General features: G+C 40.5%; 3 protein-coding genes, 6 long non-coding RNA genes and 1 other non-coding gene across 51 annotated transcripts; 5 read left to right on the top strand and 5 right to left on the bottom strand.

The window, feature by feature from the left end:
* Positions 1–100,543: 100,543 nt before the first annotated feature.
* Positions 100,544–178,742, top strand: SMAD1 (SMAD family member 1). Of its 8 annotated transcripts, none has more exons than XM_049094157.1 (8): positions 102,036–102,086; positions 103,133–103,238; positions 133,523–134,105; positions 161,430–161,687; positions 164,390–164,506; positions 167,722–167,943; positions 173,925–174,181; positions 177,400–178,742. In XM_049094157.1, exons 3-8 carry the CDS (start codon positions 133,706–133,708, stop codon positions 177,541–177,543), a joined length of 1,398 nt encoding a protein of 465 aa, XP_048950114.1. In that variant the 5' UTR covers positions 102,036–102,086; positions 103,133–103,238; positions 133,523–133,705; the 3' UTR covers positions 177,544–178,742. The 8 variants fall into 8 exon arrangements, with proteins under 8 accessions (XP_025294531.1, XP_048950115.1, XP_048950114.1 ...); XM_049094154.1 differs by lacking the exon at positions 102,036–102,086 and adding an exon at positions 103,963–104,030 and having other exon boundaries at positions 102,776–103,238; XM_025438742.3 differs by lacking the exon at positions 102,036–102,086 and adding an exon at positions 103,758–103,929 and having other exon boundaries at positions 102,888–103,238.
* Positions 106,395–108,292, bottom strand: LOC125752534 (uncharacterized). Its single transcript, XR_007402308.1, has 2 exons — positions 108,217–108,292; positions 106,395–106,614 (listed from the first exon to the last, which is right to left on the bottom strand). It is a non-coding gene; the product is annotated as an uncharacterized LOC125752534 (long non-coding RNA).
* Positions 131,116–145,091, bottom strand: LOC125752533 (uncharacterized). The gene is made up of 2 exons (XR_007402307.1): positions 144,808–145,091; positions 131,116–132,497 (listed from the first exon to the last, which is right to left on the bottom strand). It is a non-coding gene; the product is annotated as an uncharacterized LOC125752533 (long non-coding RNA).
* Positions 178,743–209,177: 30,435 nt separating the features above from the next.
* Positions 209,178–218,647, top strand: LOC112654372 (uncharacterized). Its single transcript, XR_003132957.2, has 2 exons — positions 209,178–209,300; positions 218,432–218,647. It is a non-coding gene; the product is annotated as an uncharacterized LOC112654372 (long non-coding RNA).
* A 9,844-nt stretch (positions 218,648–228,491) lies between these two features.
* MMAA (metabolism of cobalamin associated A) lies at positions 228,492–250,964 on the top strand. 7 transcript variants are annotated; one of them, XR_007402290.1, is made up of 9 exons: positions 228,555–228,811; positions 229,851–230,010; positions 239,423–239,925; positions 242,315–242,437; positions 244,897–245,067; positions 247,064–247,149; positions 248,184–248,333; positions 249,035–249,199; positions 249,378–249,518. XR_007402290.1 is itself a non-coding variant. In XM_025438843.3 (8 exons), the coding sequence occupies exons 3-8, from the start codon at positions 239,481–239,483 to the stop codon at positions 249,663–249,665; spliced, it is 1,263 nt and encodes a 420-aa protein (XP_025294628.1). In that variant the 5' UTR covers positions 228,555–228,811; positions 229,851–230,010; positions 239,423–239,480; the 3' UTR covers positions 249,666–250,964. The 7 variants fall into 7 exon arrangements, 6 of the variants coding, with proteins under 6 accessions (XP_025294626.1, XP_025294629.1, XP_025294628.1 ...); XM_025438843.3 differs by lacking the exon at positions 249,035–249,199 and having other exon boundaries at positions 249,378–250,964; XM_025438841.3 differs by lacking the exons at positions 228,555–228,811; positions 229,851–230,010; positions 249,035–249,199 and adding an exon at positions 228,492–228,548 and having other exon boundaries at positions 249,378–250,964.
* On the bottom strand, positions 247,090–262,756 carry LOC112654373 (uncharacterized). 3 transcript variants are annotated; one of them, XR_004805441.2, is made up of 5 exons: positions 261,863–262,756; positions 260,808–261,067; positions 260,042–260,218; positions 248,217–248,374; positions 247,090–247,226 (listed from the first exon to the last, which is right to left on the bottom strand). It is a non-coding gene; the product is annotated as an uncharacterized LOC112654373 (long non-coding RNA). The 3 variants fall into 3 exon arrangements; XR_003132960.3 differs by lacking the exon at positions 260,808–261,067; XR_007402305.1 differs by lacking the exons at positions 247,090–247,226; positions 248,217–248,374 and having other exon boundaries at positions 257,355–261,067.
* Positions 262,757–262,973: 217 nt separating this feature from the next.
* LOC112654370 (uncharacterized) lies at positions 262,974–363,189 on the top strand. 19 transcript variants are annotated; one of them, XR_007402295.1, is made up of 14 exons: positions 262,974–263,496; positions 265,457–268,449; positions 287,937–287,995; positions 288,236–288,261; positions 289,955–290,012; positions 290,429–290,553; positions 302,413–302,664; positions 302,818–302,887; positions 312,448–312,586; positions 319,237–319,446; positions 352,828–353,006; positions 354,490–354,656; positions 357,742–357,835; positions 362,818–363,189. It is a non-coding gene; the product is annotated as an uncharacterized LOC112654370 (transcript). The 19 variants fall into 19 exon arrangements; XR_004805401.2 differs by lacking the exons at positions 352,828–353,006; positions 354,490–354,656; positions 357,742–357,835; positions 362,818–363,189 and adding exons at positions 305,459–306,153; positions 312,009–312,107 and having other exon boundaries at positions 319,338–320,129; XR_004805399.2 differs by lacking the exons at positions 352,828–353,006; positions 354,490–354,656; positions 357,742–357,835; positions 362,818–363,189 and adding exons at positions 305,508–306,153; positions 312,009–312,107 and having other exon boundaries at positions 319,338–320,128.
* On the bottom strand, positions 309,870–476,806 carry ZNF827 (zinc finger protein 827). Of its 8 annotated transcripts, none has more exons than XM_025438835.3 (15): positions 476,138–476,806; positions 444,593–445,636; positions 434,501–434,673; positions 428,461–428,941; positions 410,914–411,147; positions 385,170–385,409; positions 382,746–382,803; positions 366,067–366,170; positions 327,300–327,437; positions 325,710–325,881; positions 324,469–324,635; positions 315,842–316,033; positions 315,308–315,485; positions 313,568–313,634; positions 311,649–311,789 (listed from the first exon to the last, which is right to left on the bottom strand). In XM_025438835.3, the coding sequence occupies exons 1-14, from the start codon at positions 476,178–476,180 to the stop codon at positions 313,610–313,612; spliced, it is 3,249 nt and encodes a 1,082-aa protein (XP_025294620.1). In that variant the 5' UTR covers positions 476,181–476,806; the 3' UTR covers positions 311,649–311,789; positions 313,568–313,609. The 8 variants fall into 8 exon arrangements, with proteins under 8 accessions (XP_025294618.1, XP_025294620.1, XP_025294621.1 ...); XM_025438836.3 differs by lacking the exon at positions 313,568–313,634 and adding an exon at positions 313,253–313,285 and having other exon boundaries at positions 311,651–311,789; positions 476,138–476,805; XM_025438838.3 differs by lacking the exon at positions 313,568–313,634 and adding an exon at positions 313,253–313,285 and having other exon boundaries at positions 311,684–311,789; positions 315,299–315,485.
* Positions 327,508–339,509, bottom strand: LOC125752532 (uncharacterized). The gene is made up of 2 exons (XR_007402306.1): positions 329,511–339,509; positions 327,508–329,021 (listed from the first exon to the last, which is right to left on the bottom strand). It is a non-coding gene; the product is annotated as an uncharacterized LOC125752532 (long non-coding RNA).
* Positions 386,882–419,570, top strand: LOC112654374 (uncharacterized). 2 transcript variants are annotated; one of them, XR_003132961.3, is made up of 4 exons: positions 386,882–387,123; positions 413,463–413,607; positions 416,091–416,268; positions 417,974–419,570. It is a non-coding gene; the product is annotated as an uncharacterized LOC112654374 (long non-coding RNA). The 2 variants fall into 2 exon arrangements; XR_003132962.3 differs by having other exon boundaries at positions 417,977–419,570.
* Positions 476,807–576,716: the final 99,910 nt, after the last annotated feature.

Here is a 576,716-nt window from a genome sequence, read left to right on the forward strand (position 1 = left end):
GGGCATTCTGCTTGGGATTCTCTCTCTCCCCTCTCTCTGATGTTTCTTCAGAATATTGCATTAGAACAGTTGCTTTCCTTATCTTTCTTCATGAACCCTCAAAATCTCCCAAATGACTTTCATAGTGAGTGAGTCTTAGGGCCATGTTTCCCATAGCCAGCCCTGTTTATTTATGATATTAGTTCTGGCTGGGCATGTCCTTTAGCTCACAGCTAAGAACAGACTGAATATTTTTGCTCTGCAACTTTAGTTTAACTCATGTACAAACAGAAACACAGATTGAGTGGTAAATGGGCCCAGCTGCAGGGTTGAGAGGACATTCTCTGTGGCCACCTCTCAGATGCTCGGAGGAACGGGATCCCATCACTGCTACTGTCTTCTGCTGGCTGATCATGATCCTGCGCGGCCCTCCTCCCAGGCTAAAAAAAAAAAAAAAAAAAAAAAAAAAAATCACCTTTCTTTTGAAGAGTGTGAGTGTAAACCCATAGATAATTGAACTCTACATCTGAATTAAAAAACAGCCATCATTTTCAAAAATAACAATTTTGACTTCCTAGCTTTTAGCAGAGACACAGATTTTAGTGTGTATTGGAATCATTTGAGGGTGCTCGGTACAACAAATTCCTGTGCCCCACCTGAGACAACTGAAACAGACTGGGAAAGTGGTCCTCAGGAATCTGTATTCTCAACAAGCACCCCCAGGTAATCACCATGAAGGGAATCTAATAGACTAGTTTGTGAAATACTGCCTTACAAAATGTATTTTTTCTGGTCCTAATGACAAGAAAACATGTTTATTTTAATAACTGTTCATTTCATTCATCTAATGAACTCTGTGCCAGCATTGTGATCTGTGTTGACTACCATTTTCACATACATACAAAACACTTACTCTTTAGTTTCTGTTCAGTTCATCTCCTTTCAGGCATTAGAACTTTTGTAAAAGGGTATCTGTGGGCATATGTACATACTTATATTTATGTATTAGCATTGCATTGATGTAGAAACCCTTATCATATTGCAAACTGTTGGAAGCCAGTTGTCTCTGTATAATGTTTGCGTGCACTAACAAGGTAAGGAAGTCAACATGCACAAGGCACTTAGAGCAGTGCTAAGTAAACAGTAAATGCTGGTGAGTTTATGTATTATTGGCATCAGCAGCAGCAACAGCATTATAAGGATTTGTTTATACTTTTAATATTCTTGACATCATTTCTGATGCAGGTTTTTTTTTTTTTTTTTTTTTTTTTTTTTTTGATGCAGGTTTTTAACAACTCAATGATCCATTCTAAATTCTTCTGTCAAATAACTGTTGACTCTATATGCCATAATTGATGTTGAAAATAAGATTTCACAGATGTTTCTGATAACTTTGGTCAGATAGATTTTAAAATGTTCAATGTAAATTGAAAACTTTTTCATGTAAATTGGTCACATCTAGCTATGGATTTCTCTAATATTTTCAGGCGATAGGACCATTTATGTCTGCTTAATACTTACCCTCTTACCCCTTAAATACAATGTCCTCTGAGAAGCAGATACTAAGACGATATCAGATGTGCAGGGATTTTTTTTTTTGGAGGTGGGGGGAGCAGGGAGGAAATGTTTGAATGAGAGAAGACGAGAGGGAGCCGGAGAGGCTGGGAGAGCCGTGGAAGGCAGCGCAGGTGGGACCCCAAGCGCAGGTGGGGCGGGGAAGGTCCGTAGGAAGGTGTCAGCCTCACAGCCCGGGGGAGGAGGCCGGGCTGCGGGGAGGCCCCGGGTCACCCTGCACGGGCTTGGGCCTCCGGGGAGAAGCAGCGCCGCTGGGGGTCAAGGTCGCCCCGGTTCTCAGGGCCGCTACGTGAGCCGCAGGAGGAGGCAGCTAATCTGTTCCTAAGGTGTAAAAGGTAAGTCTTCTCAGGACTTTCATGCACCATTCTCGGGCTGCAGAGTGGAGGGCCTGACCCACGGGAATCCGGCTCCAGTTTCTGGAAGATGCTGAGCAGAAGCCCTGCTCCTGGGAGAGGAGAATGGAGACGTTTCCTACCAGCACCTGGAACAGACTCACTTCAGGTTCATCACTCTGCCTGCAAAGAATGCCCTTCTGCAGGCAGTTCCACGGATTCTCTGAAAAGCATTCAGGACAGGGCTTTCTCAAGGGCATATTCCAGAAAGTTCCCAAAGAGGAATCTCTTGTGCCACGGATCTCACAGAAACCAGGAGAGAAGTTCCAGGAGTGGATCCTGGCTGAGCCTAATGCTGCTAACACATGGTCCTTTTAATCTTCTCTTTCTCATATTTTTCTCTTGCCCCAACCCACTGAACCTTATTCATCCACAAAATGCAGTGTCATCATCTATGGTGTTGTAATAGTGTCGTGTGGGTAGAGGGTAGCTATACTCGTGGTGAGCACAGCAGAACACACGGGGTTGTGGAGTCACTGTGTCATACACTGGAACCTAATGGAACACTGTCACCTACACTTCAGCAACAACAAAGAAAGAAAAGATTGTGACAGAACCACTTCCTTTCTTTTGTGGAAATGTGAAGAGCCCCAGGTTTATTTATTCACTTTGACCCATGTCCTTACCTACCTCCTCAGGGATCAGAGTCATTTATAGCTTTGTCAATCTTCTTAGCTAGGACTCCAATAGAGGCTGTGTGCACAGATTACACACACAGGGGCTTTCAGTCTATCCTTTTTTAAAAAATATTTTATTCATTTATTCATGAGAGACACAGAGAGACAGGCAGAGGGAGAAGCAGGCTCAGGGACCCCGATATGGGACTCAATCTCGGACCCTGGGATCACGCCCTGAGCCAAAGGGAGACACTCAACGTCTGAGCCCCCGAGGTGCCCCCAGTCTATCTTTTTGAATAGAAACCTACGTTTACAGCTATAAACCCATATAATACCCATATTACACACACTACCTGAACTGTAGTGTACATAACACTACCTAAACTAAGAGATAAAACTCTTTTCCCTGGCAGACCTGGGACCACCCACCATGCAATTCATGTCTTATTTTCAGCCCTTGACCTATTGACTTCTCTGTCATGTTGCCTGGTGGCTGCCCTTAGACCTTAGACCATCACTTCTGCTCCCCTTTCTCCTCCTTCCCACCCTTGCACATTGGAACAGAATAGAGAGATAGGGCCTGGGGAGGGAGCAGGGAACATTTTCATACTAACAACTGGAAAATATTTGGAACAACTCCTACTTGTGCCTAACAGGAATGGGATGACAGGAGAAGTGCAGGTGAATAGTGTACACCCGGCCCCCTGGATGTCAAAGACAAACTGTCCCAACTTCTCCACTCGGCTGAGTGCTGAGGAGTTATTTCACTGAAAGGAATTAAGGCAAAAGGCCATCCAACCAGAACTATAAGCAAAGCTTTCAAGTCTTCAAAATGGACATAGTTTTATATTGAGTTGTATTTCTGGAAAGAATTGCCTTACCAAATTAGAATGTTTAACATTTTTTTGTTTGATTGTTTGAGGACAAATATTTTTACCATTATCTTGAAAACAGCATTTAATTCTGTGAGAGAATAGGACCAAAAACCATTCTCTCTCTCATGGCGTATCACTCCTTGTCTTTTTTTAAAAAAGTTTTTATTTAAATTCCAGTTAGTTAACATACAGTGTAATATTAGTTTCAGGTGTACAATACAGTGATTCTGCACTTCCATTCAGCACCTGGTGCTCATCACAAGTGCCCTCCTTAATCTCCATCATCTATTCCACCCATCCCCCCATGAACCTCCCCTTTGGTAACCATCAGTTTGTTCTCTCCAGTTAAGAGCCTGTTTCTAGGTTTGCCTCTCTCTCTCTCTTTTCTCCTTTTGCTTGTTTGTTTTCTTTCTTGAATTCTACATTTGAGTGAGATCATATGGTATTTGTTTCTCTGACTGACTGACTTATTTTGCTTAGCATTATACTCTCTAGCCCCATCCATGTTGTTGCAAGTGGCAAGATTTCATTCTTTTTTTATGGCTGAGTAAAATTCTCTCTCTCTATATATATATATCTCACATTATTTGATCTATTCATCATTTGATGGACTCTTGGGCTGTTTCCATAATTTGACCATATTGTTGTCCAGAGTACTGGTTTGCATTCCTACCAATAGTGCAAGAGGGTTTCTCTTTTTCCACACTCTTGTCAATACCTGTTGTTTTTTGTGTGAGGTGATATCTCATTGTAGTTTTGATTTACATTTCCCTGATGATCAGTAATGTAGAATACCTCTTTATGTGCCTTTTGACAAACTGTGTGTCTTCTTTGGAAAAAAATGTCTATTTATGTCTTTTGCTCATTTTTAAATTGGATTGGTTTTTTGGGAGTTGAGTTTTATAAGTTCTTTATAGATTTTGGATACTAACTTTTTGTCAGATATGTCATTTGCAAACATCTTCTCCTATTCTGTAGGTTGCCTTTTAGTTTTGTTGATTGTTTCCTTTGCTGTGCAGAAGCTTTTTATTTTGATGAATTCCCAGTAGTTTATTTTTACTTTTGTTTCCCTTGCCAGGAGACGTATCTAGTAAGAAGTTGCTGCAGCTGATGTCAAAGAAGTTACTGCCTGTGTTCTCCTCTAGGATTTTGATGGTTTCCTCTCTCACATTTAGGTTTTCATCCATTTTGAATTTATTTTTGTGTATGGTGTAAGGAAGTGGTCCAGTTTCATTCTTTTGCATGTTGCTGTCTAGTTTTCCCAACACCATTTATTGAAGAGACTATCTTTTTCTCACTGGATATTCTTTCCTGCTTTGTCGAAGATTGACCTTATAGCTGTGGTTTCATTTCTGGGTTTTCCACTCTGTTTTATTGATCTATGTATTTATTTCTGTGCCAGTACCATACTGTTTTGCTAACTACAGCTTTGTAATATAACTTAAGCCTGGAATTGTGATGCTTCCTGTTTTGCTTTTCTTTTTCAAATTATTTGGACTATTCAAGATATTTTGTGGTTCCATACAATTTTTAGGATTGTTTGTCCTAGTTCTGTGAAAAATGCTGCTGGTGTTTTATTAGGGATTACATTAAATGTATGGACTGCTTTGGATAGTATTGACATTTTAACAATATTTATTCTTCCAATCCAAGAGTAAGGAATATCTTTCCACTTCTTTGTGTCATCTTCAATCTCTTTCATTAGTGGCTCCATTTGTCATTCTTTTTCTAGATCCTTTAGGTGTAAGAAGATCCTTTTTCCCTAAGGATCAGTAATTTTTTAAAGCTTACTTACTTTTTTTAGGGATCCCTGGGTGGTGCAGCGGTTTAGCGCCTGCCTTTGGCCCAGGGCGCGATCCTGGAGACCCGGGATCGAATCCCACGTCGGGCTCCCGGTGCATGGAGCTTGCTTCTCCCTTTGCCTATGTCTCTGCCTCTCTCTCTCTCTCTCTCTCTCTCTGTGACTATCATAAATAAATAAATTAAAAAAAAAAAAAAAAAAAAACCTCTACACCCAACGTGGGACTTAAACTCATGACCCTGAGATCAAGAGTCACACACTCGGGCAGCCCCGGTGGCGCAGTGGTTTAGCGCTGCCTGCAGCCCAGGGCCTGATCCTGGAGACTTGGGATCGAGTCCCGCGTCAGGCTCCCTGCGTGGAGCCTGCTTCTCCCTCTGCCTCTCTTTCGCTCGCTCTGTATCTCTCATGAGTAAATAAAATAAAATCTTAAAAAAAAAAAAAAAAAAAGAGTCACACACTCCTCCAATTGAATCTACCAGATATCCCAAGGATCAGTATTTTAAAGAGTAGAGATTTCACAAATGGATAAAGAAGATGAGAAGACACACACACACACTGAAATATTACTCAGTCATAAAATTGAATGAGATCTTGCCATTTGTAACAACATGGATGGAGCTAGAAGTTGTTATGCTAAGTGAAACATGTCAGACAGAAGAAGACAAATACCTATGACTTTGCTTATATGTGGGAATTTAAAAACCAAAACAAATGAACAAACAACAAAACAGCAGAAACAGACCCATGGATATAGAAAACAAACTAATGGTTGCTGGAGGAGAAGGGTGGGCAAAATGGGTGAAGGGGAGTGGGAAGCACAGACTTCCAGTTATGGAATGAATAATTTGTAGGGATGAAAGCCACAGCATAAGAAATATGGTCAATGATATTGTAAGAGTCTGGTATGGTGACAGGCTGTAGCTACACTTGGTGAGCATAGCATAATGTAATTCAGTTGTCAAATGACCATGCTGTACACCTGAAAGTAATGTAATATTATGTGTCACCTACACTTGAATAAAAAATAATTTAAAAGATAAAAATAAATAAAAAAGAGCAGAGATTTCATAACATTTAATACTTCTGTAGTGTTAAAACAGTCAAATATTGCATGAAAAACAAATTTCCGTCCTCCTCCAACATTTTCACATTCACAGGGATTGTGGGTACGTGGGTGGGAGTGAAGGGGGAAGGGCAGGGCAATGGTGAGAGACAGTTGAAGAGCCAGGAGCTCTGAGACTATAAATACACAACACCAGTAGCTGGAGGTCAGAGCCAATGCTGGGAGAATGGCACAATTCCAGGCTGAGGGGCAGACCTGGGATGGTTGGAGCTTCTGTTCAGATGTGCTTCTTTCCTCCCTTCCTTCCCTTCCCTCCATCTTGGCCAGCAATTAGATCCTTCAAACCATTTTCAGTTTGGAAAGCTCAAGAAATTCCACGAGTTTCTGGTTTGGAAAGGTTATAAATAACAGAAAATAAAGAAAAAGAAGAGTCTTACAGAACGTAGAGCTTTTGAGCTGTCGAATAAAATCAAGAAATGTGGAATGATGACAGTCAGCTCTCACCCAGACTTTTCATCTTCAAAGGACACAATAAACAAGAACCAATTAAGTTTCACAGCAGGTCCATGAAGAAGATATGTAAATAGTATTATCTTTATCTTATAGCTGGAGGAACTGAGGATGGGGCAAAGTCACCAGCCCACTGAGGCCGAAAAGGAGATGGGGAAGATGGCTTCCATGGGCTTTGATGAATGTGATTGGTCTGGCCTTGCCCCCAGCTTTTTCCTCTGTCACCTGGACATTACAATTAGCTTGACATTCTTAGGAATTCGCACTTTATCAGCACTGGCAAGTTCTGAAGTATATCTGTTCACCATATGGGAGGCAGAAGCATATATGCAGCAGCTGAAGGGAGAAGCTCAGGAACAAGACAGGCATTGGTTAGAATCCCAGCTCTCCCCTCTGCTCTGTGACCTTGGCTGACTCAGTTTCCTCATTAGTTACATGGCGGACCATTGCAACTTCCTTTCCTTTCTCACCACTAAAACTGGGGAGTTCCTGTTCCTTTTCTAGCTGCTCTCCAAAGCTTTCCAGGATCCCATCTCTCCCATTCCTTTTTTGCTCACCCAGAGCCCATTAACTGGAAGAGAGATGACAGAGATTAGAGACGGGTTTCCAGACCAGGCTGTGCACCAGAGGTAGTTAAGAAGCTGGGAAACACACCAGAACACTAGCCCCCTCCCTGGAGGTTCTGATCTACTAGGGCCCTAGAGCTGCTGTTCGTTTGTTTGTTTTAATTTTTTTTTTTTTTAAAGTAGGCTCCACACCCAACATGGGGCTTGAACTCACAACCCTGAGATCAAAAGTTGCAATGCTCTACTGACTCTGCCAGCCAGGAGCCTCTGTTTGTTTTTTAATATCCAGGTAATTCTGATGCAGTCCAGAAAATTAGAGCAGCAACCAAGAACACTCAGCTCCAGGGCTAAGGGACAACTAGGAAGGTTTCCCGCCCTGTGCTGCCCCTTGCCTTCTCACCCCTATGCCTCCTCACTCCTTCAGACACTCCTCTTGCCATCCTAGCCTGGTGCTGGTTGGGGTCTGGTTTTCTCCTGTAATGTAAATGGCCACATCAAAGTGAGTCTGATCATCTCTGAAGCCTGAGGTAATTTTGCCACAGCATTCAGTGTTCAACCCCAAGGATAAAATAGGTATTTGTTTGCTGGCCTGGGAACCCATCACTATTCATAACATCTCTATGGCATATGAGTTCTCTGTTTCAAACATCTGATTTATAAATAATCCTTTGGAAGACAATTCCATTCACCATGGCAGGAATTCTTAAAAGTACAAAAGCAGGTTTATTGCAGCTCTGAGGTTGTCATTTGGGGTTCTGACACCTTATTTTATTAATATTGGTTTGTTTGGTTAGTCTTTAGCCAATTGCATTTCTTTTTTTTTTTTTTTTTTGCATTTCTTTATTAATAGTGAGTTATGCAATGATCTCAGCAGATTCAATAACCCTATAGTGACACCCACCATTTATTTACTAGCTACTCAGAAAGTTGAACAGGAAGTAGTCTTCCCTGAAAGGAATTCTCCATGTCCCAGCCCCAATTCCATTCACAATGACTAGTGAAAAACTTCCCTTCCCTTTCAATTTCTCCCTGTTAGTCACAAAGAATCTCTTGCCTTCCCACTGTTTTTTTTTTTTTTTTTTTTTCTTTCTGTCATCCTTGCTGCTTTTATGGTACATTCCATTTGAAACCCTCTAAACTAGGGGTCAGCCTTTCCAAATCAATGTGTTTCCTTGCTAATGCTTGCTTTTTTTCTAAAACATTGGAGAATGGAGTGAAGCAGAGTGATGTTAACAGTCTTGAGGGAAAGAAGAAGGGGTAGAGAACAGGGATATTGTTTTTGCAAGGGGAAAGAGTTTTCTGTGTCCTGTGTAAAGGACTTGTATGCCCTTGAAAATCAACCCTGATTTCTTTGTTTGTTCATATTATCTTTTTTTTTCATTTAGCAAATATTTTTTGAGCACGTGGCATTGGACAGGAGCATTGGGGAAACAAGAATAAATGGGACAGTACTATCTTATGGTGCTCCCAGCCTAGAGAAGGACAGAGAGAAAACACAAACTAAAATGTGACTTCATAAGTGCGCTGAAAAAAGTGTCTATGCATTGAGAACATATAGAAGGGAACAGTTAGGGAAATCAAGTAGAGAAGCAATGGTGGGTAAGATGTCACCTTGAGCAGGGACTTGAAAGCTAAATTCATTACAGATGGAAAAATATGTAAAGCAGAGGGAAAGCATGAACAAACACCCTGAAGTGTGAAAATGCATTGATCTCTGACATCTGTCCTAAACCATTAGCTCACCCAAGAAAGGGAAGAAGCAGAGTCATGAGGATATACATATATTTAACCTTTTTTTCAAACTTTCATGTTTTCAAATGATTTTCATTATCCCATTGAAATTCCAGAAAAGCAATTTTAGTAATTCCATTGAAGGTTCTGTTTTAGTAATAATTATTAAGTGGCTATATAATTAAATCATTAATAATTTGCTATAACTCTTCTTTTGTGAAGTACTTTGCTGCTATTTTGTTGGCTATTCCCTAAACTCTCCTTAGAGGCTAGTAATATTACTGGTATCTTATAGATGAGGAAACAGGCATGAAAAGTTTTGGAGACTTTTCTAAGTTTATAAAACAAGTATCATATAAGAATCAAGCTAGAATTAGTTGACAACATATCCCATTTAAGTATACAGAAACCCATCTGAGTAAGTAGTAGATTAAGGGAAAGTTGGATTTTTGTTTTATGGCTGCTATAATCTTACTGAAGAAAATCTCTTAACCTTCTTAAACCTTATTTTTTTAATTAAACCTTAGAGGTTAATAATATCTGCCTTTGATCCTCTTTTCACAGACCTTGAAAAGATAAACAAAAGAGCATCAATGTGACGCTTTGCATGCAGAAACAAACCACAAAATAAATGCAAGACATTTTGTTATCCTTAGCAGTATAATGCTACATCTAGGCTAGAACATCAAAAGGATACCCATGGCTGCTGTAAGAAAAAATAGAGGAAGATATGGCTTCAAATCTAAGTAACAAGAAGTGGGAAATTATTTTAATTTAATTTAATTTTAAAAGAACAGCTAGGGGCACCTGGGTGGCTCAGTTAGTTAAGCATCTAACTCCTAAATTTAGCTTAGTTGATGGTTTTAGGATTGTGGGATGGAGCCCCGTGTTGGGCTCCATACTCAGCGTGGAGTCTGCTTGTCCCTTTCCCTCCCCCTGCTCGTACTCTCACTTCCAAATAAATAAATAAATAAATAAATAAATAAATAAATAAAGACACTTGGCTGGCTCAGTGGTTGAGCATCTGCCTTCAGCTCAGGTCGTGATCCCGGGGTCCTGGGATTGAGCCCTACATTGGGCTCCCTGCACCGAGCCTGCTTCTCCCCCTGCCTGTATCTCTGTCTCTCTCTCTGCCTCTCTCATGAATAAGTAAATAAATAAAATCTTTAGAAAAAAATAAATAAAATCTTTAAAAGAACAGCTGACTTTACTTATTAAAAAAAGGAGAAATAAAAATTAACCACCAATTCCACATCCAAGGATGTATCCAAAAGAAGTGAAAGAAAGGCCTCACACAATAGTTGTACACTAACATTCATAGCATCACTATCCACAATAGCCAAAAGGTGGAAGCTACCCAAGTGTCCACCAACAGATGAGTGGATGAACAAAATGTGCATACACACAATGGAATATCATTTGGCATTAAAAACAGGGAAATTCTGACACCTGCTACAACATGGAGGAATCTTGGAAACACTATGCTAAGTGAAACAAGACAGTTATAGCAGGACAAATGTGTGACTCCACTAACCTGAGGTACCTAGAGTAGTCAGATTCATGGGCATGGAAGGTCATATGGTGTTTGTGGAAGGTTCGAGGAGGTAGAGACAGGAACTTAGTGTTTAATAGGTTTCCGAGTTTCAATCAGGGATGATGTGAAAGTCCTGGAGATGTTTGCAGAACAATGTGAATGTGCTTAATGCTATAGCACTGCACACTTAAAAAAGATTAAAACGATAAATTTTATGTTTTGTGTATATTACCACATTGAAACCTACAACTATTCCCTACCCCAACCCCCAAAAAACAAAGATAAAAAGGAGGGAAAAAAAGCCTGCACTGAATTTGGAGCCCAGGGATCCAAATTGGCTTCTGGTTCAATTTCTGTGAGTTATATGATCTTGGGTAAGAGAAATAACTTCTCCTCAGTTTTCATTCTTGTATACAAAGATAATAATACCTTCCTTACACATTGTGTTTTAGCGTGTGTAAGCTCCTTACAAAGCTTAAATGTAAATGTTTTATAAACTCCAAATTCTGTAAAATGTAAAATATTTCATACTATCTCACCATAAGTTTTGGAAGTGAGCAATTTAAGAGGCAAAGCAACTGAGGCCCCAAGAAGGCTGTGAGGGCCGAGGTGGAACCTCTGTCCATGCTAGCACAGTCTGCCGCCTGACCTTGACCATTCCTCTGGGTTCTTAGGAAAGTAAAATGAAGTAAAGCTATTCCTAAGCAGGGTAATGGTGCCCACTCACTTAGAGGTCCTTAGACAAATTCTCAGTTTAGCAGTGCTAGGAATTTATGATAGAAATGATAGAAAATCAAGAAGAAGAACAAACACTTAGCAGGGACACTTGGAAACAACTTGTTTACCCAGATTTTCTTTTATTCCATAAATTACCTCTTTCACCCATCCTAGTGGACCTACCTCAGTTCACTTAGTTTCTCATCCTGAAGAATGGTCTTACTGTCTTGGCTCCTAAGGGAAAAAGGTTTCCTTTGGGGAAAGATGGTAAGCCATCTCAGTGCTGAGGCTGGGAGGAGGGCAGGGGTAAGTATGTCCTATCTCCTCTCATTCTGTGGCTAGAATGGTCTCCTATCACTCAGTAATGGGGCTGAGAGACTTATGTGTAGCTCCTACCTGCACTGACCTCCTTATCCCCAAGCAACCAAGCCAAGTCATGTTTAAGGTTCCAACTCCAGGAACAGGTTTTAATTTCTAAGGAGTAGGCGTGGGGGAAGAGGGATGTTTGGCACAGCTGAAAGTTACCACTGTATGTGTGTGATGCGTTTCTACTCGTGAACAGCTGCATCAGGAAGCTGCTAAAAATCTTACAGATCAAGATTCACTTTTTTAAAAAAGTGTTTTCAAACAGAGCCTGAGTCCATTTTGTGGAATCTCTGACTGGATCCACAGCCAGGATTTAACTTAATTTTTTCAGTTTTGAGTTTGCACGGGTGAGGGCCCCAGCCAGTCTGCTCAGAGACATTGGTGATGGAAGGCCCAGCCAAGAGAGCCAGCCAAACCCGCTGGAAGCTGGCCCTGCCACAAATGGAGTCGGGAGTTGGATTATTCCTGCTGGAATATTCTTTTTCTGTAAGACTGGAATGTAGTAGGAATAAGAAGTCCTAGAGAAGATACATCACCCAGAACCTCCATTACCACTAAACATTATTCATCATTTTCATCATCTTGGTGGAAGGTGTCGTTGGAGCTATAAGTGGTAATATACTAGACATTTCCAGCTGATACTACCAACAAAAAAATATAGTCAGCAATAACAATAGATTGCTCTTTTATTGAAATAGCAGCAGCCCTGGATGTTTATTTTTGCTTGTAGTGTATGGGAGTGGGCATGTGGAGCTCAGGAGTAAAACATGACTTTTCATCCCCATGGGCCTGATAAATGCACTGTGCAGTAGTAGCTGCAACCTGGACAATGCTACACAAGGATATAACCAAAGAGTTAAAGACTTTATTATTTTTTTAATATACAGGGATGTATTTTTAAAAATATTTTATTTATTTGTTAATGAGAGAGAGAGAGAGAGAGATTGAGAGGCAGAGACACAGGCAGAGGGAGAAGCAGGCCCCATGCACGTGGGATTCGATCCCAGGTTTCCAGGATCAGGGCCTGGGCTGAAGGCAGCGCTAAACCACTGAGCCACTCGGGCTGCCTGAGTTAAAGACTTTAAAAAGTGCAATTTCTCCTTCTTTTAGAATCTCTGATTCAGACATCTCACCCAAAAAATCTGAACAAGAAATCTTTCTAAAGACTGTCTATGTGGTTGGATAGACAGGGATGTGGCAAGTCAAGTTTGAAAATTTATTTTATCATGGTAGTCAACTAAAATACTGGCATCCTAAATCTTATTAATCCTTAACTTGTCTTGTTTCAACTTCCATTTTACCTCATTAATTTTGTAAATTCACTTTAAGTCTGATTTTTTAATGAAAATTGAGTTGGTGGCTCACATAGAATATTCAACAACATAGACCACATATTTTTGCCATAGGAGAATAAAAAATACAATTTATCAATTTGTGAGATGCAATGAAGGCAATGATTAGAGGGAAATTTATGACATTGAATACATATATTTAGAAAAGAACAATCCAAAACTGATAATCTAAGCTTCTGTCTTGGGCAATTAGAGAAAGAAGAGAAATTTAAGCAGAAGAAAAATAATGAAAATTAAAATAGGAATCAATTAAATAAAAAAACAGGAAATCAATAGAGAAACCAAGAGCTAGTTCTTTGAGAAGACTAATAAAGCAATTCTAGCAAGGCTAACCAAGAAAACAAAAACAGAAAAAACACAGATTAATAATACCAGAATAAAGAAGGGTCATCACTACTGAACCCCTAAATATTAAAATGGTAATTAAGGAATATTATTAACAACTCTATGCTTACAAATTTGATCACTCAGATGAAATATGCTAATTCTTTGAAAGATATCAACTACCAAAATCAACACAAGGAGAAATAGATAATCTGAATGGGCCCGTTTATTCATCAGGATTCTCCAGAGAAACAGAATCAGTAGAATGTATGTATGTATAAAATTTATATATATATATATATATATATATATATATATATATATATATATATAATACGTGTATATATATTATATCTATCTCTGGCTATATCTACATGTAAAGAGATTTATTATAAGGCATTGGCTTAGATGATTATGAAGACTGGTAGATACAAAATCTATAGAATGGGCCAACAGGCTGGAGACCCAGGAGAGTTGATGTTATCATTCCTGTCCTAAGGCACCTACTGTAGAACCAGGTCAGATGAGACCTAATGTCAGTCTGCTAGAGAAATTCTCTCCTCTGGGGGAGGCTGGTCTTTTTGTTATATTTAGGCCTTCAACTGCTTGGATAAAGCCCACTCACATTATGGAAGGCAATCTGCTTTATTCAAATCCCACAGATTTAAATGTTAATTTCATTCAGAAACACCAGAATAACATTTGGCCAAATATCTGAGCACTCTATGGCCCAGTTAAATTGACACACAAAAATTAGCCATCAGAGTCTATAATTGCTGAAGAAATTGAAATGTTCACTAATAACCTTGAAAACAAGAAAGCCCCAGCCCCAGACAGAGAATTCCACTAAACATTTATGGAAGAAATAATATCAAATTACTCCAAAAAATAGAAATGCAGGGAACATTTCCTAAGTCATTCTATGAAGCCAGCATTATCCTAAAACCAAACCAGTAAACACATCACAAGAGGAAAATTAGAGACCAATATCTCTCATGAACGTAGCTGCAACAAGCCTCAGCAAAATATTGGCAAATCACATCCAATAATAAGAATGGCCCCCCAAAAATCTGAATAAACAATTTTAGCAGTTTTATCCAGCAAGTTTGCAAGATATCAAGTTTCTTTTTTTAAAGATTTATTTATTTATTTGAGAGAGAGAGAGCGCAAGGGGAAGGGTAGATGAATAGGGAAAGAATCTCAAGTAGACTCTCCATTGAGTGCAGAGTCCTGCTCGGGGCTCCATCTCACAACCCTGAGATCATGACCTGAGCTGAAACCAAGAGTGGAATGCCCAACTGACTGAGCCACCCAGGTGTTCCTGCTGGGTACCAAGTTAATACTCAAAAGCCAATAGCTTTCCTATATGCCAGTAACAAAATTCAAAACAAATTTGGATTTAAAATTAAAAATACATTACCATTTACATTAGCACACCAAAAATAAAATACTCAGATATAAATCTAACAACAAAATATGTCCAGAATCCATAGGAAGAAACTGCAAAACTTGTGTGAGAAAAATTAAAGATCTAAACATATGGAAAGATATTCCATACTTATGGATAGGAAGATTCAATATTGTCAAGATGCCAGTTCTTGCCAACTTAATCTATAGATTTAATGCAGTCCAATCAAAATATCAGCAAAGTGTTTTGTGGATATTAACAAATTGATTGTAAAGTTTATTTATTTATTTTTTTTATTGTAAAGTTTAAATGGAAAGACAGGAGCCCCAGAATAACAAACACAGTATTAGAAGAACTGACATATTATCCAACTTTAAGACTAAAGCTAAGGTAGTCAGGGAAGCATGGTAAAGGCAGAAGAATTGGCACATCAATCAATGGAACATTATAGAGAATCCAGAAATAGATACAGATGTAGTCAACTGCCAAAACAAAGGAGTAAAGGCAATTCAATGGAGAAAGGATAGCTTTTTCAACAAATGGTACTGAAACAATTGGACTTTCCTATTAAAAAAACAAATAAATCTAGGGTTGCCTGGTTGGCTCAGTTGGTTAAGTGTCTGACTTTGGTTCATGATCTCAGGGTCTTGGGATCAAGCTCCACATCAGGCTCCTAACTCAGCAGGGAGTCTGCTTGTCTCTCTGATCCTCACTCTGCTTGTGCTCTCTCTCTCTCCCTCTCTCAAATAAATAAAATCTTTTAAAAAACAAAAAAATAAATCTAAATAGAGAAGTTACACCTTCCACAAAAATTAATTTAAAATAGACCATACCCATATGTAAATGACAAAGCTATAAAACTTCTAGAACACAACACAGGAGGAAATCTTGGTGAACTTGGGCTTAGCAATGTGCTTTTTAGATACAGCGCTGGAAGCACAAAATAGGGAAAAGAAAGTTGACACGCTGGACTTTATTCAAATTAAAATTTTCTGCTCTGTAAAAGACACAAGAGAATGAAGATACAGGCCAGAGATTGGGAGAAAGTATTTGCAAAAGACATATCCGATAAAAGACAGATATCCAAAATATAAAAAGACAACTAAAAACTCAACAATAAGGAAACAAATAACCTGATACCTCACCAAAAAGATATACAAAAACAAAGTAAGCGTATGAAAAGATACTTGACATCATGTCATTAGGGAATTGGAAATTCAAACAATAATGGGATACCTTTACGCATCCATTAGAATGATTAAAATCCCCCAAACTGACAGTATGGGAATTCTCATTCATTGCTGGTGGGAGTATAAAATGGTACAGCCACTTTGAACAGCAGTTTGGCAGTTTCTTATAAAACTAAACATAGTCTTGCCATGCTGACCCAGCAATTACATTCCTAGGTATTTACTCAAGTGAATTGAAAACCTATGTCCACACGAAAATCTGCACACAGATCTTTATAAGCAGCTTAGCTCATAAATCCCCAAAGAAAAGACGTGGAAGAACCTTAAATTCATATTGCTTAGTGAGAGAAGCCAGACTAAAAAGACTGCATGCCATGTGATTCCAGCTCTATGACATTCTGGAAAAGGCAAAATTGTAGAGTCAGTAAAAAGATCAGTGGTTGCCAGAGGTTCATGGAGGAGGAGGGGAGGATTGAATGAATGAAATAAGGTGATGGAACTCTTCTGTATGATGCTGTAAGGGTGCCAAATGACAGGATGCATTTGTCAAAACCTATAGAATGTCCGAATAAAGTTTAACCTCATGTTAACATAAAACATAAACCCTAATGTAGGCTTATTTTAAAAATCATTTAGGAGGTTGGGGTTGTCAGAAAAGAATGCAGCCTGAGACTCTGACTATATCACAGATGTATGAAACAACCTCACTGAAGAGGGCTCAGGAATATGTGCTGATCCAAGAAACTTGCAAATGAATGGAGTCTATCAATTAAAGGCCAAATAAACTGCAGAGATGCTGTACTTTGATAAAGTAGCTTTTTTGTGGGGTATAGGTTAACAATTCTGGTATTGCTATCCATATACACTGAAATTGAACAATTAAGTAATTCAATGGCAAATGACGGGAGCCAGGTTTCTTGTTGTTGGTGTGAGAGTCTACAGATAAGCATGAGAGATTTTAATGATCCATGTGGTAATGAGTTAGAGTTAGAGACATCAATAATAGCGTAAGCTTAATTTAATGTAGATGGTTACACACAGAAATCTGTATAGATGTGCTTGTTACATGGATTAGCATGCACACATATATTCCTTTGCTCTGTCAGCTGAGAGGACCTCAAACAAATAACACTCTAGTAGCAATGGACACACATGGCATCCAGGTTTCTAACCATGGTTTCTAAATCATCCTTGGTTCCTAATACCATTCTCCGATAAAAGGAACAAAGGCTCATTGGAGAAATGGCTAAATCTAGGACTGGGTCAAGATATGTATAAGATGAGCCTGGAGGGTCTTGTAGTTCCAGAGAGTAAGGAACTGCTAAAAAACCAACCAACAAACAAACACCAATGTTGGAGGTATGCCAAAGTGACACGGCCACCAACTGAAAGAGTTCCCAACAGCTAAAGCTAGAACAAGTTAAGTAGCAAAATAAATAAAGTAGTATTAGATTATAACTCAAAGTATAAAATTAATATCCATGAGTCCATGGTGATAGAAAAATGATTGAATAAATTAATAATTGGTGGAATAGAGACAAATGTCCCTTGCAGAAGAATTCCAAGTAAATTTGGTAGATATTCTGCCGTAAGGAAGGGGCAACATGACTCTGTACTCCTGAAGTGTGGGATGCACATACTGACTTCCAAAGAGTGGAGTACAGAAAGAAGAATAAAGAAGAGTAACTTTACAGTGGAGAAATCTGACAAACACTAAGTAAGCTAGGTGATCAAGGTCCACATTAATAGTTACAAACCATGTAGACAGTATGATGTGATTAAAAGGCATTTTACCTTTGTGATCTTCCTCTCCAAAATTCCTATCTAATTATGAGAAAAACGTTAGACAAATTCCAATAGAAGGGCATCCTGCAATAGTCCTGACTGGTATTCTTCAAAGTTGTCAAGGCCATCAGAAGTAAAGAGAGGCAGAGAAACTCACAGCAAGAGGAACTCAAGGAGACATGATAACTGAATGTAATGTAGTATCCTGGATCGGCTCCTGGAGTGGCAAAGACAGTAAGTCAAAGACTAAGGAGATCTGAGTAAACTACGGATATTCGCTAACCTTGATGTATCGATACTGCTTCATCAATGACAATAAATACTCTAAATTAATGGCAGATGATAATAGCAGAGCAAACTGGGTGCAAGTGGTAGACTAATACGGGAATTCTCTGTACTACCTGTTCAATTTTTGCATGCCTAAAACTGTTCTTCATATGAAATCTATTAACTTAAAAAAAAAAACAACACTAAAAGTTGAACTGCTGGCTTTTGGGTGTCAGTTCCTTTCCCTTTCTTGGATAATAGAATTGACTCCATATCATTAAAGGCAGGAGGGTTATCCCTCGGTGCCCTACATGGTAGCCTTCATTAAATATGAGAGATCACCTGGTCCAATCTCTCATAAAATAATGAGAAGTTAGAATTTAGGGCCACAAAAGAAAAATTATACATTTGGGGTTCAGGAGAAGAAAGGAATTATGAGAATTCTAATATCCCAGGACACAAAGATTTCTAACAGTTATAACTAAGACAGTTAAAAACCCATTAAACAAACTTCAGTTGGGACATTTTCCGAGATGCTCAGTCTTCATTCACGTCCAGAAATGAAGGCAATGAAAAGGACTTTAACTTCAGCTTCCAGATGCACAAAAAACCCTACGTTTGACTAAGCTCTATCAAATATACTCCATTTTGCCTTGTTTGCCAAGTATCTATTTCTTAGGCTCTTTAGTTTGATGTGATTTTGTATAACTTGGAACCCTATGGGATTTCTAGGAACATATTGTTCTTTTGTGCAAAGGTAGAAATGAAGTCCAGTAGATTTGTACATTTGTTTCTGGCTGTTGCCCTCAGTCTTTGTTAGATGGTAGACTATAAAGAGAGAGAAAAAACAAAACAAAGCAAAATACCGCTGAGTGAAGTAAGTCAGTCAGAGAAGGACAAACATTATATGTTCTCATTCATTTGGGGAATATAAATAATAGTGAAAGGGAATATAAGGGAAGGGAGAAGAAATGTGTGGGAAATATCAGAAAGGGAGACAGAACGTAAAGACTGCTAACTCTGGGAAACAAACTAGGGGTGGTAGAAGGGGAGGAGGGCGGGGGGTGGGAGTGAATGGGTGACGGGCACTGGGGGTTATTCTGTATGTTAGTAAATTGAACACCAATAAAAAATAAATTAAAAAAAAAACAACAAAGCAAAATACCTGGCATCCTTCCACGCTCTGCAAAACTTCTGTATTTGTTAGTGAAGGGACTTCAGTGGTCAGTTAATACCTACATTTTACAGATATAGAAACCAAGACTTAGGAAGTATACATTTAGCCCTACCTCAGAGCTAACTAGGAGTATAATCATCATTTTTGGAATGTGATGCATAGTCACTATTTCTGACACCCAACCCAAGGACTCTTTTCCATTACCATACTGTCTCCTGCTGCCTGCATTTAGGATAGGTATTTAATTAACTTATGCTGCTTTCCCTGTGTTGACACTCACAAGCGGATACTGTACCCAGAATCCACATGATACCATTGATTGTGGGGAAAGTGTCCTCATGGTTTAAACCCATGCTGTCCAAGCTGTCTTTGAGATAACCCCATTTCTAAAGGGAATGATTAAACAAGGTAGTCATTATCAGGAGTAATGACACTTCTTAGAGAAATGTTATTATTAAACAGAAGTTGGAAATTGATGCATGATTCCATTTCTCAACATGCCACCAGTGTTAGAAAGACAGTAACTAAAGCATGGGATGAAATAAAATAGAAAAATAAGTCTCCTCTCCCTTCAAAGAGAAAAGCTGCTATAAAATCTGTGCAAGAATGTATTTTCAGCAAGCCTCAAAAAGATTGTGCATTCAAGATCCTGCATGGCCAATATCATGAAGTCTAAAGTCCCAATGTGGTGTGTTGGATAATCCTTGTTTGTCCTCTAGATCCTCTTTCCATTCTTCTTCACTCTGCTCTGTACCCCGGGAGTCTGTTTTCCACAATCTACCTCACTTAGGCTTCCTTATTTTTCAGCTTCCAGTTTGGCTTGGCGAATGGGAGGCATAAATAAGAGATGGGAGGGTAAGAGAAGAAAGATGTTGAGTATTTATTCTTCCAATGATTGTGTTCCTCTGTTTGAATTCATAAGTCTTTTTAGGCAGCTCCTCTCCATGCTGGGTTCCCATAAATCAGTGGATAATTTAGGCCCCCTGCAGATACTTGGCAAACTCTGGAAATATTTTTGATTATTGTCACAACAAGGGATGGAGATTGCTACTGGTTTCTAGTGAGTAGAATCCAGGGTTGCTGCTAAACATCCTACAATGCACAGCATAGCCTCTCACAGTCAGAGATTATCCAGTTTAAAATGTCAATAGTTCCATTATTGAAAAATTCTGCAATACTTGGTTCTTCCCTTTGTCCTTTTGGTCTTTTATGTGGTATGGCTGCCATTATAACTAGACCCAGGATGCTTTAGCATCCCTTTTTGGTTTCCTTAGCATGTCCACCCCTTTGTAAATACACTCCTCATTAAACTCTTCAATTATTCCTTTTGGGTGCACAATTTCTGGCAGGACCCCTGAATAATTATACATAGCAAACAGAACCCAACAGAAGACCTGCCTCTGGCCTGTCTTTCCTAAATCCCCAACATTTTATGCTTCAACCATGCCAAACCACTTACAATTGCCAGGACATGCCAGGAGTTTTTCAAGGTTTCATGCCTTTGTTCACGTTGAATTTTCTATTTGCAAAGCCTTTTCCCAGCTTCCATTCCAACTTGATCAACTCAGCCCAAGTCTATCCACAAATCCTTTTCAGATAATCCTCAGCCTGTGTTGTTGTAAGTCAAACTGATCTTTGTATTAGCGAGCCTCCATCACCCCCTAGCTGGATATATATTCATAGAACTAATGACTCTCTACTACATGTGTTTTATTGTGTGTGTTTTTATATTTCTATATCTTTACTATATTCCTAGCACTTAGCACTGTGCCTGGGACATGACATACACTCAGTAAATTTTGGCTGTATAAAATCGTTCAATCTATTAATATAACACATATTTTTCGAGTGTTTGTGCCAAACTCTTCTCAGAACTGAGAATACAGCAATGAACAAAACAGACAAAAATCTCTGCCCTCAGGGCTTGCATTCTAATAGAAAAGACATGGTAAACTTTTAAAAAACTATTATTTATGTTTTAAGTTTACTTATATTTATGTACAGAATCTCTACACCCAACATGGGGCTTGAACTCCTGACCCTGAAACGAAGAGTCACATCTCTTCTGACTCACCCAGCCAGGTGCTCCCAGACATGGTAAACTAGATAAACAAGTAAAATGCATAGTAGGAAGGATAAGGGGCGTAGGAAGAGTTTGGTGGAGATAGGATGAAACTTTAGATAGAGAAGCCTGGTAAAGTCTTGCAGAGAAAGTGACATTCACAAGGAACATACCAACATATTAAATAAAGGCCAGAAGAGGTGAAGTAACATCTTGAGAATTTTTCCTTTTTATAAATATGGGAATTGAGGGGGAGGGTGGACTGGCTAGAGGTCACAGAGCTGGCATGTGCTACAGCTAAGTACAATCTGATTCTGCTCCAATGTCCTTACTGCTGTACCACAACTGCCTCCCACACGAACCCAAGAACAGGCACAGTGAGTCTGTCATTTTGCCAATTCCTCTTTCTTACCCACCATTAAGTGAAAATTTTCAAAGGCCAACTATGAGTCCAAAGAATGTCAGAGGAAAGGGAAAGTCTATCTTCTCTGGAGAGGAAAAGGCATGTAGATATATTCTCTTGAATAAAAAGAGAAGAGAAGAAACAACTAGATTATTATCATTTACCTTTATGCAAGCTCTACATTTATTATAGTAAGGCCTGGAAAAGAGTTAAACCTTTCTTCCTTTCATATTCAAGAACCTACTTAAATAGGGTTTTTCTTTAATAAACAAACTAAAGGCTGTGAAGTGCTCTGATTTCATGAAAGAAAAGTACTAAATTATCACACCAGAATACTAACGTTTAGTCTTCTTTCTCCATGAAGTTGAATTGGTCTTGCTCCATCTCCATTAGCCTTGACTACAGGAGAGGCAGTAGTAGGTATATTTGCTTGCCACTTTCCTCAAACATAGTCCAAAAATCTAAAGAATGTTTGTTTAGAGCTTCTAATGACTAAAGTTTGCTTGATTGTGGATGAGTTGGAATTGTAGTGTTAAGTTCCAGTCCAGAACCTGGAAGAAAATTAGGCTAAATAAAAAAGGATCTAGGTAGCAGTTGAGAAAATATATCAACAAAGACCAGTACTCTTGAAATGCTGCATTTCACTGCCTTTAGTCATAAAGATCAAACTGCATCAACAAACATAAATGCTTTCCTTTAACATGTGGGGTGGATTGGTGGGAATTCTATAGGTTAGTGAATTATGTATAGGAATTTGGAATATTTTAATATATCATGAGACTTTATGTTATTTTGAAGAGATAAACATATTAACTAATACTTCATACTTCTATTCAATGTTTTGTCAGTGAACCCTTCAATAGTTGAAAAGTAAAGTTTTATGGATCTTGAGTATTCTAAGATGCAATTCTCACTGCTGGCTTCATATATGTATAAGGACAAGAAAGCAAAAAGATTGGCCAGGGTCAAAAAGAGAAATGTGTGTCGGCATTGAAATTGAATTCCTAGATCCACATCTGGGTATCACATTACCAAACAGAAGGCGATAAAGATGGATATTCTATCCAGGCGAGTGAGAAGGTGCCATTCCAATGATTTGGGCAGAAATTGAGTTTGCAAAAATGAAAGTAACATTAGAGGCAGAAACAAGATAGAGGAAACTCAATTTACATCATGCAGAGATAAGAACACTTGGAGGACATTTGAATGTGTTCTTTTAACATATCCAAGGAAATAAAAATCTTACATGGTGGTTAAAAATACTTAAAGGTGTATCTCTATTTGAAGAAATCAATATGTGTAGAAAAGATTAACCAAAATTCATATTTAGAAACCAAAGATTTATCTTTCTTTGTCAGACAGACTCAGTTTACATTCTAATATGCCGTCGGCTAGCTGTGTGACCATGGGCATATTTCTTAACTTCTCAAAAACTCAGTGGTTAAGAGGACTAAATAAGGTCATCCATGGAAAGCATTTATCATTCTTCTTGGCATATAGTCTACATTCAATAAATGGTGGCTGCTGCCACTACTCCTGTTATTCCTCTTCATTTCACCATGTCCCCACTTACATTCTCATCTTTTGCATTTTATTCAACTACATTATAATCTAGACTGGGAATAATGAAGTCAGAAAACTGACACAGCCAATTAATTCTCAGATCAGAGGGTTCAATTGCCTCAAAACCTGGAGGTTTTTTCATGATGTGTTTCTTGTGAAGGAATTATTTCACTGGAAATGACCTCATCTACTTTTCTAAAATGATGGAGCTCATCTGAACATCTGGTGTGAAACTATAACTACCCCTTAACATGGATTTATTTTTAAAATCTCTACAATTATCTTTTTATCCTTTTATCTCGGGGAGAAGCTATTCTTCCTCTTTCTCTGAAGTTACCTGCCCCTATATTTCCAGGATCCTTGAGAAAATTACTCCCATATTTTTCTTATTCTTCTTTCTACTTAACTTTAACAAAATCACACGATGTCTTAAAAATCTTTGTAAAAAGTGATACATACACGTATTCAAGTAGAAAAAAGAAAGTAAAAATTCACCAAAAATTCTACCACTTAGAATCACTATCATTAACATCTGTGACCATTATTTCAGACATCTCTTTATGTTCCTTACATGAAAGAACAATAAATAGATGTAACTTCTGGAAAAACCAAACTACTATAAAATTTAAAATATTAAGTTTATTTTTACTTGAGATTCACAGGCAATATAATATTTTGCCATTGCTCAAAGTGACTTCAGGCTAATTTTCTAAAAGTCATTCAACAAACTAGCTTTACATCAGATTAACTTTTAAAGAGTTGCATCAGGGAATTAACTTTGGGGAAAATGCACTTTTAGTGTATTGGCCTGTTTCTGCTCAAGCAGGAAGTCAGTAAGTACTACTTAAAGGAAGAGAGGATTAAATACTTTCTATAAAGCATTAAATATACATAATATTTTATACAAAATTATAGTATACAAAGATAGCCACCAAAACAAGGACATAATCCTTCCAAGTAATCAGAAGTATCACACACACACACACACACACACACACACACAGGGAAAGGAAATAATATTTTAAAAACTTTAAAATGTAAAACAGTACAAAAATAGTGAAAGTAAATCCAAATATATTTGTCATGGCAATAAGTGCAAATGGGCTAAAATCACCCCTTAAAAAATCTGTTTGAAATCAGGGAAAATGAGTATAAATCTTTTTAAAATGAAGTTAAACTTCTCCATTCTTTCCCAATCCCAAATACCCCTGAGATCTCCTTTTATGAACCTGAGCAGAAAGCTGGAAATTACTTGCCAGAGAAACTGAACCAGACAGACTGACTCTGGACTTGGGGACACCAGGAACACCTTAAGGGTAAGAATGGCACAAGTCTACTTACTGAGAAGTGAGAACCATCCTCCAACTTCTTTTCTCAAGTCTGGAATTCTAAAAACCATCCTTAACCCTGGCACAATCCCACTTGCAACTGGAATTTCTTTCAGATGAAAGTCGTTGGTTACAAGAGAACCAAGTCTCCCTGAATTACTCTTCAGGGAAGCTCATCAATTTCCAAGCTCCATCACTGCATATTGAATCCCAATACACTTTCTAGTTTCTCACTATTAAATATGAACTAACAAAAAGAATTCGAAAAAAGTTTCTAACACAAAAGACATAGAAGAAAAAACAAACTGAAATAATTATAAAAAGAAAAAAGAAAAAGAAAAGGAAACTTTAAGAAAATTAATAGATCAGAGAGATAAGAGAATACATTACATCCATGAAACAAGAACATATATATTTATGCATGGAACATATAGAAAACAAAGAACTCCTTCAAATTACTCATTAGATACCAGAGCCTAACATTTCCTAGAGGATAAATAAAAGAATAAGAAAAATTTCCCAGATAAAATGGGGGAAGGGTGAAATAAAATATGGGAAAGAAAATTAATAGATTATTAGAAATTCATGGGCAAATATTTGGATTTCTCAAAAATAAGAAAAGAAAAAATGGAAGGGAGGAAATCATGAATTAACTAATACAAAATTTTTATCAAAGAACATGATTTTCCAGGTTGAAAGGGCACAGTGAGTACAGCACACTAATGGAAAAATGACTTCCCCTGAGATCTCTTGTTGCAAATTTCAAGAACATCAGGGATAAAGAGAAGTTTCTAAAAGTATGCAGAGAGAACACATGAGGGTTTGAGGATCAAACTGGCAAAAGACTTAATTAACACCATTTGCACTAGAGGACAATGGAGCAATTTTTCTAAAATTTTGATGCAATTATATCCCATAATTATAATATATTATATATATTATATCCCATAATTATATCCATAGCCAGCCAAAGGGTAAATTCTGGGGGTGAAACAAAGATAATTTGAGAACCCAGGTTCTCAAGGACTTTCTTCTCAAGCACAGTTTTCTAGAAAGCTAATAGGAGGTGTGACATAACACAATGAGGACATAACGAAGAATGTAGAAGACATGCAGGTAAAATACAGGCTCTAGACAGGAAAGGAATTCCCAGGATGACAGTGAAGGGAAGGTCTATGCTGAAAGCTGACCAGAGCCCAGGAAGCACACAGTCCAGAGAAAAGCAGGACAGAGGAATAACAGGAGAGACATTTTCAGGAAGAAAATGAAGTGTTTAGAATACTTGATATATTTGATCATATTTTATAGAAATTTTCAGTGCTGGTACAAGTTTTATGTGAAAAATTATACAAAAGGAGGCAATTTTTAGCTGCAAAAAATAAAATAAAGAAAAAAGTTTTTCAAGAAAAGAAATTTAACCGTTGTATACAATATACCCCAGCTATAATTAGTAGTTATACAGTCATAATATGATTACTGAAGTTTGATTTAACTCCAAATTAAGAGGAAAATAAGGGAAATGTATAGTTCTATGTATGTGAGTACACATGAATGATGTGGGTTGGGGGCAGGTTGTGAAAGAGCTAAACTATGTGCTGTAGGTAATCAATACATGATATCAATACTGGAAAAATTATAAGAGAGCATCACTTACTGCTATAGAGATACAGACTAAAAGAAGTATCTTAGAAAGTTAAACATTGCTGCCTCAGGGTGATGGAAATTGGGACTGGGGATGAATGGGACAGGCAAAATTTAACATTTGAAAGAGAGTGAACAATTTGAGTAGTCAAAATATAGAAGTGAGCTGACTTCAAACCTCAACATTCAGTTCTAGAAGGAAGTGGAGCAGTACTTACCAAATGTTTAGGAAAGATACTGTGACTTAGAAATTTTATTCCCAATGAACCTTTCAGGTTTAAAGGCAACAGACAAATATTTTTGAATATATAAAAATTCAAGGAATAAAGGTCCCATGACCCTCTTGAAGAGGTCAAACTTTAGCCAATCAAATGATAAATGAAAACCATATAGTCACAAAATTCACAGAGTACATTTGATCCATTTAATTGGTAAAACAGAAGCAAACTGAAGGGATAATGTTCTGGAACAGACTATAAATATTATAAGTCATTTGAAATAACTAAAAAATTTGAGGAAAGGGGGAAATAAGATGAAAGACAAATGTACAGATTCCTCATCTTTTATGACTAGGGGTAAAAAGATAAAGATAAATCAAGTAATGCAGGTATAATTTTACTTCAAGGTATAACAATAAACACTAAGAAAAATAACACTAAAATGAGTGATTTGGGCATAGTGGCAAAGATTCTCTCCTTTGACAGAACTTGAATCAGGCTCCTCTGAATTCTCTGGTCCCTGACCTTGGACTCTGTTCCTGGCTCATTTTGTCCAGTTTCATCAAGAGTCCTGATGGTTCAGTTTTGAGGAAATCCTCCACTCTTGATATTTGATCAACTTTCTCGTCCTCCACACTTGGTATCTTATGATCTTGGCCTGCCTTCTGCAAGAATCCTGTTGAGTTGGTCTAGTGAGAATCTTCCTAGCCTAGAAGTTTCCCCTTAGGAATTTCCCATCTGATGACTAACTGGCCTGCTCCTTGGCTATAAATCCTCACTTTTCCTTATTGTGTTTGGAGTTGAGCCTGATCTCTCTCCTTTACTACAAAACCTATTGTAGCAGCTTCCCTAAATAAAATTGGCCTCACTGTCTTTAGTGTCATGAATTATTGTTGTTTTTAATAGTCAGACGTAAGGAAGGAGAGAGACAAATGTGTTAATTTTACCATTATTCAGAGTGGCTTCAGACCAGTGTTCTAAAAGTCATTCAACATGGGATCCCTGGGTGGCGCAGCGGTTTGGCACCTGCCTTTGGCCCAGGGCGCGATCCTGGAGACCCGGGATCGAATCCCACATCGGGCTCCCGGTGCATGGAGCCTGCTTCTCCCTCTGCCTGTGTCTCTGCGCCTCTCTCTCTCACTGTGTGCCTATCATAAATAAATAAAAAAAAATTAAACAAAAAAAAGTCATTCAACAAACTGGCCTTATAGCAAATTGGCTTTTGGTAAATTGGATCAGTGAATCAGCTTTGGGAAAATTTCCTTTTAATGAATTAGCTTGTTTCTGCTTGAGCAAGAAGCCAGTATATATTGCCAAAGGAAACAGAGGATTAAATATGTTATATAATACTTTATATAGGTATATCATATAAAATTATAGTATATTTAAAAAACCACTAAAACAAAGACATAAATCTTCCAGGCAATCAGAAGTGTTATACACACACATCCAAAAAATGACAGACATAAACCCAAATATATCTGTCTTAGCAATAAGTACAAATGGGCTAAAATCACCCATTTAAAAAAATCTGATTGGATTAAAAAAAGAAACAACAACCAACCATACTCAGGATACAAGGCACTATATAGGAGAGTTTGTTGACAGTTGTGATGCTAAGCTGCCTACATTTAAATCTATATTATTTGGAGTAACTTCCTTAATTTCTCAGTGGCTCAATTTCCTCCTTAAAAATATAGGGGTTATTAACTAATGTTAACTCACAGGATTATTGGGAGGATTTAGCAAGTTAATGTATGTAAAGCACTTAGAATGATTCCTGTGACATAGTAACAGATCAATAAATACTGTCTCACTGTTATGACATGAGTCACATATAAAATCAGATGATTCAGAAAGGTTGAAAATAAGAGGATGGCCAAAATCATATCCATCAAATGCAAACACAAAGAAAGCAGTGGTTTGATCTTAGTAGGATGAAATCTTTGAATTTGAATCTTTGAAAAGACTGGATTAAGGGGAGGGGATTTAAAAAAGACAAATCTCAAATTATAATGTTAAATGCAACAGTAACATCCATAAAGTAAAAATATGGGAAATATAAGGATAAATTGACAGGAACCAAGGGGTAAGAACCAAGTCAAAAAGGTTTCATTGGGAAATCCTAGAACTTTTAAAAATAGGTGATTCCAAAGCCATTTGGGCCGTTCCAGAGCAAGAAAAAAAAGAAGAAAGAAAGAAAAAGAAAGAAAGAAAGAAAGAAAGAAAGAAGAAAGAAAGAAAGAAAGAAAGAAAGAAAGAAAAGAAAAGAAAACCACAATAAGTTCCAGATGAATCAAAGATTACAATGCTGTAGACAAAAAACTTGGCAAAATTAAAAATAGGACTTCAAAGTGGGGGAATAGGATAAAACCCAAAAGCCCTTAAATAAGATTAATAAATCCAACTTCATAAATGTATTTTTAAATTTCTACATAGCAAGAAGTCAATAAAACACGTCAAAAAATGAACAATTTCCTCAAGAAATAATTCCAATACTTATTATGGTAAAGCAATCATTGCTTTAATATGTAAACCACTCCTACCAGTCAAAAGGAAAATGAATCAAGATACATGTTTTACAATGGTACAAGGAATATGAAGTCAGTTACAGGAAAGGAAATGGAAATAGCTTTTAACGTATGAAATGATGCCTGACACTAGGTGTCTTTGACCCAGAACTTCTATGAATATGACATATTGATAAGAATATATTTCTTCTGTTGCTGTTTTTATTTTTATTTATTTATTTTTAGTTTTTTATTTATTTTATTTTTATTTTATGTATTTTTATTATTTATTTTTAATCTGTTTTATTGATTTGTTTGTTTATTTATTTATTTATTTATTTATTTATTTATTTATTTATTTATTTTAAAGCCTTTATTTATTTATTTATTCATGAGAGACACAGAGAGAGACACAGGCAGAGGGAGAAGCAGGCTTCATGTAGGGAGCCGGATGTGGGACTCCCTCCTGGATCTCCAGGATCAGGCCCTGGGCCGAAGGTGGCGCTAAACCGCTGAGCCACCCGGGCTGCCCATGTTGCTATTTTTTTTTTTTTTATGATAGTCACAGAGAGAGAGAGAGAGGCAGAGACATAGGCAGAGGGAGAAGCAGGCTCCATGTACCGGGAGCCCGACGTGGGATTCGATTCCGGGTCTCCAGGATCGCGCCCTGGGCCAAAGGCAGGCGCTAAACCGCTGTGCCACCCAGGGATCCCTTGCTGTTTTTAAAAATTAAAAAACTGGGGGGCCTCTGAGGGGCTCAGTTGGTTGAATGTTCAACTCTTGATGTCAGCTCAGCTCTTGATCTCATGGTTATGGGTTCGAACCACTCATTGGGCTCCATGCTGGGTGTGGAGCTTACTTAAAAAATTTCTTTTAATTGGAAATAACATAAATATCAATTAGTAGGGCCAATGTAGGCAGAATAATCCCCCCACATATGCACCATGATGTCCATGTCCTAATCCCCTGAATCTTTGAATATATTACATAGCAGGAGGGAATTAGGATTGCAGATGGAATTAAGATTGTCAACCAGCTGATTCTGAGAGGAATAGAATATCCCATATTATCCAGGTGGGCCCAGTATAATCACAAGTGTCTTTAAAAGTGAAAGAGAGCCTCAGGAGAGTCCGTGTCAGAGTGTTGGAGCATGAGAAAGACTATGGACCATTGTTGACTTTGAAGATGGCTGTGAGCCCAGGGATGCGGGCAGTAATTAGAGGGTAAAAGAGGTAAGAAAACTGATTTCCTCCCTTGAGCCTCCAGAAAAGAACAAAGTCCTTATAACACCTTGATGTTAGCCCAGTAAGACCCATTTCAGATTTCTGATCTCCAGAACTGCACTGTAATAGACGTGTGTTGCTTTAAGCCACTAATTTTTGGCAACTTGCTATAGCAGCACTAGGAAACTAACACTGGGGCTAATGAAAGAAGTTATGATGGTTCAACTTGGATCTTTTGTTTTTATAGTGGTTGGGTAAAGTGATCTGCATTTAATAGAAATTGCACTTCAAATTTTGAATTTTGATCTTTTTCTGGGCTAGTGCTGTGCTGTATAATACTCTCCTGAAACTGGGCAGCAAGCTACAGGTCCCAGTCAGCCATGTGATCACACACATATATAACTGATACACTGACATCACTTCTGTACACTTCTGTTGTATAACCATTCTTTCAGTATGGTATGCAATAAATTACATGAGGTATGGGATATTTATTATAAAATAGACTCTGTGCTAGTTGATTTTGTTCAACTGTAGGCCAATCTAAGTGGGATGAGCACATTTAAGGTAGGCTGGCTAACCTATTGTGTTTGGTAAATCAGGTGTATTAAATGTATTTCAACTTGTGATATTTTCAGCTTACAATGGTTTTATCAAGATGTATCCCCATTGTAGGTTGAGGAAGATCTGTGGTGTCATAACCTCAACCTCATACTTTGTAATAATATAATATTAAAACAATTAATTGTTTGCCCCAGAGTACTTATTCAATATCTGTCTTACCCACTAGACTGTAAGTTTATTTCTTTTTATTTTAAGATTTTATTTATTTTAGAGCACACATGCACTCAAGACAATAGAGAACAGAGACAAGGAGGGAGAGGGAAAGAACCTTAAGCAGACTGAGTGCTGAGCATGAAGCCCAACATGGGGCTTGATCCCAAGACCCTGAGATCATTACCTGCCGAAACCAAGAGTCGAAGGCCAAACCAACTGAGCCACCCAGTATCCCTAGACTGTATGTTTCATGAGGGCAGGGACCAGTTTGTGTTTTAATAGTACTACCACAGTGTCTGACACTTAATAAGTATTTATTGAATAAATGGATGAATTAGGCAACGAATGCAATCAAGTAAAAAGAGCAAGAAAGGCTCATAATCCAATTGATTACAATTTCCAAAAACAGATAACTAATCCTACAATGGAAAATGAAGGAATAAGAGCATACAATAAAGAATATTATTCAAAGATCTATAAATGTCTAGCTATAAATAACTATCCTTCTCATATGGAACTCTATTAAATCACAGCTAAATCTGGTTCTCAAGCTTTCTTACCCAGAGAAAAAAAGTTTCAACTATGTTTCAACTCCTGGTGTTAAGATCCCTGGACTGTGTTCACAGATTGAAGCCATTTAACACAGGGGTTGCCTTTTTACAGCTGTTTGCAGTTTCAGCTGTCAGTTGAGAGGCCTCTAATTCGCAGGCTTTCTCTGTTTGCCCTCTTTCCCTCACCATTTCTGTTTCTTGCTGCTTCTGCTTCTCATTCCAACTCTTGGCTTCTTTCTTTGCTTTCTTGGTCAGAACATAGAAGCTGAGAGACAGGAAAAGAGAGACCGCTTTCCTATAGGCCTGGTGACCCTGTGACTGCCTACAATTAGGCATAGTGTACCACAGAACAATTCTTCAGAGAGAATGCTACTCATTTGCCAACATCATTGTTTTCCTCCTGGGCATACAGCTAGGCCATATTTTCCAGGCTCCTTTGTTGTTAGGTGGAGCCATATAACTGAGTTCTGGCCAACAGAACATGGGTCAGTCATGGGTCCAGTGCTGGAGACAGAAACCTACTGAACTCTCGAACCCTGGAGGGTGGTGAAGCCACTAAACTGGAAGCAGCCTGGGCTCCTGAGTTGCCATTTGGAAGAACGCTACTCAGGAGATCCATCCAACCATGGACACTGTGTTGGACTGTTTCAAGTCAAAAATAACTTTTTATTATTTTAACCTATTGAAACACTGGTGCCTTTGTTACAAATCAGCAACTGGTGCCTTAGAGTGGGGTGCTGCCACGGCATAAATCTCAAATATGTGAGTGAGATGGTGAATGGTAAGACAACCAATGGTGGTAGCTAGGATAATGAATACTGTACTATAAAGTGACAAGGCACTTTGAAAAGCTGTCACTTGCAGTAACTTGAAAGAAGACTATGTGCTTACTGACTCGAGCTCTAGGGGAAGTGGTTCGAAATAATTTGAGTGCAATGTGTGTTGGTTACTATTAGCTGTCTTTGCTAAAGTGTTATAGAAGAGACATGAGTTCAAGGAAGAACTGGCTGGTTTGAAAACTGAAATAAAAAGAATGAAGAGTCTAGAAATCTGGCATTGAAATGTCAGGGTGGCCAATACCTATTAGATTCCCAAATAGTAAGAGATAAGGCTTGGAGTATTCAAAACAACAATACTCTTCAGTTAAACAAAAGACTCAGCTCTGGGGCCAAGATCAGGTTAGGAACGTGGCCCTCCCATGTAGTCTTTGAGATGGACGTGGGGTAGCAGCCATTATTTTGAGACCGAATGGCTCATGGTAAAGAACCAATGAAATAAAGGAAATTTGAGAATTATGAGCAAGTACTTTGGGTGTACAAAAAACTGGCTAAAAAGCTTAAGTTTTTAAAGGAATTTTATTGTCAAAGATATCATTTTTTAAATATTTTTGAAATGTAAAACAACTTTCAAGACCTAAAGTTAATCTAACATGAAGCAATCTATAAATCTGTGAAGGCCCTAAGAAAAGCATCCTCCCCAGGGCCTCCTTCAGATGTGGCCAAAGAAGGTGATGGCCAAGATGGAACCTCCAAAAGGATAGGGATAGAGGCCAAGGAGAACAGTGGACTGTGGAGCTCCCAACAGAGAGCTAAGTTAGTGCCTAATTGAACAGGATAGAGAGATTTCAGAAGGTCTACACAGTGGCACCTGCTTTGTGTCTTCTTATTCTTTCTAAATAGGAGTTGTTTTTTTTTTTTTTACTGTGGATATAGCATCCTTATTCCATAATTTTTCATTAGGGAGGGGAGAGAGGGAAAGAGACAAATAATCTGCCTTTTTACAACCATCAGGAATTCTATCTAGACCAGATGGAGAGGACTTGCATCACCAGGAGGTCCTGGACCTTGAGCTGGATGCAAGTACTGGCTGGGACTTTTTAAAAATATTTTATTTATCTATTCATGAGAGACAGAGAGAGGGAGAGAGAGAGAGAGAGAGAAGCAGGCTCCATGCAGGGAGCCTGACGTGGGACTCGATCCCGGGTCCCCAGGATCATGCCCTAGACTGAAGGCAGTGCTAAACCGCTGAGCCACCCGGGCTGCCCTGTTTGGGATTTTAAATTGTTCCTTTGGGAGAAGATTGAGTGTGTTCTCTGTGTGGGAAGAAGTTAACAGATTCTTGGTGAATGGAAGGACAGGCTGAGGGAAGGATAGTGTTAGGGGCTCACCAAACCGAGTTCTTTCTTCTTAGACACATGGCTAACTGATCTTTCCCAGTCCCCCTCACCCCAAAGTTTGATGGGACCAAGTAACTGAGTTATGCCCAGATATAGGTACAAATTGCCACTGCTATGTCTAGTTCATAGTAATTTTCCATATGATCCTTCATACTCTCCCTTTGTCAGCCAGAAGGAGAGATCCAAGGAAGGTTTCTGATGCCCTAAGGCACACGTCCATAAAGAGCTATGGGTTTATGGTTTATGGCTGCTTTCATGCTACATGCGTGTCCTCCAAAGCCTACTAGCTGGTCCTCCACAGAGGACAGTTAACCAGTCCTTGCTATAGAAAATAAAAGAGCCACTGGATAGAAGGAGCCTGGCTTCTCAGTCACAACCACCACTCAGAGGGCCAAGAGACCCAGAATACTTATGTTGAACTGTTCCCTAAGCTAGAGATAAGCTTTTGTTGTAGTCAGCCACTGTGATTTGGAGTAGTGACAATTTCAGTCACTCTGCATACAATTATGAAGACATATGTTTACTTTGCATTGTATAACTAAAAGATCCTCATTCACTACAGTACTCGGGAACATTGCTTCTACCGTGATTCAATTAGACATCCTGGCATCCATCCATTCATCTATCTCCAAGTGCTTATTGAGAATTTATTATGTGTCAGGCACTTTGTTGAGGATACAATGATGAATAAAAGCATACTTGAACTCTGCCCTCATAGAGCTGAGAGTTTAACACAGAAGACAGTGGGAAGAAAGGGGGTAGCGTTTACCCCTCTAGACTCTTTTAGCTCATCACAGCCCACATCGAGCCTGCTTTGCTCATTTACCTACCTGGCTCCTTTATCACTTACAGTGTGAAGGATAGTGTGGCCAGAGTACAGGAGTGAAAGAGAACATGTGGCAAGTGTAGTTGAAGACCTAGCTAAGGGAAAAATGTGGAAATAATAACAATAAGTAATTCGGTCAATTACTATTTCATGAGCCCAGCAATAAGTTAATCTCTGAGCAGAGTTGTGTCTGCAGATCTAAATTCAGTGTTTGCTTGCTTTTCACTCAAATATTTTGCTCCTCGATTTGTATTCAAGAAAGAACCCATGGGGAGGAAGTGTGACAGCCCTGGGTTCAAATCTTGGCTTTATTTAATAGCTGTATGGTTTTGGAAAAGTTACTTTTCCATTTATTGATTATAGAGTTATTTTTTAATTTTCCTAAGACTTTGCTCATCACACTTGAACTAAGACCCATTAGTTTCTTGCTGTCTCACCCATATTGACTGCTCAGATCTTGGATTTAACTTGCCTATCAAGACCCATGGACTGTCTTAGTAATTAAACTTTCCAAAGCCTTATCTTGTAAGTCTTCACAGATATTCTGGATTCTTCCTGCTAACCTAAATCTGTGGCATTGACTTTTCTATACCATTTAAGCCAAAGTCTGAATGTCTGGTGTTGACATTTTTCTTCTTAGACTTTCAGATTGCCTACATTTTTTTACTTTTTTCCTCTTATCCTCCCCTTTACTACCAACCACTATGCTCTTAGCTTTTGATCTCCAGGAAATCTCTCGCTCCTGCCCTCAATATTTTTTGTACATCTCAGTCTTTGTTATGATTTTCCTTGACTCTTACAATAAAATCCACACTTCCTTATGGCCCTTATGGCCCTAAAAATGCTTGCATTTCACCTATACAAGTGGTGCATATTAGATATTCCAGAATATTAAAATATTTTCTTAAAAATTTTAAAGACTTGAAAAAGACTGATTTTAAAACTATGATTCTTTTCATAATTGCATAAGAAATGTATAAATATTAGAAACACAAATGAGCAATAAAAATACATATTAAACTAAAACCAAGCAAAAATCTAAAACACTGAAAAAAAATAACTATTAACTTCTTGGTACATATCCTTTCAGATTTCTACCATAGCAAATGTGTGCATATTCTAAAAAATTAAGTTATTAATCACATATTCCCTTATAATATTATAAGGGAATGTATTATTTAATATGTTGTGAAAATTCATCAGCATCATAAGAATAGAGGTATAATATCAGTTTGAATGGCCATATAATATTTCATTGTATGGGAATACCGTAATCTAACTAATCCTCTATTGCTGGACATTTGGATTGTTTTCATAGGTTGTTATGGTTAATTTTATGTGTCAACTGGATTGAGCCAAGGGGTACCTGGATTAAACCTTATTTCTGGGTGTGTCTATGAGAGTGTTGGGATGAGATTAGCATTTGAATCAGTGGTCTCAGTAAAACAACTTGCTCTCCCTGGTGTAGGTCAGTTTGTTGGAGGCCTGAATAGAGCAAAAGGCAGAGGAGGGAGGAACTTGTCCTTTTTTTCTGGTCTGTTTGCCTGCTTGGGCTTGGATATTTCATCTTCTCTTCTGCCTTTAGACTAGGATTTACACCATCAGCTCTGGTCGATTGAATTACACCCCCAGCTTTCCTGGGCTGCCAACTTACAGAGGGCAGGTTGTGGGACTTCTCAGCCTCCATAATCACATGAGTCAATTCCTCACAATATGTATACATCATCTATATTATCTATCTATCTACCTATCTAATATCTCCCCTGTATCCTATTCTATTGGTTCTGTTTCTCTGGAGAAAACCTAACTAATAGAGTTGCTACTGATGCTGTTGATATTACTGTTTTAAACAGATAAGTTGTCTAGTACATATATTTCTTCCTAACTTACCTGTTTGTCTTCTTTAGATGAATTCCTAGGTCTTAGGATTTCTTGGTGAAGGGGCATGAATGTTTTCAAGTCTTTGCTATCTATTGCCTCATTGAACACCAAGAGAGTCACAAAAAATGAAACAGCCATTAAGTAAAGATATATAGCAGTGGCATCTAAAGTTCTGGCCTATGTTTTTCAAATGGGACGCCTTATCCAATTGTTCGGTTTTTCTCCAAAATGTGGTTTCTTGCCTCGCCAGTTGGAAAGCTGAGAGATTGACTGGGGAAAAGCCCTCCTCCTGCATTCTTCCAGCTTTCTGACCAGGCAGCAGCCCCACTTACAAAGTGCCCAGTAGCTCATGAATATCTCCAGGACTCTTGCAATATTCCCGGTTCCATTTTGATTAGTCAGCCATTTCCTTGAAATGGTATGAAGTCAAAGTAGGGCAATCAGGCTGCCAGAACGGTGACATTAAGAAGTGAAATCACCAATGCTTCGACCCTAGAGCTGAGAGAGAATCCAAGAAATCATTTGGCCCAATTCTCTGGCTTCTGGCAGATAAGCAATTCCATTAGCAGAAAAGTTTTTAGACGATCTAGACTGCTTTTTGGCAAGGAATGGTGTCTCTCCAGTCATTGTGTTAAGATAAAACAGAAATCATGATACAAGGAAAACAAATTACAATTAAAATGAAAGTGTTATGCCTATGAAGGAATAGCCAGAGAGTAGTAACCACATCTGTACGGGACTTTCCCAATTCAGTATCTGTTTTTAATATGCTTCCAGTACCACATTCTTTCCCCACAAACTGAGATAGGAATTGCCATCAATTCATTTAGCGCAGAATGTCTATTACCAAGATATTAAAACCAGTTCTTAAAGAATGTTTAAAAAACAAGGGAAAGCCACCATAAACACTATCTTTACACACATATTATCATTTTAAAACAACCACTTTTAGCATCTTGGTGCATTTTTTGTCTTGTGGGGATACAATCCAAAAAACTGGTTTTAATCATAGCATACTTATACAGTAGTTGGGTTAATATTTCCCTTTACTATTGTTTCATAAAAATTTCCATGTGATTAATAATCTATAAGACTATTCTACTTTAATAACTATAAAATATCCTAATTTACCTAACTGCACCATAACCTATCCAACCCTTTCCAATTTTTCATTTTAAGTAACATGGTGGTGGGGATCCCCGGGTGGCTCAGCAGTTTAGCGCCTGCCTTCAGCCCAGGGCCTGATCCTGGGTCCCAGGATCGAGTTCCACGTTCTGCCTGTGTGTCTGCCTCTCTCTCTCTGGGTCTTTCGTGAATGAATAAATAAAATCTTTTTTTTTTTTTTTAAAGTAACATGGTGGTAAAAATGTTCATACATGGAGAATTCTATTTTGGATTATTTTTAAAAGATAGGTTTCTAGAAATTGACTGTCTTATTCAGTGCACATGAATGGTTAAATAGTATACAGTGAAGATATCTGTTTCACCCCAAAGGGGGCATTTTTCCAAATGAATTCATTTTAGGATATCAATGGGTAGAAGTGGACTGGGACTGTGAGATTACAAAAATAGAGGAATGGATAACCTTTTTTTTTAATAAACTTTCTGAATGATATTTCATATTTGTAAATTGGTCTAGTAACAGTTTTTTCTTAATTGTTGGAGCTTTGGGAGCTCATATAGTCTCTTCCCATCATTGCCACTTGGTGGGAGGTGGATTTGGGCAGGCACTATCACTGTGCCTTCTTAATCTTTTTTCTGCAGGTTTTGTATCACAGATTATATGTATAATGTAATACACACACAGACACCCACACATACACACAGCGCTTGGTACTTACTGAGTGATTAGTAAGGCTCTGTAAAATGGATGAATGAAACAATGTGAATGGGCATTGAACCTGAGCAGACAGGCATTCAAATCCTATTTCTGCCACTTATTAGCTGTGTACTTCTTAAACAGATAAATTGCTGTGAAGCACAATAAAAACTGTGTTCTGGATGAATTCCAGAAGTCAGGCCAAGTCCTTTTGTAGTTTTCTTATGTGAAACCTTGTATTAAATTCTTAAATAGAAAGAACAATGCCCCAAACATATCTCAACATGAAATCTAAAGGCAATGTTGTGGGGATCCCTTGGTGGCTCAGCGATTTAGTGCCTGCCTTCGGCCCAGGGCGTGATCCTAGGGTCCTGGGATCGAGTTCCACATCGGGCTCCCTGCACGGAGCCTGCTTCTCTCTCTCTGTGTGTCTCTCATGAATAAATAAATAAAATCTTTAAAAAATAATAAATAAAATAAAATAAAGATGATGGTATGATATAATAAGAGATTTTTTTATGGTAGGAAACCACTGCTTGCTTGGATGATTTTTGAGAATCAGCTTTTATTTCCTTTAATTGTTGCCAACTCTTATAATTGCTGAACCCTTAAATGCCACATCACTTAATGACCTCATCTACTGAGGAAGGCAGGAGGAGTTGTGGAATGGACACTATACTTGGTTTTTGATAAGATGAATTACTTTGGCTGGGCAAATAATTGCTGACCCGTGGCACTTCTATCTTTCTAATATTTCTATAGTGTCAGCACTTTCAGGTGCACTAACAGGTGTAGCAAAGTCAACATCTTTGATCCAAGTCCATTTCAATAAGTTGGGTTTTTAGTGGGCTATGTGGCAGAAAGCAGGCATAGGAAAGCACAAATTACAAGTTATTTCTGAATTCTAAGGTTATCATTAATGGGCTGGTGAAATACAGCTCTGAAGATTGGTTCACCTGCTACAAAGAAGATTTTCAAAGGGAAGAAATTTTATAGATGTTTTTTGACCTTCAACGAGGGAAACTTCAGTTCTGTTTTGTTTTTGTTTTTCTTTTTGTTTTAAGTTGATCTTAGTAACAAATGGGAGAATAGAGTCAGAGTGGAAGAGAAAGCAGAGAGACCAACCACCTCAGGGTCCAAACAGTGAAGTCTAGCCTAAAAACCCATTGGTGGCTGCTCACCCAATGAACCCTCACACTGTTCTGCAGAGGAAGGTGGGTTTAGAAGCTTGGGCAGAGCATGGGCATGGCATTTAAATCAGGGCCAGATGGCATCTCTGGGAGGCATGTCAGAAATAAAAGGAGTCTATTTGCCCCTCAACCTAAGAACACTTGTTGTACTAGAGCAGGAAACTCTCCTGTCTTGCGTCCCTGTCCACCTTCTCTAAGGCAGGAATAGGGGTCCCTTGGATGTGGCATTCTTCTCCCTCCTGAGCATCACCTCCACCCCTGCTCCTTCTACCTCTTTTTTGTTAATACAGGAAGAAAAAAGTTTGTAAGATGGTATATGGGTCAGAGTTCTCCAGAAAAACAGAACCATTAGGAAATGTGTGTGATGGTACATATTATATATAATATAAAGGAATATTATATACATATATGTGTTATCTATATAGAGGAAATTATATATGACATGTATATATGTATGTATATGATATAATGTAATATATATGTATATATGTGTATGTATGATGTATGTAAGTGATATAATGTATAATATATATAATATTCCTTATTTCAAGGAGTTGGTTTATATGATGTGGAGGAACTGGCAAATCCAAAGTTTGTAGGGCAGGCCAGCAGGCCAGCAAAAACTATCAGGATCTGAGACTGCAGTCTTAAAGCAGAATTTCTAATTTCTCAAGGAAACCTCAGTTTTACTCTTAAGGTCTTTCAACCGATTGCAAAAAGCCTACCCAGATTATCAAAGATAATTTGCTTTAATGTCAGTTGATTCAATCACATCTACAAAATGTCTTCATAGGAACACTTATATTAGTGATTGATTAAATAAGTGGGTACTGTAGCCTTGCCAACTTAACACCTAAAACTGATCATAATGGAAGGTCTCAGGGAGGAATATATATTTAATATATGTATATATAAAATATATATGTATAATTTTCAACTTATATAAGTTGAAAATTGAAAGAGTTAAGCTTATATGATCAAGGGAATATTTGATTATTGAAGAATTTGAAGTGGCATGACTGACTAAAAGGTTTAATTTATGTCACCCACTTGGATCTTCTTACATTACAGGATTCTGAAATTCTTCAAAGCATCTTCATTTTCTTGGATATTGAATATATTCCTTAAACTTGACTTCAGACTACTCCTCAGTGAACTGTTTCTCAGATTTCAGTATGCCAAAAGTATGACCTTGAAAAGATATTAAAATTATAAAGTACAGGCTCCATTCCTAGACATTCTGGATCAAGAAATTTGCGAATCTTTATTTTTAAAAAAATCTACCTCAGGTGACTCATCCTTTGAGAAACACCATTCCAGAATAAGATGCAGATATTCCCCTGAGACTCAACCCAAGGAACACTATCTCAGGTCCCAGCTCTGCTGAGAATCTCCCTGAGGAACTATGATGAGATCAACATAATACCTCACTCTTCCAAGTGTATCTGGGATTCTGGGAAATGTGAGAAGGACAGGCTTGAAGTTGAGGTAAAAGCTAGATAGATACTCTAATACTTCTTCCAACAACAATGTTGAGTTTGTTTAGGAGTAGGTGATAGTCTAGATAATGGAGGCCACTTGCTTCTTCACTTTTAGGCAATGTTTATGGAAAAACAAACTGAAGAATGACTATGGTTACCGTAGGGACATTCCAAACCATCCCTGAAGGTTACATTATGGCACTTGTTCATGCAAAGAACCTAGCAGACACTTGATTGCTATATCTAGGGGGCACAGGAAGCTTTTTGAGAGTATGAACTATGTCTTATTTACTCTTCTGACCCCAGTGCCCAACACAGTGCCAAGGCATAGAATATGAGCCCCCAAAATACCAGTCTTTATATGTAGACAAGCAAGACAAATGAAGGAGAATTTACTTTCTGCCAGTGTTAACATCTGGAAGGATACCTAATGCAATAGCACATTATCGATGGCAAGTAGTCATTACATCACACATCATGGCATAAATCAGTAGAAAGAAATTGGCTGGGCACCTTTTTGTTCTTCCTAGAGCTACAATAATTTGGGATTAATTATTCCTGATTAATCCCATTATGTTGAACAGCTGTATTTACTCAAACTTTAAAATGTGAGGAGATTTGCCTTGGACAAAAGGTATAAATGTGCATTATTTTCAATTATGTTCATGAAGAATGTGGCCACAGATTTGTAACGCACCATTTACTTTACATGATGCCAGTGTTTCATATGTAAGTCACAAATACAAAATTTTTTGTGGGAATCTTTATTTCTAACAAATAAAGGGTACAAGGGCTCTAGACATGTATCTTGGCAACATTTCTCCAAGTTGATATTTAAGGGAAGGGAATAACTCTACAGTTGTAAGGAATGGGATGCTTTTATATTTAGTGAAAGAATTGCCTAAGCAAGTTATACAATTTCCATTTTTAGCTAGGAAGGAAAAATCTAATAGAATATCTCTAAGTGCTTTGATAAAAAGGTGATAGGACACATTGAGAATGTTCCCTTGGTAACTAAAGGTCTCCCGGCACGCACAGCTGCTCAAGATAGCATGTGTTTAGGGAACAATGAAAATATTACTATTCTTAAGAAAAAAAAGTTTTGTTCTTTTTCAGATGCCAAGAAATAGTCAAATATTTTGGGCTAATTCCAGGTCCTTTTGGTCAGCCCTGTCTCACGCTTTGTGGATGTTCCTTTAGCACAAACAAACAAACAAACAAAAAAACACAATGACAACCAAAACCTACCATGTGGACTAGGAGATACATCCCCCAGGAAGAAGAGAGAAGAGGGAGTGAACATACCAACAGTTCCTTGGTTAGGTGTGGAGGCAGCTGTTGAGCCTCAAATACATAAATAAAGGCAAATTCAAAGATCAAGAACACAGATAGCTCTGTATCATGTTTCCCCCAACTGCATTTGACATCTTCTATCTTCTTCAACATTATTTTATTGCTTTTTTTCTTAGAATGAGTGTTAAATTTTCTTGATCTTTACATGACTACTCTAGAGCAGGTCCTACTTTCTGTCTTTCAGATTAATGGAGGAAATAATTTTATTCTTTCCCCCATCTTAAAGCATAAAACTTGAGTCCGTCTACATTTCCAGGATTTCCAGGATTGAAAGAATTGTACCTCAAACACCAAAACAAAGTTAGACAAAGTTTACTTTCAATGATCTATAATTATTATATATACATATACACATTTTCTACATATTGACAATGTAGTACTGGGAAAATGCCTTAATAAGTTACCAACAAAAAAAAAAAATAAGTTACCAACAATAATAAAATATGTTTTGAAATAGTAAATAGAAGGATGAATTTTCACAAATGGTGTGATGTTTTCTAGACACCTTAACAGGAAAGAGTATTGTATAAAAGCAGGAGCTTGTGCAATAGCAAGATCCAAGCCAATCTTTCAGGGATATAATAGCAGTGAAATCCCATGCTTAGCCATGTTACTTACTAAGGGCCTCAGGATGCCTGGAGGATACAGGATCCGATCCAACCATACAGTGAGGGAACTGGTGGCCACATACCTGATGTGATGATCTGAAGGATATTGCAAAACTGTCTCATCATAAGTTGTCAAAATACCTGGAGCTCCACCTTCAGAGCCATGCAATAACTCCAGGAAGACCATGTTAATATGTAAGTATTTTACCTGAAAGAAGTGTTACATTATAATATTAATCCTACATTTGACAAGTTTGTATTGTATGGTGGAGAAATGGCTCAGTGGGAAAGGAGATTTTGAAGATGAGAAAGAAGCTAATAATGGTCCTGAGTATGGGATCTGCTTAAGTTGTGAGAGGAGTGGAGACTGGTGAGCCAAGGGACAAGTGTGAGGACCCCCAACCAGGGCAGGTAGAAGTTACAGAAGGGCAAAGTCTCAGGGTCCTATTTACTCTCTGGATCTTTTGATGGTAACTTCTACCAAGTGAGGGTGGAAGATTTTTAGATTTTGGAAACTGGGAAGATATCTCACTGCTTGCTTGGGTGAGGTGGAAATGAAAGGTCCTCTTTAGGGAGCAGAGATGGTGTGCTTTAGGAGAAGGTCAGCTCTGTGGAAGGCATTTCAATTCCATCTGCTTATAAGCTCAAGAATAGTGTTTCCCAAATACAATGTGAACAATGGTGCAACCAGATGGATATTTTTATTTTAATAATTATATATGTTTGGTATCTATTAGAAAGATGTAAGTAGCTTACCAGATCTGTGGCTTCATGAATATTGCAATTTAGGAAGAAGCTAAAGTAAAAAGAAAGGGAGTTAATGTAATACATAGAAAAAGCAATTCGTAGATTAAAAACCCATGAAGGCATATGAATGAATGAAGTGTGGGAAACACAGTTTTAGAAATTGTTTAAGACTTATGGTATATTTCTGAGTTAATAAATGGGGGGTTGGAAATGAGGCTGGATCTTCAAAAGATAGCATTCTGATTTTCACAGCATTTTTTTGGAAAGTGATCAGTAGGTAGGCAGCATTTAGGAGGCAGTATTGCAGGGTGGTTAGGCAGGGTGTGGTCTTCGGAGTCAGGGTCTGAATTTGGACTTTACCAATTACTAGGTGTGTGACCTTGGATAAGACCCTGCATTTTTCTGTCAGTTTACAGTCACCTGTGAAATGGAAACAATCTCTCTTTTCAATGATTATTATAAGGATTAAAAGAGATGGTGAATATAAAATGCTTTATATCCCTGAAAAAGAGTAAGATCTCAAAAATGGTTATTTTAGTATTCTTCTTAACCCTTTCTTGCTTGGGCTTTTTTTCAATCTTTAAAAAAATGCCTTTAACTGAACTTTATCACATCTCTATAGACATGACACTTACTACTACAAACTTTGGTTTCATATGTTCTCTCAGTGTAAAAGATCAAGGAAAAGTAGAGGTCACTTCCAAAGGAACTCCTGATTGCCACCCTGGGTAACTCAACCATGAGTGTTTGGGTTTTGGGCATTTTTAGCTGTTCTGATTCTATTCTTGAGGATCCCACATAATCCATCCCCTACTGCCAAAATTCCAGGAAGGCTTTGTGATGATCCTTTACCCATTTGATACTTTCATAACAGCGAATCAACCTTGTAACTATGTGACACATTCTTTAATTTGTGGGTCATCCACCTCTTTTGGAAAGACATTTGAAATGGAGTCTTATGTTTTTTTATCTAGATATAGTGTGCTGATTGCTGAGGCCACCTAATACCAGTAGAGGGTCAAAAGGAGACATTCCTGAAACAGTTCTTTCTAGTGCCAAATTGACCAGCCTTAGCTTTCTAGAGCTGAATCATAAGTCTCATTTGTCTAATGTACTAGGCTAACCTAACAGTAGCCTAAACCAGCTGATAACTAAAGCAAGGCTATTCTATGCTATTTTGAAACAGCCTTTTAAATTCCCTTTAGTGTTTTTATAATATACTTTCAGTAATGAAGACATATATCATCATCATCATTTAGCTCATCACCACTGTCATCATGACAAGCAGAATACTGTCTTTGTTAGGAGCATGGACTTTGCTGTGAATCCCTGCTCTATTCTTCACTGTATAACCTGTAGCTAGTTTCTCAGTATCCCCAACTGTAAAGTGGGAAACATATGTAAAATGCTTAGAACATCTGTGTGTGGCCACCCCCCAGGAGTGATATGGACTCCAAGGCAAAAATCTGATAGAAGTGTCAAGATTGATGATGCCACACACATACCAAAGGGATGTGAAAAGGTTTATTGTGAGGAAGATTTTTTGGGGAAAAACATGGCAGGCTTCCCAGGCTGGTCCAAAAAGGTCTTGAGAAAGCAAGGAAAGGAGACTGGCTTAGGGTTCTTATTGTGGGTAGGAGGTGGGGTGGGCTGCGGGCCAGGGCTTTTGTGGTTTGAAGCTCCTACTGATGCCAAAGAAGAGAGCACTAGCTTTCTTATCATCTTGCCCAGATGGGGCATAAGGAGGGGTGAGACTTAAAAGCTGTCAGCCATAAAACATAAACAACAAAAAAAAATGCAGATTCTTTAATACAGTATGTAGCAGAACACATGGTCAGTAAGTGATGTCCATGACCGTATTTACCTTCCACCAGTCCCAGAAGCTCTCTAAAGCATGATAGTCTAGGAGTTTTGGCCTAATAATAAGACAAATCATGTAGACTTATTGTATTGACTTACCATATAGATTTGCTCTGTATTAAAAAATTCTTTCCCTTAAACCTCACCTACACCACAGATTTTTGGCTGCTGGGTGCCATTTGTTGCCAAATATAGCAACACCTTGAATGTGTTCATGTTGCCCCCAAAAGATCAGATCAATGTATGTATCTGAACACTTCATTAACAATAGCATAGACTTAAGAGTAGTCTGTCTCCCTATCTTTCTATATTTTTATGACTGTGTATGTGTATATATGTTTGATAGTGTGTCTGTGCACACATAATATGTGTGCACACATAATAATAATACACATAAAAATTGATTATACCATATAATAATTTCATACATTGCTATCAGTGTCTTTAAGATGGTTAAAAAAGTATTCAATCTCAGGAATATAGGAATACGAGGTGATCAGTGCGCTAATATTAGCTTTTGGTTTTAAGAATTTAACATCAGGGCAGCCCAGGTGGCTCAACGGTTTAGTGCTGCCTTCAGCCCAGGGCCTGATCCTGGAGACACAGGATCGAGTCCCACGTCGGGCTTCCTGCATGGAGCCTGCTTCTCCCTCTGCCTCTCTCTCTCTCTGTGTCTCTCATGAATAAATAAATAAAATCTTAAAAAAAAATAGGAATTTAACATCAAAATACCTGTGACAAGTCAAAAGGCAAGAAGAACTGTAATGTTATTTTTTGTGTGTCAATTATATTGCAGCATGATTTACATAAAACAATGCAATTCTTCAAAGTATACAATATGATAAATTTTAACAAATGTTCACAGTCACGTAATGACTCTAGCAATCATGATATTTCTATCACCCCCAAAAGTTCTCTTATGACACTTTGCAGTCAATCTCCTACCTGGAATCCCTATGATCAACCACTGATCTGGTTTCTATCATAGTTTTACTTCTTCTAGAATTTCATACAAATGGAATCATACAGTACCCAGTCATTTGTGTCTGGTTTCTTATACTCGTTTTCTATTGCTGCTATAACAAAGTACTACAAACAGTGGCTTAAAGCAACACACATTTATTATTTAATAGCTCTGTGGATCTGAAGTCTAGGTATGGCACAGCTCAACTGGCTATTCTGCTTAGAGTTTTAAGGTCAAATCATAAGGCCTCACTGTGCTCCTAACCAGAGGTTCTGGAGAACAATCCAGTTCCCAGCTTATTCAGATTGCTGCAGAGTTGCATTCCTTGCAGCTGTAGCACTGAGGTCTTGTCTTTTTTGCTGGCTGTCAGCAGGGGGCCATCCTTAGCTCCTGGAGATCTTTCTCCAATCATGGCAGTACTCCCCTGTATCTTAGGACAAGCAGCAGCACATCAAATCCTTCTTACATTTGGAATCATATGAACTCCCCCCTTCTGCTGCATCTCTGTGACTCCTGCTGGAGAAAATTCTGTGCCTTTTTAAAAAAAAGATTTTTATTTAAGGGTGTCTGAGTGGTTCAATCAGTTAAGCATCTGCCTTCAGCTCAAGTCATGGTCCCAGGGTCTCAGGATCAAGCTCCACATCAGGCTCCCTGCTCAGTGGGAAGTTTACTTCTCCTTCCATCCCTCACCCCACTTGTACTCTCTCTCTCTCTGTCTCTTTCAAATAAATAAATAAATAAATAAATAAATAAATAAATAAATAAATAAATAAAGAGACAAAGATAAAGAGAGACCATAAGCAGGGAGAGCAAGGAGTCCAATGCAGGGCTTGATACCTGGACCCGGGGACCATCACCTGAACCAAGGGCAGATGCTTAACTGACTGAGCCACCCAGGAACCCCAAACTCTGTACTTTTTAAGGAAATTGTGGTCATTATTTTTTTCAAGGATCTTTTCTGTTCCCATCCCTGATCTACCTTTATTTTTTTTTAAAGCAATTACAAAGATGGTAGGCTGCTTGACCTTGTTCTTCCACTTACTTATACCCTATTCACTTTTTTCTAGTCTTTTTTCTCTGTGTGTTTTATTTGAATGGTTTTTATGTGAGGTCTTCAAGTTCACTAATTTTTTTCTTCTGTAGTATATAATCTTCTGCTAATTTTATCCACTGTGTTTTTTTTCATCAGGCATTGTGTATTTTATCTCTAAAAGTTTCATTTGGGTTGTTAAGATGTTTTCCATTTCTCCCTTCATCATATTTATATTTTCCTCTATCTTCTTGAATGTGTATAGTATTTTAATAGATGGTTTAATGTTCTTTTCTGCTAATTCTATCATTAATATTTTTTGGTATAATTTTGTATAATAATTTTGTATAATTATATTTAACCTAGCTTCATATTTATTTAATTTGGGGAAGTAAAACCGATCCTGGTTTTCCATTGTGTTTAGAAGCTGGATTCTTTAATGTTGATGGGACATATGCTGAAAAGAGTTATTTGTTTTATGTTCTCAGGGTACGGGCAAAAATCAGCCAAATAAGAAAATACTAAAACTTATCAATGAGTTAATTCCAACTTGGTGAAAACTGATGTTTGATATAATTGGGCAAAAGTTATGATTATATAATTAGAAAACAGATATTGACTATGTCATGAGAGTTCTAAATTTTTGTATTAAATACAGTAAAACATTTTTATATCACCATTTTCCCCTTTCATTTTACAGACCACCATAGCCACTAAATCTCTACAATGTTGATAGTATTTCCTATGTTTGTACTTCTGCATGCCTCAGAAATATGCCTATATTATTGGGAGAAGTTTTAATGTTAGCTGCTAGGTGTTCAGATCTTCATTTGCAAATGCCTAACATAGTTTCCTTAGTGAAATCCCACCGATAGAGTTTCCTGACTCTGGTTAGTATCTAGTAAATGCTTAACACCTCTGGGCATATCCCCAAATTAGTAAATGAAAAGAGAGTTATAAAAATCTTTCCCCCTTGCACTAAGTCCTATTATTCAACTATTTGACATGAGAGTACCTGCTTATTGTTTGCTATATAATAACTTCTTTGGGGAAAAGAGTGTGTCTTATACATTATTATAAATACAGAGACCCTTCTGGGCACATAGTAGAAGGCATATGAATGATTGTTGAATTAAGTGAATTGACTTTTTATATTCAAAGATGACAAGAAGTACCCTGGTTAATTTGCCAAGATCTCTGAGAGTACAGACACCCGTTAATTACTGCATTTGTAGGTGAATATCAAGAAATTGAAAGGCAGTAAAAATGACAAAGTACAAACTGAAGTGTTGAAAATTATAGCCAAAATGTTTTGGTCAGGAGCCGATCTGCAGTGGCCTATTAAAGTCTAGAGACAAAAAACTAAAAAGGCTGGGTTGCTAGTTTCAGAGTGAATTCTCAGAGGTAAATTCAAACCTTAGAGGCAAACTTGGTTATGGTTGTATTTTCATTGTATCATTAATTAAGCCCAACTTAATTGATGTTATATTCCATAATTAAGAGTTTTTCTTATACACTTTCTGAATGTGTATTTCACAATTAAATTTTAAAGAGAAAGAGGTAGTAAACATTTTGGCACAGTCAAAACGTTTGGTGAACTTGGCTTGTCAGCAGCTGGTTGTTGCTGTGTACTTTGTGTCCTTTTAACCAAGCCTGCATTTGAAAGATAATAACAGATGTTCAGTTAATTATTTTTCCGTGTGTGTGTGTGTGTGTGTGTGTGTGTGTGTGTGTGTATGTGTGGCTGCCTTCCAAAGACATCAAACATAAGCTTTGCTTATTGATGTCATGTTGTTTGCTTCCAATCTAATCAGATGGCAGTAATAAAATGGTTCCTATATGGGCATTTAGAAAATAGTTTACAGCAAAGAATTTCAATACAGTTTTCATCAGGAGCTGGCCCACACCTTGTATTGTGTGCTTTGAGAATCAGCAATGAAGCTATGTACCTATGTAAATTAGTTAACATTAGTATGCTAGATAAGTTGGGTGTTTGGCCGATTGGTCTTTGACTTTTGAAAGCTTGGTTCCACTATGTACTCTAGTTTATAGGTGTAAATGAACAGAATGATTTCTGCATTTAATTTATCACAAATTGTTTATAATGTGTATGACTGAGTTTTTTACAGGAAATTTTATAGTTGATAAGGTTGTGTATTATACTTAAGGTATAGCTTTTTTTTTTTTAGATTTTATTTATTCATGAGAGACACAGAGAGAGAGACGGGGGGGGGGGGGGTGCGCAGAGACACAGGCAGAGGGAGAAGCAGGCCCCATGCAGGGAGCCCGATGTGGGACTCCATTCCAGGTCTCAAGGATCGCCCTGGGCCGAAGGCAGGCGCCAAACCGCTGAGCCACCCAGGGATCCCGGGTATATAGATTCTTTATCCCAGCAGATAAGTATCTTTATAAATGCTAAGATTATCTATGCAAATTATTCAATGACATTCTTTTTGATGGCATTCACTTAATTAATGCCAGTGTAACATTTATATGTATATATTTTCCTTATTTCAATACTGGGTAAAGAAAAAGTCCTTGCCATCAAAATATTTAATTACTTTCTTACAGCTTCAATGAAAACTTAGTTTAAAACCAAAAAAGCAGGGGCACCTGGGTGGCTCAGTGGTTGAGCATCTGTCTTTGGCTCGCTCTCAGTCAAGTCCCACATCAGGCTCCCCATTGGGAGCCTCCTTCTCCCTCTGCCTGTGTCTCTGCCTCTCTCTTTGGGTCTCTCATGAATAAATAAATAAAATCTTTAAAAAAAAAAAAGCAGTTAAAACTAATAGTCTATCAACAAACACTAAGGTGCTGCCATTAACAAGCTATGCAATATATCACTTAATTTTTTTAAATGAGAGAAAGAAAGATCAAAGGGAATGACTCTTTGTCCATAGTCACACAGCAGCTCCAACTGGAACTAAAACCAGATATCTTGATACCCAGCCTCTTCCTTGTTGATAGTCATAAATCTGTGAATTGTTCTTATAAGTAACTTTATTTATAAACCCAGATTCTACACTTTAATCAGTTGGAATAAAAATGTAACAAATACTTATTTCTCCTTTTCCAATATTAGAGAATTGCATTAGTAAAAAATCTGGCACATCCAAACATAGATAGTACCTATATAACAGATTTTCTTTTCTTTTTTTTTTTAACTAATTAATTTATTTATTCATGAGAGACACAGGAGAGAGAGGTAGAGACACAGGCAGAGGGAGAAGCAGGCTCCATACAGGGAGCCCGAGGTGGGACTCGATCCTGAGTCCTCAGGATCACACCCCAGGCTGAAGGCGGTGCTAAACCACTAAGCCACTAAGCCACTGGGGCTGCCTATATAACAGATTTTCAAATTAGTATTCAGAGATAACTAACCAGCTAATAACTCAATGATGCACTTGAAAGAAAGAAGCAACAAGAAGAAAGAAACAAGAGGCTTCAGTGATTCACCCTTGAGCTTTACCCTCCAACAGAGGCAGGATCAAGGCTAAATGAATTGTGATGAGTATGATTATAGTTGAGCTACTGTTTGTCACTTTAAAGTGGGCACCATAAAAGGCTACATACTTATTTCAATTGATACTGCCATTATTATTATTTTTTAAAGATTTTATTTATTTATTCATGAGAGACACAGGGACAGAGAGAGAGGCAGTGACACAGGCAGAGGGAGAAGCAGGTCCCTCCCCAGAAGCAGGGAGCCTGACTTGGGACTCGATCCCAGGTCTCCAGGATAAGGCCCTGGGCTGAAGGCGGTGCTAAACCACTCAGCTGCCCAGGCTGCCCCCATACTGCCATTATTTGATAAATTTTTGGCACTCCCACTTTGAAGCTCTTTCAAAACTACAAAAAAAAAAAAAAAAAAAAAAAAAAGACAGAGAGGCAGAGTGAATATTATTATCCTGCTTTCACCACAAATATAATTACCCAGATCAATCATTTAGGTGTGTATATTTAATGTGTTTGGTTATTTTCCTTAATCATATCCATCCTAAAATTTTGCCACCATTGAGCACATTAGAAAAAATGAGCTTCTATTTGAAAAGTTTGGGCACAGTATAAGTAACCATCTTCTATAGAGAATGCCTCTCCACACACACTCCACTTTGGATATTGATGTTATAGTATCTTTTGAAGTCATATATTGAATACCAGTCAGCAAATATTTATTAACTATGCTACAAAAATAAAATGGCATAGTGAAAAGAATTTGCCCTTTTGGGTCAGATTAATCTACTTTACCACCTATTCTGTTACCTTGATAAATTATTTAACTTTTGGGGTACCTGGATAGTTCAGTTGATTAAACATCTGACTCGATTTCAGCTCAGGTCATGATCTCAGCATTGTGAGATCAAGCCCTGTGTTGGGCTACACACTTAGCAGGGAATCTGCTTGAATATTCTCTCCCTCTCCCTCTCCCTCTGCTCCTTACCCCTCTCAAATAGATAAATCACTGAAAAACATTAACTTTTGAATTTTAATATCTTAAATTATAAAATGGAGGTGATGATGCCCATTTTGCAAAGTTGTCATGAAGATTAATGAAGATTAATTACTCAAGAGCATCTATAGCTCAAAATGTATTATAGGAAAGTTGATTTAAGAAGGTATATCATTTTAGCCTCAAAACAAACCTTCCTAGGCAAGTACTATTATCTCCATTTTACAGATAAATGAAACTGGGTGCCAGAGAGATTAAGTAACTTGTTCAAGTTTCACAGCCATCAATCAAACAAATGGGTTGCATTTAATCACTACTCCCCACCCTATCTGATGCAGGGTACGTTTGCGGGCATCACAGAAGTAAAAGACCCTGGTCTTCCTTCTGATGCTCAGAATCTTTAAAACACCATTCCTGAAAATACAGAAACTGTATTTATGGCATAAACCAGACTGGTAATCTCATTATTCAAAGCCATATTATTATCTGATTGTCCCTTGATTTTTCCCTTTCCATTTGGACTATTTTTTTCTTTAGTTTTTGATGCTCTTCAGCATCTCTACGTGCTACAGTAGAGATGAAATTTAGTTTTGTTTCTTTTACAAAAAGCTGGGCATAAAAGGAGGAAGATTGCCTGGATGAAATGTACTTAGCTTTTTAAGCAAAAAGATTAAGTCGTTGTTATCATGTTGCAATAGATATGACTTCATATTAAAGGAGTCAAGTTAATAAAACTGACTGGAGCAAGTTTCTCTTGCTACATCACTGCATAACTAAAGCCCCTTGAATAGTACACAGCATAGACTTAGTGTTTATTGCTTGTATTTTTTTTTAAAAAAACCACTTTACTGAGGTATAATTGGTGTTAAGAAACTGCATCCACTTGAAGTGTAATGTTTTGTAAGTTTTTGACAAATGTGTAAAGCCGTAGAGCCATTTGCACAGTCAAGATTAATGAACAATCACCATCAAGAGTTTTTTCTTTTTTTTTTACTTAAGTTTTTTATTGTAATTCCAGTAGAGTTAACATACAGTGTTATATTAGTTTCAGATGTATAGGATAGTAATTCAACAATTCTACACATTACTCAGTGCTCATCATGGTGTAAGTATACTCTTAATCCCTATCACCATCAGGAAACTTTTAAAAAACAAATTCAATTAGCAGACATAGAGTACATCATTTGTTTCAGATGTAGTGTTCAATAATTCATAGGTTGCGTCTAACACCCAGTGCTCATCCTATCACGTGCCCTCCTTAGTGCTTGTCACCCAATTACCCCATCCTTCCACCTCCCTCCCCTCCAGCTATCCCCAGGTGTTTCCCAGAGTTAAGAGTCTCACGGTTTGTCTCCCTCTCTGATAACTTCCCATTCAGTTTTCCCCCCTTCCCTTATGGTCCTTTGCACTATTTCTTATATTCCACATATGTGTGAAGCCATATGACAATTGTCTTTAAATCAATGTAGATGGAACTGGAGGATAATATGCTAAGTGAAATAAGTCAATCAGACAAAGACAATTATCAACAGTTTCTTCTTATGCCTCTTCCTCCCTCCTGGCCCCCCTGCACTGTCCCTTGCCACAAGCAAATACTGATTTTCTTTCTGTCGCTATAGATTAGTTTTCATCTTTTTGAGTTGTATACATATGGAATATGTTTATTGTATATATTCCTTTTGGGGGGAGGATGGGGATATATTCATGTGGTTGCATGTATTAATAGTATATCCCTTTTTGTTGCAGAGTAGTATTCCAATGCTCAACTCTACGATGATTTTTTATCCATTTCCCTTTTGGTGGACATTGTGGTCTTTTCAGTTTTGGGCTATTACAAATAAGGCCGCTATGAACATTTCTGTACAACTGGTCAGAATGCTTTCATTTCAGAATGTCATCTCATTTTAGAATGGACATATGGTTTCATTCTCTTAGATAAATACTCAGAAGTAGCAGAAGTGAACCATATCGTATGTAGATGTTTCACTTTGTGTTACTTGTAGTTGTACAATTTTACATTCCCACAGAAGTGTATGAGAATTCTAGTTATTCCATATTCCCACCAATAGTTGACATGGCCAAGCTTCTTAGTTTTAGCCATTCTAACAGTTGTAAGACCAATGAGGAGCATCTTTTCATGTATTTATTGTCATTTGGATATCTTTTTTTGGTTAAATATATCTGCCTTAAATCTGTTCAAAACTTTTGCCTAATTTTTAATTTGGTGGCTTATTTTCTTATTATTGAGTTTGACAGTTCTTTATATATTCTGAATACAAGTCATTTATTAGCAATGCTACGCTAAATAATGACTCCACAAAGATGTCTATATCCTATCTTGAATGGCAAAAAACATTTTGCAGATCTGATTAAGGTTAGGGACCTTGAGATGAGGAGTTTACCTGGATTATCTGGGAAGATCCTACATGTAATCCTAGGAGTCCTCATCAGAGGGAGGCAAGAGAGTCAGTAGGACAGAAAGCAGGGCTGTGACCATTGCAGCAGAGATTGATGTGGTTCAGGAGAAAGATACTGACGGTCTCTCAAAGCTAGAGGAGGCATGGAACAAATTTTCCCTTGCACCCTCCAGAAGGAACCAGCTCTGTTGAGACCTTAACCTAAGCTCCGTAGAAGACTCATTTTGGATTTCTGACCTCCAGAAATGTAAAAGAATAATTTGTGTTGTTTTAAACCAATAAGTTTTTGACAATTTGTTATAACAGCAACAGGAGCTAATGTATCAAATATCTGCTTTGCAAATATTTTTCCCAGTTTGTAACTTGCCTTTTCTTTTTTTATATGTATAAATTTATTTTTTATTGGTGTTTAATTGTAACTTGCCTTTTCATTCTTAATGGGATCTTTCAAAACTGAAGGAGTGTTTATTTTTTCCCACCTTTACTGAGAAATAATCAACAAATATCCTCCATGTAAATTAAAAGTGTACAACATGATGATTTGATTTACATATATTATGAAATGATTACCATGATAGGTGTAGTTAACATCTACCATCTCATAGATACAGTAAAAAGAAAAGGAAAGATTTCTCCTTTTGGTGAGAATTCTCTCTTAACAACTTTCTCACAACACCATATACAGCAATGTCAGCTATAGTCATACTGTTGTACATGACATCCCAGTGCTTATTTATCTTGTAACTGGAAGTTTATGCCTTTGTCCACCTTCCTCCAATTCCCCATCCCTCCACCACCCCCCAACTCTGGTAACCACAAATGTAATCTCTTTTTCTATGAGTTTGGTGTTTATGTTGTTGTTATTTTTCTTGCTTTAGATTCCATATGTAAGTGAGATCATACAGTATTTGTCTCTCTCTGACTTATTTTACTTAGCATAATGCCTTCAAGGTCTATCGATATTGTCACAGTGGTAAGATTTCCCTGTTTTATTATGGCTTAATATTTCATTGCATGTATATACACCACATTTTTATTCATTCATCCACTGATGGATACTTAGGCTGTTTCCATGTCTTGGCTGCTGTAAATAATGCTGCTATGAGTATGAGGGTGCAGATATCTTTTCAAGTCTTTGTTTCTTTTGGATAAAAATCCCAGAAATGGAATTGCTAGATCATATGGTAGTTACACTTTTAATTTTTTGAGGAACCTCCATACTGTTTTCCACAGTGGCTGAACCAATTCACAGTCCTACCAACAGTGTGCAAGAGATCCACTTCCTCCACATTCATACCAGCATTTGTTGTGTCTTGTCTTTTTCATGACGGTCCTTCTAACAGGCATGAGGTGATACCTTATCATGGTTTTGATTTACATTTTCCTGATAAACTGGTGAGGTTGAGCAGCTGTTCATGTACCTGTTGGTCATTCATGTATCTTCTTTGGAAAAATATCTACTCAGATCCTTTGCCCATTTTTAATTGAATTATTTGGAGTTTTTTGCTATTGAGTTGTATGAGTTCTTTATATATTTTGGATATTAAACCCTTATCAGATATATGGTTTACAAATATTTTTTCCCCTCCCATGGCTGTCTTTTCATTTGTTTGTTTCTTTTGCTGTGCAGAACCTTTTCAGTTTGATGTCTCAATTCTTTATTTTTTTTGCTGTGCTTTGCGTATGATTTCCAAAAATTCATTATCAAGACCCCTGTCAAGGAGTTTTTTCTCTTGTTTTCTTTTAGAATTTTGATGGTTTCAGATCTTATGTTTAAGTCTTTAATCAATTTTGAGTTAATTTTGTGAATAGTGTAAGGTAGGGGTCTAGTTTCATTATTTTACATGTATCCAATGTTTCCAGTACCATTTATTGAAAAGATTCTCTTTTCTCCAATCAATATTCTTGACTCCCTTATCAAATACTAGTTGACCATATATGGTTGAGTTTATATCTGGGGTCTCAATTCTGTTCTGTTTATCTATTCATCAGTTTTTGTGTCCATACCATACTTTTAAAATTACTGTAGTTTTTTAGTGTAGCTTAAAATCAGGAAGTGTGGGGTCTCCCTCTTTGTTCTTTCTCAGGATTTCTTTGGCTCTTCAGGGTCTTTTGTGGTTCCATATAAATTTTAGGAGTATTTTTTTCTACTTCTGTAAAAAATGCCATTGGAATCTTGCACTAATTAATGAATTGCTTCTTTTAAGTGAACCCAATTTATCAATTTTTAGAATAGTGTTTTGGTATCTAAGAAATCTTTATCTAACCAAAGTCACGGGCAATTTTTTTCTATATGTTTCTCTGAAGCTTCATAGTTTTATATTTGCCTATTACACTCAATTTTTTTCTTAATTTGAGTGTAGTTGACATACAATTTTACACTAGCTTCAGGTGTGTAACATAGTGATTCAACAAGTTTATGCATTATGCTATGCTCACCACAAGTGTAACTACCATCTGATGCCATACAATGCTATTACAATATCACTGATTATACTCCTTGGGCTGTACCTTTTATTCCTATGATTTATTCATTCCATAACTGGCATCCTGTATCTCCTACTGCCCTTCACCTACTTTGCCCATTCTCCCCATCCCACCCCAGGAACCATCAATTTGTTCTAATATTTATAGTTCTGACTCTGTTTTTTGTTTGTATATTCATTTGGATTTTTTCAGATTCCACATATGTATGAAGTCATACAGTATTTGTCTTTCTAAGTATGACTAATTTTACTTGGCATAATATCCTCTAGATCCAGGCATGTTGTTACAAATGGCACATCATTTTTTATGGCTGCATAATATTATACATACCACATTTTCCTTATTCATTCAGCTATTGATGGACTTCGGTTGCTTCCGTAACTTGGCTATGGTAAATAATGCTTCAATGAACAGAAGGGTACATGTAAAGTCCTAGTAGTTGAATTATTGGGTCACATAGTATTTCTATTTTTAATTTTTTTGAGGAAACGCCATACTGCTTTCCACAGTGGCTAAGCCAATTTATAATCCCACCAACAATGTATGAGGGTTTCTTTTTCTCCACATCCTTACCAACGTGTGTTATTTCTTGTCAGGTCTGTTATACTTTTGAGCTTATATTTTATATGGTATGAAGTATGGATCAAAGTACATTTTTAGTATATAAGACTTGCATATCTTTTGTCAGATGTAAACCTAAGTATTTCATAATTTTGGATGCTATTGTAAATAGTATTTAAAAAATATTTCAATTGTCAATTGTTCATTGCTGTAGATAAAAATAGAATTGATTTATGATATTTTTTTTTAATTTATTTATTTATGATAGTCACACACACAGAGAGAGAGAGAGAGAGAGAGAGGCAGAGACACAGGCAGAGGGAGAAGCAGGCTCCATGCACCGGGACCCCGACGTGGGATTCGATCCCAGGTCTCCAGGATCGCGCCCTGGGCCAAAGGCAGGCGCTAAACCGCTGCGCCACCCAGGGATCCCTGATTTATGATATTGATCTTCAATCTTGCAACCTTGGTAAACTCACTCACTAGTTCTATATAAACAATGATGTCTTTTCCAAATGAGAGCAGACTGACTTCTTCTCTTGCAATTTGGATGTTCTAAAATGGCCATATTGCACTGGCTAGAACCTCCAATACATTGTTGAGTAAAAATAGCAAGAACAGGTACCCTTGACTTGTTTCTGGTCCTAAGGCAAAAATGTTCAGTCTTTTACCATTAAGAATGATACTAGGGGGTGCGTGAGTGGCTCAGTCCATTAAGCATCCAACGCTTGATTTTGGGTCAGGTCATGATCTCAGGGTGGTGAGATCAAGCCCTGTGTCAGGCTTCATGTTGGGTGTGGAGCCTTCTTAAGATTTTATCTCTTTCCCTGCAACCTCTCCCTCTAGAAAAAAAAGAGAATGATATCAGCTGAAGTTTTTTCATAAATGTTCTTATCAGATTAAGAAAATTCATTTCCATTTCTCGTTTGCTGAGAGTTTTTTTTTTTTTCAGAGATAGAGGTTGGATTTGTCAAATGTTTATTATGTGTTTATAGAGATGATCATATTTTCTTCTTTCTCTTTAGTTTTTTTAACGTGATCAATTAATTTGATTGATTTGTCTAATATTAAACCAACTTGTTTTATTGGGACAAACTTCATTTTGTCATGATGCATTCTCCTTTTTATATATTATTGGATTCAGTTTAATAAAATTTTGTTTAGAATTCTTGCAGTTAGGTTCAGGAGGGACATAAGTTTATAATTTTCTTTTCTTGTAAGGTCTTTAGTTTTGATGTCAGGATAAAACTGGCTTTCTAGAAGGAGTTGGAAAGTATTCTCTCTCCTTCAATTTCCTGGAAGAGCATGTGTAGAATGAGTATTATTTATCAATGAGCCTTGGGATTTTCTTTAGCAGGGGAGGGAGTTAAATGCAAATTCAATTTCTTTATTAGTTATAGGTCTGTTTGGATTACCTATATCTTTTTTTAAAAAAAAATCTGTGTTTTCTTAAATGAGCTTCGGTAGTTTGTATCTTTTAAGTAATTTGTCCACTCCTTGGACTTGTCAATTTATTGGTATAACTTTGTTCATAATATTCTCTTATTATCCTTTTAATAGCTGTAGAATCTGAAGTGATATTACTCTCATTCCTGATATTGGTAATTTGTGCTTCCTCTCCACCTGATATGCCTTGGTGTTCTTTTCTTCATGTTTCTTGTGCTTGGGATTATTTCATTAGATCTGTGGGTTTATAGTTTTCAGTAAATTTGGGAATTTTTCAGTCATTATTTATTCAAATACTTTTTCTGCCCTTCCTTTTTCAGGAACTCCGATTATATCTTTATTAAGTCATTTGAAGTTGTCCCATAGGCACTGGTGCTGTTGATTTTCTTGTTATTCTTTGTTCTGTTTTATTTTAGATAGTTCCTACTATTTCATTTGAGATAGTTTCTGCTACTATTATCTTCAAGTTCACTGTTCTTTTCTTCTGCAATGTCCAGCGATCCTGTTCAGTGCATTTTTCACTTAAGACATCATAGTGTTCACCACTAGAAGTTCAATTTTTTAAAAAATCTTGTTTCTAGTCCAATTTTTAAACATATGGAATACAGTTATAATAGCTATTTTAATTAATCCTAACATTTATGTCAGTTCTGGATTGGTTTTAACTGGTTAAATTTTCTCCTCATTGCGGGTCATATTTTCCACTTCTTTGCTAGTCTGGTAATTTTTGGTTGAATGCCAGGCAATGTGAGTTTAACCTTGTTGGGTGCTGGATATTTTAAAATTTTCTATAGATATACTTCATCTTTTTCTGGCATGTAGTTACATTAGTTGGAGATAGTTTGTTTTGTAGGGGAGAGGGTCTTGCTTTGAAGATTTGGCAGGCATGTCTAGAGCAGTGTTCAGTCCAGGAGTAATTTATTCCTCACCTCTTAGGTAAGCCGTTTCTGACCTATGAATTATGAAATTTTCCAGTCTGGCTGGTGGGAATAGAAACTTTCCCAGTCCCTTATGACCACTAGGCAATGTTGCCTCTAACCTCCTCAGGTGGTTCTTTTTCTAGCCTTGGATGATTTCATCATATGTATTCATGCAGTTTCTGGAGGTTTCTGTCTGTAGTATTCTCTCTTCTCTGGTTCTCTATGAATACTGACCATCTTGATCTATCTGAACTTTCAAATTCCACCTCCTCAACTCAAAGTCTTGGGGGTTCCACATGAGTTGGCCTTCCTGAGCTTAAACCCAGAGTTTCTCTCAAATCAGTAAACTGGGGAAATTGCAGGGTCTACCTTTTCATTTCTCATGGGTTTATTTTAAAGATTTTTATTTATTTATTCATGAAAGATGAAAGACATAGAGAAAGAGAGAGAGGCAGAGACATAGGCAGAGGGAGAAGCAGGCTCCCCCCAGGGAGGGTGATGTGGGACCCCAGGATCACGCCCTGAGCTGAAGGCAGATGCTCAACCACTGAGCCACTCAGGTGTCCCCATTTCCCATGTCTCAAGAATCATCTCCAGGGTTCTGAAAATCATTGTTTCATATATTTTGTCTATTTTTGGTTGTTATTTCTAAAGGGAGATTAAATTTGGCCTCTGTTTCCCCATTTTGGCTGAGAATAGAAATCCATTTTATTGTGTTTTCCTACTGTGGAATAATAAAGTAAATATATACATTGCTGATGCATGCTGTTGTAAAACTGTATCTTTATTTTTTTAAGATATTTATTTATTTATTTATTTATTTTAGAGACAGAGTGTGTGTGAGTAGGAGAAGGGGCAGAAGGAAAGAATATCCAAGCAGACTCCTGCTGAACTTGCATCCCAATGGGGAGCTCCATCCATGAGCCATGAGATCAGGACCTGAGCCAAAACCAAGAGTTGGATGCTCAACTGACTGAGCCACCCAAGTGCTCCTTTGTCTGTACCTTAAAACACAAACTGGTATAGTGTTACAGCAGGACTGCAGGTTGCCTCACTAAAGTATATGTATTTGCTTTACTATTCCACAACAACAAAGGTGTATCTAAAATGGATATGTAAACCCCTGCAGTTATGCCTTATTCACTCCTGCATACTCAAGTATCCATCACATAGCACATAGTAGCTTTTTAATAAATAGCTTTAAAATGAATCATGAGCAAAGTAAAATGCAAAAGATTTTGGAGGGACATTAGGTTTAGCTGTTGCCTGACGGACTTGTGGATTCTCTCTATGTGTGTGTATGCTTGGTTTTCAGTCTTCTTTGTATAGCCAGGCTTTCTCCATGGATCAGAGACATTTCCGAGCAACTACCTTTTCACATTTTTTTCAGCAATGTGGCCCTAGAGATAAGACTCCCTTATTCTCTAGTTCCAAATGGAAAAATTCTAAGGAAGGGCTCAAATCAGCCCAGATTGGATCATATGCCCACCTATGAGCACAGGGAGAGAAGGCTACCATGTGACTTTTTAACAAAGCATTTTTCCATTAAAATATATGTAATTTATAAAAATCATGGAAATATTAGACAGTTGATAAAAGAATATAAGTATTTTGCCATCCAAGAGAGCCAGTATTAAACTTTGTGAATAACTTGAGGAACAGCATGTTGTTTAGTGTGTTATTGTAGTTTCTATTCATGAATAGTTGGTTTCATTCTTTCTGTGAAAAGTTAGATGGAATTGGAAACCAATTAGACCATATTATTTGCCTGTAAATGTGATAAGTCTATATTCTACTTAAGCACTGGGAAATAAAAGAAGAAGGATTCTACTTTTTGTCTGTATTGAGAAATACTGCCCCTTTAAGAAATTCAGAAACTATTTTGTTCCCATTGCCAGGCTTGACAACTGTATTAAGAAACACCTGTGTACCTTCAGGGTAGTCTATTTTGAACACTTGTATAAATTAAAATATGCCTTTAGGGCTCCCAGTTCTATGTCAAAAGTTACATTAAAGGGGAACATCTTGGAAAATCACCTCTGGTAGTTCTCAGATGGCATAGGCCCTACAATACAGATTTTAAAAATAAACTATTTCATTTGTATGAACCATTCACCAAAGTTTATTGAATATGTACTTTGGGCACAACACTATACCTGCTGCTTTAGGGAACATAAAGGAAGTAGACACGATTCCTATCCTTAAAAAGCCAAATACCCATCTAGTTAGGGAGGCAGGTAAAATGCATTTATCAGCTTTATCATAAGTGTAGTCTTGGGGGCAGACACCAGGATTTTAAAGCCACAAATCCCAGTTTGACAAACATTCAGTTCAACAGACTTGTCTTTTACTGCCGATCCCCATGTTATTCACTGCACCTGTCACTGAGGGTTAAAATACGAAGCTGCAGCTAGAACATAAAGTGCCTTTAGACAGAGGAGATGGAAATCTCATCCAAATCCCTCTGAGTGGGGCTTTACAAAAATGTGTCCGTTTTAGACTGAACAATTAGAAAAGAGTGCTGCTTTGGTTAGACTAGTTTTAAAAATGTGCCCTTTCTCTTATAGCCATGGGCTGAGCAGAGAGAGACTGAAATTTGGATTCCATTTGCACCCCAGTGATACAATCTATAGAAGGAAACTGCAGTTTATTCTCCTTCTTTGCTCCTTACATTTTTAAATAATAAGCTGTCCTGCTTCTTTGAGATAGGTAAATAAGGGATGCTCTCATAGATGTGAAGCTCTGCTGCCTCAAGTTGTTGCTCTGATTTCTTATTAACTTCTTAGATTTCCTTCAGATTCCTCAGGCCTGGTGCTATGCTCAGTATTTCAATAGATAGATGTATCTCTGTTTCTTTCCATGTATTGTTCGATATGATGGTGGAAGATCTGAAGGCCTTGTCATAAGAAGCCCTGGGCAGCTGGAGTAGTTTTTGCCAATACATGCATTTTAGTGCCATGATTTATGGGCAAAGACACGAGGGTTTGAGTACCTTTGAGCAAATACACGATCCTCCAGTGACCCTTCTGGCAATACATCTGAGGTTCTGCAATATAGCTCTGGGCAACAAATTGAGGCCAGCCAGAATTGATGGGGGAGCCTCTGCTGTGCTCAGCTTTTAAAAATACCTGCACTACAGTGCATGACAACTGGGTTCTGCTAAAGTTCTTTTGATGACTCCCAACTGGGCCTGATTGACATTCAAGGTAGACTGTCCTCGGGAGTGCTTTGGGGAGACCACTGTTGTTTGCAAAACTTTCTTTTGAGTCAGGGTTATCTCAAGGATATAACCAGGGAGGGTGTTCCCATAATTGACTCCAAATAAATGGAAGCTTTATGCTAAGAACCTTCAGCCTTTTTACAAACCTTATTATAGATTACTTGGGATTTGTTGGGACTACCAATTTTACTAAAGTCTGTATCTGGAAAATAAATATTGTTTTGTAGTGTTAGCATCCTTGGTTAAAGCATAATTGGATTTCTAGCCTTCCTTCAGGGCTGGTATCCAACGGCTATTTGGAAAGCATGAGATTTCCCCCTCTTTCTTCTGTACTTGTTTACTTAATCTTCACTAAATAAATAATAATCTTACCAAATGAGTAGGATAACTTAGAGTCCTAAGAAGAGAATTAGGTTGTTTGTTGTCATGGTATTTGTGGGAGGTATTTGTGGGGCAGCAGGAAATGGAGGTAACCGGAAATCTATTGCTGAATGGAGAATGCACTACAAGGAATATTGTGCAGTGGTGAGAAATAGTGACTTAAATGTACATATAGCACAATATTTCTTTCTCTTTTTTTCATATAGCACAATATTTCATGGAAAAAGAAGCAGAGGTATAGATAGCCCAACAACATTTACATAAACTTAAAAATATGTGTAGATAAGACAACAATACCATAATGTAAAAATACATACAAACAAAAAGGTAAAACACTACATACGTTACAATGCATGGGTGTAATGGTGGGAGAGGAAGGGAAATGGGGTACACATATGAGAGGATAAATACTATGAGTGGGATCTTGCATCGACCAGAGGTTAGCTGGATCTTCTGTTCCTAAGGGTCAACCACAGCACCATAATGAGATTCCTATTTTTCTCCTCTGGAGAGTTTCAGAAAACATGTTGGGGTTCTGGGGATCTATATTTAACAAGCTTTCTCATTAAGTCTTCTGATCAGAAAAGTCTGAGAGACCTTCCTTCAAAGTCTAGAACAATTATTGGAATTCTTGATGAAAGCCTTTTATGAAAGGTGAAAATGCTGTGGTGGATGGGAGCACAGAAAAAGTAAGATCTGGTTGTTGCCCTCAGTGAGCTAAGACCAACACGCACCCAAACGACACAAAAATATATAGAATGCGTAAGTAGAAAGAAGTTTATACTAACTGTAAGGGCAGTTTGGAGAAGGGAAATAGATACTGATGTGCTCTAGAACCTGTGGGGAAAGCCTCCTTCAAGGGCGGGGAGGTCTAATGGTCTTGATAGGATGGATTATATGAAGAGCTAGAAGGGTGAAATGTTGGCATTCCAGGAAGGAGAATGCTGAGCCAAGCTTCAGAAGTGAGAATTGACACCGTGTGGACAGTACGGACTGAGGCGTTCAATGTGAAGGGTGCATTTTAGACTGACATGAGAAATGCAATTGAATAGAAAGGCAGAGGAAGATTTTGAAGGATTTTGAAACTCAGGGGAGGTTTAGACTGAGCTCAGATGAACAAAAGTAGAGATCATACAGAAGAAAGATATGCAAGGAAGGAGTTTGAGGAAGCCTGGCCTGAGATCAGTGGAAAGCCCAATGGAAGAGGTTCTAAGAAGGCAGCTCAACTCATTGGAATAGCTGAAGGGTTACGAGGGAGGAGGACTAAAAGGTCTCTATCAAGGCCAAGAGCATGAAGGTCACTGGGGGCCTTGGTAAGAGCATTTGTGGTGAGGCGGTGAAGACAAGCCAGGGTAGAGGTTAATGAGGCTTTGTGCTCAGCAGGACTCTGGGGAAATCTTCCAGTGCAGAACCACTATCCAAATGGGACACTTTCTTTGAAGCATCTACTGGTTTGAAAGTCCATCCTCAAGAAATGAATTGAGGTAGAGCTTCAGGGATGGGACAGAAGAGAGCACAGAGGACAGGTGATGGCAGCAGCATGGCTACTGAGCCTTGTGGCCACCAAGGAGGTAGGAGCGGAGGCTGGGCCACTAGGGAGGAACATGTCTTCAATAGGTCTTGTGGCAGAGACTACTACTTATGCTGTTAAAAATTCATCCCATCCTTGCTTCCTGGACATACAACCAAACTACATGTCTCGGCCTCTTTGAGTTCGTTGTGGTTATATGACAAAGCTCTTGTTAATGTGAATGGGAGCCCTGTGGGCCACTTTTGCACCATTTACTTAGAAGAAAACCCCTGGCCCAGGATATCCACTTTAATGCCCCTCATACTGCCTGAAAGGGCAATGATTAGATTAAGTTTAGAAGCCAGATATCAAAGACGACAGAGCCAGTGTCAGCCCAGGCCTCTGAATAATTGGGTGGAACAAATATGCCCACGTGCTCTAATGGTTCACCTTGAAACTAATACATAGAAGAGAAATAAACTTCTTTGTTCTTTAAGACACATTGTTGAATCTCTTGTTGTAGCCTGTTATCCTAACAAAAATTGGTACCTTGAGTATGGTGAATGTTGTGCCACTAAAACAAAACAAAACAAAACAAAACAAACAAAACAAAAACAAAACTCAACTAAAAATATGTTGCATTGGCTTAGCAGTAAGGTTGCAAGTGATGAGATCATAGATATTGCAGTCTAGAAAGTTGGTGACCTCTTTCATACCACGGTAAAACATCTAGTAGAATTTTCCTGCAGTAGCATGGAAAGCAGTGTGCCCCCAGAGTTAAAAAGCTCTAGGGGCAGAGAATTTTTTTTTAATTTTTGAATTTTATTTAAATCCAATTCACTAACATATAGTATAACACCCAGGGCTCATATCATCATGTGCCCTCCTTAATGTCTATCACCCAGCTACCCCATCTTGCCTCCCACCTCCCCTTCTACAACCCTTTGTTTGTTTCCCAGAGTTAGGAGTATCTCATGGTTTGTCTTCCCCCCTTCCCTTATGGTCCCTTTTACTATTTCTTATATTCCACATATGAGTGAAACCATATGATAATTGTCTTTCTCTGATTGACTTACTTCACTCAGCATAATACCCTCCAGTTCTACCCACGTTGATATAAATGGAGGGTATTCATCCTTTCTAATGGCTGAGTAATATTCCATTATATATATAGACCACATCTACTTTATCCCTTCATCTGTCGAAGGACATCTCAGCTCCTTCCAGTTTGGCTATTGTGGACATTGCTGCTGTAAACATTGGAGTGCAGGTGTCCCAGCATTTCAGTGCATCTGTATCTTTGGGGTAAATCCCCAGCAGTGCAATTCCTGGGTCATAGGGCAGATCTATTTTTAACTCTTTGAGGAACCACCACACAGTTTTCCAGAGGGGCTGCACCAGTTCACATTCCCACCAACAGTGCAGGAGGATTCCCCTTTCTCCACATCCTCGCCAACATTTGTTGTTTCCTGTAGTGTTAATTTTCCCCATTCTCACTGGTGTGAGGTGGTATCTCATTGTGGTTTTGATTTGTATTTCCCTGTTGGCAAGTGATGTGAAGCATTTTCTTATGTGCTTGTTGGCCATGTATAGGTCTTCTTTGGAGAAATGTCTGTTCATGTCTTCTGCCCATTTCTTAATGGGATTGCTTGTTTTTTTTCAGTGTTGAGTTTGAAAAGTTCTTTAGAGATCTTGGACACTAGCCCTTTATCTGATATGTCATTTGCAAATATCAGAAGAGGAATTTCTATTGGCTGCTTCTCAGAGGTGGATTTAGCCTATGAAGTTTCAATGTCCCTTACTGGCATGTGCCCCTTGCAAGACTTGGAAACAATGTGTTCCCATAGGCAAATGTTTTTGTAAATGTTTCAAAATGAAGATATTTTATCTGTCATCAGTTAAAACCATTTTCTCTTTCTATTCTAACTTCCCCTGTATCACATGTCCCGTGTCTTTAGGTGATGATGGAGTATCTGCCTTTTAGGATCTGGGAAAGGAAAGTTGAATTGGTGATACCTTCGTTTTGGGTGGAGTGAGACATATTTCTATGGTTTGTTGTTACTTTCATGTATGGGCAGGTTATGACCAGCTATCCCAGTGTAAGAATGTCTCCCGGAAATTTTGTTACTGTCTGGTGGGTCCTTTCACCGAGAATCATGACAGAAGACTTGGCAATACTTTCTGAATAAATTCCTCCAAAGACACTCAACATTATTTGCGTTAGATATTGGAGAAGAAGCAATGTATGAAATGCGTAAAACCAGAAGCTAATCTGTGAAAAATTCTTTCAATCATAGCTATGTTTTGTATGGAAAATTTAGTACACTTAAAATATGTGCATTAATCTGTATATACATTTTCTGTATTTTAAAGTTTAAATATTTTAACCAGGAGATTTGATTCTTATCAATGCTGAGACAAAACCGAAGTTCCCTTCTATTAGAGATACACTTACCAATATAATTTATACAACTTAAAATGGACCTGACGGTATTTTTTTCACTTGGAATCTATTATGTTGGCCATGAAAATATGCTATTCAGATCATCTGCTGCAGAAATCATAACTGACTGACAGTCCCAATTGCTGTTCCCCTGAATCCATTGCTGCATTCACCAACCAATGGGTGAGCATGGCAGGAGTACTCAGGGCTACTGAGGCAGGCCCATTCTGGAAAAGCAATCCACTCCTCCAATTGGTCACCATGGCTTGAAGACTCCTATCAGCCTGGAAAACCCTTCACTGGAAGTACACTGCAGCCTGACACCCCTTCCCTTCTTTTCCACCCCTTCAGCTACTTTCCTTTCCTTCTCCCTCCCTTTCCTTCCCTTCTTATCTTCCCCTCCCTCCTCCACCACCTCCTTCCTACCCTCTTTCCTTCCATAAATGTCAGCCCTGTAACAGGGATTGAAGGCTCTCCTTGCCTTCTCTTCCTCCCTCTCCCAATAAATCTCATGTATATCTAGTCTTATTTTAGCATCTGCTTCTCCAGGAACCTGAACTATGGAAACTGATCATGAGACTGTTCCAAATAGGCAGTCAGATGGAGATCTGGGACTGGTTTACTTACTGCCCCAGCAGGCAAAGAAGACGTTCTGAATGAGAGATGGGGCATTCTGGCCCAAGGTGGCAGCTCAGTTGTTAAAGATTTTAGTGGTGATGACCTGAGAAAAGGTCCCAGGGGAGGAAACAAACTTGCAACAGTTCAGACAGGCATGGAATCCAATGGAACATAGCATACAACCAAGAAGCCTTGTCATGCTGAAAGAGGTGTGAGAGTGGCCCATGGCCAAAAGACCCACCAGTCTCTGCATACCATTACCCAGAACCAGCCAGCCTCATAGAATACTGGAATAATGTGGTTAAGGTACAACTTCAATGCCAGTTCTGAGACAGTATGCTGGAAGGATTAGGTACCATGCTCCAGGATGTAACACATACATTTAATCAGAGAGCAATGCTGTGTCTCCACTAGGAAGAAAACATGGTCCTAGGAACCATAGGGTGGAAGTATAATCACCCCCACTTACCACTATTCCCAATGACCCACTTAAGATTATGTCTTCTCATCCCCACAACTCTGGGTTCTTCAAGGTTAGAGGTCCCCAAAGGGCCTGCTTTTGGTGTCCCATGCTTGTAGGAGACACAGCAAGTATCCTATTGAACAACAAACTAGCTTGACTACTCTCAGTGTACTTTGGATTCCTCGTGATTAGGAATTGGAGGTGATAAGTCAACACCATGGCAGGGGTAATTGACCATGGTCAAGAGAAAGAAGGCTGCTCTCACACAGCAGGAACATGAAGGAACCCATGTGGGCTTCAGGTATTATGCCTCCTGGTATTATCTTACTCTTTTGTGAGGGTAACTGTGATCAGATACAGGCAGCAACCCCAGTCTGGAAATGTATGATGGCCAAGAACTCAGACACCTCAGGAATGCAGGTTTGGATGCCACCATCAGATAAGCCACAAATGTCTGCTGAGGTGATAGTGGGGAGTGAGGAGAACTGGGAAGGAAGAGTAGAGGAGGTTTAGGGACAAGCCTAGGTATAGCCCTGTGTCCCACTGCATCGATGGAGGCTAAAGTTCATCTCACAAATCTATTACTTCTGCATCTACCCCAGGAAGAGAGGTCCATGGAAACCATGGAGGAGTCCCTTTCTGAACCTGCATGGAGAAGTAGATGTGTGGCACAAAGGTGGCTGTGGCAGCCATGAGAATTTTGCTACAAGAAGCTGCAAGAGCCCAGCTCCTGTCCCTCTGGACTCAGCACTGTATTTGTGCTGAGGCTACACTTACTGCAGGTCATCATAGCTGGGACAGAATGAAGTGGGCCCCAAAGCTGGCCAATTCTAGTGAGATGAGAGACTCTTGCAGTTGGTGACTTGGATTAAGGACCCCCATTAGGCTGGCTGAACACCCTCAGAATTGTGCTGGAGTCTGAGAATCTTTTGATCTTCCTTCCTTCTCTTCTTCTAAATCTACTTCACAATCGAAGGCCTTCCTCACCTTCTCCTGCCCTCCCTGAAAAAAATCTCTTTCATGTCTACCTGGCATTGATTTTTCAATGGACCTAAACTACACACAGTGAAATAAAATTCATCAGAGTTCCTTTATTTGTAAACAATACTACAAGCTGACTGTGAAGTGTGTATTTTATGCATCCCTCTGTAGTTTTCCTAACACATCTTGTCCTGTGACAGATGGGGAAGCTACAGATAAAAACTGCCATAACTAGTCACATGGGGGACACCTGGGTGGCTCAGCAGTTTAGCTCCACCTTTAGCGCAGGGTAGGATCCTGGAGACCCGGGGTCGAATCCCACATCAGGCTCCCTGCATGGAGCCTGCTTCTCTCTCTGCGTGCGTCTCTGCCTCTCTCTCTCTCCTCTCTGTGTTTCTCATGAATAAATAAATAAAATTTAAAAACAAAACAAAACAACTATAGCCACATGGGCTGAAGGTGCAAGTGTTGCAATGACAAAACACCTTCCCATATTCTTAGTAGCTCAATATATATATGTATATTGTAAAGGTAATTTGTGAAATTTTAGATAACTTTTAAAAAGATTTTTTAATTTATTTATGAGAGACACATAGAGAAAGGCAAAGACACAGGCAGAGGGAGAAGCAGGCTCCCTGAGGGGAGCCTGGTATGGGACTCAAACCCAGGACCCTGGGATCATGGCCTGCGCCAAAGGCAGATACTCAACCACTGAGTCACCCAGGCGTCCCTTAGATCAATTTTTAAATGCTCTTATGTATGCTTTAATTTCTGATTTTTACACTTTTCAGAATTATTGATCATACCAAAATGTGAATTTTTTTAAAGATTTTATTCATTTTAGAGGGCAAGAGACAGCACAAGGAGGAGCAGAGGGGGAGGGAGAAAGAGTCTTCAGCAGACTCCGTGCTGAGCACAGAGCCTAACATGAGGTTCAATCCCACACCCCGAGATCATGACTTGAGCCAAAACCAAGAGTTGGACACAACCAACTGAGCCACCCAGGTGCCCTGCAAATTTTATTTTGATGAAAACTGTGCCGAGAATCTTTCATTATGCTGATATGGTAAGGAATAATTTCATTCATTATTGATTGAGATAATTGTTTTGTTTTGTTTTCAAAATCAAGATCCCAGTAGTATTTACAACCAAGTAGAACATACAATGGACAAAAGGGGTGCTTTCTCAGCAAATATTGAAAAATTTTAGAAGTGGTAAAACTTTTATGAGGTCCTGGCTTACTCTGAGACTACAAGTTTCATATTTTGTTTTGTTTGCAAACTTTTTTCAATGAGATGAATGTATTTATATCAGACATATTTTCTGACTGAATGTTATATTGTGAACTGCCTCTAAAGTCATTTGGGTCCCATAGAACAAAAGAAAGCAAGTTTACCTGAATTACACATAAATCAAATAAAGATGCACTGGACAGATGAGTAGACCAGGAAAAATGTCTAGTTTGATTTTAAAGTAAAAAGAGTAGTCATGGTTATTTAATTTTAAGTGAAAGAAGTTTGCCTTTCAGAAATCACAATGTAATGTGCTGCACTTTAAGCAATCAAAATTTCACGAACAATATGCTGAACCTGATTCTTTTTTCCCTACAGATACAGGGAAATATGTCAAAATAAAGAACTCAGTGTGACTTATTTATCTAAAATAATTTATGAAAGATTAATAAAATAATGCAAAAATATGCATACAGTGAAACAGCAAATTCAGTAAATTAACTGGACAGTAGATGCTATTCTGTTCTTGTCCATGCTACGCCAAATGTAACAAGTACTAATCAAATGGTAATTATTGTGTGACACAGGAAATCCTAAGAGCTATTTTTAATTTTTTTTTTTCCAACCAAAAATTCTCTTTCATCTTTCTGTTATTTTATTCAGCAAAATGAAGTTCTGGATGGTTATAATTTGCCATCGAATAGCAGCTGTGGTCAATCTTAAGACAATGCTCCTGGGATCCCTGGGTGGCGCAGCGGTTTAGCACCTGCCTTTGGCCCAGGGCGCGATCCTGGAGACCCAGGATCAAATCCCATGTCGGGCTCTCAGTGCTTGGAGCCTGCTTCTCCCTCTGCCTATGTCTCTGCCTCTCTCTCTCTCTCTCTCTGTGTGACCATCATAAATAAAAAAAATAAAAAAAATAAAAAGACAATGTTCCTGTGTGATTGTGAGGACAAATCAGGACAAATCACTCACCAGGTGCAAGCATGACTGAAAATATTGTAAGTTTGCACATGTGCTGTATGAGGGCCACTCCTTTCAAACCATCCAAGTTTTGCAAAGTTATGTGTCTTTCCAGTTTGCCCATTGATGGGCTGTTTTAAATATATAGACTGTTGTGGGCTGCATTGTGGACCTCCAAAATTCATGTGTTGAAGTCCTAACCCCCAGTACTTCAAAATGGGACTGTATTTAGAGATTGGGCCTTAAAAGAGGCAATGGAGTTAAAAATGAGGCTCTTAGGATGGGCCTTAATCCATACAAGAAGAGATTTGCACATAAAAAGGAGGGTATGTACAGGTGAGAGATCCTGTGAGGACACAGAGAGAAGGCAGTCATCTGCAACCCAAGGAGAGACGCCTCAAGAGAAACCAACCTGCTAACATCTTAATGTGGACCCCAGAACTGTGAGAAAATAAATTTCTGTTGGGTAAGCTACTGGTCTGTGGTATTTCATGATGGCAGCCCTGGCAAACTGACACATTGTCTAACTTGGGGTTTTTGGTTTTTTTTTTTAACTTGGGTTTTTCTTTAAAGAAACTAAGTGTATTCAGATGGCCCTCCCTGTATAAGTATGTTCAATCTTGTGTTTTAAGGATGACCTGTGTTTTCAAAGATTTGAAAGCAGAACCCAAATCCAAATCCATTTTCATTACTGAAAAATGTTTATTCAGAAAAACAATACAGCAAATTATGCCATTTTAACTGTAATTTTTAAAAAGGATTTTATTTATTTTATTCATGAGACACACAGAGAGAGGCAGAGACAGAGGCAGAGGGAGAAGCAGGCTCCCTGCGGGGAGCCTGATATGGGACTTGATCCCAGGACCCCGGGGTCACTCCCTGAGCCAAAGGCAGACACTCAACCGCCAAGCCAGTCAGGCATCCCTTAACTGCAATTTGTCCAGATGTTTGAAACATTTACGATGCCCACTCTGAATGTATGTTAACTGTATTTTCTTTTGTCATCTTTAACTTTATATATTCAACAACAGAAGTAAAACTCAATTAAAATTACTAGAATGTGAACGTAATAATGATGATTAATGAAATAAATAGGAATTATTTTAACATAAAGCAAACTGTAACAAAAAAAAAAACCTTGCAGGTCCTACCAAAAACCATATATCATTAAGAAAAATAGATCCATTTCAAACAGAAATAATGAATAGTTTCAATTGTTCAGTAGCGCTATTAATGGAGAGAGTGGTGCATTCAAATACATAGGAAAAGTATAAATTCCTTGCTGATTTGACAAAAGTTTGATATCATCCAAGATAAGAAAAATTCATAATGTACTGCCAAGCAAATACATCAGTCTTCCATGACAAACTAATCATGTAGTGTTACTAGTTCAAAGACCATTTAAAATTAGTCCTACACTAGAAAATCTGAAGAGTCTTGAAATCTTATAAAAGAAACTGGGTTGAGGTTTTCCTAAATTAGATAACAATCCTTAAAAAGTGAAACAGCATCAATAATGAAAAAAATCTACATACATTTGTAAATTAAAAATAGACTACTAAATCATGGTTCCAAAATCACATTTTAAAATACTGAGAAATTGGGGTACATGGGTGGCTTCTTTTGTTAAGCATCTGACTCTTGATTTCAGCTCAGGTCATGATCTCAGGGTCATGAGATCAAGTCCATGAGGCTCTGAGCTGGGTGTGGAACCTGCTTAGGATTCTCTGGCTCTGTCTCTCCCTCCAGGCATATCTTCTTTCTCTCAAAAAAAATTAGAAACAGTGACAAATGAATGAAACCTGAACATATCAAGACTTGTGGAATGAGTTATAAATGGCACTTTGAGGGAATGTTGTAGAAAAGAATAGGGATTGAAAATTAATGTGTTAAATATCCAACCAAAGTTAGGAAGAAAAAAAACAACAGTGTAATCCTGTGGGAAAGAAAGAATAAGATAAGAGTAAAATTTAACCAATTAGAAAGCCAATTACAAAAGAGAAAAGCAATGAGACCAAAGCTGGTTCTTGAAAATACTTAACAAAAAGGCAATCTCTTTCTCGGAAGGTTGATCAAGGAAGAGAGAGGGAGTACAAGTGATCAATCCTAGAATTGAAAAGCGAGGTATACTCTCTATTGTATCCATGGTTATAATATAGAGAGAACTATGGACAAGCTTACATCAATATAAAGTTGAAAATAAAGACAGGATGCACAAATTCTTAGAAAAATATATCCCAAAACTGACTCAAAAGAAATATGTATCTATTGTGTATATGTAATAGGCAAATTTTACCAACCTTTATGAGATGAATAATTTGTCTCACACAAACTTACACAGAAATGTAAAAAGAGGAAAAACTCAGGAATGCATTTTCTGAGGCATCTTAGCTTTAATTCTAAAACTAGAAAAGAATGGTACAGAAAAGAAAATTTAGACCAATCTGATTTAGGAATATAATGTAAAGATTTTTTTTTAAAGATTTTATGTATTTATTCATGAAAGAGAGAGAGAGGCAGACACACAGGCAGAGGGAGAAGCAGGCTCCATGGAGGGAGCCCGATGTGGGATTCCATCCCAGGGCTCCAGGATCACGCCCTGGGTGGAAGGCAGGCGCTAAACCACTGAGCCACCCAGGGATCCCTATAATGTAAAGATTTAAATAAAATATTAGCAAACTGAATCTAGCATGTACAGAAAAACAAAATACACCATAACTAAGTTGTGTTTATCCCAAGAATGTAAGAGTGGTTTGATATTAGAAAATCCATATATGTCAGTTACTACATAAATATATTAAAGGAGAAAAACCACAGAATCATTGCAACAGATGTAGAATCACATAAATATATCAATAAGTTTTGATGAAAGAAATCCCTATAATTTAGAAACAGAAGAGAATTCTCATCTGGATAAAGGATAACTACCAAACACCTATTTAAACTATCATTTTAGATAGAGACATTGAAAATATTCCTTTTCAAGTCAGGAACAATGTCAAAAGTTCTGCTGCTGTTGAACATTGTGTGAGATGCCCTTTGCCAGTGCAATAAGTCTGGGGAACAAGATTAAAGTTACAAGGGATGGGGAAGAAGGGAGAAAAAACAGCCATTTCCTACATATGATATACAAAAGTTACTGCAATTTGTTAGGGTGGTTGACCAAATATCAATACAACAAAAATCAGTTGCTTTTATATGTATCAGCCACAAAGAGCAAATAAACTCTAAAATTTTCATTTGCAATGGCAACAACAACCAAAAGGTACTTAGGCACAAATTTCACCAAAAAAATGTACAAGACCCTTATGGATAAACTGTAAAATGCTATTGAAAGACATTAAGGAACTAGATAAATAAGATCCCATATTCATGAATAGGAACACTTGATACTCTAAATATGTTAATAGTCCCCAAGCTGATCTACAGTTGTAGTGCAGCACAATTACAATCCCTACATTGCTTTTGGTGGAATCTGATGAAATTATTCTAAAATATGTGTGTGCTGGAAATTACCAATACTCCTGGTGAAGAGAAATAAGGTGAATGTACTTGCTCGTCAGCTATTAAAATAGTTTAAAACTCTAATAATTAAGACAATATTGTCTTGGTGCAAGAATAGACAAGTTGGCAAGTGGAATAGGATAGAGGGCTCAGAAGGAAGACACATTGTATGGCAGAGGCTATACTGCAGCTCTGTGGGGAAAAGATTAAGACCCTCAGTAAATAAATCAGCATAACTGGGTATCTTCTACTGGATTTGTCTGCTATGCCTGCCCTAACAAAATGCCACAAACTAGATGGCTTAAGCAACAGAGGTTTCTTTCCTCACAGTTCTGAAAGTTCAAGATCAAGGTGTTGGCAGAATGGTTTTCTGATGAGACCACCTTCCTTGCCTTGCAGATGGTGACTTCTCCTTGGGATCTCACGTGGCCTTTCCTCTGTGTATGCACACTTTCCTGTGTCCCTTTCTCTTCTAAAAGGACATTTATCCTACTGGAGTAGGGCCCCACCTTATGACTTCATTTAACCTTAATTACCCCCTTCAAGGCTCTAAGTATAGTCACATTGGGGGATTAGGGCTTTCACATATGAATTTGAAGGGGACACGAGTTGTACAGAATGCCCACTATATACCATTATAATGAAAAATCTATTCCAGATTGATCAAGGATGAAAATGCAAAGGACAAAACTTTAAAACTTACAAGAAGTGAACATAAGACATGGAGCAACAGTTTTCAAACATTGGACATCAGAAGCCCAGGACAGCAATCGCTGAGAGAATGGAAATAAATAATAGAAAGATTGCTACAAAGAGAGGAAAGACCCACATAAAGACATGTCTAAAAATTTGCAGATTTCCCCTTGAATCTTCTGCTGATTATTGATTAGCTCATGCATGTACTGAGAGCCAGGGAAAGAACCACCAAAAAGGAGCAGTTGGAATAATCCCCAGAGATCACACAAGTCTAATGCAGCCAAGGTGGAAAAACCTTGTAGTACATAGACAAAGAGAGTACTCCGAAAGGTATTGCTTCAGGAATGGGGCCAAATTAGCCCTAGATTAAAGGCTGCTCTGGTCCCACCTAAACAAGCTTAAAAGCAAGCTTTGAAAAGCCCAAACTGGGATGCCTGGGAGCTCAGCGGTTTAGTGCCTGCCTTCAGCCCAGGGCGTGATCCTGGAGACCAGGGATAGAGTCCCACATTGGGCTCCCTGTGGGGAGCCTCCTTCTCCCTCTGCCTGTGTCTCAGCCTCTCTCTCTGTGTGTCTCTCATGAATGAATGAATGAATGAATGAATGAATAAATAAATAAAATCTTTAAAAGAAAAAAGAAAAGACCAAACTGTTTCCAAATAGCTTAACTGCATCTCAGAACAAAATTCAAGAATACTTAAAGGAACAGAGACATCCAGCATGCACAATATGAAATTCACATTATCTGGCATCCAATTGAAATTTCCGGGCATTCAAAGAAGAAAAACAATATGAAAGAAGAAGGAAAATATGATCTATGATGAGGAGAAAAATCAATTAACAAAAACAGACCCAGTGAAATGAATTATAGAATTAGTGGATAAGAACGTTAAAATAGCTATCATAAATAAACTCCAGGGATGCCTGGGAGGCTCAGCAGTTGAGCATCTGCCTTCAGCCCAGGGCATGATCCTGGAGTCCTGGGATCAAGTCGCACATTGGGCTCCCTGCATGGAGCCTACTTCTCCCTCTGCCTCTGCTCTGCCTCTCTCTGTGTTTCTCATGAATAAATAAATAAAATCTTAAAAAATAAATAAATAAAATCCATATGGAAAACATGAGCATGTTAAGAGACATGAATGAGGTTTTTTGTTTTGTTTTGTTTTGTTTTGTTTTTTTTACAAAAAAAGACCCAATAAAACTATTAGAGATGAAAAATACAGTATCTGAGATGAAAAATACAATAGATGGTATTGACAGGGTGGACATTGTTTTATGAAAAAACTGGTAAAGTTGAAGACATTTGAAGACACAGCAATAGAAACTATCCAAAATGAAACAGAGACAGAAAAGGAAGGAAAAAAAGAGAGAGAGAAAAGGATAGAACCTCATGAGTATGTGACAATGTGTAAGTGGAGTCCCTATAGGAGAGGAGACACAGAAAAGGGAACATAAAAGGAAAAAATAATGGCAGAAGTTGTTCCAGATTTTATTAAATATATTGGAAATTCATTCCAAATTTAATTAAAACTACCAGCAATGCAGGGCACCTGGGTGGCTCAGTTGTTGAGTATCTGCTTTCGGCTCAGGGCAGGATCCCGGGGATCGGGGATCGAGTCCCACATCGGCTCCCTGAAGGGAGCCTGCTTCTTCCTCTGCTTATGTCTCTGCCCTCTCTCTGTGTCTCTCATGAATAAATAAATACAATCTTTAAAAAACTACCACTAATTCAAGATACTCACTAAATATCCATCAGCGGATGGATAAAGAAAATATAGTGCACACACACACACATTAGACTATTACTCAGCCATAAAAAAGAAGGAAATAATGCCATTTGTGACAACATAGATGACTCTGAAGGGCACTATGCTAAGTGAAATAAGTCAGACACAGGAAGATAGACACTATATGATCTCACTTATACCTGGTATCTAAAAAACAAAACAAACAAACAAATAAAACCCAAGCCCATAGATACATAGAGCAGACTGGTGGTTGCCAAGGCATGGCACAGGGCACAAAAAGGGGATCAAGATGTATAAACCTCCAGCTACAAAATAAATAAGTCTTGGGGACAGAATGTACAGCCTGGTGACTATAGTTAATAATACTGTATTATGTATTTGAAAGTAGCTATGAGAGTAGATCTTAAAAGTTCTTTTTACAAGAAAGAAAATTGTAACTATGTGTAGTGGTAAATGTTAACCAGACTTACTGTGTAATCATTTTGCTATACATATAAATATTAGATCATTATATTATACATTTAAAACTAATATAATGTTACATGTCAAGTATATCTCAATTTTTAAAAAATTAAAAAAATTAAAAAAAAAAGAAATTCAGTTAAGTTTCCAAGGGGTTCTTTCTTGAAAACTTTCTAGTCATTAGAAACCGCAAACCCAGAGAACCTGATTTTTTATGTACTCACAAGAGGATAGCAGTTTGTAGTTGAGAGAGAGAAGTATGCCAAATATGGGAAGTGGCGGGTGTTTCCTACTTTCTCAGAATAGACTGAAGGTAACTTAATTCCAATAACTGATGATTTTAGAACTGGAACAATTCCCACAGTTCATCTTATCTATTTCCTCTGTTTATAAACACAAGGACTGAGAACCATGAAGTTAGCCAAGTTAAATGACTTATCCAAGGTGACATAAAATATTAGTTACAGAATTGTCACTAGCATGTCAGTTCCTCGATTCTCAATCTAGAGTGCTTTCCAATAAATCTGATGAAAAAATCCCTTGAGTTTACCCTGGGAAACCATTGAATACCTCCAACAAACAAATTATTGAATCGAAATACTTATTTCACAGAATAGCCATGGAAATCTAACTGTGTTTAGGGGATAAAGAATAGTTTGGTTTAATGGGAATATGAGGTTTGGTTGAGGAGCAGTGAGAGAGAAGCACAGAGCAGTGGTGCTCAAAGGACAGTTTGGAGGCCTGGACCCTTTCAAAGGGTCTGTGAGGTCAAAGCTATTTTCCCATTCGTACTGAGATGTTATTTGCCTTTTCACTCTCGTAAGTATACAGTGGAATTTCCCAGAGGCTACAGGGCCTGTGATATCACAAGAGATTGACTACAGAAGCAGAGAGAATACAGCTGTCTTCTATTAACTCAGACATTTGATTTACCAAAATGTGAACCAATGCCACTCCCTAATTTTCTTTTGTTTCAGAAAATAGGTATTTTTCATAAAATGTGGTATTTATGTTAACCTGTAATGAGCTTTCTATTGTCATTTAAAAGTATATAAATATTTTAAAAATTTCTTCAGTCTTAATTTCTAATACAGTAAATAGCGATAGATATACCCCCATATCAACATAAACTCTTTGGGATCCTCAATAATTTGTAAGAATGAAAGGGAATCCCGAACAAAAGTGTTTGGGAAACACTGTTATGGAGGTATTTATTTATTTATTTATTTATGAGAGACGCAGAGACACAGGCAGAGGGAGAAGCAGGCTCCCTGTGGGAAGCCTGATGTGGGGCCCGATCCCAGGACCCCGGGAACATGCCCTGAGCTGAAGGCAGATGCTCAACCACTGAGCCCCCCAGTCGCCCTTATGATTTTTGAAGGTACCTTGAGGAATTTCTTTCACTCAAATGTAGTGGCATGTCACCGGGTAGTTTTGAGCAAGGAAGCATAAGTTTAGAGTCAGGCTTTTGGAAAGATTTAGTCTAGCAACTGGTGGTCAGATAGTGAAGGGCGTGAATAAAGATAAAACAATCAGAAGGCTAGACAGGTGCAGTTGAGAGGCAGTGAGATGGTAGTACTAGAAAGGAGAAGCATGTTAAAAGACAGCAGCAGGGGCGCCTGGGTGGCTCAGTTGAGTGTATTTGACTCGGTTTCAGCTGGGGTCATGCTCTCAGGGATGTGAGATGGAGCTCAGAGAGGAGGGACAGAGAGAGTCTACTTGGTAGTCTCCCTCTGCCCTTCTCTCCTCAGCCTCTCCCCCAACCCCTCCTCCTGCTTGCCTTCTCTCTCTCTCTCTCAAATAAATCTTTTTTTTTTTTTTTTTTTTTTTTTTTTTTAAGATTTGGCAGTAGAATTCGTGGAAGAGACAATTGAGAGGACTCAAAGTGTAGGGAAGAGGGAAAGGAGCGATATGTTCCCTAGTAGACTAGAAAGTGGCCACTGGTACCATTAAGTATGGAAATAAGGAAGTTAGAAAGAAAATGGGTTTTAAGGTGATATGACTTCATGCTCTGACATGTTAATCTTGAGGTAAAATTGTATAAGACCATTGGAACTGATAAGAAAAAAGTAATTTGAAAATTTCAAGAACAGTGTTAGTGGGCTTTTGGAGACACCCGGTTTTAGGAGGAAAGACCAAATGATGATGAAAAGGAGGCACTGAATCTAGACTACTTATCTGAAATAGTTGCTGGGACAAAAAGCAGTTTTAGCAAGTGACTGGGGACATGTGCTCTGGAGGTGGAATGCTTGGGTTGGCTTCTTTCATATTGTATATCTTAGGCAAATTACTTGATCTCACATGGGGCTAACTATAGCATTTGCCATGTAAAGTTTCATAAGGATTAAGGAGGATGCTACAACTCAAGTATTTATCAGGGAGCAGGTATACGGTTGGCACTCAATAAACATTAGTTGTTATTATTACTCATCAAGTTACATTTCTATATATTATATTATAAAATATAAATGTAGTAACCTTGGGCCTCTGAGAATTCAATGAATATGCACAGTCTACTCCTGAGTATGTATGCTAATGGTAATATAACATAAATATACAAATTCATCACTAGTAAATGTTTATTGAAACCACGATGCCTACACATGTGCCAGGGGTAAGGAGATGAATGAGATACTATCTTTTCCTTAACTGCTGATTTTGGCAAACAACATTTAAAAAGATACACAGCAATGCAGGTGAGTATATGCTGTGTTCTAAATATGTGATCCAGACCAAAGTGGTTCTAGAGTCTGAAGATTAAGGGAATCACTGAGAACAGAAATGAGTAGGAATGGACAAATTCTCTGAGGGCGCAGATATTGGAGAAAGAACAGATATCCCAGATAAATGCACTGGGTCAGAAAGAGGAACGAGATTAGCTAGTGTGTAAAAAATGAGAATGGCTGGAGTTGGAAAAGGAGAATGGTTAACAGTGTCAAAGAGACAAGTCTAGCAACACCTGGTCCGGAGGGGGCGCAGTCAGGGTCACAGCGTGGTGTGCCAGGACTCAATTCCCTCAAAAACAAAAGCATAACACAAAAAGTTTATAGGTTTAGCAACTTTTCTGAAGGTGTTAAAATATTAAACTTTCAAGAGCAGTTTTCTAACGAAAAGTGGGACATATGGAGATTATATTTTTGTATTTATTCTGCTGTATAATTGGAAAGTTTTCAGTTTTTAAGATCATAAGCCTGTATTTCTTTTATTTTTTTTAAGACTTTATTTATTTATTCATGAGAGACACAGAGAGAGGGGCAGAGACACAGGCAGAGGGTGAAGCAGGCTCCATGCAGGGACCCCAATGTGGGACTCGATCCCGGGACTCCAGGATCACTCCCTGGGTGGAAGGTAGGCGCTAAACTGCTGAGCCACCCAGGGATCCCTGTATTTCTTTTTTTTTTTTTCCTGTATTTCTTTTATAATTAAAAATATTTATAATTTTTAACAATCTGTGCCAAGGTCATAATTTTAAACAATCTGTCCCTAAGGAATAGAAAAAAAAAAGAAGAAGAAGCAAGTATCTCTCACTTGTCACTCTATTTGTTTATACTTTGGAATTTCTTATTGTGCATAAACTTTTTCATTTTAAAGAATTTAAGTCTTCCAAAATATCACAAGGAGGAAAAACAAATATTTGGTGTAGTATTCTATAGTGTTCAAAGTTTAGTACTGAGCACCAGGACACAAAGTCCCTGCCCTTGGAGAGTAAAGGGATAGGACATAATGCAAAATAACTTCTAAGTCCTAAGTCCCAATCTATGTTTTGGGGATAAAGAATAGTCCAGTTTGATGGGAATATAAGATCTGGTTGAGGAGCAGTGAGAGAAGGGCTTAGCCGTCATGCTCAGTGCACAATCGGGGGCCCTGGGACCCTTTCAATAACCATAGTCCTAGAAGCAGACGTTCTTTATAAAAAGTTAGTGTTGTAATGAGGTGCCCCATCTGCTGTGTGGCCCAGAACAGTCCCTTGGAAGACATTGCTTCATCATAACGAATGATTTAAAAGATCCTCCAAGTTATGAAAATTTAAGTCACAGTGTGATGGTTTGAGTGTAAAATGCACATGTTTTAGGCACCTGGGTGCCTCAGTGGTTGAGTGTCTGCCTTCAGCTCAGCTTGTGATCCCAGAATCCTGGGATCAAATCCCACATCAGGCTCCCCGGGGAGCCTGCTTCTCCTGCTTCTCTCTCTCTCTCTCTCTCTCTTTCTCTCTCTCTCTGCCTATGTCTCTGCCTCTCTCTGTGTCTCTCACAAATAAGTAAATACAATCTTAAAAAAATAAAATGCACATGTTTTGGTTGTTTAACACCATCTGTCTTTCCTTTTTATGTGCAACAGGGAGGTCCCTTGTTGGGATGTGCTGATGCGGTGCCATGGTAAGGAAAGATGCCACAGAAGACTGAACAAGGCTTCTCGGGGAAAACCTTTCCAGTCTGACAGGAGGCGGAGGCTGAGTTCTCCACTATGGCCCACCTGGCCCTGTGCGGAGCATTAGGGCGAACCGGCTGGCATGTGAATGTGATCTAAAAGACTCGTGGCAGGGATCCTTGGGTGGCTCAACAGTTTGGTGCCTGCCTTCAGCCCAGGGCGTGATCCTGGAGTCCTGGGATAGAGTCCCACATTGGGCTCCCAGAATGGAGCCTGCTTCTCCCCCTGCCTGTGTCTCTGCCTGTGTGTGTGTGTGTGTCTTTCATGAATAAATAAAATCTTTAAAATAAAATAAAATTAAAATAAAAGACACGTGGCCTCAGAGCTCAGGCAGGAGACACAGCTGGGTGATGGGAAGACAAGAGCTGAATCAATAGGCATATCGTAGCAACCATGAACAAGTTTCCTGACATGGAAATGTGCAGTACCCCCTGTGACCTCATGTGGCAGAGACCCAAGCCATGGTCTTAGTAGACTGGTCACACTTCCCAATTTTCTGCTTCCTGGCTTTTTGCAGCAGGATCCAACTCCTTTGAATTGAGTGAGACCCTAGTGTTTCTGCCCAAGGAGGGTGGTTGGGGAACACCTTGGGAAATACATGAACTTCTCTCACCAAGGGCAGATGGGTGCTCAAGCAATAAATTGAATCAATAAAAGTGAGGCAGTTGGGTCTATACTCCAAGCCAGTAAAAAGGATCATTCCAAATACACTATTTGACATGGATTTCTGCAAAATGAGTCATTTCCCTCTTGGTCTTTCTTAAAATTTCTTAAATGTATTCCCATAACACCGCAGTTAAGCCTAATGTTTCTGGGAATATAAGAAGCAAAGCATGCAGCCTATCTATGAGAAAAAATGGACCCACAGGGTAATGGTGAGAGCTTTGAGAACAGGAATTCTGCATGTGCTAGTCTGGTTCTTTATGCCTCTTCTTACATACTAGCATGCTGCCTACCTGAAGCCACTGCACAGGACATCTGCAAGATCTACTAGGATGACCGTTCCATGAAACCAAGAAGAGCTCTGTGCTGCTTATTGACCTGCAAGAGGGCCCAGTAGATGCTCAGGAAATAATCTGTGAACTAGTAAGCCGACAGGCATGAAAATATCCAAACACTACAATTTAGGGTTGAAGATTGATGAGGGTTAATTTTTGTCCATTGAAAACATTAGTAAGAAGGGAGACATTTTCTGGGAGAGGTTTGGAGAGAGGAAGGAACACATTAACACAAACACACAGGGGAGAAAGCTTGTGTGGTGGAGGGCTTCAGCCTAAGTTCCTTTAAGCCACATTGAGCCAAAGAACACATGCTTTCTGAACAGTGTCCCTACTTCAAGGAAATAGCTTCAGGGAAGGGGAAGTAAATCTTGATTTTTCTGGGCCTGATGCCAGATATTCTAGCGCATTCAAGATGACAGACAAAGGCGACAACACCTTAAGACCTATTCCAAATTGTGTATTTCCTTCCCTCTGCGGGTGAGCCAGCGTTGAGTAATATGTGTCCGGGAAGTAATAGAGGATGTGTGGGGAAAGAAGTTCCTTTTTCTATAATTTAAGGAGCCCCACTGTCAGGGAGGCTTGAGGTCTAAGGTGGACTGCAATGTCCAGACTAAGGGAGAATAACTGAGAAGATGAGAAGACATATCTTATCCAAGACTTCTTGTGGCTGAGCATGTACTCATAATAGTGGATTTCCCCGAAGAGTAGCTGAAAGGGTCCGGAGAGCCTTTACTTCTCAGGAAAGAAGAATATTTTATCCTTGATGAAAATTTAGTTATGCTGTCTGAAAACACCATTGCTGCAGTTTTTCAGGGACTTTTTGTACAATATATTTTTCTTTACGCTAATACTGAGAATGACCTAGCAAATCAACTGTATCTTGCTGCTTTTGGTGTGGGAAGAGTTTTTGAGAGGTAGAATCTTGCAAAGGCACGGGATCCCTCTGGCCTGAAAAGTTTATACCTCATTCAGACAAAATGGGAAGGCTTCTTTCTGCAAAATTAGGAACATCAAAGCATAAGGGTTTGAAAGACTGGAACAATAGCTGGCTTCAGAAAGCTTGAGCAGGGAAAACAAACACATTTAGGGCTTAGGCAGGCCTGGACTCTCACTACTGTGAAAGGAGAGGTAAACTTAGCAGGCAGTAACATTTTATAATTTATACACATTTTCTGGTTAGGGAAAGCACCACTTAAATGTGTGAAGGCAATTTTGCCACAAGAATAAGCTGGTGGTGAGATTGTTCTGCACCATTAGCATTATTGACATTTAAAAAAAACCTATGTAGAATAAAGTCAATTGAATTCTATCATGTATTTGTCATACTTTTCTGTTTTGATTCAGTGTACTTTTTCTATTAATAAATATCTCACCATAAACAGTGTATACTGGTCGCTTAACAACAGAGACTTAAATAAAACCTACTCACTGAGTCTTCTATTCGAATTGAAATGAACACCTGGGAAGTTCATTCATTTACAAATATGTAGTGAGTACCTATTATGTGGCAGATCCCAAGCTAGGTGTTTTGAACACATGGCTAAGTGAGACCCAGACACTTGCCCTTAAGCAGCTCAAAAATCTAGTGAGGAGGTGCACATATAAAGATAATTCATGGGGTGTCTGGGGTGGCTCAATTAGTTAAGCCACCTACTCTTGATTTCAGCTCAGCTCACAATCTCAAGGTCATGGGATGGAGCCCTGCCTGGAGCTTCACACTCAGCATGAGTCTGCCTGGGATTCTTCTCTCCCTGTCCCTCTGCCCCTCCCCCCACTCACCTGTGCTGTCTCTCTCTCTCAAAATAAATAAAATATTTAAATAAAAAGAATTTAAAGATAATTCACAAAAATAGGTAACACAGAGCTCTTACCAAGCGCCAGCCAGCACTATACACAATTCTTACACAATCTTCCTATCTAGGGCCCATTAATCTATGTCATAGATGAAGTGAAGACCATAAATTTCTTGCCCAAATTCACCTACATCTATGGCTCCAGAGCCCTGGACACACTCTCCTTTTATGTGATATATGCAATGATGGCCATCGATGCTTTATTATTAAAATACACAAATAGGGCTTTTGACTGGGTTGGAAATAACAATGAGGGAAATCTTCTTAGAGGAAGTCATGCCAGAATTGAGCCTGGAAAGATGAGGGTGTGTTCAGTTGATGTTTGAGACTGAGGCAGGCTCGAGCCAATCATGGAGAGCCCTGTGTGCCTTCCCATGGAGCTTGGGCTTTTCCTGTATTCAGCAAGATTCTACTGAAAGGTTTTAAATGGGAAACAGCATGGCCAGATTTGCATTTTAGACAAATGTCTCTGATGGTTTTTCAGGGCAGGGGGTTTCAAATGTTATCAGTATTACCCTAAGGAGTTTTAAGACAGATTTCTGGGTCCCACTCCCCATAGGCTTGGTATGAGGCCTGAGGATTTGCATTCCTAGCAGCTTCCAGGTAATCTTCTGTGGCTGCAGGGACCACATTTTGAGAATCACTATTGTGAACAATGTTCTGGAAGGAGGCTAGGCTGGAGATTACTTCAGAGGCTATATCACTGATTTAGGAAAGAGAAAAGGAACATTTAATGTAAAATCTAGAACTAAAATATATACTCCGTGAGAGCAGGGATTTTTTTCTGTTTTGTTTAATTTTGTAACCTAGATTAGTGCCTAACGTGATAGTGCTCAATAAACACTCACTGAGTAAACAAATGAGTAATAGATTCAAGAAATATTCAGGAGAGAAAACCAACACTATCTGATGATATGGGAGATGAGATAGAAAACACAAGACTTATGTCCAGGTTTCTAGTTTGGAAGACTGTGAGTGATGCCATTGACAGTGGCATATACTCCAGAGTAAAGGGTGCATTTCGGGTGAGGATGACCAGTTTGAGATATGTTGCACTTAAAGGATGTGTGAGATTTCCAGGAGAATATAATCATTAGATGATTGGATGTGAGAATTAGAAAATCTGAGAGCAAGAGCTCTGGGCCAGAGATCCCAGGTTGGAAACCCTCTGGTACATGGACAGGCAGAGTCAGAGCCATGAGATTTCTGCATAAAATTGCTCAAGGGGAGTAGGTAGGGTCAGAAGGGCAATGAGCTAAAAATGAAACACCAAATATTATGGGACAGGCAAAGAAGGAGCACAAGGAAGGAAGAAAAAGGAAAGGGTCAGACAGATATAAAAGAGAATGAGTGAGGAGGGCAGTGCTTTGGGAGCCAAGGGATTTTATTTATTTGCTTTGCTTTTTATTATATAAAATTTAAAACACAAAGAGTAGAAAGAATAGTATAATAGTTTCCCCTAGAGCCATCGGCAATGGTCAACTCATGGCTAGTATTATTTTACTTTTTTTTCCCAATCTTACCTTACTTGGATCTCTACCCACTGCCTTCTGCCTACTAAATTGTATTATTTTTTAAACGAAGTAAGTGTCATATCGATTCATTAGCAAATATTTCAGTAGACATCTCTAAAAGATAAGAGCTCTTTTGAAAAAATATCATAACAATATCATTATCTCAACAAAAAAGTTAACAATTCCATAATATCATTAAATGTTTAGTTAATACTAAACCAAATTTATAGGAACTCAAGTCGTCATGAAAAGGTAACTTGCCTCAGCCCAATCTTTGTCTTCTTGAAGCTTATAGTAAAGAAGTGTTCATCTTTACTGTAGCATTCTCCCCTCTTTGGTCCATCACCATCACTAACTCCTAGTTCAAGCTATAGTTTTCTCTTGTGATCACTGTAGCAGCTACCTACCTGGCCTGATTTCACTTTTGATTCTTCTGTTGTTCCCACTTTTCTACAGAGAAGCTGGGAAATTGTAATCCCAATCCTGTCTCTTTCCTGCTTAAAACTATTCAATGACTTCCTGTCTCACTTTGAATAAAATCCGAAGTCCTTATGAGGGGCTACAAGTGATGTATAACTTCTACAGCTTCTTTCTTGTTGTCCACATCTCAGCTCAAAGTTCTCCAATCAGGTAGGCCCTCTCAGCCACCCTATCTAAAATAGAACCCTGCCCACTCTCTGAAGTCACTGTCACAGTATCCTGTTCTATGTCCTTGCAGCTTAAATAATCATATCTTAACTTACCCAGTCTTCCCCTATTCATTGTCTGTCTCCCCAGTTAAAATATGTGCGAACCAGAAATAAAAGCTATTGCTCGCCAGAGTAATCCTGGTGCTTTTAACTGTACTGCCACATAGCAGGCACTCAATAATTAATACTGTTTTTTAATCAAGTAATTAATGTATTAATATTGAATTAATATTGTTCTTTCACTTTTGCCAGGACTCTCTATAATAATCTTCCCATCTTTTACCTATTATTTTCTCTCCTTTAGTTTTACATGAGGCATTTTAATTTAGCAGTTACAGCTTTGGGCATCAATACAACTGTAAAAACTTTGAAATGGATAAAATCTGAGTTTGAACTTCTTAAACACAAAATGCAAACTTTAGGGGACATTATTCAGGCAAAGTGGTGTATTCATGGGTTAACTGGAAAAAATAAAACAAATACCACCTTGTCTCGGGTGGAAAAGGGCAACACTAGGCTTTCTTTAGAAGGATGAGCTAACTGGGTGTATGCAGAGTTTAAGATACAGAGTGAAAGAACTCTCCAGGAAACTAGAAAAAGAGCATTTTTCTATGGAAGGGAATGACCTTTTTGATGCACAGCTGTGCAAGTGAATTTCAGCCCATTGGCTGCTCCACTATGTTAATGCCTGAGACTTTCTAATTTGGAGGTGGAATATTAGCAAGGCAATTTGGCCACAGATCTATGGCTAAATGTTGCAATACACTTTATAATTAATAAAGATCATATTTTGAGTTCCATCTGTCTGACTTCTGGGTTTGGTTCTGGTTTGTCTCCACACTCAGGACAGGAAGCAGGTGTTATTTATTGACCATCCTCCAAAAAAATCCTGGACAGAGCTCAAACGCGGTTGGTTTAGTTGGATAGCCAAGCCTTCTAGATTGATCACTATTGATCAGTGTTTTTATTTTCAAATAAGGACCTTTATCACTACTGCTACAGTTGGATAACATTAGCTATGGTAAATCCTACCAAGCAAGATTTTGAAAAGAAAAATCTTTTAAGGAAACAAAAAGCGCTTACTATCTTTAATTATATAATGGACTTTAAAGGTGACAAAACAACACTAAAAATTCCTGTCCTAAAGGGTAGTATCCAAAGAAATAAAAACTGAAAGGAAAGTTTAATGCAAAATTTCAAAGGCTTCTTCTTTTCCATTTATCACAATAATAGAAAAGGAAACTTCTAAGATACATTTTGCAACTCTAATTCACACGTGACTGTTTCTGGTGCTCATTTCTAAATAGTCTAAATTCTATTTTAGAGGCAAGACCCCTAGTGTGGGGTCATCTTCACAAGCCCTTGAGATTGATTTTCTTCTCGTTTTTTGGCTCAGCTCCTGAAATCATTCTTCTCATTTCCTTCCTTCAAATCAAAGGGAAGGCATTCTTTGTCCCTATCAGTGTTGTGTTTTTAAGTACCTGTTTGTGTTCAAAAGAAAAGCAAAAAAGACCTACCTAGGGAGTCTCCTCCTTAAGAATGACAAACTATTGATTCCTCCTCATAACCAGCAGGAGAAAATGTTCCACTTTACTCTTTTCCCAGGAATAAATTTTGGATGAGGTAATTATTTTAAAGGATTTTTTTTTATACCTCAGTGAAGTTATACTTTAACTTAGAAAAGCTGCTCTGTCTTAGGCAGGGCCTGATACAACAATTGCCTCAAATACAGAGAGGCTGTTTCTGCACGTATTTCTGCAGAACTTCCCAGAATGGACTATTTTTTACACAAAACCTTTTCAGGTTCCTGAATAGACATTTAGAATATTTTCATGACATCCCTGACTTACTACCAAAGAACAACTTGTACATTGAGGAAATGTCAAAACACAATATAAATGCACATGCTTAACACTTTTATGAAATAAAGACAGGGTGATTGTTAGCATACCAGCAACTTCAAAAGATTGCCTGCCCAAGTGTTCACAGGTCTTAGTCATTCTAGTTGGAAATAAATGATAAATATAATAAGGCAAAATAAAAAATTTTCTGGGACTCTTGGCCACCTATGCAATACCCAGTGGTATGTTGGCAAATGACAACTGGCTTCATTATTTATTTATTTATTTATTTATTTATTTATTTTAAAGGCCTTAATTGGTGGTGTTTGCCAATTTTTGCGGTGTAAAGACTCCCACTATAACCAATTTCGGGCTACCGAGGTGTTTAACAACTAGGTTGTAAAAAACTTGAAAATTTAACCATCGGCTCCCAGAAGCCACTACAAACCATTTGGAGCCCATGTTTGCATTCATCCTTTCCTTCTTCATCACTAGCAGAAATATTATCTATTGTGGCAATTTTTTAGAATTAAAAACAAAAATGACATTTCCCAGCCATCTTTGCAAATACAGGAGGCCATAGGATAGTATTTACTAACGGAGTGGGCTGATATCATTTGGTGGTAAGGGCCTACCCCAGCCGGTGGTGGTAGTGTGTGCTCCTTTCAGGGCCTTTGAACTCAGTTTACCCCTTCTATACTTGTCCTTTTCACTTTCCAGTCTGGAATGCAGACACGATGACGAGAGCTGCAGCAGCCATTTAATAATAAACAATGGGAGAGGACAAGGAAATCACAGTGATCTTGGCCCTAACATTTTTCAGTTGCCTCACCTCCCCTGGAATTTCTATTTCTGATCTTCTTTTTTTACAAGAGATAAAGTCAATTTCTTTATTGCTTAAGCCACTGCCATTTTGCTTTTGTGTTAAAGGAAGCCAAGGCTAGTCTTTCAACTTGGGCAAACTTCCAGTGGATGTAGGCTTAGTGAAGAGAAATTGCAGAAAGCAAATTTCCAGAAGCAAAACTATTTAAGAGTTTTTCTTCTGAAATTTGGTAGTTGTTAAGACTTAAAAACTGACCAGTCCACTAAATATTTTGTCAGTGTGAGTGTGAGTCTACCTCAAACACTTGACTTTGGAAGCAGAAATTGTGCCCAGCACACAGTAGGCACTATGAACATTCAGTCAAAAGAAAACTGACTACCTTTATTGACCTGACTACCGTATACCAGATACCATGTTAAGCACTTTAGATGCATCAGCATACATGCTGTGGGACCTTAGGCAAGTCACTTCACATGTTGGTGCTTCATTTTCTTCATCCATAAAATGGAGATAACATAATAACTATATCATCAGGTTGTTTTGAAGGATAAAGGAGTTAATAACATATATGGAAGGTGCTCAAAACAATGCCTGGAAAATTGTACACATTGACTAAGTATTGGCTATTACCATTATCAGTATTGTTCCGCACAAACCCTATGCAGTAGGCCCTGATACCACCAGCAGATGAGGATAGTGGCATCTATCTCATAGGGAGGTCCTCAGACTATAAAGACGATGCCTCTCAGATGTTCACATTGTGCCAGGTAAATGCCCAGTAAACTCTAGCTATTATGAGTTTGATATGTAGCAGCACTCGAATGCGGCCCTTTTCAAATTTGCGTTTAAATATTGTGTCAGGGAAGAGAAAAAAAAATTAGCTTTTTGTGGGAAAAAAGGCTAGTCATTATTCATCCATCTCTACAATGTACTCATGGGGCCTCCTGATATGTAGTTAATGGGTCAAAGGATGAGTGATATGTGATGTGCAACACACAGCAACCAAGTGAACAGGGCACAGCACAAGGAAGGGAGCAGAGAATGCCTAGGGATAAAGCTTTGGTATGGAAAAGAGATTGCTCTGGAGTAGGAGGCCCAGAATTGGACTTGATTCTGCCATTTACCAGGTTTTTGACCTTGTGCACATTACTGAACTCTTTTTTTTAAAATAAATTTATTTTTTATTGGTGTTCAATTTACCAACATACAGAATAACACCCAGTGCTCATCCCTCAAGTGCCCCCCTCAGTGCCCGTCACCCATTCACCCCCACCCCCCACCCTCCTCCCCTTCCACCACCCCTAGTTCGTTTCCCAGAGTTAGGAGTCTTTATGTTCTGTCTCCCTTTCTGATATTTCCCACACATTTCTTCTCCCTTCCCTTATATTCCCTTTCACTATTATTTATATTCCCCAAATGAATGAGAACATATAATGTTTGTCCTTCTCCGATTGACTTACTTCACTCAGCATGATACCTTCCAGTTCCATCCACATTGAAGCAAATGGTGGGTATTTGTTGTTTTTAATGGCTGAGTAATATTCCATTGTATACATAAACCACATCTTCTTTATCCATCATCTTTCGATGGACACCGAGGCTCCTTCCACAGTTTGGCTATTATGGACATTGCTGCTATAAACATTGGGGTGCCAGTGTCCCCGTGTTTCATTGCATCTGTATCTTTGGGGTAAATCCCCAACAGTGCAATTGCTGGGTTGTAGGGCAGGTCTATTTTTAACTCTTTGAGGAACCTCCACACGGTTTTCCAGAGTGGCTGTGCCAGTTCACATTCTCACCAACAGTGCAAGAGGGTTCCCTTTTCTCTGCATCCTCTCCAACATTTGGGGTTTCCTGCCTTGTTAATTTTCCCCATTCTCACTGGTGTGAGGTGGTATCTCATTGTGGTTTTGATTTGTATTTCCCTGATGGCAAGTGATGCAGAGCATTTTCTCATGTGTGTGTTGGCCATGTCTATGTCTTCCTCTGTGAGATTTCTCTTCATGTCTTTTGCCCATTTCATGATTGGATTGTTCGTTTCTTTGGTGTTGAGTTTAATAAGTTCTTTATAGATCTTGGAAACTAGCCCTTTATCTGATACATCATTTGCAAATATCTTCTCCCATTCTGTAGGTTGTCTTTTAGTTCTGTTGACTGTATCCTTTGCTGTGCAAAAGCTTCTTATCTTGATGAAGTCCCATTAGTTCATTTTTGCTTTTGTTTCTTTTGCCTTCGTGGATGTATCTTGCAAGAACTTACTGTGCCTGAGTTCAAAAAGGGTGTTGCCTGTGTTCTCCTCTAGGATTTTGATGGACTCTTGTCTCACATTTAGATCTTTCATCCATTTTGAGTTTATCTTTGTGTATGGTGCAAGAGAGTGGTCTAGTTTCATTCTTCTGCATGTGGATGTCCAATTTTCCCAGCACCATTTATTGAAGAGACTGTCTTTCTTCCAATGGATAGTCTTTCCTTCTTTATTGAATATTAGTTGACCATAAAGTTCAGGGTCCACTTCTGGGTTCTCTACTCTGTTCCATTGATCTATGTGTCTGTTTTTGTGCCAGTACCACACTGTCTTGATTACCACAGCTTTGTACTACAACCTGAAATCTGGCATTGTGATGCCCCCAGATATGGTTTTCTTTTTTAAAATTCCCCTGGCTATTCGGGGTCTTTTCGGATTCCACACAAATCTTAAAATAATTTGTTCTAACTCTCTGAAGAAAGTCCATGGTAATTCGATAGGGATTGCATTAAACGTGTAAATTGCCCTGGGTAACATTGCATCCCAAAGATTTTGAACGGTTGTATCTTCATTCTCATTAGTTTCCATGAATCTTTTTAATTCTTCCTTAATTTCCTGGTTGACCCTTTCATCTTTTAGCAGGATGGTCCTTAACCTCCACGTGTTTGAGGTCCTTCCAAACTTCTTTGTGATTTAGTTCTATTTTCAAGGCATTATGGTCTGAGAATATGCAGGGGACGATCCCAATCTTTTGGTATTCGTTCAGACTCGATTTGTGACCCAGTATGTGGTCTATTCTGGAGAAAGTTCCATGTGCACTTGAGAAGAATGTGTATTCGGTTGAGTTTGGATGTAAAGTTCTGTAGATATCTGTGAAATCCATCTGGTCCAGTGTATCATTTAAAGCTCTCGTTTCTTTGGAGATGTTGTGCTTAGAAGACCTATCGAGTATAGAAAGAGCTAGATTGAAGTCACCGAGTATAAGTGTATTATTATCTAAGTATGTCTTTTTTTTTAATTTTAATTTTTATTTATGATAGTCACAGAGAGAGAGAGAGAGAGGCAGAGACACAGGAAGAGGGAGAAGCAGGCCCCATGCACCGGGAGCCCGACGTGGGATTCGATCCCGGATCTCCAGGATTGTGCCCTGGGCCAAAAGCAGGCGCCAAACCGCTGCGCCACCCAGGGATCCCCTAAGTATGTCTTAACTTTGATTTTTAATTGATTGATATACTTGGCAGCTCCCACATCTGGGGCATATATATTGAGGATTGTTAAGTCCTCTTGTTGGATAGATCCTTTAAGTATGAGATAGTGTCCCTCTTCATCTCTCACTACAGTCTTCAGGGTAAATTTTAGTTTATCTGATATAAGGATGGCTACCCCTGCTTTCTTTTGAGAACCATTCGAATGGTAAATGGTTCTCCAACCTTTTATTTTCAGGCTGTAGGTGTCCTTCTGTCTAAAATGAGTCTCTTGTAGACAGCAAATAGATGGGTCCTGCTTTTTTATCCAGTCTGAAACCCCGCGCCTTTTGATGGGGTCATTAAGCCCATTCACGTTCAGAGTTACTATTGAGAGATATGAGTTTAGTGTCATCATGATATCTATTCAGTCCTTGTTTTTGTGTATTGTTCCACTGAACTTCTTCTTAAAGGGGAATTTTAAGAGTCCCCCTTAAAATTTCTTGCAGAGCTGGTTTGGAGGTCACATATTCTTTTAGTTGCTGCCTGTCTTGGAAGCTCTTTATCTCTCCTTCCATTTTGAATGAGAGCCTTGCTGGATAAAGTATTCTTGGTTGCATGTTCTTCTCATTTAGGACCCTGAATATATCCTGCCAGCCCTTTCTGGCCTGCCAGGTCTCTGTGGAGAGGTCTGCTGTTACCCTAATACTCCTCCCCATAAAAGTCAGGGATTTCTTGTCTCTTGTTGCTTTAAGGATCTTCTCTTTATCTTTGGAATTTGCAAGCTTCACTATTAAATGTCGAGGTGTTGAACGGTTTGTATTGATTTTAGGGGGGGATCTCTCTATTTCCTGGATCTGAATGCCTGTTTCCCTTCCCAGATTAGGAAAGTTTTCAGCTAGAATTTGTTCAAATACATATTCTGGCCCTCTGTCCCTTTCGGCGCCCTTGGGAACACCAATTCAACGTAGGTTTTTCTTCCTCAGGCTGTCGTTTATTTCCTTTAATCTATCTTCATGGTCTTTTAATTGTTTGTCTCTTTTTTCCTCAGTTTCCTTCTTTGCCATCAACTTATCTTCTATGTCACTCACTCGTTCTTCCACCTCGTTAACCCTCGTCGTTAGGACTTCTAGTTTGGATTGCATCTCATTCAATTGATTCTTAATTTCTGCCTGATTAGCTCTAAATTCTGCAGTCATGAAGTCTCTCGAGTCCTTTATGCTTTTTTCTAGAGCCACCAGTAGCTGTATAATAGTGCTTCTGAATTGGCTTTCTGACATTGAATTGTAATCCAGATTTTGTAACTCTGTGGGAGAGAGGACTGTTTCTGATTCTTTCTTTTGAGGTGAGGTTTTCCTTCTAGTCATTTTGCTCAGTGCAGAGTACACTACAGTACTCTGTACTGTACAATACTACAAAACAAGTACAATACAACAAAACAAGTTGTATTGGGAAAAGGAGAAAAAGAGGAGAGAAAGAAGGAAAGAAAAGAGAAAAAGAAAAAAGGAAGAAAAAAGAAAAAAGAGAAGAAAAAGAGAAAGAAAAAGAAAGGAAAAAAAAGGATGGGGGAAGCAAACAGAAATCAAAAAGCAAAAAAACAAAACAAAACAAAACAAAAACACAGGGGAGTATCTTCTGATTCTGTGTACTTTAAGTCCCTTGACTTCCCCTGGAACTTGTCCATCTAGCTGGTCTTCTGGGGGAGGGGCCTGTTGTGCTGATTTTCAGGTGTCAGCACCTGGGGGAGCTGCTCTGCCCCCTGCCTGGTGCAGGGCTCAGTGGGGGTTGTTTACCCCGTGAGGCCCCAGGAGGAACAGCCCCAGTGGCGGGGCCAGCTCTGGAGCCCTGGAGTCAGCCCCCGCAGTAGCTCCGGAGCTCTCCGTCTGCAGGGCCTGGAGGCTCCGGGGCGGGGCCGCTGATCTGCTCAGCTGGGGCAGGAGCGTCCTCGCTGTCCTGGGCCCTCCCTGCCTCTGCCTGTCCCGGGGGGAGGCCGGATCCTGGGCTGTGTCCCGGCGCCCTGTGCTCCGGAGCCTGCGCTGGTGGATTCGCGCTCCCGCCCCGCAGCCCCCTCCGCGGAGCCGCTTCCCGAGCCCCTCCGAGCTGCTCCCGGCCGCGCAGCCCCCTCCGCACGGAGCCGCTTCCTCTGCCGGAGCCGCCGGAGCTGCTCTGGGTCCCGCCGTGCGCGCTGCAGCCCTTAGGGAGCTCGGCGCACTCTCCCGGGGCGCAGGTGTCTGTTACTGTCCCCGGGAGCCCGAGGGCATCCCCGCCCTCCTGGGTCCTGCTCCAACTCCCTGGGAGCCCCTTTCCGCCCGGGAAGGTCGGTGCAGCTCCTGCTCCTCCGGGACGGGGCTCTCCTGTCCTGGGGACACTCGCCCCGGCCTCAGCCCGGCTCCTCGCGGGGCCCCTCCCCCTTGGAGGCCTTTTGTTTCTTTATTTCTTTTCCCCCGTCTTCCTACCTTGATAGAAGTGCGAACTCTTCTCACTGTAGCATTCCAGGTGTTCTCTCTTTAAATCTCAGGCCGAATTCGTAGATTTTCAGGATGATTTGAAGGTTATCTAGGTAATTTGGTGGGGACAGGTGACCTGGGGACCCTACTCTTCCGCCATCTTGCCCCTCCCTGATATTACTGAACTCTTGACTTCACTTCCCTCATTTGTAAAAATGAAGATTTTGAGCTCAACCAACCCATCCCTCCCAGCTATCAGAAGGAGCTCAACCAACCCATCCCTCCCAGCTTTCAGAAGGATCTTTGTTTGTTTAATGGCTAGGAGATGATGTTGGCTCTTAAAGAACAGGTAGAAATTTGAAAACTAGAGATGCTGGGATCACATAGAACTATGGAGAAAAATAATCATATTTAAGTGCTTTGGAGGAATACCACTGCAAATTTGCTGGTGTTTGTGCAGGAGAATGAAGGAAACCAGGCAGGGTACTTCAAGGGACCTTGAGTACCAGGCCTCAGAGTTGGAAGTCGATTGGGAGGCGCTGCTGACCCACTAAACTGTTTGGTCAGGGGAATGACGTGGACAAACAACTCCTTTTGGGAGATAATTCAGCAATTTGAATGATATAAGGGTCACTGGAGGCATGGAGGAGAGTTGGACACCATAGAGATCTAAGCATGAGATCAAAGTACCTGGGGGCAATGGGAAAGGAGGGATGTGAGAGAGTTTGAAGAAAGATGTGAACATCTTAGGAAAGGAATGAACCTGTGGAAACCACTGCCCATATGATTTAACTGGCAGGGAGTAGATGTGCCAAGTCAGCAGTTTGGAGGGGGGGGCGCACAAACTTGGGTCCAAACATTTATTAGGTGAATTTAGGAACAACAATTTGAACAACACTCAAAAAATTAGGAATTCAGTCTTTTTACTAACAGTCGAATTTTTTTTTTTTAAGATTTTATTTATTTATTCATGAGAGACACAGAATAAGAGGCAACAGACACAGGCAGAGGGAGAGGCAGGCTCCCTGCGGGGAGCCGGATGCGGGACTCGATCCTAGGACCCCGGGATCACACCCCGAGCCAGAGGCAGGGGCACAACCACTGAGCCACCCAGGTGCCCCAATAATGGTTCAATTAATCGAGGTCAGGTAAGCAGAAAATGCTGTCGCTATATTATCTTTTAGAACTTCAGTAGCATTGATATTCACTGTGAGGTTTTGGAGAATAACAGCATTGAAATTCTGTGTTGCAGGCAAGTGGAGGAAGAAATAGTCTTCACAGGCCTGCGTCTAGATGCCATACATACTGTATTGTCTGATGCCACCTGGAAATGGGGTCACCGTGAACAATTCTGCTAAGCAAAGATTATAGAATGCTCCACAAACTTAAGGAACTGTGGGAATTCCTACAAAATTTTGTCATGATGATAAATACTGTAAAATGTTCACACAAAACCTGTGGTGCACAGACTGTTATGGAACTCGGAGAAGGGGTAATAATTTTTTGCAAATTCCTCACATTTATAATTAGACATTAGAAGTTTAAATAAATTGAAATTAATAATAAGTGAGAAATTCAGATTTGAGAGTGAAGGCAATCATGAAAAAGAACCATTACTGCAAAGTTTGCTCTATTTTAAGAAAAACACCAATTGGAATTTTCACAGCGGTTCAGTTAGATATTTAATTCCTTCAGCAAATATTTGAGTGTCTCCTGTGATAGGTCTGTGTAAACTTTGGGCATGCAGTGGGGAAACACTTGACAAGGTTCCCATCCTCATATTACTTAGAAGGCAGGTAGGGTCTTCCCACTGATATTCAAAACAGCGTGCCTAAACACATTCCTAACTATAAGCAGCCAAAAGTTTTCTAGAGGAAAAGGTGTGATGAGAGAATAGAAGAATTTCAACATAAAAAATTCATAATTTGCACTTTTCCCTCAACAATAGTTATCATTGGAACATTCCTTTTTAGTGTGGAATACCACACCAGTGATCCTTGGCCAGCTCATTCCAGGGGAATTGATTCATTTAAATTCACTTAAGGGGTTGCTACACAAACCCTACATGACATTTATTTTTCTATTCAGTAGAACTATCTCTTAACATAAATTTGGGGGGGGTTCATATTTTGCACATTTAGTATTTGCAGCCAATTTTAAGGGCTCACCTTACTGATAAATGATTAGTAGTTGTGTTTTGGTTTTGTTTTCATTTTTTAAGCAGGCTAGCTCAATAAGAGAATTAGTTTGCCTTTGGTGACTTGATACCTCCTTTTCTCTGAGGAGACTGTCCTCTTCCCTGCCTTACCCACCTACTTTCTCTGACCATACCACTAGATCTTGGCATCACCCCAAACTGCCCCAGCTCCATAATTTCAAGCATCCCATTCCCAGACTGTTCCTATTATTTGGGAGTGAGTCTCAACTCTGGCAATTCTTGGACTCCATTAGGACCTTCAATCCATTGATCTTATCACCTTTCCTTTGTCTTCTACTCCTTTATATCCTCACCTCCCTCACTCCCACAGCCCACCCTAGCCTCTCCCCTGCCCACATTCTCTGCTCTCTGACCCTCTTTCCCTCCATCACACTTACCTGCAAAACCCTCGTGCTGTCCCCTCAGGCTGACAAGGCTGTAGAAAAGTCCACAGCCCTGCTGAGTGTTTTTGCTTTGCATTCATGACCATTAACCTCAAATCGGCACTTACTAGCACTGCCTGGCAATCCTACCATATTTGTGTAGTTCATTTGCTCTGAAACTCTCCCAGAAGATAACTCTTTCATATCTGCTGCTCTTTTCCAACCTCCATAATCTCTCCCACCCTAACCATTCTCAGGAAGTAGGGCTCTTCACTAAGATAAGAGAAGTAGTAGAAGAGAACTTCCCTGTGTTCCTGCCTGGGCAGCTACCAGCACAGGTGCACCTGGTTCACACACTGTCTTCCCTCCTGTGTCTAGCTTCTCCCTGCATTGCTGCACTGGCCTCCTGGATAATCCGCGATTGAATGAAGTAGACTCAGGTTCAGGGACTTTGCACTTGTTCCTCACTCTGCTTGGGAGTTTGGTGACCCTCCTCCTAGATCAGTGGCATGCTCCCTGTCTTCCTTCAAGACTTCTTTGTTAGGGAGCTTTGCCCTACCCCTATAGACATAGCACCCACCCCTGCTCCCAATCCCTCCTACCTTGCTTCTTCCTTCCCATGTACCACCCACCACCTAGAATATTTGTGTATTTATTCATTATTTATCTTCTTTGATGAGAGCAGGGATTTTTTATCTGTGTAGTTTGTAACTATATGCCTTGTAATTAGAACAGTGCCTCACACATTTGTTTGTTCGTTCATTCATTCATTCATTCAGCAGGTGTTTAATAAGCTCCTACTGGGTGCCAGATACTGTTCTAGGCTCTGAGAGAATAGCAATGAACCGAACAGACCAAAAGTCCTGTTCTTTCAGCTAAGTAGTTAGGTAGTGATAGGGAAAGAGGATTACAAAACATGTGTGTTTGGGAGGGGTAGGTAAAAGTTTAGATAGAGTGGCCAGGCTGGGTCTTATTGAGAGGGGAACAGTTGGATGAAGACCTGAGAGGGGTGAGGGAAGGCCCACAGCCATGTGGGAAGGGCTTTCCAGGTAGGAGACAGCTACTGTGGAGGCCCTGAGATGGGATTGGACTCAGGTTGCTCCAGGACTTGTGAGGAGGCCAGGTTGACTTGAGGAAGTAAGCAAGGGAGAGAGTAGGAGATCAGGTAGGAAGGAGTTGGGAGCACAGATCAGGGAGGGCTTTGTACACATGGTGAGAACTCTTACTTGAATGAAATGGGGAGCCACGGGAAGGTTTTCTGATACAATGATATCAATACACAAGCCATATTCAAGCTTTGACAATTGTCCAAATAATGTCCTTTTTTGAAAAAAGTATCCAATTTTTTATTGCCGCCATTTAAAGAAATAACTTGCACAAAGGGTAAAATCAAATTGCATAGCATATGCAGTGTGAATAATTGTCATTTGTGGCGATCAGAACTGTACTAAGCAAGGTCATGTGTAGGTTAAAATGTAATAATTTTATAATTTTTATAAAATAAAAAGTGAGTTTTATTGTCATTGCATAGCTTCTCCCACAATCCTGGGTCCAATTAAGGATCACACACTACATTTAGTTGCTGTATCTTTTTAAAACAGCTTTATTGAAACAAAATTCACATGCCATCTAATCTACCCATTTAAAGTGCACGATTCAATGGCTTTTAATATATCCACAGAGTTGTGTAACTACCATCACAGACTAATTTTATAACATTTTTTACACGCCCCCCCCCCAAAGAAACACGATAACCTTTGGCTATCGCTCTTCCTCGATCTCCCTATCCTCCCAAACATAGGCAACCAACATTCTACTTCCTGTCTCTACAGATGGGCCAATTCTGGGTATTTCAATATGAATCAAATATGTGGGCTTTGTATCTGGCCTCTTTCATGTGATACAATATTTTCCAGGTTCATTCATGCAGCATGTGTCAGTATCTCATTCTTGTTAATGACTGAATAATGTTCCATTGTGTATACAGCACGTTCTATTTACCAGGGAAGGGTTTTGGGCAGAGGAGTGACCTGATCTGAGTGGCATTTCACAAGGCTCAGGCCAGCTGTTGTTTCAAGGAGCAGAGAATGATGAACTGTGTCAAATGCTGCTTTTAGGGAAAATAAGATGAGGCCCAAGACTTGACCAGTAAGTGCTCAAATAGCTTAACAAAGAGATGAACTGAAATATTCTGATCTATAATTTACAAAGTGTTGTATGTCTTATGGGGCTTGTTGCATTTCTTTTGAATAATTAAACATGGAATGCAGAAATAAATTAAGAAATATGAATTTAAAATAGACTGTGGACATGTAAAGGTGCATGAACAATTGGAGAGTACCATTAACTTCCTTCGGTCTTTGATATTTTCTTTATACTGGTGGTAATGGTTCTTTGAGTTCGTGAGAAATTTATTCCTCAGAGTAATCATTCCTCTCTAAACATAACTCAACATTATGGTAATTATCCAAGATTTCATGGCAGCTTCCAGAGAGCTAGCCAAGGGAAAAATTAATTCTTACAAAAGATATGTTCGAGGTCTATGCAGATCAGGTTAGATGAGAGCCAGTCTGTTTTTATTTTAGGGGGTTGGTGTCATATAAAAGATTATAGAAATCGGATCAAAAGTTGAGTTCCATCCCAAAAAAAAAAAAAAAAAGTTGAGTTCCACTGTGGCATCTGCCATTACTTAGAACCACTACGTTACCCACTCAAGTCATCACATACTGAACTGGCCCAAAACACAAAACAGCGATACGGGTGGGTGTAAGCAGATGCAGTAGCACTAGGCTATCCAGTTCTGGGTACGTGCAACTTGTGGGGCGTGCAAAAGTGAAGGGCAATGGAAACTGGACATGAAAAGGAGAGGTCTGAAAGAGAATGGTCAGAAACGCGCCCCGCGGGTGCGGTGGTAGCGTTCGGAGGGCGCGGTGGGCGGGTGATGAGTAGTTCAGAAAATAAAGAAGACTAAACCTGGAACTTCACGTGAGGATAACGCACCAAGCCCGCTCCGCCGGGACTCCAGGAAGCAGGGGAAAGAAGGCTGGTTTCTTTCTCCTTGGAGTCAACGGGGCGTGGGGCCGGGGGCGGGCTGGGGGAGGCGGGAGCAGGGAGGTGGCCGGCCCCGCGGCCCCGCGGCCCCGCGCTCGCGCTCAGCGGCCGGGAATTTGGAGAGGATCCCTGGTCGCGCGGCGGCGGCGGCGGCGGCGGCGGCGGCGGCGGCGCGCGGGTGCGCGTGTGAGCAGGCGGGCGGGCGGGCGAGCGAGCGAGCGGGCGGGCGGGCGGGCGGGCGAGTGCGCCGGCTGTTGGCAGCCGCCGAGTGGAGGCTGGGCGGCTCCGACTCCCTGACGCCAGCGCGACCAGATCAATCCAGGCTCCGGGAGCGGGCGGGCGGGCGGAGGAAGCGGAGGCCGAGCGGCCGAGCCCGGGCCGAGGCGCGGGGAGGCACCCTGCGAGCGCAGCGCCCCGCCGGCCGGACCGGGGCCGCGGGACCCCGCTCGTCCGGCCCCTCGTGCGCCCGCGCGGACGGGCGCGCCGCCAACCCGGTAAAACGAAACAGACCCGCACCCAACTTTCTCCTTGGCCGCGTCCCCGCCCTCCTTCGGCGCCCGGCGCTTGCTTTCCAGCGCCGCCGCCGCCTCCCGTGGGGTGAGCGCGGGGCCGGTGACGCGGGCCGCGGCGGGCAGGGGGCTCTTCCCCGCGCGGGGCGGGCCGGGCCGGGCCCCCCCCATGATGGCGCCTCCCGGCCGCGCCGAGGAGCGGACCTGCCACCGCCTCCCGCTCCCGCTCCCGCTCCCGCTGTGGCGCCCGGCCGGCCAGGCGGGGCTCGGCGCCGTTCTCCTCGCGTCTTTGTTGGCTCAGCCGTGGGGAAGCCGCGCTCCTCCGCCCGAGCCTCTCCCCGGCGCCGGCCGCCGCGGGACCTCCCCTCCCGCCCTCTTTCCCCCTCCGCAGCCGGGCCGAGGCCCGTGCGCGCCGCCCGCCGCCCCATTGTGTCCCGCCGGCCCGGGCGACCCTTGCGGGAGCTGGGGGACGGCCGCGGGGCGCTGCCCTCCGCGCGGTGGGCGCCCGGCCGAGCGGGGCCGGCTCCAGGGGCCCCCGGTGCCCCGCGCGCCTCCGCATCCCGCACGGGGGCCTTTCCCTGCCCCAGCGAGCCTCTTGGGGGTCGAGGTCAAGGAAAGTTCGCACCGAAATTCCCTCTAATTTATTCAAAGGCTTGGCGGCGGCGCGTATTTTTTTTTTTTTTTTCCCCTCTCTCTTCCGCCTACACCCCGTGCGCCTCCAAGTGTCGTCTCATTCCTTTCCCTTTACCGGATTCGATTGCCTCACTGCATGTGTATTTGTGAGTTCGCTGTTGAACAACTGTTCATTTACTCCGCTCGCCGCCTTTGTTAGTGTTCCTCGGGCTCGTTGCTGGAGGAAGGTGGGGGGAGTGGGTGTGAGCGAGACCGACGTGGGCTTGTTTTTCTAGTTGCTTTATACACATGAGGGCTTAAAGGGAGAACGTTTCCTTGATGCACTTTAGGAAGGGAGGAGGAACAAACGCCTGCCGGATCCCACAACTACAGTAGCTGCGGCTTTTGTTTATTTTGAGGCTCAAACGATTGTTCCATCTACTGTGCAAGATAGCCCGCGAGGCGCTTCCCTTCTGAAAATCGAGGCACGTCTCCGAACCATCTTCTTGAGAAAGCATCGTTTTCGTGAGTGCTGTGGCAACCGGCCTTCCCTACCCCCCCCCCTTCCCTTCCTGTTCTCTTCTTTTCCATTGTATCCGAAGTTTCAAAGCATGTGGAATGATACAGAAGTTGCATGATGTCACTCTGTCATCCTGTTGCTGGAACTCTTAGCACCTAAATCACAGAATGCCTTCGTTTCAGAGCATTTCTTGCTCTCCTTGCCCGTGGTGATAACATGCTTAACGTTCAGTAACACGATAAGAAAACTGTTCTCGGCCCGTGTTGACTTTTCATGTTGTTTATAATTACCACTTTACGTTTTATTGGAAGTAGGTGAGCTGTATTGGAACCACTGTTTCAAAAAAAAAAAAAAAATAGTGACAGGGCCCATGTTCAGGGACCCAGCATTTTCAAGTAGTATAAATATTTTGCATCAGTGTTCTTCTGATGTAGGTGCCAGGCCTACCTATGCTGAAATGATTAAGGTGATTGTCGTACTCCCTCTCTCTTTCCCATTTGCAGTTACTTGATATTTCTCTGCAGGTGGTGTACATTTGTGTGATACTGCAATTCTTAGGAAACTGTAACCAGGGTCGTGAGAGATGATTTTCTAGAAGTGGGTGATGCCAGAGCCTCTGGAGGATCCAGACAAGATCGGGTTTCTTCTGAGTGTAGGGATTTGTCCTTGATTTAGTTTTGACCCCTCCAACCATAGGTATGTAACCAAATACATTTTTCCTTTTTGCAGTATCCATTGGTTTTATACCCTTGAAGAGTGGATGACCTTTGCATTTTAGAGAAATGACCATTTTATAGGTATTTGAAAATGTTAACCTCTTATATTCTTGGAATTTAAGTAAATTTTTCCCTACGAAATTCATTGAAGCATTATGTCAGTCTCATTCCCCCCACCCTCATACATTTGTTAGTTAAAAACTAAATTTCAGTTTGTGATTCTGATTTATAGTAATTCTGGGTTAAAGATAAAATTTAATGACTTGGTTAGATAAGAAAAAGAAGAAACTGGGGTGTAATTAGATGACTATGTTTAAGCTGTAGTCACCTACATAATCAAGGCCAAGTTGTGTGTGTATAAAAGATCTCATTTGTGTAGTCTTACAAGGCTAATGGAGGCATCATTGAGGCTTTATAAATAATGTAAGTTGTGTATAATGTAGAGTCTCCAGAGACAGCAGAGAAAGCATCATTACCAGCCTTTTCAACCTGCTTGAGATCTTAAATTGATTTACAGCACTGAACTGGTGCAAAATGATACATCAGGATGACATGGGGTCAGCCTGTAAAAGTCTATGATGTCAGCCTATTAGTTCAGTCATCATAATTAAACCATATTACAGGGGCAGCTAAGCAGGAGTCTGGCGTTATACTTCAGATATGGGTGGTACATGGATTTTGTTTATAGTGGAAAGGCTGAGCTGACCAGGAACCCAAGTGTTTCTGAAAGAGGGAAAGGCTTACAGAACTCCGAATTTCTGAAGAAATTTAAAATAAATGAAAGGATGTTCAATCTGCATTGTCTAAGTAGCTTTCCGTTTGGTAGTGGAGAAACAGATGCATTGGGGGTTCTGATAAGAACTTTTGCAGCTTTTATACTGAACCAGGCTTCATATGAGCTTGAATTTAACGTGACCTTAGGGACCTTCTAAAATATCAGAGGACCACATACTTCTTATCTCTGGTCCTGTCATTAGCACTGAGTTGCACTGTATTGATGTATCAGTTGGCATGTTTTTTCTTAACTAGCCACAGTTACCAGGTCTCCACTGAAAGCAAAGATATTTGAATTGAACATAGGAACAATTTAGGAAAAGAAGACTCTTGTTTTTTGTTGAAATTTCTGGCAATCTTTATTCAGTTTATGGGTCATCTGGGGAGGTACTATCCAATAAAACAGCTATAGCTACATATCAGTATTTAAATGTTAGTAAAATTAAAATTTATTTTCTCAGTAGAACTAGCCACATGTGGCTCGGGGCTACCATATTGGACAATGTATGTGGAACATTTTCGTTATCACAGAAGGGTCTGCTGGACAGGGCTGCTCTAGGACTTTTACTTCTTTTCCTTTCTACTCTTTCAGCTACTTCTCTGCTTACTACTTCTAATGAGCTTGTGGGGTCAGGAAAAAGAGGTGTATCATTAATTTTTTCACCTACTAGTTGCTCTTGATAAAATAAAAAACAATTTGGAGGGGATCCCTGGGTGGCTCAGCGGTTTAGCGCCTGCCTTTGGCCCAGGGCGCGATCCTGGAGTCCTGGGATCGAGTCCCACGTCTGGCTCCCGGCATGGAGTCTACTTCTCCCTCCTCCTGTGTCTCTGCCTCTTTCTCTCTCTATGTCTATCATAAATAAATAAATGAATCTTTGAAAAAAGAAAGTTTGGAAATGGTAATTGAAGTACGGGATGAAATGAGGTTGATTTTTCTCTGGATCATATTTATCATAAGGGTTAGGTACACAAAAGTCGATACCATGCTCATACCTTTTTTAAGCCCCAAAACTTACCTAAGTACTGTTATCACATTTTACAGGCAAAGAAATTTGAGTTCAGAATGATTCAGTGTCTTGCCTCAGGCCATATAACTAGTGAGTGATTATGATTTATAATCTTAGCTGGGATATGACAGACAATTTGACTGTAGAACCTCACTTTTAACTATGTATGTATATATATTTTTTAAATGTATATTTATATGTATATTCTGTCTAGAATATTCCAATATTCATTGTTCTGGGCTTTACCATTCCAGTATAGACATTTTTTAGGTTTTTAGACAAATCTGCCCTCTGTTGTGCTTTTCTAGGCTGTCTTCTTGTGTTGTCTTATTTTGCGTGATTAAGAAAAAACATAATATTTACATTATACAGTATCTAAGCAGAATATAATTAGAAGAATAAATCTGACAAAAAAGTAATGCATTTCAAAGCTGAATTATATTCATCTCTGCTTTTCTGAATAATTCCTGCCACTTTCCCTTGTGTGTTTCTTGTGATATTACAAGCTGATGGTAGTGAAAAGTTCTAGTAGTACAGTTTATCTCATCAAAATTAGTCTTCTCTTAGCTGCTGAACACTGTACTTTGAGATGAAAACAGTTCATGGCAAATCATGGAAATTTTTTTCCACATTTAATCTCTACTTTTGTGTAGTCTTGCAGTTATTCTTTTTTTTTTTTTTTTTTTTTTTTTGGTCAGGCTGTTTAAGAATCTGATGAAACCATGGATCCAATATCTGGTCATTCCCATCCTCCAATCCAAAGATGTTTATATTCCCTGGTGAGCTTGTATACACAAATACCCAAGTTGCATGATATTTCAGGTGAAGGACATCCATGGGGCAGCCTTGCCAAGTGCATTCATAAACATTGAGAGTGTAATTTCCTGTGTAGAGAATAGAGATATTTAGTGTTAAAAGCTGCTTTGAAGATTTCCTAATCCCGTTAGTTCATATCAAGTTGAGCAATCTGAGGCCCAGAGAAGATTGCTGATTGGCCTAGAGTCACCCACCTAAGTAACTAGAAGAGAGAAAGCCAGAACCCGGATCACTCTTATTGTTGTTGAGTTCTCATTTGTTTAACCTTTCCTGTTATACTCACTCTGTTCCTAAGGCTTTGGTCTGAGCATATCCAGCGTAATTTGGGGAGGGGAGGAAAGAATTTTTGGCATGGTATTGACTTCTGTGTACCTACCTAACCATTTAGGTGAATAGGAATCAAGTCTGACCACCTCCAAGAGATGTTTTTTACAGATTAAAATTGACTTTTTTTTTTCATTTTAGAGATAGAAAAGAAAATTTCTGTGTCTCATGTAATCAATGGGACCTTTCTAGAAAATGGGAGATCCAAGATTGTACAAAGATCAAATTAAATCAGGCAGTTCTGCTATATGAATTTTCTCTCTTGACTCTCAAAAAGAAATCCCATTCCTAACCAAAAGCTAAAGTTTGGAGTATTTAAGGAAGGAGCCAGTAGATACTAGGGAGAGAATTGGAAAGGTCTGAGGAGAAGGATAATTTACGTACAGAGGGTAGAGGAATTTGATGTTAAATCATAAAATGAGACTGATGAAGTGTCCTCTGTAATGGTACTTTTAAGTGTGGTTTTACTGTTCTTTTCTTTCTTTCTCTCTTTCTCCCTTTCTCTAGCAGATTACTGGTTTATTATAAAGGATTCAACTCAGGAATAGCCAGATGGAAGAAGTGCACAGGGCAAGATACAGAGGAAGGGACAAAGAGCTTCCATGTCCTCTCCAGGCATGTCACTCTCCCAGCACTTTGTTGTGTTCAACAACTGGGGAACTCTGGTTTTACTTTTTGTACTGAGATTAGCAGGGGATGCTTTGATAACAAATAGGGGCATCATCTTTTTCCTCCAAACTTAAACCTCTTGGCTCTTTATACTCCTTTTCTGCTATTACCTGGTAGTGCAGATAGTGGTGATTTGTCACCTGATTTGCAGCAAAAACACCTGAAATATTTTTTACATTCCGGAGGAACTTCTTTAAAAAAAAAAAAAAAAAAAAAAAAGGCAAAGCGAAGTAGCATGAATGTAGCTTAAAATCTAAATTAAAATTCTCATTTTGGTATGCATTATTAAGGTGGAGTCAATTTTAGAGATGTACAAGTCCTATCAATTGAAAAAGTAACATTTACAGCTATTGCTGGCTGATTAGCAGAAATGAACGGGTTCTGTAGAACATTCGTTTATGTAAGAGGGGCTATTTTTTAGACAGAAAATGTCAAGACTTTCATAAATAGTTCAACTCCAGTGATCACATCAGAGTTCAAGGAAGGTGCTGGGAACTGCAGTATTTGAGCAATTTTACATCTTTACAGTTTTTGTTAGAAGCTCAAATCAGAACTCCTGTCAAGACTCCCTCTTGAAAATAAAGCATCCAACTTTTGAAGGTTTGAGGGAATCCTTACCTGGCCATTTCCCCTGAATCCCTGCTCAGTTCTAGTATTCAGATCAGGAGCTTTGTTACCTTGTTAAGATCCCAGGTCCATGGTGTGGTGGATTGGTTTCTTAACTAATTTTCTTTAGACAATAATCCTGAATTTAAAGAAAGAACACATATGTACAGCAGTTAATTATGTATCTATATGCTGTCGTGCTCAGAATATAAATATTTACTATGTCATATTTACAAAAAGGAGGATAGAGGGGTCTAGCTATTGATTCAAAAATATATTTATATACATAATTTTTAAATGCTTTATTTGTAGTTTCTCCTTAATTTTAGGGTAGCTGTACTATATTTTTTTCCTATAATCTCAGATAGTTAGGGTATAGTTACTTAAACTGTTCAGTCATTTTCCTTTCCTTGTCTATCTTTTGTGGTTTCTTTGTGGTGTACTTATGCAAAGTGGAAGTATTTCAGACCTTTAAGGTTTTTTTTTTTTGGTTTCAAACACCACAAGCAAAAAAAAAAGCGGGGGGGGGGGACTAATTATCTTTTAAGTATTAGGAATTAAGTAGTTCAGTTAGCTAAATGCATGATATTTTATTTGCTTAGATTGAAAGAAAGTATCTTTTTTGATGGAGGGGTATTACATATACCATTAATTTGATAATTTTGATGCAGTATTATAGTGAGTATACACTTCATTTATTCCCTTGAATATTTGCTAGTTCTGAGTGGCTCAATAATTAGAAGACACACAAAAATGAAAAATTGAATAAAACAACATTGTAAGAGTTGTTACAAGATAATGTAGGAGGAAGTTGTACAAACAACTCACATGAGGCCATTGTGGTATGGAAGGACATGTAGATTGGCATAGGTAGGAGGGAGAAACATCCTAGATAGCGCAGTGATACGGGAGACCAGGGAGGCTAAGCATGAGTGTTGAGGATCTCTACAGCAGGACTGTCCCAGCAGAACTTTCTGCAGTGATGGAGATGTTTGCTATCTACACTGTCCAGTATAATAGCTGCTAGCCAGAGCGGCACTTAAAATGTGGCCAGAGCAACTGAAGGGAGTTGCATTTTTTAATTTTTATTATATTATGTTTAAACATAACAAACTGTTTATCCTGTGGCTATCCTGTTGGACAGCACAGATCTAGTGGCTAGTGAGCAGCCCTGCCTCACCACAGGGGCTATTCCCGATGGGGCTCAGTATGCTGAGGTGGAAGACACATTCAGAAAGGTTAAGTTGGGGTGAGAATTTGAGTACAGGGCCAGAATAAGAAAGCATTGGGAAGTCACTGAAGGGGAACGTGCAGTGAGGATTGGAGAAGGTAGGGCCTGGATGCCAGGAGAATAATAGGAAAGCTATTTAGTTACCTATGTGGTATGAGATGGGTTTTGTGAGCAAAAAAACAGTTGGTGATTATTTGGCTATAGAGTAATGGGAGAGAGGTATCAGAGAGTATTCTTGTTTCCAATCAGAGTGACTAGAAAATTAATGTTAAGTCTTTTTTTAACTGAGCCTCCCAGGTGCCCTAATAAAGTCTTTTCATAAGAATAAGGAAGAACTGGTTGTGGAAGGAATAGAGATTGAATGTCAAATTAAGGTGGGATATCTAAGTACAAACATCCTATAGGCCAGTTGGAGATCTATAACCAAAGCTTCGGGAAGGACTTAGAGCTTCACTTCACATGTAGATTCTTAGGAGTCCTCTCCTGGAAATGATGGTTAAACCACTAAGAATAGATACGTATTCTGAGGACACCATGGAAAAGAAAGAGCTGGTGGGTTGAGTGTTAAGTCCACAATTGGGAATTAGTAGAAGGAAGAGGCATGTTTGAAGTGGTTGGAAGAAGAAACTGGAAGAAAGATGTGGGGTCAGAGGAGCAGCGAACCCAAAAAGTCTAGAGAAGAGAGATTCCAGAAGGAGGTACAGAGTGGGAAAATGTTGTATGGTTTATGGCAAAGGAGAAAAGGTCAGGGTAATGAAGTGAATGGAGGTATGAAGAGATGCAGAACATATTAACAAATGAGAAGTAGATTCTCAAAAGCCCTTGCACACGTGACTTATATTTCAGAATAGATGCCATTGCGTTGATTCTGAAGTTGAAGCAAAGAAGTTAATGGACAGAGAGCAATTAAAGATGATGGAATTAGTGATCTGAAGCACAGGTGACAAAATATTAACCACGGTAAGGAGGGAGAGTTGTCTGAGAAAGAAGCAGAACAGAGTCTAAGTTAGAAGAAAGGAGATGGTGGAGGGTGTGCCAACTTGCCCTGACTTTCCTAGTGGTGTGGGAGGCGAGCCCCTTCACCGGCATGGTGAGGTGGACGACTTAGCAAATGGTACTGGAAGAATAATGCAGAAGTTTCGAAAGAACCGTTGTAGGTAGTGTGCCAGGGAATCTGGAAAATTCAAAGTCTAAGCAGCAAAGGCAAAGCCTGGTGGGAAGTTTGATGTGGCTGTGGACTAGGTTATTGTTACTTTCTGGGGTAACTTGATGGCCTGATAGTTAGATAGGAGAGAAATGTTGGCAAAGAGGATTCTGGCCTAGCCATAGAAATCAGTTAAGAGACGAGGCTCTAGAGTCAGATTGGCTGGATTTCAGTCTAAGCCTGAAGACTTACTTGCTTTTTATACCGTTAGGGGAAGCTATCATTCGCTTTGGTACCTTGCTTGTCCTCATCTGAAAAATAGAGATATAATAGTATCAGCCTCAGGATTGATAGGAAGATGAAATGAGTTATACTTTCATATTTCATCTAATCTAAGATGCTAATTATTGCACTATTTCATGTACTACTTGAGGGGAAAAAAACCTGTCAATTAGATATGACTTAGCCATCAACTGTATAGTTCCTGGTTTCAGAGGTGATCAAAAGGGAGAGAGGGGAGGTGCATTTATGTCAGTATAGGATTTGGTGTATTATAAGCATTCAGAAAATGTTAGCTGTTTTTTTTTTTTTTTTTTTTTTAAGGTTTTATTTATTTAATCGAGAGAGAGAGAGACCGAGACAGAAGCAGAGACACAGGCAGAGGGAGAAGCAGGCTCCATGCAGGGAGCCTGACGTGGGACTCGATCCCGGGTCTCCAGGATCATGCCCTGGGCTGTAGGCGGCGCTAAACTGCTGAGCCACCCGGGCTGCCCAACATTAGCTGTTTGTAAAAATTAATGTGACTTTAGAATCTAGAATGTTAATGAGAGCCGTATTGAATCCAATCTAGATTAAGGGTCACAGGTTATAAGGAGTCTAATGGACTTAAATGAATTGAGAAGAGTTAAGCAATGGGAATCCTGGTAATGAAATTTGAAATATCAAGTTTGGGAATTTGTAGATGGAGCATTTCCCTGATAATTGTAGATAAAGGTTTTTGAGAAAAATATAGTAATTGAACTAAGAGAAGAATGCTGCTTAATGATTTAAAGAAGTTACTTAAATTGCCCAGAGCTTTTAAAGATAAGTATTCAAATTTATCTGTGGTTTTTGTTTTTTTTTTATAGCATTCATTAGTGTTACATTTTTTTTTTCTAGTGGAGTAATACACTGTGCTCAGTGTAGAACGATTCTGGCATGGATTCTTATCATAGTGTCAGAAGGAAAGGGGGAGATTGATTCATGCCATTTTATCAAGAGACAGGAGAGGGTAATTAATAGCCAGCTATAGAGCCCTTTTAAATGTGGAAGGCAGAAACAATAAAGGAAAATTTTATAGATTTGACAGCAATTATGTGGCCAAATACAAACAACCAAACATGGACTCACAAATACAACTTTTTAGGTGACATATTTGCAGCAAGTTTCTGTTCTATTTAAGAAACTTCTAAAAATCAATAAAAAAAACCACTCCTAAAAAATGAAATTGGTAAAGGACATGAACAAATAATTTAAAACATACATGAAATGCTGATAACTACTATTAAAAAAAGGTTCTCCTGTGTCCTGGTCAGATTCTTCACTGGAGTAAGGATGATATCTCTTTTACTTTATTGAGTTATTCTTTGTGTGCCAGGAAGTATCGGCCTGGGAAAACTGTTTTTTTTTTTTTTTTTTTCATTGAAGCCCAAATTTCCCAGCTGCCAAAGCAAAATTACTAGGAGGTACACCATATATATGAGCCAGAGTTATAAGAGACAGGCCTTCTCCCTCTTATTCCTTAATAATACACTGCTCCTTTCCATATATGATTTTGGGGTCAGAGTCTTGGAATAATGTGAGGTGTTCCCAGCCCATTAGGGGTTATCAGTTATATGCAGTTTTTTAATCAACTGACATGATTGATGCACCTTGGAGACATCAGTGCTTCGTAGAGCACATTTCAGGGCCTCTTTCTCTCCTACCTGAGTTGCAGCATTAGGTTCTATTTATAGTGGCATTTTCTTATTCATAGGAGACATGTAGTGGTCTTGGAATATGGTTTTGATTGTTGAAATGAATTAGTTTATAAGGTGGTATCAAAATGAGAAAAGTCCTCTCATGTAGTAGAAGTTCTTATAAAATGAAAAGAATTTAAAGAGTTAGGCATTGGCATTTAATTTCCCAGATTTTCTCTGAAGGGTAACAATGATCATAAGTGTATATAAAAGGCTTTTGGTATGTTGCCTGTAAGGAAAACATCTGCTGCTTGTGGGTGAGATCCATTCCTGGCTGAAGTATACTTAGTCTTACCTCAGCATTAATTGAGTTCTTACCTAGCTGTTAGAGTAGAATTATTCATCAGCATTTTCTGCCTCACCATCTCCTTTCTTTTAGATTTTTTTTTTTTAAAGCAATCTCTGTACCTAGTGTAGGGCTTGAACTCACGATCTCAAGATCAAGAGTTGCATGTTCTACCAAATGAGCCAGCCAGGTACCCCTTAGATGATCTATGAATATTTTAAAGTTGGAAGAGGGGAGGGAAACACCTTTAAATCTCATTTACACGCTTATGACTTGGGCCCATACCCACCTGTTCCGTTTTCTTTCTTTCTTTCTTTCTTTCTTTCTTTCTTTCTTTTCTTTCTTTCTTCTTTCTTCTTTCTTCCTTTCTTCCTTTCTTCCTTTCTTCCTTTCTTCCTTTCTTCCTTTCTTCCTTTCTTCCTTTCTTCCTTTCTTCCTTTCTTCCTTTCTTCCTCTCTCTCTCTCTCTTCCTTCCTTCCTTCCTTCCTTCCTCCTTTCCTTTCCTTTCCTTTCCTTTCCTTTCCTTTCCTTTCCTTTCCTTTCCTTTCCTTTCCTTTCCTTTCCTTTCCTTTCCTTTCCTCTTTTCTTTTTTCTTTCCCTTTCCTTTCCTTCCTTTCCTTCCTTTCTTTCCTTTCTTTCCTTTCTTTCCTTTCTTTCTTTTTCCTCCTCCGTTTTCTAAGTGAGAGACTGAGTAGGAACCCTGAACTGATATGCCTTGGTCAGTCTCAGACTCTTTAAAAGCTGAACCGGAGAGGTTGGATGAACGCCTGAAAATGGGTCTTAATTTTATCAGACACTGTAGCTTTTCATGAAAGGGAATAAAATGCAGTGCATGTTGCGTTAGCACTTAGTCTCTGTTGGAACCCAGGATGGCAGATTGTATATGGCTTGCCATCTCATCTGTTACAGCTTCCTGTTTTGCTTTTTGCCCATTGCAGGCTTTACAGTCTGGCATGATTAATAACACCCTCTTTATTTTCCTTGTGTTCGTGTTTGTGTGCTCAGGATTTCCATTTAGTTTGTTCAAGCTTGGGGGAATGTTTGATTGGTTTTAAATGTTTTTCCTGTTAACTGTGAACAAAATTAACTTGATTAACATTCAGATGATTGGCACACAAACTGTATTTATAGCATTTATTTGCATTTAAACATTGAAGAGTTTTGTCAAATTGTGCAGGCTGTGATGTTGATTTGTATTCCAGGAAAGGCTCCTTTAAGAAGGTGCATCCTCACTCTGGGGTCCTGCCTTTTGTTAAGCCCACATCAATCAATTCAGCAAGTAATTTGTATGCTCCTGCTCCTGTTGTGTGTCTGCTAGGTTTAGGGGCAGGGATAGAGAAATGTATGTCAGTTTCTGCCTGGAAGAAACAGTCTATCAGTAAGAAGAGACTACAATAATAAGAAAGTTAAGTAACAAGCCATCATTATTAATGTTACATATTCTTAGTTTGAAGATATTTCTCCTATAATTGGGATAGCCTTTCAAAATCAAGGAATTAAGAAAGAAAGCTAATGCAATTGGTAGAGCTCTTGCTTCCTGACCTTCAGGAGTTTTTAAGCGTCCATATTAACACTTCATAGGTATGTCCTATACCATTGATAAAGTTGGAATCAGTGGTTATAAATGGTAGACTTATACTAAAACTCTTGTAACTTTGAGGAACAGAACAAACTAGCTTGTCTAGTCTAGCTTTTGTTTTAATAGCTTTTATTATGACCAAATTACTTGGGGGTACACAGGCAGTGTCTTATGATCTGTGTGGTAGCACGATTATTCTCACCTTGTCTGCACATCAGAATCACTTGAACAACCAACACAGAAATCCATGGATCTGCCTCTGGGGGATTCTACTCAAGGGTTATGGTGGGGTGCTCTTATAAAAGTATTATAGGTAAGTTTAATGTACATCAGCATTAAGAACTTTTGGCTTGGCACACAATAGGTACTTGATAAGTGAATTTTTTTTCATTTTGATTAAAGTTCATTGTGGGTATGAACTGTGTCTTTTATACCTAGAGGCACTTGGCCCTGTGTGATACCTGTTGTAGGTGCTCAAGCCATACCAGTTAATTCTGAGGATTGATTGTTTTGTTCCTGCCTTTTTTTTTTTTTTTGAAAGAATTATTTATATTAGCACGTGTGTGCGCAAGAAGGAGAACAGGCAGAGACAGAGGGAGGGAGAGAGAGAATCTCAAGCAGACTCCCTGATGAGCGTGGAGCTGATGTGGAGCTCAATCCCAGGACTCTGAGATCACAATTTGGGTTAAAATCAAAATCTAAAACCAGTCGAGCCACCTAGACTCCCCTGTTCTTGCTTTTTTTTGTTCAAGGAGAAAAAGAGATAGGAAGAAAGGATATGTATGTTTGACATCTTTCTCTTTTCCATTCTTGAAGAGATCAGCAGTGAATTCCTTATGTCTTAGTGTCTAGAAGTGGAGCTATATAAAGGTACTGAAGCCTGAGGCACTTAGATTACAAGGAGAAAAGGAGAGAAAAAGTGTAGAGGAGTAGAGCCATGGTTCATCTGCCAATGTCTGGAGAAATTTTGGGTTGTCACAAGTTGGGAAGGCAGGGTGAGAGTGATTGTACCAGCATCTAGTAGGTAGAAGGCAGGGATGCATGCTGCTTGACATCCCATGATGCTAAGATTGAGAAATCTCGCAAGAGCCTGAAAAGAGGGATTAGAAGGCGGATTAGAACTGAAGTGGTAGTGCCACCAGCCAATGTTTCTGCCATACCAGTACACGGTTTGCTTTGTCTTCCTCTCTGCTCCTTATTCCCTCACCCAAATTCTCCAGAGTTCAGAGTATTATTTTTTACCACTAGGTATAGATAGCATTGTGACTGTCAGCTGTGTGTTAGCCATTAAAATAAATATTTTAATATTTTTCCTATGGTTACATTTTCTCCATCCCTACATTTGCATGAGTAGAAAAGTATTACCTTAAAAAAAAACAATGAGCCAGTAGTTTCGTTTTGATTCGTTTTATGTTTTCAGTGAAGAAACCTAAGAATAATTATTTGGAATGTAAAGTAAATGTATTTCTTAAAAGGAGCTTAATTTTAATGTCCCGCACTTATAAGAAAAGAATATTACGAATTGAGCAAACACATGGTCTGTTGATGTAAAGCCATGGTGCATTTCCTTATGTCTTGTTGAGTTAACAGCTTATGACCTCTGATCCCCTATTTTAGGCTCTATATTAAAATGAACTTAATTTTGTCATTGCTGCCCTGATAAAACTCTTGGTTTCCCGTGTTCTAGGAAAGTGGGAAGTTATCAAGAAGGAAAGAACAACAAAAGCAAAAATAAGTTGGGAAAGGAAGGAATTGGGGGGACTAAAACAAAACTTTAAGTAAATCCTTGCTTACTAGTCCTGTTTTATGCATGAGACACAGGAGGAGGTTATTTAGGAGGAGCAGCAGCGTGGTAGAGTGGTTGCCTTGGCAAGCTCCTTAACCTCTGTTTCATCATCTCTAAAATAATCCTTTTGTTTTTTTAAAATTTATTTGAGAGAGAGAGAGAGAGAGAGCACTAGAGAGAGGAAGACAGCAAGCATGAGAAGGGATGGAGAGGGAGAAGCAGACTCCCCACTAAGCAGGGAGCCCAATGAGGGGCTCCAGCCTGAGACCCCACCATCATGACCTGAGCTGAAGGCAGATGCTAAACCAACTAAGCCACCCACGTACCCCTAAAGCAGTCCTAATAGGATTCTTTTAAGGATTAGGAGAGCTAATAGGTATAAAGTGTCAGAATGTGCTTGGTGCTTCATTGTGAGTGGTGGTGGTGGTGGTAGTGATAGGAGGATGATTTTTGATTCTTTTTGAATTCTAGAGCTGTGTTGAAAATTAATGGAGACCATGGATGCACTCATATGATGTCACCCACTGAACCATGTGCATCATAACTCCTTCCCTTTGAAGTTGGTAGTGATGGTGATGAGAGTTTGAGGAGTATTCAAATTGGTGTGTTTCTGATGTTCTATTAAGGCTGTTTATTGCCTATAGTAGGAATTTCAAGATGAGAGATTTACATGATAAGATATGTTTGCCTTTATACATTTTTATAATATAATAAAACCATTCTGGTTAGCTGCATCATCCACTTAGAGATTTTTCCACAGCAATATTTGAATCTTGAATAGGCATTTCGCTAGAATTTGCTGTGTTCTCAGGGTATATAGCATAAACAATATTAGTATATAATATTAGTGTAAACAAAATGTGATAAGGAATTAAAATCTTTATTTTTTTATTTTTATTTATTTATTCATGAGAGACACGCAGAGATATAGAGAAGCAGGCTCAATGCAGGGTGCCCGATGTGGGACTTGATCCTGGGTCCAGGATCACACCTTGGGCCGAAGGCAGACGCCCAACCACTGAGCCACCCAGGCGTCCCAGGAATTGAAATCTTTAATAGCATAATATACTCCAAAAATAATGGTTAATTTTAAAAATCCATTGTGGTATAATTGATGTACACTATTATTAGCTTCAGGTATACAACATACTGATTCGACATTTGTATGTATACCTTATGAAATGGTCACCACAATAAGTCTAGTTACCATCTGTCGCCTTACAAAGTTAATACAATATTGACTGTATCTGTCATGCTGTGTATTACATCCTCATGATTTATTTGTTTTATAAGTGGAAGTTTGTACTTTTAATGCCTTCCACTTATTTTGCCCTCTTCCCCCAACCTTCATCCCTTTTGGCAACTACCAGTCTATTCTCTTTGTCTGTGAGTCTGGGTTTTGTTTTGTTTCTTAGATTCAACACGTAAGTGACATCTTGTGGTATTTGTCTTTCTCCATCGGGCTTAATTCACTTAGGATAATACCCTCAAGTTCTATCCACGTTGTCACAAATGGCAAGGTTTCGTTCTTTTCTTATTTCTGTGTGTGTATGTGTATACCACATCTTCCATATCCATTCATCCATAGTTGGACACAGGTTGCAGTGTACATAGGGGTGCATATATCTTTTTGAATTAGTATTTTCATTTTCTTCAGGTAGATACTCCTTAGTAGAATTGCTGGATCACATGATATTTTTATTTTTAATTTTTTAAGGAACCTCTATACTCTTTTCCATAGTGGCTACACCAATTTACATTCCCACCAACAGGGGTTCCTTTTTCTCCATATCCTCACCAACATTTGTTATTTCTTGTCTTTTTGACAATTTTTTGATAAAAGCCATTCTAACTGGTGTTAGGTGTCTCTTTGTGGTTTGATTTTCATTTCCCTGATGCATAGTGATGTCGAGCATGTTTTCATGTGCCTGTTGGCCATCTGTATGTCTGGCACAGAAGGTCTGGACTTATGGTACAGTTCTCCTCTAATTCTGTAGGTTATGCTTGCCTTTATCCAAAGCATTTTTCCTCTAACCCAGTGGGAGATGTTGCATTTGCTTGTTTTAACTCTTAACTGGCGGGAGCTGGTCCTATTCTGGAAGAGGGCTGCTATTGTTTTGTAAGGTTCTTTTTCTCTGAGGTTGTCAAGCAAACCTATGTAAGTCCAGTCTAGTTTTTGGCAGATTGAAAACAGGCTGTTACTGATTGTCATGCAGAAGAGAGTGAAATATGGCTAATGTCAATGTTTGTTTCAATGGTTGTGTAAACTTTGATTTTTAGAAATTATTTCAATCTTTCAAGTAACAGATTTATTCACTGGAAAAGTGACAGGACCAAATTGTTTTTGAAGATATTTTAGTGAACTTTTTTTTAGGAAGAAATTCATGCATTAAAAAGTTTGAAGGATATTTGAATTGTTAGTGGAAAGGGGACTAAGGGACTACAGTAGGAAGAAAAACAATTTTTTGTTATAACATGTGTTCTGTAAAATTGAACTTTTTGATCATGTGGCTGAATTGCTTAATAAAAAAAGTGCATTCCCATCCATATCCTATTCACCTGGAATTAAGTCATATATTCCAACTCTGTATACAGGAATACATTTCTCTTAAAAATCCCAGCGCAATGATACTTTCACTCTGTGCAGAAACACTTTCAATTATTTTCTTCCTTATAAAAAGATAAATCTTGCCACCTCTTGGTCATAATACTGTCTTATAGAGCAATGTAGAATAAATGTTATCCTTCTTGATTTTTCTTTATTTTTATTTTTGGAGTTTTAAAATTGAAAACAGTAATTGGTTATAAGTAAAAATGTTCTGCACACCTCTTTCCAACTTACTCCTAGAGGGAACTGCTTACTTGTTTCCTGCATTTCCTTCTAGGCCTTTAAAAATGCACCTATATTATACCTGTGCATCTGTGCATTTTTTTGTTTCGGTTTGTGTTTTTGAAATGGAACCATACTGTATATATTGTTCTGCAGGTTTTTTTGTAACTGAACAGTTAACAGTATCATTTTCTTTCCCTGTTAGACATGAAAGTCTGTTTTTTCTTTTTTAACAGTTACATCATTGTCAGATGTACCATAATTTATTTAATCATTCCATTATTAAACATCTGGGTTATTTAGAACATGAATATGTTTGTGTATATTCATCTGAGGATGTCACTTCCCTTGCAGCTGTCTCAAGGCGTGGCCGTTCTCTCTCATAGCCCTCATATCATGCTGCCTGGAAGTGAGGGTCCAGTTCATTGCCACCACCACACCATTCTTCCACCATCCTCCATAGAAACACCCAGCTTTGACTATCATGTCAGATTATACCTCTCACTTTCCTTCCTTGTTAGTGATTTATCACCCCAGTCCCCATCATTCACCCTCATTCCTAAGAAATTTTAGCTTCCAATCGTTATCCCCCTCTACTGTTTCTGTGATAATTCTCAGACTGCTTCTCCAGTGACTTGTGACCCCACCTCAGACACTCAGCCTCACAGTTCCATAATATAGGATTTTGCATATCTAAAAATGAAACTGATTTCTCCAACTTTATGGTTAATTATCTTCTTTATTTCCTTCAGTAATAAAGTATATTTGTTCATGGCCATACCTTCAGAATATATCCAAGATCTGACTGTTCTGGCACACTGATCCAAACCTTTGACCCTCTCAAACCATTGCCCTAGCTTCCTAATTGGTCTACCTAGTTCTTTCTCCTGCCCCTACCACTATATCACCACTCCAGCTACTTCCTACTTCCATTCTTTAGCGGGCCAACCTGTGATTATCCTGCCAGACTCTGCTCACATCTCCCCAGTGGTTCCCAACTCAGTTTATTTTTTTAATTAATTAATTTTATTTTTTCTAAAGATTTTATTTATTTATTCATGAGAGAAACAGAGAGAGAGAGACAGAGACACAGGCAGAGGGAGAAGCAGGCTCCATGCAGGGAGCCCAACGTGGGACTTGATCCCAGGTCTCCAGGATCATGCCCTGGGCTGAAGGTGGCGCTAAACTGCTGAGCCACCTGGGCTGCCCCCAGCTCAGTTTAGAGTGAGGGTTGTGATGTCCCTGGGGGTTGGCTCCCTGTGTGTCCGCTTGTTACTTGTCCCACCTCAGTTCTCACTCCCTGCACCGTGTCTTGTGGTTTTTGCACTTGCTCTTCCCACTGCTCGCTCCCGGTGTGCTGCTTCACTTACCCCACACAGCGTAGCCCATCCATCACCTTCCTAGGCTCTATTCCAATGTCACCTTCTTAGTGAGGCCTTCTCTGACCACTGCAATGTTGCAATGTAGGTCTCATGAAGGCACAGACTTAAAAATATGCTTTTTGTCTTTTTTGTTAAGTGCCATGTCCCTAGTGCCTCTTCCCTCCTCTTTCCCTTTCTTTCTTTCTTTCTTTCTTTCTTTCTTTCTTTCTTCTTTCTTTCTTCTTTCTTTTCTTTCTTTCTTTCTTTCTTTCTTATAAAGTTAGAACTTTACAGAACAGGCGAAACTAGGATGGAAACTTCGTTTTTTTGTGTGTGTACAAAGTATTAAAATTAAGTTCCTTATTTGTGAAACTGTTGTGTTAATAAAATGTTTTATATTCTCTGGCATGTTGTTAATTTCAAATCAGTTTTATATGTTCATACTTAAGCCTCGTAACAACCCAGCAGAATTGGTGGTGGAATTAAAATTTTGTGGAAAAGCAAATTGGAGCTCAGAGAGGTGTTTTGTTCAGAGTACAGCTTCTAAGTGGAAGCAACTATTCCAACATACCTCTTTTTCACTCTCAAGTGAAGGGCTCTTGTTTTCTCATTTAGAAACATCTTATGATGACAGAAAAATTGTAGGGGTTTTATTTGAAAATGTGGGACATGTGCCCTGATTTCTTATTTTGGACTTATCCTGCCTTTTGTTTCTATTTTGAAAGTACATGGAATAAATAGTTAACTTTAAAATTCCTGACAATGACAGATCAACAAGTTTTATTTCTCTCACCTGTGGAGGAAGTGGCCTCCACCCAGTTTTACTGAATTAGGAGGGAAGTGATTTTTTCAAGTGATAAAAAGGAATAAAATTCCATGTTCTTCCCAGAGGAGGAGTTCAACAATTGGGAGAATGGCGTGAGACCATATGTTGGTTTGTAAAAGGATATAACTTGTAAAGATGTTTCCTTTGATGCCTGTGATGAATATGGATGTGTTTCCCTTCTAGAGGGTCCTGATTAAATTATTCAATTAAAACCTGAGCAGAAGGATCTAAATATAGGGAGAGGGTTCAAGCTGTCCTGCCTTGTGTATGTCAGCTCACCCCTACAGATGTGTTTGTTGTCATAAACAGCACCTGTGAGATCAGTGGGGAAGGAGAAATATGTTCCAAAAAATGAAATACAGCAGGACTTTTTTTTTTAGTAGAGCAGTTTTTTTCCTCCTCTAGCCTACTCCATTTTCATCTGTGAATTTGGCATTTGCATTACTTTTTTAAAAATTTGATTAATGGACTGTAGCACCTGTTCTGTGTAGTTATCTGTTTTAAATGTAGATCTACCACTTAGTCTTAAGAAAGTTACTTGACCTCTAATTCTCAGGTTTATTAGTAAAATTGAGGTAATGATATATACCATGAAGGATTGCTATAGGAGTCAATGTTTGTAAAAACAACTAATATAGAGCTTACATAAGGTAATAATACAATTAGAATAATTTTGTTCGGGATACATGGATGGCTCAGCGGTTGAGGGTCTGCCTTTGGCTCAGGGTGTGATCCCGGGTTTTGGGATTGAGCCCCACCCACATTGGGCTCCCCTCAGGAAGCCTGCTTCTCCCTCTGCCTGTGTCTCTGCCTCTCTCTCTCTCTGCATCTCATGAATGAATAAATAAAATCTTAAAAAAAATAATTTTTTTCATTTGTTAGTGATGAATCATAACTGACCACTTGTGGGAATTTACCACATTTAGCATTCTTTGCAATCTGTGAAATTGCTGTTCTACTTTAACAGTGACTCAGAGTATTTTTCTTTTTTCTAAGAGATAACTCTGGTAGAGTTTTTCTTGATGTCTCTGGTCATCAATCTTCTCTGTTTAAGGAGTGAGCACTTGGAGGTCAAATGATTGTCCAGTGTATGAGTTGAGGTGAATACAGATGAAATTTATCAGAGTGAGGTAATTAGGGCCTGCATATCTTGAAGGCTACCCTGAGCTGAATGACAGTCTTCCATTGCAAGCATGAATTTGAGAGCAGCGATTCAATGGGATTAAAGAATGCCATACGACTTTTATGGAAAGTTGCAAGGAGATGTACAAATAAGCCAAATTTGTTTATTGAAGTTGAGGACAGTGAGAAAACTTCTGAGTGCCTTCAATCTATTCAACAAGTAATCATCTAATGAAATGAAACAGAGCCGACACTTGCTATCCTCCAGGGAGTCTCTGTGACTAAGAAAAGAAAAGTTGAGCAGTTCTATAAGCAGCCTAGGTTTGTCAGGATGGAAGAAATTGTGTATGCAGAACAGAACCAGAGAGCATTCTTGTCTTCAGGAATTTCCTGACACAGTGGAGAGGTACTGAAGAGTATACCTGGCACACCTAAATATGTAAACTAGAGTCCTGTACTCTTTAGAGTCTTGTGTCATTGTGACATCCATAAGTTCCTTGCTTCATTTTCATCAAAGGGACGCTACTTTTGACATGGTCTGGCCGAAATGGCACAGCTTGCAATGAACTTAAACGCAGTAAGTGGTGAGCTGCTATTCAAAGTCTACGTATTACTCCTTTCCTTTGATTCCACAGTTTCCACTCAGTTAATGCTGTTGAGAGAGCACATCGCAGCTCTTGCTAGCATGTCTCCTAAGTCACATCCGAGAGCCTGGGAAACTGGCTGTTAGCCCACGTGTTAAGGTAGTAGTACCTGCATCATTGCCTTGCTACTAAAAACAAGCTTTCAAGAGTTTATCTTCCCTCCCAACTTCACTCCCTCCCCCTATTGCCCCCGATCTGGAAAATTAATCTCTGAAAAAACAGCAAATTATTCTATGTCATTAGTTACACGTTTAGAAAGTTGGGAAGTATTTGGAAAGAACAATAACAAGGCATAATAATAAGAGACCTCAGTAAGGTGAAATTTGACTTCTGAGTGTTTGTAATGGCAGGAGTCTGCTGCTGCTTTGATCTAAGACCAGTAGAATTCTTCTGTGATCTCCAGTGGATCTTCATAGCACTTTCTTGCATAGGAATTTGTTTAAATACATTTTCTTTTTCTGAGGACTCAGTCGAGGTAGAGTTCCTTTTAGCTAAGCTTCCCAGCAGCAAAGTAGGTAGTTTAAAAAGTGCTTTCAGGTCTGTAAAAGTTGGAGAGATTTTATTCATCCTTATTTTTTTTTCATCATTTTCTTCTACAATTCTCCCCCCTTATTCAGAGTATTTTAACTTTGAGGTATTTGAGACCAAAATAGCTAGAGAAAATCTGTCTCTGTTTTGATATTCGTTGTAATGGCACTATACTTGTATAGCAGATTTAAACTTTATTTTTTCCTAAGAGTGGATAAAGATGTATTATTTTCTTTAAGGAGCTGTATAATAAATAGTCTCGTGTGCTTTTGTTTGGAACTATTTATTTTTTTAAATGATTTTATTTATTTGAGAGAGCGCAGGAGCATGAGCAGCAGGGAGCAGCAGAGGGAGAGAAGCAGATTTCTTACTGAGCAGGGAGCTCGGCTTGGCTCAAAAGGCTTTGATCCCAGGACCTCAAGATCATGGGCTGAGCCGAAGGCAGTAGCTTAACCAACTGAGTCACCCAGGTGTCCTGTTAAGGACTGTTTAGAGTTGATACTGCTTATGGTTGTATTTTACTTGTTCCAGAGTACTGTCTCCACCTGTGTTCATTACTGTTTTTCACAGGTATTGTTCATTGGATGGTTTTTCCACATCAAAATGTGAGTGTATGTGCTGCTTCTACTTCAGCACTCCTAAGATAGTATGTGGATTGTCTCCTGTTCCTCTTTTAAGTAATATGTAATTTAGTTCTAGCAAAAGTTTGAGAAGATACCTACTCTTCAGGACTTTTGACTCCATAGCCTAATTTTACTTAGGTCTAATGAATATGGTTATAATCCCCCCCCCCCCACCTTCTCCTGCCATTTTGTGAATTTTCCATCTTACTCTTAACCAACAAAGCTCATTGTAATTCTTGGCTTTATGATGGATTGCTCTTTATGTTTTAAAATATTTACTGGCATTGAATCTCTGGAATGTTTTTCTTTGCAGCCTTCATCTTTTTAAGCATTTTTAACCCTAATATGTAGTGTCTACTCATCTGTGATTCTGTCGTTTCTGTGAGTGTCATGAATTTTTAGGTTATCTTTGTTTTATTCTTCTTGAGAATCATGATCTGTTTTGGCAATTCTCCCTTTGGTAAAAGTATACAGTTGACTTGGGTATGCAAATGAAAACAAGTAGGCTAAAAAAATGAAGTAATGAAAAGTTACAGATCCCCTAGTATGTTCACTTTTTGGCCCTTTTTGATGTTTTAATTTAGACGAGCATCTCAGAGGAAGCAAGAGTTCTTATCAAGCCTTGAATCCTATTTAAAATTGAAAGTTAGGATAGATGATACATACCTTTCCATAGTACTAACATTGCCACCAATTATTTATACAACACATCTCTGAGGTATTTTACATCTCCATGGCATTTTAGTTTGGTATATGTTGAAACATTTTAGATAAAAAACTATCACACTACAGAAATCATACAGTTGGCTTAGGATTTCTCTGAATCACCAGTGTAGCTCTGTCTTTGGGAGTTCAAGTCTTTTCCCACTTATTCACAAGATTATCTGTTTAAGAAAAAAACTAGTGGTTTAAGTCAGGAAATATGCAGTTTATTTCCTCATTGGAAATGCTTGCTTCCTAAAAAATGGTTCAAACATTTTTATAGATAGACTAATTTTTGTAAAGTCTTTTTTTCTGAAATAACTTATCCAACTGTTAAACAGTTCCAAAGTGAAGTTAATCAATACCTTGTGCTTTTAGTTCCTCGATTCTTTTGATCTTTGTGCCATGCTGTTTTACCATTAGAGTTAAGACAGAGTAATGAGCCAAAGAACAAGAAATGGGAAGAGAAAACGTGAGTTGCTTGCTTCATTGACAATAGACCATTTATCTTCTGTCAGTTACTTTTTTAAGGTACTAGGAGTCTTTGATTTTTTTTTTTCCAGTAACGTTTTAGAGCCTACGTTTTATCCTTATTTTATTGAATTGTTTAATTATTCCCTCAATATTTAGTGGAGTCCTTTATTTTGTCTACTGCATTGAATTCCAGGCCAAGAATTATAAACCATACTAGTCTGAAGCTACAGAGGGCATTTAATTTGGTCCTGACCTGTCTCCTGTCTCTCTCATCCGTTTATAAAGGTACTTGGTTTGTACCACTTGGCAGCTATCCTCTCTCTGCCCTTTTTTAAAAAATGTATTTTCAGATACAAATTAGAATAATTCTTTTAAAACTTGTATGGGAATCTGAGATCTGAACGATATTGAACACCAGATAGTGTATTTTGTTTTTATTCACACAGTTGGATAATTATTGGTTTCTTTACTAGATGAGGCCAGGATGAAGAAATGTCCATTGTTGTACAATTGGCTAATTAGGTTTCCTTTAAATATAAAGCAAGTTACATAGCAGTTTAAGGTATTTTAAAATTTTTTGCTTTTTTTCTTTTAACATTAAGGAATGACACGTAGATTGCAAAATTAAATAGCCAAGTCAGAAGGAGTATTATAAGAGTATTTTTCTTGTTTGACCTCTGGCAGTGCTAATAGAAACCCTTCCCATAGGAAGGACTCCATAGGGAAACACTCCCTATATAGAGCCTGTTTTAAACTGTATTTTTATTTCTACGTCAGATCATATTATACATCCAACCTGATGTTAGAAATAGAGGTTGTATGTGGCTTGACCTCATGAAGTTGATTTTTGGTTTTTGCAATTTGCAATATTTGCATCTAGAAGCTATTTTAAAATTCAAAAGTTAAAGTTTTTCTTTAAATGTTTGAAAAGTGGGATCCCTGGGTGGTGCAGTGGTTTGGCGCCTGCCTTTGGCCCAGGGCGTGATCCTGGAGACCCGGGATCGAATCCCACGTCGGGCTCCCGGTGCATGGAGCCTGCTTCTCCCTCTGCCTGTGTCTCTGCCTCTCTCTCTCTTTCTCTCTCTCTCTCTCTCTCTGTGTGACTATCATAAATAAATAAATAAATAAATAAATAAATAAATAAATAAATAAATAAATAAATAAAATAAATGTTTGAAAAGTTTAGAAAAGTAGGAGAGAGAAATTATCACCTTCCAAACTCAGCCACTGTTAATATTTTGGTATATTTACATAACTGTTTATGCTGTATATGCCATTTTATGTTGTGCTTAAGGTATTTTTCTAAGTTGTTACATACCTCTTATGGACATAATTTTTTAAGGGCTACATGAGTGGATTGTACCACTTACTGAACTGTTTTCCAGTTATTGGATATTATTACTCTTTTCCCCCTAAAATAGATAATGCTTTGATGAAAATATTTATGTAAGACCTTTTTATCTTTCTAGTTCAGAATCTTTCCTTTGAATAAGCTTGTAAAAGTAAAGTTGTTGGAACAAAAGATAGTATTTTTAAGGCTTCTGGTGAGTTCTTTATTAGATGTATGCCGTGTGTCTGTGTGTGTGTGTGTGTCAGTGTCCGCGTGAAATGTTTGTATTTGGAGAAGAGGGAAGGAAATCTCTGTTTGCTGACTCATGTTTTTATTTTGCACTTTAAACTGATAAGGCCACTTAGCTTTTGACATAAACTAAAGCAGGAAGTACAAAAAGCGGCAGAAAAAAATGAGTTGTCTTGCCAAGGCCATGCTATCATGGACTCATTTGAGTTCCTGATGGGGAGGTTAGTGGCTTGTTTGACCTGTATACAAAAAAAAAAAAAAAAAAAAAAAAAAAAGCTTAATTCAAGTAGGCAGAAATTAGTCATTGGTCCGCATTTTGTTTCATCTACGCACATTTATACGTAAAGGTTTGTGATCTTGCCACTTTAATTTGTGTGGGTGGCATCAGGACGTGCACCCTCCAGCTGGCTCCTTCAGCGTTTAGAGGCAGTAGTCTGTTTTTTGTTCTCTGTTTGGAGAAGCCTTCCTGTATTGAGATCACCTTGGCTGTCTTTCTTGAACGTAGAGCTAATCGCAGCAGTGATCTGACACAAAACCTTCCACTTGTCTGCAGGATAAGATGCGTCATAGTCCCCTCACAGTCTTGCTCTGCCCTTCTTAGTAGCCTTGTGTCATCGCCAGCCACCTTGAACTCCAGCATTTCTACTTTGTGTCTGTGACAGCTAGCAAATTAAACAAGCAGTTAAAAAATTGACGCTCTAGAGCCAAATAGCATGGATTCAAACCCTGAGTCTGGCATACGGTTGTGTGTGTAAACTTTAGACAGGTTATTTAACTTTTCCATATTTCACTTTCCTTACCTGTAAAATGGGGGAAATGATACTGTTTACTCAATTTGTTGCGAAGGCTAAACTAGTTAGGAGATATAAAGCGCTAGGAACAGTATCTGTTGTGTAGTGATAGTTCAAAATGTTAGCTCCGTTTCATAAAATTCTGCTCAGCTTTTAAGACGTGTCTGATATTTCCTTTTTGGGAAAACTTCCTGAAATCCCTGAAAGTAATTGTTCTCCTCTTCTTTTATATATTGTTTATACTTGTTTTTTTTTTTTTTATTTATTTATGATAGTCACAGAGAGAGAGAGAGGCAGAGACACAGGCAGAGGGAGAAGCAGGCTCCATGCACCGGGAGCCTGACGTGGGATTCGATCCCGGGTCTCCAGGATCGCGCCCTGGGCCAAAGGCAGGCGCCAAACCGCTGCGCCACCCAGGGATCCCCTTGTTTATACTTGTTTTAGAGCTTTTATCATGCAGTGCTATAGTTAGTTCACGGTGGGCAAATGCACAGCACCTGGACCTCCCCTTCTATTCCTGCACGCGTGGTCTACCTTGGTACAGCCACACACTCCTTGCAATGAGGCCCTGGAGAAGGCCTAACACGTCTCAGCCCCATCCCTTATCGTTAGCAAGCAGGGACACCAGCTTACCCCTGTGAGTGTTAGTTGTTTACTCACTGGCTCTTCTCCTAGCCTGTGAGCCCCTTCAGGATGTAGACATTTTTACCCCTGGCCTCTGTGTCTAGACAGTGCCAAACACTTAGCAGGCACTCAGTATAGCTTTGTTGAATGATTGTCAATTTGAATAGTAGAAACAAGGGTCTGAAATGGTGGTTCTTAATCTCATGCCCGCCTCAACATACGTGCCTTGTATGTGCCCATCACTAACAGAGTTTGAAATAGCCCCAGGTGACTTTTTCTATAAACCTACTCCCTTCTATTTGAAAATCATTGGCTAAAATATAAAAAAGCAGTTATTGGAATAGAAGGGGCCATATAGAATAAGAAGAAATCTATTCCCTTTGTAATTTGTTACTAGAGGACTAGAAAGAAGTCGTCCTGTTCTTTTGCAAAGCTAACCTAAAAGTAAATGATTATTTTAGTAGGTACACTCTCACCAGTTGTGACTTTTGATAGTGGCATGGTTTTGTTTTCTCTTTCCCTTTCTGTTGAAAGAAAATAATGCCAGCTTCAAAAGGACTAGTAAATTTGGGTACAGTTCTTTACTTTAAGAAAAGAGACAATGAGAAACGACAAATACCCACCATTTGCTTCAACGTGGATGGAACTGGAGGGTATTATGCTGAGTGAAGTAAGTCAATCGGAGAAGGACAAACATTATATGTTCTCATTCATTTGGGGAATATAAATAATAGTGAAAGGGAATATAAGGGAAGGGAGAAGAAATGTGTGGGAAATATCAGAAAGGGAGACAGAACATAAAGACTCCTAACTCTGGGAAAGGAACTAGGGGTGGTGGAACGGGAGGAGGGCGGGGGGGGTGGGGGTGAATGGTTGACGGGCACTGAGGGGGCACTTGAGGGGATGAGCACTGGGTGTTATTCTGTATGTTGGTAAATTGAACACCAATAAAAAATTAATTTATTAAAAATAAATAAATACAAATAAAAATAATAAAAAAAGAAAAGAGACAATGGGCTCCTTACAGCCCATTGTATAATACGTATATTTAGTAATATTTATTCATATTTCTTGAATAAAGTTGAAGTTCCACATTTGGTCTTCTGATTTCTTCAGGGAGCTAAATTATTCATTAAACATTTGAGAGTCTGCTGTGTGCCCGGTACAGTGCTGGGTTCTAAAGATAGGGGATAAATAAGATGGAATTCCTCAATCGCTTTCCTGTAGTAGTGAATACAACATGTAACTACCACAGAGTAGCTGCAGATGGGCACCATTTGCTGTAACACCTGTTTGTAATCCTTATCTTTTGAACTTCTGAGGATCCGTGATAATTTTCCCCTTTTACTCCTCTTGTTGGTAATTTGTGCCTACTCCTTTATTGACCAGTCTTGCTAGTTTCCAATTTTATTAGTGTTTTCAGAGCAGCAACTTTGATTTTGTAGATTTTCTGTTAGAATTCCTCCCTTGTCCCCTGCCCCCGTTTTTGCTCTCATTTCTTTCTACTTTCTTTGGGTTTAATGTTCTTTTTTGTGTGTATGTGGTAGATACATAGAACATTAGTTTTCATTGTTTTTTTGTCTTTTCTAATATGTGCATTTAAGAGTATAAATTTCCCTATAAGTGTGGCTTGAGTCACATCCTGCAAGTTTTGATGTGTTGTATTTTTGTAATCATTAAGTTAAAAATATTTTTAATATTTTCACTGTAGTTTCTTCTTTGATCCATTAGTTATTTAAGTGCATTTATTTCTAAGAACAATATTTTTGTTGTGGATTTCTTGTACTATGATCAAAGGACGTATTCTGTATGGTCAATTTGGGTAAGTATTCTATGTGCACTTGAAAGTATTATGTATTCTTACAGTCATTGAGTGTAGTGATCTATGTACATGAATTGGATCAAGTTTTTTAAAAATATCTATTGATTCTTGTTGACTTGTTTTATCAGTTACTATTTTCATCTCCCACTAAGACTGTGGGCTTGTCTGTTATTTTACTTATCAGCTTCTGCTTTATATATTTTGACACTGTTATGTGAAAATTCGGGATTATGCTATATTCATGGTAGATCAACTTTTAACATTATGAAATGCTCCTTTTTAAATCTCTGGTGATGCTTCTTATTTTAAAGTCTGTTTTGTCTGATTAGATAGTTACAGCAGCTTTTTTGGTTAGAATATGTGTAGTTTATCTTTTACTATCCTTTTTCTTTCAACCTTTTTCTGTCCTTTGTATTTAATATGTGTCTCTTGTTAGTACAGTATGGTCAAATGGTGCTCACCATCCATCCCTATCCATCTTTTACTTGCATATTTAAGCTGTTTATATCTAAATAATTAATGATACTTTTGGGATTAGATCTAAATCTTACCATTTTCTTTTTTTTTCTTTTTTAAATCTTACCATTTTCTATTTGTCCTGTTTGCTCTTTTTTTTTTCTCTCTCTCTTCTTACATTCTTTGGATTAATCATATTTTTTTAAAAAAAATAATTCCATATTTTTTAACTTCTCTATTTTTGTTATTTTTTTAAGGATTTATTTATTGTGGAGAGAGTGTATGCGTGCAAGTGGGTAGAGGGGCAGAGGGAGAGGAAGAGAGCGAGAAGCATGCTCCTCACTAAGCACAGAGCCTGACCACAGAGCCTGACCTGCAGCTTGATCTCACTACTCTGAGATCATGACCTGAGCCAAAATCAAGAGTCAGATACTTAACCAGCTGAGCCACCCAGGTGCTCCTCTCTCAGTAGTTTTTTATTATGACAAGACTGTATCAATAATAATTCAGTGCTTTATCACAGCCTGGGTAATACAGGATCCTAGAACACTAATTTCATTTACCCCTTTCTACTTTTCTTTTCTTTTTTTTTTTTTTTGTTATGCATTTTAGTTCTTTTTTTTTTTAAGATTTTAGTTATTAAAAAAAAAGATTTTATTTATTTATGAGAGACACAGAGAGAGAGAGAGACAGAGACACAGGCAGAGGGAGAAGCAGGCTCCCTGCAGGGAACCCAATGTGGGACTCTATCCCGGGTCTCTAGGATCACGCCCTTGGCCGAAGGCGGCGCTAAACCGCTGAGCCACCCGGGCTGCCCTAGTTCTATTTTTTAAATACCATAAGAGATTCCTATTCTTGTTTTGTAAAGTCAGTATTCATTTAGACTTACCTTTGTTTACCCTTCTGGAGCTCTTCATTCGTTCCTGCCATTCCTTGCTTCTTCCTGGGATCTTTTTCCTTCTGGCTCACAAATTCCTCCTGGATGTCATTTGTCTCAGATTTTGTATGTTGGAAAACACATTTATTTTACAATCACCTTTGCATGATTTTTCCAGTAACTATAGATTACTAAGTTACTAGTTATTTGTTTACATTTGTCACACTCAGAATTGTCTTATTTCCATTGTTTCTGTTGGAATATCAGCTGTCAGCCTTATTGTACTTGAGAGTAATGTCTTTTTAAAGATTTTTGTCACAGGTTTTCAGCAATTCAACTGAATATGACACATCAGAAATATGGATTTCTTTGTATTTATCCATCTTGGGATTTGTAGAGTTTCATGTATCTCTGTCTAGATATCTGTTGACAGTTTTGGAAAATCCTTGGCCAGTATCTACAAATAGTGCCTCTGCAACAGTTTTTTCTCCTCTTCTCCCATCACCTTGATCAAGTCTAGTATTGAGATGATTAAAAAAAAAAAAAAAGATTTCAGACTGTGTTTTAGTATAAAAGCTGGTCCATTTCATTTTTGCCCTTACATGAGCATATATCTCTTGAGGGTCTCAACTGAAAGCCTAGTATATTCACCAGGACCTCCTTCTCTGCATGCCCTCCACTGTAGTTTTTTGTTTTGTTTTTTGTCTCCTCCACTACGTGAGGCCACTGAAATCTCTGCTTTGTTCTTGAGTTTCCTTCAGCTTGGCTACCCAGCTTTCTTGCTGTTTATAGCACAGGCATTGGTAAGTGCCTTGAGAAGAAGAGCAGGAAAAAAGGTTCAGCTTACTTCATTGCTTTTTCCCTTCACAGCATCTTGGCCTCTCTAGTCCTGAGGACCTTGGCTGCTCTCTGATGTCTTTAAAATTAAAGTGGGACTTTTTTGTTTGTTTATATTTTATTAGCTGTATTAGTGATTTTGGGAGGTTGATGTGTTACATGCTCTACTGTATCATAGCTGGACTTGGTGTAAAGTTATCCTCTTGAAGGTTCCTTACCTTTTCTGTTTTCATCTGGGGAGGAAATTAGAAGGTTTAAATGAGACAGCTGGACTAAGGAATTTGGTAGAGTATGTGTTCATGTGCTTCATTCCTTTCATATCAGTAAAAACCAAATAAATTTCCTACCTTACTTGCCCTATAGCCCATAGGCACAGGCTTGTTGACTGAATAAATATCCTAAAATATTGTAATGTTTACATAGTATAACTATAACTACTTTTTCTTCTAGCATAAGAGAGATACTTGAGGAACACACCAAAAACAGATGTTAAGACCACTGTATTTTTTCTTCCTGTTGCTTTCAGTTTTTGTTGATTGAGGTGTTTTTGAAATACATGTTTAGAGCCTGTTAGAGGCTATAAATCTAAATATAAAGCATTACAATATCTGTCAAGAACTTGGGCTTCTGTGCACTAAGATGTCTACTGCTTCTATCTCAGAACAGTAACTTACTACTTTTTTTAAAGTGTCTCAGTTCTTCTGTAGAAGGGCAACAATTGTATAACCTCTCCGAAAAGACTGTTTAAGAAAAACTAAATACTGAGTGTGTGAGTGTGCTTGGGCCACCACAACAGAATACCTCAGACTGGGTGGCTTAAAACAACAGGAATTTATTCTCACAGTTTTGGAGGCTAGAAGGCCAAGATCAAGGTTCCAGCCCGTTTGGTTTCTGGGAAGCACTGTCCCAGGCTTGTAGACGGCTGTCTTTCTCTCTGTGTTCTCACCTAGCCTTTCCTCGTTGCATGTGCATGGAGGGGGTCCCTTCCTCTTAACCACACCACTGCTCTTACCAGATTATGGCCCCAATCTTGTGACCTCGGATAACCTTAGCTACTTCTTTTGAGGCTCCATCTGCAAATACAGTCACATTGGGGATTATGCTTCAGCGTGAATTTTAGGGGGGACATAATTCAGTCTGTAGCATATCGTAATACAGAAAATTACTTAAAACAGCAACAATAGCAGTTGCTTAATGAATGGTAGTTTTGGGATAGTGATTATTTAAAAAAATTTTTTTTTCCTTTTTTCCTTTCTAGGTGCTGGCTTTGGATTATTTTTTAAAACACCAGGAATGGTGATTTCTGCCTTTCGGAACCTCAAAACCGAGCAGCTAAAGAGAATCCTATGTAAATAAAGTGAAATCTCTTCCCTTGTCCTTTTGCATTTGGAGACTTCTTTATTTTGCCCTACCCAAGGAGACTATAACTAGTGCAGTCATTATGAATGTGACAAGTTTATTTTCCTTCACAAGTCCTGCTGTGAAGAGACTCCTTGGGTGGAAACAGGGTGATGAAGAAGAAAAATGGGCAGAGAAAGCTGTTGATGCTTTGGTGAAAAAACTGAAGAAAAAGAAGGGTGCCATGGAGGAACTGGAAAAAGCCTTGAGCTGCCCAGGGCAACCAAGTAACTGTGTCACCATTCCCCGCTCCCTGGATGGCAGGCTGCAAGTTTCCCACCGGAAGGGACTGCCTCATGTCATTTATTGCCGTGTGTGGCGCTGGCCCGATCTTCAGAGCCACCATGAACTAAAACCACTGGAATGCTGTGAGTTTCCTTTTGGTTCCAAGCAGAAGGAGGTATGCATCAATCCCTACCACTATAAGCGCGTAGAAAGCCCTGGTAAGTGAATCCTTTTATATTGATACATTTAGCTGATTCATATTGTTTAAAATAGGAAAATAATCCCTTTTCGTGTTTTCAGTTGTGATTTTTAAATATTAAGGGAAAATATGTCAGCCCTTAAGGGCTTCGTACATTCTAAGAACTTAGTCCTCTCTAGTTAATTTTCTCAGGAACAGGGCAAATTGTTATAGCAGCACTAACACCTCTATCAATCAATCAGTCATTTTCTAAGTTTATTTTTTATGTTTCTCATTGGTTCTGTGAATTTCTCTAGATAATCTTAGCTGTGATTTTATTGCAAGGGAAGAAATTCAGAAAGGAAAGAAACATGGGGTCTACATTACTTGAGGAAGATACATTTTTGCAGTTGCTGATGTCGTGTACCACTTTATTTTTAAGGAGAGCATCTTTTATCATCTCTGGTAGAATTTTGTCGCAAAGGGTATGAAGGAATTATGTTTTGCTGTGGAATCATCAGATACTATTACTTTATAGGATATTCATAGTGTTTTATAACTATAACCTTTTTGTTGGGGGGGGGGCATAGTAAAGGATGTACCTTAAAATGTTTATGGTTCTGCTTCCTCAGATTAGAATCCACATTCTAGACAGTTGGATCAATTGGAAAGTAATTAGGCAATCTTAAGCACTTAAATATATCTCTTGTCATGTTGGAACCCATTTTGTTGATGGATTAGTTATTAATAGCTTATGGTTAACAGGGGTTCCCAAATGAGGCTGTGCATTAGAATCACATGGCTCCCCTCCCAGAAATTCTAATTCGGGCATAGTCTGATAGCCCATGTTTCTAACAAATACTTCATATGGTGTTGAGTAGCTGTTGAACTGATGTTAGGAACTACTATGCTAGATCATGTGCTAATGTGGTTCTCAAATAAAAGGCATTCTGTTTTGGGTATTTTTTAATGAAATATTTAAGACCTACAAAAAGTTTAAAGACTAGGGAATAATATAATAAACATCTTTGCATGCACTCAGTTTAAGAAATAAAAGATTACAAATAAAACTGAAACTCTAGGCCTCTCTGCTCATTTTTTCCCTTTCAGTAACTATTCTGAATTTTTTGGTTAGAGTTGTCATTCCCATGCATGTTTTTAATACTGTTGTTACATACGTATACATACATACTTGCTTGTATGAATCCATGACAACATGTAATATTATATGTTTAGATATATTATTAATGATACTGGAACAGCCTTCCACAAGTTTTTTTGTTTGTTTTTTGTTTTTGTTTTTGTTTTTGTTTTTTCAAGAGGGAAAAGGATTTATTAGCCCATTTCCAGGGCAGAGAGCCAGGAGGAGTGGCAGGGTTCGGTGTTCTCACATTCAGAGGGAAGAAAAGGCAGCAGTGAAACCCACCTGACTGCCTTCACTCATTCTGATCTACACAGCTCTGTGCTCACAAAACCCATCTTTCCTCTTGCAGGGAGGACACAGAGCCCAGAATGCTGACCTAGGAGGTTGGGAATGGCTCAGTTTTACTCTTGGCCTTTACAGTCAGGGCTTGGGCTGGCAACCCAGGGCATCAGTCATAGTGCCTTCCACAAGTTCTATTCATTCAACATTATGTTTTTGTGTGATTTCCATATTATATTCATTAGGATTACATTATCAAATTTTATGAAAAATCCTCTGGAAATTTTTTTTGGAATTTCATTGGTTTCATGTGGGAAGGATTGACTTAATTATGATTTTTCTAAATTTATTTAGGTCTTTTTCTTTAAGTGTCCTTCATAAAGTTCTTGTAGGCCTTTTTATAGATTTATGTCTAGATAGTAGGTTGGTTTTTATTGTAAAAGTAACATTTTGTTAGAGTTGATCTTGGCTAGGACTGCATTTGCTTTTTTCCAGCAACTTTGCTGAATTCTCTTTATTCTAATACACATATTCTTTTCTGCCTGTTATACGTGCTGTGATATAAATTAAAAAGCAAAAACTCAATGCAGAGATACATGGTCTTTTAGCCAGAAGTTGAGATGGAGTTAAGAGTTTTGGAGAAGAAAAAAAGTACTGTATAAGTAATATATACAAACAAGATTATTTAGGTGTGTGATTTTTTTTTTTTTTTTTTTTTTTTTTTTGATCAGCATAGTAACCTTAAGAGAGATACACAGGGAAGATTCTAATCCTACTTCATTAGCGATGAAACTGAGGTCCCTATGAGTTAAGTGACCTGTGTGTCAGACAACTAAGACTCCTTATATTTCCTCCGTGTACCCTCCTGCCACTCCACTCCATCCTTGCAGTATTGCGTCTTGTGTCCCTAATCTGTCACACCCATCAGGCCAATATCTGCACTATAGAGAGAGTTTTTTTTAAGATGCATGTTATGATCATGTTATTTTCATGCTTCCTATTGCTTGTACGCAGGGCTCTGCAGGTTCTGGTCCTGCCTACCTTTCCAGCTGCTTTTCCCACTTTTCCATGTTTCATGTGTTTGAGTTGTGTGGGAACACTGTGTTCTTGTCCTCCATCTCTAATTCATTCCCTCTCACTTTGCCTAGCTCACTCTTATTTATCCTTTAGCTCTAAGCTTGGTGGGGGTCAGCTTTGCTGAGGACCCCCTCTTTATACATCCTTTCCATATCTGAATTTCTTCGTAATGTTCTCTACATTTACAGTTATCTTTCTGTTAGTCTTTTTTGCAAAATAGTAAGTAAAGCTCCATGAGGGCAGGGACCATATATATTATTAGCATTTTTACTTTAGCAACTAGCATGGTTCAATCAATTTTTGCTGTTAAATGAAAATACTGGTTTTAATTTCTCTGTATGGACATTTTTTTGGAGATGAATTTTCAGCTTGCCTGTACCTTTTAAACACCATCTTCCTTTGTTTATTTCATTTATTCATTTATTTTACTGCTAATGGTGAAATAACACCTAACATTACTAGTAACATCTCTGACACACGTTAAAGGTTTTTAGTTAAAAAATGAGATGATTGTGTTATTCTTAATAACTTATATGTAAAAGGTTTGATAGGGGTGTGGTAGAAAACCAGCTAAAATAAGACATTTGTGACTGCACAAATGTCATTTCATCCCGCCTGTTAGCCAAGAATCTTGTCAGGAAGCATAGAACAGTTCTAGAAAACTTTGAGGCTTAGGCCAAGGTCTGTTGTATTTGAACATACCAGGATTTTACTTAAAGTTCTTCTTCATATTGTAAAATGGCTGATGTGGGGATAAGAACAGATGGACTTTTCCCGGAGATCACTATGAAGCTGCCCCTGCACCTTTTGGGAAGAAGTCTTACCAGAAGTACAAGGGAGCCTAATCCCCTTACTCTCCCAGAGTTCAGTAGGCATTTTGGAGCACACCTGGTTATCGTTTCTGTGAACTAGGGTAAAAGGGGTCTGGAATTCTAAGCTGCAGATAAACAGCTCAACACTGAATTAGTTTGAACTACATAAATTACCTCAAAGAGCAATTGAGCAGTTTAAGCATAAGATAGTTAGGTCTCCCAAACTTGGTGTTTTGTGCAGAAATCCCTGTTGAGAGCTCTAGAGAAAAATTCAACAAAAATTGGGTGTCTGTAGGTTTAGAGTAGTGGTTTTCAAAGTGTATGCTCCTCAGACCAGCAGCATCAGCATCACCTGGGATCATCTTTTGAGGAGTGCAAAATTTTAGACCTTTCCACAGACCTATTGGATTGAACTCTGGGGATTGAGCCAGCAATCAGTGTTTTGACAAGCTCTTTGGGTGATTCTGACACAGGCTACAGTTTGAGAACTGCTGGTTTAAGGTATCCAGGCAAGTCATAAAGTCCAATTGGTTATATGAAGTTGTCTCTTATTGAAAAGAGATGCTAAAAGGTTTTGTCTTTGAAAGGCATTCAGCATTTTTAAACTTTGCATGTTTTATTACAGGTATAAAAATTGACCTGCTCTTTCCAGAATTTTCCTTCTTTCTGATATTCATTAAGGTCGGCACTCTGATAAAATAACATATGGTGTCTTTAAGGGGGTGGAAGAGTCAGAGAGAAAGGAATGCTTTGTTATTTGGCCCAATGCAGATTTTATAATTGTTCTTTTGGCTACGTGATACTGTTCAACCAAAAGTACTTTTATGGATTTAAGGAATTGTGGGTTTTTCCTTTAACCTATGTCATTTATTTTGTTAAAAATAAAAAGTTCTAAAAATTGTAGTGGGAGGGACTGGAAGTTACGTTGCAGCAACTTGTATTCATCATAGTGAATATGATGGTAACTATGTGGTAAAGAGGGTGAAAGGGGAACAACCTTCCTTTTGGTGAAAGGTACTACCTTGACCATTACTGAAAATGTATCTTTGGGAAAGTAAACGTTAAGGATTTCTTTTCTACGAATGTGACAGTTACAGGAAAGAAAGTTCGTGCAAGCTTCTCACTGTGACCCTGTTGATGATGTAACAGGTGACTGTTTACTTGGACTTTTGGTAGCCTTTAGAATCAAGGCTGCTTATTAGTGGTTGAGTTAAATATAGGTTTTCTTTTTCTTTACCAAAGTAAATGCTGATAGTGGTAAAGTCAGTCATCTAACTGTGGTGTTAAGAAGACCATTCAGTTGCTAGCTGTTGATACTAACATGCCTTTATGGAGACTTCCTGTCATTTTGCCTTATTTATTTTTTATGTTTTTCACATGGCTTTTGGAAACTGTCTTCTCTATTTTAATCAACTTGAAAGACCATACTAAACTGGAGCTTGAAATTCTGAGATTTTAATTTTAATCTTTAAACTAACACTCTGGAGCTCGCTTTGGGTGCTTTTATTTTCAGCGTAATGGCTCCCAGCTGTTAAAATTCAGATACATCTAAAATACTCTTCACCTGTTGGCTGAATGCGAGTTTTGACTCTTTGGCTACCTTAGTCACCATGTAATTCCTGCCTTGGAAAATTTTACCTTAGAAAGTCTTAAAATTCTAGAAATGGAGAACGAATTTAGTGCTTGCAAAGAGCTGAGAAGGAGATGGACAGAAGGGGAGTGGGTGTCACTATAAAAGCGCAAAAACATGAGTGGATCCTTGGGTTGATGGAAATTTTCTGTGTCTTGACTGTATCAATGCTGATATTCTGATTGTGATGTTCTCTAGTTTTGTAGGATGTCACCATTGGAGAAAATTGGGTAAAGGACTGACAGGATTTCTCTGTATTATTTCTTACAACTACATGTGAATGAATCTATAGTTACCTCAATTTTAAAAACCGTGATCTGTGCAAAAGCCCTTAGTTCAGCTCATGACTCAATCACGCTAGTGGTTTTCCTCAAAACCATCATACTTTGGTAAATACAGCAGAGATGCTCTGTGCGCACTTGTTATTTCCCACACAGGTTATTAAAAAGATATATACTTAGGGATTGAGATTTAATAAAATTAATATTTTGTTATTTCATTTTAAAATATTTTATTTATTTTCTGACAGCACAAACAAAAAGAACAGGAAAGGGAAAAGCAGGCTCCCCACTGAGCAGGGAGGGGCTTGATCCCAAGGATCCTGGGATCATGACTTGAGCCAAAGGCAGATGCTAAACTGACTGAGCCAGCCAGGCACACTTAAGATTAATATTTTTAAAAACCAAAATGAAAGTGTTTTAAAAAAAAGTCTTCATATTGCGAATCTGTTTTCACTTGAGCAGTGATAACAGAAATTTACATCCAAGTAAAGTTGTTGGTTTTTATTTTTCTTAGGTTTGTGTTAGTATATTCATTTGGAGGATGGGAGTGGAGGGGAAGTATTGGCTTTTTCTTAAGTTTATCTGAGTGATGATTAATAAGATTCTGATAATGGAAATTGTAAGCCAGATATCAAGATATAATCATTGTGAGTGTTCTGAAGATTTGGGATTAATTAGCCAACAATATTAACTATAAAAGTTAAAGCATTATGACTTGTGTATTAGGGTTCTCTAGAGAAACAACCAATAGGATATATAGAGACATATATATATGAAGAGATTTATTATAAGAATTGACTCACACAAATATAGAGGCCAGAAATCCCTGTGATCTGTTGTCTACAGTCTGGAGAACCAGGAAGCTCGTGGTATAAGTCCCAGTCCTAGGCCAAAGGCCTGAGAACTGAGAGCACCCACCTCTGAGGGCAAAGATGGTTGTACCAGATCAACAGGGGTGGGGGTGGGTGCACGTTTGCCCCTCCCCTGCCTCTGTGTTTTTCAGGCACTGAACAGATTGGATGATGCCCACTTTGCATTAGTGAGAGCAATCATCTTTACTCCATCTACTGATTGAAATGCTAATCTCCTCTGGGGACACCCTCAACAGACACAGCCAGAAGAAAAAATGTTTTACCAGCTATCTGGGCATTCTGGAACCCAGGAAAGTTGACACATAAAATTAACCATCACACCTTATAATTATATCTAAATTTCTATTTAAACATTTATGGCACATATACAACTCCTCAGGAACTATGTCCACCCAAGAAGGGTTAATATACAATTATAGCACAAGGTTGCTAAGTCAAATAGTAGAAATCCGGACAGGGGTTGCAGCTAACTCTCAAAGCCTTGAGAGTGGCTACAGAAAAGCTCACTTGGGCAGCCCGGGTGACTCAGCGGTTTAGTGCCACCTTCAGTCCAGGGCCTGATCCTGGGGACCCGGGATCAAGTCCCGCGTCAGGCTACCTGCCCGGAGCCTGCTTCTCCCTCTGCCTGTGTCTTTGCCTCTCTCTCTCTCTCTCTCTCTCTCTCTCTCTGTCTCTCTCATGAATAAATAAATAAATAAAATCTTTTAAAAAAAAAAGAAAAAAAAAACTCACTCAACTCTAACACATCTGGAATTGTGTTCCACAGTCTGTGTGGTGGTGCAGATTTGTAGGTTTATGTATATTTCATTGTACACGGACTTTAAATCCATTTATAAGGAGATCTATGGGAAAGTAGAAAGTATTACTAATAAAGTAGAACAGGGAAAACAAATTAAAATGGAAGGTCAAAACTATGAGGAAAATTAGCACATAATGCATTCCATAAGGGTTATTACTATGATAGATACATACCTGTATGTAGTTACAGTATGTTCCTATCAGAGTCTGGGTGGTTCTCTAATACTTCCAGTGTGGAAGAGAAATGTGTACAATATTTAGATGAAGGAAGAATGTTTTGAAAGCTGTTAAGAAGTGTTTCAAGGAATTTGTACCTGTGAAGGGTGGGTAGTTGGAAGAGACCTTGAGACCCTCTGCAGAGGCTGACTGCAGTTGGGATACCCAGGGGCAAGAATGTCCCTGCCTTTGTAGTTGCTCTTCAATCCTCTCAGAGCTCCATTCTGTTTGATCACTGATCCTGCTTCTATAAAAGCTCTACACACAACCAAATGGACATGGAGTTTAGGTAGTGGATTTTCTCCATGCCATTATCATTGGCCTTTGGCTTGTGTTTGACAATTTCATCATTATCATCTACCATATTACTAGAAACAGATGAAGGAATATAATCATCAGTAGGATTTTTATACTCAAGTCTTTTAGCAGATTGCACATTCTTAAAGGCAAAATCTGAAGTTTATTCTGATTATTTTTTTTCCTGAGCAACTGTTTTTAGTGCTTTATTTGGGGCATTGGTTTTGTGTTGATGTATTAATTGATGAACATATGAAAAGTTACAAAAGTTACTATATGTTACTTTTACAAAGATTGCATAAGTACATATATTGAGGTCCAGATATCTGGACAATTATGTGATTTATTTCTGTATGGAATTTTTCTGTTGGCAGATATACTCCAATTTGAAATATTAAGAATATACAGATTATACAAGGTATCTTTGTCATCTTTTTGCTTTCCTATTATCTTATATTTCATTCTTTTTCTACCTCTGCAACATTAGGTGGGTAGGAGAAGGTATTTTCACATCTTTCTGATTCATTCAAAATTCAACATTCTTCCATCCACCACTGGTAGTGTATTAGGGCCGAAGGAACACTCACCAGCTAGCAGTTGTTAAAAACAAAACACAAAAAACTATGGCTTAAAAAAAATATGGCTTATAAAAACAATTTCAAAAATCATAAAAAGTTCATCATAATAAATGAAAGAAGTAATGTATATAATGATTGCAATTGTGTGAAAATAATTTAAATTAAAAGGGAAAGCTTATCTTCCAAGACTAACTGGGTAAAATAATGAGGCTTGTGAGTTGGCTTTTTGACTTACTGTCCCTACATGTGGAACATCCACAAATAGTGATTTTTTTTTTTTTTTGTAGGTTTGGGATGTTTTATGTGGTTGGAGTAGGGGAGTGATAGCTTATTTGCCCCATATGGGAGTGTCCTGTGCTCTTGATGGATACTTGCAAAAGTGGGAGAAACAGAAGGGAAGGTTGGATAGAATGCTCTTAGGTTGAGTATCTCAATGTTAACTTCCAGCCTCCTTGGTACTAGGTAACAAAAGTCTCAAAGAAGACTGGAGATTTCTTTTCCACAAAATGTGTGTCCCGTTCCTTTGTCTTTTTCTACTTCAAAATGCAAGTGTTCTGAAAAACTCAGCACCCTGCCTGATAGTCTTGAATTAGCCAAATCATCAGACCTTGGTCCTGATATTTGGAAAAATATTTCTTTGGGGAAGAGATAGGGAAGGAAAGAGAGGATGTTTATTTTAAAGAGAGCTGGGGGACTTTGGGCAGCCGTAAGGGGCCACGAGCCCTATGTTAAACATCTCAGAGGACCTGAAGAATAGGAAAGCTAAAAAAAAAGCAAAAAAACAACCAGTTTTGTTAATTTGCCAGCTTGGCTGGGAATTAGTGTAGTTTTTAGATATTGGTGTTAGGACCGGTTTGAAAGGCTGCATACTTTTGTTTCCCCTGAGTTTAGTCTGGCCTGGGCTCCCTCTGTGTCAACAGCAGTGCTTCCCCATGTGTGGGAGGTGGGCAGATAAACACTTCACTTGCCGCTCACTCTTTTACTTTCCTAATTGTCAGTGCCCTCCACAGGATTTCTCCATTCCTATGACCTTAGCACCAAAGCCTGTAATACTCTGTTGTGGGTCCACTCTTCATAAAACTGCTGTGAGTGACAGGGGTTATATAACGGAAGTAACTGCAGTTTTCCTGAAAACAGGTCTAGAGTCTAGAAACAAGGGCCATGTTTAAATAAAAAGATTGAGGGCAACAAAGGACTGTTTGGCAGATTTTCCTCCAGTTCTTTGTATCATCAGTTTTATGCTCTGGAATCTTAGCCGACCTTATGATGGAAGATGAGGTTTTCATTCTACACCACTGCCTCAGTTCTAACACTGCTCCCCAAGACAGGCTGCTGTTCTTAGGTCTTAACCCTCTCACATGAGGAGTCGCATATCACCTTCCCTTGACCACCTACCTGCTTGCCTGTCTGGGATCTTCAGTTATGTCTAACTGGTTTCTATAAGTGGTTTTGGGCAGCTTTTTGTAAAGTAAAGGAAAACATATGTAAGACAACAGAGTGGATTTGCCTTGGATATTTTTTCCTTCATGTTTCCCTATCATTTCCCTTACAGTTATGTCTAGCTAGCTCTTTAGCAGATGTAGCAGTATTTTTTCTGTGGCTGTATCCTTTCTTGAGTGTCTAAACTGTTTATCTAGGGTATAGTGGTGTGCCAGGCAGATATTTAAGTATAATGGCCAAGGTAGGAAACAGTTTGGGGTAAATGCTTTTGAAACAATATAACCTACAACTTTTAAATAGGAAAAGGAAGAGCTAGTTTTAAAATGAGCTATGTAGAGAAAAGAAAATTGATGGGAGCATGTCAGAAGGACATAGGGATCAGCCTGCAGGGGGCTGCCCATAGCTTAATCAGAGACAATTTGATCAACAAAATAATTATGGACAGAAAATAATTATCAACTGTTTAGGGCTAGAAACAGGAATCCTATGATAAATTAATGGAGGGAAAGGAGAGAGCTCTTATTCACGGTACAATGCCAGCTGCTGACTGGTAAATGTGGAGTGGAGTTCTTTAGGATATTCAGAACAAATAAGGCTATTTAAAGCACTTGCTTATTTCTCTTTAGTTGTAAGGTTAAAATAAGTTGGGAGGAGTCTCGGATCTGAAGGCCTGGACTAAAATTTGGGCACTTGGTATCCTCAACCTTGGGCCAGCTACTTGTCCTTTTTGAATTTGTGCCTGCTAACCTATGAGATAGAGTTACTCTCCAGGGTTATGGCAAGGATTGAATTAAATAATGCCTGTGAAAAGGCTCTATATGCATTCTTGAAATGTAACATGACTAAAATAAGGAACACAACTTCTGTGTACATCTGCAGACTAAAAAATGAAATTCATAATGTAAGTAAACTTTCACTAAACAAATCATTGGAAAACTAATGACAATAGTTACAATAATAATAAGAGTAACATGAAAATTAAAACAGTTACTTTTTATGCTTGCTGTGTGCCAGGCACTGTGCTTGTCACATCCCATGTATTCTCATTTAACACTGACCACAACTGTAAGAGGTAGAGGTACCAACGGGCCTCAGAGATGCACTTAAACTAGTTGTCACACTACTGTAACGGGCCAGCTGGGGCTCAGATTGAAGTCACTCCAGAATCTATGGTGCTCACCACCACACTGTGCTGCTTTCCCAGAGAAGTAGCTCCTCCCTCCCCCACCCACCCCCCGCCCCCATCAGTTTTCTCTCTTTAGTGAAGGAGAAAGGCACTACATTTTTAGTAGCAGAGCCTGTGATCTGAAATATATACCGGTGGCTGGAAGTCAGAGTGGGGCCCGTGTGCTTCAGGTGTCTCTGGAGGCTTTCTGTGTGTTTATTTCCCATTGGTCAGTAATCTTCATCATTAGATAACAAGTATCTGTTTCATGGAATATATTTAATAGAATCAAATTTGAACTCTGAATGAGAACTAATTACATTCAGCTGCAATTACAAATCAAGCCACACTGCCTGGTTTGACCCCTGGGGATGGTCATTTACATATCAGCAGTGTCTAATAGATGATTAAGCACACAAGGCCTGCTAGCCAGCCACTGCTTGTGGAACCAGTAACTGCCCCTCACTGAGTGCCTTTGTGACCCGTGAACTGACCTGTGTGACATAGGAGGACACCTTCACTCAGTGGTTAGGAGCCTAGATTCTGGAGCCACGTTTGAATCTTGTCTCCACTGGTTACTGGTTATATTGTCATAGGCAAGTTAATTTCTGTACCCCAGTGTCCATTTTTATAAAGTGGAGGTAATGACAGTGCCTGGGTCAGAGTTAAGAGAACGAAAGGAGTTATTTGTACAGCACTTGTCCTGTGTAAGCACTATGTAAGGGTTAAATTAAAAAATCTGAGAGAAGTACTGTTATTCCCATTTTACTTCTAAGAAAGTGAGGTTCTGATAATTGGCTAGCAAGAAATTGAGCAGGAATTCCAGTTTTGGAATCTAAAGCTAAAATCGGCCTCTAATTGTTGTTCTGCTGTGTATACACCTTATGAAGGATTTTTCCCCCTGGTATTTTTAGCTTACACTCTGAAGTTCTTCTTCCTCTAACAGACTCTGAAGCTCTAATAACATAGCACCTTCCTTCTGTGGTAGTTAAGCAAATAAACATTCGGCAAAGGAAAGGAATCTGGGGGAAGAGTAGGAGGAGAAGAGACAGGGAGGGAGCCAGCGTCTAGTCTAGAGCCTGCCCTGTGCCGCAGCCATGGAGCTTCACAGAGTCATTGCAAGCTTGTTTCGTTATCCCGTTATCCCGACAAAAACAGGTAAGAACTTAAACTGCCTAGCTCATATAGCTGGCACTCTTGATGGTCTTGATCCCAAAGCAGCACTTCTTCCATGTTACCATGCCACCTGACCAAGAATGTTCCATGTTTCACAGCTGCTTAGAGACATAGGGTAAGAAACCCAGTCCTGCATTGCCGGTGCCTACAGTAACCCCTCACTGTCCTGCACCCAGACTCCCAGACAGTCTGACTCAGCATACTTGGGATGAGGCAAAAGAATCTGCCTTTTTAAACAATTATCTTGCTAATTCAGGGATCCCTGGGTGGCGCAGCGGTTTGGCGCCTGCCTTTGGCCCAGGGCGCGATCCTGGAGACCCAGGATCGAATCCCACATCGGGCTCCCGGTGCATGGAGCCTGCTTCTCCCTCTGCCTGTGTCTCTGCCTCTCTCTCTCTCTCTCTGTGACTATCATAAATAAAAAAAAATTAATTAAAAAAAAAAATTTATCTTGCTAATTCAGATGCAGGTAGTATGAGAACTTTGAGAAAGATTGGTCTATATTAATCAGCTTATAACAGTAAGTATAGTAGTTTCCCAAAGTAGTTTGGGAATGGTAATATAATTCACAAACATATACACTAATTGAAAAAAAATATTAAGAATCTACTCTGTGCTGTGCACTGAATGATACAGAAGGGAAAAAAACCAAAACTCAGTTCTACCCTCTAGGGGCTTAGGGTCTGGGTGAGGTAGAGTCAAATTAGCAATAAAATGTTACAGATGCTATGATGGCGGTCTCTTTAGGCAATAGTGGGGCACAAAGAACAGAAGAATTCATTTTTACTGGGTGTAGAAAAACAAAGAAGGGCACCATAAAGGAAATGACATTTAGAATTAAGACTTGGAAACATGATCAAGTGAGCAAAGGTATGGAAGCATGAAACTAGCAGATGGAAATTGCAAGAAGCACAGGATGGCTGAGTGAAGAGAGGGCGATTGGAATGAGAGTCTGGGCCAGGTCATAGAGTCACAGAAGATGTACTGTGGGCATATAATCTCACAGATAAGATGTCTTTCAAGGAAAGCACTGTAGTATACAGAAAGAATCACTGGCCTGGAACTATCTAGGAAATTGAATTCTCAAAGTTGAGTTGGATACAGGCTACTTTGAAGTAAATTTAACATTTGGTTTTTTCTTTTAAGCCTGAAGGTATTGTTATTGAGTGCAGTTTATGTCTTTGCTTATATTCAAACTGTGTTCACATATTTGTTTTCTATTAATGTGTTTGTACTTAAGAGTAATTGATATATTCCTAGAAAATAGATACTAAGAAATTACTCCCTTTAGGCAAAAACGGTCGTAACATTAAAAAGATGTTCCCCCCAAAAAAACTAAACAGAAGAATGGAAAGAGCATTTTTAGCAAAAACTTCCTGAATCTCCTTCCAGTTTTTCAGGGCTGAGCAGTGTGCAGCATGGTGGTGATGTGCAGGCCTTGATTCAAAGCCTGGCCCTCAGTGCTGCAGCTGTGGTGACCTTGGACATATGACTGAACTTGGCCAAGCCTGCTTCCTTGTCAGTTGTGAAGACTTGGTGAGCTGTTAGGACCTCCACGGAGGCTGGGACGGTGGCTTCTGCATCCACGGTGTCATGTGCAGGCCCTTGCCCTTTGTTGGTATTCAGAGGGCATACATGTAGTGCTCAGTGAACACTAATATTTCAAAACCCTCCTTACTGGTGCCTCACCACCACTAAGCAAACAAAAAGATAAAATGCCAGCACTCGGGGATTTGGGGCTATATTTTTTTTTCTCTTCAAACTTTATTAACCTTGATTAAAGGTTCTGAGAATCTTTTCTTCCTGATACATCCTGAGGTGAGGAATTTTATTTCATAAATGCATATACTGTTAACTTTCCAGTGGTCTTCCCCTCTCCATCACTGTCTGCTTGAAATGTTTCTGTTTAGAAAGTCACGGAACACACACTGTATCTAGGGACATCTGTCTAGTACAGATATTATACTGGGCACAGCTGCTCTGGCAGCTTTGCCGTCCCTTGTTTTCACATGGGAACTGCAGCCACTGGAGTGGCTCTTGGGCCATTCTTTGATTAGCCCTGGGCCACCTTGAGGTGACCTGAGGTGTCCTGAGACCCAACAGAGATGGGGTCTGGTGCTGAATTTTATACATGTGAAGGTCCAGATGTACATAAAACAGCACTGTCCTTAGTCGGAAGACTTGCAGAATTCAGGGCAGGAAGGTCCCTTGGAATTCGGGTCCTTTTTTTTTTTTGAGTCAGGAAATTGAGACTGAAAAGTTAAGTGATTTGTTCAAAGTCAGAAAAGTAGTTATTATCGTAGCCAAGGCTGAACTTGTATGTCCTGTTACCTAAATGCCTTTTCCAAGCCTTCAGAACTCAAAAGCATTTATGTACCAGAGGATAGCATCTAGCTTGTTAGACACCATGTGTACGTGGACAAATGTAGGCAAGGGCCTGACCACTTTGTCATCAGAACTCTCGTGTGTTTAAAAAACAAAACAGGGATCCCTGGGTGGCGCAGCGGTTTGGCGCCTGCCTTTGGCCCAGGGCGCGATCCTGGAGACCTGGGATCGAATCCCACGTCGGGCTCCCGGTGCATGGAGCCTGCTTCTCCCTCTGCCTGTGTCTCTGCCCCCCCTCCCCCCGTGACTATCATAAATAAATAAATTGAAAAAAAATAAATAAAAAATAAAATTTGTGAAAAAACAAAACAAAACTTGTTCACCAGCATTTGATGCGTCACAAGTTAGGTAGGGATTTGTCAGCCTTAGTCTCATTACTAGGCTACCACTGACTTGGTGATAGAATTTCAAGCAGTATTTCAAAATCTTGAAAAAGCTCACAACCCTACAGGGTGTGCATGAATGCTTTCCAGAGCTCAGCTCCTCTTTCCAATTTTAGCTGTTTCTTTTTCATGCCTTTTCCTTGTGTCTTGGCAACACAGAAAAGCAGAGTCCAGTAGCAGAATCGTGAATGTCTCCTGAAATTTGCTTCCTGAAACTTTCTTAGTTTGGTTTCCCTGTCAACTGAGAAGGGGTTTTTATTTATTTTTTTAACTAAAAGAGACCTCTAAAAACTTTGAAAAGCAGCATACATCTCTAAGATGTATTCTCTGAGAAAAGGCAGCCATCTGACCTTCCTCCCCCTTGATTAGTCAGGAAAAGAAAGGAAGAGAGCTTCCTCCTCTTAAAGACTTAACAGCAATTAGGGATTTTCAAGTGGGTGGAAGGAGGCATTGTGAAATTGCCTGAGTCTTCTCCCTGCCCCCATCCACCCCAAATACACCTGAGGAGGTGGTGTGAAGCCAGTCAGAGTCTTACCAGGGTTAGGACTCTTAGAATATAGTAATGACACAACACAGTCTGATTTTTAAGTGCTTGAAATCAAAAAGAAATTGTGTGTATAAAGAAAGGTGTTTTACCATTGGGCTTCTCTTTCCAAAGAGATTCTTACAATTCAAATTAACCAGGAGCAGCCCTGGAAGAGAAGCCACAAATTTGAGTCACTGTTTGAAATTGCCAAGTAGGAGTAACCTTTTTGGTACACCAAAGAAAACGTTGGTTCCCCAGAAGAGTCTGTGCTTCCATAAAAAAGAAATAGCCTGAAACACAGAAAGAAATATTAAAGACATTTCTCATCCTCTTCCCCTTCCTATTCCTGACTGGAGTCAGGCCCAGAGTTTGCCAGTCCTGTTTCTTTCAGCTAGTTCATCAACAACCTCTTGCCTAAGAAATAAGAATTGTCATAGAAGTTGCATTTTAACATGGGTATTCATCTGGATGTTTATTCTTTCCTTTCCCCCAATAGAAAACAGATCTCTTAATCTTCCCTGAATGAAGGGACCAGGGTCTGGGGGGTGGCAGGGTGAAGAGACATCTGAGAGGGGGCAGTAGCATTGTCCTTTAGGGCCTGCACAAGTGAGTGGGGCCTGGAGCCCGTCATTTCAGAGCAGCGTGTGCGCGTAGGCACAACCCTGCACCACTAGCCTCCATGTGTCTCTTCCACATTAACTCTTCTCTCTAGGACTAGCAGCTCTTCCACATCCCAGACCCAGCCCTTTCCTTTCTTGAATTCAAATAGGAGTTTGACAATATCAATTATTGTTGATAGTTTAGATGCCCATATAATTCGTTGTCCAAACTAGAACACTTTTGAGAGGGAAGTGGGTCACCTCTTAATAATTCCCCTGGACAGCACATACAAACTGGAACTGTGCCAGGCAAGCCGGGACATAGAGACATCCTGCTTCTAGGTCTTCACAAAAATCAGATTTGATAATTATTTATTATGTATCATCAGAGAGTTAGAAGTACCTCATAACCGAACTTGTTAAATTAGACTACAACTTTTCCTTTAAATTAGCTGATCTTAACTTTAATTTTTCAAGAAACACTTCTGGAATTTACCTACCCATCCCTTAAACAGTATAGGACATAATTGAGCATTCTTGGAGACTTAGAGTCATTGAGGCAGTAGAACATCATGGTTGAAGAGTGCTCCATGCCTTCATAATTGTTGATACTTCTTGTGTGACCTTAGTTAAGTTACCCTGTAAGCCCTCTTCTTAAGTAATAGAACATGCTCAGCAGGGGTCCAGGTTTAGAACAAATATTTGTGGTGATAGTAGTATATTAATGAAATTTTGTGGAATATAGTGATCAATTAGATAAGTGTCTCCTTGCTTATATGTAAATGCTCTTAGTTCTAGAGTCTATTCTGCATATTATTTGTCTCCCTTCTTACTGTTACTGGTCACTTCTTTGCTGTAGTTTTCCAAGAAATAAATAACTTAAGAATTGTGACACTGAGAGGCACCTGGGTGGCACAGTCAATTAAGCAGCCAACCCTTGGTTTTGGCTCAGTTCATGATCTCAGAGTCCTGGGATTGATTGAGCCCCATGTCAGGCTCCAAGCTCATTGGGGAGTCTGCTTAAGATTCTCTCTCTCCCTCTCCTTTTGGCCCTCCTGTTCATGCTGTCTATCTGTCTCTCTCAAATAAATAAATTAAATTAAAAAGAATTGTGACACTTAGTAAATAGAAAACCCATACATTCAGAGTCTAGGGTACTACCACCCATCCCAACGAAGTGTGGCATTTTGAGTACTCAGAGCCATAGGTAACAGGGTACATCTTCTTGCAGTATCAGTTTTCCTTGATGACAAGTTACTTAAAATATCACCTTTGTGTTTGGTAAGTAATAAGAAGTAGGGCATAAAGTGTGTATGAATTTGGTAAGGCAGAGAACAATTTCAGTGTAATTTCACAATTCTAGTGGAGCTGCTGGGATCTCAGATGAGTTCACTTTCTGTCACTGGTGTTTACTTTGGTAAAAAATGTTGAAGAATACTGCAAAAATGTCTCTCAAAGATCTAAAGAAGATCTAAACACTCTTAAATGTTATCTCCACTTTAACATGGAGCTTTCTTGCAGCTCTTTACTTTTGATCTCTTCATTTGGTTTTCACTGCAAGAGCTGGTGTGTCTGTGATAACCAACTGGAATTCCTCTCCTGGATGGGGATTCTGCATTGGGAGATACACATTATATGGTGCCAGAAGTAGAGACAGTAGGACAAAGCTGCTTTAGTTGGCTATTAATATACTATTGAAGAGCTCAGAGTAATGCTTCTAAAACTTTGAAGTTAGGATTGGAAAAGGGAATTGATAATAGAGTATCTTAGCCATGTTTAAAACTTGGTAGAAGACAATTTTAAATTGCCTCTTCACATTTATTTTTTGAACAGTTTTATTAAGAAACAATGACAGAATAAACTGTACATGTTTAAAATGTACAACGTGATTAGTTTTGACATAGTCCTGTGAAAATATCACCACAATGAAGACTACATACACATCACCTCTAAAAGTTTACTCCTGCATCTTTGCAATTTCTCCCTCCAGCTCTTCCCATCATCCCCAGGCAGCTACTGCTCTGCATTCTGTCACCATACATTGGTTTGCATAATCTAGATTTTATATGCATGGAATTACACAGTATACACTCTTTCTTTTTTAAATATTTTATTTATTTGAGAGTTCGCACAAGTGAGCATGAGCAGGGAGAAGGGCAGAGGGAGAGGGAGAGAAGCAGGCTCCCTGCTGAGCAGGAAGCCTATTGTGGGGCTCAACCCCAGGACCCTGGGATCATGAATCTGAGCCAAAGGCAGCCGCTTAATTGACTGAGCCACCCAGGCGCCCCTACCTTCTTTTACTGTCTGCTTTCTTCAGCACTTTTGAGATTCATCTGTGTTGTATGAATCAGTATGTCATACCATTTTGTTGCTGAATAGTAGTCTACTGTATTGATATACCATAATTTATTCATTTGTTTGTCAATGGACATTTGTTTCCAGTTTTTGACTATCACAGATAAAACACACATCTGTATGGATATGTGTTTCATTTTGCTTGGGTAAATACTTACAATGGTTGGCTCATATGGTAGGTATGTTTAATTTTATGAGAAATTGCCAAGATGTTATCCAAAGCGATTATACCATTTTACAGCCAGCAATATAATAATAATTTTTAAAAATCTATTGTGGTAAAATATATATAACATAGTACTTATTACTTTAACCATTTGTAAATGTATAATTCCATGGCATTAAATAAACTCACAATGTTGTATAATTATTACCACTATCCATACCCAAAACTCTATTAGCATCCCAGCAAAAATTCTGTACTCATTAAACAATAACTCCTTTTTTATTCTTTCTCCCAGCCCCTGGTAACCTATATTCTACTTTTTGTATCTATGAATTTGCCTATTTTAAGTCCTTTGTATAAATAGAATCAAAATCTTTGTCCTTTTGTGTCGGCCTATTTCATTAAGCATGATGATTCTATGGTCCATCTTCTTTTCACATCTTCTGCCTAATTTTTAATTGGATTGTTTGTTGTTTTTTTCTTTTTTAATGAGTTTTAAAGTTCTTTATTCAGGATACAATCCTTTATCATCTACGTGATTTGCAAATATTTTCTTTGAGGCTTGAACGTCAATGTAAGACAACATTTCATAGTAAATATCCTCAAGCATTTGGAGGAAAAATCAGAGATTCAGAAACCAAGTACAGATATATGGACAAAAATTGGAAGAAAAATCAATGAAAGTGATAGAATTCAGGAAATAAATTTTAAGACAAAACCACTTCATAAATAAAGAATAAGTTGCAGTGTGCCAAAGGGAGACAAGATTCTTACTAAAATGTAATAAGATTTACTGAAGAAGGCAGGAAAACAACGAATTGGAGATTTGAAAAAAAGTCTATAAGGGTCTTAGTGAAAGCATTTGGAATGGACAACAAAGAAGATCTAACATATGTATAATTGGAGCTCCTACGTTCTTAAAGACCAAGGAACAGAAGTTAGAGAAAACCTAAACTTCCATTTTGAAAGGACCTACTAACTATTTGGGAAAACATCTAGAATAATGAACTTTGAGACAAACCCTAGTAAAACTGTATTAGACTTTCAAGACAAAGAAAAGTCCTCAGGGCCTCCAGGCAAGAAGAGCACATAGCTTGTAAAGGCAAGAATGTGCTGAAACCAGACTTCTCAAAAACATCACACAGAAATTGGCATCTGTGCAAAAGCATTTCAGAAAGCTTAAGGAAATCAAAAGCAAGCCAAACTCCCCTTCAGTATTAAGATTACAGAAAGTTTTAAATATGCACTCATGGATACTGTTAAAGTGAGCTCTCTCTGAGAAGTCTGATGGGGTAGTTTTACTCAACTAGGAGATGACTGGGGAAATTTTGTTGTGAAGTTGTAGAGATAAGGCAAAAATAAGATTGGTGATATAGTTGGAAAAATAATATGTAAACCTAAGATGTTCTGACAAAGTAGTAAAGTGCAAATTTAAAAATGGAATAGAAGAATAGAAAAGGAGAAAAGCAAAATAAAACTACTGATTGTATAGATAACAGATGAGAGTCAAAAGATAGCATGTAAAACTGACCAACTGGAAAATAATGATCACAAAACACCTGCATATCAGAATCTATGGGATACATTTAAACCAGTGATCAGAAGAAAATTCATAGCCTTGAATACCTATGTCAGTAAAAATGAAAGAATAAAAACAATAGATTAATTTTAAACTTCCAGTCAGAAAAGCTAGGAAAAGAACAACAAAGTAAATCAAAGTATGAGGAAAGAGAGAGTAGAGATGAAAGCAAAAACTAATGAGAGAACAAAGAAAAAGATCAAATGAACAAATCCAAATCCTGGTTTCAAAAAAAGACCAAGGATCAGGTAATTAAGAAAAAAAGATCAGATGGGGAGAAAGCGTAAATATATATAAAGATACAGGAAACAGTTATTGATACAGAAGATATAAAACTTAATTGTATGATTACTCTGCATATCTTTATGCAAGTAAATTTGAAAACCTAGATAGAATGGATAATTTCCCAGGAAACATACAATTTACCAGAATTAGCCTCAGTAATCGTAGAAAGTTTAAATTTATTTCTATGGAACAAAGAATTGAGAAAGTTATTGAGGAACTACTCCACAAGAAAGCACTAAGCCCAAATAATTGAACAGGGGAAGTCTGCCTAACATTTAGAGGCTGGTTAGCAACATAAACTCTTTCTGAGCACAGAAACATTTATTTATTTTTAAAGATTTTATTTGAGAGAGAGAGCATAAGAGAGAGAGAACGCACACACAAGCAGGGGATAGGGGTAGAAGGAGAAGCAGACTCCCTGCTGAACAGGGAGCCCGACATGGGACTCGAACCCAGGACCCTGAGATCACGACCTGAGCTAAAGGCAGATGCTTAACTGAGCCACTCAGGGGCCCCCACAGAAACATTTATGAAGCAAATACAACGTTGATATCAAAACCTGATAAAAGGGGTGCCTGAGTGGCTCAGTTGGTTAAGCATCTGCATGCCAAGCTCTTGAGATCAAGTACCGCATTGGGCTCCTTTCCAAGTGGGGAGCCCACTTTTCCCTCTGCCTGCTGCTCCCCATTGCTTATTCTCTCTCTCTCTCTCTTTCTGACCAAAAAAGCTTTTTTTTTTTTTAACCTGGTAAAGATCACAGACACACATGAATCAGTATCCCTTATGAATATTGACATAAAATTTCTAAATATTAATTGTTAGACTCTAACAGCCCACATTAAGAAAATAATACTTCATGACCCAAGCAGGTTTTATGCCAGGAGTGCAAGAATAATTAATCCTGTTAATTAGATCTAAAAAGAAAAATCAGAATACTATCTCCAGAAATGCTGAAAAATTCTCTGACAAAAATTTAATACCTAGGGGTGCCTGCGTGGCTCATTTGGTTAAGTGTCTGACTCTTGAATTCAGCTCAGGTCATGGTCTCAGGGTTATGAGATCGAGACTCAAGTCAGGCTCCCCGCTCAGTGGGGAGTTTGCTGGAGATGGTCTCTCCTCCTTCTTCTGCCCCTTCCCCCCTCACATGCACTGCTTCTCTCTCTCTCTCTCAAAATAAATATTTTAAAAAACTAATGCCTGTTCCTAATAACAACACTGAACTATAGCAATGGATGGCTACTTCCTTAACATAATCAACGTATATACCAAAGTCCTAAAGTCAGCATCTTAAGGGGAAATACTAGAGGCATTCCCACCAAGGTCCAGAATACTTCCAGAAAGTTCACGGTCTCTGGTACTTTTTAACATTATATTGGCACTATTAGCCAATGTGACTAGACAAGAGAAAACAATTGGGAAGGGAAAAGGAAAACTCTGTCAGTGATACGATCATTTACCTGGAGAATTCTGTAAGGAATCCGTGATAAAACTAAGACAACAAAAGAATTCAACAAGGGGGCAGTATATAAAAGCATGGAAATATCAATAACATTCATATATAAAAGTAGTTACCAGTTAGAAGATATGATGGAAGAGAAAACTCCATTTACAGTAGCAACAGAAAAAATAGAGGAGTAAATGTAATAAGAAATGAAATGTATAAAAGTTAATGTAGTTTTCTAGATTGAATTGTTTATCCTCCCCCACCAATTTATATTTCAAAGCCTTAATCAAAAGTCCCTCAGAATTTGACTGTATTTGGAGATAGGGCCTTTAAAAAGATAAGTGAACTCTATATCTGAAACTAATGTTGTAATATATATTGGCTAATTGAATTTAAATTAAAAAAAAAAAGTTAAAGTGAGGCCATTAGAGTGAGTCCTTATCCAGTCTGACTGGTGTCCTTATAAGTGGAGATTGGGACATACAGGGAGACACCAGGGAAATAAGCTGTGTGAGGACACACGAAAAGAAAATAGCCATCTGCTAGCCAAGAAGAGAGGCCTTGGGAGAAACCAACCTGCCAACACCTCGAGCTCAGATTTTCAACCACAAGGACTTTGACTAAATAAATGTTTATTATTTAAGCCACCCAGTCTGTGATATTTTGTTACAGCAGCCTGAGCAGACAAATATAGTTAACATGGAACATTCCTAAAAGATGCAAAAGTAGACTTGAAGAAACCTTCCTAGGTTTTGAATAGGACATCTGAACATCAAGGTATTCTTACTAATAAGTTAATTTGTAAGTATATTGTGACCCCTGTAAAAGCACCAAAATCTCTTTTTTTTTGGAGGTAGACAGGGTGATAACTAAAGTTGATGTGGAGTAAGCATATAAGCAGAACATTGAAAAAGAACTGTGAAAGGGGATTAGCCCTATCAGATATTAGAACTTAAAGCCTCTATAATTAACACAGTGGTAGTGGGGCACTGACTAGAATAGAATGGAATGGAATGTCTAAACATAGACCCTAACATATATGGAACTTTATGAAAAAAGTGGTATATCCAGTCATTGGGGCAAAGATGGGCTTTTTAATAAATGGTGTTGGGGCAGCTGGCTAACCATTTGGAAAAAGATAAAATTAGATCTATTCCTCATGTATAAATAAAACTGAGCAAATAAAACTGAGCTACAGATGGATCAGAGATCTAAGTAAAATCGGAAACTCTGTATGCACTAGAAGAATGTATGGTTGAATTCCTCCTGACAGTCTGGGTGTAGGAGAAGCCTTTTTATGACTCAGAGTCCATCTGCAATAAAGGAAAATATTGATAAATTTGATTATAAAAAATAAGCTTTTTCACATAAGCAAAGTCAAAAGAAAAATGACAGATTGTGATAAAATATTGTAACATATAAAATAGCACAGGCTAATATCTCTAATACATATTTTTCAATGAAAAATGAAAAGACTAAATGAGCAAAAGGCACAAGCAGACCAGTTGCAAAAAAATATATTAAAATGTCCCCTGAAATACAGGGAAAATGATCAACTTTCACCATAAGAGAAATGCAAATTAAAATTGCACCAAAATACCATTTCTCACTCATATTGTGCAAAAAATAAAAATCATAGGGTACTTGGGTTGCTCAGTCAGGGTCGTGGGGTTGAGCCCCACATTGGGCTCCATGCTCAGCATGAGTCTGCTAGAGATTCTCTGTCTCCCTCTGCGCCTCCCCACCACATGCACTGCACTCTCTCTTTCTCTCTCTTAAATAAATAAAATCTTAGAAGATGAAGGAAATTCCTTTAAAAAAAACCTTGACAAAATAAGTCTTGTCTTGGGGGCTGTGAGGGGAAAGTCACGCTCATATGTGGCCGGTGGCAATGTGAAATGGCACAACCCCTGGAAAGGGGTACTTAACAGAGTTATATGTTTATTTTCACCCAGTATGGCCACTTCTAGGGATTTACCCTGAAGGTACTCCTTTAACAATACTGCAATATATGTGCACAGAGTTATTCATTACAGGGTTATGGTAATGGTAATATACCGTAAACTGCCAAGACGTGGGAGATTGGTTGAAGAAACTATGGTGCTACATTACCTGTAAAAACAAATATGGAAGATCTCTCTAAACTAGAAAGTTAATTTAGGATATAAGTGAATAAAGCATTGCAAAATAATATGTAGAGTAGGCTGCTTTCCTTTTTAGTAGTAAAGACAAAATAGGAAAGTACGCATTTGGGACGCCCGGGTGGCTCAGTGGTTGAGCGTCTGCCTTTGGCTCAGGGCGTGATCCTGGTCCGGGGATCGAGTCCCACATCAGGCTCCCTGATAGGAGCCTGCTTCTCCCTCTATCTCTCTGCCTCTCTCTCTGTGTCTCCCATGAATGAATGAATGAATGAATGAATGAATGAATGAATGAGCGAACAAATAAAATCTTTTAAAAAGTACATATTTATCAGGTTAACTTTTTCAAGAAGAAATACAGGAAGGATAAACCAGGGGGTAAAAAGAAATTGATTAGCCTCTGAGGAGGTTAGACAAGGGCACTGAGTAAACAAATTGTAATATATATATATATGAAATAAGATGCTGTATAAAACATTGGTTGAATCCTACAGACATAGTATTGAACTATAAGATAGTTCAGCTGTAAGATAGACATAGTATTGAACCAAAGATACCAGACACAGGAGTATATATTTCCATTTATATGAATACTTGCACATTTTACTATAGATGCGTGATACCTCAATACATTTTTTTGTAAAGATTTTATTTATTTATGAGAGACAGAGATAGAGGCAGAGGGAGAAGCAGACTCCCTGCAGGGACTCTGATGTGGGACTCAATCCTAAGATCCCGGGATCGTACCCTGAGCCAAAGGCAGACCAAAAGTGGCTCAACCACTGAGCCACCCAGGTGCCCCTTGATACGTTTTTTTAAAGTTTATTAAAAGATACTTGTCTTGGGATGCCTGCCTGACTCAGTCCATAGAACTGACCACCACAGCACAGAACAGAGTTACTATAGAAACACAGGTACTAGACATGAACTTCAGGTGTACATTGCCTCCTGCTGCCACTGTCCTTTGTGGGCAATGAGAAGAAGCAAATTCCTGGTTCTAAAATTATAGGCAATAGGAGTTGCTGAAACAGTGGCTCCAGTAGGTAGAATGTATATGTATGTGGGGGCCAGAGGGGGGGGTCCTCTGAAGAGTCAAGATAGAGGATGGATTCAGGGTGTTGTCTGGTGCTGCATTTGGGGGTAGGGTTTAGACGCCAGTTTTTACCCTACTTTAAAGGCACTAATCAGAATTCAGATGGCCATGAAAGGCAAGTTGGAAAGTAGTAACTCAAGCTGCAGTGTTGCATAGGTAATTCAAAGGTATTGTGCCATTTCAGAGCTTTTGTTTACTTTGGAATGTAGATTTCTGTTGACCCGGGGGGCCTTTATGACAATTAGGAATTTGTTTCTTCAACAAAATAGCTTATATTTCAGGTGACTGTTGAAATGTAGAAGGAGTAATTATGCTTTTGATGACTTAATTTGGGTTAGATTCCATCACTGTACAGAAAAGGAAATACATTTATTCTACTAAAAAGATTTGTTTTTAAGGAGTCAGTTAGTGGGGAATTTATTTTTACCGATTAGCAATTTAAGATAGAGTTATGAGACCATTTAAGACCTTCAAAAACCTATTTTTAAAAGAAAAACAATGTTCAGCTCATGAATAAGTGATAATCCAAGTGTTTGGGGCACATTTTCCTGCAGAAATGGTATAAGTTATAGATAGATTCCCTGGAAAGCCCTCAAAAATCTACTTAATTCCTAATGCCACGACATAATTGTTTCTTTGAGAGAATATATTCTTTTTTTTAATAATAAATTTATTTTTTATTGGTGTTCAGTTTACCAACATACAGAATAACACCCAGTGCTCATCCCGTCAAGTGCCCCCCTCAGTGCCCGTCACCCATTCATCCCCACCCCCCGCCCTCCTCCCCTTCCATCACCCCTAGTTCGTTTCCCAGAGTTAGGAGTCTTCATGTTCTGTCTCCCTTTCTGATATTTCCCACACATTTCTTCTCCCTTCCCTTATATTCCCTTTCACTATTATTTATATTCCCCAAATGAATGAGAACATATAATGTTTGTCCTTCTCCGATTGACTTACTTCACTCAGCATAATACCTTCCAGTTCCATCCACATTGAAGCAAATGGTGGGTATTTGTCATTTCTAATGGCTGAGTAATATTCCATTGTATACATAAACCACACCTTCTTTGTCCATTCATCTTTCGATGGACACCGAGGCTCCTTCCACAGTTTGGCTATTGTGGACATTGCTGCTATAAACATCGGGGTGCAGGTGTCTCGGCGTTTCATTGCATCTGAATCTTTGGGGTAAATCCCCAACAGTGCAATTGCTGGGTCGTAGGGCAGGTCTATTTTTAACTCTTTGAGGAACCTCCACACAGTTTAACAGAGTGGCTGCACCAGTTCACATTCCCACCAACAGTGTAAGAGGGTTCCCTTTTCTCCGCATCCTCTCGAGAGAATATATTCTAACTCCCAACAACAATAGCAGATTTTAAATCTCCTCCTTTTTCCTCGTGCAGATTTCCAAATGGGTGGTTTTTCTAGCCAAGGCCATGAGAGTAGTAGGGATTCTGACGGCCTTCCTTCCTGGGGAGTCCGTTTGGAGACTGTAGTGGGGAGTTGAGGATCTAACCCAGTTAGGGCTTCTTAGCCAGGCCTTCACTTTAATAAGCATCATAACTTATAGTGGCTTTGCCTCTAGAGGTTTCTGGAGGTTGCAAACCATGCTAATTATTAACTCCTTAGGTTCCTAACATACAGAGCTTTTTAGGAGTGACTTGAGCTGCTTTCTTTCATTCTCCAGTGGTGTGGATGTTTTTGACCTTTATACCTTGAGTATCCAGTTAGCAAAATGTGAATTGTATGACCCGTTTCTTCCTTTCCCTGTCAGGTAGTTCTGAGGGTTACTGAGAAGTGGGTTAAATGCATTAATATCCTCAGAGAAAAAATTTTTTGTGAAGTATGACTACTTGGACACAACATAAAGTCTGTCCCCAAGATGTTGTATTTTGTCTAATTAACTACCTTTATTGGCATTTGGATTTTTTGCTGCTGGCTGTATTTATCCTCTCCTTGTTAGTATACTGGGCCTCCTTTTGTTGTAAAGTGTCAATTTAAAACATTTGTGATGAATAATTCATACCATTCAATAAATATTAACTCTTTAAATGTAACGTCTTTTCGGGCAGCCCTGGTGGCTCAGCGGTTTAGCGCTGCCTTCAGCCCAGGGCCTGATCCTGGAGACCCAGGATCGAGTCCCATGTCAGGCTCACTGCATAGAGCCTGCTTCTCTCTCTGCCTGTGTCTCTGCCTCTCTCTCTTCTCCCTCATGACAAATAAATAAATAAATGAATGAATGAATGAATGAATGAATGTAACGTCTTTTCAACGGGGGCTGTAAACGTGGTACTGTTGATGGTGGCATATGTTAATTGTGCTTTGGTTTTCAGTGAATGAAAAAATTCAGAAGCGGGAACCTTAACATTTTGAACATAACAAGTGTCCTGCACTTTTCTTGGGCAGTTTGTTAGTGCTACAGATCTCGAGCACAAGTCACAGCAATTCTAAAGAGACTATTTGTTACCGCATTTATTCCTGAGTAGAAAATGGCTTTGCATCTGAATGATGCTTTTGAGCTGGCAGCAGGGCAGGGTTCAGATAATTTATTGTTACTTACAGATTATGTTTCTGCTCTACTGTGACGTTATTACAGATTTTCATCATTTTCATGTTTGTCTTTCTCTTTTCTTTCCCTTTTTCCAGTTCTTCCTCCAGTGCTGGTTCCAAGACACAGCGAATATAATCCTCAGCACAGCCTGTTAGCTCAGTTCCGTAACTTAGGACAAAACGAGCCTCACATGCCGCTCAACGCCACTTTTCCAGATTCTTTCCAGCAACCCAACAGCCATCCATTCCCTCACTCCCCTAGTAGCAGCTACCCCAACTCTCCTGGAAGCAGCAGTGGTACCTACCCGCACTCGCCCACCAGCTCAGACCCAGGAAGCCCTTTCCAGATGCCAGGTAGGTTGAAATGTTCAGTGATTTTCCAGTCAGGTAGATGGTGCTGCTGCCTCTGCAAGCATCAGTGGGAGCTGGGTACACCTGCCTACCCGAGAGCTCTTCAGCTCTAGTACCTGGTGCTTTGCTCTTGGTTGCAAGATACTGCTGTGGCTGAAGGGAGACCTCGTAGTCAAGGAAGCAAATGTCCTATTTTATTTGCCAGGCATAGATGCTTGAATATATTTTATTTTCTATTTTGAAGGGTTTTGAAACAGCTGCATCCTTCTGGGAGTGGCATAATTGTTACAGTCTTTGCTCTTGATAAAAGAAAGAGAAAAATAATGTGTTGCACACATTTGCCGAAAATGGAAAAAGCCCTGTTGTAAGTGCAATCTCAGAAAAGATACTTCCTGAGGGATCACACCCCACCCCCCACACTTAATCAAATTCATTTAAGTGGTGATGTAATCCCAAGAAACATATACTTTAGCAACAAAGGAAATGCAGCAGAAGTACTGGAGACCATCTGCTTGTTTAACTTAGCAAAGACAAAAACAATTATCTTCCTTTTTTAGACTTAACTGATGGTGTAATGTTTATCAAAATAAATGATTAATTAGGGCATTATATTTTTCAGATTATAGGTTAGTAAGCAAGCATCTCACAAAAAAAAATAATTAGTGCCAAATTTCTTGCTAGTAGACCTCAAGGAGCATACTCTACACAAAGATGTACTTAACACTGATTAACATTTCAAGAAGGGAAATGCGCGGGCAAGCCTGTTTATTAGGCCACTTGAGATGTTTTTAAGTAAATGTGAATTTGACAACAGTGCTGGGTATGTCCTAAAAAATTGAAAAGAGGTACATACTTGATAGTGCTATCTTTTATTTATTTATTACTTCTTTTTTTTTTTTTTTTTTTTTTTGAGCCTTTTATTCTGCAGCATTTTGTTTTTCCATCCAAAACTGTTTAGGATGAGGCAGGGCATTGAGAATACAGACTAGTTTAAAAATCAAACTAAATATCATCTGATGATTTCTTATTCATCCCACTGTCTCCCAGACCCATCGGGTTTGGTGAACCAGGTTAGTGATGAAGAGACAGTTCCAGAAGCTTTTGAGCAGTGGCAAACCCAGGGTAGGCCCAAAAATGAAAAACTGGAAGATTTTTGCTTGAGTTTACACTCTGTCCCTGGCTGTGAAGGAATAAGGCACAAGCCAAATAAAGGAAATGTGGAAGAGAGAAAGCTGCCAGGGGTGGGAAAAGGCACTTGTGGGAAAAGTAGAGTATCACCCATAGCTATGCAGTAGTGTTGTTGCCATAGGGTGCTGGTGATATTCTCACCAGCTCATTTGCAGAAATTTACTGGATTTGGTCTCGCAGGATGCTCTTTGTCTTCATTCCTGGCTGCAAGTAAAGCAGAGTCGGTGTTACAGCTGCAGGGAAGAAGCTGGAGACAGGGTGACAGAAGCATCCAGATTAAGATCCCCTTAGTCCTGTCTTTGTGCTGTGAGCCCTCACTTGTTAGCAGCTGGACAGTGGAAGTTACTGGGTTGTGACTCAGCTGGAGAGTCAGTCTTGGAAATCTCTAAAAAACTGTAAAGGAGCAGCAATATCAGCCATTTTTGTATTCCCCAGTTGCCCTTAGGGATCTAGGCTACTTATCCAAGTTATTCATGGTTCCCTAAGGTAAAGCTTTGTTCCCTGCTCTGTCACGTGTGCTAGATGGGCTCACAATAGCCAGTGAAGCACTTGCTTTTTGATCACAAAGGATTATTTGTGGGCAACCCGTACCCCTTATTTAACTTAAGAAAACACAAGACCTATATTAGTGTTCTTTGTTTCAGAAGTCATGCTGTTTGCCTCTTATTGCCAGCTGGCTGTGAGCTTTCTTAGAAGAAACATATGTAAAATCTGAATTAGAACATAGCTGTGATAAACTGATTATTATTCAGCTGCTAGAGGTTTTAAAACTAATGATTATTATTAAGTAGGTACTCTTAACAGATTGTTTAAAGTCATGAGAAATTAACAGTTTAAATCAGTAAATTGTAATGAAACTCGGTAAATTCCTGGGAGCCTATGTGTTTAATGTAAGAGACCCTGAAGCTTTTTTTTTTTTTTTTTTTTTTTTTTTTAAAGAAATCCTATGTTGGGGATCCCAGGGTGGCTCAGCGGTTTAGCACCACCTTCAGCCTAGGGTGTGATCCTGGAGTGCTAGGATCGAGTCCCGATCCTTGCATGGAGCCTGCTTCTCCTTCTGTTTGTGTCTCTGCCTCTTTCTTTCTCTGTGTGTCTCTCATGAATAAATAAAATCTTTAAAAAAAAAGAAGAAGAAGAAGAAATCCTATGTAGCTTTCAAAGGTTTCCCATCCACCAGTGAAACTATGAAACGCACAGGTCCTCTCAAAGTGGCTTGTGTGAAAGTGTTTAAGTGTTCTTCTGATTATTTTAAAACAGCCTGAACCTAGTAGGCAGACAGCTTCTGTTACTGGCATACAGTGCTTTTCATACCACTGAATGTTCACTATGGTTGTACCAGATGATGAGATGTTAGTCACTTTCAGAAAGTATACACCCAGTTCAGTGTCTGTAGCAGCTATTTTCTGATAGGGAGGTTGAAATGGGCAATTTAAATCTCAAGAATTTCACAGAATATATGTTTTTAAGTGTGTGTGTTTATTTATGGAGAAAAAAATCATTTTCTTTAACTCTTGTAGCTGATACGCCCCCACCTGCTTACCTTCCTCCTGAAGACCCCATGACCCAAGATGGCTCTCAGCCAATGGACACAAATATGATGGCACCTTCCCTGCCCTCAGAAATCAACAGAGGAGGTAAAATAGATTGCTGTTTATTCCTCTTTTACTGTCTAAAGTTTATCTGTCCAAATGTTACTTTCCCTCCCAAATGTTTATTCTGTAAAAAAGATAGCTATAGGAGAAAGAACACAGCAAGAGAAGCTAGATAGAATTTTTTGGATTACAAATCTTTTTCATATGAAGAACAAACACACTGATTTAACTAATGAAGGCCTAAGTGTAATTGTTCAGTCCTCTCTTGAGAACACAATACTTAATAATTTTGAATTGGTGGTAAAAGAGTATTTTGAAGTGGAAGGACAAAGGGTTATTAAGAAACAATAATATTGCCAAGTGGAGTTGTCACTGGTGATTTCCAAAATTAGAAGTTCATATAACACGGCTTTCCAAAGGTTCTTTTGTTGTTAGGATAGATATTCATAAGTATCATTATTTTCTAGCTCTCATCCATATATAGCTGCAACTGGAACCAACTAATAACATTTGTTTCTTTCTCACTGTATTTGTTTCTAAATAAAATTGTGTTACAAAAATGGATCAAGGTGTATGTTTTTCCTGTTCTTACCTGGAAGAACATATAAGCAGAACCTCTAAGCAGAATGGAGCATTTCTTTGCCTTTCTGAGAGAGGGTGGGTATGTTTCCAGCCCTGTGTGACCACCGGCAGCAGCTGAGGGGAGAATGCTGTCATTCTGCGCTGGCAAGTGGGGTGGGCCTAGACAAGTAGAGAACTTGGGTCAGTGAACTTCTGGAGGATCCCTGAGCACAGGGGTAGGAGATTATGACCACATTGTTGCAGAAAACCGTTCCCAAACAGCCTCTCACAGAAGAAAGTGTTTGGCTGGTGCCATGTAGCATAGATCATTTCAATATGCAGCATTTTATGCAAATTGAAGTTACAGTGGGATCTAATTACAAGGCATTGGTCTCATTTCATTCTTACTATTTTTTTTTTTTTTTTATTAAAATGGCAGATACCTCAGACTTTGTCAGGGTTGCTTACATTTTTTAAGTTCTTAAAATCTGACCATAAACTCAACCTTTCTTAGATGTGCAGTATAATAAATTGGAATGTGTACCTTTTTAATCTGTAAAATATTTTTCCATCTATTTTATTGGCTCTGTATTTCTCATAATGTCTAGAACAAGCTCCCAAACATAATTATGGACCAAAAAATAAAGATTCTGGTTGAGGAAAAAAAACAAAATCCTGTCTTACACATCTCTGGAATTTGTATTTCAAAAACAGGATAGCAGGAGAGAATGGGCACGGCACAACTGTATGATTAGGAGAGTGTGGGCCCTATTAGCTATTGCGGTTAAGCCTAAAATGTCTGATTTCAGGAAATAGGCCTCTAAATTGCTTTAAGGTTTTTCCTTTAAATAGCTTTACAAATTTTCCCCATTAGAATAAGTTTACAGTTAATATCTGCCTAAGGAAAGAATGTTGGCCTTTCTGTTACTCCTTTACCTTTGGTGGTTTTCCTAAAGCAGGAGTCAGCACACCACAGTCCACAGACCAACTCAGCCTGCTGCCTGTTTTTGTAAATAAAATTTTATGGGAGCACAGCTATGTCCAGTACATATTATCTGTGGCAGCTTTAACGCTACTAGGGCACAGTTGAATAGTTACAGTGGATACCATATGGCCCACAAAATATTTTTGGTCTTTTACAGAAAAAACTGTGTCGTCCTCTGACCTAAATGGATAGTATCTTTTTTTTTTTTTTTTTTTAAGATTTTCTTTATTTATTCATGAGAGAGACACACACACAGAGAGAGAGAGGCAGAGACACAGGCAGAGGGAGAAGCAGGCTCCATGCAGGGAGCCCGATGTGGGACTCAATCCCAGGTCTCCAGGATCAGGCCCTGGGCTGAAGGCGGCGCTAAACCACTGAGCCACCCGGGCTGCCCTAAATGGATAGTATCTTAAACAATCCTGATAACTTATAAAAAGCCTTCTCTAATGATGTTACAACCTTCCTTTCAGTTTTAGCACTAGCTAAATCAGTAAAATTTTGCTCTTTGAAATACGGCAACTTGACCTGGGATAATTGTTCAGTAGAGAAATAGTGTATGCCTGTTTTTGGCTCACCTGCTAAGTGTGTAGAGCAGCTACCATATGCATGGTTTTTTTTTAAATGATCTTTATCTTTGTTTTCTTTACCAAATTCTAAAATTAAGTATGTTGTGATATCTGTGGAGGTTGATGTTAACACAGAAGTAAACAGTTCTAGCTTAAGCTTCTAATTTGGATATTCTTTCTCTTTTTACAATTGTACACTCAGGACCTCGTAAACCTTAGATCATTACGTATGGGCATACTGGGCATACATGGTTTGTATTCCTGGAATCTCTAAAGCAGTGGTATAAGAGGTTTTACTACAGAAGGAACTTATCTTTAGAACCTTTTAGTTGCAAATGTTTAGAAGCATGTTCTGTTTGGAGATTTGTTAGTCTTAAGAGATTTGAGTTAACAAGCTGCATCCTGTCAGTAAAGTTGGGTAATTTCCATTGTTGGCCCATTCTGGGAATGGAGAGACAAAACACACCTGCTCTGCATGACTTAAAGCAAATATAAGGAAGTTAGCATGAAATCTGGATGAGAGAGATATGATTCATTCTGTAAAAATGGCCAGCTGGCAAGATTTCTTCCTACATTTGAGGACCGGAGCAGAGCCGTGGCCGTGATGGTTATTGGCAGCTGAATGTGAAGTAAAGGAACTTCTTATCAATAATTAGAAACTGATTTTCATTGCTTTGAAAAAGCATAGGCCTATGAAGGCTTTGTTGAAAGTCACCCTTTTTCTGCCAGCACCTTTGGCACATTTCCTGTCCTCTATTGTGCTCTTCCCATTTGTTTTTCGCTTGCCACTTGTATTTCTTTAGATGGGGAGCCAGCATCTGTGGTGGGGGTGACTTCCATTTTGGCATATGACGGAGCAAGTAGCATATTGTGAGTGTTCAGCAAATGCTTTGGTATGCTTGCTTAGCTGGTGTTCTGGGGATCTGATAGTAATTGGAGAAGATTATTTTCCAATTAAAGAGGAATGTCACACACAGTAAGGAGTACCTGTTTTAGATCTCATCGAGAAATCGTATACATTGTAATAGCATTTGCTTTTCCATATCTTCATTCCATGATCCGGAGCCAATTTTACAATACAGTTTCAGTTTTTGAGAGCCCAAGGCACTTAACCGAGGCTGACTGTAAGCTTTTCTTTCTTATAGACGTTCAGGCGGTTGCTTATGAGGAACCTAAACATTGGTGCTCTATTGTCTACTATGAGCTCAATAATCGTGTGGGTGAAGCGTTCCATGCCTCCTCCACAAGTGTGTTGGTGGATGGTTTCACCGATCCTTCCAACAATAAGAACCGTTTCTGCCTTGGGCTGCTCTCCAACGTTAATCGGAATTCCACTATTGAAAACACTAGGCGGCACATTGGAAAAGGTGAGTTTGCACTTGAACCTCTTTTAGATGTTTGTCTGCTGTGTCCCTGTTCCCCTAGAACTGACCTAGTCATTCCTAGAGCAGATTCGTATAGCAAACACCAGGTAATAAACGCTGGCTCCAGTACGCAAATATTGGAAGTTACTCGCTTTCCAATCAGCAGTTTCTGTGGTCTGCCACCCCAAAGGAGTTGATACTAATTAGCTGAAATAGTGATTGGAGGAAGGGCAGGGGGCACTAGTCTATCTTAGATTTTGCTGAAGAATAAAAACAGCTGTTAGAAAGTGACTTACAACCTAAAACTAAATAATAAGTTAAAAACGAGTAAAACCTAATGTGTTTCAAATGCGCCCCATAACTTGGGAGGAAAAAAGAAAGCACTAATCCGGAATAACCTATGAATGTCATGTTTGGCTATATTATCTTCAGTCTGGGCCAAGTAGGGTAGAGTGCTTGCAAACAAATCCAGAACTCTTTTTTTGTTAGTAGACTTGATTATCTTGTAACAGTATGAATGAAACAGTTATGAAACTTATAGAGAGAAGGTTAAGCAAATGACTGAATGTATGGTTGCTGCTGAGAACCTGGCTTTTCACTGTGGAGTAAGAAAAATACAGTGTAGAGTAGGGCAAAAATAAACCCCATGGTGGTATCAGAGTGAAATCATGATTTAAGAATATGTGTACATATGCGTATATGCATTTTTATGTTCTCATGGATGTGTGTATGTGTGTGTGTGCACTTAGATAGGTGGGTTCAGACATGCATATGGTTTCTGATCTGTCTGCTGAAAGGGCTAACAGGTAAAGATGCCCAGGAGCAATAAGCACATCTGCTGCTCGGCTTTTCATCTCTTAACACCAGTTCCCACTGGGAGGATCCAGGGCTTCTCAGGAAAAGTGCCGACTCCAAGGCCAGAACAGATAGACAAAGATGACCCTGGAACATTTTGTTATATCAGAAAGTGAGGAAATGTTTAGATGGAGCATGTCACAGGAGCCAACTTGGAGGGGCTTCCCCTGGCCAATTCTGGGACAGTTTGAGCACCAAAATAATTGAGTACAGCTATGGATTTTATTTATTTATTTATTTTAAGATTTTATTTATTTACTCATGAAAGACACAGAGGAGAGAGAGAGGCAGAGACACAGGTAGAGGGAGAAGCAGGCTCCCTGCGTGGAGCCTGATGTGGGACTTGATCCCGGGACTCCAGGATCACGCCCTGGGCCAAAGGCAGGTGCTAAACCACTGAGCCACCCAGGGATTACCCAGCTATGGATTTTAAACCACTGAAAAACAATAGTAATTTGTAAGTCCATGCCAATAATAAGTAGATAAAGAATGAATGGGGAAGGCTGGTTGGTAAACGTAGAGTGAGTGCTAGAGTTGGAAAGTCATCATTTTGCAGCCGTCAGGAATCTTCAGTGTATTCCTGAATTTGCAGAGAAATTTTTTGCAAGAATTGGGGTATTTGCAAGGTCTTACAGTGTCTCCACACAGACTGCCTGTTAGGTACAACAGAGAATAAAAATCAGTAACTATACAGTGGAAACATTGGACAGCATCTTGACTGGGAGATCAAAATTATCATTACCAATGAGAGACAGATAGATCTCATATGCCACCAGATGTGATGCCCTGAGAAGGAAGTAACATCACCTATGCAGAATTCCAATTGAGAATGCAAATCTGAGCCTCATCATGGGGAAACTTCAGACAAAGCCAACATTCTTTTAGAAAGAGTGAGGCGGGGATGCCGGAGTGGCTCAGTGGTTGAGCATTTGCCTTTGGCTCAGGTCATGATCCCAGGGTCCTGGGATCGAGTCCCACATCAGGCTCACTGCTGGGAGCCTGCTTCTCCTCCCTCTGCCTGTGTCTCTGCCTCTGTTTCTCCATGTGTCTCTGAATAAATAAGTAAAATCTTTAAAAAGGAGCGGGGGGTGAGGAGGAACTGTATTCTTCCAAAATATCAATGTCAAAAGACAAAGGTATAAAGATGTTCCACATGAAGAGAGATTAAAAAGATATGACAGCTGTGTAATAAGTTGACCCTGAACGTGATCACCTATACCAGAAAAGGGGGAAAAGACCACAGAGGACCTTACTGGGCTCTGCAGACAGAGTTAGAACATGAGTGGTAGATTAAATAAGAGTATTATATCAATGTTACATGCACTAGCATTGCTAATTGTACTGTGGCTATATAAGAGAACATCCCTATTCTTAAGAAATACATACAAAAATGTGTGTGTATATGATTATATATCCATCTAAAACAAATCCTATGTCAGAATATATATAGATAAATGAATATACATGTATCTATGTGTGGATATATATATATATATACACACACATAACCATATATATATGTGGATATGTATATATACATATATCTATCTATATATATATATATAGAATGTATATGAGGGTGTGTATGAAAGCAGAGAGGGGAAGGAGGTGCAAATGATAAAACATATGGAATAAATTGTCACCATAGATGAATCCGGACAGTGGTTATATGCGTGTTCTTTGTTCTGGTTTTTTTTTTTTTTTTTTTTTTTTTTTTTTGTCTGTTTGTTCTATTTCTAAAAGTTTGAAATTATTTCCAGAGTAAACATTTAAAAAAAATTTACCTACCATAAAATTTAGAACAGTGGACCAGATCAAGTGGTTATTTAATAAATGCTTAAAAGGCATTTGATATAAAGTTCAACACTTGATCTTTAAAAAAACCAAAAAACCCCCTAAAACAGGAATCAATAAATAGTTCCTTTGTATGATTGGGGGGGGGAGGAGGAACAAACCCTAAACTCTACATTTGATGATGAAATGCTAAAACCTAAGTTCATAACATATAGATACCCTACTATGATCTCTAAACCCTGAAAATTGTATACAAACACAATTTTACGTATATTCAGGATGGAGGGTTATATTTTTAATTAAGTTCTAAAGTTGACCATTACCCCAAAGTACTAAAAAGTCATTGTACTCTGGAACATTTCTATTAAAAATTAGGAAGAGGGGCACCTGGGGGACTCAGTGGATTAAGAATCTGACTATTGATCTCAGCTCAGGTCTTGATCTCAGGGCCTTGAGTTCAAGCCCCACATTGGGCCCCATGCCAAGCATGGAGCCTACTTAAAAAAAAAAACACAGGAAGAAAATAAGGATTCTGGGAATGCTGTTATTTAAAATTGTTTCAGATGCCTTGACTGGAGTATTCAAATGTAGAATTATCAATAATGGAAATAAGCCAAAATTACCATTATTGCAGATGATATGATTAACTAATTGATAATATTCTTGGGATGGATTCTTGAAGAGAAATTAGTAGGTCAAAAGCTTTTGATGTTATGCCAAATTACTTCCGAAATGCTTTTATTAATTTCTGCTCGTACCATAAGTCTGTGTATGAATGGCTTTCCTCCTTTCACCCATGTCAGTATTACTTATGTTAGTAATATGTAGTTAGTATGGTGGTACTTATGGTCATTGTGTTTATTCAAAAGTTATGGTTGTTTATCTAGAAACTTCTAAAGAATTTTTTTTTAAAGATTTACTTATTTATTTATTCATGACAGACATAGAGAGAGAGAGAGGCAGAGGGAGAAGCAGGCTCCATGCCGGGAGTCCAACATGGGACTCGATCCCGGGACTCCAGGATCGCGCCCTGGGCCAAAGGCAGGCGCCAAACCGCTGAGCCACTCAGGGATCCCCAAGAATTTATTTTTAGAAACTATGTGCCAGTTTTCTTTAGTCCGGCAATAACCAGTTAGAAAATATAGTCGAGGAGAAAATCACATTTCCTGTACCAATAGAAAACATAACTTTTTGGAAATAGTCTGAATCAGCAATATATGAGAATTATGTAAAGAAAACTAAATTTTACTGAGAGAGAAAATTTAGATAAACAAATAAGCAGTCAGTGTTCCTTAAAGAGAAGACCTAATATTGTGAGACTATTTTAAAGATGTCTGTTCTTCCTATTTCAGTGTATGGTTTAAAACAATCCATGCCAGAATCATAATGTGTTATTTTTTGAAAGTTGGCAAATATGTTCTGATATGTTACCTGGGAGAACAAACGAGTGAAAATAGCTCCATTTTTTAATGGAGAAGTAAAGGAAAAACTCTTGATGTTAGGCTAATTAAATTATAAAACTACAGTTAAATCAGGGTGTAGACAAATGGCAAAATAAATTAAACTCAAACTATATTGTATTTCAAAATGAATGTATATTAAGTGAAGCATAACAAACCAGCAGTCTCCTAGTGGTCCTGCAGGAACGACATTAGCTTCTAAGTGAGGCTGTCGGGAGAAACCCTGACCTCAGTATCATATATGCAAATAGATTAATGAACTGAGGTTTTTTTTTAATGGCAAGCTATTAAGAAACTAGAAGAAAATACATTTGATCATAGAAGTAGAAATTTTTAAGCATAAAAAGCAATAGGAAAGATCATGAGATTTGACTACTGAAAGCTTTCAAACTTCTATAGATTAAAAAAAATACAAAGGACTAATGGGGAAACAAATAGGAAATAAATTATTTATATCTTACACACAGCTCATAAAAAAGTAATAAAAATACTAGAACCCCAGTGGGATAAATAGGTAAGAAATATGAACAGTAAGTTTGTAAGAGAAACACAGATGGCTAATAAAAATATGAGAGCATATCCAGTCTCACATGCAAATTAAAACAATACTGTTTTTCAGCTATAATTTATTTTAATTTATTTGTTTTTGTCTTAAGCTCACTCAGTCCTGGCATAGGCAAAATGAGAAAGGCATTCATACACTGCTTGTAGGGTGTAAATTGATACAAGCATTCTGGAAAGTCGTTTGGCAAAGTGAATCAAGAGCCTTCGATCCAGTGATTTAACTTCCAGGAATCTCTCCTAAGGATATTATCAAAAATTATCCAGAGATATTTATCCTGGCATTGGTATAACAGCAGAAAATGGGTATCAACACTATGATCCAATAATAGCAGAATGGCTAACGTAAATTGTTGTGTCCTTATAATCCCATCGATACTTTGAATGTTTGCAGAGAAAGTTTAACACTCAAAACCTGTAATCTAGTGCATCCAGCACTTACAGTTACTACCTTTACATTACTAAACAAGGGATAGTATTTGCTGCTTCATATTTTGTTTTACTTTCTAAATGTTCAAAAATGCAAATTCCTCATTTTTATTATCGGGGAAAAGAGTTAAACAGACACGCTCACTCTCTCTCTCTTAAATTGCTTTCTCTACATCAGGCAGGAAAATGGGCTTCTGCTCTAGCAGCTATTTAATCATTACGGAAGTCTTAGCCATTGTGTGTACCTGTAAACACAACACATAATTTTTTAGATTGGATTGGAGACCATAGTTTTCACATTGGCTGAACCATGCTAGAGTTACCTGCAAGATAGATTGTTTAAAGCCATATGGGATGTGACTGTGTTCACTGCGTGGCCTATAATAATCTGCCATTAATGGTGTAGGACTTTGTCAGAATGCCCCCCACCGCCCCCACTTTCCTTTTTTTAAAGGCTGGGTAGGATCGATTTCCTACACTCCTGGCACTCTAAGATGTCACAGGAAGAAGTTTGGAGCAGATGGTAGTTCGGAGAGATCAGATTCCACATAGTATGAATTATTTTTATAATTTTCTTTTCCCCTCGACCTTACATCTTACAGCTCTTAGCACTACTTCCTCCACCTGTGGTTTTCTAGTTTTTTTACTTTTCTTGATCCTCCTTTGTTATATTATTTCCTAGAAACCTCTTAAATATACAAAATAACAAAGGGATATTGTATGAACTAATACAATTAACTAAGATTTTATCAGTTGTGCAAGATTTGGAGAATGTCTAGTTAGCCAAATTTTAGATCCATGCAGATTCATATATTGAAGTTACACAGATGCTTTTCAGCTGTGAAAAATGATAATGAAGACATTGCATGCATTGTCTTCCTACAGGAGTACATCTTTACTATGTTGGAGGGGAGGTGTACGCCGAATGCCTCAGTGACAGCAGTATCTTTGTGCAAAGTCGGAACTGCAACTACCATCATGGATTTCACCCCACTACTGTTTGCAAGATCCCCAGTGGGTGTAGTTTGAAAATTTTTAATAACCAAGAATTCGCTCAGTTATTGGCACAGTCTGTGAACCATGGCTTCGAGACAGTCTATGAGCTCACTAAAATGTGCACTATCCGCATGAGCTTTGTAAAGGTAAGTGAATTCTGATTCCTCTGGTCAGGGTTTGACACACTTGCTGCGCCTTCTCTTAGTTGTATATAAATCTGTATCTTCTCGGTATGTGCCCATAGAAGCCAACTTATTACCTAGACGTTTTTAAACTTTAGTGAGGATGTCAGTTACCAGGAGAATATAATTAGAATATAGGAGAGTTTGTATTACATGTTAGCAGCATAGGCGGCTTGACTAACTGTCCTATTTGAATAAGCACTATTTTAGTCATTGTAGTACCATAAAAGAATGTCTTGTTATACATTTAACTTGTATAATTTAAATGCATGGTTTTCTTAAGAGATCAATTCAGTAAACACACCCCCCTTCCTTTTCTTTTTATTCTGTGTTCTTAATACCTTTATGATGGTAATGATTGTTGCTTTAGTTTTGACAATGAACAAGTAATCTTTTTGTAAATAAAAATTCGTAACACTGGGTTTTTTGTTTTTTTTTTTTTTCCCCACTGGGGTTTATTTTTGATTGGTCAGACTTTTTTTAATGGTTGTGGCAAAAACTCACGATTTTCTTATAATTCAAAAATTAATAAGACCTTTGCCCACAAATGCCTTAGTTCTAAGATTATTGTTAGGGTTGAGAATGGGGAAGGTTAAAGACATTGTTCACGGTTAAGTGATCTCTTTTATGCATTTGCCTCTGAAAAATAAAAAGTTTTAAGATGTCATTGAAATGTAAAAACATTAAATATCTGGTTAGATTTTATGAGTTGTAACTTATTCTAATGACTGACTTGTCTCTGAATTCTCAAAGATAAATTTTCATCCTCTGTTACCTTGAGAAACAGAACTAATTATATATTTGGGTGAGGCAATCACCTTTTATGTCCTCTCTTTAGAAGCTCACCTAACTTGTTGTTAAACCTGTTTGTAATGTATGTGTTACAGAGGGTAATTTTGGAAACTTACTTTGTTAATCATCCTTTAGATCAAAGATACCTTTCCCTGAGTATCATTGTTTTCTTACTTCTTTGAATCATAGTAGCAGATTTTGACTGTGTTCTCTGAATGTTGGCTTTCTCAAAACATAATTCAGTAGTTCTTTGTGGCTGGGTCTGGTGCCTTTTTAGTATTAAAGGAGGGTTTTTACCTTTTAAAGGGATTTACCAATATGCTATGTACCTATGGGACTATAAAGATCTTTCTCAGCCACAGTTAACATTCACTGTTTCGTTTTTGACTTTGCGTTTTAGCTAAAATGAATTTTAAAATGAGGACAGTCACTTGCCAGCAGTGCTTTTTGTCTGTTGTTTACTGGTATGGAGGAAAGAATACCTGTTGAGAGTCAAGAGACCCAGGTTCTAGTTTTATCTGCCATTTTAACTGTGCGGTTAAGGCACAGGGATCCTTTGCTGATCCTCATGATTGTCATCTTTAAGACCGGTAGGTGGAGTTTGGGAACTGTGGTAATCATTACAAAGGTCCCTTGGTGAGTCTACTACTATTGAAGAACCACTCAAGAGGAAATTAATGACTCTACTGCTCCAACTGGCTTTCTCCTCATGCTCATTTCATATTGATTACCTAATTTTAATGGTTTTACTTTTATACATTTTAAAATATTTTTACACAAGTACAAACTTTACACTAATAAAAAGTGTTTATGATATAAAGATCTGCATTAACAATGTATTAGATTTCATTTATTAAGCAAATATTTTTAGCACCATTCCAGAGAATTAACGCAAAGATGTAAAAGCACCTAACATCTCTAGGATCACAATGATAGTAGCCTATTACATGTTTAACTATAAAATAATGAGATGGAATGGAAGGTTATGGACATATAATAAATCATATATAATAAAGATATAATGGACATAGTTGGGAAGCTGGATTTGGAGAGTTATGGGTAAACAAATTTCGTTTTAAAACTCCTGCTGACATGATAAAGGGCAGCTGCTTATACATTTGCAACAACAACAACAAAATTCAATAGTGTTTGTGCAGTATTGTTCTTTATTATGATAAGGGTTGCATACCTTGCCCTGTCACTTAGCATCTTAGAGAAATGATACAGCACATTTTACTAATATTAATAGCCAATCTTGTGCTATTTTGAAGACCATCATTTTGGACTTTAAAGCATTCATTTTATAAATTATTTGCACAATGAACTCCCCATATATATCTGAAAAGTCCAAGTCAATTCAGCTGAACAGGTATTTCTTAGGGCTTCTGCTTTGTGCCAGTCACTGTGCTAGGTGTTTGAGATCAAAGATAAATAAGATCTGGTCTTCCCTGTCTTCAAAGAACTTACTATCTAATGTAGGAAACATGCACACAAACCTTTAAATTTAGCAATGTATTGATATAAGTACAAATGCATAGATGTATATCGGTATGCAGTTCATATATCACAACTTTTTCTTGAAGGTTCTGATGTTCATATGTATTTCTTGAAATTCCTGGAGTAGGTATGTGTCAGAGATAAATAGAATCCAACCTTCTCTAACATCCCTCACGAAACAAGGATTTATCAGAGCTTTATTTTCCATTGCCCACACCAGTGAGTTTTTGATCTTTGCAATTGCAAAATTAGCTTTCTCTTTTGCAATTTTAGTGTACCAATTCAGTAATGCTGAAGATGTCTGGATGTATAATGGATGTATAGATCTATTATATACATATACATCCGTGTATACAATATGTAATGGAATCTATTGATTCAGAGCAATGATTAGGTGTCAATTATAGCTTTTTGGGTATGTATGTGCTTCTGCCAGTTTGCTTGGAGATAGAAAGATCAAAAGCACTTGTGTTGATAGGAGGACCACCAGTGAGTGAGTAGGCAAGAAGCAGAATGTTTGCCTAACAGTAACTTCTGTCTTATTTTCTTGATGGTAAAATGAGAATTTAATATGTTACAGTACCATCAGTAAGGTAGTGGGCAATGAAAATGAAAGTTAGAAAGTGCCTTCATTAAAACAGCCTTATAATGTGTTTTGAAACTTCCATTCCCCAAGACCAGTACTCTTGACCTGGAATCTATGTAAGGACTTCAGGGAGCCTTGAACACACCCATCCCCTGAAATTGCCTGCCTCTTACGTGTGTTTGTGTGCACAAGCACCTGTCATGGAAAGCATCCATGTCTTTAATCAGCATGTCTGATTATGAGAACTCTTCTTATAAGTTTAATCACGGAGTTAAGCAAGTGAAATGACCTCCAATGTGTCTTCTAGGGTTGGGGAGCCGAATACCACCGCCAGGATGTTACTAGCACCCCCTGCTGGATTGAGATCCACCTGCATGGCCCCCTCCAGTGGCTGGATAAAGTTCTTACTCAGATGGGTTCACCTCACAATCCTATTTCATCTGTGTCTTAAACGGCCTCAGGCTTCTGCCTCTTGAAAACTATTGAGCCTTGCATGTACTTGAAGGATGGAATCAGACACGATTGAGAACTGACAAAGGAGCCTTGATAATACTTGACCTCTGTGACCAACTGTTGGATTCAGAAATAAAAAAGCCTTGGTAACATACTGTCGATATCAAGAACCTGTTTAGTTTACATTGTAACGTTCTATGGTAAAATCAACTAAAATGCATACTTTCAGCAGGACTTCGTATATAGTTAAAGGAGAGATGGCCAAGCCAGGGACAAATTATCTATTGGAGAAATGGTCCTAAGAGATTCTTTTGTGTTTGGCACTTTAAGGTCATCATTTGGCAAAAGTTTAGCATTAATAGTCTCTCTGAAGTGTGTTTTTATCAGGTTTAGGACCCATGTTGAATCTTCTTTTCATGGGTTTTCATAATATTTTAAAACTGTTTGTTTAGTAATGGTTTTTGTTTGTTTTTTAAGTAAAGTTTAATCTTGATGATATACATAGTAATCTTTCTAAAATTGTATGCTGACCATACTGCTGTCAGAATAATGTTAGGCATATGCTCTTTGCTAATTATATATGTACAGAATATTTGGAAGTTAAGAATTGATTAGACTAGTGGGTTTAGGAGTATTTGAGGGGGGTGGGGGAGAGGGAAATGACAACTGCAAATGTAGAATATACGGTAAAGAGTCAGTTTGGTGCTTTCAAGAAACAAACTGATGTCTGAATTTTGCTGTGTTTCAGTTTTTTAGAGATTTTATCCTACTTTTTTTTTTCCTGTGTCTTCTCTTCCTTCTCCAAAAAGCAGTTATGCAGCTGGTTAATTCATATAACTGTGAGAGCAAATGAGTAATTCCTGCTACTCTGAAATCGACTGCCTACATGTTTCAGTACCAATTGTATGGAGTGCTTGAATGTAATAAGCAGTTTTTATGGAGTTTACAGATACAGGCTTTAATTTTCAAGTGAATTGTTTGCCAAACCTAGTAACTGTTAAATATTTGGAGGATTTAAAGAACATCCCTGTTTAAATCCATTTCAAACTTTTTAAATTTTTTTGTACTATGTTTGGTTTTATTTTTCTTCTGCTAACCTTTTATATTCACTTATGCTCTCGTACATTGAGTACTTTTATTCCAAAACTAGTGGGTTTTCTCTACTGGAATTTTAAATAAACCTGTCATTATTGCTTACTTTGATTAAAAATTTGTTGTTTCCTTCCTGAATTCACACACTAGATTTTAGAAATAGGAATATTTACTACTCTTTTGAGAGATTTTTCTGAAGTATTCCTTGCCACACGTAACTAAATTACTAGCATGGAGACAGGGAAACTGAATTGTGAAGAGAGCAGAGGCCTCTTCAATTCAGAACAGACATGTGGAACTTAAATTAAGAAAAAACTTGCAAAATTTGGAATTTTAGATGTAAAAGTATATATTTGTTTATGTGAGGAATTACAGCACCAGCAATTATTGATGGACCTCACTCAGTCAACCAGAAGTTCCAATATCTAAACTTCACACGAGAATGCAAGTGTGATATTGGGAAGGAATGAGAACTAACAGTGCAACCGGACAGGGCTCATCCCATCCTTTTACCGGGGAAATGAGCTGCCTCTCGCCCACCCTCCACCCTGGCCCCACACAGACCTGAGAAGATGTAGATTCTTCCCTGGCCAAGATGATGCCACTCTTTCTCCTGTGTATTTTCATACCATTTTCCCCACAGTTGTTTACCAGCTCCACTTATTCCCCAAACTATGGTCACACAGAAATTTCTCCTGCATCTTGCTGCCTCCAAAAGCATCATGGTACACGTGGAAACAGCCCTGGATAGAATACCTATATTAGAACACATGTTTATGCATGTCTGCTGGGTCACTTAACTTTTACGAACCTCTGTTTCCTTACCTGTAAAGAAGGAGCTGATGTTGTTTCCTTATCACAAAGTTGAGGTGAAGATATATTGGAAGAAAAAAGTGTGAAAATAGGTTGGAAACCTAATCGCCATGTGTAATTATAGGTGTCACTGTTTTCTTAAGCTTTCCCCTGTACTCCCAATTTCCCATTTCCCTGCTAAATCGTTCCTTGCACGAGTGACCTGGATTGATGATGGCAATTTGTGCCATATAATAAGAGAAGATGAATAAATTAAAGCTATTGAGCTTCCACAATGAAGCATCACTGAAAATTTTCTGCTAGTAAAGGACGCAGGTCAGGATTTCTCACCCTCATCCTAACGGAAAGCTATTTTTCTGTTTTCCCCCACATCCCACAGCTGCCTGTTGGTACAGTTATGCAAATTGTGAACTGGGTGTAGCACATTGTGGGTAGCCTGGAGACTGACCAGGTCAAACTCCAAAATAATCCAGGAGATTGAAACTTATTGGAATTGGAGATCCTAGGAATTTGCAGCATGGCCCATAAATCAGCCCTTCATGCTTAAGTGCAATTATTTGTTATTTTTGGTAAAATCTTGGTGACGGTCATTATCGTAAGCCATAGGAAGCTAATGAGTCACCTAGAAGTTTCTAATTAAAGGAATGAGAACATCAGAGCAACTATTTGTTTGGATTACTCTAAACTAGTTCAAACAAGAAGAAAGCAATGTGAACTGTTTCATACTAGACATATTTTCTGCCCCTAAGGAACCACTAACGGGGATGATTGGAAGTGAAAGCCCTGGAGCTACTGCCTTACTTCATCCCTTAATGGTTTTTGAGCTCCAGCAAGTTTCTTAACTTTCCTGCACCTGTTTCATCATCTATAAAATAGAGGCCACAAAGCCTATTTCATGGAATTATCATGGAAATTAAGTCAATAAATGCAAAGCACTTAGAACTTATCTAGAGATATTAATATGACCAATTAACTCTGGCTGGGAAGATAATAAGGGGAGTTCAACAAACATTTAATGAAGACTATTTACCTTTAAAATATTTAATAAGCACAGTGGGAAATCCTGACTGACCTCAAGGAGTTTGTAATCTAGTGAGAGAAATCCAAAGGAAGAATACTAGCAATTTGGAAGTTCCTTCCATGCCAGGCACTGCACAGGGTGTTTCTATACATTGTCTCTATCATCCTCATAAAAATGTAAGAGAGACTACTGCGTCGTCAACTCCTGTCAAGTTTCTTATACGTGAGGAAACTATCTCAGCTAGCTTGTTAGCATTCAGGTCTGACTTAAAATGTAGACTTAATCTCTTTTTTAAAAAAGACAAATATGTTCATACTGTATTATTGCATGAACCACATATTCTTGCATGCTGACAAAAACTCAAACTACATGAACAAAAGAGGGGATTATCCACAAAGATTCTCCTGGATTTATATCCTTTTCTCTTGTTAGTTTGCAGACATAGAAACAGTAAAAATAAGGCAGAATGAAGAGCACAGTGGAGAACAAAGGAAAAAGATATAGTTCAGACGTGGGTGAGTAGAAATCAATAAAGGTTTTATGGAGGAAGTGGTATTTAAGGTTGAGCTTCGAAGAATGGGAAGCATTTTGATAATTGGAGAAGCTTTTGGGCAAGAGAACAGTCTGAGTGAAAGTATGTGTGGCAGATGCCTGTTGCTTGGTAGACCCCAGACCCCAGTGTCTGCCTACCGGTAGGAACACATGCCTCCAACCCACAGGGTTTCTGTGGGATTTATTATATCGTCCCTCTGGCCACTGTTAGGAGATCTAGGTAGGGACCTGTTCTTTGGGAGTTCTGGGACTGGAAGTGAGGAAGGGTTTTCTTGTGCCTGGCTGAAGCTATAGTAAACCTTGGGATTGTTCCTGTATGGACTGTATGGCTACATGGGCTGGAGATGAGATGGTAAGAGGGAGTTCTAAGGGCATCCAGATTGTGGAGTGTAGGACTTCCCAAGCGCTCCCACATTCCTGCTCCTGATTTTCCTGGGACACCAGAATCTATGGATAATCCCCTCTTTTGCTTTGTGTAGTTTGATTTACTATCAGCCTGCAAGAGTATGTGGTTTAAGCAATACAGTACGAATGTATTTGACTTTTGTAAAGATAGATCATTTCTGGGGCGCGTGGGTGACTCAGTTAAGGGTCTGCCTTCAGCTCAGGTTATGATTCCAGGGTCCTGGAATAGAGCCACACGTCGGCCTCCCTGCTCAGCGGGGAGCCTGCTTCTCCCTCTGCCCACCCTTCTTGTGCTTGCTCACTCCTTGGGCTCTCTCTCTCAAATAAATAAAATCTTTTAAAAAAAACATTTCTGTAGATAATTTTCTTTTAGCCGAAACAATAGACATTTTAAAAGTCTAAAACAAAAAAAAAAAAGAAACTAAAAGTCACCTGTACCAACCGTTGGTAATTAAATTAGTTTATCCTTGAACCAGGTGGTTATGACAGGCTGGCATGGAGATATTCAACACACTATAGGAAATTCGGGTCTAAAGGTTAGTCCTATTAGCACAGAGACGATGATTGGCTCCATTTGTTAAACAGTTACTGGCAGCAACCCTGTGCCAACCATTGTGCTGAGTGATAAAAGAGAATAAATCCTCAGCCCCGCCTAAGGAGCCTGCAACCCTGAGGAGGAGGGGAGACAAGCAAGCGAACAGACAATAACACTGTGCTGTGTCAGCAAAGGACACAAAAGGGAACATAAACTGGACCAGAAGAGTCAGGGAAAACTTCTCAGAGAGGATGGTGCCAAATGCCTTGCAAATTATTGTACCAGATTTAGATCTCATAACTCAGGTTTCACCCAACACAGAAGATGAGCTGTTGGCCTCAATGTTCATTGATTTCTTTGTTACAAATACATTTCTTATTGTTCTGGGGGAATTGGGATTGTAGGCAGTTTTACTGAAAAAGCTCTTTTTTTAAATTGAGTCTGTTGAGTGTGTAATTTTATAATTCTTGTAATTCTTAAGTGGTTTTTAAGGCAGTGGTCCCCACGGATGGTGCTGTAGGGAATTCTCAGGCCTGCAGTTTCCGAGCAGTGGAACTGAAAACCTCTTCGCAGCAGATCTGGAAGCTTAGGGCTAGCAGCTGAGAAGCCATTCTACATTCTCGTCAGGATGCAATATGCATCCAATATTTAAAAGGCAGGGCCCTGTTATATTTAAAAGGTTGGAAATGACTGCTTTAAGGAAGACTTTGTGAAAACCTGACAATTTGTAAATATGCCTCCCTTGATCCGAAAAACAAGTATATATCAAAGTAACACAACACTCTTTGTCCCTAAACACAGTAACTTTGAAAAAGGTTAAAAAAAAAAAAAAAAAAAAAAAAAAAGAGGGGCACCTGGGTGGCTCAGCGGCTGAGTACCTGCCTTTGGCTCAGGTCGTGATCCCAGAGTTCTGGGGTCTAGTCCTGCATCAGGCTTCCCGCAGGGAGCCTGCTTCTCCTTATGTCTCTGCCTTTCTCTTAGTCTCTCATGAATAAATAAAAGAAAAAAGAAAGAAAAGGACACGAGTGGCTCCATCAATTAGGTGTCCAACTCTTGGTTTCAGCTCAAGGTCATGATCTCAGGGTCATGAGATGAGCTCTGTACCCGGCAGGGAGTCTGCTGCAGATTCTTCCTCTGCCTGTCTCCTCCCCTTCTCTTTTAGAAAAAAAAAAAAAAAAATTTGAAATTGAGCTGCCATTATTCTTTAGGACTAGATACCTTGTGAGAACATGAGAGAAATTCTTCTTTCTTCCGCTGGTCTTGGATCAGATGGAGGACAAAGGACAGATTCACCTCCACCATATTTCCAGCCCGTGGATTTACAGTTGTGTTGCAGATGTGATAGTTAAAGAGCCTGGACACATGAGTTATTATAGACTAATTTTTTAATGCTGACTCCGTCACTTCCCAGCTGTGTCATCTCAGGGAAGTGAATTAATGTATGAGCTTCAGTCTCATTATCTCTAAATGGAAAAATAATAGTCACACTCTCATAGGTTGTGTGATGGTGTGATGTGTACTAAATACTTGGCACAGAGCCAGGCACACAGTAAGCACTTAATAGTGGCTTGGGTACAGTGGTGGTGATGACCTAGAGGGCTTCATAAATACAGGCCTAATGAACTCTTGAGCATTCTCAGTATTTTTTGGATATGGTAGAGGATTTGAAACCCAGTAAAAATTGTTAAATCCCCACAACAATAATAAGCATTAGAGTAAAGGGGGGAGAAAAAAGCAATGCCCGGTGTATCACGCTGCTGATGTTAATGAGACATAAACCTTATCCATCTTCCCCCTGCTGCTTCCCACAAGAATCCTACTTATGGATTCTTGACTGTGACAATATTGCCAGTTTTTTTTCTATTTACTAAATAACTGTGTTTTCAGAGTACTTATAAATATTGATTTACATTATTCCCAATACCACCACTAATTTATAGACTAGCTGCTCATTAGGTCACTTCTTACACTTGTGTTTTCCAATATTAAAATAATTTCTTAATTCCCGGTTGCATCCTGGGGTATTCTAATGTTGAATATTTGCCAAACCTGATCACAGAGCCAAACTTGCCCCACCGGTCTCAGAGTGTCCCCCACCCTGAAGGAGTCAAGCTTCCCTTCAGTCCTTACCCAGAGTCTGCTCGGTCTGCTGAAAGGCGACCCCACTGGAAATTCCCATGCTGCGGATGCCTTTCCCACAACCTTAGCCATTTTTTTTTTCTGTGTGGTTCCAACATTCCAAATTCTTGTTTATCCCTTTGTAGGCAAGGATTTACTTAGTAGTGTAATTGTGTCTCCTCTGGTCAGGACATGGAAGGCTCCTACTCGACTTCTGGAAGTGTGTGATTCCTAACTGGGTGAATGGGTGGCCACCCGGCCCTGGGGGTCTGCCCAAATACACAGCAGACTCTACTGGTCACCAGTCATCATACATTCATAACTCACTCGTATCTAGTAAAATCCGTTAACTCATGTGCCTACCAATTTTCCTACTCCACCACCTCACTTGCCTAAATATATTTTGAAATCTGAATTAGCATAGGTAGGGCCTTTTGAGAGGTAGGAGACAAGATAAACCAATTTAACCTTTACAGGATCTGTAATTCTACTTAAGCATAAGGCATTAACTATAACACCAGTAAGAAATGGCTCTAAAACTAATCCCCATGTGACAGTAAAACGCTTTAAAATTTGAATCATTGAGATGCCAATCCCCATGGGTTGTGACACTGATCTACCTTTAAAATGGGAGATCATTATATACGTTCCAGACCGGAGCTTCTGTCTTCCAGGAGACTGGGGGCGGGAGGAAGAGAGAGAGAAAAGGTCTGAGTCAGAGACCTGTATCCAAACCCTGGCTGCTGGTGACCTCTGGTGATCTCTGTGAAGATCCTCAATTCCTTGAGCCTGGATTTCTCTCTGTAAAATGGAGGGGATACCCTTCAGGAATGTTATGACGAAGAGGGATAGTGATGTAAAGTCTGCTTGTCCTATGTTACCTGACTCTGTGCCCAGTAAACAAGAGATGCCATCGTTATGTGTGGTTAGGCTGCCAGGGTGATTTATTCTTCAACCTATATATAGGTCTATTTGAAAGTTCACTGTAACTGCCTTCAAATTCAAAAACATTAAAGTTCTGTGGTATTGAAGTTATGTCTTAATAAAGCTTGTGAAAAAGAGATTTTTTTATTTTTTTAACTTTTTAAAAGATTTTTTTATTATTTATTCATGAGAGACACAGAGAAAGGCAGAGACATAGGCAGAGGGAGAAGCAGGCTCCCTGTGGGGAGTCCAATGTGGGACTCAATCCTGGGGTCCCGGGAGCTAAGGGCAGACAGATGTTCAACCACTGAGCCACCCAGGTGCCCCAAAGAAAGATTTCTTAAATTTAGAAAATAGAATCTATCAAATTCCCTTAGAAAATATAAAAGTGATTTTTAAGCTGAAAAATCTCAGTGCCTATTCTGTAGGGGACCAATAAATATTGATTAATAAATAGACTTCATCTATAGTTTTCATGAGGACACAAGCCCAAGTTCTCCCCAAGTTCTCTGCCAAGTAGATTGCCCTTGATCCAAACATTAATTAGTACTTTTGTATCATAAGATTGTTAGGATAATCATACTCTATGCATTGGGAAATAATTTGAAGTTCATGAAGAAGTACATCTTGATGCTTTGATAAATGAGTATAATTAGTTCCAAAGTTTTTGTTCATAAGCCAAAACTAGTGTCATTAATCATTAAATATTCCCATTAAAATTAGTGTAAAAACTTCAGTGTTTCTTTTAATGGAATAATTAATAGAGTAGAGGCCTCATTTAATGGTGTTGAGGGCCTTAAGACTATCCTGGCTGTCCTTCTCTCCTTCATACACGCACTCTCCCAGGGTGACCTCCTCTACTCTCCAATCCCATGGCTTGGGTTCTATAGACCATTGACTCGCAGATGTGTCTCCAGCCAGGGCATCCCTTGTGAACTCAGACATCTAACTACCTGCTTGACATCTCCCCATGGTGTCAAACATGGCCGAAACTGAACTCATGATCCCACACCACTCCCTCATGTGCTCTTCCCCTTCTTGGTAAAGACCACTATCATTTATCCAGTTGCTAAAGCCAAAAATATTTTCTCATCCCACATCCATCAGTCAATCCGATTGACTCTACTCAAAGCACACCTTTATCCATTTCTTTCCACCTCTGCTCCTTCCATCTTTGCCTAAAGCACCATTATTTCTTGTTTGGACTACAACCATCACTTTCTGGCTGGTCTCCCTATCACCAGTCTTGCTCTTGCCACAGTTGATTCTCCACATGGTACCCAGGGAAATCCTTTAAAATCATTTTCTGTCACTTCTAGCACAAAACCTTTCGTTGAGTTCCCATAGGTGCATAGAATCAAATCCAAACTCCCTCCTGTGGCTCATGTGGCTGTGTCTTAGTGGTTCTCATTGCCAGGGATGATTAGAATTTTATGGGAACATTGAGATTGTCATAGTGTTTGAAAGGGGCTGCTGCAACTGGCATTTAGGGGGCAGGGTGAGGAATGCTAGATTTCCTGAAATTGCAGGAAGGGCCTTCAATCTGCCTGTTGATAATTATCTGAGCCTGGGTCCAGACTCCGTACCATATATTAAATGCAAAGTAGAAAAGGATGTGCTGTGTTTTGTTCCAAATTTTATCTAGAACTGTTCCCCATTTCAGAAAATCACCTCACTGCTGAAGAAGCCACTGGCTGTGTTTGAGTCACTATTACAACATCCCTTCACATGCACATTGGTTCTAACTGGTCCATTAATGCACTTACATACGTCTTCTAGCAGAGTCGTACCTGAGAATTTACATGTTGAAATACAAAGTATTGTATTATAAATTGCTTTTTAAAAACCAGTCCTTTAACAAGAAGTAATGGTTGATTGATGATACCAGTTTGGGCTTATGAGCAAAAATTTTGGATTAATCATATTCATCCGTTGAGAGATGAGATGAGGGAACTTCTAGTGCAGCATAAATTATTTCCCAATTCATAGACTATGGTTGTCATAACAATCTCATAACAAAATAAACAATGAACATGGGCCATGTAGGAGAGGTCTTACTCTTCTCACGGGAGAAAGTTGCAGATGAAGTCCATCAATTTATTGGCCACTTACAAGCCGGGGGCAGGGATTTATCGTTTAATACCATTCTTATGTTTCATAGGGGAATTAGATAGCTTATGTCTTCTCAATAGAGTAAATTTTAAAACACTTAGGGTGAAATTAACATATACAGGAATTTTATTTTGAGCAGCAGGAGGAGCACTAGAATTCTTTGTAAAGAGGCAGTGGGTCTCAGATTTGAGATTCAGTATCCAGGCAGCCCGGGGGGCTCAGCAATTTACCGCACTGCCTTCAGCCTAGGGCGTGATCCTGGAGACCTGGGATCGAGTCCCACATCGGGCTCCCTGCATGGAGCCTGCTTCTCCCTCTGCTTGTGTCTCTGCCTCTCTCTCTCTCTCTCTGTCTCTCATGAATGAATAAATAAAATCTTAAAAAAAAAAAAAAAGATTCAGTGTCCAGTATGCTCTGGTTCTGAATTACCTTTTCCACCTGGCTTCATCCCACTCCAATCCAAGTTCATTCCCACCTGAGCACCTCTGCACCAGCCACTACTTCCCCCTTCCTCCGATGGCTCCTCTCCCTGCTGTTTGCACAATGGCTCCTTGAGTATTACTTCCTTCGGTCCTTCGGACCTCTCTGGCAGTAGAGACCCTGAGTGAGGCACTCTCCATCACATCACCAGGGGTCACCACCTGATCAGGGACCTTATCTGTCTTACACAACAGAATAGTGAGCATTGCCTGGGAATATGGTAAGGGCCAAAAATAGCATTTATACTATAACACACAAACCTGTAAATACTTGCATTATGAAATAAAATGTTAAGACATTTGAACCCATACGATGACATCAGTGGCACCCATGCCTACCATTTCAGAGACTGGAAATTAGAGCTAACTGAATGTACATTCACAATAGATTTGCAAGCTGGGGGGCGGGACAATATGGCGGAAGAGTAGGGTTCCCAGGTTACCTGTCCCCACCAACTTACCTAGATAACTTTCAAATCATCCTGAAAACCTACGAATTCGACCTGAGATTTAAAGAGAGAACAGCTGGAATGCTACAGAGAGGAGTTTGCGCTTCTAACAAGGTAGGAAGGCGGAAAAAATAATAATAAATAAATAAATAAATAAATAAATAAATAAATAAATAAATATCCAGTGGGGGAGGGGCCCCTTGAGGAGCCGGGCTAAGGGGGGCGGCAAGAGCCTCCCGGACAGGAAAGCCCAACCCCAAGAAGCAGGAGCTTTAAAAATCCGCACCGGATTCTTCCCGGACAGAAAGGCGCTCGCAGGGAGCTCGGGCAGGATCCCAGGAGGGGCCGTGGAGCCCCCAGGCTCTCGGGGTCACTAACAGAGGAGGGGCGCCCGGGGGAAAGCGCCCCACACCCGCGGGCGGAGCGCTGGAAAGGGCTGAAGCCTGGAGCGCGCCCAGGGGAGCCTCGGGAGCAGCTCAGGGGGGGCTCCTCGCGGAGGGGGCTGCGCGGCCCCGGGAGCGCGATTCCAGCAGCGAGCCCAGGGCGCCGGGGGACACAGCCCAGGATCCTGCTCTCCCCTCAGGACAGGCAGAGGCGGGGAGGGCCCGGGAGAGCGAGGACGCTCCTGCCGCCGGGAGCCCCCAACGGTGCAGGTCAGCGCCCCCCGCTCCCGGAGCATCCAGGCCCCTGCGGACTGGGAGCTGCGGTAGTTCCTGCAGGAGCGGACTCCAAGGCTGGAGAGCTGGCCGCCGCCAGTGCTGTTGTTCCTCCCGGTGTCACCCTGTGCCGGGGACGGAGCACGGCCGCCAGGAAACAGAGGCCTCACAGGGTCAACAACTCCCACTGAGCCATGCACCTGGCAGGGGTCGGGGCAGCTCCCCCAGGTGCACACACCTGAGAATGAGCGCAGCAGGCCCCTCCCCCAGAAGACCAGCTGGAAGGACAAGGGAAGAGCAAGTTCTTGACCAAGCAGCGCTGGAAAGCTCCAGGGGAACTCCAGGGATTTACAGTATGTAGAACCAGAGGATACTGACCCTTGGGTTTTTTGTTTGTTTGCCTGTTTGTTTTTTCTTTTGTTTTTTTTCTTCCTTTTTCCAGTGCAACTCGTTTTTAGCCACTCTGCACTGAGCAAAATGACTAGAAAGAACTCACCACAAAAGAAAGAATCAGAAACAGTCCTCTCTCCCACAGAGTTACAGAATTTGATTAAATTCGATGTCAGAAAGCCAATTCAGAAGCACAATTATAAAGCTACTGGTGGCTCTGGAAAAAAGCATAAAGGATTCAAGAGACTTCGTGACTGCACAATTTAGATCTAATCAGGCTGAAATTAAAAATCAATTAAATGAGATGCAGTCCAAACTGGAGGTCCTAACGATGAGGGTTAATGAGGTAGAAGAGTGAGTGACATAGAAGACAAGTTGATGGCAAGGAAAGAAGCTGAGGAAAAAAGAGAAAAACAATTAAAAGATCATGAGGCAAGGTTAAGGGAAATAAATGACAGCCTCAGAAGGAAAAATCTACCTTTAATTGGGGTTCTAGAGGGCATCAAAAGGGACAGAGGTCCAGAAAGCGTATTTGAACAAATCATAGCTGAGAACTTCCCTATCTTGGCGAGGGAAACAGGCATTCAGATCCAAGAGATAGAGAGATTCCCCCCTAAAATCAATGAAAACCATTCACCACCTCAACATTTAATAGTGAAACTTGCAAATTCCAAAGATAAAGAGTACCAAGAGACAAGAGATCCCTAACTTATATGGGGAGAAATATTAGGTTAACAGCAGACCTCTCCACAGAGATCTGGCAGGCCAGAAAGTATTCATGCAGCTAAAATACCCTATCCAGCAAGGCTCTCATTCAAAATAGAAGGAGAGTTAAGAGCTTCCAAGATAGGCAGAAACTGAAAGACTGTGTGACCACCAAACCAGCTCTGCAAGAAATACTAAGGGGGACTCTGTAAATGAAGTAGGAAGTCCAAAGAAATAGTCCACAAAATAAGGGACTGAATAGGTATTATGATGACACTAAATTCATATCTCTCAATAGTAACTCTGAACGTGAATGGGCTTAATGATCCCATCAAAAGACGCAAGGTTTCAGACTGGATAAAAAAGCAAGACCCATCTATTTGCTGTCTACAAGAGATTCATTTTAGACCTAAGGACACCTACAGCCTGAAAATGAAAGGTTGGAGAACCATTTACCATTCAAATGGTCCTCAAAAGAAAGCAGGGGTAGCAATCCTTATATCAGATAAATTAAAGTTTATCCCAAAGACTGTAGTAAGAGATGAAGAGGGACACTATATCATACTTAAAGGGTCTATCCAACAAGAGGACCTAACAATCATGAATATTTATCCCCCTAATGTGGGAGCTGCCAAGTATATCAATCAATTAAAAACCAAAGTTAAGACATACTTAGATAATAATACACTTATACTGGGAGACTTCAACACGGTGCTTTCTGCAAATGACATATCTTCTAAGCACAACATCTCCAAAGAAACAAGAGCTTTAAATGATACACTGGACCAGACGGATTTCACAGAAATTTACAGAACTTTACATACAAATGCAACTGAATACACATTCTTCTCAAGTGCACATGGAACTTTCTCCAGAATAGACCACATATTGGGTCACAAATTGGGTCTGAACCGATACCAAAAGACTGGGATTGTCCCCTGCATATTTTCAGACCATAATGCTATGAAACTAGAACTCAATCACAAGAAGAAATTTGGAAGAAATTCAAACATGTGGAAGTTAAAGACCATCCTGCTAAAAGAAGAAAGGGTCAACCAGGAAAGTAGAGAGAATTAAAAAGATTCATGGAAACTAATGAGAATGAAGATACAACTGTTCAAAATCTTTGGGATACAGCAAAAGCAGTCCTGAGAGGAAAATACATCACAATACAAGCATCCCTGAAAAAACTGGAAAAAACTCAAATACACAAGCTAACCTTGCACCTAAAGGAACTGGAGAAAGAACAGCAAATAAAACCTACACCCAGCAGAAGAAGAGAGTTAATAAAGATCCGAGCAGAACTCAATGAAATAGAGACCAGAAGAACTGTGGAACAGATCAACAAAACCAGGAGTTGGTTCTTTGAAAGAATTAATAAGATAGATAAACCATTAGCCAGCCTTATGAAAAAGAAAAAAGACTCAAATTAATAAAATCATGAATGAAAAAGGAGAGATCACAACCAATACCAAGGAAATACAAACGATTTTAAAAACATATTATGAGCAGCTATACTACAATAAATTAGGCAATCTAGAAGAAAAGGACGCATTTCTGGAAAGCCACAAACTACCAAAACTGAAACAGGAAGAAATAGAAAACCTGAACAGGCTGATAACCAGGGAGGAAATTGAAGCAGTCATCAAAAACCTCCCAAGACACAAAAGCTCAGGGCCAGACAGCTTCCCAGGGGAATTCTATCAAACGTTTAAAGAAGAAACCATATCTATTCTACTAAAGCTGCTCTGAAAGATAAAAAGAGATGGAGTACTTCCAAACTCATTCTATGAGGCCAACATCACCTTAATTCCAAAACCAGACAAAGACCCCACCAAAAAGGGGAATTATAGACCAATATCCCTGATGAACACAGATGCAAAAATTCTCAACAAGATACTAGCCAATAGGATCCAACAGTACATTAAGAAGAGTATTCACCATGACCAAGTGGGATTTATCCCCGGGATGCAAGGCTGGTTCAGCACTCATAAAACAATCAACATGATAGATCATATTCACAAGAGAAAAAACAAGAACCATATGATCCCCTCAATAGATGCAGAATAGCATTTGACAAAATACAGCATCCATTCCCAATCAAAACTCTTCAGAGTGTAGGGATAGAGGGATCATTCCTCAGCATCTTAAAAGCCATCTATGAAAAGCCCACAGCAAATATCATTCTCAGTGGGGAAACACTGGGAGCCTTTCCGCTAAGATCAGGAACAAGACAGGAATGTCCACTCTCACCACTGCTATTCAACATAGTACTAGAAGTCCTAGCCTCAGCAATCAGGCAACAAAAAGAAATAAAAGGCATTCAAACTGGCAAAGAAGAAGTCAAATTATCCCTCTTCGCAGATGACATGATACTCTACATAGAACCCAAGGCTCCACCCCAAGATTGCTAGAACTCATACAGCAATTCGGCAGTATGGCAGGATACAAAATCAATGCCCAGAAATCAGTGGCATTTCTATACACTAACAATGAAACTGAAGAAAGAGAAATTAAGGAGTCAATCCCACTTACAATTGCACCCAAAAGCCTAAGATACCTAGGAATAAACCTAACCAAAGAGGTAAAGGATCTATACCCTAAAAACTATAGAACACTTCTGAAAGAAATTGAGGAAGACACAAAGAGATGGAAAAATATTCCATGCTCATGGATTGGAAAAATTAACATTGTGAAAATGTCAATGCTACCCAGGGCAATTTACACACTTGATGCAATCCCTATCAAAATACTATGGAGGGATCCCTGGGTGGTGCAGCGGTTTGGCGCGCCTGCCTTTGGCCCAGGGCGCGATCCTGGAGACTTGGGATCGAATCCCACGTCGGGCTCCCTGCACGGAGCCTGCTTCTCCCTCTGCCTATGTCTCTGACTCTCTCTCTCTGTGTGACTATCATAAATAAATAAAAATTAAAAAAAATACCATGGAGTTTCTTCAGAGACTTGGAACAAATCATCTTAAGATTTGTGTGGAATCAGAAAAGACCAGGAATAGCCAGGGGAATATTGAAAAAGAAAACCACAGCCGGGGGGCATCACAATGCCAGATTTCAGGTTGTACTACAAAGCTGTAGTCATCAAGACAGTGTGGTACTGCCACAGAAACAGACACATAGATCAATGGAACAGAATAGAGAACCCAGAAATGGGCTGTCAACTCTATCGTCAACGAATATTTGACAAAGCAGGAAAGACCATCCCCTGGAAAAAGGACAGTCTCTTCAATAAATGGTGCTGGGAAAATTGGACAGCCATGTGCAGAAGAATGAAACTAGACCATTCTCTTACACCATACATAAATATTAACTCAAAATGGATGAAAGATCCAAATATGAGACAAGAATCCATCAAAATCCTAGAGGAGAACAACAGGCAACAGCCTTTTGAACTTGGCCACAGCAACTTCTTGCAAGATATATCTATGAAGGCAAGGGAAACAAAAGCAAAAATGAACTATTGGGACTTAATCAAGATAAAAAAGCTTCTGCACAGCAAAAGAAGCAGACAACAAAACTAAAAGACAACCTACAGAATGGGAGAAGATATTTCAAACAACATATCAGATAAAGGGCTAGTATCCAAGATCTATAAAGAACTTATCAAATTCAACAGCAAAGAAACAAACAGTCCAATCATGAAATGGGCAAAAGATATGAACAGAAATTTCACAGAGGAAGACATAGACATGGCCAACAAGCACTTGAGAAAATGCCCCACATCACTGGCCATCAGGGAAATACAACTCAAAACCACAATGTGATACCACCTCACACCAATGAGAATGGGGAAAATTACAAGACAGGAAATAACAAATGTTGAAGAGGATGTGGAGAAAGGGGAACACTCTTGCACTGTTGGTAGGAATGTGAACTGGTGCAGCCACTCTGGAAAACTGTGTGGAGGTTCCTCAAAGAGTTAAAAATAGATCTGCCCTACGACCCAGCAATTGCACTGCTGGGGATTTACCCCAAAGATACAGATGCAGTGAAATGCCGGGACACCTGCACCCCGATGTTTCTAGCAGCAATGTCCACAATAGCCAGACTGTGGAAGATGCCACAGTGTCCATCGAAAGACGATGGATAAAGAAGATGTGGTCTATGTATACAGTGGAATATTAGCCATTAGAAATGACAACTACCCCCATTTGCTTCAATGTGGTTGGAACTGGAGGGTATTATGCCGAGTGAAGTAAGTCAGTCGGAGAAGGACAAACATTGTTTGGTCTCATTCATTTGGGGAATACAAAAAATAGTGAAAGGGAATAAAGGGGAAAGGAGACAAAATGAGTGGGAAATATCAGAGAGGGAGACAGAACATGAGAGACTCCTAACTCTGGGAAATGAATAAGGGATAGTGGAAGGGGAGGTGGGCAGGGGATTGGGGTGACTGGGTGACAGGCACTAAGTGGGGCACTTGACGGGATGAGCACCGGGTATTATGCTATATGTTGGCAAATTGAACTCCAATTAATAAATGAATAAAATAAAAATAAATAGATTGCAAGCTATTTTCTCTGGTTATGTATGGTATTTTTTAGGTATAAAATATATTTGTGGTCACAAAGGCAGGGTATAAAATCTCATATAAATGATTTCTTGTACAAACTGGGGTTAAAACAAAATCATACTGGAAGAGTATGAGGTCAAATGTCTCCCAGCAAACCTTGGTTACCAATTAAGCACAAAGAAATATTTATCAAGAACTGGCATATAGCTCTTCCCCTAAGCGGCCTGAGGTGACCTCTGAAAATGGTTTGCTATCCTCTTGACCCAGAAAACCCTACAAAACCATGCAAATCAAGAGGTTCAAATCCTTGTGTTCACTTTAAGAACACATGTGAAACTGCCCAGGCCATCAAGGGTATGCATATCCGAAAAGCCACCAAGTATCTGAAGGGTGTCTCTTTGCAGAAGTAGTGTGTGCCATTCTGTCGCTACAGTGGTGGAATTGGTAGGTGTGCCCAGGCCAAACAGTGGGGCTGGGCACAGGGTCAGTGGCCCAAGAAGAGTGCTGAATTTTCACTGCACATGCTTAAAAGTGCAGAGAGTAATGCTGAACTTAAGGGTTTAGGTATAGATTCTCTGGTCATTTAGCACATCTAGGTGAACAAAGCGCCCTAGATGTGGCGTAGAACTTACAGGCCTCTTGGCCACGAGCTCTCCCTGCCACATTGAGATGATCCTTACTGAAAAAGAGCAGATTGTTCCTATACCAAAAGAGGAGGTTGCCCAGAAGAAAAAGATATTCCAGAAGAAACTGAAGAACAGAAGCTTATGGCCTGGGAGTAAATTCTGCATGGAAGAAATGCAAATAAAAATAAATTGAAAATTGAAAAAAATAAAAATATAAAACAGAAAACCTGACATATAAGCACAGAGCTTAGGCAAATAAAACTTTTATCAAGAGAGCATACAAAAAGAGATCTGTGTAAAGAGTGTCAACTAACTTGCCTTCAGGCTCCCCCATCCTCAATCCATCCTCTACACGCTCTGTCTAAAATACCAGTGTTATCAGTCGAGTCCAAAGGAAATCCTTCAGTTAGGCCTTATCACCATATATGGAGTGTATAATAATGAGCTCAGTGTAGTGCCACCTTCTTGCAGAGCCTGGGCTGGCTGCTCCTGCCTCCTGGCATGTCCCCGAACAAGCCCTAAGCTCCAGTCACTCTGGAAAAGTTGTTATCCTCAACCACGATGACCACGTGCCTTTACACAGCCTCTGTCCGAGGTCCTTCTGCTCCCAGAAAATTCCAACACATTATCAAGAAGTATTTGGGGCCTCCCTGCAGCTGTCTTGGGCGGCGTTGCACCTCCTGCTCCATTACGCTAACCTAACACCCTTGATACACTCCCACGAACACTCCTAGGATAATTTTCTCCTTATGTTCCTCCACTCAACTAGCTGCTGTTTGAAAGCAAAGAGGAAGACAGTATCTCATTTATCTTAGGCTCTCAGGTGTTACCCGAGGTTCAGAATACAATAGGCACTCAGTGAATGCTTGCCTGAATGAAAAAATAAATTTACCTAAAAGTTTATGATCTTTTGCCGGGGTAAACTGATATTCCAAAAACTGCTATTCTAAATATGATTTTTACCCTCTCACACCTGGACATGATTTGCTTTTTCCATAGGGTAATCTCACCCCGAGTCTGACTGAGATCTGTGCTGCCTTTCCTTGGGATTCTCAGGTTCTGCTTCTTCAGAATAGTGTTCAGTAAAAACACAGAAGATTCGCGGAGGCAGGTGAATATTTATGAAGGCTAAATTCGACAAGCTTTGACCAGGTGCATTTGTGACGAGAAAACTATCATGAGGGGGTTTCCAGAGGGGAGGACGTGGCCCAGCCTGTGGCACAACTAAGCTGAGATGGCCCAGCGACAGTCACAGGAGGAGAGAGCCTGGAGAACCAACCAGAGAGAGCGGGTGGCCCCCAAGCGCTCAGACCTCCAGTGCATGGGGTGGGGGTGGGGGGCTGGGAGGGTGGGGTGAGCTCCGGAAGCTGCGTGTGCAATGTTTTGTGCATGTACCAAGGTGGATTTTCCCTGCAGGTGGATGGGCCCATAGCTTGCATTACAGTCTCAGAACCACCTGTGACCAGTACAAGGTGAAGCTCTAGCCCAATATCGACGGCCTTCCGTCAACGAAGGAAGTTTCGGCCTGGTGGTTGGGGGAGTCGTCCGCGGCCTGGCACCTGGGTGTCCTAGCTCTGCGTGGAACCCAGTCTCCAGGGATCTTTCCACGGCTCGCCCCTGTTGCCTTCCCATCAGAGAAGCCTGATGCTTCCGGCAGTTTTCTTAGAAAGGGTTCTTAAACTGATGGCAGTATTCCGTTTGCCCTCAAATATGGAAGGGAGCCACTTCAAAGCCGGAGCTGAGGCATGTGCCCCGGGCGCCTGACCTCCGCTTTACAGCAGGTTACGTCACTGTGCCACCGCTGAGTGCTAGTCGATACTTTTGTTTGTGCCCCCCCACCCCCAACCACACACACCAACCCCACTTTCGAGATACTTTTAAATTTCATTTAAATTTGGACTGCAGGGATCCCTGGGTGGCGCAGCGGTTTGGCGCCTGCCTTTGGCCCAGGGCGCGATCCTGGAGACCCGGGATCGAATCCCACGTCGGGCTCCCGGTGCATGGAGCCTGCTTCTCCCTCTGCCTGTGTCTCTGCCTCTCTCTCTCTCAATCTGTGTGACTATCATAAATAAAAATTAAAAAAAAAAAATTTGGACTGCAGGTCACAATGCAAATTCCGTAATAAAATTACTGAGCTGTGTGGCAGCACTTAAAACTGTGATGACTTGCTTTATTGATACATGGGCCACGTCGTTCAACTTCCTTCCGAGGGACTCTGCATTTTGTTGCTTCGTTTTCTCTGTGGGGAAGAACAAAGAGACGTTCCCTTGAAAATTCTCGTTCCAACTCCCTTTCTGTGCTTTTAGAAAGACAAGCATCGCAGCCCTTCCGTGTGGAATGGTCAAAGGAGGTTCTCTTTTTCCTCGTGGAGCCTTGACGCGGCGCGCGTGCGGGGCGCCAAGAACAGGCCAGGCCGTCAGGGTGCATCCGTGCCGTCGGCTGAGGTACCGCTGCGGAGCCCGGGGCTCTCGGGGATCGCACAGGCGCCCGCGGTGATGCGGCTGGAAGCTCGGGCTCCGCCGCTGAGGCGCCCGCACCCGGGAGGAGGCGCAAGAGCTGTGCGGCTGCGGGGCCGCTCCACGAGGTGCGTCGGCGTCGGCGTCCGGAGGCCCGAGGCGGGGGCGGGGGGCGCTGTCCCCCTCTCCTGGAATTCCGAAGAAAGCCGAGAGTCTGGAGGAAGAAAGGCTGGGCGGGAAATGACGGGACGGCCGGGGAGTGCGGGCGCCGCGGCACAGGCCGGGCGGGAGAGGAGGAAGGCTTCGGGGCTGCGGCGCCGGGGCGGTGGTCGGCCCTGGCCCAGCCCCAGCCCCACCCCTCCGGTGCCCCCCGGCCTGCCCCGCAGAGAACGGGCTCCCCCCGCGCCTCCCGCAGGCCCGTCTTGGAGCCCTTTCCCGCCGGCTTCTCCTCACCTTCCCCGCGTGCGAGCCTCGGTTCGGCGAAAGCTTATCGAGAGTGGCTTCCGGCGAGACCGGGGCTCACCGGGCCTCCTGCCGGGAAACCGCGAGGAGGAGGCGAAACCGGGCGCCGCTCGACGGCAGCGCGATCGCCCGCCCCGCTGCGGGACGCTCTCGAGACCCGGGTCACCGGCCGCGCGGCCTCGCCTCCAGCTTCCCCCGCCGCGGCCCGCAGGCGGCTGGATGGGCCGCGGGCGGGGGGCGCCGGCCGGGATCGCGCCGCCGCTGAGTGGGCGCCCGCGGCCGCGTGCGTGTCGCCGCAAACCCCAAACCCGAAGCCCGGCGCGGCGCGGCCCGGGGCGGCCGAGGGGGCCTGGGGGTGGTGCTGGGTTTCCGTTGGCAACACGGCGACGACCACCCGCTTGCTTTCTTCCTTTCCTTATCTCACACAGCCTTTGGGGGTTGGGGTTAGGTGGTTTTTTGCTTTTTTGGTTTTTTTTGAGATTTTTGTTTACAAATACAGGGTTGTTGTTTTTTTTGTTTTGTTTTGTTTTGTTTTTTTACAAATACAGTTGTTTACGTTTCTCATTAAGGTGACATGCCTGTGGTTAATTAAAGAAAAGACAGGGCTCATCCTTGCCAAGCAACAATCCCAGGCTGCTCTCCCGATCCCTAAGGTCGCTGCCCTGAGGCCACCACTGTCATCCGTTACTGTCCTGCCCCTGGCCCTCAGCTTGCCCTCCCAGCCTGGTCGCACACCGTCGGGGCGCAGGGCCTTTACACCGCGTCCCTGAAAGGGAGTCAAGTCTCCTGTGACTTGCCCACCAGTTGATTCTGAATGTCCCAAGCCACTGACCAGCATCCGCATCATCGTGACGGTGTGAGTGGCATCCGCGGAGAGCCCAGCGGCCCTGGGTTCTAATGTCACAACAGCCGCACCGCCCTCAGAGGAACTGTTTTTGGAGCCAACTTTAAACGGCTTCTCCTTTCGGGCGTTCTACGGTTGTGATCAAATAACACTTGAGGGCAGTTTGCTTTGTATTTGGACCATGACTTTCTCTTTTTTAAATATTTTATATATTTATTGGGACACAGAGTGTACACGAGGGGTGATGGGGTACGGAGGGACAGAGGGAGCAGGACAGGCAGGCTCCCCACTGACAGGGGAGCCTCACTTGCTGTGACCCCAGGCCCCTGAGACCATGATCTGAGCGGAAGGCGGACGCTCAACCGACTGAGCCACCCAGGTGGCCCGGCCATAACTTCTAATGATGGCATTTTTTTGTTTGTTTTTCTTAGAGTTACTGTTTTTTTGTTTTTTGTTTTTTTTTTTTTTTTTAAGATTTTATTTATGTAGTCATGAGAGACACAGATCAGCAGAGACACAGGCAGGGGGAAAAGCGAGCTCCATGTGGGAAGCCTGATGTGGGACTCGATCCAGCAACCCCGGATCCTGCCCTGGGCCCAAGGCAGATGCTCAACCACTTGAGCTTGAGCCACCCAGGCAACCCAAATTACTGGTTCTTTTTTCTTTTCTTCTTTTCTTTTCTTTTCTTTATTTCTTTTCTTTTTTTCTTTCTTTTCTTTTCTTTTCCTTTTCTTTCCTTTTCTTCTTTTCTTTTCTTTCCTTTCCTTTCCTTTCCTTTCACCTGCATGTCATGAGAGCTTTGATATTGTCACACGGCTAGACTACGGTCCTATTATTCAAACTCCAATCTATGCAATGCTGTGAAGGGATTTTGAAGATGTAAGCAAAGCCCCCCATCAGATGATTCTAAGTAAGGAGAGATTAAAGTGATGGGCTGGTGTCTCCCTCAGAGGAAAAGAAATTCTTCTTTTCTTGAAGATTTATCACATCTTCAAGTTTTACTGAAGTCTTCATCGTTATTTTTTGGTCTACCACATGCTGCCCCCAACTTTTTTCTGGAGCTCTCCCTCCTGGAACTGTCTCCCTTGCCCCTCCTATGTAAGTCAGCAGGCCTGGATGGCCACCTTCTCAGGACTTCCTTCACGGCTCTCCCAGGTTGAACTTCGGTTTCCTGGATTCTGTATCATCCTCTTTGTTGGCTTACTTCTTCGTTGTGTTGGAGTTCAACTAAAAGTTATTTCCTTTAAAAAAAAAAAAAAAGAAGACAGACTTTGAGAAAATGTCATATATTTCACTCTCTCCCTTCATGGATAGTTTGATTGCAGAATTGCAAGTTGAAAATATTTCCCAGAAAGAACTTTGATGGCACTGGTAGAGGTTTTCCTTGCTATCTGGGATTGTTGGTGAGAAACTGATGCCAGACTGCTTACCAATCTTTTTTAGATTTCTAAAAATTTCTCTGGAAATTTGTGGGATCTCCTCTTTCTTTGTCATGTTGAAAGTCACAATGATAGTTCTAGCTGTTATTAAAATTATTTTTTTGGTTTTGCTAAGGACATCCTAATCCCTAGAATCTGTGAACATGTTACCTTGCATGGTGAAAGGAACCTCATGTATGTGAGTTAAAGATCTTCAGATGGAGAGATTAGCCAGATGAGCCCAGTGAAATCACAAATGTTCTTATAAGGGATAGAGGGAGGCTGGAGAGTCAGAATCAAAGAAGGAGATGGAACTGGGAAACAGATGAGAGAGAGGGGTCGGAAGACACTGTACTGCCAGCTTTCAAAGTGGAAGAATGAGCCACAGTTAAGGAATGCAGACAGCCTCTAGAAGCTGAAAACATCAAGGAAACTGATCCTCCTCTAGAACATAGACCTGCCCACCCCTTGAGTTTAGCCCAAGAAGATCCATTTTAAATGTCTGACTTCCAGGGTAATAAATTTGTGTTGTTTTAAGCCAGTGAGGTTGTGGCAATTTGTATAGGAATAATATAAACCAATACAGATTTCTGAGAGATTTACTCATCTTTGTCAGCCAGCCCTTCAAAAGAATGCTTTATTTCAGATATCATATTACATTTCCTCGGCCTGTTGTTCTTTGATTGTTTCTCTTCTATAGGATCTGATTCTTACTTTAAAGATATACATTATATTTTATGGACATGTATCTTCTTTCAGATAGAGTATCTCAAAGTGAATTTGAAATATCTTTTATTTTCAAAATTTCTGTTTTCTGAAAAATTTTTTTAAAGATTTTATTATTTATTCATGAGAGACACAGGGAGAGAGAGGCAGAGACACAAGCAGAAGGAGAAACAAGCTCCACGCAGGGAGCCGGACATGGGACTCGATCCCGGGTCTGCAGGATCACGCCCTGGGCCGGAGGCGGTGCTAAACTGCTGAGCTACTGGGGCTGCCCGTGTTTTCTGAAAATGTTTGAAATATCTTCTGTTTAATTTTTTTTCTTCCTTGCTACAGATTTTTCCAGATGTTTGTTGTAGCTATTGTTGTTGATTCTTAATTTTGGACTTTCTCATCATGGTGTTTGCTTTTCTCAAATGTCTGTTGAACCGCTACGTTCCATTCATTGTGGAGAAACAGGCAATGGAAAGGCTGATTAGAAGCCTAACACCCTCTGAGTGTCAGCAAGGGGCTCATTGACCAGCAGGGGTCCCTTCATAGGCACTCTGTTAGGGGCATCCTAAATGCCAAAATGAGCAGGGTTTTATTCTGGAGCCTAAGACCCATGCTCACTGCCTGGTTCTTCCTGGAGAGTTTGATGGGAAAGAATACTCCAATTTCTTTGTCTTGGAGTAATTGCCAGGCTGGAGCAGTCCTCAAGCAAAAGTTGGAGAGGGAGATGAGAGAACGCTTCTAAATATTAGTCCTTCTACTCTTTGCCTCACTTCTCATTCTTGTGCTGTGATGTCTATCATTTCCAGTTCCCTTCCCGCAGCTCTAGCTCTCACTTCTTACATTCTAGGCAGCTGCTGCTTCCTGTCTGCCTCATGGTCAACACACATCATCTTCATCACGAATTCCAGAAATGTGTTGAGCTCTCTTATCTGCTGATGGATCCCCTTGCCATTTATTTTTTATTGCTGAGAGGGTTTTTTTTTTTTTTTAACATTAAGTTACTTTAGTATAATGTTATACTAAAGGAGAGAATGGAGCTCCATGTGTGCACTTTGGTCTGCCATCTTGAATAAGGTCTGCTGTGGAATTCTGACACAACAAAAAGTGGGCCAGAATGTGGTCAAAGGGAGAATCCACAAAAGCAAATCTGAGGCAAATGGGCTTGACTGTGCCTTGAAGGACAGGAAATACAACCACAGACAAAATAACATGAGGTTCCTATATATTTATATATATATTTATATATGTATATGTGTGTGTGTGTGTATAGGAATTACTAAGAATGGTTTTAAGTGGGCCATGAAGGAAGCACTTCCAGTGTTGACATGCATCCTTGTGATGGTTTGTTTTATGTGTCACCTTGACTGGGCTAAAGGATGCCCAGAGAGCTGGTAAAATGTTATTTCAGGGTGTGTTTGTGTGGATATTTCCAGAAGAGATTAGCATTCAAATCCATAGACTGAGTAAAGAAGATAATCCTCACCAATGTGAGTGGACACCATCCAATATCCTGAGGACCGAAATACAACAAAAAAAGCAGAGGAAGGATGAATTTGCTTGTTTTGCTTGAGTTATGACCTTCATCTTCTCCTGCCTGACATTGGTGCTCCTGGTTCTTAGACGTTTGGACCTAGACCATATTATACCCCTGGCTTTCCTGCATCTCTCTTAACCTCCATAATATGTGAGCCAATTCCTATAATAAATTTATATACATATAGATAGTTATGTAATCATGTGTGTGTTTACATTAACTCAGCATTTTTTTCAGTCATTAGCATCAGTGATCACCATTCATTCAATAAATAATTAAGTATCTATTTAGGGGGCCCCTGGGTGATTCAGTGGATAAATTAAGCATCCAACTCTTGATTTTGGCTCAGGTCATGATCTCAGGATAGTGAGATCAAGCCATCCCATCAGGCTCTGCGCTCAGCAGGGAGTCTGCTAGAGATTCTCTTCTTTCCCTCTGCTCCTCACCCTGTTCACACACATACTCTCTCTCTCTCAATCTGACACACATACATACATACATAAATCTTTTTTTAAAAGCATCTAATTAGTGCCAGATGCTGTGCTAGATGCTTGGGATATAATAGTGAGCCAAAATAGATGTGTTCTATGTCCTTACAGAGTTAACAGTCTTGTGATCACACCCGTAAATGTGAAATTATGTCTGGGGTTAGTGCTCTGAATGAGGGGGACATTAGTCTATGAGAGTGAATGGGGGCTTGCTGACCAAATCTGAGGGATAGGTGAAGATTTCTGTGAGGAACTGACTTAGTATACTATCAATACATGCCAATACATCAATACTTAGGAATAGTATAACTTTCAATACATGCCACTGTATATTTTGTGTATATATTGCTATTGCGTACGTGGATTTCCTCAAACACACACCATGTAAGAAATGGTAGAGTAGGAGTGGAAAGTATTCAGCTGAAGTTTCCAGAGGCCTGGAGTCCTTGAGTTTTGGCTTTGCCAACAGATGGCTCTCTGGCCTTGGATGACTCGACTTCACTTCCCTGGGGCAGGAGCCCCTTTATCTGTAAAATGAAGGGGTCCAATGAAATGATCTGTTGGGTCGTTTTCTGATCTAAAAGTCTCTCAAGGGGGATCCCTGGGTGGCGCAGCAGTTTGGCGCCTGCCTTTGGCCCAGGGAGCAATCCTGGAGACCCGGGATCGAATCCCACGTTGGACTCCCGGTGCATGGAGCCTGCTTCTCCCTCTGCCTATGTCTCTGCCTCTCTCTCTCTCTCTGTGTGACTATCATAAATAAATTAAAAAAAAAATTAAAAAAAATAATAAAAGTCTCTCAAGGGACGCCTGCGTGGGTCAGCAGCTGAGTGTTTGCCTTTGGCTCAAGACATGATCCTGGGGTCCCAGGATCAAGTCCCACATCAGGCTCCCTGCATGGAGCCTGCTTCTCCCTCTGCCTCTGTCTGCCTCTCTCTCTCTCTCTCTCTCTGTGTCTCTCATGAATAAATATAATCTTTTAAATAAATAAATGTCTCTCAAAATATGTACATTTCATTAAGAGTTTTGTCTCTGTTAAGTGTCTTAAGAAATAATTCTGCTCCTGTCATGTACATATACTTTGCAATTCTAAGGATCATTTGTTCAAGAAGTATCTTTTAAGAGCTTATTATTCTCTAATTGCATGAGTGTGTGGAGAGACAAGAGAATGACTAAGCACATATGAGTAAGTTGAGCCATTTTGAGTGAAAATAGAAATACATCTCTATGTCAGCAAATATATGTTTTCTTTCTTGGAAATGTGTTAACTAGGGGTTTCAATCAATTATTTTTTGAGCATTAATTAAGTATTCCTTTGGGACTCCTGCTCCTGGCTTCATTTTAAATTGTAAAAGTTTCTAAAATGTTAACATACAGTAGTGTTGACTGCTCTTGAAATATTGTTCATGAAACTAGATGGAAGCTTGTGTCTGCGTGCATGAGTGCATGTTTATGGAGTTTATTTACTGACACCAAAAACCCTCGTTGGCAGAAACACAAGTTACTATTTTCTAAGTCCATAGAAACATCCTTAGAAATGGTCTGAGTGATTTGGCAAATTGAAAGGGGATACTTCTACATGATAAATAAACCAAAGTAGGTTTTAGAATTAGGCTAGTTCTGTTTCTTGAAGTGTGCGATCCTTCATCTTCAATCAGTCTGTGTTTATTCTTACACCTGAACACGTAAGTAAGTGTTCAGGTGTAAGAATAAAAATGATAAGAAATAGAAATGATAAGATCACTAAGCGAATCAACCACCCATATATTTTTAAAATAAAGGCACACACTTCCATTTTTGAATTTAATTTCAAAGTATCCCCCATTGTGTTCCTACGTTTTTTTTTTTTTTTCTTTTCCGTGTTCCTACTTTTAATTCCTACTTTGGAGTAAACCCTCTAGCCTTCCGGAGCTTCAAGTCAGTGATCCACTAGGTCCTCAAACTTAAGAGAGTTTGTTGTTTTAGCAGAGGAGTGATCCCTCTCCTCATGGTCAGGTGTAGTGTAGCTAAAGTTGCAGAAGTACCTTGCTGGACCCTGACTTCCATGGGTGGTATTGAGGTGGTGAGAAAGGAGGAGTCATGATGACAAGGGCGGGGGAGGGTCCTTGCTGGAGTCCTTGAAAAAAACCCTGGCTTTCACCAACACATCCTTTCCTTCCTGAAAACAGTGGTTCCGCCAGCAGCATGCAGTCCTCAATCCTTTTTGATCTCCGAGGGCCTTTGAAATATGAACATAATTACACATAAGGCTTTGGGTGGCACATGGAAATACTTAGGTAGCATCATCTTTGGAAAAGAGGGTGATTTCTCTACAGATTTCAATTCAAAAGCCAAATTCCTTTCCTGGAAGAAGGTTTGCATTTCTTCTCGCTTTCTATCTTGAACTTTGAGTTTCTGTTGCTAACCACCATTGGTCATCCAGAGGATGCAATGAGATGACAATCAATGCACAAATAAATATACGTGAATTGCTAACAGGTGTCTATAGACCTTATAGTCCCTTTTCAGGATTCATCTAAGAACTATGTTATAGGCAAATGTATTAGAGACACACATAACCTTGATCAGCTGTGACTCTAACTAAATAGTCAAAATGCAGCTGTTGAGGGATTAGGAAAAGCTGACCAAATCCTTTCTTAAAAATGGCATTAAAGTGAACTCGGAAGAGACAAAATGAATGAAGGCCTCTATGTATTTCCTGAGCCTACAAAGTCTGTGCCAATAGTTCAGACCTGCATTTTAATATTATATGTATGTATTTACAATTGAAGTTTTTAGCCATTAGAAATTATATTGTAGACAAATACTGGCATGGGAAGAAGTTTATGCTAGATTGTTAATTTAAACATCAGGTTTAAAAGTGTGTACTGAATGTCTTCTTGTAGTAAATAAATGTATATATTTATAATAAGAAGAGGACTGAATTGATATCTAAAAATTGTTGACAGTGATTACCCCCAGATGGTGGGATCATGGATATTTTACTCTTTTTTGCTGATCTGAGTTTTCCAATTTTTCTTCAATAAGATCGCATTGCTTTTCAAATAAGAAAAAAAACCAATAAGATTATTTAAACATACCATATAACAAAAAGTGTTAAGATCATTTGACAGCAACTGAGCCAATGATAGCCTACAGTGATCACATAGAACAGGGTGAAAAGCCAAGAAATGGTGATGTAAATGATTCCTTTAATTCTAACACCAATTCCAACATGTGGGTTTTTTCCTTACCACCAAGCAATTCTCCAATACCAGCTGGGTGTTCTACAATTCAATTGTGGCACTGTCTACTCAGATAGATCACCCCAGATCCCACAGGTTCAGGGTTCAGTCCCTCTCCCTCCCTCCCTCTCCCTCATCCCTCTTCCTCCCTCCACCACACATACTTCAGATGCCAAATGCAAGTCCAGGTTGTCACCTGTGATTCCAACCCTCCAGCTATAGATCAGAGGTTCCCTGGACCCCCTCCTTGGGTTGGGTTAGTTTGCAAGAGCAGCTCACGGCACTCAGAGAAACAGTTTACTTACCAAATCACTGGTTTACTACCAAAGAATATAACTCAGGACCAGATGGAAAGATGCACAGGGCAAGGTGTGGGGGAAGGGCAGAGCTCCCATGCTCAGCGAACAGGCCTTTCTCTCAGCACCTGCACATGTTCAGCAACCCAGAAACTCCCAACCCTATCTTTTTGGGGTTTTTATGAAGGTTTCATCCTACAGACAAAACACAGATTGATTTAAATCATGGGCCATTGGCAATTAATTCAATCTCCAGCTCCTCTCCCATCTCGAAGGCAGTGGGATGGAACCAGAAGTATCAACCCTCTTCTCAACTGGTTGGTTCCTCTGGCCACTAGCCCCCAGTCTTTGGTACTTTCCAAAAGTCACCCCCTTAACATAAACTCAGATAAGGTTGAAAGCAATTTGTTACGCATATCAACACACTTTTATTGCTCTTAACACTTAGGAAATGCCAAGGATTTTAGAAGCTCTGTGCCAGAAATGGGGATGAAGACCACATATGTATTTCTTATTATAAATTACAATATCACAATTGTATAGGGCTGGCCTTTCCCAAAGTGTGCTTCCCAGATCACAGGGCCCACAAAATGCTGCATGAAAAATAAAAAGGAGGGATCCCTGGGTGGCGCAGCGGTTTAGCACCTGCCTTTGGCCCAGGGCGCGATCCTGGAGACCCGGGATCGAATCCCACGTTGGGCTTCCGGTGCATGGAGCCTGCTTCTCCCTCTGCCTATGTCTCTGCCTCTCTCTGTGTGTGTGACTATCATAAATAAATAAAAATTAAAAAAAAAAGAAAAGAAAAATAAAAAGGAGGTCTATTTTAATACGTATGGCAATGTCAGCAGCATTGTCTCAAAATGTACTTTGGCAATAAGAAGTTCTGCAGTGAAGAAACCTATGGCAGCAATTGCTTACTTACCACAAATACTCTTTTCATGGAACACTTATGAATATTCCATGACCCCCTTCAGGAAATACTGTCCTTTAGTAAAGCTCAAAGCTCAAAGAGAACTGCTTCTTCGTTTGAAGTCCCAAAGGCCTCTTATTTTGATTACTTTGCCTAAGAAGAAACTCCACAACCAAAGGTTTTCAGTTTAACATGCCTAATGAGTTAAAATGCAAAATAAATACAGAACTATCAAACAAACAGCAACGAATGTGTTTTGTTGCCTGACAGTGGACAGAGTTGTCCTCAGTGGGAAGAAACCCAAATGCTAAATTTCTCTTTATCTCCCCAATAAGAAGAGAGTGTATTCTCCTGCAACAAACCACAGAACCTCCAACTTTACTTGCTGGCCTTAACTCCATAAGGCCTCTTCTTGGTCATTTCCAGTGGGTTCTCACATCCTCCATCCTGTAGAAATGATGCTTTGAATGTCCCTAATAAGACAAATTTCCAGAGCTGGCTTTCAGCATGCACAGATCCCTTGCTGGATGTTGGCACACATAAGACTAACAATTTGGAGAATATTGAAATATGTTTTCATTATAATTTTAAAATAGCAATAAAACAGTTTTTTACTTTGGTGAAATACAGTATTATTTATCATTTTGATCACTTTTAAGTGTTTAATTAATTCAGTGGCATTAAGAACATTTGCACTGTTATGCAACCATCAGCACTATCCATTTCTAGAACTTTTTGATCACTCCAAACAGAAACTCTGTACTCACCAACTTCCCATTGCCCGTCTTTGCCTCCCAAGTCCCTGATAACTTCTATTTTATTTTCTGTCTCTATGAATTTGATTATTCTAGGTACTTCATATAAGTGGAACCATACAATATTTGTCCTTTTGCATCTGGCTTTATTTCACTTAGTATGTTGCCAAGGTTCATTTAAAACAAAAGTGTTCAATTAGTAGTAAGTATCTTATATCAGTGAAAAAAGATGATACTGTTTGTAATCTTTTACCAAGGCTTTTGTAGTTCTCTAAAAGATGGAAGGCTTGAGTCAGTGTCTTTTCTTACTCTATTTCTACTGAAATAGAAGTTCTAACCATAATTATTGGTTATCAGAATTGGCAAAATTGTTCAGGATCTTCATCTGATAATCCTAAATATATGGCTCAAACATACACCCAGAAAGTTGTTCTGATTTCTCTCTTGGCAATAAGTCAGGCACTAGAATAAAAGAACATACCATACTTAATACTTGGAATGTTTTGTTTCAACCTCAGAGATGATGGTAAATGGAATCCTACTCCACTTGGATTTTATTTGTCTCTAAAAAGTGTTTTTCTAGTTTGGGAAAAGTGTATTTGGATTGCTTTCTTTTATTTATCTTATTTTTGGAGAACATGACATATAAGGATGTCCCATACTGTCTTGGATTTCCCCAATGAATGAAAAAATCAAGTTTTAAGATCAAGTTGTTGATTAAAATATTTATACCATAGTTTGGCTTAAGAAATACTTATAGTGACAACATTTAAAATGACAAAACTCCCACTCTAGCGTGATACCCTGAGGCTATTAAAAAACAGAATATATCATTGAAATGTGCCACTTGAAGAAACTACTTTTTTTTTAAAATTGCCATTTCTAGTGTCACGAAGAAATGCTTTTATCTCATCCCTGATTTCAAAAGCTTGTCTAAACACTTTGACCTTGATAAACAGTTTACTTCTGTGTGGAAAGGAAGGCTTGTACTCACTGCCAGTTTCTTCACAAAGCATGCTTAAAAGGTAAACACTCAGTGACCACGGTTTGAACACATTAACTATGTTTGCCAACTATGTTGTGAGATGAAGCAATAGGTAAAGGGACAATTTATCCAAATAGGCAAACACTTCCTTGTTGAAAACATTACTGGTGCTGTGGGTGTCTTTCCAGCCTGCATCATGGCACAAAAAATCGCCAACTACATGAAATATCTCCTCTGGCACGAGAGTGGAGCACTAAACTCACCAGTAAGTCCCTGAGCACCTCCCTTTTCTACATTTCTGCACATTTCTGCCAAGTGTTGATTGATATTCTGCACATCTGTGATTCTTTCCAAATGTAAGCCAAATGTCGGCTAGCAGGCACTCATGATAGACATTGCCCTTCTGTGCTATATGCCATTAATATTACATGATGTACAATGGCCCTCTTTGATTATGAAATTCCCAGTAGCTAATTTAAATTTCTTCCTGGGCATGGTAATTATTATCATTAGCCTTACAATTGGATTTATAAACTTTTTAGCAACAGTGTGATTCGCTTCTTTGGTTTTGGGGTTTTGGTGTACAATTTTGAATAATGTTTCTTTTGTTTGGGTCTCTTCACCTTTAAATGACAAAATTTATCAATTTCATATTAGAAAGCATTATTTTGTGCTTGTTCAGGAAAAACTCAATTGGTTTATCAGAAAGGTCACGGTACTTTGAAAGCAATGCAAAAGCTTCTGTGGCTTCTTGCCATTCTTTAACAAAGTTTTGTAACAGACAATGCAATAGAAACTAGAGGCAAATTGATTGCTGGTCTGATAAAATCCAATTTTCACATATTCATCAAGATTCACTTGTTCTAGCATACAGTTTCACATTGATATTTGCATTGGGCTCGTGTTCACCTTACATTTATAGGGTTCTATTATGTTTATGTTATCGTTGCAACACTACTTTTACACTTAGCTACCTTTAAGCACTTGATTTATTCCTGTGAATTGGCTATCATGACATGCAATCAAAATGTAAAATTAGCAGATGTAAATAGCACACTTAGATGTATAAAATTCAATAGTCAAGGCAAAGTTCACCATGAATGGAATATTAGCTGGGATGAGCAACTTTTTAGGAACACAATAATTATTAAGTATGCAAATAGATTTCTATAAAATATAATAAATTATTCTTAACTTCCAAATTTACAAAATGAACATGAAATTGTTTCCTTGCTCTGTCCTTCTATAGATAGCCAGGAACACCAATGATCCGTGGTTTGCCTATGGGCAGCATTTTCCTATGGGGTATGATTTTGAGGTGTTGGGATGGCTACCTGCAGAAATAGCTCATCATCCAACTAGCCTGATATCCAAAATCCCCAAGTCATTTGTTATTCTTCCTACAACTACAAGATAGATCAACGATATTTGTTAAATATCATGAAGCACATAAAGCATAAAGGTAGACTGTAGATAGAGACTATATATAAAACATACAGTCTTTATCTTCCAGAGCTTCTGATTGAGACTTTACATAAATAAACACAAATAAATTGCAAGCTACCAACTGTGGTAAGTGCTGAAGGAAAACGAAAAAAGATGAGAGAGAATAATAAAGTAGGTGGGTGAGAACGGCAAGGTCTAATTGAAACTGATGGGTCAAAGGCAAGTGCTGTGTGAGCTATTTCCTTTGAGATCCTCAAAGAGGAATAATCCATGGGTACTTAGGACATGTTCTTTTTCCTGATAACATTTGTGTATTGTAGAAATAACTAAATACAGGCTAGCTTGTTCCTTCGCTCTATTACTATTATTATTAGTGCTTAACTGCCTTATGGGCACTGTTCTAGACTCTGGAGGTGTACTTGTGAATGAGCTTTTCATGAAGCTTTTATTCAGGGTCAAGATGCTACTCAGAATATGAAAAGAGAAAAATATGACTAAACTCTGGAGTGAGCCATTAGAAAAGCTTATGAAGCATCATTTCGCTAATAACACAAGATCTCCATGGGGATAAAGAAAAGTACTCTTACCTAACAACACTCTACTGTCATCTGACGGAATATTTAGATATATGTGTAAAAAAAACCCTATATATCAGTCAAAACTGGTGATCAGCAGTGTAGGAGATAAAACCCTAAAACGAAACTGGTGTACTAGGTATTATAGATCAATAACGCTAGTACTAAGATCATCTGACTCCTCTTGTGATTGAAATTTGGCCTCAAGTGGAAATTGGCCTGTAAAATTATTGACAACTAAATGTTATATTTTTATGACCAATCAATAAATTGGAATTCTGGTCACACACATTAGTGTTCATGAGTGTGCTTACAATGAGTCTTTACCTGAGAGATCATAAATCACATGTGAGTCTGCCAGGCTGAAGTTTGGCCTTGGGTGAAGTGGAGCAGTCGACCACAGGTGGTGTACCCCGCTACCCATGTTGGGGTGACCAGCAGGCTTTTCCTATGAGACTCCTGGCTTTAGGGTAACTTCTCTTTCCAATCAGGAATTTTCATTAATCAAAAATCATGAGATATTTTGGAGGCACTCCATCAATAATCCCTAGGGAAGAAATAATGATTTAAAATGTGAGGTAGGAAATGGTTATTTCAAGTCTCAGAATAAACCATTTTAGAAATTGGCTGATACTACTAAGAACTGTCAGAACAGACTAGAAAATGTAGGGGAAATTGTACCTGCAACTTTTGATCCTTTTTTAAGTAGAGTTACCTTCACTATCAGTAGGAAGACGGGCTAACAGCCAAAGGAAGTCTTTTAATTAAATAAACAGACATTTCTTATTTATTCTAACAAGTTGAAATAGTGTATGAGATTAAAAAAAAACATTCAGCAGTTTGGTCTTGTCTCCCTTTTTTGTGAAATTGAAAAGAAACAAAATAAGCACATTGAATCTGGTGTAAAGGGAACTAAAGATATAGACAGTTTAATATTAGTCTTCTGAGACCAAAGCTACTCTTTCCAAGTTCAGCAGAAATACACAAACAATTTGATAAATATTGAATTATGCTTCAAGGCAATTCTCATACTTTAATATAATCTGTTTTTTAAAAATTTATTTCCTTCTACTTTGAAATAAAAGTCCATCACCAAATACAATTTAAAAAATACATTGAATTGCTTTTCATTTCAGTTTAAGAAAGAGCCCTTGCTTGTTTTTATACCATCACCTTTAGCAATTTTTCTCCTGAAAGAGAGGAAAGGAAGCTTGAATGTTTCCAGAGAAATGTAGTAAAAAAACAGGCTGCCTGTAAAGTGATGGGGTAATGTCAGCTAAATTGCACATACTACTGTCAAGTTAGGACAATGTATTTAAAGACATTAAATTAGATTATGGTAACTATTGTGGAAGTTTGATTTTTCATTTTATGGCATTTTGTATAAACTGGAGAATACTCAAACATTTGAAAACATTGATCCAGTTTTTCTATACCTTGCACATTAGGATTCCCTGCTTGGGAGAGGGGTGGGGGGTGGGGGTTGATTGTGAAAATACTGATGCCCCATTCCCACCCCTGAGATCCTAGCTCCCTAGTTGATTGTAATCTGTCATTAAAGTTAAGAACCACTGCTCTAAGATAATTGTGGTAATTTAACCATTAAACTTCTAGAAGTCTGAAATGCATTTAGGTTTAGGTTAGATTGCCAGATAAAATAGAGGATGCTTAGACAAGTTTGAATTTCAGATAAACAATAAAAACATTTTTAGTATTTGGAATATTGCATTAGACACAGTATTTTTATTTACTAAATCTGGCAACCCTAATTTTTCTTTGCTTAAAACTTCTTTGGAACAAAGCTGTTTATCCACTATTAGAGTTTCTTTAGAAAAGACTTCTCTGAGTCAGATGACAACAGCAAAACTGGGTAAACGCATCAGATGTTCTCCTGTCCTGGGGTCCTGAATCAATTCATCTCCTCTCTATACTTTCAGAGTTGTGTCCTCCTGCTTCTAATGAAGTCAATTCTTTTTGGGTTCCCCAGACCCAGTTCCAGTGTGGATTGCGGGGAACACCACACAAAACAAGTCTGACACTGTCTACCTGGAGGCAGCATCAGATGCCACAGGTTAAGGGTCTAGTTCTGTGAGACTATCCTGTGCCCCAGTCCAGATGCCAGTGGCCAGTGAGTCCCAGGCTGGTAACATGCTTGTGACCCACTGGCTACAGACTGGAGGTTCTGGCCACCTCCTCCTTCGGTCCTTTTAATTTGCTAGAGCGGCTGGCAGAACCCGGGGAAGCACTCAGCCTGCCAGTCCATTACAGATACAATACAGGGTACGAACGAGCAGCCTGATGAGGAGATACACGGAGTGCGGGGCAGAGGTACCGAGCTTCCCATACCTTAGCTTAGCTCCCTCATTCCTCTCCCCAAACACAAGCGCCTCCAACTTCAGGTAACCATGATAGTGACTTGAAAAATAATCACTTTTCTATTTTTTCCCCTTGGTTTCCTCACCCAGGTATGTATCCATAAACATTGTAATTTGCTTATTTTTGAACTTTAAATGGAATCATATAGCATAAAAATTCTGTGTCTAAATTCTTTCCCTGAATATTTTGTTGTTGTGACTCCCTAGTATTCATCCATGTAGCAGTTTATTTGTTTGAAAATATCACTTTTTATCCTACTGTTAATGGACATTCATATTCATTTCTTTCTATATTAGGGCATAATGCTTCTGTGAACATTCTTTTTGAATATTTATTTATTTATTTATTTATGAGAGAGAGCACAAACAGGAGGGGCAGAGGGAGAGAGAGAGAGAATCTCAACCAGACACCATGCCGAGTAGCAGAGGTCGACATAGGGCTTGAACTCCTGAGCCTGAAATCATGACCTGAGAAGAAATCAAGAGTCAGACACTTAATCAACTGGGCCACTTAGGCGCCCCTGAACATTCTTACATATTTCTCCCGGGACATGACTGCCAACACTTCTTTATGGTATATACCTGGGAGTGGCATGACTGCATCATAAGACTTGCATATGTACAACTTTATTTTGAAATAATTGTAAACTGTTAGAAAAGTTGCAAAAATGGGGCAGCTGGGTGGCTCAGTCACTTAAGTGTTTGACTCTTGATTTCAGCCTAGGTCATGATCTCAATTTCATGAGATTGAGCCCTGAGTCAGGTTCCTCCCTGGGTGTGGAACCTATTAAGATTCTCTCCCTCTCAACCTTGGCCCCTCTCCGATCTTGTCCCCATCCTCAAAAAAAAAAAAAAAAAAAAAAAGTTGCAAAAATGATAAAGAGAGTTCCCATATACCATTCACTAAAATTTCCCTAATTATAGCATTGTAAATAATCATAGTACTATTATCAAAACCAGGAAATTAATATTTATATAATAGTAAAAACTAATTATACAACTTATTCGAATTTTGCCAATTTTCCTACTTTCAGCACTTTCGTATTCTTATGTTTTAGATGTGCCCCTTGTAAAAAGTATTGATCTTTAAAAATCCAGTCACACAATCTGTCTTTTAAGTATTTAATCCATTTACATTAAATGTAATTGCTACTAGATAAGGGGTATATCTGTATAGATCATTATAAACTACCATTTTTTAAAAAAGATTGTATTTGTTTATTCATGAGAGACACGAGGAGAGAGGCAGAGACACAGGCAGAGGGAGAAGCAGGCTTCCCACAGGGAGCCTGATGTGGGACTCGATCCCAGGACCCCAGGATCACGACCTGAGCCAAAAGTAGATGCTCAACCACTGAGCCACCCAGGTGACCCATAAATTACCATTTTATTTTGTGCTTTGCATTTATTTCTTCTGTTTCCTTTTTCTCTACATTTAGGTCTTCCTTTGGGTTGATTGAGTCATTTTTATCACTTCAGTTTCCCCCATTCCTTTTAGTGTTTACATAGAAATTACAATATGAATACTTAATTTTATTGGAACCTAAAGTTAATATATTTATCTACCAGGACCTACAACACTTTTAAATCCATTTACTTTTTGTGCCCAAATAACATTTCATTATTTTAATAGATTTTAAGTCTAAGTAATTTTTCATTCCACTAAACACTATTATTTTTTGTTTGAAACGTGCAATACTTGTTCACATTTACTCATACCATTTGGCCTTTCCTCTGCCCTTTATTTCCTTTTGCCTATCAGACTCTTCCTTTCAGATCATTTTCCTTCAGTCAAAGTTGTATCTTGTAATTTCTTTTTTGGGATTTTTGCACTGGTGGTAACCTATATTTTTTGTTTAAAAATGTTTACTGGATGTATGATTTTAGATTAGCAGTGACTTTCTTTCAACATATTAAAGATATTTCACTATCTACTGGCTTTCATCATTTGCTGTCAATCTAACTGAAAATCTTTTGAATATAATGTCCTTTTTTTTTTTTCCTTCTAGCTTCCTTTAAAATCTTAAGTTTTGCTTTCTACAGTTACACTGTGTTTCCAGGTGGAGGTTTATTTTTAGTGTTTTGGGTACTTCTGGAAAATTCTCAGCCATTATCTATGCCTCATCTCTTTTTCTTTCCTCTTTAATTGGAACTATTATTAGATGTGTAGTAGACTTTACTACTCTAAGCTCCATGTTACATAAACTCTTGTTCATACTTAACACCTCTTTGTATCTCTGCATTAGGAATGATTTCTTCTTACCTATCTTCAAATGCATTAACTCTTTTTTCAACTATTTCTTTATGTTGTTAAATCTCCATTGAGTTTTTTATTTTAATTATTTTTTATTTTTACAAGTTCTGTTTTGTTCTCTTGCAAACATGCTAGCTTATATTTTATAGTTTCCTGTTCTCCAAAAATATTTTAAGCTTGTTTTTTATTTTTTAAAACATAGTAAGTAAGCATAGTAATTGTATTATCTGTCCCTGAAAAATTTGAATAGCTAAATTCAATATATGTTTTTTGTTTCTGCAGTTTGTTGTTTCTTCTGGTTTTTCTTCTTGGTGATTTCCCTGTGGCACTTGGTTACTTTTGACTGTGACCTGCTTTTTGTTTTCCCTTGGAAAATTATTTTTAAGGATTCCTACAGGCCTAGAATGCTGATATCTTTGTCTCTGCCTGGTACAGAACACTATCAATTGAAAAACAGCTTAAAGGTTTTGGAACCATCTTGGTGATATACTATGATTTGCAAGCTCCTGAAGCATTTATCTGGTTAAAACATCTCAGGGATGGTTTTTATTTCCCATCCCTGCTCTGCTTAGAGCTCAGGCAACCTTCCTGCACAACTGGGGTAGGTTAACTTTTGATTCGTCCTTAGATTGAGGGAATATCCTTGGGTATCTTGACTTTAAAGGGTTTCCTTTTAGATCTTCACCTGGGCTTTGATTTCTGTTGTCCACACTCTACAAGGTCACTAAAGTGAAAGTTTTTGGGATGCCTGAGTGGCTCAGCTTTTGGGCCCTGCCTTTGGCTCAGGGCATGATCCAGGGGTTACCAGATCAAGTCTCACATCGGGCTCCCAGTAGGGAGCCTGCTTCTGTCTCTGCCTCTCTCTCTCTCTCTGTGTGTCTCTCATGGCTAAATAAATAAAACATTTAAAATAAATAAATAAAGTGGAAGTTTGCTTAATTTAGCAAATGCTCTTAAGGGGAAAGCAACTGAAGTGCTCTGCTAACATCTGAGGGGTCCTTCTCTATTTTGATTTTGGCCCAGAAATTCCTTACAGTCTCATCAGATCTGTGTTGCTTTTAAGAACTTACTTTTTGTGTAACTCACTATTTTAAGTTGTCCTTCCTTCCAGCTGGGAGGGTTGGCCTGTATAGTGTAGCCTGCCATATGATTAGAAAGGTAGGTCTTATTTTATAATTTAAAAAAGTATGTTCAACTTGTGTTTCTATCCCCTTCCTCATTCTTAATGTATTAGTGTGTGTGTGGGGGGGGGGGGGGGGGTTTAATAAGAAATTCCCAGGACATTTTTATAGTACTTTTCCTCCAACGAAACAACTTGGTCCACTTATATGTCTAATAGTTCTTATTTCATAGTTATTTAATTTCTGTTTTTATTTTTATTTGCTTTCTTATTATTTTTTTAAAAAATTCTTCCTAACTTATTGAGTTGAGTACCTCAAGTTTTCTTTTTTAAGTAATGAGTAATGAGAATATTTAATTAATAAATGTCATTTTGACTTCAACTTTGGATGCATCCCATTAGTTCTATTGTTCACATGCTCCTTTTCTGAAGGTTTGTAGTTTTGATTTCCTTTTTGCCCTAAGACTTATTTGGAATCATTTACCTCCTCCATTTTCAAACAATTCCTTTCTTCCCCCTCTTGTTTGATCATTTATTATTGATTTTGATTGTATTTTATTATTTTTTAGAGAGTGTGGCCTGTTTAGTTTCAGATTTAAAAAAAAATTTACTAAAAAAATATAAATAAATAAATGAAATTTACTGAGTTTTTGTGGCCTAATATATTTATCAATTTCAACATATATTTTACAAGTGCTTGTCAAAAAAAAGAATCATATGTAGGGTCTAGCATTCAAGATATTTATACACATAGATATTAATCTTTAAAATTATAGTCATATGAGGGATTTTTTTCCCCCTACTTGATTTGTCAGGCCATTAATTCAGATGACATAGGGACAAAATAAGCAGCTTTTTGGGAGTAAGATGTTTAAACCTGTTCTCTTAAATTTGAAGACATTTTCCTTTACATTACTTTAGAATGCTTAATACTTTAAGTAATGATACTTAAAAGAGTAAAGCTCTTGGTTAGTGTATGTAAAAGGATTATTTTCTCTCTCAAATTTTTACTTCCTGTACCACTTTCAACACTGAATACATCAACTCTATGATCTTTCTGTGTGTTGTCTCTCCAGTAAGCAACATAAGTACATTTCTTCTTTATGCTTTAGGCTGTCGCTATGTCAACTTTTCCCTAATTAACCATATATAGAGAAACAAATGGGCAAGAATATAATCTGTAAATAGTATTTTGACTTTGGAAAGTCTAAGGTTTTTTAAAGTTGTTTAAATCATTATATTGATAGGATTGGGTTTTTTTGTAAAATGGCTTCTCATAGAAATTTTGAAAACAGCATCTGTAGTATAAAGAAGCAGAAAGAAAGATGCATATAATCCTATCACTCCAAGGCAACCCTTGTTAACTGGTCTTGCTTGTTTCCTTCTATTTTTTCCAGAACTATTTTTACATAATTGAGATCAATTTTGTATTTTGAATTTTCCACTATTTGTATACTGAATTTTCCACTATTATATTTATTTTTCATTATTAAAAACTATCAGAATTGCTTAAATGCCCTGATAACATTTCATTATTTACTTAATATTCTTTTAATGTTATAATTTTCAATATCTCTGTATGAATAATACTTTGATGGATTTCTTCTTTTCTTTGTTTTTCTTAAGTGATACAGCTGGACTTCAATCTTTTGGGTGCATCAGAAGCACTGGGAGAGCCCCGTGCCCAGAGTTTCAGATTCAGTCTGGGATGCAGCCGAAGAATTTGCACTTATAACAACTTCAAGTGATGCTGATTGTCCAGAGATCACATATAGCATCACTGGAATAGCTGTAATTAACAGGATGTATACAGATTTGCTTCAATAAATTTCTGAAAAATAATGCTTCTTCCTTCCACAGTAAGTTGTATCTTTGATATTGCAGAGAAAAAAATAGTAATACTTATCTTGGCTAGAGAAAGAAATAGTGATGTCTATTAAAAGGTTCTCTAAAATCCTTACTCACTGGCTTTTGCTACCGCATTTGCACTTACTGTGGAATCTTACTGGAACACTTATCCATTTGACCCTGGAGCTGCATCACTATACAGCTGGTCTCTTTTTTTCTTTTCTTTTCTTTTTTCTTTTGTAAGTCACCTGCTCTCATTTAATTCATTTCCTTTGGTGTTTTCCTTCCTGTGGGAAGTCTCTGACATCTGTCCCACATACTTCTTTATGAATACAAAGGCTCATCTTTTATCTTTATTTTTAACTTTTATGAGTCAGTTACTCTTAGCCTTTTTATAGTTATGATCTTTTCATTCCTTATGTTTTAAAGAGATATTCTAGACTGTAATTCTTTGTGGCCGATTTTTTTTTAAATCTTATTTTTTAACACCTTTAATTATTTTCTGTTGACATTTGTATTTAGGTCTGAGCCTCTGTCAATTACCGGCAGCACAAGGCTTCTCACTTCATTGGCACCATCATGTGGTGGAATTGTGTATAACATTAGAAAACCTGCCACATAGAGGAAGACAGGGTACCATTACAGCACATTTTATAGAGAGAGCACTGAAATTGGAGAGTCATAATAGTTGGGGGATCTGAAACAATCCTATGACTTTAGTTAATGCACATCAAAATTAGACCTAGTAAACACCAATGATTAATTATGTGGAGACTGTAGTCAATTATAAGAACTCAAGCCCTGGGTTTCTTACTCATTATGATACGATCTTGGGCACTTTGGTTAATCTCCTTGAGTCTCCGTTTCCTGATAAGTATGTGGACACCAGTGGTATCTATCTCATAGGAATGTTGGGAGGAACAATTAGTATTATGATAACAGCATAATGGCCATAAAAAGGCTCAATAATATCAGTTATGAAAAAAAATATCAGTTATGATTAGCTATTAACAAACCATCACATTTGTTTTTTTGTGTTCAATCCTAGAATAGAAAGAGTATTAGAAAAGAAAACTTCCCATGAGATTTTAGAAATGTATGCCAAAATAGTATAACAAATTACCAAAATGGTATAATTATTTCAGAATGATCAGAAGTAGCATGAAGTTAAAAACTGCAAAAGGTAGATATTGAAAGAACAGTTAAATAAAGATATATTTTTAGAAAAAAAGGAAGGAAACTTCTGGTAAGAAAGATCTTCTAAACTATTCTTACAAAGTGAAATTTGAAAATTATCTGGTTAAATTAACCATAATTGACAGAAAAAATCAATAATTATGGGGCGGGAGGTAACCTAAAATTCTTTCAAAGGATGGAAAAAACCTTTTAATATTAAACATGATTTATAGCCCCAAATCCTCTGAAGGTCTACTAAAGAGAAATGTATACTTTTATAAATTCCTGAAAGAGATACATTTAGGATGAATCTGGATGCTGGAACTTTTTCTGTTAGAAAATGAATTGTAACTATTTCCAGAAAAATAGGATGAAAAGATATTTAAGATCAGTGAGAATAAAGCATGTGGGGTATCCCTCCCTCCCCTTGAAAGCCATGTACATCATTAGACAGAATGGATAGTCTTGCCAGGATCAGAATCTTATATTCAGTTTCCAAAGTGTAGTTTCCCCAGAGAGTTAGCATCATTCAATGAATTTTTGTTATGCCATTATGCAAATGTAGTCTAGGTTCATTATCTTTTCACTTATTAAATTCATCAAAAGCTGTCCAGGAACAGATTTTCTGTTTTGTCAACTACACCCACAGTCTTGTTCCCAGATTTTTCATCAGTTTTTTCAGGCTGTGAGGGAAAGAAAGCAAAAAATGGGAATGATCTCATGACTTTTAAATATGCTATAACTCTGTTCCAGTGCAATATTCAAGTATATAACAGCCGTCTACAGTTGCTCACAGCATACCCCACGCTCAGGGGAGTGCCAGGTTAGTGCAGTTGGTTAGAATGTGGTGCTAATATGTCCACAATCAATTCCTGTATGATTCAACTGGCTGTGGAGAGAAGAAACATGTCTTCAGTGTCAGCTGGAATTCCTGTGGCCAGCAGTTCAGAAAATCTATGCCTTTGATTACTGAGATTTGGAGATTTTCCAGAAACTTATTATTGACATCTATTTTAATTTTATTGTGGTCAGAAAACATATTTTGCATGATTTCAATCCTTACAAATTAATTGAGCCTGTTTTATAGCCCAGAATGTGGTCTTTCTTGGTGTATGCTCTGTGTGCATGAATAGGAGGAAAGAGACAGAAATCCATCCACACTCACATATCCATTTATTTAGGTCTTTCATTTCAGCAATATTTTAGAGTAGTACAGTTCTTGCATGTCCTTCATTAAATTTATTCCCAGGTATTTATAATGCTATTTTAAATGTTATATATAAAAACTAATTTTCTACTTGCTGCTTGCTAATACATAGAGATACTGATTTCTATATACTGATCTGTTATCCTGAGCTCACTAATTTCCATTATTCATTCTAGTAGATTTCAAATATTTTCTACATGGACAGATATTAACCTAAAGGCAAATAATTAATAGTTTTTAAAAATAACTTTCTGGGCAGCCTGGGTGTCTCAAAGGTTTAGCGCCGCCTTCGGCCCAGATCTTGACTCCAAGGTCCTGGGATTGAGTCCCACATCGGGCTCCCAGCGTGGAGCCTGCTTCTCTCTCTGCCTGTGTCTCTGCTGTGCTCTCCCTCTCTCTCTGTGTCTCTCATGAATAAGGAAATAAAATCTTTTAAAAAATGAAGTAAAATAAAAATAACTTTCTATGTAGCTCCCTGTGAATAGATGGTTTTGTTCTTCCTTTCTAATCTTTACAGCTTTTATAATTTTATTTTTGCCTATTGCAGTATCTAAGATCTCTGACACAAAGTTGAATAGAAGTGGTGAAAGCACACATTTTCAACTTTTTCCTAATCCTAGGATTGAATATTTAACCATCAAGCATGATAGTAGCTATTGGTCTTTCATAGGTGCTCTTTATAAAACAAAGTCAGTTTTTTTTTAAAGATTTTATTTATTTATTTATTTATTTATTTATTTATTTATTTATTTATTTATGAGAGAGACAGAGAGAGAGAGAGAGGCAGAGACACAGGCAGAGGGAGAAGCAGGCTCCATGCAGGGAGCACAACGTGGGACTTGATCCCAGGACTCCAGGATCACACCCTGGGCTGAAGGCAGGCACTAAACCACTGAGCCACTCAGGGATCCCCAAAGTCAGTTCTTTTTTATTTCTAGTTTTGTGAATGTTTTCCACATAAATTGGCAATAAATTGTGCCAAATGCTTTTTCTAAGTGTTTTGAAATTATTGTAAGATTTTTTCTTTTATTAATACGGTAAGTTACATTGTTTAACTTATTAAATGTTGAGCAAAACTTGCATGCTAGGAAAAAACCCCAATTGGCCATTGTATTTTATCCTTTATTGCTAGGGTCAACCTGTTAGTATTTTATACAGTATTTTTTTTATTTTTTTTTAAATTTTTTATTTTTTTTTATTTTATGATAGTCACACAGAGAGAGAGAGAGGCAGAGACACAGGCAGAGGGAGAAGCAGGCTCCATGAACCGGGAGCCCGACGTGGGATTCGATCCTGGGTCTCCAGGATCGCGCCCTGGGCCAAAGGCAGGCGCTAAACCGCTGTGCCACCCAGGGATCCCCTTTATACAGTATTTTTGCACTTATATTCATGAGTGATTATTGGCCTGCGATCTTTTCCCTTTAATGTCTTTGTCAAATATTTCTGTCATGGTTATGATGTTATTATAAAAGTAGTGGGATAGTATTCTCTCTTCCTGTTTTCTCAAAGAGTTTATGTAAAATTGACAGTATCAGTGTTGATAGAATTCACCAGTGAAAGCATCTGGGCGTGGAGTTTCCTTTGCAAAGTGTTCTTTAATTATGAATTCAAATCCTGTAATAGATGTACAACTACTAAGATTTTCTACTTCTTCTTTAGTCAGTTTTGGTTGAGTTTTGTTTTTCAAAGAATTTATTCATTTCTTCTAAGTTATCAAACTTTATTACCTTAAATTTATAATATTTTCCTTTTATTGTTTTAATTAGAATTTTCCAGCCTCAATACTGTTGATATTTGGGGCCAGAAAATTGCTGTGGGGAACTCTCCTGTGCAGAACAGCATTCCTGGCTTCTACACAATAGACACTGGTAGCAGCCTCCCCAGGTGTGATAACCAAAAATATCTGTAGACATTGTCAAATGTTTCTTGGGGGCAAAACTCCTCCAGTTGAGAACCAGTGTTTTAATGTCTGTAGGATCTTTACTGATCTTTCATTCCAAATACGGGTAATTTGTCTCTATTTTTTTTTTTTTTTTTAGCTCTGTTAAGAGCTTTGTAGTGTGTACAAAAGTAGGCTCTGCCCCAAATTTGGCCCATGGATCATTTTGCTGATCTTGACTTAGATCATTAATTTTCTTTTTTAATAAGGGAATAAAAGAGCTATACATATTTCCTCTAGAACACTTTATCTGTATCCCATAAATTTTTATTTATTTTTTTTAAGATTTTATTTATTTATTCATGATAGACATAGGGGGAGAAAGAGGCAGAGACACAGGCAGAGGGAGAAACAGGCTCCATGCAGGGAACCTGATGTGGGACTTGATCCCGGGACTCCAGGATCGCACCCTGGGCCAAAGGCAGGCGCTAAACCACTGAGCCACGCAGGGATCCCCTCCCATAAATTTTTAAATGCTGTGTTGTGTTGATTGATATTAGCTAAATAATGGCTAGGGAGAGTTACTGTTTATCTATGGAGAGACTATATGAGCATTATTGTTATTCCAAATTGATTACAACTGGACTTGGGATCTGTGAGAGACAATGAAGAACAATATTAATGTAAGTATTAAATATAAGTCACATAAATACATCCTCCCACATAGTTGATAAATTGATGTAAATTCCTACAATCTGGGAAGCCCCAGTGGCGCAGTGGTATGGCGCCGTCTGCAGCCAGGGGTGTGATCCTGGAGATCCAGGATCGAGTCCCATGTCGGGCTCCCTGAGTGGAGCCTGCTTCTCCCTCTGCCTGTCTCTCTCTCTCTCCTTCTCTCTCTGCGTGTCTCTGCAAATAAATAAATAAAATATTTTTTTAAAAAATCCTACAATATGTAACAATAGCCTTTTTGCTCTTCTAGCTAAGAAAAGCCACAATCTACAACACCCAGAACGCTTATTGAGACAAGAAAATTTTAATAATTTTACAGTACCTTATCGAATATTGATTTGCTGCCACCTGCTGGGAGGCAGAAGTGAGTTTCCAGTGTCCTTAAAGGGCAAGAGTGATGACCTTAGACGTTGTAAAACTTTGCTTATCCCATAAAACGAAGCATAATATAGGTACCCTTGGGCCTGAAAGAAATCAATAATTTTAATTTTTTTTAGAAATCAATAATTTTAGAATAAATTAACTGCAGATAAAGAAAATATGATCTGTATATAAAATTGGGAGGCATTCTTTTCTACCTAAGAGAAATTAGATGAGATATTTGCACTTACCATGAAATGATGTACAATAAAGTTCATTACAATGGTGAGCTTCTCAAGTATTGATTGTGTATTTGTGTAAAGGTAATTAACCTCTTGACTGGGGCTAATGGAGAAACTTAAGAGGTAAAGAGCCACTACTGAATGAAGATTAGTAAAAAATAATACTAAATCTAATAACGATGTTTGTGATGGGCAGAAAAATAGTCACACAAAGATATCCATGCTGTAATTCCCAGTGCCCAGAGTGGAGCCATTGTGAGCCCAGAGAGCAGAACCAAGAACCACAGATTATTCCTAGGCCTTGAAATTTAATGGAGATTGCCTGATTGGGTTTTGAAATTCTTCAGGGTGGTGACTACTTTTATTCTTCCACTTTCTCCCTTTTTGAATGGAAACGGCTGCACTTGTTCTCCGTGCCTCCTCTTCCAGGGCCTGTCTGGGAGCAGACATCATGTTTTCTAGCTTCCCAGGTCTATAGATGGAAAGGGATTTTTCCCCAGGATGGATTATCAGAGCCTCATCTATACATAATTTAAATGAGGTTGGGAATTTTGAAATTTAGATGGACTGCTGTAATATGTTGAGAATTTGGGGGATCGAGGGAGGAGGCAAGTAGATTTTGCATATGAATGGACATGAATCTTTGGAGGCCAGAGGATGGACTGTGGTAGGAGCAATGCCCCTCCCATTGATGTTCACACCCTAATTACCAGAATCTGTGAGTTATTTTATAAGGATAAAGGGATTTTGCAGATGTGATTAAGGTTAAGAACCTTGATATGGACAGATTATCCTGGATTATCCAGGTGTACCCAATTTAATCACAAGAATCCTTAACAGTGGAGAATCTTTGACCAATGTTAATGGCTTTGAAGATAGAAAGGGGCCACAAGCTAAGGAATATAAGTGGCCTCTATAAGCAGGAAAAGGCAAAGCAACAGAGCCTTCCCTAGAGAGGATTCTGTCCAGAAAGGAATGCAGTCAACTGATACCTTGATTTTACCCCAGTGAGACCTGTGTTGGACTTCAGACTTACAGAGTTATAAGGCAATACATCAACGTTCTTTTAAACCACTAAATTTGTGGTAATTTCTCACCACCACAACAGAAAATGAATACAATAAGAGTTAGCAGTTACTGTGTCCTACATGTACCAGCACTACAGCAAGTGCTTCCCAGATGATAGCTAAAGGCGCGAAAACACCTCTGAAAGCATATTACATGATCTGGCCTTGGCTACTTCTCTCACCTCATCGCCTACAACTCTACCTCTTGCTTATTATCATTCATTCTCCTTGGTCTCCTTGCTATTTTTGAAATATGCTAAGCATGCTATCCCCTTCAGTCCACACTTTACTTATATCCACAACCCACTCCCTCACCTCCTTCAGATCTCTGCTCAAATGTCACCTTCTCAGTGAAGTCTTCTTTGTTCACCCTGTATAAAGTAGTATTTGCTCATCCTTACCTGGTGTTCCCTAATCTCAAAAGCCTAGTTTATTATTCTACACAGCACTTATCATTCGATAGGTACATTTGCTTGTACTCTGTGTTCTTTCTTATTCCCTAAATGTAAGCTGTGTGTGGGCAGGAACTTTATCTGTACATTATTGATGGAGGCTTTATCTCTAGAACCTAGTATAGTGCCTGGGCACACAGCAGTAAAGAAATACTTGTAGGAATAAATGAACATTTTAAAAATTATTAACAGATTACAAGAGTTCATTAATATTGTTAATTCTGATGCAACATACACGGCATAGAGCAGGGATCATTAGACGATGTACATGAACATTACTCTAGTGAATAAGCCTCAGTGTAGATTCAATATAATGCCTTTAAGAATGAGGTCATTTCTCAATTTCCTACAGTTCTTATACATGGCACACCACTTCTTAAGGTCAGATTATAAGAAAATCGGTATATAAATGAATTTTGTATTTTCCTATAAATAAGCGTTATTAGTATATTTTATTTCCTAAAGTAATTGCTAGCAAAAAAATAAAATAAAAGCTAGTAACTGCTAGCTACAATTTCTTCCCCGACTTTTAATCTTTAAAAATTTCAAACCTATAGAAGAGTTGAAAGACATACTCTTCTCCTAGAACCATAATTAACACAGTGCTATGTTTTCTCTTTACATATATGTTTTGTTTTGGCCTGGACTATCTGAAAGAAGTTCCCAGACAAATATCATGATCTCTCCCTAAAGATTTGAACATATATCTCCTAAAAACAAAAGCATTTTTGTAATAAACACAATTTATCATACCTGAGAAATTAAGTCAATAACATCTCTATTTTGCTCTCGTGTTCAAATTTCTTCAATTGTCTATGGATTCTTTGAAAACTTAAAAACAATCCACAATGCTATCCAGTTCAGTTGCCCTAATGGCAGATCGGTCTTTTTATTTCCTCTATGCTTCGACCTTACTGAAAAGTCAAAATAAATCACACTGTGAATTTATCTGAGTGCTCCTCACAAATTCTGGCTAAATGTTTTTGGCAAGAATGCTACATAGATGAACTTGCAATAAGCACAAAGTACAGCGTTCCCAGCACTGATGCTGGACATTTTTTCCATGAAGCATCTATTAACATTTTGCAAAGGACTAATGTTCCATAGAACAGTTTAGGAAACACCTGGATATATATATATTAAAAAAAGAGAGAGAGAGAGAGAGAGAGATGAGAAATGAACTAAAGTGTTAAACAGTTTGTAGAATAAAAACCGGTAAGGATTAAAAACCATTTTTAAATTAACAAACTGCCTCATTTCCTTTGGTAATGCAAACAGAAGTTTGCTAAAAATCCAAAAAATAAAAAAACAAAACACAGGGATCCCTGGATGGCTCAGAGGGTTAGAGCCTGCCTTTGGCCCAGGGCGTGATCCTGGAGTCCTGGGATTGAGTCCCACATCAGGCCCTGCATGGAGCCTGCTTCTGCTCTCTCTCTCTTTGTCTCTCATGAATAGTCTTAAAAAAAAACACACACACACACAAAACATTTTACAGACGAATAACCCCAAATTTAAAGAGATGAAGTAACTTCTCCCCAGTTTTTGTCCTTATTGTATTTACTGTGTTCAGGAGCTGGGATTTGAAACCAGATTTGAGTGCACCCATGTTCTCCAGGAGGCGGTCTACCTCACTTAGACTTAATGTTTAGTTTTCTGTAACTGACTATACTCGAGTAAATTACAATTGGCGTAAAAGTGGTGGGCTTTTAGCCTCAAAAATAATGAAGACGGTAAAGAATCATTTTTTAAAATTGATCATTTTTTAAAATTGCTCTATATCCAGCAACAATGAACCCATATCAAGCACTTGAGGAAGGCCTAACCCCTCCCAATCGCATATGCACATTATGGGCGGGCGGGTTGTAGCCTCGGCTTCAGATACTAATTATAACAGAGCCCCAATCATGACCATTTCTATTTGCCGTATTGGTCCCTCTTTATTGCCTATTGGTTACAGCAAACATTTGGGAGACTTCATTTTTCCCTAAAAATCCTAGAACTCAGTACAACTCAGGTTTGATCACTTATTATATAATCCAACAGGTTCTCAAAAACTGAGTTCCCGTGCTGCCCCCGCAGCGAGGTAGCAAGTGTTAAGCAGGTCCGTTTCCATCTCCGCTTCAGCGCGGAGCCTTCCCGCCCTCGGGGACGTTCCAAGGGCAGTCGCGGGTCCTTCCTTTTGGTCCGAGCCAAAATGTTAATAGCAGTGGTAACTTTTAAGAAAGATGAAAACCACAAAACTCTGCCACGACTTAAACGCTTGAGCTGTACTTCGGTCGACATTCAGGCCCATAGGCTGGAAAGTGCTCTGCGGGGCTGGGAGTCTTCCAGCTGGGGCCGGGGCGTCCGGGACCCCACGGCTCGCCCTCCACCCCAGCCTGGAAGCCTCCGCGCTCGCGGGACGGTGCGAGCGCTACCCTCGGGCTCTGGGGCCCACGGCCAACGCCCAGCCGCGGCAGAGCTCCCGAGGCCGCGAACGCCGCCTCCCCCACCCCTTCCCGACAGCTCCCCGGCGCCCCGCCCACCGCCGCGCCGACGCGGGCCCGCAGGCCTCCGCGCGCACGCGCCCCCGCCCCCCCGCCGGAATTCCGCGGCCACGTCCGCCGGGCCCTAGCCCCGCCCCCGCGCCCCCGTCCGGGCCCCGGGCGCCCCTGGGCTTCTCGCGGCGGGCGGTGCGCCTTGCGCCTGCGCGCCGTGGCCAGCGCGGGGCGGGGCGGGGCGGGGCGGGCCCCGTGCGGCGGAAGGGGCGGGGCGGGCTGCGCTTCCGCGGCCTCGGGCGGGTGAGTCCGGAGCCGGGGCTGGGCTGCCGCCTCGGGCTGCCGTAGGGGGCCCACCCCGGCGTCGGGGGCGCCCCCTGGAGGATTTGGGGCGGGGGAGGGAAAAGGAGAATATTACTAAGTTGGGTGCTCCTGGGAATGCGGGGTATGACGCCCACTGGCAGGCGCCGGCAAAAGGGGTTCCACAGAGAAGTTTCGTTGCTTTTTTTCCTTGAAAAGGAAACGTTCTGGACGCTGTGATTTAAGATCTACATCATTGTAGGCAGGTCTGTGAGCGTACCGTTCTGCCACAGTAAGGAGGCTTTTGGAAAGGGTGTTGGTCCCTCCGCTGCCAGAGCTGGCGGGTGGGTAGGCAGAGAATGGATCGGAGAAAGGCGGAGCAGCGTAGCTACTACCAAAGAATGAAATTAAAACTCCCCTTCTATGGAATAAAGTCCAGGGTGCACCCCGATGTTTCTAGCAGCGATGGCCACGATAGCCACACTGTGGAAGGAGCCTCGGTGTCCATCGAAAGATGATGGATAAAGAAGCTGTGGTCTATGTATACAATGGAATATTCCTCAGCCCTTAGAAATGGCAAATACCCACCATTTACATTGATGTGGATGGACCTGGAGGGTATTATGCTGAGTGAAGTAAGTCAGTCGGAGAAGGACAAACATTATATGGTCTCATTCATTTGGGGAATATAAATAATAGTGAAAGGGAATAGAAGGGAAGGGAGAAGAAATGTGTGGGAAATATCAGAAAGGGAGACAGAACATGAGAGGCTCCTAACTCTGGGAAACGAACTAGGGGTGGTGGAAGGGGAGGAGGGTGGGGGGTGGGGGTGACTGGGTGGCAGGCACTGGGGGGGCACTTGACGGGATGAGCACTGGGTGTTATTCTGCATGTTGGCAAATTGAACACCAATAAAAAATAAATTTAGTATTAAAAAAAAAATCCAGGGTGTAAAAGTAGGGCTCAAACTGAAAGTCACAAAGAGAATCTAGGCTTTGTCAGGTACTCTGGAGAGGCGAAGTCCTTTCCAGCAGTCGTGCCGTATTCAAATTTATATTTGTCTTTAGCAAATGAAAGAGCATCTAAGCAGCAAGGGCATACAATTTCTTATTATATTACCTTTCTTAAGAGCTGTGCCCTAATACGTATACTTTGGAAAACGAATAGATTGCTGTAGCTTTTCCAAGTTGGTAGAAAACCCAAGTTTCCAGGACGCCTGTGAAGATTCTTAATCATTTCGGGGTCATCTGCAAGGTCCAAAATACTCTTTTACTGGTAAACACTTAATACCGTTTTGTGTTCAAGGTAATAAGAATTTTTATAAAGGAACAACTCAGCTATTTTAAGGGCTGCTATTAGAGGCAAAAGAAACATGAAAGTTTAGATGATCACAAGAAATCTAAATCTCAACTTGAGATATTTGAAGATGTCTAAAGAAAACGTGTATTTAGCATGGAAAGGACTGGTGAGTACCTGAAACATTTGCCCCTCAGCTGACTATTACCATGTGGGCATGTGAGTCCCTCATAGGCAGATCACACATAGGGCTCCCCTGAGACCATTTTGGATTTGAACTTAAGTGATAGCAATGGGAGTGAATGAAAATGTTTAATGGTGATGAAATTTAGAAAAATAGAGATTTCTCCAACAGATTGAAACCTAAAAGTGGAAATTGGGAAATCTGAGTCTTAACTGGAAAAGTAATAAAAGGTAGAGTGGACAGAGAACCTTAGAATATTCCCTGATGAGTTCAGTATGTATTTGGTACTACTCTTATATAACAATGACCTATTTAAAGGTTGCTTGTTAAAAAAGTCATTCTACTCTACTAAAATTTCCTGAGATTATTTGAAAAGGACAGTGTAAAATCTTCTGTGGGGGATGGTGGGAAATGGGAAACAGATTATTGGCATCTGACAGTTTATCTTCAAATCAAAAATGATTAGCATTGAGAAATGGAAACACATGGTGTAACACTGTATTGCCTGTATGAACTGTGCTTTGCTGCAGACACTGACCTAATGTATTGATTTTGGAAATCCTGTATGCTTTTTCTTGCCAGAGTAGTTATTGAAATTGAGAATATTCATTGGATCAATGTCAAGACAAATATCCCAAGTTAGACTGGCTGCTGCTGAGCAAATTTTTAATGAAGGAAAACATCCATATATTGAAATAAGACTTTAAAAAGAAAGTCCTTAAAATAAATATATATTTACTGTAAAATCTAGAAAAATGTATGTTTTCAAACATTGAATAATCAGCATAATGGAGTTATTGATCCAAGCACAATTATAGTATACGTTAATTCATTCTATGACCAATAAACTATGCTGTGGGTACAAAGATAACCCATAGTGCAGGCGGGACGAACAACTCAAAACAATGTGACCAATATTAGAGTAGAGGGATGTGACCTATACATGATGACAAGAGATAGGAGTGACAATTGAAAGGGCATGGGAAGGGGGAGCATTGTTTCTAGTTTCAAGACCTTAGTTCTTGAAGGCTGAAGAAGAATCTGTGAGATGATTAAAGGAGAGAAGGGCATTCCAATCAGAAAGAACATCACGGACAATGGGCAAAGAGTATGTTTTTTCTGGGACCTGTGTGCAAATCAGAATAGTGACAGCAATGCGGTAAAAGTGAAGGAGGAAAATGAATTAAATTGGAAAGGTAGATAAGAGCACTCCTAAAGAGTATGTAATGTTTTTGTAATAACTGTCTTCACTGGATGGTAAACTTTATGATGTTAGGACCTATGTTGGATCCATACACCAATGTATAGCACAGCGCCTAGTGTGTCAGTAGGTTCTCAATAAATAGCTGCTGAATAAATGAATGGCTGAATTAAAGAAAAACTATTTTTTTTACAGATAAGGCAAAGGTATTTAAGCTAAATGTATTTTAAGCAGAGGATTAAAATAAATTTACATTTTATGATAAGTGGTAATATGGAAGGTGAATTAATAATGGTCATAGAGGTAGCTGGAGTAGATCAGGGTTTTTCAAACCTAATGTTGCGCCTGTGGTAGTTTGCAATCTGCATTTTAAAATACAGAATAGATGGGCAGCTTAGGTGGATCAGTGGTTTAGCGCCATCTTCACCCCAGGGTGTGATCCTGGAGACCTGGGATTGAGTGCCACGTCAGGCTCCCTGAAGGAGCCTGCTTCTCCCTCTGTGTCTCTGCCTCTCTCTCTCTCTCTCTCTCTGTGTCTCTCATGAATAAATAATAAATAATCTTTAAAAAATAAAAAATAATAAAAAATAAAATACAGAATAGAAATATAATATTAGAATGTATCACATATACTAACAATAAGAAATGTTTTGTGAAACTTTCTTTCACTTATGTTCCTATGTGTTGACTGATGTAAGCACATTTCTTCCTATGGCCATTGATCATAGCTTGAAAGCCTTTATTTATTTTTTTTTTTAATTTTTATTTATTTATGATAGTCACAGAGAGAGAGAGAGAGAGAGAGAGAGAGAGGCAGAGACACAGGCAGAGGGAGAAGCAGCACCGGGAGCCTGATGTGGGATTCGATCCTGGGTCTCCAGGATCGCGCCCTGGGCCAAAGGCAGGCGCCAAACCGCTGCGCCACCCAGGGATCCCTTGAAAGCCTTTAGAGTAGAGAAATATGGGAAGGAGGTGGAGAAGGAGGAAATGGATATAAAAGGTATCGGAGGGGCACCTGGTTGACTCAATGGGTTAAGCCTCTGACTTTTAATTTCAGCTCATGGCATAATCTCGGAGTGGTGAGATCAAGCCCCACTTCAGGCATTATGCTGGGTGTATAGCCTGCTTAAGATTCTCTCTGTCTGCCCTCCCCCCAGCCCACCCAACACTTGGTCTCTCTCTCTCTCTCTCTCTCTCATTCTCTGTCAAAAAAAAAAAAAAAAAGAAAGAAAAAAGAAAATTTAAAAAGAGATATTGGAGGAAAACAAATGTGAATCTTAAATGCTGCCGTCCATATCGAACCTTTTTCCCTGAGAGGGGTTCACTCACCTACTCGTTTTATTGTTTTTGCCTACTTCATATTTTTCATTGTATATTAATAAATTAACATCCTGGTTTATTAAGAATGGCAAGGCTTTGAGGGATCTTACTCAATGTTGTAAATGTGAAATTTCTCATGTATTTAGGTAGTACTGAGCTTAAAATTATAGGATGAGACCTCCATGATTCTCAGGAATCATGAAAATTCATTGAAACTGTTTGATTTGATTTTTGGCTAAGTTTTAAAATGTCTTTCCATAAGAAAGCAGGAAAAGGTGCTTAGTTACACAAGTAGATGGGAGGTCTTTCTCCCTACCTCGATGATTTTGCCACTCCAGTAGTCTAGTTTTTTCTGTCGGTGACATGTTATAAGAGTTGTTCATACAAGGATGAGTTACATGTTATGCCCTTGATTGTCAAAAGTGAATTATTCTCTGGAGTGAAAAACATTTTAAAACTGTAGAAATTTGGTTGTTCTGTCAACTAATACACTATTGGGATGTCCTGCTGGTAAGGTTTGCCCAGAAAATGTAAACCAATTTTTCATTTTGGCCTAAGCAAAGAAAAGAGAAACAAAATGAAGAAGACAGTTTGCCATAATCATTCCTTTTTTTTTTTTTTAAGATTTTATTTACTTATTCATGAGAGACAGAGAGGCAAAGAGAGAGGCAGAGAGTGAGGCAGAGACAGGAGAAGCAGGCTCCATGCAAGGAGCCCGATATGGGACTCAATCCTGGGACTCCGAGATCAGCCCTGAGCTGAAGGCAGAAGCTCAACCACTGAGCCACCCAGGCATCCCTCATTCCATATTTAAATGTTATTTGGTATTCCCTTGGTGCAATATTACACCACTTCTCTCATATACATCTGGATTTTTAAAATCTGTCATTTCTCCCAAATTCTGCCGCTCGTTGTGAGGCCTTGGTCAATCAGTGTAACTTGACTGAGCCTCACCTGTAAAAGAGAATCGTGTGTACTGTTGTGAGGCTCAGCTGAAGAAATGTATGCAAAAATATCTCACACATGATAAATGGTCAGTGAAAGGTAGCTGCTGCTTTGCCATTCCCATGGTCCAGAAGGTTTGGGGGCATCAAGAAAATCAGCCTCCATGGAGAGATTTGAAGGTGTAAAAACCTTGGATTATATACATCTGGATAGCTTTTTGGTTTTAGCAAATGATGTCATCCTTTTCCTGGCTCTTTTTTTTTTTTTAAGGCCTTTTAAGATTTGTATTGGCATCAAAGAGCAGACCACTTCACAATCCCAATTTGTGCTAAACCCTGCAATAAACCCTGTGCAACCCTGCTAAACCATGAGCTTGTCAGCACGGATTTTCTGAGAAAGACTTCGATTACATTGTTGTAAGAAATAACTCTTCTGTTAGAGCAACCTGCGTACTATTTATTAGACAATTTTTTCATCTCATTTAGAGACTACTGTTTGCTTGCATTATTATAAGTGGACATATTTTCATCTAGTAAATCTCGTTACTAGGTCTTGATTCCTTACAAACTTATCTTTCTGTTTTTCTGTTTTGGAACATTAGATGTCAACGGTGCTTTGATTGGGAACAGGAACCTTGAAAAAAATTTAACACATTACTATGCTGGATTCTGAGGAAACATAAAAAAATACTGTCTTTTCTTTAGGAGGATCAGCTGGGCTGAGGGATAAAATTAGTGGGGAGAGACCTGTAAGTGGATAAATTAGAAAACAAGATGAATAAAAGGCTGTGGAGCTTTGCAAATGGAACAGTTGATTGCCTGGGAAAGGTAGGGGTAGATGTGTCTTAGAAGACGTGATATTTGAACTGAGTAGGACTTTGTCAGGCAAAAAAGTGGAAGATAAGCATCCTAGACACCTAATTTTTGTTATAGCATAAAGACTTTTTTTAAAGCTGCCATGCTCAAAATGATTACTAGCCCATGTGTATCCCATTATTTCAGAGTACTGTTGAACTTCATATCTTAATGTGATGATTCTGATAGAATGTGCATAGAAGCATAGCTAAAACATGATTATCACTTTTTTCACCTTGTACATAATTCTTTTTACTAGGTTTTTAAAGTATATATGCTAATTTTATGTCTAATTTAGAAACTGACATAAATATATATTTAATGTAATGCTGATAGTCATAGTAACTGTTTAAATTAAGGACTCATCAAGTTTGATTCTCACATTATGAAGAAATCTCAATACAGAAGGAAGCAAGTTACAGGTTACAGATACAGAAGTAAAATTAAATCATGAGTAGTTATTAGATATTTCTTATTAAAAGTATACAAATTTTGTTTTTTAAAAAGATTTTTTTTACAATAGCAATTGTATTAGTTTTCTTTTGCTGCTATAACAAATAACCACAAACTTAGTGGCGTAAAATAACACAAATTTATCATCTTACAGTTCTGTAGGTCAGAAGTCTGACAAGGGTTTTACTGGGCTAAAACCAAGGCATTAGTAGCCCTTTGTTAAGACATGGACATCTTTGGGGGGAGGGATCATTATTTTGCCTATACAGAAAAATATGATTAGCTAAAAAAACAACATATAAGCACTATAATACCATTTAGCTACAGACGAAGTTAACATTTTGACATAGGGATATCTGTGCATGTGTGTGTAAAATTTTATGAAAAATGGTGTAACACCTCTTTATCTCTAGCCACTCTTCTGCTAATCTCATTTGGTCTTATAGATTTAATTAACACCTAAATATTAATGATTCTCAAATTTACACTTAAGCTCTGACCTCTTTCTTACACTAGTAATGCAATTTCCCACTTAGGATCCCACTTGGCAGTTTGGTAGGCATCAGTCTTCCCCAGCTCATGACAGGGCAACTCCATCTTTGCTGTGGCTCAGGGTAAAACCTGTGCTAAATCCTTTCTCTTCCATCCCACATCTCATTTATTAGCAGATCCTTTAGAATTCATCCAGAATCTGATTTAACACCAGCCCCACCTGATCCATGTCCTCATCAGTTCTCATGTGCAGTATTGCAGTCATCTCTTAGCTGGTCTTCCCATTTCTGTTCTTGCATCCCCATCAGATCTTTTTATAACAGAAGTCAGATCAGGTTCTTCTTTGTCCTCTTGCTTCCCTTCTTGTTCAAAGTCAAAGTTCTTCCAGTCATATCTGTGGCTATATATCTAACCCCCTCTTTGGCTTTCTCTCTTATGCTTTCCCCCTTGCTTATTCACGTCTAGCCACACTGGCCTCCTTATTTATATGTCTGTTGTCTCTCTTCCCTTACTATGTTAGCTTCAGGAGGGTAAGAACTTTGTTCTGTTTTGATCTTTGTTGTATCCCCAGTGCTAGACTATTGCATGACACATGGTAAATGCTCAAATATTCATTGAATGAATGCTTTATAATCTTGTTTCTTTCTCCCTCTCTCTCTCAGCATATTACTTTGCTGTTTTTTGATCATAACTATGTTGGGTAACGAGATAGTCATGGTAAGATTTGTTAATTAAAGGGCATATTTTAAATAGTTAAAAAAATTTTTTTCTTAGACCACATAGATAGCATCTCTCCCTAAGGGAGGGTAGGTCTAGGTTTGGTAGTAAGAATGTTCTGTATCTTGGTCAGCATTTCCTCTTCTGTGTTCTTTGGCTCTTCTAATGCCACCACACTGCACACTTTTTTTTAAGTTTATTTATTTTGGGGGGGGGGAAGGAGCTGAGGGAGACAATCTCAATTAGACTCCCCACTGAGCTTGATTTCATGACCCATGAGATCATGACCTGAGCCAAAACCAAGAGTCAGATGCTTAGCCGACTGAGCCACCCAGGTGCCCCTCACTACACACTTAAAAAAAAAAAAATGTTTTTTACTTGCTTTGGGAAGGGCAGGATTAGTAATATCTCTTTACCTTTTAGCTAGAGGACTTTTCTTTGATCCTAAAATAATTTGTTAAGAAAAAAATGCCATAGTCAGTCCTGGCCCTCCCATTGTCTATGACATTAGTCACCTAACTCACTCTTGCTTTCCCTCCCTTATTAAATGAGAATAAATCATCATAATAATAAATGTCAGCATAGAATTGTCTGGGAGAATAAAGTGAGATGAAGTGCTGAGATTATGTCATTTAGAGTAATATAATAAGACAGTTCGCCTTAGAAGGTGTAGTAGATTGAATGGTGGTCTTCAAAAAGATATACCCATGTCCTAATCCTTGGAACTTGTGAATATGACTTATATTTGGAAAAAGAGGTTTTACAGATGATATTTAAGTTAAGGATCTTTCTTTCTTTCTTTCTTTCTTTCTTTCTTTCTTTCTTTCTTTCTTTCTTTCTTCTTTCTTTCTTTTTCCTTCCTTTCTCTCTTTTCTTTCTCTCTTTTCTTTCTTTCTTTCTTTCTTTCTTTTTCTTTTTCTTTTTCTTTTTCTTTTTCTTTTCTTTTTCTTTTTCTTTCGAGTGTGTGCAACCAGGGGTGTGCAGAGGGAGAGGGAGAATCTCAAGCAGGTTTCATGTCCAGACAGAGCCTGTCTTGGGGCTCAGTCTCACGACTCTGAGATCATGACCTGAGCCAAAATCAAGAGTCAATGCTTAACTGATTGAGCCACCCAGGTGCCCCTAAGTTAAGGATCTTGAGATGAAATCATCCTGGATTATCTGTGTGGATCCAATTCAGTGACAAATCTCCACACAGAGGAGAGACACAGAGGATAGAAGACCATATGAAAGCCAGAGGCAGAGATTGCAGTTGTGCGGCTGTGAGTCACGGAACACCAGGAGCCTCCAGGAGCTAGGAGGGACAGGAAGAGTCTTCCCCTAGAGCTTTCATAGAGAGTGCAGGCCTGCTAGCATTTTGATTGCTGACTTCCAGCTTCCAGAACAGTGAGAGAATAAATTTCTGTTGTTTTAAACCACCCAGTTTGTGGTAATTTGTTACAGCAGCCTTAGGAACCTAATATAAAAGGTCCTAGTAAAATGACTGGACCATAGTAAAATATCATTGTCACCACCAACACTAACACTGTCATGATTATTATTCCTTTTTTTTTTTTTTTATTCATGATAGAGAGAGAGAGAGGCAGAGACACAGGCAGAGGGAGAAGCAGGCTCCATGCTGGGAGCCCGACGTGGGACTCGATCCCGGGTCTCCAGGATCACGCCCTGGGCCAAAGGCAGGCGCTGAACCACTGAGCCACCCAGGGATCCCCATGATTATTTTTCTTAAACCTAGTATGGGACCTGAAAAGCAGTATATGCTCAGAAAATAGTGAGTGGTTGAGTAAAAATAACAGTTCTTCCTTATGAGCTTCCAGTCTGTAGGAATGGCAGTGGTATTGTTGAGAAGTGTGCTTAAAGAGAGTTTCCAAGATAGAGCCCCTCTTAACTCTCTTCTTTTAGATGTCTTTTTGTATGTTTGCATGAAGGATGTTTTTAAATTTTTTTAGGACTGGTTTTACTAGGTTTTCCATAAACTGTCCTTTTAGAATAAGATTAATTTCGTAAAAATAGAAGTCCTAATGCCCCTTTGCCCCCCCCCCATGGAAAAATAATGAGCAGTTGTAGTTCTAACAATAGAAAACTTAAAATGTCTTCTTTTTCCTATTAGAATTTATTTAGTAAAATTAATTTCATGCTGATTGGCCTTGAAATACAATTTAGAGATGTACTTTGGAGCAATATGGTAATTTATTTCATTCTGCTATAAGGTAGTTGAAAAATCAAAATTTTCAAATAATTGTAAACCCAAATTTGGTAGGCCATATGTATCATTTGTATGTAAATTCTAGTTTGCCACTGGAAGCTAGGTCTATTACCTAATTTGTACTAATGTCTTATAAATTGGTATAATAATAATAAAAGCTAATGTTTATTGAGGTCCTACTCTATGCTAGGCACTGTTCCAGGCTTTTTACTTGAGGTTTTGTGCATGAATTAACTGAATTCATTTTCATAGCCATCCTCTTCTCTTTACCTGTTTTGTTAACTCAAGAGGATGCTGAAGCACAAGGTGGTCATATCGTGGTAGCTTAAGTTGGCAGAGACTCACAGTGGCCAAGGCTCATAACCTCTGCACTTTCCTGACTTTCCATGTACTGTCAGCTTCACTGTGGAATATGGTTTGAAATGGAGAGTATCAGTAAGTCTATGTAAAGCTTCCTCATCTAATTCCATAGTGGTTCAGACTTCAGTGTGCTTTTTTACCTACAGAGATTGTGATGCCTGGACCTGGGAATATGCATTTTTCGTACGCACCAGGCAGTTTGAGCCAAACTTAGAAATACACTGATATAGTTCCCATTCAAACCTCACAGTTCTTTTCACATGAAGGCCCGGGGGTGGGGTGGGGGTGGTAATGGTGTGCTTATGTTAGGCCATTATTTGCATATATCTGTGTTCTAGGGTGAGCCCATTGAATACATACATTTATCTAAACTTATGCCGCAAGTGTCTACACTACTATTCACTTTTTTTATTGTTTTTTTGTAGAAAAAGAATAAAAGGCTAGCATCGGAGGATTTTTTTTTTACCTTTAGAATGCAAAATAGGATGTATTTGACCTGAGGAAATTGTTAAGTCTGTAGACAGAAGAAAATAAGCATGACATAAAATTTCCACCCTAACAGGATTTTTTTAATATTATTTTTTGTTTAGAAGAAAATTTTAATGTACCTTGTATTTCACCGTAGAGCAATAATCCATCATTTGGGCTCCTCTGAATATTAACTGTCGGTGGTGGTTGGGGGGTAGAGATCTTCTCTTAGATTTGGTAAGAAATTTTCACCCATATGTACTGCCCAGAAGCTTGATTATGTGTGTTTAGAATATAGGGAAAACACTAAGCTTGCAGTTTTACTAACTTCAGTATCTTAATTGTATATTGAATTGGCAAAAACTACGTTTTTCTTTCTTCTAGGGAGTCACAAATCACATTGAGCCAAAAAACATCCAGTGTTTCTGCGGTTACAAACAAAATGAATATTCCCATGCTACTGCAGCATTCTCACCAGCGTTTCCTAAAAGGCCTTTTAAGAACACCTTTCCGTCGTTACCACTTCATCTTTCACTCAAGTACTCATCTCGGATCAGGACTCCCTTGTGCTGGGCCATTTAATTCTCTCAGACTCCATTGTACAGAATGGATACTGCTGTCAAATGGTTTAAAGAGAAAATTATGTGTACAAACAACCTTAAAGGAACACACGGAAGAACTTTCTGATAAAGAACAAAGATTTGTGGATAAACTTTATACCGGTTTAATCCAAGGGCACAGGGCCTGCTTAGCAGAGGCCATAACTCTTATAGAATCAACCCACAAGAGGAAAAAAGAGTTAGCTCAGGTGCTTCTTCAGAAAGTATTAGTCTACCACAGAGAGCGAGAACAAATAAATAAAGGAAAACCACTAGCATTTCGAGTGGGTCAGTCTTCTTTTTTTTATTTTCCTTTCGGTCCGTTCAGTAACTATTTTTCTAAATTTTCTGCTTTAAAATAAGTCTAAACATTTTGTAATCTAATGGAAATTCTTTTTTTCTTTCCAGAATTTTGGGCTGGATTTTAAATGCTCCCCACCCCCTTTTCCCCAAATATTAGTCTTTTTATGTTGAGGGGAAAATATCATGGTCATTTGAACCAAGGCTCTATATTTTAAGAGAATAATATAAGACTCCTATTTTGGCAAGAATCTGTGGCTCCCAGAATAGAATATGCATATGAGTAACTGTTAACTGGTTTACTGCTTTCTCTTGGTAGTCCTTCTGCTTGATGGTCTGAAGTGAATGCCTTTTTTTTTGTATTTATATCAAGTATAATTATCCTTACCACATTTCAAAATTCTTTTTTTTTTTTTTTAATTTTTATTTATTTATGATAGTCACACAGAGAGAGAGAGAGGTAGAGACATAGGCAGAGGGAGAAGCAGGCTCCATGCACCGGGAGCCCGATGTGGGATTCGATCCCGGGTCTCCAGGATCACGCCCTGGGCAAAAGCAGGCGCCAAACCGCTGCGCCACCCAGGGATCCCCCACATTTCAAAATTCTACTTCTTAGGTGTTTTATTAGTCTCCCTACAGCAAGTCTCACTTCTTTCAGGTACTTTTTGTTAAAGTTTCTTGGAGTTGCTTGACTCTAAGCCCAGCCATCTCAATACCAAAATGTGTTTTAAAGGAGAGACCATATTCATTTGCTGTCTAAAAATATGAGATGTTCACTTGATTTCTTGAACAATTGATGAGGTTCCATGATTGCAAATAAGCTTGTTATATATTTTTTAATTGTGCATTTTTAAACAATTTAGATATGTTTGGGTGGAATGAGAGCTTTTCATGATGGCAAAGTAGGTGATTCCAACCAACCTTCCCACTGAAAAGAACTTGAAATGGTAGACAAAGTGCAGAAATTTTGTGAGGATTGAGTAAATACACTTAAAAATTGACTGTCATTATATTAGACATATATCTTAGTTTATTGAAGATATGGGATTAAAACCTTCTAATTTTAGGGTAACAGGGTATAAATCATTAAAGATCATTTCAAAAAGAGTTCACCAACATATCTGGTACTAGTCTGTATTGTTCATACATCCTATTCTTCTGTCCTGAAGGAACTCTCATTTCGAGAGTACTGTGTTGACTGTTGTTAATCTTTATGTATTGTGTAGACAGACAAAATAGCAGACTCCCAAAGAGAAATTCCAGTTATGACAAAGTGTTTACTTATTACATTTAAAGGATATTTGAAGAGAAAACATCCCAGAAATATACAGAGTTAACCAGCAACTCAACAGTAACTAACTAGTAACTCACAAATTTTCATTGCTATTCTGGTTCTTTCATTTTGGTCTTATGAGGCCAGATAAACCTGTCTTTATTGTAGCTATTTTATCACCATCATAGATACAAGTAACAAATGTTTGTTCCTCACCCATAAAGATGTTTAAGAAAGAGACCTGCCCTGAAAATTACAGAAAGGAGCCAAGCATACCTATGACATACACATACTTTGGAATATAATTACAATTAAATGCTTAAATTCTGTATATATAATGCTGTATATTTAATCTAAACGTGGCAAATATCAGCTCATCTAATTCTTACAGCATCCTGAAGAGATACGTACTATTGTACTATCGTATGCGTTTTATTGCAGAGTGTAGTCAGGTACAGAGTGGTTAAGTAACTTCACCAGGATTACATAGCGCATAAGAGGCAGTGCTAGAACCAAAACTGGCCACCTGGCTCCAGGGTGTGGTGCTCTTAGCTGCCATGCTCTGTGAACTCTCCAAGCAGAAAAATTTTCTGCCTTTCTTAAGACTAATTTTTTCAGGATTCAGCTTATATCCTATATTTTGAGTATGGGTAAGATGAAGAAAAATTATCTTTCATAAATAGAAAATTATTTTTGCAATCACTGGGAATTTCTAGAGTAGTGAGTTGTTTTTCTGATGGGGAGATAAAGTGTACAGCAATGGGGTAGGTGGAATAATCACTGATCATGATGAAATGTGGGAATTCAGCACATTAACAACATAGGCAATGAAGTCTGTCCAAAAAGATCTATGTTATTGTAAAAAGGCAAATCATATTTTTACAAAGTGAATTTGAAGAACATATGGAACTCAGAATTGTTTTCTTCCTATATTCCTATTACTCAGGAACTTCGATAAATGGTTTTTCGTTTAGGAAATGTTAAAATACTTTAATGATGGCTTCAATACATTATGAGAAATAGAAAGTAATCTAATATTTGAATAGAACTTATCATAGTGCTGATCTCATTCCTTTCATTAAATTAGGTTTCTCTCTAACATAGGATTGTCTGGGCCCCCTGGTGCTGGAAAATCAACCTTTATAGAGTATTTTGGAAAAATGCTTACTGAGAGAGGCCACAAATTATCTGTACTAGCTGTGGACCCTTCTTCTTGTACTAGTGGTGGTAAGTATTGCTGATTCTTTTTAAATTGCAGAGCAGGGGCTCATCGGGCTCCCTGTTACATAATTTAATGGGAATTTGCACAGTCCCGTGACTTCTAACCTCCAGCTGAGTTTGGTCTCACTGAAAGGAGAGAGTTTTAGGGGGCGAGGCAGAGATTGGGGCCTTGGGCTCCTTAGTTTGTGGGTAGTCCAGGAGGAAGCTGGGGACTTCTTAGAGAACTAGGAAAAGGGGGCCAGAAGTTAAAAATCAAAAGCCAATTTCAACTCTGTGTCTATTCAGCTGACACTAGGCCCCTCTTCCCTTCGTTGTTTTTTTTCCTGGCTGTATCAGCCCCTACATAGTTCAGAAAATGGGTCCATGTCCTCAATCACTTTTTTCTTATATTGTCGTAACATCTCTTAAGCTTAAAAGAGTATCTTACTGCCTTTTATAACTTGTCACCTGTTCACATTACATGTTCAGTGAAACAAAGCTCTTAGAGGGACCATGTAATACACCACTCTTCTCCCTCCAGCACTTACCTTGGTGTGTCCCTTCTAGGGCTCAGCAACTATGTAACTGGTTTGAGGGGACACAGTCACTCAAAGTTTAAATTGCAGCTCATCAGAGAGAAAATGAATGAACTTAGTTTCCTCAAAGGATCATTTCAGGAAAATATCAAGCATACTATATGAATATTCAGGAAACTTGCTTCCCTTACCCCTCTCACATTGCAGTTCCTCATTTAACAAGTATTTGAATGTCTACTATGGACAAGGCACTGTACCAAGAAGGCACTGTCTTGTGTGATGGTGACTGAGACACAGTCCTCTTGGCCTTCTAAAGGTTTATATCTAATGAGGGATTCAGACATGTAAACACAGGCCACTACAACATAATGTGTGTTGTGAGGGGAAAATACAGGGCATTTAGTGGAAGTGTTTGCTTTACATACTATGGGTTTATTGCTAAAAAAAAAAATAGAGATGATATGATCATATTTCAAGGGCTTTAGGTCAGTAGAGAGGCAGACAACAATTTCTGTTACCACCTATTGAGAACTTTAACTGAGAATATGCACAATTTTTGATTCACTATAATAAAAATGTTAACCATAAAATAAAATTTTATTTTATGTAGAAACACTCTAAGTTTCTACATTTCTATTATTGCTCCAGTACCATATATTTGAAATACAGCATGATGCTAAAGTTGAGAAGTATTACTTTTTTGGCCTGGAATCAGTCCTTGTTGTGCTTTGGATTCACAGACCCTTTGCAGGAGCTTTGAAACCACCCCGGCAGTCTACAACAGACAGTTTTGTACTCATTGGCCGAGACCATTAGAGGAGAGAGTAATTTCATAATGTTTAGTTCTGTATATTAGGATCTATCAGATAATAATTTCAAGTACAGCTTTGGCAGATTGTTGACTTACACAAAGATGATTTCATGTAGGAAATGACTTTAGAAAAAAGTTTTGTGTGGAATAAATAAGGTAGTTGAGATATGTGGTAGATGTATGCTCTCTAGAATTAGAACCTATAAGAACTCTAAACTGGAACCATGAGGGGAGAGATCATATCTATCTGTGAGGGACTTCTCAATGTTTAGCATCAACTTTATGTGGAAAACTTAGCTCTTAGGCAGAGTGGAAAATTAAAATCCAAGTTAGAATAGCACTATACCTTCAAATGTTGTTATATGGCTAAAGGAAAGTAAAAGTTTGAGGTAATTTCAATAGTTCCAGGTCTTTTAGTCTTCTAGAATTTGCAAGGAGTGATATTTGCCAAAATACTGAACTAAGCCCTGGAACATCACTAGTTTTATTCCATAGGAGGCATTATATTCAGTGCCTACTGTGAACAAGCACTCATTACACAATCTGTAAGGCATGATTCCATGGGCAGGGAGCTTATATTAAAGCAAAATTTCTCAGCCTTGGCACAAATGGCATTCTTGTTTGGGGCAGCTTCCTGACACTGAAGGATGTTTAGCCTTGCCCTCTACCCACCAGATACCAGTAGCATCCTACCTCCAGTTACGACAAGTAAAAATCTCGCTAGTCATTGCCAGGTTTCCTCTGGGGGCAAACTCATCCCCTGTTGAAAACCATAAAGATAACAATGTTAAGATGACAGTAAAGAAACCATCTTGGCTGAATGGAAGATTGGTTTGGGGACTGTGGAAGCTGAAATTGGACAGGTAAGGTAGGGCTGCATCCTGAGGGCCTTTCGTGGTAGGCTAAAGAATCCAGACTGGAACCTCTAGTCAGTGGAAAACCATTACAAATTTTGAGGGGCTTGAAATGTTATAAATGATTACTTTGGCATCACATACTCAGTGTTGCACCAAAGCTCAATAATATGAAATAATTTTGAGGTTTTGGGAAGAATGTCATAAAGCACTTAACCTGGGAATTGGCTGACAATTGGCCCTTATAGGTGTTCCATGATTATAAAATGTAACTCTCTGTTTTAGGATCACTCTTAGGTGATAAAACCCGAATGACTGAGTTATCAAGAGATATGAATGCATACATCAGGCCATCTCCTACTAGAGGTACTTTAGGAGGTGTGACAAGGACCACAAATGAAGCTATTCTATTGTGTGAAGGAGGGGGATATGACATCATTCTTATTGAAACCGTAGGTGAGTGTGATTTTCTATTTCATAACAATTAAATACTATTATAACAAATGCTATATAAAGATAAGTGGTAACTAACAACATTGTGTTCACTCACCATATATTTACTAAAGGTAGCTTGGATTCTATAGGAGATATAAAAATACAGGCTATAATCCTGACCTTAAAAGAACAGCCATGTATCTGGAGAACTGTTATACAGAGTGGTATGTTGTAAGTGCCAGAGGAGTACTGTAACCATTGGAAACAATACTTAATTCCTGTTTTGTTTAAGTACATTTCACATGTCTACAATATTTGCTGAGAAAATTTATGTAGTTGGGTATCTCTTTAATTCAGGGCCATGTTTTATTTCATCTTTATATCCCTAGTACATAGTTATACACAATGAAAATACTGAAATGGAAACCCCAAGAAATCTACCTGCTTATGGAAAGACAGTCTCCTGTTACTGAGTGATAAATGTTTGTGACACAACCTGACTCAGGTTTGAGGGATCAGGGAAGACTTCCAGGAGGAGGTGACAGTTGAACTTAGTGTTGAAGGAGGAATTGGAGTTAAATAGAGAAAGTGGAGGAGACGGCCCCTTTACAGAACCATGGTTTGCTCAGGATACTTGGTGTGTAGAGTATGGAGGTGCATAGAGGGTAAAGAGAGGTGGGGCTGGAGACCAGAAATGTACAGGCAAGTAGTCCCAAGCAGGCCCGGTGGTTCTACCGTACCCTCAGTGTCTCTGGCTTCTGTCCCTGCTCCCCATTCTTAGCACTTAGTTTCCATCCTCAGGATTGCTCTTGGGGCTCTGACAGTCACATCTGCATTGCAGGCAGGAGGAGGAGGGGGGAAGAGGGAGACTCAGAGGGAGGGGACCAGGGCCTGCAGAGGAGGTGTATACCTCCCATCTAGTGACTTCTGTTTTCACTCATTAATCATCTTTAGATGAACTGGGGTCTGGTGATGTGGGCTTTCACCTGGTGTGTAGGTGCTCCTCACAACGCCGGGGTTAGGAAATGGGGAAGAATAAATATGGGCTGGACAACTAGAAGTCTCTGCCAACCCAACAAAGGACAGAATTTTGAGAGGAGTTTCAGTGTAGCAGGTGATGTGGAAATCAGATTTAAGTGGATTGAAATTAATGTGAAGTAATGAACATACATTGATTTTTTTTTTCCTGGATACTTCGCTATAAAGAGAAAGTGAGAAATATGGTGATAATTGGAGGAGGTTGTGAGTTTTGTCCTGCTTTTTTCTTGTCTTGTTTAGTTTTCGGATGGAAAAGACATGAGCACAGTTCCTATGAGGTGCTGAAGAGACAAGAACTGGGGGACTGAGGAGAGGTCAAAGACAAAGCAGAGCAAGTGCCCAGAGGAAGTGGGAGGGAAGGAGAGGCTAATCCTCAGAGACCTGAGAGGTGCCAGGGAGCAGAGCTGGTATTGGAACCTGCTTGTCTGTGGAGGGGCAGAGGGAGAAGCTGAGGGAGCCCTCACCTTTATTTCACTGGCAAGTGGGTGCCATGATCCTCCTTGTGGGGGAGGTCATGGCACTGTGACAAGCGTCTGGAAAGCAGCTGACTGAAGGCGCTCATGGGCATTGCTTTGACCAGGCGGTGCAGGGTGGGTGGCAGATGGTAGATGCCATGGCCCTGTGGTGGTGCCTCTTTGCCATTTCTCCAGCATACTTACAGAGGAGAGAACACAGGGAGTTGGACTGACCCCTGGGTGGGTGGGGGTCTGCAGGGTTCCTAAGACGATGACAAGACCAGAAAGCTGAATGTCTTGACAGGCATGGTCTAGGTTAAGTGAGGGAGAGAGGAGAGAAGGTCACAGGGCTTCTCATAGGGAAGGCAGTGCATTTAATAAATTCTTCAGAGGTGGGGTGTTTAAAGTGGGATCTGCTTGAGTGTGTGACCATGAGTACGAGTGAATGAAATGATGGTCAAGGTAGTTGAGAAAGTCTAATCACTATGAATATTTTAGTATATAGTTGTGATTTACAATTTCAGGTGTGGGCCAGTCGGAGTTTGCTGTTGCTGATATGGTTGACATGTTTGTTTTACTGCTGCCACCAGCGGGAGGAGATGAATTGCAGGTGATTATGTTGACTTTTTCTCCTTCCAAAACACAAAGTATACATCTCTGAAAGTACAAATTTCCAGTGTTGTGTTTCTGTAAAATAAGTTGCTGTTAATGTAGGAAAAGAAATAGCATATTTCATATTGGCTAAAATAGCTAAGTCAAAGGCAGATTCTCTATGTTTCTTCCCAACTTAAAGAATTTATGACCTAGGGGATCCCTGGGTGGCTCAGCGGTTTAGCGCCTGCCTTTGGCCCAGGGCGCGGTCCTGGAGTCCCGGGATCGAGTCCCGTGTCGGGCTCCCGGCATGGAGCCTGCTTCTCCCTCCAGCTATGTCTCTGCCTCTTTCTCTCTCTATGTCTATCATAAATAAATAAAATAAATCTTTAAAAAAAAAGAATTTATGACCTTGAGCTAATCATACAGCTTAGATTTTTCTACTGCAGCTGGGAGTGAATGGAGTACATGGAGAGCTCCAACCAAAAGAGACCACTGCAGTATAGGTGTTTGTAGTACAGAGATTGGGGCATTTTTAGCTATAGGGTCATTTTTCCTCAAATAAAAATTGAAAAAAAATTTTAAACGTGAAGGAAAACTTCAAAGACTTTGTTTATGGAAATGCAGATGTTAGCGATGGGTGTCTTTTCTTTCTAAGCACTTGATGCTGGATGGTTTTGCATTCTGCAGGGTAGCTCCCCACCCCCGCCCCCGCCCCCCAGACGGAATCCATCACGAGACAATTGGAATTGTCTCCTGCCACTCATTCAGGTTGTGTCTTGATGGTATATTTACTGGAATCGTGAATGTATTTTAACATGTTAGTCTCTAAATATGGAAGAGAGAGTATAGATGACTTCCATAATCCCAACAACTGGTACTTTTTAGTAACTTAGTAATCGTGATTCCTGGTACCCAAGGCTTGGCCAGTTGCCGAGGAAAAGTTAGCTAATGAAGTGTGTGACTCTCGAAATCTTAGCATTGACTGGTGTCCCATTTTTTGCTATAATTAAATGAAGTATTTCTGACACATGACTGTCTTTTTCACTTCAGGGTATCAAAAGAGGTATAATTGAGATGGCAGACCTGGTGGCTATAACTAAATCTGATGGAGACTTGATTGTGCCGGCTCGAAGGATCCAAGCAGAGTACGTGAGTGCACTGAAGTTACTCCGCAAACGTTCAGAAGTCTGGAGACCAAAGGTCAGTTTGCATTCCGTTCCGCATTTCTCAGCCTGAGTGGACTGTGCACAAGGTTAGGAGAGGATGTGAGGCCCAGGCTAGATATATAATCCATCTTTGTTTGCTTGGATGTGAGGTTACAACTTTAAAAATTATGACAAAACCAGCACAGGTAGTCATGATTTTAAATATAATCCTTCAACCGCTAGGTGTCAAAAACTAGATGCAAGGAGATAGATTAGGTTACTTAATGCTTGACTTGAGCCATTAGGAAGTGATAGCAAATCCATTCTGAAAGGAACCATTCTTAAGATTATGGAGCACTTAGTGATTTGATTATCTATATTAGAGTTTGAGTAGGAGAGAAGAAGCTTTTGATGTGATAGCTTCCCTTCCCATTATGCTTGCTGGGTGCTATCTTCAGTAAGAAAAAAAAAGAAAAGTTCTGTAATAAATGGTATGATAACACTGATGTGGGCAGCTTTCTGTGCAGGAGGACACAGTAATTAGAGAGTAAGCTGTAGTCACTAGCATGAGAACAGCAATGACCTCTCTTATTGTCCGCTCCCCACAGTCATGTTGTCTACACTGGGTATGGGGCCATCTTGCCTGTGAGTCTGTGCCGGTGCAGGTGTGGGGTGCTTGGCTCTTAGCACTTGCTGAATCAGGGAACTCTGACACAGGGAATGGGGCTATTTTCCCAACTTTGTTTCATTTTCTAGCACTCAGACCTACCCAGCATTGCCCTCATCATCCTCGTGATCCTCCCACAATTCATCTACACTTCCTCTGAAGACCAGCTGAGCAATCCTAAGTCAAATTAACCCTTGGGCTAAAAATTTTGCTCTGAAATCAGTATCTTGTTTCTGCACATATTAGTAATCATAGTAAGTGACCTCAGTCTATTTCTGGGTATATTTTACTTGACACAGTGATAAAATGTCTCAGTTTTCACTTACCTATTTTCATACACCGTAAGACTCAATTGGCAGATACCAGAGTCCCTATGAAGATGTTTCCTACCGTTTTAAGTAAAACAGTTTTGGTTTCTTAACTTTTCAATAGGTAATTCGTATCTCTGCCAGAAGTGGAGAGGGGATCACTGAAATGTGGGATAAAATGAAAGAGTTCTGGGACCTCATGCTTGCCAGTGGAGAGCTGATGGCCAAACGACAGAGGCAGCAGAAAGTGTGGATGTGGAATCTCATTCAGGAAAGTGTGTTAGAACATTTCAGGACCCATCCCACCGTCCGGGAACAGATTCCTCTTCTGGAACAAAAGGTGCTCAGTGGGGCCCTGTCCCCAGGACTAGCAGCAGACATGTTGTTGAAAACTTTTAAAAGCAGAGACTAATGGAGTTTATCCTATACAATGACTTTATCTATCATTTCATAAAGTATTTTAATATTAACAGTCACTTGAATGCTTATGTTTTTGGTAATTCTTTTGTGGTGCCCTTGGCCTCGTTTGTGAACCATGCTTAAAAAGTTGAAGAACATTGGATATGGCTGGCAAAGTTCAGGCCGTCGGCAGTATTTATAAGGGGCCTCTTGTATGTTACTGATTTCCACTTCTTTCTCTTCTTATACCCATGGTAGCTGGTAGGATAGTTCCTTCTCATCAGTCACTAGCTGAGAAAGCTGAAGAGAATGGGGAAAGCTCATGTACCTTCAGATGTTTTCTTTGATTCAGTATTCTCTTGAGTATCCAGAGAAAATGTAAGCAAGACTGACCACATTTCTGAATTCTTACTTCAGGCCAGAATCATACATAATGGGTTTCTAAGAGGTGAAAGTCATGACTGATACTTAGTGTACCAGACTATTCTAGGAATTTCTGAAATGGGCATGTACATGAGTAACAAAACAAATGGGATGTGTAGTGATGTGAACACAATTTTAAAGTCTACTTGTCTAGACTTGTGCACCACCCCCACCCCCATAATAGGTAGCAGAGCCTGAAGGGAATTAGGGGAAATCAGCTTCAAATAATGAGGCCCATTAATCCCTAAGAGTTGGAGTAAACCCTCAAAAGACCCAAGTGAGGTCCCAGTGATTCAAGAGTTATTCAGTTTGAAATGATCAAAGTCTTTTGCTTCTCTTCCTTCTTGGTCATTGGACTTCACAGTAGCATCTTAAAAATCTATCTTACTCCTGATAAGGAGGAACAAGTTTTGTGTTCCAGAGGAAGCATGGCACAGTAATAAGGGGTTGGGTTCTGGGGTTGGACTGTGTGGGTTTAAACTTTAAACCTAAATCAGTTGTTTATTAGCTGTTTAAGTTTAGACAAATAACCTACCTCTAAGTTTTAGTTTCTTCCCTGCTAAAAGGGAATTGACATGTTAACTTTATAGGTTTGATGAGGATAAATGAGATAACTCAGGAGAATCATTTTGCTACTGTGATGGTACATGGGGAGTATCCAGAGACTGCTTGCTATTATTATTATTTTAGTTATAAATACTTGAAGCTGTACAAATCTTATATATAAGTTGAATTTTCTCTCGTGGTCTTACAATTACCATCATGCTCTTGTGATGTTTTATAATTCTCTTTAAAGTTCCTGCTATAGTTAATCTTTAAATATATTTTATACTGTTTGATGGTAGGTATAAGTATGTACATCTGAATAAAATTACTTCTAACCATAAAATTTCTCCATTGCACAAATTTCTTCCCAGAAATTCCAAACCTATACTATTCTGAATCCTTTAGAATATTTTACATAGTATGTCAGTTTTCACTGTTACCTTCTTATCTGGAATTAAATTACTTGAGTATTGGGGATGCCTGGGTGGCTCACTGATTGAGCATCTGCCTTTGGCTCAGGCCATGATCCCAAGGTCCTTAGATCAGGTCCTGCATCAGCCTCCCTGCACTCTGCCTATGTCTCTGCTTCTCTTGTCTCTCATGAATAAATAAATAAATAAAATATTTTTAAAGTATTGAGTATTATTTTAGCAAACATTCCATAATTTTTTAAAAGGATTTCTGTTAGTGGCATACTGTTAGTGGCATCTTATATGAGGGCCAGGAGAAACCAAAAGATTATCCAGTCAATTCACCTAGTTTTAGAAAGGATAATCATTAAACTGGATGAAAACCTGTTTTTAGAATCTTCCAGAGAAAGAATTTCATAATTTCTCTTAGTAAACTATTACAAGGAATGACAAACCTATCATTTGTGGCACAGTGTAGGTGGCGGTGGAGCATATGCACCTTGCATTATGAAGAAGGTGGCAAAAGGGTGGCTTTTGTTAGCCATCAACTTAGCTATGCATTTCTTCTCAAGTTTGAATTACTTTTAAATGTCACAAATATAGTCATAAAAAGCATTGGAACCCCCTCCCCTTTGTCCTGTTTATGTGGTTATTGGACCACTGGTTATAATATAGAAACCAATTTCTAAGATATCGTTTACTTTTATTTCTGTTATTTGCTATCCTGGAAGCTGTATAATATACGAAAATGTTTGTGGCCTTTAAAAAGGGAAATTCCATGCTCCCTTTTGTTACACTTGAAAATGCCATCCTGCCCTGCCATCTGTGATTCTATCTTGTGAACCCCTTTGCCTGGTCAAAAGCATAGGTTCTGACTTGTATTTATGAGGTCAGATTTCAGCTGTCACTAACTAGCCATATGATTTGGGGCAGGTTTTTGCTCTTTTATATGCACCACTTTTCTTATATTTACAATTAGGGTAAGAATAGCTACTCTGCAGCATTGTTGAAATAATGAAATGAGAGGTTGTATGGAAAATGTCAACACTCAATAATTGGTAGGTGATGGGAATATTATACATGGATACTCGTGACAGCTCGTTGTTCTATAAAACAGACTAGCATCATTTAAATTGAGTTTGGCCAAACTACTTAATCTCCCTGTGTCCCAGTTTCCTCGTTATGAAATGGGGTTGACAGTGGCATCCACCCAGAGCTATTGAAAGGACTCTTAGTTAATATACACGCAGTACCTGGACATAGCGCTAAATAAATATTTAAAGAGTAAAATATTTAACTTCTTAAGGTGTTTTAAGGATTAAATGAGTTAGTCTCCCCTTATCCTAAAAGAATAATTCTTTTCTGAAAAAAACCTCCTGGGTTGATTTTGCCTTTGTCAAAAGCATAATTACCATTAATTTCTGTAGGTAGGTAAAAGGTGCTGAGCTCCAAAATTGATAGACATTTTGCTAAAACAGTACCAAATTTCATTAACTTGACTACAATTATTTGTACAGTTATAGCTGCAGTTAACAATACCTATCACAATACAACCTAGCAAAGAAGCCTCTCTTTATAATCACTCTATAATATGGCTATTTACTTCTTTCCTGAGCACACGTAGCTTCCCAGTATACACAGAAGACAAAAGCTAATGAACAACAGGCATAGGATACTCCGTGTTTATGCGGTTTAACCTTTTTTTAATACAGAAAAAAAGGAGCAAGAGGAAAAATCAAAGAAAACAATTGTTAACATTCTGCTCACCCAGTAGATTGCCGTCATAGAAGTCATGACACTACCGCTAAAAATTAATAAACCTACAAGGACTTTGAGAAGTGAAGCAACTTCTATGATTTATATGTTTGTGCAGATGGTGGAGCTCAGCTGCTCCGAAGCCTGGAAGGTCATGTGGGACTATGCTCAATAAATGCAACACAAATGCATCCTAAGCCAGACTTTAGGTACCTCCTCGGGAAGTTGAGCTCTCATCCTCTAAGGGGTATATCTAGGGCACCGCTGGCACCGCTGTAACTCACATAGAATTTTGGAAGGATGGCTGGGACCAGTACTTGCTAAATGTTAACACTGTTAGGTAAAACTAGGCAATTTACTTAGCCACCTCAACTTCTTGATGAGAGTGAGGGAGGGCACATGAAAGTCCATGAACTGTTTTATTCACAGCAAAGCTAAATGCTTAATCTCAAATAGTGTTGCTTTTAACCAACACAGAGGATATCATGTGACCTCATCCTCAAAGCTCTGTCATACCTGCCTGGCCAATCGTAAGGTATGGTTAGAAGTCCACAGATAGCTTACGATGACAATAAAGCCATTTATCGGGCTCCTTCTTAAATGCCAAATCTTGTTACACAGAGAACCCAACTATTTCAAGGATGAACACTCTTTTCTTGTGACTAAACTCACATTAGGTTTGACACTCAAATTTTGCCGACTTGGGATTCCATCATATCATGCAGGATCTCAGTCCCCCAGGAAGTCTTCTTCTCACATGTTTCTGGAAGTCTCAGGGGCTCCTCGCTGATTTACAAATAGGCTCATACTCTTGGCTGCAGCATGCTCCTCCCAGGCTTCTGTTGGGCCTCCACTATTTTAGTTGCTGCCGTTCCTGTAGGATAATGCTGCCTTGCTTTGATGTACCCAAACTGTGAAACTCTTAAGTTCCCAAAATAGTTCTGTGTTCCCAGAGAACAGGATGCTTTCCTGTCTCCTCATAGGGGCTGGTCCCCTGGGTTGGGGTAGGGACCAATTACCACACATTTCTCCTTGTACCTAGCTCTCCTGTCTCCTCTGCCAGGACTTAAGCACACAATCTCTGCAGAAAACTTCCCCCTCACAAGTCCCCTTTTCATAAACATCATAAACGGTTTCAGGGGAACTTCCCTTCTCTCCATAGATCCAATTCTGAAAATCTTAGGGAAGCACTCAGGCTGACCTGCCTGAAAGGTCATAAGTTCATCTCCGTGGCGAGTGGTGTGGGTACTATGATTGCCTGGAAACACCTGGATGGCAGGAAGACTCCAAAATAACTGGATTGCTAATCACAGAATAAAGTAGGATGCCAGGCAGACCAAAAACATGTTTACTACAGATGCTTTTTTTCTTTTCTTACAGATTTTATTTATTTATTTGAGAGAAGGAGTGTGTGTGTGAGCAGGGAGAGGGGCAAAGAGAAAGGGAGAATCTCAAGCAGACTCTGCATGGAGTGCAGAGCCCAATGCAGGGCTCGATTCTATGCCCCCAAAATCATGACCTGAGCCAAAACCCAGCATCAGAAGCTTAACTGACTGAGCCACCCGGGCACCCCTACTTCAGATGTTTTCATCTGTTTTGTCTATTTTGGACTAAGATGAGATATAAATAAATGTTATTAATGCATTATATTAAGAGATGTAATCTTTGTGAAAATGATTTTTAACCTAATTGTCAGTAATATATCACCAGAACACACAAGTGACGTTCATGTAGTCAGCTGCCACTTACATTCACACTTAGGTGGCTCTGCTACTCTTATTTGTTGCAAGTACCTTTCCCTAATCCAGTTTTACAAGTAGAATATTTCCCCACCCCCACCACTAGGTTATTTTACCTTCCTTAGAGTGAAGATGCATCTGAAAACAAGAAAGGATCTGTACCCTGGAAAGGGATGGTTTTAAAAAGTGTGGTATCTTTTAAGTATTATTTCCCTTTTATGTCAAACTGATTAATAGGATTTTAGCATAAGTATCCCTTCATACAGTTGGAAAAGCTGCAACTCATGGCAGGCAATAAATTCCTTCTTGTGAAAAAATAAAAAATAAAAATAAAAAAAATAAATTCCTTCTTGTGTATCTCCATACCTGTGGACCCCTTTTGATTATACGGCTGACCCACACAAAACAACTCAGGAGAAGATAGATTCATTTTGAATATGGTGATCTCATGAAAATCCAAAGACAGGAATCAAAGTTCAGTCTTCAGGAAAAGAGGCAACGACAAGGACTTACATTTCAAACTCTGATATGTAAAGGACTTGGAAGTCTTCACTCCTCTCTTCCTTACAACTTAGCAAAAACTGGCCAAACTAAAAATTAATTATTTTTCTTGGACCTATAGAGAAGCCACCACCCAGAAATCTGGAGATACAGGTACGGCGAGAGAGTCACAGCCAGACTCTACTTATCTGGAGCAGAGACTGTTAGAGCCATAAACTGGTAGGAATGCTTTAGCAGTTACTCTGAAGAACTGCTGAAGTCTGAGTGTGACCCAATGGGAGCTTGAGAAACTCCTGGGGCTGTGGTCTTGTGGGAGCCCACACACTTTCATGGACTTTACCTGTAGGAACTGTGCTGTCACAGTGAAGACCCAAGAAAAATCCCCTTGTGGCTCTGGAAAGAAGGGAAGAGTAATAGTGTGCAGGACACCCAGGATCTTCTCTGTAAGGTCTCGTCTCCAGAAGAGACTTTGCTGGGGTCTTATCCCAACTAGGATAAGGACATTCCTCCCACCCCCCAGGGTTTGTTTTTGGTTTGTTTTGTTTCGTTTCTCCTCACCTAATGTGGGAAAGGGAACATGGTCAACAGTGGTCAGGTCTTCAAGGGAATAGATTGGAAATCCTGTAGCCAGTGAATGGAGTGCGGAGTGCGGGGAGGGGAAGCTATACTACAGGAGAAAGCCTGTAAAGGTCATAGCCCAAGGACACAGGAGACTGATACTTAAATCAGTAAGTATCAGACTGATATTTAAATATTTAAAAGAAGACTGATGTTTAATCATAAGATTATAGAACACCCCCCACCCCACATTATTGTCATGCCAACAGGGCTTTGGTGTAATGACAGTGAATCACAGTTGAAAGAGTTCTACAATGCAGACTCTGAGGAGGAGTACCTAGGGAAGCCCAAAGTCAGGAGGGGAGGCAAAAACAACACCAGAGACAGCTGTGGCCTCTGGGTCGTCCAGCTGCAGCATGCACGAAGTACACACCAACCTTAGCCAGATTAGCCTGCTTACCTCAGTTCCTGTTATTCAAGACATCGTGTCTGGATTTCAGCAATTACAAGACATGCCAAAATGCAAGAAAAAAACAGTTTGTAGAGACCAAGCAGTCAGAATCAGACTCAGATATGCACACGTTTTTTGTTTTTTTGTGTGTTTTTTTTTGTTTGTTTCTTTCATCCTTTTCTCTTGCATTTCAGTTTGGAAAGCCTATTTTTAGGCTTACTGATCTTTTTCCTTGGCCATGTTGAGTCTACTGATGAGCCCATTGAAGGCATTCTTTTCTGTCAGGGTTGTGTTTTTGTTTTTTCCTAGCACATCCTTCAAAAAAATTTTTTTTACGTCCCTCCCCACCCTAAATAATCTACTCTTTGACCTCCCGATTTCTGCCTTCCCTCAAGACGGTGAAAACCCACAAAACAAAAGGAATACGAGAGATTTGTCGTGTTTCTCTTGTGATGGTAACTTGTTTCTGTTGGTATTCCACAATTTCTATCATAGCTTGGCACTGAACTCAGGATTGGCTCTGATTATCCCAAAGGATCTAACTTTTACAAGTCAGGGAGGTTGAGTTCCTTTAAGAGGGATTCGGGGAAGTACAGAGTATCCTAGGTGATTAGCCTCGTGAGCAATGGAAAAGCCATCTGCAATGTCTGGCCACTCCAGGCTCTTCGGCCTTGAAGAAAAAAAGTCTGATACTCACCAGAGGGTGCGGAAGGAGTAGAGTATATAAAAAAAGGTTCTGTCCTTATAAAACTCCCTCTGGGTTTATTCAGCTTTTTATGATGTGCATTAAGCTTCTCTAGCATCAAGCCCTATCATATGGTATCTGCAATACAAATTTTTAGCTCAAAATAATGTAGCTGAGAAATTATTATACGTATTTGTATCTGCAAACAACAAAAGTTACCTCACTGCACTTGGTTTACCCACTTTCCAACACTTACTTATTTTTAATTTATTTAAATTATTAAATTCCAGTTACCTAACATGCAGTGTAATATTAGTTTCAGACATACTATATAGTGATTCCACACTTCCGTACAACACCCGGTGCTCATCACAAGTGCCCCCCTTATTCCCCATCACCTATTTAACCCATCCTCCCACTCACCTCCCAACTTTCCAATAAATTTCCAAATAAATTTGTATGAGGTTTATGCTACCTTTTTACATAGTTCCCTACCGAAATTGCTCTTGATTAGTGAATGAATCCTAACCAGGGTGACAGGAAGAATGCCATAGGTGTGGTGGCTATCACTATATGTGGAGGGAATAAAGCTATATGGCACAAAATAATACATGGTGTTGTTCAGTGGCCCGAGTGGATGTACAATAAATATTTATTGAATGAACAGATGAATGAACAGATTCTGAGTAAAGCTCATACATAGCCACAGAGACAGATAAAGCCGCATATTGAACAGCCCCTACAAAGAATGGGCAGACGTCAAATCAAAGAGCAGGAATAGATTAAATTAACCCGATTCTCCAGCATACCCTAAAATTGCATCTGCCAGGGTACCCGCATTTCTGTAAGACTAAATACTGTTGTATGTCTCTTAGCTCAAAGCATTTCTCAGCATCACCCTGGAAATGCAGAAACAGGCATGTAAATATCTGCGCATATTACAAATCTACCATCATGCAGATTAAGTGTCCAAAGGAAGTGGAGTGAAATCTTAATCTGATTGTTCTAGGGTAGTCTATTCTCAGGTCTTACGCACATTCCTTCTTGTGTATCTCCATACCTGTGGACCCCAAATCAACACGTAGTCAGGTTAAGTAACAGAGAAAAGGAAGTAGAACTTGGATTCATATTTGACTAAGTCAACAACATATAGGCAAATAAACTCCCCTTTTGAACAGGGAGGGAAGATCTGTCAGTTACACAGAGAGGATTTCTCTTCTATTAACTGATCATTTTAGTGACTTTATTTGGTTCCTCCTCCCTATACCTGTCATGACCTTCCAGGTAGGATTTGATTTTTTTTTTTTTAAAGCTGTGAATTCATCTACCTATTATTTGTCTCCAAGCATTTAGAAACTAGAATCCACTAAGATTAATTTCTTTTCAACAGAGAATATTCTAGAATCCCAGCTAGGAAATATGCATGGCTGATATTTTCCTAAAAGCTCTCTTCCTAGCTTGGAAGATTTATGAGCTTGTGAGGGTTTGTTAATATATTTTTTAAAGATTTTACTTATTTATTTTAGAGAGAGTGAGAGAGTGAGTGGGGGGTGAGGGAGTGGGGCAAGAGGAACAGAGGGAGACAAGCAGACTCCTGCCATAGGACTGATATCAGGACCTGAGCCAAAAAAAAAAAACAAGAGTCAGATGCTTAACTGACTGAGCCACCCATGGCGCCCTGTTGCATGTTAATATTTAATTGACAAGATTTGATGTATAGTTCTTCAACTTGACTTCAAAATCTTCAAGGTATTTAAATAATGTGTGTAACAAGAGGCCATTCACTTCCTTCCTTGTAAACAAGTCTATGATCTCAACTTGGGAGCATAAGCTAGTTCATTTAAAAAGTAAAGACGATGTTTTTTTGGTCTTTCTTTTCAGGGTACATTTATTGGCTCATTGATTAGAAACTTCTCTGAATATGAAAGTCAGTAATATACAAGTTGTTGTGGATGCTTTTGGACCAGACTAATGAGAAGGGAAGTGGTCAGTGGCTGTGGGACCAGACAATAGGTGAGAAGGGAGTATTGGGCAGAGATGGGAGATGACAACAGGGAAAGAGAGTAAAGCAAATTAAAGATACAGTTTTAAGTAGCCTAAAATAGTAGGATTGGAAAGATGTGTCTACTTCCCCTGCACTCTCCTTCAATGAGCTGAAGAAATCAGCTATCATTATATGATATTTACCCCAGGAGGTACCACTGGGATGTCAAAAAAGCCTTGAGTATTATTATGGCTCATTTGTTAGTTACAATTATCATGAATCTTGTTTGTTTGTTTGTGAGTGTGGGACATGCTCTGTGGATTTCCTTGAGTACCTATTTATAGGTATTTCCTTGGAGAACAACAACCGTTAATTCAAGTTTCATCACTTTGGGGTCTACTATATATATAAGTGATCTTTTCCTGTTTCTATTTTCTTATTCCCTATTCCCTCCCACAAACACACCCCACACACACACCATTGAAAGAGCTGTGGGTCTTATTTTTTTCCCTACCTCTGATTACTAGACTCAAAACTAGAGGAAGAGATAAAGAAACATCGTATTTGATTGAATTGACTCCAATTTCTTTGCTCTAGAGTTGTTTGTTTGCTTGTTTTAAAGGTTTGGACTCTGGAGAGAAGCGGAAGAGAAAAATAATTGTAAACCTGAAAGAGATTCTTTGCAAGATTTGGAGGTTGATTATATATGGATGTATTCCATTTGTTTGAGTTTTTGTAAAATAACATCTGGGCTCTGATTACGAGTTACATATATTCATTGTAAAAAAGTTTAGACAATAAAGAAAGCAATGTAAAATATAAAAATCACATGTAATCTTCCCACTCAGCTATAATAAGCATTAACATTTTTATATATAGCCCCCTAAGCCTCTTCTTATAAATATATATACACACAGATATCCTTTTATTAAACAAAATTGGGATCACAGTGTATACATTGTTTGTAATCAGTTTCAGTTTTCAAACTTTAAACATAACCAAAAATAAATTTCAGGAAAGACAAAAGAGCCTTCCTTTTATGCTTCTCCTCGCTAATTTTATTGATTTTATTTTCCTGATCCTTTGCATTTTACCCTTCTCTTACTTTCATCTAGCCCTGTTGCAACCAGTTTGTCATGTCTTTTAGGCCATGTTTTTGATCAGTAAGCTAATAAAAATTTCCAAATCACAGAATTGATAAGTATGAAGAAAGTATTCCAAGATCAACGACTAGAGAATTAATATTATTGTAACTGACAAACAGTTATTAACTGTAACACATTATGCATGCTCATTCAGCTGTTGGCTACACTTATCCAAATATCAGAATTTGGCACCTTGTGGAGAGGAGACAGATTTTTGCTGAGATGGAAGCTTCAGCTTCATATGGGATCTTTTTTCTCAAGGGAGTTCTGCTTTTTCTGGCCTTTATATTACTTGTTTTCCTCCTGGCTTCATCTTGGAATGGCATCAGTAAGTTTCTGCCTCCACAGAATACAGCTGACGTATCTAGTCTGTGGTGACAGAAATGGGAATAGTGGTTATGTGTGTGTGCACGCATGTGTGCACATACACGCATGTGTTGTTTTGACTGGAAAGGGACAAGAAGTTGTATGGATGTACACATATGTAAAGTATTTTTGTGCACCTTTCTATGTGATGTTATAGCTCAGTTTAAAAAAAAAAAAAAATCCTGCCTTGATTCATCCTCTTGTGAGGCTGTCTGTGGTTTGGGCTGGAGACCCAGTCAAGATTTAGTAAATTCCAAGGACTACAGACTAGCCATTGTGTGAGCTATAGAGACCATTAGCCTTTTCAATTGCTGGACTGTTCGGCAGAATGGCAATACCCAGAGATGCTCTCCACCCCACAAAAGGAGTTTTGTGGTCAGGTAAGTTTAGAATTGCTTCACTATCCAAGGGCCTTTGAAAGATTCATAATGCACATTGAACTATCAAAGGCTGTGAGTCCTATGGCAAAGAAACATGTTCATTCCAACTTGTCCTAAACTTATTTAACCATGAAACTCTTTTAATTAATACCTATTAACACCTTAATAGAATAATCAGCTTATGCTCGGAAGCCTGGTCAAGGCCTACCCACTTGCCAGGACGCCACCTGCTGGCTTTACTGGGTATGAGGTTACTCAGGAAGCTTCTGTTTTCATAAATCTCATTCACAATACAGAGTTCATTGTCCTAGTGCTCTAGATTAGCTTTTTCTTCACATTACCAGGGACTAAACACCATAGCTTGCCATAATTCAGTTACAAAAAGAAGTTTTTAGAGTGTTCAGACTCTCGATTTGGAAGTCAGACCATACAAATCAGCACTGAGTATCGGTGTCCAAGAGGAGTGAAGCATCTGATCAAATGAGAACAAAAAATGAGTGTGAAGTCCTTTAGAATTCCAGGATTTTACAGATTAAATACTTATTTTCATAAATTCAGTTAGTCTGTTCTATTTATTCTCTAATTTGAAGTCTGACTTATTTTTAACAGATGTGTTCAATATCTAATAGGCTGATGAACTAAGCTAAAATCCCACCTAAACCCAGTATGAGTCATTTTCACTTAAATTATGAAGTTTCACTACTCTTGGTTCTTTTTTTTTATTACTTTTTTGTTTTGTTTTGTTTTTTTGTTTTTTGAGTGAAAGAGCACATGTGCGCATGAGCTGGGAAGGGGCAGAGAGAGACAGAATCTTAAGCATGCTCCATGCTCAGCACAGAGCCTGATGCAGGGTTCAATCTTGTGACCTTGAGATCATAACCTGAGCCAAAATCACAAGTCAGACACTTAACAGACTGAACCACCAAGGTGCCTCTCACTACCCTTGGTTCTTGAGGTTATGGTTTGTTAAAGTGATATCATAATTGATTTGGGAAGAAGAAATAAAAATAACGTAAAGGATAGCAATGTTATGATAAAGTACACTTATGCCATACTTTATTTCTTAAAGAACTTATTTTATCCCATATTTGTTTATAGACTGCCACACAACCTAACAAGAAGATTTTAAAATATTTTCTACAAATAATCTTTCACAATCTGTTCTATATATGTTCCTGTCTCTAATACACATTGCTAGCAGCGATTTCTCTAAAACCATCATTTTTGCTAGAATGGCTAACAGTTGAAGCATATGCGCAGTTATTACCTGACGCTGGGTAGGTGAAGGGAGCTGGGCAGCCAGGGTTTCGGTCCTCTCCTTCCTTCTGCATCTCCATCTTCTTACCTGACATGGATTTCTCTAAGGAGCCCCAGTTCCATGGGAAAAAAAAAAGCAGCTGGGTCTGAAACCTCCCCCTAATTCTAGGGTGAAGGTGCTTATGTTCCAAATTGCAGAGTTTGAAGGAAAGAAACTCCTAATTTTAAATACTACCAATTATTGGCAAACAATTCTCAAAGAAACATGGCCTGTGGTGTGTCAGCCTCGCTATAAAGGACTGTTTGAATCCAGCTCCTAGAGCAGCGTTCCCAGTATTCAAGAGCAGTTGCATTCGAATCACGCAACGATGTTTGTGTGCTGATTGCTGGGCTTTTGCTCCGACTAGTCGTCTGCGGAGGCAGGGCTGAGGTCTCTGCATGTGTAACGTGCCCCGAACACCTATGGAGACGGGTTTTTTTAATGATGATGATAGAGCTACCGGCAGAGTTGCTGATCCGGGTGAGGCATGACATCGACTCTTATAAAGGATTCCACAGGTTCTGTGAATGGACACAGAAGGCTGAGAAATGCTCCAAGAACTGAATGCTGAGAGATCTATTTTGATTTGTCAATGAATTGCTTGTTAGCATGGAGGAGGATAGGCAAACGCGTGAAGCCGCCTTAGAGTATTTATTAGGGAGGGATGGAGGCAACCAGGTGACTGGAAGACTGACTACCATCACCTCGCCACCTCAAGAAGGCTCACAGTGACATTTCAAGGACCTTGATTCTTAACCCTGGCTGCCTTGAGAATTCTCCAGGAGGCCGCTTTTAAAATATACCAGTGCCTGGGCCCTACTCCAGACCAGTTAAATCAGAACCTATGGGGGTGGAATGCGGGTGTGCGTGAGCTCTGAGCTTCTGCTTATTTTAACAGCTCCTGGGGTGACTCTAGCGTGCAGCCAGCTTAGGCACCATTGCTCTATGACACACGAGGCGCTGAGTCACCTGCCATTGCTGACATCACAAGCAGTTCGTTGTGCTGCCAGACCCTTAGGGCCCAGTCTTCAGAAGCCATGAATGTCTGGCAGGTGTTCCCACCTCTTAAGCCACCATCAGTAGGTTCTTGCCACCTGCTTTCTTGCCACCGTGAGTAGCCGTGTGCTGCTCCGAGCAAAGGCCAGAGAGTCACACACCTTACAAATTTTCCGGTTAGAATTGGGAATTTTAGCCTTGTGGAATTCTGTGATCGGTGGCTCGGCAACTTTAATAAAAGAGTCAAGCTCTGCATTCCGTGCGGGGCGGGGTCGCAAAGTTCGGGGAGCCCAGTCCCCCGGCTCCCGCGGCCAGCAGGGCAGAAACCCTCCCTTCCGTGGCGTGAAAGGCGGCGGCGGGCGCGGGCCCTCCACAGCGGGGTCGCGCCTCTTCCACGTGGCTCCGCGAGCGCTTCTGCCCTTCCGCCCGCCCGCCCTCAGGAGCTCCACCTGCTCAGACGCGAGGCCCGGGCCTCCTGGCAGGAGCAGACCAGGCGGTCGGACTCTTCCGCGACAGCCCACGCGGGCAGTTACCGGGGAAAACAACGGACGAGTCCACGAGCAGCCGCGCTTCTTTTAAGGCGGGACAGCGCTGGCCCGGGGGGACCAGTAAGACTCCTCTGTCATTTGCACCTGGACATGTCGCTATAAATAGGCGGGAGCGCGCCGGGGAGGGGGCGAGGGCTCGCGCCGGGGCCCTGGGGCGGGAGGCGCGTGGGCGGGAGGCGCGTGGGGGGAGGCGGCGTGGGGGGAGGCGCGTGGGGGGAGGCGGCGTGTGGGGAGGCGGCGTGGGCAGGGGCGCGTGGGCGGGAGGCGCGTGGGCAGGGGGCATGTGGGCAGGGGGCGCAGTTGGGGGAGGCGGCGTGGGCGGGAGGTGGCGTGGGCAGGGGGCGCGTGGGCGGGAGGTGCGTGGGGGGAGGCGGCGTGGGCAGGGAGCGTGTGGGCAGGGGGCGCAGTTGGGGGGAGGCGCGTGGGCGGGAGGCGCATGGGGGAGGCGGCGTGGGCAGGGGGCGCGTGGGGGGGAGGCGCGTGGGCAGGGGGCGTGTGGGCAGGAGGCGCAGTTGTGGGGAGGCGACGTGGGCGGGAGGCGGCGTGGGCAGGGGGCGCGTGGGCGGGGGTCGCGTGGGGGAGGCGCGTGGGGGGAGGCGGCGTGGGCAGGGGGCTCGTGGGCGGGGGTCGCGTGGGGGAGGCGCGTGGGCGGGGGGCGCGTGGGCGGGAGGCGGCGTGGGCGGGAGGCGCGTGGGCGGGGGGCGCTTGGGGGAGGTGGCGTGGGCAGGGGGCGCGTGGGCGGGGGTCGCGTGGGGGGAGGCGCGTGGGCGGGAGGCGGCGTGGGCGAGGGGCGCGTGGGCGGCGTGGGCAGGGGGGCGTGGGCGGGAGGTGCGTGGGGGGAGGCGCGTGGGCGGAGGCGTGTGGGCATGGGGCGCGTGGGCAGGGGGCGCGTGGGGGGAGGCGGCGTGGGCGGGAGGCGCGTGGGCGGGGGGCGCGTGGGGGGGAGGTACGTAGGGGGAGGCGCGTGGGCGGAGGCGCGTGGGCGGGAGGCACGTGGGGGAGGCGGCGTGGGCGGGAGGCGCCTGGGCAGGGGGTGCCGTGGGGGGAGGCGCGTGGGGGGAGGCGCGTGGGGGGAGGCGGCGTGGGCAGGGGGCTCGTGGGCGGGGGTCGCGTGGGGGAGGCGCGTGGGCGGGGGTCGCGTGGGCGGGAGGCGCGTGGGCGGGGGGCGCTTGGGGGAGGTGGCGTGGGCAGGGGGCGCGTGGGCGGGGGTCGCGTGGGGGGAGGCGCGTGGGCGGGAGGCGGCGTGGGCGAGGGGCGCGTGGGCGGCGTGGGCAGGGGGGCGTGGGCGGGAGGTGCGTGGGGGGAGGCGCGTGGGCGGAGGCGTGTGGGCATGGGGCGCGTGGGCAGGGGGCGCGTGGGGGGAGGCGGCGTGGGCGGGAGGCGCGTGGGCGGGGGGCGCGTGGGGGGGAGGTACGTAGGGGGAGGCGCGTGGGCGGAGGCGCGTGGGCGGGAGGCACGTGGGGGAGGCGGCGTGGGCGGGAGGCGCCTGGGCAGGGGGTGCCGTGGGGGGAGGCGCGTGGGGGGAGGCGCGTGGGGGGAGGCGGCGTGGGCAGGGGGCTCGTGGGCGGGGGTCGCGTGGGGGAGGCGCGTGGGCGGGGGTCGCGTGGGCGGGAGGCGCGTGGGCGGGGGGCGCTTGGGGGAGGTGGCGTGGGCAGGGGGCGCGTGGGCGGGGGTCGCGTGGGGGGAGGCGCGTGGGCGGGAGGCGGCGTGGGCGAGGGGCGCGTGGGCGGCGTGGGCAGGGGGGGCGTGGGCGGGAGGTGCGTGGGGGGAGGTGCGTGGGCAGGGGGCGCGTGGGGGGAGGCGGCGTGGGCGGGAGGCGCGTGGGTAGGGGGTGCCGTGGGGGGAGGCGGCGTGGGCGGGAGGCCGGCGGCTGCGACTACGCTACGGTCTCTCCCAGCCCCGACATTACCTTCCCTGGCAGAGTATTTGGTTGAATTGCAGGTGTTGCGCGTTCTCTGCTTGGCGAGGACGTGCTCCCGAGAATTTCACTTTGTTTCTTGCCTGGTTGTTCCACTTTCAGAAGCTGAAAACTTGGCTCAGAGCAAGAGCGTCTCGTCCTCCTGCCGCACCCTGTGCTGTCCGTCGGGAGGTGCAAGCCTTGAGGGCCTGAAGGACGTTTTCTGAGCGTTTAAGCAAAGTCTTAGGAGAGGCCCACCGAAAAAATTAATTTGTTTAATATGGTAGCTGAAAGTACCGAAATAAGTAATCACAAAGGAAGGAGATTTTATCAGTGTCTGTGGTGGGGGAAGAGGCATTGTGTTTCTGGAAAGATCTCAGGAAATCAGGTTTCCTCCGCGTTGGTTTAGGAGGAGAAAGCAAAGGCGACTGTATGCAGGGCCGAGCGTGCACAAAGGCAAAGAAGGGCTCAATCCCAGGCGTTGTCAGGGAACGCAAATGGCTCAGTGAGTCTGAGGCAGAGACATACGGAGAGACGTGGAAAAAGATGAGGACTTGTTACGAAATATGTCCCGCTGCATATCGTCTAATATCCTGTCCAAATTCTGGAAATTTATTTGACATTCAGTTGGACTTTTGGCTCCAACTTGATGTGATTAACAACTCAAACAATGCCCTAAATAATTACTAATTATATTGCCTTCCAGGTCTTTCCAAATCATCAAAATAGTGCCTAAAGCTAAGATGTCTCAGAATTCGTTTTCTATTGGATGCCTTGTCTAGTCTATTCCAGCAGATCATAGTCTCTGTATTTCTACTGGCTCTCAAATATGTTGACACTTAATTTTGGAAATCCCTGGGCTAATTCTGCGAACTTTGAGGTGACTTTCGGCAGATTAGGGGACTCTTTAAGCACTGCCAGGGTCCCCTCTGAAGTTAATGTTTGAAATCTGGTATCGAAACAGATCCACTCGGATCTACAGAGTAGAAAAAAATATTTGATAACTAAAAAAGTGCAGAAATATGACATCTGGTGAAAATTTCCAGGACTTTGAATCTGTGTCCTGTTCAGACCATGGTCGTTACATGCATCATTCCAACCAATGCTCCCTGTGACCTTACAAACCACGGAAGACGCCAAGCTTGTGAGGTCTGTTTTCTGGGACCTCAGAAATGTAAACCTAGCCTTGGCGCATCTACAGCTTATTCTATTACAGGTGAAGAAGCGGGCACTGTTATAAATGAAGATAAAGGGCAGATTAAGCTCATTTTGAAAACACTGATTATATTCTAAACTTGCTTTTGTTTTTATCTTTTTCTTGGTTGATTTTAGCCCCAATGCAAATGTCTTAGGTTTTGAGCAAAAACTGTTTCATTAAAATTTTGTAAGGCTATAAGCAGACATTTTTACACTACAATAAAATCAAAATTGTCCAAGGGAGATTATTGAATAAAATATAAAATGATTATTTAGAATGTGTTAAATTGGGAAAATATTAAGGTGTACAAAACACAATACTATTTATTTATGTATTTATTTATGTATGTATATATTTATTTATTTATGAGAGACACAGAAGAGAGAAACAGAGACATAGGCAGAGAGAGAAGTAGGCTCCATGCAGGGAGCCCGATGTGGGACTCGATCCTGGGACTCCAGGATCATGTCCTGGACCGAAGGCACATGCTCAACCGCTGAGCCACCCAAGTGTCCCTGATTTACCTTCTAAAGTTGATGCTACAGATACCATAAAACTTACCAATACTGCTTCTAAGTTTCTACACAGCTGAAATGCATTTCACACATGCACCAAGAGACATGTATGTGCAAGTGTGTTTATAGCAGCATTTTTCATTATAGTAAAAAAGCTAAAAGGTAAAAGGTAAAAATAGTACTATTGACTTCCAGCAGAATGGATAGACAGTGGTATGTTCAATGTCAATGAATATGAATAAACTATGGTTACACCCAGTAATGTCACAAACATAATGTTGAGCCAGACGTAATACATATTGTATAATTCCATTTCTATGTATTTCTCTATATATATTTAAAAACAGCTCAAATCACAGTGTTTGGGTATGTCTGCTTAGGTGATTAAAAATATAAAGAGAAGTGAAGATTTCCATAGGAGTCAGTAAACTGGTTTACTGCCTACTTGTATCAGACCACCTGCCCTAAACCTACTGAAATTAATTACTGGGATTGGACAGAAATCTGCATTTTAAAATTACACCCTCAGTTGACTCATCTATTGCAGGTAAGGAGAAGAAAAAAGCAGAGTGGGCCAGCAGCCCCTGCCTCAGGGATGATTAGGGCTAGTTTGTTGGCTGAATGCACATCCAGGAGCATTTTGGGACTGTCTAGGCTGACATCAATTCTGCTCTTCTACTTCATACCACGATTCCAGGTCTCAGGAGCTTGGAGACCCTCTTATGCCCTTAATCAGAGACCAAAAACAATGTGGTGAACTCTAGAAATTGAGGACTGTCCATTCCATACAAAATAATGGTGCCTCCCATCAAGACCCTACTTGCCTCAAAAGAATATCACATCTGGATTTGGGGAAACCCAGCTAGAGATGTGTTTCGAAGGACAGACACAACATCTGTAAGTCCCTGAATTACTCCTCTGCTACTCTGTTCTACACTTTCCTGGGAAATCAGCACAATTGCTGCGATATTTCCTGTTCCATTCATAGCACTTAGCTTATTCTGAAAACAACTACCTAGAGAAAGACCCACAAATCCTGTTAAAACAATTATGAACTTCACGTTTGAGCTTTTCATGTATAAAAGCTGAACATTTTGCCCTTTTATGACAAAACGGAAGAAACAAATCACCAAAGACAATGAGAAAATCCAACTCAGGTTGATTTCATGGGAGTTCAGGGTTATGGCTGGGAGTGTAGAACAAGGAGAAGAGAAGAAGCAAGAGTTTACGAAGCCAAATGAGAAGAGCAGTGAAAATTCCTCTAAGTATGTAGGCTGTGGCTTATAGATCCATGAACTCATTACTTGTTTCTTCTACTTGCTACAGGATATCATCACCTAACTCTTCTGCCTTCAATCCCATAGTCTGTAGGGCCGACTCCCGAGAGAGCACAGATGCTAAGGGTAAGTGCGACAGTCAGGGGGTGAAGCAAAGCCCTTTTGCCAGGGTTGCTGTCTTTGTGACTTTTAGGTTCTTGACTGTAGTCCATTCGTTTCCATTTGCCTAGTAAAGGCAAAGTGTCTTTAGCAAGAAAACGAGTATGTTGTACTCTGGATCTGTCACTCTTAAAAATGAGTTATTCCAAGGCCCGAATGTCCTCTTCCATATAAGTACCAGAATGTTCCTTCTGCCAGAGTTTGGAGCTTTAGGTAATGTAATCTGAGCTTTACTGGGTACATTAAAAAAACTAAGAAGAGAACCAAAGCTTTAAACCGCCACCTAGTAAACTGTATTTACTAATCTATAACCACTTCCACCCTGTTTTAGTTAAATTAGAATAACACTAGCTGCTATAATACATACATCTTAAATTCTAGTTGTTTAACACAATAAAAATTCATTTTTTTTCTTCACATAAAGGCCAAAGTAGGTATTTTGCAGACAAATGTTCCACATAAGGATTCAGGGACACAGATTCCTTTTATCTTGGGGTTCCACCATCCCCTGGGGAGCCAGAGTCCTTTGTAAAGGGTAGGGAAGGCACACCTGCTTTCTTACCACTTCAGCCTGGAAATGAGATGCATCTCTCCTGCTCACATTCCAATGGCAGAAGTACCCACAAGGCTCCACCTAGATTCCAGAGAGTTCAGAAGTGGGTTCCTCAGCTGGACAGCCCCTTCCTGACAACTGCATACTGTGGAGGGGAGCAACTGGCCCTCCTGCACACCCACTGATTTTGAGGAAGAAACACAATAGATTTTTCCCATATAATTTCCACCTCTCTGGGTCCCACCTTCGAAGGCTTCATAAGACGAATAATTAAAATATCAAATTAGGACTTCCTAGCACTTTATAAAATATTCTGGCTATCTGTTTTGCTGTAGCATGTAAAGGTCTAACATGAATGTGTGTGTTGTGATGGGGGGAGGATGGATGGTAAAAAGTATCCTGCAGCCTTATGGGGTTTTCCTAAATAATGGAGATACAAGTTTTTAATGACTGCCTTAAACAATCACTATTCTGCTGGCTCTCCTAATAAAAACTGGATTTATCGGAGTAGTACATTTGAGGTGGGTTTTATGTGTTCTTCTATGGTCTGTTGAGGCAAGAAGACAGGACAGCTAACTATTTGTGCTGTTGTTAAAATCAGGAAAGACTGGGCAGCCCAGGTGGCTCAGCAGCTTAGCACCGCCTTCAGCCCAGGGCCTGATCCTGGAGACCGGGGATGGAGTCCCACATCGGGCTCCCTGCATAGATCCTGCTTCTCCCTCTGCCTTGTGTCTCTGCCTCTCTCTCTGTGTGTCTCTCATGAATAAATAATCTCTCTGTGTCTCTCATGAATAAATAAATAAAATTTAAAAAAATCAGAAAAGACCATCTTCCTCCTCTTTTAGTAATGAACATAAAATTAAAACACACTGCATAGCTTGGAGACAAGTCTGAGCCAGGGTACGGGGAACTAAACAGCCTGATCACGTCCTTCACAGAAAGTCAAAGTGACAGTGCATTTGACCTGAGTGGCACAGAGTCCAGTCCTACTGCATTTATTCTACTTGCCATGCCCTTCAGAATGCTGATTATCCATGCTAATCGCCGGTGGCCCATGAGTGCTGGTTGCTGAGCAGTCCTGGAGCTGGATGGGTGGAAGTTCCTGGAGGGTGATAACACAAGCAACAGAAGCAATACTTTTCTACTCCATGATCAGTATTACTGTGTTTTCCTGCCTCCTCTCCTACTGTCATGGTAAAGTACTGGTAGGAGGAAAGGTAGAGAGGACATCGGTGCATATTCATGATGACGACTTCTTCAGGGACTTGGCCCATGTTGCCTTTTTCACTCTCCTCCAGCGGTCGTTTTAATTTAACTGATAACTACTCTTTTCCTTAAGAGGTGACAGGACGTCAAGGTAGAATTATTTAATTTGGCCAAGTAATAACTTCTTCTTGTGCTGCTTCTTTTCAATTTCCATGCTTTTTTTGGATTATCAGGTGTAACTGTGCTAGAAGTCCCTAATGGCGGGAGTTAAAACATGAAGTCAAATGAACATTGGTCTGTTGATTGTCTCTTTGTAGATATATATCCATTTATAGTTATGCAAATCAGGTGGGCTCTCCTTAAGTGGGATGTATGATCATCATAGGAAATATATTCTCAAATCCTTCTTCACAACTGCCTTTCAAAGAGTTCGTTCAGTTGTTCTGCCCACATTAAGGTGGTTTTCCTTTTGCATTACTACTAGTTTTCTTCCCAAGTATTTGATTTGGTTATGGCTTTCCTTCCTGTGGTCTATCACATGCTTGTCTCTCATGTTCAAAGAACAAAGCAATACCTACTGAAAATTAAAATCTCTTTTTTCTTATTGAAGTAAAATTGGTATATAATCGGTATATAAGTTTCAGGTATATAACATTATAATTCGATATTTGTATATACTACAAAGTGATCACCACCATATGTTTAGTTATCACCTATCACCATATAGTTGAGCCCCTTTACCCATTTTGCCCACCCCAATTCCCCTTTTCCTCTGGTAACTACCAATCTATTCTCTGTATCTATGAATTTGTTTTTGTTTGGCTTTGTCTGTTTTGTTTTTCAGATTCAGCACAGAAATTAAATCATATGGTATTTGTTTTTCTCCATCTGACTTATTTCAGTTAGCATCCATGTTGTCACAAATGGCAAGACTTCAGTGTCTTTTATGGCTGAGTAGTATTTCATTATATAAATATCACATCTTTATCCATTCAATGGATAATTAATCAATGGATACTTAGGTTGTTTCCATATCTTGGCTATTATAAATAGTGCTGTAATGGACATAGGTGTGCATATATTTTTTCAAATTTGTGTTTGTATATTCTTCAGGTAAATACGCAGAAATGGAATAGCTGGATCATATGGTAGTTCTATTTAATTTTTTGAAGAATATCCATACTGGTTTCCCTAGTGGCTGTACCAATTCACATTCCCACCAACAGTGCACAAGGGTTCCCTTTTCTCTACGTCCTTGCCAACACTTGTTATTCTTGTCTTTTTGATGATAATCATTTTAACAGGTGTGAGGTGATATCTCACTGTGGTTTTGATCTGCATTTCCCCAATGATTAGTGATGTTGAGCATCTTTTCATGTATATGTTGGTTATCTGTATGTCTTCTTTGGAAAATGTCTATTCAGCTCCTCTGCCCACTTTTTAATTGGGTTGTTTGGGGGGTTTTGTGTTGTTGTTGTTGAGTTGGGTGAGTTCTTTATATATTTTGGATATTAATCCCTTATCGGATATATCATTTGCAAATATCTTCTCCCATTCAGTAGACCGCCTTTTTGTTTTGTTGATGGTTTCCTTCACTATGCAGAAGCTTTTTATGCTTGATGCAGTCCCATTTGTTTATTTTTGCTTTTGCTTCTCTTGCCTTTGGAATCAGATCCAAAAAGCATCATAAGGACCAATGTCAAGGAGCTTACCACCTATGTTTCCATCTAGGAGCTTTATGGCTTCATGTTTTACCTTCAAGCCTTTAATCCATTTTGAGTTAATTTTTGTGTATGGTGTAAGAGAGTGGTCTAGTTTTATTCTGCTGTATGTGGCATTTATGGCCAACAACATTTATTGAAGACACTGTCTTTTTCCCCCTTGGCTTCTTTGTTATAACCTAATTGACTATATATGTGTGGTATATAACATTATACCATTATTATATATGTGTGGGTTTATTTCTGGGTTGGACAAATAAATATCAAGCATTATAAAACTGTGGTACAGCAAACAGAAATTGCTAAACACTTCAACTTTCTCTCCACTTACACCCTAAGACAGACACTAACAAATTATTTTTAATTAAAGCTTCTCTCCTGCAGAAGCAATTTATGAAGAGTGTGGTGGAATACAGACCAGATGGCAGGCCTTGCCAGCTCTTTTTCCCTTCTCCCACCCTTGTAGCCCTCAAGGATGTGCCCAAGCTACCCTTGCAAGGGGGTACACTGGCCTCTTGATTCTTGCTGTTCAGGAGGTGTAATTTATACTAGGGAAGAGGTTTTTTGTAGTATGACCACATCCAAGCCCAGATGTGACAACATGTGTGAGATCTCCTTGGGATATTCCCTAACCACAGACAACAAATTCTAAGCCCCCGAAGCGTGTCTCTGGAACTGTTTTGTATGGTATATAGCCTCTTATAAGGATGACAATGTTTAGAAGAATATTTACAAGAACCAAATATTTTAAGAGGGCAATATAAGATAGTTTGTTGTGTTAATTCAAGAGTATTTGTGCCCATTTTTAACATCCTTCTTTTTTACCCATTCTTTTACTCCCACTTTTAATCTATGAAGCCTTCTCCAAACCTCAAGACTTCTATAGGCAGTAAGAGGTCACCAGACTACCCTATAAGTCATGTCTTCATACAATGGGAGCTTAAAGCATAAACATGATGATGTCACTTCTCTGTTTCCTATCACACTTGCTATAAAATCACAATTCCTTACCAAAAAAAGTCTTGCACGGATGTGACCCTACCTATCTTTCTAGTCTCACTGCATGGCCCCTCCTTTTTGCTCACCTGCTGTTCTAGTTACATTGGCTTCTTTTAGTAACTTGAAAATGCTAAGCCATTTCCCACCTCAGGACCTTTGCACATATGTTCTCTTTGTTAGAAGGCAATTATCCCAGCTCTGCTTAGCTGTATCCTTTAGGTATGAGTTTAAATGTCACCTCTTCAGAGAGGTCTTCCCAGTCCCCAATATTTAAAGTAAGTCCTTCACACTCTTTCCCTCTTATTTTTATTTTTTTATTTATTTTTTATTTTTTTTTTATCTTTCCCTCTTAATTACTATCTTGGTGCCTTGCTTGCTTCCTATGTACTATTGTATTTGTTTACTTGTTTATTTTCTCTGTCCTTTCCTACAACATAAGTTTCCTGAGAGCAGACTTGTTTGTCTTATTTGTCTCTGTACCTCCAGCACCTGGAATAGGGCTCAACATAAACCAGATGCTCCATGTTGTGTGTTGAACCATGGTGTTTATGGACCTTCCATTGTAGACTTTTCCCACCACACTCAACATATTTTCTTATACAGGAAGTTTCTTATTCATAATTTGTCTTCCAAAAGGGAGTTTATAAAGTACTTTTAAAAATGAGAATGTAAGGACATCTGGATGGCTCAGTGGTTGAGCATCTGCCTTCAGCTCAGGGCATGATCCTGGGGCCCAGGGATCGAGTTCCACATCGGGCTCCCCTTGAGGGGAGCCTGCTTCTCCATCTGCCTGTATCTCTGCCTCTCTCTGTATCTCTCATGAATAAATAAATAAAAGCTTAAAAAAAATGAGAATGTAGTTTTCACAGAAGCAACCTTACAAAAACTTGTATTTCCAATGGCAGTCTTTAGAGTCCTGCATTGTAGCACATAAAATTGTAATATTGTAAAAACTGAGTAAATAAATAGTATATGGGACTGTTGCCTGTATACGTGGTTTTAGTTATTCACACTCTTTCATCCCCCACCCCAGATATGCAGTGGACTGAAGGAGATACAGCAAGGCTAACCTCTAATTTGAAAATACACATGCAGTTGTACCAACAAGATATGGCAAACGTGATTCAGGATGAGAGGGAGAAAGGAAAGAGAAGAGTAAGTGGTGCCTGTAGGGCTTAAGGCAGGGGAACTGCCACCCATTTCTTAGTGTTGTTGGTGTCTTGTGGCTTCCAAGCTTTGTTAATCTTGTTTCCATAATGTCGCAGGGATATGTGCCCCTGCTACTGTTTTTGGAACATTTCCAAAGCTTATTGATTCTGGCGGCTGGGGCCCCAAGTGACGGTGGAAGCAGATGGGTTAGCACAGGCTTAAATAGAAGAGGCTTTTTCTACAGATTTTCTAGTCTACCTGACAAAGGAGCAATAGGCTGGCCCTGGGATGGAATAAGAGAGGAGCAAATAGCCAAGTCAGGCAGCCTTCCCCCTACTTTCCCAGGAGAGACTCACAACTCCCCAGTCAAGGCTCCTTCACAACTAGGGCAGCTTTTCCCAGGCAGAGGCATCAGGAAATACCTCCCCACTCCAAGGCATCCTTGCAGGTGCAGAACTGGGGCCCACAGGAAAGAGCTCTACTCCCCCTCAGCTAGCAGGAGAAACCCTGGAATGAAACCTCCTCCTGCAAACAGAAACAAGGTTCTTGTCCATCTCTTCCACACAGTCCTGTGCCTAGAAGCTGAGCTGCTTCTACCCTGAGACCCCATGCTTTTCACTCCTACCATATGCACTGGCAGTGGCATTCTTGCTCTGTCCCCACTCATCCCTCCTCACCTGTTGTCTGACAGGGACTAATTTTACATTTTTCTCCTAATACAGCCCTTCCAGATTCATTCTGTTGGGAGAAGGAGACTCCTCAGGCTTTGGTGTGAATGTCTTCATTGTCTTTTCTTAGGGCCATCTTGTTTGCCTTCCATTGTTACCGGAGGAAAGCTGCCCCCTCCTCCCAACACTCAAGGGGGGCCAGGCCGCAGGCAGGCTGCTCCCTCACGTCATCATCTAGTGCCCTCATTCTCCTCCCTCTCCTCTCACTGCGGAGCTCGGGAGCTCAGAGCTCGACAGCCACTGGTTGCCCAGGGTGTGCAATGGAGGAAACACAGTGACTTAGAACAAGCCTCACTCACTGCAGGGTTCCCACATTCACTCCTGCTGTGGGCGGCACAGCAGCAGAGGGACCTTGTAATACTGGGATGTAGTTTGTTTTCTGGCTCATTTGTATGCCTTGCTGTGGGAAGTGCATTTCTTTTAAACTATAGGAAGAAAAAAATCTCACATTGGCCACCAATATATCTCGATAGCCTGATAAGCAGTTTGCCTCGTATTTACATCCTCACCACATTAAAAATGACAAATATGCTGAGTGATTGCCAGCCCACCCCAGACAATCCCAGGATAAGGTCCCCAGACTCAGGAAATACCAATGTCCCTTTCAGGAGTTGGGAATTCTGTTTTACTCTCTCTGACCATTTTAAATTGGGAACCGGTCTATAAATGGTTAAACAAGTTTGCCAGAAAATATTCAAGTGTAAGGCAACAGTTTCCAAATTCCCTGCAGAGACTGGACACAAAGGAACATTGGCAGCCAAGCCTGTTATTAAGAAGGTCACAAGATGCCATCTGTTCCCGTGTGCACTTTACTGTTCAAGCATAACATCAGCTAGGAGGTGGCTGCAATGGATTCTGTCTGTGGATGCAAAAGTCAGCACCGTGGTGGGCATTGCAGCGATTTTAGTGGACTTGTGTGAACAAACTGTCGTCTGCCTATGGGATGCACCGGGTTATGAGGGAGAAGATGGGAAGATGGCAAAGCCCTGCTGTTAGGTCTGTTCTTGGTTAGGAGTAATTTGGGATGATACTGGCTGGCTTTCCAAATCTTTTTCTGCCTGATGTTAGCCATCTATAAAATATGATAATAGCATTCTTTCTTTACCTATAATTATAAAATTAAGTTAGAAAAAGAATGCCTTATTCTCATATTTACAACTTCATTTCTTTTTATCCATGTTGAAGGAATAGCACCATCAATATTCACTTACTCTTGCCTAGATTCATCAATTGTTAACATTTTGCTACATTTGTGAACATGGAGCTTTATCTCTGTCTCTTTATACCTGTACTTGTATACACTCCTTTGATGAACTTTTGAGAGTACATTACAGGTATCATAACAGTATATCTTTAAATACTTCAGCACTAACCTAAAGCAAGAATGTTCTCTTACATAATCATCGTATTATTATCACACTCAAGAAACTTACTATTGGTAGAGTAATTTTTAACTAATAAACAGACCATGACATGCCTTATTCTTAAAAATCTGTCAGGAAAAGACTTGCTCTGTCATCTATCCAAATGGTTAGCAACTCTTTCTTTAAGACACTTCATTTTTTTTAAAGATTTTTAAAACTTATTCATGAGAGACACAGAGAGAGAGACAGAGACAGAGACAGAGAGGCAGAGGGATAAGCAGGCTCCATGCAGGGAGCTCAACGTGGGACTCCATCCTGGGTCTCAAGGATCAGGCCCTGGGCTGAAGGCGGTGCTAAACCACCGAGCCACCTGGGCTGCCCCACTTCATATTTTTGAGGCACTTTGAAAAATCTCATGAAATCTCTGGGCCCTATCTTCAGAAAAACATCCATAAAGACAGCTTTGCAAGCCAACAACACATCTATCTTGGACGCCTAAGTGTTGTTCATTTTTGATCTAAATTCTCCTTTTTTGTATATATACAAAAGGATATACAACTTGTATATATACGATTTAAGACCACAGTTCTCAGAAAAGGTTAAGAATAGTTTGTCTTCACTTTCCAGCATTGTTTTGTGTTCAGAAGTTTTCATTTCAAGAAACTCAGAGTTTGGGATGCCTGGGTGGCTCAGCAGTTGAGTGCCTGCCTTTGGCCCAGGGAGTGATCCTGGAGACCCGGGATCGAGTCCCACATCTGGCTCCCTGCATGGAGCCTGCTTCTCTCTCTCTCTCTCTCTGTGTGTGTGAGTGTCTCATGAATAAATAAATAAAATCTTAAAAAAAAAAAAAAGAAACTCAGAATTTTAAGGAATTCAGAGTTGGGTAGGTAGGAAATTATATCGTCTCCCATCTATGAAAAGAAAACTCAATCAGAAATATGTCTGAGAGTTATATTATAACAGACACACAGTAGGTAGACTAAAGGATTAGAAGACCTAAAAGAATCATTCTAAACTTGAGCATATGTGATTCTGAAAGCACTGATGCTCACAATCCTACACTTGCTCTCTTGACAACATACTGTTAGAAACCAAATACCTGTAGCATTCCATCAGTCTTGGCACAACATTTAAAGACCCAATATGTAAAAGTAGAATTTGTTGGATGTCACTAACATTGTTAGTTTCATCAACAAAAGTGCTCAATTCAGTTATTGTTCTAGGACTGGGAATGGGAAGCAGGGAGATGGATCCACACTAGCAAATCAGGGTAATATTAAATGTCCTTAATTAAAAGGCTGGCTAAAACTACCACTGTTAAGTTGTACTGTGGGATCTATTTTGACAACTGTGAACTCACAAAGAAAAAAATCACTAGCTAAACTATACACCAACATATGTGGGCTTGCTGACATTCCTCTCCATAAACAGACTAAAGAAAATAAGAGACATTTCTGGTTCATAAAAATGACCAAGTTTGGGTAAAAGATGGACATATATGTGTAAATCCCTCACACATGGTCTAGCACAAATTCTAAGGGTTTTTTCCCATAATCCACCAAATGCCTCAAAAATACTTTCTACAAAACTTTAGTATTATAGAATCATATCATTTACTAATTACTGATTATCTCATATAATTCTTGAAAGGAAGGGTGACATAAAACTAGTTAAAGCCTCTGGCAGGCCTGTGGGATTTATAAAAGTCTTATAGAGCTTTGAAAGGCTAAAGATTCACAGCCAATGGAGTGATCAGAACTAATTGTGCAGGATAAACTTCTTATCCACCTGCTTTTACTTTAGCTGTGAAGGTGGGTTTTTCTTGAATTTTTTTTTTAAATTTTTATTTATTTATGATAGTCACAGAGAGAGAGAGAGAGAGGCGCAGAGACACAGGCAGAGGGAGAAGCAGGCTCCATGCAGGGAGCCCGGGTCTCCAGAATCGCGCCCTGGGCCAAAGGCAGGCGCCAAACCGCTGCGCCACCCAGGGATCCCAGAATTTAACTAAATAATTGTTGAACTCTGTATTTGACGTTAGCTTAAGATATATTGTTTAAAAATTCATTCAGCATAAAATTGCACAAATAGTAATAAGCATTTGACAAAAACTTTTCCTCTTCCTAGACTTATTCCTAATAGACTCCATCGTATTATGCCAAGCAAGGCCCCCTTTCTTCTTATAAATCAATATTTATTTATTTATTTTAAAAGATTTATTTATTTATTTATTTATTTATTTATTTATTTTAGAGAGAGAGAGAGAGAACACAAGTGGGAGGAGCAGAGGGAGAGGGAGAGAGAATCTCAAGCAGCCTCCGTGTTGAGCACAGATCCTAACATGGAGCACAACCCTGAGATCACGACCTGAGCTGAAACCAAGAGTTGGATGCTTAACCAACTGTGCCACTCAGGCATCCTGATCTTTATTTTTAATCGAATTTTTTTCTCTCATTTTTTTAAATCAAAATACACAGAGAACTCAACATGATTAGTCATTAGGGAAATGTAAATTAAAATCAGTGACATACCACTTCACATGAGAATGGCAATATCCACAAAGACTGACAACAACAAATATTGGAGAGGATATGGAGAAACTAGAACCTTCATTCATTGCTAATGGGAATGTAAAATAGTACAGTCACTTTGGAAAACACTTTGACAATTTTTTTAAAGTTAAACATAAATTTACCATAGGATTTAACAATTCTACATATAGGTATATACCAAGAGAAAAAAAAGTATCTACACAACGACTTGCACATGAACGTTCACTGCAGCATTATCTATAATAGCCAAAATTGCAAATAACCCTTATGTCTATCAAATGGTGAATGGATAACAAAAATTGGTATATTCATCCAACGGAATATTGCTCATCAATAAGAAGGAACAAAATACCAAATAGCTCCAATATGGATGAACCTCAAAAACATTATGCTACATAAGAGAAGCCAGGCATAAAGAAACCACATAGTACATAATTCCATTTATGTGCGATGTCCAATAAAGGCAAATGTATAGAGAAAGTAGGGTAGTGGTTTTCTGGGGCTGAGTGCAGAAAAGGAGATTAGCCATAAATGGGCATGAGAAATCTTATTGGGATAATGAAAATGCTCTAATACTAGATTATGGTATTATGATGATGGCTGTATAACTCAATAAATTTACCTGAAATCATTAACTATATACTTAAAGTGGGTCAACTTTATGATATGTAAGTTATATTTCAAAAAAACTTTTTTCAATAAAATTGTTAAAAATAAACCAGAGCTTTTTCAGACTTAAAGAAAAATTTACAGCCTTAGAATTTCAGCATAGACTTGGTTCACCCTGATTCTAAAAGCACAAGCTGTGTGTATAGAATGTTCCAGGCATGAAAATGTTTACCTCAACTTCTGGTTTCTGGTTCTGCTTGTAAGGAGCTTAGAAGATGCCCCTCCCTTCTAACAACAGGTAAAAAGCTGAACAGAATTAAAACTCAACAACTCTTCTAGATTCATAAGAGAGGTGAGGACACAGGACAAACTGCTGCCCTCAAGATTGGAAAGATGAAGAAGTAAACATAGGTAGTCACAGCTTACCAGAACAGACACTCAAAAGCAGAAACCACCATCAGAACCAGTAACAGGGTCTGAATATCTGAACTGTGATTGATGAATTGCTGGAGACTTAGGACAGACAAGTCTGGGAGTTAAAAACTCCAGGGGGACCAGGCATAGGAAAGCCCCTAGAGTACTGTGAGATTTACTGCCAGGAATTTGGCCAAGCCACCCCAGTAAATATCAGTGAAAAATTCCCTAGTGTTTCCAGCAGGGGGAGAGGGAAAGTATCATTGCGAAGTACTCCAGAGTACTATGTTCTTTTTAACAAGGTCTGCCTCAGGAGAAACTAGTTTACCAAAGCCTAATGTGCCAGGGTATTATCATAGCCTAACTGAACTGAGGGAAAAGAAATACCAAACTCTAGCCTACCCTAGCTTTCCAGGAGAGAAAAGAGAAATAATCAACTCCAGCCCACTCTGGACCCTATTCCACCTAATAGGGGAGGAAAAAAACCTTAGAAACACTTAGGAAGTTCACTATCCAAAGGCATAAGCTCACTGAAAGACTGAGGCCTACTCATAGGACTGCAGAATGCTTCCCCTCTCCCTACACCCCGCCACTTCATTATTAAGGGCCTATTTACAGCTATTTTTTTCCCCCTGGAACACCATGTCCTGCTGTCAGGAAAAAGTTACAAGGCATACTAAAAGGCAACAGCACAATTTGAAGAGCAAGCAAGCATCAGAATCAGACATGGCAGGATTTGGTATTATCCAGCCAGGAATTTAAGACAACTATGATTAATATGTTAAGAGCTCTTAATGGATAAAGTAGATAGCGTATAAGAACAGATGGACGATGTAAGCAGAGAGATGGAAATCCTAAAAAAGAACCAAAAAGAAATGCTAGACATCCAAAACATTGAAAAAAAAGAAGAATGCCTTTAATGGGCTTATAAGTACCCTGCATATAGCTGAGGAAAAAAATCCTGAGCTTAAGGTTATTTCAGTAGAAACATCTAAAATTGAAAAGTAAAGAGAGCAGGGACACCTGGGTGGCTCAGTGGTTGAGCATCTGCCTTTGGCTCAGGGTGTGTGATCCCTGAGACCCGGGATTGAGTCCCGCATCAGGCTCCTTGCATGGAGCCTGCTTTTCCTCCCTCTGCCTATGTCTCTGCCTTTCTCTCTGTGTGTTTCCCATGAATGAATGAATAAAATATTTTAAAAAAGAAAAGAAAAGCAAAGACAAAAAACAGAACAGAATATCCAAAGATTGGAACAACTACAAAAGATGTAACATATGTGTAATAGGAATACTGAAAGGAGAAGGAAAGGAATGGAAGAAATATATGAACAATAAAGACTGAGAATTTCCACAAATTAATGTCACACATCAAACCACAGATCTAGGGATCTCTGGGAACATCAAACAGTATAAATGTAAAACAAGCAAAATAATTACAGTAGGCATATCATTTTCAAACAAAAGAAAATAAAAAAGAAAATCCTGAAAGAAGCCAGAGGGATAAAATACCTTACCTATAGAGAAATAAGAATTATATCCAACTTCTCCTTAGAAACTACAAGAGCAAGAAGAGAATAGTGTGAAATACTTAAGTGCTGAGAGAGAGAAAAAAACAAAACAAAAAACCAACCCAGCAACCTAGCAATTCCATACCCTTTGAAATTATCCTTCAAAATGAAGGAGAAATATTTCTCAGACAAACAAAAGTGAGGGGGATCTCTGGGTGGTGCAGCGGTTTAGCGCCTGCCTTTGGCCCAGGGCGCGATCCTGGAGACCCGGGATCGAATCCCACATCAGGCTCTCGGTGCATGTAGCCTGCTTCTCCCTCTGCCGTGTCTCTGCCTCTCTCTCTCTCTCTCTGTGTGACTATCATAAATAAATAAAAAATTGAAAAAAAAAAGGGAGGGAATTTGTTGCCAGTAGATCTGCCTTGCAAGAAATGTTAAAAGTTCTATGCAGAGAAGGAAAATAATAGGTCAGAAACTCAGATCTATATAAAGAAAAGAAAAACACTGAAGAAGGTATAGGTAAAGATAAAGTAAAAACTTTTTTCTCATTCTTAATCTAACAGATAATAGTTTGTTCAAAATGATTACAGTAACAATGTATTCAACTATATAGGCTTACACATGTGTCATGTATGTACAGTTGATCTTTGGATAATGTGAGGGTTATGCGCATTGACCTTCTGCACAGTAGAAAATCTGTGTGTAACTTTGGACTTCCCCAAAACTTAACTACTAATAGCCTACTGTTGACTGGAAGCCTTATGATAACACAAACAGCTAATTAACATATATTTTGTATGTTATATGTATTATATACTATTCTTTCAATAAAGTAAGCTAGAGAAAAGAAAATGTTATTAAGAAAATCATGTATAAGGACCTTTGCAGTCCAAAACCAAGCTGTTAAAGGTATGTGTACGTTTTTATGCTTAAGTATAAGAGAAATGAATGACAGCAATGCTACAAGGGATTAGAGGGGGGAATTAGGAATATTTTGTTATTATAGGCTACTTGCACTACTCATGAGTGGTGTAATGTTATTTGAAAGTGCATTTGGATTAGTTGTAAATATATACTGCAAACTCTAAAGCAACCATTAAAAATGTTTTAAAAAGAAGTATAAGTAAAATGCTAAGAAAGGGGAGAAAATGGAATCATGTAAAATGCTCAACTAAAACCAAAAGAGGCAGAAAAAGAGTGAAAGACAAAAATAGGAACAAGAAACAAGGGCAACTAATAGAAAACAGTAACAAATATGGTGGGTGTTTGGGGTCCCTGGGTGGCTCAATGGTTTAGCGCCTGCCTTTGGCCCAGGGTGTGATCCTGGAGACCCAGGATCGAGTCCCATGTCGGGCTCCCTGCATGGAGCCTGCTTCTCCCTCTGCCTGTGTCTCTGCCTCTCTCTCTCTCTCTTTCTCTGTATCTCTCATGAATAAATAAATAAATAAATAAATAAATAAATAAATAAAATCTTTAAAAACATATGGTGGGTTAATTCAGTTATATCAATCACTTTGAATATTGATGGTCTAAATACACTAATCAGTAGGCAGAGATTGTCAGTGGATCAAAAGACAAGACCTAATAACATGTTGTTTACAAGAAACCCACTTTAAACATAAAGACACATATAGAGTAAAAGTAAATGGTTGGAGAAGAATATCCTATTATAATATTAATAAAAATAAAGCAAGAAAAAAAGCAAGAATAGATATATTAATTTGGATATGTTATACAAATATATGTAATAGATTATATTATATATAATGTTATATATATGATATGTATGATATATATGATACAGTAATTTCAGACTTCAAAGGAGAGAAAGTTATCAGAAATAAAGAAGGATACTAAATAATAATAATTATAAAGGTGTCAATCATCCAAGAAGACAAAATAATCTTTAATATGCATGTGCCTAACAACAGAGTCCAAATATGTGAGGCAAAAACATGAAGTTATAAGGAGAAATAGATGAATCCACTATCATAGTTGGAGGCTTCAGCACATCTCTATCAGAAATGGACAGATCCAGCAGGCATAAAATCAGTAAGGACATAGTTGAACTCAATGACGTATAATCAATTAGATTATACGTCAACAACAGCAGAATGGACGTTCCCCTAAAGCTCACGTGGAACATGGACCAAGTTAGACCACTTGGTCTGAGACATAAAACATACTTAAATTTAAGAGAGTAGCAATCATAAAATATTTGTACTCAGACCACAATGGAATTAAATTAGAAATCAATAACAGAAGGATAAGTGGAAAATCCCCACATAAGTAAACAACACACTTCTAAATAACATGTGAGTCAAAGAAGAAATCCTGGGAAGTTAAATATTTTGAACTGAACGACAATTTACTAATCTGTGGAATGTAATAAAAGCAATGCTTAGAGGGAAATTTATAGCATTGATTGCATATATTAGAAAAGAAGAAAGACCTAAAATCAATCTAATTTCTATGTTAAGAAACTAGAAAAAAATTAAATCCAAACTAAGCAGAAGAAAAGAAATCATAAGAATTCGAGCAGAAATCAACAAACTTGAAAGCTGGAAATCAACAGAGAGAATTAAGGAAACCATATACTGGTTCTTTGAAAAGATAAAGAATATCTAGCTAAGAAAATAAAGAAGACATTAATTACTAATACCAGAAATGAAAGAGAGGACATTGCTAGAGACCCCATGGACATTAAAAGAATAGCAAGGGAATATTATGTATAACTTTATGCCCCCAAATTTGATAACCAAGATATGCTTTCCTTGAAGATACAAGCTGCCAAAACTCACACAAGAAAAATAGTCTGAAAAAAAAAAAAAGAAAAATAGTCTGAATAGACTCATATCTATTAAAGAAATTAAATAAGTAATTCACAACCTTCCCAAACATAGCCTTAGGTCCAGATGGGTTCGTTGATGAATTTAACAAACATTTAAGGGAGAAATCATACCAATTCTCTGCAATCTCTTTCAGAGGAGAGAAGGTGAAAAAATACTCCCTAACTCATCTGTGAAGTCAGCATTACTGTAATACCAAAGCCAGGTTAAGACATTACCAGGAAAGAAAACTACAAATATCTCATGAATATAGATGCAGAAATCCTCAACACAATATTATAAATAAATCCAACTATATTTAAAAAGAATTATACACCATGACCAAGTGGGATTTGTCCCAGGCATGCACGGTTGGTTCAACAATTAGAAATCAATTCATGTAATCCATTATATCAAAAAGCTAAAAAAGAAAAATCACACGATCATATCAATAGATGCAGAAAAAACACTTAACAAAATCCAACACCCATTCATAATAAAAAGTTTCAGTAAACAACAACAGAAGAGAACTTCCTCAACTTATAAAGAAAACCTACAAAATACCTACAGGTAACATCATCGTTTTCTTTTTTTTTTTTTTTTTTAAGATATAATTTATTTATTCATGAGAGACACAGAGAGAAAGGCAGAGGCATAGACAGAGGGAGAAGCAGGTTCCCTGTGGGGAGCCCGATGTGGGACTCAATCCCCAGACCCCAGCCGAAGGCAGATGCTCAATCACTGAGCCACCCAGGCGTTCCAACATCATAGCTGTTGATGAGAAACGTCAAGCTTTTCCACTAAGATCACCTAAAGGTAACTCCTCTTACCACTTCTTTCAACATCATACTGAAAGTACTAACTAATGCAGTTAAGATGAGAAAAGAAAATGTAAGTTATAGAGACTGGAAAGGAAGAAATAAAACTACCTTTGTTCACATATGACATATTGTTTATGAAGACAATCTAAAAGAATTGACAAAAAAACCCTTCTGGAACTAATAAATGATTATAGTAAGGTTGCAAGATACAAGGTTAATATACAAGGTTGATTGCTTTCCTATAAACCAACAATGCACAAGTGAAATTTAAAATTAAATTCTTGTACACTTAATCTTCACAAGTTATTTTGTGGATATCAACAAAGTGATTCTAAAGTTTGTATGGGGAAGCAAAAGAGCCAGAATGGCAAATACAATATTGGAGAATAAGAATAAAGTTGGAGGACTGATATTACCCAACTTAAATACTTACAATAAAGCTACAGTACTTAAGACAATGTGGTTTTGCTGAAAAAATAGACATAAAGATCAATGGAACAGAATAGAGAGCCCAGAAATAGACCCACATATAGGCAACATATCTTTGACAGAGGAACAAAGGCAATACAATGGAGAAAAGAGTCTTTTCAACAAATTTTGTTGGAATAACTGGACGTCCATGTGCAAAAGAAAAAATCTAGATATAGATCTTACATTCTTCACAAAAATTAACTCAAGATGGACCATGGACCTAAAGGTAAATGCAAAAGTGTAAAATTCCTAGAATATAACACAGGAAAAACTTAGATGACCTTGGTATGGCAATGACATTTAGATACGGCACCAAAGGCATGATCCATGAAAGAAATAATAGATAAACTGGACTTTATTAAAATTGAAAACTTCAGCTCTGCCAAAAACAATGTCAAGAGAATGAGAAGCCACAGATTGGGAGAAAATATTTGCAAAAGACACTTAAAAAAAAAAGATTTTATTTATTAATGAGAGGCACAAAGAGAGAGGCAAAGACACAGGCAGAGGGAGAAGCAGGCTCCCTGCGGGGACCTCGATGTGGAACTAGATCCAGGACCTGAACTAGATTATGACCTGAACTGAAGGCAGATGCTCAACCACTGAGCCACACAGGCATCCCAAGCAAAAGACACTTTTGATATGAAATTGTTATTCTAAATATACAAAGAAGTCTTAAAACTTAACAAGAAACAAAAACTTGACTAAAAATGTGCCAAAGACTTTAAAAAACACCTCACCAAGGAAGATATAAATGACAAATAATTGGGGTGCCTGGGTGGCTTAGGTGGTTAAGTATCCAAGTCATGATTTCAGCTCAGGTCTTGATCTCAGGGTTGTGAATACAAGCCCTGCACTGGGCTCTGCACTGGGCTCTGCACTGGGCATGTAGCCTACTTTAAAAATACATACATATATATATACAGCAAATAACCATGTGAAAAGATGCTCCACACCAAATGTCATCAGGGCAATGCAAATTAGAACAGTAATGAAATATCATTACACATATTAGAACGTCCCAAATCTGGAACACTGACACCACCACCAAATGCCAGCTGGTGAGGATGTGGAACGACAGGAACTCTCATTCATCGCTGGTGGGAATGCAAAATGGTACAGCCACTTTGAAAACCAGTTTGGTGGTTTCTTGCACAATCTAGCAATTGTGGTCCTTAGGATTTATCCGAATAAGGTGAAGACTTATGTCCACACAAATACTTGCACACAGATATTTACAGCAACTCTATAATTGTCAAAAAACAGGAAACAACCAAGACATTCTTCAGTATAGGTGAATGGACAAACAAACTGTGGTACATCCGGACAATGCAAGATTTATTCAGCACTAAAAAGAAATGAGCTATTAAGCTATGGAAAGACATGGAAGAATCTGAAGTGCATATTACTCAGTGAAAGAAGCCAATCTGACAAGGCTGCAAACTATATCGTTCCAACTACCTAACATTCTGGAAAAGGCAAAACCATGGATAAAGTAAGATCAGAGGTTGCCAGGGGCTGAGAAGGAAGAGGGATGAAAGGACAGAACACAGAGGATTTTTAGGGCAGTGAAAATTGTATGACACTGTAACGATGGACACATGTCATTCTACATTTGTCCAAACCCATAGACCGTGCACCACCAAGAGGGAACTGTAATGTGAATAGTGATTGTGATGTGTCAGTGTAGGTTCAACACTTGTAACAAATGTTCCACTCTGGGCAGCCTGGGTGGCTCAGCCGTTTAGCATCGCCTTTCAGCCCAGGGCGTGAACCTGGAGTCCCAGGATCAAGTCCCACGTTGGGTTCCCTGCATGGAGCCTGCTTCCCCCTCTGCCTGTGTCTCTGCCTCTCTTTCTGTGTCTCTCACGAATAATAAATAAAATCTTTTAAAAAACAAAAACAAAAACCAATGTCTCATTCTGGTGGGGGATGTTGATAAAGGGAGGCTATGCCTGTGTGGAGGCAGGAGTATATAGGAATTCTATGTATCTTACTCTCAGTTTTACTGTGAACTTAAATTGCTCTAAAAAAAACTTTTTTAAAAAGAGCAGCATTTGAAAGGTTAACTATTTTTAGAAGGGAATGGGGACATAGATAATTATTTGTAGTTGAGTTAAAACTCAGGAAAATTAACAAAGACTGAAACACAGCCTCTACTTTACACTTACTTCAGAAAAACCTCATAGAGAAAGCCAAAGGACATGTAAAATTGAATTATTTTGATAACTTTTAAACTATAGGCTTGTGTAATTTCAATGTTCCCTTAGCCGTTATCGGTATGGTTTTCTTTTTAAAATAAAATTGAAATGTATCATAAAAAAAATACCTCCACCCTCAAAAGCTCCAAAGTATTTACTGAGTTAACTTTTAATCACAGTTTTTTTTTTTTTTTTACCTGACTGACTCATTTTCTGTTGGTCAAATTCTAAAGGGAAATAAGGCATGTGTGTACAATTTGTTTGGATGGTATAATTGGGAGTGTAAGATTCTAACACTGGGTTTAATCCTGGTTTCCCCTCTTTATATGCATGCAGGACTATTTCCTCAAATAATGAATTCTTTTAAAAATTCACATGATGTCAAGCACAGTGTGGTAAGTCCAATATTTCTCACCCATCATTTACATGGAGAGAGCTTAAATAATTGTACCCTGCATATTTCATAAAAAATCAAATGAGGGAATGGATTGGAGTCATTGTTTAAAATTACTTATTCATTAAACACTTATTTATGAGTGCTTATTGTGTGTGTAGCTTTCTTTAAGGTGGTGAGGGTACGAAGATAAACAACCAAGATTATAAATTGTTAACTGATGATGTTGTATCTTTTTCAGAGTCACCAACCTCTCCTCTTTCCCATGTAAGACAATAACTATATATATTATATTGACAGTTTAAAAACAAAAACAGCTTTTCTCAGATTTTAAACTTTCAAATAATACAGAAGAATAGAGAGACAAGGGGAAAAATTATCTGAAATCCTTTCCCTTCCCACCACCCCAGGGATAATCACCGTTAACATTTTATTGAACTTCCTTTGAAATACCCTCTATACTTATGCATAAAGATGCACACACATATACACCCACAGAATGTATTGATGGGATCTACTGTCCTCTGCTCTGCTTTAATCACTGAATTTTTTCATGGCATATTCTTTCAGTGTTAGCAATAATATTTATCATTTTAATGGATATGTAAGATTCCACTGACTGGATATATCACTATTTAAAAATATCCCAGATTGCTAGGCATTTTGGTTTTTCAAGTTGGCAAATATTGTAAACAATGCAGAGATGAGTACATTTAAAGATAAATTTTTGCAATTGTACAATTATCTCCTCAGGGTACTCTCTCATAGGTAGAGTTCTTGGATCAGAAGTTACACTTATTTTAAATATTGACCTATGGCCAAATTGCCTTTTAGAAAACTGGCCTCATGCACCTGCAGCCCTCAACAATATCTGTTTTCATATATTTTCTCCAACTCTGGCTTAAAAAAATAATTTTAATATTTCCCAATTGGATAGGTGAAGATATTTTAATTTCCTTTTAATTTTTAATTTGATTATTAGTGAGTTTGAGCATCTTATGTTTATTAGTTATTCATAGTTCCCTGTGACTATAGTCAATTCTCATAATTTGAGGTAGTTATGTTTTCTAAAATCCCTACTAACACTGAATTACCAAACCATTGCTCCTAGGAGAAATGTAGGGCCAGGTTCCTATGAGCCTTTGGTAACAACATTTTCATCAACTGTAAATCTGTGTTTATGTGTGTTTCTGTTTAAAGATACCTTATTTCATAAGTATTGTTGATTCATTAATGTTGAACTTACAGCCAGCAGCACTATAACTCATGCCTAAATGAAGTTTAGCTAACAAACGTATTATCTCTCTAAAGCACATCAAAGTCTTCTAGTACTTAGGAATATCACATGGCACTTCAGCATTACACAGGGGGCCATTTTAAACAGTGAAGTCACTAACAAAACACAAAAGAATGCAGAAAATGTGGCACTAAATAGGCCACAAAAAGGACACTTGTTTAAAGATGAGAGCTAAAACAAGAAGGCAAAGTGTTCTCTAGATTGACCTTGATTGAGAACATGTGTCAGGTGACTCAAATTGTTTTCTGCTCTGTGACTGTCCCTGAATGCCTCAAAAGTGCTGCATATATTGACTTTGGTGTTAGAAATAAATTGTATTGAGTAGGAAAACTGGAAAATCTGGAATCCATGAAATAATGAAGACTGATTATGTTCATTTCCTTTGCCCATATTTCTATTAGGGTGCTTAGCTTCAGCTACATTGATTTGTTTGTATAAGCTACTTCCATATCAGGATAGTACTCTCTTGCCTATCCTATCTTATAAATATATTCTCCAATTTTGTCTTTCTATTTCACTGTTAGTGTCTGTTATTACAGTGGTTTTGACAGCAGTATCAAAAACTGCCTTTTGAATGAAGAAGCACAACATAGGAATTTTATTAAATCTCTATTGTTGTGAAGGTAGTTGGTATTTATTTTTCTATCTCTTTTTCTTCCATAGGCACACCAAATTCTGTTTGGTGGTTTTTCTCCAGCACCTCCAAATTATGAAAAACCATGTAAGTCCTGTCCCAAACTATCACTTTGTATCATGCTCTGCCTTTAATTATGGTCTTCATCTGATATTTTCATCCCTTCCAGAGTCTGAGGCCATTTAAGGCCTTTTGCATTTCTGCTTCTTTCCTCCTGACATGCACCTTGTTACTTTGCTGTATCTCTCCTACTAAACAGTAAGGGTGGTAAGATGCAGAAATGAGGGAGAAATTCCAGAGAGACACTTGCTAGCAGCAGTTCTGAAAAAGAGTGTACATGTAAGAAGGTTGTGGGGGTAGCAGAAGTCGGGTGGGGCTGGGCATTAGTATGTACATGAGTAGTTGGAACTATTGAAAGTGACTTAGGAACATTAGTCAATTTCATTCATGTCATGGTAGGCTCTACCACAAGCACTTACACATTGCTTGTCTCTTTATACCAGGTATGAGAAGTAAAAAACCAGCATCTAAGAACCTGATAAACTACCATCTACGAAAGAAAGACTTGCTGAAGACTGTAAGAATCTTTTTGCTTGTCATCCAATAGTGGATCCCTGGGGTAGTGTCAGTAAGTGTGCACAGTGTGGCTGTGAGGATGGTGGTGTGTGCATGTTCAGTGTTGGTATGAAGGTGATCCCAAATTTACAATCAAGTGACACAGAGAAAAGCAGGCTGCTCTGATGAGCATTCTTTCTTAAAGCAGCATGAACATCCTTGTATAGATCTCTCCAGTGTTTTATATTATATAAATAGTTATATAGTTATATATAGTTTTAGTTATTATAACTCTCCAGTTATAAGCCTCTGTGAGGCTTATGGAAATTGGAAATTTCTCTTGTACTGCCCAAATTTTCATCAGTGATATCAGTGATTTGCTGGATTTTTCATCTTACAAAAAAGGCAATGAGTTCTCAGACTGTCTTTCTTTTCTGGGACCCACTCTGGGTGCCCACTGTCCTGGGCTTAATTTCCTCAGATGCTTGTTCTACTACTTAATATCCATCATCTCTGTTCCTCCTTGACATGGCCCTCCAGAGCAGGGGCTTTGTCTCACCTGAGCAGACTTTCTCAAAATCCAGTAATTTTTTTTAACAGGATGTTAAAATGGAATTCTTTTCATGTCTTAAAAAGATCTAGCAGAGATTCCTAAGGAATGATTTGGAAAAAGGAATAAAAACTAGTTTCTGCTTGCAGAAACTCCACTGACTTCACCTCATTTAATATCAAAGTTACAATTATTCTTACTATCCTATTACTTTGTTTATTAAGGTTTATCTTTAAGTTGACTAGAAAAAATCTCAGCCTCACCCTAAGTAATTATATTTGCAACACCATGGATTTGGTATTCTAGTTATGTGTGTTAGAAAAAAACCCTGACCATTAAAATAAGAAGTGTTACTCAAGTACCGCCTAACATTATCACAAGAACCACTAGTTATACACACGTATCACCTTGGAAAATGCTAGTCTATGGGCACCAACTAGCTAATCTGACAAAGTTAGCTAATGGGGTAGGGTTGGCCAGCCCATCTGGATTCCCAGGTAATTAATCTATTTAATGATGCCCTTCCAGAAATTGTGCACTTTTCTTGATTTTTCTGCTTTAGGAATTGATAACTCTCCTATGGAGCATTGCAAACATGAGAAGGCAGGGCTGTGGCAGGCTGTGGAAGGAGTTCTTTGGGGGCATCTGAACCTGGGCAGTCTACTAAAAGATAGATATATTGGGGAGCCTCCCTTCTCTGTAGGGTTGCTGCATCCTTCTAGGAAGGGTAGATGATTTCCTGAAAGTCTATTTACTGCTATCTGGGCCTCCTGGGAGTTGCTTGGGAGAATCATTAACTATTGCTAAATAAATAAATCCCTCTTGCTGCATGGAGCTGTACTGGTGCCAAGCGATTCCACTGCCAGTGGCTGCAGCTGTTCTGGGGAACAGTTGCCTTTCTCTGTGAGGTACTTCCCGACCCCCCCCCCCCAAAGTGATTTTCCTATCCTCACAGTAGCCTCTTTTCAGTGAACAATTCCTGACAAATTAGTGGCATTACATCCTACTCTTGTTTCTATAGTACACAGAAGGCTAAAAGTCCTCCCCCTCCCAACACCCCACCCCTACAGCTCACACAATGAATACCGGGTACTTGTTTGGTACTTGTTTGTTGGGCCTGAAATTCTGACCAAAAAATAGATCATGACCTTGAATTTACTAGACAAGGCCAAATCTTAATCCTTTTTAGAGGTGCTATATCTTCGGGGAGGAGGACACACATTGAGATGTAAAATGTACAAATTCCCACATCAGCAACAAGAAGGGATTGAAAGACATTTTCAGCAATACCAGTAAGGACTGGATGAAATTTTCAACCATCATTAACAATATTCTCACCTTTTAAAGTATCTGCCTGGTGTCTAATGCCTTCTTATTCTAATGCCTTGCTATTTCTGGGTCCTATCTTTAAGAAACTCACAATGTAAAACTAGAAAGCAGAGAAATTCACACCCTGGCTCTAGCTTAAAGGAACAGTAAGGGAAGTCAGGGGAAAGAGTCTTACCACTGAAGGATGATGAGGCAAGGTCAGTAGAGGAGCAGTTCACCTGTGATTCCAGAGTTCCTGCATTTTTTTCCCCCTCTCTCTCCTGCTAATTGGCTCACTTTTTTTTAACACATTTTTAAAAAAAAGATTTTATTTACTCATTCATGAGAGACACAGAGAGAGGCAAAGACACAGGCAGAGGGAGAAGCAGGCTCCATGCACCAGGAGCCCGACGTGGGACTCGATCTCAGGTCCCCAGGATCACGCCCTGGGCGGAAGGCAGGCGCCAAACCACTGAGCCACCCGGGTGCCCTGCTGATTGGCTTACTGACTGGGCTTCCTGACAGAGACACGATACAGGGACAATTGCAACTCCTGCTCAAGAATGAGGTTTTAGCAAACCTCATTCCCAGTTCCGTGCAAAAAGTAACTTCTGCGGATGGATGAGCACTACCAGCCAGGCCATTTTTTTTCCCAGCTTCAGAAACAGAGTAATTCTGCAAGCAAGGTTGGCTCGTCCGAAGACTCAGAAGGTGATCAGTACTCCGTGGATAGTCTGAGCGGACCGTATGGTCACTTAGCTGAGTCGGACAACCAAGTCCCAAAGGTGGAGGCCTGCAGCTTTTGCCTAATTAACGGCTTTGAGGTAGGAGAGGACCCGGCACTGTGTAGACCTTAGCAGGTTGGCTTTCTTGCACACTTCCCCGGGCTTCAACACCCTCATCCCTCAAATTTTCTCTCTCTCAATATTAGAAACGAGAACAAAAGTTATCGTTATCATCATTACTGATTTTTTTAAAAAGTAAGTACTTGTGGCCACCCTTCTTCGCAAGAACCGCAGAGATGGTGCTGCGGGCCCACAGCCCTGGGCTCCGGCGTGGAGGAGGAGCCAGTCCCTTCGGCTGGGAGTCCCGGGCGGGCAGGGGCGCAGGGGGCGTGGGAGAGGCTATTCTGTATTCCGAGCGGGAGCCCGGAGGCAACGCAGCCTTCCGCAGCCGGCCTTCCCTCGGCTCCGGGGAGCAGATGCGCCCGCGCCGTAGGGCGGGTGGGGGGCGGGGAGCTGGCGGCCTCTCGCGGCCCGAAGCCCCGCCCCGCCCCGTCCCGCCCCAGCCGCGGGCTTCCTCTCCGCCTCCGTCTGCCCCGCCTCCTCGCCATAGCCCCGCCCCCCGCCCCGAAGCCCCGCCCCCGCCCCGAAGCCCCGCCCCGTCCCGTCCCGCCCCAGCCGCGGGCTTCCTCTCCGCCTCCGTCTGCCCCGCCTCCTCGCCATAGCCCCGCCCCCGCCCGGAGCCCCGCCCCGTCCCGTCCCGCCCCAGCCGCGGGCTTCCTCTCCGCCTCCGTCTGCCCCGCCTCCTCGCCATAGCCCCGCCCCCCGCCCCGAAGCCCCGCCCCCGCCCCGAAGCCCCGCCCCGTCCCGTCCCGCCCCAGCCGCGGGCTTCCTCTCCGCCTCCGTCTGCCCCGCCTCCTCGCCATAGCCCCGCCCCCCCGCCCGGAGCCCCGCCCCCGCCCGCCGCGGGCTTCCTCTCCGCCTCCGTCTGCCCGGAGCCCCGCCTCCCCGTCTGCGGCCCGTCCCCCGAGCGGAGCGCGCTGGAGGCGGGGACCGGCCGGTGGCGGCGCGGGGAGGCGGCGCGCGGGAAGCAGCTCGCCGCGGTCCCGGGCGGCCAAGGGCCCCAACGGCTGGTGTCCTTCGAGGGCGGGCGGAGCCGTGTGGCCACCAAATAGCTGCCTCCTACCCCTTCCTCCCCACCTTGCGCCCCGCCCTCTGGCCCTGCGCCGTTTACTTGCGTTTACCCAGACCGTCTTCTCCCGATGTCTGCCGAATAGAAGAGGTAATTCATTAAAAGTCGTAGCACCAGCGCTCCCACCCCCGCCGCCCCCGAGCCCCTGGTGGTTGTTTTTGTTCTTTAGCCCAGGTTAGGCTAAATACATTCCCAGGAAGCCATCTGGTCCGGTTCCCGGGATCCCTTCGTATGGTTTCCATTAAGCTCGCCAAGCCGTGCATTGACAATGCAGCCCTGGAGCCGCTCGGGAACCTCCAGGAGTTTGGCCTTTGCCAGCCTCGTTTAGAGAATCTTAGGCATGGGGAGGTAGAGGCCCCTGTTTAAGTTCCGAGTCCAGTACCTTATGGTCCTGGTCTTTGCTGTAATTAATATGCTTTACTCCTCCAAGAAAATACCATTCTCCCGTTAACTGGTATCATTCATTCATTCATTCATTCATTCATTCATTCATTCATTCGGTATTTGCTGTATGCGAAGCATTGCTTATTAGAATTCCGTTTTAATTCTGAAACTCTGCGTTAACAATTTTACAGATGAGTTTACAAAATAACCTGGCCACAGAAGTTGAGTTCGACCGGCAACATTTGTGTGGTTAGGTCTACATCTTTTTTTCTTTGTTGTCTCCCGTTCCTCTACCCACCACTGAAAAAAAAAAAAAAAAACCAAACATGAGCTTGTGGGAAAATATTCCCTTAACACATGGATTGGGGTTTGTGGTCCAAGAAAAAAAGGAAACAGCCAGGTTCATAAAATCATAGTGTTATAATCGCAAAGTTCTTAGAACTCATCAAAGATGTATTGATAAGACTGAGAAGGTGTAGGGGCTTCAAGGTCACTGGCCCCTCGGTACTGTGGCCTAACTTGGGGAGGAGACCCAACCGGCACTTGCCCTACGTATACTGCAAAAAGGACTTGGAGCCAACAATTCAGTTGTAGTACATCCTCTCCCCCAGGCTCTTCCCTCTGCCGTTCTCTCTCTGTTCTGCTCTGGGTCTTGCCTGTGGGGGTGACAGCCCTTTCTTGCTACCCCTACCCTAGGCTTCGTTCCCTTCTTTCTCTTTTTCTTCCATCTCCCCACCCTACGCCAGGCCTGACCATGATATTTTATTTGGGTTTTTAAAATGAAACCAGGTGCTGCCTAAAACAAAGGCTAAGTAATAACAAGGAAAGACTATCCAACGCCTAAGGAATGTGCTGAGTTTTATGACTCAGGCTGTCCTGGCAGAGAACGCCGACTTACATGGAGAGGTGGGTGGCACGAAGCTCGGACCATACATGGCAGCCCTGGCCTCCCCAGATAGGCACGAGCAAGGCAGCCTGTGACTCATTTTCACAAAACCAGAGACTCCTGTTCTTTGTGGAGCAAGACTTCGGGGGGCGAGAGCCAAAGGATCTTCAGCTTTTCCTTGGGGCCAGTTGGGGCTGACACGGCAGGGGCCACCTTGAGGCCTGCAGGGGCAGGGCGCCTGGGCAGGACGCGGCCCCTGGAAGGAACCCGGCTTGCGGGGCCTGGATGGACGAGGGTTTTGGTGCGCTGAAGGGATGGGTAATGCGTCTGCTGCCAAGGGACGTGAGATGAGCCCGTGTGGTCCTGGAGACCAGGGCTCGAGCGCCAGGTGACCGGCTTGCCGCAGGGCCGCCCCGAGCCCTTCCAGCGCCGTTTCTGCCGGGTCAGGAGCGGGCGCGGGAGTGGGGGCTGCGCGTAGGCCCCCGGGGCCCCCAGGCGCACAGCGCACGTTCTGGGAGTTCCTCGCCCATGAGTGTGGTAGCGGGGTGAGGTGTACATTTTTTTCTGTTACTAAGAGACAGGCTGAGAGCGCTCGGAGAAGGTGGTGGAGGGTCGGGGGGTGACAAGGAGGCGTTTGTGCTTCCTTCGCTACACAGGCCCGTGGAAGGGCACCCACAGTGCCTCCTCGGGTTTCCGCCACGCGGAGGAGGCTGCCGCTCTCCGAAGGAGGCTGGATCTTGACGGCGTGAATGAGATCTCCATGCAGCAGCCTCTTGGGACAGGGCCGTATTTTCCCTTTCTTTCTTTCTTTTTCTTTTTTTTCTTTTTTTCCTTTCCAAGGAATACCCTGTTGAAAAGCTACAGTGATGATTCCATAATTGCAGGAAAAGCTCTGCTCCACTTTTTCATTAAAGTCTACTTACCTGGAAAAAAGAAAGTCTTTTAAGAACCATGACTTCATACATATTTATAGTGTGAACAGGCGTCACTCTGGTTCTGCCGGAGAATGGGCTCATTCAGTTTTATTTATGATGTGACACTCGAGTGAGTGACATCCGTCATCTGGGTCGGTCCTCTGTTCCACTGAAGCAAGTTTATGGAGTGATTATGCCTGCAAATATTTGCTATATTTAGTCCCTCTCCTCCCCTAACCCCCTCTTAGCCCTTTAAACTCCCCCAAACCAGCCAAAAGCCAAGCTTGTGGTCTAGGGAAGGTTTGAACCCTAATGACAAGGCACAGGGGCTCGAACAAATGCCCTGGGCGCCGGGAGGCAATTAGAGCGGGAATGATGGCTGTTACTCTAGCGTTTGTGCACTGAGGTGCTTTGGTTGGGCCGGTGTCTAGCAGGTGAGGGCTCTCAGCTGGGCATGCAGGCTGTGACAGGTGATGGGCACAAGTCTGAGTGACAGATGCAGATGGGTACTTAGGAAACTTTCCTTCCCAGGGAGCTTTCTCTGGACAGGCTCTCACAGCCTGCAAATCTGTCACAGCGCACCCTGGGGCTCTGGGGGCAGGGGACGGTAGGAGCTCTGTGACCGCTGCTGGGTCAAGGTTTCTGGTGGAACCGGAGACTGTCCCCACTCAGCCACACCTGGCCCCTGGCTGGGAGGGTGACGGCTGCCCTTCATCTGCTAGGGAGGCAGGAGGGCCACCTTTGGCTTCTAGCTTTACAGCTGCACATGCCCCGACCTAGGCATTCCAGGCTGGACCTAGGCCCACCCACCCCCTCACCCCCCCTCGGTGCTCGCCTGTGATCAGCTTGGCCACCTATTGTTTATCCTGGGAAGGGCCAGGTCTTGGCACAGAGGCCTGAAATGTTGCCAGCATTTTATTTTTAGAGACAGGAAAATGTTTGCTTTTTGGCAGCTGCTTTTTTTTTGGGGGGGGGGGCATATACCGTGATGGTGAAAAAAAGTTCAAGTGAGAGATTCCAAGCCTTAAACTCATGGCATAGGGTATAGGCAATAGTACCATGAACCTCTCAACAGAAGCCTTTGTGGAGCTAAGACCTTGCGTTAGCAGGGCCCTTCTGCAGAGTCCCGCCAGCTCCACCCTGGTGGCAAGAGGCCTCCCACATCCATAGACCCCATGGACTGGACGTTTAATGAGTCCCTTTGCAGTGTGTCAGCTGGTCTGAGATTTTGTAGCTGTTACCTCCAAGTCATCTCCTTCTATACCAATTCATAACGTAGTCCAACTTGGTAGACAGAGTAAGAAAAACAATCAGCCTGCTAAGTCTGAGGTTTATCATCCCTCCTCAGACCCACGGTCATTGTTATCATGATCAGTGGTGCAAAGCAGTCAGCTTCCATGGCAGAGAGTGCATTACTACATTCAGAATACATTTCCAAGTTTTATTGGAATTATTATTTACCCCTATATGGTCTCTCTTAAAACATATTTTTGTAGTTCCTGTGATTCTGTCTACTGACTATTTATCCGAAAGCATCTTGTAAACTGTAGTAACATACTATGTGAAAAGGTAAAATGGAATGGAAACCAAAACCAGAAACAGACTTATAAATACAGAGAACGAACTGGTAGTTGCCAGAAGGGAGGGGGTGGGGGGATGGGTGTAATAGGTAAAGAGAATTAAGAGGTGCAAACTTCCAGATATAAAATAAAAAGTTACGGAGAAGAAAAGTACAGCATCGGGAAAATTGTCAATAATATTCTTCTAACACTGTGTGTGACAGATCGTGATTACACTTATTGTGCTGAGCACTGAGTAATGTGTAGAATTGCCGAATCACTGTGTTGTATGCTTGAAACTAATATAACATTATCTGCAAATCATACTTCCATAATAAAGTTTTTAAGAAGTAAAGAATTGAAGTCTTCTACCTTCCTTTCTCCCTAATCTTTTAAAAAAATTGCTTTTTTCCTTGAAGTATAGTTAACACACAATAATACATTAGCTTCAAGTCGTTTGACAAGTCTGTATGTTATTCTGTGTCCTCACAAGTGTACTTACCATCTGTCTCCGCACAAGGCTATTACAGTACCATTAACTATATTCCCTGTGCTGTCTCTTTCATCCCTGTGATGTGTTCATTCCATAATAGGAAGCCTGTACCTCCCACTCTACCATTTTGCTGATCTCTTCCCACCTTGCCATGGGAATCACCACAAAAATAACCTTTTAATCACAAAATAGAACCCACATACATTTGGGGCACCTGGCTGGCTCAGTCGGTGAGTGTGAGACTCTTGATCTTGGGGTCATGAGTTTGAGCCCCATGGTGGGCATTTAGCTTACTTAAAAAACATGAATACATTCTTCTTTGCCACCTGATTACCTTTTATATTCATTTTTCTTCTTGCTGGAATATATCCTGTGGTAGGTTTTCTTTTCCTCTCTTTTCTCTGCTAGAAAGTATCTGTGGAAAATAAATTTTGAGGGTTTGTATGTCTGAAAATATATTTTGATCTCTCTCAGGTGTGAATGTGGTTTGTTATACAACTCTGAGTTGGAATTTATTTTTCCCGAAGCTACTGTTCCATTATTTTCTTGAAACTTCAATGGTTGATCTGAATTTCACTCCTTTGTAGGTAATCTATCTGTATCCTATTTTTCTTTTTTGGACTTTTTCATTTTGAAGCTCTGGAGTTTTATTTTTCACATCTTTCTCACCTTGATGTTCTGGAGTTTTATGATGATATCTCTATATGTCAATTTATTTTTAAAGTTCATCCTCCTTGGAACTGATAGGCTCCTTCAGTCTGAGGGCTCCAGTCTTTCTTTAGTTCTAGAATATGAAGCAGTAAGGAAAAAAAAAAACCCAGAAAAGTTACAGGGATCTATATACTAAAGTGCTAAGGAGGGGAGAAAAGGGACTGGGTGGCTTGAGTATTGGAGGGGGAATTTTAAGGGGTTCTAGAGAAAGGGAGAAGAGTAAGGTTTGGAGGGATTCATTACCAATAAGGTGAAGAAAATGTCCTCAGAAGATTTTTAAGAGTTTGCGTGTACATTAAGAATATATTCTCCTCTTTGGTTCTGTGGAGATGCTAAGAGGTGAGTTGCTGTTAATTCCATTTTTCCTGTGGGACCGTGTGTGTGTGCGTGTATGTGTGTGTGAGAGAGATTTGGCGCTGAGACTGAACCACAAGATTGTCTTGGATTAGTTACAAAAAAGACTATTATTATTATTATTGACTGTTAAGCAAGTTTCTTTCTTTCACTCTTTCTCTGTGTCCTCTCTTAACTTCTCCTACCTAGTCCAGGCCAAAGGTTCTTCTTTTATATGATGAAGAAATGGAATTAGAAGCTCTGAAGTCCCACCATTTCCCTCTGACTCATTCCCTCTCTCTTCCTCATCTTTGATTTACCTACTTACACATTTTCTTAACGGCTAATAGCTTATAAGAAGCTTAGACAAGTAGTTTGTTCACTCATTTCTGTAATCTAATTAGTCACTAAATGAGCTGTCATGAATAGATGATAGATTTGGACTGAGAAGACAGCACATGAGCAAGTTTATAGCAGGTGAGAACTCCTGTATAAGATCTGGCACGTGAAACTCTGCCAACCTCCTCAGAAACTACTCCTCTAGACCAAGGAATTCATTCCATAGATTCTCTTGGTTCAGCCTTTGGAGTTGCTAAGTGGCACAGAGGAGAGATTTGGAAAAGGCTCAACTTATAACAGCATCTCTGAGCAAACAAAGGCAGAAGATGGCAACAAAATCATGTTATTCTTCTTGAAACGTAATCATTGAATCAGTTTGTATTTTATCATGTGCATGCCTTACCTCTTACACGGTACTACAAGAAATAGTTATTAAACTTTTCAAAGTATGAGGAATAGTGGAGTAATCACCGAGGGCCTAAATTCTCCTGGGAGATTCGGATTGCATGACGGCTATTTCCTCCACTTCTAAATATACACACAAAGGTGTTTGATATGAAGAAACAGCAAACATATGTAGCCTGTGTAATCTGAATTACTCACTCTTGGAGCTAAACAGTAATTAGGGCTCGAGTAGCTACAGCCCTGCCACCTCTGACAAATACTGAGTTCCGAGTTGATAGATGTGGCTATTCTCATTAGAATTTGAGACATGCGGGATCCCTGGGTGGCGCAGCGGTTTGGCGCCTGCCTTTGGCCCAGGGCGTGATCCTGGAGACCCAGGATCGAATCCCACGTCGGGCTCCCGGTGCATGGAGCCTGCTTCTCCCTCTGCCTGTGTCTCTGCCTCTCTCTCTGTGACTATCATAAAAAAAAAAAAAAGAATTTGAGACATGCCTAACTAGGAGTGCTGTGTATCATATTAGTACCATTTTGATGTGCAGTGTGGCCCTTTACAGATGACTCCAGATATAGCGATTGCACGTTGGCAGGTGGATGCCTAGTGGTCTTGGGTAGGATGGGAGATGATGATGGGAATGAACTCCCAAGTGCTGAAACTCGACCAAGGTCAAGGTCTGCTGGCCCTCCCTATTCTAGACTGAGGAGTTTGTTCGGTAGATTCTCTACGTGCACCCATTTGGAATTGACGTGGGAAGTAGAGGAGAGAGATCTGGAAAAGGGAAACAACTGATGTTCAACCGACAATAGCATCGCTGAAGGCAGAAGATGACACAACTTTAAGTTCAGGAAACCTATGAAAGTATAGGGCAGCCAGGTGAAAGCGGTTCATCTGGGTCCTGAAGGGAATGGGATGTTTCTTCGAGTTGCCATCAGCATTTCTTCTTTTTTGGAATGTAAGTTTTTCTCTACTTTGTGCGTGCCCAGTGCTGTGCCCATCTCCAGAGAGGGTATGTGCTTTCCAAATTATGGATATTCTGCCCTTCTGCAAAAAGTGTGGCAGCACGAGGTTTTAAAAACTGCGCTTTACAAAAAAAGAACCATGCATTTACTTTATAATCTCATGATGCTGTAGGGTGTTTTCAGTTCTCCGTTAATCTATAATTGACCGTGGCTCCCAACTCTTTAGATTTCCTCAGTCCTCCTTCATCTTTGGTGTAGCCTTTATGCTCAACAATCAGTGCTCCATGCATTTATATGTAAATACTCTTCTGGAATTTGGTGCCCGAGCATCCATTTTCAAAGGGAGAGATTCTGAAATAATACCCACCCCTCGTTTTGAAAATGTCAGTTTTCATAGAACAACATTTGTATAAAGCAGGCCCACCTCTCAAGAAATATGTGAAAAGTATCTAGCAGATGTCATTACTGCAAAGCATTCCCCTCAAAACCCTCACATTTTCACCTCCTCTGGATCTGCTGCTTTATGGAAGAGCCCGCCGCCGTGACACATACCCTCTGCTTCTCCAAGTGTGGTCTGCGAGGCCCTGCCAGATGGTCTCCTTCAGAATAAATGCTTTCAATATGATAATGTTTATATTTGTGTTTCTGGCATGAATTAATAATTTTCTCATGATATTTAATAAAAAACAGATGATTTCGTTTCTAGTCTCATAAAATCCAGTACCTTTCTTTCCGTTATGTCTGATGAGGGTGATTTTTCTCCTGTTGTGGGATGACAGCAAGCAGAGGTAGTAAAGTGAGTGAGCTGCAGCTCTCTTCCTCAGCTGAAGCAGCGTGCAGTCTAGAACAATTTGAGATCTGTTGCTTTCCACAAAGGTCGAGTTTGCAAAACCTTAGAAAGGGACAGTTAGTCAAGGCTCCAACATAAACAACCTTTCTTAAGCTTCAAGATTTACCCCCTGGGTCTAATATTCTGGAATTTGGTGACTATGTCTGTGCTCTCTGGCCACATCCATCATGGTTGTTTTTTTTTTTTTTTTTTTTTTGAGACCTATCATATTCCCCTCTAAGCCTTCATCTTTCCACATTGAAACCCTTGTTTTATAATTCTAGCCACAGTAGAGAGGGGCTGGGGAGTGACTTTCCATCTCTTGACCATCTTTTTTTTCATTTCTCTAGACTCGCATATTTAGAAGAAGTGCTACTAAATTTTATCCGTGCAGCCCATTTCCTGTGGATGTCTCTGGCTAACAGGAACTGGTCCAGGCACAGCAATAGCAGGCATGGTGTGAAGACAGACTTGATGCACCAAAGAATGAGTTATATCCAAAGTGATATGGAAAATTGGTTTGGAGTGTGGCTGAGGATTGTAATGTCAGCAGTTTATGCTTCTCCTCTTTGAAGGCATGTGGGTTAGGGAAAGGAAAAAGGGTAGGTTTCCTTGAAAGAGAAGGGAGGATTGGGCATTTTTTGGCAAGGGCCAGGCATATGTGATTTTTTTCTTTCACTACCAAACTTAACACAAGAGCGATCTTTTCTTCTTGTCACCAGGTCCTCACCATCAATTCATTCTTTTCCCTATAGGAATTCAGTTTTCATCCCCAGTCGGTCACTGAAACTGACACCTCAAGGATCACCGAGGACCATCAAATTGGTAAAGACTAAAATCCAACTTCAACCTACTCATCCCTCCGTCCAGTGTCATATAAAAGTCTCTCTAACCTTGGCTTCTCTAACAATGCTGCATTTACCTCTAACTTCTCTGGTGGTTTCTTTTAAGTCTCCGGAGTTGCTTCCTCCTGCTTCTCCACTAAGCTGGCATCTCCCAGCATTCTGTCTTTGGCGCCTCTGCCACTGTTTTGTTGTTGCCGTTGCTACCATGATGTTATCATCCTGTCCGCTGGCTCCACCTCTCATCTTTGTGTCTATGAGTCTGATCATGAACTTTCTTCCGAGCCATGGAATAAATTGTTTACAGTCTTTCCTATGCAAAAAATGTCCCACTCAGACAGGAAACTATTGCAAGACACCTGGCAAGGATGCTAGGGACCTGCATCAGGATGTTAAGAGTGGAAAGACAGATAGAGTCATGAAATACTTGGCAGATAAACACAGCTCTGATGGACTGGCTATCCAAAGAAAGGAGGAGGAGAGATAAAAGTTGAGGCCAGGTGTTGTAGCTTAGGTCATCTGGAGGATGGGCTGCCCTTCCTGAGCTAAGGACTACGTGGTTAAGGGGCAGAGGCAGGTCTGAGGGACAGGATGATGGCTCCCCTTTAGGACATTCTGGACATATCACATCTCTCCGCCTTTTTTGTCATTCAAGTCTTCCTTTGGTAGTGCTGCTAGAATTCTCTTCCTTAAACAAGAGTCAGATCATGCCATTCTCCTCTTCAAATGTTTTTCTTAGTGCTTATGAACTACGGAATAGCTTAGACATTCAGTCTCCTTAACAAGGGGTCTGAAGCCCTGCACAAGCTGGCTTTGTTTGGTTTCATTTAATCCCCTAGCACAACAGAATCCACCATGCAATTTCTCACCTTTTTGCTTTTTCTCAAGCTGTTGTCTCAATCTGGAATGCCCATCCCCACTTTTTCTGCCTAGAAAATTCCACTCATCATTTAGATTGCAGGTTGCATGGGATGACGTCCCTCATAAAGCCTCCTCTCACCCTGGTTGGAACTAGTAACTCTTTATTCATTTTTCCCACAGCAATTTATGTATATTTTTCCTGGCATTATAATGCACTTGCTCAAACGTGCATTTCCTCTGCAGAGCTGCATATTCTTATATGTCTTATATGCATCTTCTTATATGTCTCTGTTTCATACCAGCTGCTTACACATGACTTCCCACATACTTCTTGCTCATTAAATAATGAAGGCAAAGCAGAGAAATTGGTCAGGGTTAGAAGGAAGGGGAGTCGGGTGGGGGAGAAGTGATTGGTAGGATAGGCTTGGACCTGCTTTAGAATATGGCCAACTGGGATGGATGCTCTGTGTGAAGAATAGATGTAGGGTATAACAATGAGGGAGGCAGTGGATTCTGGATAATGTGCAGGGTTCATATTTAAAGGCAGGATCTTGTGATACAAAATCATGCATGTATACAATTTAGCCTTACTCACAGGCAGACAAGCCAAGTTGTAAAGTCCTTCATTGGCAGGAAATTATTATTCTGCCCATTTAAAAAGATACATGGTCTCTTTGTGTAACCAAGACTCCTGCATATTTAGCTCTTGCAGCTGCTAGGTCTATTGTCTGATGCCATAAAGAGATGGGACCTTGACTGATAGTATGGTGATGACCCATTGCTGTGTCCATCTATTTAATTGTAGAAAAGATGGGCAGGGGGATATTCTGATTAATGGGATTTCTTTGACCCTTAATTATTCTTTTCATATGTTACTCTTTCATCAACCTATATTTATTTTCAGCAGCACAAAGGAAAAATGAAAAAAAATTATCTTTTAATAATAATGTGAATCCCAGAATAATAAAATTCACGGCCTTCCTTCTGGATGCTGTCACACAAATACATATCTATTATGTTTATATCTGTATTATGTGTATACTGTATGCACTCTTTATATATATTTTCTATATAACTATCCATTGGTCCATGCTTAGCTCAATCCTCTATTAGCAAAAAGACTGGTAGTTGTGATCTAAGCGTGATGATTTAGTGTTTAATCAGAAGAGAAAAATTGTAGACCTCCCAAACTCTGAAGTGGGCAGAAAAATATTTTTAGCCAATTTTTTTTTCTCCCTTGAGTCTCTTGTGGTTTGAAAATGTTGAGATGTCATTTTTGCTTTAACTGCATTGCAAGGATTCTGCTTTGTGACCACTTTTGTTTCCAAAGACTGACTTCGACTCGTTTATTATGTTATGTGTTGCGAGGGGGAAGGAGCCTTATAGATCATTTCGTTCAACCTATAATTTCTGAGTCAGTCCTCAAACTCTGGTGATCTGATTCCATGGCATTGGCCCTCGAGGCTGGAAAAGACCATCTGCAATCCAGATAGTCCCACCGACTAGGGCAGAGAGCCACCTGTTAGGGATGGACTTGGGGGAATGTAAGCCTGAAGTGAGAATTGAGGTGGACTCTGCTCTGGGTCAATAATTATATTGAAGACTAGGAACTAATTAACTAATCCCTGTCCTAACTCTTATCGAAACAATTCCAAAGGGGTATAGTACTTGACCTTCTTTTTCCCCTTTGCAGCTCTGCCCAATGACCAATGTCAGCAACATTTGCATTTCCTGTTTTATAGACTCCCCCAGCTATCAAGAAAGAATTCTGAATAGGATATCTGCTACCTCCTAAAGAAGAGGTCTTGCTTGATAACTTGAGACCATTCAGACCTCAGACAAGGAAAGAATGTACCCCTCAGGCCCCACAGTCATCACCCTTTATTTACCCCCAGGGATTGCTTTAGGGATACTTGCTTTGTCAGTTAATGGTAGTTCTTTGCAAAAATAAACCTCCTTTTGTGTAGGACTTTTCTGTTTTGAGACAGTGGGATAAGTAAGAATGTTGGTGGGGTCTCTGGAATATCTGTGGTTCATGGCTCTTCAGAATGGGGTCTGAATCCCCAAGGGCATTCTTTTATTCCATGGATTGTACCCAAAGGTTCCAAGGCACCATTGAGAAGGATTCCAGTTTTACATTCTGTCTTCTGCAAGCACGATGTAGTCACCCAGTTGCTCTCTCCTTTCATCTCTCCCTCCCTTTTGTAGACTAGAGCTCCTCTTGGGTCTCCTTCTTCCCCAGACTGAAAGCCACAGGTGGGAGTGGGGTGGGGTGGGGGGACTTGAGTTCTGTTTCAGCGGCTCATGAGATGTGCCTTCTCCTTTAAATTGTTCACAAGCCCCGCATCAGCTTTGGCGGGTAGGAGTTCTAACATGATGCTTCATGTGGTAAGGAGGTACCTGTGCTCATCAGACCTTCCTATTTCTCCCTGTGCCCTTGTCTGTGACCAGCACCAGGGCTCTGTTAAATCATCAGGGAGCTTTTGGTGGCCAAGAAAGGGAGCCAATCAGCCTAGACACATTATAGGAAACATGGCCTTGAGTCTTAAAGTATATTTATTTAACATGATGGTAGGAAAAGTATGTATGATTTTGGATTAAATTCAAGCAGGTGGGGGGGGGGCACCTGGGAGGCTCAGTGGTTGAGCATCTCTGCCTTTGGCTCCAGTTGTGATCCTAGGGTCCTGGGGTGGAGTCTCACATCGGGCTCCCTGCGGGGATCCTGCTTCTCCCTCTGCCTGTGTCTCTGCCTCTCTTTGTGTATCTCAGGAATGAATAAATAAAATATTAAAACAAATAGTTCAAGCAGGGGCCACAGGATGGGTTTGGAGCCGTCCCGGGGCATGAACAGCAAGCTAGGTAAGCAATGATGTTAGGGGCTGTGGTCTGTTCCATCGTGGATGGCTCCGATCCCAGTCATTCCTCAGTCCTGGAAGCTTTTCTCAATCAAAGGACAAATGTGAGGTAGGTGTGGGATCTAAGAAAAGAAAATATACAAAATGAAAAGTCACTCTGGCCTGTAGTACTAGCAAAAGGCAAGGAAGTCTGACTTATTTGAATATTTTTCAGTCAGTATCAGCCCCCGCCCCACCCCCAACAAAACTGGTCTTGAATCAAGTTCTCGCACTTGATTCGATCACCCACAAAGAGCTATTGGATGAAAAAGTGAAAGGGAAGATGGTGTCTGGTTAGTGACTGGTCATTTTCAAAGTGGCTTCTTCTACATCATCTCGTTTTATGAAAAGTAAATGTGATCTTTAAAAATGTTAGAGTGAAGCAGTTCATAATTTCTCACAAGGAGCAAAGGACATTATATTTATAAGCATGCAAGCTGTGAACCAGATAGAACATTCTCTTTTGCTGCTTTGTATTTTTTTATCAACCGTCACAGATTCATAGGGAAGATCTCTAAGAAATAGAACTTCATGAGTGATTTTTAAAAATTATTGTTTGAACTCAGTGTGCTCTTCATGTTTTGTTTTGGCCTCAGTTTCTTTCTCTGGTACCTTCCTTTGAATGGAAAATTATTACTTGGATTTGGATTATTATTTAGCTTGCAAAATAGACCGTTTTCCCCTTCATTAAAATCTCATAGTTGCCAAACTTCATTAGTATAAATGGAATTATTCATCTGTTTCCCCCCTGCCCTTTGGCTATGGGGTCAGTAAAATGATGTTAAGCAGGAGAGGGGAAGGCTGGTGAACACTTTTAAATGTCACTAAGCAATTTCAGGAAGGAGCCGGTCTGCAACTGTACTGAGTGATGGATATGCTCTCAGCCTTAATGGCTATTAATGATTTACGTAATGACAGTTTGCATCATAACATGGCTGTTTGAAACTTGCATTTTGTGATAGCTACAACTAGTAGTGGACATTTCCTAAACTTATTTAAAATACACTGAAAAAATGGGAACAAAGCAAGACAAATAAGACCTTGAGACTAACAAGTAGTCAAGGATGGCAACTGAGGGGGGGAGAGGGGAAGAAAGAAAAAAAAAGAAACAAAGAATATAGCCAACCTTTTTTTTTGTTTTAATTAGAGTATATTATACTTCCAAACTGGATACACTAGAAATTGGCAATGCAACATAAGATGCAAAGAAATATACCAGTTACTGTCAAAATGACCCTGTACAGCCTTGTAATGCAAAAAGCTTTATACAATACAAATTTTCAGTAATGTACACAAACCTTGACAGTATGATCATCTGAACATAATATGAGGAGTTAAAAAAAGGATAGAAGCAAGAAAGTGCTGAGAACGCTAACTGCATTACTATATGGACAAATAAGCTAGCTTTCATTGAAGAATGCATAGTGAAAACAGAAACGAAGTTAGTTGGCAGGTGAATTTCTCAAAGACGTTAGTGTTTTACACGGAAAGGATATCTATGGAATAATCCTTCCCTGAGTATCGAACTGCAAACCAAATTCGGGGGTATATATTATCTCGGTGGAGTCTGAAAAATGCTGTAGATTTTTCTTTATTAATAACAATAATAATAATATAAAAAGTCAAACAAACTCCAAACACACCTTTTCTCACTCAGAAAACTTTTATAATTTACCAGAAAGATTGATGACTCTTTCCAAAGTGCTAAAAAAGTTGCCCAATTACATTAAGCATAACTAAGTCATTCAAATACAAGTTCAGTGGCAAGCAGTGAAATGCATGGCATTTGAGCAGTAAACATCTCCTTCCAACACCCCTCTCAGTCTTGAAGGTTTCGACCTAGGACCTCATATTGCACAAGTGGCATGCTGTAAAACCTGTAGTCCCAACCGTCAGGGCCACTCTTTCAGGTTTTTAACCTGCTGGTGCTTATGTGCGATTCACCTTTCCTGCCAGCCTCTATGGGATCACCATGGCCCTCTTCTGTCATCACTGAACTTGTAGATTTGAAAGCACATTATTAGCCAAGTGGCACATTCTCCATTACATGGGGATAAAGACAGGACTTTTAAAAAACCAACCCACCCATAAGCCCAGTATTCTTGGAGTGTATTGTCCATAACTGTCTAGTGTCTTTTACTGAGACATTGACATGGCGAGGTTGAACGACGCTTCTAACAGAGCCAAGGACAAATGTCTCTGCTGGAGAATGACCGAGGGTTCAGGAGCTTCCTGCCCTAGCTGGCTCAGCCTCCCTGCCCCTGGGGACATCTCCTTAGTGTAAACAGGTTTGCCAGGGCTGGATGACTGGCAAAGGGAAGTGGAGCACACCTGCTAGGTCTGAGGGGGAGGAGGGTGGGTATGGGGTGGGGGAGCCCATGGTGTGGACAGATGGTACAGTCTTCTGGCTTCCTGTCGAACTGTACCAGGTTCGAGGGGGCTTTCAGTGAAGCAAACTGACTAGAGAAGAAAATAAGGGATGCTTTTATTTTCCCCTGGTGAAACAGATGAAAGGAAAAATCCCAACTCTAGGATAACACATGATGGAACACAGCAACGCAGTAAGAAAGCATTCCTCTTGTACACCAGTTCTTCAATAGATAAATAATATATAGACTTTTATATTCCAAACTTCCCATTATTATACAAAGCACATTTCTTCCTGCTCTTTCAGCCTGTTTCATACTGGAAATTCTGTTGTCTTACAAATACAAGCGATTAAGATAGTCGGCCAAAGATTCTTTTCCTTTTCTTTTTAAATCTCCCATTACTTTTTAAGATTTGCAAGGGGCTATGTAACCAATCGACATCTGCTTTTTGCTGCAATAAAGTGCTGCGCATAAGTTGCCATTTTAATGACCACAAAATAAAAGCTTTAAATAAGTATAAAGTTAGCCTCCTAGCAGGTTATATCTACCAGGCGTTAACAAAATGGAATACAGAATAATTAATAACATGGAGAATACCGCTATAGCCAGACGATCTGCAAACACAAGGGAAACTTCTCAGGGGCATGAATTGAACCGTAGGACTAAACAGCACCTTTTTTGTTGGGTCGTTATATGTCAAAGAGGTTGTGACAAAATTTTCAAACATACAGTCTACTCATTCCATATAAAAGGTACATTTTCTTCCTTTTATTTTACTCTTTTTTTTTGCAGATGAGAAACAAAAACTAGTGCAAGACCAAAGCACTGTGCAAAACTGCCGTTTCTTTTTTTTCTTTTTTTTTTTTTTTTTTTTTTTTTTTTTTAGTCTGAGCATTTATACCCAGAATTTATCCAAACCCCTTTAATCTCCTTGGCTGGATTTATCAACCATAAAATTTTTCACTCATACCATTTTTTTTTGCCTGCAAATGAACGGTAACCACTGAATTAATACATCATATATATATATATAAATATAGAAAATCATATATATATATATATATATATAATCTGCCCTTAAAAAATGATGCACTGTGTGTGTGTACCATACACATTGTATACGTATGGACACACACACACAAAACACACTTAAGTTTTGTGATATTGGCTGCAGTGCTGCGAGATATTTCTTCCAGAGCGGACTCTCGGTTCTCGCATCTTCATAACCAAGAAGATCTGAGCACAAGGTCTCTGGCGCTCAGTCGGAAATCTCAAGCAGCACTGTGGGTGTCTACCAGTCTTTCGTCGACTAAGCACCAGGCCCTACCACTCTGTAGCTATAAAATAGAGAGGGAAAGGTGATGAAGGAGCTTGGGGAGAGATTGTAATGGATGAGAGTTCTCATCCCAGGAGGGAAACAGAATGTTCATCGCTGTTAAGGAGGCCAGTACAAAGAAATGTGCAACAGAAATGTCATGGCACACAACACACGGCTTTCTCCTCCAGAATCCACGACACCATACACCCCATTCACCCAACAGAAAACGAAATGCACCAGTATATAAGCTTACAAGTGCTGATTGCTATTAAGGACACTCTCTTTAGGGTTTAACAAGACAAAATTCCTTTCAGATAAAAATACGGAAAAGGGCTGAGAATGGGAGTGGGTGGCTGGGGAGGCATGCCTCTGAAGGTAGAAGTATGCAGTAGGTCACCTCTGAAGATTGGATAAAGCAGCTTTCAGGTCAATGCAATAGGTATACACACAGAGCCAATTCTCTATTCCTTACTAAAGATATACAGTACACATGGTTCAGACCCAGGGGGTCTGTAGCTTTTGCAGCAACATACACCTGCTGGGGTTGTGTTTAAGTTTTGTGGGTTTTGTGTTTTTTGTTTTTGTCTCTGTCTCTTTGTTTTTGGTACAGAACACGGCTGCCCTCAGACAGTCTCTGCTCGTTCTCTTAGTCCGAGATAGGCGAGGAAGGAGTGTTTGGGGGAGGGGATGCTGGGCGGCGCAGTCTGAGGTCGGGGAGGGTGGAATGTGAGATCCAAGTGGTTCTTGGGGTACAACATCGTCAAGGGAATGAGATGGGCAAAATCCGAGTTCCGGTACTTGTCAAAGCGCACAGGGGAGCCGTTGAGGGCCAGAGCCTTGAAGGCCAGGTTGGGCTCTGAGCCACCGCCGTGTGCAGCCGACAGGGCCACGGTCTGCAGAGCCTGCGAGGCGGACATGACCGACAGGGGAGACAGGAGGCTCCGGGGGCTCCCGACAACGAGGAGCGGGGCCCCGGGGCCGGCTGGTTCCTTGGGGGCCGGACACGGGCCCTTCTTGTCCTCCTCGGGGCAGTCCCCACTCTGGTGCTTCTTGACGTGGCGGCTGAAGACGAAAGGGTGTGTGGTCTTGAACAGGCACTCCTCGCAGCTGAAGGTCTGGCGTGGGGCGTGCTTCAGCTTCTTGTGCAGGTTGAGATTGTCCTTTCGCTTGCAGCTGTAGCTGCACTGGTCACAGTGAAAGGGCCGCTCCCCGGTGTGGACGCGCACGTGCTCGATGAGCTTGTTGGCGGTCTTGGACAGGTAGCCGCACTGGTCGCACTTGTAGTGGTTGCCCAGGCGATGCTCCCGGGTGTGCGTCTCCAGCTCCAGCTGGTTGGCCTTCACCGTCTGGCAGATCCGGCACTTGTACTCCATCCTGTAGTGGGTCTTGAGGTGGCACTCCATGGCGGCGGGGCGGTTGGTGGAATAGATGCAGAGCGGGCACCTGCCGGGAGGGGGAGAGCAGGGAAACGGGGGATCAGCCGGGCCTGGCAGCGGCACCCAGCTGCTCCTCCCCTCCTCGCCGGCCTCCCCGCCTCCGCCCCCCTCCACCTCCAGACTCTGGGGCCTGGCCTGCCCCTACCCCTGCCCTGCCGCCTCTGGGGGGGGGGGGGTGTTAGGACCACCCTCTGGGCTTCTCTGCTGACAGAGCTATCCCCCCAAGGAGGAGCTCCGGCAAGGTGCCCTACCTACTGTGGGTCTTCTGGCTGGATCCCTGAGCACCAGCCCACAGGAAGGGGAGCAGAGAAAGTGCGGGGAACAAGTAAGCAGCGGCTCCCCTCCGACCTTCCGCCCACCCCATTCCCTGTTCCCGGGAGCCCACCCTGCACCCCCCAGACACAGCAGAGGTCTAGACCTCGTGACCTCCCCTCTAGATGGGAGCAACACAGAGAATCGACTTTTCATGCACCACACCAAGCACACGCAGAAAGGCTAAGAGTTTTGAAGAACAGCTTATAGGGGGAGAGCTACCTCCAGCAAACAGAAAGTCGTAGGGGTCAGAATCGTGCTTATTAAAAGGTGGTTAGGATGAGAAGGCCTGTGTGTGTGTGTGTGTGTGTGTGTGTACCTAAATCTGTACTCATGAGTCCTGTCTCCTACAGCCCTGGTTCTCCATCAAGGAAGGCAGCTGAGGACCAGGACCGGGCTTGGCAGAGGAAGGCCCACCCACCAGCCCATCGCTAATGAAGGAGGAGGGAGGGAGGCAGCTGCTATCCAGAGTCCAGAGACATTATTAAAACGGTATCACATCGTGGAAATAATAGTAATCCGGGTGGATCATAAATTCTCAGTGGGCAGGACCACATCTTACATTTCTTCTGCGTTCTCTGCAGTGCTCAATAGGCACTGATTCAGTACTGGATTGGTCTCTACACAAAATTTTGGCAGATTCTGGTCCCAGCTCCGTCACCTTATCGGGCTATAGCTGGATCTGCCCTGGGACAAAGCATGGGCCTCTCCGTGGCTCGGTTTCTCTACCCTATGCAGTGAGGCTATGCCACCCCCTGGCCTCCTGGCTGTCCAGAGGGGCTAGGAGGAGCAGTGAGGGCATGTTTACAGATTTTGCTGAGCTTCTCTTTTGGAAGCTGCAAGGCTCAAGTTGGTGGCTGAAATGATAGCTGTAGCGTGTTTGCTCTCTTTACAAAAAGAATGCAGATGCAAAAGTGGCTGCCTCAGCTCTGGCTTGGCACCTGCAGGGCAGGGGCCCAGGAGTGAAATGTCCCCTGAGGGTCTGGAGAGGTGTTCAGCAGAGCCCAACACAACCAAGTGCACCGTGCACTGCTCCTCAGCGCCAAGCTCGCCGTTAGCCTTTGAACCTCAGCTCACAGAAGAGTGCACACGAGAGAAATATAAAGCCCATTCCCAGGTCAGGTGCACACACAACCCCTACGCCAAGCTGGGCCTTACCTAGAGGAGTCTGAAACTCACCACTGTCCTGAGCTACGGCAAAAGAAAAATAATAGTATAATCTTATTTGATCTGCATTATGAACAGGATATAGAGTACAAGCAGTTCCATCACAGAAAAGCAATTTAGACATCGGCAGTCCGTTTCATTTTAAGAACATTTCTGTGACCCACAGCTCAATCTTTCTTCCGCTGCTCAGGCAAAGTGCTAAGGGTTTTCCGTGCTCCCATTATTTATTGTAAAGACACTCTCTCAGCCAAATTAATTCTCTGATATAGCAAAGGGAAAACAAAACAAAACAAAACAAAGACTCACTGTATAGCCAGAAGGCATTATCAATTTTTTCAAAGTATTCTTCTACTTGGTCATCCTAGAACATAAACTATTACACAGGGGACCGTTAGCACCACACCGGAAGTGTCTGGACTGGCAAAAGCATCAGCATTCACTGTGCATTCTCCCCAATGGGACGGAGGCTTGGGACTCCGTAGGTCCCCAAGGAAGGGCTAACTGACGAAGCCACAACTGGCAGGGGCCGCAGAGTTAATGGGTGTGATGGGGCTGCTGGGAAAGGGCAACGAGCTCTAGTCCAACCACAGAAATACCTTTTTTTTTTTTTTTTTTTTTTTTTTTTTAATAAGAGTATACAAGTATTTAGAAAGGGACAGTGGGAACAAACCAAATCAGATTCCCAAATAAGCTCTTGCTGGGCATTTCCCATTTACTGGCTGGCTTGAATTATAATCTCCCCTCCCCCATCCCTGCAAACCTCCCCTCCCTCTCCCACCTAAGTGCCCCCAAGTATGAAAGAAAATAGAATTTGACAGTCAGTGCTGCTCATTGACTCCTCTGTGTGGGAAAATTTTTGAGGAGGGTGCCTCTGACCAGGCAGGAGCCTGGAGGGGTCAACCCTGAACTGCCCCAACACTTGACCCACAGGATCCTTTTGGGGTCTCTCCATCCCTTGCCCATTTAGAAGAGTCATGCCAACCTCTCTGGCAATTTGTTAGTTTCAAAGATAAAAATGTTTAAAAACAAGAGGTTTTTTTTTTTCTTGTGTTAAGTAAAATATAAATTTTCATTCCTTTAATTACATGATTATTGCAACTAAACAGGAATAATTGTGCCTTGAAACTTGGGTGTCTTTGTGTACTAAACGACATATGCTTCTTTCTCTACTAGATCATAAATGCTTTGTGAACAGGGGCTGATTAGAAGAATCATTGGGAAGATTAAATTCTGCTAGTGCTAGGACATACATTTCCTGAGGGTAGAAATTATGTTTTATTCCTCGTTTGCCCTTCAGCGCCTATTATCAAGCCAGACACACCGTGCGTTTGGTAATAACTGACGGGTCTCACTTCAGACCAGAGGGCTTCTTGCAAATATTGGTTAATGATAATGCTTGTTGTCTAGGTCTTTGGGGATCTGTGAATAACGTGTGCCTGGCGATGTCAGATCTCATGAAAGCTAGTGAGGGAGATCCCAATTGCCGCTCCTGGGAAGCCATAAGGCATGTTTGCAGGAAGACATGAGACACATGATCTCTGCCTGAAAAACACTGCTTCCTGCCTGTTCAGAAAGGCAAGGGTCCAATATTTGGGGGTGGGGTGCAGATGGGGTTGTTGTAATGCTTGTTTAAAAAGATATATGGCAAGTTATCTTAAAAAATAGAGGTGGTAAAGTGCTGTGACAGTGTAATGGTTTACACTTGGGGACACTAACCCCTGAGTCCATAAAATCAAGTCTGAACAAAACTTAAGCAGTATAGGATGAGTCGATCCCCTGCATGCTGAGCTGCTCCGACAGGTCTTCTTGCTTGCCAGGAATCCTGGGAAATTTGTGAAATGGATTCTCCTGCTGCGTCTGCTGACCCCCTGGGGAACAGGTCTGATTCATGTCCAGCTAAAGGTAGCAGAGGTGCCTAACTAACTAGCCCCATGCCAAGCTCTCCCTTCTTCATGACCCAAAACCTTCAGGGGAGGGGGTAAGGGAGGGATGGGGGAGGGTATTTAATAACAACACAGTAAAAGGTTTTGTACTTGCTTTCCTTACTTGAGCCCACCGGTGGGGACAGTGTGGCATTTCTTATGCTCCAGCAACTGTTCAGGTGTCTTCATGAACTTGTGGCACACGTCACACTCAAACATCCGGGTGATGAGGTGTATCTGCAGATGGCGCTCAAACATGTTCTTCGTCTTGCAGACAAAGTTGCAAAAAACGCATTCGAACCCTGAAAGGACGGGAGCTGGGTTGTATTGTACAGGGGGGCGGTGGGGGGGCTGTGCAGCATGGGGCAGAGGGACAGGAGGGCAGGAGTGGGACAGACATCTCCTGGTTTCTCTTCTTCTCAGCTATACCCTTTCAGGCACTGTTCCCTGCATCTCTGTGGTAAAGGAGTTAAACATACAGCTCCAGAATCAATGCCACACTGCCCATCCATCCACCCCATATTTGGATGCAAATCAAGCCAAAAGAAATGAGAATTTTAGGTGACAGCAATATGCTGTTCCTAGGCCTAATGTCTGTTTTCCAACATCACTCCTCAAGGGTTTATTTTTAAGTAGGCCAACCCACCTCCTCCCTTACCTTTCTCTGGCTTTTCGTCACTATTCACTGAGGGCTGGCTCCCAGGCACAACAGAGATGACCAGCAGGTTGTTCCCACTCTTGTTTTTCTGAGAGCTGTCTGAATCATCTTTGCTGTTGGCTGAATCACTCAGAGCTGAGAGGGAGGATGAAGAGGGGCTATTTGATTCACTGGGGGTCTTCCTGTCTTCTCCTGAAACAAACACAAACCCCCCCAAAAAAACCCAGGTCTGTTATTTGGGAGATGATAACACTCTAATAATAGCAATTGGGGGTGGGAGAATTGGGTCTCATGACTACACCATCATTTAGGGAACACAGGTGAGCTTTTCAGTGGTCCCAGGCACCACTGGGATCCTACTTCCCCCTCATCTACACACTTGATGACACCTGTGATACCTGGGAAGTCTGTAATGCTTTAAACACATTATCTCATTTTATCTTCTCAAAAATCCAATGAGACACAACTGTTATCACTCCCATTTTACAGATGAGGGGCAGGGGTGGCACAGTCAGGGTAACTGGCCTATGTCACATGCTAGGAAGTGGTGGAGCAGAGATTTCAGATGGTTCGACTCCAAGATCCATGTCTTCATCAGGGCACTGGATTCTCCCTCAAAACCAGAAGTAAACCAGTCAGTAGGCCATTAAAATCCAGTGTCAGGAGACTAATGATTCCACTCAAGATGAAGTGCCAGAGACTGGATTTACTACTGCTACTGAAATAACTAAAACAAAACCAGACAAACTATATCAAACAATAGTTGTTCCCCCCTCCCCCAAACAATAGTTTTTACAGCACTGGACATCAGACACTGAAGACTGATCCCTGAGAGACAGGAAAGAGGTGGTCCACTTCCTGCCTTGAGAGATTTTACTTTCCTAGGCTGCAGTGCAGGGATGGGGAACTGCCCGTCAGATTCATATTGAATTGAGAGGACAGTGCTGAGGGCCTGGGGAGATCAATATGGCTAGATTGGCAGGGCAGGGTACCAGAGGGCAGAGAGCTGTACAGAGGAAGAACTCAAAGACCTGCAGAGGGTCCCCCATGAGTAATTCAGCAGAGTAGGGACCAGAGCACACGTGTGAGAAAACCACCCAAGGCTGCAGGGAAAAAAGTCATGTGAAAGGCTTGGAAAACACTGCTGTTTCCATTAGTAGCCAGATTAGAAAGACTTGCTATTCTCAAGGCATTGGGTAGGAAACTGAGGAAGATCTCTTAGGAGTGGGTAATGATCGGCGCTACTTGGATCACTGCTCCAGACCTGCCTGACAAGCCACAAAAGCAAAATCCAAAGGAGTCAAATTTTCCAAGTGATTAACTGCATCCTAAAACAAAGGTCAAGAATTTTTATGGGAATATAAAATATCCAGCACCCAGCAAGGCAAATCACTATGTTTGACATTCAAACAAAGATTAGCAGGCATGCCCAGAAACAAGAAAACACAACCCAAAACAGGGAGAAAAACCAACCAGTTAAAACTGACCTAGAACTGACACAGCCATTAGAATTTGCAGTCAAGGGCATAGGCACAATTATAACTATATTCTATAGATTCAAAATGTTAAATAGAGATATGAAAGATATAACAAAATAACAAAGATCTAAATCAATTTCTAGAGATGAAAATTATGTCTAAGATGAAAAGTACACTGGATGGGATTACCAGCAATTTCAACATGACAGAAGATTAATGAACCTTGAAGATAAATAACACTGATAGAAATTATCTGCAATGAAACGGGGGGGGGGGTAGTATAAAAATGAAAAGTACATCAGTGGATTATGGGGTGCCTTCAGGTAGCTTAATATAACTGGAGTCCCTGACCAGGTGGAAAGGGCAGAAAAATCTGAAAGAGTGAAAACTTTTCTATACTTGAGGAAAACCATAAACCTCAGATCCAAAAGGCAAAACGAATCCCATGCATAAGAAAGATGAAATCTACAGCAAGGGATATCATAATCCAATTGCTCAAAACCAGTGATAAAGAAAATATCCAAAAAGGCAGCCTGAGGAAGAAGGATACATTCTGTGTAAAGGAACAAAAATAAGGATGACAGCAGATTTCTCACTGGAAACAATGCAAGTGAGAAGTAGTGGAGCGCCATCTTTAAAGTGCTGAAAGGAACAACTGTCAATCTGAGATCTCATACCATGTGAAAATGTATTTCAAAAAATGAAGCTTCCCTCCCCACCCCAAAAGCAGGAAGAATTCATCACCAGCAGACTAGAATTACAAAAAAAATTCAAAGAAATTTTTAAGGCAAAAGAAAAATGACATGAAATGTAAAAAGTGAATCTACACAAAAGAATGACAAGCACAGGAAATGGCAACTATATGGATTAAATACATGAGGTTTTCTTATTTAAATCTCTAAAAGATAAGAGTAATTTTGTTAAAGAACAATGTAATATAGGGTTTATAACATATATAAGTATTTGACAGTGATAGCATAAAGGCTGGGAGAGGAGACAGGGAAGTATGTTTTTGTCAGGCTCTTACACTGCACCCAAAATGGTATTATATCACTTGAACCTGACTGTAATGAAAACAACGTATGTTATGCACCCCAAATAACAGGAGGGCTCTACGTTGTTCATGGTTTAGAAGACTTGATATTGTTAAGATGTCTGTTCTCCCCAAACAAAATCGAAGCAGTCCCATCATTTTAGGTTAGGGTAGGAAATATGGGGAGACTGTGCATCAGTTCCCTTCAAAACAGTCAATTAAGTAAATCTAGTCATTGTAAACTCTAGAAATGAACTTTATTAGGAGATTAAAAAATAAGTCATATATTATATATGGGCATTAAAAAATCCAGAAGTAAACAAAGCTGATGGTGGTTACAGCTAGTGCGTGAAATCATCGGCGGTATGTTTGTTTTCTTTTATTTGGTTTTCAAAATTTTCTAGAGGGACCATAAATCACTTGTCCAATTTAAAACAGTTTTTAAAAAGAGGAAGGAAAAAATATTTACCCTCTTGCAATGTTTCCAAGTCTTGTTCCTGGCAGAACTGAACTTGGTTCCTGGACAGACACTGTGACCTCACTCACTGACCCACAAGGAGGGATGGAATACGCCTTTGAAGTATAGGAACCTCCCCATCTCTTGGTACAAGTCTCTTACCAGTCTCTTACCTAAATATATAACCAGGGTAGTCACATTTTGTAGACAAACAGAATATGTTTGGTGGGGGACCTGAGTCTATTGCTTCATCAAATCCATCATCTAAGGTGGGTCTTATCCATAGAATCTTGCAAGTGATGATTTTAAATTAGTTTTTAGAATCAAAGCCTATAATTTTAATTACCATCTTTAGCAATAGCTAAGTATCCTCAGGCTTAAAGCACTGGGGAAAGCTGCCTAAATTAATAGATGTACCAATATACAGGTGCCACGGCAGCCGTTCTGTGATTCGGCATGGGGAAAGAGCCACGGCAGCTCAAGTTGGAATCCTTAGCCCCACCGCTTCCTCTGCTCTCACTCCTGTAGGCTGTGACCCGGGGTGCCCTTGTCAACTCAGTCCATGGCTCACTTCGATCCAAGCGGTCATTCACTTTCAGCAGCACACAGATTCTTGGTGAAGGACATCTGTGCACAGGTAATGCAACCTCATACTTCAGGACAGCCAGCTAAAGAGAACTTAAAACTAAATCTTTCATAATCTAAAATGACACCAAATGATAAATTGAGACTATAAAAATTACCCATTGTCTTGCTGCCTCAATATAAACGTCATATTTTTGATATACTTCTTTTTATATTTTTTAGAAGTAAGCATATCTGTTTTAAAATTGTTGCCATTAATTGCATAGTAGTTAAGAATAAGGACTTCAGATCCAGAATACCTGAGTTTGAATGCTGCCCGTACCACTTAATGGCTGAACGACTTAAGACAAGGGATTTAATTTAGTGCCTCAACGATCTCATCTTAAAAATGGGGATAATATCAGCAGCTTCATATGTTTGTTGTAAGGGTTAAATGGGTTTTTATACATACAGCACCAAGAACAATGCCTAGCTCATTGCAAACATTATAGAATGCATTATTATTATAAAATATAACATAAGTAATGATAACAATAATGAACACTTCGTGTTTTCCCATGCTGTTTTATATACCCGGCACATAGTTGGCTCTCAAAAAATTTATGAAAGTAATTATAAAGGGGATCCCTGGGTGGCTCAGCGGTTTGGCGCCTGCCTTTGGTCCAGGGTGTGATCCTGGAGTCCCAGGATCGAGTCCCACGTTGGGCTCCCGGCATGGAGCCTGCTTCTCCCTCTGCCTGTGTCTCTGCCTCTGCCTCTCTCTCTCTCTCTCTCTCTCTATGTCTATCATGAATAAATAAATAAAATCTTAAAAAAAAAGAAAATAATCATAAATTAATGGTTTCAAAAGGTAGTATTGGAGCACCTGGGTGGCTCAGTCATTTAAACATCCAACTTTTGGTTTCGGCTCAGGTCATGATCTCAGGATCATGAGATCAAGTGCCAGGTCAGGCTTCATGCTCGGTGGGGATCCACTTCTCTCCCTCTCTATCCCTCTTTGCTCACATGCTCATGCTCTTTCTCTCAAATATATTTTATTTTTTTTAATTTTTTATATTTTTAAAATATTTTATTTATCTATTCATGAGAAATACAGAGAGAGGCAGAGACACAGGCAGAGGGAGAAGCAGGCTCCATGCAGGAGCCCAATGTGGGACCTGATCCTGGGACCCCATCCAGGACCCCTGAGCCCCCCTGCTGAGCTCAACTGCTGAGCCAGCCAAGTGTCCCTAAATATATCTTTTTAAAAAAATAAATGATAGCATCATATCCATGGGGTAGACTTATCCTACACTACTGAAAATATTGCCTTAAAATTGAATTTTATTATTTATTTTTTAAAAGATTTTATTTATTCATGAGAGACACAGAGAGAGAGAGGTGGAGACACAGGCAGAGGGAGAAGCAGGAGGGAGCCTGATGCAGGACTCGATCCCAGGACCCTGGGATCATGACCTGAGTCAAAGGCAGATGCTTAAGCACTGAGCCACCCAGGTGCCCTAAAAGTGAATTTTAAGTGAATATTATTAGTATTTCAGGGGTGCCTGGGTGGCTCCCTTGGTTGAGTGGCCAACTCCTGATCTCAGTTCAGGTCATGATCTCAGGGTGCTGGGATCGAGCTGGCCCGAATTGGGCTCTGCACTCAGCAAGGAGTCTCCTTGAGATTCTCTCTCCCTCTGCCCCTCCCCCTGCTTGTTCATGCATGCTTTCTCTCTAAAATAAATAAATGTCATTAAAAAAAGAAAGTTACAAATCACATGTAACTCCTTAAAAAAGAGAGAAAAAAATTAATATTCCATTGGTTGATATTTTCCCCCTATAGACAGACTCCCAGAAGGACTACAGAGTTACAGGCATTTTCAAGTCACTTGGTCTATACCACCTAATGAGTTTTCAAATGTTCTCCCACTCTGTAGGGTCATGGCCATAAGAGTATCAGCAGCATCCAGTGACCATGGGTGACACTGTAAAACACACTCCTAATGCAATCGGTGAAACATAAACCACTCTTGAGTTTTAATTTGATGGCTAGTGAGGTTGAATATTTTTCCTTATGTTGAGTGGTTAGCTTTTATTTCTTTTTTTTGTGTGTGTATTGACGGTTTTTATCCTTTTGTAAATTCTTCACTTAGAGACCTAAAGTGTTTCCTACCAGTTTATATGACATTTCTACGTAGCAAATATATCAGCCTTTGTCATTTTTACCAACACATTTTTCAGACTGGTTTTTCTTGGTTTTGTTTTCCTTCTCTTTTCCTTTTCTTTTGCAAATAGAAGACGATATATTTATGCATCAAATCTCTTGATTCTTTTCTTTTCCCATTTCTTGATTCACTTAAGCTTTCACAAATCCTTCTCACTCTGGAAGTTTGATAAACATTTAATTTGCTTCAAGCGTTTCTAGGGCTGATTTGTTAATGGGGATTGTGTAAGTTGTCGGATACTTATTTTGGTGTTGGTGTGAAGTGAAGGTATTGATGGTTGTATTTTCCAAATAGCTATTCAGATTCCTCAATGCTGTTATTGCAACATTGAAAAATTGCAGCAAAATCTGCGTTGAGGAAATCAGGAAAACCAGAGGGAATATTTTTCCCTTGTTGATGTTCTCTGCAGACACAAGGAGCCAGGGAGTGGGAGCAAGAGGGTAAGGAGGGGTCACTGAGAAGAAACTACCTAGACAGAGGGCAGTTCCTCAGGTGCCCACTCAGCAGCACCCTGTTCACAAATGTGCCCTGGGTGAGAGTAGCCAGGAAGGAAGTACAGAAAGCACATGGATTCTGTGGGAGACAAAGCTCATCCTGTAGATCACAGCTTCACGTCTGTAACAAGAAAGCACCACAGATTTCTTGACTATTTCACTGAAATAATAGGTGCCCATTCCTAGGACAGGGAAATCAAGTCGGATGACAAGGTCCATAGAATTATAGAATCTTATGCCTGTTGGGCATCCCTTGCACATTCAAAAAGTCAAGGAATGGATGGAGGCCCAGAGAAGTTAAAATGAATTTCTGGAAGTGCAGCGCCTATTTATGCTACCATGGGGTCTAGAATTAGGATCTAGAATTCAAAGCATGTTTTCCTCCATTCCAAGGAACTACTTCCACATAGATTATAATGCATAAGTCTCTCAGGGTTTGATAAGGGCCTCATCAGAATAATTTTCTTGCTTAGCACACACAAGCATGTGTAAATGTGCTTGCACACACATATTCATCCACTGAATGAACGTTTGTTTCCACTTACACAGTGCAGGCACTGGTCCAGGTGCCTGAGAGACAGCAGCAACTTAGATAGGCTTCCTATTCTCAGGAATATGGAGTATAATATGTATCATGTAGCATATATACTGCCTTGTATCATAACTTTGTAATCATACAGCTTATTAATGAACCGATGACGATCGACGTATCTTGGGTCAAACTCAAACACTTCAACAGCAACTAAATAAATGCAAGAAACTCTCATTGTTGAAGACCATTAGCTTATAAAAGCGGTCAGCAAATTATAGCCCTAGATTTGGCCAAATCTAGCCTCCTGTTTCTGTAAATAAAGTTTTATTGGAACAGTGCCAGGCTCGCTTTTTTGTGTATTGTCTACACTACTTTCAAATTCCAATTCATTCCAATGAATGTAGTGACAGAAACTGTATGGCCTGAAAGCCTAAAATGTTCACTATCTGGCCCTTAAAAAAAAAAAAAGAAAGAAAAAGAAAAAACAAAACAAAACGCAATTCTGAGTTTCCCTGGCTAAAAAAAAAAACCTATAAAAAGGTTATAACCTTATTCCCTAATAGCAGCACTGTTCAAGGCTTCTACTGTATTGAAAAAGCAACTTCTTTAGTGCATTTCACTCCGGTCTCTGTGCTAACAAACGAGGATATTCTTCCCAGGTAGACAAGGAGCCCTACCACCTCGGAGGGAACAAGATGTCTCTGTTTCTTGTGGCCATGAGCGTGTTTGCACTGGTTACTTGTGAATGTGAGGTTTTCATCCGTGACAATCAAGTGATTCTAAATCCAACTGCTTCCCAGCCATTATGGTTTCTATGGTTTCCTTGAGGCGGGTGGTGGCCGAGGAGCTGGAGCCTGGTGGGGGAGGAGGAAGGTTCCTGAGCGGCCTCAGGCCAACCTGGGGTGTGGAAAGGGCTGGCAGAATGGGAGAGTCGCGGAAAGGAGGGAAAAAAATATCTGAAAAGCCGGTAGCACTGGAGGAGGGGCGGCCTTTGCCTCCGTTAGCCACTCCCGAGACTGCTGCTTCCCTTGGTCTTTGACGCGGGTTCCCGCTCGCCCGCCGCCCCGGCGCGACCGCGACGGCGGCTCGAGCCCATAACCGACTGGGAAGCGGCGCCTCCGCAGCCCTCCAGTCACCGCCGCCCGACGCGGCAAAAGCGAGCTTTCACCGCTGCGGCTCCACGTCACCAAAGCGTCACCAAAGCGTCACCAAAGCGGCGGCTACGGCCCAGGGAGGCCTCAGGGCTGCGAGCGGCGCGGGGGGCGGGGCGCGCGAGCACGTGCGGACGTCGCTGCCGTCCCCGGCGCCCGCCCTCGCGAGAGAACCGCGCGGTGACGTCACAGCGGGACCTTCGCGGAACCGAGGTCAACCAGGCGGCGGGAGCCCTAGCGAAGGCGGCCCCTGCCCGCGCCTTGGCCCCGCGGGCTCGTCGCAGGGATGCGGCGCTCGGGCCCCGAGCAGCCCCGACAGGCGGCCTGTCCCAGCAGCCGCGGCGCGGCGCGGAGGGTCGCGTCTGGGCTGCCGGCCGGGGCAGCGGGCTCCCTTCTGGAAAGCCGCCGCCACGGAATGCGGGAGCGGCGAGGCCGGGTGCCCCGCGGGACGCTCGAGGCTGGGGGCGTCGCCTACGACGAGGACCCCGGGGAGGGCCACGCCGCCGGCTCAGCACCGCCCAGCGACGCGGGAGCCTGGGGCGTCCGGAGGCCGTGGCCCTGCGGCCGCAGAGCAGCGGGGCTCTGCCACCCGGGGCCTTCGCTGGGAGGGAGAAACGGCCCGGGTCGCGTGGTGATAGGGATGCTTCTGCCCGCGCGGGCGTGCAGGCCAGGAGGGCGGACAGTGACGGTCACCTGTGTGCTTGGTGCCAATGTGAGCCTTCATCTCTGCTTCCTCCATGGTGACGAAGTCACAGGCGGTGCAGCAGATGGAAAACATCCACTGCTCCTTGTCCACGTGGAGTGACATGTGGCTGACAAACTGGACGTTGAGCTCAGTCTCAAATCCACACACGTGACAGCTAAATGAGGGGATGAAAAAAGAAAAAAAAAAAAAAAAACAACGGAGAGTGAGAGGAGTGAGGCTTTGTGGTACGCTCAGAAAACTGGACTTTGCACACGTTTCTCCTCCCGCCAAAAGGTTTTTGCATTAGAAAATTCTCCCGCCTTCTGGGACGGCTCTGAAGTGGTCACCGTGCCAAGTGGACTAAGCGCCAGCATAACGTAACAATCCCATACATGCTATAATGATGCTAAATAATCATAAAGATAATTAAAAATCAGAGATTCCAGATGCTGCACATCACCTTACTGATTCCTCTGGGCAAGGGGATGCGGCGCAGCCTTGCCAAGATGTTAGCAGCGGTGATACACTCATAAATTCCGAGCACCCCGCATACCCGGTGAGCCTCTCTCTGGCCCCGGAAACCTTCCGTGTAGGACCGAAGGCACGTGCAAGTCCTCGGATGGCACTGCAAGCAGGAGCAACTCCTGTCTGACAATTCCTGATAGAAGCCACCCATCCACGGGGACATTTCATGAAAATGCAAGTTTCCATCAGTCTGTATGGTCTACGTCTTGGGCAAGATGCTGAACCTTGGGATCATCTAGCAACCAAACCAAATATGGATTCGCGGTCGAATGTGGAAGGGAAATACAGCATTTCAGGTGCTGAAGACAATACGACTGGGGAAAATAGGCAATGCTTTCAGGGCGATTTCCTCAGAGTTTCAGATTTATTTTCCCTACTCTTTTCCTCCTCAAGACAATTCTCAGGAAGCGGCAAGGTGTTCTGTTACAAAGGTAGAAACTTCCCAGCTGCACAAACCTAAAAGCTAATAATTCCCAGAGCCCTGTCACTCTCCGGAGTTCCACCCCAGAAAGCCACCTCCAAGACCATGTCCCTTTCAATTAATCCTACTGGGGCCACCCAAGCCAGAGAGGAGTCAGCGCCGCTTCCCGGTTCAGCCTCAGCAGAGCAACTATTAAAGCGAAGGTTGGCACGGAGACGGAGAAGCAGCATCTCATCACCTGTGCCCTAGCACACAGGCAGGGAGTGTGCAGGAAAGTCGGGGAAGGTTCCATTCACAGCTCACCTGTAATAATAAGGGTGCTTCTTCCCATCACTGCCTTCAGAGGTGACGGCGCTGACAATGTCCTCAGTGTCCGTACTCACCAGCTTCACCGAGTGGACGGTCAGGTGCTGGTTAAGGTTCGCACGGCACTTAGCAGCATAGGGGCACAAGTGGCATTTGTATTTTCTTTCCTCTGGGGGAGAAGGAAGAGGAGAAAACCCAAACCGCTCTCAAAAATGAAAACCCAACACCTTGCAAGAGACTACTTAACGCTATCAAGCTCGGGGGAGTTCAAATCTCTTTGCAGACGGCCACAGAGGGAACACCTTGGAACTGTAGTCTCTAAAAGTCATTATGCAGCAGCTCACTGCTGGATTAGTACTTTCAAAGATAAAGTCCCAGGGCAACTGGACCATCTCCTTTTTTCCTAGACACCCATAGGTCCCTCTTCTTGATAAGGGGAGCCCCCTAGGAGTAAAAGAATATTGTGTATGTGTGACTGTGTGTGTGCACATGCTCCCCACGTATCTGCCGAGGGTGGGCGCTTAGCTGTGGAAAGGAGAATGGAACACAGCCTTCCTGGGACTGGTGTAAGAGAAGCCTCATCATTTTCCCTAAGCTCCAGGCCTAGGTCAGCCAAGAAATAAAAAACTAATGAAATTAAAGGGGGGAAAATGACTCGTGTGAAATAATTTAATGGGAAATTTTCATTTTACGTAAATAAAATTAAAAATTTCAATTAATTTCTTAATGAAAAACCTCTCGTAAAACTGACAACGTTTCAGGGCTCTTTCCAGAGTGGCATTCTGAATTCATTCGATTAATCAAGCAAATTATAGTAAAAGGAGCGGGCTTTGCTTTCATTGTGCAGATAAAGGTAGCAGGCGGTAGCAGAAAAAGCAAGGAGCAACTTCATTTTCTTTCCCGGATTCTTACTTTGTATTTCTGGGCTTGCCTTTACAAAATGCCCGTCTTACTCACCTCACAGCAAAGAATGAGGAAAAAAGTTTTTCTCATCATTATTACTATGGGGGGTGTCCCACATGTTAAGTGCTGGTGGCCTGGGGCTTGGCAGGGCAGGGGAGGACCCCCACAGTGAAGATAAAATACAGTCCTTTCTTCTGGGGGAGGAGGAACTTATTTTTGTTGCATTAATTAAGTTACTATTTATTCCTCCTTTATCCTGTCTTAATTTGGTTGCCTTCCCTTTCACAACACGGAGAATCAGCCACATTTCTCTACTATTACATGAAGGTAAAGATAGCAACAGTTTCTCCACCAGCTGCTCTGTCCCTCTGCTGCTCCCATTTACCACTCTAGGATGAAACCAGTAAGATGGGGTGTGTCCCCATCCCCTGCACCCTCAAGATGACAGCAGTACATTACTTAAGAGTTCGAGAACTTTACCTACACGAGCCCACATGTATCTTTTCTCATCCATCCTACTTTCAATATAAATAAAAACCTTTTCCGGGGCCTTAGTTTGAACGTGCCAGGACAGAAACATTTCCACCATTTTCTGTTATAATCCTCTAGAGAAACTCAACTTGTTGAGAAGAGAAAAGCTGGGTGATCCAGAGTGCAGAAAACAGGAGTGAGGACCTGACTCACCTGTGTGCAGCGAGAGATGTCGGGACAATGTCTGCTGGCGGCCAAACACTTTCCCACACACATCACAGGGGAAAAGCTGGTCATTGAATTTCCAAGATGGCAATCCGTTTCCTGCCTCTAGTACTATCTTTTCTGTTTCTGGGCCAAAAGAGCAAAGCATCATGAGGGGTAAACAAGGCATCATGAACAAATTTCATTTTAGTCAAAATTCATCAGGACTTTAGCAGAGGCTTCCTTCTGAAGACTGTGGCTGGGCACTGCCAGTAAGTCCCAGGAAACTCCAGGCTTCATGTTCATTTCCTGTTTCTAAGAAGGCTATTCTTGAAAGTTGTGGTGGCAAATGGATTCCAATTCTAGTCAAGAATCCCGTGTTTTCTCTGTCACTAAAGGTCAGCCAACCAAACCTTCCAGTAGGTTGAATGCAGGGTTTAGCGCTGTGCCCAGTATACAGTTGGTACTCAACATATGTAAGTGAGCAAATGGTTGGTTGAGTCGCATGTCAGAACTCCAGACATGCACATTCTTGCCACAAGACGGTAAATAAAGAGGGCTGGATCTCGGACTCTGATGGAAAAACAAATGGTTCGATCCCTTAAAGGAAATACACTTTCACTGCCCTTTATGAAGAAACGTTTTGCCCTATGTCCGGGGTGGGGCAAAATCCTTAATGAGGAACTTAATGTGTTACACGGACACGGAGATGCTAACTGCATCCTTCTTGCTGTAGTCTGAATGTTTGTGTCTCCCCCAAATCCATGTATTGAGACCCTACTGCCCACAGTGATGGTATTAGGAGGTCATACCCCTGGGAGGTGACGAGGTGGTGAGGGCGGGGCCTCATGAATGGGATTAGTGCTCTTATAAAGGAGATCCCAGAGAACTCTCTTGCCCTTCTTGCCCTGTGAAGACAAAGTGAGCAATAGAGAGCTGGAACAAAACCCTTACTTCACTATGCTGGCACCCTGATTTCAGACTTTGGGGCTCTGGAACTGTGAACAATAGACTTCTATTGTTATTATAAGCTAGCCTGTCTGTGGGATTTTGTTGTGGCAGCCTGAATGGGCTCAGACACTACTCCACAACTAGAATTTCCCCAAAGGTCTCATCCTATTGGGGAAAGTGATGAGTATTGCCAGTTATCTGTACATAATTCACAGCCATGACTGAGGTGTGTGGACATTAATACACCTTCTTGTCATCTTAAAAAGTTTTTAACTTCTCATCATCGTCCATAGAATTACCTCTGATTTTCTCATCTGTATTTCTTCTCACTGAACTGTAATGGGCTGCACAAACATAACTTCTACAGTAATAGAGGGAGATGGGTGACAGAATCCCCAAAAAAGAGTGAAGGGGACACATTAATGAGGACACTTGTCTGGGCCACTAAGAGGCCTTTAGGCCTCACTCTGAAGAATAAAACAGTTTACTGAATTGACAGCTTGTCCTTTACTTTAGGAAATTATTGTGAAACTTCTTAAAGTGTATTAGATGTTGCTTTATAGAACCGGATGCCAAGTGGTGAGAATTAAATGGTACAACTTTTTCTAAGGATCCATGCAGATGAAAATGCTGAGACCACTGGACAGAGACATCACAAGAAAGAACTTTATTTCTCACAATTGGGTTAACACTGCTTCCCAGATACGGGCTTCCACCTGCATTGGGGTGAGCGGGCGGGATCAGTTTTTGTTTGAATGCAGATGTGCCAGACAGTGTGATCTACAGACAAGCAGAAACAAATCCAAGTGTGTTTGGGGGGGTGGAGGAGGGGACCAGGAGGATGATGGCATCGCAGTCCTGTTTGCTCTGAGGCACCTGCCAGCAATCCCAACACTGATAAGGCACATTTATTGATTTATCTGTGTTTGTTAAAACACAGCTCTTTGGGCCTCGGGGAGAACAGCCAGTTTTATTAAAGTAGGACCATGCAGCTAAAACCCTGTCGGGGATGGGGTGGGACTGGGGTGGGGGGGCACGGAGACCAAAAGGGAGGTACTGGCTACTGAGTGGTTGAGAACACAAGAACCACTGTTGGATGACTGTCCTTAGGCCCAAGCAGCGGTGAGAGGGCATTTTAGTTCCTGTTAAGCGTGTAATCCAGATGGTGCTTCAAAGGAGGACCCCGGTCATAATTATAAGGAGAGGTCAAGAGGGTACAGGGTCTTCCAATAACATTCACAACAAGAATGAATTAATTGGGTCACATACCGAACAAGTAGATGCAATTAGAAATAAAGAAGTCTCCTAATAATTCTTTCAAGCATTAGTCACACACTTGAGAAGTTGAAGCATCATCAGAAGTCCAATTCCCTTTGTGGGCCTTAGGAAACTCCTAGAACTGTGAGTACGTACTGCAGCCCAGCAGGGAGAACAGCCCCGGGCCTCTGGAAGCGGCTGGGCAGCTGCGGGCACCAGCAGCTGCCATCGGGGCGCAGGCGAGGGAGCCCAGGGGCTCCGAGGGGGCGGGGCGGCGTGAGAAAGCGCAGAGTCCGTTTGGAGTCCGCAGCGAGCCAGTCGCCGGAAGCTGTCCGTGTGGCTCCAAGGTTGGTACCCAGCAGGGCAGGCGCCCAGGCGTCCGCGCGCCTTTCTGCAGCCGCACAGGCCCAGCTTCCCCGAGAGCCGCCCACCGCGCCGCAGGCACCCAGCGGCACCTGCCGCCTCTCCTTCTGGGTGATCTCCGGGGCTCACAAGTCCTTTATGACGCCGGGGCGCCTGCCTTCGGCTCAGGTCTGATCCCGGGGTCCCAGGATGGAGTCTCCCATGGGGCTCCCTGCTCAGCGGGGGGCCTGCTTCTCCATCCGCCTCTGCCCCTTCCCCTGTTCTCGCCAGTTCGCTCTCAGATGAATAATAAAAGATTTTATTTTATCATGAGAGACACACAGAGAGAGGCAGAGACACAGGCAGAGGGAGAAGCAGACTCCATGCGGGGAGCCGGATGTGGGACTCCATCCCGGGACCCCAGCATCATGCCCTGAGCCAAAGGAAGACGCTCAACCACTGGGCCACTCAGATGCCCCCCACCCCCACAAAAACTTTAATAATACTTTAATATTTAATAATACTTAAATTGTGAACTTAATGGTAAGGAAACATTTATAAAAACGGATACGTAGGCCTATACTGGTCTCTATGAATTAGCAATAGTGACTGGAACCCTACATTAGGGAGACCACTGGTGGGACAGCAGCAAGTATCCCAAGTCGTAGATGCAGACGCCCAGCCCCATCGCTGTCCTGGGCCTTGAATGAGTTGGCCTGGCTATCACTTGTGGTCACAGGCTACAGGTTTAACAAAGAGATTTCAGGTTCCAATTTGTGTGTGTAGACAACACTGTGGAGTGAAGATTGACATATTTTTAAGTAAAGTTTTTCTATTATTTGATTCTTTAAAATCTTTGGAAACGAACAAACAAATCTGAAAGATCTTTCTGTGACTGACCTGACTGCACTGCCTGAATGGAGTCCTCTTCTCTCACCAGGATTGCTAATAAAGCCTCTGGAACAGCTCCTCCCCATTCCAATAGCTCCCGTCACTGGTTTCAGAATGGTCTTTTGAAGGCACAAATCTGATGTGTCTTGTCCAGTATCCCAACGGCCCCTCCAGGCCAAGCTCCTTCCTTCACGTGCCTTCTGAAGAGTGTCAAAATCCTTGACAATCCTCCTCCACCCACCTCCCACCTTCAGCTCCCCACTTCACCCCCAACCAGCCAGATACTCAGCAGAGTGGGCTACTTGCCCTTCTGGAAAACAGACCAGTCCCTTCTAAGCCAGCAGTACTTTTGAATCAATTGTACCTGCACCAGAAACCACTCCCCATCTTAGCATTTCTTTTGCACGGCAAAGTCCTGCTCATGTTCAAGCCCTGTCCAGATTTCATCTCTTTGGTAAAGCCTTCCCAATTCTCCAGGGAGAGTTAGTCATTTCCCCTTCTCAGTCCCAAAGCACTTTTACGAGCACTTTCATTGCACCTCTTTACCTGTTATATTATTTGTTTACACACCTTCTATATTACATATGTCTTTTTCACATAAAGCAGCCAGTGAGTCCAGTATGCAGTAGTGCTCGATAAGTGCATTCTCTGGCCTCTCTTTCCTATTAGAATGTGAGTCATTGAGCAGAAGGGGTTCTACATGATTTACTTCTGTATCCTCAGCACAGTGCCTGATACATAATAAGGATGTAGTATCTATGTGTTGCGTACGTGAATGGCTGAATGAAAATCTAAGTAAGGCAGGGAATAAACACTATTCTTATTTTATAGTGGGATAGACTGAGGCCTGGAGACAGCATATGTTAAGGTTTATGGCCAATTCAGGGTGAAAACAAGGCTACTTGCCTTCTGAATAGGTGTTTTAACTCAACCCAAGAACTGTGATTTAAAGATTTTATTAGTGAAAATATCTGCAGGTCTGAGCCATACTCCAAAGGTTCTATATCCTTTCTTCCTCCCAATAACAACAAGCCAGAAGATTATTCTTTTCAAGACAAACTCTCTGGCAGATATTGTTTATCAGTTAACCACAAAGCTCCAGCACCCTATGAAGAACTCTTCACATTCATTGTCAGTAGCAACAGCGTGCAGTCACTTGTCACCTGAGCACATTTCCACCTCAATTATCTTCTATTCTGCTAAAAACAAAACCTAGTTTCTTTTAGATTAATAAGGAGTTTGCTTTATAAAACTTTTAATGCAGTGTAACATTTAACAGAAAATTCCACTTAACAGGAACTGCTTTTTTTAAAAAAAAATTTTTTTTTAATTTATTTATGATAGTCACAGAGAGAGAGAGAGAGAGAGAGAGAGGCAGAGATACAGGCAGAGGGAGAAGCAGGCTCCATGCACCGGGAGCCCGACGTGGGATTCGATCCCGGGTCTCCAGGATCGCTCCCTGGGCCAAAGGCAGGCGCCAAACTGCTGCGCCACCCAGGGATCCCCAGGAACTGCTTTTAAACTGTTCATACTCATGAATTAGTTTGGAATATAGGTATTATTTTAAAACATTTTTTTTCTTCCCTTCCTTCAGCTGGGACAGGGATTAGTTTCTGGCGCAGGTACCACTGATCCAAAACATTTTCTTCTTTATCTTTATTCCCATATCCTTAGCATTTGTTTCACTATTTTTAAGGAGCTGTGAATAAGGATTTCATTTCTTCTAGGGCAAAGTACTCATCTAGTGATGTCTTTTTGATATAGAGTCTCAGAGGATTTTGTTTTCTACGAAGCATTTTATTTTATGTTCATAGTCTTAGGCTGTGATCCCAGGATATCCATTCATTGTTTCCACAAATTCCCTTCTACTCAGTTTTATCTGATCAAATGGTTTTCTCTCTACTTTCCCACCTGTGGTTTTTGTTGTTTGGGACTTTCCCTCTTTCTTAAACAAGTTTTTGTTTTACATGAAGTAAATACATATATAGGAGCAAGTACTTTGATCCTCATAGTACAGTTGGAAAAACAGGAACCTAGTGAGAGTCTCTATCTTAGCAGCCCTACCTCAAGGTCTCAGCTCTTCCTGTTTATGATGAACTATGGCCCTTCGTTCATAATGACCAAGAGATGGTATGCCAAACTGTGCCTCTTATGACCCGGTGATCCAAGGGTACACATTTCATTTCATGCATGGGTCCTGGGAAGATGAACCCTATTAAACATTTCTCCAAAAATTTCCATGAAATAAACCCAGCTGGTTGAATCTGGGAGCGAGTCCTATCAAACTCTACTCAACAGAACATTACATCAAGTACAGGACTCAGATTTCTTCGAATCTATCTCTTTCATTTCCGTGAGGAGGAAACCAAGGCATAAATTCCAGGCCCTCTCCCACTCCAAAGCACACCACAACTTGTACAGGGTTGAATACCAAAATCAGGGTTTTCATAGTAACGAAGACTCCATCCCGCCCCAAACCTTAGTTCAAGGAGGAACCTTAAGAATCTTTCTTTTCTTTCTTTCTTTCTTTCTTTCTTTCTTTCTTTCTTTCTTTCTTTTTTCTTCTTTTTTTTTTTTTGATTTTATTTATTTATTTATGAGAGACACACACGGAGAGAGAGACAGACATAGGCAAGGGGAGAAGCAGGCTCCTTGTAGGGAGCCTGATGTGGGATTCAATCCTAAGACCCCATGATCATGACCTGAGCCGAAGGCAGATGAAGGATCTTCTCTTTGAATGTTCTCTTTTGACTTATAAGGAAACTGAGGCCTAGAGAAGTAAATTGCCCCAGGTAATCTGGCTCATGAATCTGGGAGAGCAGAGACTTCAGACCCATGGACTCACTGAAGCTCCTCCAAGCTTTGTGGGATCAATGCCAACATCTACAACAAGCAAGGAAGGGATTTTTCTTCTCCTCCTGTTCTTTGGCTCTGAGTTTAATATTCTTGGTTACAAGTGGACATGTGCAGATTTAGCAACAATTCACAGACACCAGGATTTCTTTCCGTTTTTCTTCTTGAAAGTGTCAGCCTAGAATATTTCTAGCCAGAGAGAAGTTAGAAACTATAGTATGTCAAGAGTCAGAATAAAGAAGGAATAAGAGAAAGATCCAATGGGAAAATCCTAAAAGCCAATTCCCTCTGAGATAAACTAGTTATTACTGAAGAAAATTCTTTTGTACCTTTCATTGAAACTTGGGGAGCATTTTTGGTAAAACAAACAAATACCACCACCACCCCCATCCCCACCAAGGCATACCAAAAAAAGATCAAGCAGGGCAAAGGAAAGGACTTGAGTTTGCTTCTTTTCCATCTGAACACTATTTAGCCCCCGACTAGTGAACTGGTTGGCTTTGTTGGTGCATTTTGCAGTGTGAGAAGATCTCTGTATCTCCTGCCAAAACAATCTTCTCAAAGAACCATCTCTCAACCTGACTTTGGCAAGGGAAATGCGGAGATGAGAAGGCTTTATTTGGTTCAAGCCGTAAGCAAAAGATTGGCCAAAATGTGACCTCAACGCATAAAGAAGTGTCCAGATTGACGAAATCTGCATTGGCTGCCGCATGAGGAAGAGGCTCTGGGGCTGCCTGCGTTTTCCATTATGACAGATGGTATTTTGATCATTTCTTTCTTTCATTGTCAAGCCTGGAGTTTCAAGGCCTATCTCAACTGAAATTCTGCAATCCTGTGCATTTACCATCAGAATCCCAGATAGGTGATTATCTGGCTAGATCCTGGCCCTATGGGCTCTGTCCTTTGATTTCATGGCTCTGCAGGCCTCTGCTTAAAATAAGCTGCCACCTTCTGAGGGCTGCTTATGAATTAAGGAGTCAGCTGTGGTGAAGGACTCTGGTGGGTTGGCATCTTTGCTTCAGTGCTTGCAGTTCTTCTATAGCCTTTTTTTCTTTTTAAAGGTCACTTCAACTTGGGGTAACTTGGCTGGTCCTACCAGATCTATAAGGTTCCCTAGGATCACCTCTCTGCAGGTCTTGGTGTAACCAAATCCCCTTTGAGGACCATTTCAAACACTCTTCCAAAGCATGGGAATTTTTTGCAGGTCAAGATGTCAATTCAACGAACAGCTAAGATAGCAGAATTTAGTGATAGTTTTGGCCAATCTGTGCCCAATTAAAAACATTGGGTGGCGATTCTTAGGCATAAGAGTTCACAGGCTTGATCTTCTTTAGGCTCATTTCAAACTTTACTTCTTAACTAACTTGGAAGAATCCATGCACAGGTCCTGGGAAGATGAAACCCATCAGGCATTCCTCCAAAAATTTCCATGAAATAAACCCTGGCTGGTAGAATTTGGGAGCGAGTTCTATCCAACTCTACTCAACAGAACATTGGATCAAGTAAAGGATGCAGATTCCTTCGAATCCAAATCTTGTATTTCAATGAGGAAGAAACCAATAACAGAGCACTGAATAACACCAAATTCCAGGCCCTCTCCCACCCCAGGGCACCCCACAACCTGGACCAGCATCAAGGTTGAGTACCAGAATCAAGTTATGAAGGCTTTATTCTGCCCCAAACCTTAGGTCAGGGAAGAACCTTAAGGATCCTCTTCTTCAAAGTTCTCTTCTTACATTTAAGGAAACTAAGCCCAGAGTACTTAAGCAATTGTCTCTAGGTTTCATTCAGGCTCCTTTCAGCCTTGAAAAATCAGTGCCAAAGTCTACAACCAAGAATGGTTTGTGAAACTGGTTCTTGATAAACATCCTGGGATCAACTCAGAAAAGTTAGATGACATTTTTTGCTTAGTGCTGGGCAACAGTTAGCCTCAATGGAATCCTTAGATTTGTAATCTCTTAAGCTGGTAAAGATTCATAGATGCTTCCTGCATCTGTGTTTGTTTGTTTGTTTAGGTCATTTTAAGTCAATAGAAGAAAACTGAACTTCAATGCCTCTGGTAATCAAAAATGGCTAGGACTTGGTATGCCTAATTCCAGGGAGGCTGATCACATAGAATTGAATTCTTTAGCGAACTTCTCTAAGCATCCAAACATGGAGCTTCACTGCCAGCCTCTGTCATCTAACTTAACCTTAAAAAAAAATCCATTGGGATTTCAGATGTTGCTTCTGTATTTTCCCCTTACTTGTATTTCCAAGCTCAGTGAGTCCTCAATACATGCTTACGGAATAAATGAGTCATATCACCAAGATCATGACTATTGAACTAAATGGCAACCTGATTCTGCATTGCAGCATGAAAGCCAACGGAGAGTATTGATTTAGGAGTCACATCTAATGGACTTTGGTTATTATCTTGCCAAATCATAGATCAGTGACCATCTCTCTTCCTAACGATGACTGGAGGATGTAAAGTCTCAGCAGATGTCCTCAGAATGTCTCAATGTTGAGGATATTTATAAATCTTTGTTAGAAAACCATCAGGCTTGGGAGCTGTGTCCTTCTTGTGGCTTTGTAGCAGACAATGCTGATTGCTTACATAATATCTGAGATACAACCGTTTTTTTTGTTTTTTTTTTTTAAGGGTGGTATGTGCCCAGTAAACATGCTCTTCCTTTCCCAGCCTCCACTGCAGTTAGAGGCTAGCCATGAAACATAGTTCGGGCCAATGAGATACAGGTGGGAGTTCCTAGGGTGAGTCTCTCGGACATTCCCCCAACTCCCGGAAAAAATGACAATCTTGTCACCCTGGGCTGTTCTTCCTCAGATATCTGGAGGTAGAGCAGCCCTCTTTCAACCATGAAGATAAAGCCATCTAATAAGGGTGGTAGAGCAGAAAATTAGGAGCTTGGGTGCTCAGACAACTACACCAGCCCTATCCTGTCTATTTCTGAATTCCTTATTGTGTGAAAAAAAACAGACCCCCACTTGGTTAAGTCACTGTGGTTAAGCTATAATTGTAACAGATAAAGGTAAAACTGTATAACTAGTTTCACCCCATTTTGAAAGTTTATCTCCGTTATGCAAAACAGTATTAGAGTTTGTTAAAAGTATATCAAGGAGATAATGCATAATTAACACAATAGCTTATGTTTACGGAGGGCTTACCATTGTGTGAGCCACTGTACTATGCAGTTTACACATATTATATATTGAGCCTTATAACAGCACTATGCATTACTGATATTACCATTCTCAGTTTGCAAAAAAAAATTTAAAAAAAGGGAGTAGCAGGCTTAGGCGCGTTGAACAATGAATTCAAGGTCACCTAGCTAGTAAGTGACAGCCTACCACAAATCCAAGTCTATCTGACACCAAGGCCCATATCCTTGACCATTCATTACGTTATACACTATTCTTTACTGTAAGATCAAAGAAGAAAATGCAGGCCTTTTGGTTTATTTTACCAGGGACAAATCTGTCACAGTCTTGATTTGTTCTACATTAAGTTTTTCTGTATTCACCAACCATAAAGAATAAGCATCTATGATCACAGATCACATAAATTTAAAGGGGGCTTTACTGGGGCAACCCAAACACTTCCTCCAGGACCTAAATGGACAGAGTGGTGGCTTCAGAGCTTCCTCCTCATTTCTCTTGCCCATTTCTTCCGGCTTTTTCCCAGCTCTTGACTGCTGGTGGCTTGCTACATATCAAAACTCTGACCACCAATTATGTAAATTTTAATTACCAAGTTCCCTTCAGGTCACCTTTCACTTGCCCCAGAATGAGGCCCTATAATGACTGATCTTACAACTTGTCCCAGGGAAGGGAAAAAAACAGCCATTCAAGTGTGGAGCTACCCCACCGAGTAGTAAGTGATGGCAAATCTTTAAATCTGAAAGAGTTTCCTTCTACGAATTATTAGAAAGTATGGGCACACATGAGAACATCTTGGGGAAAAAAAGCATTGCCATTGTTTGGGCAAATAGAATTCCCTCTTTTCTTGTTTAGTGTTGAACTAGGTGCTCAATCCTCAATACGTATTTATTGAATAGATGAGGGAATGAATAAACTTAAGAAAAATAGCAGAGTACGATAAAATATGAAAATTCAGAATTTGGGCAGCCTTGATGGTCCAGCGGTTTGGCGCTGCCTTCAGCCCAGGGTATGATCCTGGAGGCCCAGGATCGAGTCCCACGTCAGGCTCCCTGCATGGAGCCTGCTTCTCCCTCTGCCTGTGTCTATGCCTCTCTCTCTGTCATGAATAAATAAATAAAATATTAAAAAAAAAGAAAATTCAGAATTTCAAAAATATCTCCTAAGGTACGAAGATTTTTAAAGTCCACTTACTCCTAAAATTGTATGATGCACTATGCATCACACCTCTAGAGTACTTTAAAAATATTTAGTATGTTTCTTTTAAAATTCAAGTCACAGCTGTTTCCAAATATTATTCAAGTAAGCCTCTAAGGGATTCTGAACTTCTCTTCACTAAGATTGGAATCCACTGGTATTCTCAATTATTCTAGTCCTCTTTTCTTACGGACAAGCTTTGATCATATCATCCATTCCTTTAAAGATTTCTAAATTTCCTTAAAGCCCTTATCAGCTCCCAGACACTGTAATATTCTTGTGTGACTACATCCAGTTTCAAATTTTCAGTCTTCTTCTCTCTCTGCTAATCTATTGAATTCTGTATTAGTAGAAAATATAACTCTTCTATTTTGCCTTTCTCTTGACCTTGGGCTTTAGCACATTATAAAATTTGTGTTGGTTGATGCCAGCTTTGACATTTTAAGGCAATACAATACTCATCACAAATATTTTTCTACTTGACCCAGAAATAACTATCTATTTGATTAAACAGAGTTGTGTGTTTTCATATAGTGGAGACTTCTGTTTGTTGGTTTATTTAATGATTTTTTCCCCAGGTAGGGATCACAGACAGGATCGGGAAATACCTTGTTAGCTAAGAAAGAAGGGAAAGAATTGTTAGCATTTTCCTATGAAAATATGCCATAGTGATTGGCAGCACTGGTAATTTGTTACCAAGAATAATAAGTAACACAGTTGGTAAATATTTCTAAAAGAAATATAACAGACTGTCTCCTTACAAATATCATTGTCAATAGTTTGAATATCTATGGCTAAAATTTACTTAGCACTTATTTTGTTCTTGGCATTGTATTAAGGCTAAGTCCTTTACTTACATTATTTCATTTAAACTTCAAATAATGAGATTGGCCTCATTATTATCCTCATTTTATAGATGAGAGAAATCAAAGCTCAGAACAATTAAGGAATTGGCCTGTTCTCACACAGCTGCTTAGAGGTAGAGCAGGATCTGAACCCAGGATGCTTAATCTAGAAGAGTGTGTACTCTATGCCTCCCTTATATGGCACTAACCATCTAGGTGTGTCCATGGGGTGTGTCACTCCTTTAGTCTCTATATCAAAGTAGAAAAAGGCTGACAGCTGCTGGCTTTGAGATTTTCATAGGCTAATGACCTTGATTTGGACCAATCCTATGGGGGCCATGGTCACCTGTTTAATTCTTCTCTTTCCCAGGTGGTAAGTGTCACTGTATTCTATGGTCTCAGATGAAAATACAGCCTTATCAGCTGCCTTGAGCACAAATGTCCCTGTTGTGGAAGGTTTAATGTAAACATTAATAATATGTTTACATTAAACATATTATATAATATTAATAATATTAAACATAATAATATCTGTTTATTCCAAACAGATATCCTATTGACAAGGGGTCTGAAGAATTGAACTTGTATTTGAAAGTTACAGCACTACCATTATCAACATAAATAAATGGAAAATCTAATTATATTAATGAAAATATCTTCTATTTAATGATTTCAGGATTGAAAGAATGAAAAATAGATTTTTTGCTCATAAACCCGACATGTAAATATCTAATAGCCTGAAAATATTAAGAAACAGATAATACTCGAATATACAACTCCAAAGTAGTTCAGCCAAAGGAGAAACCTTAAAAAAAAAAAAAAAAAAAAAAGGAATCTTCCATTTCAATTTGAAAATTGAAGAGGAAATAAAATAACTTAAATACAAAAATATCAATGTAATATTTCAGCTATAACTCAAACTGTTAAAAAAAATCAAATAATAGATTTGGAAAAACAGAGGCACTACTTTCCACCATACTGAAAAAGCAATATATTCTTGTTATGTGTCCTGTATTACTGCAGATGCTATGTATGTGCTTTACTTATGTATTCTGACTTGGTCGTCTTTGAAAGCATCTCTACTTATCTTTTGTCTTTACACAGATCTTGAATATAGTAAACAACAAATATTTGTTGATTTGATTAAAATTTCACTAATTATAGAAAAGGAGAGAACATATGCATCGATGCATGATATATGTAAATTAATATAAATTACGTGCAAATAGACAAAACTGAGAAGTCCTACTCTTTGGGGTGCTACTTCCTACCCCATAACAGAAAGCCACTACCTCTAACTTTGATGATGAAAGTTCAACATCGGTTGGAGACTTCATCTCAGCAGAGTCTTTGCCTCACCTCCTGTAAACTAGGGAGAACTAGAAAGAAGGTACATTATTACTTCTAGTTTCTAGAGAGCCTGAGGTGCAGGTCAACTAATTGCTTAAAGTCATACCGTAAAATCCTGACTGGCAGTGAACCAGTCTTAGCTTAGTAACGTCTTCACCTTATCCCTCCTGCTTCCCTACATGCTGAAGTTCAGGTTCTTAATCACACCACATACCAAAGGCTTTGCATAACTAATCATTCTTCAAACTGTATTATAGAACATATACTATAGTGGAGAACAGATGTCACCATGAGAATCTTATTTTCTGCTATTTCCCAATTTTGGCATGTGCACATTTGTAACCTTAACGTTGCATCAACAAAGATTTTTACATTTAATATTAATATGGGGACTCACAAATGCTCCTCGAATTGGAATGCTGCCACATTCTGATTAACAGCATATGGCTCTTTTTTTCAACGTATGAATTTGCCTCAAGGTCCCGTTGATGTGTTCAGAGCTGAAAATGTGGTCACATTCTAATCTTACAAGAGATAATGTCAGGTGAAACTCCTAGAGATATCTACATTTCTCATATAAAAAGCACACACATACCTGATACGGTAAAGGCCAATGGAAAAGCTCTTTACTTATCAAGACCAAATCCACAGAGCTATTTCTACTGCTCAAGAGACCAATAACATCCTCAGCAGGACAGAGCACTGAATAACACCAAATCCCAGATACTTGTTTGGGAGGTAATCCTGGGTAAAAAGTGAGTTTCCAAAGGGAAGGTTTTCAAACAGACAGGCACACCTATTCTTTTTTATTATTTATTTTATTTTATTATTTTATTTTTTTATTTATGATAGTCATCACACACACAGAGAGAGAGAGGCAGAGACATAGGTAGAGGGAGAAGCAGGTTCCATGCACCGGGAGCCTGACGTGGGATTCGATCCCGGGTCTCCAGGATCGCGCCCTGGGCCAAAGGCAGGCGCCAAACTGCTGCGCCACCCAGGGATCCCCACACCTATTCTTCTGAAGTGAAGGCTTAACCAAAATGGCAAACCATGATACCTAGACTAGGTCTGTTAACCATGCACGGGCCAGATGACACCAGTCACCATCAGCTGCTTATGCAGAGTGACCTCGTCTGCTGCTGCTTCCCTCATTGCATTTCTTACAGATAATATTACCACATTACTAAGGCACCATGATAATCATAAATGTGCTTTTTTAACCCATTTTTGTCCTAAGGGACAGAATGTGGAAGTGCTGAATCACGGTTTTATTAGGTTCTTTTATGTGGGGCAATGGGCATGTATAAAAGAAGAGAAGTGGCTGTCATTTTTCTGAAATTCTTTGCTGTACCTGTTCAGCTAGAGTAGGGTGTCTTATACCAGTCTTCAACTAAGGCTTCCATTTTCCTTTCAATATGGAGCCAGTCAACTAATATATAAAAATATATAATAGAGAGTTGGTTGTTGATTTTGGGCACCCATATATTTGGCCGAGTAATTAAATAATCATGTCTCTATATGGAGATAAAATGATCTACTGAATACAATAATATTCTTCAGCGTGACTCCACTGAACCACTTCTTTGGGCCTCGATGTGCATCCTATCAATAGGATGCTAACATCCTCTATCTCTAGTTAAATGGGGAAGGATATAACCATTTGATTCCACAGGGTAGAAGAACTTGCTTGCCATTTGCAACCATAGAGGAAAGAGATTACTTCATTTCCCATTTTAATTATCAGCTGGAAAGGGGGTTTTTTACTCTTTCAAGTGAAGGCTGCTTATGAATAAATGTTCCAAAAATAAATATCAATATACACAGATATGTTTTCACTTTTCTGTATATACAGTATCTCTGGAAGGATGCCATGAAAACTGGTAACACTAGTCGAGTGGCAGAGAAAGGGGGAGGTGGGGAAGAGAAGAGATGAGGGGGAGGGTGGTAGGAGCCAGGAGCCAGGAGCCGTGAACTGGTGGTGGGAAGAAGGGTGGCAGGAACACTTTATTTCATCAGTTGCAAATTGAATTTCTAACCAACTCTAAAAAGTTGATATCATCTTTCCATTTACCCTCTTAACACTTGTGCAGGAAATTTGCAACAGTACCAATAATAAAATTTATTGAGAGTTAATGATGTGCCAGGCACTCTGTAAAGTACCTGAAATAAGTTCTATCATTGCTCTTCCCAACGACCTATATGGTAGGTGCTGTCCCCTTTCCATAGATCCATAGATCCAAACCACACACACTGATCAGAAGTAGACATACTGGGGGTGTCCTTCTAAGAAAGCCCCAAGTTACACAATCTTGGGACTACATTTGCAATAAGTATTAATCAGTGGAATCTTGGTATGATTTCATATTCCAAAACAAACACTGAGGTGCTGAAGAGTCTCCCACAAACAAATCATATGGTTCAGGTAAGAGTATGAGTCTCTGTCCTGGGGAAAAAAGACTCTGCAGAACTGAGAAAGTACAGATCTTGCTCTTAAAGACAGACTCTTTGCCTTTATGTAAAATTATTTTCAAAAGTTTCATGCTGACCTTTTACAGACACTCCCTCTACTGTTCTTATATAATATTAGTTAGAGGATTATCATTCTATCAAGTTATAACTATTTACCTAGTCACTCACATGAGTCTTATGCTTTGTTCAAATTGGCCAAGGAAAGATTTGTGAAGTCTCTAAACTTTTAAGAGCTTATTCATAGCCCCCTACTCACAAATGCTGCCTTATGGGAAATGGATTTTGTCCCCTTTTCACTGGAGCTTGTTCACCAACATAAGGCAACCAGTCTCCATTCCCATCCATTCCTTCTATGCCTTTCTGTTTCCTGTATTAATTTATTTTAAAAAGAAAGAAGAAACGAATGGAACTCTTCTTTTTCTGTTTGGAGGAATTAACACTCTAAGACCAGTTTCTTTAAGTCATGAATAATTTTTCAGCTTATTCTATAATATGTTGAGTTTTAAGAGATCAAAGCTTCTGTGGTAGAAATGGAAATGATTTATCTGAAAATTCCCATTATGCTGTTGTTAAACCCACACGACTTCTGAGTGCTTACTATCCAGCCTACTAAATATTTTGGCACAGGTCAGTCTAAATAATTTTCATTTCCATAGGACTTATGAAATTGTTTTGTCATTTCTTGTTGGTAAAGTAATAATGCTATGGAGTCACCACCATCCTTCTTCACTGAATTTAATATGAAATGGATAGAGAATCATCCTGTTAAGTTTTATGTTGTGAGGACCAAAGGGACTTAGAAAAGAAAATCAAGACAAAGGTTTATGTATAGCATATAGAAGTTCAGCTGCTCGCACTAACTTCACTCCAGAGTATGTTACAGCCTGTAGAAAATACATCCGGTGCCAATGCAGCAATATACAGGATTTGCATTTCTATCACTCCGTATAGAGGTAAAATAGCCACAGGCTTTCAAAAGTTACACTAGTAAAAAGTATGCAACAGTCTAACAATGAACAATGGATGTTTTAGGGGCCAAACTACACTATCATCAATATAGGATTTTCTCTGATACACACACACACACACACACACACACACACACGAGCATGTTTGCAGCATTAATGGTACTCTAACTTTATTTTGAGTCATTTGCTTCTTAGAGCTGATGAGACAGGATGTCAGGGAAGGATATCTGCTACAAGATGTTAAAATATAAAATAGTGTAGAAAGTCAGACAATTACAGCCATTTGTAGATCTTCTGACTTCCAATGTTTTTCTTGTGAATTCTTAACTTCCTTTACTAAGAAGTAAAGAAAACTATCAAGTTTAGTGTACTTTGTTGGATCAAACCAGAAATCTCTGACCTCTGTTGAGAAATCAACAAATGTGGGCAGCCTGGGTGGGGATAGGGGTGGGGGGCTCAGTGGTTTAGCGTCGCCTTCAGCCCAGGGCATCATCCTGGAGACCCGGGATCGAGTCCTATGTCAGGCTTCCTGTATGGAGCCTGCTTCTCCCTCTGCCTGTGTCTCTGCCTGTGTCTCTCTCTCTCTCTCTCTCTCCCTCTTCCCCTCTCTCTCTCCCTCTGTGTCTCTCATGAATAAATAAATAAAATCTTAAAAATAAAAAAGAGGGCAGCCCCAGTGGCTCAGCGGTTTAGCGCCTCCTTCCGCCCAGGGCGCGATCCTGGAGTCCGGGGATCGAGTCCCACGTCGGGCTCCCGGCATGGAGCCTGCTTCTCCCTCTGCCTGTGTCTCTGCCTCTCTCTCTGTGTGTCTCTCATGAATAAATAAATAAAATCAAAAATAAAATAAAATAAATAAAATAATAAAAAGAGAAATCAACAAATGAGAGGCAAGGTTATATGTTGACAAAGCAGCTGGAACATTAGTTGTCTACACCGACTAGCTTGTCCACTGATGTGGCTTCGTTGTAAGAAGCTGGCAATCCACTGATTCATGAGTTAGCTCAAATCTACCTCAATCCCAGTTTAGCTTTATCTTCATTTCATATCAAATCCTACTTTAGTGGATGGAACTGGAGGATATTACGCTGAGTGAAAGAAGTCCATCAGAGAAGGACAATCATATGGTTTCACTCATATGTGGAATACAAGAAATAGTGAAAGGGATTATAGGGGAAAGGAGGGGCACTGAGTGGGGAAACATTAGAGAGGAAGACAAACCATGAGAGACTCCTAACTGGGAAATACAGGGTTGCAGAACGGGAGGTGAGTTGGGGGATGGGGTAATGGGTGACAGGCACTGAGGAGGGCACTGATGGGATGAGCACGGGGTGCTATACTGTATGCTGGCCAATTGAATTTAAATTTAAAAAATGTAAAAAAAATCCTACTTTCTTTTTTTACTGAAATATAGTTGACATACAATGCTACATTAGTTTCAGGTGTACACACAGAGATTTCACAACTCTGTACATTATGCTACCCTTACAAGTGTAGCTACCGTCTGTCACCATACAGGGTTCTTAGGATACCACTCACTATATCCCCTGTGCTGTATCTTTCATCCTCATGACTTATTCATTCCATAACTGGAAACCTGTACCTCCCACTACATCCTTCACCCACTTTGCCCATCACCGCCCCCCCCCCCCCGCCCCCAACACCCCCCTCCCCCCCCCCCCCGCCCCGGCAACCAGCTATTTGTTCTCTCTGTTCATAGGTCTGATTCTGCTTTTTATTTGTTTATTCATTTGTTTTGTCAAACACCACATTTTAATACTTTGTTAGGGGTGAGGGTACAACTCAAAATTAGATCAAATTAATACATACTCGTTGAGATTTTATTTTATTTTTTAAATATTTTATTTATTTATTCATGACAGACAGAGAGAGAGGCAGAGACAGGCAGAGGGAGAAGCAGGCTCCACCCAGGGAGCCCGACGTGGGACTCGATCCCAGGTTTCCAGGATCATGTCCAGGGCTGCAGGCGGTGCTAAACCGCTGCGTCACTGGGGCTGCCCTCATTGAGATTTTAAAACCAAATGAAATTAATAGATATCTTTGTGCTTAATAAGATAAGGCTAAAAAAAATAAATTAAGGCTTGAATTAGCTGATAAGAAATCAGTTAGCCAGGTGCAGGAACCCTCACGATAATAATGATGTTTAGAGCTCTTAGTGGTACTATGTTAAAGACTGTTCTGAGTATTCTACATGTATTACTTCAGGAATCCTTACCATAACCCTGTGAGTTAGAGATTATCATCATTAACAATTTACAAAAGGAGGAAATCCAGGCACAAAGAGTGGAAATAAACTTGCTAAAATCAACTCAGCTAGCAAGTGGCAGAGCTAAGATTTGAACCCTGGTGGTTTAGCTCCTGCCCTAGTACTGCCTCTCATGTGATTTAGGATTAATATAACAGAGTGAAAAACCAGGCCACGGTGGACACCATCGTAGTCTATGACCTCTATCCTCACCAAAGGCCAACTGGAATTATTAAGCAGTCTCTGGGTTCCTTGACCTTGAATTAACCTAAGACAAGATACTTGAGGCAGAGACAGCTAGCTGTCCTCCAACATCCATGGGTTTCTTCTTTCTTTAATAATAAAGGCACCTCAGAGTTTTAGCTGGACACACGGCTCCATAACAAAACAGTCAGTCTAACTAACGGGTAGCTATAGCCATGTGAGCAAGCTCTGGACAAGAGGATGAGCAGAAGTGGTGTGCACAGCCTCCAGATCTCGCCCTTAAAAGGGGATCATGCCCTTGACTTCCTTCTTGCTTCCCTGCTATTTATGATATGGATGGGATGGTGGGCACTGGAGCTGTCATATTGGACCATGAGATGGAAACCGTGTGCCAAGGACGGCAGAACAAGATAGAAAGCAAGAGCCTGAGCACCCTGATGCCACACAGTAACCCCGCACTGATTCTGCTCTGGCTGCTACATTAAGAGAAAGATAAACTTCTACTGGTTTTAAGCTACTGTTATTTGGCCTTTTTACAGGCAAAACTTTATCCTAACAAATACACATAATGTCTTGGATCATTTAAAGTATGTTCAGCTAGTTTATGGTGTGTACGACTCTCAAACTGTTTCCTGAGATTTTAATGATAATTCATGAACAAGATCCTGTCATGTTTAATGCTTGTTTTTCATACTACTGATCTACTGAAATAGTGTCAAAATTGACCAGTTGTTTATTATGGAACAAGTGCAAGTGTTAATAGAGCTATTAAATAACCAAACTGTCATTTAGAAACATTAAAATTTTTCTAGAAATACATGTTTTACACACAGTTGAAGTGGTATCATTTAATTTGTATATCTGCTCAATGAGCTTAAGCTTTCAACATGCCCTTTGTACACATCTGCTAACTCCTAAGGCAGAGTTTCTACCTCAGCCCTATTGATATTTTGGGCCAGATAATTCTTTGTTATAGAGTCTGTTCCACACATGGTAGGATGTTTAGTAGCATCGCTGGCTTCTACCAAACAGATGCCGGTGGCATCTCTCCCCTTAGTCATGACAATGAAAAAAAATATCATAGACTCTGCTAGCTGTCCTCTGGGAGGCAAAATCACCCCGAGTTAAGAACCCTACATTTCATGTATCGCAGGTGGCAGCTTTTGGGAAAGCAGAGATTGTGACTATTTAAATTCTAGCAGGGATCCAGACAGGTAGATCCTTAATATACTTTTTCATGAGAGTGGTGCCCTGGTGATTACCAGGGGCAAGGAGCATGAGCTGATTATTATTTTTCAAATTAAGTTTACCAAGCATTCAATAAGAAAATTCACAGGGTAGTCAAAAAGTCAGAGGCATAATTCCAAGCACATTTAACTATTAGTCCAACTTCCTCGATCCAAGGTTAAGATGGAAATAATTATGTGAAGTAAAAAAAATAATAACCCTCTGGATGAAGAGAATTCTTTTATAGAAACTCTAATAACAGTTGAAAATCTGACCCTTCAGAATTGAGAGCATTGCCCTATTCAGCTTCCAGTTTCTTTTAGCCTCTATATGTTGCGAGCACCGTATTTTCACATATTTGGATATTATGTATATGTAATAAGTGAGAATGATTTGCAGGTATTGTCAAACATGTAAGCTTTTTTAGCCCTACCAGTCAAGTTTTTCTACCTTGATACCTCTCAGAATACTTAGCATTGAATCTATTTTGGCGAATGGAACTTTGCTAAGTTCCATGGGATCTACTCATTCAAAGCGAATAATAGCTTCAAAAATCTCTTTCCCATGAGAAAGTGGGGGAAGAAATGTACTCTGAACTGATACATCAGGCCTGTCACCTGTGGAATTCTGGGGGTGAGGTGAGGGAAAAGCTGTCACCTTGAATTTCTTTTGGATCACTACACTCATCAGGAAGGTCCCTAGCACCTTTGGCATAATTGCTGATTGTCAGGGTGTGGGAAGCCCATCAATTTGATGTTCATTTTCATCAACAAAGCAGAAGTAATGCCCCAAGGGTGGGATGAAAATGACATTATGTTTTAATTGAAAGAATTCTCTCTTTTGCTGATTTCTGGAGTGGGTGGAATCCAAGACCTATCTTCTTTTCTCTTTCAGTATTACATATGCTTTTAAAATCTTAGCTCATTACTGCAATCCATCATTTCTGGCAAACAAAAACTTCCATTAATTCAATCTGAGCATTTTACCCTTCATGGAGGTTGGGAGTGGGGGGTGGAAGTGGCAGGAGCGGTGATCTGCTATTCATAGGAAGAGATTATTTCCAATAATGGAAATTAAAGGCAACACACTGGGGAGAGGGGGTTAATTATCCCTTATCTAACACATGAATGAGAAGGAAGGCTGGGCATTGTCATAGCTACCTATATCCAAGGTATAAAACCAGACTAGTTTCAGGTACTAAGGACCCTAATAGTTCAATTAATGACAGAACTTTAAACATTTCTTCTATCATTTTCCTTCCACTTAAGTCCACTTTGACATTACTTTGAGATTTTGAAAAGCCATTCAGAAACATTTGTTCTTCAATGAAATTCACTCAAATGTAAAATCATTACTTTCTCTTTCTTACCTAGATACAAAGCCAAATATTACCAGACCACACTGGGAAAGGGTTTGATTTCTTTTGTTTTGTTTGTTTTTAGTACAGCAGGGCACAGCTTCAAATTAACTGCAAATTCTGATTCTGGAGTGATTATTTCACTACAATTATTTCACTACAATTATTTCAATACAAATGGGAATTCGGATCCACAAGGTGTTTGGCACAAACCAGCCTGCTGAGTCAAAACCAAAGATGGTAGTTCTGGGATTTGCCAGAAGGGAACTCAAAGGTGAGAGAAGACTCTAGGTATCCTTATAGCCCAGTGATGTCTGAATGTCCAGTTGTGACCCACTGGCAGATCGTGAAATGACCTTAGTGAGTGGGTCTCAACCAGTATAGAGAAATGGTGAAATAAAATTGGATAGATTAGAAAATGTTACATATGGTACATATGTAAAGATTGTTTGATTTATTAACCAACCAATCTCTCTCTGTATATTTTATATTGTCATTTAGCACATAGAAACACACACTCATGTATAAACATGAAATTTACTCTGGGCTTTTGTCAAAAAAGCTTGAAAGATATACCATCTCAGTACATCATTCCACTTACTTTATTATGATAAAGTCTCTTAAGAGTCCAACTCTATCAAAACTGGTACATAAAAAAACAAATATCCTTTTCCTAGTGCAGACTTACAGGTCTTTCTTCCAGAAATTTCTTTAATCCTGCCTACCTCGGCAATTTAAAAAAAAAAAAAAAAAAAAAAGTGAGCCCAAGCTTGTTACCACCTGCAAGAGGGTAAGAAAATCACTTCTTTGCTAGGAAACAGTGTATCAGAATCACTTCCTAGTTCTCAGTTGCACAAACCAAGAGTCATGTTGGAATCCAGCTGTTTGCAAAAGGATTTGGAAAGTGTTATGGATGTAATCTGAGAGGAGTTAATATCATCTCTAGAATGCTGACCACAAAATCTGACCTGTGAGGCGTCTTCTCTGCCTTCCTTCTGAGCAGAGAGTTTTTTCCAATTCATCAAAGGATTCCTTATGAATCAGTGTATATGACTCCCCAAGACTCTAAGAATGTAATAGAGTCAGCGGTATCATTTAGCTTGAGCCAGTAATGATTTCCCAAAGGTCTAACTGCAGGTTTATCCCAGTTCCCCAATAAAACAAAAATGACTTCAATGCATTCAGTGTGCTAAGCACACAGGAACATCCTGGTTGGGTTATTTATGCAAACAACAACAAAAAAAATCCACTTTCTCAAAATGGTTGCAGTTATCCTTAAATTCATTTCTTTTTATTATGACTTGTTCTAATATATGGCGTGTTACCCTGAAGAAGGGCCACCATTGCGAGGGTACAACTAGTTGACTAAAACTTCCATTTTTTAGCTATAAAATCTTTTAGGTAGAAATTTCTGTTTAAAATTGCAAAGCCCTTTTAGAGATTTTTGACCAGTGTGCTCTCGTTTGGAACAAGGAAATGCACATGCACACACACAAATGAAAATGGACCTCACTGGACTACCAACTGGTAAAGGTTTGTCTCTACACCCTCTTCCCTTGCTCCAGTGAATTTTGAAGCTTGCTTGCATCGTCCTGGAGGAAACTGCAATTCATACTTACTCTCTAGCCCCATATTAAGTAGTCAACCTCATAGCTTGCCAGCAAGGAGTGGACTGTTTATTTTATCATTGAAACATATTATCTCACTCCCTATCTCAGCAAACTGTCTCTGAATGGGTTGGCTGAAAAATGGTATGGCAGTAGGTCTAGACTAGAGAATCACCTATTCTATTCTGATGGCAAACAAAACAAAACAAAACTCCCAAAACCACTTTAAAATGTAGTGGCTGAAAAATATTTTTGTATAACCAAATCTTGAAAAATCTATGAAGAAGCTACATTTCCTCAGATATTATGGATAATAAAATATTTTTTATTTTTATTTTTTAAGGATTTTATTTGAGAGAGAGGGTGAGCAAGAGAAAGCACAAGCAAGGGGGAGCAGCAGAGGCAGAAGTAGAAGCAGACTCCCAGCCGAGCAGGGAGCCTGTTGCAAGGCTCCATCCCAGGACCCTGGGATCACGACCTGAGCTGAAAGTAGATGCTTAACTGACTAAGCCACCCAGGTGCCCCAACAAAATATTTTTTAAAAAGGGATTTCAACATCTGAGGTGATAGGTGAGATGTGGCATATATGCCAAAAGGTTGTCTTGAAACTGCATGCCTCAGTGATGGTGGTAGTGATCTTACTTAGTAATAAGGTTTTTGATAATTTAGTAGTTGGTGGTCTTTCTAAGAATGGAAGACAAAGAAATTCCTTATGCAATACTATTTCCACGAATGGGGCAGAGGCGAATCCCCCACTGCAAAAGATTCATACTATGGTGCTAGCAAATATGAGTTCTTCTGATCGTCAGTAATGCATGTATATAACAAATATTTAGGAATTCTGTTGTAAATAATGAATTTGTTTGTCTACACAATATAATTGGGTATAACATTTGTAAAATGCCATCATTAGTGGTTTTAGGATTGTAAATCTCATCTTCATTGCCAGAACTGGCAAAACGAACATATACAATAGCCTCTAGGCACACTTTGTAAGCATCTGTTAGAGTAATTTGCAGTTTTATTGGTGAATTCACAGTTCCCTGACATAGCTCTTTACAAATAATACTGGAGCAATTCTTATGTGAAGCTAAAGTCACCTTTCTTATGAAGGCATTCTCTTTTCTACAATGAATTCTAAATAATGAATTTGTCTTGTTTTAAAAAATTTCTGATTTCAAATTCTGTAACTTTCTGAGCCTTTTTATTAGGTCGAGTTTTGCAGCCTTTTTCCAATAAATATTCAGTTAAATATCTAGATAGCCATTTTTAAATAATTGAGAAAGAACATCAAAATGTCAACCAAACATAATAGAAATCTAATCTCTTTTAAAATAACTTAATAGTAAGAAAGATTAAATGAGGCAAATACCAGGCAACACTTACTATCAATAATTAATTATTAAAAGGATATGCACAGATTCTACCCACTATAAAAATAATACTCAGCAAATTAAATTAACTCTCTTTGCCTCTCTTATCTTTCTGTAGGGCCTCTCTGTTTCCACTAAGCCCTTCAGGGGACTTTATTTGGGCTTTAAAGATTAAACAAGAAAGAGTCGGATTAACTCTTTAAAATGGAAGTGAGATTATGCCATTTCTCTGCTCTAAACATTCCACTGGTTCCTGGCATACTTGCACTAACAGCCCAAGTCCCCGCTATTCACCATGAAGCCCTCCCTATAAGCCGTTCTCCTTTATTTCCCTCCAGCCTTGCTTCTCCTCTGGCTGTCACTTCTCCTGCCAAATTCGCCCTCCCCTCAGGCCTTCAGGTTACTGCCCCCTTTACCCTGAACACTCTACCCCACTTGGTGTATGGTGCGACAAGACTTGCTCCCACGCTTGCTGCAGGTCTCTGCTAGACACCTTAGGGAGAGCTTTCTCCACCACCGCACCCCCTGCCCACCTTGCTTAGTTTTCCTATGGTGTTATTATATATTACATATAAATATATATAACATGTTTTTAGGGATGTTATTATATATGTGTGTGTGTACATAATTATATACACTCTGTGTAATTATTTGCTTATTGTTTACTTCTCTCCCTTAAGTGTATACCCCATAAGGACAGAGACTTCGTTTTGTTCACTGCTGGTCCTCAAGACCAAAAAGTACCTGGTATATAATAGCAGCTTCTTAACTATTTGTTGGATGAGTGAATGAACTTTCTTTTCATCCCACTGGTACATACCTCTCACCATGGCTTCTCACACTGTTTACCGGATATTTAATGATACTCAGATCCTTTTATTTTTATTACATTATTGTTGTTATTATTTTTTAAGTGGTGCTCCACACCTAGAGTGGAGCCCATTGTGGGGCTTGAACTCATGACCCTGAGATCAAGACTGAGCTGAGATCAAATAGTCGGACCCTTAACTGATTGAGCCACCCAGGCGCCCCTAACTCAAATCCTTTTATACATCATCCTCATTTCATAACATCTCGTTGTCCCTCAACCCTGATGGAACAGAATGCAAGCCAACAGAAGGGGAGGGTCAGTGTACCTGTCTGTAGCCACTGAGAGTATCCTTGTAATTGACTAAAAAGATATAATAGAAATGTGAATGCTCATTGTTGTTGTTTTGGTAGAACTCCTGAAAATCTCCTCCAGAGCAGCTATCATGTTATTAATAATGCCTAAATGAATGACATTTATGAGGCCAGCAGTGTGATGCAATTCTCCAGTGAAGTGTTCCCTGAAACACTATTTCCACGGCCAAGTTAAATAAGATAGTGTGCAGTTCTGCTCCAACAGTGGGTGCCCTAAGGTAAATTTAATTCATTAATCTTCCTTGTAAGGTTCAAAATAAGTAACCATCCTGAAGCTCTAACTGGTCCTCAAGTGAGCTGAGTAAGTACCCAAACCAAAATATATATTTAAATGAATGTGGTCATATACGAATTTCACATGAGGGCTCCAGCTCTTTGTTAGTAACTTGCAGGATATTTAACAGAATATTTTAGAAATGACTCTGCCAATATTTGTCATTGTAACACAAGACGTTTAGGAGCCTTCAACAAGACTCATCTTGGGTGTGACCATAATTATTAGAGTATAACTTAAAGCACGGTGAACCTTCTCTCTGCTCCTTAACACCTTACTCCCTCTAATAAATTAGTTTTCTTTCTTTATAAAAGTGTTCCATGGTGATGATAGAAAATGAGAAGAACAGACAAGTGGAAAAAAAATAAAAAGGAACACAACCACAGATCCATCACCACTCAAAGACAACTGCTATGAACATTTTGGTGAACTTTCATTTTTATTCCTTTTTCATGTCCAAATGCCTTTTTAAAAAAAAAAACATTAATTACTATGAAAGGCATGTAATTCAAGGCAAGTCTTAGTATGACACCAGTGATGATATTTTTAAAATACCACATTTTCGAGTGATAAAAGTAACAGTTGGGAGATAGACCGGAGTGCTTTAAAAATTAACATTTTTCATAAAAATGAAAACCAATTTGGCCAAAAATAGTGTCAAAAATAACTTTCACATACCGAAAGCATGCCTACATGTTAAAAGCATTTGCAAGAGTACACATTTTTTTTTTCTGAGTAAAATTTTCCCCTGCTATTCTTTTGGCATGTACCTACACAGTACATACAAAATTAGTGAGCAAGAAAATAATTGGTATGAGTCATTTTGCCTGAAAGACAAAATACTTACCTAAAATCCATATAACCAATTAATTCCTGCTGCCATCCTCTAGCAAAAACTGACAGCCAGAGTTTGGACTTAATCTTTTTCTGTAAATCATTCTCCCTTTGGGCTGTCTGACTCCCTAAATTATTCTGTTTCCCCAGCCTTTTTCTCATTTCTATAATACAGCTGATTTCCCAGATAACCTCACCACTGCCTTTCCCGGGACCCACCCATTCATGAATCTTTCAAACCAAAGTCCCTGAGCCTAATTCCATTCAAGTTAAAAGAGAAGCAACCGATTGAGTGACTCATTCCTGGATACTTTAGGCAGGAATTAGATTCTGCAGATGGATGAGTCATTTTGACTGGAAAGCCTGGATGGGAAAAAGTACCCAAGGGTGCGTGTAACAGAGGATGGGGAAATCGTGAAGGTAGTAGGTGCCAATAAACACAAGGCATTGAAACAGTATGCCTTACTTAGTCTGAGGTGCTTTTGATATCCTAAGATGGGTTCTACTTCCAAACACCACTTACAAGCTTTTTTTCCCTTACATTTTCAACTCTTCTAGCTTAAAATATTTCCATTCATATTTGTTGCTTTTAGGTAAAAGTCTAACATTTTTGCTGGGGTTGCATTTTAATGTGGTTCTGCAGAAGCTGATCTCCTTGTCCAAAGCTCCACATCCTTATGACAGAAACTTCCAGAAAGATCTGGTGTCAGGCATTCAGCACCAGAACATACAAGATAATCTCTCCTTGTTCAAAATGAAGGTAGCTTGTTGATGTTTTCTGATTATAAAAATAATATATGTTTATTGTAAAATAGAAGTCCATAAAATACAAGTAAAAATCACTTGAAATCCTAAGTAGACAGAAACAGCAATTAATATTTCTACATTTATCCTTCCTGAGTTTTATATACTATGGGATCATACCATTCAAGGGGATTTGTAACCTGCCTTATATTCTCATGAACTGTACAAAACAGTCACTTCACTGGCTTCCAGCTGAGGTTGCTCACTGAAGGAAGGTGGCTGAGAATCACTGCTTTGTCTATTATTTTTAGTAGTGCACTTAATTTACAGATTATTCATTAAGGTTCTAAGTCATATGTGTAAACAACAGATTCTAAAAAAGTGATTTTAACACACACTTCACTTTCTTTAATTTATAGAAGTTATAAAAGTAATGCAAATTAATGGTAAAAACAATAGAACAAAGGATATAAACTGAAAAATAAACGAATACCTCTCCCTTAATATCCCTCTCCACCCAACCCCAGTCCTTTTCACTCCTTGGTGGTAGTCACTGTTAACAGTCTATTGGTTGAGAAATTATCAATGCACATGCAAGCATATTATGTGCACATAAATGCATCACTTCTTTTTTTCTTTTTTAAAAACATAAATGGGATCATGTTACACCTGCTTTATGTAACCAGTTTCTTTTTCTGTTTGTTTTTTCAATCTAACATTATCTCTTGAACATCTTTTTAAATAAAATTCCTACAGATTTCCTTCATTCTTTTTTTAGATCCCTTCATCCTTTTTTTTTTAATGGCTGTGAAGTTTTCCATGCAATGTCCCATGGCTCATTTCATCCACTCCCTACCTATGGACATTGAATCTGTTTCAAATCTCTATGCTGCAAAGCACATCTCTGTCCGTATACCTTACATCTTGTCCATATACTGTAGTGTTACTTATTCAAGTCTATTTGTTGATTAAATTCCTAGAATGCGACATCAGGTTCCAAGCTCACAAAGTAACATGGACCATCAAATTTCTCTGAAACTGTGAGAACACATTTCTTATTTACGTGTTTAATAGAGTTCTCAATGAAGTCTTGCCTTCTGTGAGCCCCACAATGGCTCACAGTAGAAAAAAAGGGAACCAAAGGTTTGAGATGAGATAGGATGCAGAGGCACTAAGAGAGGAGGGAGCTGAGGGCAAGAATGGCTGTGCATGTGAGTTCATTCCAGCTCTAGGAAGGCCAACTCCATGGTCTTTCGAAGAGGCGAAGAGGCGAGGAGAGGGTTATAAGACCAGAGAGCTCTGCAGCCTGAGAGCTGTAGAAAACAGCTTCTCTCTTCATGTGTAAGAAGCAATGGAAGAAGTGTCAAAAGATTTGTGGAACGTGTTTCCCAGCAAGAGGAAAAAGCCATGTATAATTTTTTAATGATTTGAAAGGGGTGGGGGATGTTTTCATTTCCAGGGAGATTCAGGCCTGAATTCAAATCTGTCTCACACAAAATTTCTCTTTAGTATTTATGAGAGACTCCTATGTGAACTCTTGCCCTATTTGGATCAAAATATAACACTGTCCTTAAATTAAAATAATTTACATTAAAAGAGAAACTCGTTTGATAAAGCAGCTGGCTCGCAGATGGGAAAAACATTCTGTATGAAATAATTCCAGGCTTTTTAATATGAGATTAATGACATAGGGAATTTTATGCCTGGTAAGTTTATTATTACAGGTGAAAATCAGTGTAATAATAACAGTAATTCAGCTACTGGCCTTTCACATCAAACCATCTAAACTCTTCTTGTACTTCCATTTCCACTCTCTGACTTCAAAAATGCTGCCCTATAGTTTCTTTGGTGGTTGAAAGTTAGATCTATATCTAAGGTGAAAAAAAATGAATGCAACAGCACAGAAATCTTTCTCTTGTCAAGCTAAACCATTTAATTCTAAAAAAGAGAGTTACATCATGGTAGTGTGCTACTCACATTAGATAGAGAGACCAACTATATTTGGAAAGGGTTTTACTGCACATCTTATATTTATAAAGGGATCCATTTTTATCTGTAGTCAAAACCAGATCTGTGTTATAATCAAAGCCTTATCAGATCTCTCCTTCGAACATTTAATACTAGTTCTTACAAACAGCATGGTTTTTCAACAATATGTTTTTGTCCTATGATTTGATGGGCAACTATATTAGGTGCTAGCTTCTGGGAGATAGAATGATTAACAAGACTGTTTATGCCCATCAAAGAGCTTGCAGTTAATCAAGAAGGTGATGAGTAAACAGGGAATTCTGAATATCCAAGGATATCAAAGAAAGTGGTGGCTAATCCAGTTTTGGAGTGGCAGGGAATGATTTCCAAAGAAAAGAGACTCTTAAAAAAAAAAAATCCAAAAAACCCAAACCAACAGGTAGTGTCCAGGAGAGTGTGTGTGCAAAAGTTAGGCTTTCTCCAGAGGGGAATGGAAGCCAACAGGGCTGAGAGTGACATGATGAGATCCACTTTCTAGAAAGAGCATGACTGCAGAATGGAGAGAAGGGACTGGTGGGGGTGACCCTGGACAAAGCAAGATCAATCAGAGGCTGCTATAATCCAGAGGACCAATGCTGGAGACTTGAATGAAGTTATTGGTGGTTGGGACTGAAAGAGAAGAATGCATTTAGGAGAGAGCTGTGGGGGAGAATCCACTCCGGGGGAAAAGTAACTGAGCAGAAGTGGAAGGAGAGGAAGAGGTAATCATGAGAGACAGGCCGCTAATACATCATCATCAATGATGGCCGTTACCGCTTCAATGCCTGCCTTTCCACTGCCAGCACCTGCATATGTTTCCAAGGGCTCCTCTGGTCCCTGAAGCCTGCTCTGTCCTCCTGTGTAGGAGGCCAGAGTACTGGGGAGTTGACTCTTGAGAGTAGGTTTGACTGATGGATGACTGACCACATAAATATCCTGGCTCTCTGACCTCCCGGGGAGGAAAGCTGAGGTGGGCACCCTCCAGTGCTTCCCAGAAGTTAACTCTAATTGTCCATAGAAGGTGACCTGTGCGATGACATTCCCTTTACTAACTGCCTTCCTTTCGTTGGCTCTCTTCCCTATTCCTCTCCCAGGGCTTCCTGTATCACTTGCTAGAAAACAACACTTGAATCTTTGTCTCAGGATCTGCTTCTAAGGAAACCCAAACACATGGTGTCCAACCTTCAGGTTTGTGTCATGGTGGGTGACGATGATGATGCTATCCACCAAGAAAGAAAACTGCAGGATAGAGAGGAGGGCTTTAATCAATTAACAAACCAATAAACTGATTAATTATTTTTGGAAGGGTCAGGGGAAATGTTATGCTTAGTCTGGGACCCGTTGAGTTGGAAGAGCGTGAGGGACTTCTGCACGGGATATCACAATTGAACTCTAGCAGATGGTACAGGGAACCAAATATCATTAAGCAAATTCAACTACCCATACTTTTGTGCCTCTAGTTGACTTTTCTTTTCTGGATGATACGTGGACAACAGAAATGATAAGTACTTGGAAATGGAAAGATGCTTCATGAGGGAGAACTGCCAAAAAATGAAGCCCGACTGTCATTCCTGTAACGACATCAAGAAAGGGTTGGGGTGTGATGTGGGGGTGTCCTTCTTATCATGGAGAAGCATTCATTTGGCCTACATATGGAATACAGAATGGCTTTGTTTCAATGAAAATACGTGGTCTAGTTTGCACTGACTGTTTTTTCTACCGGGGTTACTGGAGGGCAGCGGCTGCGCTGCAAAGAAATAAACACAAAGTAGAAATTGCATGAAATGAGAATATGTATTTTTGATATAGCAAAGGAATGGAAGAACATATTGTAGATACAGAAAAGGCCTTGCAGATTGAATTAGCCGGTCCCAAACAGAAGCCAGAGGTTACTACATTCCAATTTTTAAACAAATACTCTTCATCATCCATTACACATTCTTGAGAATTTGGCCTTTTATTCATTCTTGAGGCACCTCAATAGTCTTTGCAAAGTAAAAATCATGGCTACAAGGCACAGCCGAGGCCTTATAAATAGTGTGCAGAAAATTTTATGTGAGCACATACACATCTGCTGTGCTCTCAGGAACACACTCGGCTAGGGCCAAAGTGGCCACGGCCCCCAGGGCTTTTGGCTGTTACATTCCCCACAAAGAACAAACATGAAAGTGTTGATGATTATCTTCAGTACCAAGTGATTCAACCCCTGTGCCATGTGGGCAGAGATAAAGAGGCTTAGCCAAACAACCACAGTTGTTTTTCTTTTCTCCCCCTGTCTTCGTGGCTCTTGATAGATAGCTCAAGTGAGGCATCCAAACTGGGTACAAATTTCTCCTTGGCAAAGCTTACCACCCTTAAAAAACCGTGGGCCTACACTTTAGTGTGTGAACCCCACAAATGCTGGTCTGCAGAGACCCCATTAGTTGTAGTTTTGAGAAGGGCTAACTGTGATACAAAGTTGACAGTGCCTGATGCAAACACTTTTCTCTACAAGGAGTTTTGAATGGAGTCCATAGCTCTCTTTTGAAATTTGCCCACGTTCTAAGACCAAACTAGGCTGGTGAGGGACAGACGGGGCTAGTTGTGAGCACATCTCTTTTAGCCTCAAATAACATTATCTGGATCAGGAAGATCCATCACAATGAAAACTTCCCCCCTCTGGTAAACAGCTGGACAGACTACAGTTCATCTACTGCAAGTACATCAAAGAAGTGCTATAAACCGTACAGAATAGCTTTCCAATTTGAAACACAACAGGAATCAGATCTATCAGCCTCCATGTCATTTAGTTCAGGGCAATAAGTTCGTGCTACAAATGGAAATGTTCCTGCAGACTAAAAGGTGGATAATTGAAAGGATGCTGTCCTCATCATCATTGTCGTAGTCTCTGAAGTGAAAGTGCACTCAGATTGATGGCTTGGAGGTGACCGCTTGGCATGGAGACCCACCTATTTGTGAATAAGCCAATTAGCCCTAACAAATGCAGAAGTACTGTCAGAGCACACAGCTTGGTGAATTTTCACAAAATTACATATGCATGCAATCAGCAGCCAGAGAGAGAAACAGAACATCCTAGCTTCCTAGAAACCCTTCTTGTGTCCCCCAATTCTTAGTGGGAGGGGTGGAATTTCAGGGACAGAGACTCCTGTTTTTCTTCGGTCCTGACATTCTAGTTTGGGCCCTACAAAGAAAATAAAGGCACCTGGGCTGAAGTTCCAGATGGCAGAGTTTTTGAAAAAGAAGGGATATGGAAGAAGCTTGGAGGCCTTCTACTCTCTTTCTCCTGGAAACTGGACTAGAATTACACCTGGGTTCTCCCGATTCCCAGTCTAGAACTTTTTCTTCCACACTGCTGACCAGATCCCCACTACCTTCAGTGCTACGCGTTTGATTTAATCAGGAGGGTTTTTACAGTTTCCTGAAACTATTTCTATGGCTCAGGTGCTCTTAAAAATTACTGAAAATAAACAATAACTCTTTCTTTAGTTTTTGTAACTGAAAGAAACATTTTAAGGGACTATGATGACCAGATATCTCAGTATTAAAGGAAGATAGAAAAGAGAGAAATGGAAGGGAAGAGGACAAAATTAGAATTACATGGATAAACAGTATATTCTTATCTTAACTTCTTTGAAATATCTTGCTAAAAGGACTACTTTTTACTCCTGGTGAAAAGAGGGCAATCCACCAGTGATACTTCAAATGCCAAGTGTGGGTATGTGTGAGCAAACACTGTAGAGACATGTTCCTTTTGCTCACTGCCAGACACCTCACCTGACTTAGGTGGCATGGTGGGCAGGAAGAGAATGTATCGTGCAGTTCTGGGTTGGAATTCCAGTGCTGCCACTCCCCAGTGGCACGACTTTGTACAAGCTATTAAATCTCTCTGCAAAAGGTTCAAACTTCCAGTTATAAGACAAATAAGTCATGGGGATGTTACGTATGGCACGGTGACTATAGTTAACGATACCGTATTGTTGGGTTTTTAAAAAGATTTTATTTAACGATACTGTATTGTTAATTTTTAAGTTGCTATGAGAGTGGATCTTAAAAGTTCTCATCATGAGAAAAAAAATTGTAACTATGTATGGTGATGGATGTTACCTAAACTTACACTGTGGTAATCATTTTACAATATATATATCAAATCATTATGTTGTATACCAAAACCAGAATCTTATATGTCAATCATATCTCAATAAAACTGGGAAAAAAAGTTATTATATCTCCCTGAACCTCCAGTTAGTCATTGAGATTCCCATGTCTCAATGAGTTGTTTTCAGAATTAAATGCGATGACATATGTCCTGTGCCCTAATAACTCGTGACCCTTGAACAACACAGAGGTGTTAGGGGTGCCGACCCCATGGAGTCAAAAACCTGTATATAAGTTCTGACTCCCCCAAAATGGAAGTACTAGTATCATACTGTTGACCGGTAGCCTTACCAGTAATACACAGAGTCAGTTAACACATATTCTGTATGTTGTATGTACCCTATACTGTATTCTTACAATAAAGTCAGCTAGAGAAAAGAAAATGTTATTAAGGAAATCATAAGGAAGAGAAAATACATTCACAGTTACCATACTGTATTTATGGACAAAAAAAAAAAAAAAAGGCTGCATAGAGGTGGACCTGGGCAGTTCAAACTGTGTTGTTCAAGGGTCGATCATATTAGCTTCCTTCTCTGTACACAAGGAATTGGTGCAGTCAAAACGGGGCTTAAGCTACAAAATGATACACGCCAACAACACTCAACATTCGATTGTTTATCTGTGACTTGCCCTGAATTTAAAAAGAATCTGCTGTGTTTGAAAAAGGATTAAAGAAAACACTTTGCTGTAATGCAGGACAGTTCTGTCTGTCTGTCTGTCTTTCTCTGAGCTGGTAAGTGTTAACGTGAAGGAAGGTAACCTGCACCTCTCCTAAGCCAGCAGTCTGAAGGCAGCTCTCCCTGTCTGGCCAGTAGCAGGACAGGCTGACATCAGCCCCGGTGGCACTCAATGCAAGGCTGGCTTTCCTAGGCCTCAGCCAAGTGTATGAGGTGCTACCACTTGTATTAGATTGACGGGCAGAAAGGAGGGTGGAAAATCAATCGAGAATTGGCCTGGTGACAAGGCCAGCCGCTCCAAACCAAACCAGTCTTTTAACTTTAACAGCCAATCCCGATCGGCAGGGCAAGTCCTGCAAGGGACTAAACTTTCCCCATGTTCTTTACGTCTTGCTTCTGTGTCCTAAACAACGACGACGACCACCACCACCACCACCACCAAAAGTGGTGTTTTCTTTTTAAGGGGCGCTGGCAGGTAATGAGGGTGGGGGTTTAGAAATGTAATTGTTTTTACCTTGTGCATTGTCTGGCTCTAAGCTCCATCTGAACTATCAACCAGAAGCATCAGTGGCTCCAAGCTCCGTGAGAGAATTCCGCGGAGACCCACATTTCCCTTCACACTCGCTCTGCTTCTGTTTTTGTTTTTTGGCTTAATACAGAGCAAACATACTGTGCCTTCAGAATCATAATAAAACAGAATCGAAGCTCCACATTGTCTGAAAGCGGGGCTGAGACAGAAGTGCTGCTTCTGGAAGGCCGCCGGGCAAGCGGGGAGTGGCTGCCGGGGGACAGTAATCCGCTCCCGACACGGGGCACCCCGAGAGCACCTGCCTGGCCGCGCCGTCTTTCCTCTACGAATGTAAACCTTCTACACAGTGAGACAACTGCAAGTTAGACAAAATACGTTAGACGATACGCCGCCTGGAATTTCTATCTCCTCCCTAATAGGAAAGCTCCGCTGTTTCTTTTGTAAAATCACCATCGGCATCACAACACCCAGGGCGCACCCAGTCATCTATTAGTGGCTTTGAGGATATTTGGTGCCCACATCCCTCCAGCAGAAGGTGACAGCAGCTTTGAACTCATTTTATTAAGGACTCTGGGTGTTACCTCTGCCTAAGACATTCACAGCAAGTAAAAATGTTAGGTCTTGGCACGTGAATAATCTCTGGTTCTCAGGAAAGTCAGTCTAGAAATAGTGGCACCAACGAAGGCCAGGACACCGTGAAGCTCTTGTGTTTATTCTGTTTCTCTGGGATGGTGGCAGCTGTGTGTCTCAGATACCATCTGCCGGAGGCAAATGCCTAGTTAACTGTGCTATTCTCGATTTCTTCACAGACCATGGTCCTACCCACCTCTCCCCACTTTGCTACCCCCCACACTGCTTGCCTCGTTCTCCATGGGCCTGAGGCACGATCGCAACACGCTGGATGGATGCCTCTGGTCTGGAGCTGTGGGGCCTACGGGGTGCTCTGTGGCATACCTCCTCTGCTCCAGGGTCCGACTCCATAGGTATTTGGAAGAGAGCTACATCCTATTGACTGGAGGTTCATAAATACATACCAATACATATTGCTGAATTAATGCTATGGGTCCTCAGCATTTGCAAAGGACTTCTTAGATTGGAACGAGGCATGTTAGACCTCACTGATTAGGGTGTCTCCTAACTGGGAATCTGAGACCATTCTTTGGGACGATATTTATCTTTGCATTCTCTCTCTCAAAAGAAGTTTGTTAAGTAAATAAAGAATAAAAATAATATTTTAATGGTAATGGTTAAACTGTTGAAGATTTTGAAGGACTGTGAGGCTTTTATTTACACACTAACAACAAGTTATATTGGTTTCCCCAATTCTGCACAGAAACTATTGCTCCCTAATTCCACCTGCCTAGGATAAAGCTAACTAGTCTCCCAAACCAGTGAGCTAGCCCTTTGTCTGCCTCTCCTACCCACCTCTTCCTTTTCTCCTTAACCCAGGCCCTTGTTAATAATGCCGCCTTAGTGAGAGAACATCCCCATTGGACGCTTCCTGCCTGCCGTATCTCCAATGACTTAGCAATCTGCTGCCCACTAAGTCTTCCAAAATGTTCTATAAGAATCCACGACTCTTATACCTTTGAACCTTCAGTTCTTCAGCTGTAGCTTTAATTTCTTTGCTTCCAGCACTGCACTTAGCAGAGCCCTAGAATAACTGTAGGTCCACAGTATCTACCTGAGACTCCTGGGCTCTGGTGTATTTGGGGATTCATACTTTTTCTTATTTCAGAATGCTAATATGGTGCCTAAGACATATTTTATGTTAACACCCCAGTGGGCCTTTATAATCAAGCATATTGATATTTCTGTAGCAAAATGTATGAATGTCACCCTTGGCAGTACATAGTCTATAGATAGCCTCCCATTAGGTTTTGCCACCAAGTAACTTATTTAAAAAGTTGTGGTTGGAAGAGCTTTTTGGATTTCAGAATTGACGATAAGAGACTGGGAAGCCGCAGTAGGAATACAGTGGCCATTTACTGCTACCCAGACTTGAAAGAGATGTTTTCTTGAAAAGCCTCCGGAATGCAAGCTCTTGTTAATTCAGATTGGTCTTCCCCACAATTAGTCCACGTTATTGAGGCTTTCCTTACAAAACATGTGTTCAGATTATGAGAACTTTGTGACTACAAGGTTGTCCTGGTCATTTTAAAACTTTTCTAATTTTGATTCCATTTCTAGAGCATTTTCTCACCTTGTTTATTTTTTTAAAAGTCCTTTTTTAGATGTCTACTTTAGCAAATGTAAATATAGTTATTTTGCTTTTCCTTTGCCTAAATGAAGGCTTTTTGAAGTATAGAGTGATTATCTCTCAAAACAGTGGATTTAAGTTTTAAAAATCCCAGTTATGCTGACTTACCACCCAAAATAAAAGTTAACTTTTTAAGTGGGAGTTTATCTAATTTGCAATATGTCTATCAAGCAAACCACAGAAACCCCCTCTATACACAAACACACTGATACCACTCTTTGAGGCCGAGTTGTAACTTGACCAATAAACCCTTCTTTAAAATATAGCCAAGCCAAACATTAAGCCAGCAATGCGGGGTTTGTATATACATCATGGGATGCTGGCTGTATGGGTCACAGCACTCTGACAGGCAGGTCCTAGGCAGTTATTTTGACATTAGAAAGTCACAATCCATCAACTTAACAGCAGGGTGATAATTTGGGGACCAGGGAGATGGCTATTCAAAATGACACTGTGGGAAGTAAACAGTAGTTCAAATAGCCTCAAATGTTTGAGAATGAAGACATCAACTAAGTAAAATTTCTCTCCACCTCAAGAACCAGATATTATGTAATTAATGTGTTTTTGTGTAAGCATGTTATTTATGGTGTTAAAATTAAAAAGTCCTGCAAAGCTAAAAAGCATGGACTCTTTGGGGATGAGAAGAAATGGATCTGTCATTAGAAGAATAAAGGGTGACAAAGAGTTGCCTTCCCCCCACTGTTTGTCACAAACTACTTCCAGTGACCTGTGATACCCCAAGCCAATATTTCATAAGATGCTACTTGGCTCTTTCTGAATTGCAAAACACTCAGATCTCCAGCCATCTGTGACACCAGGCTCCTTGGGTGTGTGGAGGACACTTGGACTTTATTCTTGCAGGAATTCCTGGTCAACAGCCCTGCTGTGAGCTTCTCCTGAACACTCGTAGCTTTGGTCTCCCACACCATCCTGGACAAGTAAATGGGTGGAGAGGCCACAGGGAGCTTCTGAAATTCTCTCAATGGCTGGAATTAAGGTTACAACAACAGGAAGTTTCCTGGCTGTTGCACTGGTGTTAGGGCGTGGGGATGGGAGGCCAGTGAGGAAGATGGGATACAGCACGGTTGGTCCTCAAATGTTCTCATCTCATAATAACTCTGAGAACACACACACAAGCTCTGAGGGTTGGCCACGCTGTTGATAACAGGACAGCAAACACATCCTGCCCTCTACTCTGGAAAGGAGAAATGCTAAGGGAAGAGTGGATAATACATTAATTATGTATTGATGCTGAGATTGCAAAAAGGAGCATTAGATGGATATATATGCAGATACTCTGATTAAGAAGAGAGGCGGAATCCAGGTGGCAAGATTATCTTAATGAGCTGTGCTGCTTCCGTGGAAACCAAAGTGGTCTTTGTGGCCACTCACACCCCACTCGGGTCATGACCTTCCCTGCTGGCGATTAGTTCTCGCCACTGCCCTTCTATATCTTCCTGCCTGCCTGCCTGCCTGAAATACGAACAGCGTGTAAAGCAAATTATTTGCAGGTTATACTTCACTCTTTCAAAGAAAAAGAAATTTGCTATATGAATGAAACATCAGCAGGTAAAGAACAATAAGCTCTGAAAGCAAAAATGAAGCACTTTATTACTGCCTACACTTTACTTTAATAAACTTTTGTGGCTGTTTAAATTGAGTTTCTCCTCTTTTTAAAAACCTAGCTTCATATGAATAACCTCCACATCTAAGCTGAAAGTATCTGAAAATTTACACATTTCAGAGGAGTAATTTTAAGCAACCAACAGCAGAAGCAAAGTCAATAATGTTTCCATACCTGGCGCTGATATTCTTCCGTGAAGCACATTTTCACTGGGCAGCAGGTCTTTTGAATTAGAGGTGAATGGTGATTGTCTAAATGTATCTTCTGAAAAGAAAGGGCTGGGGTGGGGGGAGGGGGTGAAGTTTAGTAAATTAAAGTTACTTACATTATCCAGAGCATCTGGCCCCAAATATATACATATATACACACTCATATATATTTATATGCACCTACAAACATACACAAATGCAGGATAAGGTATTTCTTTAAAATGGAGTTTAGAGAATATAAGAAGATTGTGTTTAAAATGGAATAAGAGAAATCTATGACATCAGACAAGTGCCATCTGTATATTCTGCTGGTTGGTTTTAGACTTAAGGTGACTATATGAAATATCATCTTTGAAACATTGCTAAACCCACCGTCCGGACGGCTGAGCAGTAACTTTTACTCTTGTGCTATGGTGTCATGCAAGCGTGTTGTAGCCAAATGTAGACAACTGTCTGAATCAGACAGTTCTTGAGGTTCTTCCCAGAGAGGCGACAGATTTGCCCTGGCTCACCCACATTCTGTCACCGGAGCCCTCGGGACCAAGAGCATGCAACACAAAGGACAGAAGGCAGGCCAGAGTCCGGGACTATCGCGCTGACGGAGACAACTCACTGGTCCCCACGGAAACTGTGACTGCATCCTAGAAATGCCTTGGTTTGGAAGGAGTTAAGCCATCTAATTGGAGAGACCTTGATTTCCCATGAAACTGAGGCTCTAACCCGAGTGATTCCTAAGTTCCATGAGTGACTCAGCAAGAACTAGAATCAGGGATGTCAGACACCGAGCCAGGGTTCTGCTCTACTACCACAGCAACTGTGAACACAAAGGTTTTGGACGTTTTGAACCAGAGGATGTCAACCCAATGGTAAGCATCCACTATCCATCCCTCTAAAGTAAACTGCAGATAAGTACCGCGATCACATGTGAGAATACTGCAGTTGTCCACTCCAGCCTGCAGAACAGAAAGCCCAATTCATTGGCAACAGAGAAAATTTACTGGAGGGATCTGGTACACAGGTGGTGCAGGGCCCATAGGGGCAGTAATGCAGCCCAGAGCCACGATGAATGGGAGGCAACCATCACAGAGGCTGGGGGAACAAGAAAAGGGGGTGAATGGAGCCCAAGGCTGGGGACACCTGCGGGAGCAGGAGCTGGAGACCTTCCCAGAAGCCGGAGAGAGGCAGCCCGCAGGGATCAGGTCCCGGCAAGACAGCGGAGCAGGGGAAGGAAAAGATTGCAGGGCACACAAAACTAGGACTGCCATGACCGCTGTTGCTTTTCTAAACATGCCTCAAGGCTATGGTTACTGTCATTAAATATTGAAAGGAAATATTAAGATAAAATGGGAGACATATATTTATTAAAAAGACGTAATTAACAATATGATTTTATGTGACTGTTAGGCTAGATTTAACACCTGCTTTTTACTTATATCTTAAATACAAGACCATTTAAATAGGCTTAGAGAGTGAAACGGCTATAGGCTAGTAGGTAATGGGAAATGGGGAAACATACTGTTTTATGTCAGACAGCTCATCACCTGCAAGTGATAGAGCATCCTTGAGAGGACAAGGCAATGCTGTATGGTGGTTAACAGCATGTGCTCAAAGGTGGGTAGCTCTGAGTTCAAATTCCAGCTCTATCACCTTTGGCTGTGTGACTTTACAAATATGACCTAGCTTCTCTGAGCCTGTTTCTTGCCTGTGTAGTGGGATGATCACAGCATCCACAGCTCACAGAGAAGCTGTCAGGACTGAGTAAGACAGCCCATAGAATGTGCTTTCATAGTGCCTGGTAAACACGAAGTGCTCAATAAATGTGAGATACTTTTTATCCATACCTGTGTCTAACTCAAAGAGGAGCATAAATGAACCAACTTTTCCTTACAAGTTGACCGAAAGTGTGGAGTTTTCTTGTATAAAATGAAGAAAAAGTCACTCTGATTTTGAAGAGTTGTGTTTTTTTTTTTTAAGATTTTATTTATTTATTCATAGAGACCCAGAGAGAAAGAGACACAGGCAGAGGGAGAAGCTGGCTCCACGCAGGGAGCCCGACGTGGGACTCGATCCCAGGTCTCCAGGATCACACCCCGGGCTGCAGGCGGCGCCAAACCGCTGCGTCACCCGGGCTGCCCTTGAAGAGTTGTTGACTTCTGGGCGACGAGGTTAATGTCCAACTCTTCCAAGTAAGAAAACTGTTTACAATCAAAGGACTTCTAGGGACGTAGAGACCATGGAGGATTGTGGGTCAAACCCAGAGTGTTAAGATTTCTGGGTTCCTACCTCATGAGCTCTGGAGCTTCCATACAAGAGGGCAGAGCTACCCTTGTATCTGAGTGGACAGTTCACAAGGAAAACACCAGGGGCTGGTCCCCGGGCACATGGTAAAGGTCAGGCAATGGGCCTCCATGTTACTGTGACTCTGGCTATTGAAAGCACCTAGAAATCTGAGAGTTCAGGAAAGCACACCAATTGTTTGGCCTGAAATGTGGAGATTCCCTCTGAGGGCATCAAGAATCCCAAGAGGGGTCCCCTAACAGGTATCTCCAAATATTACCCTTCTTGCCACAGAGAAACACGTGTAATTCCCTCATTCCCTTGGCCTGACAGTAGCCATCTAGTGAGTGCCCACTAGGTGCAAGGCCCTGGGAGCAAAGTGGTCAGCAAACGTGGCTACGGTTGCAAATCTCAGGGAGACCTGTGTGGGCACGGGAGAGGGAAATGTTCAGGAGACCACTGCTAAGCAGGAGAGGGCTATGGTGTTACAGTGGGGGTCTAGCCTGGCCAGGGAGGCCAGCTACGGCTTTCCTGCAGACACGGCAACCGAGCTGAGACCTGAACGGAGGGAAGGGTGGTCAGCGTCCAAGGGGCTGGGAAGTGTCCCCTGCAGAGCCAGAGAACTCAGCCAGGCTGCGCAGCTCGCAGAAGGTGCACTGAGGAGGGACACGAGGCCCCAAAGCCTCGGGCAGGCACGCTGCAGTGCAGGGATCCTGACTTTGTCCCAGTAGCAGCAGAAAGCCCTGCTGTACTTCAAGAAAGTGGGGGACGGAATAAGATTTCAGTCCCGGGAAGTTCTGCCCGGGGGGCTTGCTGAAGACAAGACAGGGGACCAGAGTAGCGGTCCCACGTGGGGCATCGTGACGCCGGTGGCCAAGGCTTCAAACCAGCAGTGACACAGGCAGATGGAATAACAGTTTAAGAGCTAGTGCAGGTAAGACCATAGGTGCATTTAAAATCAGCCCTCAGGTTTCCAGGTGAGCCGGGCCAAGGCTGCCGCACCGTATGCTGGGAATAGCCTCCTAGGTCTTGCTAAGTAGTGGAAGTGGGCTAGCTCTGCATCTTCACGTCTTCTTTGCAACAGCGCAGGTTTCCACTGATGTGAGGAATGAAGCCCTATTATCACCAAGCCATTCATAAGAAATTGAGTCGAAAGGGAGAGAATCACTGAGGAAAACAACATTCCAAATAATTTTCTACCCCGGGTGCAGCTTTATCCTGCATAGAACAGAAAAGTCTTCTTCTGAGGGAGGGGGAGTCACACTGAATACTAAAGAGACACAAAAGGACAAGTAATGTTATGGGGCAAGGAATCAATAAAGAAACTTTCACAGGTCAAGGCAGCATAAGTCTAGTGTGAGGTCTTATCTAAAAAGAGACTCTAGAAGGTCAACGGAGAGCATCAGTCCCAGGCCACATGTGCAGCTGCACCACTGCATTTGTTCATTCCGCGGAGTGCAGTGGTTTAGCACACAGTTTGGCATCAGAAAGATCTGAGTCTGAGTTCCAAACCATTTAATAGTTAAGTGCCTTCTGATCACATAAGCAACCTCTCCAGCATCAGTTTCATCACTGGAAAAAGCTTTTAAAATGCTTTCTTTCTAAGGGCTGCTGCAGGGGTTAAGTATGGTATTTCACATTCAAGTTCTCAGTACATAGGACATGCTCAATAAAAAGTAGCAACTGATGCATATATTGCTACTATCTGGCACTGTCCTAAAATACTTTGTGTACTTTAACTTCACTTAATCCTCACAAGGTCCCTTTACCAGCAGGTTGGCACTGAAGTCTGCACTCTTACCCACTAAGCTGCACCACCTCTCCTGTGATCTCTTAATATCCAGGGAGCTCATGGACAGTACAGGAACCGCAGATCCTCCTTGGAATGGACAGAGCAAAAGGAAGAGAGAGGAAGGAGGGCTGAAGGGGGGATGGGAGCAACCATTTCAGGATGAGGGATCTCAGGTAACTAGAGGAGAAATCCCCCCCCTTTTTTTTAAAGATTTTATTTATTTATTCATAAGAGACACAGAGAGAGAGGCAGAAACATAGGCAGAGGGAGAAGCAGGCTCCACGTGCAGGGACCCCGAAGTGGGACTCAATCCCAGGACTCCAGGATCACGACCTGAGCCGAAGGTAGGCACTCAACCGCTGAACCACCCGGGCATCTCTAAAGAACTTTTTCAATGGAGAAATAGAGCAAGTGAAAATGATTTAGTCTTTATTTCCTCTAGAAGATATGCCCCAATTTTCTAAAACTTCTGCAACCCTGAGGCCTGTCAATTTGCAATCCTAAACATTCCCTACTGCTGGCACGCACTGCTTTTGAGGGCAAGCTCATCTCTGCTATTAAGCCTAAACAAAGAGGTTAGAGGAATGAGGTGATCAGGTGTTCAGAAGCCTCTATTTCAGCACAGATATGAAGCTCATGGTGGCAGTATGGCTACATACACATTGTATATTAATCTTTCAGCCACCTAGATTGGCATCTATGTTTCAGGAAGAGGAGGAGAAAAACCCACACTTGGAGCATGCTTGCATAGTATGTGCTTGCTTAATGGGATTAGATCTCCAATGATGTTGGCCATCTTCAACTCTGCCTATGTTCTGAGGATGGAAGACACAGCATTTGCAATCTGGAGCCGAGCAATGCAATTTCCAGAATGCTGAGATGGTATTCTTTAAGCTTCTTTTCTTCTCCCATGCCTCATGCGTTGGTAAAGCACCGCCGCCCCCAACCTGCTCTTGGCGGAGGCCCAGGTTTGCAGCGGACAAAGCCGGCACTGCGTTCATGCTGCAGTGATGGCAACGGTGGGAGAAGGTGGCAGAGAGGGGAGCTCCGGGACGTGCCCAACACAGCATGAACTGGGTCGGCATCTCCCCAGGGAGAACAATAAATGAAATACAGACTTTCTGATATGCTCAACTCTGAAGCACATTTGTACTATCCTTCAACTAGTCACTTAGACGGTTCCCAGTTCTTCCAGAAAAGCAGCCAGCTTGTGACTGCTGCATGGCTCTCACTTCCTGACTCCCCAGCTGCCTGAATTTTAGTCATTTCACTATGAAAAAGCCTCTCCAACAGAAAGTGAACTAAAGAAGGGGAAAAGGGAAAAACTGCCACAAAGTGATTTATTTCTGGTTAACATTTTTGCTGAAAAGTTGGTAAAGTAAGAGGTTGAAACTAATGGCCAGTAGGAAAGGGATCATCATCTGTCCTCATATAACAAAATCCCCACCTGCCACGGCATATCCCCTTTGGGCCCAGACACAAACAGGCTACCTGAAAGACTTAGTTAATGAGTATAAATTTTCAGAAGCAGCATCTGGAAGCTACCAGTGTAGACTCCCCCATTACTTTTCTTGCCTTTTGCTACTTAGAAAAGACAAGATGTTTATTTATCCAAGTTTCTTTTCTGGATAAAAGTGAAATGAACACTGAAAGTGTATTTTCATTTGTCTCTTGTGGAAAACTGAAGAGCTAAAACTTGAGGGGGCATTGCTGTCACCGTGGCTGGACAGTTCCAGGCATCAGACAGCATGGACCAAAGGGTCAACAGCATGGGGCTGTGAGAAGGAAAGATTTACAATAAATAATAAAACAGTTCGTAAAAGATTATGGCTGTAAATAGTGATACATTTTGCTAAGTGCCGATTGTGGCACAAATATTTCCACCTTTAACATCTCAGTGCCAACAGGGAGCTGTGCTTCATGCAGAACAGAAGGCCCATCTACTTAAAAGCCACCCTCCCTGTGCACCAGCATTGAAACCAAACGTTACAGGAATTCTCATGTTGATAACAATAGCAAAATAAAAAGGAAAAGAACAAAGTGGATACAGTATATAAAAGAAAGTTGGAAAAGGTACTTTACTTTTTTTTTTTTTAAGATTTTATTTATTTATTTGAGAGAGAGAGCATATGAGTGGGAGGCAGGGCAGAGGGAGAAGGAGAAGCAGGGAGCCCATTGTGGGGCTCTATCCTGGGACCCCAGATCATGACCTGAGCCAAAGGCGGACACTTAATTGACTGAGCCACCCAGGCGCCCCAGGAAAAAGTACTTTAAATAACGACACAATTATTTCAAAGGAGCAACAGAGAAGAAATATTTTTTCCTCTTCTAAAAGACAATAATAACTCTTAGGGCTCCACTTGGGAATGACCAACAGAAAAGAAAGACTAAACACGGGAAAGAGACTGCTCTATAGTGAGTTTTTACTCAGAACCCAGAAGGATCTCTATACTTCAGGATAGAATGAAATTCTATTAATGTAAGAGTTGCAGACACATCATGCTGAAGGGATATTCTGACTTCATTTGCACATGAATTTACAAATTTTTCTTTAATCAATTAAAAAAAGATGGTGTATTTTCAAGTACTTGATTATCTATTCAGCTATGTATCACACAACATAACAGGGCCTCAGGATTTTTTCCAAGAGCTGCGTAAAATATGTCCAAAAGAATCTGGGTTAATTTTTGTTTTGTTTTGTTTTGTTTTTTAAGGAAATCTTAAGAATAAATGATCTGACTCCGATATTTCTGAGAAGTTATATATTGCAAAAGGAGAACCAAAAGGGCCATTCTGGAGTGGAAAAGTTCTGCGGGGGTCAGCATCTTCTCTCTTTAGCTGCTACCCACTCCCAGCAGACCCTGGCCCCTGGACCACCTCTCCAGATGGCCTTGTTTACAGGGCTTGCCTCAATCTCCACTAAGCCTCAGCTATTAATTCACATCAGTACAATACTAGTTTTCTGTATTGATATATCCTGTTATTTTTTAAAGGACTGAAACTCCATATATTAATCTAAAACCACTGCACTGGGTTTTTAAAAACTCTGACCCCTAAATCACTTCGACCTGGAGACACACCCCAAGAGTGACACACCGCATTAACTTCTTGAAGTGAACAGGAAGCACTAGTCACAAAAGCAATCTTCCGTGCCTCCAGAAGCTTCCAGAAAAGATAGGCAAGAGACCTGGCTGACAAAAACAGAAGACGGTCCTTGCCAAAGAAAGGGTTGCTTTGTTTTTTTTTTAAAGGTTTTCCCACATATCAAATAAAAAAGATGGGATTATTCGAAGATAAGGAATAGAGGAACTATTAGGATTAGCTATAACTCTCTTAACATTTCCTCAAGTACTTTAAGGTCAGAAGAAACATTCTGAGAAGCTGGAGCAGCTTGCATGAAAATATGCCCACAACTACACAACAAAACATCACTGCACTTTATTTTTCATATTTCATTGTTTATAAAAGATCAAGTAACATTATTTCATTTTCAACTTAATTAATCATGATTAACACCTGAATTTTAAGGAAGTGTTTTTTATCTCAAATATCACTGGCCTTAATTAATTTCTCTGCTAACAATTTATGAGATAAGAGATGCTTAATCCATTTTTGATCTATTTACATATCTACTACATATTTTATACATTTATACATGATTTTATTTGAAATACACAAAATGCTCAGTTCTACAGATCTCTGTAAAAGAATTTTTAGTACTTTACAAAACCCTTGTCAGGTCATTTTGCTACAGTGTAGCAATCACTCCATGTCATCTTAGACTATATGTGGTCCTCCCAACTTCCAACTTGGGCCCTCAATTTCATTTTGGATGAGACATTAGCTGCTGCTTCTGAAATGGGCCCAGATATTAACATTTTAGGTATAACAGTCAGTGCCAATTTTATTATGAACATTCTAGCAGTCAGTTAAAAAGGGAATCATCTACAATGAAAGAAAAGTTTTAATGATGTTCATGAACAGTGCCTTTCCCTTTGCAACACCACAGAAATAAGAACCTCCTATTCTTGAATGATTTAATGTATTTTTTTAAGATTTTATTTATTCATGAGAGACACAAAGAGAGAAGCAGACACATAGGCAGAGGGAGAAGCAGGCTCCCTCCAAGATCACGACCTGAGCCAAAGGCAGATGCTCAACCGCTGAGCCACCCAGGCATCCCGATTTTAATGTATTTCTTTTAATAAAAGAATTCGAACATGGGGATGGGAAATGACTGTAAGCCTCTGACCCGAAGACAACTCTGACCATCCAAAATAGCAAATTCCCTACTCAAGCTTGAAAGGGACATGACAGAGACCTACAACCCCAGTGGGCAGGCCTAGAAACCCAGTCGTCGATCATGTTAGGTACACACATTTTCAAAGAAAGAAGGATGGTACTGAATAAAACGTGAATAAATTGCTATACATTGGCAGGCTTCAGCCAGGACATTTTATCTACAAATTGAGGCTGGCACTGCAGACTCAGTGGGTTTCTAAATGGGGCTTGTGGGCAGATGGAGAACCAAGGTCATTCTACACCAGATTTTCATCTTTAATTTTCAGAGTTGACAAGAAAGCTAAGATGTGTCTCCTCCTCCTAGTCCATTGATATAACTGTATATACTTGGCTGGTGGTGATCAAATAGAACTTTCTTGGCAATTAAAAACAATCAAATATGTTGTTGATTCTGTATAGTGTTAAATGGTATTGTGAAAAAGATTCTTATTTCTTAGAGAAATATATAAAAAAATCTGAGAGTGAATGTTATGATATCTGTCTGGTATGTGATTTAAACTGTACAGAAAGGGACGCCTGGGTGGCTCAGTGGTTGAGCATCTGCCTCCAGCTCAGGGTGTGATCCTGGGATCCCAGTATCGAGTCCCACATCGGGCTCCCCATGGGGAACCTGCTTCTCCACTGCCTATGTCTCTGCCTCTCTCTCTGTGCCTCTCATGAATAAATAAATAAAATTAAAAAAAATAAACTGTAGGGAAGAACAGGGTCATGAAATAAAGCGTGGCAAATGTTTTTTCAGTGGGTGATGGGAGCATCGTGGTTTATTTCATTATTCTTTCTACTCTGTTTTGAAATTTTTCATAATAAAAAAATCAATAACAATCAAACAAAAATTCCAACCCAGACAAACCACCAAAGAGAAGAATAAATGACAGTAAAAGAAAATATACAAAAGAACAAATACAAATGCCTCCCTGTGAACAAAATGCTTGACATCACTAAGAATCAATAAATAAAAAGGTTTTAACTATAAAATATAATTTTTAGTTTCTCAATTGGTAAAAAAACACATTTTTCTAATGATAAAGCACAAGACCTTTGAAATATTTTCTTGATCTCTTAATTAGCTTCTGGTAGAACTGCAGATTGACCTTTTTTGAAAGTCCATTAGACAAACCATGCAAAAGCCTGAAAACTATTTTTTTTTGTCAATTTATCCTCAGATTGTTTATATTAGCAACAACTTGGGAAAACAAAACCAAACCAAATCCTTAATATCTAATAACAGGGGATTGATTAAATACATTGTGACACATGCAAACATTGAATACTGTGTAAACATTAAAAGAATAAATATTGAGTTACTTTTATTGACATGGAAAGAAGTTCTTAGTATATCACTAGCTAAAAAGAGAAATCTGAAAAACTGTATCTATAGTAGGATCTAATTTTTATAGGAAAGTATATGCACATACACAGACAAAAATTCAGCCAGGAGATACACCACCAATTCAGCAGCAGCTGTCTCTAAATAGCATGATTATTTTTTCTTCTTTATGTTCTCCTGTATTCTCCACCAATAAAAGTTATTTTTAAAACTTAAAAAAAGACTAAGTTTTATAGTTCAGGATCCTTTGTTTTTAAAGAGCCTCTCAGTCTTTTAAAGAGTAAGCCGAGGAATAATGTAATCGAAGGCAGTTTTAAGACCCAGGCAGACACAACTGTATGTAAGTCATGACTCCACCAAGTATCAGTCACTTGAGCTGGAGAAAGGCCAAAAGCTGTGGACGGGAGAGGCTGTTGAAAATAATTACAGAAGAACAATAGAGCATCTTGGGAAGAAATATATATTGGTAACTTATTATTATTATTCTTTAAATTTTATTCTTTCAAAAGTACAAATGCCTTCTATTTAGGGTTGTCTCAGAGGCAGGCCAATCTGTACAACCTAACACCAAGTTTTCAAGAAACAATTCCTGCGGCTGCAGCTTGAGCATTCATCTACTGCGGGGCCAGGAAACTTCTCAGGACAAGGAGCACAATGCCAGGCCTTGTGGAGGGCTGCTGCGGCGAGGAGGCCAGACCCGGGGAGCCGGAGCCAACTGCAGGCCACGGAAGTGAACCTGCATGTCCGGATCCGCGAAATGTCAGCTTGTGAGGGACCTGGATCTCCCACGGGACTCTGACTTTGTGCTCCAGCAGGGACAACAGGCTTTCTGCTGAGGTGAGCAGAGAACAGCTAAACTCAGTCTTCCCTGCAGTGACACCAGACTCTGTCCTGTGGACGTTGTAGGCAATATGCCAGTGAAATGGGGATGCTCCAAGGTCTGCTGCATCACCCAAGAGGGCTTTTTATCCTGAAACAGAGGTCACCCCTTGCATATCTGATATGTCTCTAGGAGACACTCTTGAGAGGAAAATCCCAGATGAGAAGAACAGGATTGAGCTAGCACCTAAACCACATATACCTCCTAGTCATGTCACCCGTGCATAACTTGTCAAAGGCAGCAAAGGGAGAAAGCTAGATGTCTACTTACGGAGACTTACACATTTATACTTCATCCCTGGCTATTTTGAGTTACACAAACAAGACAGAACACTGTTGCAAGCCAGCAGAAGCAAAGGTGGCAGGGCTGGTGGGAAATGAAGAAAAGGTACAGCCCTCTCTAGATCCTCAAAAGGAGATTGAAACTTGTTTCCTTACAATAACACAATACCAAATGGTTCTGGAAGCACATTGTTTCAACCACATCAGTTCAGTATAGACATCTCAGGTGGGGAAAAAAAAAATGGCAGGAGTGATACTTACAGGACAATGGAGGGCAAGAATAGAAAGTACTGAGAAAGGTGTGGTGAAATAAGGAAAAAAGCCAAGTGGAGCCATGCACAAAACAATTTCAGGCTATATGCACATAAAAAAAAAAAAAGATTTACTGTTTTCAAGGATGAGTTTAATTTCTTTGAAAAATGAAAACTCAAAGTTAAGTTGAAAACAAAGGTAAGTTGAAAACAACGTACTGTCCATGAAAAGACAACTCAACTCGACACTTGTATCAGAGCAGCTGCAAGAGTGGTGCAGGCTATGCACTGCACAAAGGTACCACATTTAGAAGGGCCTGCTTCACATCACAGATATCAAAAATTTATGTACTTATTGTGACAGTATAACAGTAGGTGGCAGTACCTTGAGGAAAGGTGTCTTAAAATTTGCAATGGCCTCCCACGGGCCTTGACTTCACCCAAAAAAGTACCACATGTCTTAACTGAAGGGACTCCATGAAATAAGTAGCAATTTCCATTTTTTCAGAAGTGGAATCTCAATGCATTTAATTTTAAAGCCCTAAAATTTAAAGGGTAATGAGAATAGGTGGAGAGCTACTCAAAAATTACCAATTTCATGTGCTCTGTTTCTTATTTTCTTAATTGCTTTTGTCTAATTCAGTGTTCTTTTAAGGTAATAGAGCATTATTCTCTTTGGCCTTCCAAAAAACTAAGAGGAGATTGTGCAAATTGAGGCAGCACATTATGCTTTTCCAAATGTGTGTATTTTCTATTACTGAATCATAAATATTTAAGGACATGAATCCAAACCATCACACGGGAAAATTCTATATTGGACACTTCCAAGTGCATACGTCTTTTAGTGAGCACTTAGAAGTGCCATTATCTAAATCATAACAAAAAGCCCACATTTCAAGTTCTGAAAATTGGGCAAATTAAATGTTGGTTGGCATGGCATGATATGAGTCGACCTTTCTCTGATTTTCCCACTTCTGCTTTTTGTCTTGTAATAGGGAAAAGGCCAATTTGGGCAAATGCTTCCTTGCTTTTGGAATAAAGCAAGCCAGGTGTGAGAAGTTTTTCTTAAGGCCTGCAATCTTATATCTCCAAGGACACTGAATTATTAATGGGTAAAAGAGAGAACAAATAACCAAGAGAGGGTTCTTGGCAGCCATTGTTTGACGTTCATGGTGTTACACAACATTGAGCATGTCCAATTCACCTGCCAGGAGCTATCTGATTCTTACTCTAGGGTTCCATTTTCCTATTTTGATCTTATCCAGCATCTGGCGGGGTGATGGTCCATGTCAGAAGATGTAGATCTTCTTTTTATTCCATTAAACTTTGGGATCTGGTTATGATATCATGCCTCATATATTTTCATCAACAAATGATCATATTAGCTGGTTATCTATTCCCTGCAGAATCTAGGCTTGTGCTAGGAACGGAAATAAAAAATCAGGATTTTATTAGTCTCTTAAGTGTTCAGTCCTTCTGTTCTCCTGGGTCTGGCTGGACTGTCTCCTCATCTCATTTATCAAGTAGAATGGCATTAAGAACACTCAGTCCACACACTATCTCAAAGGAGATGCACAGCCTTCTTTACACTTAGATTGAATTTGCTAGACTCTGAGGTTAAACAGGCAAAAGAACTGCTGTTTTAGCATTTACAGTGAAGTTCCAACTCAAGGACTGATTTGGTGGAGGTGCCCCTAGGAGGGCACAAACAAGGGTAGAAGGGTTAAGGTCAAGGCATTGGTGAGCAAGACCACATGATCCAATCATTCCAGCTGTTAAGTAGATTGATTTCTCTGCCTGGCTACACAGTGCACTTTGGTAGATTGTTTTTCTCCTTTACTTTTGGAAGATGATACTAATTTAAGCAGCTGAGTCTCAGTTCTTGGAGTAAAAAAAAAAAAAAAAGGCATTCTCAAACAAGTTCTTAACATGATGTCTTAACAGGATTTACTTTAAAATAATTCAGGGTGAGTGAGAACAAAAGGAGGGGGCCTATCAACAAGGGTCATGAGATGGTATTTGTTTAAACTGAGTGATGGGTACATTCTCTACTTTTGTATGTTTGAAATTTTCCATTGGAAGAGTTTTCTAAAAATGAGGTAGAGAGCCAATGATCCAGAAACTTGATAGTTATTAGTTTCAACCTTTAGCTTCATCTAAACCTTTTTTAAAAAACTACTAACAAAGAATGCTGTCTAACATCATTTTCTCTTTCCATATCTGCCCGTCTTTTTTTTTTTTTTTTTTTTTTCTGCCCGTCTTATAATAGAGATATTAACAAACAGCAGAGTTGCCAATTGAAAGGACTGGTCGAGGAGGGAGGTGCAATTATCGGCCCAGGAGATCCACACCCCACGTCTCCTTGGTAAGCACACACTGGAATGGCAAGCTACAGTGTTTCTTCCTAGGCTGCCACACTTTTCCTTAGTTCTTGTGGTTGGAATGAGAGTCAAGACCAAAAGATGACAAACAACTGTGGAGAAAGTTGTGGGTTTATGCAGGAGAGGAGAGAATTAGCTGCTTTCTTCTGGTCTTGCACATCTCTTCTTTGCTCTCAGCCCCCTGGATATCCAGACTCTAAGGGCAGGAGATCTCACTCAGTGGAGGAGCTCAAGCACCCCCTGGCATTTGGAAGAGCTTGATCCCAGTACCATGCTGTGGCCAGCGTACCAAGGCCCGCCCTTCAGAATTAAACTATCTTCAGTACCTAGCAACTCTCAAACATGGAAGATTCTGAACTTGACTGCAATCATGAGCCACCATTCCGGCCAGCCAGCTTCTTCTGGAAAATCTAGAAGAAGATCCCACTTAAGCACCTAAAAATCCAGAGATAAGGAACTTTGGAGGCTTGACATCAATCTTTTTGAAAAGTATCACAAATCCTACCTTAAAACATAACCTCCTTAAACTGACCTTGCACATACAAAATAAGAGTTCCTTCTAAAACAGGAACCAATAAAGAGAGGGAGCTGGCTTTTTTTTTTTTCCTGGCCCTGCTATCAGTTAACTGAGGTTAAGGAGGATTTCTTGGCACAAAGCTGCTTGATTCTATTCCACCTGAAGTAATGAGGTGAGAAGGTAAAAAAGAGATCTATTTGAGGAGAGGCTAATTGAACAAGTTCCTACTCAGAGGAAGAATAAAAACACCGAGGATTCTATAGAAGGAGGATAAACCAAGAATTCTGCAACGCTGCGTTATGAACACTGTACTATGTTGGGGGCTCACAGCAAGAACCTTTTCCTTTTCTTTGGGAAAAAAGATCTGATTTTGATTTCTTCTTACTCATAATTTCCCAGCAAGAGAGGAATTTAAAGATTGCTTCATTTTTGCCAAATGGCTAAAAAAATTTCTCTTCTTTCCTATAATTATGCTCTAGCTCCAGCCAAGGCAATTTAGGCTATGAGACGCATTTCACTCATTTGGGGCAAGTTCAAACGTCCTCTTACTCTTCCCAGAGAACACCTGAAAAGCATAAAATAACATGGCTTCACAGCATACCTTTCTGTTGTATAAATATTATTATGTGATCTTAAAGATCCAGCAGGAAAACCACCACAGGGGGTGCTGTTGGGTCCTGCCCAGAGCTCCGTTACTGTTTAGAGCGAGCAAGTGGCTGGCAGTGCTGGCTGCAAACAGCAAGCGAGAACTGCCTTCACCCTTCGCGCCCCTGCAACGAGGAGGATGACCCAAAGCTAGTGAATAGTATTGGGGTCCTAAGAGCTGGCCCCCTTGCTCCCAGGCAGAATTCTCCCTGTCGTGCAATTCATGCTTCAGAATTCTCTGTGGAATTGCGCTACAGCTGGAATCCAGCGAAAACCACATCCTTGCTCCACAGCTTCCCCTTCCCTCTCCTGCTACCTTCGTTCCTGGCAGAGTCCTGGGCGAGCACTCCCTCAATAAGCCCCATCACCGGAATCCCTGCCTCAGGCTCTGCTTCTAGGAAACCTGACCTGTGATGCTTCCAGAAACCTATGGAAGCAAATTAAAATTAACATTTATTATGTTTAGTCTGCTGTCTTTCATTATCTCCCAATCAGCACAACTTCATGTGTTGAGACCCACAGACATAAGCATAGATACTGAGTAGTCTTTTGATCACATGTAGAAGGTCCACTGATACCTGTAGTAGGTAACATCTCCTACTCGGGCATCCAACTTGGGAGAGAGACAGCCTTCCCAGCCCTGAGACCCATTTCCCCAAACAATGTGCTGACCAGATCACCAGGCCCACTTTCTATCTGTGTGCTTAATATAAAGAAACAAGGCTGGCACCACTCTTCTGTTCTGTTACAGTAGGTTTCATGTTCCTAATCCTATATGAACTTTGTGTGAGGGCAGCTGGCTCTCTTAATTACTGTTAGATATTTGATATTCCTAAATTCCAAGTCATCGAATTAAAAAGAAGAAAAAAAAAAAAAAACTCAGGGTAAGGTTCAGATGAGCACTGTTCACTTGCCTGATAATGCTCTGAGGTCAATTCATACCACCTCCAAAAGAAAGACATCATTTATCTTTCATTGCAAGAATTAAAAACACAAAACCAGTCAACTGTTCCCATTAAGAAGAACCTAAGTTTGCTCAGGGAAGCAGAGCTCCTTGATTTAAAGCCTTTTTGGGAGCTCACACCTCATTCTCCCTGTCCCTCTTTCATCTGGTAAAGCCTGCATTGTGGGCAATTCAGGAACTGGAGGGTGGTCTGAGGGCAGGGAATGGTTCTTCAAAGCTAGAGCTCCTATCTCCTCCAGGGTTCTTTTTCTGCAGTGGTGGGGTGTGCACTCGCCAGAGCTCACGTAGTTCAGGTCTGGACGGCCTTCCAGGCTGGGATGGGTGGTGCTACTGGCCAGTCCTCCTCCTTCCACATGGCAAATGGATGAGCAGCCCATCCTGGCTGACCTCCTCAAACTGCCTTTGGCAAATGTCAAGCTTCCTTACCTACAGCTGTTAATGACAAAGGTTTTCCTGCAGCCCTTTAGAGCATTTTTCTCTCGATTTAAAATTGTCTACTCTTCTAACAATGCTGAGATAAAAAGTTGAGATATCCTTGGTGACAAATGATCAGTCCACACCTGCGGAGCTATGTAGGTGCACAGGTATAGTAAGAACCTGGTCTACTGACTGGGTGAGGCCTTCCTGAGGTATGGAACCCAGCTCCTGATGTCAGCTGGGCCACCAGTTTAAACTCCCAAATCAAGAAACTTGTGCAGGGAGGATGATAATATGATCTACTTCACAAAAACTATCATAAGGAATAAAAAACAAGAACATATGGAAAATTCTCCAGCCAAGTAACAGCTATTAGATGTTTGATGACTATTAGTGATCTCCCCCTTGGCGCCCTTGCTTTATTGAAATTCCTAAATTTCCACAAAATTTCTAATACACACTGGTGGCAAAGGGCATGATTCCTTTGAACTCCTTTGACTCCTTTGAGAAAATAGTTTGGGGAACACTGCGCAACACGTAACTGTGCCTGATGGCCCACATGGGGGGTGCTCTGAGGGGATTCCCCACCCCCCTCCATGAAATAGCCTACCTGGTGGTCGTCCGAATGGTGTTTTCTTTTGTGTGATTGTGCTCTTTGCTCACTTTTTCTGTAAGGAGAAAGAATGAAACGTTCCTCAGGTCATTCTTATATTCAATTTGTGTCTCTGAGGCTTAAACAGAAACTCCCTCAACATTTTTCTTTCTTATGGTTTGCTTTGGGTTTCTTTTTCTCAATATTCAAACCCTCCCAGTCTTATTCGTAAAGACAATCATTAAAAGCATATAGACAGCAGCCACAAAAATATTTTAGTAAAAACCAATCAAAGGGAAATAGTCACTGACAAATTTCAAATGTGTTGTCTGATTTTAATGAGGCCTTAAGAAGTACACATACACACAGAGAGACGTGCACAGAACCCGTTATTTCTACTACATCTTTCCCCAGCTGAAAATTTCTGCTTTCCTCTGATTCAGCATGAAAATTGCAGTTGTTGCAACTGTTCCGCTTCTGACTTTGATGGCAACCTTTAAGCATTCTGTATTGTCAGGCCCCTTTGTGAGAGGGGATATAAAAACAGCCATAAGACCTCTGGGTTCCGCAGTCATCGAGCGCTTATTCTGATAAATGTCACAAGGGACAAAAAATATCATTAGACAAGCAGAGGTAAACCCTCCCTTACTCTGTCTTGAGGTCTGTATCTACCAGCTGTCAGAAATTATTTAATTAGCTTTCAAGAACACAAAAGTTGAACTCTGGCCTTCCCAATCCAGTTCAAATGTGAGGATTGTGCCCTGACTGTCACAGCTCTCAATGGCTGGAGCAGGCAGAGAAAACCTGGCCAGCTTACAAGGGTTTCAGATTTCCAAGGCAGGGCAAGTTAAAAACTCCTGATCTTAGGGATTTCTGAAAAAATTTAAGGAGATATTTGGAAAAATTAAAGACTTACAACATCTGCCCAATACTTTGTGACACCAGTCTGAAGCCGCTGCATGCAAGCTGGTGTGGACAGTTGCTTTCTGTCCACTCAACAATGACAACGAGGGTGAGTTTGGATTCAGAGGCAGTATTCTTTCAGAGAGTAGGAAATCGGGGCTAAAAGACTTGCCTGAGGTCACCCAGGCAGTGAGTGACAGTGCCAGGGTGAGAACTCTCAGACACACAGTTTTTCACTGATAGGAGACAGTGATAATGTACTGTTAGAGACAGAGACTTTCTGAAAAAAACCATACTGGCCTCACTTCTGCAAATTTTAACTGCTAAGTAATTTTCAAAGCTATATTGTTTTTAGATATGCTTTCAGCCTGTTTTTTTTTTTTTTTTTTTTTTTTTTAAAGCATCTTGTATGATTTGGAGCTTTGGAGGGCTTGCACAGATCTCTGTGTCCTGTTAAATTTAGAGAATTAACTATTTCCATTACTGCAGGGCTCTGCACAAATAACAATCCCTGTTTGAGAACTATAAGGCCACCATTTTTGGGACCAGCTGATAGTTTCAAGCTCTGGGGTGGGTCACCAGGCCAACGAGAAGGTGAACTATCATGATGGTGTCCAGATTTTAGCTTCCTTTCCCTGACATTCTTCTTAGTGGGGAAAGCGAGTGAATCCTTAAATAATGAGGCATCTCATGGCGTTCTGAATATGTTATCCAAAACAAAAGAGAGCTTATCAGATATTAGTAACAAACTTGACTGATGCGTGAACTTCCATATGCAGGTCAATGCTTGACTACAGACAAGCTATGTGTATTTCATATGAATCTGAACCTTACATGTGTATATATCTTTGATCTCAATCATGTTCAAATAATAACAGCATGATAAATTTGTTAAGGACAAACACTATCCAGCTTGAAAGGGCTAACAAAGGAAACAAATAGGACTCTCAACTGTTCTATCAAGATACTCAGCTGAGCTGGTAATTCCTAAACCTGTGAATTCCAAGTATTCAAAGTAGAAACAGTTAATTTACAGAAATATGCTCTGCAAGGGGATGGCTGGAAAGAGTCCTTATATTTTTGTCTTTTTCCTTTCCTTGATTTTTTTTTGGCAAGATACAGTAAAATCGCCTTAATTCAAACTATACTAATGTGGAATTCATGGTAATTCAGTCACTGCTGGAGTAAATGGAAGTTTATCTTTTGACATTAGAAAAAAAAAAAAAGGCTGTTAATCAGATCAACTGCCTAAGCAAAAGTAGAGGTGAGATGTTTAGCCTAGTCAACAGGGATCATTTGCACAAAATTGAATAGAGTTCTAATTTCAAATGATTCTTAACTATTTATTGAAGAAAGTTTGGCAGGAGTTCCACTTGGCAGCATTTTATTAACTGTTAGTTTGAGTGGCAGTATGCACGTTAAAGTAACAAAATTGATTTCTGTCTGAAAAATCCTATAATGCCGGTGTTTTTACTTTGTTAGAGTGGCTTTCCTTCCAATTATTCCCAATTATTGACATTTTTCTGCACAGAAACATACCTGACAGTTGAAAGAGAAGCTCGGAAGCCATCTTCACAGAGATATCCTGACTGAAGAGGTTTCTCTCTGGGGGCACTCTGCCCTCTGGCATCTTCTGTAAGGGTTCGGTTTTCTCTCGCCCGATTAAAGTGCTATAGCCAACATTCCGGCTGGGTGATACCGAGACATGTGAGTCCTGGATGTCAACCTCCATGGGCTCCTCTTTAATCTTCACCATCTGAGTTTCCTTGTAGCTTTCCGCTGCAAGCAAGTGAATGAGGAGAGACAAAAACACCATGGTTTCAAAATTCTGAACCAAACCCAGTTTCTAATCCCAGAAGAGAACCACAAGGATCACGTCTGGGCGCAGGTGAGAAGAGTGCCACAGCACATGGGAACGGAGTTTGAAGACCTACTAGTTTGGCCCACCTGGTTTCCTGAGAAGGTGGGGAACTGAAGCCCAGAGAGGTTAAGTGACTTGCCCAAGGCTACACCAGCGGCAGCAGAATCAGGCTTAGGTCTCTGAATTTACCACTCTTGTCCGGTGACCAGGGTCTCCCGACCACTCCCTCACATGCTCTATCCTGCCATGCTGCTTCCAGAATTAACAGAGAACATGGTGAACGTCGGTCTTTGTTTCAGAACTTACTCAATTTCAGCAAACCAAATAAAAGCAAACAATATTATGATTGTCTCCCTCTATTGTTAAAGCTCCAACTGGGACACCTGGGTGGCTCAGCAGTTTGGCCCCTGCCTTTGGCCCAGGGTGTGATCCTGGGGTCCCAGGATCGAATCCTGCATCGGGCTCCCTGCATGGAGCCTGCTTCTCCCTCTGCCTGTGTCTCTGCCTCTCTCTCTGTGTCTCTCATGAATAAATAAATAAAATCTTTAAAAAAAAATAATAAAGCTCCAACCAATTTTTTTCTCTCTCTCTTCTAGGGCACCTAAATTAATAAAGGGTAAATAGGGTCGATTCAACTGAGATATTAATACCTTGCTGGGAGCTAGCAATCCTCAAAACCACCTAGGAAGTTAATTGCAGCCCAAGGACCAACGCTTAGAAAAACAGCAATCTTACAGGTTATAATAATGGTTCAATTTACTGACTGTTGTTGCTTTAGGTGTGACTACTAGATGTTAGATCTTTAGTCTGAAACTTACATTTGTCTTGCAAAGTTGGACTGTTTTTAGGTCCATGCATTTTTTAGAGCTAATGACAGAGCATCTTCGAAACAAGGTGGGGCAATCAGCCCAGCCATTAATTTGGGTCACTTTAAAAAGCGCATACTTTCAAATCAATAAGCATTTATTAGTAACTATACTGTACTCAGCATTCTGGAAAAAAAAAAAAAAAGAGGATACAGATAGATAGAACAGTGGGTTGAATGGTGGCCCCTCCAAATATGTCTATGTCCTAACCTGGGAAACCTGTGAATGTTTCCTTATTTGGAAAAAGTGTATTTGCAGATGTGATTAAGTTGAGGATCTCAAGATGAGATTGTTCTAGATTACCCAGGTAGGCCCTAAATCCAATAATAAGTGTTCTTATAATAAATAGATACAGACCAGATACAGGGGAAGGGCATGTGAAAACAGAGACAATGCTATGGATTGAGTATGTGTTCCGCCACCCCCACCCCCGCACCCCAAAATTAGTATGTTAAAGAACTTCATTTCCAGTGTGATAGAATTTCGAGGTGGGGCCTTTGTGAGGTGATCAGTCATGAGGATGGAGCCCTCATGAATGGATTAGTGCCCCTATAAAAAGACCCCAGAGAGCTCCCATACAGCAAATATTTGAGCTCTTGGATTTTGGATTTGCAGCCTCCAGGTCTGTGAGAAGGAAATTTTTGTGGTTTATAAGCCACCCAGTCTGTGGAATTTTGTTTTAGCAGTCTGACCAGAGCAAGACAAGAGAGTGGAGTCATGCGGCCACAAGTCAAGGATTTTCCAGGGCCACCAGAAACTGGGAGAGGTAAGGAAAGAGGCTGCCCTTAGAGCCTTCAGATTTCGGGCTTCTGGGCTCCAGGCTATGAGGGAATCAATTTATGTTGTTTTATGCTACCAAGTTTGTGGTAATTCGTGGTGGATGGATGGATATAGCAATAAGAAGTGGTAGGAAGTGGATGGGACAGGTGTGAAAGGGGAACTTCATTGCTATAAGCTAGGTGGTTAGAGAAAACTATGCTTTCCTCACAAAGCAAGAGACAGGTGAGAGCCAGTACATGTACAGTTTGTTGAGTTGTAGTAAAGAAGATACAGAAGCTTTTAATTCAATGATTTCAGTTAATATAGTGTTGTCAATAAGAGCCATATAAGAAGTGTGCTAATTGTTCTTTTCTCCTTCCCGACATATTACACATGGTTTTCAGGGTAAATGACTTGTGTTTTTTTTTTTTTTGTCAGCAACTAAACTGCAAGCAACTGTTATATTTAATTTAGGCCCCCCCTTCCCTATTCCTGCCAAGCTGTTGTCTCTCCGCATATCTGTGAAGCTCACAAAAACCAAGTTGATTCAATCATGCTAAAAGAAAACAAAAAGAAAAAAAGAAAAGAATATGAAGCTTTCAAAGTTACACGCCTAGCTTCTTTGCCTTGACTTGTAGTCCACCTGATTCTTTCTGGAGTGCTGACTGCACCCCTTGCAACCTCTTAGGGATTTGGTGACCTGATAGCCAACCTGACCTCTAGCTACCTCACCCATAGGTGCAGTCACAACACACATTTCCCTCTTTGTGCTCCCACAAAGTACTTAATATTTGGAAAATAAACAGTGAGGTCACTGACACAGGTGTGTAATGATGTCTTTGAACCCTGCAAGTCATTCCAAGGCTTGAAGACAAACACAAAAACATACTAGAAAAGGATTCACTTAATTCCACAAAAATCTCAATGATATGAAGAGCAAAGCTAGAAAGAAGCTCCATTATCTTTATCTCTTTCCATCTCCTTTCCCCAGCTTTGCCCCTGGATTGAAAATCATCTGACTATGTGTACCACTAACTTAATGGTATCAGGTTTTGAAAGCTACTTGGGATAATTTCAAGTATGATTTACATGAAGTGCTTTTTGCCCTTTCTTATGACAACTCTTGACCTTTCACAAATGCATAAAACACTGATTACTGATAAAAAAAAAATCTTTAGCATTTTTAATCTAACTGATAGACTCCAGACTTAAAAAGAAGAGTTTTCAAACTGGCATCTCAATGGGAAAGTGAGACATAATATAAGAAATATTTTTGTGGTCCTTGCTTTTCTGTGCAATAGCATTATGGCCAAATGTTCTCTTGCCTTTTTTTGTTAAAGAAGGGTTTCTTAACTTCAGCACTTCTGACATTTGGGACCAGATACTTCTTTATTTCGGGAGGCTGTGCAGTACATTGTAGGATGGCTAGCAACATCCTTCGATTCTACCCAGTAGGGACAGTAGGACCCACCCTCCAAGTGTGACAACCACTATGACTCCAGACATTGCCAATATCCTCTGGGGGACAAGATCGCTCCATATGAAAATCACTGCTGTAAAATTTTTGTCACATTTCTGTGTTCAACCCTCTTCCCCCAAATTTAATCAGCACCCAAGGCAAATAATAAAGAAAACCTCCTCTTAAGTTCTAGCTTAAGGCTCCCCCACATATTAATCACCATCTCAGGCTTGGTGCCTGGACAGGTCAGCCTAGGAGGCAGGAGACAGGCTGATTTGGGAACAGATCCCAAGTCAGCAAGAGATCCCACTGTTCTTCTCTTCCTTTGCCTTAGGTGTCTTGACAAAACAATGGTTGAATTAATCATTTCACTCACCCTTAGCTTTGAGCCCCACACCCAGGGACATGTCTATCCATCCAGGGTTTATTCTTTCCCATCATCTTCCCTCTTCACATATGTCATAAATCCTTTTAGAATCTCTTCTTAAGGGGCAGCCCCGGTGGCGCAGCGGTTTGGCGCCGCCTGCAGCCTGGGGTGTGATCCTGGAGACCCAGGATCGAGTCCCACATCGGGCTCCCTGCATGGAGCCTGCTTCTCCCTCTGCCTGTGTCTCTGCCCCTCTCTCTCTGTGCCTATGAATAAATAAATAAAATCCTTAAAAAAAAATAAGCTTCACACAGTGAAGTCCAGAGAATTGTTATATTTAAAAAAAAAAAAAGAATCTCTTCTTAAAATAATAAAGTAAAGTGAGTACCCTATTCTGCTATTCCAAGAAAAAAACTAGCCCATGGAAAAAGATGAGGGACAAGTTAACAGTAGGTTATGCCTGGGAGGTGGGTGGGTGGTAGGTGATTGCTTATTGCAATGCCCATTTGTATCTTGTAATTTTTCTATGCTAACTACAAATATTTTGTCATTTACTTAAATTTAAAAAAAATTAAAAAGTAACTACATATGCCCATAAAAAGATGATTATTTCCTTTTTGGAAGCATTTAGAACACTGTGTATGCCTGGTAGCTTCAAGGAAGAGTGGGTTTGCGAATCGAATAAGTCCTATTCAAACTCTGCTTGGCGGCCAAAGGGACCAAAGCAATGAGAATATAACAATCCTGTCTTTTCTACTTTTGCAAATACAGTACACAAAAGTAATTATCAATTAGCATTATTACATTCATCATTTGGTCATTCCACCATTTTAAAAATGTCTACTTTATTCTATGTACTGTGATAGAAGATACGTGGAATACAGATGCAAATAAGACATGGCTCTTGCCCTCAAGCACTTTATATCTAAACAAATGATCAGACAAGTATAAACAGCCCTCTAATAAAAGAGGTAAAATTAAAATATGGAGTGGGAAGAGGAGTCCAGGAAGATTGGGAACCAAAGCACAAAGGTGGAATTGTACTCTACCTGGGGTGTTCAGGGAATATGTTGTCTGGTTTGGCTGGAAGGCCAGAATTGAGAGGTGGAATCTTGAGTAAGCGAGACTCAGAGGGTGTAAACATAAAAGCAACCCTACTGTCTTCCACTGTCTCTTTAAACCTGCCCTGTAGGAAGAGTTCCTCTCCTGTCCCTGGGTGAAAACTCAGGCAGGCCCATAACCTGATAATTCTTATATAATACAAAGTGTGATGGTCCTTTAAACAGCAAAATAGTCTTGATTCAGAATCCAGAAGGTCCGATCCACGTGTTAGTCCACCAGTTTCCCCTCCTGGGAGGGTGAGTCTTGGGCCCTCCCTGGAAGGGTCTACAGGTAGCCTTTTTTGGGGGGGGGGGGGAGGAATTGGCTCCTTCTCCCTCTCTTGTTGCCTTCTCCCCAGCACACCAGCTGTCTTTTCAGACCCTAGGAAAGAGTGAGAGGAGCAGGGGGACACGGAAGGAAGGAGAGAGGATGGAAAGCTCTTGGCTATCCCATTTTAGAATGTTTTTACACTGTGTAGGCCAGCTGGCATTTCTCTCATGGGATTCAGGCATGGGGTCTTCAGAGACCTTTACCTTCAAGGTGATCTTTCCTCTCAAGTTCCCTTTATGTGGCTGAACTCCCTCTTGCCTGTGGTCCCTTATTCCCTCCACTGCCCTAGGAATCCACCTGTCGGCTTCCGTTCCCCTTTGTCATTGTGCAGCCCCCAATTGTCTAGGTGGCCCCACTGGAAGGCATTTAAGACCATCCCCATGCCAGCCCTCCTGTGGGAAAATGGCCTACACTGGGGCCACGGCTGACTGGTGCCTCTGTACCTGATTAGGACAGACCCAGCAGGTTCAGGCCCCCTGCCCAGCAAAGCAGCGTCTCTGGCACATGCAGTCCTCAAAGCAGCTTGCCATTTCCCATCTTCTAGATTTCCCAGGCAGACAGGGGACATCAGTGCACTAGGCTCCCCACCTGAGGAAAACACATGACAAACACCCCAGGGGCTGTCCCTTCAGCTGTGCTCTCTAGATCTAGGGTGAGGCCAGTAGCCCTTCCCTCATCCCCACCACCCTGCAGTAGGGGGCTCATGGAGGGCTCACAGCACTGTTGTCTCTAAGATCCCCTCATCCCCATCTTCAATGGCCTCTCAGTTCTATCCTCTCAGGTCCAGTGGTCCAAGAGTTGTGTGTGGGGTCAAGTTTATCACTTTAGTCATTTTTAAGTGTGCAGCTCAGTGACATTAAGTACATTCACATTGTTGTGCCATCACCACCATCCATCTCCAGAATTTTTCATCTTCTCCACTGAAGCTCTACCCATTAAACACTAACTCCCCATTGCCCCCTTCTCACAAAGGTAACCACCTCTCTACTTCCTGCCTCTGGGACAAAAGGTTCCTTCCTTCCTCCCTCCTGCCCTCCCTTTCTTCCCCTTCCTCCCTACTTCCTTCCTTCTTTCCTTCTTCCCTTCCTCCTTCCTGTTCTTCCCCCCCTCCCTCTCCCTTCATTCCCTCCCTCTCCTTTCATTCCCTCCCCTCCCCTGCAGCCCCTCCTTTACTTTCTTTCCCTCTCCCCCCTTCTCCCTCCCTCCCTTCCTTTAAAATTCCTCATGCTAGAACCTTGCTGCTGAAGCCAAATCCTCTATTGAACAATCATTTAACAAAGGGAGTCATATTATATTCCAGAGAAATATAACTGGGTAAGTAGGTAAGGGCAGAATGTGGAATCTTAGGTGGGGGCCCGGAAGCCTCTACAGAATGGGGGCCAGCAAGGAGCCAGCCTTTGGGAGGTTTGCACAGGGGAGGAGCACGATCAGATTGCACTTCAGAAGGCCAACCTGGCAGTGGCACTTGGAAGGCCTGGGAGGAAGTGGAAATGGGGGCAGTTGTTAGGAGCTTACGGTGGTAATCCAAGCAAGGAGACGATGAGGGCCTGAACTAAAGGTCACAGGGATAGAAAAGATTCACAGGATATTCTAGAGGTTGAATGGGGAGGAACTGGAGGAGACTGCTAGAAGTCTGAATAAAGAATGAAGAGACAAATGTGAAAGAAATTACAAAGAAAGTTTGTACATAGCCTGAGGCAGTGTGATTAAAGAAATATTTCTATGACCTTTAAGCCTTGAGATTTGGGAGAAGCTATCAATGGGAGTAGGAAAATAGAAAAGTTGGGCTGTGGGGAAATACGGGGGGAAATTTTCAGTTCTGTTTTGGCTAAGTACTTAAGATTCCTGCAGGAAGTGGAAGTCGGGGATGTCTGTGGGCAGTAAGAGGGGGAATCAGCAGTGACACACACACCGGAAGTCATCTGACTCCAGAGGACTTGGTAAGATCCAAGGGAAGGTGAGTAGAGAGCAGTGGATGGGGTGGAACTGTTACCCCTACCCTTAGACCGGAGGAAGAAAGAGGGAGGAAAAGAGGAGGAAAGGGAGTGGCCCAGCATGGTGTACATGGAAGTCCAAAGAGGAGAGAGACAGACTGATACTTCATGAGAGCCTCCTGCTTCAGCCTCTAGGACTGTTGGAGGCTCACTGCATTCCTGCCCTTGGGTTCCTGCAAGTTCCCTTTATGTGGCTGAACTCCCTCGTGCCTGTGGTCCCTTATTGCCTCTACTGCCCTAGGAATCCGCTTGTTGGTTTCCATTCCCCTTTGTCATTGTGCAGCCCCCAATTGTCCAGGCGGCCCCACTGGAAGGCATTTAAGACCATCCCCATGCCAGCCCTCCTGTGGGAAAATGCCTACACTGGGGCCTACATGATTCCTTCCCTTAGTTCCTGTCCCCTGTAAAGCCCCAGCCCCACCTCCCTGCATCATCTCTCAGCACACCTCTATGTGCCATTGTGCTCTTTCAATACTGCAAATACTCCAGTTCCTGAACATGACATGCTGTTTTTCACCCTATTCCCTTCTAAAACACCCGATAACATCCTTTTCAGATTTCAAAAGTACACTTGACCCTTGAACAATGTGAGGGTCAGGGGTGGTGACCCCTCCTCCCCCATCACAGTTGAAAATTCACACATAACTTTTGACTCCCCTAAAACTTAACTAGAACAGCCTACTACTGACTAGAAACCTGACTGATAGCATAAACATCCGATATTTTAGATGTCATATATATCATAAACAGTATTCTTACAATAAAGTAAGCCAGAGAAAAGAAAATGTCAAAAAATCATAAGGAAAAGACATTTAAGGCGACTGTACTATATTTATCGAAAAAATTCCACGTATACGTGGACCTGTACAGAAGTGGACATGCACATGCCAGTCCATGTTGTTCAAGGGTCATCTGTATTCAGGTGTCCCCTCTGTGTGCAGCATTCCTTTATCCCCCCCGTCCAGTGATCCTCTCTCTCCCTGCTCTATCCTACATCTAGATCGGATGGCCTCTGCAAATCCCATGGCATGTTACTACTATCATTCAGGCATGTATTTCCCCTCTGCACTGAACTCAGGGATGAGTGAGATTCTTTTTTTTTTTTAAGATTTTATTTATGTATTCATGAGACACACACACACACACACACACACACACACACACACACACACGAGAGGCAGAGACACAGGCAGAGGGAGAAGCAGGCTCCATGCAGGGAGCCCCATGTGGGACTCAATCCTGGGACTCCAGGATCACGCCCTGAGCTGAAGGCAGATGCTCAACCACTGAGCCCACCCAGGCATCCTGCTGAGTGAGATTCTTATTCATCTTTCATTCTCAAGATGTCGCACAGGGCCTGGCACATTAGATATGCTTACTGTATATCTGTCACACATGTCACCTAAAGCACGCGTGTGATGCTATTCTCTGTCTCTTGACTCCTCAATCTGCCATTGATGTTATGAACTCACACATGCTATGAACTTAAAAACAAAATATGAAAAGATGAATCACTGGCAATGGCACTGAAAGAGACAATGAAAACTGACCCTTCTCTCTCTGGGTGGCTCATGACCATGATCCTGAGCTAGCATTTTAGAGTAACAAGAAGCTTAAAAGAATGTGTGTAGAAGCAATGCCAACTATACCACGTGGAAACAGTATGGTTTTTAGAGTGATGTTCGTATCAATTAGATAAATTAAAAATCTTTCATCTCCAACTAGCCATCCTCAAAGAGACAGGGTTCTCATTGGTTATAAAAACACCGTCCAGGTATGAAACCTGATTCCTGTAGACAGTGGGTTTATTACTAACACTCTGTGAACAACAGCGCAGGTCAAGAGGACCAGGTGAAGTGACATGAACAACCAGGAACAAGAAATGAGATCACACGGTGGCATCCTATCGCAGGGCCTGCACCCGCTGGCATCTGATAAAGGCAGTCGCTTTCTGCCTATGCTTTCTCTTGCTTGACTTTGCCCTTGCCAAAATCAAAATGGAATGAAGAGTTGGACTGGGTTTCCTTGGCCGCTCAGGGAAAGATGGAGCCCCAGGCCTCCCCAAGCAGAGACAAGGATGGAGGGAGAAATGGAAATGTTATTCCACAGAAGTGGAAGCGAGACAGCCCTGGCCGGGCAGTCACTCCCTTGCCGTGTGATGGCAGTTGGGTCCTCAGTGAAGGAGAGAGAAACCTAGCTGTTCTTCCTATGGTAATTATGAACCCGAGTCTTACAGGCTGTATGGAATTCTTCCTTTCCTCTTTTATAGCCTACCCTGTCTCTCTGAAGGAGTGATCACACGGGACACAAGCACACGCATCCTGATACAATTTTCCATTCTTTAGGGGACTGGATTGGTATAGGCTTCTCCACGGGAAGTTGTATCTTTAAGTCTCATTTTTTCCACGGCGTGGCCCTTGGCTCATCTCCACAATGCCTAGAGTGCAGTGGGCCTCAGTGGGGAGAAGCTCCCCGTTCCTGCTCTGAGGAATGAATTCTGAGGCTGTGGCTTTTCCATGGGTGCAGCCACACCCCAGAGAGAGGCAATACAGGCTCTGACCAGTTTTCTCCCTATGGACACGTTGGTCATCTGCTCCTAGGGAAAATGAGAGTAAATCCTCTCTGTGAAACAAAGCAGTGGTGCAGCAGATTTTTCCCTGGTTCTTCTAATATAATATATAAGAATTTTCAAGAAATTTCTAATAATATATAAGAATTTTCAGCAGATTTTCCCCTGGTTCTTCTAATAATATATAAGAATTTTCAGAATTTTAAGTATTTTCCAACAGGAGAGCCCTACAACCTCCGGTAGACACACACACACACACACTTTTGATTTCTAAAACAACCTCAAATATGTTTTATCAGAATTGGCCTTTTGAATTGCCAAAATTGAGAGTTACCAGTGTTTCCCCTCTGTATCAGTATACTGCCTGGCCAATCAGGAAGGAGAATTCACAAGCCTCTGAAGATTTAGCTATGCACACTAGTGAATTATTAGACAGAGGTAAGCAGGGGATCAACTTAGAATCAAGTTTTTAAAAACTACAATGAGTAGCACCAGGTGTTCTATCTGAATCTGCAAGGAATAAATATGCCCTAAAAAAATAGAACTTGAACTTTAAAGGTAATAAAGAGTTAGTAAGCCCTGGAAGTTCTTTCAGGGGTCCAAAAAACATTAATTTCCATCAGAGCAAAACACTTGAAGCTTTATCCTTCAGTCGATTTTTAAACTTGCCTTCACATCCTCCATACCAGCAAGCAATGCAACGGGTCCTTGTCTGAGATAGCTCAGCTGGGCATTTGCTGGTGTTCTCGGATTGGCCACAAAACCAGGCCCAAGGCTGCAGCACAAGTTTTGGACTCGATTCTGGGTATGATGTTGCCTAGTGTTAGATGACAGAGGAGGCTCACGTGACGAAAAAGAGGTCCCTCCATGGCCACGCAGATGATCACAAGTCAGAATATGTCCATCACACCAAAAAAATTCTGCATTCAATTTCACTTGTGTCCAATCACAATCAAGAATGAAGATCCTTCAATGGGGGCTCCAGGAGATCAGCTTCTCCAAGCAGCAGATGATATGGAGTGGCTCCATCATTATCTGTTGACCTCTGAGTGTCCCGGTGTTAATGTAAAACCTCTCACAATCATCTTGTTTTCTTTTCATTTGATGATTTCACTAGAAATTAGCTAAAGAGGCACATTTAAACTGTATGTCTGCCATTTGGTAACATTCCAAATGATCTCATTTTTTAAAAATTAACCTATTTTTCATCTAATATCCAGAATATACTTTGCTATCTCACAAGAAAGAAAGAAAGAAAGAAAGAAAGAAAGAAAGAAAGAAAGAAAGAAAGAAAGAAAGAAAAAGGGTCAATTAAAGTATCTGTTCTAACTTTAAATCTATTTAACATTATTATCCTTTGCCATTTAATAAATCTAAGCCCTGTCCACCTCATCTGCTGTGATTAATAGGCCTTTATATAACCTTCTATGAACCTGAATGCTGGTTGGGGATGGGGGTGGGGGTGGGACAGGGTGCATACTTAGGTTTTAAACAGACTCCCTGAAAGATTCAGTAAAATTCCTGCTGACATGAAAATAACCAAAAAGCAAGGTCCATCTCTGTCAAGTTATCACTTGGCCACTGCTTTGTGCACAAAGAGGAGGGAGAAGGACCAAAATACCCAAAGAAAGGAATGAGCAAGGGAAGAGTTTAATTTTTAATAGCTGAGAGTTTTACTAAACTTTTAAGTATTTTCCATTAAAAGATGGTCACAGGGCATAAGTATATAGCAGACAAGTTTAAAGTGTTTTCCTTGGGTGGTGCTAAATATTACTGAATCATGCCCCAAGGCTATCTCTGTTGAGAAGCCTGGACTATTTCTCTTCCACTGGTTGATGTTTTCAGCAGGCAGGGAAGGGCTGATCAGCATGGTGCACAGAGCAGGACCACACATACCAGGAGACACTGACCCAGGCACTAACCAACTAGAGTGAGGGAGTGAGGTATGGGTAGCGATAGATGAGGTGGGAAGAGAATGCAGGACCTGTGCAAGAGAAGGCACTGTTTTAGTCCCCATTATGCCCCTAGGACCTAAAGCAGAACTTAGAAAATAGCAGGAGCTCAATAAATATTTGTTGAATAAATGAGTAAGTGAAAGCAAACAAACAAAAATAAGGAAGGCCATAAAGAAATATAAAGAGGAGAACTGAAGTATAGAGTTCATTTAAAGCCCAAGAAATCTTTACATACTTGTGCCAGAAATAAAATCCCTCATAGCCAATGATAAAGGAGCTTTTGTTTTTGATAGAGCACTGTCCCTAGTACCATGCTTGTGGGAATCCTTAGATGGCGTGGAGGGCTGGGGGGGAACCATCTGATGGTGCAGAATGGTCCCTCTGGACTCTTAATTCCCCTTGGTTCTTGAAGGCATGGGTGCATGAGTATCTTCACAATGTATTCTGGCTGTGTTTCAACCTTCTTTTCCAAATGTTTTTTAAATCAAAGCTCCTTACAAGTAGCAATAAATGACTCATTTTAATTTCCCTTCCTTTCTCTGTTCCCGTGTCCTCTCCAGCGCAGGTGCTGAAGAGCAATAAAACAGCCAACTGGGGGCAGAAAGGGGTAGGGAGGTAGGGAAGTGGCAGGGAGGGGGAGGAGGAGGAAGGGGAAGGTAGTCCCAAAACTGAGAATGAGGCCCTAACGCGTGAACACTCACTGTCACACACAGGATGAAGACTTTTAGCTCTGGGTGTCACCAGGAAAGCTGAGAAAGAATCATATAGGAAGAGCTTTCTAACATATACAATGTGTTAGGAGAACATATTTTAAACAGCGTTAAAATAGGATCAACAGGGCGCAAAGGCTTCAGTACAAGTAATTGAAAGGAGACCACCATCTGTCTCGGTTAACTCATCCTCCTACTCCCCAGTTTTCTCCTTTATTTTCCACAGCTCTTTAAAACAAAGTGGAGGAAAAAAGGTATTATATACATATTACCCAATATGTGAACCAAATAAGCACTGATGAATTCCAAGTGAAGACTAATACCAATATTCAAATGTGCACAGTGAGGCATGATGCTTTCACCCTCAAAATAAGTCCCACAAATCACTGCAATCTCACCTTTCATTCTCAATGCTTAGTCTCTGCAGAGGGCCTATCTCCCTCTCAACCAGAGGGGCTATGAAGATACCTCTGGCTACATACATGTGGACCACAGGAAGCCTCCAGTCAGGCTGTCTCTGTGAATTTCCCCCACTCCAAAACACTACGAAGGATTTCTGGTAGCAACAGTAGGGAACTGTGTGTCTATGTTTAGGTAGGTTTATGGAGGTGAGTATGGTAGTAACAGGAAGTAAGGAAATGAGCTCATAATTTATTCTTTAAACAATGATCCTCAGCACCTGATTTTTGCCCTAAAATGAAATGTGGTGGGTCACAAATATATTCTATCACTCCTCCCCATTTCTCCAGCTGTGGAGATAAGTGATCCAGGCATATGGCAAGTCACAGGAAACCAGGAAATGTGCTTGAATCCAGCTGCTATCCTAAATTTAGAAAATAAGAAGTAAAGCACCTTACAGCACAAACTCAGGATGGCTTAGATTTGGGAAAAATAGATACATGGGTGGCATATATAGAATCATGAGGAGGGAAGACCAAGATCCCTTCAGAAAGAATGTCACTGGTCCTCACATTTAGATAAAGCAAAAATGCCACTTTTCAATCCTTTGTTTTCATGTAAGAATAATAGAAGCAGTAAGGGAGAAATAGAAACAAGCAAAGCCTGAAGTGAGTAGAAGGAAGGAAATAATAAAGATTAAGGCAGAAATAAATGAAATAGAGACTAAAAAGAACAATAGAACAGATAAATGAAACCTGAAGCTGGTTCTTTGAATGAAAAGATCAACAAAATTGACAAACTTTTAGCTAGACTCACCAAGAAAGAAAGAGGACTCAAATGAAATCAGAAATGAAAGAAAAATAATAATTATCACCACAAAAAATACGGAGGATTATAAAAGATTATCATGAAAAATTATATGCCAAAAATTGGATAACCTAAAAGAAATGGATACATTCTTAGAAACCTTCTAAAACTGGATAGGAAGAAATAGAAAATTTGAACAGACTGATTACTAGTAATGAAATTGAATCAGTAATCAAAAAACTTCCAACAAACAAAAGTCCAGGACAAGATGGTTTTACAGGTGAATTCTACCAAACATTTAAAGAAGAGTTAATACTTATTGTTCTCAAACTATTCTAAAATACAGAAGAAGAAGGAGGCAAGAGTGCACAATGGGAAAAAGTCTCTTCAATAAATGGTGCTGGGAAAAATGGACAGCTACATGCAAAAGAATGAAACTGAACCATTTTTTTTTTTACACTATACACAAAAATAAACTCAAAATGGATTAAAGACCTAAAGATGAGATCTGAAACCATAAAACTCCTCGAAGAAAACACAGGCAGTAATTTCTTTAACATTGGCCATAGAAACATTTTTCTAGATATGTCTGCTGAAGCACGTCTGCTGAAACAAGGGCAACAAAAGCAAAAGTAAACTACTGGGACTACATCATAATAAAAAGTTTTTGCACAGGGAAGGAAACATCAACAAAACAAAAAGGCAACCTACTGAATGGGAGAAGATATTTGCAAATGATATATCCATAAGGGGTTACTATCTAAAATATATAAAGAACTTACACAACTCAACACCAAGAAAGTTAATAATCCAATAAAAATGTGCAAATGACACAAACATTTTTCCAAAGAAGACATACAGATGGCCAACAGATACATGAAAAGATGCTCAACATCACTACTCATCAGGGAAATGCAAATCAAAACCACAATGAGATATTACCTTCTGTCAAAATGGCTAAAATCAACAATACAAGAAACAACAGATGTTGGTGAGGATTGGGAGAAAAAGGAACCCTCTCCCCACTGTTGGTGGGAATGCAAATTGCTGCAGCCACTGGAAAACAGTATGGAGGTTCCTCAGAAGATTAAAACCTGAATTACCATATGATGCAGTAATTCCACTACTAAGTATTTACCCAAAGAAAATGAAAACATTAATTCAAAAATATATATGCACCCCTGTTATTTACAATTGCTCAGATATGGAAGCAATCCAATTGTTCATTCGTAAATGAACAGATAAAGATGCGATGTGTGTACATACACACACAGTAGAATATTACTCAGCCATGAAAAAGAATGAGATCTTGCCATTTGTAACAACACGGATGAACCTACAGGCTATCACGTAAGTCAGTAAGTGAAAGACAAATATCATATGGTTTTACTAATTTGTGGAATTCAAGAAAAAAACATAAACAGGAAAAAAGACAAACAAAAAACCAGACTCTTAAATACAGAGAACAGACTGATGCTTGCCAGAGAAGAGGTAGGTGGGAGGATGGGTAAAACAGATAATGGAGATTAAGAGTACACTTATCTTGATGAGCACTGAATAATGTATAGAATTGCTGAATTATTAAATTGTACACCTAAAACTAAGAGAACACTACAACTTTTAAAATTTAGAAAAAACAAAAAAACAGAAGCCATAAAGGAGAAATCGTTCACTTCATGAAAGTTTCCCATTCTTGGGCCATTATGGACATCCCCTACTCCACGGAAACAGATCCCATCGCTCTCAGATTGTGGGTGTCTTCTGGTACTCAGTGCACTGAGTGGCCCAGGCACTGCCACTCACTTGAGCCTTGGGCAATGTGGCCACTCAGCAGTGGTTAGGCCACCTGGCAGTGGAGAAAGGATTCCTTTCTTCAGGGGTAGATCGGTGATACCAGTTTGTATGAAGAGGAGCACGGAATCCATGGGGTTTAATTATACATGTGAACGTACCCCTTCCTTGATGTTCATAAGTCGAAGGTGAAAGGTTAATATGGCAATGAAGAGAAAAGCTGTGGAATGAGAACATTTTAGATATTTTGTTGAGGGAAATAATGGTCACGCTCTTCCTCACAAGACTACAACTGTGGTAACAACATATAGCCAAAAAGGCTGGGGTAAGAACCACAAAAAGCTAGAGCAGTAGAGGAGATCCTAATGCAGTGATAGGATACACAGCTTCCACCTAGCAGGGGCATTTGTCCTCTGTGTGAAAAATGGAAGAGAATGTTTTCACTGGTGACTCAAATATTTACATCCACACTGCAACTGGATCCCTCAGAAAATAAAGCTTCTTCTTAGAGTTATCACCATTGAATAGTATCTATTAGTGGTTTCTCAATACAAACTGCACTACAGTTTGTGCCCTGGATAACATCTGTAGTCATTTATGCAGGGAAACAGAAAACAACAGAGGAATCAGGAGGGCACACTATCCAACTGCAAGCACATTTTCTAGGTGTCATTCTCCATTCTTTGCTCAGTATTACAAAGGAAGATCTGGAACACCTCCACGTCATCCTACCCTGTCTGTACCCCTCCCCACCCTATAGCCCCACCCTCAACCTTTGCAGCAGTGATCAAACCCCTCCCTCCCCCAGATTGGCCAAACAGAAAAGGAATCTTTCATGAAGGTGGAGCCTATGAAATTCCTTTCAGAGTTCTTGCCTGGTTTCTGGAAACACACGCCAATACAAATTTTCGTGGCTACATTAATATATGCAGCTATGCATTAGGGAGATGATAATAAAACAAGAACCCTTTTGAGTGCAGTCTTTCTGAGTCCCAGGCCGCGTGTGGGAGGCGGAGGAAGCCAGGTCAAGAAAGCAAAAGGGTGACCAGTGGGGTGAAGGCTCTAGGGGGAAAAGGAGGTGCAGAGGCACTGGCCCTGGGGGCAACAGCCAGAAGAGTTCCCACAGGAGGTGGGGAGCAGCATCAGCTATTCAGGTGTGTGCCTCCAAGATTTGTAAGCTGAGTGTGAAATTCTGAAAGGAGTAGAAGGGTACCTACTAGTCAAAGAGGGAGGGTAATACCAGTTAATGGTGGGAGAATCTGTTCCAAACAAGTTCCCTCTTCTTGCTGGGAAAAGCTGCACAGAGCTCAGCGCTAGCTCAAAAGGCAGGTCAATAAACCACTGTATTTCTGTTGAGTTTAACAAGATCTAGACCTTCAAGAAAAGGATTCTCTTTGGTATATAAGCATGTCACATTTTTTATCTTATTAAAGTGATCTAGTCCCTGTTTGTATAAGACATAGTTTTCACACTGAAAATACCTTCAATTCTCACTAAGTTTTCAAGTCCTAAAAGAAGAGTCTAATTCTTTAAGATTTAACTCAGGGCACCTGGGTGGCTCAGACAGTTAAGTGTCCACCTTGGGCTTGGGTCATGATCTCAGATCCTGGGATCGAGCCCCATGTTGGGCTCCCTGCTCAACGAGGAATCTGCTTCTCCCTCTCCTCTCCCACTGCTCATGCTCTCGCTCTCTCTCTCAAATAAATAAAAAAGTCTTAAAAAGAAAAGATTTAACTTCCTTAATTATGGGTTTTCTGTGTATATGTGTATACATGCATATACATATTCACATATATATACATACACAAGCATATCCCAAGAGTTGCTTATGATGTATATGGCATGAGGAAAGTGATCTGGCCATTAGCTGTAAACCCATTACTCACATTCATTATAAGTCATTTAAAAAGTTGACATATGGGACACGTGGGTGGCTCAGTCAGTGAGGCGTCTGATTCTTGATTTCGGCTTAGGTCATAATCTCAGGGTCGTGAGATCAAGCCACGTCAGGCTCTGTGCTCAGCAGGGAGTCTGTTTCAGATTCTTTCTCTCCCTCTGCCCCTCCCCCTACTCCCTCTCTCACTCTCTCTAAAATAAATAAAGAAATCTTAAAAAAAAAAAGAATTGACATACAAATATTCTTTGCCATCAGGTGAACTACAGAATGCTATTGCAAAAATATAGAAATCAGGTAAATTCCACTATGAGGTCTGTATTCAATAAATTAGTTTTCATAGGCTTTATATCTGAAACTTAAATGCTGCCCTCATTTAAGTAAAGACACTATTTCATTTTAATATTAAACAAGTCTCCACTTTGACTTAAGTTTTGGAATCAAGGAAAATGTGATGGTGCTCACAAGCAACAAAAGAAAGGAGAGGTAAACTGGACTACAACATCAAAATTAAAATATTTTGTGCTACAAATCATATTATTAAGAAAATGAAAAGACAATTAGCAGAATAGGAGAAAGTATTTGCAAATCATACATCTGCTAAGAGGCTTCTATTCGAATATCTAAGAAACTTTCACAACTCAAAAATAAAAGGACAAATAACTTAAAAAGCAGGAAAAGGACTTGAATAGACATTTCTCCAAAGAAGATACACCAATGTCTGATAAGCACATGAAAATATACTCAACATCTTAAGTCATCAGGGAAAAGCAAATCAAAACCACAGTGAAATACTAGTTCATACCCACTATGATGGTTATAAAAAAAAAAAAAAAAAAGACAGACAATAATAAGTTTTGGCAAGTATGTGGAAAAATTAGAACTCTCATACATTGCTGGTGGGGATGTAAAATGGTGCATCTGCTTTGGCAAACAGCTTAGCATTTCCTCAAAATGTTAACCATAGAGTTACCATTTGATTCAGCAGTTCCACTCCTAGGTATATACCTAAGAGAAACTAAACATATGCCCACAAGAAAAATTTGTACATGAATGTTCATAGCAGTCAAAAATTGGGCAACAACCAAATGTTAATCGGCAGATGACTCAATAAACAAAATGTGGTATGTGTCCATTTTATGCCATATATAAAATCAACATTACAGTATTGGCATATTTATTCCAATAATATTCGATGGAATATTATTCAGCCATAAAAAGGAATGAAGTACGATAATCAGATGAACAACACAGATGAACTTTAAGAACATTATGCTAAGTGAAAGAAGTCAGTTACAAAAGACCATATATTGTATGCTTTCATTCATATGAAATGTACAGAACAGTCAAATCTATATAGAGAAATAGCAGATTAGTGGTTACCTAGGGTTGGGGGTGACATGGGGATGGGTAAGGAATGACTGCTAATGGGTATGGAGTTCTTTTTGGGGTGATGAAAATGTTCCATAACTAGATACGGCAATGGCTGCATAATTCTATGAATATATTAAAAACTACTGAACTGTATACTTCAAATTGGTAAATTTTATGGCATTGAATTATCTCTCAATAAAGATGTTTTTAAAAATGAAATAGTGCTTAAAAATCAGTCTAGAAGTCCCCTCAAAAACGTATAACAGTGTGAAATGAATAAATTCTTAGAAAAGTAGTAGACCACTGGATTCAATCAATTCAATTTCTCCAGGTGCTCAAAAAAGTTGAAGTGAAAAAAAGAACTTCTCATTTCAGGCTGAGTAGGCTACGCCACTTGACATTTTTATGCCCTCAGATTCTTCAGTACCCTGTACTTGACAGTGTGATAAATAGACAATATTAATAAAAGAAATAAAGTGCTTTTCAACTGACTTCAAAATTATTCTTTACATCTTCTCCACTACTTTGCTGATATGTCCACCTGTTTGCTTTTGGACTGAACTCTACTTTCGGCCTGATGTGAGCAGTAGAACCACCATGAACTAGGTGCGATGAGGCCTTCCATGTTCTTTCCACCACTTAATTAGGTAACTTATAGGTCTGAGGGAGGCAAATGTAACCTGACATTAATATAAAACTGAATCATCTACTTTCCATCCTTGTAGATTATTATAGAAGCCATCCTGTTCATCAAGTTTGATGGACTACAATTTTCCAAAGGAGAAATCCTAAATAGAACAGTGAATAGTTTTTGCTCTGAAAAACTGTTTAGCTAAAATCTCTTGCTTATCTTGAGGAATTCTTTAGAATACGACAGTTTCTGACAGGGTCTTTGATTTGCAGGGAAGGGAGATAGGAGGAGCTTTTTCTTCTTAAAAACTAAACAAACAAGACAAAAGCCAACATCGCCCACGAACAATCATGAAATTTAACAACAAAGAACACCGGAAAAAAAAGCAGTATTAATCTGAGGCTCACAACCAACACTATCTTGATTAGGTGCATGTTCCCTTCCAAAAAAAGTTTCCCAGATACCATTATTGCATAATAAGTGAAAAAGAATCTCTACTGAAGAGATGCTCTTCTTAAAAGTAAAATGTACATTCGATAGACTGTTGTTTTCTGTCAGCTTTAGTCTAAGGCAATCTTCTCAGATGGGCAAAACTTATTTCTTTAATTAACCATTTCCTTGGCACGGTGCTTCTCAAAACTTAGCTGTCAGCATCACATGGAGGGCTGGCAAAAATACAGACAGCTGGGCCTCCAACCTCAAGAGTTTCAATGAGGTCCAGAGTAGAGTTCAAGAATTTGCATTTCTCCCCCACCCATGCTGATTCGGCCAGTCTGAGGACCGAGGACCATACTTTTTTTTTTTTTTTTTTCTGGGGACCATACTTTGAGAAGCACTGCCTCAGTACCGTGAGAGGCTGGCTAGGCAAAGTCCTGGCTGGGTGGGTCTTCCCCAAAGACTCTACCAGAAAAGAAAGGTAAAAGTCATCCGAAGGCCAAAACACATTTACATTTAGTATTTAAATAACAGCAATTACCATGGTCTGCTCCTCAAACTTTTGTGGTTCATACATATTGTTTGTCTTCCTGGTTTCATGCCACCCCCATCCTTGCCCACCCAAGATGCCTTTCTAGGGGGTTCTTCTCCCTCCCAGCCATCCTGTATGACCGCAGCCATGTCTGCCCAACATGCCATTAGCCCTAGTGGCAGTACAAGTTTCCATTAGTGGATCCCAACTGGACCTGAGGCAATCAGCTGGAATTTGGAATTGGGACTAAGAAATTTCTGTCTGGCTCCTTTTTTGAACAAGAAGCAAACTCGGAAGCTGCAAGAAATTGTCTTTTTCCACCATGTGAACTGGGTAGCAGAAAAAGTCCATTTGCCCACACAGAGAAGCAAGGATGAGGTAGGGAGGGAGAGCTTCCTGGTTTCCACGTGGTCCTCCAGATCCTGGCTTATGTGAAGGCCTTACAGCCTTCTCCATCCCTGCCCTCGGATTCTGTAAATTAACCCCAAACCTGCACGTTCTATTAAATTCCCCTCGTTTGCCTGAACTGGCTGAAGAAGATCTATTGTGTACAACCACAAGGGTCCTAATTAAAACTATTCATAAAGTCAATTTTGGGGTCTCTCTGTTTCAGTTCATCCCAGAGATTAAGCTCACCTTAAACTTCATCTTACTCAAGTTTGCCGGCTTCTAAATATTTCATAGCTGTGGAGCACCTGGCTGGCTCAGTTAGTGGAACATGCAACTCTTGATTTCTGGGTCGTGAGTTCAAGCCCCACATTGACGGTAGACATTACTTAAAAAAAAAAATACTGGGGGGGCCTGTGTGGCTCAATTGGTTAAGTGTCTTCCCTAAGCTCAGGTCATGATCCTGGGGTCCTGGGATGGAGCCCTGCCATCGGGCTCCCTGCTCAGTGGGGAGTCTGCTTCTCCCTCTGCCATTCGCTCAGGCGTGCATGCTCTCTCTCCCACTCTCTCGCTCACACTCCCTCAAATAAATAAATAAAATCTTTTGAAAAAGTACTAAATAAATAAATAGATATTTCAGAGCTGAAGCCCTATCTTACTCAGGAGATTTCCTGAACCCAACATCTCTATGTATTTCAAATCCATGGTCTACTTGGATTTTTCTAGGTGAGGCAATTATAATTTATATTTTTCTCCAAGACGAGACTGGGATAAATGAATACAAATCGGAAATGAATATAAATCCACCTGGTTTCCTTCTTTGTGCACAGAAATAAGAAAACCTACAGAAGTGTCTCCAATTAAGGCCTAATATGAAGTTTTATTTACCATGTTAGGTAAATTTAAGTGCTTAATTTTTCACTAGTTTCAAAAATAACTTCAGCCTTTATTTTTGTGGAATTCACGTTTCAAATGGCATTCTTAATCTGCTTCAACCACGTACACTGTACATTTTATGTATTCATTCCCACACAAACATGTGGCTTCCCAGAAGGAGAAGGGGCATTTCTTTATCTCTGTGTGCCTAGCTACTTCTCTTACAGCCCACCAGAGACAGATCAGATTTTGTGTCATCTTCAGTATTGCATCACATCTGTGATAACACATCTGTTCCAGAAGTTTGTGAAGTCACTTGATGTTGCAAAACCAGGGTTTCACAGCAACCGGATTTTCTTCGTCTGTCTAATGTTACATATCCCCTGTACTGAGCTTCAGGATTCTGGCCTCCTGAATCACGACTTCTGGGAATTATCTTTGGCAACTCTGCGCGTTAGCAGAAAAGTCTGATTGTTTTGGCTGCCTTGTGTCACATAACAACAGGTAGTCACAGACATCCAGCAGTTCCCTCAGAGTGGGTTGCTTTCTTTATGGTAATCAATTTACTTGGCCCAGCTGTCAGGCACTTGACTTCCCAATTAACAACTGGAAGGAGAACTTGAGCCCCAGGAAGGAAGAAACCTCAGATTTTCCCAACACACAGTTAATGAAGAATTTAGCCTAGCCTCTACCTCATCTGTGTTTTTCCCATAAAATGTAAATGTCAATTTGAAAAACAATATACGTACAGACATTTCTCCACATGGGAAAGTTTCACATGATGTTTGACTGGGCCCTGTGCCTAATGTCCATCATTAAGGAGTTAACACAAATTAATTTAAACCTGGAAATGAAGCAGCCAAAACTGTTGACCCGTTTCCTCTTATGGATTCAATGAAAAGACTAAGAGGGCCTACACTACAGATCATAGCTTCTAATCTCAAGGAAACAAATAACAAAGCAGAAAAATCCTTTTCTTCCAACATCTTGGCTGTTCCTTTGGTCAATACTGGAAGAAGAAACAAAATGTGCGATATATGCATGGGGCATACTTTTCAAATTCACCCAACTCTTCCTGGCCAAAAGGATTTCCCTCAATGTGGCAAAAGGCTATAAATGAAAATTGGCAAGGCAGGAAGCAACAGAGACTCACGTTCATGAGAATGCCCACAGCAAGGCTCTGGGGTATCAGCTGAGGTGAACCTAAGGCAGCCCTGACTAACCTGCATGGCTGCTATGGGAAATGAATCACCCCTCTTGTCTACAAAGGGACAGGAACTATTGTGGAAAAGGTACCTTGAAGACACTGACAGGTCCTTTCCGTGGATGTCTTTCAAGACATGAATACTGAAATTGCTAAACTGCATCTTGAGGAAAGAGAGCATAGGAAGTTTTTCCCTAACATCCTTCTTCCAAGAGCACTGATCCACCTATGATTAGAAACTCTAGTATCCACTTTAAACCCAGTAAAGGGTGAGTCCCCTTTACCTTGTGGCTTAGGAATGAAAAGACAGTTGTTTTTAAGTCACGTGTCTATTTTTAGGACCAACTGGAAACTTCTTCACAGTTTACCTGATTATAATCTGCTAGAGTGTAGAAGCATGGAGTTCTAAGTGCAAAACATTTATGGAATGGATTCCATCGCCCTGGACTACTCCCGACTAGACCATACACATCTAGAGGACAGGGGCTGGGATGCTTTTTCTTCTACCTAAGTCTCTTACACAAAGAATGTTGCCCCCCCCCTCCAAAAAAAAAAGTTATCTTAGTCTTTCAAACAAGTTTTCGTTTCTACACTAGGAAGCAGGGTAGATACCTTTGGAAATATGACTATGTCATCCAATCAACTGTCGTTGAACCCCACAGCACAAAAACTCAACAAGAGTCAACATAAACATTTAAAAGAGCCATTGCTGTCCACAAATATCACTACATGTGCACGGCTGTATGGCCATATTCTATTTGAGGGATCTCATTATTATCTAGGAAATGATTTCATACTACAGTGTCCCAAATCACTTCGGCTAAAAGGATTAGGATAAAATGTCTTCCTGAAGAAAATCTTCCCTGAAATCTCATTTTTGCATATTATCTTTTGGTGCCATCCCATCTTTCTCTGCTCACAATACAGGTGGCACAGCCGCCTCTGAAACAGAAATAGCACATGCAAGGAGCCTACCAACAGGAGTCACCATTGGAAGAGGGTCACTGCAATGGGAAAGTCTATGCTACAGAAGAAGAATCAAAGAGCTATGTGACTCCTGTGAATTGCTTGGAAAAACAACAGACACATTGTTCTATATCACTGAGACCTTTTTTTTTTTAAGATTTTATTTATTTATCCATGAGGAGACACACACACACAGAGAGAGAGAGAGAGAGAGAGAGAGAGAGAGAGGCAGAGACACAGGCAGAAGGAGAAGCAGGCTCCATGCAGAGAGCCTGATGTGGGACTCGATCCCGGGTCTCCAGGATCACACCCTGGGCCGAAGGCGGCGCTAAACTCCTGAGCTACCAGGCTGCCCTCACTGAGACCTTTTGACACAGGAAGGAGGGCTTAAGTATAAGAAAATATGTTGGCCTGAACATATTTTTAAACTTTCAGCTTTCAGCAATCAGCTCAGTCTGCTAGAGAGAAGCTTCACTATCATTGCAAAGTTTAGAAAAATGGGGCTATAATAAGGATGTAATAACTGTAGTATGCTTTATCTATACCAAATCATGTTCCCTTGAAGTTCCAGTGTGTTCTAAATTAACATCAAAGGGAAGAATTCTTAACCCCACCAACTGGCATACACAGGAATTTCAACTGCTCTGACATAATAATGGCTCTAAGTAAATCGCTCTTAATTTCTTACTATCCAACCTACTGTTCAACCAGAAATAGTCAGAATTGCTGAGAGGATTACAGGGAAGGAGTATCCCTAATGTATCTCTTGCTTTCATCCTCCAAGTACAGCAAACTGCAAACTGAAAACAGCTTTCCATTCATATTAGCACTCTGAATAGTTTCTAAAAAAAATCACCTTTAGTGAACTGAGGCTGGGATATGGCCTAGTTAATATTATTGATACAATTCTTCATTCCATGCTCTGGAAGTCATATTTTGAATTTACTTTTTTAAAAAAGATTTTATTTATTTATTCATGAGAGACACAGAGAGAGGTAGACACATAGGCAGAGGAAGAAGCAGACTTCCTGCGAGGATCCTGATGTGGGTCTTGATCCTGGGACTCCGGGATCTTGACCTGAACCAAAGCAGACGATCAACCACTGAGCCACCCAGGCACCCCATACTTTTGAATTTAAAAGACACTAAATTTTTTACCTGTTTTGAAGGGGCAGATGGGACACTGTGTGGAAAAGAACCCAAAATACAGGAATTTCAAATTATAACCCATTTCCCAACCTCCGACAGGCTGGGATTACATTTAGAAACTACTAAAAAATTATTCATTCATTGTTAAGAACTTGGATTAATTATTGTAATAGTCCACTATGACATTTTCTCTTCGTAAAATCTCTTATTGCTATTTTATTGCTAATTACTGCAAGCACCACCTCAACTGCTTATTAAGTTAAAAATACTTTTAATGGTTCTTAAAGAATACAGAATAAATACACACAAAAAGAAAGGCAGCCCCAGTGGCCCAGTGGTTTAGCGCTGCCTTCATCCTGGGGTGTGATCCTGGAGACCCGGGATCGAGTCCCACATCAGGCTCCCTGCATGGAGCCTGCTTCTCCCTCTGCCTGTGTTTCTGCCTCTCTCTCTCCTCTCTGTGTTTCTCATGAACAAATCTTTAAAAAAAAAAAAAGAAAAAGAAAAAGAAAGGTGCTCTATTAAGAAAGAATAGGTATTTTGATCAATTTGCAGAAATGCTTTGAATATCATTAGAACCCACTTAAGATTATGACCTGCATCGTCTTAGAAAGCAGCAGTGTTTCCCAACAATTTCCAGGGAAAGAAGGCAGTATTTAACAAGACAGGTACACAGACAACATCCGCAAACAAACTCATACACACAACACAGGAATGTAAGGCAAGTCATCCAATCATTCCTGAATTTGTCTCAATAATGTGATATTGCTACCATTAGGCTAATTATAATTCATGCAGGAAGCAGCCCAGTTGGCTGCAAATGAAATGATCAGAATATTTTAGAATATTTTAGAATAAATCAAGTACCTGATAGTTTCATGAGAAGTTCAGAGGCTGCTTTGACAGACATATCCCGCCTTAGCACATTCCCCTTCCCTTCCTGGGGCTTAAGGGTGTCTTCAGAGATGCTGGAGGCTGGCACTTCCGATTCCGGGCTGAACACATAGCTGGACCGAGGCAAAGTGGCGCTTAAGGCCTCCTCTTCCTTAGGCTCCTCTTTCACTTTAAAATTAAGATTCATGGGCTCCTTCTGATTCGCAGCTGTCAAAAGAAGAAAGGCATTGTATATATATACATATACAAAAGGCCACTCCCCCTCTGAGCTGCCCCGGACTTAATGAAATACGGAATGCACAATCACAGTGTGCTAGCAGCAGGAGGGACCACAACCTCATCAAAATAGGCTGGGACCTGGGCAGAAAAAAATACGGTACACTCCATGAGCACAGGACTCTGAAGAATGTGGGCTTCTGAATCTTCGGAAGCTATCATCTTTTAAGAAGTGCTGCCTCTACAAAGTGGACATTTTCTCTCTGGTTTCCCTAAACATCTTATTTCCTGTATATGCTGCTGCCTCCCTGACCTATGAGCCTTCTCCCCACTTAGTCCTATTATAAAATAATGCTTTCAGGCAATTATTCTGCCATAAAATATTCAATATAAACATGAGTCAGAGGCAATACCCAAAGCAAAAACCTGGAATGGGGTAGTAAGGTGATGAAGAATCTGCCAGAGAGAAGCTCAGACTAGAGATACTCCAATTCTCATTATTATGAATGGATGCTCCTGACCCATGAGCCCTGGGGCACACATGTGGAACTGTTTTCCCAGTCACAGTAAATAAATCCATATCTGTAGCTCAAGTCATCTTTGGGTCCATGATGGGCTTTTTTTTTCCCCTAAGATTTTATTTTTAAGTGATTTCCACACCCAACGTGGGGCTCGAACTCACAACCCTGAGATCAAGAGTAGCATGCTCCACCAACTGAGCCAGCCAGGTGCCCCTCACAATGGGCATTTTTAAAAAAGAAAATCTTTTATTTTGAAATAGTTTCAGACTTATAGAGAAGTTGCAAAGATGGTTCAAGGAGTTCCCATATATTCTTCACCCCGCATTCTCTGATGTTCACATCTTACATAACCATGGTGCATTTGTCAGAACTAAGAAATTCACATTGCTATGATCTAAACTCCAGATTTTATTCAGATTTCACCAGTTTTTCCACTAATGTCCTTTTTCCATTTTTAGCATGGTTGGTTCGAGTGGAGAGTGTGGTCAGGGCAGAGCTAACTGGCCTATTATGGGATGGCTTCTGTGGCTTGGCTACCCCATAGCAGCAGGCCTTCACCCACTGAGCTGTATGCTCCCAGGGAAAGACCAAGGAGGAGGACAAGCATCTTCGTCCACCACTGGCCACTTTCCCAAGCATCTAGCTCCCCTTTTATGGGCCATGCAGTAGGAACTTCAGGTTGGTTGTATTAGATGTGTTTGTCTTTTAAGAAAGAAGATCCATCCTAATACAGAAGTCTTAGTAACACTTATGAGAGTGAGTCTGAAGCCCATTTCTGCTTAACAAGTAAGAATGAAAACAAATCCCCAAAGCAAGCACTTGTAACCTGTTGTCCACCACCTACCCTAGGCCAGTACTCAAGCACAAAGTCCTTTCTCCCTTGTGCCCTCTAAGGGTATACATTCTGGAATCACAAGTTCACACAGACCAGCATAATTAGAAACTGGACTCTGGAGGGCTAAGATGACAGCCTGGAATTTTGGAAGTTTTAGAAGTTTTACCACCAGAAAGATGCAGAGCAGTTCCAAGAGCTGCCCACTTTGTGTCCCTCACTCATTTTTACCTTTACCTACTTCCACCATACCACTCCTCCACTTCTGGTCCCTGTGCTATAACAACACTTGACTGTAAATTGACCTTCAAGCACTGCCTTCTCAATGAAGTCTACCCTGACCATCCTGTTCAGAACTGCAATTCCCATCCTATGGTATTCCCAATCTCTCTTACCTTACTCTTATCCTCCTTTTGCTCCAAAATACTTATCACCTGATAACTTCTGGTTAAGGATTGAATTGTGCCCACCCCCACCAATTCTTTTTTTTTTTTAATTTAAATTCAATTAGCCAACATACAGTATATACTTGGTTTCAGATGTAGTGTTCAATAATTTATCAGTTGCATATAACAACCCAGTGCTCATCACATCATATGCCCTCCTTAGTACCCGTCACACACCTGCCCTCCAGCACCCCTCAGTTTGTTTGCTAGAATTAAGAGTCTCTCATGGTTTGTCTCCCTCTGAGGACTTCCTATTCAGTTTTCCCTGCCTTTCCCTATGATCCTCTGCACTGTTTCTTATATTCCACATATGAGTGAAACCACACGATAATTGTTTTTCTCTGATTGACTTATTTCGTTCAGCATAATGCCCTCCAGTTCCACCCCCATCAATTCTTATGTTCAAGCTCTAACCCAGGATGTGGTTGTATTCTGAGATAAGTAATTAAGGTTCAATGAGGCCACAAAGGGGGGAGATGTAATCCAGTATGATTGATGTCCTATCAGAGACACCAGGGATGCATGCACAGAAAAGAAAGATCATGGGAGGACACAGCAAGAAGATGGCCATCTTCAAGCCAAAAAGAAAAGCCTCAGGAGAAACCAAACCTGCCAACACCTTAATCAGACTTCCAGCCTTGAACTGTGAGCAGTGAGTTTCTTTTGTTCAAGCCACCAAGTCTTTGGTATTTTCTAATGGCAGCCCAAGCAGACTCAATATATACCGTATAACTTTCTTATTATTATGTTAGCCATTATGATCTGTTCCCTTAACTCAAGAGTAGGCTTCAAGAAGGCTACGATCTTTGTTTCAACACTGATGTAACTTGAATGCCTCGAACAGTGCCTGGCACATAGTAAGTGCTCAATATAGATCGTGGAATGAATAAAATATGTTGGCTACAAATTAGTGACATCTGATGGTGCTTCACAATTACCCATGGGAAACAAAAAGTAAGAATCCCAAAATATTCCACCAAAGGTAATCAGAAGTGCTTTCCCTGGATCTGATCCTTAGACTGGGAATAAGACCTAGAGATAAAAGCTTTGCTATCTATAGCACAGCACTTACCGAGGTGTCTGTGATAATCATTCACTTGGACTCCCACATTACCTAAGGAGGAGTTCAGACAATTTTCAAGAGAAGCACCTAAAATCTGGCTCTTTGGTATGCCTGGTTGGCTCAGTCAGTAGAACATGGGACTACTGACCTTGGGGTCTTGAGTGTGAGTCCCATAGTAGATACAGAGACTACTTTTAAAAAATTAAAAATAAATAAAATAAAGTAAAATAAAATAAAATTTGGCCCTTTGAGGACAGTGCCAGTAGAATCTGAACCAAAGAGTACAGTGATGGTCTCTAGAGCAATCTGCACATATTTCTGACCTTAGCAAGGAAGGTAGCTCCTAAGAGGACTTTGTTTATTTAGCATACTTCTCCCCTTTCAACCATTTCCTGAGAGGGGGCTGGTTCCTGGCCACCTCCTAAAGCTTCTCTCACTCTATGCCTTTCTTCCAGAACACTTTATATAAAATCCTTTTCCAAAAGCATCCTAGTTAGTCACAACAGAGTAATTAAGTGGTGTGTTCTGTTAAGTCTGAAACTTTGATTCTTTGGGAAGCAATAATATTAAGTTATGCACTTTTTTAAATGCTTCTGTATCTTTTATTTTGAAACTTTAAAAAATTCTTTTTTAAAAAAAGATTTTATTTACTCATGAGAGACAGAAAGAGAGGCAGAGACACAGGCAGAGGGAAAAGCAAGCTCCATGTGAGGAGCCCAATGTGGGACTCGATCCTTAACCCAGGATCACACCCTAAGCCAAAGGCAGACGCTCAATCACTGAGCCATTCAGATGTCCCTGAAACTTTTTAAAATTCTAAGGTGAGGCTAGGAAAAAGATAAGAAACTACTGAAGCCCTAGAAGCAAATCCCAATTTTTAGAGAGAGCAACCTTAAGCTGATGCTTTCTAAAGATATAAGTAGCTTCTAGAAGTATTAGTCACGATACATGCTACATAAGATTTAAGAAAAAAATTTTTAGCATTGTTAGTACAACCCAGATTTAACAGAACTTCAGTAAGACACATAGAAAAACAAGAGGCAAACTAGTATGTTGCTGGATTATAAATTTGTAGGTAGCTCATATGTGGTTTTTGTTCTGACAATATCAAAAATGACATAAAACTAGTAGTATGCTGGGGAAATGTAATAATAACTAATAAAAGATCACACACACAAAAAAAAAACCTGTGGGAAATACTCATTTGCCCACGTTTTAATTTCCCAAACACTCTAGGTCTAAATACTAGAAATATTTATACTAAGAATGGTACATAAAGCCTATATTTTAAAATTAATATGATTGAGGGATCCCTGGGTGGCGCAGCGGTTTGGCGCCTGCCTTTGGCCCAGGGCGCGATCCTGGAGATCCGGGATCGAATCCCACATCGGGCTCCTGGTGCATGGAGCCTGCTTCTCCCTCTGCCTGTGTCTCTGCCTCTCTCTCTCTCTCTCTCTCTCTCTGTGACTATCATAAATAAATAAAAATTAAAAAAAAAAATTAAAAAAAAAATTAATATGATTGAATAACTGCCATAGTTTTTTGTTATCTTACTTTTGTTTTTTATCTTACTTTTAAAAAACCCATTCTCTTTCTACAGTAAAGGGTGAAATTAAAGACGTTTCTTCTTTTCTCTTTGGGGAAACTGCTAAGAAAAAAAGGAACCAATCACAATTCACTGCCTAGTCTTTACTTCATTCTGATTAACACAAAGATCTTAGCACATATGGATCTCTATTCATAAAAGACTTTCACTGCCCTCACCTTGACTTCTCTTTATGTATCTTGAGGTTTCCAGATACTCTTTTTTTTTTTTTAAGATTTTATTTATTTATTATTCACAAGAGATACAGAGAGAGAGAGAGGCAGAAACACAGGCAGAGGGAGAAGCAGGCTCCATGAATGGAGCCCCATGTGGGACTCGATCCTGGGACTCTGTGATCACGCCCTGAGCCAAAGGCAGACACTCAACCACTGAGCCACCCAGGCATCCCCAGATACTCTATTTTTAATGCAGTGAAGAAACTCCACTAATCAAGAGGCCCCTTCTCTCTTTGTTCCAAACATTTTAGGATCTGAGCCACTTTGATTATAAATTATGCATATCTGTAAGTTCAAGCACTCAGTGGAGCTGAGCCACCATTTAAAGGAAACAAATCAGCTTTTTGAGGATTTATAAAGGATGCAAGATAAAAGCTAGTATGGGAAAGCCACTGGGACAAAATGATTCCAAGTTTTCAATTCTAATGGGTGAGTATTCATTAATTAAAAAAAAAAACATCTTAGAGCAAAGTGTCATCATTTCACGCTGATATGCCTTCTAAGTGCCCCCTCTGCCTACGACTATTCTCTAAATTTCCTTAAGAATAATGCACACACCTAGCATTTGCATAGTTAACAGGAACTGGTCCTTCCATCAATCACAGGAAATAGGTTTTACTATACGATCTTCACTTAATGAGTGAGGGAACTAGGGTCCCAAGAGGTTAACAGACCAACCCCTCCAAATCACAGAGACACAGACTTCAGGGTTTCTAGCTGAAAATGCACCCAACCTCTCTCTTTTCTCTCCAAGTGCCTTGGAGAGAGATACTATCCTAAGCAGTTGGACTACGGGCTTTCAAAATAAGTGATATGGAGTGAACCAGACTTCATTAGTGAGAAAGGGAAAGGTGGGACATAACCACCCTAAGAGGCACAAAATGACCCTTTTCAGTAGAAAGGAGATCTGACTAAGAACATAGAAGAAGAAGAACGGGCCTTACCATGACTGCTTCTGCTCTGCTTTGTCTGTTCCCTCTGGTGAAGGAAGGGGACACTTTCCTTAAATTTAATAAGACAGAGCCCTCTTTCAGCTCAGAATCTAGCAATTTTGTGAATGCTGAAATGCTACATGAAAAAGGTAGGCCATTAAGAATTTTATTTACCACCTCACCCTAAGGCAGAGCCAAAGACTCCTGGACCTAGAGATTGGTGGTTTTCAAACAGTGTTCCAGGGACTCTTAGGATAAGCTTCAAAGGGTCCCAACAAATGTTCGTTTCAAATTTAAGTTTTTAGGATTATTTAAAGTAATTGAAAATTTAATATAAAAATATGTACCTTCTCTTCTGTGTTAGAATGGACATCACTAATATTTACTTGTGTTGACAAGTAATTCAGTCTGGTATCACTTGTAATGAAGTTCCTCCTGTTATTATAGGAGTAGTAAAATTCTAGTAATATGTCATTAATAAGGAGGTGGTTGGCTATACACTGTTCTTTCAAAAAATTTAAACCTGTGAATGTGTGTCCATGTACAACTATACAGTTGTGGTCTTACTAGAGTCTATGTGCATGCCTTGTATCAGGCTTTCTCAACATCACCACCACTGACCTTTTTGGGCAGGATAATTCACTGTTTAGCAGCATCCCTGGCCTCTGTCCACTAGCTGCCAACAGTACTGCCCGATCGTGAAATCAAAAATTCTCTAGACACTGCCAGCTGTGCCCAAGGTACACCTCTGGTTAAGAACCACTACCCTGGGTAGTGTTCAAGTGGTGGGTGGGTTCCAGGGTGGGTTCAAGTGTATCTGCTTTGGTGAAGCTTCTCATCATGGCTGACTGACAGACACAGATATGTAAGTCTATCTGGGTCTATCATTTATGATGCACTTAATAGGGGCCAGGGGGTATGCTAAGTGTTAAATTATTTGAATTAATTTATTTGATCCTCACAGCAACCCTATTATTACCCCCATTTTGCAGTTGAGAAATCTGAGACTAAGGAGGGTAAATAAATTTCCAAATACCAGTTAATGGAACAACATTGAAGTAGTTAGTATGGAATTACAGGTGGCTTTACTGCATATTGCAAGTGTTGAATTGCTTCTGGCCTAATGACTTGGAATGAGGGAAGTTGCTAAATGCTGTCAACTTTGAAGCAACAATTTTTCATTATTATACCCTTCTTTCCAGCAGCTGAATAAATTTAAAGGCATCTTGAGATACAAAGTGAATTGTTAAAAATCTATTCTTGTTTACCACAACATCCCCATGGAAGTAGTATTTCTGGAAACTGCAATCAGCAAAATAAATGTAGAAATACACTAAAGGTTTATGCTGCTATATGACCTCCCCCCATCATAACGCTAATTCCATGCTCTGTGCTTATCAAATAGCAACTCTGCTCTGATTGCTGGACTTTTTGAGTAAGTAAATGCAATAAATGTGAACTTAAAAAATAAAGTTGTATTAAAAAATACACATTCTCTGTGTTTTATATATTGAGTCGGCACTTAGGATCATGTTTGACAAAATGAATTTATCGTGTAAAAAAAATGGAGTGAAAACCATTATTTTTACTTTCCTTACATCATGATAAGTAAACAGAGGCTCAGAGAATGATACGACTTATTTAAAATCACACAGCTCATTAATGATGGAACCAAAATCAGAGCTCAAATCCCCATATTACAAATAACCACCCAAGTTCCCTTGTAAGTATATGTGAGTACGTATGATCTGGCAGGACCAGGGGTTATTTGAAAACCTGATGCGCTTTAGGTGAGAGAAAAATAAATTACCTTATAAAAGTATAAGGAAAACCAAGATGTAGTTAAATAATAATTAATCATAGTGGAACACTGTTTTTAGATGTTAAGCATATTATATTCAAATAGAACATTTAAAACATGAGCTAAATATTTTTAAATCTTGCTTTCTAATAAGGTAAGCTACTCAATGCCTTAAGTAATTTTATAATTAATGTTTGGTGAAGTTTGAGCCATCTCCTATTTCTCAGTAGGCCCCACCTGGGCTTATCTTTGGACACATTTCGGTATCAATGTCCCCAAATCAGGACCACACAGGTCCCCTATGACAGCTACTACCACTGTACACACAGTGACGAAGGAAAAACAAAACAGGGCAGGGTCAAGGGTATTAACAATGAGCAGTGCCTCAAGAACTGTAAAATAAATAAATAAGGTTTTCCTCCATGAACTAAACTAGCAAATCAACACATAATGAGCAAAAGTAGCTCTCTGCAGTAATCCGCTTAACAGACAGGATATCTCCCTTGTCAAAAGCAGGAAGGACAAGTCCGGGAAAACCAATCAAGTTATGAGTAAATGTGAAAGAAAGCTGTGTTTTAAATTCATTCTATTAACACGTACAAAGAATGAAATGTATGAACAGCAGTGAAGTGATTTTTATGTATGAACAGCATGAAGTGATTTGAGACTAGAAAAAAGAAAACCTAAAGATTGGATAATATATTTCCAACACTCTTCAGGGAAGTTGGTGACCATCTGCCCCAAATGACATCTCCTCTTGATTGTTACACTTGTCATTCTAAATTACCATGCTGACATTCTGGTTTATACATCAGTTTTTAAATTATTTTTGACATTGTGGAATACCCAGAGAGTCTGAAGAGCTCTGGGCTGTAGTAGACTATAAAATGGCCATGATAGGGGGTGCCTGGCTGGCTCAGTCAGTATAGCATGTGACTCTTGACCTTGGGATTGGAAGTTCAAGCCTTATATTGGGAGTAGAACTTACTTAAAAAAAAAAAAAGGCCATAACTATTCCCCTTCCTGAAGCCCCATTCCTTGTCATGTGACTTTGCAGCAACTCCCGTCAAGAGGTGGAGTGCAGAGCAGCCCGGGTGGCTAAGTGGTTTGGCACTGCCTTCAGTCCAGGGCGTGATCCTGGAGAATCCGGATCGAGTCCCACTTGGGGCTCCCTGCATGGAGCCTGCTTCTTCCTCTGCCCGTCTCTCTGCTTCTCTCTCTCTCTGTGTCTCTCATAAATAAATAAGTAAGTAAATAAGTAAATAAGTAACTAAGTAAATAAATAAATAAATAAATAAAGTCTTTAAAAAAAAAAATAGAGGTGGAGTACATTTTCCCACTCCCTGAATCTTGCCTGGAGTCGTGACTTGCTTTGCTCAGTAGAAGGTGGTCAAAATGGTCTTGGGGCCAGTTCTCAGTCTAGCCTCCAGAGGCCTCATGCACTTTTGCTCTCTCCTTTGGAACCCTGCCCAGCTGTCATGTGAATGAGCCTGGGTTAGCCCACTGAAGATAAGAGACCATGGAGAACAGGGAGAAGCCATCCCTAGCTGAGGCTATCCTAGACCAGGCTGGCCCCAGCCCATGTGGCAACGTACCTTAGATAGATGAGTTAGCCTGGAGAGACTCGAAGAAGCACCCTAATCAAACCATGCCCCAAATGCCAATCCACAAAATCATAAACTAAGTCAATGGCTATTATTTTGAGCTGCTACACTGTGGAGTGGTTTTTTACTTAACTGTGTGATGGACTCCAGTTCCTAGTCTTGACCCTCCCAGCTGAGGGCCTGGAACATGGGACATAAGAAGACATCAAGGGACTCACAGCCATCAAGCTTCTCTTTGAACAGCCTGCTTACTTTCCACAGATTACCACTCTGCTCCATCTTCTTTCTTATAATACTAAGAAGCTAGCTGCAAATTTGCAAATCTTTCCTAAGTGAAGTAATATCACAACCTCAGAAAACTTGACTTCCAGAATATGACTAATGGAATATCTTTTTATAATTTGTTGTGGAATGCACTGTGGATGCTATAAAGATAAAGATGTTACAAAAGAAACATTATCTGCCCCCCACACGCACACCATAGCAACTTGAAATAGTTCAAGAGACAAAATTAATCATACACAAGCAATCAAATGAACTATGCAATAATACAACCACCAACCTGGGTGATAAAGACTCTAAGTATCACCAGAATTCACAGGGGGCGATGAGAAGGTTGGCTGTAAAGACCAGAATAACAGGAAAAGGTTTTACTAAAGAAATCGGAACCAAAATATTCTTTGAAGGATGACCAGCATTTGCATGGGGCAAACAGTAGGAGGAAGACAGGAATGGGTCCCTACATTGCTAGAAATTCTCTACAAAGATACAGAACCACTGGGTGGTTCAGAGGAGCATTAAAATTTAAGGATGCCTAGGTGGCTCAGCAGTTGAGCATTTGCCTTTGGCTCAGGCCGTGATTCTGGGGTCCTGGGATGGAGTCCCACATCGGGCTCCCCACAGGGAGCCCACTTCTCCCTCTGCCTGTGTCTCCTCTGTGTCTCTTATGAATAAATAGTTAATTTAGTTTTAAGAACATTATTATTCTTTTTTGAAAAGTTCTTATTCCCCCCCCTCATTTCTTCCCTAACAAGAGGACGATAACAGGGAATTCCACCATCAAATTACCAGACTCCTAGAACAACATGAATGAAGGCAGAGAATAGCAATGAGAGGGTATATACATGAGCTGGTGAAGACTGTCAACATTTTTCTGGAGAGCAGTGAGGATATGGTTCCTCTGGAGAAAGGAGCCAGGCAGAGGCATATCTGATGCAAGACATATTAGAAGAAGAGTTGTTAGAATGAGTTGGAGGGCCTGCGCGGGGAGGCCGGGGTGGAGAAGGCACCAGGGAGGGAGCTAAGAAGGCAAGCTGCCTAGGTGTGAGCTGATGGCCAGGAGAGGCTGCACGTGGAGGGACGGATATATTTTCAAGACACAAAGAATTTAACCAGATTAGTGACTGAATTAGCATGCATTAGAAATGATGCCATGGTTTGGAGCCAAGGAAAATAAACAGTGAAGCAGACGGAGGTCAAAAGACAGTTCGCTCAACTGAGAAAAAAAATTAAGTAATAGCTAATTAAGTGGTCATGAGCCAAGGCTTTGCAGTTCGGCAGAGATGAATCTTTGCTCTCTCCTGTGTAGCTAAAACCTTTTAAGCCTCAACTTCCTCATCTGTAAAATAGGTTTAATATTATTGACCCCCTTCGGGCTTTTAAGAGGGTTACTGGAAAAACATGAAGTTGTGGGCTCAGCAACTTGGCTCACTGTAGACACATTTAATTAGTAAGTAGTAGAAGTAGTAACAATAGTAATAAAGGGCAATAAGTAGAAGACAATGTACTTCTGAGGGAAGGAAGAAAATGGCTTGGATTCAGATTTGCAGAAACAGGCTTTGATAAATTTTCCCAGGAATCTGTCAAGATAAAAAATTAGTCTCAGAGCAATTCTGGAACAGCTAGGTATATTCCATCCAACACTGCGAGGGAAAAAAAAGACCTGGATTCTAGTTGTGACCCTTTTACAACTAATCTCTTTGAGTCTTGGTCTTTGTCTACATGCTTGTCATGAGATGATGTATTTGGGAAAATGCCATACACTGTAATGCCCTACAGAAATATTAGTTGGGGGCAGCCCAGGTGGCCCAGCAGTTCAGTGCCGTCTTCGGCCCAGGGCGTGATCCTGGAGTCCCGGGATCGAGTCCCACATCGGGCTCCCTGCATGCAGCCTGTTTCTCCCTCTACCTGTGTCTCTGCCTGTCTCTCTCTCTCTCTCTCTCTCTCTCTGTGTGTGTGTGTGTGTGTATGTGTGTGTCTGTGTGTGGTGAATAAATAAATAAAATCTTAAAAAAAAATATTAGTCGGCCTTACTGTTACTACTGTTTGCACTAAGTAATTCCTGAAAAGCCTAAAGGAATTAATGCAACTTTCAATGGTGTCTAACATACAGCAGTCAGAATGGCTCCGTCCTGGGGACTGTAACTACACACCAGCAAACAAGGAACATCTAGGTGGCTCAGTGGTTGAGTGTCTGCTCAGGCCGTGATCCCGGGGTCCTGGGATGGAGTCCCATATTGGGCTCTCCATGGGGAGCCCACTTCTCCCTCTGCCTCTGTTTCTGCCTCTCTCTGAGTGTCTCTCATGAATAAATAAATAAAATCTTTAAAAAAAAAAAAAAAAGCAGAGCCAAGTTCAATTGCTCTGTTCCCTTGTTTTGTGATTTGGGGTACAGGCAGCCTAGGGGAGGGAATGTTGGAACCAGGCCCCTTGGATGGATTAGAATCCCAGCTCTGCCACCTAGTAGCAGCATGGGCAAGTCTCTTAGCCTCTGTTTCTTGGTTTCCACCTATAAAATGTGAATCCTCATACTATGTACATATAGAGTGCTTATGTTCAAATGAGTTAAATGGCACAGAGTAAGCACTATGTGAGCGATTGTTAAGGAAAAATAAGAAACAATGAGTAGACGTCATGAAATCTCTACAGAAGTTTCAGTCTGCATGTGTATAACTCCAGGCCTCATTTTCTTGTAATGTCACCTCTTCTTTTGTGACTCTGATCAGTCCTTGTCTCATAGAATAGCAAGTCACTGAAAAACAGGAATCACCCTCTCTCTCTCATATGAATCACCACTGGGGTCAATAAAATCCAAGGTTTCAAAAGGGCATTCAGGCCACCTATACGTATACGGCCCTAAATGTAGCTTTTGACACCAGGAATTTCGATCAATGAGCAGGTGAGTGCCAAGCATGAGAAAAGCAGAGCACAGTTAAAAAAAGAGCCAAGGGGCCTGGGTGGTTTAGTCAGTGGAGTGGACAGCTCTTGATCTCAGAGTTGTAAGTTTGAGCCCCACGTTGGGTGTAAACATTACTTTAAAAAAAAAAAAAATCTTAAAAAAAAAAAGTAAACATGAAATAAAAAGAAGCACCAACTGAAGGAAGGCATAAAGGAAGACTCTTAAAAATAAAACCACTGGGGAAGGCGCTTTTAGGGAAGGGAAGTGGGAGCCCCTGGCTACTGGCGCTGAAATCTTATGGCATGACTGGCACAAGGATGGCATTTACTTACAAGAAGGCTCATTTGTAAAGATGTTTTACAGAAAGCCAATCAGAACCACCAGGCAAAAAGGACTACCTGGTTTACCAAGCATCTTACCCCTCCTTCTCCAGCAGTGCACACAAAGCCTTCACAGGATAGGGCAGAAAACTGTGTGAAATAGATAGAAGCAGAAGAACAAAGGCCTGCAGGAAACTGCAAGATAGTACACAAACACATTCACCAACTCACCTGCATTTATACAAGAAAGCCTCTGCTATTTTATAGCAGAGCTCCTCATATATCAGCAACAATTTGGCCTGTACCCATTTGTAAGTCACTGCCTTAAACATGCCTTCTCTCCTAGTTAAAATTATTTTGGACTTCATTTTACAAAATTAATATAATGTGGGAGACAGTATGAAATTTTTTTTTTGCCAGTTTCCAAATTAAAAATAGTCAAAATGACTTGTATCTTTTATTTTGGAAAACCAGGGACAAAAAGATATTCCCAGCCTATAACTGAGGTGCCAAGTTTCTGTCAACTGCTTGGTTACAATGTGGAGAGTTAGAATTAAATTTTGTATCTTGAAAAGTGTAGCTTTGAAGAAGAGAAATGATGTAAAGGCTGTTGCAAACAACTTTTAAGGCATCTAATGATGACACTCCTAGCTCCTTGATGCTCTAGATGAGTCTTGAGACTTTCTCTAACTGGAGAACACAAAGATGCTTCTTCTAATTCTCCTGTCATGAGGCCCCACGAGGAAAAACAAGGGGCTCAGTGGCCATGAGTCACCCAGGCCTCTTATTTATGTCAACTTTGACCTATGGGGGAATGCCTCAGACTCATCTCACACCACTCACCAGGCCCCTTTTTGTGATCTGAGATAGAAAAGAAGGAAAGAGGGCTTCACTGAAAAAAAACAAAACCAAAACCAAAAAAACACCACAAAACCATAGCTGTACTGAAAAAAACTGTATCAGGTACCAACTTCATATTCCACATCAGTGGGCTTGAGTCCCGGCTGCACATTAGAATCATTTGAGGATTTTAAAGAAAATGCCAATGCCTAGGCCCTTTCCTAGGCCAATTAAATCCTAACTTCTGGGAGTGACCCTGGGCCCTGGCATTTTTAAGAATCTCCCCAGGTAAGTATAATGTGCAGCTGAGTTTACACTCACAGCTGCTAGTTACGGGACAGAGTCTCAGAAGCAGCAGGAACCTAGGTGCTCCACGGTCCAGTGAGTGCCTTTCCCCTGCACGCCCCAGTCACGTGACCACTGGCTCCCTTGCTCTGGCATTCCATGACCTGCCTGGGTCTTCTGGATCCAAGAAGGATCTATGCCAATATACGGGGCTGCAGCCCTCCAAGGCCTGCCTCCTGGGCTGAAACCCCGAGTGAAGTTTACAAAATTATTTTTTCCATCAGTCCAGAAAGCCAGCAGCAGGGGCTTCCCCATAACCTTCCCTGAATCAATCACAGTGTTAAGCCCGGGAGCCTCGGTTCTAGGGAGCAACATCAATCTTCAAAGACTATGGAATGTTAAGTGTTGGCTCAGCAGAGGGATAGCTGACGGATTGGAGAAGGGGTTTGATTTCACCATCACATATACTGGGAAACCTTAAAACAAAGGGGGGGTTGGAGGAGGACTCAGAGTCTGTTTAAACAGCATCCTGCCAGTGAGTTTTTAATCTCACTGGGTTCCATTAAGTCATCTTTATGCTTAGTTTTAGTTGAAGGAGCAAGAAAGACTTCCCTTAATAACCAAGCAAGAAAGAATCAAGTGTTTTCCATCTCTTTCTGGGAAACAAGTAGGTATGTACACGCCTGAATCTGTCACTGTGCGCCAGTTCTGCAGTGATGTGGCTGGCACAGAGACTCACAGACTTGGTGCCCACAAACAGCTGCACCCCACAGAGCGTCCCAGCAGGTGCACGCACAGAGCCCAGCTCAAAAAGTCGTTGCGGGAACAATGCCGCCGTTATGACGCTGAGAGACAAGGCGACAGTAACCACTACTGCACTGCATTTGGTGATGGCAAAGGGCTAGAAACTCGGCCGCAGCTCCCTGAGATCTGGCCTTTTGGTCCCAGGATCACATCCACAGACACAGCCAGGTAGAGCACCACAGTGACAGCAGCTACCAATTACAAGGCCCGACCAACCAGAGAGTTAGTGGAAATTAAAGAAAAAAAAAAGCCCTCCAGAAAACGTATTCCTCTCCTCTTAACATATCTTCTCCTCCTGTGGGCTGCACTGCCACAGTCACTAAGTTTACATTTACATCCGAATATGCACGCACACACACACAAAATTACCGATGCATCTCACTCCCTCTCACTCCCCAGTGACTTTGTAACAGGTTGCTAGGTAACAGTGCATACAAGTCAGGTTTCAGGACCTCTAGTAAGCCACCATAAAATAGCTGCATGGGCCTTTTGCATAAATAGTGTGCATTTGTTATCTGTTTTCTTATGCCAATTGATCAGTCCGTAAATACTCTGACTACCAAACTGTATAAATAAGTCCCATCAATAACTGAGAAAAGAGATCACAGTGTAAGGCTTTGGTGCAGTCTTTCACCCCAACTTTCCGACCAGTTTCTCTTGAGTCTCTCCTCTTTGCAGTGGCAGCGCTCGGCAGGCCTTATCGTATGCTCCCTGAGATTGGGTCTGGAGCTAGTTACAGCCATAGCCCAGCAGGAGTAGGGTATCATACACCAAGCATTTCATCCAAAGACCAATCTTCCTTCATCATCTCTCCCCTTCCTTCAGATTTAAAAACTGCTTGCAGTCTTGGAATAAAAGCAGCAACCCCGTACTAAGAGCTATTCACCCCCACTTAGTCTCTCCCTGTCAAGTAAGGAAACGTCCCGTGTTTAAGCCACACTAAGTGAATATGCCATGTGCATTCCTTCCCTTGGGAGTGCACTAGAGGAGCCCAGAAAAGGAGCCTGCTTTTGCTATAAAATTGGTAGGAGAGATCAAGGAAAAATCCAGAGACTCACACCCTGCACAGCCCCACCCTGCCAGAGGTGAAGCCTAAAGGATTAGCAGTGAAAGGAAAACTATCAGCATGAATTTCCCCACAGTTTCAAAAATGTTTAAATATAAAACTCGAAGATGCTACAAGCTTATTTTGCCCTAGACTGGGGTAGGATAAGGCAAGTGGAGGGGTGGAGAGGAGAGAGGCCCCTGTTCTTCAAGAGCACAGGCTTCCTGTGGCCTGTTTCCAGCAGAGGACTCTGCACTCATGCTGTGGGTTGCTGGACTGGAGCGCCTAGCTGTACCATTCCTGGCTCCCGGTGACTCCCCAGATCATTTCTGACGCCTCATTTCATCCCCCACCTCTCCTCGTTTCTTCCAACTAGCATTGCACACTCCTGAGGGGCAAAGATCTGGGGTGCGGGGAACATTGCAAGAGACCTGACCAGAAGAGTCACTGAGCAAAGGGACTTCCAAGCGAGTGAAGCTGAACCTCTAATTCACCTGGCAATGACATTTAGTGAAATGCGACTCACAGTCCATTTAAAGGAAGGCGGTGACCAATTATTCTCCATTTAAAAGGGTATTGTCAATCTCCAAAGAGCTGAAATGGCATTTGGAAATCATCATGAGGACTGCCATCTTCACTGAAAGACAGAACCAACTCTCAGCCGACCTTTCCCCACCCTCCACATCTCTTTTACAATTTAAAATCATACTTCTAAAAATGTAACGAGTAGCAGCACAATCCCACATCATGTTTTATCATTCCCAAACAGTCAGGAAAAACAGCGCTCCCTCAATAGCACCACCCCCTATTCAACCTCACAACTTAAGCAAAGAAATTGGGGGAGGGGGCGGGGAGGACAAAAAAGACAAGAAACACCATGTATAATTTGATGATGAATGTGATGCCAATTAATAATAAATCTTTATAACATATTTCATCTTCCTTCCAAAAGGCAATGGGGTAGCTGGGAAAGAATATTTTTTAAAAAGTTAGTTTTGTTTTTGTTTTAATTTCAGTTTACATTAGGCGCCTAAAGTAGTCAAATTTATAGAGGCAGAAAGTAGACTAGCGGTTACCAGGGGCTGTGGAGAGGGTGGAATGTGGAATTATTGTTTATGGGTGCGAGGTTTCAGTTTGGGATGACAAAAAAGTTCTGGAGATATGGATGGTGGTGATGGTTATACAACAACAGGAATGTACTTAATGCCAAAGAACTGTATACTTAAAAATGGTTAAAACGGTAAATTTCATGTTAGGTGTATTTTATTTCAATAAAAATTTTTCTAGTGGAAAAAATAATGTAAAGATAATCTTTTTCATTTGCTCAAATTTTGAAACTCTAATTCCTAACAGTTGTCTCTGTATATATGTCCTTTAAAACTCTTTCCGATTAAGGCCTTTATTAACTTGAATAATGCAAAATGAGATATTCTGTACAAGCTTAAAAGAATCAAATGCAGAGACAAGTTAAATATGGCCCAAGGTCACACAAAGAACTGTCACCAACTTGGCTCACCATGTGACCTGTCCCCCACAACAAGAACCCATAAAAATGAAAAACCGGAAGGAAATCAACAACCCCTGTTATTTCTAGACCCAAACTATAGTAATGCCTACTTCCAAAGGACTTCAAAAAAAAAAAAAAAAAAAGTCAAGGAGCAAATTTATGAAAGTGCAAACGATTTAAAGCAACCTTGAAATCATCTAGTACTACCAGCTCACTTTACAGATAAGACTCCTGGTAGAGAAAGAGAGAGAGACAGACAGACAGACAGAGAGGAAGAGAGAGAATATACAACCCTATGCAAGTACCTGACAGCTTCATGAGAAAATCAGACGCCATCTTAACAGAGATGTCCTGGCTGAACAATGCTGATGCACTGTTGGCCACATACTCGGAGGGGTCTTTCAGCTTTGTGTGGTTGGCCGGCCTGTCGGCAGCATTCAGAGTAAAGGAAGTTGGCAGGCCGTTATCTTCCTTGGGTTCCTCCTTCACCAGCAAAGGCGAGACGCCAGCCCCACCCTGGCTAGTCCTCTCTGGAGTGTTGGACGTCATCATGGTCCCCACTAGCTCTGTCCCTCCTCCTTCCCTTTGCTGCCCCAGGCAGGCACTGTCACTGAGGTGGGGAGATCCCTTGACATCTGGGTCTGGGATCTCCTCCTTCACCTTGGCTTCTGTCCTCAGGAAGTGCTGATGGCAACGCATGTGGAGTTTCAGGCTGAAGTGGCGTGAGGAAGTGAAAGGGCATAGCTGGCACTGAAAGGTCTCTCCCCGGTCCTGGTGCTGATGAACCTGATGAAGAAGCAAGAAGAATGAGCTCTCCACCACCTGCTTACAAAAAATGCCTTGTTGTATATCCAGACTATTCATTGACCATTTCCTCACAGTACCAAGGGCTGGGCTGGCCCAGGAAATAAAATCACCAGAGGAGTATTTCATTTCCCTGCTCCAGGTAATGAGGTTTGTCCCTAAACATAACATGGGTCCACGTAGGTTAAGAGCCCATTATTAGAGCCACACTCACAACTGAAGATGCTGTCTGCCAATGGAGGCTGTTTTTAGTAGAACTGTCCTAATATTCTAGTCATCTCATCTCAGTGGGTCTTCAAAGAAAATACAAACCCAGCACAGTGCGAACTTACATAATTACTGGTTGGGGGGTGGTCAAAGGAGGCAACCTGTCAAGTAATTCCTTTCACAATAATAATGAGTCATACGCACCCGATTATTCTCACTTGGAGAATTCGTTATGTTTTGCAAACATAATTTCAATTTTCAAAACACTTCTCCAGGTAAATTAAGAACGTGGAGAATGACATCTCTGGAGTATTCCCGTTTCATAGACAGGGAGACTGAGACCCCAGAGTAAGTGGCTTGAGCAAAATTACATACAGAGCAAGCAAAGTAGAGTGGGAGAAAAACCAAGGTCTAATCCCCACCAAGTATTCTCAGCAAGATGAAACTAATGTTTCCAAATGTGGTTCTATCAGGCTCCAGATTCTGATATCTGCAATGAAAGAATGCAGACTTTTAAATCCAGTTCCTGTCTCACATGCACAGTACCTGTAAAAATTGGAGGAAACTTTTTTCTTCCTGTCCCTACCAAATTTAGTGCTTGGAAAAGTGAGGAAATCATTGCACTGGACTGAGCCAGGCTTGGAGCTGGCAGGTGCTGGTAAGCTTGCAACTTCCCCATTCAGCTCTGCCAATGTACTTCAGTGCTGACCTGCTACACCCTGCTATTTCAGGACTGCCCCTCCCTGGCATGGAAACTGCCAATTGTGGAAATCTGGGCCAAATGATTTGGGGAGTTGTGGGATCTGGACAAACAAGTGATTAGGATTCAAAACCAAAACAGCACCGATACCTCATCGTCCAGCGGTGACCCAAGTAGGATCTGAACCCAGGTCTGACAAAGGTTAAAGGCTAGTTCGTTAATTCACTGCACCACCTGGCCCCTCTGCGTAGGCTTCCTTTCCAAGACAGCAAGTTTTACTACAGCTGTTTATGCATTCTGAATGCAATCCAAGAGCATTATTCATCAGCCAAAACATACTTTTAAATATTGTTAAGTGACCAACAAAAGCAAAGAAATTAAAAGTTAATGGTGAGATCCTGTCGCTACAGCACCCCACTGTGGCTTTTTGAAAAAAACAGCCGAAGACATTCTGGGTCCCCCATCGCATGAATTTCTTTCTCAGAAATAACCATATCAACTTCAATTTAGGTGCAGCAAGGCCTCGCGCATTAAAAGGTTTCCCCTCTGCCAGGTCGGGAGGGGCCGAGGGTTAGGGACGCGCTCATCACTGGCTGTTAACATCACCGATCTCTGTTCTTTCATAACAAAGGGATTTCACTCTGGAGCTGATCGTTTCATTTTGCTTTCTCACAGAATCATGAAGATTCCTCCCCATCTCCTCCACCCAATTTCCACAGAAGCAGGCACCTTGGGGGCTCGGGTCACAGCCCCACAGGACCCTGACAGGTGCTGCCTAAAGCATGCCCAGAACCAGGTGGTAAAGGTCACAGGGGAGACCGCTTCCGATGTCCCGGGAGCAGTGGGGGCAGATTCCATTTCAGAAGCGCCCTTACATCTATCAACCCAGGAAAGGAGCTAATCCAAGAACAGAAGCTCCGGAAGCAGCTTCTGGAAGAAGGGAAGGACAGAGAGTGAGCCCAAGTTCTAAAATCAAAAGGGAGCCCTGGACTGAAGAGTTTGAGCACAAGTATTTTACGTGGCTTCTTTTCCACCAGATCCCAGCCTTGTTATATTTAGTTGTGGAAAAATCAGTGTCGGTTTAAAGGAAAAACAGTGGCCATGGTGTTGACTTTCGCACTTATCATTTTATTTGAGTTACAACTTCCCAAAGGGGCTATATGTCGCATTGGGCCCTTGAAAGAAGTATTCCTACAGTCCTCCTGATGCACTTTCCTCCCTTCTGTCCTGACAGAAAAGCACTTTCCGTTATAACTTTTAATCTCTTTCGCCTAACACTGGCTTTGAGATCCCTCTAAGTCCACTACTGTGCAGAAATGCTTGTCTAAAGCACATCATTCTTTCCAGGCCACTTAGAGACATGTTTATTGACTGGCCATTTTGTACCAAGAGCATCTAAGGGGCGGGAAGTAGAAAGCACTGTTACATCTTGAGGTCCATCTCCCAGTGGTGGCGGGATGAGCATGAGGAAGTTTTGGCAAACATCTGCTCCATGTGCCCCTGTAAGGGACCAGGCTGGGCAGGGAAGGCATTTCCTCAGGAACCACAGCTCCTTAAGTGGCAGGTCCCAGGCCAGCAGGACTCTGTGCTCTGACCCTTGCCCTGTTTCTTGCCATTACTTCCTTAGTGTTCCTTATTTCAGCAGTCCTCACCTTTTCTGTTCAATCTTGGCTTATGAATTTCGCATTTAATTCCTGTATGCTCACTCATCCAGGAAAGTTGTAAAAGACTTAATGGGAATCTAAGATAACCCGGAGGAAGCTGGAGGCATTTACAAGCTCCTTCCTCAGCTGCCCATAAAAACGTTTGCGAGATATACAGAGGGAGGAAAGGCAGTTTTTTTTTTAAAAATTGTACAGTGCCCAGCACCCAGTGGGAACACCGTCAATACTGTCCGTGTTGAACAAATAAAGCAGAATCCCCATTCGTCTTCAATGGGTCTATATCATCAATGTGCAAGGATATACGTTAGAATAGTAACAATGGTTCTCTCTGTGTGATGGGATTGAGGGTCAATTTTAATTTTAGATTCTTGGCATCTACCAGTTTTTAAAAAATTCTCACCATTAAAGATGGATCACAAAAAGAAAAAGGCAGCAATAAAATTTAGAGTAATTTTCTAATCCCACATCATTACTTGATTTTCGCATGTAAAGGCTAACTCAGAGAACTCTTGGGTAACAGTGGCCAGGTTAGCTACGTTAACCGAGTGTGCCCCATGCAGCCACTGTATTCAGTTGCTTCCCGTCCATTATCTCATTTAACCCTTATAACGACTCTGGACTCCAGGCGATAGATCGGATGATTATCTCCATGAGTGGAAAGAAGGCTGGGAGAGGTTAAATGATTAGCCCAAAGTCTCACCACTACTAAAAGTCGTGGAACTGAGATTCTAACTGAGGTCTTTCTGACCACACGCAGCATGAGATCTTAATCTATAGGCGACACTGCCCCCACTTCATAAGCTGACTTTGTTTTAGAAGACCTATTCATAGTTTTAGTCACTGGTGAATGCAGCAGAAGACATCTATTGACAAGACCACTGCCATTATACTCTTATATAGACTGTTGACAAAATTTCTCAAAATTTGAGTATGTCAAATCAAAACAAAAGCATGAACTCTTTAATTAAAGGAAGAAAAAGGCCCATTCGGGAGGTGGAGAAGAGAGGAAAGAAAGACTACACCATTTGATAAAATTAAACTTGCATGAGCCCTTCTCACACTTCCCTTATCAAAAGCTTGAGTCGTAGCTCAACAGGTTAGGACACCATGAGTTTGAATAAAGTAGTAATTTCACACAACTGCTTTATTGTACTGGTTATTGATTTGTTCTGAAAGCATTCTGAGACCCTGCGACCCGCAAAGCCCTGGCCGCTCTCATCTGTGACACTGTCATGGCCGACCGTCTGCATCATCAAGGCACCCAACTCATCTCCCTATGGTTTCAGGGTCAGTAGTTCCTGCTATTGAAAACCCATCTTTTTTTCTGTGGGTTTATAAATAGGTTGTTTTATGTGACCCTGAGCTGAAACCAAGCTTACAAGGTGTCAGGCTAGATGCAAGTTTTCTGCTCACTGAAGCTTTAAATTTGCCAGACCTGATTTCTAAACACAGTGTAAGACACAGTAACGAAAACAAATTTTAGTTTTAAAGGCATTCCTTTTGAAGGCTCATCCTGCTAATGAAATCCACTTTGCAGGTGTAAAATACGAGATTTTGCTTTGGGAAGAGGTGACAGAGAATGAGGAGGGAAATGGAAAAACCAAGTAGGCTCAGTAAAATCCAACCAACCAGAACTCCTGGTTCAATGGATTCTGAAGATGAAAGGCAAGCTACTCCCGGGAGAAAAAGGCAAATGATAGAATACAAATTACATCATGGATTTAATTTTTCTTTTTAATTTTCTAAGCTATCTCCTAAAATCAGGAGAGGTGCTGTCTGAACACACATTTTTCGAGCTACAATTCACAACAATCCCTGATCTATTCAGACAGATTATTAGGCTCCAGGGTTTTGTATAAAAGCAAATATCTCAATTACGTAAATACACTATGCTTCTTATGGCAGGGAAGTAAAAACGTTATAAACAATGTCGACAGCCAAACTATATTGAAAATATCGGTGGGAAAATCAAGGTGTTCAAAGACAGTTATCAAAATTAAATAACCACTACTGAACATTTCGATGTCAGATACTTGGCTAACATTATCTCCTTAAATACTAATGATAACTCTTTGAGATAAACATTATCGTTCTCGTTGAACAGATGAGAAAATTGAGAGCCTAAAGTTCATTTGCTCAAGGCCACTTAGCTAGTAAGTTGCACAATAAGATTTAAATGCAAGTCTATCAAATTCAAGAGCCCATGCTGTTTTATCTAGTGATTTTCTTCCTTGAGTTTCAGAGAAAATCTTTGTTAGTAGTGGGGTCTCCAGAAAGATTTCAAGATGACTAAGTTTTCTCCATCTCACTTAAGAGTGAAATGCAGTTGTTTTTAATAAGACATTGAAAACAATGTCCTTAGATGTTTGATAAGTGTGATCCTGGGAATTAGGACAGCACAAACAGGGACAGCCTCAGGAGGGCCCTGTCTTGTCAGAAATAGTCCCCCAAGTCCCACACAAGGCGAAAGTTAGAGCCCAGTGTCTTTCAAGGTCCTCACTCCTCCTCTAAGGAGCCTCTGGGTGTTCCTGTGGGTTTGTAAGCTGGAGAACAAAACAACAGCAGAAGAGGGCAGTCCCTCTCTGGGGTAGGGGTGTAGCAGTCCATCCTGTACTGGTCTTTCCTGCTCCTTGCTCTTCCCTAAGTCTTCCTCCTAGCGCCCCAGACATGCAATGCCATGCAAGGTCAAGGTAGGCTGCTGCTCCCCAGTCAGAAAGGAGGACTCCATATATGTCTGTTAAAGTCTTTGCCTTTAAGTTCTTGGTTGTAAAAGGACAGGAATAGCATCACAAAGGAGACCCTCCTCAACACACTTCATTGGTGCTGCACGCGACCTCGGAATCAATGAGCGCTTCATTCCGTAGGCTCCACCACGGCCCCTCTCCTGTCTAGAAGCCGCCAGCACCAGGCCATGTGCAAGAGCTTGGGCTGTGCCTGCCTCTCTGTAAGGCCCGTCCGCAGTTGGCTTACCTTCATGTGGGATTTGAGATTGTCCTTGCGAGCACACCGGAATGGACAGAGCGGACACTGATGACTTTTTAAACCTGTGTGAATCACCATGTGCCGCTTCCAGTAACTCTTCCTTTTTATAACCAAACCACATATTGGACACTGGAAAGGCTTTCCGCTTTCCTCTTCAGAGGCTTGGAAGAGGGAGAAAGAAAGAAAAATTGAGGAAAACAAAAAGGGACACTGCATCCAGCATTCACTCACATGCATTACTATATAAAGAACACTAAAAATGATTTGGTATTTTTCCTGGGCAATTCCAAGACTTTATCCATGAGGGAGTTTTATTAAAGCTTTTCTTCAAGTAGAAACCCATGTTCATCTCATTACTTCCATGTGGGTTCCATTTTTCAAAATCTGACCAGGCTGCTGTGTGACAGTGTCACCTTTGAAGGCCATCCCACACTTAGGAAAGTGTCTGCAAAGGGGCTTTGCCTGACTTGTCCTAGTTCAGCTCAGAAAAGCTTGATGTCAGGGGCTTTGTTTCCTGAAGGAAACCTCCAAACCTGAGGCCATTTCTGAATTCCTAAATTTAGAAAACAGCAAGAAATAAAGACAAATCAAAGGGGACAGGGAATGACGCATTGCACCACACTGAAAACCAAACAGCCATCATAAACCACTCCAATGGAGACAAATTTTAGGATCCTACTGTTGACTTGTTTAGTTATATCTTGAGCAAATGCTACTGCCAGTTTGGCCATCAGGGGATCTTAAGGCTAGGGTTTTTCACCTACTTTTTTTTGTCCTCTGGTTGTCACTAATAAGATCCACTGCTTTCTTCTGCACTGGGCCCTACCACCCACTTGGGAAAGAGCTACAAAAAGGCAGTCACAAATGCTTCCATTTTTTTCAGGAAAGCAAACAAACCAACTACTTCCTCCAAAGAAAGCTAAGATAACTCTCACCTCCTCCATCCCCACAGCAAAGGGTCTGTGTTGTGACACTGTGTTGCTACACCTCTGGTCTATCAATTTATATTCCCAGGAACACAGTAGTTTCTGCAATTTGGGGATATAGTAAATAAAAACAAGTAGAGTTGAAGACTCAGACTTTCCTTTCTTAATCATGAGGGATCAGAAATATTTCCAAACTGATTAACTAAGTCATAATACACTCATAAAATAAAATAGATGAAGCTGTTTTTTTTTTTTTTTTTTTTTTTTTTTTATTTATGATAGTCACACACAGAGAGAGAGAGAGAGAGAGGCAGAGACATAGGCAGAGGGAGAAGCAGGCTCCATGCACCGGAAGCCCGACGTGGGATTCGATCCCGGGTCTCCAGGATCGCACCCTGGGCCAAAGGCAGGCGCCAAACCGCTGCGCCACCCAGGGATCCCGATGAAGCTGTTTTTTAAAATGAACTAGATTTAGAGATGCTGACAGAGAAACCTGCCCAAGATATTACAGTTAGTGGATAAAGCAAGAAGATTGAGCCTGTACGTCTAGGTGGATTCTGTTTTTGTTTTCTAAAAAACGAGAATCAATTGTTGCTAATACATTGAGGTGAAAGGTTGAGAGAAAACTTTATAAAGGATTAATCAAGCTGACAATACCTACAGCCACTCATTAAGCTTAACATTCCTAAAAAGGGGACAGACATTGCAGGCCTTCTGATAAGCCACCTATGAAATATTCCTACACAAAGTTTAATCAAGCCTCTATATAACTAGAAGGCTACCAGAAATATGATTAAAATAGCAACGACACATTAAACCCACATGCCCAGGGGCCAGAAATCAGCCAAATCCAGAATGTGGGCAATTCTACAGGACAGATGACAGTCTCTTCAAGGAAACAGCGCTTGGGAAAGGGACACAGTTATGGAGACATATCAAACAAATAGAAGGTGTGAAACTGATTTTGATCCTAACTTGAACAAAGCAATTATGAAAAGACACTTCCGAGATACTGAGGGAATACTGATTGTAGCCCAGGTGTTCTATAAAATCATGAAACAAACGTCGATCCCCTTAGATGTGATAATAGTTACCGTGTTATTATTATTTTTTTAAGTTCTTCTCTGGTGGAGATAATATATATGGTAACACTTACAGGCAAATGGATACGAGATCTGGGATTTGCTTTTAAATGCTTGAGCAAAAAAGGATAAGGAGTAGAAAGAATGAGATGAATAAATGAAACAAAAAATGATATCTTTTTATTTGTAGGAAAATGGTCTGGAAGCATACCCAAGAAACTATTAAGCAGTTACCTTTGAAGAACTGTGGGTTAAAAGGAAGGGGTCAGAAAGGGAAACTTGTTTTTATTTTACATTCTTCTACGTACACTGAAATTTTTAATGCACATATTATCTTTATAATTTTAAAAGGATACAGTCTCATGTATAAACTTTAAAATCATCTTATTATTTATTCATGGCATCAACTGAGTCTCTATATGCAAAGGACCACTTATCATAGATGGAACCAGAAAGGTTCTGGAATACAGTCAGAGTATTCCAAAAATTCTGTTTTACTATCACGAATATAATAAGCAATCTTGGTTACCTTAACCAAGCAACCTGAAAAAGAATCTGCCAAAAATATACCTTCAAGTCTGGAAACTCTACTTGTGATGCTTCCATCACAAGCATTTCCTTTTCTAATTGGGGGATGGGGTGGGATTGAAGGTTCTCTTTCACTCTAGGACAAGCACGCTTTGTAGAGGCCTATCAACATGACATTTTTTTTTTTTTTTTTTTAATTAACCTGACTTTAGCTTTCCTACTGCTTTTGTTGATTGCCTCTGCTGACCTGGCGTCCTATCCCTAATTTGGGCTCTCATTTTCTATCCTTCATTGTCATTTCTTCCACTCTGGTATCTTGATCACAGAGACTACACATTGAACAATAGATTTGAGAGAAAAGGCTGAACCAGGCCTCTAGGTGAGATTACTGTTCTAAACCAGAGGGGGGAAAAATGATAATGATGTCTATTTGGGATTGTGAGAACATCAAAATAGTAAGAAAGATACATGCAAACAGGCTGCCACTGATCTTCATTTTTCCCATATCTAACCCGCAAACTGCCTCATTTTATAGAACTGTCTGGAACAGGAGAGGAAAATGGAGATGTCCTCCACTGACCTATGGTTTCATGGCACATCACAGGAAGGCAATAAAAAGGCATTTGGACAAAGACAAAAGGAACATGGCCAGTGTCCCCTGGATACCTTGTTTTGTTTAATGTGACCAATACCTTCCTTACTTTTTCTGATCCCCCCCCACCCAGGGCCCCCTAGGGTGTATTACAGAGCACACCACATTAAATCCTGCACATTAGCATTTCATATAAATCTATTTTATTTTGGAGCTATGCTTCCTTAGTTTTAATTAATACCAAAAGACACACGAATCATGTACAAATTAGGGTGTCCTTGGATTGAATGGGAAAAAAAAATTAGAATACTCATAACGATAAGAAACTAATGGCAAGATATGTGCCAAAGCACTACATTATTAGAACTGTTTGAAATTTTTAACTGATCATGGCAGGAAAGGAAGAAGACAGAAGCCAAGTGATAAAAATAACCATAATACAATGATCGATTTTCAAAGTTGGCCATTAATCTCCCCTGGTTAACATTTGCATTTTTATTTATTAAACATTTTTTGATATTTCAGTAGGATGCCCTCCCCATCTATATGATGTTGATAACTACTTTGGAGAAGGGAGGAAGTAAGAATGTGTTCTAGTTCCTATGCTAAACTATTTTCAAGGAACTGACAGCTGTAAATTTCACTCAAATTTAGAGCCTAAGGAAATATGACCACTTCCTCAGACTAACCACACATTCATAAGGCAATAGGATTGAAACATTTATTATTTTACCCGGTTTACAACTGTCTGATAAACAATTTCCCCCAAATATATCACTAGCTGGCTAATATCACCACAAACAAAACGAAATCCCCCCAAATGCTAACAGACCCAGGGGCATCAATAGTTGCTACTTTGCTTCTTTGGAGAAAACACATTCTCCTTACAGACAATAGTATTACTGGAGTAAGGGAGATAATAAATGTGTGCAAAATGCCTGTCACACAGTAAATGGAAGCTACTGGTAGTAGCTGTTGCAATAATAATAGTAATGATAGGCTCTAGTCATACCTTCCAAAGCAGGAAAACTCACCAGGAGAGCAGATGTAAATTTAAACAACTGACATCACATAAAATACATAGCTAGGGGCCTAGCCCCAAATGGTGATTTTTCACAGGAGCCCGGAGAAAATAAAGGGGCAGGAGTCCACTGTGCTATGCAGGTAGGGTCCAGCTCAGCCTAGGCAGAACTCTGATGGGCAAATTCAGCTCAGCAGGGAAAAGAGAGAGGTGGAAAGACAGAAGGGGAGGAAGGGGCAGAGGAGGAATAGGCTGGGGCAAGGCTAGAGGTCTTTACCTGTGTATCTCCAGCACCAAACAGTACTGGGTATGATGTACAATTCAATAAATGTGTGTTGGACTGTAATGAGAGTAATTGGAAAGGGCTGGGTCAAGAGAGTATCAGAAAGTGAAATGAGTGCTGGAAATGGAAGAAAAAGGTACAGGAAGCTGCCAGCAAGTCCCAGTGGAAGCGGCTGTCAGCCCAAGAGTGCATACTTTTCACATAGCACGCCAATACATGTCTCAAATGAATGGGTGTGGAGAGATGTTTATGTGCTTACATCTCACCTATTTCTAAAATGAATTAGGAGCAGCTGATATTTAAAATGCATACAGTATGACTACACCAATAATAAGGTACAATGGTAAGTGTTTAAACTATTTACCATGGACAAGATCTGCCCAAGGCTGAGACAAACTTGTGGGAGGTTTGATGGTGAATTTTAAGAAGCAAGATAGTTAATTAGAAAACTAGGGGAAAAAACAAACATTTGTCTTGAGTTGATGGACAGGAGTTCAAGAATAAGAAAGGAAGAGCAAGGAACCTTAGTACAGGAAGGAATCTTGGAGCTAATTCCCAACTAGCTCAGTTTATAGATGAGGAAGCTGAACTGAAGTGTAGGCTTAAAATCCCTCTGCTAGTTAGTGGCAGGTTGGGATTGGAGCCAATATCTTCACTTCTGGTTTGATGTCTATATATAAATCCACAAAGCAGCAACAACACATATCATTGAGGGAAAAAAAATCAGGAGGCTCTCATTAACTTACTTGCTTTAACTCAAGGTAGGAGTTTTCAAACCAACATAACTGTTTTATAGGCCTTGAAATCAAACTTTCTCTTGTTAGATCCCATGTGCCAATTTGCAGAAAATTGAGCTAATTTGCAGGCAGTTTGCAGGTGGTATCTGCATATACATCCGACTGTCTTACTATACACATCGAAGGAGTTCAAGTCGCCTGGTGACCCTGGCTGTACATCAAATCATCCCCAACTCCACTCCAGGCCCACCAACCCACCAGGGCACATCAGCGTAGGAGGAACCATTCTCCTTTCTAACAATACACACGGAATTTATATCTTTTAATAGAATTTCATGGGCATGTCTCTCAAATGCTATTTCAGGGTGTAAAACCTATGTTAGCAACGGATATCACTGGGTTTATCTGTCATTATTGACGCTGATGTTACTAATGCATATTTTAACGACTGGGAAGTATTCAATAAAACTAAGAGGTTGTAGATATCTGGAGATCTAGATGAGAGGCAGTCTAAGTTTAAATGGCTGGGGAAATATAATTGAGGTCAGTGACAGCTAGTTCTGAATCTTGATTAAAAAGTGAATTTTCTAAACAAGTTCCTGTCTTGTGATCATTCCCAGATTACAGTGATAATAACCGTGGACCTAATGGGAGTAGAGGAAGAGGTTGCCTCACTTTCTGGACTTTCTATGGCTTTGCAATAAATTTTAATAGCATCACGTAAATATGAAAGAAAACAGTACCCAGAAAACATCTATCTATTGACCCAGGAAATATTCTGAGCCTTCGGTTGCATGAGACCAACATGCTTCTTTTTTTTTTTTTCTTTTTTTTTTTTAATTTATTTTTTATTGGTGTTCAATTTACTAGCATACAGAATAACCCCCAGTGCCCGTCACCCATTCACTCCCACCCCCCGCCCTCCTCCCTTTCTACCACCCCTAGTTCGTTTCCCAGAGTTAGCAGTCTTTACGTTCTGTCTCCCTTTCTGATATTTCCCACACATTTCTTCTCCCTTCCCTTATATTCCCTTTCACTATTATTTATATTCCCCAAATGAATGAGAACATATAATGTTTGTCCTTCTCCGACTGACTTACTTCACTCAGCATAATACCCTCCAGTTCCATCCACGTTGAAGCAAATGGTGGGTATTTGTCATTTCTAATAGCTGAGTAATATTCCATTGTATACATAAACCACATCTTCTTTATCCATTCATCTTTCGGACCAACATGCTTCTAAGCATACCTAAATTTAGTAAAATAAAGATGTTTCGCAGACGTTCCTTCTGAAACTCTCCTTGTTATTTCTCTTAACTAGGAGCCTGGCATCCTAGGAATCTTGGTGGCCGTTTACAAGAAAGTTTGTCTTTAAAATAAAAACCATTTATTTTATTCTGAGAGGCAACAAACAGTAGCTTCAAAGAGAATTGAGTCAATGTGTGACATTTATCTTTATAGCAAGATATCCCTTTCAGAGCAAGTGCAGCATGTGCTGGGGCGCAGGGTCACATGAAAGAAACCTCCTCCTCAAGTGTCACGTCTCTCTTGCAGGGGGGAAAGGCTACAGAGTGGTGGACTCTTTAAAGGAATTAAATACACCATGACCTGGCAACAACTGAATCCTGTTCAAAAAAGAGGAATAAGGTCAGACCTAAAAGACACTTTTTTTCCCCCCATGGTTTGGACTTCCCTTGACCTAAAGGAGGTCAAAGAAATGCTGGTGTCTAAATTACTCAATACAGATTGGCTTTTCTAGCACATATCTCTTTGTAACTCCAGAATCAACTTTATATGCCCTTTTTGCAACATTTTGGGAAACAGCTAAGACCTGCTGGCCATAAGGATGGTGTATAGTTATTTTTAAGGATTTTTGGTTGGGTTATCACTTGTTTGTTTAAATTATTAGGCAACAGACACCCTAACTCTACTGCCAGAAGCAGCCTACATATCTGTTTTGAGTTAAAGGAAGATTTATTTCTAAGGTAAAGGGAAAAAAAAAAATAATGACGAGAAATGTTTAGAAACATGGGTGACAGCTCTCATGACATTCTCATGATGCTTTCTCAGTAAAGCCAAATTACATCTGAATCTAGCCCTGGATTTCCCTGAAACCAAGAGTATAATGTGTAGAAAGGGGAGGAGGGGGCCAGATGGAGAAGATCCACCTTTCCTTCCACTCCTCAGATTAAAAAATCTGTAAGAGCAACCAAATCATCTCTCCACCATATGAAGATAAATAACAGAATTAAATAGTCCATCAACTCCTCCTTAACCCATAATCTAGTTAGCATGCTGTGAAGTGATGATGTTCACTTTAAGTGAGAAGGGCACAGAGCCACCCTTTCTACTATTTCCATCCCATGCGGTAAGAAACCAAACTTGAATTTAGGATATGTCCACACGGACGCACGGAACATATTCCGATGGTCCATTTCAAGAGCCCTTGTGTTTATCCTCACAGCGATCTTCCCTCTTGTGTGAGTTCTACAAAATGAGTGATTTTTTTTTTTTTTAAACCACAATTACTCATCAAGGGAGCTGCTTCACCAACTCTTGGATTGTGTACAGAGGCACGGGGAGAACAGGGGGCCACGGGTGCCAGTCAGCCAGCAGGCGGTTGCAGAGACGCAATCCAAGAAGTTCCTTTGTCTCCCATTTCAATTTAATCATTTTGAACATTCATTGATTAAAATATTAAGTGGGGTTTTTTTTTGTTTTTTTTTTAAGATTTTATTTATTTATTCATAAGAGACGGGGGTGGGGGGGAGAGGCAGAGACACAGGCAGAGGGAGAAGCAGGCTCCCTGCAAGGAATCCAATGTGGGACTCGATCCCAGATCCTGGGATCACGACCTGAGCCAAAGGCAGACGCTCAAAAGCTGAGCCACCCAGGCGCCCCTAAGATATTAAGTGTTTTGGCAACAGAAGAAATTCAGGAAAAAGGAAAGAAAAAGTGATTGTTCGTAGGTCTCTGTAAAATTCTGCTGAGAAGCTCGTTGAGACGGTGGCATGAATTAAGTGCATTTAAACCATAAAGGGAACGTATCTTTTCCCTTGGGTGTATATCCTATAACGAAACAGGCAGAAAGTCTACTGTGCACTGGAAGTTCATGACCTCTTTTACATCTTTACATGCATCTAAGCACTTGAAAGAAAAAAAAAATTATACTTCATCGCTATTGTTCCCTACACCCAAGACAATTCACGGTGATAAAGCTGCTGCGATTTGCCTTCAGGAGCCACAGTTTTATCAGTTACCTCTTTCCTGAGTCTTCAGTCGACTAACACTTATTAATTTTGTATAAGCTTTTCCAAGTAACCAATGTCCAGTTGAATTTATAGTGTAAACACCATAAATTGCACTATTCAATAACGAGACACAGAGACTATTTATCAAACTTCATGTTACATACAGTCATACTTCTCTTTCTTCTGCTACCCCTAAATGAAATTTCTATAAATGAGGGGTGATTTCTATAAATGAGGAGCAGGTAAATGCAGAATTACCTAGCTCCCTTTGCTCTTCTCCTGGTTTCCTAATTTTAGCCATTTCTCTCTTTATTTCACCAGATGGCAGGTAAGAAGTGAGGAGACATGAAACTCAGAATTGATAAACGTTTCGGGATTTTATGGACACTTCAGAAACTCTGGAGTGAATTGGTTTGGATCACTTAGAGTCATAAAAGTTCCAGATATCCATTTTCCTAGTTCTACTCTGCTGTTTACACAAGTTTTAAAATAATTAGGTTTAGTGCATATAGACCACTCAGCAATTTAAATGGAAATTTGTCATAAGTGTGTCAAACTGATGTGAGCTGCGATCGTTCAATTATTTGCCATTCTAAGCACTCTTCATCAATGTGGCTGCAAATATTCAAAAGTTGGCTAGATAGACACAATGGCAGTGTTTATACCAATGAGGACACACATGGCCTACATCCTGTTCCAATCTGACAGGATATCCTTGGGAGACATCTGAAGCTCCGTACCTCCATCCCAGTACCATGAATTTATCATACACACAATTTAAAAACAAACCAGTACAAGAAGTGATGCTTCCACCATGAGAACTCAAGTGACTAAATTTCTCCCTCAGATGAGTAACTTGTGAATGTCAAGGCTCCATAAGACAAGCAACTTCTCCTTTGGAAAGACTGCCCTCACAAGAAAAACTTATGATTCAAATTTTCCACATGCACATTCCTTCAGGATCTGATTGGATTTGAATTAAAAAAAAAAAGAAAAAGCATTTGCAGGAAATGCTTTGATTATGTCTGAATGACAATATTCTTTAGAGTTCTTATGTGACAAGAAATTACAGAAGAACAGGGTAAGTGGGAAAGGCTTAAATTCCACACACACAAAAAAATAATAAAAATGCTAACATAAAAGTGTATAGTGTGATAAATTAGGGCAGAGTAGTTACTGTATACAAAAGTCCATTTGTGATGGGAGGCAGCAGGAGGGTGGGCTCTCCCCTTGTCCACTGTTTCAAAAGCAGCAGGGTTTTTCTATCCCCCTATGTTCAGTGATGCCATGCACTCCATGACAAAGATGCTTTGATCTTCTCCCATTAAATATGTCTTGTATGGACCTAGCCTGCACTTGGTAAGAAAAAAAAAAAAGATCATTTATATGAAAGGGAGGAGTCCTGTACGTCTCCAAGATTATTCATTACCTTTCAAAAATGAAGCTATTTGTGAAGTCTTTGTGTAACCCACACATGAAAGCCCACGACACTGCTTACTTAGAGTATTTTCTGGTGCTCCTGCTTTTTTATTCCTGCCACAGATCAGATGGGGAGCCCAACCGAATAGAGCGATGAATAAGACATTTGCAATTTACAGTAAAAAAAAAAAAAAAAAAAAAAAAATCTTACAGGATGACTGAAATAAAAGATTCCATACCTGAATTGGAGGGCTTAGAAACCCTTCCCTTAGGAACCGGGAGTAACAATAATTCCAAGGACTGTGGCGGTGGCGGTGGTGGCGGCGGTGGAGGCGGTGGGGTCACTTTCTCTTGCTTCTTCTCCGAAGGCGGCGGCGGTAGAGGGTCCTCAGGCACCAGGGACGACTTCTCAGCCAGAAGGCTCCCAGCAGCCCTGGCTGCTACCTCTTTCAGAAGGGCGGCCGAGGAGGTCATGGAAGCCAGGGAGAGGAAGGGGCTGGCCGGAGGCGGGTGTTCCTGCCCGGGAGTCAAGCTTCTCTCACTGACTTTCTTGGATAAGGCTGCCAAGGTGGAACTGGCAGACTGGGAGCTAAAAGGGGAGGGAAAGGACTCAAATCGCATGGTCTCCTCAGTCCTGGTGAGGGATTTGTCCTGCAGAACAGCATTGGCTGCAGCTTTCAATTTTAAGATGGCGGAGTCCGGGGACAAGCTGCAGGTGGTGGTTGAGTTTGACAACCACTTACCTTGATTCCATATAAAACGGTTACTTGGAGTGTATTGGTCATTCTGTTCCTGCTTCTCAGCCAACTTCCTGGCAAGAACACTGAGCTGCTGGGCATGGTGGGATGGTGGGGAAAAGGAGAGATTCGAACCCACGTTTACCGGGGACTCCACTCTGCCATTGGCCGTGGCTGTGGCCTCGAGTTTGAGGGAGCCGGCTTCCAGCAGCCGCCGCAGGTTGCTGCTCAAGGGCTTGGTGGAGCCTGGGGGGTCATCTTCACACAAAGAAGACACGCCAGGGGAGAGGTGGTCTTGACACTGCAGTGAGTCTCGCAGGACCTCACCGTCAAGTCCCACCAGCTCCAACGTGTGACTGCTGGGAGTTGCACTTCCCAAGGAGGTGTCGGGGGAAGTGGACTGCTCCTGGATCCGGTCCTCCAGAGACAACTTATAGTTCTCCTGGACTTCTCCATAGGACGCTTCTGACGGAGTCTCTGAAGAGTTTCCATACCAGTGCTCTCCTTCACTGAGTTCTCCCTCCGCCTCCTCCAGCCTACTAACATCTGGGGGAATGAAGAAGATCACGTTTACTCCCCAGTGAGCAACAAGCAAGTCTGAAGACATTCATATGGACTGGTTGACATGCTTCCTCTTCCCCTTCCCCTAAGAACCACAAGAAAGACAGCAACCACCTTACTAGAATGTCAGGTGCTGAGTCAGACGGCCTTGGCATAAGCCTGGAAGAAGGCAAAATACTAAACAGGCAAAGGTAAAAACACACCCACCAGTGAAACATATTCATCTTTCTATAATTATTCCAGACAAGTTGAAATGGAAAAGTGGCAGGGGTCGGAATGGATCTGGTCAAAAAGTAACTGCATGAAGAAAGAGCCTGCTATTCCCAGTTGTGGGGGAAATGGAAAGAAGCTTGCTCCTTTGTAAAAAACAAAAACAAAAACAAAACAGCATGATATCTTTAGTGTTGCATCAGAATTGGAGAGGCGGCCCGGCAGGGTGGGAAAATGTTGTCTGTGAGGCACATGACAGTGGGAAGCTACTTCCCCAATTTCTGATTCCATAACCTCAGGCAAGTCAGGTTAGCTGGTTAGACAGAAGATGCAACTGATTTTTTTGAAAAGTTCATCCAAAAATGTAAGTAATACCTGCTATTACATATTACAACTTCACCCAGTTGTTAGGAAGCTTAAATCATAAGAAGCATGTGATTGATTTGCAAACAGGTTCTATACAAAAAATCAGACCTCATCAGCAAATACTATTCACATTACTGATTCCTTCAAGTGACAACATCTCCCATGTTATGGATGCTACTTCTTTGAGAGCCCTGGATTCCAGTTACCAGCATGCCCACCATCTTGTCACAGGCAATGATTAGGAACGTGTCCCTTTACTCCACTAAGAGTCCCCTTTATTATTTTCCATCCATTAATTTATCTACCCACCACTACCTCTCTGACTGCCCCCTAAGCACTGCTCACTTAGGACTCCCTGCCATTCCAAGAGTACCCATGAGCTCTGCCATTTTTCTACCTTTGCTCAAGATATTCCTTCTATCAGGAATGTCTTTCTTTCCCTAGAAAACCTGATTGTCTATCCTTCAACTTTCTACCTCAAAAGTTTCTTCCTTGTGATTCTCCCTGGAATTCTCCTTCTCATTCATTCATTCATTCATTCATTCACTTATTCAACAAATAACTGTGAAGTACCAGGCATTGTTCTAGATCATTCTAGATTGAACCACAGTGAACAAAACAAGATCCTGCCTTCTTGAAGCTTACATCTCAGGGAAGGTAGATAGTTTGTCACACAATACTTAAAAACTAGTAAGTCATATGGTAAGCCAGAGGGTGGTAAGTGCTATGGAAAAAGATGTAAAGCAGGACAAGGAGGTTTGAGGGGTAATGGGTAGGAGGGGAGTTGCAATCTTAATACCATGGTCAGAATGGAGCTTCACTGAGGTGGTGACATCCGAGCAAAGACTTGAAAGAAGTAAGCAGTTGTTCAAGCAGCTACCTCTGGGACAGCATTCCACACAGAGGGAGTTGCTATAAAATCCCTGATGTGAGGGACATGTCTGGTGTGTTCGTAACACAGCAAGGAGGCCAATGTGGGTAGAGTGGAATGAGTAAGGGTCAGAGCAGTAGGAGAGGAAGTCAGAGAAACAACATTAGAGATAGAGAGGGAAGAGGGAGGGTAAGGGGGGCTGTGTGTTGTGAGGCAGCAAGGCTCTGCAGACCAGCACAACGCCATAAACTGATGAAAGGTCTTTTGCATCTGGTGAAATTGGGAACTACCAGAGGGCTTTGATATGATGTGACTTACATTTTCAAAGCACTGTTCCAGCTGCTGTGTGGAAAAGAGGCTGCAGACACGAGGGTGGGAGCAGGGAGACCAGCTACCAGACTGGAACCCTAGTGAAGGATGACTGGCTCAGCTCAAGGCAACTGCCAGTGGTCAGAAGCAGCCAGATTCCATGCATCTTTTGAATACAGGGCCCACATTCCCGCGTTTTGTTTATATTGATTTTATATCACTCTAAATTACCTGTCTACTATTGGCTTGTCTTCTAAAAGGTAAGTGGTGGTGTTCCTTGAAGGCAGAGATCAAGTTTTATCATCCACACATCCCACACTGTGCCCAGCACAGTGCCTAGACCCCAGCAGAGTTCAATGAATGTTTAAGGATTGAGCCAAAACTCCCCATTGTGCCAAGTTTTGCTATATAACATGCTGTTTCTTTTCTGAATAGAAATAGCTAGAACTAGTAATGCATGAGCTACCAGCTAATACATTGATCTTCCCATGCTATTTAGAGAAGAAATGTCACAAATGACAAATTCTCTTTCACTAAGCTAAAGTTCTGCAACTCCTTCCTGAGATTCTTTATTAAATTATCAAGAAAATGTAAAATATCAAATGGAATTTGCTGAAAAAAAGCAGATAAAATTGAATTTTCTCTGTTAAAAACAGTCTGGTTCCTTGTGATTTGCCACATTTCCTTCTTCCCACTCGATTTCAACATTTTTCATCTTTGCTGAAACCGGCAGGACCCTGAACTACTCTTCTCCCCAATGGCTCCTCGAAGAGATGCTTTTTACCAAACACCAAGCAGTCAACATCAATTTCAACAATAGGGCTAATTTTAAGTTCCTTTGGCAAACCACCTTTCCTGATTTCAGTTTAAATACCTCATCCTTCAGAAAAATCACATGGGAACTATCCTGTACATAGTAAGAAAAGTAAAAGATTTAAAAATCACTACAATAAGAACAGTTGAATATCTCCTCAAAGAGTCTCCTTCTCTAATCTTTATTGACACTCACTAAATGAACATGGGAAAATAAATGATTCAGAAGTAAATACTTTCAGATTATATTTTTGTCATACTAGAGTAGCTCTAGACAGTCAAGAGTGGTCTAGAACCAATGTGATAATCAGTGTCAGATAACAAGGTACATAAAATCAGTGTTTTGAGAACTGCGAAGAAATCATAACCACACATCCAGGCTTGTCATTTTATGAGACTATTAAGTTCTCTGAGATGCTACCTGCTGTGATCAAAGACACAACTACCAACTGCTAATGCTGGAACCAAGAACCCAAATCTCACAACATCTGGCCAATGCTTCTCTGCAAAGCCCCACTGTAATATCTGCCCAATGCCCTCTGAATGGCAACTTCTAGTGAGCTTGGAGCAGCTCCCCTCCCATCCCCAGTCATCCATCCATCCTTCCACTCTCTTGAAACAGAAATGAGCAAGGGAAGTCTCATAGACAAGGACAGTATTCACTCCTTATCTTGAGATACAACATTAAGAGGTCAGTATCCATTATTTCCACACACAAATATCCCCATTCCCTCCCTACAGCTTCTTTGTTGCAGTGGTCAAGAACTGATTCACATGTCTCAGGAATCCAGCACATCTACTGGCAAGGCACCAAAGGCAAAGCTTAATCTCCTACCCCTTCCACCCTCAGTGAGCAAGAATATTCCCGCCTCCAAACGTGCTGAGGTGTCGAGTGTATCAAAAACTAAAGTTGTCAATTCAGGTTCTAATCCTATCAAGCAGTGGTAAGGAGATCCGAACATTCTTGAATGATACAAACAGCTAATATCTACATTTAGAGAACTTTCCCAGCCTTGCCAAAACAGAAGCCCCAAACAAGCAAACAAAGCATTTCTTTTCTTTTTTTTTTTTTTTTTTTAAGATTCTACTTATTTATTCATGAGAGACACAGAGAGAGAGAGAGAGAGAGAGAGAGGCAGAGATACAGGCAGAGGGAGAAGCAGGCTCCATGCAGAGAGCCTGATGCGGGACTCGATCCCGGGTCTCCAGGATCACACCCTGGGTGAAAGTGGTGCTAAACCGCTGGGCCACCAGGGCTGCCCCAAAGCATTTCTTAAACAGACCAATTTACATCCTGTAAAATACCTGGGTAGTTCTCAGTCATCAATAACTTGGGTCTTTGTAGACGCCGCTGAGATACACTGTCTTCTGGACTACAAGAAAACTCGGATTCATAAAGAATGTTTTTAAACTCAATACTCTATTAATCATTTTTTTCTGAAGATGCTGCTACTAAAACTGAGGTCATTCAAGTAATAAATCACCAAATAATTTTAATGCATGGCCTAGGAGGAGCCAGACCAGAAACCAGAGAAGAAACATTTTTGAAATTATTCTGGCATCACCTGAGGTCCCGCGAAAAGTCGGGGAAGCTTTTGGAGAAACGAATGCAGAAGAAGTGGAGACCCGCAGAGGCTGGAGAACAATCACCAGAGCCTCAAACAAATATGCTTTCAGTTCACAAAACAGCAGCAAACCAGGATTTTCTCCCGCAAATATTAAGTCTCTTCCCCCTGCTGGGCTGCTCTGTGCCTCGCATTTGATTGCAAGCAGCAGGTGTCCTCACAGGCCACACGGGTGTGGTTATGGGGGGCCCCCTTCAGCGGGGTGAGCAAGAACCCCGGGCACCTTTGGCCCACCATTCTGAGAAAAGATGCTCTCACTGGAGAAGCTCAAAACAAAGCATTCCTGAAATCTAGGGGATTAATTTGTTGGACACCACGAACTTCTAGAACAAGCTGGGCTTGACTTTGGACTCCCTCTCACAACTCGAGAAGCCCCTGGGCAGCGACACCGCCCCATTTTCCCGCGTGTCACCCGCACAGGATCAGGGCACCTCAGCGCAGAGCAAGCCTCACACGGGGCCCGAACACGCGGCCTGCCCGCCGCAACTGTGCCTTTCACAGCTTTCCTAACTAAGGCTCCAGGGGAAGCCTCTAAACGGCCAATGTAAATAACTTCCTTCTAAATACATTATTTTTAACCTTCAGAATAGGAAGCTATTTCCATTGCTAATTTTACAACAACCTATGTCTCTGACAGCCAGGTTCACACTCGTTCCTGTCAATTTTACGCAACAGTCTGTTTTTGTGTTTTTTCACTTTAAATCATAAACTCAAAGAATTAAGAATAGAAATGGTACAATTACAGAATGAAAATATGCTGAATAAATTTTGTTTCCATGTGGTGAATATTTCTCCTTTGGGGAAAACAAAACAAAATTCCACTACCTAACACATTTATTTATAATTCAGTTCTCAAGCAAAAAATCGGTAACTTGATATTATCCACAACTCTTGCTACAGGTTTGGTTTTTTTTTTTTTCCCCCAACTCACTTCCTTTTCGGTTTGACAGTTTTAATCAGATGCATTTAATTGGACACTCAACTCAGAAGATCCTTGATCAGAAAGATAGGGAGCGAAAAGTGGGGGGAAAATGCGAGAAAGAGACACCTATTAGTTTTCAGGCCTTTTGGCTGAGGTTAAAGTGAGTGGAGATGGAAATCTCAAAGCCCCGTTTTCTAAATCTACCCACAACCCATTCCACCAGCTGGTCCACCGTGAACTCTGAACTAGCATGGTTTGAAGAGAGCAAGGTTTAAATTCCAGACTTAAAAAAAAAATAAAAAGAAAAAAAAAATAAATTCCAGACTTGCCTGGAATGAAGCCAACTCATTGGTCAGTCCTCCGAGAGTCAACACCTTCTTGTGATAATAGGTGTGTTCACCTGGTACTTACCAGCTAACTGTCTGGTTCGTTTTCATCTAAAAATCTCGCCAGTCTTATTCCTTTCCAGCTACCACACATCTATAGCTAGATGTCTATATTGAATTTTAAGGTCACGCATCTTTATCAGTATTAATCACTTATACCCATCATACCTACCTCAAATCGTACAACCAACTTTTCCATGCATTCTAAGGCAAAAGTGGTGTGTAAAAAAAAGTGGTTTGAGGAGCCGGATACAAAAGCTATTAACAAAACCAATGCTAATAATGGACTTGATTCGACAAACATTTACTAAGCATTTGCTATGTTCCGGGAGCTGTTCTTTGCCACAGCGAGCCTCAGGATTCAGCAGTCTCTTGCCCAACGGCTTATAATCACCAGGGAGCGAGGGTTGCACAAGCATTCGAAGCACGATGATCAGTGCCATCACAGAGCAACCGAGCAAGAGTTGTGTGTACATAAATTAATTCCAATGGTGCAGATGGCTTTTTGAAATGGATCTCAAAGGGACGAAGATGATTTTAACAGACAACATTGGAAATTCACATATCGGAGGGCTGGCTCTTCTGAAACTATGAGACAGGAAATAGCCCCGTCACGGAGTAAGCTAATATTCAGGTGACATATGTTAGATAAACTAACCTAATGAAACATTTTTCATATTCTTAGTTCTTCACATTTAAAAAAGAGACCATCTATGGATTTGTTAAAGGGCAGATCTTACCAATTTTCTTACCGTACCCACTAGTTTGGAAATCAGACTATCCGATTAGAAATGCCTGAGGCAGGACCACAAGTGAGTCAGTTTTGTATTCCTGCTCCATACTCTGCCCAGAGTAGGGGTATTAGGGCCCCTGGAGTTGTAGTGACAAGCAGGACCCACGAAGCAACAGGTAGGGCTCTCAGTCCCTAGACCCAGCACAGAAAGGGGCCCGGAGAGAGCCTCAGACAGGGTGTCAAACTCACCATCAGGCTCTCTCTCCCTGCTTCTCATCTCTTCTCAGAGGTTAGCCTCATCCTCTCAGGTCACCTTCCCCTGGAGGCTGAAAACCTGGCTACACAGGTTCTGGATTTTCACTCTCATCCACTTACCACTAGAGAAAGGTCTTTCCCCTCGGATTAGCCCACTGGAGGCTAGGTTCTGCTCACTGGATTTATCCCTGAAGCCATAGGGTGGTTCTACAATTGGCTTAATGGGGGTCACAGAGGAAAGAAGGGGGAAGAGACCCTGGAAGACAAGAACGACGACCTCTGTAATGTTTAATAAAGGTGTAGCATGTGGCACATCAGGCTGTTCTGAACCAGTTTGAGGATTTTAAGCATAAAACACATCCTCATTTAGGCTGATCTTAACCTCCAATTTTTAAATTGTCCCTTGAAGCCCAAAAGCCTCAGCACATCCCCATGCCAGGTCTGCCTAATACTAAGAGACCTCTCAGGGGTTCAAGGCTCTGAGGCCACAGTGTGAGTGAAACACACGGCGTGGGAGGGGAGCAGAGCCTCAGGGATCACAGTCATCAAAACATCTCAATGCCCAGGTACCCAACCGCTGTCAGCCTGGCCAGGACAAAAAGTTAAGAAGAGCTACTAGTTATTTAAAACTGCTACGGTGGAGATGACAACCAGACTCCTGTCACCAGTCCAGCTGGGGAAAAGGTGCCGCGAGGGCACGGGGAAATGGGAGGAAGTCTGGAGAGGATGAGTGTCCACAGGCCGAGAGCCCCGAGAGGCCCCCTGCATCAAGACGCACATTTTGCACACAGCAGTATGTTCAAAGTACTGTTGCAAATGCCCACGAGCAAAACCAAGGCAACATGAATGAATGCGTCACTTGCTATCTTCAGAGGGAGTTGCAAATGGTATCTGAGCAGGTTCCAGTCTCTTCATATATAAAGTTGCCAGATCTTCCAGTGACCAAGGGGCTACCCAATCCTCCATTAAACTGCCCATCTCAACACAAATGGCAACTCCTCCATCCCTGTGATCACTCTGAACAAAAACCCTGCAGCCAGCCTTGACTCTTCCCTTTCTGTCATACCCCTCATCGAATTCATTTGCAGATTTTTGGTTTTACCTTCCATGTACATCCCGAATCTAACCACTTTCACCATGTCTATCATTCTGCCCTGATATGCGGCACTGCCGTCCCTCACCTAGAGCACAGCAGGAGCCTTCCAGATGCTCTCCCCACTTCTGACGCTTGCCCCACTATGCTCAGCCAGCAGCAGCCGTAGTAAGCTTTTAGAAATATATATCACACCCCAGGACCCCCATCCTCAAAGCCCCCAAAATGGCTTCTCATGTTCTCAGAATAAAATCTAAAACCCTTACCTTGCCCTCAGGGCCCTACATAATCCATATCCCCCTGACCTCATCTCCTACCCCACTGTCTTGCTAATAAATAATAAATAAGTAGCGAAATCTCCCCCGAATAGCCACACAGCTGACTCCTTTACTTCCTCGGGTCTCCCCCCAAACATCACTCTTTATTAGACTAAATGCTTCACGAGAGAGAGGACTTAGTTTTGTTTGCCGCTGTGTGCTCAGCACTTGGAATGCCATGGAGCACGGAGCAGGTGCTCAGTTATTATTTGTCAAATGTATGAATGAGACAGAAGAATGCGCTTAACAATCAGAAAGGCAGCACTTGTCAGTACTGGAAATGAGGACAATTTTCAAAATTACAAATGATAATCCTATTTTTCTCATGTGAGTCAAACATGAAATGGGGATAAGAGCATGTTTTGCAAACTTTTCCACCAGTCTCCCTTGCGGCCAGGAAAAGAGACCACCACCCCAGGGGACCAAAGCCGAAGCCCCCTCCAGGAAGCCCCAAATTTGTTTGACTCTTGGCTGAGCATTTCAAGTGAATTCTGCATCCTACTATATAGCATAGCCATGCTTGTTCTTACTAAATGCTAGAGAGGTGTGTCTCACAAACCACTGAAGAAAATCTGTTCTCAGCAAAGATGTACCACATTTCTCTGGAATTCCCACATGTTCTGGAGAAACATGTACCCTATGTAGAGAAGCAAGGATATATGAAAGGATCTAGCACAGTGTCAAGAGCTCAATAGCCACCCTTTGGTGGCTATCGTAACTATTAATACTACCAGAAAGCAGATAGTATGAGTCCTATTGCTGTCCCCACTTCAGAAGGAAAAGCTAAATCACAGAGGGTAACTTCCACGGACTGTACCATGGATGTGTAGGAAACCAAGGACTATAACTCTATTTGCTAAATTTGAATTTTGTTGTCTGAATTAGAGATGGAAAAGCCTTGGAGATTTAGTCCATATGGCTGGTCTCTAGGCAAAGGCCTAGAAAGGGCCAGTGATTAGCCCGTGGTCCCATAGCTGATTTATTAACATAGACAGGACTTGAGCTCAGATGTCTCACTCCAAAGGCCAGTGCGTCTACTACTAAATCATGGCATAATCATCATGAAGTGAATGAGTGAATTCTAGAACAAGCCCTGGAACACAGTAGCCTTCCAACAAACATTTGTTGAATAAACAATCATGCATAATGCACTAAAAACCATACAGGCTACTTTATTAGATGTTTTAATATTCATCAGCAACTGTGATCTTCACAATGATTTTATGTGGCAGACCATACTCTCTCTTCATTTTACGGACCAGGAAACCAAGGTTCTAAAAGTTAATGACTTACCCAATGTATACATTTAATGAGCAGCAAAACAAGGTTCAAACCCAAATCTTCAGGATACCTAAAAGTATGAGTAGCTTCGCAAAAAAGTAATTTTTCAGGTAATCAAAAAGTACCACAGTACCTTCAAGTAATCAACATTTTAAGTTTTATTTTGATGCAATTTCAAAATATATAAGTCCCTTCCTTCTAAATTTGTGGGGTTTTGTCCGCCATAGTTCCAACAATTACCCAGCTTACTAAAACTGTGTGCAAACTAAGGATGAAAACTTAGTGTCACGCATTGAATTGTGTCCCTGTAAAAAGATGTTGAAGTCCAACCCCTAGTACGTCTGACTGTGACCTTATTTGGAAAGATGGTCTTTGCAGGTGATCAAGATAAGATGACATCATTAGAGTGGACCCTAATCCCTTATGACTGGCATCCTTATAAAAAGGGAAATTTGGACACGAGACAGACATACACACAGTGAAGGCTGGAGTGACACTGTCACAACCAAGGAGGCCTGAAGCAGGTCCATCCTGTGTTTTCCTTGTGTCTCTGCCGACACCTTGACCTTAGACTTCTGGCCTCCAGCACAGTGAGACAATACATTTCTGTAGCCACCTGGTTTGTGATACTTTGTTACGGGCAGTCCCTGAAAACCAATATACAGAATTCTGGATGAGGGCCTGAGACTTTTTGTTCTGGATTTGCTCACCTCTGGATTCTAAACCGTTACCTTTGTGAGTGCTGTAGTTTTTATACAAGCTGGCTATTACCACACAACACTGACCACGCTGCTGCTCACTGTGAAGTCTTCTGAGGCTGCAAGGGCTGTGAGCAGACTATTAAGTTATTTTTACCAACCTCTAAATTTTAAACAAATTTCGTTCAAATGAAAGATTCTGGGAAAGACATGAGGTAAGAGAAGGCTTCTATGACTAAAGCTACTTCAAAATCTCCAAACAGAACATAAATATATATATACTCATCACCATGTATGCTGTGGCAAATTAATAAGAAAGGGATACTTCAAAATACAGCACAAATCCACTAGCCGAAAGGCCAATCTAGAGACCAAACCACTACTGGTTAGTCCACGGATTGATTACTTGTTCCTTCAGCCTTTCCTGCACCTCCATGTTACAAGAAGCATATAGAATCTGTCCCCTCAAGCAATCAGAAGTAAATTTACCATGGCTACCATGGCGTTATCAGAAAAACTGTCTGTTAAGGCTGATAAATCAGTCGATTATCTGCTTCCTTGACTTTTATTTCCTCTTGTATAAATGTTTTCATCCCAACATTACCAATACCTGTTATAAGATGAACGATATATTACCAAACTACTGAAATCACCAGGAAATTCTTAATAGATCAAAAAAGAACTTAACTACAAAAAAAAAGCCCTAATAACATAATAATGCACTCTATAGTCTACGAACAGCACTCTATAGAGAGATAAATGGCTACTTATTGAAATCTTAGCTTATACATAAAATGATACATTTCTTCCCAGGCACATTTGCCAAGCATTGACATCACGTACCTTGTAATGAAACAGATTATGCTCATAATCATTCTGCCTGCCAAAGGAAAATTTCACACAGTAAGTCCTTTATTTACTAAAAATATATGTCTCTACTGGAAGAAAATGGGTCTTTGAGGATAAGAGATTTACCAATGGAAAGGAGATGGAATTGCTTTTTATTTAGTGCTTAAATACATACAAAACAAAAGCTGCAGAGAAAGCAGCTCCCAACGCCCCCACCCCCCACCCCCGCCAACATTTTCACAAAAGGATATTGGTATAATGAATTGGGAGAGAACTTTTTTTTTTTTTTTTTTTTAATTAACCACACCAATCCACGACACTGATTACAAGGACAACCCTAACTCAAAGTTAACTTTAAACACTAATTTAGGCCAACAATTTTGACCTTTACTCTGACCAGACTTTGAGCCATGGCTGCTATCAAGTGATCAAATGTATTCTTATCCATTCTCTCCTTTTATTTTCCCTGCCTGCCTTCTGGCACACACACTCAAGAAGTCAATGATGGAGGGCCAAAGACAAGGAAAACAACAAATACTACAACCAACCAACAAACTGGGCAATTCAAAGGATACCCGGTAGCTAGATGAATATCACCTCAACAACTGGAAGTCTTATGGTTTCACCCACTTAATTCTCTCTGAAGACTCCAAAGCCAATCAATGCTCCAAAGGGAGCATTCCACAGGCACATTCACTTGGGGTTTCACCAAGAAATCTTCCCTAGCTCTTTTACTCGAAAACCTGGCATTGCTTTTTTTTTTTTTTTTAAGATTTTATTTATTTATTCATGAGAGACACACAGAGAGAGAGAGAGAGGCAGAGACACAGGCAGAGGGAGAAGCAGACTCCATGCAGGGAGCCAGATGCGGAACTCAATCCCGGGACTCCAGGATCACGCCCTGGGCCGAAGGCAGATGCTCAACCTCTGCACCACCCAGGCATCCCCTGGCACTGCTTTCTAACTGTCTATCCCCATAATTGATGCTCCGCAGGAGAAAACATTCATTCCACTTCCCAACAAAGCTCCGATGCCTCCGGAAATGCATCAAGTGGTAAGGATGAAGCTATGTGCTTTAATGACCGCTGCTTCAAATGGAGTCTCAACTCAAAGGTAGAGGCTCAAGACAAATCCCTCTGGTGGGAATAGGTAAGGACCCAAAGTGACCAGGAGGGATTCACATCATTCCTACTCTTGTTCCTTTTATTCTGAACCTTTTAGGGTGGTCCATAAAATGCCCTTATTTTGTATTTAAATATGTATACTGCTTCCTTTTCATCTTATAGAACTTAACAACTATAGGCAGCCCTCTGTTTGCAATGTCTCCTGCGTATTTTAAAGAACTTGATTAACCAGCCTATCCTCCACCAAAACTTCATGTTTGAAAAGAAGGATGAAAATGTGTTGGGCAATTTAAAGAAGCTCATTGGAGGAATACAAGTTTGAAAAGCTTTTTGATGTGAATATGCTCACCTAATCAGGGTTTGTTTTTAAATCTACATGTTTTCAAGTTACTTAGAGAAGGACAAATTCTTTTCCTACTTCCACATTAATATCAGAAGTAGTGAATCCAATAAAGCAGGGTCAGCAATCTTTTTCTGTGAACAGAGAGCAAATACTTTAGGCTTTATAGGGCACCTATGGTACCTATCCCATATTCTTTGGTTTTTGTTGTTGCTGTTGGCTTTTTTTTTTTCTTTTTTAACAATGGTTTAAAAATGTAAGAACCATTCTTAGCTCAAGGGGCTGCCCAAAAACCTCAGAGTTTTTGCTGACCCCCACTCTAAAGAATAGGTACTTTACTTTTTCTTTATAATAAAAGCAGAATGGTGTTTAAAACAATATTGGAAATTTGGATATATGGCGACAAGCTTCATTATCATCTTAATCCAACCACCTCTGTGGGTCACTGAGCACCTTTGTGCCTTGGTTTCTTCACTATAAAATGAGGGGTAAGAACAGATCAGTGATTTACAAACCAGACCGTCAAGCAGCCCCAAGGACTCCAGGGAAGGGCATAGCATTCTGGATCTACCCCTACCTCCCACCTTAGCACATATCTAAGCGGCGCGACCTGGCTTTGCTCTTGTCTATGTATTGGAGTGCCCCTTAAAGACAAGGTTTCCACTATTTTTTTTTAAGTTTTGAAAAATACTGTATTAAATGATCTCAAGAATCTTCCTGATGTTAATCTTCTATGATCCATTATTGGATGATCAATCCTTTTCAAGTCATTTCACTGAGAAGTTATCAAGTAGATAGGAAACTATTTAAAATCCTATGTTGAGGCATTTAAAGGAAAAGAAATAAGAATAAGAGAGCTTATTCTAAGGGGTGCCTGTACTTATTTAGATTTGTGGAAATTCACCAGATAGCCCTATCAGAGGATTCCCGAATCCTGTAGATTAGGGCTCTGGGAAAAGCAGAATGGTTTAGCAGTGGAACTCTTTCCAGTCTGAGTTCAGACTTGGGGACCTGGATTCCCATCTGAATTTGGAACTTACCAGCTATATAACTCATATTTAATTAACAAAAACCAGACAGCCTACTAAATACTAACCCTTACAAGAGGTGTTAGGAATATGGAGATGAACCAGACAGATGTGGAACATTCTGCCTCCCAAAACTCGATTCCTTATCTGTAAAGCAGGGTAATAACACCTATTCTCTCTCCCACACCTCATGGGCCTGCAGAGATGGCAAAGCTTTGTAAGCTGCAAAGCATGGACAACGTTAAACCAGCAAACTGCAGCTTCTCTTCCTTTTAAGTACATAAAATAAATTTTATTTATTTATTTATTTATTTTAATTTATTTATGATAGGCACACAGTGAGAAAGAGAGAGGCAGAGACACAGGCAGAGAGAGAAGCAGGTTCCATGCACCGGGAGCCTGACGTGGGATTCGATCCCGGGTCTCCAGGATTGCGCCCTGGGCCAAAGGCAGGCGCTAAACCACTGCGCCACCCAGGGATCCCCAAGTACATAAAATAAATACAACTTCAAGAATTTACCAAATTAATAAAATAAGGCCACAACAGGTTTTGCAGAGAAAAACCATTTCTAGAAGCTGAAGCAACATGACAAAACAGAAAGGGCACAAGCTTAGACACCAGACACACTCCCACTCTGCTTCCAAACAGACCCACATGACATCCATTCACAGGCCTATTTTCTCATTTATAGAATAGGGTACTAATACCTATTATCTGACAGGTAAATCAAAATCATGTAAGTAAACACCTGACACAAAGTTAGCACTTAGTGAATAATCGTATCCCCTTGCCTTCCCTCCCAGGCACCTAGAAATCTCAGACGAGAGAAGATTATTTTAAATAGTAGGGCTTACCTCAAAACTGTTGATATTGCTACCCAGCTCTATATCATAATCACCTCAACCAAAGAGGACAGGAAACTTCTGGTTGTTATGACCATGGAATCCAGATGTAGAATATGCCCAGTCATCAGGAAAATCTTACAGTCTTGGCACAGTTTGAGGACAGAGAGAGAGCAACAGCCAATAGCTGAAGGGAGACTCTACAGTTTGGAATGTGCCACAGACTTCTAACCACAAAAGTTCTCTTTGCACTTCGACTGTGGTATCCCCCTGTGGTATAGGCCGTGGCCTCTGCTCTTCTCGGCAAGTCTCCCCCGGAAGCACATGACTTTCCCCAGGCATCTCTAGGCCACATCCATGTGAACGTCTGTGGCCCGGTTCATCACCTTCCACCAGGCCGAGCTGTACAGTTTAGGCAAATCATTTTCTCATTTCTGAGAGAGGATGACAACAGGAGGTGTTCCCCAAAGTCCCTTCTACCTCTAAAACCCTTTGACTATATGACCCACTCTGAACTTCGTTCATTCAACTCATTCATTCATTCAACACTATTTATGGAATACCTCCTATTTCTTTGATTCTGTGACCCATTCTTAATTTCATTCATTCATGCATTTATTCAACAATATTTGACCACCTCCTACATACCAAGTACTGTTACATGTAAGAATGTATAAAAATGAATACAGAAGAGCCCATGACCTTTAAAAGCTCATAGTCAATAATGACATAGAGGAATAAGCAATTAGTGTAGCATGGGAGGTATTATGAGAACAATGGGAGCCAGTGGAGGGGATGCCTAACACTGCCCAGTAATGGGACAATAGTAGGGGAGAAGAAAAAGCATGAAAGTCTTCCCCAAGAACTGAATGCTAATGTATAGGTAGAAGGTAATGGGGGAAATCTGATGGCTCGAAGACATCCCAGAATTAGAGAAAATGAATCTGCCAAAATAAGGAATACAAACATGGTGATCAGTAAAATAAATAATCCAGTATGAATGAAACAAGGGGTATATAGCAGGGCAAAAGAAAGGAGTCTCAGATGATGAAGCACCTTCTCTCTCTTTTTTTAGATTTTATTTATTTATTCATGAGAGACACACAGAGAGAGGCAGAGACACAGGCAGAGGGAGGACTTGAATCCCAGGACCCCAGGATCACGAAAAAACATTTCTAGTGCCAAAGGCAGATGCTCAACCACTGAGCCACCCAGGTGTCCCAAGGAAGTATCTTCTAGACTTTGCTAAGAAGAACAAACTTTATCCTTTGAGAGGATGTCTAAAACATCCTAAATAAATACATGAGTGTTTTAGAAAGTCTACTGTGGTTGCAGTGTGAACACTGGACTAAACAGAGGCCAGAGTAGGGGGGAGGGGACATGACACTGAGGCAAAAAGAAAAAAGAACCTATAAATCCTTAGAGGAGAAAAGAAGAGTATAAGCTACAGCAGTGGCAGGGTGTGGGCATGATGAATTCCAAGTTATACTGGCAGTAGAGTCAACAGACCTGGCTAGCAGTTTGATGCGGGAGGAAAGGCAGAGAGCATGGTCTCTAGGATGGCACTCAGGTTTCTGTCTTGAGTGAGGGGGTTAATTCTTGGTGAGCACAGCAGCCCAGAGAGAGCACACAGGAAGCCCAGAAATACTCCCAGATTCCTAGGCCCAAAACCCTTGGCTATCAGTCGTAGGCAGCTATGCACTCTCCATGATGAGGCATGCTGGCCCATGGCACCCAGTAGAGTTCTCCTTCCCTAACAGGGACACCAGGGAGTCACAGGGTAAGCATCAAGCATCTTCATAAACTAACGGTGTTATATATATATATATAGTATATATACATCTTGTGTGAGGAAGAAAAATATTAACTGCTAAGTTTATTTAAAACATTACTTTTATTTCAAAACCAACAGATACACAGCAAAATACATATTTGCATTCCCATTTGCAGACTGAACAAGAGACTTCAGAGAAATCTCATAGAAGCTGAGAACACTTGTGAGCAAAAGATTTCCTGTCTTCAGGACTCTGCCTTTTGGGTTCTTCAGTGCAAATATTCATCAAGTCCTACATTTTAACATTATCAAGGAAAGCTGAAGAAAGACAACTGCCAAGACTTGCAATTCCATTGCTAAGTAGACAGCTTAGATAGTGGTTCTCAAAGTGTGGTCTGCAGACCCCTAGTGGTCTCGGAGACCCTTTTAAATGTCCTCAAGATCAAAACTGTTTGCATAATAATTCTAAGATGGTATTTGCCCTTTTCACTCTATTGATATTTGCAATGATGATACAAAAGCAATGATGGGTAAAATGCTGGCACTTTAGTTCAAATCAAGGCAGTGACACCAAACCATACCAGTAATCACTGTACTCTTCACAGAGACAAACTCATAGTAAAACAGACACATACACCCCCAAAGTAAGTAACCCTGTCCATTTCACTTAAGAATGTCTTTGATGAAGCAACAGTAAAAATTATCCATTTTATTAAAGACTGAGCAAACATCTTTTTAATATGATATGTAATGAAATGTGTCCGTGAAGCACTTCTGCCATTACTGAAGTGTGATGGCTATCTCAAGGAAAAGTAAATCTGTGATTTAGTTGGCAGCTGAACTAGCCACTCTTTTCATGGAACATCACTTTTAATGAAATAACTGATGAACTATGGTCATTCAAATTTGGGTATCTGGCACACTTTTTCTTGGAAATGAATGAAGTAAGGCTGATACTTTAAGGAAAAACTAACAGTATTTGTAACCAATGAGAAAATTCAAGCTGGCAGGCAAGATTTAAAATTTTAGAAAACCCCTATCCTACCCTGTGAACTTGACAGTCCCTCAAGACAAAGTGATTTGCATGCGCATGTTAGCAAGATGGAGAAACAAACCATATAACCATGGGGCATGTTGCGTCAGTATACTACCAGAGAGCAGAGACAGTGAGTGCTCCACAGCTACAAGCAGAGGTGTGGCCATAGCTCACAAAGATACCAATCAAGTGAAAAACCAAGGTGCAGAATGCATGCTGTGTGCTACCATTTTTATAAATTCCAAAGATAAGCAAAACCAAATACGGTAAAGCTAGGGGAGCAATAAACAGAAAATAAAATTTAGAATAAGGGAACAATTAGCAGGAGAAGAGCACAGAAGTTCAATAGTATTGAAATGTATTAGGTTGGACAGTAGGTTTACAGTTGTTTTACCATTACGCTTCATTATCTGTGTATAAATGTTAGATGTGTTGTTTTTTGTGAATAGCACATACTTTATGACCTTCAAAGGAAGGCACTGCATTAGAGCTTTCCTTGCCAAGGAAAACCAAAGAGGTGAGGAAGGAGGTAGAGGCATGGTGCAAACCCTGGCTGAGGGTCTGCAGCCCTGGCCCCAGAGAAGCCCATGGCTGGCAGGTCTCTTCCAGAGACACCTTCAGGGCAGCATCCGTGCCATTCATCTATTTGGGTTTTCAACAGCCCTCCCTATTTAAAAAGCCCTCCCTATTTTTTTTTTCCTTCAGGCAATCATCCTCCATCTCTTTTGTTATCACAGTGAAAAAAAAACTACTACATTTCACAGTTGATTTTGTATTGTATCCAAACTACAAAATTTAGTAATCATAATCTCTTATCATCTGGACCAGCTCCTACTACATTTTTCCTACCTCCCATCCTTCCATCACCAATATAACCCTTCTGATTCAGCTAAGTTTCTTCTCTTAGTGTCTCCCACATACTTTTGGCTTATTTCAACCTCTTTTGGCTAATGCCATTTCTTCTGCTTACAATGTTCTCTCCTCTCTTCTCAAGATCTAAATCCATCCCTTCCTCGAGGATGTTTGAAGTATCGCTTCTCTCCAAGAATCTTTTAGCCATCACTCTCACTCAGTTTCCTCAAACATTTACACATCTAATTCATATTATATTGTCTTGCACTTGTTAGCATATTGATTTGTGCTTATCCTCTGTGATTGTTTTGTGTCAACATTTGAAAGAACTGTCATCAGGGACTGCATTCTATACAATTTCTACCAACCAGGTAAATGCTCATAACTTTTTCTTAATGAATGAGCACTCAGTAGGGACTACAGCTCTCAGGGGATCGTGTCCTCAGTGCGCCAATGTGACACCATGTAGGTTAACATATACCCTTACTGCCTGAAAAGGCTTTCAGTCCAGCCTAGTGAGGGATGTTTTCCTCTGCTATAGGAACAGATCTCCCATTCTGTGACAGAAACCAAGCAAAGCAGCACTTGCTTTATAGAATTCTTTTTCATAATATTCAGTGATTTCAGAGTTCAACATGTCTCCTCCCATCGTGACCCTCTTTGCCTGAAGTCCTTAGAAAATCACCCCAGCCAGGTGGTTGAACCAGCTTCTTTGTAAACACAAGATCTTCAGTTTCATTTCTGCACAGTTGTATTTACCCAATAGTCCCTTATCTTAAAAAATCAGTTATTTTCCCTGTAACTTTTACCCTCTTGGTCCTGGTTTCTGTTTTCTGCTCAGCATTTCATAAATCTGTGAAAATACTTTTCAAGCCAAATTTTAATTATTTGTTTCCATCTCTTTCTCTGCCCCCTTGGCTCGAGCCCCTTGCAAGTAGAGACCATGCTCTATTCAACTCCACTGATCCCTAGTCCCTGGTACAGAAGCACTCAGTTGCTGCTGCTTGAATGAACGAATCAACAAATCAATCAATCAATCAACTATCAGTTATCAGACACAAACTACAAATTTAGGAGAAATGACAATTAAGATTAAGTTTACTCCCTTTATCACTTGACAGAACTTCATATATTTGAATGTAGTTACCAGGCATGACTCTTATCTCTCCTCACTCTCAGCTTCAAATTAAGCATTCCCAATGTCACAATAATTAATTCCTCCTCTCATCATTTCAAGAGTCTAGCTGCTAGTTGCCTCCCTTCTGGTGCGTAGTTTGCCAATTTCCCCCCTTTAAGTCGGGACACCCAATCTGGCGGTCCACGTACAGATGTGATCTAATCAGTTTACAAGTCCAGTGTTGCCACCCTTGTTCTGAATTCAGTACTTGCATTAACTCAGCCAACTCTGCTGAAATGCATCCATTTTTCGAATGAAGGCTGAATTTTAAATGTTGCTTATTATCTTTCTGCTTGTTACTATGAATGTGGTTATCTCTGAGGATGGAAGTTGGGAAAGGGGGCTTTCACATTTTGGTTTAAACATTTCTACATCGTTTACATTATTTACACTAAGCATGCACTATGTTTGCCATTAAAAGCCAATACGGACTTCTAAAAATAAAAGAATAAAAAAATTTAAAAAACTAAAAATCAAAAGAATAAGCAGAATTCATACCTGTGACTTCTATGGTTCAGTCTCAAGGAGGACACTTAAGTCATAGTTAAAATACTTGTATTTTTTTTTTTGTATACATTTTCTCACCTAACAGCAAGTATTTGAGTAGCCACTGGTGCATAGCACTTCTCTCTAAATATGATCTAGTGGTTTTGCCAACCCAAACCCCACTTCTAGATTGTGACATTTCTCTCTTCCTAGCAATATCAGAAAGCAGCTCACTATAATTTGGTTCCTCTCTTTCTTAAGGGCAGATTAAAATCCAGAATGTTATTATTTGAGGTTTGCTTTCCCCTAGAAGGGAGAAATCATGTAGCACATTTCAGGAACATTTCCTGAAGCAGAGGGTGTCCCACACTTTGTTTCCTTCCAAATACAGCTGTGTTTCATGCTCTGGAGAGGACTGTTGGGTTAACAAGTAGGGCCAAACAAGCACAGATTAGAAGACAACTATAATTCTAGGCCATTACCCGAAAGCAGTGTTCTCCATATGGAGCACGTAATTCAGACCCCAGAAAGTGTCACTGCATGGGACTCTAATTCTCTTACCCTCCGCTGAGTCTAAGGTCAAAATAAATCTTTGAGGAAAAAAAATATTGTGGCACAAGTTCTCATGAATCATAGAGTAGCGTGCTCTATCCGCACCTAAGGGCTCCTCCTACAGCAGAGGGTCTGTGAAAGGAGCACAGGTGGCCAAGACATGTCCTTCATGTATGGGGCCCCACGAAGGTTTTCTAGTCCTTCAAGATGCCGCAGGCCTTGGGAGACCAGAAGATGATCCAGCCCTTGATGGTGCTGACACTGGGGACCTCAGGCCAGTATCCTCCTCTCCGTGGCTCAATTTCTACTTCCATCCAAGTGGTGGGAAAAGAAGTCCTTCCTGCCTGCTTACAGGCAGAGGATTTCAGGGAAAATGCTTTGTGAACAATAAAGTATCATGTAAACAGAAGGTGGAGGTAATCCACTATTATCCGTTTTGCAAAATGGTGCTACTAAGCACAGAGAGGTTCAAATACTTGCCAAAGTCAAAAAGCTAGTTAGAAACCCTGGTGATCGTGATAGGAGAGGAGGACAGAAAACACTGGAGTCCTGCCCCCTGCCTAGTGCAAGTCCCTCCCTGAGCCTCTGGTTTCAACTTGGAGGAGTCAGAGTCAATGAGCTATTTCTAAGGTTTTAAAAGTCAAACAAATTATCGTCGATAAGCTGCCCAGGCTCAACATAACATGTCTTTATTTTTGGCTGAAGTGGCATCAGCCCAGCGTGGGAGTTCTGGTAAGTTCAGGGGTCCTCAACACTGGCTAGCCATTCAAATCACTCAGGGAGCTTTTTAAGAATGTCTACGCTCAGGATCCATTCTGAGCCAACAAATTTAAATTGCTGGGGGGTGTCTATATTTTTTTAATCTCCCAGGTGATTCTAATATGCAGCCGGGGTTGAGAATCACTGGGCTGGCTAATGGTGATCAGAAACTTACAGGCAACAATAGTTGTCTGACTGATTACACATCAGTTAGAGCAATCTTTCTGAGATCCCTAGTTGAAATGAATTTGCACCTCACACCTATTAATGTGGCTGGCATTATTAATATGGCCAGCATTTACTGTGTACATATGACATGCCAGACACGAGTCTACATATCAATATGTACGAACCCAGTTCATATACACCTACAACGCTAGCCCATTGTACAGATGTGAAAACAGGTGGACAACTGCACTAACCTGCCAAGGCCACGGCTAAAATGTGGTGCAGCCAGGACAGGAAATCTGGTACCAGGATCTTAATCCCCACCCTATACTGCTTCTTAATATTGCCGTAGAATGTGGTTCACAATACCTTAGCCTCAATGATGAATGAAAAGATCACACAATGTTGGAAAATGCAGAACAGTTTTGAATCCAAATGCCTGCAGGGGCCAGGAGGTAATATCCGTGAGGAAGGCGGGCAGGTGTATATGCAGACGGGGACATGGCAGCAGAGTGGTAGGAGCGGTGGCAGACTGATGAGCACATGCCCGGGCAAGGGAGACAGCCGCCACTGACTACAGCAGATTGCTGCCATGTGGGGAGGTGGGCCCCGTGCTGCTGGCTCTTCCAAGTTTTCAAAAGAAGCTAGAAATTTGGATTTTTATGGGAAACCGCCCATTTCCAAATGCTGTCTCAAGTTTTTAAACATACTGTGTAGGGCAAAACACATCAGTACGCCACTAGCTTGTAACCTCTGATATGATCTATCTCACACACACAACGCAATACACACACACCCTTGAATCCTTCATTTAAAATCTATTTAATGTGTTCTCTTGGACTGGTTCTCAGCAATTAGAAGCAGCAGACCTTGCCTTTCCTTCTTTTGTACAAAATGTAAACTATTACCTAAATAACACATGGAAAAACCAATATAAATTTCCCCTGGGTAATTTTAATCAGTGGACTGACTGTTGAATAAATGAATAAATAAACATTTATTAAATACCTATTCTCTCATTTGAATCTCACTATAAATCTGTGGGCATGGATTTATTGTCCTCACTTTACAGTAAAACCCAGTCATAATTCATATGATTATTACACAGTTTAGATATAATTCAGGTCAAATCACAAACACAGAATATACTCCTTTAGTAAAAGTCTAAGTGTGATATTGTTGGTCTATGTTGGCCAAGTATTAGTCAAGCCCTATTTTAACAGCCTTAAAAAAGAATTTTACCGTATCATATTATTACTCATCACTCTAACGAGAGAGATGGGAAAAAAATGTTTAAACATAGAAATCACCAAAATGTCCTGGGTCAGAAATGCCTGTGGTCTCGCAATCTAAGCAAATGGAAACTTATTTCATATACATAGGAAGAGTTAATATTTCTTGAGTTCTATGGAGCAGGCTCTAATTAGGCATGGTTTTATGTGTATGTGTATTATTGTATTTATCAATATCCATACTTGTCAACCAAGCCTTACAAGAATCTATGATATAGGAACTATTATCACTAGTGAAAGATGAAGAAAGCAAAGACAGGGAAGTTCAGTAATTTCCCCAAGGTCACACAGCAAGTGAGTGCCAGAGTCTGTACACTTAACCACTATGAAAGCATGTGTGTGTCTCTGTTTTCACTTAAGTCGTACCATATACAGCAGACACAGTGAAAAGAGGGCAAAATCACGTGATATTTTCTCCCTCTCGTTACAAACAACAAAAGCTTTTTAAAATATACTGCCAGACAACCGAAGATGCCAGCACTATATAACTTCAGAAAAATCTATCACCCTCCACAAGTGCAGTAGCTTGTCTCAAAAGCTCAGATGGGCGAAGTGCTCCTGATCAATCATTTCCCCCCACCCCCACCCCCCCGCCTTCTCTGGTCCACTTTGAAGGCCAACTTTTTCAGGGCACTCAAAACAACTCACCCTGGGATCCTCCTCTCTCTCACTGCTTGCCTTTTTTCCTCCACACCACACTTCTAATGGGGTCTAACCCCTTGTCTGATCCATGCAGAAATTATGAGAGAGAGAGAGAGAATAAGAGAGAGAGACAAAGTGAGAGAGAGAGAGGGATTATTTAAGGGTCTGCTTTTCAGGCTCAAGCTTCAGAGAAGGTCCATACATTTCTTCCTTGCTGATAGAACTTGGCTGAATTCAGACTTTCTTAAAAACAGAAGCAATGAGTATCTAAGTTTTAGTCAATTCAGAACTCTAGAGACAGAACTTTAGGGGTGGAGGTTGTTTTTTAATAAGAAGGGAATGGACGGCTGGAAACAATATCCTTTTTAGGCACACAGAATCTGCTGCATTTAATATAACCCTGGGTCAGTCTGTGAAAAGCAGAGTTGCTAAAGGCCACATGCTGATCTCAGACCGTGGGCGTGTATCACTGTACATTTTACAAAATTAGATACAGTGCAGCCTCTATGTGTGTGTGCCTGTGTGCGTGTGTGTATACATGCAGTGAAGCTGACTTTTATAAAAAAAAAAAAAAAAAAAAACACAAGATGCACCCATGCAGCTAAAGATTAGTATCAAGCCAAAGTCTGATTTTAATTTATGAAACTACCTTGTAACTACAGCAACTCTATCCCAAAGGTGGGTCTTTGGGGAATGATAAGAGTCATCTGAGAGGCCCCTGCTTCAGCACCTAGTCATGCACTATTCTTCGATATCATAAAAATGTAATTTACAGACAGGATAGAAATACAAAACTTGCTCCTGCACAGAAGAGGGAAAGCAGCTAGTAACTTCAGCCCATAGAGTACTCTTGGCTATTTCTAAGGTCTGTACTTTGCACATTAGTTTCCTATAAAATATGACAGAAGACATTTCAGCAACCATGAACCATAAAGTATTTTGTACACTTGGCCCTAGATGGTATGAATTACTGAGCTACACCTTGCAAAGTAGGGAACAGAAAAGAATACATCAGAAACAGGACACAGCATCTTCACTTATAACCTCTATCTCTAAAATGTGATTCTCGAGTACCTTAACTAAGCTAAAATACAGTAGTAATAAAGTCCAGGGGGGAAAACAAAACAAAACAAAAAACCACCGCATGTCTTACCATAATGAGGCTGGGTCTGGATTTCTTTGCAATAGGAGAAAACTCAGAATCTATTCCTTCCTCACAAAGCCCATGGTCTTGTAAAACCTTATGCTAAGAAGACTTTAACGCCCCCAAACGTCCTCTTTTGTAGGTCATACCATTATTATCTTGTTCTGTGATCGGTCTGATTAAATTATAGAAAATTACTAATACATCATTCAGAATGGAGAGATCCGTTCCCGGCCTGTTGTGTTTGTTTCAATCCTCCTGTCCTAATGTTTCAGCTGATACTTCGAAAAGGATGGAGGAGGGACAAAGGAACTTCACACAAGGAAAGCGAATGGGATACGTGAAACTATCCTGGGGTACACACTGCCCTTCAGCTATCTCAGGTGGCACTGCTGACCAGTCACCGAAACCAAGGGAGCTTCTTTACACAGTAGCACCGCTTGCCACCCTTCAGTCCAAAGATACCACTTTGCGTGCAAGTGACCAGGGTTAGTTACACTGGGTGAGTTTTTCTCTTTTGTCAAAGTGATTGATTCATCCAGACCCTGCCTGAATCCAAACGACTGGGACTACTAAATAAACTGGCTTACCAATCCAGCCAGGCAGCATGCACCGCTAACCCAGTCTTCCCTACAGGACTATCTTGACATTAATAGGACTCCTTGTATTTTAAGCCACCTTTTGACCCCAAAAGAAGCTTGCCTGGTTGCTCCACCAACACAACGCTGTCCCTTGGGTGTTTCCACGGCTTCTCTCCATCTAATTTTATAAGCCTCGCAAGACAGAGATTTTCCACACCTCCCTTGGACCTCTCCTAATAGAGGCCATTCAAAGGCTCTAAAAACTCAAATGCACAGTCAGCCCTCACACTGACCGAAAGCTGTCCAATTTATACTTCTCCAGCATGATTTATTAACACTTTGTGCCAGAGACTTGTCAACTCGCACCAGCTGTGTCATCCCCAGAGCGAGATGGCAGCCCATAGATAAATTAAAAATCAATTTTTTTTATTAGAAACTATTTTGAAGCATTAGGAGGAATGTGATTTTGAACTATCTTCCTTCTTTTAACAGGAAAGTTCAGTGTACCCTACTTACTATATTAGGAATACACGGATTTCTTTTAGGAGAACAGATGAACATTATTGCCCAGTATCAACCTAGCCTGCTATGGGGTATTTCAGAATCGTTAGCTCTGCCTGACAGGAGCAGTGAAATATTTTATTGCCTCAGACTCAAAATGTTTCCCTGTGGTTCCTATCATAGGAGGATGTCCATCGCCACTGAAAAAATTAATAAGAGTAAGTAGGGAAAAGAGTTAAATCTTCTACCCTTCGTCTTCCAATAGATATATAAAGACAGGGAAAAATCTAAATATAAGGGCCCCTGTTGCTTTCTTGTCACTTTTGCTTCCCGCATTTACTAGAAAGCAGAAGATGATTTTTAAAGTTTTGTTAATGAAGAACACAATAACCTGTTCTGGTCTTGACCCACAACTGAGTAAACAATGAAAATACTAGAATAGCAAAACAACTGTTCTATTAACTTTTCCTTTGTGCTCCCCCCTGGGAATAGGCATCAGGCAGATTTCCAATGATAAATATAATAGGATCTGAACTCATACATGTTCATGGGTTAAGTTGCAGCTAATGAGGAAATCTTAAAAGTGCTGATGATGCCAATGGTAAAAGGATTTACAGATGTAGCAAACATAGGGGAAAGCCCTTCCTGACCCTTTCCCTCCTCAGTTAGTGATCCCAAATGTAATGATGTTCATAAAGTGCTGAGCCCCAGGCCTGGTAAACAGACACAGTATCACTTTTCCCCTCTTCTTCTTTCTCAGACTGACAAACATTTTTAAGCCATGCAGTTTGGGATTCTGCTACAGATAAGCACATGGTCTAGTGCAAAGGATCTCTAGGATTTTTTTTTTTTTAAGATTTTATTTTATTTACTCATGAGAGATACAGAGCGAGAGAGAGAGGCAGAGACACAGGCAGAGGGAGAAGCAGGCTCCATGCAGGGAGCCTGACGTGGGACTCGATCCCAGGTCTCTCGGATCACGCCGTGGGCTGCAGGAGAAGCTAAACCGCTGCGCCACCGGGGCTGCCCCTCTAGGATGTTTTTTTTAAACATGGTACTGAACCTGGTTGATGGAAAGAACTTTTAGAAAAGAGCCTTCAACAGCAGCAGAATCATATTTAAGTCTCCAAATGATGACATTGCTGTAGTCCAAGAAATAAAGGCTTTACTTGGAGTAATAATTTTTAAAGCCACTTCTCAAAAATAGTTTAGGTTTAACACCTTTTGTTGGAGGTCACCTCCAAAAGCTAGTGCAAAACTTCTTTTTGATTTGGGGCCAGTGGAATCAGTACACAGCTCTATAGGATGGGCCATTTTCTTTTCCACATATATATGAGGCCCATGTAACACACACACACATACACACTCTCTTACTTCAGAGGCCCAGGAGAAATGACTATGTAGAATTTTAAATCAGAAATCTAACGCCTAGGTTAGTAGTGTCAGGTTAAAGGCTCACCCATCCCCAAAGCTAATTCGGTTCTGAACAATCCCTTGGGTGTCTCATGGAACAGAACGAGCTAGGAAACCTTAGCAGGCCGAAGCCTAGCCTGGGGAATTGCTGGAACTCCGTGCCAGGGGCTGAGGTACACCCCAGACTCCGTATCAGATAATACCAAGTGCTAGTCTGGATTTCCAGGACTGATCTATTCGAGGGTGAACTTCCAGGTTCCTTGATGTCTGCGCTGTAGAGTGGGAGGACTTTGTCCATCCACACTGTGCCTGCCTAGTATTATATTTAATAACAGAAAAATTAGCTCCATACATAAAGTCTATTAGTAGCAATGGTTTATGAGGGGGTGAAGAGGCGAGGGGGGGGGAGGTGGCTATGGGAAAGGAGAAGGCGTTCTGAAGTTTCAATAGATTCCTTTTCACAAGTTTCTTTTTTGTAATCTAATTTGTATTCTACTTCTAATTTTAAATGTGTTTATAGCTTCTCTAGATTCTTAAAGCTGTATCAGTAGTGGCTATTAGCCACTTTTGTGTTTACTCAGAAGGGTTCTTTGGTTTCAAAAGCAAGTTTCTCCACCTCATTCCTCCACCAACCTCCTCCCCCGCCCCCAAAGCATACACCTCTCTCCTTTCCTTTAGGGTCAAGTTTAAAACCTAATGCTGTATAACTTCCTAAAACCCTGAGATGACTTCTATCAGGGCAGCCTTAATGCCCAAAGTTGCTTTAACTTTATACAAAAAGGTTCTCCACCTTAAGAAAAAAATCCCCCCCCAAACACATACAAACAAATAAACAGTTTAGCATTAAAACTGGGATTTAAGACTACAATTATATTCTACATTAAATACTAATTTACACTAATTTTACCAAAGTCAATATTTATTACATCTCCCCACCTCTGCAAGTTTAAGACTCGCTCAGCACTTAGGAAGCTTTGGGTTACTATGTCTGAATTGCAAAACACACCATTTGTCCAGAAACTGCTCTTAGTCCAAATGCAAACTGCTTACAAAACATGTGTGAACCATGCTTAGAACAGGCAGCCACATCCACAAAAATCCATTCAATGCAAAGGTAAGTGGAAAAGCTTTGCAAATTAGGCTTCCCTTTAAAAACTGGAGGGACATTTACCGCTTTTCCAAAAGGTAATTGCTTCTTACTTCAGTAAAAGTGGCTTTATGTGACTGGAAGGAGTTGCTTTCTTTTTTTTTTTTTTTTTTAAGTGAATGGATAACAGTATTCAATTAGAGAACAGGGTGGGAGAGCCCACTCTGAAAATATAACTTAATCACCGGCCATCAGCAAGCAGGAGAGGCCCACCGAGCACACGAGCTAAAATGGAGCCTGAATTTCCTCCCAGGCTGAGGGTAGTCGCACGAGGTCAGGGTCAAGGTCACCAGCAGGGCAGGCTGCAGCTGCCCGAAAGCGCTACACACAACGGGAGGGAAGGCGTTCCATCTCCGTCAGAGCCGAAAACAGATAAATCCCTTCTCCTCTCCTACCCTCCCTCTAACCCCGCCAACGTTTTTTCTTTTTTTTTTTTTTAAAGCAGGGGGAGAGGAGAAGAAAGGAGAATGACCAAATAACCTCACCGCCCTGGTTTTCGCACACAAGCTCATCAGCTCCCAAAGTTGCCATCTAAGGGCAAGTTCGCAGAGAACACTGAAGCCCATTTTGTCCGAGCAGGGCAAGCCTCCCCCGACCCCCCCAGGATTCCTGCCTCCTCTCCCTCCCCCGCCACACGCCCCCGAGAAGAGCTGGGAACTGGCCGGCCGGCCATGTGCACGCACACACTCTTCCACCAACTGCTGCGAGTTTTCTGTGAATCGCAGCGCGGAGCCTCCCAACTCGCCCTCCCCGACTCCGCCGCCTTCTCTTCCCTCGCACAAAATTTCCCTACACACGCAGCCGCCTGCGAGCGATTTTATGTGCATATATATTACATATGTGATATTATCCTCAGAACCTCTAGCGGGCAGGCGAAGAAAGGACTGCACAGGGGCATTTTTTTTTTTTTTTTTTTTAAAGGAAGGGGAAAAAAAGCACAACCCAAGCCCTGTGCGTCGACTCCTGCGTACCGGGAAGGGGAAAGAAAGAGGAATGTTTGCGGAGCGGGCTGCCTGCAAGTGCCCTTGCTCGCCACTTCGGCCGCGGCCCGGGTGACACGGAGCCGCGGGGGCGCTCGGCCCGAGCAGCCCGCGCCCCCTGCGCGTCCCCCGGGCAGGCACAGCCGCGGATATTTCGCGAGGGGGAGATCGATCGCGCTGCCTGTCTGCAGCGGAAACGCACAAGCTCACACACAACCCGAGCCCGAGACACCATAACCTTAACCCTTCCCCCACCCTCCGTGAACTTCAGGTGACCGACCACGTCGGCCTGACACCCGGGCGGGCGGGCGCTCCGGCTCCGCTCCCGCCCCCAGCCCGGGTTTTGCAGGATCGAGCTCCGAGCAGCGCCAAACCGCCGGGAGAGGGGAGCAGAGCGGGGGGAGAAAGAAGAAATTGACCCTCGGTCTCCCCCGACCCCTCCCTCCGGCGCCTCCGCGTCCCCTCCTCCCCGTCACCCCGCCCCACGCCTTCTCCCCTGCCCCCTCCTCCCTGCATTCAAGGAGCCCGGCGGCCCCGGGGGATATTTTTAGTTGCTTCTTTCTCCTTCACTTTTAGCTTTAGCAGCATCTCGGAACACTCAAAGCGGAGAAAGATGGGGGGGGGGGGGGGGAGCTGGAGAGGGAGTGGGGGAAAAGTTAAGAGTCTCGCAAAGAAAAGCCGGAGGGAGGGCGGAGAGGGACCGGGGGCGCGGGTGGAGGAGGGGAAGGGGACCGGGCCGTGCCGGCGGGTGTGTGTCTCCAGTTGGTGTATGTGGCTGCAGCCGGGGAGGGTTGTGATGCACTTTAGTCCTGGACTCTGCTCAGGCTCGCCGGGGAGGGGGGTCTGAGAGCCCGAGTCTCGCCTGGCTCCGTCTGCTCCCACTGACCCCGCATTTTATTGCGGCCAGGAGCCCTGCTCCTCCCTCCCCTCGGCTCTGCAGGGACCTCGCGCGCCGCGAGCCGCCCTGCCTCCTGCCTCCTGCCTCCTGCCTCCGCCTCGGCACGGCTCCCGCACCCCACATCCGCCCGCCGCTGCCCGGCCTCGCCCCCCGCCCGGCCGCCCCGCGCCCCCCGCGCCCCCGCGCCCCGCCGCGCCCCCTCGCCCCGGCGCCGCGGGAGCAGCCGCCCGGCGGCGCGTGTGCACCGGTGTGTTTGTGCGCGGTGCCCCCCACACCCTCCCCAGCCGCTCCCGCCTCGCCCGCCCCCGACTCCCCTCCTCCGCCGCCGCCTCCTCCACCTCCGCCTCCTCCCGCTCCGCCGCCGCCGCCGCCGCCGCCGCCGCCGCCGCCGGCGGCTCCGGGCCCGGCCAACCCCGGCGCAACCTTTAGCCGGAGACGGACCTCTCCCTGGATCCCGTGCCCGGCGGGCGGCCCGCGCCCTCGCCCCGGCACCCGCGAACGCCATGTCACGGCCCCCCGTCCTCCGCACGCCCCGACCCCCGCACCCTCGGGCGCTGCGAGCCGCAAGGAAATTTTTTTTTTTTTTTTAAGATTCCAACCTCTCCCACCTCCCCCCTCGCACACACTCCCCGATTAAAAAAAAAAAGAAAAAAAAAAAAACCGGCATCCACACTACTCCCCTCCTCCCGTCTCTTGCCCCCTCCCCCCAGCAACCCGGAGTGAGGAGGGGGAGGGGGAGGGAAAAGAGGGAAAAAAGCCCGATCTCAAGGAAAAAAAGAGGGAGGGCGAGAGAAAGAAAGAAAAAGAGAGAGAGAGAATAGAAAGGGCACGGGGCTGATCATCACCAACATGGCTGCCTCGGCATAGACCTAAACGAGGAGTAACCCGGGCTGTGTCTTTGTCGGTTTCACCTCTGTAACCCTAAACTAATGCAGAAAACAACGGACGAGGCTGCAGACGCGAAAGAGGAGAGGGAGGGCGACAAAATGGCACGAGAGGAGGTGGAGAAGGGATGACTTACGTGAGGGAAGGCGCTTGGGCTGCTCCTGCTTCCTCCTGGGCATTTTCCCCCTTTTCTCACATTCTCCTCCTTGGTTAATGTGAGATCAAATAAACCCCCGTGGGGGCAGAGAGGCAGACACTGGCAGGAGCGGGGAGGTAGTTGGGGGGCGGGCGGGCGGGCAGGGGGAAACCCCTTCTCTCCGGTGTGTGCAATGGGTTGAAGCTTGTTTCCTGGAGCCAGATGAGGGGTTCTCTTCTTTTCTTTCCTTTCTTTTTTTTTTTTTTTTTAATCCTTTTTTTTTTTTTTTTGAATTTTTGGTCGTGCACCTGGCTTGTCCCCGAGCGTAATATTCTTCAATGGAAACGGATCTAATAGGTGTGAGTGTGTGTGTGTCCTGTGCTCGCGTGTGTGATGGGAGGTATAAATAAATGAGAGCCGGTGCGGCGGTGTCTATGGCCGCGCTGTGTCTCCGAGCCCCTAACACTAATGTCGGGATCAAAGGGCAGCGGCGGCGGCGGCACAGCTCACAGCTCGCTCGCTCGCTCTCTTTCTCGCTCTCTCTCTCCTCTCGCGCTCTCTCTCTCTCTCTCTGTCACACACACACTCACACATACACAGAGGCACAGACTGAGGGAAAGAGCGAGAGCTAGACACACACACACACACACACACACACACACACACACACTCGCACACACACGCGCGCGCAGAGCAAAGAGGAAGGTGCCCTAAGGCTCCCAGGGCGGACTCAGCCTGGGATTTGCAACCGCTCAGTCTGGAAAGAATGGGGGGCGCGCGTGCGGGGGTGGGATGGAGCCCTGCGAATTTATCCCGCTATTCGCCAGATCTAGGTGGGGGGGGGAAAAGTTTTCCCCACTCTTTAAACAACGAGGAGTTCATTACTCTTGCGGATTTTTTTTTTTTTTTTAAAGAAAATAGATGTTTCTCTTAACTTTCTTTTGTGTCCTCAAGTGCATTTGGTTCTGTATCAAGATTTTTCAGGCTTTTTCACTGCCACGATGGCTCTCTTACCCCATCACCTTAAGTGTGTGGAGGTTACGGTTTCCCACACCCTCGTCCAAAAACATTCTAATAAAAAGAATTTTTAGAAAAAAATAAATAAAAAGATAGCATATGGGGATATCGATTCTGAGGTTGATGGAATAAGTGCCCAGTTTTGGAGTGTTTAGGGGAGTTAAAACTGAAACATGCTGCCGAAATGAAAATTACATCCCCTTGACGACGTGGGGGGGGGGGAGTGGGGGGTAAGATTCTCTCACCCCCGTGGTTGATTAAACTGCTACATGATACTCCTACAGTGTGCAAAGAGAGATCTTGACTTCTGAATTGTATTTATTTATTTATTTATTTATTTATTTATTTATTTATTTTGCTGCTGTAATGCAGGTATGTGAAGCTTACCCTGAAGCAATTCTAGTTTGCATTAGGAACCCAAATATAGCAGTTTTCATCAACTGATACATACTTTCATTACTTTACAAATCACACATCTTTCTTCAAAGAGACATAAAGGGGAAAAATAGAAAAGGATGGGTCTCACTCTAGCACAAAAGGTACTTGGTGAAAGAGGACTGTTCTCTTTGTAACTTGCAGTCATTTGGATAAAAGTTCACTCAGAGGTTGTTAATGATTTAAACTCCAAAACCTGCTACTATAATTGAAGTAAAAATGGTCTGAAGAAGAGTTGTTTCATAAAACTCTCTTTGTAAGAGGAAACTTTGAACTTAGCAGAATACATTATATGTCATGAGTCAGATGTAGCTAAAAAATAAAAAGGTGAATTATTTAACTACATCTTCCCTTTTTAGCTTTTTAAAAACTCTGACTCATCATCTTATTATGTTAAATATTTTCTTACCAATTTTAAAATAGACTTTTTCATCAAAGAAAGTGGAGGCATGGTTGAGATAGAGAATGATAAAATGACACTCTCCAAGCTTACATGGATAGCTAATGCCTCTCTGAGGTTCTAGCGCAATTCTCACAAGCTGAGTGGTATTAACAACAGCCATGGTGGACAAATCCCTACATTCCCCTTAAAAATAACAATAAGGCTTTATATTACATATTTTTATTAGAGAAGCTTAAAGAGTGTTGTAGCTCCCATAAGATGTTTTTCATTGATAATGAAATCTCAGGAGGAAACCCACCCTGCCAACTCCCAGAAAGACCCAGCTTCCCCGTGTGATGCTATCCGAAGCAAGTTTTGAAAACACCTGCTTGAATTCAATCTAAAACCAACACAGAGAGCAGTCAAGTTTAAAATGGATCATCATTCTTTTTTTTTTTTAAGACTTTATTTATTTATTCGAGAAACAAATAGAGAGAGAGGCAGAGACACAGGCAGAGGGAGAAGTAGGTTCCATGCAGGGAGCCCAACATGGGACTCGATCCTGGGTCTCTAAGATCACGCGCTGCCCCTGCGCTGAAGGCGGTGCTAAACCGCTGAGCCACCTGGGCTGCTGTGGAGCATTGTTCTTAAACCAATTCTTCCCTGAGTGTTGGCTTAAGTAAACTGGTTATCTAAGTTTTGCTGATTTGTAATGTAAAATGGACCTCAACTTACCATGACTTTGACTATTGTCAGTAGCATTGGACTTGAAATTAGTATATGAATGATAATAGGTCAGAACCCATACATTCCAAGTAGACTCATTGCCTTGGGACTGTGCATGATCTTTAAACTTAAGACAGGGTAAACAAAACGGTCACGATTCCCCACCACTGCCTGCTCTGAACCTTTGGCTAGGATTTGAAGGATGGTTACACTGCATAGACTCATCACCCGTTTTCTGAATTGCTGTGACTCTTTACAATCCTTAGTACACTATGACCGAAAACACACTCTAGGCCTTTCCTGAAAGTAGACTACATTTCCTGTGACCTTTTAAAGGCATGCAGGCAAACACTGTCAACTTTTAATTATAGAGGTATCCTATCAACAGCCAAAAACATTTTTAATTGAATTTACTCATACCTCTACCACTCTCCAAAAATTATCTGAAGTAGTACACAACAATAGAAAATGGAAATAAGGACAGAACAATTTCTGCTTAAATCTCAGCTTGGTATCTGCCTGCTACAAAGCACTCTTCAAGGACACTGGCATCTCACCCTCAGTGGTGATATGTTCAGAGAACACAAACTAATTTTCATGTTAGACTAACCTACAATATTAGGATGATAAATGACTGGAAGTTCCTGCAATGGATTTCAAAATCAAATGAATAAATGATTTTGGGAATGAGTGCCTTTTGGATGCACATACTCATGAACTTTTAACCTCAATTATTGTTGACCATAGCCATTACACTGGAATATTCTATTTGATTCACCCCTCCCCACAGTCCAAGCTTTTAAAATAATACTTTATCTTAATAATCATAGTAGTCTCTCCTACCTCCAACTACATCACCTCTCAAATGTGAGATTAGAATAGATTTTCTCAAAATTATGCATTTTAAGAAGATGTTTCATAAATGCTCCCTCCCACAGGAGTAAATTCTGTCCTAGCCAAAGTATTCCTAAGTGGGTAGACAGAGGGAGCACATCTCGTAGAATGGTGTGTGGTCTCCTGAGGGGTCCTTGAGTATTTTCAAAATAATACTATGATATCATTTGCTTTTTTATCTGTGTTCACATTTATACAGATGATGCAGAAGCAATGGGAATAAAATGCTGGCACCTTAGCAGCTTGAATCAAGGCAAAGGCACCAAAATGTATTATAAGTCATTCTCCACCACCAAGCACTTAGAGGGAGAAAAAAAAAGGAAGATTCATTTAAAAGTGTCCTTGATGGAGCAGTAAAATTTACTAATTTTATTAAATTTCGACCCTTGAGTACAAGACTTTTAAACATTCTTTGTGACAAAAGTGTAGGTACATATAAAGTACTTCTGCTGCATACTGACATACATCAATTGTCTCAGGGAAAATCACTTTTGAGACTGATATGGCTGCATTTTTCACAGAATATTATTTTTACTCAAAAAAATGACTGATAGACAAACTGCAGTTATGCAAAGTTGGATATTTTGCACAAAAAAAAATGAATGAAGTGAGCCTGTGTCTTCAAGGAAAACAATGCATGGTATTTTTTGGCAATGATAATATTTGTACTTATAAGTGAAAATTAGAATTGTCGATAACTTGTATACATCATTGTGAGTATACAGCTTCCTAATACAGGCTTTTCTGATGACATCCATGGTGACATTAATGAATACGACCTTTATATATTGTGTCAACATTTTGGAGGAATGGCATAACTCAGTGAACGAATATTTTCCAAATGACCAGTACATGATGTTACAAATTTATGGTTAGTAAGAGATCCATTCAAAGTACAAGGTAAGGGGCGCCTGGGTGGCTCAGTCAGTTAAGCGTCTGCTCATGTCCTGATCTCAGGGTCCTGAGCCCCACATCCAGCTCTCTGCTCCATGAGGAACCTGCTTCTCTGTCTCCCTCTGCCCCTCCCCCTGCTTGTGCTATCTCTCTCTCTCAAATAAATAAATAAAACCTTTAAAAAGAAAAAAGTACAAGGTAGGACAATGGATTTTAGCGTGAGATTATATAAAAAGTTCATCAATAATGGTTTCAGATTCCACAATATAAATAACTTTTAAGAAATTGCCACTCATCAAGTTTTGGTGTCATGTCAAAGAAGAATATTCACATTATCTGGAAAGATTATTAAAATACTCCTCCCTTCCTCCAACTGCATACCTGTACAAAGCTTGTTTATCTTCTAGACCAAGCTTCTTGCTTTGCTCTTTAACCAAAGCAACATATCACAACAGATTGAATGCAGAAGCAGTTATGAGAATCTAGCCCTCTTCTACTAAGCCAGACATTATAGAGATTTGCAGAAATCTAGAACAGGAATACTCTTCTCACTGAAATTTTATTTGGAAAAATATAGTTGTTTTTCATAAATATATGTTATATTGGGTTTATTATTGCTATTACATGTGAATTTATTATTTTCTAAATTCTGCAGTTGTAATGCACCATATAGTGAAAGTCAATAGACATTACGCACATAAACAAAACTTCTTTGGAGCTCTTGATCACTTTTAAGAGTATAAGTGAGTCCCTATTTCAAAGAGTTTGACAGCCACTGCCCTAGAACTTATTAAGATGCAGTAAAAGAACTCTGGGTGTTCCACTAGAGGCCTGGGAATCCAATTGCAAATATGTTTCAACTTCTCATAAAGTAAAACACACTTAGCTTCAGGAGCTGAGAGTTGGTTTTGCTTGCCCCAAGATTGGCTCCTCTAATGAGCTTCCTTATGAGACACAGAGAGGATGTATCAGACAGGGTTTCCCAGAGTAACAGAATCAATAGGATATATATATATAAATATATATATATATGTGTATACACATATATATGTGTATATATAAGAGAAGATTTATTATAGGAATCAGTTCATATGGTTATGGAGGCCAAGAAGTCCCATGATCTGCTGTTTGCAAGATGGAAAACCAGGAAGGCCAATGGTGCAATGTAGTCCGTGTCCAAAAGGGCTGCGAACCACAGGAACCTATGTGTGAGCGCAAGAGAGGATGGATGTCCCAGCGCAATCAGAGAGAGCAAATTCGCCCTTCCTCCGACTTTGTTCTATTGGAGCCCTCAGCATTAGTTAATGTCCACCATTGGTGAGGCGGATCTTTACTCAGTCTATTGATTCAAATGGTAATCTCTTGTGGAGAAACCCTCACAGACACACCCAGGAATAATGGTTTACTGGCTCTCTGGCCATCCCTTAGCATGGTCCAGTTGACACATAAAATCAACCACCTCAGAGGAGAAGTAGGGTTCAACAAGTCCTATTGGAATATGTCCATCCATGTGAAGAAGCTGGTTACTCCGAACACAGGGTCCTTTAGGAAAATGAAACCACCAAGAGTCTCTCTCTCTTTCCCAGGGCCTGAGCTATCTGCCTCAGGATACTCTTTACCCCCAAAGTGCTCCATATTTGACATTTTAAACAATTAGTGCCTGTCCCAAAGCAGAGAAATGGGTCTGGCGTCTCTCCTGGCCTGGACCTCAAGTGCTGTAAATCAGTATCTGGTGACGATGACCAGCCATCATTTACAGAGAGACAGACATTTGGTGTAATCTGTACTTGTGTTCTTACGAGGCCAGGGCCCGGCTGGGATCAGCAAGTTTTATCACAATTTGGATAAACCATGCTTTCAAAAGCATATGACCTGACAGAGAACCTGGCACAGGAAACACTTCTGAGCATTTTGGGTGTCTTTCATCCCAATTCACGTACTTGGGATCTTTCCTTTAAACATCTTACCAATTGTTTTTCAACTCTGCACCATCTCCGAGTACAAGTCATATTTAGATTAAGAAAATCCCTGCTCCCTGTGATCTGTGTTTCTCTCACCTGGTCCAAACTGTCAGCTTTAATGATTGGGTCGTCCAGTCCTTCCTATTCTTTCCAAACTTGAACCCCAATTGGAGCTAAAGCTCTTGTCTCTAAAGCCTTATTTGCGGGGATTCTTAGCATCTCTATCAATTTGGCTGCCCTGGACCCTTTTTTATCTACATGGATGAAAACTCCCCTAAGCAGCTGCTCTCCACCTTCACTTATTTTTCCAACTGATACGTCTGCTTGCTTAATGTACTTCTTTGCTGCCTGACCCAATCACCTTCTGACCTGCCTCAAATCATGCTGCTGTCTCCTTGCAAGTCCCCTCATGCATTGTGGCTTTTCTCTCAGCCCCTCTCTCTGGCTGTGATGAGCTCTGATTTTGTTTCTCTATAAGGTCGATCTTTCCCTTTGTCTATGCTGTTCCCCATCCCCTTCACCCACTATGGGGCACTGGGACATCTTGGCAAGTTTGTTAACCCAACCCACAAGTCAAGCAACTTTTGACCACAGCATTGTGTGGCATAATGCCAACAGAACATCAAAAAGCAAAACTATAACAAACACCAAGTATCACAATTTTTGGTAACCAGCAAATAAAATGGGAACAGAAGGTAATCCAAAAGCTTCCTGTGTGTTTCCCTTGTATACTCTTTCCTCTGTGATTCCTATCTCTTCCATCTGTAGTCATGCCAGTCGGCCTCTATCCATTTTTTGCCAGATTTTATGTGGTTTGATATCTCACAGAAGATACGACCAAGTTCCCTTGATCTCCAAATGTGTCTTTTCAGTGTTTGAAGGGTTAGCTATACCTTTATATCAGATTAAAAGTCTTTTCATATACAACAGCACAAGATAATGCCATGGGAGTTAGCTAATAAGCTCCCTCTCTTCCATCATTTACTCACATATTTTAATATTTTTAATAAGGAGAGAAAATTAGAGCCTCAAATTAAAATCTCAGAACTTTATGGCCAAGAGGTGCCTAGCAGATCCCATGGTTTAACCCTGGTATTTCAGAGATGAGGAACTGGAGGGACTGACCTGTTGGATGCTGCTGCTAGCTGACTGAGCTCCAACTAGTGACTGTTTGCTATTTCAGAAAACTAGAGCTCAAACATAGAATTATGTGAAAGCATCTTTATGCATCCTAATGGATTTAAACAAACCAAATTTGCAAACTAGGACTTAGAAGCATTTGATATAACAACATGAAAAATTAGGGAATTTAAATATTGTACATGGTAAATTCAGCATTGATTTGATATTAACTAGTTTCTGGAAGGTTCTTTTAAATGTGAACAAAGGGTAACTATGAGGGCTAGAAAGAAACTTAAAAATTACCAAAAAAAAAATTCACATGCCATAGAAATAAACTACATTGATAATATAGACACTATTTTAAAAATAATTTTATTTTTTTATTTTTTAAAGTTTTTATTTATTTATTCATGAGAGACACACACAGAGAGAGAGAGAGAGAGAGAGAGAGGTAGAAACACAGGCAGAGGGAGAAGCAGGCTCCATGCAGGTAGCCTGATGTGGGACTCGATCCCGGGTCTCCAGGATCACGCCCTGGGCTGAAGGCAAGCACTAAACCGCGGAGCCACCCAGGGATCCCCTATTTTATTTATTTTATTAAAGATTTGGGATCCCTGGGTGGCGCAGCGGTTTGGCGCCTGCCTTTGGCCCAGGGCGCGATCCTGGAGACCCGGGATCGAGTCCCACGTCGGGCTTCCGGTGCATGGAGCCTGCTTCTCCCTCTGCCTCTCTCTCTCTCTCACTGTGTGCCTATCATAAATAAATTAAAAAAAAAAAATTAAAAAAAAAAAAAAGATTTAATTTATTGGGATCCCTAGGTGGCTCCGCGATTTAGCGCTTTGCCTTCGGCCCAGGGCATAATCCTGGAGTCCCGGGATCAAGTCCCATGTCGGGCTGCTGCATGGAGTCTGCTTCTCTCTCTGCCTGTCTCTCTCTCTCTCTCTCTCTCTGTGTGTGTGTGTGTGTCTCATGAATAAATAAATGAAATCTTTTTTTAAAAAAGATTTCATTTATTTATTTGAGGGAGAGAGAAAGAGAGAGAGAGAGAGAGTGAGTGTGTGCCTTGCCAGCATGAATGGGAGGAGACGCCAAAAGACAAGCAGGCTCCCCCCCCCCCCCACCCCCCGCCAGCTAAGCAGGAAGTCAGACTCAGAATTGGATCCTGGGACCCTGAGATCATGACTTGAGCGAAGTCAGACACTTAACCCAACTGAGCCATTCAGGTGTAGTGAGAATATAGATACTATTGATTACAAACTGGAAACTCTTAAAAGGGGGGGGGGGGATCCCTGGGTGGCTCAGCGGTTTGGCGCCTGCCTTTGGCCCAGGGTGCGATCCTGGAGTCTCGGGATCAAGTCCCGCGTCGGGCTCCCTGCGTGGAGCCTGCTTCTCCCTCTGCCTCTGTCTCTGCTCCCCCCCTCTCTATCATAAATAAATAAATAAATCTTAAAAAAAAAAAAAAAAGCAGGAGAGAGGAGGTGCTACATCTTCTGAGCAGAAACACCGCAGACATTTGAAAATAAAGTGTCTATACCTTTATGAAAGGAGTGTTTATGAAGCCCAACTTCTGATCCTATTCCAGTGTTAGCCAGCAGTACACAGCCTTGGCCAATTGTCTTACAAAAGTCTTTCTGTAGAGTTCATAGGTACCTTGGAAGAATGTCAATGTATCAGTTCAAATCTATTACTCTTAAAGCAGAAACCATGAGTCACCCAACCCTGCTCCCTGACAGCAGGTCAGTGGGGTCATTTTCACGTTGGAAGGATGGGCACTCTAAACAGCAGCTGCTCTTGAAACCTCATCCTTCTTCCACGTTGTATTCAGGATTACATACGTGAGGAACGATGGGAAAAATAGAGCTTTGTGAAATGTTCAGGATAAAAAAAAAAAAATGATACCTACAAACTGCTCAAAATAACAGGAAGGAACAGCATGGATAAACTACAATGTACAAGCTTGTCCCAGGATCTGAGCACAACTGGTTCAGCAAGTGTCCTTTCAGTAAACAGACGCTGGTGAATGGATTAGCAAATTAGTGTGGAGTTACACTCTGATAGAGGTGTGCTCCATGGACATTCTATTTGTAAAAACTTCCTAGACCAGGACTCCCTTGGCATCTGTCTTGTTCCCAAAGAGCACAGAGCACTGGCTGCCGTATAGTTCCTATTGGATGTCCTGAAAAACAGAAAACGGGCATGGCAGGAATTACTTAATTCCCAAAGGTCATGCCTTTAGAAATTTGCACCCCAGGAGGTTCAAGCTCCATTTGTGCCAGGATGTTTGTTGTGTTAGAGAAGGTTAGGTTGCTGACTGGTGGTTTTGGGGGGGTTTTTTTGTTTTGATTTTTTTTCTTTTTTTACATATTCCAAATCCTTGGAGAATTTGCTTCCTTGTAGGGTGTCCATGAGAAGCTTTGTGGTGTCTTTGCATAATGTAAGTGTTTTGTTCAGCAATATTTCTGTCTGAATGTCAACATAGTTACCTATGGAGTGTGTGGGGGGCATATTGTATCAGCAAGGACTCCCGAATTCATTTTCACATTAACTTTTAAAAACATTTCTGCTGTTGGGGAAGCTGAGGCATGGCTGAGGCAAGAAATTGCTCAAAACCATGTTATTAGGCCACTTTCACTTGGAGCTATAGATATTTTAATTCAATGACTAGTTTTCTACTTCAGCCCTAATGATCCTTCTGTATCAATCGGGCAGAAGCCTAAGGAACAGATGGGCCATGGATCATGCCCTAGAGGCCAAGAGGCTCCCAGCTTTTATCTAATAGGGAAGGAGTAAACCCAGATGCCCTGGTTCTCTCCCCAGGAAATGTTGCTTCCAGTTCCCTGAAAGAGTATGAGCTCCCATGGAGATATGAATTGTTACCTTACTAAAGGGAACAAAGTAATTTCTAAAAGTAACCAGAGGGATCCCTGGGTGGCGCAGCGGTTTGGTGCCTGCCTTTGGCCCGGGGCGTGATCCTGGAGACCCTGGATCGAATCCCACATCGGGCTCCCAGTGCATGGGGCCTGCTTCTCCCTCTGCCTGTGTCTCTGCCTCTCTCTCTCTCTCTCATGAATAAATAAGTAAAATCTTTATTTAAAAAATAAAAATAAAAAAAAATAAAAGTAACCAGAATATAGATAGGTAGAAATGGACAGTAAATTCCCTGTGTAACTGTTTGTGAGTGGTTCAGTGCTGAGGGTTGGTTCTTCTACCTTTGCTTCTCCTCCCTCCTCTGCCCTGTTCTGTGCCCCCAGAAATTGACCTCAAGTGACTGCATCTCCCTGGCTGGCTTGATCTAGAGTTGGGTCCAGACAACAGGATGTACTCAAAAGAGGAAAAAGAGTGGGAGGGGAGAAGGATAGAGATATTTCTTCTTTCTTCTCACCCTGTTTTGATGCCTTGACTATAATTCTGTCCTCCATAAATAGAGCTTCTGAACACAGCTCAGACTCCACTGGACTTGGGATATACTATTTTCACCCCTTGTTCCTTCAGTCCTAGAGATGGTAATGGTCTCCCACAACTAGTCTCTAGATGTCTCATCAGCTCACATTTGGTCCCATAACCTTACCCATACCTCTGTAAGTAGTCCCCTTCATTGGAGATTCTTGTTTGACCTATATGATGAGGTAAATTCTGTTCACTCACTGAACCTAGATTGATCAAATTTTTCTTTCTTTCTCTCTCTCTTTCTTTCTTTCTTTCTTTCTTTCTTTCTTTCTTTCTTTCTTTCTTTCTTTCGTCTTCTTTCACTATTTAATAAGTACTACTATGTGCAAAACATTGTGCAAACCACTCTCTGTAGATTTTATCTAACTCCAAGGCTTATTTCAAACCCTTCATTGATATTTCCCATAAAACTTAAATAACTTAAAAAAAAAAAAAAAGAACTGAGGGATGACTGGGTGGCTCAGTCGGTTAAGGTCTGCCTTCAACTCAGGTCATGATCCTGGGATCCTGGGATTGAATCCTTGCTCCTTGCTGAATGGTGAGTCTGCTTCTCCCTCTACTCTCTGCTTGTATTCTCTCTTGGTAGCTCTCTTTCTCGCACAAATAAATAAATAAAGTCTTATTTTATAATTTTATAATTCTTATTTATTTATTTATTTATTTAAACTTTTAAAGTACAGAAATATCCAGGTCAGCTAATAACTCTAAAACAGGACATGAAACTATGTGAGAATAATAGACCCAGATCAATATGAAGCAAATAATTAATAAATGCTATAGGCTGAATGTTCTTGTCCCTCAAAAATTTGTATGTTGAAACCTTAACCCCCAATATGATGGTGTTTGGGGATGAGGACTTTGGAAGGTAATTAGGTTTACATGGGTCATGAAGGTAGGCTCCCCATCATGAAATTAGTGCCTTTATAGACCCTGAAGAGCACACTCTCTCTCTTTCTCTCTGAGAAAGGCCTTGTGAGGATACAGGGAGATGGTGGCCATCTAAAAGCCAGGAAGAGGGGCACCTGGCTGGCTCAGTCAATAGAACATGTGACTCTTAATCTTGGGGTCATGAGTTTAAGACCTAAATTGGGTATAGAGATTATAAATAAATAAATAAATAAATAAATAAATAAATAAATACCAGGAAGAGACCCTCACCAGAACTTGACCATGCTGACACCCTGAACCCAGACTTTCAGTCACCAGAACTGTGAGAAAATAAACTTCTATTGTTTAAGCCACCCAATGGTATTTAGTTATAGCAGCTCCAGCTGACCAATAGTGGAGATGAAAAAATGTAAAAAAAAAAAAAAAGGAACAAGCAGAATCAGTTGCCTAAAGAAAAGTCTTCATCCCCCCATCTGCCAGGATCTAGGACCATCTCAGTCACATGCTCTGGGCAAATTTAGAGTGCTCTAAGGGAAACTGCTAACTGGGCAGAGTTTCTACCAGGTGGAACTCCCTCGCCTCCTCTGTCCTCCCCTCCCCCTGGCAGCATGTTTGGTGCCCACTTGTGTTCTCAGCAGCACTGTCCCTCTCAGCATCCAGACACCACCCATCAAACCCATCCTCTCCCAGCAGGTCGGGCTCATCATCTTTCTACATTCAAAATATACCTGTTCCCGTTTTCTCCCATTTCTCAGGGCCTCCTCATGCTTCCATTCTCCAAAAATGACAGCCAATGGGATAATGACAGCTGTTCATGTTTTCTCTTTTATTGTCCATAATATTAAAACATATAGTTACAATTCTTTTAATTTAAAATTTAAGCATTTAAAAACAGTAACAATAATACATTAGCTATTCAGCGCTGATGTCTTCAGCAGTACAAATAAGTTGCTATTAGGATCCCTGGGTGGCTCAGCAGTTTGGTACCCACCTACCTCCCAGGGCATGATCCTGGAGACCCGGGATCGAGTCCCATGTCAGGCTTCCTGCATGGAGCCTGCTTCTTCCTCTGCCTCTCTCTGTGTGTGTGTCTCTCATGAATGAAATGAAATCTTAAGAAAAACAGGTTGCTATCACATTATTTTTTCAAATAGGAATATATATAAAGTAGCCAGAAAGTCTAAGCTATCATAGAATAAACATGGTTGTCTTTCTGGAATGCTCCTTTCACTCAAATATTTGTTGGGGGGAAATTAAGTAATTTAACATTCAAATAATTGTAGACTTTTATTAAGATATGTTTGGACATACCAAGTACCTTGGTTTTTCTCATGGAAAATGAGGATAATGACAACAGATTCCTTACCCTATGAGGTTGGTGTGGGATTTCAATGAATCTGCTGTGTGAAGTCCTGAAGCCCTGATGGCGTGGACCTTGCCTCAAGGACCAAGCTCTGCATAAACTTTTAGTCGAAATGCAAGGTCTCAAAGAAGTTTTGCTGGAAACCTCTTCAAATTCTACCCCCTAGACTCCTATGGGATAAGCTCTCATTTTCTTTGGCTACTAGAGGCAAAGTTTGAATATATTACCTCTGCTTTCTGGATTCCCCTATGCTTTATCCCAGAGCAGTGACTTTAATAGCAGGAATTTTAGGCATTGTGGCATTCATTCAGTTATAAATTTCACTTATAAAACATTTATTGAGGTTTTCATGATTTGATTTGTTTTAAACCAACCTATTCTCCCTCCTCCACCCCTATTGTTGTGCCTGAAACAAAATAAATGACCCAGTATTATTTGGCATTCATCTGACATAAATCATAACCCACATTGGATTACTTTCAAGTCTACATTATAGTCTTACGGAAAAGTATAGTTCTGAATGAGCACTACTCTTTCCCTTTTAACACTTCTCTGTGTCCAAAACAAACAGATAGGCAAGTAAAAATTTCTTTGAAATAATAAGAAAGAACAAAGTAAAAAACAAAATTTACTTTATATACTTGGAATTTCTCTGAATTCACAAAAGGATTTTTAGACCAAAAATAAATAAATAAAACTGAATTTAAAAACATGCAAACAAAACAAAACAAAGCTCATATATATACATTTTGATAATGTTTAACCAAATTTTAGTTTGGAATGTTGTCCCTGAAAGGACTAAAGTCAGGAGACAAATTTAGTTGTCTTAATATACTTTGAATATATGAATGCTTTTTTTCCCTTAAGATTTATTTATTTATTTTAGAGCAAGTGAACACAAGTGGGGGAGGGACAGAGAGACAGGAGTAGGAAAAGAATCTCCAGCAGACTTCCTGCTGAGCAGCAGGGGAGCTGGAGGTGGGGCTCAGGACCCTGAGATCATGACCTGAGCAGAAATCATGAGTCTGACACTTAACCAACTGTGTCACCCAGGTGCTCCTAAATGAATGCTCTTAATTACACACTATTTTAAGTACCTGTGTCACTCTGCTAGTTATTATGTTGGACAACCTCATTCAACTCACCACAAAATATACTCAATACTTAATAATAGCATTGCGTGCATATTACAGCTCATACCATCCTACACCAAGTATGCTTTCAGTGTACAATGTGAAAAAAGAACCATAGTCCCTGCTGTCACATAACAAATATCACAATGACAAGTCATGATCCTTTCTGTAAAACATGTTAACACGAGTACCTTAGACTTAATCCTGTTAATTTCTTCAAAAACTAAAAAAATAATTAAACATATGAACACTGGAAAAAATAATAAATGCAGTAATGTCTCATTTCACATCTTTGATCAAAGAGCTTATATCTTTTGTTTTGTTTTCAATAATTTTTTTAATAATAAATTTATTTATTTTTTAAAATTATTTATTTATTTATGATAGTCACACACAGAGAGAGAGAGAGAGAGAGAGAGGCAGAGACATAGGCAGAGGGAGAAGCAGGCTCCATGCACCCGGAGCCCGACGTGGGATTCAATCCCGGGTGTCCAGGATTACGCCCTGCGCCAAAGGCAGGCGCTAAACCGCTGCGCCACCCAGGGATCCCAATAAATTTATTTTTTTATTGGTGTTCAATTTGCCAACATATAGAATAACACCCAGTGCCCATCACCCATTCACCCCCACCCCCTGCCCTCCTCCCCTTCCACCACCCCTAGTTCGTTTCCCAGAGTTAGGAGTCTTCATGTTCTGTCTCCCTTTGTGATATTTCCTACCCATTTCTTCTCCCTTCCCTTCTATTCCCTTTCACTATTATTTATATTCCCCAAATGAATGAGACCATATAATGTTTGTCCTTCTCGGATTGATTTATTTCACTCAGCATAATACCCTCCAGTTCCATCCACGTTGAAGCAAATGGTGGGTATTTACCATTTCTAATGGCTGAGTGATATTCCATTGTATACATAAAACACATTTACCCCAAAGATACAGATGCAAGGAAACGCCGGGACACCTACACCCCGATGTTTATAGCAGCAATGTCCACAATAGCCAAACTGTGGAAGGAGCCTCGGTGTCCATCGAAAGATGAAAGGATAGAGCTTATATCTTATTGAAAGCTCTTTAAGTACAGAAATCACTTAATTCACCATTCATTTGTAATTGAATAGCTTGTCTAAATGGAAACTGGAGCTGAGGTGGAAGTGGACTGCAAGCTGATGAACAGGGCGGCTGGGCACCTTCTGTTTCTCCAAACCAGGGACTACAGGCTCATCGTTGCCATATTTTCCCATCTTCCAAAAGAAGCAGGAAATCTAAATTTATTGAGATATCTCTAAATTTAGGGACATATATACTAAACAAACACATCTTTAGGTCACATCTATGGATCAACAGTCTGTGATCTCCCCTCTGTCTATACATACCCTCCAATAGGTCCTTGAATTCATTCATTACTCATATATATATTGAACCAAAAAATAAATGAAGCCCTCAAATACCGTTATGTGTTCCAGATTCATTGACTTTCAATTTTGGAAGTGGGTCAACATTCCTCGAGGCTAGCTTCTGACTTATCAGTCCTAATAATGGGGCAAACTCTAATCAGACAGGTCTTATTGTGAGATAGTTCTGTCTTAAAGTCCTTCAAAATCTGGCATTTCCCTTCACATGCATTAGGATGGCCTTTACCAAACACACAGGAAATAGCAAGTCTTGGTGAGGATATGGAGAAATTGGAACCCTTGTGCATTCATAGTATGATTATAAACAGTAGAGCCACTGCGGAAAACAATATGGCAGATCCTCAAATAATTGAATCAAAATTATCAGATACTCCAGCATTTCCATTTCTGGATATATATCCAAGATGACAGAAAGCAGGGGCTCAGTAGATATTGAACCATCAGATTCATGGCAGCATTGTTCGCAGTGGTCAAAAGTGAAAACAATCCAATCATCCATTGATGATTGAATAGTGGTATAGACACACAATGGAATATTCTTCAGTCTTACAAAGGAAGAAAATTCTGACATGTGCTACAACATGGATGAACCCTAAAGACATTACATTAAGTGAAATAAGCCAGATACAAAAGGACACATATTGTACAATTTGACCTATATGAGTGACCTGGACTGGTTGGATTTTTAGAGACATAAAATGGAATGGTGAGTGCTCGGCATTGTGGGGAGGGGGGAATGGGTAGTTTTCACTTAATGGGCACAGCATTTTAATTTTGGAAGATGAAAAGGTTCTGGAGGGTTTGGGTGGTGATGGTTGCAAAGACAATGCAAATGAATTCCGCGTCACTGAACTACACGCTTAAAATTGGTTAAGATGGTAAATTTTATGTACATATATTTTACTACTATAAAAAAGATGTGAAAACCTAGCATTTCTGCCCTCTGCTCTTTCTTCTGTTCTCTGAAGCCACACTACCTTGGTCCATTCTTTCTCATGACTATCATACAAAGGTTAGCAGCCAGCCTTCCTTCTGCCTCTTTCTGCTCTTCTCTAGAGTTCTTCCAGTCTGCCTGGGGCCTGTACGCAGGCCAGAACACAACGCGTGTGCAAACGGGAGAAGGAAGCTTGCCTCCCCTGCTCTACATGCAGACTTTAAGGAGGCTGCCTCCAATTGCATGGCGCGGGGGTGTTAGGTTTTATCTTGTTTTCTTTGGGCCCGGAGAGCCTGTGTCTCCAGCATCACTCATCCTGCTCACTTATTTGCAACTGATAGGTAGCCTCCGGGGAGATAGGCAGGGAAAAGGAGACCTCCAGGACCGTTACTCCCTGATCAGATGTCTTCAAAATTGATCTATAAGAAATACTTTAATTTCTTTCCAAACTCTGGAACTGCAGCATGAGTGGATTTGCATTTCCACTGAAAATTAATCTGTAGTTGCAAAAAGCCCTGAAGGGAGTTTTCTGGTTCATCCATGGACTTTTCTGCCTGGAAGATATGTCCATCAGAAATCAGGTGAGGCTCGAAGAAGAGAGGCACTGACAAGCTAACAACAAAACATTTTTTCCCCTCTGTGTTTTGCCACCATCTTTTCTGGCACTTTTACTACTAAAAGATAAATGTAGTCTTAAAAGCTTAAAAGTTAAGTTTTCAAGAAGGGCTCCTCCTACCTTTAGGTATCCACACAACCAGTTGTCCTTCTTCTTGTAAAACCTTCCCTAACTCCCCAATACAGGGGCTCTTTTATATTATTTCTCATTTGGTATTTGCCCATACAGGAGAATATAATAAAAAGTGACTTCCTAAAGAGACTAGGAAAAAATCCATGAGCCCTCTGACCTCACAGGCTTTAAGGCATCCCAAATGATTTCCTACTAAGAAGAGAGGTGGGAAAAAAGGCTTCCTTGCTCAAATGGCTAGCTTTGCAAAGGACCTTGAAAGGTCTGGGGAGTGTTGGGAGTTCCTAGCCTGACGGCTCAGGCTCCGGTTCCACCGGGTCATGTTCAATATGAGTAGACACACTAATGAAGGGAGATGACCTCAATAATCTCAACAGGATGTAGGACAGCAAAGGGGTGCTGCAGCCAGTGGCCCAGGCCTTCACTATTAAGTGCTTTAAATATCACTGGTATTAATAAATGAGCAGCTACGAGCAGTGCCATAAACTTTAGGAGTTCACAACATGGTGTGACAAATCCTTCTAGAAATATTGATGGTAGCTTAGGGATTCCTGATTGTGCTGGATATGGACACAAGGTAAGTGAGCCACCGAGAAAGATCATTTGTCTCTAAGCCAAAGTTCATCCATGGACAAAAATATTATTTCTTACTAATGTTCACTGCAATAACTTTATGCGATTTGATGGTATTTGAATATTGCCAAGGACTTGTTCTCAGTTATTGTACCCCACCATGGAGCAGGTAAAAGTCAGAAAGAAAACACCAAGCTTAGATGCAGCAGAAGCTGATTTCAGGATTCAAGTGGCATTGGTACCCCATATGAAGGAGGCCACTCGTTTACATTGCTGTAAAGTTAAAGAGTCAATAGAAGTCCCTTACTTGAAAGGGTCAAAAATGTTCGATGTTCTGATTGAGGACTTCCACAAGGTGTCAAAGATTCTGAGCAGTGGGGCTTTCTCTTTGCCCCCGCCCTTTCCCTTTTAGCTACCCACTCCCCAACTCCCAAATCCAAGCCAGGACCGAGGTGCTCTCTGGCATATCAGCTCTCTGCCATCCCTATGAAGCACCCCCACCCCAATATCCTACCTCTCCGAACTTACTTCCTGCCCGGGGCTGCACTGTGACTTCTGTGGGCCTGTTCTACCACTGAAAGAAAATAATAAATTTTATTTTATTACTGCACTGGTATAAAGATGAGTATATTGATGTTATATATTAAAATATGTCCTTCCATCTGAAAGTTCTTTTGTTTCCTTCTGATTTTAAAAGAAATGAAAACATTTCATGGTCCTCTAAAGTTTGTTAAGCCTGGTGAAGCACTTGGCCTTGACAAGACCTTTGCATTGCTGTGTTCTCTATCACTTTTTACAATTTCTGATCCTAGTACACACCACCTTGTTTCGTGATCATGCATGGTTGCTGGGGCTTCATACCCCTCAGACCTTATTTTACCTTATTTTAGTAAGAATACTTAACATGAGATTTACTCTCTTTAATTTTTAAGTGTACAATATTATTAACTTTTTAATTTTAAGTGTACAGTATTATTAACTATAGGTATAATGTTATACAACTGATCTCTAGAACTTATTCATCTTGCTTAACTGAAGTGGGTTGATGAGCAACTCGTTTCTATTCCACTCTTTAATTCTACGAATTTGCCTACTTTAAATATCACACGTGAATGGAATTATGCAGTACTTGTCCTTCTGTAACCGGCTTTTTTCACTCAGCATAATAACTTCAAGGTTCATTCATGCTGTCACATATTGTAGAATTTCCTTTTTTTTTTAAAGACTGAATTCCATTCTGTGTATATATCACATTTTCTTTATCCATCCATCTGTTGATGGACATTAGGTTGTTTCCAGATCTTGACTGTCGTGAATAATATTACAATGCACATGGGAGTGCAGCTATCTTATCAAGATCCTGATTTCAATTCTTTTGGATAAACACCCAGAAATGGGATTGCTGGATAATACAGTAGTTGCATTTTTAATTTTTTTAAGGGACCTCCATATTGTTTTCCATAGAGGCTGTGCCACCTTACATTTCCACTGATGGTATGCAAAGGTTTCAATTTCTTCACATCCTCATCCACACTTATTATTATTATTATTATTATTATTATTATTATTTGGTTTGGTTTTATAATGGCCATCCCAACAGATGTAAGATGACATCCCATTGTAGTTTTTTTTAAAAAAGATTTTATTTATTTATTCATGAGAGACAGAGAGAGAGAGAGAGAGTGAGAGAGAGGCAGAGACATAGGCAGAGGGAGAAGCAGGCTCCCTGCAGGAAGCCCGATGTGGGACTCGATCCCAGGACCCTGGGATCACACCCTGGGCCGAAGGTAGACGCTCAACCGCTGAGCCACCCAGGAGTCCCCCACTGTAGTTTTGATTTGCATTTCCCTCACGTTTAGTGATATTGAGAATCTTTACATATGTCTGTTGGCCATTTCTATGTTTCCTTTGAAGAAATATCTATTTAAGTTTTTAGCCTATTTTTTAACTGAGTTATTAGGTTTTTTGCTATTGAGCTGTAGAAGTTCTTTATATATTTATATATATATAAATATATATATAAATATATATATATTTATATATATATATATAAAGAAGTTCTTTATATATTATTAGCCTATTATCAGACAGATAGTTGGCAAATATTTTCTCCCATTCCACTGGTCGTCTTTTTATTCTGTTGCTTGTTTTCTTTGCTGTTCCCCTGATGACTTCTACAAGCACATATTGAGTATTCAATAAATGGTTCCTGAATTGAAAGTGAATGAAGAGAAAGAAGAGAAAGATACAGAAGATTCTGCAAAAGTATAAAGAGCTTATGTTTCAACATTGGACTGCTTGGAATTAATGAGGATGGTTTCAACAAAATGCAGAGCCCTTGCCAGGGGACATTTGTCGGATAGTGCAAGAGAATCATTTTAGTGTGCAAAAAAGAAAGCTTATTAGCATCATAGGCATCTAGCAACAGGTCTCTGGAATGATGTTTGGTGTAGTGGGTCTGACTTTTTGGGCTGCAGAATTCTCTTTTCAGGAAAAAAGAGACGTAACGACTCTTTGAAAAGTCCAGAGATAGGCTTGCTTCAGGCCTTCCTGGAGTCCCGCTCTAGCAGTGTCATTGGGCTGGGTTGCTTTCTCTCCTCAGCTCCTTCCTCCTAATGGTGTGGCTTTCATCTGAGCTCCTTCTTCTAACAAAATGGAGGCACAGGTCTAAGCAGTTTGTCCTCTCAAATCCAGCATGAGCAGAAAGAGGGTCTCCTTCCCAGAAGTATCTGTTAGGTCTCATTGTGTTTCATTGGCTCTGATTTGGCCATTTATGTGTTTTTGGCCAAGTCACAGCACCTCCGTAGAGTGTGATGGTGCACTCACCTTCTTAGACCTGGGTCATCTTGTAGAGTGACTTGTGGTACTGGGGAGGATGATGGGGATGCTCCTGAGCTACAAAGGGACAAGAGTGAGATTAGGGGAAGAGTCCCCTAATCACAGTTATAAGAAATAGGGTATATGGACACTGAGTGGCCAAAAAACAAATGTCCACTGCTCTTGGCTCCAGAAAGAAAGTGTAATGGATTGGTTTGGCATAAAAGGCCTGGACTTGATCTAAGAGGTTGCAGGGAAGTATGCTAAGTATTGGATTCCCTAGGGACAATGAGAAAAGATCATTAGCAAATGTGGAAGAAAATTAGATTTCCTTCCTCACAATTCTTGTGTCCTGTGATGTAAGCAATTCCTATGATTTAAGACATGAAGAGGGAGAGGTTCATTTTGTTGAAACATTACAAAAAAAAAAAAAAAAAAAAAAACCCAGAATTTTGTTTTAACCCAGCTTCAGCTTCAGCTTGAGCCCTGGTTGTGGGCATGGGTGGGGAGTGAATTACCTTTCTTCACGAAAGAGACAGAGTCTGTCCTCTGGGGATCCTGCTTTATAGGAGGAGTAGGTGATTTTTCTACAACTGCTTCTGACTGGACTATCTTAATAAGTCATTTCTGTGCCTAAGAGAAATGGATAAATGCCAGATGACTTTCTGCCTGGGCTTAAGTGTTAGACAAGAGAGCTTGGTAGATGTCTTATTTTATTATGTTTTCAGAGGAGAGACAGATTCTTCCCAGCTCCCCTGGTAGCCACTGTCCTCCTACAGGAGCAAACCTGCCTTCCTCTCGTCTAGATCAGAGAAGAGAGAATGTTTGTGTCCCTGAAGTTTTCTGAAAATCCATCGAATCATAGGCCACACCGAATTAAGAGGTCTGCTCACCTCTCTGTGTACTCTAAGTCAGAATGCCACTTAAGACCAGATCAAACAGATGAATACTCCCATGTTTTTTTCCTCAATACTATGAATGGCTATTCTGTTGAGTAACAAATTCCACTGAGCCATTATCAGAGTATTTTGCCTCTTTAGAAAAAAAAAAAAAAGATAAACATAAAATAAATAAGAACATTTCAATCAATTCACATTGCAAATACCCTCTTTCATGGCCATCCTTTTTTCCCTAATAATAAAAAAAAAAGATGTCCTTTCTATTCTAAACTTAAAATGTCATTGTGAAAACAACAAAACTTAGAATTTGATAAGTATAGGGGGCACCTGGGTGGCTCAGTTGGTTAAGCCTCTGACTCTTGATCTCAGCTCAGGTGTTGATCTCAGGGTTGTGCATTTAAGCCCACATTGGGATCCATGTTGGGGTTGGAGCCTACTTTAAAAAAGAGTTTGGTAAGTATGTTCTTTTTGGGAGGGGGGTGCCAGGTGAGGAGCTGTGTTTTCTGCTGATTTATCCCACAAGATAAGAGAGCAACATATTTATAAAATACTTGGTAATCCTTTGGCTCAAGTTATATAACCAAGTAAGCAACCAACCAAACCTTTGAAATGGTGCTGCATTAGTTACATTAGTTCTGTTTTGTTTTGGCCAATTAAAATGTCACAGAATGTCTTATTCCTCTGCTTTCTTCCTTCACTTAAAAGAGAGAGTGTGCATCTTTAATTAACTAACTTTTTGTTCTAAATACTGATATCCTCTTCCTTGGGAGGAAAAGTGTTTAGAATTTTAGACACGGTCTTACAGTCCATATATCAGACAGTCTTACAATCTGATATCATGACGTGAGCTCCTGCTATTAAGCTCTGTGACAAACCTTCCCTGAGACAAACCTTCCTTGTCGTTCACATTCTTTCCTGTCCTCCACCTTTACCCCTGCCTTTGGCATCAAACAAAAGGAAACTAAGGAGGCAAAGTAATGGCTCCAAACCCAGAAGCAACAGGATGTAAAATCTTGACAATTTTACAATGTGCACCAGCCAGCATCCACTCTTCCCTTCTTCCTTGAATGAATGAATGCTAGTGTGAGTGATCTTCCATGCTACCTGCTGATGTTATCCCTCTAATAAATACTGCTTTACACGGCTCTCCCAGCAAACCTCTGTTCTCACATCCATTAGCCGGATTTCAGTACTGCCTTTTATCCAACTGCATCTGTCTACCATGTGCCTTTTGCCACAGGGAGTCCCTTTACCTCTTTTACATTTTTAATTTGGTCCCCTATTTCATTAGTTTAACTGAAATCAGGATTTCTGCCATGATGCAATTCTCTTATCAGCTTTCTCCACCAGAAGCCACTCTTCTTGCTTATGGGCTGAGAAGAAGGGATCCCCTCCCTGAACTCTGCTACTTACAGGCCACAACCCCACTACCTTCTCTTCTGAAGTCTACCTTTTAGTTATGCCAGCCTCTTCCATTCTTTCCACCATAATTTTCATCTTAGAGAAAAGTTCTATCTCCCTCAGTGATTTCAGATCTGTGTCCCATATATGGCCAATACCCATTGGTATTCTGCTATTCATGTTACTAATACAGCAATCCTTCAGTTTTTTGACCTCTTAAGCTCTGAAAACAACAATCTCCACCTTTACTGAACCTCTGGTATGACCTCATGTTAACCTTGGACTCTGTTTGCATTTAGGACTGCTCTTTTCTAAGCCTTCATGGTAGCTAGCCTCGAAAAATGGCTCCTCCATGTACACTCGGGCTGCCCTGCACACCAGGATGTACAATTTATTTGTCTTCCTCTGGAATCTGGGCTGGGAGTAACTTATTTTGGTAAATAGGGTGTAGCAGTAGTGACATCTGTGACCTTTGAACCCAGCTTTAAGACAACTAGAAGCTTCTACTTCTTCTCTTAGAAATTAGCTAGAAGTCTGATTGCTCTGAAATGACGATGCTGTGAGGAAGCTCAAGCTAGCCATATGAGAGCCCATATCGAGAAAGAGAGGTCTAGCCTGCTCCCAGCTATTCCAGCCATCCCACCTGAGGCTCTAGACACATCAGTGAGGAAGGTATCTTGGACATTCCCCAACCCAAATTAGGAAGTATGGGAAACAATAGGTTATTATGGCTTAAAGCCACTACACATGGACAACCCAAACCACCTGGGGTTATGAAGTTTCTCTTTAGCCACAGTATTATAGCTTCCCGGTCACCCACAGTTTCATTACAACTGAACTTCTCAAACGACAGTCTTTAGAAGGCTCTTTAGAGGTTACGGTCTATCAGCCTGCTACCATATGCAACCTGGATCCCTCAAATACGTTCATATTTTAGATATCACCTCTCTATACAAAATACCCTTCCTTAAACTCTGTGACATTGTTGTGGGTTCCAACTTATCTCTCCTTTTCCCTCATCTATACATTTCTTTTCTTTTTTCTTTTTAAGATTTTATTTATTTATTCATGAAAGACCCAGAGAGAGAGAGAGAGAGAGAGAGGCAGAGACACAGGCAGAGGGAGAAGCAGGCTCCCCGTGGGATCCTGCTCCAGGATCACGTCCTGGGCCCAAGGCAGGCGCCAAAACTCTGAGCCACCCAGGTGTCCCTCATCTATACATTTCTTGAAAGAGTTGTCTGTTTTTCCCGACAGTATTTCCTCATTACCTACCCCATTTTTGTTTGACTCATTTAACAATAGTTATTGCACCTACCACATACACTGTTTCAGGGATGCAACAATGAATAAAATAGATAGTATCTCTGCCCAGTCGTTATGAAGATGACATTCCGAGGAGGGAGTCAAAAGGAGACAGATGATAATAACAATGAAAAAAATCAAATTTGTAATGTCAGGTGGTAATTCACGCTTTGGGGAAAAAGTGGAGTAAGAGCCCGGAGGTAACGGGGCCACCACCCTGAGTCCTGATCTTTGTTTCCTCAGCTCAGTGTGAGAATTGTGTCTTACTTAGGTTTCCCTCCTTGAGCAAGAATCCAGGCAGAAAGCCTGGACTTTATTGGGCTTACTTCTCTTAGCGATGACAACTGCCAGTTGTTAAATGACTGATGTCAAATCGTATGTTTTGTCCAGTTTTCTAGTTGTTTATGGTGGGAGAACTAGTCTGGTATGGGTTACTTCTTCATTGAAAGAGGGAATCTTCTGGCTTGCATTTTAGAGGATGGTTCTGGCTGCTGTTCTCAATTTCTGCTAATTTCTGCCCTTCTAATTTGCTTTCACATCAGTTCTAGGCACCAAATCCAGTGGGCTTTTCATAGGCTTCATCCTTCTGGATATTTCCACATGTCTTATTCCTCTTGATTCTATTGGTTGCCCTCTCCTCCCTGAAATTCTCTCCTCCTTTGGCTGTTATAATACTCAGGTTTTTGTTTTGTTTTATTGCACTTCACTTTGTGTGCTCATTTGAATATATACCATCTTCCCCACTTGACTGCAAGCCACGGAAAGCGGAGACATGGATCCTACATCTTTATGTACTGATGCCTAGTGTAGTGCTCTTGACTTCAGCAGGGGCTCAGTAAGTGTTTACTGAGTGAATTTGAAACACAGTAATAAAAGATGCATATAGGAAGCACCCTGGGAGGGGCACAGAGCTGATCAGAAATTTCTCCGCATGATCAACAGTCTCTATTTGCCAGGGGTGTTGAACTTCCCTTGCTAAAACCGGGAACATCTTGGTCAAACAACATGATGGGTCACCATAGAGTTTTCCAGCCTTGTTCAAGTCATGGTGTGTGGAAAATGGTCATATTTGTAAAGTGTCCTGGAGTGATGGGTGAGACCAGCCTTGGCAGAAGCTGGCCTGGGGGCTGTCAACCCCTCAGCCCCACAGGGACCTTGGGAGGGCTATAGGCATTTACCAAGGGAGCGGTCTTCCAGCTATGCTGGGAAAATGTGTCTGCACTCACCAGCTGGGGAGAAGAGCAATCCCAAGAAGGAGGTGGCCCAGCTGGCACACTGGGTCTGAAACTGGAAGGCTCGAGTTTGAGTCCTCTCTCTGCCATTCATCACTTGTGTGAGTGTTGGTGAGTCAGCTCACCTCTCAGGGAGCTAAAAGTAGGAAAACAATAATACCTATTTCCTAGACCAATTGTAAGGATTCAAAGGAAATTATGTAGCAAGAGCATTTTGTATACTAAAAATACTACAAGAATGTTTTATCTGATTGTTGCTTCTATTACATTATATGCATGTTGAGAGAGAAAGGAGCTGGTTGAAAGGATAGAGCCACAGAGGAACTCTTCAGGACAAAGGTGGAGGGTTGAGGCTGGAACACGAGAAAGGGCACTGTCTTTCCTGAGATAGGAGGGGAGAAAGAAAGGCACCGTGAAGAGATGAAAACATACTGAGTTGGGGAGGTTAAATCTAACCACTTTGAACTTCTCAGGAAAGTTAAAAATAGTGTTGTCTGCTCAAACTTAGGTGACACTGGAGCTGAAGGCCCCTGAAGAAGATTTGGACTAACTTGCTTTTATTAACACGTGTGGTAGTGGGTGGCAGGGGGAAGGGACTGGAGCTGTTTGTGGGAGAAATGAATAGGGAGACTCCACAGGTATTCACGTGAGGCTGAGAAGGGAGCAGAATCTGAGAGGAAAAGCCACAGCTCAATATGATCATCTTACTTTCTCTTCCTTCTTTCATTTCCCCATCTTTGTCATGTCTCCTTTTTTCCCCTCAACTGACCACGATATAGCCAGTTTAAAGTCATTAGTTCTTATTACTTGTATTTATTGAGTTCAGTATTACTTTAAAAGCTTGGAAGCTGAATGCTTTGTCTTGCTTTCTCTCCCTCAAAAAAATTAATAGTGAGAGTGTTTTCATTTCCATGTGTCCAATAATGATTTTTATAAGTGCATCTTTTATTATTCTTTTGGGGGAAAAAAAAGTCTCTCCACCCTAAGACTATTTCTATAGTGCTTAAAATATGTGGCATTAATGGCTCTTCTTCAATATCCATTTACTACATAGTGTGTAATTTTCAACTTGTATTTCCTGTGCAACTTTCTTTCTGGAGAAGCAAGATCTCTCTTCTGACCCTCTTTCCCTTGATTCTAAGGGCATGCAATGGTTGGATTCTCCCAAAGGTCATCTGCCTTGCAACCTGTCCTAGAGCCAGTGTATCATATGAAGAGGAGGATTTAGGTTCCACAGCTGGTGAACCCCAGCTCTTACTATACTTTGGGTAGTTGTGATTATTCTAATAAATAATGAATTTCCTTAAATTATTGCCTTTGTCCTAATGCTATAATTTAATTTGTCCTGATCTTGGTGACTATGCCCTCATTATTTATTTATTATGAATACCCTCACACAAGCACAGTTTTCCACATGCTTTCTGGAACAATCACAGCCTCATCTCTATCTTTGGCTTACAACAAGTGAAGGATTAACCCCCTGCCATTTCTCTGTTTATTGAAGTCTGAGCCAAGAGATCATTTCTAAAGTTGAGTTTACTTATTAGGCCTTCTGTTTGAAGTTAATTTATGATATGCCCAACTAACTTGTTATCTCCTTACCAGTCCACAATGGTTTAATTTTTCATAGTGGCAAGGGAATATTATATAAGTATATAATGGTTTTAGACTTTCAAATGCTGTCTTTTATCTTCTTTCTTATGGCTTTAAATATCAACCATCAAGTCAATAAGTCACTTATTTGGCATTATTGTTCAATATACAAAATATCTTCATCCATCCGGGCATTTCTAGTGGCTATAGATTACATTGAGATACTAGGCTATGTGTTGAATTCCATATTTGAAATACCCAAACTCAGATGTTTGGATAAAACTTTTCAGTTATAATACATAATTCTCTATCAGTAGGAATCTCATTTGGTATCAACATGAATGACTATCAAAAAGTTAAGCTAAACTTTTTTCATTGCAGTGTATTCAGTCTATCATAATGCAGCCAGTTTTAAAAATTTCCCCTAAGAATTTGAAGATTCATAAATAAACTTATAACAACCTTGCCACTTCTCCCCATCATTATTTGTTTCAGTCTTCCAACCTCTAAGTGACTCTCCCACTTTTGTGAAGCAATTGGAATTCCTATTTGTTATCTTCCTTTCCGTCCCAATTCCTTGCATCTGCCTGGTTTATAATAATGTCCATGTGACAATCCATTAAACACCATACCTTAAAGCTTCCTAATCTCTTGTAGGTCAATGACCTTGATCTCTATTTCCTCAGATCTTTACCAAGATCACATTGTAGAGTTTGTTATCAAGAATCACCCCATCTTTGAAACTCCACTGTTCTCTTTTTAGACTACAAACTCCCATCCTTTCATCTTTGATTCTCTTATTCCACATCTTGCAGGACTCCTTCCTCAGTTTTCTTCACTGTTGTCACTTCTTGTATTTCTTAATATGTACTGAAAAAAGATACTATCAAGTGTAAAATACATCCTTATTTTATATACCACTAGGGAAAATAATGATGCCAATTAAACAATAGCACAATGATTTCCTATCACTTAGAATTTTTATTTTATATTTATTGAAAGAGCTCAAGGTATAATTTTTATTATGTATCACTCATATATATATATATATAATTTGAATATAAGTGTCTGAATTTCTTAAATTACTTTTCAAAACAGAGTCCTTGATATACATGGTTTTCCACACAAAGTTGTCTTCTGTGCTACCCATAGCACTGGTGATGTAGCATTTTTTAAGAGAGAACACCACTATTGTCTCTGTATTTTCTGCCAAGATAATGACACCCATTATGCAAGTTTTGATGTTGACACTTTATTGATCTGACCAGAAAGTCTCAATGGAAGGTTTCTGACAAATTATAAGGGTTCATATTTCTTCCTCAGATGGTCTTTAAGTGATTTTTACTGAAATGTCAAGAGGATACTGTTCAGTCACGACACCTGAAATAACAATCATATCACCCTACTTTCTAGCAAGTTCCTGTTTAACATACAAGTCCATAAAATGTATCAGAAGCTAATATACTGGGCTGGTGGTATGGAGTTCATGGAAGGCTATTCCAGGTGGCACTTAGTGGCTGCCTCTTCTCTCTTTTCCTCTGCTTTGAGGAACCTTTGGGCCAGGAGAAATCCTCTTCCCTTCAACTTTCTTTGAAAGGATATCTTGTCTGTGAATTCCTTTCTCTTAAAGGCCAACCCTATGCTTAAGCAATGTACCCAACTCAATTAAAACGACACAACATTAATAACCCTGATCACATTTGCACATACAGAGACTGAAACAACTATATTGTAACTGCAGCCTAACCAATAGCAATTGAAAGACAGCTCCTCATTTAGAAAGGTTAAAATGTATATCTAAAGACTTCTGCTTCCAGGGACATGGAGTAGATTAGACATAATTTTTCCTATTCCTCCTGCTTAGTAAGGCTAAAAATCCTAGACACTATAAAACAAACACAGCTGACCTACCCTATGAGAATGGGGAATTTCTCCAAACAGAAAAACAATAGTGAAAGAAGGAAGCTTGAAACATCAGGAGGTAAGAAAGAGCTTTGTAAGCAAAAATATGGGTAAGTATGGCTTACCCAAGTAAGGAAAGCCAAGTAGGCTTTCCTTCTTTTCTTGAATTTTCTAAATTATGTTTGGCAATTGAAGCAAGAATTTATAACACTCTCTGATGTAATTCTAAATGTATTTAGAGGAAATTTGAAGACAATTATATTATAAACAGGGGTGGGAGGAGAGATTTAAAGGGTGCTTAAGGTTTTTATACTTCACTTGAACTGGTACAATGATGATGCCAATGATGACTGTCATAAGTTACTTATATATAATGTAGTACTTTGTGCAACCACTGAAAAGTCTATGCAAAATGATACACTCTGGATACTATAGATAAATCAAAGTGGCGTTCTAAATTTTTTTTTAATTTTTATTTATTTATGATAGTCACAGAGAGAGAGAGAGAGAAAGAGGCAAAGACACAGGCAGAGGGAGAAGCAGGCTCCATGCACTGGGAGCCCGATGTGGGACTCAATCCAGGGTCTCCAGGATTGCGCCCTGGACCAAAGGCAGGCGCCAAACCGCTGCGCCACCCAGGGATCCCCAAAGTGGTATTCTAAAAACATGTTTAAGTAATCCACAGTAAGGATCAAAAAAAAGAAAAAAAAAGAAAAGAGAATAAACAAACAGCAAAAAATAAAATGGCAGAGGTCAGGCCTAACGTATCAATAACCATTTTAATGAACGTGGTCTAAATATACCAATTAAAAAACAGCAGATGGCAGAGTGGATTAAAAAACATGACCCAACTATATACTGTCAATAAGAAACTTACTTCAAATATAATGACATAGGCAAGTAAAAGGATTTTATATTTATTATCTATCATCTAACTATTTATCTATCTCTATTAAATATATGTGTATATAATGTAAACATTAGTCAAAGGAAAGCATAAGTGGCTATATGTATATTAAATAAAGTGGACTTTAACACAAAGAAAATTTCCAAAAACAGAGAAGGACATTATGTAAGGATAAAAGAGTTAAAAGAGTCAATCCACTTAGAAGACATAGCAATTTTAAATGCATATGCACCAAACAACAGAGTTGCAAAATATGTGAAGTAAAAATTGATAGTACTAAAAGGGAAAATAGACAAATCCTCAATTGTAGCTGAAGACTTTAACACCTCTCCCTTAACAGTTGATAGAACAACTAGACGAAAATCAACAAGGGTTTGGCAAAGCTTGACATCACAACCAATAAGCTCTAATAAAAACTTATAGAACACTCCCCTCAATAGCAGTAGAACACACGTTATTTTTGTTTTTGTTTTTTTAATTTTTTTAAATTTTTATTATTTATGATAGTCACAAAGAGAGAAAGAGAGAGAGGCAGAGACACAGGCAGAGGGAGAAGCAGGCTCCATGCACCGGGAGCCCGATGTGGGATTCGATCCTGGGTCTCCAGGATCGCGCCCTGGGCCAAAGGCAGGCGCCAAACCGCTGTGCCACCCAGGGATCCCCACACGTTATTTTTGTATGTCCACAGAATAGATAGCAAGGCAGACCATGTTTTGGGTTTCAAAACAAACCTCAACAAATTTTTGAAAATTTAAATCATATAGTGTGAGTGTTCAACCATAATGGAATCAAATTACAAATCAATAGCAGAATAACAAAAAATCTTCAAATACTTGGAAACTAAACAATCTGCTATTAAATAATCTATGGGTCAAGGAGGAGATCTTAAGGGAAATTTTAAAAATAATTTTAGCTGATTTAAAATGGAACATACTAAAATTTGGGGGACATAGCTAGCACATACTGAGATGGAAAGGTATAGCACTAAATGAACACTTTATAAAGAAGAAAAGTTTCAAATAAAAAATCCAAGCTTCTACTTCAAGAACCTAGAAAAAAAGCAAAAGTAACCTAAAGCAAGTAGAAGGAAGGAAATAATAGATTGAAATGAAATCGAAAACAAAAAAGCAGTAGAGAAAAATCAAAGAAACAAACAGTTGGTCTTAAAAAAATCCATAAAAGTAACAAATGTCCAACAAAATTGACAATGAAAAGAAAGAGAAAAGACAGAAATCACCAAGGTATGATTGAAATGGAGTATCATTACAGATCCTGCAGACATCAAAAGGAGAATAAGGGAATGCTACAAACAACTCCACACATATAAATTTGATAACTTAGGTGAAATAGACCATTTCTACAAAGAAGCACAAACTACTACAACTTATCCAACATGAAAAAGATAATTTGAATAGCTCTATAATTATTAAGAAAATGTAACTAATAATTCTAAAACTCCCAAAAAAGAAATTAATACTTATTTTACACAGTCTTCTCCATAAAATAGAAGAGAAGGGACCACTACTGAATTTATGGAGCTAATATTATCCTGATACCAAAACCAGACAAAAATAACACAAAAATACAAATACAAATACCCCTCACGAATGCAAATGCAAAAATCCTTAACAAAACATTAGCAAATAGAATTTAGTGATACATAAGAAAAATTATACAAGATGACTAAGTGTGGTTTATTCTAGATGTGTGAGGTTGATTCAGTATTTGAAAATAAATCAGTGTAATCACCACATTACAAGGCTAAAGAAGAAAAGTTACATGATCATATCCATTGCCCCACGTAACAGCTTTAGGACCAAATTGTTCAGGAAAGGCAAGGAAGAGAAAAGAGAATGGAAAAGAAAGGAACAGAGGGGAAGGGAAGAACATTTGACAAAATTCAGCACCTGCTTATGATAAAAACTAAAAAAAAAAAAAATGGAATAGAGGGAAACTTTCTCAACTTAATAGGAAACACCTACAAGAAAAACCCTAAACTCATCTAAAACAAAAATAACTGACATTATATTTAATAGTGAAAGACTGAATGCTTCTCCCCTAAGTCAGAAATAAGCCAAAAATGTCTCTTTCACTCTTATTTAACATAGGGCTGGGACTTCTAGCCAGTGCAGTAAGGGAAGAAAATGAAATAAAAGGCATAGTGATCAGGAAGGAAGAAATAAAACTAGCCAACTGACAAATGACATGATTGTCTACACAGAAAAATCCCAAGAGTATACCAAAAAGCCTCCTAGAATAAGTGAATTTAGATTCAAGGTACAAGAATAAGTGAATTAGGATACAACATAAAGGTACAAAAATCAATTATATATCTATATACTAGCAATGAATATATGGCCACTAAAATTAAAATACAATATAAAATTGTTTAAAAAATAAATACTTAGGCATAAATCTAACAAACACAAACAAACCTATATGACAATAGGCACACAATGTTGATGACAGAGGAGAAAACCCTAAATAATAGAGAGATAGGCTGTGTTTATGGATTGAAAGACTTACATATAAAAAGATGTAAATATCCTCCAAACTGACATACAGATTTAACTATATTTCTTTCAAAATCTCCACAAGATTTTTTTGTAGGTTAAGGTAAGATTATTAAAAATATTTATATGGAAAGACAAAGTAGAATAGCTAAAACAATTTTGAAAAAAAAGAATAAAGTCAGAGGAATTAGTCAACTCAATTTTAAGAATCTGTACATAGCTGCAATAATAAAGACTGTAGTATTGGTGTAGGGATAGACATGTAAATGAATGGGACAGAATAGAGATCCCAGAAATAGATCCACAAAAATATGCTCAAATGATTTTTGACAAAAGTGCAAAAGCAATGCAGAGGAGAAACGATAGCTTTTACAATAAATGGTTCTAAAGCAACCAGGCATTGATAGGTAAAAAACTGAATCTCAAACCTGATTTCACATCTGACATAAAAATTAACTAAAAATGGATCACAGGGATCCCTGGGTGGCGCGCAGTTTGGCGCCTGCCTTTGGCCCAGGGCGCTATCCTGGAGACCTGGGATCCAATCCCATGTCGGGCTCCCGGTGCATGGAGCCTGCTTCTCCCTCTGCCTATGTCTCTGCCTCTCTCTCTCTCTCTCTCTCTGTGTGACTATCATAAATAAATAAAAATTTAAAAAAATTCTAAAAATAAAATAAAATAAAAATGGATCACAAACTTAAATGTAAAATATAAATCAACAAATCTTTTAGAAAGAAACATAGAATAAAATCTTCAAGGTTTAGTGCTTCTCAAAGACTTGACACCAAAAGCTTGATCCTAGGAGTACAATTGCTAGGTCCTATCACAGTGCATGTAGTATTTTCAGAAACCGCCAAACTGTTGACATTTTCATCAACAGCATATGAGTGATTCTGTTTATCTGAATCCTCAGTTGCATTGGATGTTGTCATCATTCTTTATACTAGCCATTCTGATAGGTTTGGAATGGTATTGCAATGTGATCCCTAACAATTAAAGATGTTGAACATATTTTCATGTACTTTTTGCCATCTATATATCTTCCTTAATGAAATATCTCTTTATATCTTTTGCTTGTGTTCAATTGGATAGTTTGGTTTTTACTGTTGAGTTTTGAGAGCTCTTTATATATTCTAGATATTAGTCCTTTGTTGGAAGATATTGTTTGCAAATATTTTCTCCCACTCTGTAGCTTGTCTTTTCATCCTTTATTTTTTTTTCTTTTAAAATTTTTTTTCTTTTCATCCTTTAATGGATTTTGTAAAGTTTTCATTTTGATGAAGTCCAATTTATCAGTTTTTTGCTCTTATGGATCAAGCTTTTGGTGTTGCTCATTCGTAGCCACACCCAGTTGCCTCCTGTTCCCATCCCCTCCTTAATTCCTGGCAACTACTAATCTGTTCTCCATTTCTATAATTTCATCAATTAAAGAATATTATATAAATGGAATCGTACAGCATGTAACTCTGGAATCAGCCTTTTCCATTCCATAATCCATCTGAGATTTGTCAAGGTTATTGTATGTATCAACATTTTGTTCCTTTTTATTCTGTGGCACAGAATAACTTCCATGATATGGATATACCACCCACCCAGTTAAGGACATCTGGGTTGGTTCCAGTTTGGGTCTGTTACCTTAAAAGCTGCTCTAAATACTAATGTAGAATTTTTGTGTGTGAATGTGTTTGTCTCTCCTGTGGGGAGCCTGCTTCTCCCTCTGCCTATGTCTCTGCCTCTCTCTGTGTGTCTCTCATGAATAAATAAATAAAATCTTAAAAAAAAAAACTACATATGAATCTACAATTAACTAAAAATTTTCAATTAAAAAAATACATCTTACATCTGATACAATACGGTAGCTTGCTCAAGGTCACAGAAAACAAGTAGCAGAGTGTGTTGGAACCCAGCCTTATCCTGTATGCCATAGTGCTTCTCAATGTATCTATTTAATATTTGTCTCTTCATCTCTCTTCCCTTCCCCTCTGTTCCTTTCTTTTCCATTCCCTTTTCTCTTCCTTGCCTTTCCTGACAATTTGGTCCTAAAGCTGTCAGGTGGGGCAAAACAAGGTTGGTGTCTGAACCTAAGGTGGGGAAGGAATGGGGGAAGTATCTGTTGTGTTCCAGAATTGGCTATCGGGACCAAAGCAGGGTGAGGAGGGCACCTGCAGGGCGGCAGTCCTGTAAGAAGTGTCAGGGGCTGAGTGGCCTGGGGACGGCATCTGTGCCAGGGAGGGAACAACAGGAGAGCTGCAGTGTCGTTATATGCGCTGGGTTGATCAAAAGTAACCAGAAAGCCAGCTTTTTCATGGTTGGAAATCAAATATAGAGGTATGGAAAAAGAAAAAAATTAGGACAAACCCTATGAACTCATTGTTTTCAATACATGTAGATAGATTTATAAACGAATTCCTGTGTGTGTGTGTGTGTGTGTGTGTGTGTGTGTGTGTGTGTGTGTAGAGATGTGGATTCACAAATACTTCCCTAGCTCTATCCTTCGACAGGGCCTGGAACAGTGACACTGCAATACTATGAGCACGGCCAGTTCCCTGAACGCAGCTTCTAAATATTCTTCTCCACTAAAGGAAACAAGGCTCCTTAGAGAAATGACTGATTTCAAGGCTGGTAGGAAAAGTACAAGATGAGTCTGGAAAATCTTCTTTATGCCAGAGAGCAAGGAAGTGTTCAGAGAATGATAAGAACATGTCAAAAGGACACAGAAACCAGCCCAAAGGGGATCCCAGCGGCCAAATCTCGAACAGTTTAAGCATGTAAATAAATAACGATGGTAATGGATTATAACCAATTGAATAAAGAAATCACGAATCCACTCTGATATAAACTAATGAATGGATAAATTGCAAGTTTGATGAGCAATAGCAAATTTACTTGTTAAGTACAGATGCAAAAGAGTAACGTTAAAGTGAAGAAAACTGGCAGATACCACTTCAATCAAGCAATCAAAGCAAATATCATCAGTAATGGGATAAATTGAAATCGTGCACCACCTGATAAGATGCAGTAAGAAAGTAGCATCATTTCATTGATTTTCCTGCCAAAGATGCATAACCTGAATCTAAGCATGAGGAAACACCAGACAAACCCAAACTGAGGGACATTTAATACAAGCAAAGACGGGGGCCCTGTTCTAGACAGAAGGGGATGAAGGCAACCTGGCAACTGAACGTGGCCTGTGATTCTGAACGCAATTCTTTTGCTGAGAAAGACTGATGAGAGATATTTGGCAAAACTGGATTGAGGTTTGAGGATTTGATGGTAGTGATGTATCAAGCAAATTTCCTAACTTTGTGCTTCTCTTCCCATTGTCTGGGAGAATTCTCTGGTTTGTAGGAAATACACACTAAATTAGTAGGTAATGGGGGATCAGGTCAGTGACTTACTTAGACACAGTAGGGCTTTAGGGTATAAAGGTTTGTTTTTGTTTTTGTTTTTTTCCTTTTTACTCTATTTCCAGCTTTTCTTTAAGTTTGGAATGTTCCAAAATTCAAAAGAACACAAAGAGAAAGAAAAAAAAATACTTCCAGCTGGTTAAAACCACAGGTATTTACAATTTAGTATATCTCAAACAGAAATGATCACTCTTCCAACTGCTCCTTTTGTGATTCTCAATTCTGATTTTTTTTTAACCTAAGCACTTACTAAAGCCAGAAACCATGGATTCATTCTTAATGTCTCCCCTCTCTCACTCCTATATCTAAGCTTTATCTATTCTGCCTCAGAAATAGCTCCCAATTTTAACCCATCTTCACCCTCTTATTGCCACCACCTTGGCCTCTTTCTTGTCTCTGATGTCACCAACCAGCCTTCCTGCATCTGGCCTGTTTCCTCAACAGGCCTGCTGGCAATTATCTTACTAAAAGTGAATCTTCAGGTCATCCCTCTGCTTAGAATGAGTGTCCAGCTCGCCAGGGTGTTCAGGACAAAGTCTAGTGTTAGTAGAATAGTTTCTCAAGCCCTCCTCAATCCTAACCCACCCCTAGTCATCATACATCCTGCCCCTCCTGAAAAACCACAGCCAGCTGCCCCGACTTCTCAACCCTTTCCCTTAAATTAACATTTCTGTGACTGTTGTCACCACTGTCTAAAACATCTTTAAAGTAGGGGACATAGGGGCACCTGGGTGGTTCAGTGGTTGAGTGTCTGCCTTTGGCTCAGGTCATGATCCCAGGGTCCTAGGATCGAGTCCCACATCAGGCTCCCTACTGGGAGCCTACTTTTCCCTCTGTTTATGTCTCTGCCTCTCTCTGTGTGTCTCTCATGAATAAATAAATAAAATATTAAAAAAAATAAAGTAGGGGACATAAATTAGAAGACCCACACGCTAAATCTGACCTCCAGAATATTTTTTGTCCAACCGAGAGGTTTCTAGAGGGCAAAATGTGTATCTTTCAGGTGGAGCCTTCTCTGCAGCTCATCATGAAGTTCTCTATATTCTACAACGTCACACATTCATTTGAGTTGGATCTTTCAGCACCCATATCTCTTGAAGCCTTTTGTGACTTTTCCCTCATCAAGGCTCTATTCATAACTCTAACATAGCACCTATCACATTATCTGGAGGTCTCTGCAGCAGATTGCTCCACTCTGTGAGCTCTCAGCAGGAACTGTGGCACGAACGTAAATTCTATGGGGGAAATACAGACAAGCATTGCAAAGCACTAGTTAGGGGTTCAGAATGGATTCACTCCTTACTTGAAATGTTTCTGAGCTTAAACAGTATAATCTGGAACACTCATTTCCATATGATCCCAGGTCATATATCTTTTAGAGTAAAGTCCCAAGGGGAAAATCGCTTTGAAAGTTTCTTTCATCTTCTTTGGGAAAGTGGTGATCCTAAATGTTTGGACTTGACTATGTATTTTGTTTAATTATGCTTTTTGGCGGGCTGTGAAATAGAATGTGGGCTTTTTCTAACTTTGGTGCTGGCTGATTCCATTTGTTTCAGGTCTGCAGGCCTTTGGACAGAGAGCAAACAAATGAAGAAGCACCATCACTGTATAGGACTATCCCAATCCATCAGGGCAGCAAACATATTTCCATTACAATAATTTTTTGGTTATGTGAGTAAACATCAAACTTTAGCTTAGAAATAAGTGAAAGGATTTGCATGATTCTGCCAATACTGTATGAAAAAGAAAGCTTTTTTTTTTTTTGTAATTTAAAAAGATTGTAATTATGTTTTTTCACCACACATCTTTAGAGGATTTGACAAATTAAGAAGCCCAACAAGCAGGCGAACAGAAATGAAGAAACAACGACAGTGCTCACCAGGTGGATTCCCTGGGTGCCTTCACAGTTCTGTTTGTTCCCATCAGAAATTAGAACTTATAAAAGCCAGTTACCACAGAGATGGCAAACAGATGCCAGACACATGTGGTTCCCTTTAAGAATGATCTTCTGCGGGGTGTTCTCCATGTTTCTGACAGTCCTCTCTGTCCAAATCCTGGATCCCTTAGATTAAAGCAGGCTTCTTGACTCCTTAATGTAGTGGGAGAGGGGGAGCTGGGCTAGAAGAGGAAGGGTGTCTGAGGAAGTGGCACTCAGGGCGATAATCAGATCCTTTGTCTATCTACCTGGAAAGCAACATGTTTCTAAGTCAAACTCTGGTGATAGTCAAAGTTAGCCAAGTTTATGTCTTCATTTTACTATTTTCTATTGGATATAGTTGGTAGAAGTAGGAAGTGTCAGTTTCTTTTTGTCTAATAAAAGGATTTAAAAAAATTCATTATATAATTAGGAATAATGATGGTCATACATAAATATGTTTAAGGTGGGACAATCTGTGGAGACCTTTTTGTGAGAAGTGGGTTTATCAGCTCGAAAATGTTGAGTTCAAATAAAATAATAAGCCTTGTTTTCCCATTTGATTCTTTCCTTTTTTAAAATTTAAATTCAATTTGCCAACATATAGTATAACACCCAGTGTTCATCCCATCAAATGCATTTGATTCTTTAAAATTACCTGGGCTCTCTCTCTCTCTCTCTCAAATAAATAAAAAAATATTTTTAAAAAGAAGGATGGGGGCACCTGGGTTGCACAGCAAGTTGGGCTTCCAACTCTTGGTTTTGGCTCAAGTCATGATCTCAGGGTGGTGAGATTGAGTCTGTAGCAGAGTCTGTTTAAGGTTCTCTCTCCCTCTCCCTCTCCCCCTCCCTATGGAGCTCTCTCTTTATCTTCTTCTCTTTCTCTCAAATATATAAATAAATCTTTAAAATTACCTGGAGATATATATGGCATATATATATATGCCTAGATGTGATATCTATATTTGTCTATATCTATCTATATCACACACACTATATATATATAGTGAGATATATATATCAACTCTAGATATCTTTGCCTAGAAGCTAAGCAGGGAGGTAAATAGCACACAGCTGACCAACCTGGCTTACTTCCTTCATATTCTAAAAGCTTAGTTTCTGAGATGCTGTCAAAAGCAAGATGCACCACCAGTCCAGTGACTTTTCAAGGGGGAAAACTCTTATTATATTTAATATACATACTGATTGTATCATAAGTCCCCATATTAGAAATTTTGTCAAGTGTCACTGAGAAGGGAGAAGTGTATCTTAAAATTGGGGTAGAAAGATGCAAACTTGGAGAGACTTTGTTCTGACCACATTGGTTGACCTAAAAAAAAAAAAAGGCATTTATTTTAAGGACATAGAAAGATCTTAGACGTGCAGCAAAAACGGGAAGGCTTCACAAGACCAGGTGGTCACCAGGCACCAGGGTCTCCAGTGCTGGCTTTGTCTTCTGTCTGCAAGTCCCCCACTTCATCTAACTGCAGATCTTCCCATTTTCCCCTCAACTTCTGCTTCTCCATAGTCTCAATTTTGACTTTCCAGGGATCCAGATTTGAACTCAGGTTGGCTACCACCCATTGCTCAGAGACTTGAAGTGTTCCAATTACAAACTTCGGTAGGAGAAATCTGATTGGCTCAGCTGGGGCCAGGCATTTCCTCTTTGTCCAATCAGATTTGTCCATAGAGTTTGGGTCCCCCTAAATAAAACAGGGACACATGGACTCACTTCATCAGGGTATGCATGGAGCTATGATCTCTGAATAGGGAACAGGAGATAATGATTGGCATTGGAGAAAATCATGGACGTGTAGGGAATTTTTCAGATCTCTAGATTCTGGAGTTAAAAGAAACGTGGTCATAGAAACCTTGGCTTATATGTGAAGATTACCAAAATAGTTGTGTTTACTGATCACCTAAGTTATTCCTATTGTTTTAAGTTGTGAGGGTCTGTCCTCTAGGCTATAAACTCCATACTCTACCATCTAAAATGTTAGGGATTTAAAGCTACAGAACATTGGGTTTATACAATATACAATTTGTGTGACACCCTTTTTACTTAAGGTATTAATTTCATGCAACACATACAGTGAAACAGAGATTTTCTTACATTGCTTGTGGGAGTGCCAAGTATCAGAATCCTTTTAGAAGGCAATTTGGAAATGTGTATCAAGATGTGTCCCTAACTTCATTTTAAATTTGGTTTGAGGCTTATTTGAGCTGGTTACATAGTTGGTGCTCAGTGAAAGCTTGTTGAGAGATTAGTTTACATTTAATTTGCTTTTTGCGTCATGTCCTTTCATGCTTTTCTGTTTAACTTGCTTTACTGTGTATGGCATATCAAGCTTATGTTTGAATGAATGGAACAACATTTGTGAAAGTAGTTTAAAATGTATGCCTGCGGTTTGTACAATGGAATATAGATTGCATGAGAGTGGAGCTTTGTGTCCAAGTTGGCCTGTGAATACAGGTTTATAATGTGAGCTTTAGGACGTGATGACTGAGGGTAAACGTGGGTAAAGGGCACTGATGAGAGGTTGAGGTTTTATTATGTCCACTCTTGAGTGAAATTTCACCATCCCAGAATTTTCTTGGTCTGGCTCAACTCAGTTTCATTGGCAGCCAGAACTCATCACCTAACCCAATGTGCAAGAGGCCCATCTCTCTCCTTCCATACTGGCTCATTGTCAGCAGTTGGGGAGAAGGCTGTGTAGTGTGACATATCCTTAAAGCTATAGGCTTGAGAGCTCCTCCCCTTTTCCCATTCATACTCCCACGTATTTTACGGTATCTACCTAAACCAAGCTATGCCTACAGACTTTATTTACATAGTCTCACTCTTCCAAGAGTGAAATCACAGGCTGATCCTTCCAAGGGCCAATACAGCAGGAGATTTTTTTTCCCCCTCTGTTTTTGTTGAGATATAATTAACATATAACATATGTATACATTGTGAAATGATCATCATGATATTTAGTTGACATTTATCACTTCACATAATGACAAATCAGTTTTCTTGTGATGAGAACTTTTGAGATTTACTCTTTTAGTAACTTTCAAATATACAATACAGTATTGTTAATGACAGTCACCATGCTGTACATCATATCCCCAGAACTTATTTATCTTATAACTGGAAGTTTTTACCTTTTGACTACCTTCCCCCATTTTGCCCCCTGCATCTGGCAACCACCAATCTGTCAGCAGAAGTTCTTCCCACCTGGTTCTGGGTGTCATTTTACAGAATTGCACAAAGGTGGTCCCTGGTCCTGGAGAAATTTGTCCTAACACATTCTGGTTGCACACCTCAAAGTATAGACTACTCCTTGTTTACTTCAGGACTGTTTTTTTTTAAAGATTTTATTTATTTCTTCATAAGAGACACAGAGAGGCATAGACATAGGTAGAGGGAGAAGCAGACTCCCCTCAGAGAGCCCGATGCAGGACTCCGTCTCAGGACCCTGGGATCACAACCTGAGCCAAAGGACTTTTGTTTCCAAGATAGCAATGGGGATTAGTGAATGCCAGATTCTGCTTCCTCACTGTAGACAAGCTCAAAGAGACTGCCATCTTTACCTGTCAGATGCCAAGTCTCACTTGAAATCCCCATACTTTAAGAGTGTGCAGACACATACATATGCCTGGTAATAGCATTTTTTGTTTGACGTGTTGAATTTAGATATTTTTAATGCCAAGTGGAAATTCATCGCTGAGTAGAAGAACTCAGCATTTGACTGTGAAATTATTTAAATAACTTAAAAATTCAGTATTAATGGAACTCAGAGTTTTTATTAGGTTTCCGAGATTCCAATGAAATTGTTAACAACATCTGTCATGAGAAGTGCCAGCTGCTTCTGGCAGGTTTGCATGATCTATACTAAAGAATGTTTTACTAAAGGCTGCTACAGATTTCATATATGTACTTCTTTCTTATCAAGATTCCCAGAACGTTATGTTACTGAAAAGCAGGTGAGATTAAGTTTTGAGGGTGCAGGAGAATTTGTGAGGAGTGAGGAAAAGCAGACTATGATTTTGCCTCTATGGGCTTTGAAATAAATGTTTTAAGCAGTCCCCTGCCAAAAATCAGGGTAAAGGGGAGTTGTCATAGATCAATTTATTTTCACTATTTAAATTGTAATTCTAACTAACTTCCCAGGATTTCCTGCTAAGATTTGTATTTTCTTTTATTAAAAGATTTTTATTTTTAAGTTATCTCTAAACCCAACATGGGTTCTTGAACTCACAAACCCAAGATCAAAAGTCATATGTTCCACTGACTGAGCCAGCCAGGTGCCTCTAAAATTTGTATTTTCTAATAATTGATGATGGAGTGACAGGATGAGTCTTCCAGTATCTAGTTCGTTCTAGACCTTAGTGTGCAAAGGCCCTTTCTCCCAAGGCTAAGGGGAATTGTAGGCTTATCTCTCCGTTCCAGACTCTTTAGGGTTCTGGGAAACCTTGGCCTTGTGCCCCTTTGTCCATGAGCTCCCACAGAACTGCAGATGAATCTGGCCTCTGGGTCATGATGCAGAATTCTGGCCTGCCAGGATGGCAGGGAGACTTCTGTTACCTGCCTGCTTTTGCTGTCAATTCCTATGTTCAACAACAAAGGGGACCTTTCCACTCTGTCCCTGGACCTCATTCCTTCCTGGAAGCGAAAAGCTGTTGGCAACAGTACACACATTCAGAACAAGGGCAGCCTGCTTTCCTTGAGTCTCATGATAACCCAAGGCGTAGAAGGTAACCACAGAGCTTTCCCTGGGAATCCATCTGAGGCACTGAGGCAGATTTGAAATGAGACCCTTATTGTTCAAGGTCCGGATAATAAGGGATACCTGATGCTAATGCCAGCTGCACGTGTAAAGTACCGTCAACCCCACAATCTGCATTTAGAGCTGTATGGAAACAAATTGGAATCTCAAATTTAATATGCCACATTTTAAGTCTTGCTAAAAAAAAACAAGTGCTTTTGGAAAAGGTAAATGTTTTCATTCTCTCTGCCAAGGGCAAGGTGTTTCAGTTTTTCCTTTGTGGTAAGTGCAGCGAGAGACAAAGGAAGTGCCAGTGTTCAGCCTGGACAGTTGTTATACATCTATACTTAAAGTCATTACTCTGTCATCATGCAAAGTCATAACAGAGAACATTGAACTTTTTTTTATCTTAACTGCTTGGTAAGCCACATAAATAATTAAAACTCATGTAAAGATATATTGATGTATACAGCTTTATGTTTATGTGTTTGCTTGTTGGATTTTAACCATTTTCTTATGAAACATATGTGCATATAAAAATATCTCCTTTATATGTGAGAGTGTTTATTTAAAATTAATGCTTTCCTGAGTTTTATACATTTCAACAGTTCTTTTAGCTTTATATTCTATTTTGCAGAGGAAAGCTTGCTAAAGTTCTGCAAAGCATTTCTTTAACTTGCAATTGGCTATGATTATTCAAAGCTTACTTATTCTTCAGTCAAATGCATTAAGTACTATTGTTTCAATGGCCCTTGCTGTGTCAAACTGTTATTTCTGGCATTTCAATATAAGCATCAGGTCAAGAAGAATAGAGAACACCAAATAAATTTCTCAGCAGCAATTCTAGCTTCCTTTCTCCTATATTCATACATCTGATTTCTAGGAGGAAAAAAGAAACCTTATAGGCAGATGAAATTGTCTGAATTTGGCTATCATTTCTGCTCGTGGCTTTAGGAATACTAAAGGTACAGTATTCTAAACTGTAGTGGATAGTTCTGTATAGTAGATGCTGACTATAAATCTTCTTGGTTCATATTAGAGAATAGTCTTAAAAGAAAATATGTTTCAAGCCCTGAACTTACATACTCTTGAGTCCTTCCTTATATAATTCTTCTACAGGAAAATAGATTTTCAGGATGATTTGAAGGTTATCTAGGTAATTTGGTAGGGACAGGTGATTTGGGGACCCTACTCTTCCACCATCTTGCCCCTCCTCCTTCTACAGGAAAATAAACCACCATGACATCTCATTTCCAGAACTCTCGTTGACTGGTGCTTTCCAAACTTTGATGTTTGGATGTCTTTAAAAATGTTTAATCATCGTAATGCATAAAATAATGTGGAGCAATCTGACATTGTTTGTCTTTGTGTGGTTGAAAAAAAATGCAAAAATAAATTGTTTGTATAGTGCTGAAAATGGAGGTTGGGATTAAATTGACCTAAGGTTAATGATAGGATGAAGATCAACTGTCAAGTAGCAAGAAAATGCTATAGCCTTGGCAATAATTAATGTTGAACAATGACTGGAGTTCAGATTATTGTAATGAGAGATGATATGCTGTTCTAACTGTCCAGAGGTCAATGTTACTTGGTTTCCTATGGTTAGGAGTAAATAAGGAGGACTTCCTAGTAAAAACAATGTAACTGGATACAATGAGCCTACAGTGACCCCAGGTTCATGGAAGACATTGTTAGTATGTATAAAGACATTATAAAATATGTAGCAACCAATATTTTATGGAATTTGGTGCCTGAATGGAAAGGGCCAGGGGCTTCTGGAGCAAGGGAGCTGTTTATCTTACCAGTAGAAAACAGAACAAGATTGCAGTTTCCAGAGTCCCATATGTTGGCTATTATCCTGTAATTCTAATGAATCTTTTCTTGAATACTTCATTTTCTGAATGGCACCATTATTTCCCATAATATATCATCAGTTGTCCTTGCTCTGTTAATGTATTACATTAATATATCATTAAAGCAACAGATGTATTAGAGTAATACATTATCAGAACAAAGTGCTCTGGTGGTGATGTATTTCACAAAAGATGGCTCCACCTTGGACAGAACAAATCCAAAAGCAGAGTCAGTTCAATAATACAGAAAGGTAAGCCCATGGCACGTACTCATAGGCACCTAACATTTGGCTCCAGCTGTAGGTTGTGACCCGAGTGGAATGTGTATTCTTGCTTCTATTGAATCATTGATCTTCAGAAAAATCCTTGGATATGGTGAATCTCATTTCTGAAAAAGAGACAGAGGTGAATGAAAGCCTTCTATGAGAGAGGATCATTTGTAGGCAATGAATTGTCCAACACTGCTTTATTTCTGGGAAGGCAAGTTCATCTGGGAGTGCAAACCTGAGTCTCACTTGTCAGGGTGGCATCTGTACCATTTGCTGGCTCAGAATGGCAGCTGTATTTGCTTTCCCTGCCACCTCACCCCAAGCATCATTTTTCCTCAACAATTTATCAAGTCCTTTAACCTGGGACAGGTGCTTTTAAAATCAAACATCTGATTTATAGGTAAAGAAAACAAGTTCTAAATATGCTCGATACTTCCAGAAAAACCAAAATAGGGGGAAAAAAAAGATAAAGAGAGGAAGCAAGTATACTTCATCTAAGATGGGCATATGTTAGTTCTGGCAAGTGGCCAGAGCAATGGGGCCCAGATAGGAGCAAATATGGAGTACTTCAATACGTGTATGGTGCACTTTCAGACGAAGGTGGATTTTTGTTTTAATGGTTTGTCTATCATCAACTTCAATTGCTTTATACTTGATTTAGGAATTCAGGATATGGGGGTGGGATTGGACCTGCACGGTGTTCAGGCCACATGTGGGTATGTTGACATGTTTATATGCAGAGAGGACCATGGCTAGTGCCATGATGAGTGTTGGGATTTTTTATGACAAAACCCCAATCACATTATTGCTTTCACTGTGCAGAAATTAAATTTCTTGTTCACTGTCACTCTTTGCAGCTACTAGGCTTGACCTGCAACAAGTCCAAGGAAAGGAATAGAATATTTATAATAACTCAAAGGCAAACTGGCTAGGAGCCACAATTGATGGGAAGATTTCCATCAAATATGGTGTGAGTGAGGAGGAGGTAACACCTTCTAGGTATCGACCTCTTCCATTTGAATGAGCCCAAGAGAAAGGGTTATTCACTTAGATTCTTTCCTTTTCCTCTCACAGCTGTGAAGTTATCAGCCCCTCCAATCCTCCTACCTAGGAGAAAGCAATAATCACCTCCCAAGAGCCTACAGCAGCAGCCAACACCTTGAGAAAATAGCCCCAGTGTAGAGAATGGCATCCCATAGGAGTTTTCCTTTGGCACTCGAAGGAGGGATTTGGACATGTCCAAAGGGAGGAGCATGTATACTTGCTAATGTGATTTTATAGTAATTGTTGTGACTTTTTGTCACATGATTTTTTCCAAGACTCTTGGTATGAGATATTCATTAACTAACTGGCCATTTTCTAAGTGGATGACTTAGATGAACAGATGGATCTATCCCTTAATGGATCGACTATCTCTTAATAGAATGCCAGATATCCCAGGAGAGAGAGGTGGAGGGAGAGAAGAACCATTGTTGTCTTGCTAATTCTAGTTTCTTGCCTGGAAGTTACAGGGCAAAATACACACAAGTAATATGCCTGAAAGGGAAAGGAATCTGGAGTGAGATTCATTGCAAAATGTGAACAACCTCAACTAGAAGACACAGCAACAGGATATAAAAAGAGACAATTGTCTCCCACATGAACTTGGGTGCTGTTGTGTGTGTATTTGCCATGACCTTGCCACTGCCACTTAGAACTGAATGATATAAGAAATAATTGAGTGCCTTTTTTTTTTTTTTTTTTTTTACATTTCACCAGAATAGACGTAGTTCCCACAAGGGGACTAATATATCCAGTCCCTGAGGCACCATAGATTAATTCATTGATTTTAAATATTTTATAAAATATACCCATCAAAAGGCTAGAAGTATATATCCATAAATTAAAAATTAAACAATCGAGGCAAAACAATACATACAAACACACACACACACACACACACGACTCAATCATGCTATCCATTTCTATAAATAAGCCATCAACAGGAAAGCAAGGAAAGACAAATAACTTACATCAGGCCTGCAAGTGAAATACATTTATCAGGCCACTTAATAAATGCATTTTGACATTTAAGAGCCTGTTTCTATGTGGTCCTGCACTGAGAAAGATTTACACATACATAATCTGTGCATTCTCAGAACGTCTAGTCTAAGAAAGACAATTGAGCAGAGTCCATTGAGGCATGCTGTACCAGTAGGAAGTTATTTTTTAAACATAAAGTTAATGTGGGTATCTTTTATGGGTTTTCTTATATCACACTCTGAACTAGGCAGGTAGATGAGTAAGGAGGCTCACATCAGAGAAGTATGCAGAGACTCACAGATATGATTGAGGGGAGTACAGATTGTTTCCAACTTCCTGGGGCAATTTGGTGATGTGTATTTAAAGCCTTGAAATTTTTCACTCCTTTTGGTCCAGGGATTTATTCTTTTTAAGAAATAATCATGGAGATTGCAGAGATTTAGCAAAAAGAATATTCATTTCAGCATTGTTCACAAAAGCTCACATTTGTAAACAGTCTAAATGTTCAAAAACACAGCATTATTTCAATTATGGAACACTTATACAGTGGAAACCTATCAAGTTTTATTTATTTACTTTTTAATTTATTTTTTATTTTATTTTTTAAAAGATTTTATTTATTTATTCATGAGAGACACACAGAGAGAGGCAGAGACAGAGGGAGAGGGAGAAGTAGGCTCCCTGTAGGGAGCCCGATGCAGGATTTGATCCCAGGACCCCAGGATCACATCTGAGCCAAGGGCAAATGCTCAACCACTGAACCACCCAGGTACCCCGCCTATCACGTTTTAAGTAAAATAATGAAGAATAACTAGTTACATCATGAGATGAAAGAAATATACTCCAGAACAATATTTACGAAATCATCATGTTTTGGCCAAAAAAATTATTATGCACATGGTACATATACATGTAGATAGCACCAGACCTCAAAGAAACACATCCAAATATTAATAATGATTACCTCTGTGCGATGAAATTACAGATGATTTTATTTTATTTTTGCCTATTTTTATTATCTTCATTTCTAAATAAACCATTTGAAACTTAATGACATTGTCCATGAAAACAAGTGTTGATGTGCCTGGGGATGGGCGTGGCAAGGAGATAAAGTTGGAGATGTAGGTAGAACCACAAGAGTCTTGCTTGAATGCTAAGCTACGAAACAAGACATTTTTTCCATGTCTGGGGCATTTTATTAAAGTTATAAACAACAGAATTAGTGCTGTATAAAATATTAGCAGTCTCACTTTATGTTCAAAATTGAAGATAACTTAACCCCCCCGCCCCCATTAAAAACCTTCATCAAGAATCACACATTATCCTTGCTGGCAGGCTGAGTAGTCAGGAACCTGTGTTTGCTCTGTGGCCACACAGCAGCGCCACCTTAGTGATCAGCATCCTTTGTAAATGCCTGGCAAACCACAGCTGTTTACCTGTGTGGGAACCCCTATAAGAGACCTGATGGCTTCTCCCCTCTTATTTGAACATTTGCTGCCATTATAATTTAAAATCTTCTTTATATCCTACCTATAATCCTATAACAAGGTCACCTAAGAGTTCATTAAGTGGTAGAGCTGTAAAACACTCAGCAAAGTCGGGGACTTTGGAACAGAACTTAGATGCGCTAAATCTCCATTGAGAAGGCCAAACAACTACCATGATGCTCTGTAGTGTTAATTTAAGAGAGAGCACTTCAAAATATGAGAGAAAATACAGGGAGAATAAAAAGCCGTCTTAAAGCAAATATACATTACAACATTTGCAGATTTATGCACTCCGAGATTGCATTCCCCCCTGCGTACACTTTATATTCAGTCCTGTGGGAAAAGCAGGATTGAATTATGTAAGTTTTGAATTATAGGAGGTCTCCAGGAATACATTCTTTGCATAAAATGTACAGTGGGGGGACGGGGTGGGGGTGAGGGTGGTGGTGAAAGAACAGAGGGCAGATAAGATATTGAAAGGAGGGCAACAGGAGTATAGGCTTTTTGAAACCTACTCAGGCTTCTCTACTTAGCTAGGAGGAGGAATGGAGGGAAGGTGAAGATGGGGCCTGGGAAACAACTGGAAAGAGGCAAGAAGGAATTAAAAGTTCAAGGCACTGGAGGAATTGATTTACATAGATCATGTCACTTAACTTTTACTACCTGCCAAGACCTTATTTCTTCTTGACAAGAGAAAAAAACCAAAAAAAAAAAAAACAAAAAAACAATGGAGACCCCAAAGAGGCTTACATGGAAAGGCTTCTTTGTTTGTTCCTCAACTGGTTTTTCATAATTCTTATTTTTCTAAAATAAGAATTTTAATTATAAAAGCAACACATGCTCTTAAAGAAAAGTCATTCGAATAATTAGGAAGGCTTTAAAATAGAAAGTGGAAGTCCACCATCCAACAACTTCTCTGCTTCTCCACCATTGAGTTCTGCTCCTTTGAGAGAAGCACTGTTAACCATTGAGTTATGACCTTGTAGACCTTTTTATTATTATTATTATTATTATTAAACTATTTTTTAGAGGAGTTTTTGTTTTACAGCAAAATCAAGCAGAAAGTACAGAGAGTACTCCTACAGCCCCCACCCCACACGTGTACAATTTCCCTCACTATAGACTTTCTGATGGGATGCTGTTGATGAGCCTGCATTGACACCTCATTATCACCTGAAGTCTGCGGATCACAGTAGGGTTCACTCCTGGTGGTGTACATTCTATGGCTTTGGACAAATGTATAATGATGTGTATCCACCACTATAGTGTCATACAGAGTATTGCCTCTGTGCCTTAAATATCCTCCGTGCTCTGCCTTCTCAGGAGCTGCCCCTAGCTCCTGGCAAGCACAGATCTTTTTAGTGATACCCATAGTTTTGCTTTTCCAGAATGTCATATAGTTGGAGTCATAGAGTATAGAGCCTTATCAAGGCTGTCTTCTTTCACTAAGTCATATGCATTTAGGGTTCCTTATGTCTTTTCATGGCTCAATCACTCATTTCTTTTTAGCACAGAATAATACTCCATTGTCTGGATGTATTGCCATTTATTTATCCACTCACCCACTCGAGGACATCTTGGTCACTTCCAAGTTTTGGCAGTTATGGATAAAGGAGGGGAGACTTCTGATTTCTGGTTCCACGTAAGGGAGCTTGGAAGTTGCCACTCCAACCTAACAAGTAAAAAGCCAAATAGACTAAAATATTAACAACTCCTCTTAAATTCATAAGAGAGAAGAGGACACCAGGCAAACTGCTCCTGCTACAAGGAGAAACTCAGAGAAGTGAACACAACTCACCAGAGCAGAGATTGACCAGGGAATGGGAACCTCAGCGGCAACTAGTGCCATGGTCAGAAAACCTGAGTTGTGGTTGCCAACTGTTGGAAGCACAGGAGTTAAAAGAACTCCAGGGGTACCCAGTCATGAGAAGGACTCCACAATGTGGTGTGCTTTACTTCCAAGGGCCTGACCACATTCCCACAGAAAGTATTGGGGGGGATATCCCCTCATCCCTCCTGCAGAGGAAAGGTAAAAGGGATGATTTTGAAATAATGCCAGAGCACCTTGTTCTTCTTAGCTGTACCTTCCCTTACGAGAAACTGGTTAACCTAACCTGCTGGGGTATTATCAGAGCCTAACTGACCTGAGGAAGGGAAATGCCCTAATTCAGCCCACTCTCCATCCTGATGGACCTAAGGTGAGGGCCGGCGGAATGGAGAAACACTCGTGATGTTCACTGTCCAGAGGTATGGGCTCACTAAAAGGCTGAGGCCTAATCACAGGATTATGGAACACTTCTACATAAATCTTTATATTTATAGAGTGTGTTTATTGCAGATAATATACACTTGGGTCTTGCTTTATGATATGCACTAACAATTTCTATCTTTTAATTGATGCATTTACACCACTGACATTTTAAGTGATTATTTATAAAGCTGGACTACTATCCGCCATATTGTTATTGTTTTATATTTTTTTGCTCTTTTTTTTGTTCTTATTTTTGTTTTCTACACTTTTTCTTTCGTGTTTTTTTTTTACTGAGCATTTTATAATTCTATTTCTCTCTTTTCATAGCAGATTAATTATACTTTTTTAAAAAGCTTTTTTTAGTGGTTGCCCTAGACGCTGCAATCCACATGTACAACTAATCTAAATCCATTTTCAAATAACATTATACCATTCACAAGTAGTCTAAGTACCTTGTTGTTTTTTTTTTTTGTCTAAGTACCTTGTAACACAATAATGTGATTTCCTCCATTGTCCCTTATATCATTTGTGTCATTCATCTTATAAACACACATAATATATATGTATGTTTATAAGATGAATGACACATAACATATATGTAAGCTTACATAATCAAATACATTGCTGTTGCTATTATTTTGATCAAATGATCTATTAGATCAACTGAGAATAAGAAAAATAAAAGATTTATTGTACCATTACTGATTTATTCTCCAATGCTTCCTTCCTTTCTGTAGACCTATGTTATTTTCCTTTGGTCGGTAGAACTTCTTCTTTTTTTTTTTTTTTTTTTTTTAAGATTGTATTTATTTATTCATGAGAGACACAGAGAGAGAGGCAGAGACACAGGCAGAGGGAGAAGCAGGTTCCATGCAGGGAGCCCGATGTGGGACTTGATCCTGGGACTCCAGGATCACACTCTGGGCCTAAGGCAGTGCTAAATCACTGAGCCACACAGGTGTCCCTGGTCTATAGAACTTCTTACATTCTTTTGCAAGGCATGTCTACTTGCAACAAATTCTTTCAATTTTTGTCTGAGAAAGTCTTTATTTCTCTCTCACTTTTCAAGGATAATTTTTCAGGATACAGAATTCTAGGTTGGTGGATTTTTTTTTCTCAACATTTATGATATTTCACTCAACTCTGTGGCTTCTGAGGAGATATAGAATATAACTCTTATCTTTGCTTCTCTCAAGATAAGGTATTTTTCCTCTGACTTCTTTCAATATTTTTTTCTTTATCTTTGAATTTCTGTAGTTTTGAATATGCTATGCTTAGGTGTAGTTTTTAAAAGTTGTTTATCTGTTTTTGTTTGTGTTTGTTTATATATCCTTCTAGGTTCTCTTCCTGAATCTGTGGTTTGGTGGCTGAGATCAATTTGGGGGAAATTCTCAGTTATTATTGCTTCACACGTTATCTATTTTCTTTTCTCTCTTTTCCACCTGGTATTCCAACTACACATATGTTACATCTTTTGTAGTTGTCCCACAGCTCTTGGATATTGTGTCTTGGGATATTTTCCCTCAGAGCTTTCTCTCTTTGCTTTTCAGTTTTGGGAGTTTCTATTGTCATATCAAGAAAGTCTTTCCTCAGCTGTGTCCCATCTATTAATGGGTAATCCAAAAACATTCTTCATTTATGTTATGAACATTGCTACCATTCCTTTTCCATTCTTTCTTAGAAGTTTTATAATTCTGCTTACATTATCACCCTGCCTTGCATATTGTCTACTTTTCCCACTAAAGGCCTTGGCATATTAATCATAGATTTAAAAAGAATCCTGTTATGATAATTCCAAGTTTCTGTCATGTCTGACTCTGGTTGTAATGATCCATAGTCTCTTCAAACTGTGCTTTTTGATGTTTAGTATGCCCAGTAATTTTTTTGTGTAGAGGTGGACACAATGTACTGGTTCAAAGGAACTGTGGTAAGTAGGCCTGTAGTAATATAGTGGTAGGGTATGGGGGAGGGAGGAAGCAGCTTGTGGTAAGATTGTGTCCTGGATTGTAAATATTACCAGTGCTTCTCATTCTCCCATTTCCTCTTAGGGAGAACAGGACTGGCAGAGGGGATAGAGTTGGATATTTCCCCTCCTCCTTCAGGTAGGTGAAACTCTGTTAAGACAGTTCTGCTCTGGTAAGGTGAATCCTCTGTATTCTCATGTCTGTCTCTTCAGCTTTAAGAGTAACTGTTTGTCCTGTGACCTCTGTTGTTCAATGGATCTAAGAAGAATTGTTGATTTTTCCTTTTTTTTTTTTCCAGCTTTTAACGCATTGTTAGGATAGAGTGGGAACTTCTAGTCTTCCAAGTTGCAGGTTGAGGAACCAGACATATTTACCTTATCCTTTTTAAAATAGCTTCACAGAATCTCACTTATGGTTATACCATACTTTAACCAGTCATCTGTTATCAGGGATACTTGTCATTTTTTGCCTACCCAGCTTCCATTCCTTGTTCTTGATTGGCACTTTGGTTTCCTTGTATTTAGTCTTAGTGGGACTTAAATCCTGTGTCTGCCTCTCACTAAGGAAGTCAAAGGGGCGAGTTTTACTTCTCCTTGCCCTAGATACAGAGAGTTCACTCAATCAGATGCTCTGTGCTATGATTTTGATCCAAGGAGAAACATTGGAATAAGCTGTAGAAGATCCTTCATCCAGACATGCATGTCCTGATTAAACCATTCCTGCTAATGGATATTGGTTATAGTTCCTACTTCCATGGGCCTCAGAATCACTTGGGTTTCCTAACAGGCACTTCAGGCCCTTGTTGATCCTGAGGTCTCTGAGAACCTCTAATAAATTGGACAGACCTGATTTCTGTTCTTTCTATCCAAGAACCCTAACCTGTGCTCCCACATTTACGTGTCATGCTCCACACAAAAATGTATATGAAAAGTATACTTTCATGGTTCAGTTAGATAAACCTTAGACCCCTGCCAGCTGTCCTGTGATCTGAAATAACCAGTCTCAACACACCTGCACCCACTCTCAGTTCACCAATGAACAAGACCCATTGGGTGGCAGCTCTTCCCTTACTTATATACCTGTTGGTATATATTTAGATTTTTTTCCAATTTTGCACTCAAGGAACTATTTTATAATAGGTGCCCTACCGATGTTCTTTCAGTTCTCAATTAACTTGGTGCATTTAAAATAACCCCCAAATGTAATTGACCATAGAATTTCAGAATGCACTTATTATAAACCAAAGTAGTATCTGTACTTTCTCCCTGGCTCATAAAGAATATTCCTACTAGCTGTAGGCAAGTGGCTTCTTTGGGTACCCTACTAGATGATGTCAAATACTTTGCTAACTTCTGTGAAAAAGAACAGATAACATCACATAGAAGATTCAGGTTGCAAGATTGCTCTGGCTTAGGGTCAAAATTATGCTTTTTGTCTGGCATTTACAGGTACCTATCAGATGGTCAAAGACTCCTGTGTCCTGTCCAGTTGTGAGGCTTTTGTAGAACTGTGGCAGAGAATCAATGGTAACGACAACATTTATCAAGGACTCGCTATTTGTGGCACTGTCTGCTCTGGGCACTGTATCTGTCATGTCAGCCCTATGAGGAAGATTGCATTATCAGTCCTAATTTACATATGAAAAACTGAGCTAAAAGAAATGAAATAACTTTCCCAGGGTTACCTGGATGATATGTGTTGGAGCTAGGGGTTGAACTCAGAACAGTCTTGTTCCACAGACCTTAGGAACAAGTAGTATTAAACAGGTAGCTTTAGTTTAGCATTTTAGGACCTATTTTACCCATTTCATATCTCTCAGACATCCAGTATTGTCTAGTTTTTTCAATGAAGACATAGCAGTTTTATAAAAATAGAATGATTTCATTATTTAAAAAACTGAAAAAAACCATAGGCAAGTATTAACAGGAAAGAAGAGGAAGAAAAATATGTCACAGTAATCCCATTGTTCCAAGATAACTATCTTTAACATTTTGATGAAATTCTTGTTTATATTTACACTAGAAACATAATTATTTATTTTATAGAGTTAGGACATACTGTACATACAATTTTATATCTTCTATTATGCAATTTTTATTATAAAATTTTACTGTGCTTTAAAATAATGTTCAAAGCTTGAATTTTAATGATTACATATGATTCCACAGGCTTGGATATGTTATAATTTATTTAGTATTTCCCTTTTGTTGACATTTAGGTCAATATGGATTCTTTGCAGAAATAACTATTGCTATGAAGAACATCCTTGTGTTTTCAATCCTGATCTTCTGAAACTCTAATCAGCTCAGAAAATCTTGAGCACCTGTGCTCATGCCAGTCCATACTGATAACAAATTTTAAAGCTGGGTACACGTAGCCTATCAGGCCCATTCACTTCCCTCTCTAATGAAAATAGAAGCCACAAGAAAATGAATTGGAAGACAGATCAAACAGATGTTCACACTTAAACTCTAGGTGTGGCATCTGATGCCTTTACATTACCATCCTTCTGCAGCTGAATTGGGTATGTTAAAGGTGGGTCCAGGGATCATGTATGAATTCAAAGGAATGCATCAATTATAGATACAGTTCACAATCAATGATTATCAAATCATAAAATTCCCTTTTAGTACTTTGCTCCATTTTAAATCTTGGACCTTTGATCAATGTCATCTTTTTCCTCATTTCCTCATTTCCATCATCATCCTGGAATGTACCCTCTCAAGACTAATCTGACATGCCCTATTATTTTAAGTGACATTAAAATTGTTTTTTGGAATAATTTGTGACGTAGCAGTTCAAGTTTCTAAGAAATGTGGCAGAAAGTTTTTAAAAATTATTATGATGATTTTAGAGTCTTTGGAACTCAAAGGCCCAAAGTCTGTTAATTTTGTGTGTGTGTGTGAATAAAGCTGTATCATTTTCCATATAATCATTGTACCCTACTCAACATGGTTTACTTACTGATAGAACATTCTTTGGACCCTGGTCATTGAACTCTGGTTCACTGGTATTGTAACACAAATGGTTTTCTTTCCTCAGAGCCGTTACTACAAAGGAACATGGAGAACAGGAGAACAGCCTCTTCTATTTTCATTCACTGTCTTTTAATTGGCACATTGGTAATAGAAATTCCCTGAACCGGTGTTTCCTAAGTGTGTTCATGGAATACTTTTTTCTTTTTAGTAAGAAATCAGGCTCCAAAGATGTGGTGTACTGTTGTGGTGGGGCTTGCACAGGCATTATAGTCAGACTTTCGCCGCTCGGCATACTTGTCCTGTCTCTCACAAGCTTTCATCTCCACACCCTTAAAGTGAGGATAATTCGTACTTACCCCTTACCATTGTTAGGACTAAAGGAGGCAGAAATTGTGTGTGTCATGCTTAACACCACGACTGGCTTGTATGTGCTAAGTGTGGGAAACTCAAGGTTAAAACATGCTTGCTTAAAAAAAAAAAAAACATGCTTGCTTGTTTGTACATTGCAAGAATTCTCAGAACTTGTTGATGGGCCAATATGCTTTTTGAATCTCTAAGAACAGTTCCCCTCAAACTGACCAGGAAACTCCCTTCAAGGAGCGTTTCCCAGGACTGATTGCCAGAAACCTTCCTGGGAAGCACAGCCCCAACCAGTGTGAGGTTTGTCAGTACTCTGTACTTCCACACCCGTGGTGCATAATTTAAGATTACTTTTAAGTGCTCTGACTCCAATACAACCTGTTGTAGTGCGTCCTTTGATGCAGTTCACTTCTTTGAATAAGCATGTGGGGATGAAGGGAAAATAATGTACCCCCAAATGAGCCAAGATAGGTGCGTATTTGCACACAACAGCACATTCAGTTGGGTAGGGTCCATTTGCATAGGGCTAGTGTCAGTAAAAGGGGACAAAGTTTTAAATTTTGTTTTAATTTATTTCACAGTTCTGCAAGAGATTCTATGTTTAGAACCCAAATATCAATCCTTATAAATATTTTATTGGGACCAGAATCTCCTTATAATCAGTTATATATGGCCTCTGTGAACTTCTTGAATGTATATGATTCTCCAAACACCATTTCAATCACTCCTATTTTTAAAAACTTTAAGTGTGGTTTACACATCATAAAATTCACCCATTTGAAGTATACAATTCAACTTGTTTTTGTTTTTTAGTAAATTTACTGAGTTGTGCAACTATCAGCATAATTTAGCTTTCATCACTGCGGTAGGGTCCCTCGTGTCCATCTACATGCCCATCTAGTCCCCAGTCCTCCCTCCAGCCCTGGGCAAGCACTCATCTACTTCGTGTCTCTATAGATTAGCCTTTTCTGGACATTTCATGTAGATGGAATCATACAGTATGTGGCCTTCTGTGCCAAGCTTCTTTCAATCAAACCCAACATTTTTGAGGTCTCTTCATTCTACAACATGTATCAATAGCTTGTTTCTTTTTTGCTGCTAAACAGTATTCTACTGTATGACTATACCATATTTTGTTTATCCATCCATCAGTTAATGGGCATTTGAGTTGTTTCCACTTTTTGGCTAGTACGAACAATGCTGCTTTGAACATTTGCAAGCGAGTCTTTGTGTGTATATAAGCTTCCAATCCCCTCGGGTAGATACCTGGGAGTGGAATTCCTGAGTCTCAGTTACTTGTTTGACTTTGGTAAATGTATGAAGAACAAAGAAATCCAGTGAAAATAGATCCATTTCTACCTGGTCTACTGAATACAAAGAAATGTTAATGAGGATGAAGAAGATAAAATTAGGCATGAAAGGATGCTGATTTCCCTCAGAAACTTATGTTGCTACATGTGATTTGTTATAAATCTCTTATCCCCATACTGAATATTAAAAGCCGGCCTTTGAACAAATTAGTAGATAAGGTAACTGCCACTCAGCCTGTGTTCCAATGACCACTTCTTATGCCTTCGTGTACCACACAGGTCAAAAAACAAAAGAATTTCCCAGATTCCCTTAGAGTTGGGTTTTTGGTTGTGAATTAGGTTCTTCTGATTAGGTCCTGAGACTTGGAGAGTAGAAATGTGGGGTGTTATTCTGGTTATTTGGCTATTGTTCCTGGCACATTATATTTTTCTGGAGCTATGATCCTGTGTCCAGTCTCTAGCTTAACAAGAATTGAAGAGCAAGGCAACAATAACAGTGGCTTTCTGGCCTTTCAATATAACCATGGTGTTCTTGTAGTGTTCTTAGAGTGCACAGTTCCTTCTAGTTCCATCCTCAGGATTATAGGAAGTGCCCCCTCCTGTGGGCTGGATTGGTGATGTTATGCAGGGAGTCATTCCTGTAGATCCAGCCTAGAACCAACTTCTTAATGATTTGTAAGGGCCTCATTCCTGTATTAAATTCCTTCTGCTAGGGATCCCTGGGTGGCTCAGCGGTTTAGTGCCTGCCTTCAGCCCAGTGCATGATCCTAGAGTTCCAGGATTGAGTCCCACATCGGGCTCCCTGCATGGAGCCTGCTTCTCCCTCTGCCTGTGTCTCTGCTCTCTCTCTCTGTCTCTCTCTCTCTGTGTGTGTCTCTCATGAATAAATAAATACAATCTTTAAAAAAATTCCTTGTGCTTGACCCAACTAGGGTAGTTTCTGTTTCTAGCAACTGAATCCTACTAACCCCAAAACCTGTAAAATATTAGTTGTTTATACAAGATAGGGTGTCTGATTCCAATTCCCCATGAGCAATTTTTTTTTTTTTTTTGTGAGATAAGAATTCACCACAAGTGATTTATTAAGAAAGTTCTTCTGGAAAAAACTATTAAGGATATAGGGAAAGCATATGGGGGAGGAGAAGAGGGCAACTAAGGACGAAATCTCAGTGAAGCCCTACAGAGGGTAGTTTCCAGCAAATCCCACCAGGGAAGTGATGGTAAGTATAGGATCAGTAGTACCACAGATTTGTCCTTATCTAGGGCAAGGGACCTGGGGCTTATATTCTCCCCCTGCCTCAGGGGGTGGGAGTCTTCAGGCACTTGCAGCTCTCTGCACTCATGGGCGTTGTGGTTCTGGTAGCAATGCTGGTCCTCCAAAGAACTGCAGGTGCTGGCTGTTGGAAGTGATAGCACATCAAATATAAGAAGGGTGCACAACAATAGTAGGAAGAGAACTGAGGGAGTCTGGGCAGTGCTCAGGGCCGCACTGGGCTTGTTGCTAGCCCAAGGCTGAAATTCTAGAGCTCTGGCAATCCTCTGGTACAGCTGGTTCCCCTTTATCTTGGTGCAATTTGGGGTTAATCAGAAAAACAAAGTTAATGTCAAGAGGACATTTGCCATATGCAAGTTATTTGAATCTACACTTCGTAATTAGTCAGAATTTTCTTAACAATGAAGGTTTGTTTGTCTTCTGTTTTGATCTCAGTAACCATTAGCACTGATTGGGCTTCTGCTTTTATCAAGACACTGTTGAGTGCTGGGCATTTGAAGAGGTGTAGAACCCAAACCCATCAATGAGGCCACAATTACCATGCTTCAACCCTGCCTTCTCCCTCTGTTTCCCATTTCCCTGCTCACATCCACGTCTCCCGCCATGTGGAACGTTTGTTGACAATTGGAATCTGTGTGTCTCTTCTCTCCTCCATGCCTCCTCATACGTCATTTCTTTAGCTTGCATGCCCTTCCTTGTTTCTTTGGCTGTTTTCAGCCTGCTTCCCAGGACCCAGCTCGGGACAGATGCTGTGGAATGGACCCGATCCTGTTCCCAGCTCCTTCTTCTCTGTCCATTTGCTCTGTGAAGGAGAGAGATGATCACTTTTGCAGTCTCCTTTGATGCCCTGGTTGACCATGTACTCAGTTCTAGCCAATGAAACAAGGGGGATATCTAACTACTTGGGGCTCCTATGAAAGTTTTTGCTTTTTAATAAAAAGGACAAGAATCAGAGGAAAGAAGCTGGGGCTGCCTCTTCCCTGCTCTTCCTTTCTTGAATGTGGACAGACCTGATGCTCAGATACTCAAGTCATTTTGTGTCGTGAGGAAACATGCATAGAGGCAGGCAAAGCAGACAAATGGAAAGAAACTACTGGTCACCAGGAGCTCTTGAGCCGGAACCAATAGTCACTCATCTCTGAGTCCCTTGTTACACGAAATAAAAATAGACTTCTATTTGTTTAAGCCAGGGACTGGCAAATTATGGCCCTGGAATTGGTTGCCTGTTTTTTTGTTTGTTTGTTTGTTTGTTTTTTCTATTATCTTCAGCTAAAGCATTCTTAATTGAAATACCACTGAAGGATCACCTCTTCTGGGATCTTCTCTCCACTCCACCATGCTACTAATGTATAATATATATTTGTAGATTGTTTTATTGCACTTATCTTACAGCACTAGAATAGCTGCTTTCTTCCATATAGGCTGAGAGCTTGTGAGGGGGAGGCCTTTGCTATTCATGCTAAATATTTAGCACCACTCCAGCCCTGTGCACGATTCTCAGGAAATGATTGTGGAATGAAGGAAAGCCATAGTCTCCCTTCTGCAGTGGATACTGAGGATTGCCTCCCCATCTACCAAGTCATCCTGCAGCAGTGTTCTTTCCAGCCTTCTGACTGACTGACTGCCTTATGTGGCCACCCTCCCTCCTCCTTCACTTCCCAAAGCACCACCACCATCAGGCTGTTCACAGTGAAAGTTTTAGGGTAATGGATAAAAATTTTAGCATAATCCAAAACAGGAGCTAACTTAAAATGAAGTAAATACTGGACATTACTGTATAAAGTTCTTTAGTACCATGTACTGTGGAGAATCTGGGGAAGTCTCACATTGGTTGTCTTTGTCCTTGGGCCCTGGCCTGCTGCCATTTTGCTTGCTCTCTTTATTTATCTCGAGATCTTTTTCTTTCTGCTCCCTTTGCCCCACTCCAGGGCTTGCTACCTGTATTTTCCTACCTCATTACATAAATATGTTAACCAATTTAACTCTCGAGGGTTTTCCAAACTAACTGGACTTACTTTTGAATATCAGTGGTATCTTGCTAAACAAAAGTGAGATCTATCTCTGGTGATGCCTGGCAGAAGGTTGAAATCCATTTTTCTTCTACTTCTGCAGCATCAATTTCTTAGGCAGGCTTTACTGCACCCTATAATCTGTGGACTAGGGGTGGAATGGAGGTGTAGTAGTTCTTCTTATTGCTGCAGATGGGAAAAAATGAGATGATTTATTCTAGAAAAGAGTAAGCTAAGAAACAATTTAATAGTCTTTAAATAAAAATTTTATTAGTATCTTGAGGGAAGAGAGTGGTGGCTCTGATAATCCCAAATTTATGAACAGCATTGAAACACACATGTTTCACACCTGACTTAGCTAATTTATAATTAGTTTGCATTTGCTCGTGGGTTTTGGGTTTTTTTGTTTTTTGTTTTTTTTGTTTTTTTTTTTGAGAATATATTAGCTGAGTCACAAAAGGAGATGGTGCAATGGTAATGTGTAGGATGTCAGGGTAACTTAACCTAAGATTTTAAAAAATGTCATGAAGTGGACAATTAAGAGCTAAGTATCCACGAAGAGATATTCTGTAATAATTCTTCAGCCTCAGGAAAGATGGAAGTGGGATTAGGGAAGGGAAAGGAGTGAAGAAGCAGAGGGATGAACTAACTGCTCTACCTCTGCAAAGTTCACCATGCTAAGCTTTGCTGCTATCTCTGCTGTGGTCTTTCCTGTCCCTTTAAATAAGAGTCACAAAGCCTTTCCATGCCAGCTTGTGACAATCTTAATTCATTCTGCTGAAACTATGGGTCTAGAAGCTGGTAGTACAGTCCAGACATGCCTAGCCTACTTCAGCCAGTGCCAGTGTCCCTTGGAATAGTTTCTACCTAGCATCTGGAAATTAAACAGAGACCAAGTTAACATGTGCTTGTCTTCTTACCTCCTCCAGAATGTTGTTTTCCTGAAGATGGCATAGAATCAACACACAGCTGGAGGGTGAAGGAAAGGAAGACCATTCTGTTGCCTCACAAGAAGAACAATGATAAAAATCCATCCCAGGTTGCAGGGCCATTCAGGACCCCATTCTCTGCCACATACTCACTGCCTCTACCCCACGTGTCTACCTGGTTTAGGAAGGAGGGATCCAGCAGGGCATACCCAAAGTTCATCTTAGCATGAGCTTGAACTCTACTCCATCCAAGACAGCAGATTTTCTAGATTCTAGAATTAAAGAGAAAATTATGGTTGCTTTGAGCGGAAGGAGGCAAGAGGGATTAAGTACATGTGTGGAGAGGAGGGAATGTGGGAACCACCTGATGCATTGTGGTAAAGACTATTGCTAAGGTCATAGCTTTAGTTAGAGGCAGGGTTTCCTAGGTGTTTATGATATGATTAAAAGTAACTAGGGGGCAGCCTCAGTGGCTCAGCAGTTTGGTGCTGCCTTCCGCCAGGGGCGTGATCCTGGAGTCCCGAGATCGAGTCCCACACTGGGCTCCCCACAGGGAGCCTGCTTCTCCCTCTGCCTGTGTCTCTGCCTCTCTGTGTCTCTTATGAATAAATAAATAAAATCTTAAAAAAAAATAAAAAAACATCACTTAAAAAAACTAATTAGCCAAATAGGCAGAAGTAGATTATGCATGAACCTGCAGTAATGAGAGTGTGTCATAAATTAAGGATTATCATTAATCCAACGGTTAGTTCCAATCCGAGGGAAGGAAACACCGTTGATTGTGGTAGGCGATGCTCACGCTGAGTTCTATGGATACGCATGTAATCGCCCTCGTTCTTGTAAAGAGTCCATGGATTTGTGTTAACGACCATTTCTTAGAAGGAAGAACTGAAGCTCAAAGACATTAGATGATGGGCTCAAGGTCACAGAATTGGCAAATGCAGTCATCAAGTTTGTGCCCTGGGTGTGACTCCCAGCATCTGAGCTCTGCTTGCGCTCTACCCCGCAGGGGGCCAGTGGGCCCAGGGAGAGTAAGAGCTGGGGGAACAGGGCAGTGAGCGCCCCTCTCTCATGGGTCCCATTCTGGTGCCAGGTTTGAGGGCAGTGTTTCCACTTTTATAATAATTATTTAATAGGATGAAGCACAACTATAAGGGTGATCCTACTCCATGCTCAACACACCACATCTCCCAGAAATCTTATTTTGAAGAATAAAAATGCTTTTCCTAGGAGCCAAGTTTTACAAATGTCTGATACTAAACATATTAAAACCATGCTACATGATCATCTGTTAACTAAAATGTCAAAAACAATAAAAATAACAGCAAAGTCCCACAGTAGGTAGAAGGCACTCTCAGGATTTGCAGGAGGAAAATACAGTGACAAACAGGCTGGGTACACAACCCAAGGTCATGTGACCCCTCAGCACAGGACCCACAATAGTGTCTTTTAAAATAGCCAGTCCTGAGCCATTTCTGCGTTTTGAATCAATTTAGTAGGTCTCAACCAGCATTTAAAAAAAGAATAGAAAATAGAGTTCATCCAGAAAGTAAGGTTATGTTTTATAAGGCTTTGTTTCAATCACATAGGTGCATGTGTATGTTTGCACATATGAGTATGTTCACAAGTATGTGCATTGGGTTGTGGACCTCTTCCTGTGGATGGTGGTTAAAAAAGCTTGATAGCCCTTCTTTATGACCAGAGCATTGATGGGCACTTCTAGGTTTTAATGCAAAGGCAGCTGAGAATGGACTTGATCTCATGTGCACACAGAGAACACAGGTGGGCTCACACACAGGATTTAAATCCATGACCCATGCTTCCTAGGGTTAGAATTAGATATTGAAGCAAATCACGAATGTGTACCATTTTCAAAATGGCACCTGGGCATAATATGGAACTTGAATGGTCAGCTAGAGAGTTGGGCTGGACATGGCCATTTGGACCAAGTAATTGTACGAGTTATAAGACAGTAGAGAATTGCAGGCCCTTAAAAGTGTTGTGGCCTAACTGCTACCTCATTGCCTTTATGTACATTGGGAAAGAATTTCTCCTATTTATTGTAGATAGTGGTGGTTATTTATGACTTCTTTTAAGAGTAATTTGAGACTGTATAATTATTTCTGGAATACAAATATTAACAACGACAACAGCAAAAACTCCCATGTTTGTTGTCTACTAGGTTCCAGACACCTGTAGGTGCTCTGCTTGTGTCATCTTTAATCCTCAAAAAGACCTTACAAGGCTTTCCTATAAAAACAGTACATATAAAAGGACAATAGCTACCTGTGTAGTTCCCAGTCATTAACAGGAAGCTGGTTGTCCAAGCACAGGGGCTCACCCATTAGTTTGATAGCTTTATTACACCCAGTCCTCAGCTCTGTGGATTCAGATGCCTGCTTCTGTCAGTGAACTGAGTAGGTCTCTGGGACATGGATCATACCATCCAAGCTCACAGTGGAGGTGTGGACAACTGGAATGACTATTGACTGACATATGGTGGGAACTATGGCACAGTCTGGATGACTAGAGGTAAGCCTGAGCAGACCATGGGAGCTCAAAACCCAGTAGAAATCTGCTCGGTTAACATAGCATTAGGGAAGGAGATGAGAGGTGGTTAGCAGGGTTTAGTGTTCTCATGTCAGGAAGGCCTGAAGCCTTTTGAAGATGAGGGTTTGAAGTGAGGGTTGCCAATCCACCCCTTTGCCCAGGTGGAATTCTCAGTGAGAAGGAGAACACACCCAAGGAAGTTTTTTAGGGATCAGAATAGTAGCCCGTGCCCCTGAGGCTCCTGTGCCCCGAGCAAGAGATCTCAGCTTGTGCTTGAAGCCAAAGTATGGAACTTTGACAACCCACCCAATCTGAAGATGGATAGGGCCCTCCCGATGTACCCTGAGAGGCTGGAGCAGAGAGAAGGCCAAAGGCAGCCTGGTGAAGATGTGAGGCTCAAACGCCCCAGTGCTGGGCAGGCTGATCAAAGAAGGCAAAAGAACATACCATTCATGAGCAGTGCCCTTAACTCCCCATCCCGGTCTCCTGACACAGGAGATCAGCAGTTGACAGGCTCTCCCCAGTCTGATTAGCTCCTCCTCCTTTAGGGAGAAAAGAATAAAAGGGGTAGGGAAAGACTGCAACTGTTCTCTACTATTGTTAAGTGGGGGAAGGGCCCCTCACCTAGAAGACTGAGGTGGGAATATGGGAAGGGAAATACCATTCATGGACACAAAGGGGCCTGGAGTACAGGATGTCTTGACCATGTGGCTTTTTCTAGTGAGCTGTTCTTAGATGAGTTTGGCTTGGAACCCCTCGAAGATGGTGTAAGTAGGGTTTGTTCACTAGCTCTGTGCTTAGCAGACGCCAAATGTGGATAGAGTGCATGGATTTGCTCTCTCTGCTCTCTCCTTTCCCTCCCTCCACGGTATCCAAGCCCACTCCCAACTGCCCACTGGTCCTTTAGCTGCGTTAGTATCTGCAATCAGATTACTATGTTCAACACGATGACTTTGCCCGTCTCTGCTCCATACGATATATGTTGATTTTGTTGTTTAGCTCTTGGAGAAAAATTTCCTTTTCCTTCATTGCTGATACCAAGTTCTTTTAGGGGGACATTTTCCTGTAGATGTCAAGCGCTTACCATCTCATTCCATTCTCCAGTCACTTGAGAGCAGAGTCAAAGTTAAGATCCAAAGTCACACACACACACACACACAAAGAAATTGTTTGGATGTACTGTTTGAACCACTTCTTTTAGACATTAGGATTTCAAGAGAATGTATCAGAGAAATCCAAGTCTTCCCCAAATTCTATATGTATTCCCACCTCCCACAGCGGTCATCTTACTTACCCAAGAGAGAAAACCGCTTCCAATTTACACACAGTAAAGGGCACCTTCTAAAAATTTCCCTTTGGGGCCCAGAATCAAATCTTGACACTGGTTGATCTCTTTTATTCCGGTGGCTCCTTTGCCTCTAAGGAAAGAAACAATCCTTCTTCTACTGTCACTTCTTCAGTTGCTGTGAAAAGACGCTCTGGTGGGGTTGCTGTAGAGGCAGCCCGGGGAAGCCCAGTTTGATGCTGCTACTGGAGAACAGAGGTGCCCAGTTCAGTCCACCCACTCCAGCCTGGAGCCCCCCAGCCCAGAGGGCAAAAAGGCATTTCTCTAAGCCTCTTTCTTCCACTTCCTGTCCTTCCACTGCTTCCGTAGCCTTCCCACAACTAATCTGGGCTTTCCCCTTCCTTTTGTCTTCTCTTTTATGTTCTCAAATGACAGGATAACTTTCAAAGCCTTTCTTTCTTTCCTCACTCCCTCCACACCCCCTCAGCTACACAAAGGCACAAAATTCACCCTCCAGGGAAGGAGACTGTGTGATCTTTCCTAGCAGGTCCCCAGCCAACTGCCTACCAGAGTCATTTCATCCTGTGTTCCCACATCTGTAAAATGGGGGTGATTCCAGGAGCACCTAGCTCACACAGTTATTATGAGAATCAAATGAGTTCATGGACTTTGTAAAAGGCTTAGAAATGTTGCTCGTCACATGTAAAAGCGTTGGGGGAAAAGAGTAACCCAAACATGTCACAGGGGATAAGTGAACAAGAATGTGAAAACGAGCCAGAGGACCTGGTTCATATTCCACACCCTGTTCCCCTGATTGAGGATGGGGGTTTGGCTGCATTTGTGTTTCTTTTCCTAAAACACCCTGAATCTGTTCTTTTTATGTAAACTGAGCTAAGTCCAGAAGTGTTTGCTCATTTCCTTTTTCTTCATGTGTTCACGTTTGCTACCATTTCTTTTTTGCAGAGTGAAAAATCTGGTCCGTTTTGTGAAGAGATACCTCTAGGCAGTTTTTAAATAGTGTTTATATTAATGACTATTTATTTGTGCTCATGTGACATACAAGCTAAATGGCTGCCCATGCATTATACCATTCAAGTCCCAAGGTATGGGGAGAAAAATGTCAGGAGAGCATGGAGCAGAAAGAAAGTACACATCACCAATCCACCAGTAACCCCCCCTTCCCCATTCACTCTCTAATTACAGAACTGTATTTATGTACACATTTAGATAATTACATGTTTACATGTCTGGTCTCCCCTAGATCATAAGCTTGTGTCTGTTCCATATTATGTATTCTCAGTGCTCACGAGTGCTGTACTTACCTACGGGTGTAGAAGTACAATTTGCTGACAAACCCAGGTCGTTTATGCAAATCGACATAAATATACCATGTATTAATCTAGTTTTAAAAATATAGAGTCCATCAAATTTATGAGCCTTAAATGACAAAAATTAAAGGAAAGAATGAATGAAAATGACAGTAGTCAGTCTCCCATCTTCTGCAGAAAGATCTGAGACGCAATCTTAGTGTACTTTCATTCTCCCAAGCACATGGAAAGGGATATGTATCTGGCGCATATGTGTGAGGCATGTCTATGTGTGAGGTGTGTATTTGTATGCACACAGAGACACATGTCTGTATACACATACCTACCAGACGTGTGTATTAGGGTTTTTGTTTTGCTGGATGACTTTTAGACATGCCTGAGGCTTGTATCATTTCCACGTGAACAGTTAGGGCAGTGTCTGTGCAGTGGAGTCTCTGTATAAACCAGTTGGCCTGCCTGGGAAGAGGCTTTTTGGTCTCAGTCTCATTGGCAATGTACATTAACCATGTGACTTTCCTTACCTGTGCTGAGAGTGGGAGCTCTCAAAGTAGGGTTATGGCTGGCTCAGCTTAACCAATTTCTTGTCTCTGGAAAATGATTCTAAGCTCACAGCCTATAGCTGGAAGGCAATTGGGTTATATTCATATAAGGGCAGCCCAATTTCCTTCTATGTTATCATTTCTTTACAAAGCCAAAAATAAGTTGCTATGCATTATCACCAAGCATGGGCAAGCATGGGCAAATTGGTATAGAAGTCATAAAAGAACATAACTCTTTAGTGAGACTCATCTTCTACTTATTTTTTATAATTTAGTAATTTTTCATGATCTTTCATAATTTAGTAGGGCAGAAATTGCCAAAAAATTACTATCAAATAATCACTGACTTTTTTGTAAAGGCAAAATGGAAAATTTTTAATTTTTACGAGATATGGGGTTACAAATTGAGAAATTACTGAGGAACCAAGGGAAACCTATGTACCTGTTCCCAGAGAGAGATTATATTAAAATAATTTTGACATTTAAAAAAAAGAGAAATCAGGGGCGCCTGGGTGGCTCAGTGGCTTAAATGTCTGCCTTGGGCTCAGGTCATGATCCCAGGGTCCTGGGATGGAATCTAGTGGCAGGCTGTCTGCTCAGCGGGGAGCCAGCTTCTCCCTCTCCCTCTGCCCTCTTCCCACCCCTGCTCTGGCTCTCTTGAATAAATAAATGACATCTTAAAAAAAAAAAAAAGTGAATCAGATACATGGCTGAAGTCGAACAAGACATCCCCATGTTAGCACAAAAATCAAGATTCCACCCAGTTCCTACTCGCAAGGAGTCCATTAGAACTTCCTACATATTTTATAAGCAATTGAGCTATTAGGATTAGTTTCAACAGTGAGGTTATCTGCCATTGCAGGTTATTAAAAAAAATCTCTATCTATATATAAATTAGCTAAATGTGATATTAAATTTGGTTTCTATGAACAAAATGTAAGAGCCAAGCTGACAAGGACATGGGACATGGTACCTAACTCATTTAATACGGAAACATAGGAGAACAAGTTAGCACCTTCGAGCCACATACAGTCGCTGAGAGTTATTACCGATTTATTTCTGAGCAGGAATGAGCAGCCTTTTGTGTAAACAATGCCCTGCAAGATCAGAGGATGAGAAGAAACACCTCTTATGGAAAGAGCACGCACTCTGGGCAAGACTCAGTGCTGAGCGGTTTACCTCAATGACTTGCCAAGTGATGAAATCGTTGCTGCTGATCTGTCCGAAAGGCCTGCTAGACACTTACATTTTCTCTTAACTTCCAAATAAATTTTTGTTGAGCCATCTCCTAGGTGCTAAGCGCTACGGGAGATCAATAATTAAGTGGACAGTGATTCAAACCCTAATGCTGTCCCCAGTGAGCTTTCTCTCAAGTCAATAGGAGGACCACACATCTACTCAAGTGATTACAATTCAAGAAGAAACGGCTAAGTGTGGCCAGTAGAATTTATAGTACAGTTATCTTTAAAGGTTCACTGCTGTGGGAGTTTGGAAGGAGAGATCATAATTTAATTGTGTTAAAGTATTAAGTCATCTAGGAGGACTACCAAATTGACGGGGACTCGATTGTTTTTGAGTAACTCACTCCCACTGTCCTTTATCTTCAGAAACTATTGTTTCTAAACATTTTTTGATTGCACAAGCCAATAACAGATAACATTTTGAATAGCAACTCCCTAGCATGTATATCTATATTTTGTTCTACCTGTGGATTGCTGGATTAATATATTAATACAAATAATATATTAATCCAAAGCATGTATGTTTAAAGGATGAGCTAAATTTGAAATAAGCAATTTAAAAATATTTATTTTTATTCATGGCATAACATGTTGTTCTCAAAAGTTCTATTTTTCATCCGCACAATGCGGTTAAATACGCTTCGTTATTTTTGAAAATTGTAGTTTAACTTTTTGCAATTTGAAGGTCTGCTTCTAAGTTGTTTGCTTTGTCACTGGTTTCAATGGTGATCATCATTGAAAAAGGCCAGCTCACAGACACAATGTAAATGTGATTGATACACCTAGGTAGTGTGAACTGGGTGTGTGATAGCAGATACACTCCTGTGCATTTGGTAGTCTTCTTGATTTTTCACTTTGGTGAGAACAACTTCTTATTAGATCAGATTAGATCATCTGTGGTTTTACTGGGTGATGGGGCCACTGGAACCTTTTCCTGGGGGATGCAAATGTCAGCTCTGCCATTTGTTTGATTTTGCTTGCCTTAGAAAGATCTTTCTTTCTTTCTTTCTTTCTTTCTTTCTTTCTTTCTTTCTTTCTTTCGTAATCCTTTTTAAGTCATTTGTGTATTTGGTGAGGGCTAGTTTACATAAAATTAGATACTCTGATGTAGAAATCCAGTAAACCCGACATAAATAAATGGCCCTGTGTTGCTAGACCCTGGAATAGCAGGAGGAGTGGATGCCACAGTTGATTTCCCCACAAGCCATTAAAGCCTCTACCTTTCCATAGCAATGTCCCCTGCAGGTAAGTGAGGCCTGGCCATCAGACACAGCTACCTAAAGTTGGTGCTTCTGAATTGAATATTCAGAATGCATATTTCCCTTATTTTTAAAATAATCAATTTTTAAATGATCTAATATTTTCTTCTCACACCCCATAGATTGCCTGAGAACCATATTTGGTGCACATTCACACCTCACTTTGGAGACCTGTGAACAGTTAGGGGAAGGGCTTGACATCCCAGGATGGAGCCTCAAAGCAGCATCCTTTCCCTGGTGAATAGAATCCTACCTGTTTACCAAGACAGATTACCATTATGTTGCAACCATACCACTTTTTTTTTTTTTTGACAAAATAATCATTTACTCTGCTCTATTTTCCAAGTCTCTTTAAAGTTTTCTTAAACCTGTGGTGGTAGATTCATTACCCTGATAGATTGGAGCTCTCCTCTCCCGCCGCATATCAATAGTACAACACAGAACAAGAGGATGCTGTTTGTAACTCATCAGCATTGGGAGCTTGATAAACAGTTTTAATACTAAATGCCAAATAACTGTGTTTGTAGATGTGTCAAAACAGATGGTCCAGTGTTGTTCTTTTCTTACTTCTCAGACTCAAAATGAAACACTGCCCTCTCTAGGATTTCACTTATTCCAAGGACAGCCCCCGTGGCTCGGTCTCTGGAGGTTTGCTGATACATCACGTCCATTCTGCTTCTCCAGAGGCCAGCGAGCTGCTGACTTTCATTATTTGATGCTTGCCTTTGACCAGCCTCCAGCCTCCAGCCTCCAGCCATGTCCCACAGCTCTCTTGACTCCATTCAGTAGTGTCTCATATTCAGGATTTCTATTGCCCTGAGAATATTTGTGTGACCGTCAACCCTCCATTTCAGCTCTGAGTTCCATTGGGTTAGTTGTTTGGCATCTTCCAAATGGACTCAACGCCTAGATCCTTGATTATTAACTTCTTTTGGGGGGGTGGCCCATCAACCCCTTTGAGGATCTATGTAACGTTTAATCAGAAAAATGCTCAAACACATGAATCATGGATAGAATTTCAAAGGGAGCAGTAGCTTATATCCCTTCTGAAGTTCATCTTAAACTAGAACTTTTTAAAAAACTGAATTTACTGAATTGATGACTTACAAACCAGTTCATAGTGGAACTGAATATTTTAGTTTTCAAATTTTTATTGCAGATTTTTTTCAATGGGTTTGCCTTGAACAAAGTGTTTATGGTGTGCCTATTTATATTGCCTCCAACAGTTAAGGACTGCTCATTATGGTACAATGTTTATCCTTAAAGACATAGTTACAAAGGCCCCTGCTTTATAATTTGGTTGTCACTGAAGCCTGTACAAAGGCTGCTAGTTGTTTACCCCAAATCAATCTCTCTCCTTCTTCCTTACTAAGAGAATGTTGATCTTGTTGGGGGTGGCAGTGTGCCCAGCTGAAAATCTACATTTTCTAGCCTCCCTTTTGAACAGAGGTGGCCATGTGATTAGATTATTGTCAATGCCAATCTATAGAATGCTCCTTAAAAAGGCTGACTCAGCTGGAATTGCTCTTTTGCCTCCCTCTCCCCACCTTATTCTTTCCTTTTCTTGCCTGGGATACAGACAGTTATGGCTGGAGTTCCCACAGCTGTCTTATGGCCATGAGGCAAACTTGGGAATGCAAACCATGCTCTCTGCAGAACACAGAGTTAGATGGAGACTGAGAAATTTATAACCTTGAAGCCTCTAACTAGCCTTGGGCTTCCTTGCTTTGGACCTCTGGTCTTCAGGTTACATGAGAGAAAAAAGAAATCCTGACACTGATCAAACAAGCAAATAAATTCATATATGTACACACACACACACGTGCACAAGTACACATATCCATGCAATTTACCACATTTTTTAACTAATACAGCCTCTTAAAGATTTATTTTTTAATTTTAGGAATGTTAAGTAGCAGATTATCCCTCATAGAAAACTGATAATTTCTGCAAATTCAGCCAAATCTTCTCAAAATGAGTTATCAAACAATCTACTTGTAAAGCATCACCAAAAATATACCTAGTGGTGTATAGCATACAAATAATACAGTTTTGCTAAAATTTCCAGTTTAGAAGTATTAGTGTCTCTTGATGTCTCCGCCTTCCTTTTTCCCCAAAATCTACTTCCCAAGAATAACCGCTCATATCACTTTCCTACTGCTGTTCTAACAAATTACCACAAACACAGTGGCTTAAAAAAGAATACCACAAATTTATTATCTTACAGTTCTGGAGGTTGGAAATCCAAAATGGGTCTTACTGGGCTAACATCAAGCTTCTGCTACGGCTGAGGTCCTTTCTGGAGAATCTGGGAGAGAATGAGTTTCCTTGACTTTTCCAGCTCTAGAAGCTGCCTGCATTCCTTGGCTCCAGGTCCTTTTTTTCTTTCTTTCTTTCTTTTTATTTTTATTTTTATTTTTTTTTTGAGATTTAAAAAAAAAATTATTTATTCATGAGAGACAGAGAGAGAGACAGAGATACAGGCAGAGGGAGAAGCAGGCTCCATGCAGGGAGCCTGACCTGGGACTTGATCCCTGGTCTCCAGGATCAGGCCCTGGGCTGAAGGTGGCTCTAAACCACTGAGCCACACCCCCCTCCACCCCAGGCTGCCCTCCAGGTCCTTTCTGTCACCAACGCCAGCAGCTGGCTCCTTCTCAGCATCACATCACTGTGATACTGATTCTTCTGCTTTTCTCTGTCACTTATAAAGACAAGTGTATTACATTGGGACCACCTGGATAACCCAGGATAATGTCCTCACCTCAAATCCTTAATTTAATCAGACCTGCAAAATTCCTTTTGTCATGTGGTTCTGGGAATTAGAATGTGGGCGTATTTGGGGACCACTACTCTGCCTACCACACCACTATTACAGGTTTGGTGCATCTCCATGAATGCTTTTAGGAAATGTATTCAATGATACTTGTATTGTAATATATTTTATCAAAACAAGACTTCGTGCTATTCTGTAAATTGCTTGTTTTCACTTAAAAACATAAAAAATACACCTTTCTGCATCAGAATCGATAGATCCAGTAAGGTGATGTTTTAAAGGAAAGTTTCCTTCTGAAATTTTGAGAAAATGTTTGTTTTTCTGTTGAAAAAATTAAAAGAAGGAAAAAAGAAAATTCTAGAATCTTTCCAAAGGCTAAGTGAAGTGAAAAATGAAAGTGGGGGCACCTGGCTGGGTCAATCTGTAGAACATGCGACTCTTTATCTCCGGGTCATAAGTTTAAGCCCCACCTTGTAGGTAGTGGGCACTTGAAAAATAATGAAAGTAGGAATTTCAAGAGAAACATTCTTGTCTATTTACATGTTGCAGGTAATTTTAGGAGGCACTTGATATCCAATTTTATTCAGCTTAGCTCTGTTGAAAACACCAGAAGTTGTCTGCTGTGTGTATGCACGGTTATTTTATTGCTTAGTGCTCATTCCTCTTACCAAAGGCACCTGAATTCCCTTGCAGAATTACTATTTCCCAGTTTGTTGGGATTAACATAGGTGTCCTGCCCACCTCTCAGCCAATGGTGGCTACGTGGCCAAAGCCAAGCTGGTCAAATGCTCCCTCTCCAGAATCTAAATTTTTTTTTTATTCTTATTTATTTTTTTTTATTTTATGATAGCCACAGAGAGAGAGAGAGAGAGGCAGAGACACAGGCAGAGGGAGAAGCAGGCTCCATGCACCGGGAGCCCGACGTGGGATTCGATCCTGGGTCTCCAGGATCGCGCCCTGGGCCAAAGGCAGGCGCCAAACCGCTGCGCCACCCAGGGATCCCCAGAATCTAAATTTTGATCAGAGCATTATGGACTAAATGTTGTGCCCAACCTCCCCACTGCCAAATTCATATGGTGAAGCCTAACCCCCGATGTGCTGGTATTTGGAGATTGGGGGCCTTTGGAGGTGAGGAGGTCATGAGGGTGGGGTCCTCACAGTTGGATTAGTGGCCTTATAAAAAGAGGAAGAAAGAGAGAGTCCTCCTTGCCCCTGCCCACGTACCGAAGAAAGGCTAAGTGAGGACCCACAAGAAGCTGGGAGAAAGTTCTCACCACTAACCAAATCTACCAGCACCTTGATCTTGGACATTCCAGTCTCCAGAAGCATGAGATATAAATCCTTGTTGTTTAGACTACCTGGTGTATGGTGTTTTGTTATGGCAGCCCAAGCAGACTAGGACAGAGCGTGACAATTAACTGAAAATGGCTGACATTCCTACATCACACAGACTGTAAAAAGATTAAAAACAGGGGGAGTACTTGGTGAAATAGAAAACAAAATCTCTGAAAACAACATTGAATCAAGTCTCCAGAACTGTATCAAAGGATGATGTTAACAATTGTCACTTCTGCAGCATAGTAGACAAGAGCTGTTTGCTGAGATCCCTTGTTTTTATCATTGGGGTAAAAAAGGTCAGGGCAGTCCTTGGAATTGCTTAGGCACTCCTGAGAACATGGAGTGCCCTAGCTTTGGTAACCTGATATTATAATTTCCAGAGGTATGTTCCCTACTGCACCTAAGGGTGGTGCCCACCCGCCTCTGTAATCTGTGGCCAGGCCAGCAGCATAAATACTACAGAGATACCTCTCCTCACAGGTAGTCAATATCTGAGCTGGGGGGTTGGGGGCGGGCAACAGGTGTGAGAAAGCCCAGTAAGGGAGCATATATTCTTTAGAAATCAATGACTGAGAGCCCAAAAAGGAAAAGCAGTAGAATGCTTTGTCTAATTAAGCAGTGATCTTATAGCTATTTGATAGAACAACGCAAAGGGGAAATAAATGTTTTACAGTCATCAGAGGTTTTGATTGTAAATACTGGAAACCTCACTTAGCAGGAAAGAGGAGTAATAGGAAAGATATTAGAGCTTGAGAATAGAGAGAAAAGGGGAAGGACCAACCCCAGAGGCAAGGGGATCAAAGACAGCAGTGGGGACTTCAGGACTGCATCCTTCATATCACCCACATCTGCAACTTGGCTTCATCCATTCGGACCAGCTTCCTCTGTGTGCTGGAGCTAGTGGCTGTTTCAGGCATCATTGCTAGAAGAGAAAGGGCTCTGCCTCTACTCTTAGATTCACTTTGAAAATCCTGGAGAGGACTTCTGACTGGTTTAGCTTCCATAGTCTCTTGGAGCCATCACGAAAGCCAGTGCATAATACATGATGATTAACCACATTCCTGCCCTTGTGACAGGAACAGAGAAGTGAGGGCTCTATAATTAGCAGTTCCCACTAGAACCCCGTGGTTGGAGTGGAGAAAGGGCAGTTCCCTCTAAAAAGTGAGAGAGTTGTCATCAGGAAAAGCAATCAGCAGAACTGGGTAGATAGAGGGTCAAATAAAGCCTGTACATGGGGGCATATACAGCAAGAAGGACATTTGAGTGTTCAACAGGCCTAGGGGAAAAACGATCTGTATACCATTTGGTTTCAGAAACTAACATCGCATCAAAGGAGGAGACAATAAAATAGAATTTATTCAACAAATATTTATACAGTTTAGAATGAGCAGAGATTGTTTATTCCTGAGTTTTGATCACTACTGGTGTTCTCAGGGCAGCACTGACATTTTCTTCCTCTGCCTGAGTATGGAGCCCCTTCTAAATTTGGCTTAGCAAGATCACTTCTGAATGGTTTTGTACTACATGCAGGAGAGAAAGGAAGAGCCACTCCACAAGTGCCCCCAGTGTGGATTTCTTTGCAAACTGCATTCTAGAGGGAATACTGCATGCATTATCAAAATAAAATGTATGAATCTGTAGAGCTATACTCTGCAAAATGTATAAAATACCAAGAGAGGGGTATGTGTGTGTGTGTGTGTGTGTGTGTGTGTGTGTGTGTGTATGTGCGGGCATATATGTGAAAACTCTTCTGTAAACTAAAAGGTTAAGAGGGCTTAGTAGCCTAATAGCTCATTAACTATTTATTTATTTATTTATTTATTTATTTATTTATTTATTTATTTGACAGAAAGAGAGAGGGCACACAGCAGGTAAAGGAGAAAGAAGCAGACTCCCTGCTGAGCAGGGAGCCTGAGGTAGGAGCTCCATTCCAGGACCTTGGGATCATGACTGGAGCTGAAAGCAGTCACTTAACCGACTGAGCCACCCAGGTGCCCTGCCTCAACAACCTTAAAGGAAAAAAGAATACCTATTAAATTGACTTATAACATTTATTTCTCCTGCATCATGAAAATGTTGCTTTCATTAATTATAGTAGTTGGTCAATGATAGCAATTTCAAAATAATCCCTTGATAGTTGACAGCATGGCCAACTATTTCCATAGTTATTAAAATATTCCTCTTCTTAAAGTGTCAGTATGTATTAGTGCATTTTTTCAAAGTTTAATTTTCATGTTCTTTGTGAACTTGTGAAAATAACTTTCTTTTTATTTTCCTTCACCTATTTACTCTTACCACCAATATGTGTTGTTTAGGCCCATCAACTTAAATTTTATTTTTCTCCACAAAGTTACTTTGGCAGCAAATAACAAATAAGTATAGGTAGACAACCTTATAATAAACACTTTCCATCTTTGTTTGTGCTCCCCAAAGAGCAGACCCTGAAATAACGACTGGACTGCATGTGGTTTACTTGGTCATCTCAGGAGGTCATGGGATGGAGTGGGCAGAAAAAAAAATGAAGAGAAAGGCAAAAATGCACACATTAATGAGCAAGCTACCACTCTGGGTAACTGGGACTCACCTCCACTGGGGGTCTCTGAGAAACTATGTAGAAGATGTCTTGAACTAATCCTTCTGGAAGGGTGGGGAAGATGGAGAATTTATCTTCTGATTCTAGAACCTCAGTGGTTAAAAGTTGACTTTGAAGGCATTATGTCCTGGCACTTCCAGGCTACTCAGAGTGTGGGCCCAAAGGGGTCTCAGGCAGAGAAGCAGAGAGGCATGGCCCCCCAGGTAGGAGGCTGTCTGGCACATGGAAATGTTCACTACAGTTGCAGGGGAATGAAGAGGTGGACCACTGACAGGAGCTGTGTGTCAGTGGTGTTGACCATGTTCACTTTTTTCTGATCAGACCCTCTTATATCCCCCTTGAGTTTACTGTGTTACTGACATTTCAAGGTTGTACCTGGCTGCAATTTCCAAAAAATACAGAAAATAACAGAATTGCTGGGACACTCCACAATCTTCATTGTTATACCTGGTCCCAGGGCCATGCTCAATACTCATCACCTCTCCCTTCTCCCACCTGGTCTAGATTTCCCTAATCCTGAACTAGCAGTCACTAGATTAAGTTGCTCACTCTGTAGGATGACCAGACCTTTATTTCTGAGCAATTGAGGCTTGGTGTCCTTGCTGTTGTCAGGCTCTGATTGCCTCCACCCCACTCCGACTGTTATCATGAGATATCAAAGCACTAAGTGGTACCACAGTGAATCCCCCAAGTTCTAGACATCTTCCTCTCTGCTCCATTCATATTGCAGCAACTCCATTTCTTCAAGATAATTACTCAGGGGTCCCCCCCAGTAGAGTAATTCCAATTTTGCCTGCTGATCTATCAACATGAGGACCCCCAAATCAACCAGCGCCAGTCAACAGTTTAGATGCGGTGAAACCAGTACTAGATCCCTATAGGAAGTGTCCCCTTCTATGCACAATTCCTGAGATCAAGGTCTTTGATCAGGAAAAGCCTGAAGTTATAAGGATTAGAACCACAAAATTTCACTAATGGGTCACTGGGAGTATGATAAATGAGACCATTCCTACTTGGATCCTTCAGTTACCATTCCTGTGCATTCTAGATACTGGGGGCACACACATATAGTCACTACATATAGAGATCATTTGTTTGACGTTTATGCCACATTCTTGAGAACAGTGACCCAATCATGTGAGGAGTCATCTCTAGGCTGATGGTCACGCTGAGCCTTTCTGAGGCTATTTAAATACTATCTCAAAAAATTTGAGGCCCCTCAAAACCAAGGATCTTCTAATAAATGTGTCAGAGTAGTATTTACAAGGGTAGTAATTTTTGCCTTGACTATCCGAAGTCGCTCACCAAGTGCCATGCCTCATTTTTGGTGGTAATAAATGCAGTGTATCCTTTTAGATGAGACATCTTAGACCTTTGGGCCCCTAAAAGCTTCCTTGCTGTGGTAGGCTTCAGAAACTTTGTAGGGTTTATCTCTCAACCTCTGGCAAGAAGTATTTTACTTGCTCCTTCCTAAAAACCAAGTCCAATTATCATGCTGTCACTCACATAATGGGACAATAAGATGTGCAGAATGTGAAGATGATTAAGGTCCCTGTAGAAAATACTGTAACAGAAAGGAGGAAAGTTAGCATAACCCTAGGACCAGGTAGTAAATGATGAATAGAATGCATTCATAAACAACAACCTCTGGCATTTAGCAGAAGGCTATTGCTAAAGCAGTGTGCACTCACAAGGGAAAGACAGCAGTGCTCATTCACTGTCAGCCTGAGTCTCCCACTAAAGCAACCAGTGTACTAGCTCTTCATGTGCCTTGGCTTTCTTACAGCATGATGGCCTTAGGGCAGTTGGTCTTCTTACAAGGTAATGCCAGCTTACAAAGGCAAACATCTTCATGAACAAGGCAGCAGCTGCATCACCTTTATGACTCAGCCTTGGAAATCCACACAGCATCCCTTCTGCTGCACACTGTTGGCTAAAGCATATAAAGTCCAGCTCAGATTCAAGGGGAGGAGGATTAGACTCCCTCTCTTGGTAGGGGAATGGTAAGGTTGCATTGTAGAAGAGCCATTGGGATGAGGGATATATTGTTGCAGCCCCCTTCAGAAAATAAAATCTATCACACTCTCATAACTTAGGCTATGCTGACACTGGTCTCTAGTTTCTGGCATAGAGGCAGTGAGGGGAAGGAAGGGCGGATGTTGAGGTAAACAAGCATAATTGGTGAGGCATCTGCTTCTTCTGCTTCATCTACTTTGGAGAAGGACTTTGTAGGATTTCTAGGCAATGGGAAGCTGTTCTCTTCAACTAATAGGGTAAAGCATATTCTGCTAGCCTTGCTGATTCAGGGATGACTTGGGGTTTAAGGATCTTTAGTGCATCTACCCACATGCCTTCATCTCAGGTCTCAGGGCCCATTTCCTTTCTCCCTGGTCTCTGACTTTTGCCTGAGAGGCCTGCCTATCCTGTGCCTTCAATCTCCTTTGCAGTTTGGTAGTCCTGTCCTCTGCAGGAAATGGAGATCTCCAGGGAGGCTTTCTGGCTTTCATTCTCATGTTCTGGATTGATAGTTGGATGAGGTAAAACTATCATTCTCTTTCCTCAATTCTTCTGGCCAGTGAACAAAAAACCAGACCCCTCCTCAATCCCTATGATTACCACAATCCCATATCTTTCAGACATAGTACTACTGTGCCATCCCAGCTTCTCCTTTATCTCATCCCAGGACACAGCAGGGGAAAGCTTTGGTAATTGTGATTTTACAAAGTGCCGGGGTTTATCACTACCTAACTTACCACCACCAATGAGGTTTTGTTGCCTCCGTACCATTGAGAATATACTTTCTGGGGGCACTTTCAATACCAGTTCTGACTTTGAGTTCTTGCAAAATCAGACCTTGAGACAAGGCCTTATATATAAGGAATTTATGTTGGAGAGGATCCCAGGAAGCACAACTGAGAGAAGGTGGAAAGTGAGAGAGGAAAAAGAAAAAAAATCCAACTGATGATTATCTTCTCCTATAGGTAATTTAAGCTCAGTCCCTCTGGGGACTTTTGAGGTACCGTGCAGAATGCCTTAGAATAGTCCCACCAAGGTATGGGAAGTTTGGCTGTAAATTTACTTATTTTGTTCTTCATTGGTGTTGGGAGGTATTAAATCCCCAGCAATTCTAGGATACTCTAGATGAGGGCTGAACAAACTCTTGTGGTTCTGGAGAAAATCTTTCATCAGAGAAGAGGAATGGTGCAAGAGCTTGAGTGGGAAGCTGTTAGCCTGCTTACTAGATGCTGTTTCCTGCAGCTACAGAAGTGAGTCAAGAGAAGATGGGGCAGGATATCAAGAGTGTCTGCTATACCTACTGTTCAATAATTTAGATGAGAAAATCAGAAAGAGATCTCTGGTGAATGCATGCATTTATCACACCTCTGCCCTGAAGTCTCTCTAAAATGACTGAAAAGGAATATATTATATATTTTAATTAAAGCCCTGAAGGATAAACAGGACAGAAGAAGCAACAGTAACAAGAGCTAGCAATGAAATGTTGGAAGACAGAAGGCAGATGGATGAGTGGTAACAAAGTTAACAGAGTAGCAAGAAAGTTTGCTTTACTGTGGAAACCATCAAAAAGCAAATGTATTCCTACTATAAAACCCTGCAAAGCTCAGAAACTGGAGTTAGCTCTGTAGGAAGAGGTATAGGGTGGAACTAAAAAAAAAAAAAAAGAAAGAAAAAGAAAAAGAAAAAGATTATAGTTGGACCTTCAGAATTCCTGTCCCTTCCCATGCAGGCAAGGGCCAACACCATCACCAACTAAATTGGCAGCAGGAGGTTTAATTTCTGGAGAAATGGAGGCAGAGAGTCTTCAGACTGAATGATACTAGGTTTGGTAGAGGATGGGAGTAAGATTGAAAAAGAAGGATTAGGTAAGATCAATATACCATGTACTGAATTTCAGAAAAATTAGATTGAGTAAAAGAGCTGGAAGATTGAGTCTTTAGAAAACTAAGCAAAAGGACTAAGAGATGGAAAAAATAGGAGGTCAAGTAAATTAGAGGATCAAACCATCATTTATTAACAGGAGTTCAAGAAAGAGAATGTAGAAAAAGGGAAGAAATTATCAAAGAAATGACTCAAAAAGCTTTCTCAGAACCTAAGGATATGTCTTCAGATTGATAGACTCAAGATATGAGTACAAGGAATGAAAGATCAACTTCTGGCTTATAGTCGCTCTCTCCAGTATGAATGTCCTCATAGAATTCTTGACAACTCAATATCTATATAGATATTTCTTCTAAAACCCTGGCCTCAATAAATAAATCTTTGAAAAAAAATAATAAATCTTTGAAGAAAAAAAAAAAAAGGCCGGGGATCCCTGGGTGGCTCAGCGGTTTGGCGCCTGCCTTTGGCCCAGGGCCCAATCCTGGAGCCCCGGAATCAAGTCCCACGTCGGGCTCCCGGCATGGAGCCTGCTTCTCCCTCTGCCTGTGTCTCTGCCTCTCTCTCTCTCTCTCTCTCTGTCTATCATAAATAAATAAATCTTTGAAAAAAAATAATAAAACCCTGGCCTCTCAGTTCCATCACCTCCTTTCCTTCAATTGTTTAATTAATTTTTCAGTCATAGTCTCTCATCAGACTTATCGGCTTATCAACACCAATAACTGCATTGAAATTAATTTAATCTCAACTTCAAGCTTCAAGCTTCCCACCTTCTGACTGCCACTGCCTGTTTTCCATTTCACTCTCACTAGAATCCCAACCCCCAAAATATTTCAAATCTTTTGGGACATAAAATCAGTTAATCTGATTCTACCACCTTTTCATAGTCCCTCCTCCACCTCATGTCCTCGCTCAGCTTAGAGACCATACTCCCTCATTATAAATATTCCTTTGCATATTTTCAACCTTCTTCTTCCTCTTTTCTTTTTTTTTTAACTTTTTAAAAATTTTTATTTATTTATGATAGTCACAGAGAGAGAGAGAGGCAGACACATAGGCAGAGGGAGAAGCAGGCTCCATGCACTGGGAGCCCGACCTGGGATTCAATCCCAGGTCTCCAGGATCACGCCCTGGGCCAAAGGCAGGCGCTAAACCGCTGGTCACCCAGGGTTCCCTTCTTCCTCTCTTCTTTCATTGTGTTCTCTCTCTCTCTTTTTAAGAAGATTTTCTTTTTAAGTAATCCCTACACTCAACATGGGGCTTAAACTCACAACCCTGAGATCAAGAGTTGCATGCTCCACTGACTGATCTAGCCAGGTGCTCCCCATTGTATTTTCTTGATAAAGACCCAATTCTAGTTTAAAACTTTAATCCTACTTTTCATCTCTTATGTTTTCACATGTGCATGCAGCTTAGTTAATATGGGTGGAGGAAAGTCCATTTCTGTACTATGTAGTCCCATTCATTATCATCTTCTCCAGTGAACATTTTTGTGGTACTTGGAAATCCTGCCATATTTTGCTGGTCTGTTCATTGCCCACTCTCTTCATTTATTCCTCTCTTACTTTCCTAAATAACTGTTAACATCTTCCCTCCTACCCTCATGTAAAGTTAATAACCTTCTTCCTAGATCACTGGAAGAATAAAAGCTATCTTTCAGGTACTTTCAGGTACTTGCTCATTCCCACCACCACTTTCACTTGTATCTATTGGTATAGTCAGTATATAGACTGTCCATGCTCTAACCTAAGATAATCCCTCAATGTGCATTCTAGATTCTATTCACTTGCTTTCATGTTCCAGCAATTGTCTCTTTTCTCCCCTGTATCACCAATTTCCCCCATCTTTTTTATTGTTCTCACCAGCCAACAAGTGCATGGAATAATATCTTCCATTAAAAAAAAAATCCAAACCTCTTCCTTATGTCATATCTCTGCTTCCCTTCAGGATAAAATATAAAGAGTTGTCTATGTTTACTGTCTCTACTTCCCATCTTCCACTTCCTCTTGAACCCATTCCAGTCTTGTTTTAACTCTTGCAGGCAGATCTGATCAAAATCAGTAATGAACTCCATGTTGCCAAATCCAAAGGTTTTGTTTTGTTTTGTTTTGTTTTTTTCAGTCTTTATCAGCTAGTCATTGGTCACCCTGTTTTCTTAAATCTGTCTCCTGGTTTCCTTTCTACCTCCCTGGCCAATCCTTCTCAGTTTCCTTGGTAGATTCTTCCTCTGAAAACTGGTCTTCAATATATTAACATGCCCCAAATCTCAGTCCTCAGATCTCTTGTCTTTTTTATATTCCTTTATTCCCTTGCTGATCTCACTGGTTTTGTCATTGTTTATATGTTAATGACTTCAAAGCTTATATATCTAGCCTAAACCTCTCCCCTTAACTCCAGGTTCCTATTCCTAGCTGTCTTGGCCTCCACTTGAGATCTCCACTCCAATGTCTACTAGGTATCTGAAACAGAGATGTCCAAAACTGAAATCTTACTCTTCCTATAGACTTCTCCATTTTAATAAACAATAATTCTCTCCTTCTATTTGTTCAGTATAAAAACATCAGTGTCATATTTGACTCTCTGTTTCCTTTATTCCACATATAATTGTTAGCATATCATGCTGACTGTGCACTCAAAACATAAACAGAAACTGAACACTTTAACACTTCACACCACTAATGGAACACTCCTAACTGGGTACCAGTTCATTATTACTTGTCTGGTTTACTGTAGTCCTCTCCACTCTGGTCTCCCTGCTTCAGCCCTTAGCCCACTCAGTCTATTCCCAACACAGCAGCCAGGATGATCCTTTAAACATATAATTCAGATCATGACATTTCTCTGCTCAAAACCCTTCATTGCCTCCCCAGCTTATTCAGGATAAAAGCCAAATCCTTATAAAAACCTCCAAAGCCTGATATGATCTGGCCACTGACTACCTCTTGCACTCTACCTCTTACCTCTCTCCTGCTCGCAAATTCTGCCCCTTCCTAGGTCCTTGTTCCTGCCACTCACCGCACAGACTCTTCACACTGGATGTCTAGTATCTGTCTAATACTCTTTCCTGAGTGGTCCATTCTCCTACTTCCGTGAGCTCTTTTCTTACACTTCAAGAAAAAAAAACAAAAAACAAACAAACACTAAAATAACAATGCCTTTAAAAACTTTACTGGAAAAGATTTCCAATCTATATTACTCTACATATTTAGAATACCAGTCAAGTTTGAAGGTAGAAATATTTGAAGGCATTCAAAGTCTCAACAAATTTCCCTTCCATTTCTTTTTCAGGAAGCTCCTAGAGGATGTGCTCCACCAATATGACATAATAACCCAAGAAAGAGGAAATGGCATCCAACACTGAAGAGAGGCACTGGGAATTCCCAGGGTGATGGTAATGGGAAGTTCTGAGCACTAGCTGTGCAGCTGGCCTGGGAAGAGGAGAGGGCTTTAGCAGGAAAGTACCAAGGGAGATAAAGCAGAACTGCAAGATTGCTTGCTGTATTTGACCATAGTAAGGAGAAGAGTGCAATTCTGGAGTTTGGGGATGACACGTGTGAGTTATGTAGGAAAACACATAGTTTTCAACATGCCTCAACTGTTAACCATATTTTCATAGTCATGAGAATGAAATAACCAAAAATTGTGTAATAACTATATTGGGAGGATGTAAGAGTATGTGGAAAAGGAGTAGAAAAGAGCTAGAGCCTCAGCTTTCAGGTTTAGAAGCTAATATATTATGTCTAAAGGTTTAAAAATTAAGATAGAGCAATGGAGGCATGTTATTTAAGAATATGGAGGTGTATACTAGAAGTGATAGCTAAAAGATTGGAAAATGGTTCCCTCTGGGAACAAAAATCAGGATAGAGAGGGGAGGATTTTTCCTTCTATAATTAGAAGCCTTGTAATAATTGATTTTTTAAAACTAAACTGTGATGGTCAATTTTATGTGTAAACTTGACTGGCCATGGGGTGCCCAAATTAAACATTAGTTCTGGATTTGTCTGTAAGGGTGCTTCTGGATGAGATTAGAATTTAAATCAGTGGATTTAGTAAAGTAGATTGCCCTTCCCAATTTGGGTGAGTGTCATCCAATGCCTTGAGGGCCTGAGTAAGAACAAAAGGCTGAGAGGAGGGAAGAACTTGTTCTCTTTCCTGCTTCATTGCTTGAGCTGGGATATGTCCTCTTCTGCTCTCAGGCTGGGATTTACATTCTCAGCTCCCAGTTCTCAGGACTCCATACCTGGACCTATTCATACTGCTGGCTTTCCTAGGTCTCAACCTTGCAGATAGTAGATTGTGGAATTCCTCTGCCTCCGTGCTAGCATGAGCCAATTCCCGAAGACAAATCTATGCATATGGTCCCTATATATTCCCTCTTGGTTCTGTTTCTCTAGAGAAACCTGATTCATATGTAAGTATAATAATTTCTCTGTGAAAATTAAAATAAAATTAAAATAAATAAATAAACTGTCTCCAAGCACCCCTCCACACATAAATCATGAATTATATAAATCATACTTAATAAACTTGATATATAAGTAGTATAAATTTCTCCTAGAAGAAAACAAAGGATATCATCTCAATGTACTATAACCCTGTGAATATCTAGTCAGCTAACATTCCTCCTTTCTTCTGGAAGATCTACCCCCTTTGTTTTAGAGAATTTCTCCTTTCTCCAACTCAAATGCCCATTTTTGGACTTACCTTTCGCTGTATCCTACATCATGTATACAGAGTGAGGCATATGACTCAGGACAATCTGAGTCCTGTCCTGAAGTTTTTAAATTGAATAGAGAAAGGGAACTCTGTAAGTGCAGCCCCAGAGCTGCCAGCAAATATGTCCTCTTCTGTATGAAAAACCTGTCTAGTACTTCAGGTTAATGGCGCTGCAATAAAGAGCTTGGAAGCCACCACTCCACCCTAACAACAGGTAAAAAGCCAAACAGACTGAAAAATCAACAACCCTCCTTGGATCTGTAAGAGAGGGGAGAGCACACGGCACAGGGCAAACCACTGCCCCCCAAGACTGGAGAGTCAGACAAAAAATTATAGGGAGTTATGGTTTACCAGAGCAGAGACTCAGGAGTAAAATCCAGTGTGGGATTCAGTGCCAAGGTAGGAAACCCTGAACTGTGATTAATGAACTTTCTGGAGGCTGAGTGTGGACAGCGCTGAGAGCTGAAAATGTCAAGGTGCCCAGTCATAGTGGGCCTCCCATACTTCCCTCTAGGAGTTCAACCAGCTTCTTATAGTGAATACTGGAGAACAATCCCTTCATGGTATAGCATGGAAAGGAGAAAAGAAACATTTTGAAATGTGCTGGATAACTCTATTCTTTCTAACAAGGTCTGACCTCCAGAGAAACTAGTTAGTCAGAGCCAACCTGCTGGGGCATTATCAGAGCTTAACTGATCTGGGAGAATGGAAATACAGCTCCTACCCACTGTAGTTACCCTGTTCCACCCAAGTAGCAGGAAAAACTGCAAAAACAATAGTGCAGTTTGCAGTCTAGAGGCACAGGCTCACTATAAGACTGAGACCTAATCATGAGAGTACAAATCACTTCCCCTCCCCCATCTGTCACCACCACAGTGGTCCTAATTATAGCAGTTCTTTTCACTTGGTACATCTTGTTAGACTATCAAGAAATAGTAACAAGACATACTAAAAAGCAAAAAAAAAAAACAAAAACACAATTTGGAAAGAGAGAGCACACATTAGAACTGGACATGGAAGGGATGTTGGAATTATCAGATCAGGAATGTAAAACAACAATGATTAATATGCTAAGGGCTCTCTCAATAGAGTAGACAGCATGCAAGAACAGATGGACAGTGTAAGCAGTGAGAAAGAAATCCTAAGAAAGAATCAAAAAGTGCTAGAAATTAGAAACACTACAACAGAGTGAAGAATGCCTTTCATGAGCTTATTAGTAGACTGGACATGGCTGAGAAAAGAATTTCTGAGCTCGAGGATATCTCAATAGAAACATCAAAACTGAAAAGCAAAAAGAACAGAGACAAAAAAATAGTACAGAATGTTCAAGGACTGTGGGACAACCTTATAAAAGGTGTACCATATGCATAATGGGAATATCAGAAAGAGAGAAAAAGAGGAATAGACAGAAGAAATATATGAAATGAATATCATTACGAATTTTCCCAAATTAAGGTCAGACACCAAACCACAGATCCAGAGAACTCACAGAATGCCAAACAGGATAGCGAAGAAACAAATAAACAATAACTACTGCTAGGAATATCATTTCCAAGCTACAGAAAAATAAAATATTAAAAAAATCCTGAAATAAACTAGTTTGTGGGGAGGGGACCTTACCTATAGAGGAACAAAGAATTACATTCAACTTCTCAGAAGCCATGCAAACAAGAATAATGTGAAGTGAAATATTGAAAATGTTGAAAGAAAAAAGTACCAACCTAGAATTTTTTACCTCGTGAAATTATTGTTCAAAAATGAAGGAGTAATAATGACCTTTTCCAACAAAACTTGAGGAAATTTGGAGTCAATAGACCTGCTTTGTGAAATATGCTAAACATTTTATAAAGGACTCTTACCTAAAATATACAAAAAACTCTTAAAACTTGACAATAGGAAAACAAATAGCCTAATTAAGCAATGGGGAAAAGATCCAAACAGATAGCTCCCCCCAAAAGATATACAAAAGGCAAATAAGCATATGAAAAGATGCTCTACACCATATGGCATCGGGGAAATGCAAATTAATACAGCAATGAGATGCCACTACACAACTATTAGAAGGGTCAAAACTAACAACAGAAAACTGGAAACACTAAATGCTGGTGAGGATGTGGAGCAACAGGAACTCTCATTCACTGTTGACAGAAATGCAAATGGTAAAGTCACTTTGGAGGACAGTTTGGTGTCCTTATAAAACTAAACCTACTCTTATCACACAATCTAGCAATCATGATCCTTTGTATTTACACAAAGGAACTAAAAATTTATGTCCACACAAAAACCTGCACATGGAGGTTTTTAGCAGCTTTATTCATACTTGCCAAAACTCGGAAGCAACCAAGATGTCCTTCAGTAGATGAATGGATAAATAAACTGTGGTGCATCCAGACAACGAAATGTTATTTATGGCTAGGACGAAGAGATCCATCAGGCCATGAAAAGAGTTGGAGGAACCTTAAATGCATATTGTTGAGTGAAAGGAGCCAATCTGAAAATGCTACGTACTACATGATTCCAACTATCCAACACTCTAAAAAAGGCAAAATTATGGACACAGCAAAAAGATCAATGTTTGCTGGGGGTTGGAGGCTGGAAGAGGGATGAATAGGCAGAGCACGGACGATTTTTAGGGTAGTAAGAATATTTTATACTATAATGGTGGATGTATGTCATTATATACGTGTCCAAACTCATAGAATGTACATCAAGATTGAGCCCATATGGGCTTGGGGTGATTATGGTGATCACTGCAGGCTCATCACTTGAAACAAATGTACTCCTCTAGTGGAGGATGCCAACAGTAGGGGAAGCTATGTGTGTTGGGGTCAGAGAGGATACGGGAAATGTCTGTACCTTGCTCTTGATTTTGCTGTGAATATAGAACTATTCTTTTTTTCTTTATTCATGAGAGAGAGAGAGAGAAAGAGAGACAGAGGGAGAAGCAGGCTTCTCTCAGAGGAGGGAGCTCGATGCAGGACTCAATCCCAGGACCTCGGGATCATGACCTGAGCTAAAGCCAGACGCTTTGCTGCTTAGCCATCCAGGCGTCTGAACACAGAACTATTCTTATAAAATATCCTGTTTGCCATAAGTAGTAGGCAACAGTGACTTGAGACATGCAGAGAAATCTGGAGAACAGATGAAGAAAGAGCCAGAGGGTGGGAGAGAAATAAAAGCCTGATAGCATTCAAGTTCCTGGTTCCAGTTGTCCCAGCTACTTCCCTGCATTCTCAGTTCACAAGCCAAAATTCCCTCCTTTGCTCTTAGGCTGTTACAGGTTGGATTTATAGCAACCTCCAAACGCAGGCGTGAGTAATATACATGTTACTCAGGCAGAGGTAGCACCACCAACAAACATTTATTATTCCCCGACTAACTGTGGGGCACCATGCTTGACACTGGGTCCACTCTCAAGGAATTTATGCAATCAGGACACAAAGACAAATAGAATCCTGCAGAACCTCCAATGCAGGAGATCTCTGTAGGTAGCCAGTGCATGCAGAGGGAGGTACAGTGATCCAGGAGTAGAGAACCAGTTCAGGAAAAGAGGTAGTTCTGGAAGGAAGAGGAGAAAAGTAGGAAGTATATTCTGGGCAGGGGATGAGGGGAGCAGTGAAGCTGGGGTTGCAAACTCAAATGCTCACCAGGGCCAGGCATAAAATGAGTCAGGTTGGAGAGGATTGTGGGGGACCCCAGTGCTCCATCTGCAAAGGGCTGCTGTGCTCAATAGAGGAATGCTGCCAGAGGACACTCCAGTGTCACCTGATCTTCCAGTTTTTCAGGAAAAGTGAGGAATCTACATTTTGTTGTGAAATGTATTACTTTTAAACGTTGACAACAATTTTAAAAAATTAAAACAGCATGTGAGCCCAACATAACATGTGTGTTGTGTTGCCTTCTATGAGAGACTGATACTGTCAGCAAAGGCAACACGGGGGAGGCGTGATTGTTGGTGAAAAGGTGATGTGGAGCAGATGGTGCTATAGAAGGATAGGAGAGTTTGGGGAGTTAGACGGGACCTCAAGCCCTGTTAGCAGGTTATTCAAGAGGAACGTGTGCAGAACAATATTTTAGGAAGATATGTTTGGTAGCTGGGTGAAGGATGAGTCAGACATGGGAAGGACTAGAATACTGTTTTATTTAAAGATTTGATTTCTGTGTTTTTTTTTATTGTAAACTGAAGTCCAAGTTATTTTCATATGAAACAGTAGGGTTTTTGTTCTGTGTGTCTGCAGTAGAACAGATTTCTTTGTTACCTCCTCACAGCAATATTGAAATAACAGGTGATTTCGTGAGGAAGTAGAGGGAAAGATTTCCATTGTACAGAGTCTCGGAGTACAGTCTAATAAAATTCCCATTAGGTATTTCTATACTTTCCCCAAAGCCCTTCTATGATCCCCAACCACCGAGTGTCCTTCTCTGTCAACTCCATCCCCTTCCATCATTACCTGTATATTCCTCCTCCCAGAGTTGTGGTAGCCCTGGATTCATGCTACCCAGATTTCCCTTCCAAAGAGAATCTACCTATTTCTGCTCCTTCACCCCTGTATCTTTTACAGTCTTTTCCCCCAATAAATCTTTTGCAATTCTGTGTTGGCACTTACTTCCCAGAGGAGTGAACTGATACAGTTGGAACAAGAATTAGCCCAAGAAGGAGGTTAGTAAGAGGAGTTTGGGGACCAGATTCCTCACTGGCTGGCTGGCAAGGAAGACCCCATCTTATATGGAGGGTGGGGCACGGATCATCTCTGGCACGAGATGGTAGTCTAATTGCAAAAACTTTCATTGGAGGGATCCCTGGGTGGCGCAGCGCTTTGGCGCCTGCCTTTGGCCCGGGGCGTGATCCTGGAGACCCGGGATCGAATCCCACGTCGGGCTCCCTGCATGGAGCCTGCTTCTCCCGCTGCCTGTGTCTCTGCCTCTCTGTCTCTCTCTGTGTGACTATCATGAATAAATAAATAAAATCTTAAAAAAAAAACTTTCATTGGAGAAATCAGACTTGTGAAAGTTATAGGAGAGCAGTGAATATAAGGACAAAGTTTTTGTATGCCCTGAATTATGAAAAATAAGCAGGTAGAAACTATATGTGAAAGAAAAAAAATGTTTTTTAAATGAGGAGGAGATGCAGACACTTCCCCAAAGAAGACAAATGGATGACAAATAGACCAGTAGAAAGATGCTGTATATCATGAGTTATGAGGGTAATGCAAATTAAAACCAGAATGAAACAAAACTATATACCAATTAGAATGGCTGAAATAAAAAATACAGATAACTCAAGGTCCTAGCAAAAATGTGTAACAGCTGTAACTCTTATAGATGGCTGGTAGGGATGTAGTGTGGTACAGCCACTTTGTTAAAGTTTTGCAGTTGTTGTGTTTTTTTTTTTAATAAACTTAAACATACAAATTATTATATGCCTTAGCAATTCTACTCCTAGCCACCTACCTAGGAGAAATTAATACATAATCTTTATATAAAGACCTATATGTGACTGCAGGAACTTTATTCATAATCACCAAAAACTGGAACACCACAAATGTCCATCTGATGGGAAACGGGTAAGTAAGTAAATTGTGATAAATCCACACAATGGAATACTGTTCAACGACAAAAAAGAACAAGCTACTGATACATACAACATGAATGACTCTTAAATGTCTTATGGTAAATGAAAAAAATGCAAAAGACTTCTTGAATAATTCCACGTATATGACATTTGTAAAAGTCATGGGGACAGAAAGATCAGTGGTTTCCAGGGGCCGGGGTGGGAGGGAAGACTGAATATTAAGCGACATGTTGGGGAAACTTTTTGAGGGGTGATGATAATGGCATGTATCTCAATTACAGTGGCTGCTACACAACTCTATTCATTTGTCGAGATTGATCAAACCTTTCATTTAAATTTTACCATATGTAAATTTTACTTTAATAAACTTGAATTAAGAAAAAAAAAACCCAAGTATGAAAGCCAAAGGCCCTTTTTGGTAACTTATAAAGCAACCCTTTTTCTTCAGCAGTAGAAAGTGGACACAGCTAAAGAGTAAAGTCGCAGAATCACAAAGATAATTGAATGGTCAGGCAGTCTGGTCTGTTACACTGAGATCAGGGCTCTGGTTGAGGAAACTTGGAATCCTAAATCATGGAATGGGAAGATCTGGTGAATGTTCCCCAACATCATGGCGTGGCAAATTCCCCTAACTGTTGGAGCTGCCAACATGTCCCAACCCCTACATATTGAGAGCTAGCACTTTTTCTAGGCAGGAAGACACCGTAGAGCCCCCCCTTCCCTTAATACAGCAAGTGACCCCTCAGAGGGACACAACTTCTTCTCCTGGTGCCAGGTAGAGAAATAAGGTCAAGTCCCAGCATCCCCCTGCTGAGTTGTGCTGGACCTGATGAGAGAAGAAAGAGAGTACATTTCAAAGGGGCTGGAAGCATTAGCCAGCATGGAACGGCAGGAGCCAGGGGGATACTCATGGTATTTGATGATGAAGGTATTTGATCAAAGAGGCCAGAATGTAAGATGGCAAAAGCAAGAATTCACTGTCTTGGAGACACTGTCACATCCTGGCAAGGACCCTGGAAGGTGAGATGAATTTGTGACTGGGTGGTTCTTCAAAACATGGAGAAAGTGATGGCCCTACCAGAAAGTATTTACCACAGAGGAGGTAAATTTGCTTTGAATAAGAAAATAGACAAAATGACTTGGTTCGTTGATGTGGCCAGAACTAGCATGATTGGCACATGAATGAAGTGGCCATCAAAGCAGAGATGGCTGCCACATATGGGTCCAAGGGCATGAATTTCTCACAGTCTAGCTATCACTGCCTCTGAATGTCCGGTCTTCCAGCAATAGGCACTAATGCTAAGCCTGCAATAGGGAACATCTCTTAAAAAGACCAAATTGCCACTTGGTAGCAAGTTGACTACATAGGATCCCTTTGGGGACAGGATCTGATTCATTCTCACAGTTATAGACAGCTATTCCAGCATGAGTTTGCATTTCCTGTCCACAGAGCCTCAGCCTGCACCACTATTTGGGAGTTTATGGAATGCCTGATTCACAGGCATACAATCTGTCACAATATAACATCTAACAGAAGACCCACTTCACATTAAAGGGAGCCTACAACAATGGGTCACCTGGTGGTACCAAATACCACATCATCCAGTAGCAGCCACCCCGAAGAGCACTGGGACAACCTTCTTAATGGTCCAACTTCAGTGCCAGTGCAGATAAATACCTTGTGGGAGTGGGTGCCATCCTGCAGGATGCAGTGTCCGCACTAAATTAGAGACTTTTTATGGAGCTGTGTCCCCAACATTAAAAATAGGTGGGCCCGGGAACCAAGGAGTGGAAGCGGGAGTATTCTAATTTCTGTAACTTCTTAACATTGTATCATCCTTTCTAATACTCACAAGGGACATTTTATTTCCTGACCACTCCACTGTGGACTCCATGGCGTTAGAACTTCCAGTCCCAAAAGGGGGTGCATTCTCGTCTGGCACATAGCCAGAATTTCACTGAATACAAGTTAAGGCCCCTTCCAAGGCACCTTGGGCTCTTTGTCTTCAGGGACCTGCAAATGAGAGAGGAAGTCACCTTTTTGATGAGGGTAATCTATCTTGATCAGTAAAAGAAGGTAAGACCTAATACATGATGGGCACAGGAGGAAAACCTGTGGTACTCAGGGGATCCACTTGAATGTCTCTTAGTACTGCTTTGCCCCATTGTACTATAAAAGGAGATGTGCAGCAGCTCTGGACAGAGAAGGGTACGCTAACCTGGAACTCAGACCCTGTAGTAATGCAGTCTAGGTCACATCCCCATGTAAGTCTCCAAGACTTGCAGAGGCACTAGCTGAGGGTGAAGGGAATTTACAATGGATAATGGGGGAGGGAAAAAAATGAGTACCAGTTGCAACCCCAAGACCAACTACAGTGATGGGAGCGGAGTTATTTATGCTAACCTCCCTCCTCTGAGTTTCTCCTCAAGAAGCATAGCCCACAACAACTGTAGAGGAGCTGCCCCTCAACTTGCATGGAGAATGAGTCACATGGATGAACTACAGTGGTTGTGGATTTGCTCTGCTCTGCTCTCTCCCTCTGAGAGAACTTGCTGTAAGAAGTGTAGTTAGTTGTCAGTCTCTAGCTGCAGAACTTTCTGGATCCTGTGCAAGATTTATACATGCTGAAATCATGTTCTCTTGAATGACTGAACATGGCAAGGGTACTACAGCCTGGCCATTTCTGTCCAAGGCAGGACTCCACTCACACGGCAGTCTCTGCCCTGCGCTTCCCTGCCGGGCGGGTGGAGACTTCCTGAGAGCCCTCTAGTCCTGAGGCTCTTCTCACCCAGCACTCCTTCCTTCTCTCATTCCTCTCAGAGTTGTCAGACCTCCTTCAGAGTCTGAAGGCTCTCCCTGCCTTCACTGGAAAGCCTACTCCCTCTGTCCTGGTAGTAGCATCCACAGGACCCTCACTGAGAGAGAAGTCTCTTGTTGGGCACATGCCTGCATGGAAGCTTCTTAATGGGATCAAGCACAAGAAGGGTGGTACATCCCCCAGTAAATCTCATGTGTTTCTAATTCTGTCTTAGCACTGGTTTCTCAGAAGGGGGACTCTGAGAGAGAGTCCACTCTTTCTTATGCTACTAAAGTGAAGAACAAAAATCAATAGTTTGCCACAATTTAACATCCAGAACATTTGGGATGCCTGGGTGGCTCAGTGGTTGTCTGCCTTGGGCTCAGGGCATGATCCTAGGGTCCAGGGACTGAGTCTCACATCGGGCTCCCTGCATGGAGCCTACTTTGCCCTCTGCCTATGTCTCTGCCTCTCTCTCTCTCTCTCTCACTCTTTCTGTGTCTCTCATGAATAAACAAATAAAATCTTTTTTAAAAAATCCAGAACAATCACTTATTAAAATTGAGGGAAAGACTTCATTTACAGAAATATAACCATTTATTTTTTAGCAAAGCATCACCCTGAAAGTAGGATATCTGCTCAAGAAATTTCCAGAAGCTCTTCGAACAGTCTTTAATTTATTCTTTTAGATCTCATCAAGTTTTGTTAATTTCCACACTCTTTATCGTAAAACATACAAGTAAATTTTTCTGTTCCATAACATGTTAAGAAAAATTCTAATTTCCATTGATTGAAAAGAAAACTTCTGATATTAAAAAACAAACAAACAAAACAAAACCAGACAGCTTTAGAGAGGCTTACTCTATTATGCTTAACTGGTTTTGAGTGTTTTCCTTTTCCCAATAATCCTAAATATTTAGAATTATTGCTTCTCATTATAAAAACAGATTAATTGAAAAAAGTGAAATATATCCAACTATATATAAAAAAAACATTAATGGGGTCTTCCAACCTTTTCCATTCTGCCTGCAAGGGTAAGCAATGGTAACATTTTGGTGTATCTTGGTCCACATCTTTTTACATGCTTATACAGAAATGTGAAAACAGGTGTAGTAATGTGCAGTTTGTTTTGTTGGCCCAAAAAACAATAGCACTTGAGTAACTTGTTTTTCTCATTCCTATATCTCAGTAAGTGAGACTCTGGCTCATTTTTAAAAAAATTATATCATATTTGGAATTATTAGTAAAACCACAATTTACTCAGTTTGCTTATTCTGGGTTCTAATGACATTGAAGATATTTTCATAACTATTATGAAACATATAGTTATTTCTCTTCTATGACTTACATGTTCATATTCTCTTTCTTTTTTTTTTAAGATTTTTAAAATTTATTCATTCATGAGAGACACACAGAGAGAGAGAGAGAGAGAGAGGCAGAGACACAGGCAGAGGGAGAAGCAGGCTCCATGCAGGGAGCCTGACGCGGGACTCGATCCCGGGAGTCCAGGATCACGCCCTGGGCTGAAGACAGCGCTAAACTGCTGAGCCACCTGGGTTGCCCCATATTCTTTATTTCTTATGTTTAAATTTTTAAGCATCAGAACCGTCTTTTTGTGTATGGTGTGAGACAGGGGATTTACATTTGTGTTCTTCCAGATTGATAGCCAGTTTTAAAAATCTCAAATATGTATAAAAGTATAGAAAATAATATTCAAAAGAAAAATGCCCTCTCTCATACTTTTTAGATTTTAACATTTTGATATATTTAAGATTTCCTATTTAACATACAAAGAAATAAAGAATGTGGTGACATTCTTCCATCTGTATTCTTTCCAGAGATGCATCCACACTTCAGAAGTTAGTGTGTATGATTGCCACAGCATGTAAACTTTTGTTACCTATATATGTATCCCTATATAATATAAAATCTTTTTTACGTGTTACAGTAAGTGAGATTTTAAGTCAGTTTCTTTCTTTTCTTTTTTAAAGATTTATTTATTTATTCACGAGAAACACAGAGAGAGAGGCAGAGACAGGCAGCGGGAGAAGCAGGCTCCATGCGGGGAGCCCGATGCAGGACTCGATCCCGGATTCCGGGATCACCCCCTGAACCAAAGGCAGATGCTAAACCAGTGAGCCACCCAGGTGTCCCTTTAAATTAGTTTCTTTCCATGACTAGTTACTGCTAGTATTGAGAAAGAATTTTTATGTATTTAACTTGATTTGAGATACTTTATCAAACTATTTTAATTGTAGTAGTTTTATTGGCATCTTAGGTATTCATTGCTCATGATAGTATCACATGCAAAGAAATATGCTTTTGTCATTTTTTACATAATATGCTTCCAATAGTTTTATTTCATTTTCTGTTTAGTTATATTAATGTTCCAAATAATATTAAATAATATTATTTACATTATGTGCAGGGTACAGTCTAGATGGTTCACAGAATGTGGTCCTTGGACCAGCAGTATCCGTTATCTCCTAGGAATTTGTTTGAAATATGACTTCTTGGGGCTCACTCCAGCTTACTGAATTAGAAACTCTGGGGGTGGGACCTAGCAATTTGTGTTCTCACAAGCCCTCTGACACATAAAAATTTGAGAACCTCTGGTCTGGAGAACAGTGCAGAACTCAAAAAGGCTGTTTTATTTTTTAAATCTCATCAATTGTGGTTTCTAAAAAAATTTTTTAAATCTTCTTTTGATCTCAATTTTCCCACCAGCTATCACCCCATTGCTTTTTTCTTTTCAGGAAAAAAAACTTCTTAAAAGAGTTGTCTATGTTCATGGTCTACACATCTTCTCTTCCCATTCATTCTTCAAGCCACCTAGGAAGGGTTTTTCTGCCCACACTCATTGAAACTGTGCTTGTCAAGTCTCTGTGATCTCCATGCTGCTAAATCTAATGGTCATTTTTGCAATTTTCAATTCAACTGACCCCTCAGTAGCACTTGACAATATTGATCACTGTCTTTTTTTTTTAATATACTTTTTTTTTTTTTAGGACATCACATTTTCCAGGCTTTTCTCTTACCTCTGGTTGCTCCATGTCAGTGTTGTTGTTGTTGTTAGCTTCTCTTTTACTACCTAACCTTTATTTATTTATCGAGTAATCACTATACCCAAGGTAGAGCTTGAATTCATGACCCTAAGATCAAGAGTCACATGCTCTTCAGACTGAGCTAGCTAGGTGTCCCACTACCTCCCCTCTAATGTTGGAGTGATCAAGGGTTGGGCAGTCCTTTTCTATCCTCTTCCTCACTCACTTCCTTGGTAATCATGTGAGCTCATTGCTTCAAACCCCGTCTTTGTTAGAATTGCCCAATTTAGCAAATATAAATACAGGATGGATGGAAAATGTGAATTTCAGATAAATAGTAATTTTTTAACATAAATGTGTTCCAAATATTGCATGGGACATGGAATTTTTATTATATTAATTATGTTAATGTTGTTGATTAACAATAATTATAATAATTCATAATACTTATGCTAGGGGATTAATTCCATGTCCTAAGTAATATTTAGAATATCCTTGTACTAAAAAATTGTTTGTTGTGTATCTGAAATTTAAATTTCAGTCAAGAAGCTCTGTTGATTCTGCCTATAAAAGGTATCCAGGTTCCAAGCATTTCTAACCATCTTCACTCCACTACCATCCTGGCACAAGTCACTATCATTTCTTACTTCCAACAGCCTCCTAGCTGATTTCCATTCTATTTCCTTTTTCCTGCTAAAGTCTGTTCTCATTGTAGAAGCTACAAGGATTCTTTTAAAATGTAAGTCAGATGTTTGCTGCTCAAACCCCTCCAAAAACTCACTCTCATGAAGAATAGAAGCCAAACTCTTCTCAATGCCTGCAAGGTCTTGCATAATCTGACCCTCCTTACTTCTCTGATGTCATCTCCTATTGCTTTCTCTTCCTTTAAACTCTTTTAGCCATACTGGCCTTCATACTATTGTTTGCCTGAGGCATGTTCCCCCCTGAGGACCTTTGCACTGGGTGTTCTCTCTGCCTGGAGGACTCTTCACCCAGATATTTATGTGGATAATTCCCTTACCTCCTTCAAGCCTTTGCTCAAGTGCCATCTTCTCAATGAAGCTCAGACTAATCACTTTATTTAAATTGGTGATTCATTCACTCTCTACATATCCACATATCTGACATTCTTTACTCAGCTTTATCTTTTCCATAGCACGTGTCATTTTAACGCAATTTAACTTACACATTGTTACTTATGTCTGTTCTTCCTTACTGTACCCAGAATGGTCAAGGAAAGTTTTTGCTTCTGTTTTTTAATTCTTTGAGTGCACTTGCCCCATGTTCCTTACACCTATTTCCTTCTTAACACACTTTTCATAATATTAATAAGATCCTTTAATTTAGCTCAGCCTCCCTTTCCAGCAAGATAATGCAATTCATTCAAAGAAATAAGGTGCTGAGAGGTTTTAATCTCAGGTGAGTATTCTGCATCTCCAAGGACTTTAAGATTAGGTGATGCCCAATACATTTGGCTCCAGCCAAACTAGCATGATTCCTATAGACATTTCTTCACAGAAACTTATATAAAATATGTTCCCCTGCAGAATTTGCTTCCAATTTTAAAAGACCCTAAATGCCTAACTACAGAGTTTGTGTTAATAAAATATTTCAGCAAATTAAATATTATGAGGCAATGCTTTATAGAGTACATGGCATATGGCAGGTACTTAATAACTATGTTTGGACATTCTCGCATTCTCTCTTCCTTAAAATTTACTACTTATTTAATGTAACATCTTTCTCCTAAGAGCTCTTGGGGCAGCATAGCTCAGGTGAGTTTATAACTATGATTCCATTAATTCAACTCACAAAGTAGAGTTACCAACTGCTATTACCCTCATTTTGTGGAATGGGAAATGGGGTTACCAAAAGTCATAGTGATTTGCCCTAACTTTTATGTGTCATTGTCACAGGTATTCTTTTCATCAATTCTTGGTACCTTAAAGCCAATATTTGGTTGCAGTTTCATGAAAGCCCTTAAGTGAAACTAGCTGTAAGAAATCAGCCTAGCAAAAATACTTTATATTTATTACACTTCCCTAGGACCCTTGAGTATTCAGCATCTCAGTACTCAAGAAACGAGCAGTAAATTCTGAGGTCCATTTCATGCTGAGTGAAGTGATTGAAGTCATCAGTCATTAAAGGTGATGAAAGTGATAAATTCTGCTCCATATTTCAACTGTTTATCCTGGCTGCCTACGCTCATTAATCAGCAAATTAGAAGATAGTGCCTATATTGATATTGGTATTCACTCAAATCATTTATTTAACCACTTTCATAGAGTTTTCATATAACAAGAGGGAGATTAAAAAAAAATCCACCAAAATAGATGGTGGATTTATATTTATCTATTTTTAGATAAATATAAATCCAATTCAACATGTTAGCAGCCTCACCAATTACATTTCTAAGAACTCTAAAAGGTAACTATGAATATCGGTTCAATCAGGAATTTTTTTTTAAGATTTTATTTATTTATTCATGAGAGACACACACACAGAGAGAGGCAGAGACACAAGGCAGAGGGTTCAGAAGCAGGCTCCCTGCAGTGAGCCCCCTGTGGGACTTGATCCCAGATCCTGGCATCAGGCGCTGAACTGAAGGCAGACACTCAACTGCTGAGCCACCCACGTGTCCCTCAATCAGGAATTCTTAATCTGGCCACATCTGTATCATCTGGTAGCCAAAAAAGCAAAAAAGCATGTACCCAGTCCTCAAACATTTTGGATTCAGGAGGTTTGAGTTAATGGCTCAGGAATCAGTATTTGAAAAACATCTCCCTGCTGAATCAGGTACAAACAGGTTTGAGACTCATGAGTTAAGTAAACAGTGTTAGGATGAAAAGAGAGTCAGCCTGGAACTTCTCACCAATTGGCTGGTTATCAATGGGCTGAAGCTGGACAAACCAATTTCACTGGAAATTCTTCATTCAGAATGTCAGACAGATAACTTAGCATATTAGATTTCCTTTACAGACTGCTGACCTGTGCCCTGTAAGGCCAGTGTGACAACTTTTGTAAATCTACAGGAGAAAGGTTGCAGTAGATCCATCTCTTTTGATACAACCATCTTTCAGCTCTCTCCCCATGAGCTCAGATGCCCCAGGTTTTGCTTTTCCTCTCTACTAGGGTCCTCTTTCCCCAGTCCCCCATCTCCCCACTCCCTGACTCCCTGCCCCACCACCTGGCCCCAGAGCCTTGTCCCACTTCTCAGAGTGAACCAAGCCCAAATCTGAACTGAGAGGGTATGTGTGTGAAGGAGCAGGCTGCAAGTAAACAAAGAGCTCATGCAGGCCCCGAGTACCCAATTTATTTTAATAGAGTCTTTTTAAATAATCACCCCACAAAAGATCATATTTTTCTTTGCTGTATTACTCCTTAATCCGTTCCCTCCACTTAATTCGTACATTGAATCATTACTGTCTTCTGATAGCTATTCTATATTTATCATTATTAAACTCATTTTATTGATCTCATCCTTTGCTCCAATTTGTCATGATTTTATGAATTTTAATTCAATTCCTTCTGCATTTGTGATCCCTCCAGCATTATACTATCTTCACGTTTTTATTAATATGGTCTCCAGTCTATCTTCTAAGCTGCTAGTTATTATTATTATGTGATGTTTATGAGACTATTTAAAAATATTATGCCACTGCAGGACCTTATTGGAAAGAAAAAGTCTTACCTTGACATGAAGCCATTAATATTAACTTTTATGTTTAATTTTTTTGCCAATTTAGCATTCATTTTACAGCAGAGTGGCTTGATTCACGTGTCTGTAGTTTTCCTCTGAGTGTTGTGTACAGGCAAATGCTTTTCATGGTGAAATAATACCATGAAATGCTCACTTTGAGAACTACATTTCCTTTAGCGACACAGCTTCTCAGTCCATCAAATAGATAAATTCTCAACCTTCTTCACCTCCATTAGTTAAGGTAAAAAAACAAAATTCAAGGCAATGTTAAAATAATATAAAGCCTTTGACATAAAACTACAAATTCTAGACATTTATAGGTAAGGCTTACACTACATCCTAAATTCATTCTGTGGAATCTAACTTCTAGTCAATACAGGATTTTCAAGTTTCCCCAAAGAGCTGCTTATCATGTACTTACTGTACACAAAGGAAGTGAGTTAAGATAAATTAGTGGATTAAGATACGGAGATCCCAGAACTTTCTGGCAATTTTAGTCAAAATATTATATATCTACATAAAGATGATAAACGTCAGCAGTAACACTCTGTACTTGTTTGCACCTTGTAGTCACAAATTTCAACTCTTTCTAGAATCATTAAACTTCAGAACACTTGTGCAGCAAAATTAAGCCAGGTTATTTTCAATTTTCATATTAATAAACAGACGAGTGTGG

The sequence above is a fragment of the Canis lupus genome, chromosome 15, assembly GCF_003254725.2.
Source record: "Canis lupus dingo isolate Sandy chromosome 15, ASM325472v2, whole genome shotgun sequence".
In the NCBI taxonomy this organism is placed as follows: domain Eukaryota; kingdom Metazoa; phylum Chordata; class Mammalia; order Carnivora; family Canidae; genus Canis; species Canis lupus.

Coding starts and splice junctions, on each gene's coding strand:
- SMAD1 (XM_025438746.3), top strand. CDS start 133,706: ATGAATGTGACAAGTTTATTTTCCTTCACAAGTCCTGCTGTGAAGAGA. Junction 164,507..167,721: donor CTCAGAAATCAACAGAGGAG/GTAAAATAGATT, acceptor TCTTTCTTATAG/ACGTTCAGGCGGTTGCTTAT. Junction 167,944..173,924: donor TAGGCGGCACATTGGAAAAG/GTGAGTTTGCAC, acceptor GTCTTCCTACAG/GAGTACATCTTTACTATGTT.
- MMAA (XM_025438841.3), top strand. CDS start 239,481: ATGAATATTCCCATGCTACTGCAGCATTCTCACCAGCGTTTCCTAAAA. Junction 242,438..244,896: donor TTCTTCTTGTACTAGTGGTG/GTAAGTATTGCT, acceptor TCTCTGTTTTAG/GATCACTCTTAGGTGATAAA. Junction 248,334..249,377: donor CAGAAGTCTGGAGACCAAAG/GTCAGTTTGCAT, acceptor ACTTTTCAATAG/GTAATTCGTATCTCTGCCAG.
- ZNF827 (XM_025438833.3), bottom strand. CDS start 476,180: ATGCCCAGGAGGAAGCAGGAGCAGCCCAAGCGCCTTCCCTCAC. Junction 445,637..476,137: donor GCCCAAGCGCCTTCCCTCAC/GTAAGTCATCCC, acceptor TCATTCCCCCAG/ATGTTAGTAGGCTGGAGGAG. Junction 327,438..366,066: donor CGGAAGAATATCAGCGCCAG/GTATGGAAACAT, acceptor CTTTTGGCCCAG/AAACAGAAAAGATAGTACTA.